The 473,260-nt window shown below is 37.1% G+C and overlaps 1 protein-coding gene and 2 long non-coding RNA genes across 14 annotated transcripts, besides 1 other annotated feature; 1 reads left to right on the top strand and 2 right to left on the bottom strand.

Annotated features, from left to right (window-relative positions):
- Positions 632–401,127, bottom strand: BMPR1B (bone morphogenetic protein receptor type 1B). 12 transcript variants are annotated; one of them, XM_017008559.2, is made up of 14 exons: positions 401,014–401,127; positions 283,182–283,251; positions 260,032–260,118; positions 162,948–163,042; positions 54,515–54,674; positions 44,260–44,362; positions 43,295–43,397; positions 35,176–35,272; positions 33,961–34,099; positions 29,028–29,220; positions 27,570–27,867; positions 10,159–10,334; positions 6,309–6,439; positions 632–4,534 (listed from the first exon to the last, which is right to left on the bottom strand). In XM_017008559.2, the coding sequence occupies exons 5-14, from the start codon at positions 54,655–54,657 to the stop codon at positions 4,409–4,411; spliced, it is 1,509 nt and encodes a 502-aa protein (XP_016864048.1). In that variant the 5' UTR covers positions 54,658–54,674; positions 162,948–163,042; positions 260,032–260,118; positions 283,182–283,251; positions 401,014–401,127; the 3' UTR covers positions 632–4,408. The 12 variants fall into 12 exon arrangements, with proteins under 12 accessions (XP_016864048.1, XP_047272049.1, XP_047272047.1 ...); XM_047416093.1 differs by lacking the exon at positions 260,032–260,118 and adding an exon at positions 173,370–173,441; XM_047416091.1 differs by lacking the exon at positions 260,032–260,118 and adding an exon at positions 158,502–158,730.
- On the bottom strand, positions 92,126–97,100 carry LOC124900735 (uncharacterized). Its single transcript, XR_007058193.1, has 2 exons — positions 96,987–97,100; positions 92,126–93,360 (listed from the first exon to the last, which is right to left on the bottom strand). It is a non-coding gene; the product is annotated as an uncharacterized LOC124900735 (long non-coding RNA).
- Positions 242,058–242,559: an enhancer, noted in NCBI's record as "NANOG hESC enhancer chr4:95837674-95838175 (GRCh37/hg19 assembly coordinates)". NCBI's record gives its function as "activates a minimal SCP1, AML or CMV promoter by ChIP-STARR-seq in primed H9 embryonic stem cells {active_cell/tissue: H9 hESC(primed)}" and the evidence as "EXISTENCE:reporter gene assay evidence [ECO:0000049][PMID:30033119]".
- On the top strand, positions 401,549–415,414 carry BMPR1B-DT (BMPR1B divergent transcript). Its single transcript, NR_121610.1, has 3 exons — positions 401,549–401,688; positions 404,177–404,252; positions 414,988–415,414. It is a non-coding gene; the product is annotated as a BMPR1B divergent transcript (long non-coding RNA).
- The last annotated feature ends 57,846 nt before the right edge of the window (positions 415,415–473,260 follow it).

Raw genomic sequence — 473,260 nt, 5'->3', positions numbered from 1 at the left:
CCACCTCCGCCCCATCAGGATTCCCTGTCCTGGGACCTGGGTTTTTTGTTCGTTTGTTTGTTTGTTTGTTGGTCTGTTAGCTCCTCTAATTAATTCCTTCCCTCCTCTGGCCCATCAGCCCCTTGATAGTAATAATTCTTACTTTCCATGACCTGTTGCTGCATTTGCATGATAAAGAGGTCAAAATGTGCCCAGTCACACAACTGAGGGAGTGAGGGAAGCTGGATTCACACCAACAGGCCACCTGGCAGTCCCAAGTCTACGCTTGGCCACTGTGCCACAGTCAGCTTCAGGAAGCCTAACCTGGCCCTCAGAGTTGCCCGTAACCATCTGGCTCTTTCCCCATCAAGCTGTAATTTTCCAGTGCAATTTTAAACCTTCTTCACTTCTCTTAAACCACTGACTTCCCTGCCTTTCCCCTCACTCTCAGTAGATGACTGTGTTTCCTTCACAAAGAAAGTAGAAGCCATCAGACCATTTCTCTTGTCCTCCTGCCATGAAATGTGAAAAACTTACCTGCATCTGCCTCCTTCATGGTGCCTTCCCACCTGCTACAATGGGATATTTTCAAAGATAATAAATAAATAAATAAATAAATAAATAAATAAGCACAACTATAACATAACAGTCATGTTTTTTTCCAAGGGGAGAATGAAGCCATTTTATTTAGGGGAATGTTAAAACAAAGCCATATACAATCTGTAACAAATACAATACAATTGTTTGTTCCCTAGTCCTGAATAATTACAGTATATACAAAATCTGTAAGGCACTGGTTCCCCCAAAAGAACAAATGAGTCTTCTTGTGAAACAGACAACGAAACCCCTATATTGCCAACTTTTCTCCAAAAAATATGGCATTGTTTTTTTGTTTTGTTTTACAAGAGGAATCACAATTGCTAAATTAAGTCACTTCTGATGCCATTTCTTTCATTTCCACTGCTATGTGTCTGGGTTTTCTAAGGCAATGTAACTACTGAACATGTTCAAGTTTAAAAAACTATACTTCTCTCAGTGCCGTTCCACCCACAAACAAAGAAGAATCAGATCAGACCAACAACATAAAACTTCTAATGAATATGTATGACTGTAGGAACATGAAATTCAGTCATTATTAAGTACTTGCTATACTTGACTACACACCAATTGAAATGTGTCAAAGAATTCCCTGTAAATAAAATCTCAGCATGTTTTCTAAGAAGCTTTCTGTTTGGGGAATTCAAAAATGGGCACTAATGACTTTTGAGCAGTGCTTTCCAGGAGGTCAAAGGCCTGTTTCCTCATACATAATGGTCATAGCACTCTTTTTGTGATTTAACAATCTACACACTTTTATAAATAAATATTATGTTTCATTTAGTACTTTATCATCCATAATATCTTACTCTCTAATCCACATAATGGAGTTGTGCCAGACTCCAAACTGAACATAATATTTATATATACATATATATTTATATATATACACACATACATAAACTATAAACCTGAATATCTTAGCATACAAAACTTATCTAACAACTAATAATTTAGGATTCCTTTGAGAGGGAGGGGTTAGAAGAAACTCTTCTTAGTCTTTGAAATAGTCCTGACAGTAAGCAATAAACAACATTATTAATTTCTGGGTTCTCATTTATTCAAGTGAAAGACAAATAAAATAAAATTCACTTCTGAGCCACTAGAAATTTTGAAATCATAAAGGATTATTGGGAAATGAGTAGTCTTTAAGAACAATTTAGTGTTATCTAAGTAAAGTGGATTTTGGTAAGATACAGAGAAAAATCTATGCATAAATAAATTCTTGTTTCATTGAGCAACTATAATCGCTAAGTGGGTCTTTTTAAGTATCTCAGGAATGTTTTTAAAATATTAATAGTGAATAAATTAGATTGAGGATAGGACCAATCTTTTCCAAAGCAACCAAATATAATAAGGAAGAAGTTTGAAGACTATTTTAATTTCTTCCCATCCTTCATTGGAACCAACACCTCCCTAGAAATCTAGCTTAATTTCAAATCATCACCTCCTCACAAAATATTCTGATTTGACGTTATCCACGTTCAAGTATTTACCAAAAAGAAAACATAATTTTATCTACAAGGTAAGCCCAACCTCACTTAAATTTAGGAAAAACCCAAGAAACAAAAACATGACCCACTTAACTGGCATAAATGTTTACCTGTTGTTTTGTAGATGATCTGTTTAGAGGCACTGAAGTTTCTCTTCAAGGCTCAGATGATTAGTCACACTTAGTTCTAACCATATATTCCTTCTAGGCTATCCCTAAGAATATAACTGACACAAGAGAAAGGAACCTTTACATTATTATTGAGGTTATTTTTAATATCAATTGAAGCAGCGTTCTGATTACAGTTCTACTTGTTTTCTAACTGTTTTCACTCTTTAAAAACACAATTTTTTTTTTTTCAATTTCAAGGATTACGAAATTCTTCTGTCTTAGTTACAAACAAAATGCAGCTATGAAGCACTGGGAAGTAAATGCAAAATATAGAAAGAATCTTCATGATTCTCCCAAACTGTAAGCACAGCTCACAAAGTCTCATTGCTTTAGAATGTTTTCTGGATGAACAAGTTACCAGCTGCAAACCGACTTCAGAAGTGAGGAAAATGTTTTCTCATGTTTCATGTAGCTGTCAAATTTTCAAAAATCCTCCATCCTTCAATCACCCAGTGGGGAAAATGTGTTATAAAACACTGCCCCCTGGAGTATTCTGGGAGGAATGTCTTAAAAAAAAAAAAAAACAGCAAGGAGAAAGTACTTTCAAATTCTTTACTAACCACTAACAGAATTTCTAAGAAGCAAAAGAAAACCACAGAAAGGAAATGTATATGAATAAAGTTGAGCAGGATGTGTACAACTTTAAACTGTATTGTATTCATGTTGCTAAACAATATTGGCCTTCTCGATGATTTTATTCATGTTGCTCCAAAGTTAAAACCCTGTAGAACTAAGTAGGTGAAGAGATATTTTGTATAAGTGCCACAGAAGAGAAAATATAATAAATTAAATAGTGAATTGAGCATCACTAGAATAAAATAAAATGAGTAGGCATTCCTAAGATGTGAAATGATCACCTAAGATATACATGCTCCAACCATATTGATTTTAGAACAAAACACAGCAGCCCATAACAGTTTGTGGCCTCTACTAACTGTCCTCTGCTGTCCCATCTAGAGGTTATGTTTCTCTATTTTTAAAATAAAATGTAGTTAAATTAGCCTGACGGATGTTTCCTCTCTATCCCTTATCTCAGACACATACAAAACAGACAGACAATAACAAAAAGACATCATCTTTATCTGTACAAAATAAGGTATGCACACTTTTTTCTTTGTGCTTCTGAGATTGGCTCCTTTGCATATATAAGATACAAGCCATCTGCACGATCACCCTCATTTCCTATCTTTGTTGACATGTTCCTCTTACAACACAAGAGCAAATTACCTCTATTTGAAAGCACCCTGTCTTCAACACAGCTCATGACAATTTTATTTAATATTGATCCTTTGAATGAGAGATCAAAAGCATGCACAGGTCAATCCTCTGCACATTAAAAAAAAAAAAAAAAAAAAAAAAAAAAAAAAGCTTTCTTTGTGTTTAATGAAAAGGGTTTTACCATGAAAGAGATGCCTAACTCAATCAGAAACAGAAGTGGATCTGAAGAACACCTATCAACAATTACTTCTATTAGAGTCACATAAACCTTCATTTGTTCCATATTGCCTGAAGCTGCAAAAGGCCACCTGCAGGAATTCCAAATGTGGTCCTAGACAGGCGGTGTTTGTACCCAGTGCATTCACATTACCATAGCGGCCCCAAATGCAGGGATGGCCAAAGTGGTCTGAGGAGGCCAAGACGGGGTGGGGAGTATGTTTAAGATGAGTTCCGTTCTATGTCCTCCAACTTAGACTGTCTTTTGGTTCACAGAGTGCAACAATATTTTACCAATGGAAAAACAAGTATTTTAATTTACCTTCCAGCAGAGTTCCTGGGAAGAATTTTGTTGTTATTATTTAAACTATAATACTATAACCCTTAAACCATCCACATTATCTGTTTTATTTTGGCAAAATGAAAGCATCTTAAAAAAAAAAAAAGGCAATCACAAAATACAGGGCTTTCTTAGAAAGCAACATGCATCATATCTTGAACAAGTTACCCAAGCGGTTTCTCCGTCCTACAAACAGACATGGATCAATCTCTCCTTCTGGGAGCTTCTCTGTCTTTGCCCAGGTCGCTCCCTGAGAGGTGAGGTCTGAACCCACTGGGAAGCAGGACGATGTTCAAGGCTTGTACTGTGGATGCTTATTTGATGTCTTTTGCTCTGCCCACAAACAGAAGAGTACCTGTTGGCTTTCTGCAGAGATGCTTACTTTTCCTCTCCTATCAGAGTTTAATGTCCTGGGACTCTGACATTTTGGCAAGTGTTTTCTTAACCCGCAGGGCTGTCAGCCTTGATGCAGGATTGTGAGCCCAGCATTCTGTCATGAGTTTTCCCATCTGCCTTAGACACTGAGGAAGAGAAATGTTAGAAAAATGTATCATCTGCAAGGCTGGCACCTGTTACAATGTAGCTTTTTAGTTTTAGGTTCATTAAGTTTGAATATATTTTTAAAAGGTACCCTTAAAACCATGTAGAAGTAAAATTCTGTAAGCTTTTTTCATGCAAAATTATATATGACTAAAACAGATGTTCATGTCTTCTTTGTGATAGAAACAAGCAGGTGGTTCTGCTGATTGTAGAAAGGTGTCTTTGAAATTAGTGTTAAGCAAACATAAAAATACCCAGGGAGTCTGTATTCCACTCAATACTCCCAGATTGTTTATAACACTTGATAAGTTTTAATCTTTTATCTAATTCCATACTATGCAAACAAACACAGTTATTCCTAAATCATAGCTGTCTGCTGCAGTAATAGCATCACACTGCACCATTTAACAAGATTAATGACCTGTGCACAGCATCACTAAAACTTTCTCCTGTGGTACATCAATTATTGGTCTTCCTATTGAAAAGTACAATTTCACTTCATAAGAAATCCTCAGTGAAGAGATATCAAGTAACACCAAAAGCCCACAATAACAGAGCTCCAGCATCTCATAAAGCTTTCTGCACAGCTTGCTGGAAAACGTATATATTATTTAGCATTTTAGTAACCAGACACAAAACCAATGAGCCAAAGGTGTTTTTGTTTTTGTTGTTGTTTGTTTATTTGTTTTAAGACAGGGTCTCGGTCTGTCGAGTGCAGTGTCATGATCCTGGCTCATTGCAACCTCCGCCTTCCGGGTTCAAGCAATTCTCGTGCATCAATCTCCCGAGTAGGTGGGAATACAGGTGTGCACCAACACACTAGGCTATTGTTTGTATTTTTTAATAGAGATGGGTTTTCACTATATTGGCCAGGCTGGTCTCGAACTTCTGGACTCAAGTGATCCACCCGCCTCGGCCTGCCAAAGTGCCGGGATTACAGATGTGAGCCACAGTGCCCGGCCCAGAGATTATATTTAAATGGCTTTTACACTTCAGAAATAGTGCTCTGTCCCCCCTTTGCAGTGCTTTGGTACGTTTGATAAGAGCCTGTTTTTTTTTCCAGTGGTGCTTCAAACTCATCTTGAACATTCCAGTCTGCCAGAGAACTCTAGAACATGGTGAGTTTGAAGGCTGCGAGGGTGGAAGGAGAGGAATGTGGAACAGGAGGAGGAGTCAGGAAAGGCAAGACTCATTTCTTCCTTACTAGCCGCTGCTTTCCAGACCTATGTAGGTTTCACCACTACAGCCTTAGAGCCAAGCTGAAGGTGGATTTGTTCAAATCACATCTCGTCATCCTTATTAACAAAGACACCCAGCACAGTCAGGCATCTTAACTAGGTCAACCTGTATCACTTTAACATGCCTACTTTTTTTCTCTAATCAAAATGGGAGAATGCTGTACATGGGTTTGTCACAGAGAAAAATTATGATGCTTTAAAAACACACACAGAGAAATAATAGGTTTTATGCAAATGTCAAGACATTATAAATAAAGAAAATAATGTTATTTGTTATGCAGGCTAAACACTGACCAACTCACTCAATATATTCTGGAAGTGGCAAAATAAAATTGGAAAAGTAGAACAAGTAATTTAACATACTACACTTATCTTCATATAAATTACTGCAATGAGGCGCCATCACCATCACCATCAAAAAAAGAAGAATTCCTACAATCAATATGTGGAATTTTAGCTAAAAAAGAAAAGTCTATTTAGAAGTCTGTCACAGCCACATGGTTACCTCAAGCCTTACCTCATCACTGCTCCACCGGTTTGGGAATGAGGGGCGTAACTTCTTGATGCACACAATCTCCCTCATGTCCTCATAAGAGGGGTCACTGGGCACTAGGTCATGATAAGGAAGCTGGTATTCTTCCACTATACCTAAAAATATGTTGTTACTATTATTATTATTATTATTATTTTCTGTGAAGTAGAAATAAAAGTCTAACACAGTTCTCAAAGGAAAAGTGCTATCAGTATTACAGACAAGTTCAGGCAGAAAAATAGCAAAATAAATCTTGAAAAATATTTACCCAAATGGTACTTAATCTAATTTAGAAAAAATGAATACAAAGCCCAATGAAAAATATTGTCATAGGTCTTCAAGCCTTTCTTTCCTAATTTCCAAAAGCTAAGTAAAACAAGCATCTTAAATTTATTTCCATTTTTATGAAGAACAAATTAAAAGACAAATCTATATTAAATCTCAATGCAAATCTGCAAGACATATCCTGAACTCATACTACATGTGACTGTTTCTATTACTATAGTATGAAACTATGAATATCATAATAAATTCAGAAGTGTATCCTACTTGAACAAAATGTCAGATTTACATTTTTTCTGCTTAATTGTAGGAATGTGGTTTTGCACATTAAAAATTTAGAAAATTACAGACACCCAAAAATATTAACCATGAATTTTTTAGGTTCAAGGATTATCTGATTTTTTTCCTATATTTATCCAAATTTTCAGTAAGGAATACATTACTATTAGAAAAAATATGTATTGTTAAAAGAAAAGAAATATAAATCTATAGCATCTTCATAAAAATGCACACTAAACTTTCATTTTATTGTTCCTAGTATTTAATTTCTACCTTCTTCCTCTTCTCCTTTAAAAATGCAGGCTTCTAGTATCTTCTTTTTCACCTTCTTAAGATTAACTCCTTATAATAATTACATTAGAGGCTGCTGCTCTGAACAATCTTTTGGGAGCACCCCTCCTCCCTATCCTAAATCATCTTTTATAGAAATATCATTGCTTTTCATCTGAAAAAGATGATGCCGTCAAGTTGGCAGATTATATATCACATCGTTAAATTCACTGGGGGCTTACTCTGCCAAAATCTGGGGTCTGTGTTATGTTCTTTCTTGTAAACTCAAATCTGTTATAAAATCATCAAGGACCAGAAGGTTCAGAAGTTTTTTCAGACCATTCCAACTCACCATTTGTCCTGTGCCCTGCTGTGACCACAGAGCTAATTATATGTATTATCTATGTTAATATTTCCTTTCACTGTGTTTTACCTCCATATGAGATAAGAAAAGCACAGGGCCTAACACGCAGGATGTGCTCTGCTTCATTTCAGTTCTTTCTCCCTTTCTCATTCTCAGGACCATGGCCCTGGAAACAGCCTGAAGGCAAAGCCCACATCTCTTTAACCCATCTCCTATTTTCCGCTGGTGGATGGACTGATGGATGGGGTGGGGTAGGTGTATCTACTACAACAGACGAAGGCAGAGCTCACCACTTAAAATTATGAATTACTCAAATCTAACTGTTGAATAATAGGCCTTATTCTTTTCTCCATGTCATGTAATCAAGTTTTCAAAATTTCCTGTTAGCTGCCATTTAACTCTGTTTGAAACCTCAAACCTTTCTGTCTTTCTTCTCCTTTAAAAGATGGAAAGGCCTACATCTGGATGTGTCTCTTTCACCCAGAAGGGCCTGGACTAGAAAGATAAGCCCAAAAAACTTCTAATATCTTCATAAAGTGTTAGAAAATAGAATTTTGTGTGCTTTGCCTCTCTGGAAAAATAAAATCGCTTATTGAGAGCTTCCTCTATCCCAGTTGTGGAAACAGGTATGCTATATAAATTATCTTATTAAATTCTCACAAATGCGTTTCTGAGATGACATTATTCTCCACACTACTCAGATGAGGAAACTTGGCTCTCAGGGGTTAAGTAACTTGCCCAAGTCCATTCAGTTGGTATGGGACAGAGCAGGGACTCCAACACCTCTAACAATAAGGCAACATTATAGCAAATCTCCACATCCAAAGACAGCCCTAGCAAAGCAAATTAATACCCTAGCACAGCAATTAATACCCTGCTGTTTATATAAAGCTACTTTGTTTTTAAGCTGAGAATAATTTCTCCTGTATTTGGCCCACAGGCTTTCAAATATAGGCTTCCTGTAGCCCTGTTTGTTTTAGATGTTCAAGAAAACATAATTAGAAAAATAACCTTGTTCTCTACACCTTCAACTTCCATAAAGCTATCTTAATTAAGTATAAGCATATTATTTTTTAAAAGGCTCGTCTACTTGTTTTTTTTTTTTTTTTCTTTTTAAATACAGACTGGGTCCCAATCTATTGCCCAGACTAGTCCTCAACTCCTGGCTTCAACTGATCCTCCCCGCTTGGACTCCCAAAATGCTGGGAATGCAAACGTGAGGCTTATCTACTCTTTATAATGCGTGAAATCAAGGCATAGACAATTTGTTAAATTTTTTGGTTACTTCTTCTTTACACTTAGAATGAGAAATTTATTCAATATCTGGTTAGAGAAAATTTCCTGCATTAACTTTCCTTTTGCACAAAATAGTTCCCTCACTTCAGAGAGTATGTGTTCTATTTCAAATTTCTTAAAACAGGTTCAGAATTCCCAAAGTGATTATTAGAAGGCACTGTGCCACTGATAATGATCTTTCTATTGAAGTGTGAATGCAGGTTGATTAACTGTTTCTTCTTTGTATTTAAATATGAACCTAAAGATGTTATGGCTCTACCAACCAAAATGAAAAGTATTAATAGTAATAATAGCTAACATGTATTGAGTGCTATTTATGTGCCAGGCAGTTCTCATTATCTTTACATTGAAACCATACAACCACAGAAGCAGATACAATAATTCAATTCATCTTTAAGAGGACTCTGAAACAAAGAAAAGTTTATAACCTGTCCAAGGCATCACAGATAAATAGCAGGAACAAGAACACATCTCAGTACTAGTTAAGTGCATGCTGCACTTTCAGAATCTTCAGCAAGCTCATGTTTTCATGAAGATAGACTTAAATTGGCCATTATGAGGAACAGCAGCAGCATCAAGGTTTTTTAATGAGCACAACCATGGAATAACATACAGAAGAGTTGATACAGAAAAGCCAAAGATTCAGCTCCTTGCCTAAAAGGTGTCAGAATTTACTCGAAGACAGACTGTAGAGCAATCAAAATAGTACAAGTAATAATACTTCTGAATATTTAAATATGTCTTCTTGTTCATTATAATTGTTTTTACTAGGGAATCCTCATATGTGTAGAAAAAACAATATAAAAAAATAATACTCTGATACTTTAATTTCCTTTTGATAAAAAACTGATGTTTTCAAATTGCTTTATGGGGAAGTTTTATAAAAAATACAGCAGGTAAGAAATGGGTGTCCGACCCCACATTTATGGCCTACTGTCATCTCTGCAGAGGAAATCCCAGGGAATGGAGTTGGGGATGGGGCCCAGCAGCTAGGTGAGAATAAACTGGCAGGGACAGAAAAGGGGGTTTGATTTCATCGAGCAACTGCTGGAGGAAGAACCCAAGACAGAAATAAGACAATACACAGAGCAGAAAACAGTGATGCTTGAAAAAGCAGGGTAGGCTGACAGTGTGTCTAGTGGCAGCTGGAGGAAGGAAGCAGTCAAAGATTATTCTAGGATGTCGAATATAATTTCCTGGAAGCACTATGACTGCATCAACAGAAATAAAGGGGAAAATAAAACCAGATCTTATAGACAGTATGATAACTTTGATTTCTGATCAGAAAGAAAGGATTTATAGTAGCTCCAATAGTAGCTTTTCAAAGACAGCACTGTTTCTTACCTCCTGATACACATCTCCTAGCAACCTCCCAAAGGATGAGGCCAAAACTATACATGTCAGCCATGATGTAAGACTGGAAGTGATTTCTGTTCAAGCTCTCGTCCAACACTTCTGGAGGCATATAGCGTTTGGTGCCAACTCGAGTGTTAGGTGGTATGTCAACTTCATTTGTATCACTAAGGAAAAAGTAAAGCAAAGCATTACAGCATTGAAGAGGACCAACAAAAACGAATCAAGGTGATTCTGAAACAATGGCTTTAGTTAGTGAAAAGTGGAAAAGAAAAACTTTCCAGGGAATAAAAACAATTTCTTAAAGAATATTTCTTGCCAAAAGCTATATTAAATATTTACAGGTTAAAAGCCAATGAAAGGCAAGCTGATACTGTGGTGCATGCCTGTAGGCCCAGCTATTCTGGAGGCTGAGGTGGAAGGATAGCTTGAGCCTAGAGGTTCAAGGCCTGACTGGGCAACATAGTGAGATGCCATCTCTTAAAAAAAGTTAGAAAAAAAAAACAATGAAGATAAAACTCAGTCAGAATGAAGCTGCAGCATTTAAAATTGCATTACCAATAGATCAAATTTATACCCTAAACAACTGCTAAATATATATTAAATATCTAAAAAAACCCTCTTCCTTCCCCTCCTATTTTAAAAACTTTACTCTTAAAATGGGCATGCACACATGACAATTTCATGTGAAACAGTATTTTTTAAGCCAGCTGTTGTAAAGCTCTTAGATCTATAAACAGGTTTCAAAAGGGGAGAAGGAGAGAACCAACAAAGACATGCAATTGTTTTACTCTGACAAGGTGGGACATATAAAAAAGCTTTCTGCTATCACTATTGTTTTATGAACCAAATAGCATTTAACTTTTTTTTTCAAAGGAAGAAAACAATAATGGAATATAACATCTTTAACTTTCTGAAAATTTTACAACAGGCCCATTTACTATTCCTTCCCATAGACTGGGAAAAGAGTAATGACGGAGGGACAACAACCTGCACACTGGCACTTGGGAACCATTGCTTCAGTGCGATGAGCTGGAGCCACAGTTCCAGCCCCTGTTCTAAGGGTGCTGAATGACTAGGCTGATGATTAAATGAGATGACATGTACAAGCCCTGCCAACATGGTACTAGGCACATATTAGATACTTAAGTACTGTAACTCATCAGAAAGTAAAGGAACTAGGTAGAAAAGTAACAAACCCTAGATATGACAGATGAACAGACTATAACCAAATAAGGTATACTATAAAACCAAAAAGGTACAGAAACTCATTATTAAGCTGAACTCTGTGGAAAATCTTGAATAAACCTTTCTACCTCCTGATTCCCAACAATTTTTTTTTTTGCTTTTGCTTTTCATTACACTCTATTGACTTTCAAGAATTTACATGTTATTTCTCCTCAGCCTGGAAAACAGATTCATTTATCGAATATCACACTTATCCTGCTGTCATAGATAGTCAATACCAAAACACTAGTGGCTTCAGGAAAAAAACAAAAATCAAAAACCTCTGGGTTTGATCTCATTGCCTTGACCACTTCTACAACATGAAATACATGGTGTCATTTTTTGTCATTTGAGAACATTTTAAGTGTCATTCTGAATATCTCAAAATTTTTACATTTACTAAAACATAAAATGCAAAACTTCATTTTAGAACATTTTAAAGTCACTTCCGGCTAGAATTCTTAATCTAAAATTTTATGTTTTAGATAAGATGACATATCAACAGATATGTCATCAGTGTACTCATTAGGCCCCTCGTGGTTTTCTAGGTGCAATAATAACTAGCCTGTTTTCTTAAATAAAAGTTAAGACGTTAAAAAAAAAGTTAAAGTGTAATTAAAAAACAAAACAGATGGTATTCTTTACCATATGCAAACATAGGTCCCAGTGTTCTGGGATCTTTTCTAAAACTGGAAAAAGAGGCTAAAATGTTAATTCTCAGCACTTATTGGTATAATAGAAAATTGTCATTTGTATGTGTAAATGATAAATGACAGGGGAGGAAAGTATGCTGAGAAGAGACTTAATGGTAAACTGGAAACATGTCAGATTGAATAGATGCTACAAAAGCTCCATTTCCATTTATAAAGCACGCTCTCCTCCTACTCCACCTGCTGACACCTCTCATGGGAGCAGAGTAGGGATTTCACTAATGTGGTGCCAGCATGTCCTAATTTTAATTTTTAATCATGAGGAAGATAGTGGTGACCCCAGGTAAGAAGTCCTGGGTCCCATGCAGAGAAAACAAACATGAGGGTTTGCAGATGAAAAGAAGATGGTTAAAGACCTCCACTGTATTCCAGAACAAGAAGAATCTTAAGACAATCCACACAGAAGGGCATTTAGAAAGGCCAAAGGTGTAATCTGACCACAGTTGATAAAGATTTTAGGCAATTTCATTCCATTCTTACTCTTAGCTCCTTAATGTTTATTTGGATTTGGGAGGTCAGGAAAAGATAATGGAATGTGTGATGTAGAGATATCTATTAGAAAAATGAAAGGTAATTGTGACCTAATAATAGAATTAAAATTTGTGACAGCTGGAGTATACATAGTTCATCTCTAAATTCTTTTTCTCAAACACTGCAAAAACATACACTCAAGGATTCTGAATGTCCACCAAATGCCAAAAATCAGTCCTTTACATAGTCCCTTAAATACATATGCATGTTCAGCAATAAGCCATCTCTCTCCTCCCCTTCCTCTCCCACCCTAGACGTTTGCCCTAGTAGTAGCTGAATAAATCTTCTCCCTAGTAACATTTGAGTAAGTAATCTGTTTTCCAACTGAAGACTATCAACTCCTCTGAGCCCCCAAATACTTGTCATAGTCATTTGGTATATCCCCAAAGAGCATAGCCCCAATCCTTCTCCATTCGCAGTGTGTCTTGCACATGACAGGAAAATAATGTACTTTAAATGAAAGAAGGAAAAGGTTTGTTTACACTAAACTTTGCTATGGATAATTTAAAGGGAAATGTAAAAATCTCTGGACTGCATGGGCCATAAAATGAGATCTTACCAATTTCTAGAAGGATAAATAGAATTTTGTTGAGCAAACTAATTTTGTGAAAGATCACTATCAACCTATTGGCAAGTGCCTTTAGCACTACACTTAAACAACAAACATGAGAATTATAGGTAATCCATATCTGATACTGTAAAGTGTCAGATCCTCCAAAACATTTAGCTCTGCCCCTTCTTCCCTCAGGCATGTTTCTATAATTGAAAGTCATTAGACTACATTTCTTTCTCAGATTTTCAGTAGCATCATTTTACCTGTTCCCAAATAATGGCAGAGAAAAATCAAGCTTGTGTTAATCCTAAAGCCAAAAATAGACATAAATGTGATTTAACACTGGGGTGCCAAGAATAAAGGAAGAAAAAGGGAATGGAAGTAGAGTCAGATGGTGTGGTACACGTGAGAACAGACAGTACAACAGACGGAAAGTTCCAGGAGAAAGAAGGAGGCAGAAAAGGGCAGGGTGCCTTCTGCACTAGCTTCCTCTAGCCTCCTTGTCCACAGAGGGCTATGGAGGGGAGAAACAAGGTTGACAAGAAAAGATAGATACTGCACAAGGGCTGTAGACTCAGAGACAATAATTCCAACCCCACGCAATAATCCTATGTACTGCAGTAGCTACATACATATGAAGTCAGATTATAAAATCATACAGAGGAGACATAAATAGGATACTCGTTACTTCTGGGAAGGATAGCAGGAAATGAAAAAGGAATGGGACTGCAACAGGGCTATCTTCAACATTTTATTTCTTTTAAAAAGAAAAACCAGAGAAAAACAAGGTAAACTGCTAACATCTGTTCATATTACATGGGTGTCTCATTTTTATACTTTTGTGTATGTTTATATCACAAATATAAGTATATATATTTCTAAGTATAGTATAAGTTAAAAGAACCCAGCAGGATCCAGAACTAGAAAATGTACATTTCAAGGATTACAGGACAGGTTATAGGCATAAGGACGGGAAGAACAAAAGTGATATAAATAAACTGGATAAAATTACAGAGAAAATGAGCTGCTACGAAGGAGAACTGAAAATATCCCATTAAAAACAAAAGTGTTGCATTCACTACAGAAGAAATGTTCTCTCTCTTCTTCTTTCCCATGGAGAATGGTTGGAAATGTGTGCACAAAGAGGTCATTATTAAGAGTAGGGTTCAGAGAATTATAAGAGTAGACAATTTTGCCCTTTTATACTTCAATAATCAATGCTGCCACTAGATCCAACATGGCTTTTGTCCCTGTTAATGTGAGTACTAAAGAGATTCAGACTTAAGTAGAATTAGAAGGAAATACAATTTGAGGAAAATAAAATAAAGAGATGTCAGATAAATTCCTCTCCAGGAAAAAAGCTTTCTTAGTTTTCAAATCATGCTTCAATGAGTATTTTTTTTAAAAAAAAAAAAGGCCTGGTGTGGTGGTTCATGCCTGTAATCTCAGCATTTTGGGAGGCCAAGGCAGGTGGATTGCTTGCTTGAGTCCAGGAGTTCAAGACCAGCCTGGGCAACATGGTAAAACCCCGTCTCTACTAAAAATACAAAAATTTGCTGGGTGTGGTGGCACATGCCTGTAGCCCCAGCTACTTGCGAGGCTGAAGCAGGAGGATCACTTGAGCCCAGGAGGCAGAGGTTGCAGTGAGCCAAGATCACACCACTGCACTCTAGCCTGGGCAACAGAGGGAGACCTCATCTCAAAAAATCAATAAACATTTAGGGACAGTGGAGATAGAACAGGATAAAATGAAAATGTCTACAATTTTCTGAGTAAGAAATTAATGAGAGCCTGGGGGTAAAGGGGAACTCAGTGAGGGAGAAAAAGGGTTCTGTTCTTCTAGCCTAGGGTCATAAGATACTAAGCCCTGTAGGGGTAAAAAAAAAAAAAAATTGGGAGAAATGTCCAGGTGGACTAAATTTTATGTACTATCTTCCATCACAATCTCCAGTAAAAACATCTTCAAACCTGAGCTGTTCGTATTTTGGAAGCCAGGAACCAGCAACTATATAATGTGGAAAAGGCACAACATATATGGGAGCTATCGGCTGATAATGCAAAGGGGAACACAACTCCTTTGAATTCCCAGACAAGCAGTGAATAATGCTGAGTTCCCTACTGTACCAGGTACGAATGAGGTTAATGTCTGCATTCATCTGGATCTCAAAATGCAGGGCTGCTCTCAGCTAGGATTATTTAAAGAGGCCAGAAAACCAAGTTCATATTTCTGACCAAAGTCACTTGAATGACAGTGGTATGATATAGAAAATGCCAGCATGGTGGAGTATGAGGTCTACATTGATAATCAAAGGGCTTCATAAGTCTATGGACACTCCAAGTGGCTCTTCTACCCCAGGGAAGACACTAACAAAGTGACAGTTCTGTAGGTTATGGTTTTGAGGGTAGGGAAGGGGAGCAAAGGGAAAGACTTTGAGAGAGAGAGAGACAAGAAAATTAAAAGACACACGAAACTATGATTTTCCTCTTCTCCTCTGAAGGTGCCAGGGAAGGACATACCAAGGAGGGGGTGATGGGAGCCACTCACTCTGCCAGGAGACATATTTTAGCCACTGACATTGTTTAGAATTGCAGCACATGGTGACAATAAAAGTAGGATTTTAATCAGTTTTATTATCGACAGTGTACTCCCTTCCTGCCTGTGCCTGGTGTACCACCCCTGGCGTGCCCCTTAGCACAGCACTGCTGCCTGGTATGGCGTGTGTGCACTGCAGGTGTTAGTGTAACTGTGGGAGGGAAGTCATGGGGCTGCTTGTGTGTGCAGAAAGGCTGAAAGTGGAGCCTTCAGCTGGGATCCTGAGCAGGTTGGAGAATGAAACATGAGCACCCCAGTGGACTCAGGGAACAGTGCATGCCTTAAGCTCTTGACTATCATGCATTAAATGAGGGCAGGCAAAAGATTTTTGTTTCGGTGGCAAGGAGTAAGGGGGAGTTTTTTAAAAATATAGTATCTCTTCAGCCTCATAATATATTAAATGTTTTTCATGTTAATTAAGCCTTTTAGTTATAAACCTAAACCCAGAAATTCTGGCTAAAAGTGTTATGTTAAAAAAAAAAAAAAAGAGCCCCAACTACTTGACTGAGCACAGGGCACTTTCCCCACTGTACCATAAACTGAAGTAAGAGTCTCATGAAAGTCCTAAGCACAGCCCGCTGTGGCAATGAGAGGCGAGCGCAGGGAAAGAGTTGCTAGCTCCAACAAGGTGGCTCTACCTCATTGAGCCTTTGGGCACATGCGGATGGTCCTCCTGCTGGATGCTGTTGATGCCTAAAAGAAAGAGAGGAAAGGGAAAGAGAGGAAGTAGGAAGGTAAAAAAACGTAATAGACAGGAGAAAGAAAAGAGAAGCAAACATTGTACCCCTTAAAAAATCTAAAAAGCTTCTTATGAAATAAGAACTGTACTTTAAAGAGTGTGTGGAAAAAAAAGGAGGCATGAGAAGACATGTGAAGGAGGCCATGGGTTTGCCTGTGGCTTGTAAGTGATGTCTGAAATTAACTACCCATTACATATACTACAGGATGTTAAATCCTCTCTCAGCAAGATGATTTGGATTCCCCAAAAGCATAAAAAATTCTCAAGAGTCTATGGAAGAAGGGGCTGTGCACATCCCTGTGGGTTTCCTGTGGCATCCTGGAGATAGCTGAGGAACTGACTTGCAGAATTGAACTCTGCCTGGCAGATGTTCACCAATAAGGGGAGTTTTCTGCAGCTACTTTCAACATTCAATGCTGCTATGATAAAATCCCAAGAAATCTCAGGGTATCTTAGAAACAGAACTTTAGAACTAAAAAGTCTTCAACATAAGGTGGGTATGGTTGCAGAAACCTTGACTGGGAGTGTTCACTATGCCACGAATGAGCTTAGTTTTATGACTTTGGTGGGTCATTTAGCCAAATCAATTTTAAAATGCAAACCAAAAGCAGTGCTAAAAAGAATCATATCAGCAAGACTCAAGAAATTCAGTACCCTCCGAACTAAGCTACCCTATCTCTTTTGTACTTGGATAATTTCTCAATCATCCACTGGACATCAGTGTGACAGCCTAGTCTTTATTGCAGGTTTTTTATTTTAATTTAATACCAGAGAGCCCTAAGCCAGGATTTATTTTTCCCATATGAAAATATTTTGTTCTGACTCTGAAGTCTCAGAGTGGTTGCTGAATTCTTCAGAGTGAAGAGTGAAAAGCTTTGTAAGTTTCTTCAAGGCATTTCATGTGTCATTGTTTTCTCCTCCCAATAGAGATTGAAGGTAATGGTGATGTCCGCCAGCACATCACCTGGATTAAATTTCTGCTGAGCAGGAAATGCATCGGCACTTACGTCACTGTCAAGAGAATGCATGAAGAAACCAATACAGCGTTTTAAAATTTATATGAGCAGGAAATCTCTCAGGCACAGTCTGCTCCCTCTCTGTGGCTCTCGACTTCCCTGGGAGCCTTTCAGAAATGACTGAAAAGCCTAAGAGAACACTTACCATTACACAGAGACTGTCTCACAGGAAGTTCTCATATGAAGTCAGAGAATTCAGCACAGGGTAAGCTGTGACTCCACTTGTAATTAAAGTCTAAATATCCATGCATATGTGCACAAATACAATATAAAACAGTGGAAAAAAAAGAGTAGAAACTAAAGAAACACATAAAGCAAGTTTTAAAAATTAGGCTCAAAAACTGAGAAGAGCAAACTTTGAAACATAGAAAATAAAACTGGAAAAAGCACCTCTGAAATGATCAAATGTAACCTGCATGTAATGGAAGATGATGCTGAGGCCCAGAAAGGTAGATGGCCTCACACAGCTAGGCTATGGCCATAGGAGTCTGCACAGCCAACATCTGAGCCATCATCTTCATCTCTTCATCTCTTGATGAAGTAGTTAATATATGCCAAGTAAATGTCTGAATTATCCCTTAAAATAGTCCCTCCACTTCCTAGAATCAGGGTTTGTATGAAATTTGAGAGGTCATTCAGTTCATTCTCCTTCCATTAAGCAGAACTAAGTTTCTATAATATAATAGATACTCACTTTCCTTTTTTGTTTTAAGGTCTATAAAGGAGATGAGTCTCAGTTACTTTGCTATTGCCTACATTTATTGATTCACAACAATGTTAGAATATCTATAATGGGTAACTCACTATGTCATGTTAAATGGGAAATATATTAATTAAGCTGGCATGTATCCTGCTCTCAGGATGCACCATCACTGGTAGGAGAAATGAAGCATGTCCCAAAATAATTATAATACCAAGCAGACAAAGACCGGGAAATTAAAGAGTAGTACAGAAGATGCTGTCATTATTCTCAGCTGGGGGATGAATCAAGTGACTTAGAGGTGATTCTGAGACTGGATTAAGATACATGGAAAATCAGGGACTTTCCAAGCTAGGGACTGTGCAATCAAAAGCAAGGCAACAGCAAGCATGGAATATATAAGGAGAAAATTCAAGCAGCTCAGTTTCGCAAAAGAAAGCATACAAATTGGAGAGTTTGTAGAATGTAAGATTAGAAAGGGGGATTTCGTCCAGAATGTGTAGGATCTCTGGTGTTAGGAAAAAAGTTCTTTTTCCTTCATCCTGTGTTCCATATGGAATCATTTATCCATTAAAAGTTAAGTAATGAGCACCAGGGAAAGGCACTAGAAACGCAAATCTGAAAAATGCATGTTATCTACTTTCAAGGGGCTTACTTTCCATTGGGAATGACAAATAAGTAGTCAATGATGACTACATAACAGGCAAGACATTTCATGGTAATAAGCACAGAGTTACATTAGAAGACATAAGAACGGAGACTAAAAACAGCAGGTGGGGAAGTTACAAGATGGCCGAATAGGAACAGCTCCAGTCTATAGCTCCCACCATGAGCGACGCAGAAGATGAGTGATTTCTGCATTTCCAACTTAGGTACTGGGCTCACCTCACTGGGGCCTGTCGGACAGTGGGTGCAGCCCACACAGTGTGAGCCGAAGCAGGGTGGGGCATATCGCCTCACCCGGCAAGCGCAAGGGGTCAGGGAATTCCCTTTCCTAGCCAAGGGAAGCCATGACACACGGTACCTGGAAAATTGGAACACTCCCACCCTAATACTGCACTTTTCCAACAGTCTTAGCAAACGGCACACCAGGAGATTATATCCCGCGCATGGCTCCGAGGGTCCCACGCCCGGCTCGGAGGGTCCCACGCCCATGGAGCCTCGCTCATTGCTAGCACAGCAGTCTGAGATTGAACTGCAAGGCGGCAGCGAGGCTGAGGGAGGGGCGTCCGCCACTGCTGAGCTTGAGTAGGTAAACAAAGCAGCCAGGAAGCTCAAACTGGGTGGAGCCCACTGCAGCTCAAGGACGCCTGCCTGCCTCTGTAGACTCCACCTCTGGGGGCAGAGTACAGCTGAACAAAAGGCAGCAGAAACTTCTGCAGACTTAAACATCCCTGTCTGACAGCTTTGAAAAGAGTAGTGGTTCTCCCAGCATGGAGTTTGAGATCTGAGAACGGACAGACTGCCTCCTCCAGTGGGTCCCTGACTCCTGAGTAGCCTAACTGGGAGGCACCTCCCAGTAGGGGCCGACTGACACCTCATACAGCCAGGTGCCCCTCTGAGACGAAGCTTCCAGATGAAGGATCAGGCAGCAACATTTGCCGTTCTGCAATATTTGCTGTTCTGCAGCCTCCGCTGGTGATACCCAGGCAAACAGGGTCTGGAGTGGACCTCCAGCAAACTCCAACAGACCTGCAGCTGAGGGTCCTGACTGTTAGAAGGAAAACTAACAAACAGAAAGGACATCCACACCAAAACCCCATCTGTACATCACCATCATCAAAGACCAAAGGCAGATAAAACCACAAAGATGGGGAGAAACCAGAGCAAGAAAGCTGAAAATTCTAAAAATCGAGCACCTCTTCTCCTCCAAAGGAAGGGAGCTCCTCACCAGCAATGGAACAAAGCTGCACGGAGAATGACTTTGACGAGTTGAGAGAAGAAGGCTTCAGACAATCGGCATTAACAAACTTCTCCGAGCTAAAGGAGGATGGCCAAACTCATTGCAAAGAAGCTAAAAACCTTGAAAAAAGATTAGACGAATGGCTAACTAGAATAAACAGCATGGAGAAGATCTTAAATGACTTGATGGAGCTGAAAACCATGGCACAAGAACTACGTGATGCATGCACAAGCTTCAGTAGTCGATTCGATCAAGTGAAAGAAAGGGTATCAGTGATGGAAGATCAAATGAATGAAATGAAGTGAGAAGAGAAGTGTAGAGAAAAAAGAGTAAAAAGTAATGAACAAACCCTCCAAGAAATATGGGACTATGTGAGAAGACCAAATCTACGTCTGATTGGTGTACCTGAAAGTGATGGGGAGAATGGAACCAAGTTGGAAGACACTCTTCAGGACATTATCCAGGAGAACTTCCCCAACCTAGCAAGGCAAGCCAACATTCAAATTCAGGAAATACAGAAAACACCACAAAGATACTCCTCAAGAAGAGCAACTCCAAGACACAGAATTGTGAAATTCACCAAAATTGAAATGAAGGAAAAAATGTTAAGGGCAGTCAGAGAGAAAGGTCGGGTTAGCCACAAAGGGAAGCCCATCAGACTAACAGCTGATCTCTCAGCAGAAACTCCACAAGCCAGAAGAGAGTGGGGGCCAATATTCAACATTCTTAAAGAAAAGAATGTTCAGCCCAGAATTTCACATCCAGCCAAACTAAGCTTCATAAGTGAAAGAGAAATAAAATACTTTACAGACAAGCAAATGCTGAGAGATTTTGTCACCATCAGGCCTGCCTTACAAGAGCTCCTGAAGGAAGCACTAAACATAGAAAGGAACAACCGGTAGCAGCCACTGCAAAAACATGCCAAATTGTAAAGACCATCGATGCTAGGAAGAAACTGCATCAACTAACGAGCAAAATATGCAGCTAACATCATAATGACAGGATCAAACTCACACATAACAATATTAACCTTAAATGTAAATGGGCTGAATGCTCCAATTAAAAGATACGGACTGGCAAATTGGATAAAGAGTCAAGACCCATCAGTGTGCTGTATTCAGGAGACCCATCTCATGTGCAGAGACACACATAGGCTCAAAATAAAGGGATGGAGGAAGATGTACCAAGCAAATGGAAAACAGAAAAAAGCAGGGGTTGCAATACTAGTTTTTGATAAAACAGACTTTAAACTAACAAAGATCAAAAGAGACAAAGAAGGCCATTACATAATGGTAAAGGGATCAATTCAACAAGAGCTAACTATCCTAAATATATATGCACCCAATACAGGAGCACCCAGATGCATAAAGCGAGTCCTTAGAGACCTACAAAGAGACTTAGACTCCCACACAATAATAATGGGAGACTTTAACACCCCACTGTCAACATTAGACAGATCAACGAGACAGAAAGTTAAGAAGGATATCCAGGAATTGAACTCAGCTCTGCACCAAGCAGACCTAATAGACATCTACAGAACTCTCCACCCCAAATCAACAGAATATACATTCTTCTCAGCACCACATTGCACTTATTCCAAAATTGACCACATAGTTGGAAGTAAAGCACTCTTCAGCAAATGTAAATGAACAGAAATTATAACAAACTATCTCTCAGACCACAGTGCAATCAAACTAGAACTCAGGATTAAGAAACTTACTCAAAACCGCTCAACTACATGGCAACTGAACCTGCTCCTGAATGACTACTGGGTACATAACGAAATGAAGGCAGAAATAAAGATGTTCTTTGAAACCAATAAGAACAAAGACACAAACATACCAGAATCTCTGGGACACATTTAAAGCAGTGTGTAGAAGGAAATTCATAGCACTAAATGCCCACAAAAGAAAGCAGGAAAGATCTAAAACTGATACCCTAACATCACAATTAAAAGAACAAGAGAAGCAAGAGCAAACACATTCAAAAGCTAGCAGAAGGCAAGAAATAACTAAGATCAGAGCAGAACTGAAGGAGGTAGAGACACAAAAAACCCTTCAAAAAATCAATGAATCCAGGAGTTGGTGTTTTGAAAAGATCAACAAAATTGATAAGACTGCTAGAAAGACTAATAAAGAAGAAAAGAGAGAAGAATCAAATAGATGCAATAAAAAAATGATAAAGGGGATATCACCACCGATCCCACAGAAATACAAACTAACATCAGAGAATACTATAAACACCTCTACGCAAATAAACTAGAAAATAGAAGAAATGGATAAATTCCTCGACACATACACCCTCCCAAGACTAAACCAGGAAGAAGCTGAATCCCTGAATAGACTAATAACAGGCTCTGAAATTGAGGCAATAATTAATAGCCTACCAACGAAAAAAAGTCTAGGACCACATGGATTCATGGTTGAATTCTACCAGAGGTACAAAGAGGAGCTGGTACCATGCCTTCTGAAACTATTCCAATCAACAGAAAGAGAGGGAATCCTCCCTAACCCATTTTATGAGGCCAGCATCATCCTGATACCAAAGCCTGGCAGAGACACAACAAAAAAAGAGAATTTTAGACCCAATATCCCTGATGAACATCGATGCAAAAATCCTCAATAAAATACTGGCAAAACGAATCCAGCTGCACATCAAAAAGCTTATCCACCATGATCAAGTGGGCTTCATCCCTGGGATGCAAGGCTGGTTCAACATACACAAATCAATGAACATAATCAATAAATGTAGTCCGTCTGGTCCTGGACTTTTTTTGGTTGGTAGGCTATTAATTATTGCCTAGCAAAGACAAAAACCACATGATCATCTCAATAGATGCAGAAAAGGCCTTCAACAAAATTTAACAGCCCTCCATGCTAAAAACTCTCAAAAAACTAGTTATTGATGGGACGTATCTCAAAATAATAAGAGCTATTTATGACAAACCCATGGCCAATATCATACTGAATGGGCAAACACTGGAAGCACTCCCTTTGAAAACTGGCACTAGACAGGGATGCCCTCTCTCAGCACTCCTATTCGACATAGTGTTGGAAGTTCTGGCCAAAGCAATCCAGCAGGAGAAAGAAATAAAGGGTATTCAATTAGGAAAAGAGGAAGTTAAATTGTCCCTGTTTGCAGATGACATGATTGTATATCTAGAAAACCCCATCATCTCAGCCCAAAATCTCCTTAAGCTGATAAGAAACTTCAGCAAAGTCTCAGGATACAAAATCAATGTGCAAAAATCACAAGCATTCTTATACACAAATAACAGACAAACAGAGAGCCAAATCATGAGTGAACTCCCATTCACAATTGCTTCAAAGAGAATAAAATACCTAGGAATCCAATTTACAAGGGATGTGAAGGACCTCTTCAAGGAGAACTACAAACCACTGCTCAATGAAATAAAAGAGGACACAAACTAATAGAAGAACTTTCCATGCTCATGGATAGGAAGAATCAGTATCGTGAAAATGGCCATACTGCCCAAGGTAATTTATAGATTCAATGCCATCCCCATCAAGCTACCAATGACTTTCTTCACAGAATTGGAAAAAACTACTTTAAAGTTTATATGGAACCAAAAAAGAGCCCGCATTGCTAAGTCAATCCTAAGCCAAAAGAACAAAGCTGGAGGCATCACACTACCTGACTTCAAACTATACTACAAGGCTACAGTAACCAAAACAGCATGGTACTGGTACCAAAACAGAGATATAGACCAATGGAACAGAACAGAGGCCTCAGAAATAATACCACACATCTACAACTATCTGACCCTTGACAAACCTGAGAAAAACAAGAAATGGGGGAAGGATTCCCTATTTAATAAATGGGGCTGGGAAAACTGGCTAGCCATATGGAGAAAGCTGAAACTGGATCTCTTCCTTACACCTTATACAAAAATTAATTCAAGATGGATTAAAGATTTAAATGTGAGACCTAAAACCATAAAAACCACAGAAGAAAACCCAGGCATTACCATTCAGGACACAGGCATGGGCAAGGACTTCATGTCTAAAACACCAAAAGCAATGGCAACAAAAGCCAAAATTGACAAATGGGATCTAATTAAACTAAAGAGCTTCTGCACAGCAAAGAAACTACCATCAGAGTGAACAGGCAATCTACAGAATGGGAGAAAATCTTTGCAATCTACTCATCTGACAAAGGGCTAATCCAGAATCTACAAAGAACTCAAACAAATTTACAAGAAAAAAACAACCCCATCAAAAAGTGGGCGAAGGATATGAACAGACACTTCTCAAAAGAAGACATTTATGCAGCCAAAAGACACATGAAAAAATGCTCATCATCACTGGCCATCAGAGAAATGCAAATCAAAACCACAATGAGATGCCATCTCACACCAGTCAGAATGGTGATCATTAAAAAGTCAGGAAACAACAGGTGCTGGAGAGGATGTGGAGAAATAGGAACACTTTTACACTGTTTGTGGGGCTGTAAACTAGTTCAACCATTGTGGAAGACAGTGTGGTGATTCCTCAAGGATCTAGAACTAGAAATACATTTGACCCAGCCATCCCATTACTGAGTATATACCCAAAGGATTATAAATCATGCTGCTATAAAGACACATGCACACATTTACTGTGGCACTATTCACAATAGCAAAGACTGGGAACCAACCCAAATGTACATCGATGATAGACTGGATTAAGAAAATGTGGCACATATACACCATGGAATACTATGCAGCCATGAAAAAGGATGAGTTCATATTCTTTGTAGGGACATGGATGAAACTGGAAACCATCATTCTGAGCAAACTATCGCAAGGACAGAAAACCAAACATCGCATGTTCTCACTCATATGTGGGAATTGAACAATGAGAACACTTGGACACAGGGTGGGGAACATCACACACCAGGCCTGTCGTGGGGTGGAGGGGGGAGGGATAGCATTAGGAGATACACCTAATGTAAATGACAAGTTAATGGGTGCATCACACCAACATGGCACACGTATACATATGTAACAAACCTGCACGTTGTGCACGTGTACCCTAGAACTTAAAAGTATAATGAAAAAAAAAACAGCAGGTGGGCCAGGCATGGTGGCTCATGCCTATAATCCCAGCGTTTTGGGAGGCTGATGCAGGAAGATCACTTGAGTCCAGGAGTTTGAGGCCAGCCTGGCAACATAGTGAGATCCCATCTATTAAAAAAAAAAAAAATTAGCCAGGCATGGTGGCACATGCCTGAAGTTCCAATTACTCAGGAGGCTGAGGTGGGAGGACTGCTTGGGCCTCGAAGGTCAAGGCTGCAGTGAGTTGTGATGGTGCCACTGCACTCCAGTCTGGGTGACAGAGCCACTCTTTGTCTAAAAAATAAAAATAAAAAAAGGTGTCTCAAAGGAAGAAACTGTGAAGATCAGTAGTTGTGATCTAGATACAGAAGGGGATATGGGTGTTCGGGTAATGATAAAAGCATGTTATAAACACTTGATGGTATGAGAAGTGTGAAGTCTTCAGAATAAATCTTGCCAAAGGTAAGAAGTGTGGTGGAAATAGGGCAGAAGAATAGCCCAGGGTCAGAAAAGAAAAGAGTCCACTGCACCAAGGGACTCTAACTACATTTTAATACGAAGCCACAGGAAACTATGAAATTATTTTGATGCCCAAAATTAGGCTTCAAGAAAATAAATTCAGTGGCAGCATGTACAGAAGACTGGAAATAGGAGAGACAAAGAGAAAGTAACTCAAAATGCTTCACCCCAGAATCTAGAAAAATGGTATAGAAGGCCCACACTGGCCCAGTACAAATGGGAATATTGTGGAAAGAAAATTCATTCACTTGAGCAAACCAAAAGTTAGGGAACGAAAGATGATGTCAGATACCTAATATTAAGAATGGATCAGCCAAAACTGGGAACTAGGAAGGAAATGCAGATACAGCAGGAAATCTAGCAGTCGGAAAATATGTAAGAGGTAAAAAGAGAGCAGAGCCAGTGGAGAGAGAGAAAGGAGAAGTTGGAGTACAGAGATACACCAAGAAAACAGGAGAAAGAAAGGTTTGGACACTGTGGATAGGGTGATGGCAATAGAGAAGGCCTCTGGTGACCAAGCCCAGTGGTGTCTCTGAATACAGCAGTGTCCAAAGAGAATGGAACAGAAGCCAAATTACAAGACTATTAACAAATTGCTGGGTTTTCGAAGCAGATGATCTTTTGGAACTCTTGGGAGAAATTTAACAGGGTGAGAGAAGGAGAGAGAGGCTGGTAATTTAAGAAGCATTGTGGGATTTTTTTTTTTTATAGGAAGACTTGAAAAGGGTTGTAGGTCAGAGGAAAAAAAAATCAGAAGGGAGAAAGGATTTAATAATCTTTATTGGCAGGAGGTTCATATTTCTAACTTAAATCTATAGCCCAAATCATTTCCTCTTGCTTTGTTTTTAAAGATCAAGAACTTCAATTTCCCATCCTTTACATGGTGAAGACCTTCATATATTTGGGGTATGTTATTAAATCACACCTCAGCCTTCAGTTCTGGCCGAAAATACCAATCAATCAGTCTTTTTTTGTGAATTTTACTTTCCAAACTTTTAATAATCTCCATGACTTTTTCTTTGTGCTCCTCTCCATGTATTACAGAGTCTTACTTAGAAAAATCCACAAGATGATCCAACATTTATTAATGGCTAAGCCTAAACTGAGTTCTTTAAAAGGTAGTTATACGATGATTTCTCTACACCAGTGGTTTGCAAGCTCATTTTGTTTTGTTTTCCAAACAGAGAAACCATTTATTCGAATTAAATCATCTGTGAGACGGAAGGAGCCTCTCTGATTAAAGTAAGAGTAAGCAAAATAGAGTCCCAACTATCATCTCCCCTCCCTACTGTGAAGAAGCTACTGATGTAACCCAAGCAGCCCTAAGGGTCTGAAAACCACTGTTTTACAACATGCTCTGGTTTATGTGCACAGATGTTAAATTCACTGTTTCAGGTACAGGATAACAGTACTGAATAACAGCTGGGTTTTGTTTATTAGTTTCTAACATTTCTCCCAAAACATCTATGCAAGTTATCTTTCCTATACCATATAAAAATTGTCTTTATCCATATATAATCTGTAAATTTTCCCCAAAACTTTTTCCTACTTGCAAATGTTATGCAGAATTCTGACTACGTATTCCCAGGAATTAGCTACTTCTTTTCTATATAACTTAATGACAGCTGCAAACCTAATGTGAACAGTCTCTAAGCAATGTCTCTGATGAGCATAGAAACAATAGAACAGACCCAAATATGCTGTGTTGCTAATAAAATGTTTGGTGGTTCTCCCCGTCAAATGTCAAAATTAATGATATTCCTCTTCTACTAAATATCCTAGAAGCACTGCGCTACAAAATAAAAAGTAACAGAAAAGAGTCATAAAACATGTATTTGTTCACTTTGATACTAACCTAATAAATTTAACAGCCAGGCCCAGGTCAGCAATACAGCAAGTTCCATTTTTCTTCACCAGAATGTTTTTACTTTTCAGATCTCGATGGGCAATTGCTGGTTTGCCTTGAGTACTAAAGATTTCTGTGTGTAAATGACATAAGCCACTGACAGAAGAGTAGGCTAACTTCAGCATTGATTTAGCGTCTAGGGTGGTGGACTTCAGATAATCATAAAGGGAACCATTTTCATGATAGTCTGTGATTAGGTACAACTGGGTCCAGGACCCTGTCCCTTTGATATCTGCAGCAATGAAACCTAAAAGGAAAAAAGATGAAAAGGTTTAGTGTTTTCCAAATAGTATCAGGAATAATTCATATTCTCAAACATCATTCTTTGTCATAGATAATTTTTGTTTAGCATTTCATTCAATTTCCTGACTATGCCTATGATGGTATTAAATGACTAATACCAATAAGAAGCAATCAAAATTGTACAAGTAAGGCTAGGCACAGTGGCTCACACCTGTAATCCAAGCACATCGGGAGGCCATGGCGGGTGGATCACTTGAGGTCAGGAGTTCAAGACCACTCTGGTCAACATGGTGAAACCCCATCTCTACTAAAAATACAAAAATTAGCTGGGCATGGTGGCATGTGCCTGTGATCCCAACTACTCGGGAAGCTAAGCAGGAGAATTGCTTTAACCTGGGAAGCAGAGATTACCGTGAGCGGAGATCACACCATTGCACTCCAGCCTGGGTGACAGAGCGAGACTTTATCTCAAAAAAAAAAAAAAAAAAAAAAAAAGAAAAGAAAAGAAAAAGAAAAAAACCTGTAGGAGTAGAGAAAGATTAAGAGTTTACATCTGAAAATATGGTCCCTTCCTAATCAGTAGTTGATGTTTAAACTACTTTATGGTATTACAAACTACTATGGTATATAAACTACTTTATGGTATTATGGTTACACATAAGACATTGCAAAACAGGGTCTTGAATTCTTGAATTAAGGAATATACCCCACTGATTAGCTTACTCTCCTTCTACTTGAACGATCCAGACAGATCATTTCTAACTTGCGAAACAAAATCAATTCTCAATATAAACTATTGATATAAATAAACCCTGCAGATAAGATTCCTACAACTTTTCTCAACATTTAAACAAAAATAAGTTCCTTCAAATTCCTAAGAAACCCTAAGAAATTCTGGTTTTACACTCGCATTTCCTGTTTCTGAAGAAAAAATATTTGAGAGTATTCCATTTCCAGCCTACCACTTACTCACAGAAGTGCCTTAGTCATTCCTCCTGTGAGGTCTCCCATTAGAAACTTATGATGTTCTTGGGCCCATGCCAAGAAGAAAACTTCAATACATTTCGCAACGGGTCTAGACAGATGAGTTAACATGCAGATGTTAACAGAAAGACAGAGGAAAGCTAGGAAACCCTGAACATAGCTATGCAGACTTTTACTCACCCAAAATGTTTTCATGCCTCATCAACACTGTCTGATATATTTCTGTCTCTCTGAACCAGCTGGCTTCCTCTGTGGTGAAGAACACTTTCACAGCTACCTTTTCGCCACGCCACTTTCCCATCCAAACTTCCCCATAGCGACCTTTTCCAATCTGTTTCACCATCTGAATCTGCTTAGCTATAGTCCTTTGGACCTGTGAAATCCCAAAACACACTGTTAGTGTATTCACAGCGCTACAGATTTGTTTAATCTTTTTTTCTCCAGAGAAGAAACGATTACTGCATGTAAAATATATTTAGCTAGTATTTTTCTCTATATAGACAACTTATTTGTATTTATTTATTAATTTATGTTACACTCTTTTAAACATATTTGAGATTGAGTGTGGATTCTGAATGTTCAAAACACTGCTTCCAAATTATGAAATACTTTATTTTAGTATTATTATTTTCTCAGAGAAAAAACCTGAGTAGGCTCATAGTAATCAGCAGAGTAGAATACTTGCACTTCCCCGTTATAATGGACTACTACATACTCTGAAGAGACTCGTCACCATACACCTAATCATGTATAAATATAACAAAACAAAATTGTAATGCATTGTTAGGCACATACAGAAATAAAGGAAATCTATATGCAGGGAGGAAGAAAAAAGGGAGGGAGGGAGGAAGGAGGGAGGGAAGGAAGGAGTTGAGACCAGACCAGGGAACGATAAACCAAGCTGCCGTCTGGGCAAAGAACAATACCAGAACTGGAATCCAGAGTTTAAACTCTGACTCCTTTAAAACCAGAGGAACTGAACCTAGGGCTTCAGCATTAAGCAGAGAGCATCAAATGGTACTAAATTTGCTATGGGTTGGTAGCATGCCAAGGCTCCTCATTACAAATGCTCTCTCTTGAGGAAACCATTTGCAGAATACTTTTCATGCCGTGACTATGGCGGGATAATAGTACTTTGAAGGAACTCTTGCCACCATACAACTTGATCATGGGTATAACATAAGAAATAAACTGTAATGCACTCCTGGGCTCACAGGGAAATAAAGGAAATATCCAAGAATGGGGAGGAAAAAGGAGAACAAAAAAAAATGGAGGGAGAGAAGAAAGAAAGAGAATGAGAGAAGATTATAGAGAATGAATTCTTTAGAACAAAGAAACAGTCACTATAAATGAGAGTCAACAGAAACAACCCAAGTAGATTTAACCTCTTCAGATTACATACTGGAATTCTGAGATACAGAATGCCAAGTAACTCTAAATGAAATGAAAATTGAATAAAAAATAAGCAAGAAAAGATTAATGGAAATTACATTTTTGTAATGAGACAGTTAATTGTCACAATAAAAAATGCAAAACAGGTAGACAAACCAGCATATTAGAGAGAAAAGTTAATAAGAGAAAGTAACAAGTTGGAGATAATATTATTTACCAAGCTCTAAGAGAGCTCTGAACAATATTATAAAGAGTGGAGTACAGACAAAGAGAATGAAAATATGAGTTAAGTGGCATTAAATTTAAATGTCTCTTTATATATGATCTTCATCACATCTGTACTTACAGTAAAATATTTGAAGAACTCTGATATCAATGGTTCCAAGATTGAAAGGGCTAAGCATCTATTACAATTTATATAATTTAGAGGACATAAGGAATCTAGCGTATAACTCTTATAACACCTGATCAGCAAACTGGAACGTATTCTTTGTAGAGATATACTTTACACCAATTAAAAACTTAAAGTTTTTCTTTTTGTACTTTTAAGAGCCATGCAATTACATTGGGCCACCCCAGATAATCCAGAATGATCTCATCTTATCGTCAGCAACCTTTGCTCACCTTTGTCATAGAACATAAAATTCTAGGGATTAGGTCTGGGCACGGTGGCTCATGCCTGTAATCCCAGCACTTTGGGAGGCTGTGGAGGGAGGATCCCTTGAGTCCAGGAGTTCAAGACCAGCCTGGGCAACATGGCAAAAACTCAGCTCTACAAATAATATGAAAATTAGCCAGGTGTGGTAGCACACACCCGTAGTGACAAGCTACTTGGGAGGCTGAGGTGGGAGGATCGCTTGAGCCTGGGAGGTCAAGGCTGTAATGAGACAAGATCGCACCACAACACTCCAGCCTAAGTGACAGAGTAAGACCTTGTCTTAAAAAAAAAAAAATCCTGGGGATTAGGGCATGAACATTTTGGGGGGACATTATATATTATATATTATTTATAATGAAGATTATAAATTTCGTAATTTATTAAAAAAGAACTGCTGATGTACCATGAAGCCACTGAAGCTTGATGGAAATAAGCAAGCAAGTTTATGTGTAATGCAGCCGTCCTCTCTTTAGGAGCCCTGTGCGCCATGAGACATCATGTTGAGTCCACTGTACTCCATTTCCAAACAAGGAAACAGGAGCAACATGGGCACCAGTTGGGAGCCAAATTCATACACAGGGAAATCACTCATTTGAGAGGAAACTTCCCACATTTATTAAAGAAAAATATTTAATTTACAGATCTTACAAAGCATTGCTCATGTAAGTCTATGGAGAATTTCCTAACATAAGCAGTTTTGCATCTGCTTTTTTTTCTAACGATAATACATTTTATAATTTAATTATAAGTTTTGACAGAATTGGCGATACTTGATAGAATAGGAACAACTTATCCCAAAGACAGAAAGTAAGCTATTATAACATGTAAGGACCTAAAAATATAACTTCAAAATTTTTTAACTGATTTATTTTAGTTTTTATTTGATTTAGCAAATGTTTCTGGTCCTTCTGTACCTAAACTTTAATTCTATATTACATTCTTAGATACCAACTTTTTAGATTGATTGTATAAATAAAATGCCTGTAAGATACAATGACTATAACTGTACTTTCAAAAAGATCACTATATTTCATGTACTCTGAGAATAACTGAATGTATAAGGAGTTATAAAGAATTATCACTATTCCAGGACTGTGAGAAGACATACACAGAACACACACACACACACACACACACACAGTCTTAATTCTTACAACAGCCCTACGATATTATTTCCTTTTAAAGTAGGAAAAAATTGACATTTTATGAAAAAGAAAAGATGCAAAATTAAAGGGCACGTATAAAGTCATTTGTTAAACACAAGGTCCAAGTATGTGGTTATATATAAGGCACTAATTTGCCCATTATGTTATTAAAATTAATAACAAATCAATGTTAAGATGAGGTATTCACTCACATATCAATATATGGAGAGAGAACTGTATACCTCTGCATTGTTTATCTTAATAACCAAATCTTAAAACCAGAAAATAAATCTGTAATAGAGACTTTTTCTTTATTGAACTGAGTTTTATAGAACCCTCCTTCCCATCCTACCGCCATCAAATGCACTTTCTTGTTTTATTTAACCAACATTTAGTTCACATCTCACTAATGTTAAGAGCACAGATCATCTGGGTTTGAATCCTGGCTTCTCCACGTACTAGCTAGCTGACCTATCTGGGCCTGTATCCCCTGATGTGTAATACAGGGTTATACTGATATTTCTGGTACTACCTTATAGGGTTGCTATGAGGACTAAATGAGAATTTGATTTAGTTTTAAAGGCCAATGTCTGGCCAGGATTGGAACCCAGACAATTTGGCTTGAGAATATATGCTTTTAATCATTATATGATGTGAGCCAAATATTATTTTTTGGTATCTGGATTATAGAAACAAGACAGTATTTTTATAGCTATTAAAAGTAGGAGCTGAAAGCTTTTTAAAAACAAATTATTGAACAGCGCCTATAATAAATCAGCCACTCTACTGGGGATAGAAAGTGAGCAAAATGTAACCTCTACCCCAAAGAGGACAGACTCCACCAAAAGACACAAGAACATTACCACTAATTATAACATTATTTTAAATGGCCATTATTAGTGCTAAAAATAAAATGTTATCACAGAAGATAAATAGACTGGCTTAGTCTGGGGTAACTGAGAAGTTGTCACAGAGGTAAAACATGAGGTAGGCCTTGAGCCATGAGTTGGAGTGATGTCCAGTAAAGAGATTACATTTGCAATGACGTGGATATATGTTGTATTTGAGAAACAATTACTCAAAGGTGATGCTAGAGCCCAGGCAGCATACTGGGAAGAGGTGGGAGGAGACGTCAGGAAGGCAGGTTGAGTTTATGTGCCACACATACCAAGCTGGGAAAGAAGACCTGCAAGCAGTATTGGGTATTAGGATATTTTACCCAGGACATAACAGTGCAAGATCAATGGTTTTGGAGAAAGAACTCCACAGTAATGGGAAAGATGAGTTTGAAGGCAAGAAACACTGGAAGAACTCAGTTTAAATTCCAAGAGCATCTAATTCATTAATACCAAAAGGGATTTTACTATTTGTACATCTCTTTTAGAAAAAAATAAGTGTAATACTATTGATTTTCAAATTGTATTTGCTCATATATTCTCTTCAAGGTTGGCAGTGCTGACCATCAGAAAATGAAGCTTCTCCTGAATGGAAAAGCCAGAACTTTACCCTGAAACATAAACCCCACAGCTGAAAAGCAACCCTCTTTCTTTGTAGAAATACTGAGAAGCCAGTTGGTTGTAATACTTTAGCCTTCAAAAGCCAGGCCAAAGTGCGGTAATGCTATCCTTATGGAAAACACAGGGAAGATGGTCCCGTGTTTAATGTTTTCTAATCTGCTCTTCATCAGAATGTCTGAGGGTCTGGATTGTAACCATACACCTACATTAAAAAACAATCACCTTACTCTCAATATGTCAAAATGTTATCAGGAAGCCCTGCAGCTGAGATCGGATGTCCAACAGACTGCATAGAGCTTTCTCCTTGTCCAGTGCCCTATTTCAGTAAGTGAAACCCCATATTCATTGACAGTTCTTTCAGAAAACATTTCCTTTAAATTCAAGATGTGTTCTTCTCATACCAGCAGAGGGAGGCCTGATCCACTTCCTGAGCTCTGAGACTGCTCAATTAAGTCTCTCAGGGATTCTCCAGGAGGAATGTAAGTTTCATCCTGTTCTAACCCAATGCTGTATCGAGGTCTGGTTTCTTGTCTTTTATACCTAAAGATGGATAGATGAAGATAATTTTAGATAATGAAATGCAATGATGGAGTAAAATATTGCAACTAAAATGGTAATCACAGCAGTTTTATTTTAGCACCTAAATATAATACATTAAATGCTTCATATTTTTTACTCTTAGTTATGGTTTCCCAAGTAAAACTCATTACTGTTTGGCTAACCTATTTTTTAAAATAAACTAAATAAACTACATATTTTTACTCAGTCTCAAGCATCTACAATTTTTCTTCTTTTATTTATTTCAAATTGCACATATCCAAGCAGACTACATTCTACTAGTGTTTCTAAATAGCTCCAATATTATTCCTTAAAATCTTTTCTAAGGTCCCTAATTAATTAAAGATGTAAATTTTGGGTGTACAAAAATCATTATAGCTAACTCTCTTATATAAGGTCATATCTAAAGAAATAATATAAATTTAATCTTTAAAAACTTTTTGTCAATACTTAAGTTTTCAATTAGAAATGAATTTATTTGAATCAATTAATCTGACCATTTGCAGAGTATCTCAAATGAGTAATAAATTAATCAAAAGGCAAATGACATAAATATCAAGGTCCTTAATATTTCACAATCTAGAACATAAGTTCATAGGCCATTAAAAAAATAGGAATTACCGAATTTAATATAATAAAGGACCTTATTTTAATGATTAATCTATAAATTATGTTTAAAATCTTTTAATAATCAGAAACGTTATAGCTTAGAAAATAAGGAATTTGAGCAACTCTTAAGTTCAACATGGCCATTTCTCTGCTTGGAATCAAACCTAAGTAACAACCAGTCTCTGAAGTCTCTAACTACCCTAGTTTCCCTAGGGATAAAATATTTATATGGGTAGTTTTGAAGTCTGAAGCAGAAATGAGATAGGTATCTATTTGTAACTTCATTAGGACAAATATTTATCAACAGTAACAGACATTTTCAGTTAACTATAAGATCTAATTAAGATAAATAAAGCTGTGGTGAGAAACACTAACAGGCAAAAGCAGAATATTAGTAAAAAGAAGACACTATAAATTAAAAATTTTGCATCTACATGTTAGAAACTTACCGGAAGTAACAAAATAATATGATAAGGACCAAGAGCAAACTACAGACAGTCACAGATATAAGTAAAGCCCTGTGGTGTATAGGTCCATCAACAAAATCTGAAATTAAAAAGAAAAAGAGCCATAATCAAGAGAATATTTTTACTTAAAAATAAGAAAGTAACTCTTTCCTAAAGGTACTTGCTAAGTATCACGCACAAAATGTGAAAGATCCTTTTCACATACCAATTAATTTTTTAAAAACCCATATATACTCAAAATTAAATAAGTTTGACTAGCGTGAATCATCCTTCACCTAGGCACTTAATCAAGAGCACACATTTCTTCCTGTCTGGAAGGAACAGGCTCGACACAGGATAAAACTACAGAAAGAACATCAACAAAGCTAAGTGGGTCTGTGCACCCACAATAGAAACAGGTAGTTCATCTTTATTACAGACGCAGCTCATGGGTTCATAGGCTCTTCTCATGTGGTCTCTGGAGTACTCTATACCATGAATTTGAATAAAAAAGCATCTATATAATTCATGGGACATAAAACATAACTCGTTGTATATAAAGTCATCTTATAGTGGATAAAAAGGAAGTGGACCCCTCAAATGTTGCCAAATAGAGAATATATGGTTGTGCGTTGTTTTAAACAAAAATGTGTTCAAAATCCATACTTTTTCTTAAACTGAATCATATTTTAAAAGAATGTATATGTTCCAGCCAAAGAATGTATGATACTTTTATACAACAAATTATTAAACACTACTCATTTTAACTCTAGTTCTTGACAAATCAGATTCCTCAAATTTTATATAAATGACTTAACTTTATACAATGTATATTCACTGACTTTAACCCCAAAGATTTCCATTCAAAGTACTTTATTTTTAATAATCATCCCAGGTAAATTTTACACGGGTGATTTCTGGGACATATTTTGAGGAAACTGACTTAAAACCAGGTGCACTTATATAGTAATACCATTAGTACCATTCTTATTAAAGGCACCATTTACCTTTGAGAGAGTGATTACTGTCATTTAATTTTAAAAGGTAGTATTGTAATTTATGACTTTGGATGCTATGGACAAGACGTTTTCCAACTGTACTATATACCTTTAACTATATGGCCACCTAAATATTTTGGCTGGGAATGTTCTTCCACTCAATGTAACTTTTTTTACTCAGAAGTATTATATGTTACATGAAGAAAAACTGAAAAGGATCAACTAACCAAAATAAAATAAAATCACTACCTCTTCAACACTCAGGAAAAATTACTGCTAACAGTATCATTTCAATAAAAATGTTCATAAGCAAAATATAATATATACTGATTTATAACTAGGTTGTTCTCATTTATAATACTGTGAACATTTTCCAGAACAACAAATATTTTTTTCTGCAACAGGATTTTTATATTGACACATAATTATAATATTTTAATACATACATAATGAACAGTGATCAGACAGCATATCCATCATCTCAAACACTTATCATTTCTTTGTGTTGGGAACATTCAGTGTCCTCCCACCTATTTGAAATTATTTATTATTGCAACATGACTTTTTTTTTTTTTTGATACAGGATCTTCCTCTGTGGCCGAGGCTGGAGTGCAGTGGCACAATCTCAGCTTACTGCAACCTCTGCCTTCTGGGTTCAAGCGATTCTGTGCCTCAGCACCCTGAGTAGTTGAGATCACAGGTACGAGCCACCACGCCCCACTTATTTTTGTATGCTTAGCAGAGATGGCTTTTTGCCACGTTGGCCCGGCTGGTCTCAAACTCCTGGCCTCAAGCGATCCTCGGTCTCCCAAAGTGCTGGGATTACAGGCGTGAACCACTGTGCCCAGCTACAACCTGACTTTTAAAGACTAAACTGTATTATACATAAAATCATCCTAATTAGAAAGTGAATCTTCTGTCATACATTCAGGAGATTCTAAAGATTCTGCCATAAGGCTTCTTTGTTATACACAATTCTGTAATAAACACTCTTACACATACATCTTTGCACATGCTAATGATTATTTCCTTAATAAGATTCCCAGAAGTAGGTGTGTTAGTTCATAAGATATATATTTTAAGTCTTTTCATACATATTGTCAAATATTCTTTTTAAAAGGTAACAGTAATTTCTATTTTACCATCAATGTGAACAAAGATTTTAATTATTTTGAAATAATTTCACCCTTACAGAAAAAAAATAAGAAAAAAGAATTCCAATGTGCCCTTCACCTAGATTTCTCATTGTTAACATTTCATCATTTTAAAAATAATTATCTTGCCTTCTCAATGCCTCTCTCTCTCAATATTTATGTATAATATGCATACATACATTTGCATTCAAATTTTTTATTTGTTTACTTATTTGTGTGTCTGTATTATTTTTGGATCATTTAAAGTTTTAGACATAATGCCACTATCCACTTATAAATACTTCAGAGGGTACTTCCTAAGAACAAGGATACTATCTTACTAAACAATAATGTGCTCAAAGGGTTAATGCACAGCCCCGTGATGCGCTTATTTCACACTGCATGCCCAGATCAAAACATCTAGGAAATTATCATGAACACATAAACTGAACATAAATCTTCCAATCCATGAGCATAGGATGTTTTTCCATTTGTGTTGTCTCTGATTTCTTTCAGCAGTGTTTTGTAGTTCTCCTTGTAGAGGTCTTTTACCTCCTTGGTTAGCTGTATTCCTATGTATTTCATATTCTTTGTGGCTATTGTAAATGGGAGTGTGTTCTTGATTTGACTCTCAGCCTGGATGTTATTGGTGTATAGAAATGCTACTGACTGGCTGGGCACAGTGGCTCACGCCTGTAATCCCAGCAGTTTGGGAAGCCAAGGTGGGCGGATCACCTGAGTTCAGGAGTTCAAGACCAGCCTGGCCAACATGGCAAAACCCCGTCTCTACAAAAATACAAAAATTAGCTGGGCATGATGGCACACGCCTGTAATCCCAGCTACTGAGGAGGCTGAGTCGGGAGAATTGCTTGAACCCGGGAGGTGGAGGTTGCAGTGAGCAGAAATCGTGTCACTGCACTCCAGCCTGGGTGACTGAGAGAGACTCCATCTTGAAAAGGAAGTAAGGAAGGGAGGGAGGGGAGCAGGGGGAGGGAAGGGAAGGGAGGAAGGGAGGGAGAGAGAGAGAGAAAGAGAGAGACAGACAGAAAGAGAGAGAGAGAAAGAGAGAGAGAGAGAAAGAGAGAAAGAAAGAAAGAAAAGAAAAGAAAGAAGAAGGAAGGAAGGAAAGGAAGGAAGGAAGGAAGGAAGGAAGGAAGGAAGGAAGGAAAGGCAGGCTATTGACTGATTTTTTGTATATTCATTCTGTATCCTTAAACCTTGCTGAACTCGTTTATCAGTTCTAGTAGTCTTTTGATGGAGTCTTTAGGTTTTTCTAAGTATACGATCATACCATCAGTGAAGATACTTTAACTTCTTCTTTTCATAAGGATGCCTTTTATTTCTTTCTCTGGTCTGATTGCTCTGACTAGGACTTCCAGTGCTATGCTGAATAGGAGTGATGCTGTATACATATCCAAAGGAATATGCCAAAAAGACACATGCATTTGTATGTTCATTGCCACACTATTCACAATAGCAAAGACACACAATCAACGTAGTTGCTCATCAATGGTGTGTTGGATAAACAAAATGTGGTACATATACACCATGGAATACTACGCAGCCATAAAAGACAATAAAATAACATCCTTTGAAGCAACATGGATGGAGCTGGAGGCCATAGTCCTAAGTGAATTAATGAAGGAACAGAAAACTAAATACTGTATGTTCTCACTTATAAGTGGGAACTAAACACTGAGCACACATGGACATAAACATGGCAAGAACAGACACTGTGGATTAACGGGGGTGAGGGGAGATGGGTTGAGAAACTGCCTATTGGGTACTATGCTTACTACCTGGGTCCAATAAACTCCTGTAACAGTCTCCACATGTACCCCTTGTAAGTACAAATGAAATCTGAAATTTAAAAAAAGAAAAACATCTTCAAAATATTTCAGAAAATCTTTGGATTATCTATTACAAACAAAAATCCACTATGAATTTCTTATCCAAACTTCATGATGGTCAGTGTTATGATTTACTCATCAGTCTAAAATATATATGTTTAACAGCTATTTATGATTTGTAATAGTTGCAAAATATTAATGAAAGTAATCTCCATCTGAAAACACTAAATGAGAGGCTACTAAAGCAGTTATTATATGAATAAATTAAGAAATGTTACCAATAATCCAGGAAAAGGGAGCTCAGGAACTTGACATATTATAGCACTTGTAAAAAGTCATTCAGGGCTCAACAGGAGCCATTCAAGGAGCCATTCAGGACAAACAGGAATTATATATAATTTGAGCATTCATTGTCTAAACATGCTGCTTAGTAAATCTTGAAAATAATCTGTAAGCTCTTAATGTTATGCAGGCTAAAATTTAACACAATAAATTGTCTTAGTAAATTTTTTCCTCCATTCCTCCCTCTCTTAGGTTATATAAAGAGTTAAAAATAAATTCAAGGTATCATAATACCTCAACCAGTGAAAGCACAACTCACAATATTTTTATACAGATAGAAGCATCCAAACACTGTAACACACAAATACGTTAAGACTGCGACTGGAAACTTAACTTAAATGCATTTCCAATTTTAAAGATAACGAAAGATTTTGCAAAAATTTTAGATTTTAGGAGAATGCTAGATACTCAACCAAAACTAGAACTATCCACATAATTATAATGTCAATATATTATCAGTATATGAACACATAATACTTTTCCATTCCAATGATATAATTTTACTAAGACTCCAAGCTTCACTGCCTTTTACTTTCCATGTAAATGCAAGATACAGGATACACCCTGAGCTGCAAGAACACTGTGTATTACTTATCTTATTATATTTCTGATTTATGAGAGCAATGAGACCAGAAGGATCAAGGGATTCTTTCCTTTCCATCAAGCACTTTATTTAAGGCTAGCTTTACCTTCCCATTTGCCTTTTATTTGCCCCATAACCCTATCCCCGGCAGCCTCCTTGTCTTCTCTCATGAATAGGTGATCCTTATCAATAAACCTTTTGTTTCTGCTGGTCACGCTGGTCATGTTTTAATCTGCCATTACCTGTGCTCGGAGCACTAACAATGTAAACATTCAAGCCACAGCCAGAGTCTCAGAAAGTGAACAGTTCCAGATACCTATCAGGAAAAGAGCAGAGCCCACAGCTTTCAGCTCTCTCCAGGACAGCAGATTTCTACCTGCGCTGTCACTCCAACTGCTCTGGGAAGTAGAACTGAGAACTCCCGGGCGAAGTCTGGTTCACTCTGAGAGGCAAGTTAAGAATCACCAGTGGTTTCACAACAAAACTGCATTCTGTCACTACTATCACCTCTCCGATAATTAGCTTGTAACTGCTTAAAATGCCAGGACTGTTTTTATAAGACTAGAAGATGGTTCACAATTGCAATAAGAAATAGAAGAAAAAAATCATATAGCTAGAAAGTAAAATATCTAGTACAATTTCAATAAAAACTGTACATGTGTATATGGTAGAGTCAAAAAAAAAAAGCAGCAGCTCTGTGGTATAGCTATGTAAAAACATCAGTGCTCTCAGACTACAATCTGCAGTGACATTTACTTGACCCCAAAACAGCTGGCCCAAAAAGGTAAGAATCTGCAGAGACTTTGGAACTAGACACTACCTGAGTAGACTCTGCAGAGACCTTGCCTAGGCACTGGCAAAGCAGTGGAATCTGGAAAGACCTTGCCTAAGTACCACCTGAGATCCTCAGAGCTCAAAGCAGTGCATTCTAATGCTACTAAACCCCACCAAAGCCAGCCACCTTACGCAATGCTCAGTAGAGTCCACCAGCCACTCCTGCATCCTCATCTCCACACTGCCCTGGACCAAGAACTTGTCTTCTCATTGTTCCTACCCTCCTTTTCTAAGCCTTTTTACTCTGTCCTTTGGAGTTTTATTCTACTATTTTTCTAAATTCCTACATCCTCCTCAGATAATGCTCTCTCACCTTCACACTCCTAACTGGACTGAAATCTGGCCCCATCTCTCTTTTCTTATTTATTTAAAAAGATTTTTTTAGAAAGAGTGTCTCATTCTGCCACCCAGGCTGCAGTGCAGTGGCAGGACTGTAGCGCAATGTAATGTCGAACTTCCGGGCTCAAGTGATCCTCCCACCTTAGCCTCCCTAGTAGCTGCAACTACAGATGTATACCACCATGCCCAGATCATTAAAATTTTTTTTTTTTTAGAGATGGAGCCTTGCTATGTTGCCCAGGCTGGTCTTGAACTTCTGGGCCCAGGCGATCTTCCCACTTTGGTCTTCCAAACTGCTGAGATTACAGGTGTGAGCCACTGTGCCCAGCCCTCATCTCTCTTAATTATGGGATTTTTCTCCAACCAGTCATGCTGTTTCATACTCCTGTAGTTAGCAAATGGCTCTCCAATATTACAAACCAGACCTCTGCACTTAACTACTGCATCTGTTTAGAGTCACTGCTACTCATAGGCTATGCAAACTCAAAGTTAATAAACTTTCCGGTGCTGTGTTTTCCTTATCTTTAAAGTTGGAAGAACAATTCTATGTACTTCACAGGGCTGCTGTGAGGCTAAAATGGATTAATTAATGTACTTTTTAGCAGATTATGTGGCTAAAGTTAGCCATTTAAATTTTAAACTTTCTATATACTTAGCCTATCCTGCCTTATCCACTTAGCACACTCCTCTTCATCCTTAAAGTCTTGTTCAAGTATCACTTCTAGGAAGCTATTCTGACAACCTCCTCCCCCAGGTAGAGCCAGCCACTCACTCTATTATGTCCTTAATACACTTTATAATCTAACTCTACTAATGAGATATTTCTGAACAAATATAGTTATTGACACGGTGCTCTCTTACATTCTAATGTATACTTCTTGGGAGGAATAATTTTCTTCATTAATTTCTGTATTCCTAATACCTAGCATGTTGCCTGCCACAATTAAAAAAAAATGCTGGTGAGGCTTTGATGTGAATCATTATTAATCAATCTTGTATAGCTTTCTAGGCTAGAACAGGAACAAATGTTAAAACATTTGTCACAAAATTCTAGCTGGGTGTGGTGGTGTGCACCTGTTTCCCAGCTACTGGGGAGGCTGAGGTGGGAGGACTGCCTGAGCCCAGGAGGTGGAGGTTGCAATGAACTATGATGACACCATGCACTCCAGCCTGGGCAACAGAGCAAGACCCTGTCTCAAAAAAAAAAAAGAGAGAGAGAGAGAGAAAGCAAAACAAAGTCATGAAATTCCATTATGTTTTGTTGGAAAGATTTTTCTCTTCTCAAGAAATAAAATCAATCATGAAAAATCACTTTAAATCACTTAGATAAGATTTAGGACTTAAAACTCTGCAACAACAAAAAACCGTGTGTGTGTGTGTGTGTGTGTGTGTGTGTGTGTGTGTGTGTGCGCGCGCTGAAAGCATGGAGGAGGAGAAAGGGAACATGAGACCTGTTGCAAACAAAAGGTCTCTTGGGAGGCAATATCTTGGGAGGCAATATTTGTCATTTTAAAGGAACAACACTTAAATGGGTAAGTTTTGAAATTAAAACTTTTAGATACCTTCCCCATTTTATCAATATATTGATACGATTTGACTAAAAGGTGTTACTCTAGCATAAAAAAAGGAAATGCCATATAGCAAATAATGTTTAATTTAGCCCTTTATATGGTCTTTACTTTTAAAATAAATATAGACAAATGGTAGTTTTTGGGTGAACTACAACTTCTGAATAACTTTCAGGGAGAAGCAGAGTGCTAGCTCCTGCCTCCACCCTGAAATACACTACAAACTCTAGGAATAGCAATTTTCTGAACAGAAGTGGGAAAAAATAAAAATCATAAAAGTGAAGTCACATATGACTGTTTTCCCACAAACTACTTGCACATGTCTTCGAATGATGGTTCCATGTCATCTGGCCTCAGTGCTCTGCTCCAGCAGTGGAAAGTGGTACAGGTAGATTGAGAGAGAACGATTCTAGTTTTTAGTTTTTATTTTCATGATACCTAGTGATTTTCCAGGCTGGAAGCCTTCCTCACTTACCTCTGTTTTTCAATGGAGGCAGTGTAGGGTGTAGGTCTTTATTACATTCGTTCCTTTCTGTGCAGCATTCAATTGATCTTCTTTGATGAGGAATGGGAGTGTCCTATAATCGAACCCAAACAGCTATTAGTGAGTTTCTTCCAAATTTCAAAGTCAAATCATCTAAAACTTTAAAAATAGTCACTATTTAGAGAACTAATTTAAAATTCTAACAATTTCACTCAAACACCTTAAATATGTTCTCCTCTATAAGGTAATTTATTTCAAGCTACCATGTATTATCTTATTGCAACTTTTGCATTTCAACAAAATTACTACTACATTTCTAATAACTAGTGTGCATTGTATAAACTGAGGAAGAAGGCTTGGATTAATGCAACAAGCTAAATTGGATTTTGAGGAAGATGCTCTAATGCGACACTAAACAAGACGTTAACAGCAAAAATAAAAATAATATTTGATTTCAAAATGAAGGAAGAATTGGTCCAATGGAAAATTTCAGTTTTCTAAATTACAATCATGTGTCACTTAAAGACAGGGATATGTTGTGAGAAATGTGTTATGAGGTGATTCTGTCATTGTGAGAAGATCACAGAGTACACTTGCACAAACCTAGATGGTATAGCCTACTACACACATAGGCCAAAAGATAAAGCCTATTGTTCCTAGGGTAAAAATCCATACAGCATGTCACTGAACTTAATACTGTAGGCAATTAAGGCACAATAGTATCCATTTGTGTATCTAACCATAGAAAAGGTACAGTCAAAATATGGTGCTATAATATTATGGGACCACCATCCACTGTCATCATACATACCATCTGTTGCTGACCTAAATGTTTTTGTGCAGCTCATGACTATACTAAAAATGGGCTGGCCAAGAAAAAGAATGGTTTTATCTTGCTTGAAACTTGTTGGAAATCTAGCCAATGAAAGGTTACAGAATCAAGTTATCTACCTTACCCGACACTGAAAATCTGAGCCTTCTAGTCCTAGGCAACCAGAAGTGACCACAGGCAACCCAGAGTCATCCTCTTCTATCATCGTGAAACAATATCCGTCTGTGCTGAAGATCAAACAAGCAAAGTGAGAAACAGAATGTGTGTGTGTGAGTCAGTGTGTGTGTGTGTGTGTGTGTGTCTAGGGGAAAAGGAAATAAGTGATGTGTATCATTTGTTTTATTGCAACAAGGAGAATGTCAATGATCTGTTAAGAGAATCCAAAAACTTCCTTTTATGAAAATGGATTTAATAAACATAAAAACATTTTGTAATATCTCCTTTGTCCAGAAACTTGTGAAAAAGAAGGATCTAACATTTCCATATAATATACATCATTAATTACCATGAAAAACCATAGATACCAATTACTGAACACTTATTTTGGCCCTTCACAGATACTACTTTTCCAGACAAATCCAGACAAACTCTGTGAGGAAGGTAGCACTACTGTTGCTTTCTATATGAGGAAACTGAGGCTCAGGGGGCTTGAGTAACTTTCAAAAGTCTTACAGTTAGTGAGAAGGAGTGCAAGGGTGTGAATCCAGGCAGGTGACTGTTTATACTGTTCTTGCTCTGAGATAGTGAAATACACTTATTTCTTATTAAAGCACAAAAACTAAAGACAGGTAGGATTTGGGATCAGCATGGCATAACTGAGATTCTGACATTTAGTACCTCTGCTTCTGGGCTGTCCTGTCATATAAAGAAATTAAGCTTTGTTGTAAGAAGTATAGGCTTCATTTGGGGGTGGGGTAAAGATGGGCAACAGAAAGAAGGGTTCTTGATAAGACAGTGGAGAGGAAATAAAATTTTAAATTCTGTATGGTTTTCCAGATTAAAAATAACTTTCACTTATTCTACATCATTTAATCCTCTCAACAATAAGAAAAAGAAAGTATTATTATTCCTATCTTACAGATGAGGAAATTAAAATTATAAAAGTGTAGCAAACTTGTACAAGATCAAAGAACAAACAGTTATGGAACTGGGCCTTGAATCAAGGGCCTCTCACTTCACCATGTGTTTTCTGCTATGCCCTTTGGGACTAAAATAAAAAACACATCTGTTATATACAGAACTGTTTGTAAACAGACATTGATATCTTCACAACTTTGGGTGATGAATGCCAGCAGACTCTCAATATAAGTCATAAACCAGCACTGAATGTCTTAAGAAATAAAGTACTAAACTATATCTCTATCCTTTTCTCATATATATGCATGCTCAGCGTCCAAGACAGATATGGCAATGTAATCTTGAAAGGTCATGGGAATAAAGCTCTGAGAACGATACTAGCCATGATTTGTGGGTTTGTCTATTCTGTCTTAGTGGTAGCAGCATGCTGCTATATGTTAGCCCTTCAGTTATTATCAACACCCTCAGAATTGTTTACTTGGTTTATAAGCCTCAAGTGGTCCAAAATACTTCACTTTATAAGAGCCAGCACAACAAAATTCAAACATACTAATGAATGGCTAAAAAGGGCCAATGATAAATCCCTCTCTTACACCAAGGTCAAAAAGCATGAATATTGTTGTGGAAGAAAGACTGTCTCTGAACAGCCCATGCCTTGAACTCTTCAGGCCTTTTTAACCAATTTACTGAAATTGCTATAAAAATGTAAAACATGTAAACACCGAAGGGAATAATTAAAATATCTGTTCCTTAGAAATTTACTTTAAACAATATGAACAAGTAACACCTGTGACTTTTTTATTCTTTTCCTTCATATTTAGACTACATGTATAACTTACATTTCTCATCTAAATCAAAATTCAAAAATTACCGGAAAATATGGTCATCCTAATTTTATGATATCAGGAAGGTATAGGGGCTAGAGAAGTACCCTAAATTAAATCTAAAGACTAATTTCTCCTTATCATGGGTTCTTCTTACTCAAAATAGGAGTAAATAGAAATGCACTTCTAGGCAACTGTTAAGAATAAAAAAGAAATGGAACAGAAAAAGCTGGTAAAGCTATTGTCAAGTTACTGCTATGATGTCCTAGGAAATTTAAAGAAACATCAGAGACAGTAAATTCAAGCTTTAAAAATACACACCCCTTGTCTGCAAAGAGAGAGGAGCTAAAAATATAAAGAGGGGAGACCCTGAGAAAATAGTCCCTTCCCCTATAAGCCATAAATTCATAAAGGAATCAAATATTTAGTTGGAAGACAAGAAAGGAGGCGAGACAGCCATTTCAATGGAATATTAGCTGCCACAAAGCAAATTAATTTATATGCTCCTCACTGACATTGCTCTCCAGCAAGGAACATCAACTGGAAACTAGCACTACAATTACAGAAGTTCAAGAATTACTTGAAAACTTGCAACCCTAAAGCAAGTACAAATGGAAACAAAGCTATGTTCCGCAGTCAAAGCTAATCAATTTTGCCCACCTCTAAGAGACGGCTACAGGCTGTCACAATTAACTCTTACCATTGGCCTATGTGAACATTCTGCTGCCTGGTTGCCATGTTTAAGCTTAGTTTTGTATAGAGATTGTTACCCTCGTTCCCAGAGTGTTGGAAGTGATAAAAAGATGAGATGAAGAATCATGAAGGAAATAAAAGTGGAAATAATTTTAAACAAAATTGAAAATAAGTGAGATATATACATGAACATAGGATGAATCAGGGAACTGTAGTAATGATTATGAATGAAATAAAAAGACAATTGATGTAACATTTCAAAAATGCTGTCCCTGTGTTATAGACGAAGAAAAGTGATAGCAAAATGAAACAGTAGTTGAGTGCACAAGATATTCAGTCACCAGTGCTAACTGCCTTCTGACATAATGTTAACTCATGAAAAAGCAAAGCACTTGAGAATTTAAAGACTGCATGAAGTCAAAGCAGTGATAATGCAAGTCTTGTTTTTCTTGAAGAGGATTCAGGGAGAGAAGAAAAAGAATATGAAAAAGAAAGAAAAGCAAAACAGGAACAATTTTGTTACAATTCTTGGATGATTATACAGGTTCTAGGCTCCTTAAGTTCCCCAAATATTCCAAAAGCAAAGGACTGTCTAGAAGGAACATCTAGAAAAATCATCAGGCATTTAACCACCTCAAGAGATTTTCAGTGTGCCCAGGTGAACATACACTTGCAAAAAAGGTGTCTACCTGTTTTAAAACTTCAAGGGACCAAGCGATACTCTTTTTAGGTAGATACGCATTCAGAGAATAGATGCATTTATTATGGTCAAAAATTTATTTCATTTATTATGGTCAAAACAGATTTATAATATAGCCTTCTGGAACCCAACTCATTCATTAGTTGTTGTAGAATGGTTAGAAACCAATTTTAGAAGATGTCTAAAACTGCACTGATAGCATCTTTATTTCACATGAATATAGTGTTTACAAGGTTTACCCAAACTTTGGTCCCTTTAATTCTATTATTCCACTAAGATCTTATGTTTCTTTATTGTAAACCCCAGGGTTGTTCATATAGCCACCACAGTTGAGAAGAGACTATTGTAGAACTTTTCCTCTAACAGTTTAGATCTTCATAAAGATTCATTTAACTGTAAAACAATTATTTAAAGTATTAGTTAAAAAGAGTTTATCTGCTCTGTTCAATCAAGTGATAGGAAATTTGAAAGCATTATATTTATATGATGGGTATCTATCTGCTCAGTTGCACCTGGCTGGAAAGATTAACAGTTTTCCTACAACAACTCTTAAATTTCTTTTGAATTTCTTTTACATTTTAGTCAGAATTGATTTTTAAAGGTTAACTGATTTTAGGTCATCTGTAAACAAGTTCTTAAGAACATCTTTTCTTCTAAAATATCTATTTCTCACTCAAGGGAGTAAAGTCAGTTTTCAGTTTTTGTCACAGGTAAACGCAAAGATACACATAACTTTTAGAATTACCATTTAAAGGGTGCAGCTTTTTAGTCCATTAACTAAAATAGCTGAAAGCTGCTCATAGCTTTGTTAACAGTGGTATGTTTTACACTTATCAAGCATACTATGACTCCAGCAGAGCTGGGTGCTGAGTATGCAAGGGTGCATTTTGAGGAACTCATAGTCTACGAAGGCCACCAATCCTGGAAAAGAGAAAAGTCATTTAACTTCCAGGAATAGGGACAGACATCATAAGCTGCCTAAGTGTTTTCTACTGATTGTGAAGTAACCAAAGAAGAATGCTGAGTGTGGTAATTATTAAAGTAATAGAATCCTACTTCTTTTCCCCTATCATCTTAGATGATGGATTCCCATAGCAGTGGACGGAATATAGCGTGAAATACATATGAGTCTACTTTCCCCTTCCCTGGCTTTCCTTCTGAGGGGTCACAGTATTGGGAGAAGGTGAAGTTACAACATTAACGACGAAGTACCAATGTGAGAGATGCCCCTTTTATTTATCCTCAAGATCATGTAACTATCAGACATCCTTCCCTGGTACCCTTGCCAAATGATTTAGCATTTTGTTTATTTTTTCTATGAGGTACAAGATTTTTTGAAATTGTCTCAGTTTTTACATTCAACCAGCATTAGTATAATTTCACCCAATGCGGACCCTCACCACATCTCACCTTGACAGCTCTGAGAGCCTTCCTGCAGGACTTCCTCTCTCCTCTCCTAACTCTAATCCATTCCATATAGCAAGCCTGATAAATCCTACATTGTCTCTGCTCAAAAATCTTCAAGAGTTCTCTCTGTATAATTTTAAAGCGCCCTGCACTATCACTTTCTATTAACTCCAGCAACAAACTGGGACCGTCTAAAATTCTCATTGATGACTAATGAGAGGTACAAGAGGAGAGTTATTCCTTATAAAAGCCTCCATATGTGAATTTAAAATCACAGCCTCTTATAACTGAATGTTCTCACTCATAGGTGGGAATTGAACAATGAGAACACATGGACACAGGAAGGGGAACATCACACACCGGGGACTGTTGTGGGGTGGGGGGAGGGGGGAGGGATAGCATTAGGAGATACACCTAATGCTAAATGACGAGTTAATGGGTGCAGCACACCAACATGGCACATGTTGTATACATATGTAACAAAGCTGCACATTGTGCACACGTCCCCTAAAACTTAAAGTATAATAATAATAATAATAATAATAAAAAGAAGTTCTAATGAAGAACCCACCATTCTCTTAGGTGCAATGGTTTGAAATCAACATCTTCTACTGGAAAAAAATAATTAAATAGATCAATATTTAAATGGCCTGGGCAACCGTGGAAAAAATAAAACCCTGGATGGTTTATAATGACATTCAGTATGCAAGGTAAAACGTGCAAACAAGCTGGAACAATGCACGCTTAAATCCTCTGAGACCTACGGTCAGGAGCACCTGTTTGAAAACATACCACCACACTCAGTAAGAGGTTTAAAAAGCCTGAGTTAACACAAACTTTGTAAAAAGGCTCCAGCCCCTAAGCTTTTCCTTCTTCCACCTGTGACTCTTCAGGATACAGAGTTGGAGGCTTATCTAATTCCTCATTTAAGCAGCCTGGTGTCATTTGCACATCCTTTGTGCAAACATTCAATTTGATTTATTACATCTGTAAACCCTGAAAACTGCCCAGGCAGGAGAATTCTTGGTAAGAAACCAATAAGATAAGTAAAGAAGTATTAAAGATTGTCTTTGAAGAAAATAGTCAAAAATAATTTTTTAAATGCATAACATGCGTGAGGAAGTGGAGGGACTTGAGAAAGGTGGTAAGATAGAAACAAAAATGTGATTACAGACCACATCAAGTAAAACAAGGAATGATATGCAAAGCCAGATCTGATTATATAGAGAAAAAATATATAAACAAGGCTGAGATAACACTTGCTAGGACAGGAAACTGAAACAGAACACTGGCATGTTGAAAGCCACATAAGGAGAGTTACTCAAGGAAACTATAGCACTCAAGGTATGCAGTGATGGTCTGTCATCCTAGGAGTAGAATCTGGAAATGGAACTCGATGGATTACAACGCAAATTGACACATGGAAAGATATTTAGAAAACAGATGGTATCTCGAGGGAGAGAGGACAATGGCTTTACCCCTTACTTTGAAATATAAATATAAAAAAGGCTCTATTACTGTATTCAGTCACACTATGTTTGTACTACATCCTTTAATGTGAATATCATGAGCAGTGGAAATGGCATGGATTTTGGAAGCAGCCGTATCTGCACCTGACAGAGATCAAGCCAAGAATGACTCTGGCCTTGGCGAAGGCTGATAGAGTAATTAATGGTACTGAAAAGGAGTTTACAAGCCTCTAAAACCTTGCACATGTCCTCTAAATTAGCATGTGAGATTTCAGGTTCTCTTTTAAGTACTATTCACTCTTGCCTCCTTTTGGATTATTCTCTCCAGGGAGGTGGAAGTGATAATGAACATGAAACCTACCACAACACTCAGTTTGACTAAGATCTGGGTGGTACAAGGCCTCAAGCCAGACAATTTAGACCAGCCCTTTTCTAAGGTACACATTAGAAAATACAACCTTATCCTTTAAACTGTTTTACCTAGAAGGGTAATACTTAGTGTAGCATTACTCAAGGTGTGTTCCCCTGCAGGTCAGCAAACTGCTTGCTACTGATCTGGGAAGGGGTGAATTTAAAAATGAAAACTTGTATAGCAATCTAAAGGAACAAATTTATGTCTGTTGAAGGTAAATATTAGGCAATAAAAATGGAGCATGTATTTTGTAAGTATTTTAAAAATTAATTTTTCTAAGAATTTTTTTATTATAATTTAGCAAAGTATCAGTATACAATTTATTGTGGAGAGAAAATTATCTTTCACTAGAGATAGCCTGAGAAGTACCGATTTGGAGGGTAGAGAGTAGAGTGTGCTTACAGGAATGGAAGTAGAAAGTCCTGGATTTATATAGGTCTTAGGACAAAGAAACAAATGTGGCCCCTGTGAGTCACATATGACTGATCTCAGCTCACAGGAAGATTCAACTGGAATCAATACTTCATTAGGAAAATACATGTGCCTTTTACTCAAGAGTGAATGTTTGCTCCTTTCAGAACCAATGTCAGAACTGGCCGCTGGCCAAGAATTCAGGACTTTGGAGTCCCGGCCACAATTTTTCTATCATATCATCATAACTATGGAAAATTACTTAACTTTTTAGAGCCTCGGAATTCTCACCTAGCAAACATAGATAGTGCTACATTCTTTATAGGAATGTTATAATGAATAAAGAAAGGTAAAAGTAAACATGCTAATATTTATTAAAAATTCAATAAATATTAGTTTTCTGTTAACTTCTACAAGTTAATCCATTGATGTTGACGGCAATGGTATATCTATGTTCTTTTGAGGGATTCCATTTTTACTGTGGCTGTTTTTCTTTCTTCTGTATTTTTGTTTACTTTTTCTTTGCTGTCATAAATCAAAGTTTGACAACCATATAACACAACCCATTTTAATCTGACTTCCATCTCTACTACATTAAATATCTCTAAACTGCAGTTATCAGTGTCTATAAATCTGATTGCCATTTTTCAGTTCTTATTCTACTCTCTAATAGATCCAACATAGCTGACCTTACTACCTCTCTAAGTAAACCTGGCTTCAGTGACACCATACTCACTGCTTTATTGTGAATTCTTTAGTATCTTGCAGACATCCCCTTTACCCAAGCATTAAATGTCTCATGGCCAAGTCATACACTGGTAGATTGTTCTATTATTAATCCCAATTCTTCATACTTTACCAGGGACAATGCTTCCCCTTGACTGTGACCTTGATTTTGTCACTTGATTTGGAAAATTCAATGTCAGAGGACACAATATGAGCAGAAGCCTTAAAAGATTACTCCTTTACACTCCTGTGAGAAACAATATGCCTTGGGTAGCTGCTGATCCAAAATAAAAAAAAAAAATGAAGAAATGTGCAGCAGGCCTAAACTCAAACAGCAGCATGAAGTGAAGCCCACCTAATCCCAGCAGAGTGCAGCACGGATACAGCCTCCTTACAAACCCCTGAATGAAAAATAAGTGTTTTTAATTATAAGCCACTGTGGTTCTGAGGTTATCTGTTTCACCGCAAACAGTGACTAATGCTATGCACATTTTGACCTCTCTCCTCAACCTCTTCTCTGAGCCCCAGATCCATATCCAACTGCATACTGATACCTCTACTCAGATACATAAAAATCCTCAAATGTATCATGTCCAGATTGGAACTTGGTTCTTTTCATCTGTCCTCTTTCATTAAAAGTCTACCTTATGCATTTAAATCTACATCTGGAAACTTATAAAGCCTCTCTGGTTGTCCTCCTAGATGGTATCTAATCCATCATCATACAGCTCTATCTTCTAAATATTTCTCAAATAGATCTCACTCACTCCTACACCAGCACCACCCTAGCTCAAGATCATTTTCTTGCACATGAACTGATTTTACTGAATCCACTGTTCAATTTCCCTGACCTAACTGTTCTTGAATTCACTTCTGTCTCCTTCTAATACATCCAATATTCTGCAGCAAAGAAACAAATCAGATCATGTCAACCCTACCACCACTCCTGCTGCAAAACTCCCTTCACTTGCTTCCCAACACCCTTAGGAATAAGATCACGTTCTTAATATAGCCCACCAGGTCACAGTCACTATACCTCCTGTCTCAGCTCCTACCACTATGCTCTACTGTTCCTACTCCCTGATCCTACTCCCTGTACTCTAGAAAAAACAGTTTCTTTTGAACACGCCAAGCTTCTTCCCACAACAGAATTTCCACTGCAGATACCCTGACTGAACACTTTCTATCAAACCAACTTAGGACATCCAAATGGCTTATCAGGAAAACAGGACAAAATATTTGGAAAATCCTGATCACCAGGACAATAGCTCAAATGACACACACAGGCGTATTCTGAATACCACAGACTTAAGACACAATAGTAAAATACCCCACGCTACTTTGTTTGCTCCTGCTAATTTTGCTTTCTTTCAAACATTTTTAAACTCTCCTGATACTTTTTCTATTTACTATAAAGAGGCAGTGTTTCCCTGGAAAAAACTGAGCTTTGGAATCGTTTTACCTTGGCAAAAAAATTCAGTGGTCACAACTTTGTAGTACAAGAGTCAAGTTACTAGACCTCTCTGGATCCCAAATTTCATTTGTCTAAAGGTGAGAATAAGTTGTTTTGCTGATTAAATGAGATATATATTTATGAATACACCCAGGTTTCCCTCCCTGTGTTACTCAGTCATGTTTCTTGTGCTAAATATACAAGGTTCTTGGAATACCCTGGTAAGCTTATATTAGATTTTGCTTCATGGGAAACTTAAAAACCTTTTTTAAAAAGCTCTCAGAAAGGAAAAAAAAAAAGCATTCAACTCAGCTTTGCGTACCTTCTGGCTAATGAAGCCTCAAATGGTTGCTCAGATATTCTACCTGGGCTCTAAACCTAGCAGTCCACCTTTCTATTTAAGTCCACGCCCTCTCTTGAAGCTTAAGGCACACTCTGCTTCTCTGACATTTTAACTCGAGGGCTGTGCTCTTCTAGATAGCTGACCCACTTCTCTCTTGGCACACACTGGCCTCATTAGGCTATAGCTCTTTATCCACTGTTGACCTTACCGTAAGGAGTAAATGCAGCTATAGTGATCAGAGGAATGGATGGAGCTGCATAAAGGCATTTAAGGAAGAAAAAGGCAAAATAGTTCAGTTTCAAATGTTATAAAGTATCTATAAGAACATGATTACCTATTAAAGAGTATTTTCTAGTATTTGGACAATGTCTTTCTTAGCAACTTGGGGAATCGCATGAGCTCTACCACTGCACTGCTTCCCAGAGTCAGTTTATGAATATTCCCAGCAGCTTAGGTGTTCTTTCCAAAATACTAACATCAGCATGATGAATGCTTGAAACAAACAAACAAACAAACAAACAAAATCACACGCATTTGACAGCCTCTGATGTTTAACTAATTGTGGGGACCAGGTCTTTTGAAAGAAAATAATTGGCATTTGCACCTTTACCAGGAGCCTGGGATCTGAGGTCTGTGTTCATGTGTATGTGAGCTGTCTGGAGGGATCAAAAAGAAGCTTAGAACATTGTTTCAGGGTGAAACACAATTCAATATTTCTCTAATACAAGCACAGCTCTAAGAGTTTACGATAGTGTTAGGCATTGTTCTCTAAAATGTGTTCTTTGAAACACTAGCCTACAGTTGCATAGTTGAAAAAGTGTGACTTTTTGTTAAAGCTAGCTTTAAATCATTTATATCACCAACCTGCAAATATTGTTGACTGAGTCTTCTGGACAATGGTGGTGGCATTTACAACGCAAGACCTTTGGACGGGGGGTGGGGGCTGTACTCTCACCATCCTCTTTCTTGGTGCCCACATTTAATTTTCCTGCACTTCGCAAAAGCATGTTATCAAGGAAGTTTGCTGAAAGAAGAAATAGTGAGAGTTAGGCATCTGTGGGGTAGACTACCCCAGTCTTCTGTTCAAACGAAAACATGAGATTACATTTTAAAATGAAGTATTCAAGATACTTAAAGATTTAAACAGAAAAACAGACATTTTGGTATTTTGATTAAAATCATGTCTTTTACCTAGTATACACCTCATACAGAATAAAGAAAGACCCATAATCCTTTCAGGAGGATATTTTATGTATTAAATTGTAACAGCTATATTTAATACAGTGCAAGGAGCTCAATGAGACATTATATAGACAACCTCTACTATATCTGGTAATTCCATGGGTAAACACTATCATCCTCATTTCTCAGATGAGAAAATTAAGACTCAAAGTTTAAGAGATCTGCACACAGATAATGGATAGACTATAGACCCAGCATTTAAACTCAAATTGTTTCAGCTTTAAAACTGTCTATCTACCATATCACAGAGTCTCTCTACTTTAGGTACTATTATGTATATTATGTACTTCTTTTTAAAGAAATTATGAGAAATATTTAATCTGTAAAATTGGGTAAGAAGACAAAAACTTAGTTAATATCAAGACACATTTCAAAAGATACATCTTCCCCATCAGCATGGGGAAATGCAAAATGCCTACCTATTACTGTAGTGATATTTCTACCATCTTTGATAGAAGGCACCATGGTAGACATGATCTCTTAGAAAGAGATATTCTGGGTTCAACATTAGGCTTTACTATTTACCAAGTTAGTTGTCCTTAGATAACTTTATAAATAATCTTGTGACTCATGTTCTTATCCTTAAAATGGAGATAATTATAGACACCAAACCTCATGTCAAGAGCTTAGAATGTTTATGTTACACAGAAGAGGGCATGCATTAATTATTACCTATTTTGTTTCAGGCGTTGTGGTAAGAGCTCTTATACATGCCATGTAACTGCATAAATTGTCACCGTGAGCAGTTTTCAATTTAAAATCTCTCTCATAACACATTTAGCTTATCTATAGTGAAATCTAAGATCAACAAAAATATTAAAAAATTGCTGGGTTAAAAAATTGAAATTTTAGGTCAGAAGTATAAGATATGCCACATATTTGTTATATTTTTAAACCAAAAATGAAGGCCTGCAGGTAATGGTTCCATCAGAGAATTAGAAGTCTATTTTTTTTAATCTGTGATAATTTTTCCTGACCTTCTGCATGTATAACGAATTATTCAAATTCTTACAGAAAAAAATAGTTGAAAGAAAAAGCAATAAAATATGTTGTCAATATATCAGAATTTTCTCTCTATTAACTATAATATTTCATTAGATTATTCAAATTTATAAAAGATGTGCATCTAACTTTCTCAAACAGTTTCCTGTAAATTTTGTCCAGAAAAAAAAAATGTTGATTGCAGTGGGCACCTGTGGCATATGAGAAGATTGTCGTATGCAGAATCCCACCCCAGCCACAGTGATTTTGATTCTGTAGGTCAGAGGCGAGCCAGGAAATGTGCATATTCAACAAGATCTCATGTAATTCTGAAACAAATTACTTGTAGACTCCACTTAGAAAAACCCTAGATTAAGCAAATAATATGTAATCCAACCACACAATTACTCCCAATACATGTATTATTTCTATATAGTATGCTCGTCCTTAGGTTAAATTCCCAAATAAAGTGAGGTTAAATAGTTCACGTCACTGCCTTATCTTGAAAGCCATTTGTTCCAAGTTTGTCCACATGGGAGTGCAGCACCGCTTGCTATGCCAGGGTAGAGTGTGTAGGTGTACCTATATCTCACCCTGTCATGGTAAGCTCCTTCTTTCTAAACCTGGTTCTCAATGTTACTGCCTTTATGACCTGAGTCACCTCAGTAGACCAAGTAATAAAAATAGAGTATTTAAAATTTATTACTTCCTGCTTCCTTTCATACCAGACCCTTTATTTTTGATGCTTTAAAACACAATAATAAAAATTCATTTATGATGCAAATGTCTACTACCAAATATGTATTGGGTGCCCTCCCATTTTCCAGGCACAGCCTGTTTAACTAGGATGAATTAAACACACACAGAATTTACCAGCTGGTGGGAAAAGCTGTTAAATGGAACACTGACACCAAATGGTCTAAAGTAGAAAAGAAAATATCCTCATGTGATTGGAAGTAAGATGCTATTTTCTAAGAAACATTTTAAGAGACAATTCATGATTTTGTCACATTGTGAATTTATTTAAAGAGTGGTATAAAATTTGTCTAGAAGAAGTGGTATAAAATTTGGTTCTTCACAATATTGCTTATAACAACTCATATTTACAACACTAGAGGATTAGGTATATTTGTAAAATGGGATTCCTATATAGCCATTAAAATGCTGATGCAGAAGTATATTTACTGACAAGAAAAAATGTTATAGTATAATTTTTGGTTTTACTTACAGGGTATTCTAGTTATTAAATCCCACTATAATAAGAGAAAAAGGGGCTAAGAAAATGAGCCTACAATATGAGATCAAGGGAGGAGACACTAAAATAAAAGCCTGAAAAGCAGAAAGACAGGCAGTCACTTGTCTACAGGATCAAAATTGCTGTGGCTCAAGGTCGGATTCTGCATATGACAATCTTCTCATATGCCACAGGTGCCCACTGCAATCAACATTTTTTTTTCTGGACAAAATTTACAGGAAACTGTAGGAGAAAGTTAGATGCACATCTTGTATAAATTTTGAATAATCTAATGAAATATTAGAGTTAATAATTAGAGAGTAAATTCTGATATATTGAATTGATAATAAAGCTACAAAAGCTGATTTTTAAGCCAAATGTGGGGGGAAAGCTAAGAAGCAAAGCTTTACTGCTTAACACCAAAAAGGCTCCAGAAACGGTATCAAAGGTACTTCTAAAAGTACTTCTAAAAGGGGGAAGGGGATATTAAAATAGCATGAGGCTGAAAATATACATACAGTAATTAGAACTTCAGATATCCTTTCCTATTCCCTACACGCTAGCAGTATTCTTTCCTACCCCTGCAGGAGATTAGAAGGGTAAAAGCAACACACATATCACTGAGATGCCTTCTTTACTTTTCTATTTTACCATCAAGGCCAAGGACTGTAGGACACCAAGCACAGAAGAGGGCAGGAGTACCATCTTACTGCAAACATTCAGTGAACATTCACACTGGATGTTGCCTCCTCCAGTTCACCTTCCCCACATGGCTTCCAGAACTCAATGCAGCCTGGTACGCGCCTTCTTTACTGGGTAATTTGACCAGGTCAAGAATAAAGAGCATAAAGATAGTAATCTTGTGAGTTTCTCAGTGAAACAGCTCTGCAATGTTATCCTACATGAGGCCCACTGGTGACAACAGAGCTTCCAGTCAGTTCTTCTGTGATCCATTCTCATACACATGAGCCACTAATTTAGGGTAAATAGGTATTTGAAAAAACCTCAAAGACTGAGAATAAAACAAACACTACTTGGAAGAAGTAGATTATATTAAAGAAAGTAAAGACTTTAAAAAATTATTATTAATACTCTCATCTTACAAAAATACATTATATCATGAAACAAGAACACGTTGCTATAAAAAGAGAATAACAAGTAAAGAACTTTAAAAATATAATTGCATAAATGAAAATCCCAGCAGGTGAGCTGAAAGATAAAGATTAGGAAATCTACAACACAGTACAAAATACAAAGATGGAAAAGTAACTTAGAGCATGAATCCAGATTTAACATCTGAATAATATTAGCTCTAGAAAGAGAGACTTGAGAAAACAGAGGAAAGAAAATCATCAAATAATCATGCACAATTTTCATAATGAAAACTCATGAGTTCCTAATTTGAAAGAACCCATATAGCCCATGTGAATAGATCCACACCACATCACTGTAAAATTTTGTAACACTGTAGACAAACAGACACCCTAATTTTTTTTATAGAGAGGAAAAGTGAGGGAGAGAAAGAGAAAAGACATAAAAAATAAGTATGGCATTGAACTTTGTTGAGAAAAACTAGAAACTAGAATAAAATAGAACAATGCCTTCAAAAGTCTGAGGGAAAAATTTTCCAAATCAGAAATAAATACCTGGGCAAATTAAGAGTGAGGGCAGGGGAAAAAAAGCATTTTAATATTTTCTGAGTCTCAAAAATTTACCTCCCATGTATCTTTCTCAGAAAGTTATTGGAGGAGATATTCCTTCCAAATGAAGGTATAAACAAGAAAAAAGATGGAATAGGTACCTGCTAATGGTAGATCCATCCCAAGAGAAGACGAAGCTTACCTCCAAGATAATGCTAAATGTGGATAATAAGATGAGACATTGCATAGGACTTCAGGAGCAAGCAGGCCTCATTGAAGGCAGGTCAAAAGATGTTGGAAGAGAGAACTCTAAGATGTTGAAATTAATAAAACGACTTATGTATTTTAAATTTAAACTGGGAGTTTGGAAACGCATTTGTAATGAGAACACAGGGGACTAAGTAACCAAATATTTAAACTCTTATACAGACGAGAGATGGGAATATGTACGTATGTAGTAGGAGCAGGGATGAGAAAAAATAACTAAATCCTCATCTTTGATAGTGGAAAGTCAAAGGTAATGCCTAAAATTGAATAATAAAGAAAGAGTAGTACAGTTATTTATTTAGAGATACAGATGAAAATGCCAAAACAACGAAAAGAGGTATAGGTGTAGTTGCTACGCGGAAAGGAGAATTTGGGAGGATGTTTGTTAAAAAATAATAAATAAATCTCTTTCAACTATGTAAAAGCAAACCTACTGTAACGTGTGTGTGCGTGTGTGTGCGTGTGCGCGCGTGAAACAGAGAGAGATGTATAGAAGGATTCACATCACCATATAAGCACTGATGAAATACATGAAAATCCTGCATCTTTTAGAAAAATGTGATTATCTCTGTCAGGGAATACTGAATTTTATATTATCAAATTTTTACAATCTACTTTCAAAGGGGCCATAATTCCTCTTTCTACATTCCTGTTTCTATATCTGCATGGATCTATGGAGTAGCAAATTAGGACAGATAATAGTTGGAGCTATTTAAATGCATTTACAAATTCCTTGTCCATTCAATATAAGGAAGTAATTAGTCACATATCCTGATGTGGAATAAAGCACATCAATGAACAATGAAGGAATGGGACACCAAAAGAGAATCGAGCCAAGAAGGAACTTCTCTAGCTAATCTTCATGATGGTATTCCCCTCTGGATCAATGACTACGGCTTGGTAGTTAACACTAAATCCACTGATGGCTCACCATGTTTTCATGTGTTATGTTTACACGTGTGCTTAAATTGTTGGTAAATCTACATTCTATAATCTACAATCTGCACAAGTCACAATATTTCCAATCACCTGATAACTTTAAAATAATTGATGGCCGGGTGCGGTGGCTAATGCCTGTAATCCCAGCGCTTTGGGAGGCTGAGGCAGGCAGATCACGAGGTCAGGGGATGCAGACCATCCTGGCTAACACGGTGAAACCACGTCTCTACTAAAAATACAAAAAATTAGTCGGGCATGGTAGCGGGCACCTGTAGTCCCAGCTACTCGGGAGTCTGAGGCAGGAGAATGGTGTGAACCTGGGAGGTGGAGCTTGCAGTGAGCCCAGATCGCGCCACTGCACTCCAGCCTGGGTGACAGAATGAGACTCTGTCTCAAAAATAAATAAATAAATACTTGATAATGTGTAAGTTAACAGATATAAGGCAAGGCGGAAGAGAAGCAGCAGCAGAATGAACCTGGGGAGACTCACCTTAAACGCTAAGAAAACCATGAAAAAGAAAGATGGTAAGATGCACATGTACCCTAAAACTTAAAGTATAATAAAAATAAATAAATAAGTAAAAATAAAAGCCACAAAAAAAAAGATCTTCATGTGTACTCCACATTTGAGAAAAGGGCCAATGAGAAACTGCACTGTTTTATCTAACTTTATAATTATGCAAAGGTATTTATACAAGGATCACTTTAATATCAAGTCATACTGAAGTTGTACAAAATCCAGCCTCACAGACACAAGTCAGGCATTCTGGATCATAAACAAGACAGAACATATCAGCTATGACATTAAAAAGGTAATTACATGCATATATAGAAATAATCATTTTATGAAAATATGAATTTGCCTGGTAATTATGATGCTGAAATAATAAATAGAAGAAAAGACAAATGACATGTATTCATAATAAATGTAAACATCAAGATGACTAACAAACATCCAGTGGATTAGCAATAATGAAGATATATCCCAAATATCAGATATCTGATTAAAATAACATATAAGAATGTACTTTCTCACATTTTATTATATTAGTATCCTAATATACTAGGCAGCCATCAAAAGAGATAAAAGATACATTTAGTTGACTCATATAAATATTTATTAATGAAATCCTCATTTTACTTGATTTTGTTTTAGTTTTATAAAAAATGATAACCCTTGAAAACAACTGGAAGGTATCTAACCATTAAAAAAATTAAATGTAATTTAGTACATTCTGTTTACTAAATCAATAGAGTAAAATCTACAAAAAAGTTTTTCACCAAAGAAAGTCAGGCTGGGCGCGGTGGCTTACACTTGTAATCCCAGCACTTTAGGAGGTTGAGGAGGTCGGATCATGAGGTCAAGAGATGGAGACCATCCTGGCCAACATGGTGAGACCCTGTCTCTACTAAAAATACAAAAATTAGCTGGGCATGGTGGCACATGCCTGTAGTCCCAGCTACTTGGGAGGCTGAGGCAGGAGAATCACTTGAACCCAGGAGGTGGAGGTTGCAGTGAGCTGAGATCACACCACTGCACTCCAGCCTGGCGACAGATCGAGACTCTGTCTCAACAAAAAAAAGAAAGAAAGAAAGAAAGTCAAATAGTGAATAGTTTCTAGTTAATTGTAAAGCAAATGTCAACAAAATTGATTATTTCTTCCCAAATGCATTTTAAATAATTATAGGCTTTCAATAAATATTTAAAAACAGAATCATGAATAAACCTGACAGAAAATATAAAGAAAAAAACAGAGAAAAATTACCCTTTCAGGAAATTTCTCAGGAATAAATACTATATCAAATAAGTCACTCGTTAAGAGCCCATTCCATTTTGCCATTTTTTTCTTTTATTCCTTTGTCCCTCCCTCCCCTCTCTTCTCTCTTCTTCCCTCTTTCTCTAATAACTGATCTTTAAAACAGTGTAAATCCAGACACTACACATGTGTGGTTCACTTAGCTTGTGACGTATAGTTACATATATATTAGTTATATATAAATTAATATATAAATTATAGTTTTATATATAACTATATGTAAATATATATAACTATATGTAAATATATAACTATATACAGTTATGTATATAACTATATTATATAAACTATATATAATATACAATTTATATCATATACTATATATTAAACTATATAACTATATATAATAAAGTTATATAACTTTAGTTACATATATTTAATTTGATTTAATATATATTTAAATTTAATTGAATATATATGTTTAAATTAAATATATATATAACTATAGTTATATATTTATATACCTATATATTTATATATAAATATAAATATATTTATATTTATATATTCTATATATAGATATATAGTTATATATAACTATACATAGTTATATATAACTATATATAGTTATATATAACTATATATAGTTATATATGCCTCTATATAATTATATAGTTATATATATAGTTTAGTTTACTAACTAAATTATCATGATAATAAAAAGTAAGGCTTTTGGAAGCCACTCTAAAATTGGTTCTCATTTTTCAGAGGATCGTTGGATTTTTGGCGTGCAAATAAACAATAGAATTATTTTCACAGGATGTTTGTGTGTTACTGAATCACGACTAAATTATATTCCTTATGATTCTTATAAGGAATAATACAAAAATAGAATATTAAGAATATTTCTTTAGAAATAGATTTACAGATTTTTCAGGCAAATCAATCAAATTTCATGAAATTACCTAACTATCAGAATGCAATATTGTGACTTCCATTCAATTACAAGGACTAAAAAGGAAGTTATTTTTCTTGAATATCCTGAATATCTTTTCTGGAAAATATATTGCAGTTATATACATGTTTTTAGCTATGTACATGTTTTCTATGGAATCTCTTGTAGTAGGAAATAAGGTAGAGTTATAATTTCTTTAAAGTATTTAATTGAAAACAGTGGACAATAATGAGCTGGAAGCCTCATATAAACACTGTAAAATAACTTCTTTAATGTATATAACTTAATCAGTTCCTTATTTTAAAAATATTTCTATATTATTTTATATTATTATATACTCATATACGTGATTTTTGCAGAAAAAACAAAATGCAGAACAAAAGTAAAATGTAAAAAAAATTTCATACTATTACATATCAAGAGTACAATGTTACAAAAATTAAATTTTATCTTCAAAATTAATCCATTACATCCTAAAGTGTGTTTTAACTGTATTTAGTTTTAGTAATATTCTTATGAGTTCAAAAATATCATAAATAAAAAATTTTTAATTTGTGATATAAAGGACTGTTTTATGTCATAGTCAAAAGGGTATCAAAATCCACTGCCACATTTAAATGCAGAGAGAAAAATCTGTATGAACAGTAGAGAAAATTCAAGTAATATTAAATTCAATATGTAATGCACTTAGAAATGGATATGAGACTTTAAAATTCATTAAAAAGTGACATATAATCATTTTGTGTCATACAAGGTCTACTAATAATCTATCTTCCTTTATCTTTTTCATTTTTAAACTCTTTGAATATCACAAAACTTAACCAAATGTTGATTCTCATCACTGTTCTTCACCTTCTACACCAGAGGGCAGGCAGGGGCAAGAAGAGAAATTGAAATTCATATTACACAAGTTTGCACTTTAAATGTCCAGGGTAAAGAGGTTAGTGGAAGAAAAATTTTAAAGTACTGAACTGGCTAGCAACAACTTTGGGAATGACCCATCCTACAGCTATTTGTACCGTTATGATAACAAATAATGCAAATCAATGCCCATTTTCTTTCTTAACCAAAACTAGTTTAAATACTCACAGTTTTTTTAAGAGTCTATTTCACACAGGAATAAAACTCTGATTAGAGCTTTAAAACAATATTAATTTTTAAAATAACTTTGTGACATCAGATAGTTTAATCGCTAATTTTTATTTTCAACACTTAAACCTTGAATCATTTAACTCAATTCACTGTCTAAATTTTTCAACTCTAAAGGCCTGAGTTTCATTTTCATCACCTAACCATTTTTCCTTATACTAAAGTACTTTCAAATAAATCATTTTCTATGCTCTTTGCAGCAAAAAATTTAGGAAAAAAAAATTATATATATATACACTAAATAATTAATAAAAAGTTGGGACATATGCCTAAACTTTTCTGGAAAGTAACAAAATATAAATACAATTTTTATTAAAAAATACCAGAGCAAAATCATATGTAGGGAAAGAACAGATTTTCTAATATTAACTGTGATGTTACCTACACAGGAATCTTTCTCCTTCAACAGACAGAAATCAGATAAAAGATAAGGGAAGATGTTGGTGCTAAATTTCTGGACATGCTATGCAGGAGTGAAATGTCAGATGACAAAGCAATATCAGGTATGGTCACTGAGCAGTGGAGCTAGACTTGATGACGATGTAGGGTAAAATAGACAAATGGGTTCAAACTCGAGCTCAGCTACTTAAATGGCTTAGCAAGTGACTTAACTAACTTCCTTATAGAAGACGTGGAGAGTAGCAGTACTCACTGGTTGCAGTGGGGTGGAGGAGAAATCCACATAAAGCATCAACTATGGTTCTTTGCACATAGTAATTGTCAATAATAATAAATTGTTGTTTTATGTGCTGCTGACTCTTACTATTATTCAGTTTTCTCTTCCTTTTCCCTACTCCTTTATCTCCCGTTTCTATTTGTCTTCCTTTCCTTTTCTCCCCTATTATCTTTTCCCCTTCCTGGCTCTCCTCTTCCTCAATTCCTCTTTCTTTTGCTTCATTTTACTGCCTTTTACTTTTCCTTCCTTTCTAGATTAATCACGGTGAGCAAAGAGTCTATAAAAATATAAGGTTTTCAGCTTAAGAAACATACTGAAAGTTTGTTCAAGGATGACTAAAATATTCTTATTTTCTTTCATCTCTTGGTACATTGATTCATTTAGCAAATAATCATTAAATCCATTTACATAACACAATGACCCAGAGTACTTGACGGTGTCCTCAATAAAATAACAATCTTGCTTGTAAGACAAATCAGCTACACGTGGAACACTGTGAGACAAATCAACTACATATGGAAAGCCGAAATACATATAGGAAAACAATAAAAGAGATGTCACAATGCCACATAATTGCCAAATTAAGTCCTAGACAGGAGTGCATAAGAGGGAAGATTACTTTGTGTGTGGCAGTAATCAACCAGTATCTTTTATGGAAACCATAACCACCAAAACCAGGGATATTGCCAGTTTTTAATTTCAGCCACTCATGGTCAACACTAATGAGTAGGTTAAGAGACACACTAATTTTAAATATAACTGCTGGCTCTTTCTAGAAACCAGGGCTTCATAAAATATTTGTGAGTGTTTCTATTCACTGACATTGTTTCTCTTTTCACCATACTCACACATCGACATTACACATCACCCGGGTTATGATGGATAATCATGTTTTCAACATTTTCACATCAGAAAAACCCTGCCAAGAGACCTATAAAAGCTTCAATCACTCAAACATTTTATGTGATACCAGACTATGACATAAAAAAACATAAGAAGAGTAAATATGACATACAAGTCAACAGACAACACCAGACTATGACATAAAAAAATCATAAGAAGAGTAAATATGACATACAAGTCAACAGACAACACAAACATTTATATTCATTTGTTTTCCAGGTAATTGACATAGAATTATAAACCTCAGCAGACATAGAATTATAAACCTCAGCAGGAATAGTAATTATGATAGTAATAAAAATTCTTTGGACATCATAATTACACTCTTTAAATTTAAAACAATAGCTAGCCTTTCCCTTAGGTTTTACTCTGCTTTTGAATTTAGAGAAACTCAATCAAAATGTTTATATAAATTAAAAACCTTTGAAAAATCTCTAAAACACAACTTGTTTATAAGTATTTTTAATAAAAGCAACAATATAAGAACAAAATTAACTTGACAAGCAAGTAACCATGATTTAAAAATATGCAACATCAAACTGAAGCCACTGTCACAAAATAGCATAATCTCAGCCGATAGAATGATTAAAAATTAAAAATGACTTTGTATTTTAAAATATTTAATGTGTCAATTCAGCTCCACATTGTTAGAAAAGAAACTGAACCGTGGTCTCTTTGACAATAATGTCAGAGTCAACTAGAACTTGGCAGATTTCCAAGCCAGGAGCTATGGTTTTATTCAGCAGTTTCTATGAATGCTCTGCTTCACAGAGTTCCGAAGCTAATCAAAGTAGATGTTCAACTTGCCTCCACACCAAAAATTACTCTGCAGCTTTGCAAAGCACTCCCAAGACAGCCTAGTGTATAAAACTATTTTATAGATGCATATATGTAAAGGGAAGTGACAATGAAGTCAGACAAACCAGAAACCAAATCACCGTGTTTGTGCTATTCTTTTTCCCCAAAGAAAAAACCTGGAAAACATTTAGAACCTCTCTGCTCCTAATCCTTACCATACCCTCTAATAGGAAAACTGTTAAAGGTAACCTTAGCTATTACTGACTTTAAAATATTCAAATATATTGCTAGTTCAAATATTTAAATATTTGAGGTATAAAATATAGTATATATATTTCAAGCTAAACACTATTATCAACTATTATCATCACCAATGAGTTTAAAGGTCTATCTCTGGTGAAACAATATGGAATAATGATCACCAGGAATAAAATGAATAAGAATGCAATGTAAACATTAGAAAGCCATCATAGTTTTAAGAGAACAAACTGTAAACCAAAGAAAACTGTTTAAAATCTGCAGTGCCACCCATGTGCTTTTACACTTATCTGTTGTGCGTCACAGAAAAATTTTCTAAGATAGCTACCAAAAATGATATGAATTACTAAAATATACTTGCCCTCACTTCTCCAAATGTACACTTTATCATGCCAAAACAATTTATATCCTTCCTGGTAAAAAATAAATATCTTAGCAACTATATTTTTGAAACATTCATTTGATCTAACATCTAAATCATTACATTTATACTTTAAAGAATCATTTTGCATTTTTTAAAACTCATACTTGCAAGAAAGAAACCTAGACCTTTATAACCTATGAATTTAGAAGTGTATAGTTGATACATTAATAGTAAAAGAATTCACAACATCAAAAACTATAAAAAATTTAACCACAAGACCTTTATACAACCACAACACTTGATTTTAACCTTGACAGTGTTGAAAATGTGTAGGGGCAAACACGCACTCACACATAACACAAAAGTTAAAATAATACATATAAGAACATCATTAATTTAAAAGTAAGCTAAATTATACACTACCAGAAGAGTTCGGCTACATGGTATTTTCTTGCCATGTAATTTTTTTAGACAAAATTTTTGATCCCCTTGAATTAGTCTATTTCACCATCTATGCCAAAAAAGGCTAAGTTCTAACAGCTTTTATTGTGCCAGAATTGGCTTTACTCATCTTGCTTACATTTTTTGGAGGGAAAAAAAAAACAGTCTCTGTGAGATATAAAGCTTCTCCCACTACTCACTTTTGATTTCTGTACGCTTGATATATGGTTGCCAGGCTCCCTAGGATGAGAGACATGAGGAGGAGGCACAGAATTGCTAGGGGTTTCCACTAAAAAGCCCAGCACCGTAGGCAGCACTAATCCTGCACCTGTGATATGTTATTCAGCAGTTAAGAAATGCAGCCCAGACTGTGGTTGCCTAATACAGCTCAGCTGTTTTTCTCAGTAGTCCCTTTGATTATAAGCTGGCAAGAGACATTATTCCGGTCAAGCAATGAGCTATGTTCAGGACCCATGGCATATGACAGTGGAAAGGTAAAAAAGAAAAGAAACCTAGGAGTCAAAAACAAAACAAAACAAAACAAAACAAAAAAAAAAGAAAAGAAAAAAAGAAAGAAAAGAAAAAGGAAAAAGAATGAAAAAAATGTCACTGACCACAGTGTGTTATGTAACATTTCCAGATGGTTAAAAGCTACCTCTGCGTCTATGCAAGGCAGAAAAATATCTAGAATTCATCATTTAAATATCTAGAAATCTATCTTTATAATATCCTTTGACATTCAGAATGCTATTTCAATATGCAATGTCTTAAGTTTATCTTAAGAGAATCTCAATTTCACAAACCAATCAACTACACAAACATTTAGAAATCTTTCATTAAAGAGGTTTACCTTTACTAAATGTCAAATTCCTTTTAAAATTTGGAAAATTTCAAAATGTTTGGAAAACTGAAGACCAAATGAATACCATTATTTCTATCTTTTTATTAAATCTACCATATCATTTGACTTGATTCATTAAAAATTTGATATAAAATTTATATTTGAGACACAGCTATCCTATTCATCATATATGGTTAAAACAGAATGAAATATTTATTAGAGTCAAGTTAAAGCCTCTAACTAGTCCATATTGATTTAAGAGATATTTGTCATACACAAATATTAAGAAATATTTACCATACACAAATATTTCAAAGTGCTGTAAGCACTTTGGGCTCAAAGAGTTGAAGAAGAAATGGCCACTATGTTCATGAACCTTAAAATCTATTTGGAGAGTGTGGCATAAAAGTTGTCAATTTTGTTGTTGTTCTTTTGTCATAAAAGGTCTGCTGATTGTTCACTCACACCAAAGGTTCACTCTATTTCCTTTTATACTATAGATAAACATAAAATCATGTTCCTCCAAGCTAGTATCTGTGCCACTTTAAACAAATGACCTGAAATCTTATCCAAAAAACAGATACCTTTGCCTAACAGCAGATGGTTAAAAACAAACCAAAAAATTCCTTTACAAAAAGAGCTGAAATGAAGAAAATATATCAATTCAAAATGTAAATATAATTTTTATAAAATGTAACTATAATTTAAATATATATATTAAAGAACATGTTAAACATTTTAAGTTATTTTTTATTGCTGTTTATATACTAATTCCCTACTAGCCAAAAAGTATATTAAAAATTTTGTTAGAAAAAAATATGCATAGGATATGTATTAAAATCAATAGGGTCAACAAAAATTCCTGTGTACATGAGAACATTCTCTCTCAACAGAATTTGACAAACCTTATAGTTTTCCCTTGTATTCAAACACCTGGGTTAGAATACTGCATTTCAATTTCCGAGTAACACCCTGAGGCCGAATGAAAGAAGAATGGTATTCAAGAAGTGTGCTGTAAGATGTTTTACTAGTATTCCCCTAATTCTACCATTAGTCTATATCCAAAGTAAAATAAGACAGTTGAATTGGAACCTGGATATATGTAAGTCTAGAGTTCATAGAGTTTTGATAATTTATGATAAATCTTTTTTCTTGAAATTATACTTAATAGGCTGAAATACTGAACCACCATCTACTTTGCTTTGATTTGTAGGAAGAAGACTGCCAAAGGACAATCTTGTTGAATTCTGGGCAGAAACACTAAGGAGAGATCTGAATTGAAACTATGTTATTATAATAATTGTGTTATCTTCAATCTGGGCATGGCACACACAGGAACATTCTGGCCTGATGCTGCTCAAGCTCTCCCTCTTTGGATAAATAAATGGCTTCAGTTTTCAAAACATTCTCCTAAAGCACTTTTATATTCTTATTTTTTAAATTGTATAACACCCAGTATACCTCAGTGGTCCCAGTCTTTAAAAGCCTTGTTAATTTTACCTGTAAATTTTCTTTCTTTATATTCTTTTATCGAATTCATATCTTCTCATTTATGCCAGTAATGTTCTCACCCATAAACTCTACCCTAAGGTCAAAATGTTTCCTTCCTCCTCTTTTAAATAACTGTCAATATGGGCTCTCCCAATAAACAAACCACCGCCAAAAAAAGAACAACAAAAAGCCTGTATCTGGGATGCTATGTGAGAAATAATTACCCTTCACAAACCCTATCTTCAGATATTTCTGTATTTTAAGCCACACCAACATAAGGTAGATGTATTTGTGTGTGTTATGTTTTTCCACCTTGAAATATTTTTAAGAAGTTGGATATATTATCTTAAATTTCATTATCAGAGTGAGTTAAGAAATAAATACATTGTATTTAAATGACCAAAGTGATCCCAAACAATCATAATACTAATATGGGGGCAAAGGACCATGGCTATCTTAATGGCCACTTCAGTCAAAATTTTCCACATTCTAAAAGAACAAATGAGATCAAACAAAACATTTTACCAAATTGTATTCATTGGTACTTCAGTTATGAAAACTATTCCCTGTATTTACCTACAGAATCCTCTATCTTCTATGTAAAAACTCAGCAAAGAATTACAGGGTGGCAAAACTTGTCAGTTTTAACTCTCATGGTCAAGTCTGTTGATCTTCACTAGGAGTCTCATAGCTTTTTTTTTTCTTCTTTCCTCTAAAGAAAAAACTTAATGGCCTTTCAAAATGAATAGGCCCGATTTATGATAAATGATTAGTTAACAATTGAAGTTTTTTAGTTTCTTTCTTTCTTGGGAAACAAAAAATACTCACTTTTATTATTAAGCCCATAATATTTGGTAGTAATACAAATATTTCCTAGTGGCTCCCATTCTCTAGCAGCAAGTCAAACAGCCTCAAGAGAAAAGTATTAAAATTGTGCTATTATGACATAGCAGATAATCTGGAATAAAACAAATCCCTCTAGGATCATTATATCCTAAAAGTTCTTTGCCCCAGTCTTAGAACATGGCACTTTTGAGCATGCTAAAATCATGATAAGGACATATTTCTCTTCTCATTTCACACCAATAAAGGAGGAAAAAAGCCTTGTCCTATAGGCACCATCAAAATAATCTACCCACCCCCAACTATGCCAGGCTCCTGTCTCTGTGGAGTTCAGTGGCTCCTCACTAGCAGGAAAGTATAAGCAGAGAGACCATTAGTTATGACATGGAGACTCTAGCTGATAATGCTGACTCACTTCAGGAGCTATTATACTATAAACAGTGTGCTGAAAGCCATTTATCTGCATTTTAGGATAAACAGCAGAAAAGTCTCAATTAAATAGATTGCAAGAAATAAGCTGCTGATGTCAAACCAAGTGAAGCTTACTTTTGAAAAGAAAAATCTGTGAATGTAATAAAATCAATATGGGACATCAGGGAAGTTAAAACAGAAAATTCAACATTTTATTTTATAATATAATTATAAACGTAACTTTCAAATTTCATAAGATCGGCTTATTTATCAAAGTTATTGCACACTACTTTGAAGTTCAAAGTAAATTTACTGAAACTTGACATTCTCTTAAGAAACAACATTTATGGTACTACTGGCACTGAGCCAATGTATGCTATCAAGGAAAGCTTTATCTGTCACTGAGCAAAAGGTGAAGTTCAATTAGGTCAGTTTTATCACTTCTTTTCCTACACACAAACTATGAGGAGAGATCATTTCTTTTCTTTCTTTTATTTATTTATTTTTTTTGAGACAGGGTCCCACTCTGTTGCCCAGGTTAGAGTACAGTGACACAATCACAGCTAACTGCAGCCTCAATCTCCCGTGCTTAAGTGATCCTCCCACCTCAGCTTCCCTTAGCAGCTGGGACCACAGGCATGCACCACCAAGCCTGGCTAATTTTTCTATTTTTTGTAGAGACGGCATTTCGCCATGTTGTCCAGGCAGGTCTTGAACTCCTGGACTCAAGCAGTTCACCTGCCTTGGCCTCCCAAAGTTCTGGGATTACGGGTGTGAGCCACTGCACCTGGCTGAGAGGTAATTTCTAAATGACTCCCTTCAAGAAGAAAACACGAGTGCTATTTTACATCTAACTGTAAACACACACACACACACATCTATCTCTAGCATGTTAAAATGCTTCAAGGAAAACACTATAAAATTAAATATAATTTATCATGGAACCATAGAGGCTTTATTCCACAATTGATTAGAAGGATATGAGACAAAGTTCGTGACCAGCCTGGCCAACATGGCCAAACCCTGTCTCCACTAAAAATACAAAAATTAGCCAGGTGTGGTGGCACACACCTGTAATCCCAGCTACTAGAGAGGCTGAGGCAGGAGAATCACTTGAGCCTGGAGGCGGAGGCTGAAGTGAGTGGAAATTGTGCCGCTGAAGTGAGTGGAAATTGTGCCACTGCACTCCAGCCTGGGTGACAGAGTGAGACTCTGTCTCAAAAAAAAAAAAAAAAAAAAAAAAGAAGGATATGAGACACACCAAGGCCTTTACTCCAAGGACCACATATAGGTAAAACACAACATTTAGAATTTATTTTTCCTACTTGCCAGAAAACAAATCAAAATCTTCTCTCTTTCATATTTCCAAATGTCAAAAGCTTTTCAAAACTATTTTGAGGTTAGCAAAGAGAACACACAGGTGTGTGTTATGTCAACTACTGAAAGCAAATAAAGGTTAGCCTGGAATCTGATCTCTCTACCGACACATTCTTGTGGGCATTACAAATGCTCCCTGAAGGAATATTACACTAATGCTGACTAATTTTTTAAAACATCCCAAATCTCATTAGATCTATTCCTTAGCAGTATTGTTCAAAGGCATGGCCTCTACTAACATCAAACTCATTGCCACTTCTTAGTAAACCTTTAATGTTTTCTCCAGTATCACCTCCTCTGTTCTGTTTCACTGACAATACAACAGGTTGAACAACAATAAAATATTCAATATCAACACATGTAAGTTTTTGTCATGTCATGAAAACTATGACAGCCCACAAACAATTAAATGTTAGGTTATCAGTAACAAATGCTTAAGAATACTGGTTCGCATTAATGGCTATGGGTCTTAAGAAAAACATTACATATTTTGACTGCTGTGTAACAAGCCTGGCACAGAAAGATGGCAACGGTACTTTCATATCTGAAATTACCAGTGTTCAAGCTAAAAATTGTATTTGCCATTCAAAACCTCTATTAAACACAAACAGCAACGAACATGACATGTTCTTAATTTTTAAAAAATAGGGACAAGAAAGGATTCTTGCTATCAAATGATGCCAATCAAGATTAGAAAAATCTTTCCACCAATAAAATGACCTAATAGTCATAGCTTTATGAATGTTTATTAATGATCCAGAATAATCATATCAGTTTATACCTTTAAAATTAACTGTCAAACATATTAACATTCATTCAAAAGATTTTGTATTTTTATAAACCCTCCTTTTTACACACACACACACACACACACAGGTACACACACACAAATATGTCCACAGTGAGGGTCAACAGGTAACAAATTATTCCCACAAAACCTGTCTCTTCTTGCCAAATGTTCCTAATATTTTATAAACCTCACAAGTAACTTACTACTGGACAAACCTTCCAGCTAATGATCAAAAATATAAAACTTCAAAATATTTTTCACTTTTTCTAAGTTCTTCATAAAATGCCTGAATGCTCATGCCCCAGAAAAAGCTAATGCACAAAACAGGATATACCACGGCACTCTCAACTTCCGCTGCAACATCAAGACTGGCTGATAACTTTGCTTATATATTTTCTATTTACACATATCAAGTTTCCCAGCATTACTTTCCTCCTCACAAGCGGTGAACCCAGAGACCTTCATTACTAACATTCCACAATGCATGGAGAAAGCAAGTTGAGGGACCGGGAGTGGTCCAAGTGTCTCTCTACTTGAGTTTATGTGCAGAATGTCTTTTTGATCTGAGATCCTTTTCTGCCTCCTTCTTGATTTCTTGTTTTCCAGTGGTTTCTCAAAAACTTTGGTATTCTTTGAGACCCAGATGTCTCCTTTCTTCCCTCCTGCACACACTGAGAGGACAGGAAACAGCAGGTGTGAAATGTTCCTGTTTGCCTCTCTCGACTTCACAAGCAACTCCTGTTTGCGAACTGTCTTTCATCCTTGCTTGCTGTCTCAGGGGAGCGACCTGCCATTGGTCTGCTGGATCCCATCTCTTCTCACACACCCAGATGTACAGCCATGGCCACAGTCCCTCTCACAGAGGATGGTTTGCTTTGATACATTCCTTCTTGGGTTATGATCAAAGAGTCATTTTCTCAATCTAGACCAGCCTGGCTAAAGAAGGGTTTTACAACAAAGAGAAAATGAGTGTATGGGGAAGAAAGGGGATGAGAACTCTGAGAGGAAAACCTGAGATGCCTGTGCTTAGGCCTTCATATCAAAATGTAAAAACTTACATACAAAACATGTAACCGGGCACCAGCTCTTTCAATAGGCCAAGTCACACGTGTAACAGGATAACTACACTCCAAGCAGGTGTAGGAATCATGATTTCTAGCTCTAGCTATGCTACTGTCTCAGAAATCTCCAGAATGTCTTGGTTAGAAAACCAGCACAGTGATGATTCACCAAATAAGACTCAGGTTGTAAACACAGGTTCTCACGATACATTTGTTAAGGTAATACTGAGTGAATGAATTAGATTATGGAAAAGACTTAGACAAACATACCTGCCTAGATTAGGAATTTAGTGCAAGGGAAGTGTCCCTGTGTCAACACTGTAATGTAGTAATGCCGCATGGGGATTGCTTTTCCCATGACCACACTCCCTGGATGGGTAACAAAGAGGGTAATAGATGTTTCTAAAGAAAGGAATCATGCACACAAAGTAGTGGCTACTCTGGTAACTTCAAAATATTCCAAAACACTACAACATGTTACACCTCTAACTGCTTCCAACTCTACCTTTACCTAAAACAAAATTTGAGAAAAGGGCATCTAACCTCCCATTGCCTAAGATTATAGAGGGATAAAAATAAATCTGAACCTGCCCTGGCCACAAACTAGAAAATCATTTACATGAAAAAAATGTATATATACACAATACACATATATATACACACACACCTACACATACATATACATACACACACACGTATAAATATAAATTTATAAAGATATGTATAGATCATGTACATACACAGAGTACTGAATATATAAAATATATAAAATTTTTTATATATAAATCTATTTATACATGTGTATATAAAGATATATATCATAAGTTAGATATATGTATGAATGTCACTGATTTAACCTAATTTCAGGTAGATTTTAAAGCTGACATCCACTTTTACATATTTAGGGAATATTACATACATATAAAATTATTTGAGTTTACGTTAGTGACTTTACTGAGGAAGGGATTTGAAAGGACTGAAACAAGACTTTACTATATTAGAGAAAGGGGAAAATGTCAGGACATACAGCCAAAAGTGAATAGTTGTGAATTTCCAAAATTAAACTAATCACAGAGTAATCTGAAAATAACCTGCATTTCCTTTGAGCTTATTATCTACAAAATATATTTAATTACATAAAAATATAGTTTAATACTGCACCATTAACTCAAGTGATTATGTTTTTCATTCTACTTAGTAAAATGGGAAGAAATTATGAAGAAACACACAAAAAAAGAGATAAGCATTATGGAGTGGTTATAGAGTGGTAAACCAAACCCTTAATTCCATCCTCCATAAGGTATCTTTGGGTTGAAGGTGAAGCATCTGCATGCATAGTATAATACTAAGAAACACCAAAAAATAGTGTGTTATCCTGAAATCTTATTAGGCTGCTCTGAGGAGATGAGTTATCTGACCCTGAATATCATAAGCACTTTCCTGTTCCAAATATTTCCAGTTCCTTTCGCTTTTTTATTACAGTAGTAACTCTCTCCTTTTCCCCTCTAACACACACACACCCTTTTTAAATCACTTCAGCTAAACTTCTAACTCTTGAGCTTCTAAGGTTTGAAAAACACTGTAAATTTTTTTTTGCTTCTACAACAAATATCAGCCTGTAGCCATAGATTATAGTTATTTACCATGATTATGGTACTTACCATGATCTTTCTGTGTCTTTATAATCTGTTTTTGTTATCATTGGCATCTTTGTGGAACAGATAAGGACAGTTCTTGCCAAAGAGGCTTGAACTCTTTTGGTGTGGTCAAGCAAAAAATAAAAAAGAATGCTTAATAGGAATGAGATGATTATGTTAAAAATATTGCCAGCTTCAAAGCAAGTTAGGGGTCACATTGTTGTACCTGCATGCCCTGAGTTACCTTATCAATAAAATGAGGTTGTAGGAAGATAAATTCTCTAACCTCTCTTGTACTTCAAACATATTATGATTCTTTTTTTTTTTTTTTTTTTTTTTGAGACAGAGTATTGCTCTGTCGCCCAGGATGGAGTGCAGTGGCGCGATCTCGGCTCACTGCAAGCTCCGCCTCCCGGGTTCACGCCATTCTCCTGCCTCAGCCTCTTGAGTAGCTGGGACTACAGGCGCCCGCCACCACACCCGGCTAATTTTTTGTATTTTTAGTAGAGACGAGGCTTCACCGTGTTAGCCAGGATGGTCTCAATCTCCTGACCTCGTGATCCGCCCGCCTCGGCCTCCCAAAGTGCTGGGATTACAGGCGTGAGCCACCACACCCATGATTCTATGTAACTTCTACTTCACTTACATGTACTCTTTTTTCAAATCTACAGCATGAAAAAAGGGTACTGAATATTACGTTAATAAAACAAGGATTCCAGATCTGCCATTTACTATTTGGGACCTTAAGCAAGTTCTTAATTTCCATTGGTCTCAAACACTTCACAGCAACAATACTTACACTTTATGGAGTTTGGGAGATTAAATGAGATGTAATCATTTATCCCCTATTACAGGTTTAGAAATCTTATTTAATGTAGTCCTCAAAATACTCTGCCATGTAAGGGTTACTACTCTCATTTTACAAATGATGAGGGGACTAGAGCTGGAAGAGGTTATTTGCCTGAGCGCAAACTACTGAGCAGCAGACAAGGTGGAAGTAAAGCTCTGTGCTCTGCGACTTTTAAAACCAGTGATTCCTCTAGACAGCAGTTCTCAAATGTTTTGTTCTTGGGACCCTTTTACGTTGTTAAAAATGACTGAGGATACCAAATTTTCTGTGTGTCTGGATACAGTTTTCGATATTTACTATGTTAAAAAAAAATTGAACAGTTAAAAAATGTATAATTCAATGGACACAGGAAGGGGAACATCACACTCTGGGGACTGTTGTGGGGTGGGGGGAGGGGGGAGGGATAGCATTAGGAGATATACCTAATGCTAAATGACGAGTTAATGGGTGCAGCACACCAGCATGGCACATATATACATATGTAACTAACCTGCACATTGTGCACATGTACCCTAAACTTAAAGTATAATAATAATAAAAAAGTATAATTCATTTTTAAAAAATAATAAACCCATTATATTTTAACATATTTTCAAGAAAACTGTGGCATTGCTCTATGTTTTTGCAAAACTCTTTAACGTCTAATTTAACAGAAGAAACTGGATGTTTGCTTCTGCACTCAATCTGTTATAGCATGTTGTTGTGATTGACATATTAAGAATAATTGGTCTCACACAGACATGTAGTTAGGAGGCTATTTTAATAGCCTTTTCATATGAGTGGTTATTCTTTAATATACACTAAAATTGGACATCACGGAGTTTCTTAAAAGTTACAATATAGGTTCTAAAACCCTATCAATGAAATTTTCATATTCTGATAAATTTAAACCTACTGTCCATCTTGTATTTTAAACTGATCTTTTACCTATGCATGAATATGAAACAACAGGCACTGGCCATCTGGAAAAAAAAATGTTTGGTCCACTCAGTTATGCAGATCAGTTATGTGGATAAAAGCTTCACAAAATCCTAACTTTTGCTTGAAAGTCTGAGTTTTATCATTGGCAATAAATACTGTCAACTGTTTTCCTTGAACTGGCAAGCTCAATTCATTCATTTCTGAGAATATAGCTGCAAATACCCAAGTCTGAATAACCAGTTTTTCTGTCAGTCATTCTTTCTAGTAAAAATTTTGTTTAATGAAGTCTCAAGACACCTGTAGTAGTCCGTTCTCACGCTGCTAATAACGACATACCAGAGACTGGGTAATTTATAAAGGAAAGAGGTTTAACTGACTCACAGTTGAGCATGGCTGAGGAGGCCTCAGAAAACTTACAATCAAGGTGGAAAGGGAAGCAAACACATCTTTCTTCACATGGTGGCAGCAAGGAGAAGTGCCAAGCAAAAGACAGAAAAGCCCCTTATAAACTCATCAGATCTCATGAGAACTCACTATCACAAGAACAGCATGAACATCACCACACCCATTATTCAATTACCTCCTACTGGGTCCCTCTCATGACATATGTGGGGATTATGGGAAGTACATTTCAAGATGAGATTTGGGTGGAGACATAGCCAAACCATATCAATAACCATTGATTCTCAGTTGCTGAAAAATTTTATTATACACACTTTACATTTTGTCACACAGAATATTAAAAAGACATTTACAGAGAGGTTGAGATTTAATAAAATTAATCATTTTATTGCTTCATTAAGGATATTCTTAAATGAAGCTTCCTTTTATTTCTTTGGTTGGTTGGTTTGGTTGGTTGTTTTCACTGTGAGCACACTGGAGTGAAGAATACACATATAGTTTGGTTCCTGCTTCGATTTGTGCTAAAGCTCGGGTGTTTATTATCAGTGCAAATGTCAGTAAAACATGTTAATATTACTATGTTGGCAAATCATACTTTGAAAACTGACACAATAGATGACCAATAACCAGTCATTAGCATTAGAGATATAAAATTTGTAAATATTTTAGGCCAGGTGTGGTGGCTCACGCCTGTAATCCCAGCACTTTAGGAGGCCAAGGTGAGTGGATCACTTAAGGTCAGGAGTTTGAGACCAGCCTGGCTAACATGGTGAAACTCCATCTCCACTAAAAATACAAAAATTAGCCGACATGGTTGTGGACACCTGTAATCCCTGCTACTCAGGAGGTTGAGGGAGGTAAATCACTTGAACCCAGGAGGTGGAGGTTGCAGTGAGCCGAGATCGTACCACTGCACTCCATCCTGGGCGACAGAGCAAGACTTTATATACATACATACGTACATATGTACATACATACATACATACATAAAATATTTTAAGATAAGCTAAGGCATTTTTACTGTGATGGAAGAGAACGGAGTGAGTATAAGAGATGATTTGTTTTAAAAAGAAAAGAATTAAGAAAACGTAATTTTTGAACCTCTTGAGATCTAAACAGAGCTTTTCATTTGTACTTTAAATGCTTTTATTTGTAAATGGCACAATTAAGCTCCTGAGTCTTCATTTTTTAACCTAGCACCTCTTAGATTCAGCCAGTTATGAAGTATTGGCAAATATTTGGGAAAAGAAGAAATGAATCATTAATATGAGAGTAAACAAGCATATACAGAAAGTTCACATTCTCAGAAAAGTAATTTAAAAAAGAAAAAGTTTCTCAAATGTGGAACGAATCAGTCTTGGTTGATTTTTGCTTTTGTTTGCCTATTTGATAGCTTTTGTTTTGGGTTGTAAGTTATCACAGGCAGAATTTTGTTTCTTCTGCATGTTTTTTTTTTTCATTTCACACCTGAACACTGAAGAACTGATTGTATATATAGAGAGACAAACTTTTCCCTAACTTTATGTGTGTTTATGTCTTGATTTGAACTTAGGTCTTGATTTCCAAACACAAGTCAGTTTTTCTTACATGCTAGAGAAAACTGTTAATTCTAAATTAGGAAAAATCATGTTATTACATATAAAGGTCTGAAAGATAAGATACACTAAGGAGACCTTCTTTTCCTACATGAAATTATTAAATAGAGAAGCTCTGAAAGTATCTTTCTTATGTGATATCTTAATTGTGACATTCTACATGAAATATTTAGAATATCCAAATTAGAATATAAACTGCATGAGAGCAAGAGTTATATCCCTTTGGCTAACTGCTACATCCTCAGCATCTAGAATCATGTCAGGCACCTGGCACGCACGTGATAAAGTTTTCTTGAGGTACGTAGAACAACTTCCCTATTGTGAAGGCCTCATGGATCACCTATTAAGACAAAAGGAACAAACACCGTTACCTCACATACATTTATGATTCTGTCCTATCTCAATTGTGTGTATTTTCTATTGCGATTGCCATTTGGTAAAATCTCTGCTTTCTAAAATTGAAAATGAAAGGGGAAAATACAGCTGGGTTTTTCTAACATTTCCCCTTCCTTCTGACATACAATTTTCAAACTCAAGAAATAGAGATTTTGGTTAGGCGCAGTGGCTCAGGCCTGTAATCCCAGCACTTTGGGACGCTAAGGCAGGTGGATTACTTGAGTTCAGGGGCTCTAGACCATCCTGGGCAACATGGTGAATCCCTGTCTCTACAAAAAAATACAAAAATTAACCAGGTGTGGTGGTGTACACCTGTGGTCCCAGCTATCCTGGAGGCTGAAATGGAAAGATGGCTGGAGCCCAGGAGGTTGAGGCTGCAGCGAGCTGTGATTGTGCCACTGCACTCCAGCCTGGGTAGCAGAGCAAGACTCTGTCTCAAAAATAGTAAGGAAAAAAAGAAAGAAATACAGATTTTGACAGAGCCATTTCATTTAAATTATGTTTTAGATAAATAAGGAGTGAAACATGGGAACATGCATGTGAGAGGGTTCTGAACACAGTTTCTAGTACCAATGTAACCTTGGCAGCACATTACAGAAGAAAGTGCATGGGCTAGACTAATTAGCTGTATGGCTTTGACTAAATTCATTAGTTTCTCTAGACTTCAACTTCTTCATCTTGAAAACAGGGGTAATAATATTTACTTCTCACATGGCTGTTGTTAAAATTAAAGGAAGTATGATATAACGCACTTAGTACAGAGCCCAGTGCCTGAGATACAGTAAATGACCAATAAATGTTAGTTCTATTCATTTATCAGAAATCCATGACTTAAAACTTGTCAATAAAAAGAAAGTAAGTTTCACTGCAACTGCATATAGATAAAGCCACTACCAGAATTTAGAACCAATTTAAAAATATATACCAGTTAAAAATATGCACACACAAGACTACTTCCTAGAGTGTGATAGATGACCTCCAAGTATTTATCACTGGTAATACCTACTGGTACTAATTCATATTTTAAAATTTTAGCTAATTGAAGTTACTTTCTACTTTGTTGCATCATTTCACTACTTAGAAGACAATAATGTGGAAATTCCATAGTCATGGTTCCTGCTGGTACTGCTAAGTATCTGTATCACTGCATAAAGAACCAACGTGGAGAACAGTACACACTATGTGAAGCATACTCATGTTACTGACTCATATTTACAGCTGCTTAGTACATAATATCAGCTTGGCTTTCCAAGTGCTACATAGATGCATTTTAAAATGGTATGCTCTGTGTGCCATATTCAATTCACTTTATAAGCTATTCCCAAAGCTAGATGATATTAGCTATATTTTAAACAATATTCTATATTTGCATTACATCTTGTATTTTGCAAGATACATGAATATATATGTGTATGTTAAACAGATTCAGACACACACATTCTATAACATCTTCATGGAGTGTTAACTAGGTTTTAAAACTGGCATACATTTAATAATTTACCTCAGTTCTTCCATGATATATAATCACGAAAAGCCAGTTAAATAACTTTACTAAATTCTAATTTACCATCTTTTAATAGGAAGAGCATACATAGGAAATATCACATTCACTTTAAAATTTATGAAGACAATCTAAAAATTCTACGTAGAAAGTGGCTTATCAACAAACCATTAGCAAAGTGCTTGTGCGCTTTGTGCTTGGTATGCCTCAAACAAACAAATAATAATTCATGAAATAATCCATCAATGAATGAAGGAAAACTACTGAGTGCCTACATCAGGTGAAAACTGTTCTAACAGCTTTCACATGTTTTCATATAACTCTTAACGGAGCCTGGCAAAATAGACACAAGTATTCCCGTTTGTCTAAATGACTGAGGCCTATATAATATAGGGTCTTAAGGTGGAGCTAAGATGCTCACTACTGCACATTACTGTTTTACCAAATCACTCCATAATAGTAATAATACTACATCACCATCAGCCGGTGTATGTACATTTGATTTCTCTTTTTCCCAGTAGGAAGGATAGGTTTTCCTATGTCTTCCGTGTTCCATTACTACAAAATACAAGCTATTGGCTGGAGTCTTTCCTTTCTCCTACCGTTATACCTGTCCCTAACCAATGTTACTGTAATACTCTCTGATCTCCTTCCCATTTCTATCATCTAGTGTTTGCACTGCTGCCTTCTAAAGACAACACACGTGCATATGCTTGTAAAGCGAATAAAGTAAAGCAAATAAAAATCTCTAACAGTTCTAAGGTTCTTAGGAAGGCATTCAATGTTCTTCATGAACTGATTCAATCTTCCATTCCAGCTTCATCTTCTACTATAGTCTGCTCCCTATCCATACCTTATTCTAATTAGATGTACCATGTTTTTGTATTCCCATGTTTTTGCTTATAATTCTGATTGTGTTTCTTTTTTAACGTTTCCACAGAACTTTACTGTGTTATATATTTTACTCTACCTTAGTTGCACACACATGTTCTGGCCTACCAACTACCTCCCTCTTATTCCAAGTAGCATAATTTATTTACATATGAGTCACTCCACTGATTACTTGGATAATTAGCTGTGTGACCTCAGACAATTTACTTAACCTCCATGAACTTTCATTTCCTCATCTGTAAAATGAAGATGATAATAATACTTATATATGTAAAATGCTTTTAGTACCTAGAACAGTTTGCCTCATATAAGTGTGAGCAATTTATATACTACTATTAGCTACAATCTTCAAAAACTTCATTGTTTGATGTTAACTGGCTCACATATGCATCCAACTCTGATTTTCAGTCTTGCAAATTTTTGAAGAAAGACATTTAAATTTCTAAGTATAAAGTATTTTTAAAGACTAGATTATAACTTTTCATAGTAGTTTTACATTAGCAAATACATACATTATTATAATGAACTAAAAAAGACAAGCTAACTATAGCATAAGACCAATCTCAAGTATAATACTAATAAAGTTGGAATGGATTCCTGCAGAGTACAAATTAAGCTCATCCCTCCCATCAAAGCATCAGTTCATCCTAAAATTTTACTACACATACAGTGAAATGAGGGTTGTAAGTCAAGTTAGGACTCTTGGGAAGAAATAAGCCTATTCACTGAACACTTCCATTTCTGCATACAATTTAGAAACTATTTTTGAATGTCTTCTGTACATTTTAGTATTTACACAAAAATATGCCTTGTTTTATAGTTACAGGATATTCATAGTTCAATGCCTGGGTCTTCTCTTCTTTCTCTCTTTGCACTAGACAAATTAACAAGTCTGATCCTTCAGCCCAACTAGAAAAAAAAAGAATGGACATCAGGCTTGTGAGAGTGGCTGGATGGAAGGGGAAAGAAAGCTATGGACAGAAGCCTTACAGTAATATAAACCAAAAGGCAGGCCAACTAGTACCACTGTATCTGAGTGCCTACTTGGAAACATGGAAATAACTGACTGTGTTCTATAAAGTATGAGAGACAGAATATGAAAATTCTCTCAAAAAATATGAGAGACAGAAGCCTTACGGTAATATAAACCAAAAGGCAGGCCAACTAGTACCACTGTATCTGAGTGCCTACTTGGAAACATGGAAATAATTGACTGTGTTCTACAAAGTCTTTCTACTCCAAACTGAGGACTATATGGGTAAGAATTATAAAGGCAAATTAAACAACAATCAAAACTGGGCATAAACACTCAAGTACACAATGGCTATTAAATGATACAGGATTATATTCTTTCATTAGCATCATACTACTAATACTATTAATATATCGTCTACATACAACATGTGAAAATAAAGTACCGCTATCATGCATCTAAAAAACAGACCAACAATAGATTCACTATTAACTGCCTAAAAATCATAAGTATAGCAGTCACTTTCCAATAGAAAATAATTATTAGAAGTGAATATTTACTAAGTTACTGTGAAACAGATCCAATACCTTTTATACAGACTCTGAGAAGAACAGATGGTGAAAACAGTAAAAATTCCAGTGGAAACTATGCCTAATTATTATTAAATTTATGAGGCTTGTCTTAAAGATAAGGTTTGAGTTAAATAACAGCTATCAGCACTTTAGAAAGACACATTTAATCTTAAGACCTACAGTGTGTAAAGCAGGATGGTAAATTACTTAAGAGTAAGTGGGATGTTCTTTAGAGGAATACATTTATCAACAAGACTACAAATTTTTGGTTTCCAGGTCAGTGCCTACTTCTGCAAATGTTAAGCCTCATGAAAAAAAGAAATATGCAGATGGATGCTTTACTTCTTTGCTCATCCCAAAACATACCTCTATTTCATATTTAAAATAATCATGAGCAGGCATGTAACTTTTCTGACTTTTCTATCTGATTTCAGGTCCAGGTATTTTTAAATTTCCATTACCAAACTCAGGTCCAGGTTTTTTTTTAATTTCCATTACTAAATAACAGTAATTTACCTAGAGTAGCAGCAAAAACAGCATAACTACTCTAGCTTCACAGTACTTTGTTTACTTTAGCAATTTTTCATTCATAAAAGACTGTGCTTTTGAAAGTGACTGAATATATATTTAGGCATCCTTATATTATTTGTATCATATTAGAACCAAGAGAACAGCTGCAGTCCAAGGTAGCTGGAAGTGGTAGGACAGGGCCTTGGGGTCTTCAGGAAAAAAACAATGACGAAAAATGAAAATGAAGAAGAAAACTAAAAATGCCACCCATCGGGAGTGAGGATTCGTTAACTATTCCTGTGCACCCCTCCACCCCGAGTAAGGAGAAAACAAAGGCCTTTCCAAGCGCCTCTAGTAGGGCCAAAGCATGTGAACTGAAAGGAAAGATTTCTCAAGGCAAACAAAACCAGCGTTCCAGGCACTATTCTAAGTATTTTTCATGTATTAACTAAGTTGCTTGTTCCAAGAAGCTGTGGAAAGAGTAGTATTGTATTTTTCATATTGCAATACAGAAACTGAGGCACTAAGAACTTGCTCAAAGTCACAGAGCTAAGAAAGAGCTGAAACTGAGATTTAAATACAAAAAGTGACTCCAAAGCCACTTTTGGATTTCCAAGTATCTTCAGTAAAAAAACAGGATTTCCAAGTATCTTCAGTAAAAAAAAAACACTTACCAAGGCAAAAGTCAATGCAAAATTAAAGTCATCATATAATAATCAAGTATGTCTATATTACTCAAACTCCTACCTAGAATCACTTTTAAAAGACACTTTGTTCATTTGTAGAGTGTTTATCTCGACAATTCACAACAAGGAAAGAGAGATGCAAGTTTCTATGCCACCACATTCTGCTTTGGTCTTAAAAGTGTTTTTATCTTTCTTTAAAAGTGAATTCTAATGAGCCCTTAATTGTCAAAGGACTTCATAAATATTCATTAGACATTAACAGAAGTCCTGTTTCCCATTCCTAAAAGCTGAGAGAGAAAACAGTAAGACTTTAAAGTGGCATAGGCATGAAGAAAGACTAAGTGGAACTGTAAACATTTGGTTTTGTATTAGATGTTTATTGAAAGGCTCAAATCATTATAACACTTAAATTCTCAGTGTGAAAATATTTTTTTTTCCTTAAGAAGAAGTTATCCAGAGTATCATCTCTGTTGGTGATATTTTCTTCTTTTCAGTCCCTCATCCAATTCTGAAGGATCCAAAACAATTCACTAACTCTTTATAATGCCTTCTGCACCACTGAACAGTAAAATGGTTATGATGTTGGGAGGAAATGATTTTGATCTAAATCAACAAGACAAGCCCTGCTACTATGAAAGTGCCATAAACCTTTTTCATAAAAAAAGGGTTTTCACACTGGATTTGTGTCTACAAAGAAAACATTCACCAAAATGTTGCATAGCAGTCAGGATAATATCACACAGACAAACTTCTCTTCATGAAGTCACAGCCTTGAATGTTTCCTAGTTGCCAAAACCGGGGAGATGCCCAGAAGATATCATGGCAATTCCGTGTTCCCAAATGGCTTGGCAAGTCAAATATTAACTTACTAAGAACAAATCTCTCCAAAGCCCGCCACTTCTAATTCACTGCTGAAAAAGAAATCTGTAAAAGAGGGAAAACTATGTTTGCTATTTCTAGCAATGATTTCCCCCCCTTATCTCTTAGAACTTTTGTTTCCCCAGCCAAGAAGCATAACAGATAGATTTTTAGAAAGCTACCTTCATAAAAGACTCAACTGTGAAGTAGCTTCCTTGTCACTATCATGCAACCAAAAGCAAGAGCTATATCATATTGGTCAAATTTGAAGAAAATAGAAGATGAATATTAACTCAAGAAAATGATTATGCTTATTTAATAGACTCTTTCTGTAATTTCCAATATGAACCAAATTCAGAATACTTAAATCATTTTAATTTTTTAAAATTTTTAATTAAAAATGATTAATGAAATAATTTGTTTTGCTTCTTCACTGTGTTTATTACTTTATTATTATTCTACCACCTTCCAAATGAATATGTATGGTGATATAAACAAAATGTAAAAAGGATAAAACTAAAACATAAGTATGTAGTTTTCTTAATGGCTGTTTAATAATTTAAAGTTCAGAGTAAGAAACGGAATTTTAATCCCATATAGTTAGTTTCAATATACATGAAAAATATCATGGTGAAGAATACAACTACTTAAGACTTGTAGTTTTCCTCATTTTATTAAACTTTATTCTGGTCTCTATTAAGTGTTACCTGACACTTGTCTTCCACTTCATTAGAATAACCAAAATGTCTGACCTTCTTGCTCAATCCCTAGAGCTAAGCCTAAGATGCTTCCTGATTGAATAAATGTGAATGAACTTAAAATTGGTTATTGTGATGGTTAATTATGTGCATCAACTTGACTGGGACATAAGGTGCCCAGATATTTGCTCAAACATAATTCTGAGTGTTTATGTAAGTGAGGGTGTCTTTGGATGAGATTAACATTGAAATCTATAGACTGGGTAAAGCAGATTGCTCTCCCTACTGCGGGTGGGCCTCATCCAATCAGCTGAAAGCCTGAATTGAACAAAAAGGCTGACCCTTTCTCAAAGTAAGAGAGCCCCGCCTGACTGCCTTCATACTAGGACATGGGCTTTTTTTCCTTTCTTTGCACTTGAACTGAAACCTCCCCTCTGCTTAAGTCTTGACTTTGCTGGCCTTCTGCCTCAAACCATGCCATCCAATTTCCTAGGTCCTGAGCTTGCCAAGTGCAGATCTTGGGACTTGTTAGCCTCCAGAATCAAGTGAGCCAATTCCTTATAATAAATCTCTTTACACACATGCACACAAACAGACACACACGCCTTATCACCTTATTGGCTCTGTTTCTCTGGAGAACCCCAATTAACAGTTAACAAAGTGTCACTAAATAACCAGGCATTTTAAAAAACAAATACAAATAACCAGGCATTTTAAAAAACAAATACAAAGGGTTATTTAACTAAATCTGAAGTATCTCAGGCCCTTGAATTATGGTTTTCATGATTTCTTCCATTCAAGAAAGCAAGAACTGTAATTTCATTGTCAGCAATATAGAGTTCATATATATATATATATATATATATATATACACACACACACACACACACAAACACACATATATATTCATAATCTATGCTTTACTGATTGCAATTTTGGCAACATAGCCCTTCATAACTCTGTGACCCACTGAGTATCCAATGTAAGCTCAGACTGGCAAACCATTAACATCTTCTTAGTGTACTGCAAAGTATCAGTATGAGATTAAACAGCAAAGATTCCATTCAAATAAGTCAAAGATTTCATCCACAGCTAAGGTATATTCACCAACTAAGAGATGATTACTGATCAGACAGAGTGATTTTTGTTTTAATTTAGTTTCTATAAATTTCCTTGGGCAGTATCTTTCTCATCTCTATCCTCTATTGGCCCAGAGATTTGTATATAATAATGTTTTCCAACAGTAATTGCTCCCTTGAGAAATGAAATTGTTTAATAAATTTCTAAATTGAAGACCAGTTCAAGATGCTTGACTCTCCTCTATTAAATAAGGTAATAAAATCACCAGAGGTATGAAAGCTACTGGCAAAAACCTAAGCTTCAGAATACATGAAAAACGTGTTGGTGAAGAATACAACAATTAAAATTTTTATATTATGAAACAGATACATACATACCAAAAATCTTACTTGAAACATTTAGACATTTTTCATTACATGGATTCTGAGTGTTTTAGTATAGAACATACTCATTTCTGGTGACTAAAGGAAGAAGAAAAAGTACTTCAACATGTTTTCAACAAAAGGAAATGGCTATGAAAGCAAAATAAAGAGTTTGAGGCTAGCCAGGACAAACTAAAGGTAAATTCCTTGTACTCTAGAGATACTCAGGCGTTTTGTCTTAAGATAAATGCCTTTATCTTTCTTTCAAAATGTACAATACATTTTTTTATTTCTTAAAGTTTTCTTTTTCTATTTTTTAAATAATCTAGAAAAGAAATAGTGGCAATGATTAAGAACTTCTATGCTCCTGCAGGAACACAGTGAGTTACATATGGGTCCTCCTTGTTTGTTTTTTTGTAAGGCCACTAGACTAACTCAAGGCAAAACTTCCTCACTAGGCACTAGTTTACCCTACAGTATCCTTTCCTGAGCCCTAGGCCAACACACTCAACTGACTACCAAGCATCTTAGTGACACTAAGAAGTCTTGTTTATATGTCAAACTCAACAAACTCTGAAGTTACTCTTCTTTTTCAAGAAGGCTTTCCACCCTATCCCTTTCTTTCCAAAATCTGCTCTTTCTTCAGCATTCTCTCTGATGAACATCACCGCCATCCACCCAGCTGCCAAAGTGAAAAACCTGAGTCTTCTTATATCTCTTCTGCTCTTATATTCGCTATGCCCAATCCATCAACAACTCAATCATTTTAATCTTCCATATTTTTCTGTAATCCTTCCTCCTCTCACCATTGATGACGTTAAGAAGATGCCAAAAGGAGGCCCTCATCATTTCTTACCTGATTGACGGCACAGCCTCCTAATTTCCATTCTCTATCCCTACCTTCCTTTAGCCTTCTTTACACCACAGCTAAGATTACAGTTTTTGTTTGTTTGTTTGTTTGTTTGTTTTGTTTTGTGACAGAGTTTCCCAGTTTCTCTCTTGTTGCCCAGGCTGGAGTGCAATGGCGCAATCTTGGCTCATGGCAACCTCTGCTTCCCGGGTTCAAGCGATTCTCCTGCTTCAGCCTCCCAAGTAGCTGGGATTACAGGCATGTGCCACCATGCCCGGCTAATTTTGTATTTTTAGTAGAGACGGGGTTTCTCCATGTTGGTCAGGCTGGTCACGAACTCCCAACCTCAGGTGATCCACCCACCTTGGCCTCCCAAAGTGTTGGGATTACAGGCGTGAGCCATCACGCCTGGCCAAAATTACAGTTTCTAAAATATCCATTCATTCATCTACTTAACAATTACTTAATGAGCACCTTCCAGGTACCAGGCTCTGTTCTAGGCCCAAGGACATAGCAGTAGAAAGAAACAGACACGATTCCATGCCCTCACAGCTCACAGTCAATGGAGAAAAAGAAACAGTAAATAAAACAACATAAAGATATCTAAATTATACTAAGCACTTTGGAGAGAAATAAAGTAGGAAACAGGACAGATTTATTGGGAGTAGTCATGATTTAAAAAGGATAGCTAGAATTCCTCCATGTAAAAGTCAGTTTTGAGAAGGGAAGGATGAAGAGAGTGAGTTGTAAAGAAAAGGGGAAATGTGTTCTAGACAGGAGTGTCGAGCAAGAGCCTTGAAGGAGAAGTGCACCTGGCATTCTTGAAGAGTAACAGGTGCCAGTTTGTCCAGCAAGAATAACAGTAGTACATGGTGAGGTCAGACAAGAAATGGGGAACAGATCTTCATGGGCCTTTCTGAAAACTTCTACTCTGATTGCTATGCTAAGAATAGACTATAGAGAGCAAAAACCAAAGCAGAGAGCCAGTCAGGAGATTGTTGTTATAATGAAGGCAAACACTGACTGTGGTTTGGACATGGGTGGTAGTGGTGGAGGTGATGAGAAGTGGTCAGATTCAAGATATATAATAAGTCCTCACTTAATGGTGTCGATAGATTCTTAGAAATTGCAACTTTAAGCAAAACAATGTGTAGCAAGTCCTTAATGTCATTTCCTTCAGCAAAATAATGTCATTTCCTATTGGTAAAAACCTAAGCTTCAAAATACATGTCACTATAGTGAAGTGAGACAATATATTTCCATTATAACACTGATGAAAAAAATTGGTTTCATTATATGTCATTTTGCTTAAAGTGCCAGTTTCCAAAAGCCTATCAACAACATTAAGTGAGGACTTGCTGTACTTTGAAGGTACTTCATAATTTTGGTTCCTCAGGAAAGTAAAGCCTAAGACAACTGCTTGCATAGAGTGAGTTTATTTGGGAATGACATCCCAGGAAGTTGAAGTTTGTGACTGGGGTTGTGAAATAACAAAGGAAACAATGGCAATTCAAGGATAAGTTATCTAGTTCAATCTCACTAAAGGAAACAAGTCCAAGTATAGCCAACCCATGGAATAAAAGGAGAAGTGATTACCTCTCAGTTCCTATCCCCCACTGGTAAGGTCTGCTTTCATGGGCCATTAACCAGCCCTCATTGCAGGTTATACATGAGTATAGAATGGTTGCTCCTAGCATCCCATGTGCTGCATCAAAGAGGGTCCATGACAGGAGGCCAGGAGATGAGATAGTGTTCAGTTCCACCTTCACAAAGCTGGGCAATGTCTCCATGGAACTGGTGGCTGTAGCCCTGACAGCAGTCACGGGTAGGTCAAAGAGGATTTGGACGTGGTACACACAGATGCCCAATGTAGACAGTACTGACTAATTTTCCAGTGAGCCATGTCTATTATGTGAGAGACAAGGAAAAGCTAAGCATAATATAGTTTTGTCTTAATTAACTATAAGGATGGAACTGCCATTAAGTGATAGAGAAAACGGGAAATACGATTATGTTACTTTTCTTCTCAAGAGCCAGCCACGGATCTACACACCCACAGGAAAAAAACATGTGGTTCCTAGCCTGTGTCTACACAAACCTTCATCATCATTCCCCTGTTTAAAATCTCAACTTAGCTGCTCACTACCCCTCACCTCCAACTCTGCAGTGACACTAAACCCTGTGCAGTTCTCCAGCAGTGCCATGCTCTTTTAGATCTTTCTGGGTGTTTTGCGAATGTTGGTCCCTCTATGTGGAACTTGTTTACTTCCTTTCTTTGCCTCTAAATGCCTTATCATCCTTTAGTTCTCAACTTGATTCAGACCTCCCTTTAAGTCAGATGCACACCTATCCGTTCCCAAAGTATTCTTTGTATTTGTTTGCCCCCGCGACCTCCATCTGGGAATGTTTTCCTTAAATCCACAGGGCATTTCACAACGTTTGAAGACACTAAACATTTAATAAAGGTTTGATAAACCAAAGGAAAAAATGGTTTCTTCAAGTCATTATATGCTTAAAGATGTAATAAAATGATGCTTAAGGGGAGGAGTAACATAATCAGAGTTTGTGTCTCATCTCAGACTTAAAGGTAAAATATTGTTTTCAACACGTCTATTATTTACAAGACTAAATGACATATTTTGTTAATGCTGTTCATGCAGGGCAGAGACCAACAAACTTCTTCTCATAGTGCTTTCTTGGCTTCATTCCATTTTCATTTTGATGGAAAATGTGAGCACATTAATTTTAGATTCAACATAGGTTTCTGTCGGGTAAACTTCTTGGCCGACTAGGTTTTCTAAACCTAGTCCTTTTCACTTGGAACAAATGTGTTATTCCAGAAGATGCCAACACATCATGTGTTACTGATAAATAACAAGATTAAGAGGAAAAATGAAAACATTTAAAATGCAAAACATACTTGGGAAAAAATTACACAGTAAAGTGACCTGGGGAATGCCCTTAGCAATTTTCTAAATTATTTGGATTATACCTTCAGGACTTAAGAGTAGATCTAGGCCCTATTAAATCTGTAAAATGCTACCAGTTTAGGGAATAAAATGGCATACAAAGAAAGCACCTATAATTTATAGCAAATAAAAATATCACTTCAGTTTGAAAATTCCAAAGTTCTATTAAATCATTCAACAACTCTCTCAATTAAAAGAAATAAGAAACCAATACATCCTTCAGAGATGCATGGATTAAATCAGATATCTTGATATTGTAGCATAAACTAAAATTCCTCTACTAGAAAAATAAGACAGAAGACTCTATTACCTAAATAAAATGCTTTAATCGTTCCAAAACTGTGCTCACAAATGCATTTCCATGCATTTCCATTGCCTGTTATTCACCTGCCATTGAAAAACCAACATAATTTAGTCCAGTGGTTCTCAAAGTTTAATGCATAACAAAATCACTGAGGGGCTTGTTAAAACATGGATCTCTGGGCTCAAAAACCCCCTAAGGTTTTTGATTCAGTGGATTTTAGTTGAGACCCAATAATTTGCTTTTATACCAGGTTCCCATGTAATGCCACTGCAGGGACCACAATTTGAAAAGTATTATCTAGTCAAATTCTGGCTTTTGTGCAAAAATTTCCACTCCCTCACACAAGCTTCTGGCACTGCATATTTTCTCACTTTGACTTTGCTTAAACTATTCCAATCGCTCCTATGTTTACAAGCTCTAGAAACAGAAGAAAGAAACTTTACCTAACCTGTATGCTACAGAATAACTGCATTTCCAACTGTATTTGAATGCTAGCATAACTATATTCATCTTTGCCATCATATGTTATTAATACCACAACAAACAAACCTCAAGGCCCTGAGGTCGTTTTCCCTCCCCAGTAATGGCCATGGCCCTGAGTGGGAAAAGCATGAAACAATATTCTAGGAAAATATGCTTATGTTATGTCTATGTGCTCCTCCTATCTGAGAAGGGCTTGTCAGTACAGGCAATTTCCCAACCACTCTCCCCTGTGACAGGAAAGGCATTTCTGTTATATTAACAAGTAGAAAAGTAATAGACACCTCTGATTCAGGAATGAGCCTTTCTGGCCTAGGGCCTGTGCTTTGTCTGCCAAGAGAATCTTTTATTCTGTGAGGGGAGAGACCATGATAAAGGTTCATAGGCAAATTAACAGCTACTCACAAGGCTAGACTGAGAATTATGAACAGCAGCTGTCCCAAGAAGGTACCATTTCCCCTTAAGCAAGCAGGATTGCAGGTGGGCTACTGCGCTAAGTTTTTAGCAAAAGAAAAGTAATCTGATTTGAATCAGGACTCATGGCAACTCTAAATCACATATAGTTTTTCTCATCAGTTAAATAATAAAATGACAAAACTGTTTCGGTAAAATTCTGATTTTAAAGATAAAATATTATTATAATTGATATTGAAGAAAGCAAACAACGTTCATTGCAGGACTCCTAGTTGCATATTTTCTTGTAGAAGATATTTTCTTGAACCGTCTTCAATTATTAGGAAAAAATCCATGTTTCAAGCTGAAAGGGAGGAGGGATAATGTACTTAATTTCATTTCTGGCTGACTCTTCTGTTATATAAAATGCTACAAATATATTTAAAAATGGATAAGAGAATACAAGATTCTTACAATTCATTTTTATAAAATCTTAACAGATATTTTACTTCTAAGGAATAAAATATTAGAGAATGAAGTCAAATGAGTACCAGTTCCTTCACCTCCCTTATTCTGCACTATCCTAAATTTGATTATCACGCCTATGAATATTTTTAGGAGCTTTATTGGGATATAATTAACATACTATAAAATTCACTCATTTAACATGTACAAATCATTGCTTTTTAATATAGGCATAGAGTTATGCAACCATCAAATGACATAATTTTAGAACATTTTCAACCCCCTCAAAAACAAAACCATATACAGGCAGTCACTCTCTATGCCCCCACGCCTCTCTGGAATTTTCATGTAAATAGAAAACACAACCTATGGTCTTTGTATCTGGTTTCTTTCACTTAGCATAGTTTTCAAGATTTATCCATGTTGTAGCATGTATCAGTACTTCATTCTTTTTATTGCCAAATAACATTCTATTATATAGATATACAACAGTTTGTATTAGTAATATATTTAACATTTATATTACCTATAACGCTGCTATGAACATCTGGGTGCAAGTTTTTTGTGGACACATTTTCTCATCTCTCTTCGGTATATACCTAGGAGTCAAATTGCTGGATCATATGACAACTACATGATTATCACTTTGAGAAACTGCCAGACTGTTTACCAAAGTGGTGGTACCATTTTATATTCCCAGGAGCCACAGATGAGGATTCCAATTTCTCCACATCTTTAGGATCATTTTTTATTATATCTTTTATTACAGCCATCCTAGTACATGTGAAGTGGTATATTGTGTTTTTGATTGAATTTCTCTGATAACAGGATGCTGAGCATTTTTTCATGTGATTGTCAGCCACTTGTATACATTCTTTGGAGAAATGTCTGCTGAGATCCTCGTCCATTTTCAAACTGGGTTATTTTTCTTTTTATTATTAATTTGTAACGGTTCTTTACATAGGCTAGATTCATGGGTGTTATAAGATACATGATTTGCAAATATATTCTTCCATTATGTGGACTGTCTTTTCACTTTCTTGGCGACGTGCTCTAAAACAGCAGTCCTCAGTCTTTGCGGCACCAAAGACCAGTTTTGTGGAAGACAATTTTTGTATGCACAGGGGTGGGAGGGGTGGTGGGGGATGGTTTGTTCCACCTCAGATCATCAGGCATTAGATTCTCATAAGGAGCCCACAACTGTGCATGAACCCTTGCATGCACAGTTCACAACAGCGTTTGCTCTCCTATGAGCATCTAACGCTCCCACTGATCTGACAGGAGGCACAACTCAGGCGATAATGCTCACTTGCCAACTGCTCACTTCCTGCTGTGTGGCCAGTTCCTAACAGGTCAGGGATGACTACCAGTCCATGGTCCAGGGGTTGGGAACCCCTGTTCTAAAGCACATAATTTTTTTAATTGACAAAGACTGTTTCATTATTTTTTTCTATTATTGCTTTTGCTTTTGGTGTCATATCTATGACAGTTTCTTAATCTTATGAATATTTCCATATAATTATTTATCTATACCTATAAATGATATATATCACTCTTAAAAATGGTTGAAACTATTATACTCCAACTAACAGTGGTTAAGGGTTCCCATTTCTCCACATCCTTGCCAAACCTTGGTAATCTAAAACTGCTAATTATTTTGCCAATCTGCTGACTATAATGTGATATGTCATATTATTTTAACTTGCAATTCTCTATTTATTTAGCTTCTTTTCCTATATTTCCATATTACTCCTCTATGAATGCCCTGTTCGTGTCTTCTGCTACTTTTATTGTTTATTTTCATTTTTCTCCTTCTTGAAGATTTTTTATATGCAATTAATAATAGATACTTTCCAGTTATATGTCATACAGCATGTTTTTCAAGAGTATGGGGTGTCCTTTTGCCTGTCTGTAGTTTGTTTTATTTACTACTACTGATTTTACTGTTAACAAATTCTAAAATGTTTTATGTTATGTGGTTTTGCATATTTTTGAATATCAAGTCATATAAATATTCTCCTCTAAGAAATGTTATTTGGTATAGCTGCTAGAAGAAAAGATACAAACGCCAGTGTTGATTTCAATCTAAAATGTACCATGTATTAACTCTGTGACCTCGAGCAAGTTATTTATCTTCTCCGAACTGTTTCTACATTTATACAAATGGAATAATAAAAGCTCCTGCACCTATGATCTACCCTAGGCTATAATCATATTATTTTAATCACTATAGCTAAAAAAACTGTAAAACCATAAGTATTTTTATATCTGAAAGAGCAACTATCCTTAACTTGTCCTGTGCTTAACATCTATAAATGGAAACATGCACATATTAAAACCTAAAATGAATGCTGATATTTGTATGCTTGGATTTCTAAATTGTAAAACCACAAATGGAATATGTTAGTTATTGTCTATTAGTTTATTAATAGCTATTGTAACTATAAGAATGCCACTTTCTTTTTTACCCCTAGATCTTTTTTTATTATTTTGAGGATAATAAGGTGATTCATTAAAAGCAGAGAAATAATAAAAACAATCCAGACTAAAAAGTAAACCATTCTAGAACTTCTTGGGGGAGTAATTTTGCCAGAGTATCTTATAAAATGTCAATAGATAATATGACATCTTTAGCAGATTTTTAAAAGCCCTTAAGTAGCAAATATAAGCAGCAAAACAAAGCCACAGGAGGAAACGAAGCATTCTCATTCGGCTTGCAAAACCAAAGTCAGTATTTACAGTTACTGAAGAAATAATTAATGGAGAGTTTGAAAAATCAGGATAAATACTACACCAATTTTACCTGCTAAAGAAGGTTCACTGATTATTCTAAAACATTCTACAGCAATTGCCCAAAGCCATAAAATCAAATGTGTAAATCTAGAGGATCCAAGTACAAGTGATATCCTACAATGGAAAGGAACATTAACCATGCAATTTTAGCATTAAGAAATAAATCTGTAGAGATGTTCACACTCATTTCCAAGGTGTACAGCTGCAGATCACGTTTCTTATTTGCAGTCATAGCTAGTTAGGGTATTTTGCATGTAATCTCTTTAGATTAACATTTTAGGAAGAGGAAAAAAAAGATGCTCCATTCTTCAATCTGGGGTGCAAATTTTTTGTCCTAGAACTCAAATGTGTTCCTCTACTTTGTCCCCTTCTCACCTCAGATAATGAGATATTTTAGGTCAGAACAAACTATGCATAAGCTGCATTCCCAGAATCACTAAATTATGAAAGTCTAAATGTGGTTGAATATAGAGTACTTTTTGCAAATTATATTAGAATATTAGAATGCATATATTAGAATAAATAGGAAATCAAAGCAGAAGTTATCAGTTCTGAGCTTTTTTCATACACTGACATTTATTCTTGGAGGTGGTGGTGATGGTAGGGAATGTTTTGTAACCTGTTTCTTAAATAAAATGCTCCTGTGGTATATTAGTCTGTTCTTACACTGCTATAAAAAAAAACTACCTGAGAATGCATGATTTATGAAGAAAAGAGGTTGAATTGACTCACAGTTCCACAGGCTGTACAGGAGGCATGGCTGGTGAGGCCTCAGGAAACTCACAATTACGGTGGAAGGGCAAAGGGGAAGCAAGCACATCTTCACGTGACGGCAGGAGAGACAGTGAGTGAATGGGGAAGTGCCACACACTTTTAAACCATCAGATCTCATGAGAACTCACTCACTGTCACAAGAACAGCAAGGGGGAAAACCACCGCCAAGATCCAATCACCTCCCACCAGGTCCCTCCCCCAACATTGGGAATTACAATTCATCATGAGATTTAGGTGGGGACACAAATCCAAACATATCATGTGGCAAAGACCTTGTTTTGGCTTTCTAAACATACAGCCTAAACAACAATCCTAAGGCCAAATCTAAAGTAATTCCTAAAGAACTAGAACTAAAAATTCTAGGATCCCAAGTTCTGTCCTGGGACTCTAGTACTAATAGTGAGACTTTAAACAATTCACCTAACAACTTTCTGCTTCATTTTCTTCGCTTTCAAAAATGAGAAAACAAAAGTAGATAATAAAAATTAACCAGGTCTTTTTTTCAAATGTAGGTGCTTTTTTGTTTTAGGTTGTACACATGTTTGTTTACATAACAGCACTTTATTTTCTGTTAAAGGAAACCTCCAGCTCCATCATCCCACACACAAACTACTTCCGTTCTTACTTGAAAGGAAATTCCTTTTCAAGGTTCACAGTACATTAGAGACAGCTGCATTGCTGAGCTTCCTCCAGAAACTTAAAAAAGCTGCAGATGTAGCCCATGCATGACATGGATTATGGAATGGGGCAATCCCAAGCATTTGGAATGCCTCTTCTCTTACTCTCTTTTAATTTTATATATTCTGGGGTATTGCCTATGTATATTCAATGGAGGGGTGTGTGGTGTGTGTGTGTGTGTGTGTGTGTGTGTGTGTGTGTGTGTGTGTGTGTGTTTATTCTAAATCAAGTCAAAAATTCCTGAGTGAACACAGGAGCTCTCTGAAATAGCTATCTTGAGTGCTAATTTTCAAAGCAAGATAGGGTAAAAAGTACATTTCCAGTTAATGATAACAACAATCAGACTACCTATTTACTTCCGAAGAGGCAAACCTCACATCAACCACACAGTCATTCCCTGGGTATGTTTCCATATTGCCCGGGAACTCAAAAGTGTTTATCTGGAAAACTCAATTCTGGACTCAAGAATCCACAAAATAATATTAAACTAAGGTAGTAAGAATTCTGGCATAGATCTTTTCCAGCAGAAGCAGGAAAGAGTTATGACTTAGTTTCTTTTCAGAACAGTCCCCAAAACTGCCTAGATAGCCACAAAGACATAACTCTTTCCATTAGGAATAATCTGTTTAATATAACTGGGGATGAGCAGAGGGCCCAGGAGCAAGCAAACTGCAACACAGTGCTTTCTGAAGGAGCAATCACAGAGCCAAACTCTGAACAGATTTCCAGGCGCTTCATAGGTATCTCATGACTATTTGGAGACAGAAATCACTTAGTTAAATGTATCTGAGGAAGAGACGGGAAATTTGGGACTCCTACTTCATTTCACTCTTGCAGAAATCTTTCAGCTCATACTTGGATTGTTCATACTAAATTAAGATTCCTTATCCCTTCTTCATCATTGGGGACAATATTTGTGTAGTGCTAGGACAACTGTTTTATTAAACAACACATCATGCTGATAAAATATTTTATAAAAGAATGTCTAAACTGGGTATATGGGTAAGTTACTTTTGAAACAAAGTCTGAAAATCCCTTTTAAATACACACAGTTTCTTCTCTTGTTCTGAAAGTGGGGTTAGAGGTTCTATCTGTAGGGAAAGAATAAACTGAACTTTATTATCTTGAATTCAATGTGTACAAACTCTCTTGGGATAGCTTATTAAATTTAAGCCTTCTCAGCTCAACTCCCAAATATTTGGTTTAGTGGTTTCAAAATGGGGTATTGGGACCTGTATGTTAAAAACGACCTGCAGTGATTCTGATACAGGAAATACATAGAACCATACTGGGAAAACTGCAGACTCCGTGTTTCTGAAATTGAGGGGTGTTGGTCGAATACTGCTCACCAGCTAATTTGTACTCAATGGCCATTGCAGCAAGTGCTCAGCCAGTGCTCAATGAACATCTGCATAAAACCTCTGAAGTCCCACCAGACAGGCCAAAAAGAGGCAGAAAAGCACCTGATCCTGAACTCAGGTCTATTTTGCCACACTGCACAAATCTGCCACAAGGAAAACACATTGGCCAACTGTTATATTATTGTTGGCAAGCACCAAAATTTGCTCAAAACCCTTACAAATGAAACCCAGCTGCTTAAGCTCAATACCAGATGTCTTCTACAATGTGTGGCTTTGATAGATTAAATTGAGCATAAGAAAGAGATGAAATATATGAAAATCTAATTTGCAAGATGTTTGTCATTAAGTTTATTTAACAAAAAAAGATAGAAAATTGTTTTTTTTACCATAATAGGTTAAGTAGAGTAGATTAATAATATTCATAATAGCTACTAATATTCCTATGTTATGAATAAACTGTTTGGTATATATGCATAAAATCAGCCCAAAAACGATCCCCCAGAAATTCCCCCATTGAAAGAATGTCATGTGCCTATAAAATCACATGATTTAGCACAAGGCTCTTTCTCCTTTAGACTCTTCCCCCAATTTGAACATCTTTTCACTCGGGGCACAGGAAATTAAGTAGGAAATATTTAGTGATACTGTCTGATTTCAATAAATTGTAATAATCCTATGAAAACACACACACACATATATATATAAGAAACATATGTGTGTGGATAAGTATAATGTGTCTAAGCAAGTGTGTGAAGAAAAAGGCAACTTAAGTGGCATCTACCCTTCTTCTATTAACATGTCACAATGGAACTCTTTTGTGATTATTGTTGTTGTTTTCCGGGTCACTGCACAGTTCTCAATAACTTCAGCTGAATTCAGAGGCTAAGTTAAATTCAGAAAAGCCACTCAACTATTCCCCCAAAGAGCTGGTGCACATTTCCTCACTCAAATCAGCCATTATTTCATGGATAAATACAGCATGTCATTCTTACAACATTAACTTTTTTATAAAGTAGGAACAGAAAAAGACTTGTTTTATAATGCAATTTGAAAACAACACATATTTGAGCATATCAACTCTAACCAAGACAAATATTCAGTTGAGATTCAGCGCCATAAAAAAGTGCATAATCATTAAAATTATACACAACTGCAAGCAACAAGTTTTTATTAATTTCTTCAGATCTGAAAAAAATAGTGATTTGAAATACTGATTTGAATTTTTCAGATTTGAAAAAATGTAGTTTTCTTTTAGAGAGAAAATAAAGGTAAACACTTTAGCAAAGACTTAGTTTGATAATGAATATTTCTATAAATGTAATAACAGAAAGATAATTTCATGTGGCGTTTCCAAAACAAACCTTGGCTTGGATTTTCTGAAGCTCCGTGCTATTGGCCTTGGCATAGCTTGTATTGAAGGTAGACAGAGATGGCCAGAAAAAATTTTAAGATGTCCTGTTACATTAAATTGACTCACACCTGGCTGTTATCTCATCAGTGCAGTTTCTACATCATGGAAGTGACACAATTGATTTTTTTAAGTAGTGTAAGTCACTATTTCCTTATATGTAAAACTCCCATTAAAACTGTGAAGACACCAATATGACTATGGGGACATTATGCAACACTGAACACTGTACGGCAGTAAAAAACTACGAACCAAAGACAATTTTCACCAGGTACTCATGAGGTTTTCAAAAGTAAATTTGAAATGTACATTAATTTTCCTCTGGACTCCAGAAGAAATCAGAAACATAGTTTCAGACATTAAGTTCCCAGAATCTGATTGAATGAACGATGTATAACACTAGCCTCAAACTCATGTCCTGTTCAGAAATCATAAATGCAAAATTTATGAGATGTTCTTTATGAGACATATAGTTTGCAACTACCATTTCAATAAAGGAGCGAAACTTACATATAACAATGTCCTAGAACTAAAGTCTGTCAAGTCACTACACTACTTGTTTCACACATTATTTCTGCCACCACGTTGACATCCCGAATTTCTATAGCATCTTTTTTTACAGAGTAAAAGATAGTCAGATCTACCTTCATTTACTCTTCAGATAATTCTGTAGGACCTATAGAAATACATCATCATTATTTTCGGTAGTAACATTTGCTGAATTCTGAAGTTCAAGTGAGAAATATTAAAGTGTTTTTTAAAATAATTTTCAAAACATTTAGTTGATAAATAACTCATTTGCTAGCCAATATCAATTCACTACAAACAAAAGAGTCCTGGAAGTATTTATATTGCTATCATAAGTGACAAGAGTAGCCATGTTAAAGGTTTTTGATTGTCAATATAATCCAAACCCTCTTCTAGAAAAACCAGACAATAATAGACACTGTGAGCAGGTGCAGTTTTTCTAGAAAAGGGTTTGGATTACACTGGCAATCAAAAACCTTTAACATGGCTAGTAGGTTACCTTTGATTATTCTAAGGGTCCGCAGCCAATCAAATTCTCCCTCCAAAGAAATTAAAAATAAAAGTGCAGCACTTTGGGAGGCCAAGGCGGGTGGATCACAAGATCAAGAGATTGAGACCAACCTGGCCAACATGGTGAAACCCCGTCTCTACTAAAAATACAACAAAAATAGCTGGGCGTGGTGGCGTGTGCCTGTAGTCCCAGCGACTCGGGAGGCTGAGGCAGGAGAATCACTTGAACTCGGGAGGCGGAGGTTGCAGTGAGCCAAGATCACACCACTGCACTCCAGCCTGGTGACAGAGTGAGATTCTGTCTCAAAAAAAAAAAGTGAAACATCTGTCAGTTAACTCTGCAGAGCTAAGCAAAATGGTCTTGGAACATTAGGGACTGCAGCCACCATTTTGAGTCAAGCAAGAAACTATAAGTATGTCCAGGGACATAGATTCCTCTATACACCAAGCCTGTGCTATACACTCAAGACACAACAATAAATAAAATGGACAGAGTTTGTTCTTCTGAGAAGCTTAGCTTCCAGCAGGAGAGTGACATGTATAATGATAAATTATGATATGTACCATAAAGGAAAAATAAAACACAATGAGGGATTATATCAAAGGGGTTTCATTTAATTTAGATTGTTAAGGAAAACTTAACTAAATGGCACTTATGCAAATGCATGGATAAACAGAGTAGAAAGGCAAAGAACTTTCCAGACTGTGAAAACAGTATATGTGAAGTACCTGAGTGAGAAAAAGGTTGGATCATTTTTGTCTTGTTTTGTTTTGTTTTGTTTGTTTTCAGGCCTATATGGCTGATGCTCAGTAAGCAGTGAGATGAGCTGCAAGATGAGTCAGGAGCCAGCTGATATCAGACCTTTGCAGGACACAGAAAGATCTGGATTTTATCCTAAATACAAGGAGCGTCCATTAAAGAATTTTAAACAAAAAGAAAAGAAGGGAGCAGACGCACACAGCGAGAGTGGAACGTGCACAAGGCCCTCAGAGAGAGACAGACATAGACAAGGAGATGTTCCGGTCCTCCTGGCCTGCTGGGTCCCATGAGGCCTGTGTTTCCTTTAGTTTTTCTTTATGTCTCCATTAAACTTCTTTCTCTACTTAAGATTCTGTTCTTTATAACCAAAATATCAATACTATGATTTTATATAGTTAACTAATCATCAAAAGAATGTAACAGAGATAGTATCAAGCAGAGTAATCAGTTAATCCGGAAAGATATTTTCCAAGTTAAAAGAAACATGGAGAGGTCTAGAGTAAAAATAGAGTGCAAAGTCACAAGATCATCCTTATGTATTTTACTATTCACTTTTCCAAACCAACAAATATATATTAATATAGACAAAGTCTCTATTTTACAGATAACAAGTATAATAATCAAGACCAAAAGAGGCCATCTGGACCTAAAATGCAGCATAAGAAAGCTTCACAGAAAACTTAGCTGATTAAGATAATTGTTCTATAATTAGTTGTCAATATTTTCTCTTATTTGAGGATTTGTTCAAATTCTTATATGAATTCTAAAAATAGATATGCATTTGAAAAGTTGGGGGAAGAATTCATAGATTTATTCCTGGCAATTCTAAATCAATAAAAGATTTGTACAATGTTCTAAATCAATAAAATATCTGTCCAATGTTATTTCAGATTCAGTTGGCTTACAGAGAAAAAAGAAACTAATTTGAGTTATTTTGCTGTTCCAATGTTTTTTCAAAAGCCTTCATATATTTGTAATTTACAAGTTTGAATTATACTATGTACAGACATTTATACACAGATAAGACTTGCATACGGTTGCTAGCATTTTGAAAATAATAAAAAAAGGTGAAACCAAATAATTTCAGTCTGTACTTGGCAATTACGTGAAATTACTATCCAATCTAATGAGCAGAACTTAAGTTGAAAACTATAGTTTAGCCATTTTCTTCCCAGGTAAATTACCAGAGATCAAATTTCTTACATCTGTGATGCTCACCACAACTTGCAGTTACTGCCGATTAATAGCCTGAGATTAAGAAATGCCACAAAATAGCTGTAGTAGAAAACATTTTAAACACATAACCACATTTATGCATTTAACAGCTGTGTTGGTCTAACAGTTCAGATTTTCAGTATATTTTGCCATATGGTAATAAGGATCATTTTTCACTTAAAATATTACCAAAAACTGATGCCGCATAGCAATATTATCATTCTAATTGTGAAACTACCTATTCACAGCCATGTTTGTTATCCTCCTCTTACTGGATTCCCTATTTGCCCTGATTATACTAAAAAAAAATGTATAACCTATTTTTTGAATTTTAAATTAGTGTCAACTAGGCCAGACATAAATATGACAATAGGAAACCTATGGAATATGGCCTGGCAACGGAGAGGTGGTACATAAAATCCAGGTTATATAAAACTGTACAGACCATGGAGACTTGGGTCTGGTTTTGATCACTGGGTTTGAGGATTTTCCTGTATTCACAAGGGAGTGGATTTCTACTTCCTATCTCACCTTGTTTTCCTGTAAGTATCTTTATTGATGTAGAATTGCTCCTAAAATAAATGTGGCTGCCAAGTTTTATTTAATCTGATTGCTTTAATAGCCTATTAGCATTATTTTATAGGGGAAAAATTATAGACATTTTCACATGTACATTTAACAGGGAACCAATGAAAATTTCACCATCTTAAATGTGGGAACATGAGGCCTATCCTCGTCAGGACGGGTACATTGTTGCCACCATTGTGTTAGAACAACAAACCCAGAGTCCTTTAGTTTTTAGGTCTGTCAGTCTACCATCTTTATAACTTTACTAAATTCTCTTAACAGAATTTAAGAAGAATGGTAGTGAACAAAATGATGTTTTAATACTGTTTATGCATTGCACTATATTCAATATTTTAGTACTGTTTACACATTGCACTATATTCATTATGACTGCCTGTGAGTCTCTACTATGTTTGGAGAATAAAGGGGTAGGATAGTACAAGTAGCTCAATCTAAACATAATCCATTTCAAGTAGAAATTAACACTACAGATTTTGACCATTACAGGTCACATTTTCACTATTAGGAAGGCAATTCCCCATTTCCCTAGATTTAAAAATATGTTTCTGAAGCAATCACAATATTCCAGTATTTAAAAAACTTGAAGTTCAAGACCTCTACCAAGATGTACTCATGCCTCCTTTTTCAAAGCCTGTATCTCTTTCTAGTAAAACATTTAAGGTAATAGCTAGGCAGTGGTAAGATTTAGGTTGATGAGTCACCATATACATAGGCCACCCTTGCTTCTATCCCAAGTAGGAAGAGTTCTTCTTTCCACTTATTGTGACTTTGCAGAGCTTTGTGCCACTTGAGGTGGAAGTGCAATATTACACATATTCCTTCATATAAATCTTTTAGGTTTCCATATATTTAACAAAATATTTTTATGCACCTGATGCTCACATTCTCCAAATGTCTCAAGTCGTCATTTTGAAAGACATTTATTTTAAATATGGATGTAAGATCTCAGAATATTAATCTCGGCTTTGTCACTCATTTGAAAGTCATGAACACATCATTTATCAGTGTTTCGTATTTTCCTTTTCTGTGATCATTATTCTCACTGAAGTAGACGCAGAATTAATAATTGTAAAGGATGTTAGATGTTGTCAAGGAATATTTAACTTAATAGTCTAAGTGGCTTAATTTCTGTTAATCTCATAGTCCTTCTCTGTTTATAGCACATTCTGTATTTATCAGGGCAAAAATAAAATAAAATAAACAACCTCAAGTGTACTTTATAGAAAGTTACGGAGAGTAATTCCTCAACAAAAAAAGTCAATTGGTGACAAAGCTGGGAAAATCAATTGGGATTCAACATGTTCATCACACTAAGATGACCTGTTGGATGTTCACAGTCCTATCTCAATGTACATTTCTAGCTTGGTTGCCTCCTATTTTTGCATAAATTAATTATTAATAATGATACTAACAACAGCAAACTTTCAGGTAATATTATGTGCCAGACACTATTCTAAGTGCTTATGTATACTTACTCATTTAATAGTCAAATTGATAGTAAATATAATTATTATCCCTATTTTACAGTTGTGAAAATTGAGACAACAATAAGATAATTCATTTGAGTTCATACAACTAGTGAGTGGCAGAGCTAAGATTAAAAACCAGGCATTCTGGGTCCAGAATTTGTACTCTTAGCCACTATGATAGTATGATATAAGATAAATTAAGTACAGGCACATCACACACACACACACACACACACACACACACACACACACACAAGTGCCCTGCAAAGGGAGCTTTTTAAAAAGGTTCCCTACACCTATATGACCTAGAGGAAGACAAAGAATGTCTCTGGATGTCAACTTCCTCACTGGAAGAAATAAGACATTAAGACATTATTTTATACCACATTATGTTAAGGGACATTCTAAGGTTAGCATTTTATGATTCAAAGATTCTGTCTGTAGCATATGGCCTCTTTGCTTTTTATTGGCATAACTCAATACTAAAGCCAAGTATTCGTGTATTTCAAAGAAAATGCTAAAAGAGAATAAAAAATGACTCTCAGGCAATGAAGAGGCAGTAGTAGCTAGAATAGAGGAATGAGAATTTTACCTCACATATATCATGCTTCGAGCTTCCTGGAACATTCTTAAGACACAGTTTCCCTGAAGTTTTTCTATTCTCCCTACAACAATTTTTAGAGACTAAACTAGCAAACTAGGTTGATGAAATACCTATCATTCCTTCATATCAACACACAAAAATTAAACTTATGTATACGGTATAAGTAAAAATACATTTATATATACAGAAATTAAAAACTTTTTCCGTAGGGCCAAGCCACAGAACATAGTATCTTAATAGTGTCACAGAATACTTTGAGATTATGAAAATCTGAATGCTGTAAATCCCAATCAAAATTACACACTCTTCTGATAAACAGTACAGCCAAGTTAGTTCTATAATATGCATCCACAAGTACATAAAGCTGAACTTTAAATACATTTCAATCTCATACATATTCCCTTTATCATTTGGCTTAATTTTATAAAGCCATTATTTCCTTATTTCCAACTCTATAACTCCCTCTTTGCAATCACTGCCACGGCCAGTTATATTCAGTTCATTAGCTTTTTTCTCATTTGAAAATAGCTCAACCACTCTTAAAATTACTGTTTAATTCAAAAATTTTAAATAAGCTTTAACATTTTCTATATTTTAGTCAACTTCATAAAATAATAATTCTTCTGAACAAAATTATCACAAAGCAAGCCCCTGTTCTTAAAGGTGAATAAACATTTGACATAGTCACAAACTATAATTATTTCCATTGCAAAATTACAGATTTACTCAATGCATCCATATAAAAATGATGATGAACTTCAAAGAAAACTAGCTAACCTATAAAAATCTAACAGTATTCAAGCTAAAATAATCAGAAAAAAGTTTGTTAGAATAGCTGTTTTCTTAAATTCTTCACATATAAACTGTCACAGTATATTGAGAATGAATTTCCTAAAGTTCCAAGTTTAATTGTATTTAATTCTCAATTGTTAGAGAAAATAGAAATGTTAAGTCTCTTTAAAATTATTCTAACAGAGTACTTAGAAAGCCTTGCCATAATAGAGAAAGTAGTAAAATTACAGGGCAGTTGGAGAATGGGGGATGGAACTTTATAGACATTGAACTTCTGGCCTGAACTTTCCCTTCTGCGATAAAAGCCACGAAATCAGACTCTAACTCAGCCCCATCAGCACTGTAGTGGAGGGCACTGATCTTCTTACCCCTTGTGTGCATAGAGAGAAGAATGAGCAAGAAAATGTGAAGCTGCCAGTTTAGTTCTTCCAGCCAACCCATTGCAGCAGCAGAGCAGTCAATGTGCCCTGCCTGTTTAAGCCTCCTGTTTCTTGCCTTTCCGTCTTTCACTGAGACGCCTCTGCTGCCACTCTTGTCAGATCTTCTCGCAAGCCTGCCAGCAACCCTGAGACAGGACCGTGAAAGACAAGCCTGTTACAAACTGGTTCTGTCACCACAGAGACTTCAACTGATCACCTCGTGGGGAGGACAACAAAGGGCGGTGAGGACCCTGAGCCGGATTGTTTTCTTAAGAAAGGAGCCTGACCCAGCTGCCCACACAAGGGCTAGCACACGCCGGGGCTTCACTCTGCGCTGGCAATACCCATGTCCCCCAAATCTCTCGGGCAGCTATGAAGGGAATCCATAGCAAACCTCATTTAAAACGCTGCTGTCATAAAATAGTTTGTTTCTTTTACCAACATTTTTATCTCTGCTAAGAATTTTAACTGAGAAATGTAAAAAGAAAACAAGAAATAATGTTTTTACTTAGTGAAATGCCAAAAATAGTGCAACAGATCAAAGTATTGTGTTACAGTAGTTTACTCACACTACGTCACCAGATAAATAATGAAGTGAATACCCTTGAATCAAGTGCACAGATATGAAAAGGGTCACATATAAAAGAAATCTCTAATGAATACTGCAAGTTAAGATACTTCAGTTATGACTATAGTTTTAAGAGCTGTTAACCTAACTGACTATTATATAAATAAAACCATTGCAAGTTTTTCCACTTTTTAGATTTTAACTGTAATTGTTTCTCAATGTAAATTATGACCATTTTTGTGACGTTTCATTTGCCATGATATTGAATGAGATAAAGAAATTTTTTCAAAATTGTTTTTGTTTTACTCTAAGAACTGTTAATAATAAAAGAACACCAAGAAAGATAAATGAATTGTCAGTATATGTAGAAACTACAATGCTACCATAGACAAATACAAAAAGACGTCATTATTAAATCCCATCAGTTTGTCTGATAAAGGATTTATGAGTAGAGTAGCAAATGTATTACAATGTTTATATCTAAGATATCATCATCATATGTTTACTTGATATTTTAAAAAATCTTTTCTTGGAAAAAGAATCTCTGCTTTCTTCTCACTTTCAAAAGACATCCCTCATTTGCCCCTACTCCTGACCCCATCCTGCACCTCCCAGCACTATTCCTCTAGGTACCATTCAAATCTACCCTCTAGCTTAGGAAACCCAACAATGTTTTTTTTGTTTTGATAATTTTACACATACTACAATCAATCAACACCCTCAATTTATACTTTCCTAAGTACTTTCATGAAATTTAAGCAAAATACAGAATTTTAACCATGTAGGAAACCTTAAACTACTCTAAGTTTACTAAACTACACATTCTGCATTTCACAGAAGCCATGCATCTTACTCGTCAGAAACATGGAGGTTGGTGGTAATTAAAAAGAACTGTCTTTGAGTAATATTTATCCATATCCCTTTTAGTTAGGAAAAGAGATTGGTATATAGTAAAATGAGTAAGGATGATCAGGAGCAGAGGGTTATGTGGGAAAAACAGACAAAAATCAAGCAATAGAATCTGCTTTTTAAACCTTCTATGTTGGGCTCAGAGCCACATTCACAACATGGTTCCACTGCCAATTTGGAATCCAGCCTTGAGCTCTGGGGCAAGAAGTGAATAGCTGAAATGTGGGACAGCTCCCACTGCTCACATTTCCCCAATATGGGCTTCTATAAATGGCTGAAAGTTAAAGACAGAATCTCTGCTCTCTCCCCAGAATCCTAATTCAGTTCAAAAGAACTCATATCAGCAACCATTTCTGATTTTGAACTATGTGCAAGCTGATTTGGTTCCTCAAGAAGGTTATAACACCACAGAATAAGTATATAAGAAATAATTAAGAAAAAATGTAAGACATTTTAAGATGAAGTGGCCCCAACAGAATAAACATGGAAATTCCAAGCAGACGATGGAACAGACTGGGCCCAGATTGCAGGGAGAGCTGGATGCTGAAAGACGAATTGAACTTATACAGCAATACAGAAGTTGAGAGGAAAGAAATTATATGAGCAAGGCTTACAGGTAGAAATGAATTTTCAATTTGTGCAACAGCATGAGTACAATCTTACTGGAACAGACAGCTCCTATTAGTAAGTGGTTGGAAAGAAAGCTAGACAGAGTGGAACCAAATTGTGCAGGACTCTGAATATAGGTTACAGAGTTTGGAATATATGAACTGCAAAAAAAAAAAAAAAAAAAAAAAAAAAAAAAAAAAAAAAAAAAAAAAAAAACTTTTATGCTGGGCACATTGGCTCGTACCTGTAATCCCAGCTACTTGGCAGGCTGAGGCAGGAGGATCACCTAAGGCCAGGAGTTCAATCCAGCCTGAGCAACATAGCAAGACCCTGTCTCTAAAATAATTTTTTTTAATTAGCTGGGTATGGTGGTTCACACCTGTACTCCCAATTATTGGGGAAGCTAAGATAGGAGGATTTTTTTAGGCCAGGAGTTCCAGCCTGCAGTGAGCTATGATCACACCACTGCAATCATGCCTGGGTGACAGAGCAAGACCCCATCTCCAAAAAGACTTCTGGACTTCAGCATGTAGGATGAATCTCTGAACCTCACCTTCCAACTAGGTGAGGGAGAGTGAAAACGAGATTAAACATGTGAGGAGAGGTTTCCACTTAGTCAAACTTCTTGCTAATGCCTATTTCTTTCATTTAGCAATATTTTAAAAAATCAAGACGTATCCCTGTTAATTTCCTCCATTTTAAATTTAATTATTAACATATGCTAGGTGCCAACAATGAAGGGGATCTTCTATAAATGGCATATTAGGCCCCTGACTACTTGGTTCAAAAAATCTCATGAAACTTACTATGTAGATCAAAAGTCTAATTTAGCAGAACCACCCAGATTTGCCTATGATTTAACCCTCTCACCCTAATGTACATATTTTTATCTACAGTTTACATTTTAATTTCCAATATCCAATCTAATTAAGCCTCTATCTGTACCAGGTCAAGAACTGGTTTCACAATTCCACAAGCAAAACACAAATAATCGCATTAAAAAGTGGGCAAACAACAGGAACAGACGCTTCTCAAAAGAAGACATACAAAAGGCCAAGAAACACATGAAAAGAATGTTCAACATCACTATCAGAGAAATGCAAATCAAAACCATAGTGAAATACCATCTTACACCAGTCAGAAAGGCTATTACTAAAAAGTCAAAAATCCACAAATGCTGGCAAGGCTGTGGAGAAAAGGGAATGCTTATACATTGCTTGTGGGAATATAAATTAGTTCAGCCACTGTGGAAAGCAGTTTGGAGATTTCTCAAACAAGTTAAAACAGTACTACCAACTACCATTCTACCCAGTAAAGCCATTACTGGGTATATATCCAAAAGAAAATAAATCATTCTACCAAAAAGACATGGGCACTTATATGTTCATCGCAGCACTATTGACAGTAGAAAAGATATGAAATCAACTGAGGTACACATCAGCAGTAGACTGGATAAAGAAAATATGGTACATATACACCATGGAATACTACAGTGTAATAAAAAAGAATGAAACCATAGCAACATTGATGCAGCTGGAGGGCATTATCCTAAGCAGATTAACACAGGAACAGATGTATCCCTATTATTGCATGTTCTCACTTAAAAGTGGGAACTTAACATTAGGTACACATGGACATAAAGATGGCAACAACAGACACTGGGGCCTACTGGAGTGGGGAAGGAGACACGCAGGCTCCCAAGGGTTGAAAAACTACTGGGTACTATGCTCACTACCAGGGTGACTGGATCAATTGTACCCCAAACCTCAGCAACACACAATATGCCCATGTAACAAACCTGCATGTGTGCCCTCTGAATCTAAAATAAAAGTTGAAATTATTTTTAAAATAAAGATTTAGTAACTGGATAACCAAGTAAATCAATGGTAGAATGGGAAAAATCTCCCTTTCAGAAGAATTCAAAAAATTTATATATTTAGATAGTCTCGCTCCATGAAGCAGAGCTTAATCAACCCCACCCTTGACTCTAAGCTGTGCTTAGTGACTTGCTTCCAAGGAGTACAGTATGAAAAGGAATATAACTTTACACTGGAATAACTGGCAAACACTCCCTTGGGCAGGTGATTGAGGTTAACATGACTGAAGACAAGCCATGCTGATAGCAGGTACCCCTGATATGATGAGAATGGCACTTCACCTCTGTGGTCTACCTCCTCAACACCCCAGTCTATGAGAAATACATCAGGCCAACTCCATTTCAGAAATATTCAATAAAATATCTGATCATCACTGCTTAAAACTATCAAGGAAAGTGTAAAAAAAGAGTTAAAAACCAACAGAGACTAAGATGACATGATGACTAAGTGCAAAGTGGTTTTCTAGATGGAATCCTTGAACAGAAAAAAATGGCATTATGGAAAGGGAGAGAGGAAACAAATCTGAATAAAGTTTGGAGCTTGGTTGCTGGTAATATACCATTGTTCCTTTCTTAGCTGTGACACATATACAGCCCCAAAGTAAGGTCAAATGTTAATAGCAGGGGAAACTGGGTGAAGGGTATATGAGGACTCTATATTACCTTTGGAAATTTTCTAAATCAATTATAAAATAAAAAGTTTATTTTAAAAAATGAGTTTCATAGCAGTTAAACATTCACTCCCAAATCTCCTAACTACAGAGTTGACTGCAGAGAAGGAACCAATGTGCCAAATGGTTATACACCTGCTTGTGCAGCTTTCATCACAGGTTCACTTAACTGCTCCAATAGATTCTATTTCAATTACATCTTTACCTACAAGAAGAAATATCAGAAAGGAGAATAACAATGGTTTATGTCTGAGGCGTTCTTCTTCTACTGAGATAGCCAACTTAATTTTGCAAGTTAATTTATATACCAAAGGAGTCTTCAAAGAAAGTTCTGAGAGAAGATTAAAAGAAAGGTCTCCATTTGAAAATGTACACCTGACAGAAGGGCAGAGGAAGGAAAAAGGAGCACTATGGAGAGTACTACTAATATGTGTAGGATATGTCATCACTGTATGTCATTTGCAGAGTTCTTACTAATGACATTCACACATTCTAGATTTACGGAGTCTTTGCTGTACAGTAGAAAGGGCCTATTTGTGCTATGTGTATAATCTGGGGCAGATTATTTAAACTCTCTGTTTGCTCATTACCTAACTGTTAAATTGTTATATGCACTAAATAAATGAAGGAATATAGACTACTGAATACAGTGCCCAGAATATAGGAAAATATCAGAAAATGTCAGTAATTTCCTGACAACTCTCACTAATCTCTCTCCTGCCTCTCACATGAAAAGCTTTGCCAATAAAAATAATGTTCTTTAATATAACAGGCTACAATGTAACATTTATCAAGTTGTTCCTGTCACAAACAGTGTGATCATTAAAACAAGGATACAAAGTATCTCTTAAGTCAAGATTTTAAAAATTCAATTAAAGCCGGACACAGTGGTTTGTACTTGGCTATAGTCCCAGTTATTAGGGAGGGTGAGGCAAGAGGGCTGCTTGATTGAGCCCAGGGGTTCGAGACTAGCCTGGGCAATACAGCAAGACCTCACCTCAAAAAAAAAGTCAAATTATACCTGAAAAACTAAATATTTATTCAAATCAATTCATTTTCATTTAATTCATTAAATATTCATGCATTTGAAGTAGAAGTATACTGAAGAATTTTAAATTGAGACTACCTTGCTACCAATTTCAATTTGTGATTCATTTTCACACAGAAACTCCCCAAATCTCCTGATCTTATGTTTATATACAGTTTTTATCTAAAAAACATTCACTATTTGCTATATTTGGGGGGATCGTGTCTACTGAATGGATGTGAGAACATTAAAAAGAGACAGCACTTGCCTTCAGGACAAAGCTTATCCTCTAGTGGGTGAAGACAAACATACAATCCAGTAATGACAATGCAGTACAGTAACTGCCTGCTATGCTGAGGAAACATGGAAAAAACAGTGAATAAACAAAGATTAATTCTGCCTGAGGGTGAGGGTTGGACTTGCGTGGGGGAGGCATTTGAACTGGGTCTTCAAAGATAAGTAGGAATTCACTGGGTGAAGGGAAGGCAAAGGAATCCTAAGCAAAGAGAACAGGCAGTACAGTACATTTATGAGTAAGAAAAAAAGTAGTGCTTGCAGAGAACACGAGAAGCTCGATATGCCTAGAGAGCAGGGGAATTAGGCTGGAAAAGTAGACTGGGGAGGTTAGGAAGAGCCTTGTAGCCCATAATTAGAAGTTTTGATTTTATCCTACACACATGGGAAGCAATGTCTTCATTTCTGGAGGTAAGCACAGGTTACTTTCCATTGTGCAAACTGACAGCTACTACTTCTTGCAGCTCATTATATTTCAAGGGAAACTAATAAAGTTTTGGAGATAAGATGAAAAATATTTTCCTTTGTATCTAAGAAAACATAATAATATATTTGTTATTCTTAATGAGAACAATAAGGTGAGTGTTATTTTCTTTACCATGTAAACATCCCTGCTAATACTGTTTGGAATAAAATTTACTTTTTAATTAAACTTCTGTTCCAACACACAGGCACATTAATAACAACAGTTATTGCCTTCTTCCAATTGGAAGCCACAGCCTTTTAGGTCCTACCAAGAGCTTTGCACTAAAATGTTTTTCAAACTTTCATACATGTTGTACCAAAAACAAAAGTGCCCTCAGAACTGCACTGGTATTTGGTTTTATTATTCTGGCTTTTAACTAAACACTTACATACTATCATAAAAAACTACTCCACTATGAGAAAAAAAAACTAACAATAGAGCCCACAGTACAAAAACTTTTTTCCTGACTTTGGAGTTTATAAAGACCACAACTTCAGCCCTCTTTCAGGCTGCCTCCTGCCTCCCCACCCCGTTCTAATTTGCAGCATTCCACATCACTAGTCATTAACAACCCAAAGCTCCCTTCAGCTGCAGAGTGAAAGACCATCACATTATTACAAATAAACAATCCCTTTCTCCCTTGAACGAGCGACACATTATTCTGAGCACGTCTTCTCTCTGCTTTCATTGCTCTGCCAAGGTCCTCCATGAGTGGGAAGGGGTAAAAAGAGAGAAAAAATATCCCACAACTTGTCTAAAGCATGTAGAGGAGGATTTGTGTTCTTACTTACGGGATATGACTGTCACTGTTGATCTGCTTTCAGGCCTAGATTACATGTGATAAGGGCTGACCTTCTTTAAGTATTCACACATTATGCACTCATGGAGAGCAGGCAGGACACAAAAGTCCTTCAGATGTTCTGGGCATCAATCAAGTGCACAGCATGGAGCCTGCCAAACTTTTCTTCCATTTACTCAGGGAGAGGAAGGGGGAGTCCAAGACAGACTTAATAAAGTTTAAAGCTATGCCACAATATATTTGGGGAGACCATTGTTATTAAAAGGGTGCTGTTTCAAAAAATTCTCTATAGTTACCACTGGCAACAAAAACAATTCGCATACAAATATAAAGAGACAACCAGATTTCATTCCAGCTTTAAAATTTCAAAACTTTTGTTATAAACCAGGTCTCAATGGCTTTAGCAGATTCCTATTTTCTTTCCTGAAGACATTTTATTAAGTATATATTTCAAAAACCAAAAATATAAATTTTCTTTTATAACAATCATACTCAAAACATATTTTAAGTCATTTATAAAATAGAGGACATACATTTGTTACAAAATTGAGCATAGCTAAATAAACTGAAGACAAGTCAACAACACAAACCATTTTTCACCTAATACAAATACTGTCATTACTAGCAAGAGCTCCAATATTATAGTGTAGATATGATGATATCTTCTGATACAGGCTTCTAATGTTTGTGTTTTATTGTTGCCCCTCCCCACAGCTCATTCCAGGAATTTGAGGTAGCTTTCGAAAAAGAAAAAATAAGCCCCAAACTGTGTTCTCTTAAAATATTGCAACACTCCATACTTGGAGGGCATCATTTCAGCATCAGCACAATCAAATCCATCAGACAAAGATGCTTCATGGAATTTGATGATAGAATGATACCTTAAATCTACTACAATATCATTTACCTAGAGATCACAAAATTCTTTTTAAAAGCTAATGTCATGTTATGAATATAATAATTATATGCATGGCCTGTGCACAAAATAAGAAGATTAGACACAAAGGTTTACAAAACAATTCATGAGACAACAAGGCAATGAACATTAAAAGAGTAGGAAGAGAATTCAAGGTAACTTACATGATTAAACTACCAAAGAAAATTAACTTAGTAAATTTGCTAATTAAAACAACAGCAACAAACCCTCCAGATTGCCTCTATATATGCATGATTCTTGCATGGATCTTTAGTTTATTATTTGGTTTTAGCGGTATGCTACTAAAAGACCATGAGGTCAGACTTGCACCCTAGTAACAGGGAACTAGGTGATAGATAAACTGTGAGGTAATTCTTTTTTTTTTTTTTTTTTTTTTTTTTTTTTGAGACGGAGTCTCGCTCTGTCGCCCAGGCCGGACTGCGGACTGCAGTGGCGCAATCTCGGCTCACTGCAAGCTCCGCTTCCCGGGTTCACGCCATTCTCCTGCCTCAGCCTCCCGAGTAGCTGGGACTACAGGCGCCCGCCACCGCGCCCGGCTAATTTTTTGTATTTTTAGTAGAGACGGGGTTTCACCTTGTTAGCCAGGATGGTCTCGATCTCCTGACCTCATGATCCACCCGCCTCGGCCTCCCAAAGTGCTGGGATTACAGGCGTGAGCCACCGCGCCCGGCCGAGGTAATTCTTTATGTTAATCATTACAGAGTAAACCATCACCTGGAAAATATGACTATCTCAGGCAAGAAACTGAACCAGAATGAGAGGAAGATGTCTTGGCAGGAGATGGAAAGCAAGAAACTCAGGCAAGGCGAGTGTAGTTATTTCCAGATAGAACATAGAATGATGACAGCTAGGATCATGATGACAACAATGATAATGATCATGATACATACTATTTGGCCATCTTTTACTGTTTGTGAGGCACTACGTGTGTACTTAACATACAGGTTTAAGCATCCCTTATTTAAAATGCTTGGGGCCAGAACTGCTTTGGATTTCAAAGATTTTTGCATTTTGGAATTTTTACATAAACATAAGATATCTTGGGGATGGGACCCAAGGGTAAACATGAAATTCATTTATGTTTCACATGCACCTTATAGACATAGTCTGAAGGTAATTTTATACAATATTTTAAAATTTTTTTTGCATGAAATGAAGTTTGTATACATCAAGCCATAAGAGAACAAAGGTGTCACTGTGTCAGCGACTCTTACAATCTGTTTGTTTGGCATCACCATTATCTCTGACTCTCAATTTGTACATTATCAATAAGCAATCATTTTCTCCCACTTATTCACACGTAGGTACCTAACAGTAAAAATTATGACATACCGTTAATACAATAAAAATGTGTCAGGTGTAGAATTTTCCACTTACCGTATTAGGTGGGTACTCAAAAAGTTTTGGATTGGCTGGGCATGGTGGCTCACGCCTGTAATCCCAGCACTTTGGGAGGCCGAGGCGGGTGGATCACGAGGTCAGGAGATCGAGACCATCCTGGCTAACAGAGTGAAACCCCGTCTCTACTAAAAATATAAAAAATTAGCCGGGCGTGGTGGCTGGCGCCTATGGTCCCAGCTACTCAGGAGGCTGAGGCAGTAGAATGGCATGAAGCTCCGGGAGGTGGAGCTTGCAGTGAATTGAGATCGCACCACTGCACTACAGCCTGGGCGACAGAGCAAGACTCCGTCTCAAAAAAAAAAAAGTTTTGGATTTTGGAGTATTTCAGATTTTGGATTAGGGATGCTCACTCTGATTATTTCATTTAATCCTCACTGCCACCCTGTGCGGGAGGAAATATCATTCCCAATTTAGATAAGAATACTGTGTATGCCTAAGATAAAAGCCCTGAGAACTGGTTAAGAATTCATTGGATCAGACACCAATACTTCACTAGGTAGGGACCCAGATATTTTTGTTCTAGAAGAAATATCTGGGGCCAAAAAAAAAAAAAGTCCATTCAGTGGATGGAGGACTCCAAGAATCTGGGAGGCTGGTAAGATTCACTCAGCAAACATGACTACCAGAAAGTCTGAGGGCTGGAGCAAAAAAGGAGGGTCAGATATTCTAAATTCCAAATCTGTAGATTCAGAGGAGGTAACAATAAGCACTGTGTCATGCAACAGCAGTGCCTTCAGAGGTCAGGAGTTTCCAACCCATGGCGGGTGGAACTCTCCTCTAAAGCGTGTAAAGTGTTTATTATAAAAAAAAATTATAGACCACGCGTGGTGGCTCACACCTGTAATTCCAGCACTTTGGGAGGCCGAAGTAGGAGGATCGCTTGAGCCCGGAAGTTCAAGACCAACCTGGGCAACATAGGAAGACCTTATCGCTACTAAAAACAAAAAAAAATTAGCCAGGTGTGGTGGTGCACGACTGTATTCCTATTTACTCAGGAGGCTGAGGTGGGAGGATCACTTGGGCCCAGGAGGTTAAGGCTGCAGGGAGCCATGATCGTGCCAATGTACATCAAATACATATATTGTCATTAACATAAAGCAGTATTTTATATACATTCTTAATAACTTTCTCAAAGACCTTTCTAATCAACTAAGGAGAGTGAGGTGCCAAGGAATTGAGGAAAGGGTTTTTTCTTCCTTGCATAGGCCTGTACTTTAGGAGGTACAGCGAGGCAGCACTGCAGGCTTAGAAGGCACACGAGTGGATGAATAAAGTTACCAGAGCCACGTAATGTAGTCCTTCACTCACTGGAAGAGTCTGAGTTTGTTTTAACAAAACAAGCTGTTTTCTTCACACCAAGAGAACTTTCTAGAAGATTTCATTTGTCCCGCTTGTAAGGAACTACTTATAAAGGGTTTGTGTTTGATTTTTAGATAACAACAGATACACACTGACATTGTAATTATTCACACTTCGACTCCTGGAGTCCACAAGTTAAAGTTATACACTATAAAAACCATGAACCATTGAGCTAATAACCTGACTTGCCAGAAGCTCTATTTGAAAGAGATTCTAAGGACATTTTCTTCTTTACCAAATTAGTGCTAAAGCATCCCTAAGCAGAAAATCAAAATCTCTATTACCCACTTGCCATTTATAAAAAGCTGAACAGTTTCCTATCAAAACCAATTTCTTAAAAAGGATTGCTATAACTCTTATTTCATCCTAAAGTCAATTGTGCATAAAATTTATGTAAATCCAACTTGAACTGATATAAAATAAGTCAATTGAAAATGAAATTTTAAATAGATGTAATAATATCAACACCAACTATACTTAACACAAAAGGATTTAAAGTATCACTCTTATCTAAACCCTTAAAGAATGTTTGCTTAAGCTGTTTCTCCATACACCATATGAAAATAGCTACTAGAAAATCTGTTTTCAACTATTTGGAAAATATCTAAATATAAGAATTACATATGAAAAAAGTGTCTTAGAAGAGAAGATACTAATAGTAGAGAAAAATTTTGTTCTTGTATACCACATACCAGTTTTTCCATAGAAACCTCAACAGTGCTACGAAATATCAGTCCTATGGATCTACACATTTAGTAGTAGACTTAGCTGTTACTAACCTTCAAAAATTAATGCTAGAGGAAATATAAAGGTTTCAGGAAGTTAATTTTTATTTAAGGTGGCATTTTAAATCTATGTGCATATAAAAGTATTTTCAAATAAAAGAAACAATGATGCCATGATTTTTGGTTCAGAGTCATGACATGCTACCAGGGGTGTCCAATCTTTTGGTTTTCCAGGGCCATACTGGGGGAACTGTCTTGGGCCAAATAGAAAATACACTACACTACACACTACACTGATGAGCTAAAAAAAATTGCAAAAAAAATCTCATAATGTTTTAAGAAAGTTTACAAATTTGTGTTGAGCCTCATGGCCAAGCATGGGCTGCATGTGGTGCACAGGCTGTGGGCTGGACAACAAGGTTGTGCTAAACCTTTTCATCTCTCTCACACACATATTTCCGTATCTTCCCTTACCTGCTCTTAGAAACATGGCACACCTGCTTACTGCCTTTATTTGTTTTTTATGAGAAATAGCAGCTCTTCGTAATCTCATTAAAGCCTTTCTAACATAACAGATTCTACACATGGAAAACTTTCAGAACACTGGGGATTGGTTTGGATGCTTAAACAAGTAGATTGTGTAAAAAAAAAAAAAAAAAGAAGAAGTAAAATGAACCCCATGTACAAACTTCATTTAATCAGAAAATTTCACAGCACAGAGACACCAGACTTTAGCTTTAGTGAAACCTAAACTTTAAGATGGAGATACTACATTCTCTGCCTTGTCTAGAGCATTACAGCAAAAGCATAAGATATTTAATGTGCACGAAATAAGAGAAGTAAGAAACTCAAGTTATGGAGGTAAAGAGGACGAACTTTAGTGATCACGATATCAGATAAAACCAGTGACGCATCTGACACAAAGACAATTCTCTACTAATAAAAATGGAAAAATATAAAATTCTATTACTATTCTTGTCAATATAAGAGCCTTAGTTACAGAGACATTCCTTTATCCGATCACCTTGTTCTACACATCTTATTACGGTTAGTCAGAACTCTTATGTGGTTATGTCTGTACCGCCAAACACCCAGCTGAAAAGTGAAAAATTTAGTCAAGCAGTGAGTTATCCTAAGGTTTATGCCAAATGAAACATTCAAATTCAACCTTAACCAAAATGAGTAAAGCCTGTATTTAGCCAGATGATTTAAGATCCATTAAGACCACCAATGTGATTTAAATTGTCACCATAATTTCCTCTCTGAGGTCTCCCAAAAGTTTACAGTGGAAGCACTTCAGAGTCCTCACTACATCTCATTAGCACCTCTAACAAAGGATGTGTGAAGAAAAAAAGAGAAGCAAGGACATTCAAAAGGAGTAACTGCTATTTTAGAAACATTTTCTTTAAACGTATTTTTAATTTTTTATTAAAATGGTATGTGTATAATCAGAAATTGACAAATTGAACCAAAAATATTTATGAAGTTAGGCAAAAGAACCATAAATTATTCATCATAATTTTTCCTCTGCCTTTTCAATAGAGGATTTGGCCTCACTCTACATTGGTTGCATAACATTATCTCTTTGTGTTGGTTTTTAGATGATCACTTTCTGGGAGTACAAATAGAAATAGCCTATGGAAATAAAGCTTGATGTCTTTCTGAATTGTGTGAGAAGCTTTAGACGAAACTCAGGCTGGGCTACAGAAAATATAAGAGAGTTGCCAATCCTAGACCGGATGCTTATGATGTCCTTGCAAAATCCTTTCAATAGCTGGCAATGCTCCACAAGATCTGGCTTCCAATTGCTACCTCACTGGGCTCTTTTTCTCCCCCTTCTTCATCCTGTTCCTCAAACATACAAGGCATGATCCAGCTCAGAGCTTTGTGTCTCCTGATTCTTCTGCCTAAAATGCTCTTCTCTTCAATATCTAAAAGGTCCCTCCATTGACTCCTTCAAATCTTGGCTCAATTCTTGCCTTCTCATTGAAAGGTACCCTAGTACTCTATTTACTACTACAACCACCCCATTCCCAAACTCTCAATCCTCCTTACACTGCTTTATCTTTTTTTCTCCATAGCACTTAACACCTTCTAACTACTACATAATTTGCTTACTATGTTTATTGTTAACTGTCTCCCCCTCAGCCCCACTTGAGTACAAAACCCTCAGGGCATAGCTCTTTTTCCACTTTGTCCACTTACGTTCCCCCAATACTTGAAACAGCGACTATGTAATACGTATTCAAGAAGTCTTTTTTCAAACTCTCTCCTTTGTAAAGCCCTATCTCTCTCTTTCTAAAGTATATGACCCCTCATGTCATCAATTATTCTCATACCAATTACTTTTTTCTTCCAAATCCTGGCTTGCCCTCTGGTTTCTCTACCTACCATATTTATGAATTTCTTCTTCCAAAGGTCAACAAATGTACTTTTCTTAGTCTTTATCCTTTTCATCCTTACATAACTCTGGGCTTCCTTTCTTAAGAGTACTTCCCTTCTTGAGAGCCTCACTCATTTAAAAGAATACTGAACAAATACAACGTACTAGTCATCTGCTAGAAGCTCATCCTTTGGTTTTCATGATGAGGGACTATCTATCCATGTGCTTTTCCTTTTCCATTCACACAAGTATAGGTGATAATGATTCTTTCCAATAACCTCTTTTCTCAAACATGTTCCCTAGTAATATCAGGGCTTCGGTTTACATCATTTCATCTACCAGGGAAAATACTTTCCTGAATGACCACCTTATATTTCTCTCTGGCAATGCAAATCTAAATATTGCTATTTCTCCTACAGCTGTTCAAATACCTCCCCCAGCTCCATGGATATAGCCATTCTTTGCAACCACTTAGCTTTAAGCCCTGCCCCCATCCTATTTGTTGGGCATTTTCTAATGCTGGGAGGTAGCACTCCACTAACACGGAAGCTGAAAAAGTCAGATACTCACTTTCATAGCTTCTGTAGCTAGGACATGAGTACAGGACTGAAATTCTCCAAATCATATGTACCCGTCCCAGACTTTACAGGAAACTAACAAGAAAAAACCTCAGGTCATTCATGCTAACTGTTGGTGGTGGGAGTAGCAGCAGCTACATTGATTTTCGAAAGGCAACAGCAGCACCAGTTTTAGTGGCAGCATCCAGATCTAGGGTTGACAACGTGGGCAGCAAAACTGGGGTGTCTAAGGCAATAACAAATGCCGACAAGGATGTAGAGAAAAGGGAACCCTCGTACACTGTTGGTGGGAATGTAAATTACTACAACCACTACAGAAAACAGTTCAGATATTCCTCAAAAAACTAAAACTAGAGCTACCATAAAATCCAACAATCTCACTACTAGGTAAATATCAAAAAAAAAAAAAAAAAAAGGAAATTGTATATTGAAGAGATATCTGCACGCCCATGTTTATTACAGCCATGATAGCCAAGATTTGGAAGAAACCTAATTGTCCATCAACAAATGAATGGATAAAGAAAATATGGTACATACACACAGTAGAATACTATTCAGCCATGAAAAAGAATGAGATCCTGTCATTTACAACAACGTAGCTGGAACTGGAGATCATTATGTTAAGTGAAATAAGCCAGCCACAGAAAGACAAACTTTGCATGTTCTCACATATTTGTGAAAGCTAAAAACTAAAACGATGAACTTCGTGGACAAAAAGGGTATAGGATGTTTGTTACCAGAGACTAGGAAGGGTTTTGGGGGTAGGAAGAGTGAAGATGGTTAATGAGTACCAAAAAAACAGTTAGAGAGAAATTAATTTAAAATAGCACAACACGGTGACTACAGTCAATAATAATTTAATTATACATTTTAAAATAATGAAAAGAGTAAAACTAAGGATAAATGCTTGAGGTGATGGATACCCCATTTGCCCTGATACGATTATTACACATTGTATGTCTATATCAAAATATCTCATATATCCCCAAAATCAATGAACACAAATTAGTAGCACTACTATACACCAACAATGACCAAGCTGAGAATCAAATCAAGAACTCAACTCCTTTTATGATAGCTGTAAAAAATAAAATAAAATACTTAGGAATATACCTAAACTGGGAGGTGTAAGATCTCTACAAGGAAAACCACAAAACTCTGCTGAAAAAATCATAGATGACACAGACAAATGGAAATACATACCATGCTGGTGAATGGCTAGAATCAATATTGTGAAAATGACCATATTGCCAAAAGCAATCTACAAATTCAATGTAATTCCCATCCAAATATCATCATCGTTCTTCACAGAACTAGAAAAAACAATCCTAAAATTCATATGGAACCACAAAAGAGTCTGTATAGACAAAGCAAGGCTAAGAAAAAAGAACAAATCTGGAGGGATCACATTACCTGACTTCAAACTATACTGCAAAGCTACAGTTACCAAAACAGTGTAGTACTGATATAAAAACAGGCACATAGACCAATGGAACAGAATAGAGAACCCAGAAATAAAGCCAAATATTTAAAGCCAACTGATCTTCAACAAAGCAAATAAAAGCATAAAGTGGGGGAAAGAACACCCTATGCAACAAATGGTGCTGAGATAATTGGCAAACCACATGTAGAAGAATGAAGCTGGATCCTCACCTCTCATCGTACACAAAAATCAACTCGAGATGGATCAAAAACTTAAATCTAAGACCTGAAACCATAAAAATTCTAGAATATAACATTGGAAAAACTCTCCTAGACATTGGCTTAGGCAAAGAGTTCATGATCAAGAATCCAAAAGCAAATGCAACAAAAACAAAGATAAATACATGGGACCTAATTAAACTAAAAAGCTTCTGCAAAGCAAAAGAAATAATCAGTAGAGTAAACAGATATCCCACAGTGTGGGAGAAAATATTCATAAACTATGCATCTGACAAAGGACTAACATCCAGAATCTACATGAAACTCGAACCAGCAAGAAAAAAACAAATAATCCCATTGAAAAGTGGGCAAAGGGCATGAATAGACAATTCTCAAAAGAAGATAAACAAATAGCCAACAAACATATGAAAAAAATGTTCAACATCACTAATTACCAGGGAAATGCAAATTAAAACCACAATGAGATACAACCTTACTCCTGCAAAAATGATCATGATTAAAAAATTTAAAAATAAGAGATGTTGGCATGGATGTGGTGAAAAGGGAACAACTAGTATACTGCTGGTGAGAATGTAAACTAGTACAACCGCTATAGAAGACACTATGGAAATTCCTTATAGAACTAAAAGTAGAACTACCATTTGATCCAGCAATACCGCTCCTGTGTATCTACCCAGAGGGAAAAAAAAGTTATTATATGAAAAAGCCACATGTACACACCTGTTTATAGCAGCACAATTCACAGTTGCAAAAATATAAAACCAGCCCAAATGCCCATCAACCAAAGAAAACATGGAGCATATATATATATATATAAACATGGAATACTACTAAGCCATAAAAAAATGAAACAATGGCATTCACAGTAATCTGGATGGAGCTGGAGGCGGTTATTCTAAGTGAAATAATTCAGGAATGGACAACCAAACATTGTATTTCCCACTTATAAGCAGGAACTAAGCTACAAGGATGCAAAGGCAGAAGAATGATATAATGGACTTTGGGGACTCTGTGGGATGGGTGGGAAGGGGTGAGGGATAAAAGACTACACACCGGGTACAGTGTACACTGCTCAGGTAATAGGTGCACCAAAATCTCAGAAATCACCACTAAAGAACTTTTCTATGCAAGCAAAAACCACCTGTTCCCCTAAAACTACTGAAATAATAATAAATATCTCATGTATCCAATAAACATATATACCTATTATGTACCCACAAAAATTAAAAATTGAAAATAAAAAACTAAGTGTGTATATATGCTAAGCTTGGTGACAATGGTGCCAGGATAAATTCTGAGGTGAAATTTTAAATACTGTTCTTGGTTGTGTCTCTTCTAACTGATTCTCCTATCTTTCCAGAGAGTCTATGAGCTAGCAAACATCCTCTTAATAACTTTATTTCCTGTGTAAATTAATCATGGTTGATGTCTGTTGCTTTCAGCTGAAAAATTTGATGGATCTGATGGATACATTCAGGAAGATTCCATTGGTAATCTCAGCAGAAATAATTGCTTCCTCTTCTGAACTTCCATAATACTTATTTTTCCTTGTATTATAATTATGCACGCCATCTTCCTCACTATATGTTACATTTCCAGGGGTGGGAGGGAGTGACTGTCTTTCATCTTTGTCCATGCTTTTAACAATTACCTCTTTATCTATCTTTGATATCTTTAAAAAATAAACAAAACATTGCAGGTATCTTCTTTCTAGCTCAGGAAGCTGGTCTAAGCTCCTCCTCTAAGTTTCACCATTCTGTTCCTGGAAATGCCTCCATGTCTAACTTACTTAGTATGTCTCCAAGATTCTGCCTTAACTTAGGCCATTCCCTCATTTCCACACTAAAACGCTTTTGCTCTGGCATTGTATGTAGAGTAAGTATGCCAAGACCATTCAAAAGGGAAAAGAGAGTCTTTCCAACAAATGGTATTGGAAAAACTGGATATCCACCTGTAAAAGAAGGAAGTTGGAGACTTATCTTATACCATAATGGAAAAATTACCTCAAAGTGGATTAAAGACCTAAACATAAGAGCTAAAACTATAAAACTCTTAGAAGAAAACACAAAGGCAAAGCTTCATGACATTGCACTTGACAGTGATTTCTTGGATATAACACCAAAAGCACAGGTAACAACAGGAAAAAAAAAAAAGATAAACTGGACTACTTTAAAATTAAAAACTTCTATGCAAAGGATGCAATCAACACAGTGAAAAGGCAACCTAAGGGATGGAAGAAAATATGTAAGTCATACATTTGATGAAGGGTTAATATTGAGAATATATAAAAATCTTCTACAACTCAACAACAACATATGAACAACCCAGTTAAAAAGTGGACATTTCTCTTAGGAAGATATAAGAACTGCCAATATGCTCACGAAAGTCACTAATAACTAGGTAAATGCAAATCAAAACCACAATGAGATACTACCTCACATGAATGGGTACTATCAAAAACACAAAATAACAAGTGTTGGTAAGAATGTGGAGAAACTGGAGCCTTTGTGCACTGTTGGAGGAAATGTAAAATAGTGTGGCAGCTATGGAAATAGTATGGCAGTTTCTCAAAAATTAAGACTTGAAAGCTGTGTCTCAAAGACCTATTTGTATGCCCATGTTCACAGCAGCATTATTCACAATAGCCAAAAGGTGGAACCAACCCAATGGATCATCAGTGTCCATCAATGGATGAAAAGATAAATGAAATGTGGTCTACACTACAACAGAATATTATTCAGCCTTAAAAAGGAAGAAAATTCTGACACATACTACAACATGGATAAACTTTAAGGATATTAGGCCAAGTGAAATAAGCTAGTAGCAAAAACATTAAAGATTGTATGCTTCTACTTAAATGAGCTATATAGAGTCAAATTCATAGAGACAGAAAGTAGAATGGTTGTTGCCAGGAGCTAGGAGAGGGAAAATAGGAAGTAGTTGTTTAATAGATATAAAGAATGTTATGGACTGAATGTTTGTGTCCCTTCAAAATTCATATGTTGAAGCCTCCCTACTTCCCGTGTTACAGTATTTAGAGGTGGGGCCTTTGGGAAGCAATTTGGTTTAGATGTCATCATGAGAGTAAGGACCCTATCACAGAATTAGTGTCCTTATAAGAAGTGGAAGAGAAACCAGGTATTGCTTGCACATACACTTGCTCACACCTGTGCATGCCCGCTCTCTCTCACTCTCTCTCTCTCTCCCCCAGTCATGTGAGGACACAGCAAAATGGTAGCCAGCTGCAAACCAGGAGGCAGGAGCTCACCAGGACCAGGAACAGAAGCTTCAAGCCCCTTGATCTTGCATTTCCCAGTCCCCAGAACTGTGAAAAATAAACGTCTGTTGTCTAAGCTATCCAGTCTGTGGTATCTTGTGATAGCAACCTGAGTAGACTAAGAGTTTTAGCTTCTCCAAATGAAAAGAGCTCCAGAGACTGGCTGCACAACAATGTGAATATACTGAATACTACTGTAACATAAATGATTAAGATGAGAATCGTTATGTTACAGTATTTTACCATTTTTCTTTGAGACATTAGTCCTGCTCTGCCACCCAGACTGGAGTACAGTGGCACGACCATTCTCACTGGAGCCTTGAACTCCTGGGCTCAAGCAATCCTCCCACCTCAGTCTCCTAAAGTGCTGAGATTACAGGAGTGAGCCACCCTGTCCAGTCAAAACAATTTTTAAGAGTATTTTTTTAAACCCCTTTGTTCAACCTGGATTTCCAGGATACCATAATCCATACTGGTGAATCAAGGAGTTGTTTTTCTACTCCTATCCCCATGATCCACGTTGCAGTCACAGTAGCTTCTTAAAATCCTGCAATGATAGCTAGGCATGGTGTTGTGTCCCTGTAGTCCCAGCTACTTGAAAAGCTGAGGTGGGAGAATTGCTTGAGTCTAGGAGTTCAAGGCTATAGTACACTATGATTGCATCTGTGAATAACCATTGCACTCCAGCCTGGGCAACTCAGCAAGACCCTGTCTCAAAAAAAATATATCTGCAATCCATCCATAATATTCTCTGTATGTGATCCAAGTTTCTGAAAACAGAAGCATCTGTGCTGCCTAATTCTCAAGTTCCACCTCACATGTACCTCAGGGTCCAGTCATGTCATTCCACTCCCGATCACATTCCTCTCTAATGTGCCATATTCTCTCTCAGCTCTCAATTCAATTCCACATAATTTCATCAAATATGCTCTCTGCATTGAGAACTAGGAGAATATATGTAGATTAACTAGAAGATATATAGATTAAGAAAATGTTTCTGTTCTCTATCTCTGTTTTGGTACCAGTACCATGCTGTTTTGGTTACTGTAGCCTTGTAGTATAGTTTGAAGTCAGGTAGTGTGATGCCTCCAGCTTTGTTCTTTTGGCTTAGGATTGACTTGGCGATGCGGGCTCTTTTTTGGTTCCATATGAACTTTAAAGTAGTTTTTTCCAATTCTGTGAAGAAAGTCATTGGTAGCTTGATGGGGATGGCATTGAATCTATAAATTACCTTGGGCAGTATGGCCATTTTCACGATACTGATTCTTCCTACCCATGAGCATGGAATGTTCTTCCATTTCTTTGTATCCTCTTTTATTTCGTTGAGCAGTGGTTTGTAGTTCTCCTTGAAGAGGTCCTTCACGTCCCTTTTAAGTTGGATTCTTAAGTATTTTATTCTCTTTGAAGCAATCGTGAATGGGAGTTCACTCATTATTTGGCTCTCTGTTTGTCTGTTATTGGTGTATAAGAATGCTTGTGATTTTTGTACATTGATTTTGTATCTGGAGACTTTGCTGAAGTTTCTTATCAGCTTAAGGAGATTTTGGGCTGAGACAATGGGGTTTTCTAGATATACAATCATGTCATCTGCAAACAGGAACAATTTGACTTCCTCTTTTCCTAATTGAATACCCTTTATTTCCTTCTCCTGCCTAATTGCCCTGGCCAGAACTTCCAACACTATGTTGAATAGGAGTGGTGAGAGAGGGCATCCCTGAACAGAACAGAGCCCTCAGAAATAACACCACATATCTACAACTATCTGATCTTTGACAAACCTGAGAAAAACAAGCAATGGGGAAAGGATTCCCTATTTAATAAATGGTGCTGGGAAAACTGGCTAGCCATATGGAGAAAGCTGAAACTGGATCCCTTCCTTACACCTTATACAAAAATTAATTCAAGATGTATTAAAGACTTAAACATTAGACCTAAAACCATAAAAACCACAGAAGAAAACCTAGGCATTACCATTCAGGACATAGGCATGGGCAAGGACTTCATGTCTAAAACACCAAAAGCAATGGCAACAAAAGCCAAAATTGACAAATGGGATCTCATTAAACTAAAGAGCTTCTGCACAGCAAAAGAAACTACCATCAGAGTGAACAGGCAACCTACAAAATGGGAGAAAATTTTTGCAACCTACTCATCTGACAAAGGGCTAATATCCAGAATCTACAATGAACTCAAACAAATTTACAAGAAAAAAACAAACAACCCCATCAAAAAGTGGGCAAAGGATATGAACAGACACTTCTCAAAAGAAGACATTTATGCAGCCAAAAGACACATGAAAAAATGCTCATCATCACTAGGCCTTAAGAGAAATGCAAATCAAAACCACAATGAGATACCATCTCACACCAGTTAGAATGGCAATCATTAAAAAGTCAGGACACAACAGGTGCTGGAGAGGATGTGGAGAAATAGGAACACTTTTACACTGTTGGTGGGACTGTAAACTAGTTCCACCATTATGGAAGTCAGTGTGGCGATTCCTCAGGGATCTAGAACTAGAAATACCATTTGACCCAGCCATCCCATTACTGGGTATATACCCAAAGGATTATAAATCAAGCTGCTATAAAGACACATGCACACGTATGTTTATTGCGGCACTATTCAAAGTTCCACAAAGACTATTATAGCAAAGACTTGGAACCAACCCAAATGTCCAACAATGATAGACTGGATTAAGAAAATGTGGCACATATACACGATGGAATACTATGCAGCCATAAAAAATGATGTGTTCATGTCCTTTGTAGGGACATGGATGAAACTGGAAATCATTATTCTCAGTAAACTATCGCAAGGACAAAAAACCAAATACCACATGTTCTCACTCATAGGTGGGAACTGAACAATGAGAACACATGGACACAGGAAGGAGAACATCACACTCTGGGGACTGTTGTGGGGTGGGGGGAGGGGGTAGGGATAGCATTAGGAGATATACCTAATGCTAAATGACGAGTTAATGGGTGCAGCACACCAGCATGGCACATGTATACATATGTAACTAACCTGCACATTGTGCATATGTACCCTAAAACTTAAAGTATAGTAACAATAATAAAAAATAAGAAATAAAAAATAAATAAATAAAAAGAAAATGTTTCTGTTCTCAAGAACTTGAAAGGCTAGTGGCGAGACACAGATAAGAGATCATTTCAATTATCGTGATATAAACTTTACCTCTAACAAATAATTACTTGTTGATAAATCTGTATATAAATACTTCCATTTTACTTTTAAATTTCTTCCTCAATTTTAAACATTTTCTAATTAATGTACAATGCTTGGATCATATTTTAAACTTTATATTAATATTTTTAACTATTATTTAATTCTGTTTAATCAACTTTAATATTTTGTTGATATACAGAATTCCTGCATTAGAAACGGTAGATTTCTAGTATCTTTTTACATGGAAACACATAATTTTAGAGGCATACATCTACCACAAACAAGGCATCTTTTAAAAATTTAAAGCTTATAGTTATTAAGTGTTTCCTTAGAAGTAAAGAGATAGCAATTTTATAGTAATATGCCAAACACAGGTACATTTCTTAATAGTTTATTTACTGTTTTAAAGTAAGGTAATTTTGCCTCTTTTCTAGTTTCATAATTAAAGTTTCTCCTGCCATTTAGAGTAAACACAATTCCAGCCATGGGAGACAAGAATGACCAGTTCAAGTTCAAGGGTTCACTGCACATGAATATCCATAAATACCCCTTGACAGTCTTGGTAGTATAATGAACCTTGCAATTACTCAGCAGGCCATCACCACAATACATGAACATAATGCTTCCAAAGTCAAACAACAAAACATTATACAAATAATACCAACCAACTGCTACAGTTCACATAGGGCTTTTGGAAACTAATTAAATTCCAACAGTTTCTTTTAAACCTTTATACATTTGGAGGGAGTTTTGCTTTACTGAGCTATACTTATGGGAAATAATTAATAGAAAAAGGTGTTGGCATTATATACAACTGGGAGATGCCAATTAGCAAAACCCTCCTTCAAAATGACACCAGTTAATTCCAGCATGAGCCCTCAGAGTGAAATAGCCTCCCTCTTACACAATGCTAGTGCCTCATTGTCTTTAGGAATGTCTCCAATCATCCTATATATAACCTCCTGGGATAAGTGCTTTTGGCCCTGCCTTTCTATTGCCTCTGCACTGAAGAGATGATATTCATTAAGTTAAATCAATTGAATAAGAGTGTGCTTTCCTTTACTTTGGTGACTCTTCTATAGTGGAAAGCTTACCTCTACAAGGTGATCTCTGACACAGAATGATCAACTAGACAGTAATACACAGATAAAAGGTCATTATTAGCACTGCCAATAAAAAGTATGGAACATATTGAAAAATACATGTGTATATGCATATAAAAGCAGGCATTTCATCTACTCATTTAATTATCTGAGTGTTCTGGGGAATAAAGTACAACACTAAAAGTAAAAACAGTTCTATTATATTTAAGATAGTTTATTTTGACTCATATTTTCCCAGTCAAACTGAAGACTGCCTATGTGGAAAGTACCTTGAAATATAGGTAGCAAGTAAGTTTATGATTGTTAAGTTGGTAAATAGCTATCCTACACCATTTTCATCACAAAAGGTTTATTGTTACTCTGGACATCTTCAGAATAGGCTTGACATGATGGCTCGGCATTTATCATCCAGTTCAAAAGGAAAGATGAATAATAATGCAACTTGAGTTTCCCCCTCAGAATCACATGTAAACAGGATATGTTGATAAAAATTGGAGAAATTTTGGTTTTCTTCTACATCTTTTAATCAGATGACTTCAGATAACTGATTTAGCATTTTAGACTCCAACAAATTATGAAATAATCAGTACTTTGACCTCTAACTTTATTTTTAAATAAAATACAAAAGAAAAAATTAAGCTAATTGGGAAACAAGTTCTTTTAAATTTGGAAACAAGTATTTCATTTCATTATGGTTTACAAACAAAGCTAGCTGGTTTTCTGACCCTTAAACAGTACTATTTATTTTTAAGTGGGCCTTAGAGAAAGAAGCAATAATCTGTACTATTGATAACGTGAAAAATTTAGTTAAGAAAAATCTTGGCTGAGCATAGTGGCTCACACCTTTAATCCCAGCACCTTGGGAGGCTGAGGCAGGAGAATCACTTGAGCCCAGGAGTTTGGGACCACCTAGGGCAACACAGCAAGACTCCATCTCTACAAAAGTTTTTTTTTAAAAAATTAGCCACTGGTGGTGGCATGCCTTTAGTCCCAGCTACTTGGGAGGCTGAGGGAAGACAATCTCTTGAACCCAGAATTTTGAGGCTGCAGTGAGCTAGATCATGTCACTGCACTCCATCCTGGATAAGAGTGAGACACTACCTCTAATAAATAAGAATGGAAGGGAGAGAGGGAGGCAGGGAGGGAGAAGGGAGGGGAGGGTAGGGCAGGGCAGGACAGGGGAGGGGAGGGGAGGGGAGGGGAAAAATCTTCCTTTCATTTCTTTAAAAGTACAGACTTAAAAACAAACAACTATAGCACCCTTACCTATATTTTAGAAAAGTAAGATTAGGGCTAATCCTCATAATTACCATTTTTATCTAAAATAATTTAAACATTAAGGGAAAACTTCTAATGGCCTCTAAAAATTAAACGAATATTAAAGCACTTTTTTTCAGGAAAATAAAAAGTACTAGTAATTATACAGAGAATGTATAATATAAAATAATCGGAATAACAAATGGTGGAAAACCAAGCTTAATATGGACAGCCAATATGGACAGAAAGTTATTTTGCAGGAGGTTCAGCTTTACAATTGTGCTATAAAGGCTATACCTTTCTGTGATTTTAGGATTAACCCTAATGCTATAATTTGAGGTTAAATTTCTAAGACTTCAGAATCAAGTAAGTCACATACATGATTAAAATGTTATAAATTAAAAGACTCAGATAATAAGTCTCCACATAATATTTATGTTCTTCGATCTACAGAAAGAGAAAAAGAGAAAGAAAGAAAGAAAGAAAGAAAGAAAGAAAGAAAGAAAGAAAGAAAGAAAGAAAGAAAGAAATGAAAGAAAGCAATCCAGCCAGCCAAGCATGGTGGTATAAAATGAGCAAAAGTATACTGTACACACTGATTAGACAGGAGGCCTGACGTACCCTCAGGTGTACTTGTGACACATAAACATGCAATTGTAAATCTATGCCAGTGCTAATAAAAATTAAACAAATGTTTCATTGACAATTACATGTGCTGTCTTAAAGCAATGCTATTAAGATTGTATCAAGTCATAGCACAAATTTGAACAATGTTCTTTATCTTGATAAACTATCCTACAGTAAACAGATATTAAAAAACCATTCTAGTGAACTAAGACTTTGGTCAAAGTTCTATAACATATATTGAAAAAATTCAAAATTCATCTTTCTAATAAAGGTGATGTTTCTGAAAATCACTTTCAAATCTAAAGATCAACTCCAAAATTTGTCCCACTCACCTCCTTCTTCTAACAAAGTGTTCAAAGCTACTGAAGTGGCAACTTCTGAGAACATAACCAGATCAAGAAGACTATGAAACAATTCATGTGCAAAATGCCAAGTCAATCATCATACTTTACACTACCACAAGTGTGGTAACTAGTAGCACTATATTCAAAATATATCCCAAATTGAACCCCTTGTCTTCATGTCCACTACAAAAACCCCAGCCCAAGTCACCATCATCTGTCTTGCAGAAACTACTGTAACAGCCTCTTGTGAGTCTATTAACTCCACTGTGTCCTGCCATGGACACAGTTCTCCACTAAGCAACTAAAGAGATGACCTGACCACAAAGTTGAAAACACACATGACTTCACTGCCTAACATCTCCCAATTTCGAACAAAACCACACTCACTACTGTGAACGACATGGTTTGGCCTCGATCTGATTCTTTGACCTCTTTTCTTATCACTTTCCCCTTTGCGAAAATAATCCATGAATGCTGGTTTTCTTTCTATCACTCTTCCCCACACACCCAAAACTAATTTCCTTCCACGGTCCCTATACTTACTTCTTCCTCTTTCTCATTTTCTTTTTTTGAGATGGAGTCTCACTCTGTCACCAGGCTGGAATCTCAGCTCACTGTAACCTCCGCCTCCCAGGTTCAAGTGATTCTCATGCCTCAGCCTCCCGAGTAGCTGAGACTACAGGCACGCACCACCACGCCCAGCTAGCTTTTGTATTTTTAGTAGAGACAGGGTTTCACCATATTGGCCAGGATGGCCTCCATCTCTTGATCTCATGATCTGCCCGCCTCGGCCTCCCAAAGTGCTGGGATTACAGGTGTGAGCCAATGTACCCAGCCTTTTATTTTCATTTTTTGGGTTTCAGTTCCATGACAATCCTAAGTAAAAGTAACTACCAACTTTTTTCCTCATTTTACTTTCCTCAGAGCATTAATCTTGATCTGGCTTAATGGTCTTTGTTTTTGTATTTATTGTCTGTCTTCTATATATCAACACTCCAGGGATGGGTACTTTGTCATGTTCACAACAATGTCGCAAGCATCTATACTGTGACTGGCATAATTGATATTTAGGAAACTGGTGAAGTAAACCCAGTTATCCACGTTCATGTTGTATTTATGATGTGACAATAAGCCCTTGTCAGGTAACTCTCACAGCAACAGATGCCATGGGTTACAGATGAAGATACCAGGACCTGACTTCCCTCTCCCAATATAATAAGGCTTATTACACTTTTCTTAACAACTGACCTAGGTAGGAGGACATAGGAGAATTCTAGAAAGCGGGGAAAATCCTAAAAAGCTGATACCCTGAACTGGCAGCTGAAATTTTAACCTGAAATACGTGAAATAACTTCAATTGTCAAGATCAATAATTTCTCATCATCAAAGAGAGAAAGGGAACTTTCTAAAATAAAGGTAAGTTAAAGTCACTTCTTTAATTACAAAGAACGTGCAGTGTGCAAATGGAGATTCCAATATATTAGCTAATAGAATCACCCTTATTCAAGTAGCTAAGAGTTTTGGCCTCATGGGCTAACTTACACATTTAGCAGTTTTGAATTCAATAGTGCTATTAATAAACAGGGTCATCTTGCTGGATTTTAAAATATATTTTTGGAGTGGCCTAATGGGAAGTGCCTTGAACTAAGGATCACAGGATCTCAGCTCTACTGCAGTTCTGAGTAGGTCACCTAATCCCTCCAAGCATCCGTTCTTGCTATAAAATGGAAATCCCCTTATGCCTCCCAATATTGTCACATTGAACAAATGACATATTATGTGAAAGCTTGTAACCTATAAGATACTGTACAAAATCAATGTCCTCACATTAGTCATATGTATAAACTTGCATATATTAACATACATTTGGTATGAGAGGTCTGTTGTTTTATTTGTGGGTTTATATTTCAAAGCTGGGGAACCCAAAAATCTGTTACACAAATGCATATAAACACATTTTAAAGGAAGTGAGGCTGCATGCGGTGGCTCATGCCTGTAATCTCAGCACTTTAGGAGGCTAAATCAGGAGGATTGCTTGAGCCCAGGAGTTCAAGACCAGCCTGGGCAACATGGCAAGACTTCATTTCTATCAATTTAAAAAAAAAAAAATTAGCCAGGCATGGTGGCACATGCTTGTGGTCCCAGTTATTTGGGATGCCGAGACAGAAGGCTTTCTTGGGTCTAGGAGTTTCAGGCTGCAGTGACCCATGAACGAGCTACTGCACTCTAGGCTGGATGACAGAGCAAGACTCTGTCTCATAAATGTAAACAAATAAAAATAAAAGAAATGAGTCTTAAAGGTTTGCCATCATTGCTGCTAGATCTGAAATAACTTCAAAGGTCTGATGTAAGAGTTGGAAAGAACATATACATTTAAAACATTTCGCCATACTGGAAGTTTTCTTGGCAGGCATGTGTTGTATGGGAGAAGGCAACGATCTCTGAGGAAAGAGGAGAAAGGTATGGAGAAAAGCTTTGGGTGGATATGTGTTTAAACTGGAAATACGTTGGGTTATATTCATTTTGAGCCTTATAGGCTTTACACTGGAAATGGGAAATATTCTCCCATTAAGGAAAATAAAGGTAGTGGCAATTTCACTGTAAAAAAAAGATGTACTGTATTTCTGGAAATAAAGAAACCATCTGAAGTTTTCCCTCTGTTATAACTTTAGAGTATGGCCCTGCTAACAGGGTGGCTTTCATTTACATCTAACCTGAACACCAAGGCATTATTGGTGATCCACAGCACAGTCTTTCTTACAACAGAACGGGTTGGTCTCTTTTCCTCTGTCAGAAGGAAAATATATTTTATATTAAATCTTTATCATTCCTTTAAATTAGCAGTAGTAGTTACATGGCATATAATATTTTAATACCATTTTATAATGTCTCATTTAAAAACTCAATTCCCATAGTCTTTTTATAAGCTCATATTTCAGAAATCGCATTGATGCCATAGAAATGAACTCTATGGGTACACACACTTCTAAACATAATAAAAATAAAAATATTTTCCTGCCGTAGAACATAACATTAAAGCTCAGAAATAGGCACAGCACATGAAATTTTAAAAGAATATATAAATATAAATAGCAAAGGTCACACCTAGAACATCAATAAAATTTCCTTCCATTTCATATTTTGTTTCAAATATCAAACATCTACCAAAATTCAGAGAAAAAAAGCTGACCATGCCAAATGATTATAAATGATTTCTACTATCATTCAAAAAGAAGCACACACTAACAGAATTTGAAAAATGTTGATTGTTTAGGGTAGTTACTTGAATTATTCAATGTGGTCAGAAAATACATCTGATTTGGAACACTTACCTAGCAACAGTGCACAAAAAGATATTTTCGAACAGCCACTGCTAAAACTTATTTCTAAATGGGGAGTTTTCATATTTTCTTTCCAATAAAACAAAGTGGGCCTTTAAAAACCATATGGTGGTGTAAAAAGAAGTTTCATTCAGCATCTTTTTTTAGACACAGGTTTCCTTATAAAATATACCACAGTCACAAAGCTGAAGGAGCCTTCTTGTTTCTGCGGACAAAGCCTCTCGCCATCTAACGAGTCTTCTGCAGCTCTGCTAGCCACTGCGCCCGTCCTATTTCTTCTCTCCCAAAAAAGAAATTGTAAACAAAATGGTATTGTTTTTTAAACAAGTTATTTTTCATCTATTTAGCAAGCTATTTTGAGGTAACACATATGTAAGAGAAACCTTTCCCACTGCTCACGTAAGTTCCTATTAATTTTGAGCTAAGCTCTTTAGATAGAACGTGCTTTGCCAATACATGAGAATAGACCAGTTCAAAAGAACAAACGTATGTCTGTAACTATTTCCGCCAATCTCCAAGCAGCATTAATAGTGTTCATTTTAAATTTCTGAATACAGCAGTGGGTTCAGAAACATTTTTATGCTCCATATTTCACATATGACTTATAAATATATGCATATTTTGTATGTATAAAATATTACACAACTTAACATTTTGCATAGCATTTCTGCCCTATTACATAAGGAAGCCAATAAGAACTGACTTAGTGAATTTTGGTAGACCAATGGGAAATATCAAAATGCCAAAAAAAGAAAGGAATATCCTAATCAGCATTTATTTAGCTGTATTAACATCATGAAAGAAAAATAATAAGCAGCTAAAGTGTTTAATTTGGTATAATGCTATTGATTTCATAATACATTAACACCAGGTTTAAATTTTATTAAATCAGATGAACCAAAGCCTGAATAATATGCTAGGTTAAAAACCTTCTTTAAAATCTCTAACTTATAGCTACTCCACACCATGTAAATGATGCAAGAATTCATAAACACAAAAGTATGCAATAAGACAATCACTGCATTTGCACTGCATTCTTTCTAGGCCAAGTAAGTACTGTACTTTCTTCCATGTTGAATATAAATATGGTAGGAATTGAAAGAAAAAGCTACAAAGAATTTGTAACTGCTATTTCCCATTATATTTTAGACCTAGGGAAAAAATTAAAAATTAGGAATACGCTATTTGTTACTTAATCCCATACAACTCCATACTTGCATGCCCATATATGACTATTTCTTTCAGCGTATTTTCTTCATAAAGTCTCAAGCATCTTTGCAATCCAGTGATCATAAATAAGATAGCCAGACACGGTGGCTTATGCCTGTAATCTCAGCACTTTGGGAGGCAAGGCAGGAGGATCACTTGAGGCCAGGAGTTTGAGATCAGCCTGGGCAACAAAGCAAGACCTCATCTCTACAAAAATAAAATTAAAAACATTAGATGGTTATGATGGTATGTGCCTGTAATCCTAGCTACTCAGGAGGCTGAGGCAGGAGCATTGCCTGAGCCCAGGCTGCAGTTCAAGGCTGGAGTTGGAGGCTGCAGTGAGTAACGATCGTGCCACTGTACTCTAGCCTAGGCAACAGACAATAACGTGTCTCAAAACTAATAACAAAATAAAAATAAATTGGTGTTTCACCAGTAGACGGCACCATTTACGTAGGGCAAGTTTCTCAATCCCAGCAATATTAACATTAACATTTTGAGCTAGATAACTCTTTTTTTTTTTTTTTTTTGAGATGGAGTCTTGTTCTGTCACCAGTCTGGAGCGCAGTGGCGCAATCTCGGCTCACTGCAACCTCTGCCTCCCGGGTTCAAGCAATTCTCCTGCCTCAGCCTCCTGAGTACTTGGGACTACAGGCATGTACCACCACGCCCAGCTAATTTTTTGTATTTTTAGTAGAGACCGGCTTTCACCATGTTGGCCAGGATAGTCTCGATCTTTTGACCTCGTGATCTGCCCGCCTCGGCCTCCCAAAGTGCTGGGATTACAGGCGTAAGCCACTGCGCCCAGTTGATAATTCTTTTTTGTAGGAGACTGTCCTTGTAGTGTAAGATGTTTAGCAGCATCCTTGACTTCTACTCATTAGATCCTGGTGGCATCCCTACCTAGCAGTAAAAATAAAAAATGTCTCCAGACATTGCCAAATGTCCCCTGGGAGACAAAATTGTCTCTGGGTTGAGAACTGCAGATTTAAGGCAATGGGTTTTCATTTTAATTGCAAATTTAAATTAAGATAAATCAAGATTCTCTGGCAAGGTACAAATATAATCAAACTTTATTATTATATAATAAACTATAAGGTGCATAACACCCAAGCTTGTATAAATTTACACTATTCTCTTCAATAATAATTTTAAATTTTATCAAGGTACCAATATTGGCAGTAACTATTTCTGATTTTCCAAAAATATACCCCAATTAAAATATTTCCTTTCACCACTTGAGGACGATTTATTTTGATTTTGGTCTAACTTAAACAGCTAGGAGTAAGTACAGGAAGTTTTATCTGAAAAATGAACATGGACCAAGTCTTATAAATTGGCCCTAGTGCTATTTCCTATCATAGCTCCTGTTTGTTTACACTGGAGTCCTTATAAATTGAGTGTTATTTCCTTTCCACTAAGTTTCAAGGTATTAACAGCCAAGGAGGTGTTTTTCGACTTCTTCCTCCCTCCCTTTCTCTCACTTTCCACAAATAAATAATGCCTTGCATGGATCACAATTTTAAGACCAGTCCCCAAACTTCAAAACTACTAATACAGTGAACTGATTTTACCTAAACCCACCTTTATATTTAAAAACATAACAGTTTCTCTATAATGGAAAGGAACAAAATATGCATTCTCTAGTAGGTAACTTTACTTTCCAACAATATCATTTATCTAGTCATTTCACAGCTAAACCTTGCAAATTCTTAAGTAAAGCAGTTCCATTTATTTTGACTTCCTGCCTAGCCTCTTCCTTCCAGAGAAAACATTATTCTAATATTTTTATCCATTAAGTACTCTTAAAATTAAATGCCCCTATTTAAACAAAATTTGTTACCCTCACTCCAAAAATGAGGACGCTGGGCACAATTAAGGAGGCAAATGTTTTTCAGTTCTCTGGATAAAGTTATATTTGTCTAGTTTTAAAGAAGCATAGGTTATTTCCATTAGCGACTTCCATTCATGTGAATTACTACAACTACAGTGGTAAAACAAGTGGCTTTGTATGCAATATGAAGCGGTATTCGACAGTTGCAAAACTTCCCTTGACCAGTGAACTTCCAGTGAAAAAAAAACTGTTGAAAGTTCATGCACCCCAATTGCACATTCATTATAATTAAACAAAAAGATTACACAGACATTGCTGACAAGGATTATCAAAATAGATTGGCGCCACCTGCCCCTTGCTATCCCATTAATTAGTATGAAGTCCGAGGTGCCAATTAGCAAGAAGCAGCAGAAAAGGATCAGTAAACACAGCTCAAGCTGAACTTGAAGATTAACTCTTCCAGTTCAGGTTCCATTTCTTAACCACACTAGGTTGATTTGTTTATGCAACCCAAAATTGAATCCTAGGCTGGTTTGTTTGTCAGTTTTGAAAAATAGTAGTTATTTATCATTAGGAAGACATTTCAGTTGTGTGAAATAATAATTCCAAAAATAACTGCACAAAAAGCTCATATAATTCCATAAACAAGTGGACACTCAGTATTTCACAGGGATGCAAAATACTTAAAAATCCAGGTAATCCAGTGACTAAAATGCTTTCACATTATAAATTACAGATCTGTGGTAGTTAATATTAACTCAGGGAAACAACTAGAGTACTGTGTGGTTAAGGGTAACTAACATCCCCCTAGCTACTAAATAGCACTTTATGGGCTAGAGCAATATTAACTTTCTAAAAAGCAAGTAGAGTAAATGGCTTCATTATTTGTTTTCTGGAAATATTATTAATCAGCTTTCAATTTATTCATTCTTAAAACAAACTTTCCAAAAACAATATAGGTATTTCCATACAATTCCCAACTCAATCCAAAACTTCTCTGTTGACAGCAACATTATTCTGGATACCTAAAATTACTTCCTTTAAGAACAGTATTGTAAAATGCAAATTATCAGCAAATTAAAATGTGAATTTTATAAGACTGTTGCATGTACATAAAATGATTAGCATGCATTCTTTAATAATTATTTTATATTTCATCACTAAATATTTCAGTTTAACCTATACATTAAAATTTGCTTTACTTAATGTGAACTGACTTTATTAAAAAGATAGTATTATCGCTTCTCAGCCTTTTGGCTAGGATCAAGCATGAAAAGACAGTATTTTCCTCAAACTTTAGAGAGGAATTTTGCCCACAGAAACCTTCCGAATTTGTTTACCCATTTCACAACAGTATTTTCTTTTTGATGTTGACATAAAAGCATCTTATCTCTCTAGAGTTTCCACAACTATAGAGCAGGTGTTCTCTAACAACACTATCTACAAATCCTGAAGAATAAAATGTAGACTCTTTGCATTAGAAAAAGATATATACCAAGGCCATTTCAAGACCCAAATTTCCCAGTGGCAGTACAGTATACACATTGAAAAATGGGAATAACAATCTCAGAGTTGCTGAGAGAATTAAACCAGATAACAGGCTTAAAGGAAAGTTTTTAGGGCAACACTGAAATACTGATGAAATATTGAAATACTGATGCTAAGTGCCAAGATTCATCTGTCTAGGAAACACCTCAAACATTACCTGTGACTGACAACACTCTTAACATCTAACTTTGTGGCACACTGGGGTGAAGCCCAAGAACTGAATGTTTAAGAAACACACATGGTGATTCTAACACAGGCCCCATATGGCCCACACTAACATTGCTTTTAGATATGAACATGCAGAGGCCACATACATGCAAAAAAGTCCCTCGTGATGCAGTAAGAAGACAGGTGGAGAGAACAGGGTAGTGGCTATGGGATCAAAGTCAGATAACCTTTCCCAAGGCAGCAGTAGTTCAGCACAGAATTCACACAAATACAGGAATTATACACTGGAACCTGGCCTTCCAACTTCAGTTCGTTTGAGAAACTGAAAAGAACAATATTGACAGGAAAGAGAGCTGCTTGCATGGCTTGCTGAAGAGTGAAAAGAAACCTTGCAAATTCCTCACTTGGGCATCTTCTGAGAAATCTGAAGAGTGGGGTTAAGGAAAGAGTACACAGTGGATAAACAGCTGAGTCTTCGTGGGGAGGAAAGACCCCCACTCATAGAAGGAAAAACAAAGTGAATGTTTTCCCTATGGAAAAAGAAACTGAAGGAGCAAATAAAATAACTATAAATCTTTTCTCCCTACTGTTGTCTTGTCTGACCAATGCTGCTGTGTCTCCCTATAATAAATCATAGTCCTTAATGAAAAATGACAATTACACTGAAGTTGCACTACCCACAGTTACTTGGTATAAACTGTTGCTTTATATAGTTACATATATTGTGGGTAAGATGGTATACTTGTCAGGGAAAGGGGACAAATATATTTTTATTTAATTGCATGTTAGCTAAATTTATAACTTTTAAATATCTTGACATATGGTCTGCAGTTCTCCATTTGTACTCTTGCCCTGGACCCCGCAAAAGTCAGGAGTAGATGTGGAAAACACTTCGCAAATACTTTGTTAAAGCCTTCCATCTTTCTCCTTCTCTTGCCATTCTTTTCTCTTATCTCTACAATCTATAAATAATTGCAAAATAATTCAAAATACCTGCAATATTTTAACATCCTTTTTAGATATTATGAATATTCTTCCTTAATACTACTCCCAAATTCAAGAAGTGGTAGTTTCTCAAAAGTTTAGTTGCAACATAGATTTGAATCATACGAATAAAACATCTGTATGATGACATTACAATCTATTCTATTATCTTCTACTTTGAATGAATCTCTCATCCATGCATAATTTTGTAACATCATGTGTTGATCACTGATCATTTGAAAAATATCAGCCCACTGAGTTACGCAGAACTTTCAAATGGTAACACATTTCCTAATGAAGTAACAACAAAAAAAAAATCACACTTGTAATATCTGGACCAATGTCATCAAAAAGGATTTTAAATATTTAGACGCTCTCAAGGTCACTGTGGCAGTTGCAAAGTTTTTCAAAATTGCAGTTTTTACTTGAAAGTTCAAATTGTATCACCATCACAAACACTATCAATTATCTGCCTTGAAGTAATATGTTCACTTCACTCATTTTGACAAAAACATCTACTCAATATCTAAGTCTGAATTGTTAGTTTGTCTGTCTGTCATATTTTCAATTTAAAATGATGTTCCAGCCGGCGCGGTGGCTCACGCCTGTAATCCCAACACTTTGGGAAGCCAAGGCGGGCGGATCATAAGGTCAAGAGATCAAGACCATACTGGCCAACATGGTGAAACCCCGTCTCCACTAAAAATACAAAAATGAGCTGGGCGTGGTGGCATGTGCCTGTAATCCCAGCTATTCGGGAGGCTGAGGCAGGAGAATCACTTGAACCTGGGAGGCAGAGGTTGCAGTGAGCCGAGACCGTGCCACTGCACTCCAGTCTGGTGACAGAGTGAGACTCTGTCTCAAAAAAAAAAAAAATGATGTTCCAGGCTAGGCATGGTGATTCACGCCTGTAATTCCAGCACTTTTGGAAGTCAGAGGTGAAAGGATCACCTGAGGTCAGGAGCTAGAGACCAGCCTGGGCAACACAGTGAGACCCTATCTCTACAAAAAAATTAAAAAATGAGTCTGGTGTGGTGGTGTGCACCTGTAGTCACAGCTACTTGGGAGACTGAGGCAGGAAGATCCCTTGAGACCAGGAGTTGGAGCTATAGTGAGCTATGACAGCACCACTGCAGTCCAGACGGGGCAACAACAATCAAAAAAAGAAGTTCTGTTAAATAAAGGAACTAGTTCTGCAACAACTCCTTGAGTAAAACCATTGTCCTTCAGTATGCAGCAGGACCAAGGGTATTTCTATTTCACTACAAAGAACATTAAAAAGGCATGAGATTTCACACGATTGAAAATTTTTACTACTTTGTCAAGAACATTTTTCAGTTAAATGATCATTTTTCTTTTCTTTCTTTCGTGTGTGTCAGTGAAGATCACCACAGCATACAGCACACCCTGTATGTTTATGGGTGCTGAGGTGGCAGCAATTTTACCTGCCTCTGCTTCTAAACCACAGAAGCAAATGTCAGCACTGAGCAAAAAACATGTCAGTGTTCTTGTGAAAATAGCTTTGAATTCACAAAGGCCCTAAAGGTTCTTAGAGACACCCCCTCCCAAGGGTCCATGGACCACACCTGCAAGCCACTGCTCCGGCTGCCTCTTCCCATGCATCACAGAACCCTCTGGGACGGAGGGACAGCCACACTCCCACTCCACCCCATAGCCCTGCTAGATGACATTCTGTGAAGTACAGAACCATTTCGTTCTTAGCAGAGTGTTTTAAACCACCAGTCACTGGGAAATAACGACATCTCAAAAAGGTCCGAATCTTGAAATCAGGACCTTGGTAGTAAATTAACCCTCATAGTAAAAATCTACAAATCTAATCACTTAATTTCTAAGGATCCACTTTACGTATAAAAGATGATATTAAAGGAAGATTAGGTTCCCTTTTAGAATTCTGATATTATAATGATAAAGTCAGATAAAGGGTCTCTGCATCATCTTACCCTACATAAAATAGAGAATGCAATCATGCCCAAGCCTTATTTCAGAGCCAGGTTAGTGGCCTTTCACTCTGTATAAGCTACAATATAAACCAAAGAAAAATTCTACACAATTAATTAATTTAATATTAGTTGGAGTTTGACATAACAAAATTGAAATTGATTCATCAAATTAAACAGGTCAGGCTTTTTTCATTGTTTCTAAATAATGGTAGTTAAACCCTAGAAAAGATTGCTTTTATTAACTTAATTATTCTTAATGTCTTTGAATCTACAATTCTTCAGTGGATTCTATGAATTATAAGATAGTCTAACTTCTGAGTTTGGATGCTGAGATAATATTTGCTGAATCAACAAATATTTATATTAACGGCAGAATTTAGAATTAGAAAAGATTTTACAGTTGATTTAGTTAACAAGACAGCAAATATGTTTACTACTTATTAGCTGTCTCAACTATTATAGAATCATTTATTCATTCTTTTAACAATTATTTAGGACTTAAACCTGTCAGACAACCACTGTAAGCACCAGATAAACAGTAATAAACAAAACAGACTCCCTGACTAAATGTAAAACTGTATTTTCCCTAATGACACAGACCTAGCCCCAAATCCTTAAAACACTGTATCAAGAAACCACTACTAAGCAAATGTGCCACTTGGATCTAGTTTTAGGGTAATAAACATCTTTATTTTAAGATGACAAAGTGTCTCATGTGATGTTAGATGCTACAGGAAAACCTGAAAGTAAAAGACAGTAGTTTCCACAAAACCACTACAATCTAATTAGGTAAAGTGATACATACATATATACATAAAGCAAACATATAATAAGTAGTATAATAAAATATCAACTTTATAACATAACAAGTGAAACAGACATCTAGACTTCAATGTGGGTTGATGACTTCAAACAATTATATCTTTTCTAATTCATCACTTCTTTACCGTTGCTGTTTTCTTCTATTCCATGTATCAGTAGTGCTATTCCGAAAGTTTACGTTTTCTAATTTTTTAAATCATCTTTAAGGACACTGTTTGCTCCCATATATACAGAAAACAATGACTGTATAAATCCTGAGAAACTGGGCAGTCTTAGAACCTGTTTTCTCATGCCTTTTCCAGAGTACAAATAGCTAGCCTGGGGAGGCATCTCTGCATGGGGTGAGCTGTCTCATATGTAAGGCCTATTCATGTGGGTCCTTTAGTACTGACCTGTACCTGTAAGTCAGCCAAGGAAGCAAATGTCCATGATTTCTCAATGGAAAATCAGATAAAAATAATTTTATCTAAAATAACATCAGTTGAAGAAAATACATCAGGAACTAGCCTTGCAGGGCTCAAACTAAAAAATTAACCATAAAAATAAAATTCTAGAACTTTTACATAATCAAATTAGACAGATATATAGTCATTGTTGGTGGGACTTTTGAAAGTCATATTTACTAAATCTGTGTCTCTACTTTGTACAGCCTCCTAACTAAAGGGCACATAACTTTTTTTTTTATTTGAAAAACTAGTTATTTAATGAGAAAGTTATATAATTTTTAACATAAGACAAAACATTAAAAAAAATAAATTGCCCCTTTAAAAATTTTGCTTTCAACATTTTTTAAAGTATTAAAAAGTTTAGTCTCTCAGGAACTCTCTTAAAAATGATTTCTTCCTTATTTTGGATAGGCACCTATTTGTTTCTATGAGAGCGAGAATTACTAACCCAAACTGTGTTAATTATGAAGAAATTCTTCTCCAAAATTTTGTTTCTTCTTCTCAGTACTATTGTATTTTATCATCTTTGTGTAAATACTTGTAATTCTGCTTGTGTTATAAAAGCCTATTTAAGATATAGTAAATGAAGGACAGATGTTTAAAACATGGGTCCACAATGAAGTTGTAAATGCTGCTAGCACAGTAAATTCTGTGATTAATTTTAGTTTGTTTATGCAATACGTATATTTACACAGCTGGAAAAGCATCAAAAATAACTGTCTCTATGCCAATATTAATTCAAAATCAGTATTAATAAGAAGCAGCATAGGTACATTTACATCAAAGTACACAAAGGTTAAGTACAAATGCTTAAGATTAGAAATGAATCATTCAAATATATCAAGAATCAATTTCTCTTTAATTAATTAATTACAACATATTGAAATAATAATTCACAAACTGTATGCTGCCTCACTTTCTGGTTCTGACTAAAAAACACACCTTCCTTCTGACAGACGTAAGGTTCTAAATATGTGTGTACATCTAGACAGAAACCTGCTTAGTTGATCCCTCAGTTCCTTAATTGTCTAATAGGTATTGAAACCTTTGTATGAAACTCTGCATTTTAACTTAATGTGTTAAGAAAAAAAAGAGCAAAAATTATTTTTAAATGGCTAATGAATTTCAAAGGGGACATCTCAAAATAGGGAATCTGCACATTGTATTTATGATTAAAGAGCAATGTCCATTTTTCCTACTTATCTATAAAATAGTTCCATCAATATCTTAAGTAGAACAAATGAGGCAAGACAGGCTAGTTATCACCTAACATCCATCTTTTCTTTTTCTTTCTTTTTTTTTTTTGTTGTTGTTGTTGTTGTTTTTGACACAGAGTCTTGCTCTGTTGCCCAGGCTGGAGTGCAGTGGTGGGATCTTGGCTCACTGCAACCTCAGCCTCCTGGGTTCAAGAGATTCTCCTTCCCTAGTTTCCCAAGTAGTTCAGAAGACAGGTGTGTGCCACCATGCCCAGCTAATTTTTGTATTTTTAGTAGAGATAGGGTTTCACCATGTTGGCCAGACTGGTCTTGAACTCCCAACCTCAGATGATCCACCCACCTCAGCTTCTCAAAGTACTGGGATTACAGCCGTGAGCCACTGCACCCAACCCCATCTTTTCTTTTTCCTTGGCAACAGATTCCTGGTTTTTCAGAGTAGTAATATAGCCAGCTAAAAGATCATGAGGTAGCCATTGAATTAAAAGCTGGCTAATAAAATGTAACCAGAGGGCGGACATTTTGAATTGCTGCTTAAGGAAGGTACTTGCCTAGGAGGTATATGGATATGTCTGTCACTCACATCCACTTCTTTCCTGCTGCCTAGAAATTAGACATGACAGCTAGAGCGACAGCAGCCACAATGAACCATATGTGTCACCGAAGATGGAAGCCACAGGCTAGGCTGGCGGAGCAGAAAAAGAGAGAGATACTAGGTCCCTGAGCTCTGTGGAACAGTCTCATAATCCCTGATTGCCTACCTCTGGCTACTATTCTTAGCAAACTAACACAGGGACAGAAAACCAAATACTGTATGTTCTCACTTATAAGCGGGAGCTAAATGATAAGAAAGAAACAACAGACAGTGGGGTCTACCTGAGGGTGGAGGGTGGGCGGAGGGAGAGGAGCAGAAAAAATAACTATTGGGGACTGGGCTTAATCTCTGGGGGATGAAATAATCTGTACAACAAACCACCGTGACCCAAGTTTACCTACGTAACCAGCCTTCACATGTACTCCCGAATCTAAAATAACAGTTTAATAAAACACACAAACAAAAAACAAATTTAACAAAATCAGGTACAGATTAAAAAGCAACTGACATAAATTAAAGGTTTTTCACAAAAAAAGAGAGAAATAACTTTTAGTTTTTTCTACAATTATTTACAGTTTCTTTACTTCCATCCAAATGCAATTCCTAAATAATATAAGGCACATATCCAGCATATGAAAAATTAAGCTGATATCCATGGTCCGATGCCTCATGAGAGTGACCCTAACACTTTCTAGTAGGAGAGAGAATCTGTCAACCCATTTTGATCCTTTTGGACACCAAAACTCACCCTGAAACAAATCTTTCTTAGCTATTACTGAACACCTGAGTGGTTTTCTTATCATAAGACATAAAGTAAAGATACAACATTGCTCTGGATTAAGGGGTAACAGATTTCTTGGTTGCCTAGCAAGGATCTTCCAATACCCTGTTTTAAAGAGCTAGTCTAAGGGAAGAACTAACCAATTTTCATACGGCCAAGCAATTTCCAAGGAGCAGAGACTCCCAGCTCCATTTCCTTTGAAATGCAATACTACTGAAATTTCTCTTTTAATGAAGTGGGACAACTAATGAGAGCAAAAGACACTGAACACCAAAAGGAGGGAATGGAGAACCAAAATCAGGCTCTAGATGATGAAGCTGTTAGAGAGATATGGTTCCAAAATAGTGGATAACTGAGGATGGAAGTTTCACTAAACCAGAAGGGTGTCACTTCGGGGTGAGCAAGGACCTATTCCAGCAGTAATGAGAAAACACACATCAATTAACAACCATGCACTGGAATGGATGGAAATAGCTTCCAGGAATGACACAGTGGCAGGTACAGAATAACAGCAATATGAAAGATGTGATTAATTTGGGGGGTCTGAGATTATTGTACTTACACAAGGAAATGTAAAGTACCCATCTTTACCCTGAAACGGGCCCCTCCTATGTCTTCTATTTTTATAAATCATACCAGCATTTAGCCAATTAGCCAGGTCAGACAACATGAGATGTTCTGTTGCTATTCCTTCTCTGTGTCCCCCAAATCTGTTTGGTTTATGCTCTTTTTACATCTTTCAAGTTTCCTTTGTCTTGCAATCCTCTGCCTCTGTCTTAAGTTCATGTTCTCATTTGGTCTCGCTCGGTTGTACTATGCCATCTTTTGGCTAGATTCTCAACTTCAGTTCATCATTCTCCACACGGAAAGAGGAACTCCTCTTCAGTGAAAGATCCTTCTTTACAAATGAGTACACTGAGGCCCAGAGAAGTTAACTAATTTGTTACAGTTCACACAGTTACTAGATGGTGGAGGCAGGCTCAGAACTCCAGATCTCTAAATTCAGAGCCCACCATTTTAGCCACTTACCAAACTATGAAGGGCCCCTCAGATAAACCATTAAAGTAGAAAATAAGGGTATCCTGAAAACTGGTGTTCGAACCTGCCACATACTCCTTAACTGTGTCTTAAATATCATATTTTCTCAATTCCATGAAGCCAACTTCAACTTGCTAAGAGAGGAAGAAGAAACTCTACATCATTTTAATGAGAATCATGTTGTATGTATTTTTTGTGACTTGCTTTTTTCATCCAAAATTGTGTTTTGGGGATTCTGCAGGCTCATGAATGTAGCTGGGGAGCATTCATTTTTATTACTATGTTAATTCCACTGTATAAAATATTTTCCAACTTATCAGATCTGTTCTCTTTTGGGTTGTTTCCAGATTTCTTTCATTTGTTTGTTTCCCTACTATGTATACTACTACTATTAAAAAATTGCATACCTATTTCCTGAGGCATACAAGCAAAAATTTCTATAGGATATATACCTAGGGGTAGAATTGCTGCGGAAAAATATGTTTATGTTCGGTTTCAATTTATCAATACAGCTGTACCAATTTGCATCGCCATTAGCAGTGAATGAGAGTTCGTGTTGCTTCACATCCACACCAAGATTTGTTATTTTCAGACTTTTATATTTTTACCAACATGGTAGGTATGAAATGAAATGATACATCACTCTTTTTTTTTCTAAGAGAGACAGAGAGTCTCATTCTGTCAATTAGGCTACAGTGCAGTGGAGTGATCACAGTTCACTGCAATCATCAACTCCGGGGCTCAAGGGATCCTTCTGTCTCAGCCTTCCAAAGCACTGGGATTATAAGCATGAGACACTGTGCCCAACCCTCATCACTCTAGTTTTAATTTTGTTCTTTAATTATTAATGAGGTTCAGCATGTTTCATATGTTTATTGACTATTTGGATTTTCTCTTTTTGAAATTCCTATTTTTATATTTACCAAATTTACTTTTCTTACTGATTCATGGTATCTTTAATAAATTCTATATACTAAACCAATTTTGGGTCTTTCTTATTCTTTTTTAGTGTCCTTTGATGAACACAGTTTTGATTTTTCATTTTAATGTTGCTGAATTAATTAATTTGTTTCTTTATTATTTGCTCTATTTCTGGTCTTGGTAAAGAAATTCTTAGCTGATAATAAAAATATTTATTTTCTAAATATTTTAAAGTATTGGCTGTCATAGTTAAGTCCTTCATCTATACAGAATTTGCTTCTGCTTACGGAATGAGGTGAGTAGTAACAATCTGCACTTTCCATGTGGATAACCCCCTGTAGTAGTGGCAGCTTGGACTCAAGGCTTACTGGAACCTCAACAAGAATAAGTGTTAGATTGCTTGATGATATCTGCCATGGATGGAAGCATAAAACTGAAGTTACTGCATAGCATTACAGATGGAGAGAGAAGGAAAGTAGAGTGGTTAAGGGAAAAGAAAATCGAGGTGACAAATTCACTCCACTCACATTTTTATGACTTTTTACATAGTTTATATAACTCTACATAGTCACGCTGTCATCACTTTTCCCCGTACAGTATGAGACAGATATTCAATAGTTTACTTAAGCTGGCCTGTATTCCTTATAAACTCTTTACTGACATACCAACACAGCTTATTAAAATAGTCAGGAAAATATTACTGCCACCCTATATACTGATTAATAATTTTTATGTGATAATTCAGTGGCTCTCAAACTAAACTCCCACATAGTTGCACAAGCTCAATACAGGTGTTCTGCCACTATAATCATATTAAATTCTTTTCTCAGTTTTCAAAAACAACTAAATTAAATTTATAAAATTTTCTTAATATTAAATAACACTCTCATAACTTTTTTCTTAAATGACTTGTACCTACCACTGATTATTTCTATAGACTTTGGTATGGGTTAACACATTAGGTATTTATTTCTTTATATTTTCATATATTGCAATTAAGATAACCAAGCTTTAGAACTATTCTGGCAAGGCCAAAACACTTAGCTTTTCACTCTGGGATCTGCACCCACCCTTAACTTCATCTTGATTTTTCTGTGTATAAAATGCATATTCTTGTTTCAAAGCATTTGAAGGAGCAAGGTGAAAAGAAGCAATAGGTCTTAAAATCCTTTTAAAATGCAAAACATTTTACAACAGGAGTTATAATTTATAAGAACCTTAAATTATATCTTACAAATAATGGGGCTAGAACAGTCATGAAAAAGTCAACAGATAATTTCTAAAGGTTATTTTTTCCATAGCTTTTATTTCTCCTATGCCAAATCTTGAAAAAAGGTTCTTCTAACTAGATTAAAAATAGAATTTGTTTTGAATATTATTTTCTGTCTCATATAATTCCTAACAGAGTTCCTGAAAAGCAGAGCAAGGCAAAGGTAAAAAGCTAACAGAATAACTATATACAAATAACTTAAAACATCTATTTTTATAATGATGTGTTCTAAAAATTCATGCCATCATAGTGTGATATTACTAATGAAAAAGTCTATTAGAGGTTAACTGAAATTAGAAAGCTTGAAAATCTGACCTGCCTCAAAAAACATTCCAGAGTATAGCATGGATTTATTTGGAAGAACATGTTTTCATAAGTATTGTTGCTGTTGTTGTATAAAGAAACCCTGGTAGAGTTACAAAAGTGAGAAAAATATAAAATAACATGAGAATAATATATTAAAATTAATTAATGTATTAATGTTCGTAAATATCAACAGACTCTTGTCTTCCTTGTAGGAATAGAGTTGCTGCTCTCTGATTTGGACACCTGGTAAATGTGAAAGCCTTATGAATTGCTGCACTACTTCTCAAACTTTTAGACATGTATAGGAGTAGGAAAGTAAAATTACTTATTTTAAAAGAGAGTCATATATTATACTGTAAAGTTTTAAGAATCAGAAGGTAGGGCTGGGCGTGGTGGCTCATGCCTGTAATGCTAGCACTTTGGGAGGCCGAGGCGGGTGGATCACGAAGTCAGGAGTATGAGACCAGCCTGGCCAACATGGTGAAACCCAATCTCTACTAAAGATACAAAAAATTAGCCAGGTGTGGTGGTGCGCCTGTAATCCCAGCTACTGGGGAGGCTGAGGCAGGAGAATCTCTTGAACCTGGAAGACAGAGGTTGCAGTGAGCCAAGATCGCACCATTGCACTCCAGCCTGGGGGACAGGGCAAGACTCCATCTCAAAAAAAAAAAAAAAAATCAGAAGGTATTTGATTTCTTATCTCCCTTTCTTTCCAACCTACATAATCGTAAGTATTGTCATTTAACCTTCCTGAACTTCCATTTCCTTACCTTTAAAATAGGGATAATAATAGCCATCACATAGAATTATTATAAGGATTAAATAAAACTTTTTTTTTTTTTTGAGATGGAGTCTCGCCCTGTTGCCCAGGCTGGTCTCGTACTCCTGATCTCATGATCCACCCGCCTCAGCCTCCCAAAATGCTAGGATTACAGGTGTGAGCCATCGCGCCCGGCCCTACCTTCTGACTATTAAAACTTTGGTGCAATGGTGCAATCTCAGCTCACTGCAACCTCCTCCTCCTGGGTTCAAAGGATACTCCCGCCTCAGCCTCCCCAGTAGCTGGGATTACAGGCGCCTACCACCACGCCCAGATAGTTTTTGTATTTTTAGTAGAGACGAGGTTTCACCATGTTGGCCAGGCTGGTCTCGAACTCCTGACTTCGTGATCCGCCTGCCTCAGCCTCCCAAAGTGCTGAGATTAGAGGCTTGAGCCACTGTGCCCAGCGGAAACTATTATCATATATACAAATATCCGTGACATGTTGACGTTACCATTAATTATAAAATGAGAGGGTAAATGACTTTAGGGAAATTGTGAAAGATGCTAATTGCAGTTTTACATTTTATAACACATGTTTTTCTTGCTTCCAGGCATTTACTGTTTCTGTTACAACTGGAAAGATTTTCTTCAAAATGCACACACACAAAAAGAGTTTTCTAACATAATTGGGCAATAGACAGAAGACAGAAGATAAGGAAAAGTTGAAATTTAAAAAAAAAATCAGTTAACAACTTGGTATAACAGAAACTTGCTGAGATGCAACTGACATTTATGAACAAGATAAAAAAGTGAAAGAAAAACTAGGAAAGAAAGGAAGGAGCCGGGAAGAAGACGGATCAAGAAAGGAAGAGTGTAACCAGGAAGGGAAGTGGGAGGGGAGGAGGGAAACACAGAGGGGAGTGATAACATGTATGGCTCCTGGCTGGGTGGGTGGGCTGTCTGAAAGATCATAGTACGTCAGCCTGTTTGTTGAACTGCCCTAAATGTAAGAAATGAGTGGCCTTACAGGACGCCAATGTACAATTGGCCATCTGTGTGTTCTACATGCCTTATGGTATTTCTAAACCAGTATTTGATCTCAGGTATGCTCTAATACCATCAATTAATACCACTGGCAATACACAGCTAATAAACAGAAACTTATGTGTCACAAAAAATATTTTATTAAAATATAACCAAAATTTTAAAATTGATTCTCTACCTCTACAATTTATAGTACTAGTTTGGACTATTAACAATGAAATCATGTTAGCACAAATATCACATTTCCTTTTAACTAGAAGGAACATACACTATGGGAACAGCTTCAAACTGACCACAAAACCAGCTCCCCAAGTTAAGAACACATGGTTTCAGGAGACATATTTTAAACTCACATTGTGCTTTGCAAGCTGTACCAATCAACTTTATATTGCAATGGCTAAAGAAAAAAAAGCATTCTAAATTGTCTGTTTCTACCAATAATAATTTAAAATAATTACATGTGAGGTATTAATGAATAACTCAGAAGACTATATGCATTGTATCTTGGCTTATTTAAAACAAATAAACAACAACAAAAAAACTCTACACATTCAAAGAACTGCGAATTATTTCAGTAGAACGTTGTGTCCTAGGTCACCATGCTTTCTTTCTCTATTATTGTCAAGATCAATTTGCCAAAAAGCCTCTTACAATAAACACAGATATAAATTTCAAGGTTAGTAAGCTAAACTACTACTGGGAATAATGATACATTAATTTACTGATGAAGTTAAAATTGGTATAGAGAGAAGTAGAAAGACAGAGCTCTTAAGAAAAATGTATTTTACATGGAGAAAAAGCAAATATTCACCTGAGGAATATATAAAACCATAACTGAATTATGTTTCAACCATATAATGTGCAGTAATAATCACCTTTACACTAAAGCAGGAAAATAAATATGACTGGAAAATGAGGAATATAAATAAACTATTTAAGACTTTTAAGACAATACAAATACTGATGCATAATATTACAAATAATAGAAGAACAACCTGCTTATCAACTATAAGGTGTAATTTAATTTTAAATGTTCTAGGGCAGGGCTATAAAACAAAATGAAGTACAGCAGAATTGTTACCAAAGACATACCAATGTATCAACAAAGGGCAGAGTGATTCAAGGAGGAAAAAGTCCTATATTATACTGAAGCAAAATTGTTTGCCTTGAGTTAAAGAGGAAAACAGAACAAAATATTTCATGGTGGGCAAATGCATAACAAAAATTAAAATTTCAAATGATGTCTTTTTATAAACTTTCACATGTGAACTCCCCCACACGTACACAAACACAAACTATGTTTATGAAGTGTATCTCTTCAGAGCAGATTAAACTACCCTCTTAAATCATTCCAGGTAACCAATTAGTATATAAATATTGAGTTTGAGATCAGCCTGGCCAACATAGTGAAACCCTATCTCTACTAAAAATACAAAAATCAGCTGGGCATGGTGGCACACACCTGTAGTCCCAGCTACTCATGAGGCTGAAGCAGAAGAATCGCTTGAACTTGGGAGAAGGAGGTTGTATTGAGCTGAGATTGTGCCACTGCACTCCAGCCTGGGCGACAGAGCAAGACTCCATCTCAAAAAAAAAAAAAAAAAAAAAAAAGATGGACTTTGGTCATATCCAAGTTTAAATCATGACCTTATCACTGATTAGCTATGTGAGGTTATCATGTTACTTTACATTTTGGGGTCTCAGTTTCTTTATCATGAAAAGAGGAAATAGAAATAAGTCATCCAATGGTCTATTAGAAGGATTAATAAAATATACATATACATATATACACACATACAGGCACCCCTTGTAAATGGAGGTGGTTATTCATGCATCATTTCTCAATCACACAGATTATATTATTTGGTCTGGCTTAACATAAGTAACATACACAGCCTCTTGTCTACAGTAATTTCTAGAATCACGCCAAGTTAAATCCAACACCACCACCCTAACATGTTCCAATGCTTAAATCTCATTAAACAAGAAACATCAACTTTATTCCACAGAGATAAAAATGTTAATGCAAAACAACCTGAAAGGTAACCTAAAGATTTAAATTTGTGGCACAAGAATACAAGATAAAAATGAGTTCACAAAAAAAGTGAGAAAGGGGGAGAACGATTCAGTAAAAGTGCTGAAGTATTGGTCAGAAAAATCCTTGTGGACTATAGTATTAACAGTTAAATTAAGACATAAAAATACAGAAAAATATTTTTTCCCATTTCTAGGTTTTAAAAAGACTTTCTAAGTTTCAAAAGATATTGAGAAAATATTGGTTAGCTTTAATAAAAATATTTCAAAACATACTTATGTTTCAAAACACATAAAACAAAATTAAAAAGTAACCAAAATCTTAGGAAAGCAGTTGCAACTAATAGATATTTAAAAAATCAAGATCCTTTAATTTTTTTTTAAATAAAGGAACATTCTAAACCAGAAAAGAGAATAGAGCTGCTGGAAAAAAAAGAATAAGTATATAAATAAATTATAAATAACAGAAAAGGTAATAACTCAAATTCACTAGTAATTAAAAATAAGTAAATTAAATATCACTTTCCTCTATCATATTAGCAAAGATGTAAAAATTATACATTTCTTTGCAGGCAAGACATTTAAAAAGTGGGTAATACTTATTTAAAGTGAAAGGTATTAATCCAATCGAAAATTATCACAAAGGGATAACCAGGCTTTTTTATTGATGGAGAACCATGAAGATCACTTTGATTCTGATATGAGGGAGGAGGAAACAGGAAGGTACAGAAATCACAGGCTGAGGCTGCTATATGTTCAAAAATTCTTTCATTGCTTATACACTGTTAGTAGGAATGTAAATTAGTTCAGCTACTGTGGAAGCAGTTTGGAGATTTCTCAAAGAATGTAAAACAGAACTACCATTCGACCCAGTGAATCCCATTGCTGGGCATAGATCTAAAAGAAATAGCTCTAACCCAAAAGACACATGCACTCATATGTTCATCACAGCACTATTCACAATAGCAAAGACATGGGGTCGACCTAGGTGACAATCAACAGTGGATGGATAAAGAAAATGTGGTACATATGCACCATGGTACTACACTGCCATAAAAAAGAATGAAATCATCGTTTGCAGCAACTTAGATGCAGCTGGAAGCCATTATCCTAAGTGAATTAATATAGGAACACAAAACCAAATACTGTGTATTCTCACTTATTAAGTAGCAGCTAAACATTGGCAACTCATGGACATCCAGATGGCAACAACAGAAACTGGAGACTACCAGAGGTGGAGGGAGGGAAGGTAGGAAGAGAGAAAAACTACCTAGTGGGTAGTATGCTCACTACTTGGATGATGGGATCATTTGTATTCCAAACCTCAGCATCATGCAATATACCTATGTAACAAACCTGTACCTGTACTCACTGAATTTAAAAGAGAAGTTGAAATTATAAAACAACAACAACAATAAAAACCTCTTTCATCTAAGTATACAAGCAAATTTTACCAGAGACCTTAATATTAATAAGAATGGATGGAGCCAAAGAGCCCCAACTTCTTTGGGAGTGGTGGGAATAGAAATAGAGAAGCAAAAACTTACTAGAATATAACAGGTACAAAACAAACTTGTTTTGCCCCCCTCTACGTCTTCGATTATTTAAATTTTTAAAAGAATCCCAGATGAAAGCAAATATAACATGGAAAAGCCAATTGGATTCTTTCATTTTTGTTTTAAACAATGTTTTTCTAGGTGTAAATTAGAACAAATAATCATCTTTAAACAAAATTATAAAACAAAATGTAGCCATATATATCCTACTGAAATACAGATATTCTATATTCTAATCTTAGACATAATCTAAGCATGAAACTTGTTTTTTAGCTTCTATCTTTTGCTCCAGGACTATGTGCCATGTTCTATTGAATGAATGTTTGTGTGGCAGAATGTGATTGTACCATGAGACAGAATAGGGCAATTCAGGAGAGCCAGAAAGGGTATCTGTCATTAGAAACAAAAATTACTTGAAGTGGGAGAGTACTCCATCTCACTTGATGGTATTAAGAAATACCATCTTAATTCTTCCAGGAATTAAGAAATAATGCAAAGGAGTCTAATACAAGACAAGACACAGAGACACAAAAAATTAAATGTAGTATGAAGAACAAAAACAGAGCAATTACACTCAGACAAGAAAAGCTGCATTAATAAAATACTGGCCTTATGTAAATGATGAGTTAATGGGTGCAGCACACCAACATAGCACATGTATACATATGTAACAAACCTGCAGATTGTGCACATGTACCCTAGAGCTTAAAGTATAAAAAAAAATACTGGCCTTATAATTACCTAATACTAATTTTTATCCAAATCTTAACTAGCTACTTGAAAAGCTGATGTTTGGCGGGTTATGTTACCTATGGATGCCACAACTGCCCATTGATAAAATGGAAGTACTGAAGAAAAGCTTTCAAGTCCCACTTCCATAATTAATTTACTCTTCTCCTCTCAGGCTCTATGAATTATATGCCCTTCACTGTTACAGAAAAATTTTGGTTGGCAAAAAACTTCTAACAATAATAAAATAAGACTTGATTGTTCTGGTAAAATCCTTTATGCCTCATTCCAACCACAAAGTTCTTTGAGCTTTTCTTGGTGCTGCTGGTAGTGTTTTTGCTTATGTTTGTTGTTGTTATAATCTTTCCATACTAAGGCAAGCTTGGGTTTCCCTCCTCACTGGCTAACAGGAACTTGGTATATTTCTACGTCCATACCAAAGAAACTTCCACCATCCCAATCATATAATATTTATATTATTTGATACGCCACTGAGATCTATAAAATCCATACCTAAAACTCTTTGCTAAGGCACTTTCTCCACTTCTTTCTTTCTCTCTTTCTCTCTCTCTCTTTCTTTCTTTCTTTCGATATGGAGTCTTGCTCTGTCGCCAGGCTGGAGTGCAGTGGGGTGATCTTGGCTCACTGCAAACTCCGCCTCCTGGATTCAAGCAATTCTCCTGCTCAGCCTCCCCACTCCACATATTTTTTAACACAGGATAGTTATATGGGCAAACTATATCTGAAAAAAAGTTCCAAATTGAATTACAGTCCATTCCAAGCAATTAAGATTACCAAATTTTCCTATGAAAATACCAATCTTGTTTTCATTCCTAAGACAGAGATACAATTCAAGGTTAAACAAACAGAAGAGTCATATTCAATGTCTGGAAGATGTTTATAAGGTTTAAATAGTAGTGGAAACTGCTGGTAGAGCACACTAAAGTAAAAATAATTAAATTAAGAAAACTATAAGTCACTCCAAATTGTTCATGAAGCTTTACACTTGTTCCTGATATATACAATATTTCATATATAATGTAAGTACTTTTATGTATGATGGGCAAATAAAATACAATTAAAGGCAAAATAAATTTTATTTTTATTGAATATCAGAGCTAAAAGAAACAGCTGCTATTTCACAACTACTTTTTTTAAACGTCAACTTCCTTCTCTTTCAACATTTCTATTTTGAGGAGCAACTTCTTCTTCTGCCTGAAATGGAATATCACCTTTCAGGTTTGAGAATTTTCAGACCATGATTTTCTATTATTTCCTTAAAACCCGAACTATCTCTGCCCCAGTAAATGAAATTTGAAGGTTTACTAGTAATACTGGGAGCAATTTCATTCTGCAATTCTCCCGGCTACATGAGGATGGACCTATTCTCTCCTGAAGCTCTCTCTGGGCCTTTTGGAAGGCATGACACTGTCTTTAGTTTGCTAGGGCATCACTTAATTTACCACAGCAGTCAACACGGCCACAGCAACTAGCTGGTTTTTTTGACAGACTTCACCAAATTAATTACATAAACAGCATTTTTGGAATATGTATCCTGAATTTTTATTTGCTAACCAATATCATTTTGACTCTTGTTACCCAAATAAACTTATGAGTTCAGCAAATATCTATTTTCATGGTTACACACACACACACACACACACACGCACAACACTGATTGGTCCTAGAAAAAGAAACAAAATAATTTTTTAATTATTATTACCAATATGTACCATCTACTTGAGAGGCTTTCCTTCAATCTAATGAATCAAAATTGTAAAATATTTTAAAGTGAAAGGGGTATAAAGAAAATTATGTTTAAAATAAGTATGATAAAGTTTTTGTTTACTTCAAATTCTGGGACACTTGTTATATGCTAGGTCTTGGGGAAGCATAAAAGAATTAAATTTAAAAATCTGGCCATAAATAGATTACAGTCTCAGGCAGAAACAAAAACATAAAACACTATATTACCAAGCTTTGCAAAGTACTGGGACAGAGATTTATACAGGAGGCCAAGTCACAGAGTCTGAGATTAGACCAGCAGGACTTTCTCCATTCAGGCTAGAAGGCAAAGATTGGGAAAAGGGTTTTCAAGATAGAACAGCATAAATGATACAAGAAAAAAGCAATGCAATGTGGATTGTTTTGAGAAATAGGAGATGTTGAATACTGCCAGCAAATAAAATGGAGAGAAAGGGGAATATTCTCATGGATGGGCAAGAGAGATACAGACAACAGCCCAAAAGGAACGGCAGAAGATTAATATAGAACAAAAGTAGAAGGTATATGAACAAGAGACTCATAGTAAAGCCTGGTCTTTATCTATAAGCAGTAGAAAGACAGGGATGGGAGGGTTTTAGATTAAAAGCAATGGGTTCATCAGGGTGGAAGATTGACCCTTCTAAAAGTAATGCAGCAGGCTGGGCGTGGTGGCTCACACCTGTAATCCCAGCACTTTGGGAGGCCGAGACAGGCAGATCACCTGAGCTCAGGAGTTTGAGACCAGCCTGACTAACATGGAGAAACCCTATATTTACTAAAAATACAAAATTAGCTGGGAATGGTGGCGCATGTCTGTAATTCCAGCTACTCGGGAGGCTAAGGCAGGAGAATCGCTTGAACCCAGGAGACGGAGGTTGCAGTGAGCTAAGATCGCGCCATTGCACTCCAGCCTGGGCAACAAGATTGAAATTCCATCTCAAAAAAAAAAAAAAAGGAGTAGTGTAGCAGCTGGACTACTAGTAGAACAAATATGACTCTAGGGCAGTGAGATCCATGAGGAGGCTAATATTAATATTTCAAGCTAAATTCATTCACATTGCTTCAATAGATACTTAACACATAATACAAAAGGTGCCATTTTCATTTTGTATAATATACCTGCATATAAAATATTATTTATAAATATGATAACCAATGTCAGGATGGACTACAGAGCCAAAAATAATACTGACAAGGCATTTCAAGTTTTAAAACACTCAACCAGTCTTCAAACAAAATACATCCTAATGTAGACATTATCAACCAGTGTCACAATTTTGTATTTCTTCTTGATTTAAAGGAAAACTTTCTTTAGTTTCTTCTTATTGTAGTTCTTTATTTGCTTGCCTTGTTTTCTGCCCAAATTTCAACAAGGTACTTCAGAAACAAGACACCAGAAGGAATAAAAACAAAACCAATAAAAAGGGGTAAGAAAGCAATTATCATGCTAGTATTTATGCAAAATATAAAGCAAAAAATAAAAGATACTGAATAAAAATCTGAAATTACAATCTTGATCATGAGATATTACTCAAAGGCAAAAGCAAATAAAAATTGATTGATGAACTTAGCCAGTTAGATTCTATAACTGGGAAATGCCCATTCTAGATCAATCATGGTTGTATTTTCAAAATAAAGATATTGTCAAAAATCTAAATCAAACCCACTAATAAAATGGAAATGGTAGGCAGAATTGGAAGAAGTACAAAGATTCACATGATAAAACAAGCATTAAATGAATGTTAAAATACAGTTTAAGCTATCAATTAGATTAGCCTTAAGGTATTTCTGAAGTAATAAAATTAATTTTGAAACATTTTGCATCATTTGAAAAGTTATATACGCATTCAACAAAAGTGATACTGCACAGCTATTGGTCTCATTTTAAAATTCTTACTTTACATTTAAACATATTCTACCTGTTGTTTTAGATCTGGCTTATCCTATTTTAGAATGGGCTGATTTCTGTATTTCAGCCCTAACACAAAATCTGTGCCAGAGTATTAGCTTTTCCTCATATCTCTAATGGTGTCCAGTTTCAGCTCTACAGCAGCATCAATCTCATTTTTGTTTTTAACTTAAATATGTAGTACAGAAAACCCTTTGGACCTATAATCACCATCTATAACCTAACTTAACAGTTCTAAATATCATGCTAATGCTGATAGTTCTACATTCTGAAAAGCAATCAAGGAAATTTTCATTATGTCAGTAGATAACTCTCCTCTAGTTAAGGCCACAGTTCTAGTGAAACAACATAATTGACTTTCTAGTCCATGTGTAGTACATATAAACATACAAGTATATATATTTCATGAGCTAGAACCAGAAAATACATAGAAAACAATTCTTTCTGTCTCCTTCAGTGCCAATGCTTTTAATGATAATCCAGAATATGAAAAACCATAATGAAGATGAACATGCTACAGCACCGTGAACATACACAGAAACATATTTAAAGTGCTACCTGTGATGACAGGAGAAAAAGAACTATTAATGCATAGGAGGAGATGTTAATTTTAGTTTGAGATTGAGTAGGGAGTCGCAGTTTTTAAGAATCCAATAGCAAGTGACCTGGACAAGCAGAGAACTTCTCCTCAGTGCTTGCCTTTGGCACCGTGGATTAGGAAGACTGTTCTCACTTCTCACCACCCCAGGTTCTCTCTAATCCCAAAGGTACTATTTCACTTCAGTGCACTGGCAAATGGAGGTTGGCTTCTTTTATAAAAAGACCCCATGTTACCCCAATTCCCAGCTTCCACATTTTGACACTGACTACTGCACCTTCATACGTTCATCTGAATGTTTCCCTTATAATCCATGTCTAGACCACTCACTACGATAAACTTAACTGACACTAATGTTTTAATACCGACATAAAAGTAAATAGGACTTTACCAACTGGAAGACCTCGAGTTTGACAGAATGAAGAGACAGAAACTTACTGATAGGACACAATATGAAATTGGTGCTTGAGAGCTGTTCCTACCACACGCAGGAAACGTCTTGTGAATGTACCCGGCATTCTCAACAGCAGTACACAAAACGGCTCTGCCACCAACAACATTCTTACCCAGCAGGCAGCCCTCCTCATTAGCTTTGACATGCCACACAGCCCTTTGCTTACTGATGCAGTGCAGCCAACAGGGAGAGAGTTTACGAGTAACAGCGAGACTGAACTGGCTAATTACTTACCTTCTCACTTATGGCAGGCTTGCTTGTTTAACTTTTTGTTTCCTCTCTTGTCATAGCTCAGAGCCAAATGGTTATGAATCAGCAGAAGTCTGAACCTGACAGTTAGAAAGAATACATTTTCAGAAAAAATTGGAAATTAACATTCCCTCCACTGCAGTCTTTCTTTCCTTGCCCTCTGTGTGCATGTTACTCTCCCGTTTTCTCTCTATGCAAGGCAGCTACGTAGTGGTCTATAAATATTGACCCTGACACTTGCTCAGTGCTTTACTTGCTCATGGCACAGGTCTGTGTTACTGAACACCGTGGTAATACTCCGGCAAAGTTCTCAGCTGCTCAGACAAAGCTGTGGATTGGCTCACTACCCAGCAACCCTGTGCTTGCCTGGAAATACCATTCTGCTGCCAGCTTTACAGATGCTATGGGCCTTTCCTGAGGCCCAAATCAGGCACAGAAGGGCAATTATTAAGTTTGTCTGAAGAAATACAGCTTTCCTCAGGTAGGTGGAGAAAAGTGGGGCTAGGTGGAGTCAAAGACAAGAAAGGAAATACTGCCTTTGTTTCGGCCAAACAACACAATCTCAAACCCTTTATAAAAGTCATATCTAAATGTCAGTCAATCAAGCTTTATAAAACTTAATTATGACACATTATGAATCCAAATGACACAGGAAAGCAGTTTTGTAATTTTTTTAATATTGCTTCTCAATGAGAAAGGCTGCAGTGACTAAGTAATTGGTCACAAAAAAATATGTCAACGTAAGTTCATTTAGAGAATGACAGAAATGTATAGGAAAGTATAACATTAATCAGATACATCATATATTTAGTGAAAGATGCTAAAATATAACCTAAAATTATAACTCAACACAATATTTACAGTTTAAATATAAACTTCTATATTTATAACAACTTAAAAATTTAATTTTTAGATTAAGGATAGATTCCAAGCCATGACACTACAGTACATGGTTTGCAGGTGACATAAACAAGATACATAGTATCTCCATATACCACCTATAAGGTCCACAGTATAAATGAGTAGAAAATAAATCAGCCCATATTTTTTACTTCTTGTCAAAGATAATCATTTGTTTGCTTTACTAAAATTTTCTCTTGATTAAATCAAAGGTAAAGGAAACTTTTGGGAGACTCTGGTCACTTACTCATCTTACAGATAAGAAAATCAACCCCCAGGCTGGTTACTTTGCCCAGGGTCACATGGCAACTTTGTGACAGAGCCAAAACTAGAAACCTTGCCTGATTACTTACAGTAATGTGTTCCTTCTGTTAGAATGGTGGTTCTCAAAATCATCTTTAGGCTCATCTTCATATGAAAGCTTACTAAAATCTTACCAGTAAATGCAAATATTACAGCCAGAAAAATAACCAGCATAGAAGAAAAATAACTTTCTACAGTGTAACTGACCAAAAAAAAAAAAAGTTACACATAAGAATTAACTTTCAAACTATTTGAAATCCACCTCTCCTTGCTTAATGCAAAAATTAATATTCATCTAATGAATTAACTTATTGTCGACACAGGTATATAGGTGCTGAACAGGCAAAGATAAAACATAGTTCCTACTCTTAAAGACCTTCCAGGTCTAATTCCAGAAAAACAAAATAGAAGTTAAATGTAAAACAACGTAGCAAGAAGACTAGAGGAGGAAACCATGGGAGAAGGGAAAATGAGCATCTGAGCCAAGAGGTAATTCCTCACTCCAGACTTCTGGATCCTAAAGAATGGGCAGAAGGTAGTGAGGCAAAGGGAAGAATAACACAATCAAGACAAAGGCAGGAAAGAGCACAACACATACTTAGAACTTCAAATAGATCTTTCTTGCTGGAGCTTAGAGTGTAAGACAGAAAGTAGTTAAAAACAAAACAAAACCAACTAGAAGGAATAAGGTGATGAAGGATTTTATAAGCCAGGTTGACAAACTTGGGTTTTATAGAGTAGGATAGCCTACCAGGTTTTAACTGCCTTTATTCACAGACTCTTAAAAGAATTTTGAAAAATTATGTAACCATTTACACATTACCAAATTGACATATACAAATTTTCACCTGTGGTAAAATATGTACTTGCAAAGAATTTAATTTCTACCCTATTGGAAATATTGACATTTTAAAACAAAACACATCAGCTATTTTAAATATACTCAATAGCATCTAAATCTACAATAATTTAATATAATCACTATGTATTTAAGTAACACACAGAGATACTTATTTTGGCAGCTGAAATTTACATTGCTATTTATTTTCTTGACCTTTATTTCCATCTCGCTGCCTCACAGAATTTTTACATATTTTAATAATTAAGTCCTCAGTTGTTCACCCTGTCATACTTTTTTTTTTTTTTTTTTTTTTTTGAGATGGAGTCTTGCTCTGTTGCCCAGGCTGGAGCGCAGTGACACTAACTTGGCTCACTATGACCTCCACCTCCTGGATTCAGGCAATTCTCCTACCTAGGCCTCCCAAGTAGCTAGGACAACAGGCATGTGCCACCATACCTGACTAATTTTTGTATTTTTAGTAGAGATGGGTGTTTTGCCATGTTGGCCAGGCTGGTCTCAAACTCCTGACTTTAGGTAATCTGCTCACCTCGGCCTCCCAAAGTGCTGGGATTACAAGCGTGAGCCACTGCACCCGGCCACCCTGTCATACTGCAATACAAATTTAATGCATTAGTTGAATTTTTAATGTTAAATTTTCTATGACTCCAGGATAATGCACCATAATAACATTTGGGATGGATAAGGGTGTGCTTTTCTCTTGTAAGGTAAGAGAAAGAGTGTTATGAATAAAGGACTATTCTTAGCCAGATCAATATTAATAAAGAGTTTATGTAGAAGTGGATAATCTAGACACTGATTCCATTAAAACTACCCATTCAACTGCCAAGGGAAAGAAACCAGTCTGAAAAGGCTATATACTGGGCTGGGCACAAGTGGCTCACATCATCTGTAAACCCAGCACTTTGGGAAGCCAAGGCAGAAGGATTTCTTGAGGCCAGAAGTTCGAGACCAGCCTGGGAAACATAGCAAGACCTTGTCTCTACAAAAAATTTAAAAAATTAAATAAAAAACTTAAATTAGGCAGGTGTGGTGGCACACACCAGTAGTCCCAGCTGATGTGAGAGGATCCCTTGAGCTCAGGGATTCGAGGCTACAGTGAGCTATTGACTGTGCCCCTGGACTCCAGCCTGGATGGCAGAACAAGACCCCATCTCTTTAGGGGGAAAAAAAAAGATTACATACTTTATGATTCTAACTATATGGCATTCTGGAAAAGGCAACACAATAGACAGTGTAAAGATTGGTGGTTGTAAGGAGATGACAGTGAAACATGGGATTTTTAGGGCAGTGAAACTACTCTGTATGATGCTGTAATTGCAGATGAATGATATTATGCATTTGACAAAGCCCACAGAACTGTAAAACACAAAGAGGGAGGCTTAATGTAAAAAGTCTCTTCCTCTGTCTTCTTGAGGCATGTGGTCTAGAGGGAGTAGAAGTATTATTTATCAAGGACTGTCCAAAAGGGGCTTTGGAAATATTATCTCTAACACTAAAAACAACATTGGCAGATGGTTATGTTTTTACCTTTTTTTAAATAAAGAAAATGAGGCTTAGTGTTACTAAGTGGCTTGTCTGAAGTCATGTGACTAATAAATTCTAGAACTGAGATTCAGCCCAAATCTGTCTGGCTGGACTACAGTACCACATAAAGCCTTTATAGCAGTCACTGAAGATGTATAGGCCCATGCCCAGGCAAGGTAGTGGATTAAACAGTGCACTCACAAACTCAGGACGGATTTGCTGTATCCTGCATTTCTCTCAAGGAACTGCTTGAATTTTAATATTGAGTATTGAGGGGTAGCAGAAAGATAGGACTAACAAATTAAGCAGTGGATTAAATTAAAGTAACTGATACACCTTACTAAAGAGAACTTAAAGGTTTTTTTAATCCTCAATTTGACTGATGGGCAAGGAATACATGAAGAGTCAAGCGGGGCTCTTCTCTGAGTGGCTGGGTCTCTGCCAAGGCAAGGTTTTGGGAGGAGAGGGCAACTTTGGAACATGGAGCTGGGAAGAGCAGATGGATTTAGTTTGGGACATGATGAACTTTAGATATCTGTGTTGTACTGAAGTATGTTCAATGGGCGTTTAAATATACTAGTCTAGAATCCTGGAGAGATGAAGACTGCATCAATTCAGTAAGTAGTTTTGTATTCTTGGTTTCCTGGTTCGAACCTTGTCACCATATAGTCTATTCTCAGCACAGAAGTAACAGAAGTCACTTAAAAACCTCACTCAGATTACTTTCATCTTCTAATCAAAGCCCTGTACTGCTTCCCCATTTTACTCAGAGTAAAAGCTAAAGTCCTTTTGATGGTCCATATAGCCTAGCCCCACTTTATTCTTTCATCTTGTCTCTGACAGCATGGACTAGGGACCCCCTCAGTTTCTCAGCTCCAACCCACTTGTCCTCCTACCATTCCTTAAATGTCCCTGACCAGTTTACCCTTGGTATCCTTCTATTTGCTATATGTTCTTGCAGAGAGCTGCATGGCTAACTGTTCACGTTCAAGTCCCTGTTCAAAGTGCACCTTCTCAGCAAAGCCTACCACTCTCATACTATTTAAAATTGCAGACTTCCTTGTTATTTGCTATTGCTTGTGTCTTCCCCATAGAATATAGGTTCAATAACAGCATAGACTTCAAGTCCCTAAACTGAGCCTTCTACATAATGAATGCACAATAAATATTTGTTAGATAAATTACTAAAATAAACATTTATGAGCAACACGCCAATAAAGGTGGCTCCCAAGGTCATGAGATCTCTCAGAAGTAGCATGTACAATGAGAAGTAAACAAAAATCAACATTTACAAAGTAGGTCAAGGAAGACAAGGGCATAAAGACTGAAAAACAATTATGAGGTCAGTAGAAGGAGAATGAAAAAGGGCTGAATGAGGACAGAGTCAAGGACTGAGGGGTCAACAATGTCGAATGTCATGGAAAGATTAAATATGAAAGAGACTGAAAAAGGCCATTACATACAACATTCAGAAAGTACTGTGATACTAAAAACCACTGAAATGCACAATTTAAAAGGACAAATTTTATGGTATATAAATTCTATTTCAAAAAAGCAGTTATTACAAAAGAAAAAGCACTGGCAGCTGAGCTGTTTTCATAGAAGGTGGGAGGTAAGCAAGGAAAGTGAGACAGGAATCAAGTCACTCTTTCAAAAAGTTCGGCCACGAAGAAAAGAAAAAGGATGGGGTAATGCTTTAAAACAACAAACAATACCTAATGTTAAATGACGAGTTGATGGGTACAGCACACCAACATGGCACATGTATACATATGTAACTAACCTGCATGCTGTGCACATGTACCCTAAAACTTAAAGTATAAAAAACAACAACAACAACAACAACAACAACAAAACCTCATTCCAGCATAGAGGTTGAGTACTCTGAAGTCAAGCAGCCCTGTGTTTTCTTCTTTCTTCAGTTACACTGTAAGTTACATATGTGACTTAGTTTCCTCATCAAAGAAATGGATTTAATGTTAGTACCTGCATCACTGGGAATCAATAATTCATTTTATTGTTGAATAGTATTTCATTGTATGGGTATGCCAGGTTTTATTTATGCATTCATCAGCTAATGAACATTTGGGTTGGTTTCCACTTTTGGGCCATTATGAATAATGCTGCTATAAACAAGTTTTTGCTTCAACTTATATTTTCTTTTTCTTTTTTGAGACGGACAGAGTCTCATTCTGTTGCCCAGGCTGGAGTGCAGTGGCATGATTTCGGCTCACTGCAGCCTCCACCTCCCAGGTTCAAGCGATTCTCCTGCCTCAGCCTCCCACGTAGCTGGGATACAGGCGCCTGCCACTACGCCTGGCTAATTTTCACATTTTTAGTAGAGATGAGGTTTCACCATATTGGCCAGGCTGGTCTCAAACTCCTGACCTAGTGATCCACCCACCTTGGCCTCCCAAAGTGCTGGGATTATAGGCATGAGCCACCATGCCCGGCCTCAACTTATATTTTCGTTACTCTTGAGTAAATACCAAGTAGTAAAACTGCTAATATGCTAATTTTATGTTTAACAGAATAAAGAACTGTCCAACTGTTTCCCAAAGTAGAATTTCACTGTGACTTTAATCTGCATTTTCCTAGTGATAAATAATGTTGAGCATCTTTTCATGTGCTTATTAGCCATTTGGCTATTTACTTTTGACTTTTAGTAAATATAATTTCAGAAAACCCCATGACCAAATAAAGCTTAAAATATGTTTTTGAGGACCCAAGAAAGTTGTACCTGGCATAAACAGAGCCACTTACTTGTTAACTGAATAAATAAACTAATAAATAAATGAATAAGGAATAAGAAATATTTTATTTATTAGTATATTGTTTCAGCTTTTAAGATGAATTTGAATTCCCATACAATTTCAATAGAACTTTTAGTAAGGAGAAGCAGCTTTGGGAAAAAAATTCAATTGCAAAGAAAATGTGCTAATTCTCTGTTCATGATTATGATAAATACCTATATTGGTACTTTTAGCTTGGTAATAATAAAATACTCTATCAGATCAATGTTAGGTAACTGAAATTGTAATCCTGTTACATTAATGCTTTAATTTAATGCTTCCTTGAAATTGGGTGTTAAGAAATCAAGAAGCTAAGTAGTGAATGATTTTTTTTGTTTTTTTTTTTTTTTTTAGACGGAGTCTCGCTCTGTCACCAGGCTGGAGTGCAGTAGCACAATCTCAGCTCACTGCAACCTCCACCGCCTGGATTCAAGTGAGTCTCTTGCCTCAGCCTCCCAAGGAGCTGGGACTATAGGCACGCACCACCATGCCCAGCTAATTTTTGTATTTTTAGTAGAGACGGGGTTTCACAATGTTGGCCAGGATGGTCTCGATCTCTTCACCTCGTGATCCACCAGCCTCAGCCTCCCAAAGTGCTGGGATTATAGGCGTGAGCCATCGCACCCGGCCGTGAATGATTTCAAAATATGTTGTTGACAAAAACTTAGTTGTGAATACTACAAATTTATGTAATGAGACATTCTTCAGGGGAAAATGGGTACAAGCAAAATATTAATAATCCAAGCTAGTCCTCATTTTTCACCTGAGGGAACAGGTGACGCTCAGTGTAAATGAATGAGGAGAAAGAAAATTGACTCTAGGATGTGCCTCGTTAGAAGTAAACTACAAACTGTTTTTATCCTTTTCTTTTCCCAAAAAAAAGGGGCTTTTTTCATACTTTAGGGACCTACCATTAGGCATATCACATACAGACTCACTTACCTTTAACTCTAAGGTTCTTTGTTCTCAAGTAATAAATAATTTGGGCTCCCAGGACCCCACAGGAAAATCATACATAAGTCTACCAACCTTACTGCTGCCACTTTATTGTAATACATACCCATTATTAGTATGAGAAGTATTGGCTGCTCAGTTAATAAATAGGTCATTTGTTCTTTTCAACTGAAATAATGTTGTATGTAAGTTGTAAACATGGAATAAACTAAATCCGGAAACCATAGCAAAGAATGGGTCTTTTTAAACTTTTATATGACATCACATAAACCAAATGGCAAACTAAACTAAAGCACTTTATCATTTATCAATAGAAATTGATCTTAAATTCATAGTGCATAAAATACACATAACCATAACCAATAATAAAACAACTATGTTTAATAAAATAAGGTAATAATGAAGAATGAAAAGCATCCAGAATATCAAGTTATTTTTGTTATAGTTGTTGCTAATTGAACCTATATTAAAAATTAAAACTTCACTGATTTCTCATCATGTTTAATAATAATAGGTGGGTTTCCAGCTGTATTATCAGTACTTCAATTTCTTTTTCTCCTAGAGCTAAATGTATATTTATATGACATGAAGGACAATATCAAAAGTGTTATTTAAAATAATAAATATTCGCAATATAATTTCAAGCATTTTCTACTTTTTAAAAAGGCTGCAGTTCTTAAAATCATCATATACCTGTAAGTAGAGATTTCTTACAGGTAAGGAATTAATCCTCACTAAATCAAAAATTTCTACAATTACTCCAAATGGAAATTAGATTAGGTCTATGTGACAAGAGACTGGATAAGAACATTTAATTCCATTAATCTCTGGATGATTCTAATATCCAGATGATAAATCATTATCTGACATTTTAAACAACTGTTTTCTTTCATTATAAAGGTGTAGCTGAATTCTCAATGTTTCTTTTTTAGAAATGACTCATTAAAGGATATTTTCATTCATACAGATACCCATAATTAACAATATGCTATTAATTTTATGAAATAGTTATGTCTAGAAAAAAAAAACTGCCGTATATTTGATTAGGCAGTGCAACCGGAATCTTAAGAATAAGAAGTATCTTTCGAGGGGGGGTCAAAAAAGTGGTCCTGAAACCATCCATGCCAGAGAGATTTATGTCAGCTAAAAGGAAAGAAGCAAAGATTGGTGGATTCCCTAAGACAAGCTAAAGTCATACATCAGAATGGAAAGGGGAAAATCCCAGGAAGGAGGGACTCAGCAAAAACCAACTCAATGGTCTCAATGGGAGAGGAGAATATTTGTCTACCAAGTTTAAACTGACTTTCACTGTTCATTAATTATATGGCAGTAGCTCAGAAAATATCACTGAAAGATTAAATTTAGGCAGTGAAAACAGGAATGTGGATTAAGTCTGAAAATTCATTAAAAAAACAAAAACACTGGTCTATTTTACAGCTCCATGATAAATACACTTTCATATGGAAGATTTAAATTGCAAAGCTCAGGAATATCATTATTCATTTTATATATGTATATATAATATATATTTTATATTATATTATATATTACATATATTATATATAATATGATATATATTACATATATATGATATATTATATATAGTATATTACACATATATGTATATGTATATATACATTATATATATTACATATACATATATACATATTATATATACATATATAGTATATATAATACATATATAACATAAATATTATATATTATATATATATATATTTTTTTTGAGACAGAGTCTGGCTCTGTCGCCCAGGCTGGAGTGCAGTGGCGCGATCTCGGCTCACTGCAAGCTCCGCCTCCTGGGTTCACGCCATTCTCCTGCCTCAGCCTCCCGAGTAGCTGGGACTACAGGCACCCGCCACCACGCCCGGCTAGTTTTTTGCATTTTTAGTAGAGACGGGGTTTCACCGTGTTAGCCAGGATGGTCTCCATCCCCTGACCTCATGATCCACCCACCTTGGCCTCCCAAAGTGCCGGGGTTACAGGCGTGAGCCACTGCGCCCGGACCATTTTATATTTTTAATCAAAATATATTTTTTAAAAAGAGGAAACAGTAAGAAATAAAACAAACTAATCTTTGTAAAAAATGAATGAAACATCCATTAATCTTGTTTGGTTCACATATAAAATGTGGTTGTTTCTACTTGCCATTCTGACTGACAAGGCCTGAAATTTTCTTGAAACGTGGTGTCAAAAATAACTAAAGAGTAATGAAAAAAAAAGGACTAAAAATGAAAAATCTCACTTCTATACTTTGGTAGATCTGAACATTGTCACGTAAAATACATTGTCAAGACCTGATTAAATTAGACTTTAAGATGGATGGAAGCAATTCTTTTGGTTTTTGAAAACTTTACGTTCATGAGATTACTTTAAAGTGGGTGAAAACTGACAGGAATGTACTCTGAGTTTTGTTTTGTTTTGTTTTCCATCCTCTAATTTACTTCAATCTGGTATGAGTCCTAGACTGAGCAAGAACAGAGGTGCAATTGAGCTGAGGAAATATAGTAAAAGTAGAAAACATAAGAATAAAGAAAATCCTTAAACTTTTTTTCATGACCCAATAAAGAGACGAAATAATGTTAACAAATAGCATGTCAATATAGTAATTAAACTACTTATGTTTTTGTTTTGTTTTAAAGGTAACTGGTATAAACCAATGAATCAAAATAATTGTTTTATATAAATACTTATGTTTGGAAAAATATATACAAACTGCCCCCTTATAATTGATACTTAACACCAGTAGAGAAAATGAAAGAATACAGTCCAGGAACCTCAAAAACATGTCTAAGGACTAAGGGATCCATGGTGCTTGGGTAAAACCTCTCTTACGGTCCAACTCCTAACAGTCTGTAGAAATCTAACGACTCACATTTATGTGGCACTTTATATTTTTATAAGTGCTCTTTCATTTGTTCATCGGGATAGGCAATAAGAAAGTATCCCTACTTTTCATATGAGGAAAGTGAACTTCAAAGCAGGTAAGGGAATAGCCCAGTGTGTGAATGTTCGAAAGAAATATAGATAGAAACTGAATTCAGGTCATCTCACCTTAAATCTTGGGCCCTTACTACTATATCTTTCAGTAACACCACAGGAACAAATCTCAGCAAAATTATTTTCCTATAGGAAAACACAATAATTACCATGGAACAGAACGAAGTCTTCCAATTTAGGGCATATATATTTTTGTTGACAATGGCCAACACACACACACACACACACACACACACACACACACACACACACACACAGCTCTTATTTTGGTTTCTCTGGTGTTGGTTAATGGCAGTATCATTACTTAGTCAACCACACTAAAAATTTCAGTGTCTCACTTCTGCTCTCCCCTATTTCCAATTAGTTACTATCTACTCGAGATTCTTGAGTATATTCTGAATCTCTGGAGCTTGTCTCCTTTTCTTTCCTCTGTTCCTACTGAAATTCAGACTTAGCTTTTATCTAACTTTAAATACTGAAATGATCACAATCTAGTCTCCCTGGCACCACTTTCCTTTCTCCTCCATCAATCTTCTATATTGCTACTAGGCTGATTTTTTTAATCAAGACCTCCTCTGGCAACAGAGGGTTCAAACTTCTCAGCATAGAATAAAGGCCTTTCCACCACCTTGACCTTGCCCTGTCCTTTCAGATTCATTTCCCCCTTTGCCCATAACAGAAATCCCACCTTATGCTCTCTTAACGTACCATGCCATCTGTTCACAGGAAGTGCCACGTGTAGACTTTCCATACCTCTGTTCACAGAATGACCTTCTGTAAACCTTTATTTCTATACAGTAACATTTAAGCCAGAACAGAACTATATCCAAATATGTGAGAATGCAGATTCAAATTAAAAGAAGGAAAACTACTTTGGATGCTGTAACTCTGGTATCAAGACACTGCTTTCATTGCTTGCTGTCTCCTTCTTAGAAATGTGACACTGGTAGCGTTTCCTCCTAAAAGCAGAAGGGAAAAGCGCACACCAGTTTCCAGGCTTACAGCAGCAAAGCTATGACAATACTGTGGTGTATTTCACAAGGACTTTGGGAACCTGAACAGAATTTCTGTCCTGAACACCAATTTTTCTTTCTCTGTTTAATTACCTGTGTAATTTTTAAAAACACGATAAAAATATGTCCATTTCAACTGTATGACTGTCCTTTTGAAAAACCTAGTCATCTAGCTATTAGGTAAAATTATGCATAGTAGTACTGTAGAGATTTTGAAGAAGGATACAATCTGAAGGGGCAATCCTAAGTAGTATTTAAGTGCTAAAATTATGACAAAAGTAGACATGGAGCTAATAGGGCCTCTACATAGGGATTCTTAAATATTTATGTGCCCAAGGACTGCTACAATTTCTTTTGGGTAGAATAATGAAGTTCAAAGTACACTGATGAAAGTTTTCATTGAGTTTACTGGCAATCAATACCATTTAAAAGCTACATTTTAAAATGCATATCAGGTGTTACTGGAAAATGCATCTATCTGAATAGCAGCTATTGAGAAGTTTATCAAAAAGAGTAAATAATGTATAAAAAGTCCCAAGTGAGTGATGAAAACCTTATTCAGATGACAAGCCACATATCAGTTGGAAGTCAGTGCACAGACTTATTGGCACCAACAATGTTTTCTTAATTTCCTAAGTGTGCATAACACCATGCCCTCCCCCTCCAATTGGCTTAGTATATCGTTTTTTATTGCTTTATTCTATTAAAAATTACTTCAACTCACTTACATTCCTGACAAATCCATTTTATAATTTTAATTAGCAGTTCTAATCCTTCTCATGGAACATTTCTTATTTATTTTATGCTTTCATTCAATAAACACTTGCTTAGTACCTGTTATGGGCCTGGCACTCTAGACACAATCCCTGTTCCCAGTGAGGCTAAAAGCTAGTGAGGGAGACAGACTGGTGGCTACATCACTACAATTACAATACGGCAAAGGCCATGAGATAAACATGCAACATAGAAAATAAAGCTTCCTGGAGACTGAGCTCAGAGAAGGCTTTGTGGAGGGGGAGGTGATACTTGGGTTCTTAAAATAGGAGACGTTAACCAGAAAGTATATGACAATTTCTAATATGGGACACTGTGGTAAGACCAAAATATGGCTTTGGAGTTAGGGCCTTAAGTGGTGGTAACAGGCTTAATATCACTGCCCTTAAATTTTCCATATTGAGACTATCACATTTCTAAGTGTACTTCCTCTCTGCCTGTTGACATTCATTTCATTCTAGGTCTCTACTCAAATTTTTTAAATGTGATTTCATGTAACTTTTTGGCAAAAATAAGATGTAATTATGAATATTACCAAAATCATTTTCAATTAGCATTTTTATTCATTTGTTTAAAAAACACTTATTGAGCAACTGCTATGTGGTAGGCTTAGTTTTAAGCGTTGGATATATGATGGTGAAGCAGCGTGTCAGGTATCTTCTCTCATGGACTTTACATACTAGTGGGAAAACAAACACTAACAAATGAATGTGATAATAACAAATAGGGAAAAAAAGCAATAATAAAATTTAAACAGAATAATGTGATAATATTTGGGAAAACAAAGCTTTAGACAGGGAAATTCAGAAAATGTCTGCTTAAAGCAGAGCCCTTGGAGCTGACACCTGAATGGTGAGAAAGAGCCAGCCACGTAAAGACCTGTAGGAAGAGCATTCCAAGCAGAAGAAACTGCTAATGGAAAGTTCCTTGGTTAAGAACAATCTTTAGTATTCAGGTGACAATTTTTTTTTCGTTTGTTTTTTTTTTTCTTTTTTGAGATGGAGTCTGGCTCTGTCGCCCAGGCTGGAGTGCAGTGGCACGATCTCCTCTCACGACAATCTCCGCCTCCCGGGTTCATGCCATTCTCCTGCCTCAGCTTCCCGAGTAGCTGGGACTACAGGCGCCCACCATCACACCTGGCTAATTTTTTGTATTTTTTAGTAGAGACGGGGTTTCACCGTGTTAGCCAGGATGGTCTTGATCTCCTGATCCGCCCGCCTCAGCCTCCCAAAGTGCTGGGATTACAGGCGTGAGCCACCGCACCCGGCTGACAAATTTTTTTTAATGGTAAAGAGGACACATGATGATGTCAAATAAGGAGATGGTGGCCAAAAGGCATGGTTGTTTTTGGCCAGTGGTTCTTAAATCGTGCTGCACATTAATATCAACGAGGACTTTTTTAAAAATCCAGATACCCAGGACATATCCCAAACCAATGAAATCAGAATTGCTGGAGTAAAAGGCAGATGCCAGTATTCTTTAAAGTTCTCCATGTAATTCTGATAATGCAGCCAAGGTTGAGAAGGACTAATTTAGGCCACAGTAAGAAATTTAAATTTTAGTCTAATTACATAAGCAGCCTTTGGAAGATAAAGATTTCACCTGAAACTTTCGTCATGCATCTGATTGTTTAATTCCTATCTGAATATTTGGTTTGTTTGTTTTGTTTTTTTTTAAAAAAAGGCAATACACCTTTGGATACATTTCTTTCTAAAGTAAATTCTCTTTAAGAATAACAAAAATGAAAGCAATTCTTGAAATGCTTGCCTCTAAAAACTCAAATAATTTAGGTGAAAATGAGTTCTTCTGGAAATACCCAACACAATTAAATCCATCTCAGATTCATTGTTTTTTATGTATTCTCCCTGTGCATTCTGGAATACATTTGCTTATAATTTGTGGGTAACTTTGAATCTGTTAGGAGGAAAAGATACTCAAAATGTAACACAGTATCTACATTTTGCTTACATTATTCTTTCTGATTCCTCCTAAGACTGACCACCAGGATTCCACTAGTGTGTGTTCTCTGTGTTCTTAAGCCTATCTGCTGAAAGGGCATATCATTTTGCAGCATGTAATTCTGGTAAGAGTTCACCAGCTACAGCTGTATAATTCAACTGGGAAATATTCTGAAAAGTGAAGCTGATTTACTGAAACTATTGGAACCTAAGAATCATCATGGGTTTACATGATGATTTTAAACATTTAGATACGTTTATCAGGCACAGTTGCCATTTCTATTGTTCAATTAAACACATAGGATAACTTTCCTTAGAGTGTATTTAGTGGAAAATAAAGTCTCCTAATCATAGGTTACATTTTCCAAGTCTTAGTGTCAATTTAGGTTCTTATTTTTTAACAGCTGAAATCATCCATAAACTAAGCAGGCTAAATTAAATTGTAAGAAAATAAAAAGCAATGAAGTACTGGTCACATTTCAGAAAGGCAAGCTAATCAGTTAAAAACTGATTTAACTATCATGTGGTGTGAGAGTCCTAAGAGTTCCACTGGTAGAGCTTCTCCTCGTGTTTCTATTAGAAATATTAAAATATGCTAACTACTTGAAGAAATTTAATTAAAAATTCAACCATTCAATAGAAGATAAATTTGCTGGGCATGGTGGCTCATGCCTGTAATCCCAGTGCTTTGGGAGGCTGAGGTGGAAGGATGATTGCTTGAGCCCAGGAGTTCAAGGCTGCAGTGAGCAGTGATTGCGCCACTGCACTCCAAACTGGGCAATAGAGCATACCCTCATCTCAAAAAAAAAAAGAAAGGATAAATTTATGAAATTCCATTATTTACCTACCCAAAGCAATATTTTACCTAACTGCATATATAAGTATTACACTACCAATTTTTTATCTAAGGGAATTTCAAGGTAGTAGACAAATTTTCTGCACAATCTATTGGTCATGGAATTCACTGTATATGAGTTAAAATGACAACTTCTACTTTTTGTGTGTGTGTGTGTGTGTGTGTGTGTGTGTGATGGAGTCTTGCTCTGCCACCTAGGCTGGAGGGTAGTAATGCAATCTCGGCTCACTGCAACCTCTGCCTCCTGGGTTCAAGCGATTCTCCTGCCTCAGCCTCCTGAGTGGCTGGGATTACAGGACCGCACCACCACGCCCGGCTAATACCCAAGTATTCTCAACTTGTATTAAGTACCTGTCTTCCCTTGTCTAGTAGACTATATTGTTACAAACTTTGATTTGACAATGATTTGTATTCATTCATTCACTAATTTTTCCAACCCACCTATTCCAATTCAGGGTTTTGGGTGGCCAGAACCTATCTCAGCAGCTCAGGGTGCAAGGCGGGAAATAACTCTGGACAGGACACCATTACCTCACAGAATGCACGCACACACCCACACTCATTCTGACTGGGACAATGCACATATGCCAATTCACCTAATGCACACATCTTTAGGATGTGGAAGAAAATTGAAGTACCTAAAGGAAACCCACACGGACATGGGGAGAAAGCCAGACTCCATACAAAGAGGGGCCTTGGCTGGGAATCAATTTTTTTTCTCATCAATGTCACTGAAGAAAACAATGCTGAACAAGGCATTACTTGAGGACCTGTTGTATATCACAGAGGAATTTACCAGAGGGTGAGTGGTTGAGGCAAAATTAGGGCTACAACATGAAATAAGTAATCCTATTTGGAACTTAACTTATTCTATTATAACCATGCTTTGCCTATATTTTAGAAAATCATTCAAACTATAGTTAATTCACAAAGAAACACTGCCTTCAATTTTGTGATGAATAAATCTTATCAGTGGCCAGTTCAACTGCCAAAAAGTGGTGTGCTTTCTTAGGTACAGTAATAATTGCAGTGAACTGTGATGACTTATTCTGGTATTTTCCATTCATTTGATATCACCTTTAATCCTTTTAAGAGAGCTACAGGGAAGATCGTCTCCTGACAGCCCTGTGAAGATATATTTGTGTTTCAGGCAGGTAGCAGTTTTCTGCTCCTTGGTTTTCACAAGTTGCTGCATACCTGGTACCCCCACAAAAACTAGCTGGATAGTGTTGCTGCTGAAAGCAAAGGGGAAACCGGAGTAATAAGATGCAGTGAGCAGGATCCAGCCTATGCAGACTAAACATCCGAAACAGTCCAACATTTTCCAAAGCACACGTGGCCCACATATGTAGTGACAGAAGATTAGCCAAGCTGGTGTGGCCAAGAAGAAAGGAGATGCTGGCAGCTGCACATTCGTCGCCTTAAATGAAGTTTTCACTATTCATTTTTATGAAGTTTAACCATATGGTTCTTGATATTTGAAAAGATGAATTTTGAGAATCACTGGGACAATCTGTCAATACTTATACAAAGCTAGATTTTAGAAAGAGATGTAATTTTTCTTCACTTTAAAGGGATATTTTTCCTCTTTTCTTACAAAAACACAAGGTTTCTATACCTGGCCAGTTAAAACTATTGCCACTTAAAAATTCTGCATGTCTGAGAACCTGATATAACTTAAAACATGCACCACCCACAGTCATAATTTTGGCTTTGCCAGAGAACTTCAAATTTGATTCACTAAATACTATAGAAGTTCACTAGATGTTTATATAGTAAAACTTGAGGATGAAAACAAAAATATGTGTAAGTTTTTTTTTAACATAAAAGATTCTGTGTCTGTCAACATCTATACCTACAGTCTATTAACTTTGGAGTTGACCTGTAAAGACTGGATACAAAGAAGTATGGATGATTTCTTTTTAATTTTTTTATTTTTGCAAAGATGGTGATATGGTTTGGCTGTCTCCCAAACCAAATCTCATCTTGAACTGTAGCTCTCATAATCCCCACGTGTCATGAAGGGACCCCGTGGGAGGTAACTGAATCATAGGGGTGGGTTTTCCTGTGTTGTTCTCATGATAGTGAGTAAGACAAAGAAGTAGACAGATTTTCTGCACAATCTATTGGTCATGGAATTCACTGCATATGAGCTAAAATGATGACAACTTCTACTCTTACCTTTCGTGTGTGTGTGTGTGTGTGTGTGTGTGTGTATGTATGTGTGATGGTGTCTTGCTCTGCCACCATGTAAGGTGTGCCTTTGCTCCTCCTTCCCCTTCTGCCATGATTGTGAGGCCTCCCCAGCCATGTGGAACCGTGAGTTCATTAAACCTCTTTTTCTTTATAAATTACCCAGTCTCAGGTATGTCTTTATTAGCAGCATGAGAACAGACCAATACAGATGGCCACTACAATCTCTCCCATTCGAAATGTTCTTCTTCTGTTGTCTTTGAGACTCCTCACATTGAGAGGTGGGTTCTAAGTTCTTTCTACTTAGATCCTGATAAGCTTATGTCTATGACAAATGTGATATTATATGATTTCCCATGCTCGTACCACCAATAAATGTTTGGTGTGTGAAAGGCAGGTCATAAAATTTCATTCAACACCACCTTACTCACCAGAATGTGTTTTTGAAGTCTTTCACTACCACTTTAGCAGTCTGCTTATCCAGAGTACACTATGCTGGCAGAAAGGCCAAACCATCCAATGTGGAAAAACTAGAGAGACCTTGAAACTACACGAATAAAGAGATGCCTGGACAGCACCTAGCTGATTCAGCCTGTCACTGTTCCAAATGCAGACACCATCTGACTGCAAATGCATGAGAGACCCTAAACTAGAATTGCCCAGTTGATGCCTGCCAAAAATCCTGGCCCACAGAAACCTTAAAAGGTGATAAAATTGTTTTGTTGTTTTAATCTACTAAGTTTTATGGTTATTTGTTAAAAAGCAGTAGATAACTGGAACATACTTTGATAGCAGAAGTGAGTGCTATAATAAAAAAAATACTCAAAACATGTGGCATTGGCCTTGGAACTGGACAGCATATGGAAGACAGAAGGGCCTGCAAGAGATTGTTAGTGAAAGCCAATGGGCCTCAAGAAATATGGCTGTGTGGGCTTCAGAGAAATGAGGATTAAGTTATTGGAAGGAAGAGATTCTTGTTATGTACTAGAAAAAAAATAGCCATACCATTGCCCATAGTGATGTTGAAAATAGAAAATATACCTAATAAAACTCCAACTACCTAGCTAAGAATATTTCCAAGTAGAATACCGAAAGGAGCACCTGGCTTCCTTTTGCTTCTTTTCTTTTTCTTCTGTTGCCCAGGCTGGAATGCAGTGGTGCAATCTCCGCTCACCACAACCTCCGCCACCTGGGTTCAGGCGATTCTCCTGCCTCAGCCTTCTGACTAGCTGGGACTGCAGGCACGCGCCACCATGCCCAGCTAATTTTTGTATTTTTAGTAGAGACAAGGTTTCACTATGTTGGCCAGGCTGGTCTCAAACTCCTGACCTCATGATCTGCCCGCCTCGGCCTCCCAAAGTGCTGGGATTACAAGCGTGAGCCACTGTGCCTGGCCATTTTTGCTTCTTATAACACATGGACAGAGATAGATGAGTTTACAAAGAAACTTCAAATTCAGCAAAATTTAGAGGAACTAAAAAAAAAAAAAAAAAGGCATCTTGCTGGGTTTGAAAATAAAACTATTTTGCATTCCCTGTCACTCCAGAGAACAAAACAGTCTCAAAATAAGAAAGAGCTTCAAGGGAAAAATAAAATACCAGGTATAGTCAGAAAGACTTGGTTTACAAATAAAAGTAAGGGTGTGACTACCAAAACCCTTTAACACCAATATGATGGCACCTTATACATCCTTTAAGACAGACAAAAGCCTTCTAAAGATGTTAAGGGCATATGTAGCTGACTTTTTCTGCTCAACAACCTAACTACCAGAACCATCAGGGTGTTATCCCATCACAGCCTCACAGGGAATCTCTGGTAAAGAAGCGATTATTTCAAAAATGTAAGGGCATGGCTTTTGCTAATGGGGTAGATTATAAATTGATGCATAAGACACCCTCAAAATTTTAAAACTGTAACACCTGGAACTGAAAGGAAACAAAGACAATACAAAATTAAAAGTGACCTCTGGACACCCAAATTTCCATTCCCAAGAAAAAGGCAGAGGAAATTATCAGCTACAAATACAGGTCATGTTTTTTGGAAAAAGAATGATGAATCAGAAGATGGAAACCAGAGAACAAACAGGAGGAGCCAAGCACCACAGAGAACAATTCCCAGGAGATGGACTGATTACTCATTCAGCAAATGGCAACATGACCAACTGGGTTTCAGAGTCAGTATGGAATATAACAGCCTCTCATTTTCCCCCTTTTGAACAGAAAGAACTATAGAATTTTCCTATGCTTGCCCCACCATTGAATGTTTAGTGTGTGAAAGGCAGATGACTTATCTTTTTAGTTCAAAGGTTTTCCAAAGAACCTTAATTCAAAGGCTTTCAATATTCAAGAAGCCTTAGCCAAGGAGCCTTATCTGTGTCTGGAATTGATTTGGAAGACAAAACGCTGAACTTGAAACTAATGCAGTAATGGAATAAGACATGGGGGGTTTGAGGGCAGAAATGAGTGTATTTTGCATGTAGGAGAGCTATATAAGTGGTTGTGGTTAGAGGATGGACTGTGGCAGATTATATTTTCCTGAGATGACCCCAATGATTTTTCCCATTCCACATGTTGTTTCTTACATATAACTCTGACACTCAAGCCTTGGAGTCTATATTACCTCACCTTGAATTTCTGACCATGGCATAAATGAAGCTATCTGATTTCAGAGACTGGATCATAAAAGTCAATGCAGCTCTCACCTTGCTCACTGTAATACAGTATTCTCTCTTTAAATATTCAGCTGCCATATATACTAGCAGTCTGACTGCCTTGGGGCTGCCATGCTATGAGGAAGCCCAAATTAGCCCATGTGAAGGGACCACACGGCCAGACCCTGAGGTTATATGAAAAGTGAGAAGTGTCTGACTAGCCCCAGCTACTTCAGCCACTTGCTATTCCAACTCTAGTCGCTGCCTGACTGCAAAATGCAGGAGATACCCTAACCCAGAAGCAAATAGCCAAACCCTACACAAATTCCTGACCCCAGAAACTGGAAAAGATCGTAAAATTGTTACTGTGTTTTTAAGCCACTATGGATTTCAATGACCTGTTATACAGATAGAATTAATAGAAACAAAAAGCACCAATTACTAAACCTCATTTTGATTATATGTGGGAAATGTCACAGAAACAACTGAAAACAGCAATAGATACCTGGTAAAAAATTTAGAAAGAAAGGTAAAACATTTTCTTTCAATGACATTGTCTATAAATCTTTGGGAGAAATCATGAAATAAAACCAAAACAGGTTAGGTATTATAATATCATCTTCTTTTTAATACCATGATATTTTAAAAAACAAATTGGCTCATGCCTGTAGTCCTAGCACTTTGGGAGGTGGGTGGATTGCTTGAGCCCAGGAGTCCAAAACCAGCCTTGGCAACATGGTGAATGGCAACATGGTGAAATCCCACCTCTACAAAAAATACCAAAAAAAAAAATTTAGCCAGGCATGGTGGCGCATGCCTGTAGTCCCAGCTATTTGGGAGGCTGAGGTGGGAGGATCACCTGAGCCCAGGAAGGGAGGCTGCAGTGAGTCGTGACTGCACCACTGTACTTCAGCCTGGGTGACGGGATGAGACCCCGTCTCAAAAAAAAAAAAAAAAAACAAAAACAAAAGGAAATTAAGATTTTATTTATTAAAATGAAAAGAGTTCAGATTTGATCACTAAATTATCCAAGTCTCCAGACAAAAACCTCAATCTCTGAGAACGCTCAAGGCAACTTCCTGGACAGAGTTAATGGTTCTGTCCTCCTTGACACCCAATCAATATTCTGCGTCCTATCTATATTCTGGCTGAGGACACATGCCCCTCCTACTCACCTGCTCCACCACCAAAGCCCACATCCTGAGGAGACCTTGGAGCCTGAAGTAGCCCAATACCTTTTGTGGCACCGTAAATAACAAACTGGAAGTTTCGTCCTTGTGAAGTCTGTTGGCTCTTTACAGTTAGTGAAGTGGTTTCCTGGCTATATCTTGGGCTATGTGTAATCTGTCTGACTCAGAGCACAACTGAGAAAACAGAATGCAATAAACTCCAAAATATTTGTTCCAAACCCTTTACGGTTCATTTCTCTTAACTTCTCTGTTGCTAGGTAAAAATAAATGTGTGTCTATTTGTGTGTTTGGGAGAGTGGTGGGAATCAGGCAATTATCTGCATTTACAAAAATTAACTCACTGAATGCTTATTATGTTCCCTGCCTGTGCTAGGAGATTTGGGGACATACAAAGGTACAAACTATAAACGCTGCTCTGAAGCAAGTTTCAATACAGCTGGGAAGACTAACCTAATTAGCGAAAAAAAAGAATTATAAAATAAAACAATTAAGTGCTAAACTGTGCCTTAATCAGGTATTACAGCTTTACTCAGTCTTCACAGAGATGTGAAGCAAAGGAAAAGGTAAGAAATACAGCAAGCAGATCATGTTAAGAACATAAAAGGAGTCTACAAAAGGCAGACAACAGGTAAGTCAGCCTGCATCAGTGATTTCAGGACAGAGTTGGGAAGGCAATGAGGGATACATGAGGAGTCCTGAAAGCTAGTCTGACAAGGGCTGCAGGGAGTCAGTAAAGGTAGCTGATAAGATTCAGCATGAAAAAAAATGATATTTGAAATGACTCTTCTATAAAAAATGAATGATTAAAAATGTTATAAGTCAAATTAAATACCAAGCTAAAAATAATATATTTTTAGAAATAGAAGAAAGTGTTAATGGCCTTAAAATACAAAGAGCACGTATAAATTGGAAAGAAAAATATTAAATAATGGACAAGATCATACAATACACAGAAGACAACCACAGCCATAAAAATAATCACTAACTTCACTGGTGATCAAATAAATGAAAATTAAAACAACAAGAGTTTCTGTTAAGTAAATCAGTATAATTTTTAATAATATTCAGTGCTCAAGAGTATGCAGCAAAAAGCACATTCTTACACTGCTGTTGGAAGCATGAATTGACATAAACATTCTGGAAAGCAATCTGGATATATGACTGGAGTCTTTAAAATGTCGACATTGTAACCACTTTTTTCTTAGTAATTTATTTTGTAAAAATTTATCCAAAGCAAGGACCATAAATTTCAAGACAGAATTCTGAATTCAGTAAATGAATTCTGCATAATCAAAGAGTAATCACTACCATTTACCATCATGATACTGATAGTGATTTAGTACCTACTATCAACTGGGTTCTATGAAAATGCTGTTACTGATAGGGACGGAGGCAGAGAAATTCTAGGCAGAAAGGGCAGCGAAACCCCACCCTCAGTCACAAAGCCTGAAACTGAGGCCCAAAGTGAGAACTTCTATCCCTGTTTACCCGCTCAAATGTTGCCTTTTCCTAAACAACCCATGGCCCCACCCTGCCCTATCCTGTGTTTATAAAAACTCCAGACTCAGCCAGTAGATAGGACTATGGTAGGACATCAAAGAGAAGCAGCTTGACTTCAGAGGGACAGCTTGACAGTGTAACTTCGGAGAAAAATCTGGCAGGAGATGGTCAGACTTCATGGGAAGATGATTATCCGCCCTGTGCCCTTTTCAGCTTCTCTTCCCACTGACAGCCACTTTCATTGACAATAAAATTCCCCACAGTTACCATCCTTTAATTCATTCACGTGACTTCATTTTTCCTGGACACCAGACCAGAGCTCAGGAGCCATGAGTGTGGATACAAAAGGCTGTCACACTGGCCCTTTGCCCTCGCTGGCAGAGGGCAGCCACCTCATGCAAAAGGGTGAAAGGCCCACTGAGCTGTTAAGATTTGAGCCATCCACAGATGGCAGAGCTGAAAGAGCACTGCAACACACCCTCTGGGGTTTCAGGGGGTCATAGGCAACCCCACCTAGATGCTGTCACGGGACCCACATGGAGTTTGCTATTGCTGGTGCCCAAAAGCAGCTGACTGGATCCCATATTTGCTTGCCTACCTGCTCCCTCCCACAAGGGGCTGAGCATGGTGAGCCAAGTAAATGGAGTTTGTTCCTGCCAACACCCAAAAGCACTCGCTCTGGTTCCAGCACTCGTTTGCTCACACACTCCCTCTCACAAGGGGTAGACAGGGGCAGGCTGAATAAATGAGGCACCCCTGTCCTGAGTCCCTTGAAGGTGTCAAGAAAATACCCTGCTTCATTACCATAATAATTCTAATATTTAAATAATTTAAGGCCAGCATTATCTCTATTTTATGAATGGAGAAACTGAATAGCATAAAGTTACAAATCCAGAAACAGTTATATCCAGAGCTGAAACTTGCATAGGTCTGACTCTAAAGTTCGTACTCTTTCCACTGTCATGTTCACTGATAATTATATCCACTTATAAGACCAAAAAAAAAATGGAAGAAACCTAAGTGACCAATGATGAAATATTATGCAAATGTTTAAAGTAAAATTTAGAAACCTGAGATAAGTTCAAGGTAAAACATAAGAGTATTACAAAATCAAATTACAGAAACACATACAATATAATATTATGAACATGTATGGGTATGTACACCTAGGAAAAGTAATGAAAAAAAAATTAACCAAAATGTTATCTGTGGTTGTATCAAGTAATAGAACTAATGAATATTTCATTTTTCCCTTATAGTGTCTATGTTTTTCAAATGTATTAAAATGAGTATACATTTATTTAAAAGTCATAATAAAGTTATCTTTTTAAAGAGCAAATAAACAAGTTAGCTAATGTTACAGCTAGCAAGAGAAGAAATTGAACACAAATTATATATTTTAAGTAGATTTTATTCTCCCCAAAATACTCTGTAAAGAAGAGAAGAGTTCATGTTATCCAGTGAATTGATTATAGTTTTCCTTTACCGCATCATTTATTGTAGAAAAAATAAGCAGACTATTAAGAGGTAAATAAGAATTTTGTACATACTATAATTTGCAATGATACTATTAAGTTTGAATAATTAGTTCCTCTATTTCCTTTATTGATTCTCAGAACAAATTTATATCAAATGATCACTCAAACCATCAACATAAATACAATGTAATGTCAAAATTAAATGGCCTTGGAATCATTTAAGAGGCTCATCATTACTTTTAAATAAGATACTATACTTCTACAACTTTTATTTATAGCATCTTTGTCTTGAACATGAAAAATTTAAGGAGAGAAACTACCTATATTAGTTTAAAATTATAGGAGTATATAAGAAATAAACTGTCCAAACTTCCAATTTCATGGTCATAAACGTATTTAATGAGATATTTTACTGCTAATAAAATTTAGATTAATCTTGAAATTTATAGATGAAGATACTAGATGCTTAAAAAGCTCATATTTTATTTTAAAAATCTTAAATATTCTAGTAATATTAAATATTTAAAGGAGTAAGTCTATCAATAAATAAGCAGTAAGAGGAAAAAGAGTTATTAGATTTGATCTTTATGATGACAAGCTAAGATCAGGAAGAGAAGTAGAGAGTGAGCACTGCCTGCAATTGAGGCACCTCTGAATTAAATTAAAATATTGTATGTTTAACCATCACACTTTTATTGTAATATGAAACTTAGCACTACAATTAACTGACATGGGTGACAGATGATGAGACCGAACTATTTTTCCTTAAAGTGACAAGTAAAATAATAACATACCCTTAGTAGGTTTTATTTTTAGCAGTGATTAATTCAATTAATACATATGTTGTCAAATGCCAATGGGATACACTCTTTTCCAAGCAATAGACCTACTCATATTTTTTTCCACTCAAGTGAAACTTAACTCATCTAAAACACATCCATTACTAGAGGGAAAAAAGTTGTTTTTATTTATCGTATTTCATGGTCCAGTTCTCTTATTTCACAAGTACTGAAACTGAGTGCCAGTTTCCAAAACATTGAAACATAAGTAATTCATCAAATGTAAAAATCATTATTGATATTGCTGCACCACCATTTTAGGTAGCACTGAAAGGGAAAAAAGCTTCAATTGTTGTATGATGTCATTAGGACAAATCCCAAATTCAGTGACTGTAAAATGTATTAAGACTGTGTGTCTTAGGAGCAATTAAATAGTGGGTAGTTGATTTTAATGAATTTAAAGAGTTCATCCAAAAAAATGTAACTTAAAGGGCTATAAAAAAAATAGTGTTCAGTAGCAGGATGAAGCAACTATAGTCAACAATCATCGCATATTTCATAATAGCTGGAAGAGAAGATTTGGAATGTTCCCAAAACAAAGAAATGATAGGTGTTTCAGGTGATATATATCCCAATTACTGAGATTTAATCATTACACATTGTGTGATGCTATCAAAATATCACATATACCCCATAAATATGTACAACTTTTATGTACCCATAAAAATTAAAAATAAAAAAAACTTTAAAACAGAAATGAACAGGCCGGGTGTGGTGGTTCATGCCTGTAATCCCAGTACTTTGGGAGGCCAAGGCAGGCAGATTGCCTGAGGTCAGGAGTTCTTGACCAGTCTGACAACAGGGCGAAACCCTGTCTCTACTAAAAATACAAAAAGTAGCAGGGCATGGTGGCGCGCCTGTAGTCCCAGCTATTCGGGAGGCTGAGGCAGGAGAATAGCTTCAACCCACGAGGCAGAGGTTGCAGTGAGCCGAGATCGTGCCACCACACTCCAGCCTGGGTGACAGAGAGTGAAACTCCGAAAGAGAAAAAGAGAGAAAGAGAGAGAGAAAGAAGAGAAGAGAAGAGAAGAGAAGAGAAGAGAAGAGAAGAGAAGAGAAGAGAAGAGAAGAGAAGAAAAACAAACAGCTGAAGTAAGATCTTGAAATTGGCTTAACTACAGATAAATCAGCAATTAATATTCAATAGAATATCCTAGCACTTTAAGATGCTGAATTATTGTCAGAGTAAACTACTAAACATTCTTTAAAAAGCTTTTTAAAATAAAACAAGATATATAACAAAAAAAATCTTGGCTTATAAGTAACTAAGAAGTTAATCTTTAATTATAACTCTGAAGAATAGTAAATACTAAACCATTTAAAAGTATAAGAAACATTTAAAAATTCTTTAAAGTATCACCCTTTTTACATGTAAGGAAACATAAGACAACCAAAACACTATGATCATTAATTCTTTGTTAGATTTTTAAACTTAAAGATATAATTATTGGACAAAGTTAGAATATTTCCATCTACAAATACTTCTTAGGCAAATACCATCTGCCAGACACTGCTATCAGAACTAAAGATACAGAGGAGAACAAAGTAGACAAAATCCCCTTCCCAAATGAAGCCTACCTTCTACTGGGGAAGACAAATAATAGAAAACACTCACAAGTGAAATATGTATGTATTAGTGATAAATGTTAAGGAGAAAAATAAAGCAGAGAAGGAAGATTTCTGCTATACTGACTCCGCCATTCCACCAACAACATAAATTCTTAATCCTCAAATCCTTAAAATATTTTTAAAATAATCAGGACTTTGTCAGGCTAAAAAAGAGAAGAAAAAGCATTTTAATAGCTACACATTTTCTGAGAATACTACCCAATGTTAAAATAAAGGCTTCAGGTTCTGAACAGAACAAACAGTCCAATCTACTAGCCCAGCCATTGCAGGCTTCTAAACAAGCATCTTGATGACAGACTGCGATCGCAGTGATGGGTGGAAAGCAGCGGACCATTTAGAAAACTCAGGATATGGACGGGCATGGTGGCTCACAGCTGTGATCCCAACACTTTGGGAGGCCGGGTCGGGCAGATCACGAGGTCAAGAGATCAAGACCATCCTGGCCAAAATGGTGAAACCCCGTCTCTACTAAAAATACAAAAAAATTAGCCAGGTGTGGTGGCGGGCACATGTAGTCCCAGCTACTTGGGAGGCTGAGGCAGAAGAATCGCTTGAACCCAGGAGGTGGCGGTTGCAGTGAGCTGAGATCACACCACCGCACTCCAGCCTGGCGACAAAGCAAGACTCCGTCTCAAAAAAAAAACAACAAAAAAAGTAAACTCAGGATATATAGACAAACTATGCCTATCTAACTTCTGGAAAATCCACCAAAAAAGGAACAGGGTAAAGCTGGGAATTGTGAATAGAAAATCACGGAAATCTGGCAGCAGAAACAGGGTAGAGTTGGATCCCAGGGAATATGGCAAAGAACGTCCTCCTACATGAGAATATGTAGGCAAATCCCTATCTTTTTCCTACATATGAGTATTATACAAAAAGACCACATTCCTTGGGAACACAAAATAAGAGTGTAATAACAATGCTACCAATGGTAAAACTCACTCACCACGACCTGAAATTCTCATTGAGTCAGTATGTTACAGAGTAACAGAGAATAGAGCCTGGAGCTATCTCAAACATCGGAGGCACAGAGGCTGTGTTCCTGCCACCTGCCTTGGAAAGTTGTAGCATAAGGGTCAACGTCAAAACTAAATTAAGAAGTATAAACTCACTTTGGGTTTGCTGCTTCTCCAATATTCCCCCATAAACACATTTAAGTGGTTAACAAGCAGTGCAAATTTTCTCATTGACATTCGGCTGTCTGATAGACTAATTGTTAAATAAACATATTTTCCCCAGAATTCAATATACCATTTTCATTTAAAAATGTTTAAACTACAACACATAAAAATAGCTTTCTTAAGCTTGCTCCATGATTAAAAAAAACAACAACAACAAAAAAAACTATTTACTTATCACATCCCAGAGCTGAGCAATGTTCCTCCAGGTGCAGCCTCACTGAGATCTTGCCATAAAGAGTGAGGAAGACAGGAGGCAGATGCAGCCACCATTACTAGAAAGCTTTAATCACTTTAGTCTTTGGCTACCTTTTCATCTCTGAGCAAATAAAGCATACATACCAAGGAAAGTATTGTTAAGTAATGATGTCTGGAGAGATGCTAGGGAAGTCCAAAGATGACAGAAAGAAAAAGAAAGAAAAAGTCCCTGAATGTAAAGTTACAAGCATAGTTTATATTGTGTAACTAACGGGAAAAGTAATCAAACTACCAAAATGTTATTATCACTGCCTTCAAGAAGATAACCTCAAAGTGAGATAAAGAAAATGGTCATTCTTACAGAATGTGCCATATCTCATGTTCTCTAATAACTTTCTGGATATTATTTATTTTAAGCTATTATAGTTCTATGACATGAATAGCGTATTCTTACTGTTTTATTAAGTGAAGAAAAAAAATCTCTTTCACGTGGCCAAAAACACTTGTAAATCAAAGTTATCTATTCTAGGCCAGGCGCAGTGGCTCATGCCTGTAATTCCAGCACTTTGGGAGGCTGAGGCAGGCGCTCACTTGAGGTCAGGAGTTCGAGACCAGCCTGGTCAACACGGTGAAACCCCATCTCTACTAAAAATACAAAAAATTAGCCGGGCATGGTGGCGTGCACCTGTAATCCCAGCTACTCAGGAGGCTGAGGCAGGAGAATCGCTTGAACCCAGGAGGTAGAGGCTGCAGTAAGCCAAGATCATGCCACTGTACTCCAGCCTGGGTGACAGAGCAAGACTCCATCTCAAGAAAAAAAAGAAAGAAAGAGAAGGAGAGAGGAGAGGGGAGGGGAGGAGAGGAGAGGAAAGGGAAATCTATAATAGAAGAAAAGAGAATACAGTTACAGAAAGTTACTTTACAATAAATGTGGTTGGTGGGCATAATAATCTCTAACAACAGGGTCGTATTTGTGACAATCCCTACTTTCTGAACGGCTATGGTTGTATGCAGCCTTCTCAATTCAAATACCATCAATCATTACCCTAAGAAGATGTTAAAGGTGTTTCTACTTCTACTTAGCAGAGTTGGAGAGTGCACAAAAGGTTTACAAAGGCTTTCTTATATAAAAATATGTGAGGAAACTATCCCTTAATTCCATAGTTTTATTTTTCCATAAACTTAGAAAACTTGAATATACAACAACTTTGGATATATTTTGTCATAAATTCCTATCTCCTTCCTACATATGAGTATTATATAAAAATAGCTCAAACACTTGGTTGTCTTGCTTCCCCTTGTGAACTCCAAGGTAAAATAATTGTTCCATTACAGGCTAATATTTCCCCAAGGACCGTCTCTCTCTTCATAGAACTTCCAGAATTTGTTCCCTAACTGCTCCATACCACCTCTTAGGGAACAGCTAGTTGTGTTAATGAAAATTTTCCTGTATAAATCTACCATATCAAGCACTTGTCAACAATTTCAAATAACCTAATATTAGTCATCAAACTTAGGTTTTTAACTCTGATGTAGTTTAAATTAAAGCCAGTAAAATGAAAAAAAAATTTCAGGCATGAAAGTTAAGTCCTAAACTCTCTTGAGAATATTTACAAATATAGACATAGGCAAGTGAAGGCTATGCAATTCCCCAGTTACTGGAAGATTTTCCACAGAGTTGAGTATAGAGTTCATTGTTTAAAGAACGTCCACTTCATAATGGATTTCTCATTGAAAAAAGTATTGTGACCAATTTTTAAATCTGCATTTTTTTCTTTATTCTTTGCACTTTGAATAAGCAGTCATATGTCTTTTTCTTATAGCAAAAATTTTACATTAGTTTTTCCATGGGTACTTAAATGTTCTACTTTCTTCTAAAACTGAACTATCATTCACTGCAATTATTCCTGATGCTATTTTTGTTCCTAACATTATATTTTTTATTCTTCTGATAATTTTTAGAGAAAAGCAATTAAAACATTTTACAATTTAAATATTTATAAGTAGGTTATATGAGAAGAATTCTCACTTTCACTTAGGTAGGTTTAAAGCTAATTTTAGCTCCAACATGTGTTCTCATGCAGTGTATTCCCAGAACAAGAAAAATTACCAGGGCTGTAAATCAGAAACAACACAGTACTAAGTATCCAACAAAATTGTGTTATTGCCACTTTAACATGTGGTGAGAAAGATACAACATGGCATATATCAACTTTCATCCCATTTCAAAAGTCAATATTTAAACTAAGGGTATGCAAAGCCACAGCTCTGTGTTGCAAGATTCAAAATCTTTTTTTTACAACTGTATGGTGGCATGTCCATTCTCTCTAAGTGCTCTCCTGGCTAATGCTTTCCCTATGTGCAAATGAACTTGCTTTCCAATGTTTCCTTGTCTTTTCCAATTCCACAAATGTTTCACTGTTGGAACACAGTGTTGTTGCTTTAAATACTGATCAGAGCTGTTGAGTGCCTTAAGATGTGTTTATCATATCAATACTCCTGTGCATATGTGTAAACATGAGAACACATACACTCTCACACACACAATTTACTCTTTCAGTCTAAATCAAAATATATTTTACTTGAAACACATTCACCAGGAAGAACACTTCTTCAGTGTACTGCCAGATAAATTCAGGGCCTCAAATTTGAAAACCTTTAACAAAAGTTATTAATTGTCTATGTTTTCTCCAATCTCTTTCAATGTGTTAAACTGGGAGAAAATAAATTTGTAGACAAAGCAAAAAATAGCTTATAACTTTGTAACTTCAATTTGGAATATCTTATATAACCCAGGCCAGAAAACAAATGGATTTGCATGGAGTCTTTGGAATACCTACATCTTTTTTGGAGTGGGGAGGATGGGGAGCTCCCCTTAGATTTCTCCAGTTATAAGAAATGCCATAAAAAGAGTTAAGTTTGGTGGAATGTCTGCTATGTGCCAGGCTTTTGATATATGTTAGCTCAACTAATACAACGATATACACAAGAAATATGAGATGAGAACTCTGTAGGTAAGCAGATAAAGCTAACTAAGGTGACAACAAAAGATACTATGTACAGTGTTCCAATAGAATATATAACTTTCATAAGGTAAATAACGTACATATGGCAAGAATGTGTCTTATTATTTTAATTATTAGGATATTTAAGGTAAGCAAAATAGGTAGGGGTTAATGTCTGACTAATCCACTTGCTAAAATATATGAATCTGAGTGGTACTGGGAAGCTCCGCACATCAAGTTCTAGTTTATGTGCTGTGGACAATAAAGTGATAGATGCAAAACACAGAGGTATAGCAGAAGATTTCTTAGATGAGTTAGAAGTCAGCATGGTCTTGAAAGAAATTCAGCATTAGAATAGGCAGGGGCAAGGGTACTCTGGTAGGAGAATACCATTTGTGTGAAGACCAAGGGTTGGAATATACCTGAAACATTTAAATATACTAACATAGCTAGAAGGGAACACTGAAAGCGTTTAAGACAAAACTCTCATTTCAAAGATAAGAAAACCAAGTCTCCAAGTGGTTAAATGGTTTTCCCACAGCTACAGGCAGGGCCTGATGAAAAACACTGCTAACCTGTTGTAAAAGCCAATGTTATTTCCATTCTAACAGTGGTTTCCCATGAGGCCCTAGGGATTCAACAAATCCTAGTGGAGACTTAGAAGGAGAAATGGCATCTCCGCTTTAATCCATTTTATATATTATACTTCTGATGAGATTTATTTGAAGAAAGATTCTTTCTGTGTTAACAAAGCACTCTTCAAGTCCTCATCAGTGATTAATCAACATTGTTGAGTTATGTGCTATGGGACACAGACACAGCCATAGAAGAAAAAAGTCTTTGCCAAACCTATAGCTAGTATCATATTGAAAAGGGAGAAACTGAAAGCCTTTCCTCTAAGATCAGAAACAAGACAAGGATATCCACTTTTACCATTCTTATTCAACCTAGCACTGGAAGTCTTGGCCAGAGCAATTAGACAAGAGAAAGAAAGAAAGAAAGGACATACAAATTGTGAAGGAGGAAGTCAAATTATCTTTGTTTGTAGGTGATATATTTAGAAAAACCTGAAAATTCTACCAAAAAACTATTAGAACTGAAAAAGCAAATTCAGTAAAGTTGCAGGATACAAAATTAACATACCAAAATCAGTAGCATTTATATATGCTAAAAGCTAACAATCTAAAAAAGAAACCAAGAAAGGAATTCAATTTACAATAGCTACAGATAAAATACCAAGGAATAAACTTAACCAAAGAAGTGAAAGTTCTCTACAGTGAAAACTGTAAAACATTTATGAAAAAACTGAAGATAATACAAAAAATTGAAAGATATTCCATGTTCATGGATTAGAAGAATCAGTATCATTAAAATGTACATACTACCCAAAGCGACCTACAGATTTAATGAAATCCCTATGAAAATATCAATGACATTCTTCACAGAAATAGAGAAAACAATCCTAAAATTTACATGGAACCACAAAAGACCTAGAATAGCGAAAAAAATCCAAAAAGAACAAAGCTATGGGCTTCACGTTACCTGATTTCAAATTATATTACAACACTATAGTAATGAAAAAAGCATAGTACTGGCATAAAAACACACAGATCAGTGGAAAAGAACAGAGAACCCATAACTAGTTCCACAATTTATAGTCTACTCATTTTCTACAAAAGTACCATGAATATACAATGGGGAAAGGACAGTCTCTTCAATAAATGATGCTGGAAAAACTGGTTATTCATATGCAGAATAATGAAACAAGATCCCATCTTGTGCCATATACAAAAATCAAATAAAAGTGGATTAAAAACTTAAATGTAAGACCTGAAACCATGAATAACTATCAGAAAACACTGGGGAAATGCTCCAGGATGTTGGTCGGGGCAAGTATTTTTTTGTGTAAGACCTCAAAAGCATAGGCAACCAAAGCTAAATAGGTAAGTGGGATCACACGAAGCTGAAAAGCTCCTGCATAACAAAATAAACAATTAACAAAGTGGAGAGCTATCCTACAGAATGCAAAAAAAATTTATAAACTATTCATCTGACAAGGGATTAATAACCAGAAGATACAAGGAATTCAAACTCAATAAGCAAAACAACAAATATTAAGAATAATGATAATGATAATAATCCAATTAAAAATGGGCAAAAAACCTGAACAGACATTTCTCCAAAGAAGGTATACAAATGTCCAACAGATATATTTTAAAAAGTTCCATATCACTAATCATCAGAAAAATGCAAATCAAAACCACAATGAGTTATCATCTCTACCCCAGTTAAAATGGCCTATATAAAACAGACAGGTAATAATGGATGCTGGTGAGAATGTGGAGCAAGGAGAATGCTAGTACACTGCTGGTGAGAATGTGAATTAGTACAGCCATTATGGAGAACAGTATGAAGGTTCCTCAAATAACTTAAACTAGAACTACCACAAGATCCAGCAATCCTACTGCTGGGTATATATCCAAAATAAAAGAAATTAGTATACAGAACACATAGCTACATTCCCATGTTTATTGCAGCACCATTCATATTAGCCAAGATCAACCTAAGTGTCCATCAACAATGAATGGATAAAGAAAATGTGGTACATATACACAATGGAATATTATTCAGCCATACAAAAGAATGAAACCTGTCATTTCCAATAACATGGATGGAACTGGAGGACATTATGTTAAGTGAAATAAGCCAGGCACAGAAAGTTAAATATGGCATGTTCTCATTCATATGTGGGAGCTAAAAAAAAACTGATCTCATGGAGTTACAGAGCAGGATGATGGTTACCAGAAGCTAGCAAGGGTAGCGGAGAGAAAAAATTAAGAGATGTTGATTAATGGGTACAAACATACTGCTAGAAAGAATAAGATCTAGCCTGTAATCCTAGCACTTTGGGAGGCTGAGCCAAGAGCATCACTTGAGGTCATGGGTTCAAGACCAGCCTGGCCAACATGGCAAAACCCTGTCTCTACTAAAAATACAAAAATTAGCTGAGCATGGTGGCACACGCCTGTAGTCCCCACTACACAAGAGGCTGAGGCAAGAGAATCGCATGAACCTGGGAAGTGGAGGATTCAGTCAGCCAAGATTACGCTACCGCACTCCAGCCTCGGTGACAGAGCAAGACTGTCAAAAAAAAGAAAAAAGAAAGGAAGGAAGGAAGGAAAGAAGGAAGGAAGGAAGGAAGGAAGGAAGGAAGGAAGGAAGGAAGGAAGGAAAGAAAAGAAAGAAAAGAAAGAAAGAAAGAATAAAATCTAGTTTCTATGTTTCCATAGCACAATAAGGTGACTATAGTTAAGAACAATTTATTATATATTTCAAAATAACTAGACAAGTAAAATTGAAATGTTTCTAACACAAAGAAATGATCAATGTTTAAGGTGATGGATATCTCAATTACACTAATTTGGTTATCACACATCATATGCTTTATCACATGTACTCCCATAAATATTTACAACTATTATGCATTCATAAAAATTAAAAATAAAAAGTTTTAAAGTACGTTAAATAAACTAATTTATAAACGAATAGGAAATAATGTTAGCACACTTGAGTATGGAAAGAACATAGAGAATCATAAATGGCAAGCAAAAATGTTATGACCTAATGCTCCAGGAAACAGTCACTGCAAGTTTTTGATTACAGGAGTGACACAGCATAAACTCTGTTTAGGAAAGCTTGCCATGTTATAGTATGACTGATAGATAAATAATGGAATTTCAAATGATTTAAGGAAGCTTTTAATAAAGCAGTGAAAGTAGTTTAAATATGAGGCAAAAATATGTACCCTGATAAGGAATCAGCATGAATACAGAAAAAAAGAATGATAAAAGAGACATTTTCAAAGAAAGACAAATGAAATCAGTGAATAGACTACCTCAGAGATCAGCAAACATTTTCTATAAAGAATCGGGTTTTGCCGGCCATGTGGTCTCTGATAAAGCTACTCAACTCTTCACTGTAGCAGAAAAACGGCCATTGTCCTAGACAACACATAAACAAATGAGGGTGGCTGAATTTCAATAAAACTTCCTGTATATATAATAGGTGGTGGGCTAGATTTGGCCTGCAGACCATCATTTACTGACTCCTGAACCAGATACAGCTGGGGAGGGACAGTGGATCAGTCACTGGTATGTTCCACCATGAGTAACTGAAAACCTAAAAAAGCAGTGCTAAACAAAAGTTTGGCTCGCTCTCATTCTAAACAAAATCCACAGATAACAGACAGGTCTGTTAAGGCAACTCCACAATTCTGAAAGACTCAAGCTCCTTCTATACCATTATTTCACCAGCCTTAACATGTGACTTCTAGCACTTGCTTCAAGATATGAACTTGAGTTTGAGCCATGAAATGAGCATTCCAGCAAGCAGGAATGAAGAAGGGTACAAAAGGGCATGCCCCTTCATCTTAAGGACAAATCTGTAATTCACAAAACATTTCTGCTTGGCTAGTTGTCTACTGTCATATAAATGCCAAAAAGGATCACACTTGTTTCAAAGTAAGTGGCTCAATATCTTGAGCTTTTATCATTAATTCTCTCTAAACTAAAATATATATATATATATTTTTCATACACCTCTGGATTGTTAGCCTGTATAAAATTCCTTATTGGCTGAAAGCTACTCAATAAACTGTTTTCCTTCTGTCTGTAGTAATAAAACTATACAACACTATAAACATTTTCCATGTTAAACTCCAAGATATTTGGTTTTCTGGCTAGAAACAGTAGAGCTTTTGTTTTTAAAATTAAAGCAGACCCTTAGACCTAATTTACCTCAGAATGCCAAATATTTTTCTCTTCTGTTACGCTCTAACATTACTATCACCTATTCCAAAAACACATGACTTATGACTATATAAGAAACCGATGGTACCATCTCTGGGTAGTCCCTGAAAATGGCTCATTGATATAAAGAATAGGAAAAAACAAGAATGTCTGAAGATAAATATCTCTTAAAGGGTCTAGTATACAGGAGATTTATGCTGTGAAATTATGCTTATGATAAACAAGAGTCTTAATACTACAGCTGTACCAAGGAGATGTTTCACAGAGCACTGGTTATACAGATAGGACATTTTCTTTTATCGAAATAATTTGACTTTCCTTAAAAGATAACTCATGACAAAAGCTGCCATCTTAAAACATGAAGATTTACTACATTTTTGGACCTTCATATTGGTAAAAAGAGACAAAAGCATCCCGGATAGTTCTAATTAGATAAAGGAGTTGGTCTTTAGGACCATGCAGTAATTCAATATGTGTTGACACTAACTCTCAATTTAAACAATAATTCAAAGGATTTTATGCCTTTACTTTGACACTGAAAACATGCAGATAATTCGATTAACATTTAAATCTTTGAACACTAATTTTTAAAGGGCCTCTCACATTGACCTTTTAATTTTTTACTTTTAAGGAGATTTCAAAAATAATAAATAATGCACAAAACTTACCAAATTGCAACTAAAATCATACTCTCTACCCTAGATCTTATTTCAGATATATCTCAACTCACATAATATTTTTATTACCTGACATTTTAATCAAAGATCAAAAACTTCACTGGCCAAAGTATTTCCAAAGCTCTGTGAAGTAAATTAACTTTATGAAATGGAACCCAACTACATATTTTGTAATGAAATTTTATATTACATTTCAAGAAAAAATGCTGTCCTTATAAAGATAGCCAATGTGGCTCAGACAATAATAATGGTAAAAATATGTAAAAGAAATGTGAGAAGTAAGAAATATTTTAATAAACCCAAAGTAATATTCAACTTTGAGGAATCTCTGCAAAATGCTTACTGACTCATGGATTACCAATGAGTCCATCCTGACTGGGTCGGAGAAGGGGTCTTACTTTACAATGTTATCAGGCAGAAAGCAAAGGCAGAGGTGAGGTGGGAATAATTTGAACACATTGTTTCAAGGTGTTCTACATGTCTCATAAGACTGTAATACTTCAACTACCTTAACATTATCATGGATTACTAACAGGATCATTTAAAATGCTTTGGAAAAGGTATTTCATTCCACAAGTCATGTGTAAATGAATGCTTACTTTTTATACTAAAAATATAAAGAAATTTGTAGACTAAAAATCCCAAAATTCTTTCTGCGTCCCCCTCCAGTTCTGTAATCTTTAATATGGACTCCCCATCACTAGGATCATAGAGTTAAAACACCTTTTCGTGGCTTTCAAGCAACCCTAAAATCTGGTCTCCCTTATCCTACTGACACCTACCTTCTCAAGACTTCCACACTTCAGGCTCTTTTCCAGCCAAATCAGCTTCCTCGTGTTTCCAACTATACCATGCTCATTCCAAATCAAGATTTTAATCATTGTTTATAACTCCTGACCTGTAATCATTCTGCTTAAACTTGCATTACCATCCTCATTCCCTAGTTAAAGCCCTAATGTACTCATATGAGCCCCTGACCACTCCAGCCTGAGTCCTCTTATTTCAGAGTACAGAGATACAGGTTACCCACACTACTAATTATGACACCAGACACCATGAGAGCATCCTCATAATAAGAAATACACATTTCCAAACAACGACTAACACTGTGGACCTACTGTTATGAGCTGAATTGTGCTCCCCAAAATTCATACGATGAAGTCTCAGAATATGACAGTATCTGTAGACAAAGCCTTTAAAGAGGTAATTATGTTAAAACAAGGCTGTTAGGGTGGTCCCTAACCCAACATGACTGGCGTTCTTATAAGAGATTAGGAGACAGAAGGAGACACCAGAGAGATGACACTCATAGAGGGACAATGATGAGAAGGAAGCAGCAAAGGGTAGCCAAATGAAAGCCAAGGAGAGAGGTCCCACAAGAACCCAACCCTATGGACATCTTGTTCTTGGACTTCCAGCCTCCAGAACTGTGAGAAAGTTAATCTGTTGTTTCAGCCACCCAGTCTGCAGTATTTTGTTAGGGTAACCCTAGCAAGGTAATACACCTGCCATATGCCCAGACAGTATATACAATGTCTTACTTATGTAATACTTTACTCATCAACACAGCTCTGTATGGAAGGTGTGCTTATTATCCAAGGAAACGGAAAGAAATGAAGTAATCTGCTCAAGGTCTCACAGATACATGCTAGAGCTTAAGTCTGCTTTATTTTAAAGGTCATGATATTATCCACCATGTTGTATTAATCATATGTGAATGATCCAAATAGAACACTATTATTGCTTATTCTGCTTTCTCAGTAGAATGCTGATAAACGATGGATGGACTGAGAATTAGAAAACATTTTTTTACCTTTTATTCCATATATTTTTAAGAATATATATAGTAGTCAGTTTCCAAAGTTAATAATGGCCTACAAATCAACACACATGTTGATCTTGATTCCATCTACGCTTCTTATTTCATATCAAATATGAGTGATAACCCACCGTATACAACCTAATAAAAAGGTTACCATATTTCACCGATGCAAAAACCTGTATTTTTTACATTTTTAACATATTTGAAAAAGATACATCTTACAATCAGTAACATTTATCATCTTAGATCTCAAAGCGAAATGTATCTTAGATCTCAGAGTTGATGAAATACTTTAATTCATTAACTGAAGTTATATGTTGTCTCTGAGACTTACATAAAAATGAATGATCACAAGACCATCTGATGCATTCCTGTGAGGAGCTAAAGGAACAGTAGAAAGGTGGGCCAGTCGAAGAAAAATATTTCTTACCTAAAGTTGCAGTGCAAACAATGAGGAAAGAAGAGGGAAACAAAGAAAGAAAAGAAAAAGAAAAAAGGGCACATGAAATTGCAAACAGCACTACAAGTAATAGAGCTCATTTTAAACATCCTAAAGTCTTATAAGAAAATGAAAAGACAAAAAGAAAAAGCCACAAAAAATTCTTATATACATTCTCCCACACACATGTTGCAAAAGGAAAAAAAAAAAAAAAAAAAAAAAAAAACACGAAACAGGAGGTGGACTCTCTGTACACAGTGTGTCCATAAAGTGGAAACCAGTCTCACACTTTATAGTCACACCTCATATACCGCCATGGAAGGCAGGCCTCCTAGGTGAGGCATCGAGTTTCACAGGCATGCTCAAACACAGGATTGTTAACACTAATCCCCAGCAAGATCTGTGAATGAGAAGAAAGAAAGATAGGTAAATAGCCTGGGAAATATGGCCCCAATTAGAGGACTCACAACACTTGCCCTATTGATTATCTGTTATTTTGCCAAATGAATAAACCAGTAACAGTCATTGAATGCTGTGTGTATCAACATAGTAATCTACAATTTAAAAGACTGCTTTACAATTTTTACCACAATGATGCCTGTGTTCATCTTTAGTTACCTCTTAATTTATATTTCTACTTGAAAATATGCAGTTTTCTTTGATGTCACAAGTAATACGACCTAAAGCCCATTAGAAAAAGATGTAGTTACAATTACACTGAAACTGAGCCTTTTTGAAGAGTTAAAAAAAAAATTAAATTCTTTCTTTAAACAACACAGTAAAAATCAAACTCTACTTCCATCAAAGGGCTGCCAAAAATACTACTGATGGGATTTGCCAATGATCCATAATTCATATTATAAAGTATGATAAGAGCACACTAAATCTGTTAAAGTTGTTAAAAAGTAAATTCTGGTCTGTTATTGTCACCCAGGTATCTAGAAATTAAATGCAGAACTCTATTCTATAAATGTTCCACAAACTCAGTACTCTGTTCTTTTTTCTTTCTGGAGATGAGCTTTACCAGTTAGTTTTCATCATACAAACAAGAAACCATTAAAATCTGATGTGCTGACCTCAATTAAAAAAGAAGGTTAAAATAAGCTACCCCACATTCCAAAACATAAAAGCCTCTTATCTTTTTGTGTTATTGTTAATAATTATATTATGTCTTTATGGGGAGGGGGTTATCATAAAAACAATTTTTATTTAAAAAGAAACATGTGCTTTGGGAGACCGAGGTGGGAGGATCACTTGAAGCCAGGAATTTGAGACCAGCCTGGGAAACACAGCAAGACCTCATCTCTACAAAAAGGTAATTAAAAATTAAAAAAAAGAAACAAACAGGTGAACCTAAAACTCTCTTCTAAAAATAAGTCTTTAAATACGTAGAAAGAAATTACAAGGCATGTTTGGTTTTAAAACTACTGATGAACTATAATTTCAAAACGTAAGATACCAAGAATTTGTAAAGGTTTTCATTTTATTGCGAACTTAAAAAATAAAGTATAACTTGTAATCACAAACACAACTAAATAAAATCTATTGGCAACATCTGATTCCTCATTTATAAAATGAGGAAAGAGTATTTGCTGCCTCAGAGACCTATTGCAAGAATTAAATGTGTTGGCCAGGCACGGTGGCTAAAGCCTGTAGTAATCCCAGCACTTTGGGAGGCCGAGGCAGGCGGATCACCTGAAGCCAGGAGTTCGAGACCAGCCTGACCAATATGGTGAAACCCTGTCTCTACTAAAAATACAAAATTTAGCCGGGTGTGGGGGCGTGCACCTGTAACCCCAGCTACTCAGGAGGCTAAGACAGGAGAATCGCTTGAACCCAGGAGGCAGAGCTTCAGTGAGCCGAGACTGTGCCACTGCACTCCAGCCTGGGTGACAGAGCGAGATTCTGTCTTTAAAAAAAAAGAATTAAATGTGCTAATACGTGTAAAGCATGAGGAACAATGCCTAGCATAGCATGCACCTGCTAGTGTTTGCTCTTAGGATTAGTAACAGTATTGACTATTAGTATTAACATTATTAGCACTGACTGAAGGTCCAGTCCACCTCTATCTAGACACATACAAATCTATTTAAGGCATGTCCCACAGGAAGACTCTTCTCTGTAACTCAGCTCTTACACACATGACTCTCTTCTAAACTCCTACTGCTGCTAGTCTGACTACACATCCTAGATTTTAATTAATTTTCATTTTTCACTGCTGTGTATATTAAGCTTAAGTAATCACATGGATATAAAGTCCTTAAAAAAGGAGATCATGAAACACAGTTTCTGCTGTCTTCTCCAGTTCTCAAGCCTCAAGCCCTGAAGGAAGCAACTCTCTTCAGAGCAGTTGACAGAAATTGAATCATCTTCAGCTAACACTAGTTATAGGCAAGGCAGAAGATGCTAAACACCATAACGGTACTGATCACATTCCCACTTTTCAGGTGCCTTCCAGTTTAACTACAGAGATAGAAATATGCATACTATAAAGCAACATAAGTTCTAAGCTAAATCATACACCCACTACAATTCTTGCTGTTTGGAAGTCTAATGATGGAAAGATTAAAAGTATAAGGGGGTTAGGAAAGACCTAATGGAGACAGACTGTGAATGTGAAGGGTAAGTCTTATATAATAATAATAACAGTAGTAAGAATTACCAGTAAAAGAGCATTTAGCATCATGTTAAATAATTTTCATACAATAAGCAAAACAGCTAATATATATTGGGTGTTCAGTATGCATCAGGAACTATTCTAAGTGCTTTATAAATATTAACACTTTTGATCTTCAGAATATCCCTTTTGAGATATATATTGTGGTCTCCATCATTTAAAAAAGAAAACTAAAAGGGAGACACAGAAAATATAAATATGATCATACAGCTTATTTGCCCAAGATCACTCAGCTCATAAATAGAAAGACTGAGTTATAAAACCAGGACCGCAGGCTCTCAAGTCCCACTCTTTATCATTATGCTTAACTAGTCTCTTTATGGGCTCATCTAATTCTCATCACAATTCTGCAAAGGTGGTTGTGCATTCCACATACTGAAATCTATGTAAACAGAGTCTTTGGCATGTGCATTGCACAATCTGAGCAGCCATATGTGGCAGCCTTAATGATATGCATTGCATAGGTAGAAAGTTTAATAATCTAGCCAAAGCTGCAGAGTTTGTATAGTCAAGATCTGAAATGCAGTCAGTCTCACTCTTTTCACTCAGCCATGAAGTATATGAGTAGAAAATAAATGTTGAGAACATGTTAGACGGAGAGAAAAGAATCAGGAAAGCTAAGGTATAGTAATGAGCGAGAACTGTTCTGGGCTCCAAGGAATAAACCAGTCTCTGGTTTGGTCAGAGAGAGAATAGGATGAAAACACGCACTTCATCTCCCATCTGACAACATGCTCTCTAACCAGTTTAGAGAAGAACATAAAAGACCTGATGGAGCTGAAAAACATAGCACAAGAACTTTGTGAAGCATACACAAGTATCAATAGCCAAATCGATCAAGTGGAAGAAAAGATATCAGAGATTGAAGATCAACTAATAAAATAAAGTGTGAAGACAAGATTAGGGAAAAAAAATGAAAAGGAATGAACAAAGCCTCCAACCTCCAAGAAATATGAGACTATGTGAAAAGACCAAACCTATGTTCCACTGGTATACCTGAAAGTGATGTGGAGAATGGAACCAAGTTGGAAAACACACTTCAGGATATTATCCAGGAGAACTTCCCCAACCTAGCAAGACAGGCCAACATTCAAATTTAGGAAATACAGAGAACACCACAGAGATACTCCTCGAGAACGGCAACCCCAAGACACATAATCGTCAGATTCATCACAGTTGAAATGAAGGAAAAAATGTTAAAGGCAGCCAGATAGAAAGGTCAGGTTACCCACAAATGAAAGCGCATCACGCTAACAGCGGATCTCTCTGCAGAAACCCTACAAGCCAGAAGAGAGTGGGGGCCAATATTCAACATTCTTAAAGAATTTTCAACCCAGAATTTCATATTCAGCCAAACTAAGCTTTATAAGTGAAGGAGAAATAAAATCCTTTATACACAAGCAAATGCTGAAGGATTTTGTCACTACCAGGCCTGCCTTACAAGAGCTCCTGAAGGAAGCAGTAAATATGGAAAGGAAAAACCGGTACCAGCCACTGTAAAAACAAAACAAAATGTAAAGACCGTCGACACTATGAAGAAACTGCATCAACTAATGGGCAAAATAACCAGTTAGCCTCATAATGACAGGATCAAAATCACACATAACAATATTAACCTTAAATGTAAATGGGCTAAATGCCCCAATTAAAAGGCACACACTGGCAAATTGGATAAAGAGTCAAGACCCATCAGTGTGCTGTATTCAGGAAACCCATCTCACGTGCAGAGACACACATAGGCTCAAAATAAAGGGATGGAGGAAGATCTACCAAGCAAATGGAAAACAAAAAAAAAGCAGGGGTTGCAATCCTAGTCTCTGATAAAACAGACTTTAAACCAACAAAGATCAAAAGAGACAAAGAAGGTCATTACATAATGGTAAAGGGATCAATGCAACAAGAAGCGCTAACTATCTTAAATATATATGCACCCAATACAGGAGCACCCAGATTCATAACATAAGTTTTTAGAGACCTACAAAGAGACTTAGGTTCCCACACTATAATAGTGGCAGAGTTTAACACCACACTGTCAATATTTGATAGATCAGTGAGACAGAAAATTAACAAGGATATTCAGGACTTGAACTCAGCTCTGGACCAAGCAGACCTAACAGACATCTACAGACTCTCCACCCCAAATCAACAGAATATACACCCTTCTCAGCACCACATAGCACTTACTCTAAAACCAACCACATAATTGGAAGTACAACACTCCTCAGCAAATGCAAAAGAACAGATACCATAACAAACAGTCTCTCAGACCACATTGCGATCAAATTAGAACTCAGAATTAAGAAACTCACTCAAAACCGCACAACTACATGGAAACTGAACAACCTGCTCCTGAATGACTACTAGGTAACTAACGAAATTAAGGCAGAAATAAATAAGTTCTTTGAAACCAATGAGAACGAAGACACAATGTACCAGAATCCCTGGGACACAGCTAAAGAAGTGTTTAGAGGGAAATTTATAGCACTAAATGCCCACAGGAGAAATTGGGAAAGATCTAAAATCAAAACCCTAACATCACAATTAAAAGAATTAGAGAAGCAAGAGCAAACAAATTCAAAAGCTAGCAGAAGACAAGAAATAACTAAGATCAGAGCAGAACTGAAGGAGACAGAGACACGAAAAACCCTTCAAAAAAATCAATGAATCCAGGAGCTGGTGTTTTGAAAAGATTAACAAAATAGATAGACTGCTAGCCAGACTAATAAAGAAGAAAAGAGAGAAGAATCAAATAGACACAATTAAAAAATGATAAAGGGGAGATCATCTCTGATCCCAAAGAAATACAAACTACCATCAGAGAATAATATAAACACCTCTATGCAAATAAACTAGAACATCAGGAAGAAATGGATACATTCCTAGACACACACACCCTCTCAAGACTAAACCAGGAAGAAGTCGAATCCCTGAATAGACCAATAACAAGTTCTGAAATTGTGGTAGTAATTAATACCCTACCAACCAAAAAAAGCCCAGGACCAGACGAATTCACAGCCAAATTCTTCCAGAGGTAAAAAGAAGAGCTGGTACCATTCCTTCTGAAACTATTCCAAACAAAGAAAAAGAAGGACTCCTCCCTAACTCATTTTATGAGGTCAGCATCTTCCTGATACCAAAACCTGGTAGAGACACAACAAAAAAAGAAAATTTCAGGCCAATATCGCTGATGAATATTGATGCAAAAATCCTCAATAAGATACTGGCAAAACGAATCCAGCAGCACATCACAAACCTTATCCACCACGATCAAGTCGGCTTCATCCCTGGGATGCAAGGCAAATCAATAAACTTAATCCATCACATAAACAGAACCAATGACAAAAAGCACGTAATTACCTCAACAGATGCAGAAAAGGCCTTCGATTAAATTCAACAGCGCTTCATGCTAAAAACACTCAATACACTAGATACTGATGGAATGCATCTCAAAATAATAAGAGCTATTTGTGACAACCTCACAGCCAATATCATACTGAATGGGCAAAAGCTGGAAGCATTCCTTTTGAAAACCAGCACAAGACAAGTATGCCCTCTCTCACCATTCCTATTCAACATAGTATTGGAAGTTCTGGCCAGGGCAATCAGGCAAGAGAAAGAAATAAAGGGTATTCAAATAGGAAGAGAGGAAGGCAATTTATCTCTGTTTGCAGATGACATGATTGTATATTTAGAAAACCCCATCATCTGAGCCCAAATCTCCTTAAGCTGATAAGCAACTTCAGTGAAGTCTCAGGATACAAAATTAATATGCAATAATCACAAGCATTCCTATACACCAATAATAGAGAGCCAAATCATGGGCAAACTCCCATTCACAATTGCTACAAAGGGAATAAAATACCTAGGAATACAACTTACAAGGGATGGGAAGGACCCCTTCAAGGAGAACTACAAAACACTGCTCAAGGAAATAAGAGAGGACACAAACAAATGGAAAAACATTCCATGCTCATGGACAGGAAGAATCAATATTGTGAAAATGGCCATACCAATTTATAGATTCAATTCTATTCCCATGAAGCTACTATTGACTTTCTTCAGAGAATTAGAGAAAACTACTTTAAATTTCATATGGAACCAAAAAAAGGCCATATAGCCAAGACAACCCTGAGCAAAAAGAACAAAACTGGAGGCATCATGCTACCTGACTTCAAACTATACTACAGGGCTGTAGTAATCAAAACAGCATGGTACTGGTGCCAAAACAGATATATAGACCAAAGGAACAGAAACAGAGGCCTCAGAAACAACACCACACATCTACAACCATCTGATCTGTGACAAACCTGACAAAAACAAGCAATGGGGAAAGGATTCCCTATTTAATAAATGGTGTTGGGAAAACTGGCTAGCCATCTGCAGAAAACTGAAACTGGACCCCTTCCTTACACCTTAAACAAAAATTAACTCAAGATGGATTAAAGATTTAAACATAAGACCTAAAACCATAAAAACCCCAGAAGAAAACCTAGGCAATACCATTCAGGACATAGGCATGGGCGAAGACTTCATGACTAAAACACCAAAAATAATTGCAAAAAAAAAGCCAACATTGACAAATGGGATCTAATTAAACTAAAGAGCTTCTGCACAGCAAAAGAAACTTATCATCAGAGTGAACAGGCAACCTACAGAATGGGAGAAAATTTTTGCAATCTATCCATCTGACAAACGGCTAATATCCAGAATCTACAAGGAACTTAAACAAATTTACAAGAAAAAAACAACCCCATCAAAAAGTGGGCAAAGGATATGAACAGACACTTGCAAAAGAAGACATTTATGTGGCCAACAAACACATGAAAAAAAGCTCATCATCACTGGTCATTAGAGAAATGCAAATCAAAACCACAATGAGATATCATCTCACGCCAGTTAGAATGGCGATCATTAAAAAGTCAGGAAACAACAGATGCTGGAGAGGACGTGGAGTAATAGGAACGCTTTTACACTGTTAGTAGGAGTGTAAATTAGTTCAACCATTATGGAAGACAATGTGGCAATTCCTCAAGGATCTAAAACTAGAAATACCATTTGACCCAGTAATCCCATTACTGAGTATATACCCAAAGGATTATACATCATTCTACTTTAAAGACACATGCACACGTATGTTTATTGTGGCACTATTCACAATAGCAAAGACTTGGAACCAACCCAAATGCCCATCAATGACAGATTGAATAAAGAAAATGTGGCACATATACACATGAAATACTATGCAGCCATAAAAAAGAATGAGTTCAGGCCGGGCGCGGTGGCTCACGCCTGTAATCCCAGCACTTTGGGAGGCCGAGGCGGGTGGATCACGAGGTCAGGAGATCGAGACCATCCTGGCTAACAAGGTGAAACCCCGTCTCTACTAAAAATACAAAAAATCAGCCGGGCGCGGTGGCAGGCGCCTGTAGTCCCAGCTACTCGGGAGGCTGAGGCAGGAGAATGGCGTGAACCCGGGAAGCAGAGCTTGCAGTGAGCCGAGATTGCGCCACTGCAGTCCGCAGTCCGGCCTGGGCGACAGAGCGAGACTCCGTCTCAAAAAAAAAAAAAAAAAAAGAATGAGTTCATGTCCTTTGCAGGGACATGGATGAAGCTAGAAACCATCACTCTCAGCAAACTAACACAGGGACAGAAAACCAAACACCATGTGTTCTCACTCATAAATGGGAATTGAACAATGAGAACATATGGGCACAGGGAGGGGAACCTCACACACCAGGGCCTCTCAGTGGGTGGGGGGCAAGGGAAGCAATAGCATTAGAAGAAATACCTAATGTAGATGGCGGGTTGATGGGTGCAGCAAATCACCATGGCACACATATATCTATGTAACAAACCTGCATGTTCTGCACATGTATCCCAGAACTTAAAGTATAATTTTAAAAAATGAATGAATGACTTTTCATTTGCAGACAAAAGAATACTAATAAACTGCTTAAAACATTCACTGCCTCCCTACTAGCTAGAAAGCAACACCCACACTCCTTGGCAAGGTATGCCTCACAACCTCTCGTCCCCAGACTCATCTCTCTATCTATACGCAAAGCCAGGCAGAGATAGTGATTTAGCAAATCTCTGTAGTTTAAAATGAAAGAAAAAGAGAAATAACCCAGGCGATTCTGTTGTCCACCCAGATTCTGGAATTAAAAGCTCTGATTTATAAATGAGGGAATTTCAGCCCAAACAGTTATCGAAGTTGCCCAAGGTTGTACAGTTCAATAAGAGAAACTGCAGGTCCTTCTTTAAAAAAAGGACCTGACCTCCTCAAAAACAGGAGCTACAATGCCGCATCCTTTATGTTCCTTGTTTTTCCTTTTTCCTTGCTTTTAGCCTTTATACAAATGAGGTGGATTAGATACCTCAAAAGCATTACTTACTCATTTGTTTTCCCGCAAAAATACTGGTTTTGTGCTTGACTTTCATATATTTGGCTTGGAAACCTGAGAATTTCTGGTCACAGACTCAAAGAACTATGAATGCCTCCTTGCTCTCTCTGGTACTACTCTGGCCTTTCTTCTACATTCCTCATTTCAGGTATCTCTTCATGCTTCTGAACATGTTTGATCTAGGGCTTCTCAAAGGGATTCTGGTGCATTACTGTAGAATTTACCACCTGGTATGGATAAAGGCTCTTTAGAAGAGTTTGAACTGTAAGCACACAACTAAAGTTAGAGAAAGGCAAGTACCTGTCACGATGGTGAATTAAGCTATGACCAGGAAGAAGCTAAGGACAGAGGTTTGGAGTCAGAAAATCCTGAGTGAATATCTTGTCTCCACCCTGTCTGATGTGTGTCACTGGAATGTAACTTGTTCCCCCATGTAAAGCACATCACAGGATCTTGAGAATTAAATGAGCTAGCATATATAAAGAACTTAACACATAATAGCAGTCAATGAATTGTAGCTAGTGGTAGTAGTTTAGCACAGTACCAGCAGCAGTAGTCATAATATGGTCTGAATCTATGAGTAATGGAAGAAAAAAGTGAAACTTGCTAGGTAAATGTAAGGCCATGAACAGCCAGAGGTGGTGCAGGTGGGAGGAGGCCTCCTTTCAGGAGAGACATTCCTTTCAGGAATGGAGTAAAATTGTAAGGAGGACTGGCGCTACAGGAGATAAGACAGACCAGACAATACGTAAGTAAATCTTACCTCGCCATCACTGACTACGTGCCCAGCAGGGACTGTCACACAAAGGTATGTGACATGACTCCAAAATCCTGTCTGTCTAGCAAACGCTTTACTTCAATCAACAAACACATTTGTATTAAACATCTGCTCCGCTCCAATCACACGGGTATACAAGCAAAGAAGTACTCCAGCTTTCAAGGATCTTACTATCTAAAGCAAACATAAATTAACATAAATGAACAACAGTCACCAATTAGCTCAAAGGCGTGGGCATCTGGAAAGAATTCTGACTATTTTTTTAAGATGGGCTATTCCTTGCCAATATTCCCAAACAAACTCACACTATCCAGTCTTTCGCTTTACCCAGTTTCTTAAAATCACCTTCTCCACAAGATAAGCACATGTAAAGGGTGTTAAGCCAATCTAATAGTTACACCTAAAATTTTCTTGACTAAAAATTTCACTTGTTAAAAGAGTTCACGGATGGTTGTCCTTGGAATTTCCTTCTGGAGTTAGTATTCATACATCAATTCTCTCATTTTTGAGTGGCAATAATCTAAAGTGAATCACAAAAACACACAAATCACGACCTCACATCCGTTTTACTAAAATTAGGTCATTCCCCTTTATTTACCCTTTTGGTTTTCTTGTTTGTTTGTTTTTGGGGGGTTTGTTTGTATGTTTTGAGACGGGGTCTCACTCTGTCACCCAGGTTGGAGTGCAGCAGAGTGATCTCGGCTCGCTGCAACCTCTGCCTCCCCGGTTCAGGCGATTTCCCCACTTCAGTCTCCCGGGTAGCAGGGGCCACAGGTGCTCGCCACCACACCTGGCTAATTTTTTGTATTTTTGGTAGAGATGGGGTTTCACCATGTTGCCCAGGCTGGTCTCAAACTCCTGAGCTCAGGTAATCCAACCGCCTCGGCCTCCCAAAGTGGTGGGATTACAGATGTGAGCCACCACGCCTGACCAAATTTGCCCTTTTGAATATCATGGCATAAACTACAAGGTTTACCTCCAAATACAGCAACTGAAAGGGAATAGAATATTTACCTAATGTTGGTTTATTTTTTGCTTGACTGGATGAACTAATTTAGCGATTAAGGCCAAAAACTCTAAAAGTGAAATAATAATTTTCAGCTATTCTTGGCAAACAGGTATTAAGGTTCAATTCTTGCCACAGAAAAATCAATTGTATGTAGCTTATTTCAAATCTGATCCTGTGCCTTCCGTAAGAAGCTGTATTATAAGACCTTCCCCAAAGCAGTTTTTTACTCTATGTATTAGATGTTTCACCCATAAAATCCTCACTTCTAGTTAAGTGATATATAAAAACTGGTAAAACTGACAGAAGCTTAGAGCCACTATTCCTTAACAAACAAGATTTGATATTTTTGTAAAGCTACAAATAATTTTCCTTATTTAATGAGAAATTAAGAAAGAAAAACGAATACTTTATATTCTTGAATGTTACCAAACAAGAATCAACTAATCTCCATTCAACGAAAAACTACAAAGATCTGAAAAACTAGAGTTAACTGCCAAAAGATTCGTAAGAGATAACACAAATATACTCACTAACATTCCATGGCAGTACTCACTACTTTTGACAAGAATAGTACATGAATATTTGCAAGATTATTGTTATTCTAAGAGTTTAGATTTATAATTAGAGAATTATAAAAGATATTCATCTAAAAATTTTCCCGTCTCAGGAATTCTGATCTGTTTAGAATACTCTGCAAAATTTTAAATATCCCTGAAAAGACATTATTTCAAAGTTATCACTTAGCTATTCTACTAGATAAAACAGACACATGGAAGGTATATAGTTTGTTCTGCACATCACAGTATTAATTTTTTAAAAAAGTATGATGAGGTCAATATATTATGTAAAAAACTATGCAGGTAGATCCATAATAGTTACATCAATTTCTCTGCTAAATGCTTGATTTTTGCTTTATTATTACACAAAAATATAACTTATATGTCATAAATATAACTCAGTGAGGTGTGGTGGCTCATTCTTGTAATCCTAGAACTTTGGAAGGCCAGGGCAGGAGGATTGCTTGAGCCTAGGATTTTGAGACCAGTCTGGGCAACACGGTGAGACCTCATCTCTGCAAAAAGTCAAAAAATTAGCTGAGCATGATGGCATGTACTTGTAGTCCCAGCTACTGGGGAAGAAGACAGTAAGGAAGATCCCTTGAGCCAGGGTTAGAGGTTGCAGTGAGCTATTACACCACTGCACTCTAGACTGGACAACAGAGCAAGACCCTGTCTAAACAACAACAACAAAAAAGAAGTAGATATATTTCTTCTCTGACACCTAAATAATCCATGGATACTGAACCAAGAGATGTTTTTCCCATCATCATATTAGATTATTAACTCTATGGAAAGAATAAGCATTTTTATTTTTTACCTTCAAGGACCAATAGTTCTTGTTTTTCTACTTTAAGGATGGTAAAGGGAACACTTATAAACTGGGAAATCTAGTCAAAGTTTCAAAACACAATTCAACTTTGGATATGCCACATCTATTGACATAAACTGCAATTCTATATTAATTCTGTGAAGTTATACTGAGCAAGAGGTAAAGAAAACCTTCTTAGCCAATGTGCTAAATGGCCGTTGCCCCTGTTTTCCCCTGTTGTGTTATGAAATGTTCCATACATGGGGCCTATGTCATTACTAGATCTGTTAACAGTTTCACAGCTGAGTTTGGCTTCATTTGTTAAGAATCAAGCTGCCCCATCACTTGTATAGAGCTGAACAGGCTGTTATGGTTTATAATGTAAAGCTCACAAAAGTGCACAGCTGCTGTTCATATTCTTAAAGAAGTCTGTTATAATAATGATGTCACGGAAAAAAGCTGGAATCTATTATGTGTCCCATACAGTCAGGCCATTCAATCTCTCCAGTCAATGTAGGTATACAGGTTGCACCATAAACATTATGGTAGCATTACAATAAGGCAATAAGTTCATTTTTAAAAAAAATCACTAAAGGCAGGTAATTAGGTCCTCTCCATAGTTCTGCTTTCAGTAAGCTTCACTTACCACTAGAACTAACCAAAAAGTATAAACATCATCATCATTTCACCGTCTAACACCCTATATGAACCACAGAGCTTTGCAAAAATTACATATAATTCCCTTGAAGGAAAACTGCACATGGTCGTCTAATTTCTCTTTAGTTATCACATACATGTCTACACAGTAAGCATGAATTGAATCATGTTCTCCAGGGAAATGCAAATCAATAATGCATTATTGATTTTAAGACCTTACAGCTATGTATTTAAAATCTGCTACCACTAACTATGGCATGTAATGTTAAGTAGTTTCATCCCGGATCAGAAGCAGATATGGAAGAGGAGTCCAGTTTCCTAATTTTAGTATTTTTTAAATAATAAAACATATAAACAATTTCCAAGTGAGAATTTCTTAATGACTTAAGAATATGTAAATATTAAATATTTCCTACTATAGGTTGAATATCCCTTATCCCAAACACTTGAGACCAGAAGTGTTTCAGGTTTTGGAATTTTTTGGATTTTGGAAAATTTGCAAATATGAGAAATCTTGGGGTTGGACCCAAGTCTAAACATGAAATTCATTTATGTTTCATATATACCTTATACATATTGCCTGAGGTAATTTTATATAATATTTTAAATAATTTTGTGCATGAAAGAAAGTTTTGTGGTAAGTACTTATGTGTGAAATTTTCCACTTTGTGGTATCATGTCGGTACTCAAAAGGGTTAGGGTTTTGGAGCATTTTGGATTTAGGATTTTCAGATAAGAGATTCACAACCTATATATACATATGCAACATTTAAATTACCTTAAATTCCAAATTAGAGAAGAGAAATTTTGAAATCAACTATGTAATTTACAACTATTAAAATTATTGGAATGTTCTTGAGATAAAAACAGAATGAATTCAGGACAATTAAAAAGCCATCTGCCATTAACTAGTTGTTTAATCTTGAGCAAATTATTTACAGCATTCCATTTCCATTTCTTTAACACGAAGAGCATGAGAAACAATGCTATAAAGTTCCACTTTCCTACAATAATATTTCTCAGCTTGTACTTACTAGGTATGGGAAAACCAAGAATCAAAATAATATCTAAGCCTTACTTGCTTGGTACAGGGCACTATCCTAAGCATGATACACATACTAATTCCTTTAACTTTCAAACAAACCTATGTAGTAGGTACTATTATTATCCTTATTTAGACCTGAAGACACAGAGGAACAGATATGCTGAGTAGATTATCAAATGTCACATAAATAGTGAGTGGAGGCAGACACGGTGGCTCACGCCTGTAATCCCAGCCCTTTGGGAGGCTGAGACGGGCAGGAGTTCGAGACCAGCCTGACCAATATGGAGAAACCCTGTCTCTACTAAAAATACAAAATTAGCTGGGCATGGTGGCGCATGCCTGTAATCCCAGCTACTCAGGAGGCTGAGGCAGGAGAAGCGCTTGAACCTGGGAGCAGAGGTTGCGGTGAGCCGAGATCGTGCCATTGCACTCCAGCCTGGGCAACAAGAGTGAACTCTGTCTCAAAAAAAAAAAAAAATAGTGAGTGGATGTATCCAGGCCGACTGATTTCCAGAGCCATCTCTTTTCACCTCCATACTACTCTGCATATACTGGGATATTCTCAGAATTAAGAGGACTAATTGTTATAATTTTCTAGTTAAAGGGAAAGGGTCAAAATTTAATTGTGGAAGGTTGACGACTGAAGATACTGCAGTGCCTTAAGAACACCGCCATGAATAAGCAACTCTACAATACAGTATCATGTATATGCGGAGAAAGTGTTAGATAGTTCCCTAGATCCTAATCAGTTTTATTCTGCCCACAAAATGCAAACATATACAGTGCTACAAAGAAAATCATATTTATCTGCATGAACATATTCTATCCTATGCCTACAACTCTAAGGCAACATTTCTTAACACCTGCTGGTTTTTGGAGTTGTACTCTGAGGCCAGAATTCAGTTCAATAACGGCATGTCATAAAGTGACAGCAATAGTTAAATTTGGTATCAGCTATAAGATGACATTTTAACATAGTATCTGTTACATATAACTACAATTTGAAAATGATATATTTCAACAATGATTATTTATAACTCAAGGCAAACCCTCCTTATCAGCATGGGAAACTCTTATTTAATTTGCTGCCTATTAAGACTTGTTTATTTGGCTGATTAATAACAAGTAAAGAATAGTTTTTTCTAAGTAGCATGAATAATAAAATTTCCAGAGGTTCTAAAGTTTGTTTTATTATCTTGACAAAAGTGTAATATAGTCACACATGTTCTCAGTCATTTACGATCACTAACCAAATAATTTTAAAGATACAAAAGAAATTATATAAAGACATGTTGTTTACTTCTTTATTAAGGAGGTAAAGCATAAGAGGTATTTTCCTCGACTTTAATAGACCAAATAGCATTAAAATTTGAGAGAATTCTGTCTTTCATTGAATCCTCATGCAGCAGGGCAAATAAAATTATTCTGACTCCATTTAAATTATTTCTTGCCACAATCTACACATCCAAAAATACATGGTTAAAGGAAAATCCCACTTATCAGTACCAGTGCTACATGCAAAACAATCTGAGACCTGCCACTTCTACCTACTTTACAATATGCAGGTAAGCCTCAAATTAGACTCTTCTGTCTTCTGGTCTTTTGCCTGTGCCAAAGAGCTATGTAACCAGATAATTCCTTTTATAGTAAATAGTCACCATACAAGGTAAGTGTGGAAACATTCTAAATCATTTGAAATGTTTGGGCACAGCTGGCAGAACACCTGTTGGAGACGGATGAGTGATGTCTGAGACGCAAAACAACAGAAGCAAGGGAATTTGCACATAACTTTCACTGCACACTTCTCAGCATCAATAATTTTAAGTTTACTGAGAGGTTTTGATGAAAAAGCAACAAATTAGAATTAGATTACGGTTTTATTCTCCTGGAAAACACAGAGCAATTCACTGAAAATACACCCAGAAAAAAAATGAATCATTACCAATTCAACAATCCTACAGATACGTGAAAAAGTCCTGTAAAATGATAATTTTCTTTCTTTTAAGTTGCCAACACCACCTGCTAACCTTTCATAATTTTAATCTCTTTTTAAATGTCTAACTTTATTTTGCAAATAAAAATTTTAAAAATCTATAAAGAAAATATTGATTTTAACTGTACTATTTTCAACTGCTAAATATTTATTCATTCAAAGAAAGTAACCAATACTTTTTCATTTTTTTTTTTTTTGAGACAGTTTTCACTCTTGTCACCCAGGCTGGAGTGCAGGGGTGCAATCTCGGCTCACTGCAACCTCTGCCTCCTGGGTTCAAGCAGTTCTCCAGCCTCAGCCTCCCGGGTAGCTGGGACTACAGGCGTGCACCACCATGCCCCACTAATTTTTTTGTATTTTTAGTAGAGATGGGGTTTCGCTATGCTGGCCAGGCTGGTCTCAAACTCCTGAACTCAAGTGATCTGCCTGCCTTGGCCTCCCAAAGTGCTGGGATTACAGGCGTGAGCCACTGCGCACCCGTCCTTCATATTTTCTTTTATCACCTAAAGGAGGACCAGGAGGCCCGTTTTACAACTAAATTGTAGAAGGCACATGGAGAAAGAAACTAGTTGAATTTCACAGGCTGTTTTACCAAACAATAAAATATTCCTTCCTCATTGAAATTCCCAATAAATATTCAAATAAAGTATCTAACGTCCCACCAAGAAGAATGTCCTTCAACCTTATAATGTACCTAGTACCACGAACCTACAAATTCAGAACAACTTTTCTGCAGGGGATTAGAAAACCAGAAGCAGAGAAACCAGTTAAAAGTCTATGCCAAAATCCAGTAATTCAAGGATGAAAGCCTTGAAGAGGACTGCGAGAGCAAGCAGGAATTTCGGGGCTCTATTCTGGAGACCAACAGAGGAAGAAGTAATAGAGCTTGGTAATACATTCAATTTAGTACAAAGGAGAAGAACAAATCCAGTGCTGTTGAGATGGCCCTTCTGTATAGCTAGTGACACGGCAAAGAAACACTGAGTTGAATAATGGATAAATCTAAGTTTTAATTAGCAATCCAACAGCCTCAAATGAACACAGCTTACACGTATTATACAACTCAGTAAACACTACGTGTTCACAATGTTCAACAATTGTGATAAAGACACAAAAAAAATTTTAAGAACTTAAAGCTCTAGCAAGGCTATAGAAATTTTAATCCCCAAGGACTGTGTCATACTGAGAATCCCATAAGCCAGGGGTATCCAATCTTTTGGCTTCCCTAGGCCACACTGGATGCATTGTCTTGGGCCACACATAAAATATACTAACACTTACAACAGCTGTGGTGAGCTTAAAAAAAATGAAAAATTGCAAAAATATCTCATAATGTTTTAAGAAAGTTTATGAATTTGTGTTGGGCCGCATTCAAAGCTGTCCTGGGCTGCATGCTGCCTGTGGGCCACGGGTTGGACAAGCTTGCCATAAGCCATATTGAAAATGCCTCAATTTACAAGAAGTCAGATGAAGAAATGATTAACACACCCAAACTCTAACTGTATTCTGACAATTCTTGTTTTATTAATTCACAAATGTTTATTTTTTACAATATAATAATACCTCCCAAATGCATTAGTGTTGCTGGCCTAACTCCTAGACAAAAACAAAGGAAGGGGGTGAGGGAAGGAGTAGTATCAGATTACTTTGTAATAGTATCTGATTCAAAACAAACAATTCAAGTTAAAGCACTGATCACAGTGACTAACTAAAATAACTGGTGGAGTTCACCAAATAATTTAATGAGTCTTGACTTCCTTCAATTTTGGCAAAGATGTCCTAAAATGGCTTTGGCTTTAAAAAGGTGTCAAATAAAAAACAGGACATTTTTCCTAGATAATATCTGAATCATAATCAAATCATAAAAATTGGAAAATATAATCGCTATCCCTAAAAAATGCAAAAGAACAAATGAGGTTTCCTACTAGCTATTACTAAATTTTGTTGGTAATATGCTACCTCTAGCTGCCTGTCTCTATACAGGATTTAAAAGAACCTAAGAAAGCTACAGTAACACATCAAAGGTTAGTTATCAGTTTGCTCTGAACCTTATTTAAAGTAGCAAAGTTTATAAATTTTACAAACCTGACAAAATCAAGCACAAACTAGTACACTACATTAGTCTAGGAAAATATCCAAATATGCAAATACAATGGACCCTCAAGCTTACTTTCAAGTTACAGTCTTTAAATTTTCATGAAAAACTAATATTATCACAGACCCCACACTGTCAAGAACTATTAAATTTTATATTAAAGATTATTGAAGACTTTAATTATCCTGATTTTAACTTACAGTGTTGGATTACTGCTTAACTACAGAAGCTTTAAAATTAATTCTAGAGCAAAGAAGAAATGTGGAGAAAATTTAAATTTGCAGGTGTAGCTTTTTTTTTAATTACATACAGAATCTCCATAGGAATGTATCAATTTAAGTACTTGGTTCTATCATCAGTTTCCTTCATCCTTTGCTGAAAGTTGGTGATTCCCATTTAGGATGTCAGAGCCCTAAAAACATTTTTATTTGTCAAATGGCAGAAGGGACATAGAGGCTCGGAGTTCAGATCATGGAATCAGAGTATCTGGGATCTTTTTTCTTTTATTTGTTTATTTTTTAAAGAGACAGGGTCTCATTCTGTTGCCCAGGCTGGCATACAGTGGCTGCATCACAGCTCACTGCAACCTTGAACTCCTGGGCTCAAGTGATCCTCCTGCCTCAGCCTCTCAAGTAGCTAGGACTACAGGCATGTGCCCCCACACATGGCTAATTAAAAAAATAAATAAATTGTAGACACAGGGTCTGGCAGTGTTGCCCAGGCTGATATCTGGGATCTTAAGGAAGGCTCCCAAATCTCTTTTTGCCCTAGTTTCTCTTCCATATAGGGTTGTTGAAGAAATAGAGGATAGTGGAAACTATAATGTGCTTTTTAAAGGATTTGGTATACAGTAGATGTAAGCTATTATTACAGTTTTCTGTGGTCTGACAATCCAAAGCATCTTGAGGCCTCTAATTCTCTACTTCTGAAAAGCTATCAATTCAACATGCTTCAACAACAAAATCCAAGGACCAGATAGGAACTTTTAAACATCTAAGTGATTCTGGACCAAAAACGGAGTATAAGCACTTTTTTTTTTTAGACACAGTCTCGCTCTGTGACCCAGTGGGGAGTGCAGTGGTACAACCTCAGCTCACTGCAACCTCTGCCTCCTGGGCTCAAGTGATTCTCCTGCCTCAGCCTCCCAAGTAGCTGGGATTACAGGTGTGCACCACCACACCCAGCTATTTTTTGTATTTTTAGTGGAGACAGGGCTTCACCATACTGGCCAGGCTGGTCTCAAACTCCTCACCTTGTTATCTGCCCGCCTCAGACTCCCAAGCACTTCTTATTTCTCCCACTAGTACAGTTAAAAACCATGGACACCATATACAAAACACACATAAGAGGACTATGAAGAGTGGAGAGGAGATGACTAGCTAGAGATCTCAGAACCCCAGGGAACAACATGGCCATGAGTTCCCTAAATTTTCTTTCTGTCTCATGTACCCCAGATAGAATCAGCACAATGCATACCTCAACTTTCATTCAGTGTTCTATTTTCCTTGATTTTATTTTTGGTGCTTTACAAATTAAAATGATCAACATCTGCCTTTACACTAAACCTATATGAAATATCTAGGATTTACTGAAAATAAGATAGGTAAAATAAGCATATGAGGACTCATTTATCCCATAGCCACTACTTTGTCATGGCTCAAACCATAGTGCCACTTCCAATCTCACTCCCTCACTATCCCAACTAAGCTCTTACCTAGTTTATGATTGCTATCCGATAACTGAAACTTAAGAATTGCCCTTCCCTCTCCTGCAGTGTGTATGGATTGTGTGTGTCTGTGTGTGTGTGTGTGTGTCTGTGTGTGTGTTTATACATATACATAAAATTTAAAAAACAAAAATCCATTTGTATATTCTGCAATATGTTGTAGTCTGTCATTATTTCATGTATTTAAGTCTTGCCCGTCAGATAAAATCTCAACCCTAAACAGAATAAGGAACAAAATCATATTCTTTTAATTTTTTTCCACTATGAATAGCAGGGTGCTAAACACGTAGAGCAGGAGTCAGTTTATTTATTCAATGCATGACAATTAAATCCCTACCTGTTAATGTGCTGAGGGATGAGGATTAAGAGAAAAACAGAAGGCAGTGTCTGTCCATAAAGGGTTTGTGGATGTGAGAAAGCCATGTAAACAAACATTTTAAGGGGTATACTGAGAATCAAAATGGAGATGTATTCAAGGCATTAATACGGGAAGACAGAGGAAGTGCCTAACTCTGCCAGGGAAAACATCACAGAAAAAAGATACAGGTCATTTAAATAGAATCGTGAAGGATAAAAAATTCCCAATCAAGAGAAGAGGTAGGAATGGCATTCAACTAACAGAGAACAGCAAGTGCAAACAAAATGATGAATGAGTGAGCAGGCCAGTACAATGAGGGACTATAAAAAATGCATAGGCTGTAAGTACAGGTATAGAAAGGGTGGTGACAAGTAACAAGGCTAGAATGGCAGCAAGGACTTAATGAAGCTGGAGGACGCTACATGCCACAAGACACATTCCTCCAGTCCTGGAGGCACTGGGGGTCACTGCAGAGACAGTGATAGGCTCGGATATCCATTCTGCTGATGAAATGGTAGACAGTTTGGAAGGGGAAAAAAATGAACAGATGTTAACAAACTATTTTAGAGTCTGAGAAACAGTGAGGATCTGCGCTAAGGGACACAGAGAAGAGAACTGTGCTAATTTCAAGCCTAAGTACAGATGAAAACAAATGGAGTGAGAAGAGAAGAGAGCCAAGGGAAGGACTGAGCAACATCAACATTTAACATAAAGCTCTACTGAAAGGCAAACCCATTCTTAGTTTGGAAATAAACTAAATATTTTTTCTATCTTTAAAACTGTAGTTCTCAAAGTATCAACAAGAAGAAACAGATCAAGATAAATATTTTAAAGCCTACACTGGAAACTCTTTATCTATCCAATAATCTCCCAATGTCTTTCAAACACTACGTGTTCAAAAATAAATAAATTCCATCTCCCTTGCAGCCCACTCCCCTCACCCCCAACAACAACAACAACAAAAAACCTGTCAAAGCAAAGAAGCTGCAAACATACCTGTTCATCAGGCTTTCTTTCGACAATGGGTACAAAAATTCATTTGAAAGCAGTAAATAGTCTACAGTCACTCATCCTATTTGGCCACTACACCATTTGACTTCTTCCCTTCTCTAGTTGCTCCTGTCTGTCCCACGAAATTCAAATTACTGGTCTTACACCTTTGGTTAGACATATGGCAAACTGCCTCTGTATAACTTGGCATAAAAAATCATTTTATGATTTTTCCTTTAACATTAATGATTTAATTTCTGTGAGGTATACTATCATAGCAAATTCAACTTGATTTAGAGCTCCACAGCATGAATACCACGGTCAGATAAACATGCTGCTGCTATTTGTAGCACAAAATGTTCCAATAGAAGCACTCTTTTCTGACTTTATCGTTTATACAAGGCACATCACTTCAAGTACACCCACTGACTTTACCACTGTGAAACCTATAAAATACAAAAATAACAATAATACAGGAAAAAAAATTAATCCAAGGCTTACATTATAGTCTAACAACAAAAAAATGCACACAAAATCTAAACTTTTCACTCCTCTGTTAGAGGCAACATAACTTTAGAAAGATAAGGCATTTTCCCCTGAAATCATATGCCCATATATATTTTATTTTGTTCTCCCCGCTAACATTTTCTGAGCATCTATGATGTCCCAGGCATTCTGCCTATACTGAGATGAATATGAATCTTGTATATTCTTTCAGGTAAAGTGGCTGGCAATAACTGAATGAAATCAGCATCTACCCAAAGGCTACCATATCACCATTTAGTTCTCAGCTCTAAGATTACCTCTCTGAAAGCCATGCCCTAAATATTTCTGCTAATACACCACCTCACACACATACAAGTCACTCTCTGTCCTTTTACTCTGTTTCATTTTTTTGTAGAACCATCAGCCTTGTCTTGATTTTCTTTCATTACTCTGTGTGTTTACTTTAAGTGTGACTTCCACTACTGAAAGGCAAGCTGTAGGAGGGATGGAAAATGCCCGTCTTGTTCACCACTTTATCAACGGTGCCTAGAAGGGTGCCTGGCATGTGCACAACACATATTTGGTGGTCTAATGAGTGCTTCCAAGTTCACAAATTACCAAAATATTAAAACTTTGTTTTATATGAAATCGTAATAGGGGTTTATTTGGTACCTCCATGAGTTCACAAGATCCAGAGACATATATATTCCATAAATTGACAGGCTAATAGAAAGAGATTTACTCAATTTAGTTTCTATCTAGTGCCATAAATTCAGTGGAAGTCAAATGCAAACTGCCCTTGAAGCATATTTAAGCTGTCTTTAAAATGGAGAAGCAAGAAAAGGAATACAAGAGGAAACAAAATTAATTTACTTGCTGAAAGAAGTATGAATACCATAGTTAGGAATTCATAATGCAAACAGTTTCAAAATGTCATTCAAGTTTCAAGTTCATATTTTTTTTCTATGACTTAGTGTAGTTATGAAAACACACTACACACTATTATATTAAAATATACAAAGTAGAAACTTGTATTCTGTAATAATTGGGATCCTCTGGAGGTGAGCAGCATATTCATATTTGGATTAAATAATGTGAAAGTTTCATTTGGTACTACTATAAAATATGAAAAAAGAAAACTAAAACAAAAAAACAAAAAGGCACACAGAATCTTGAAGTATCATGCTTCCAAAAACATGATGGAATAAAATTCCACTTTTAAAACCTATTTTGCAGGGGGAAAAAACTATTAATTCCATGTTGATACAGAAAGCACACAAAAGTTGCATTTTCTCTACTTTGGATCTCAGACTCTCAGTTCCATAAGTATAGCCCATTGTATGCAATTCCCAGGTCAGGGGTGCAGTAGACAAATTAATTAGTCTATTAAGTCTCAGTCGTATCCTGGCACTGATGTTTAGGTTAGCACCTTCGGCAACAAGTTTCTAACGCTTAACTATGCTGCCATTTGTTCCTGAGAGAAATTAGGAATGAAGGAGGAGAAAAAAAAAAAAAAAAAACCATAGCTGGGAAAAGTTCCCACTGACCTAAAGGCAGAAACATGCACGTGAGTCAGCGGTAGATTGGTGTATACATAAAAAGGAGAAAAACTCCAGTTGATTAGTTCTTGCTATTTCAAGTGATTAGGAGAAAAATAAATGGTTTCTTATCTAAGGGAAATTTAAATAGCATTTAACACTCTACAAAATCAACCTTAAAAAGATGATAGTTTGCTATGACTTAGCACTAAAGAGAAGCCCATGATTTCATATGATGAATCTCTGAAGTATTTCATGGGAAGATTGAACACTTGACTAAATATTCGTGGATGCTACAAATAACTGAAATGAACCAAATCACATATTTCCAAAAACAAACACATGTGCACTCATGCACATATGCACAGAGAAAGAGACTATCAGTTATTGTTCACCTTGAGCCATCAGCTACTGCAGGGTGTATCTAAAACAACCACATACCATACATAGTTGGAAATACAACAGAGCCAAGTTTGTTGACTGTCATACAACGCAACGGAATACCTATGTACTGTGTAGGCATTTTCTTTTCTCTTAAACTTTTCGTTTTCTTTTGTTCAGTGAGGTCATGGTACAGTGAAATGTTTTTACAGCATCACTGACCCAGAAGTGTGCAAAGGATTAGGCTCTAACAACTGTTTTACACGTAATAATTGGGTGTTGAGATTGTCTCAAATATCTCTGAGAACAGTAATGAGAAATGAATAACAGGATAAAGAATAACTCAGTTTACAATGACAGTCTGTCATAACAAATATCTGTTACATATTGGTCAACCATACTATGTTAGAACCCTGATACACCTTTACTAAAGTGATGTTAAACACCAGGCCATTTAGAATCCATCCAGCATGCTGGATTACTGAAAAACAATTGCAGTAGATATGTCTTATAGTTTCTCCAGACAATCCTATTGTCTGGGCTCTATAAAAGCTTGAGTTTGTCTCATTTCCCCCAGACTCAATGCCATTAAATTGAGGATTATGCAAACATAACTACATTTCTTAGAATTTTTCTTCAGGAAATAATCGGAAATACTGAGATATTAAAGTATTAAGGAGGTCAAAAGATAATGATTTAATATTATGTATAATAGTAAAAACTGAAACAATGAAAATGTACAACAATAAGGAAAAAGTTAAATAAACTATGATATAATGGAATAAGAAGTCGTTAAGTGCCATGTTTTCAAGGAACAGTTAATAGGACATAAAATCCCTAGATTATGGCAGGCAAACAATGAAGAATTGTTAAATGAATGAAATAAAAATGCAGCTTACAACTTTATGAATAGCTTAATTCTAATACATACGAATATTATATAAAAAGCATTATATATACATCTTTTATATATAATATGCACACTCAAAGAAAAAGAAAGATACACCAGATGCTGACAGAGGTTATCTTTGGGTAGTGGAACAAAACACGATTCTTACTATACACACATATTACTTTTACAATTAGAAATGAAGCTATTGTAGCTACTATAGCAGTTTGAGTCAAGTAAGGTCATTAACAAAGATGATGATCCTGACAGAATACAGGATGAATCAGAACTTTCTGAGTGATATTCTCATCAAACAGTTGATATAACCGTCAGACCTAGCCAAGTCCAGCAAATCCTGATACCCTCCAACACTATCTTTCCTCCAGGCATAATTAATCCCTGTTATTAAATTACTGTTTCTTATTATTATGTATATTAATGTAATGTCTATTTATCTGTGTGATGTGTTGTAAAATGCCAATTTTTTTATGGCTCTGGAATTCATCCTCTAAGGCCAAAAAAGGGGTGTATGTGGGTATGTATTTGACAAACTCATTTATTTATGACAAACTGCCCTAAACCTGTTTCACATATGGCAATGGATATTTTTACAAGCTCTGCTAAAGAGAATCTCATCCTTCAAATTGACAGTTATAGTTTCTCCAAAAAAATATCATTTTGCAAGTTTTTTAAAATAGCATTTTGAATCAACATTGCCAACTTTTTTAAAGTGTTTCAAAAGATGCAGTTACTCCCTAAACTAAGAATAGTGATATCTGTTTCTTAAGATCCAAATTATTTTATGGGCAAAGTCCATTCCAGCCTATCACTTACAGATACCTTTTTATATCATCATCTATGTCACCCAAAGGTATCCCCATGTGTAGTTTTTCTTCAACTGTCATGACATTAAAGTAAATGGAACTCCTCTGTGATCTATTTGTGTGGTTACTATGGCAGTCACTTGAATTTTGCACTTGGGATAACCCTATTTGGGGCAGGGGAGAAAAGTAAGGAACCAAAAGAATGGAAGAAGAAGTTAGGGCAATGGTCAGCACCTTTAAACACTTACTTTTTATTTGGAACAGCCTTTGGCCAAAATCTATAAAATTCTGACCTGACTTTTTGGCTTCCTGGCATGAAAGTCCTTAGTATTGTGATGCGAACACCATGACAGTGGAAAGAACATCAACCTTTTCCCTTGCTCTTAAGAATCATTAAACTTCTGCTTCTCGCCATCCCCCAAATTTCCACCTCACACTCCCCCACCAACCCTAGTCAGGCCCTGGTTCACAGGTTCTATTGACCAGACAATGGAAACGCCACATGGTGACTGAACGGCTCTGATGGAAAACAGATGAGACAGGGTACTCTGCTTGCCCAGCATTTTTAAGCATGCAGCCCTCCCTTGCTGTCTTTGAGGATATCACTGTAGGTGACACGTGAAGACAGTTAGGGAACGAAATCTGAACACTTTCTATTTTCACGGGTTTTCTTAATTTTTTCAAAGTATTTTCACTCTAAATATGATATCCTAAAAAAGGAAAAGAAAACAAAACAAAACACACTCCAGTAGGTAACAGATAAAAGCAGCTGATATAATTGAAGAGTAGAAGCTGCAGGCAGAGGCTGCAGAGCTTCACTGAGAGCCTGCCCACCTACTCTTCAGCTTCCCCCAAAGCTCCCTATGACCCCTGAAATTCTAGGGCCCTGAGGAACATGACTTGAAAACCACTTAAAAAGATCCTGTCCTTTCAATCACAGAGTTAATATTCACAATGTTGATTATTTCCAGCAACATAAAAGTCCACGACGTGTATAACATTTGTAACTTTAAAAGTCTAAAGGAGTCACTAAATTTTTTGACAATATTTTGCTCTATTATTATGAGTAAAATTGTGTCACAATAGGATTTAAAAATCCTAGGGGTTCATAAAAATAACAGGCCCAAGTTTTTAAAAATGCATTTGTCCTCCTAAATTATTTTCAATAGAGGAGGAGAAAACTGTATTTTTTATAGCTAGCTGTAAGTGAATTAGCTACCAAGCATAAAGTCAGAGGCCAGAATCACGCAAAACCCTATTCAATAGTAGAAACTGTTATAGTAGTTTCAGAAAGGAAAAGAAAATTAAGCAATGGTCCTCATGCCACTTAGCCAGCCAAAGAGATGTCCAGAAACTTAATATATCCTGCCTTATTTTTTTTTCTTAGTCCTCATAAAACTGACAAAACAAAAGATGGGGTAAAGTTTTAAATAGTCAATAAAAATGTTTTGTAAAGTGCTCTGGATATTTTTAGTGTCACAATAAGGCCTCATTTCAAAGAAACATGGTTGGATGCCTTGAAAATTTTTGCATATTTCTATGATATATCTTCAAGAGATAGTCACTTGAGATAAACATTTAATTACTTCCTACTTGAAAACAAGAGTTTTAATAGCTCATTCCACACTATATTGTAATTGTCTGTTGATGGCTTTTTAAAAGTATTGGTACTTGTAAACTTCTCACTAGGCAGTGAGTTCCTTGAAAGTAGGTTGTAGGTTTTATTCATCCTAGTTTGGTTATTCATTAATCCATTCAACATTCCCATTGTATACCTACTAGCCCTATACTAAATCCTTATTAGTAGTTAAGTATACACAGAAAAAAGTCACAGTTCCTACCCATAAATTCTAAAAGTGTAGTGAATAAGAAAGCAAATGATTGCAATACAGTGTCTTAGAGTCCAACACTGTGTCACAGGAGCACAAAGAAGTGACAGAGAGCTCACCTGAAATACCAGGGAACAGCCAATCTGAACCACAGTGGAAGCTTCAGCTAGGTTCTGAAGACCACTGGGAGCTAATCATGGAATGTGTGGTGACATATGCAACCAGAAGATCTAAGCAATGCCATATATTCAAGGGTCTCATATGTTATACTGAAGTTTCTTCACTTTATTCTGAGAATCCATTTAGGAATTTTGGAAAAGTCACTTTGTATATACAACAGAGTGTATATAAAACAGACTAGAAGGTGCAAAACTGGCTGCAGGGAAACCAGTTAAGAGATAGTTGTGGTGATTCCGGTGAAAAACGATGTAATCCTAAACAGTCTTAGTTTAAAGTAGAGAATGGTGGACATACCTGAGAAGTATTAAGGAGACAGAACAAGCAAGCCTTAAAAACTGAGTTGAAGACACAGAGAAGTCAAGGAATCAGGGACAATTCCTAGGTTTCTGCTTTTGGCCACAAGGAGAACAGAGATGCAGTTTACTAATTAGGGAACACAGGAGGAAAAGCAAATCTGGTGGGGGAAGGGAAGACGAGGTTAGCTTGGGACATGGGACGTGTCAAGCTTGAAGTTCTTGTTTATCATTCCAAGTGGAGACGTGCAGAAATCATAGGACGTGAGGATCTGGTGCATAAGAGAGAGACCTGTGCTGGGATGTAAGATATGAGAGGCATCAGCTACAGTGCAGTTAAATGAAGTCATGAAAAGCGGGAAGAATGAGCCAGAATAGGGCTAAGAGAAGAAAGCTTCAAATTGATCTGAGAGCACCAAGAAGGGACACAGAGGAAATAGAGAAACTTGCAAAGGAACCAAAGCAGCAGCAGCACAAGTGGTCAGAAGTGGGTGAGGAGAGTCCAGAAAACACAGTTTTGAGAAGGGACTCCTGAGTGTTAAATGATCCTGAGATACACCAAAAGGACTTAAAGAAGGCCCTTAAATTTTGCAAAGAAGTAATTCATGACATTTGCAAAAGAGTTTTAGCAGAGAGATGATAACAGAAGTGATACAAAAGTTACAGAGGAGCAAATATGATGTGAGAACATACAGAGAGTGGTTCTAGCATAGGTCACGGCACATATTAAATGCTCCAAGTGATTCTAGTTTAGTTTCTCCACTGCAAGTCACACTGCCCAAGTTTTTAAGACATGCCACTATCCCCCAAGGCAATACCAAACAAATGTTTAACGACGGCTTTGACTGTAACCAAAATCTCAGTGGAAATTAAGAGAAGTGCTGTGGGACACTTACTGGATTAAAGCATTTAGGAATCTCTTAAGCCATCGTAGTAGCCAAGTTTCATGCTCCACAATCTAAGGAAGCTGGAATTGTTGGGAGGCATTGCCTTTGGTGGTTTTCAGTGCATGTATCATGAAAACTGTTCATAGAGTTGTGTCACAAATCATTTTATTTGTTCTTTTAAATGAATCTTATGGTCTGGGGGCATAAAAGTAAAAATAAATGAGTTTTATGAGAATAGTAAAATTAATTTATCCCTAAAACTCATAAAATACAAATATAACATCAAAATAGATTATGCCATAGATTCTGTATGACATAAATGACTTAGTAATGTTACCCCAATTAATTGCTCAGTTGATTATTATTCAACCACATAAAAGATATAAACAGGTAAAATATCTTATATGAACCAAAGACCAATGAGCAAAAATAAGGGGCCTGTTTTATATCTTTACATGTTTTCATATCTCAGGCAAAACAGCTATAGTGCCAGCCATCTGTTTATTCACATTAGCATCTAGCCAAACAATAATATTTTTTCTTATATTACTAAGGGACTTGCCAAAAAAAAAAACAACCCAGCCTTCCACTTAATTTGCATGACAACATAGGAGGAGGGCCCGCCCAATGCTGTCTCAAAAGAATCAACCAGAAATTAGAATGAGATTTCAACTCTTAAAAATATTTTTAGTTTATCAAGATGAAAATGTAACTGATCTGCCTTCATGCACAATAATACCAGTTTCTGCCTACACCTTATCTCGAGGAAATTTATAAAAGAACTACACACACCCATTCGGAAGATTTGCAGCTACAAACATTTTTAAAAATAAACAGTGGTGCATGCCTGTAGTCCTAGCTACTTGGGACGTGGAAGCAGGAGTATCTCTTGAGTCCAAGAGCTTGAGGTTACAGTGAGCTATGATCATACCACTGCCCTCCAGCCTGGGCAACATAGCTTTATTTCTCTTTCTAAAAAAAAAAAAAATACAATAAAACAGAAAATAAAATAAAAAATAACCACATACACATATTTAATCATTTGACGAGACTTTCGCCTACTAGAGCAATATAAGAAAAAGCACTTTTACCAAATTCCTACATTTACTCTCCACAAACAGCTCCTCTTCTGACTGCCCAGTTTCTGTTAACAAAAATAACCAACATTCCAGAGATACTCAGCCTCAAAACTTTGGTGTTATCATCCTCCATATCCAATTAGCTGCCAAATACAATGGATTCCACATACTCGATGTGCCAGGCAATGGTCTCTTTCTTTACATTACCTCTGCCACAATGCAATTAGGCCCTTTACTATCTCTATCTGTGCAACTTTCTGAATGCATTCCAGTTCTTCCTAAGCAGAGTCCCAACTGCTCTCCATAAAGTCCAGTTCCAAGTTACTGCTTTTCAGCTTTCAATGGTTCTCCCCTGCCTGGCAAATTAAGTGAATACTCCTTGGCCTGGGATTTAAGATCCATAACATGGCAGTTTCCTTCATGCACAACGATTTCAGGCTTGCTATCCTGGAACTGCATTTCCCAGTTTCTGACCTCCCTAACATCACTATGCTATTTCTGCCAACTGAATGTCCTTTTCTCCCATCTTCTCTCACCAAAAGACTACTTGATCCTTCAATAATAATCTCAAACATCTGTTTCTTCATAAACTCAAACATCAATTTCTTCATGATGATTTTACTTTCCCCATTCATCTCTGATCCTGCCCTTTTAGGAGCCCTCACAGAATGTCTGTGCCTTGTATAGTTCCTATGTTTCATTTTGAATATTGTTTATTTTTGCTTTTGCCTTAAATGCCATTAGCAATCCACTGGCTCCATGAGGGCAGGAAATGCACTACAATTATTTCTCATCTAGAGGAGCCTAATGATCTGATCATAGTAACACTGTCATTATTTGCTGAATTTAATTGAAAATGTTAATATGTTAGCACGAGTTTGAAGCCAAATCAATTCATCAGTGACTCGCAAGGAATGAACAAACCAGTCTGTCCACTAGAGCTTTTATTGTCCCTTTCTTGTGCACCAAGCCTGTGACTTGCACTAGTTGTGTCCAGATCATCTGAGTTCACCAGTTATTGTTAGCAAAACTTAAGAATTGTGGGTAAATGGATTATACACAAATAACTTTCAAAGAAAGTAAATATTAGGTCAATTTTGAGAAAGGAAATATCTTTTTAAAAATAACTCTTTTGATTCTACCAAAGAAAAAACATGCATTTAATAAGTTTTCAAAATAAAATGAGACAGTTTAAATTACACATTTTTGTAAAGGTCAACACATAAGTTAATTTGAGGTCCTCTGTTTTCTAAACATTATCTACTAGATTTTCACCTATGAATACCATTGAAGGTATTATTTTTAACTATTTTTTTAAACCACAAAAAGCAAAGGTAGCCATTTACACAAACACACACACACACCCCTATAAATCATTATAACACTGTAAGATTCAAGAAAATAGTGACAGTTTTAAAAAATGCAACCTAATGTATAGCCAAATAACTCATGAAACTCAGCATGCACTGCTGACTTTGGACATGATCACCAAATTTAACAAGGTGTTTGTGAGAGAAACAAATTAAGAAAGGTCCCCAGAGTATCCATTCAAAATGACAGATGCATCTGAACTCTGGGGCAAACTCCTCTAAGCTAATATTGTGCTTGGCCTTAAATAAAAATTGTAAAATCTAAACATCTTGAATTTAAATAATAATTCAGAATGTAGGAAAACACTGCAAAAGTCAGGCTATCAAGCATATTAGAGCCATCTAAGGCCTAAATATAATCATGTAATTGGTCTTTACGGATAAGACCAAGAAGAGTCTGATACAAAATTTGCGAAACCTATAAAACATCTATTCAGAACGAAAAGCACCAAATATCCTGCAGTGCAAAGTGAAAGAGCATACCTATTTTTCATAAATATTCTTTCCTGGGCATTCATCACTGAGTCACACATATTAGAGCTGTCATTTTCAAAGAAAGGAAGAAAAGGAGGGAGGCAGGGAGGGAGGAAGGGAGGGGAAGGAAAGGAAGGGAGAGAAGGGGAGGGAGACGGGAGGGATTGGGGGGGAGGGAGGGTAGGAGGGAGGGGAAGGAAAGGACAAAAGGGAAGGGAAGGGGAGGAAAGAGGAGGAAAGGGGAGGGAGGAAGGGAGGAGGGGAGGAAGGAAGGAGAAATGTGTGCCTTGCAGGTAATCTTTGCTGCGTGAAATTGGATTGCTGAAAACTACCATTCATTGAATTCTTATAAAGCCCTGATTGCTGCCTATCACCATTTGGCACAAACTAAGAAAAGTTATTTTCCACTAACACCCCACCAACTATCACAACTCATTCAGCTTTAAAAATTTACTTGGTTCTTTGCCTTATTTTTTGAATAGTTGGTTCAAGTCCTTACAAATATCCAAATTCCCATTAAAATCTCTCCGGTACCATGTCCAAGTTTCAAAGCTCTTCAGTGCTTTTCTTTACATGTGGATTTTATATGGACTTAGAATTTTTAAGGCATGTGCTCTTGGTTGTTTTGCTAACACTGGGTGAAAGACTTGGGCTCATCTGTGAAATTCACAAATAGTGAGTTTGTGAAAGTCACAAATTTTAACTTCTGATAACACTTAGGATATGACTGGCTAAGGTTTGGAAGCCAGTATGTGATTAAGAAACACAACAGTAAAATTCACTGACTTATATCAAAACAGACTACTTATCTTTGACATCATTAATTCTTAGCCTCCCTATAGTCCTGTGTATTGCCTCAGAATTACAGATTAATAGAAAAATGACCACTTTTCATCATTCCTATGTCCATTCCTTTTTTTCAAAATTTGCATAGTTAAAAATTATATTTCTAGAGTGAAGAAAGGAGAGAGGTCAACATAAATTGTGAAACTGACTAAAAGTGTAAGACATTTATGCTGCTGGTATGGGAGGAATCCATATTCTTAATGTCATGCTTGGAGTCTGGGTGGCTACAAGGCAGGTGATTCTAAATAGGAAGAGGGAGATTGACCAATTTCTGATTTCACAGACATAAGTTCCAGTTCTTGAAGGCAGAGAGGACAAGCATGATCTAATATGTATTTTGTATACCTCAAAACAAACTCTTCACTTAATAGGTGAGGAAACTACAGTCTAAGTGGCCAGGAGATTTTACTTCTAGGAAAGTAAGTTAAATTGGAAGGATACCAAAGGCTTTGATGTAGCAGCCAAAGTTCAGTGGCAATAAATTATTCAAATTAACATAAACATGAAGAAGATTTTTTGGCTCACATCACTGAAAAGTTAAGTAGTATAAGCCTCAGGTAAGGCCTGATTCAGTGGTTCAACAAATAACCAAAGACTCACATCCTCAGTGATATGTGTCATACGGTATGTGTGTCACTGTATGACACACATCACTATAGCAAGAAACGTTAAATACACTGATTGTCTTGATCTAAGTTGCACACATGATGTGAAGTCAGCTTCCCTGAAAATTTATGAATACTCAGAAGGAAACCATGGACTGTCTTGTTGGAGAGAAGTGGCAAATGAATGTTGGAGGTCAGTAAAACAGTCCACCTTAACATGCATGTCTGGGACACATTCTGATCCTACACCTGAGGCTTCTGTCCCCACTCTTTATCATAGTCCTTGTTTTGAGAGCAGTGATGGGGTAAACAAGGATGTATTTATTGTCAAAAGATGAAAAATGCCCCCAAGTATCCTTATTCCTAATTCAGGGAGTAGTAGACTAGGTATCCTAATAGGTTCTCCAACTACTCCAAGTTTTATAATGTTGAGAAAGCAAAATGTAATGCAAAAAAGTTAGTATCTTCTCCAACTTAAGAGTACAGTAAGTTTTGCTTAGAAACTTAAGGGCAAGGAAATAATTATACAAGAAAATCACATAAACAATAAAATAATTCAGCCAATAGAATAGTTTCAGTAATTCTGAAGCTCCAACTTTATCTTGCTTGTCCTAGAAAAAGTGAAGAAAACTAACTATAGTTGCCATATACGGGTAATACAGATGTGTCAAGTAGCAGGGAAAAAATACTCCTCGGAAGGGTCAAGGATTTCTTCCAAAAATGAAAGAGAACATCACAGTCCCCCAAACAGCATATGCTAGTCAAGACATAGCATCCTTAAGTTGGATGCTATAATAACTGGAAGCAACCCAGTGTCAAAGGCAACCCATCAAGAGTGGTTTATGCATGTTATTTAGTGTCACACTATAGATTTTCCTAAGACCCAGTCCAAGTGTGAGCAGGACCTTTCCGGAAATCACAGTCAAAGAGATCTAGAACCCAAATTATCTTTGAGCCGAAAGATCATCTAATCTAGAACATCTCAAACTGTGCCTAGAGGTAGGGGCAAACAGGGCAGAGAAGGTTTTATAACCACCCCTCTCTTCCCACTATTTCACCTCCAACAAGAACACATCTGATTTTATCTATTCTACAAAAACAGCTTCTGGAAATAAATTCATTTGAATAAAAAGCTTTGGGGCTAAAAAGAATAGCTAATCTAAACTTATTATTATTCAATCTGAGAAACTTAAGTCCAAGAAGGTTCACTCATTTATCAAGTGGAAGTGCCAAAACTTAAACCAGGGCTCTCAAATTCATTCAGTAAGAATGGCATATCTACTGCTAGTCATTACCTTGAGTAGTCTCTAAACCAGATACACCTCACCAACAAGTAAATCAGAATATCTAAATACTCCCTTCAATTTCAATATTTCCTTTATTTCCTTTCATAAATCCAAAATTTCAGAGTACATAAGCCTGTTGCATTCACATCCCAACTGTAGGTGGTATGTGACTGTGGGATAGGTACTAAACTCCTGTAAAACTATTTTCTCATCGGCAAATAGGAATAATATTATGCTACCTCTAAAGGAGGTAGCATGTTAAAATGTTTTCATTTTAAAAACTTCACCATCATGTACATAAAAAATGAAGAGAAGGACATTCTATAGAACAGTTACAAAGCAAAATGTCTGACAAAGATAAACAAAGTATATAAGATAAATTAATTATACATAATTGTATGTTGCATGTTTACAGCATTTTAGAGACCCATGGTGGAAAATAGGTCAATGAAATAGCACTTTTGATGTGAGTTCCTTTGGGATATATTAACCTAATGGCAGCATAGAAGCAATGGTGAGCACTCTATCCAATTTGGCTCTTCGGAACTCAAAATAAAGAGAAAATTTTAGTACAACCTAGAGAAGAAATGTTGACAATTGTTAAAAGATTGCATAATTTGGGGTCTGGATAGCAAATGATCAATTTAACCTTATAGAGGGTGTAAAGGTATTTTAACATTTATCTAAATAAAGAGTATTAGGTTGGCTTTATGGATCATACTGTTGATTCTTATTCAGAATAAAGACACAGCAAGTGGTTACCCAGAGACAAAATCTGGCTTTCAGGAGTAATTTTCCACACAGTCAGTGCATGCTTACTAATATTATTTTATATAAGATAATTGTAATATATATCATAATTGAGATAAAGTTTCTAGAAGTCACACTGATGAAGAAATTACCATCAAAGGTTCCCGCATGCTTTAGATTTTGCAATCTTATAACCAACTTAGAAAGAACAAAAATAATAGTGCTAAAACATTATCAACAGACTATTGAAATTAATTTCTGTAGTCTGCAAAACGAAACTAATTTTGCACTTTATATACATAATGTTTTATTTGTGGTTTGCTTTATCCATTAAACATTGCTATTGTGTTGACAGCACAATAGAATGAGAATGACATATAGGCATCTCTCAGTCTCTCTCTCATACACACACGCACACGTCCCACAAGAGGTATCCACATGTTACACACACATATAAGAAAAGTGCTAGGCCAGGCACAATGACTCATGCCTGTAATCCCAGCATTTTGGGAGGCCAAGGTAGGAGGACTGCTTGAGCCCAGGAGTTCAATACCAGATGGGGCAACACTGGAAGACTCCCTTCTCTACATAAGAAAAAAGAAATTAAGAGGGTATGGGGCTGCATGCCTGTAATCCCAGCTACTTGGGAGGCTGAGGTGGAAGGATAGATTGAACCCAGAAGGTCGAGGCTGCAGTAATTGTGTTGCTGCACTCCAGCCTGGGTGACAGAGCAAGGCTCTGCCCCTCCCCAGCCAACAAAAAAGGAAAGAAAACATGCTAACAAAATGAGAATTTTTTTTTTCAGAAAAATTGCTAATCCAAGATTATTTATCTAAAATATTAGGATCTTCTTTTAAAGATGAACATATTTAGATTACAAAAAAAGGACTCTTTCTCCATCAACTTCTAAAAAGATACTTCAAAATTCACAAAAATATCAATATGTCATTTCATTTTAATGCTACAATCCTGCAGTGAAATAGGTTGTATTTATTGATATAATTGGATCTGTGCCCCCACCAAATCTCATTTTGAATTATAATGCCTAATATTGGAGATGGGGCCTGGTGGGAGATGAGTGGATCAAGGGGGCAGGTTTCTCTTGAATGGTTTAGCACCATCTTCTTGATGCTGTCCTCATGAATGTGGGTGAGTTCTCATGAGATGCGGTTGTTTAAAAGTGTGGAGTACCTCCCCCCATTCCTCTGTCTTGGTCCTGCTTTCACCATGTGACTGGCCTTCTCCCACTTTGCCTTCCACCACAGATAAAAGCTCCCTGAGGCCTCTCCAAAAGCCAAGCAGATGCTGGAGCTACGTTTCCTGTAGAGCCTGCACAACTGTGAGCCAATTAAACCTCTTATTTATAAATTACCCAGTCTCAGGCATTTCTTTCTAGCAATGCAAGAACTGAGTAATGCACTTGTCTTCCTATAGAATACAGTATTACTATTCTAGGCCTCTTGAAGTGTGGCTGTAATAATTCTGTTCACGTATCAATATTAGCCAAGCTAACAGTGCACTCTGAGGTCATATTGTACCTCAAAAATATCCTGTTTCAATATCTGGAGGAAAGACAGGTTCAAAACGCCAAGCAGATTCCGTGAGGCTGAGAAAAATCAATGTCAAGGCCTAGTGAGGGTGTAGGAGTCTTAATGCTACCACTACAGCTCTTTGTTAAAGTTCAGAAAAAGTTACTTTTATTAGTGTGGGTACATGCAATTTAATGGTTAAAATGGGTAAAAACATACTTCCTTAATCTTCTCGGAAGAAAAAAGATAAGCATACAACTTTGAACATATTATTCCAGGACTAAATGTTCACAGATAACCAGGATGAGTTTGGTCTCCTTGAAAGAACACATAAAAATATTTAGTTAGTTGTATCTTTTTAGCCACTTGGAAAACAATAATTTACCAATGCCAAAGCTTGAAGTGAGCACTCAAATTAATTATGTAGCTATTTGTGATTTGAATTTCTCCCAAAAATGTAATGAAGTGAGTATTCTCTGAAATAGGGGTCACTATTTAAAATCAGCCAGCATGTGGCATGTTTTGTGGTTCTGCTTATGCTCCTTGGCAGCAACATTACAGCTAACCAGGACTTTTTTTAGTACTCGCTCTTGGTGTGTTTGACAACTCCTCACTCCCACAGTCCTTTAACATGGGGCTTCCCCAGTCAGGGATGCAGATCCCACACTGAGCCCATAAAACAATTAGTGGGAGGCCTTGGCATTGCATTCAAAGACCTTTGCAAAAAGCCAATGTAGCCGGCTGTGTGAAATTTGACGTGTGGGGAGCCCCCATAAAACTCTTTAATGGAAACCGGGGACTTCTTTTGGAAAAGGTTGAGAAACTGAGCACTAGCTGTATAATTAATATAATTAATTAACAAGAGACAATAAGCATTTCAATAAAAAGAATCAGAAAGTAATAAAAGAATAAAAATTCTAGGCAATATTTTCTTTGTAAAAGAAATTGAAATAACTGTTCTGTATGAAGAGAGATTTCCTTGCATATGGGAAAAGTAGTTTTGTTTGTAGTTTTAATTTAAAAGAATTTGTCAAAATGCCACATAACCAGTATAAAAAGTACAATTAACATCCCTTTTCTTTTTTATTCAATACTTACCATATCCATTTTTAAATATCATATAAAGCACTGTTTGAAGAATCTCCTCAAAATTATGAACCCAGACAACGAAAACTTGCAAGAAAATACTTTTAACACTAGAGGCACCATAATCCAATAAAAAGGAGAATTATTAATATTCACGAACAATTGAAAGACAATTACTTTCAAACAACAGAATAAAGAATATGATAGAAAAATGACGACACTGTCCCCACTTTTATTCATCAGTATTTTCCAGAGTAGAAACAAAATGATTTAGGAGAATCTCCTAATAGAAAAACATGACTTAAATCATCATCTTGGGTATAACATTTTTAGAAAATTTATTTTTCTTGGTAGTTCCCCATTCCCATATCAAGAGCTGGATCATAGACTTTGCCCATAATATAGAAAAGGCTCAGCCTATGATGAAAAGGGAAGCCCTGGCATGCAGGAAGAAAGAAGGCCTGCTCCTTGTGGCCACGGGAGAGTATGAGAAGAAAAGACAGATGCAGAGCAAGGAGATCAAGTTTTAGTGACTTCTCAAACTCTACAGTCTGGCTTAAACCATTTCTTGGGTGGGTTGAGGGGGTGGATAAAGGGGGTAGTAATGAGGTGTCTCTGTCAAAACGTCCAGTTTTTAAAATTTACTACTAGTGTAGAAAATATCACATTGTATTCCAAGTAGCAAGGATAAGTATTGGTTTGTGAAGCCTTTGTTTGTTAGGTGTATATACAAGAGCATCCATGTTGGATTATAATTTTAAATGTACTTCTTACCATAATTACTAGTCATAAAAGTTTGAGAGCAATTGCTCTAAGAGAAGGCCAACTCTCAGCTCAAATCCATATCCTATATGACAAGGGAATATAATGCATCGTGGAAAAGGCTGGTGACAGTTAAATATACTTAAGGCAGTGCACGTCTGCGTATGGATGACTTGGGTGTGGCTTGCAAGAGATTCAGAACATAACACTGAAAGGTACAGCCATGTTGAAAGAGTTGGTGGGGTAGCAGAGGCCTCGAAACAAGAAGAAGAAATAACATGATGCATCACGTTATAAGATCTTCAACATTAAAGGCAAACAGCTGGGATTGTGGGATTCAATATAAATACCTACATGTGACCCAAATGACTAGGAAGAACCCATCACTCCTCAGCAGACACATGTTTAAACTTTGTATAAAGCCAGGTTCCCAACAGCAAAAAATAAATAAATAAATAAAATAATGGAGGGAACACTGAATGGACCCACTGACACAGGAGAAGTAAGTTCCCTGTGACAGGTACCAATGCCATATAATAAGAGTAATATAGGCAGGGTTAAATCAAAAATAAAGATGAAATAGTTACACTAAAGAGAATTAACTAACCAAAAATAGCTTACTCAGCAGATTGAGTTCAAAAGGAAAGGAAGTTTAAAGATAGAAGCTTCATTTTTTTTTTTTTAAACAGTGTCTTACTCTGTTGCCCAGGCTGGAAAACTAGAGTGCAGTTATGTAATCACAGCTCACTGCAGCCTCAAACTCCTGGGCTCAAGGGATCCTCCTGCCTCAGTCTCCTGTGTAGCTAGGACTACAGGCGTGTGCCACACTGCCTGGCTAATTTTTTAATTTTTGCAGAGATAGGGCCTTTCTATGTTGTCCAGGCTGGTCTCAAACTCCTAGACTCAAGTGATCTTCACACTTCAGCCTCCAAAAGTGCTGAGACTACAGGCATGAGTCACTGCACCCATCCAGAAGTTGCATTTCTTTGTAACAATGAATAAAACAATTCTATTGCTACATTTGCCATTTAAAATGAGGATACACATGAGAATAATGAAAATGTATTAATGCAGTGTGATGTATGTATACTTGTTTGATTTTAATAGAACTGCCTCAAGACTTAAGTCTGAGAAAAATTAGAGAATAAAAACCTTCATTCCATCATAATTTAATTGAAAAAAAACTTGTATTTCTTGCTATAAAGAAATACTAGAGACTAGATAATACTAAAAAAAGAGATTTAACTGGCTCATAGTTCTGCCAGCTGTACAAGACCCATGCTCTGGCATCTGAAAGGCTTCTAGGGAGGCCTCAGGGAACTTTTACTCATGGCAGAAGGTGAAGCAGGAGCAGGCATGTCACATGGTGCAAGCAGGAGAAAGAGAGTGAGGAGGGAAGTGCCACACACTTTTAAATGACCAGATCCCACAAGAACTCACTATCAGGAAGACAGCATCAAGTCATGAGGGGTCAGCCCCCATGATCCAAACTCCTCCCACCAGGTCTCACCTCCAGCACTAATGAGAGTTAGGTGAGGACAAATATCCAAACTGTATTATTCCGCCCTGGCCCTTCCCAAATTTCATGTCCTCCTCACACTGCAAAATATAATCATGCCTTCCCAACAGTCTTAACTCATTCCAGCACTAACTCAAAAATCCACAGTCTGAAGTCTCATCTGAGATAAGGCAAAGCCCTTCTGCCTACGAGCCTGTAAAATCAAAAACAAGTTATTTACTTCCAAGATAATATGGGGATACAGGCATTGAGTAAACACTACCATTCTAAAGGGGAGAGACTGGCCAAAAGAAAGAGGCTACAGACCCCACTGAAGTCAGAAACCCAGCAGGGCAGTCGTTAAATCTTAAAGCTCCAAAATAACCTCCTTTGACTCCATTTCTCACATCCAGGGCACACTGCTGCAAGAGGTGGGCTCTCAAGGCTTTGGGAAGCTCCACCCCTGTGGCTTTGCAGGGTTCGGCCCCCATGGCTGCTCTCACAGGTTGAAGTTAAATGCCTCTGGCTTTTCCAGGCACAGGGTGCAAGCTGCCAGTGGATCTACCATTCTGTGGTCTGGAGGAGAGCAGCCCCCTTCTTACAGTCTCACTAGACAGTGCCCCACTGGGAATGCTGTGTGGGGGCTCCAGCCTCAGATTTCCCCTCAGCACCATCCTAACAGTGGTTCTCTGTAAGGGTTCCACCCCTGTAGCAGGCCTCTGCCTGGACATCCAGGCTTTCTCATATATCCTCTGAAATATAGGCAGAGGCTGCCAAGCATTCTTCACTCTTTCGTTCTGGGCACCTACAGGCTTAACACCACATGGAAGCAGGCAAGGCTTATGGCTTGCATTCTCCAAAGTGGCAGCCCAAGCTATACCTAGGCCCCTTTGAGACATGGCTGCCAGATCAGCCAGGATATAGGGAGCAATGTCCCAAGGCTGCACAGGGCAGCAGGTCCCTGGGCCTGTCCCACGAAACCATTCTTCCCTCCCAGGCCTCTGAGCCTGTGATGGCCAGGGCTGGGGCTAAGGTCTCTGAAATGCCTTAGAGGCCTTTTCCCCACTGTCTTGGATATGGGCACTTGGCTTTTTTGTTATGCAAATTTCTCTCCCAAGTGGTTGCTATGCAGCCTGCTTGAATTCTTCTTCCAAATAAGCTTTTACTTTCTCTGCTACATGGCTAAGCTACAAATTTTCCAAACTTTTATGCTCTGCTTCCTGTTGAAATATAAATTCCAATTTTAAGTCATTTCTTTGCTCCTGCATCTGAGTGTAGGTTGTTAGAAGCAGCCAGGCCACATGGTGAACACTTTGCTGCTTAGAAATTTCTACTTTCAGATACCCTAGGTCATCACTCCTAAGTTCAAACTTCCACAGTTCCCTAGGGCATGAATAGAATGCAGCCAAGTTCTTTGCTAAGGCATAACACACATGACCTTTGGTCCAGTTCCCAGTAAGTTCCTCATTTCCATTTGAGACCTCGGCAGCCTGGCCTTCACTGTACATATCACTATCAGCATTTTGGTCACCATCATTTAACTAATCTCTAAGAAATCCCAAATTTTCCTTCATTTTCCTATCTTCTTCTGAGTCCTCCAAATTCTTCCAACCTCTGCCCCTTACCCAGTTCCAAAGCTGCTTCCACATTTTCAGTTATCTTTTAGTAATGCCTAACTCCTCAGTACAAATTCTTTGTATTGGGTTGTTCCTGTATTGCAATAAAGAAATACTTAAGACTGGGTAATTTACAAAGAAAAGAGGTTTAACCAGCTCATGGTCCTGCAGGCTATACAGAAAGTGTGGGTCTGGCACTTGCTTGACTTCTTGGGAGGCCTCAGGGAGCTTTTACTGATGGCAAAAGGCAAAATGGGAGCAAGCATGTCACGTGGCAAAAGTAGGAAGAGGCTGAGAAAGGAGGTGCCACACACTTTTAAATGACCAGATCTCCCGAGCACTCACTATTGTGAAGACGGCATCAAGCCATGAGGGATCTGACCCCATAACTGAAACACCTCCCACTAGGCCCAGCCTCCAGCATTGGGGATTACAATTCAACATGAGATTTGGGCAGAAACAAATATCCAAACTATATTAAAGCTTTTGTGATTATTTGTGGAATTATTGGTAGGATGACCAAACGTGATTGTACACATACACAAACAAGCGGCAACTATGAAGGGCTAGAAATAATCAAATAAATCATACCTAAAAATTGGTATTTTCATGTATATCATTCCTTTATAGTAATATCTTCATTATGTTAATTGTGTCGATTTCAAAAACATTTTTAAAGAGGAAGTATTATTACAGAAAAGATGAAACATCTGTCCAATTGAACACTTTTGTTCAAACTATGTTTAAAATAATTTGAGAATTATATTTAACAACTTGGCCCAAACTAGAAAAGTCAATTTATGTGTGCTGTTATGTAAGCATGGGAGGAGGGGTGAGAATTGGTTCAGAGAGAGTGATTCCAAATGGTTTTGATAACTATCTGTTTCCCTGCAGGTATTAAAACTTCAATGGCTTTTTCAAAACAAGATTCAAATAACTCATGTTCTTTCCAGGTTGTGGTTTTAGTTAATTATAAAAAACAAAGAAGAAAAAAATGTAAGGGCAGCTAGAAATAATCAATGGTAATGAAAGATGAGTGATCAAATATTCAGCTTTAAAGATTTCAAAGCATGGAAAGGTGATTTAATCTGTGATAATACCTTTAATGTCACACATGCAAAATTCAAGGCATTTATTATTGGTACCTGTCAAGGTTGAGGAGGTCATATACATTTTTTAAATAATGGGATAAATCATCTTTAATCATTTTCAAATGATCTTCTATAGCAAACCTGCAAATTCTGAATGATCAAAATTTTCCTGAGGTATTGCGTGATCATCAGCTTTATTATGCACCATAACAAGTGAGTTTCATATAAGGTATTACTACTTAAATATATGCATATTATAGCATTCATATCAATAGCTTACAATTCTAACAGGAGAGAGAGTTGTTGACTACTTAGTCAAAATGAGATGAAATGTTTTCACTTTATTAATCTATATGGTCTCACAGTCCCCTAATCTCCAGTGACCACCTGTATGTCGGTCACCCATTTCCCTAATTGACTCCTGAATATTATGATCACCACCAAATATTTCATCTCAAAATTTACTTATCCAACTATCATAAAGAAACCACCACCCTTTCTCCTCCCAGCCTCCTCATTCAACTGTATCCACTAAAACCATTCTTTGACTTCATTAGAACCTTAAGTTCAGTGATTCCTCAACTCCCTCAGAATCCGTAATTCTTATCCTTCCTTTGCATGCATACTCACCATTAAGCACTGCAGTTCCTCAGCTTATTACTGGCCCTCTGATCACTCAATTAATACTCTAAGTGACTCACTTTCAGAGTGACTCTGATCACTCAATTAATACTCTTTCATCCTTGTTTATAGCTTCAATTACTAGCTGTCTATGTCCAGCCCAAATCTCTCTTCAAGGCCTATATATTCCAACCCAATATTACAAAACCAAACTCATTTGCTTCACCCGTAAATCTGGTCCTTTATCAGTGTTCTCTCTCTTAGTGGGTAGGCCTCATCTCTTCAGTTTTACAAGCAAGAAATCTAGAAGGCATCTTCGAGACCACCTAGCTGCACAACATTTTTTCAAAACAATTGCCAGATCCTGTCCATTTTCTACTCTATCCTTCAAATTTGTCCACTTCTCCCCATCTCTACCACTCAAACTTAAGCTTTTAATGACCTGCCTGTATTAGTGAAATAAACCTCTATAGGTGCTCAAAGCATTTTATCTACCTCCTTCCTATCACTTGTTAGACTTGAAATTTCACAGTTTTACCATGATTATTTGAATAATGTCTGTATTTCCATAGGACCTACCCTATCCAATAAGATAGCCACCAGCCAAGTGTAGCTATTTACATTTAAATGAATTCAAATTAAATAATAATTCAGTTCCTTAGCAGCACTAGCTAGATTTCAAAAGCTCAATAGCCACACATGGCTAGTGGCTATGATGATGAACAGTACAGATAGACACACATTTCCACCATCACAAAAGTTCAATTGAATGATGCTTCACTGAAACATAAACTTTGTGAGAATAGGGATTATGTCTTTTTGTACCCCTCATCCACCACCTGGCTTATCACAGAGCCTGAAACATTGTAGGCTACACACACACACACACAGAGATAATTAATTAGTAAGAATAAGCATGAATACAATGGAACAATGACCAGAAATCACCTTCTGAGACTCCACACAGTGCTTGGTATATCACTTGCCATTCTTTAGCAGAGCCTCTGGAGAAAGCAAAGCAAAGTTTAGATATTTAAATCAAATGACAAAGAGGACTAAAAATTTGTGGTTCAAACTGTCACACTAAGCATCCTGTTTACCGCAATAGTTTCAATCTTTACAATGATTAACAAAAGGAAGTGACTTTTTCAAAATCAAAAAACTATCAGTGGTGGCAGAAATTCTTAATCTCTTTCCAAGAGTTTTTGCTGTTGTTGCTGTTAATCTTAAGTCTCGTTAACACCACTTACATAAGGTTATAAGCTAATAATGTAAACCTCACAGCATTTGTTGTTGAAAGAGATAAAAAGCAGAAAATATGCTTAATCTCCACCTATGAGCTACACTATACATATATGTTGCCCACTTGAAAATTATTTCATAATAGACTCTTCAATAAAATTTTACTCAAATAAAAAATTACATCAAATATTCATCAATCTGAGGATTGTGTCACCTCTTCCAAAAGCAATATAAAGCTTAAAATGTATTTAAAAGTTATAATTTCCTGGGAGTTTTAAGAATTTTAAACAATTTTAACAAAAACTGACATTGAAAATTGGCTGGAAAAAAAAAGCAGCACACCATGACAGCTAGAAATGAAGGAAAATCAGAATGGTGTACATGAAAGAATGAATCCAAGTTTTACATTTAATTCTGCCTCCAACTTACCCTCCCTAAATTTTCTGATCTGTATCTACACAGGAAGAGATACGGCTAGTTGTAATAACACTCAAATCAGCTGAAGAGAGAAAAGTGCCCTCCCTAAGAGCACATACCAGAATCACCTGTGAGGCTTTCTCAGCTACCTATTATTCCCATACCCCTCACTCCCTCTGGAGAGTCTAAAAAGCCTTGGCTACAGAGGCAGCTGGCTGTGTTGTGGTCACCTTCTATAGAGCTGAACTGTTGTTCGGAAAGACCACATTTCCCATCTTCCTTTGCATTTAGGTGGGACCTCCTGGCTGATTCTCACCAAGGAGACATGAGCAAAGGTTATGTATGTCACTTCTAAACTTAGGTAAAAAGCAGATGGACCTCCTCCATTCTCTCTTTCCCCATATCCCACTTTGCTGGGAACACCCAAGGCAACTTTTAAAGCTACTTGATGAAGAAAGTGGAGTGTCTATCAGCTTGAATCTCTGAGCAAAACATGGAGCCAGGCCCACTCCCCTCCAATCTAACCTCCACCCACCTCATACCCTCTTATCAGTAAAAAGCTTCCACTTTGTACTTTACTTAAATGAGAAAACAGATATTTATTGTGTGATATGGTTTGGCTCTGTGTCCCCACCCAAATCTCATCTTGAATTGTACTCCCATAATTCCCATATGTTGTTGGAGGGACCCGGTGGGAGATAATTCAATCATGGGGGTGCTTTCCCCCATACTGTTCTCATGATAGTGAATAAGTCTCACGAGATCTAACAGTTTCCACTTTTGTACCTTCCTCATTCCCTCTTTGTCTGCTGCCATCCATGTAAGACAGGATGTGCTCTTCATTGCCTTCCACCATGATTGTGAGGCTCCCCTAGCCACATGGAACTGTAAGTCCAATTAAACCTCTTTCTTTTGTAAATTGCCCAGTCTCGGGTATATCTTTATAAGCAGCATGAAAAAGGGCTAATACAGTGTGTTAATCCACTTATATGTGGAGATATATCTGCTATAGAAACTAGATTGACCTTAGCAAATACACAAATTGGGCCTACTCCTATACCACTGCCCATGATCAAGAGTTATTGCCATGGGGAGCCACCATTACTAACAAGAGTGCTTTATATACCTTAGATGTACTGAAGCAGAAAGAAGGTTGAAAATACTGATTGTAATATCTCCAACTTTGAGATATCAGTTATCACGGCTTAATTTACATTCACTTGTGCAAATGATCATTAACTTCATAGTATATTATATTATCTCTTCAAATGATTTGGAACATATCATGAGGTCAGTAAAATTTTCTGAATTTCCAGAAACCACACTGAAGACCACAGCTACTAGAGGACTCCCGGAAACATAAAGCCCATGTACTGCAAACTCTGGGAAAATCAAGTTGCTTGTAGTTCTTAAATACACTGTATCTTGTGAAGCCATGGTATCTGAGAAGATCTCGCTGGCTTTCTTCCCCTCTGTTCCTGTCAGCCAACAAGCTTCTTCTATGTTTTAAAACACAGCTCAGGCATTACCACCTGGCAGCACACTTCTCCCCACATTGACTTCTAGATAAAGTTAATAATTGCTATGTCTTGCCCTTTTCACACTATGTTTTAATTTAATGGTTTATACATCAATTCCCTCTTCCAGATTCACTAAGATTGAGTTTCACTCATCTCTGTATCCTCAGTCTGGCACAAAGCCAGTAATATTTAGACTTTAAACTTTTGTGAATCAATGAATGAATGAGTAGTTTTCCTCAGCTCATCCCACTGTACAAAGAGAAGAAACTAGAATAGTTTTTATGAATACATTAGTATGTATCAAATATCCAAAAAAATAGGTCAAAGAAGTGAAAGCATAGTACAGTATATGTGGTTCACGTAAGTACTGGGTGAGTCAATTTAATAAGTCCTTTTTTATTCATAAGGATTTTTAAACTGAATTGTCTCAATTTTGGGGGGAGTGGGAAAAGACAGGGTCTCTTTCTGTTCCCCAGACTAGAGTTCAGTGGCACCATCACAGCTCTCTATAACCTCAAACTCCTGGGCTCAAGCAATCCTCCTGCCTCCGCCTCCTGAGCAGCTGAGACTACAGGTGTGCCACTATGCCTGGCTAATTATTTTATTTTTATTTTTTTAGAGATGGGGGTCTCGCTATGTTGCCTAGGCTGGTCTCAAACTTCTGGCCTCAAGTGATTCTCCTGCCTGGGCCTCTCAAAGTACTGGGATTACAGGCATAAGCCACCATACCTGGCCTGAAATTTTTAATATTGTAGTTTAATTTCACGGTACAATAGAAATAAGCAACTATGCCTAAAAAGCACACATTGACAAATTATACTGAACATCCAAACTTATGTTACTTAGCTTATCTTATAAATTACTTAGCTAGATTGAATCTTGCTTTTTGCCATTGCTCTCTAATAGCAGGAAAGAATTCAAGAGACTTCAATCTACTTCAATGAATACATCTGGAGTCCCTAGGTAAGTGCCAAGCACTACTATCACCTGAGACATGGTGTATTTTTTCCTCTAATTCTGAGAGGAAAAAATATTGCATGGGATAATATAAAATGAGGCAAACTTTAAAGCCAAATACTTCTAATGAGGCCAAAAGGTTTTCAGAAGAAAGATGAGAATATGTTGGCTTACCTCAGGGCCCCTTAGTTGCAATAAATCTACCTTAGTGTTGCAAGGCACACAACCTAAAAGTAATCTCAGAATCTTTAGTGTGAAGATGTCAGCAAAGGCTCCAGTGCTAGCCTTCAGAACAGATTTTAAACTAACTTTACGTATCTAGAATGTCTTTTAAAGGCTCTTTTTTTTTGTTTTTTTTGGAGACGGAGTCTCGCTCTTTTAAAGGCTCTTAAATATTACAAGAAAGCTTCTAATACAGTTTCCTATGAGGGTGTTGGCAAACAAAAATGCCACTTTGGGACCTAACTCAGAAATTCATTGTTTGAGCCACAGAAGTACCTTAAAGGGAAATATGAAAATTAATTAACATTCCAGGGATCCCATGTAACCACAGCCACCTGGAGACACAATAGGCCCCACAATCTCCAGCCATTCATCCGTGCAGTGGTTTCTGAGTGGTTTGGTCCAGAACTGACCCTGAAGGTGTGCAAAGCCTGTCTGCTCTACCATAGTATAACTCTTGTAACTTCTCACAAATAATTATAGTGAGAGGGAGAAACAACTAAATAACATGTAAAATCAGGAAGAGGGAGGAGGAGGGATGAAATAGGAGAAAGTTTTATCTCAGGCCTACTAAGCAAGAAGACCGACTATGACAGCAATTATCACTAACATGTTCCACTTTTTGCTGGGGATTGTTCTATGCACTTTACATATTTGGAATCTTTTCATCTTTACAAGAATTCCACAAAGTGGGCATCATTATTATCTCAATTTTGTACATGAGGAAGCTGAAAGCACAGAGCAACTACCTTACCCACGGCCACATACCCACAAGCAGCAGAGTCTGGCAATTGTTTTTCCAGGTTTCATACTCTTGCTTTTCCCTACAGCTGCCTTCCTGTTGGGTATTTAGCATAGATTAACCTAGTGAGTATATAGTAAGTTAGTATCCCCCAAAAGTTCATACTCACCCAGAACACAGGAAATAGAGTCTTCTCTATTATATTCCCAGACATAATTATATTCCCAGACTTAATTCATTAAGATGAGGTCATACTGGATTAGAATGGGCCCTACATTCAATGACTGCTGTCCTTAAGAGGAGAGGACACACAGAAATATACATAAAGAAAGCCATGTGAAAGCAGAGACTGGAGTGATGCAGCCACAAACCAAACACCACCAGTGATCACCAGGAGCTACCAGAAGCTGGGAAAAGGCAAGAAAGGATTCTTTCCTAGCACTTTTAGAGGGAGTATGGCCCTGCCAACACCTTCATTTCAGACTTCTGGTCTTCAGAATGGTGAGGAAAATTATTTTCTGTTGTTTTAAGACACCAAGTTTGTAGTAATTTCTTACGGCAGTCCTAGGACAGTGACACAGAGTAAGGTCATGAAGAGTCGATAAGAACTATGAACACGGAGACATTATTCAAGCAAAAGATAAGGGTTTTTATAATGTTTTTAAAGAGAAGATATCTGACTTCGGTGAATGCTTTAATGAGCCACCATTGGATTTGATGAAAAGTCCTGTCTTCAGCTGCAGATACCTATCAGTCTACCCTTTCTTCATGACCGAGTATTTGAAATTAATTACTCTCTATAATAAAAGGATTGAAGCTGATTAAAAACTGGGGAATCATTAATATAAAGATGGTACAGAGACCCTTAAAAAAGGGTGATATTACAGATCATTGATGTAGAAAAAGAAGAGATGTTGATAGGAATAAAACCTTAAGAAGCTCTACTGCTTAGAAGTTTAGGATGAAAAGCAAGCACAAGAGACGGGGCCACTGAGAGAAGAAAGATAACCAGGAGAGAAGAGCATCACAGAGATCATGCAAAAATAAAGTTTAAGAAGGACAGGTTTAAACAATGCTTACTGAATGAATTAATAGGAACCAAAAAAAAAACAATTTCAAATGTGATGTATAAAATATCAGACACATACACACTAACTAATATGTTAAATTTACCCTTACAAAATTCCATAATTCTGACATACTATCGAACCTTCTAATTCAGTGTAGAAAGTGCAATTCTTATGAAAAATATCTTCTTGTCTCCTGTTACAGGGCAACAACAGCTCAAATTTCCTCTACTTATTTGCTGTGGACCCTTCCCCAAGACCTTTACTTTTTTTTGTTTTTTCTTTTTTTTTTTTTTTTTTTTTTTTTTTTTAAAGACAGGGTCTCACTGCATTGCCCATGTTGGAGGGCCATGGCTATTCACAGGTAAGAGCATTGCACACTACAGCCTCAAACTTCTGGCCTCAAGCAATGCTCCCACCTCAACCTCCCAAATATCTGCGAATACAGGTGCATGCCACCACACCTGGCTTAAGACTTTTTACCTTTTAATTTATAGAGACCTCAGACATGTACATTCATATTCATTTTACTACTAGATAGAAAAAGGAGTATTAAATTAGGCACTGAGGACACAGAGGTTTCCCAGGCTAGTATACAAGTTGGCATCTCTTCACTGAATGAATTAATAGATTAATGACAAACACATACAAGCAAACCGTAACAAATAGGAATATTTTTACATGCAACGATACACACATGATAACAACATGCTATGGACTCTAGGGTGCCGTGGAGTTAGCCTCTAACTCTACCTAGAGGTTCTGGTAAGGGCTTCCCTGAGACAGAAGGCATTTCTTGATTTACATCTTAATAGACGAGTTACTGAGGCAAAAGGGGAATGGAGAAGAGAGGAGCTTTGGACAGACAGAAAGGACCGAGCATATGCACAGGCATTACCTTATTTGCTGCCTGAGTGCTGAACTGAAAGCTCCTAACATAGAACAGACAACCAAATAAATATTGCCTGTTTAATGAACTCTTCAAAAATGGATAATGTTGATTCCTGTTAACATAGCATGATTCCCTTTCACCTGTTATAGGCAATGCCATTCTGGGTCAAAAACAAAAAGATGCCTTTCTCTCCTTTAAAACAGTAGCATTGCCAATGACGTATTTCTAGGGTTTATGGTATAGTCAATGCCTCTTCATGAAAGGAGTGTGTCAGAATACACTGAGAAGCTTTTCCACGATGCACTTATCCAGCTACCACCTCCAAAATTCTAAAGTAACACATCTAGGATAAAGCATAGGCATGTGCATTCTGATTGTTCTATTGCACATCCCACAGTTACTGATCTGAAGCTGAGAACTGTGATGTACACATTTATGCTGAGAAGTACTCAAAAGTGATAGCAATGAAACATTCTGAGATATCTATATGGAGACAGGAAGAATAATCCCTACAGAGAGATAATCCAAGAGTTGCTCTACAAAACCCATAAATTAACTCAATTATAATAGTTATAATATAAATGATCTTGTTTGTGTTAAGGAGCCAAAATTATGAGTTATTCATAGTCATTAGGAACTGTTTTTAAACTATAAGCTAATTATAAAAACTATAGTTTTCAAACTGTTAGCTAATTACTCTTTGCATTAGTAATCAGTAGTCTTCACTACCCTAAATATATGATTGTCTTCAAGTGTTTACTTCAACAATCTATCAGGCCAAGGAGATACAAAATGAAAGGATGCATCTTTCTTTTTCTATTATTATTATACTTTAAGGTCTGGGATATATGTGCAGAACGTGCTGGTTTGTTACATAGGTATATATGTGTCATGGTGGTTTGCTGCACCCGTCAACCCATCATCTAGGTTTTAAGCCCCACATGCATTAGGTATTTGGAAAGGATGCATCTTTCATAAATGAACAGTCAGGAAGACTACTGGCCAGTCATAAAATGTTTTTACTTTAGGGCTGTTGCCCCTTAAGAGTGAATACTTTATGTGTTTGTTTTTTCCCCATATAAGACACGAATAAATGTGTGGTCTGAAATGCATCAGTATTCAGACTGCGCTTTTGACATAACAAAAGTAATAAGTACCATGCAAAACAAAAAATGGTTTTAATTTTAATTTGGTCTCCAAGGGCATTTTCAAGGCATGTACCCATACAGATTTTCAAATCAACTAGACTTAACTCTAAACTGGCTGACTTACCCAATATATCAACAGAAAGAAAATATCAATCTAAGGAGCTATTTATCTTTAGCAGCCAGGAAAAAGTAGAGTCATTGGAGATAATGTGAATTATATCCAAACACTATTCACAGAAGAAAAATCTTGGCTGAGCAGGAACTAGGAGTCTCCTTGACAAAAACAGAACAAACCTTAGAAATACTTCTTTAAAATCATCATTACTTTGTTCATCTTATTATCCATTAATTACTCCTTTGTAGCTTGATATTTTCCTAAAGGAAAATAAATGTCTATTCGTGACAAAAAAAAAAAAAAGAATAAACAAAAGAAGAATTCCACTATTTAAATGTTAAAATACATCACTGTTCTCTTAGTAAAAGTTCCAAATTTTCCATCAAGATAAAGAAGTAAATGCAAAGAAAATCAGAGAGACAGGGATACTGTCCTGCCCACCACAAGCCCAGCAGTGATAAAGTTAGCCTCTAGTTAAGCCATAGAAGCCAGAGGTAGGCAGGCATCCTGTGTGAGACGTCCTGAGTATCACAGCTGCCAGGCTATGCAAAGGAATGCAGAACGTGCAACAAAATCCCAATGACAGCCGGTGTCTTTGGGGTACAATACATAATGAAATTTATTAAAAGGGAAAATGTTTAAAGAACATTATGTAAATGTAAGATCTGAGTAGTCAAAAAAAGCCTTAAAAAGCCTTATTTTCATAAAACTCAACTTGACAGAAAATATAGATTATTTTTCACTGATTAAGCTGTAAAAAATATTCAGTTATTAAGAGCTGTTTTTAAACTATAAGCTAATTATAAAAACTATAGTTTTCAAATTGTTAGCCATTACTGTTTGCATTAGTAATCAGTTGTCTTCACTACAGAAGCAATACCAAATGGCAATAAGGTCTACATGTTCTAGATAAAATTTAAATTGGGATATTTGCTATGCCTGTCTAAAGCAGTCCAGTGAAAAATAAAACATAATTTGCTATTTTTTGAATAAAAGCAAGAAAATTCATTTAAATTAATTCATGCTATTAGGCCAGGTAAGAAATTCATCATGCCTTTCTAACCATCTTGATCATCTTAAACTAAAAGAAAATTTTCCCCATCTTTGGACAATATCTGTAAAGGAATTCACAAACAGAATATGACTTAAATGAAGACATCTATTTTCAAATAATTTATCCAAAACAATTCTCATGGTGTTTGCCAAAAATAGAAATTATTTAAAGCTTCCAAGACTTTTAAAGCTCAGAGTTATTGAAAAGAGAATCCTTAAAATTTAGGGCAGACCATTTCATAAAATACTGCTTTTATTTTCTTGTGGCATTTAAAGTATACACATAGAATGCTGAGGGATGATGAAGAAAAACAAATGATAGGAGTGCAATATTCCAAGTTCGTTTTTCTCGACATTTACTATGTTGTGGAATAAAGCAAGCCAATGCTAAAAAGTGAGTAGGTTCAAAACCAATCTTTTTCATATATAAGTTTTTTACAATGTAATATATTTTAAAACCTCAGAGAACTTACCTCCACAATTGCTACCACAGAAAATTATGTTGCTCATCATTGATTAGCACATCTTTCATTTTAGAATAAGCAAAAGAATGTTTCACAACTGAACAAAGGTTTACAGTCTTTGATTTCTCTTACAGGTAATTCACAAATCACCTGAGGTGGCTGAATTAAAACTAACACAGCTCATTACTGCAAAAGCAATGCCATAAATAATATTCACCAATAACTTAAGTAAGGGATAAGTAATTTCAGCAAATTTAATATTCTGAATCCCTATCTGCTATCACATTAATATATATTGTTTACCACTTCTTAGAATAACAGACTAACATTAACATTAAATCTAGCTGAAAGGGCAAAGTGCCTGAATGGTATTAGTACTTCAAAGTCACTATTATAGGCATTAATTATTATTATTATAGTGCATCTGTAAGTCATATGACTACACAGACATTGAAATGTTCTTATGCAACGGAACGCATTTCTACAGCAAATCATTGATGTCAGATTGCTATCTAATGATATGATGTGTACCAATTGTTTAAAATATAAAGAATGACACAAACATGAAGTATTATTGTATGGAATACACATTTGAAATTTTTTAACTTCCTGAAAATAAGAATTCCATATCATCATAAGATATAAAGGAGATGTTACTGTCTATTAAAATGTAGGTTTATAAAATAAAAGAGGGATGTGTACATATTTATTCACTTCACTAAGTGTATTAGTTTGCTAGGGCTGCTGTGACAAATACCACACATTGGATGGCTTAAAGAACAGCAATTTATTTGCTCACTATTCTGGAGGCTGGAAGTCTGGGATCAAGGTGTCCACAGGGCTGCTTTCTTCTGAGGCCTCCCTCCTTGCATTGCAGATGGCTGTCCTTTCTGTGTGTTTTCACCTGGTCCTTCCTCTCTACTGTGTCCTAACACCTTCTTCTTATAAGGACACCAGTCATACCGGATTAAGGCCTACCCCCAATGACTTCATTTAAACCCAATCACCTCCTTAAAGACACTATGTCCAAATACAATCACATTTTAATTTCAACGTATAAATTATAAGGGATATAATTCAGCCCATAACACTAAGCATCTGCTGTATAAAATTCATAACCGAATTCTTTTAAAAATACTGGACCACAGAAACATCTTAAAAGATTGTCTTTTTAAAAAAAAAAAAAGTAAGTAATATACAACTTTACAAGAATATAAATTTTTATGGAAGTAATTTGTCCTTATTTTTTCAAAAAGACTTTTGAGGCAATTTACATGATTAAGAATTAAATAGAGCAGCAACAAGAACAAAAGCAAACACAGAAATCAGAAACTATAGACACTATAGAGACAGGAGTATAATAAGTTCATTCTTTTCTGTCTGATCGAATACTAAACTTAACTAAACTAACTGGGACTCGGGGATAAAAAAGGGGGTAAGGGGTTAAATTGAATTCTTACTTTTCAAACAAAGGTAGCTGACAAACTTGTTCAGAAAAATACACTTTGCCCTAAGTTCTAGAAGGCAAGTAAGGAACAGATTAATATAGAAGCATCTAATTAATTTCTATGCCATAACTTTATTTTGCATATAATATGCACTTAGTCATGCTACATACATAAACTAACAGGCTATGAAAAAGCACTCATTCTTTATCCATTTATTTCTTCATTCAACAAATATTACTGCACCCTGCTATGTGCCAAGCATTACACACTGGTGAAGCAGAGATCAAAACCTAGCCCTCACAGAGCTTCTGTTCTAGTGAACAGAGCATACTTGGAGAACATCAAGATTGAATTCAGTAGTCTGCAGAGACTGAATTGAGAATAAGCAAAACAAAGAAAACATTTCCGGTTACACTCTCAACCATTCCATCATTAAAGTGAAGATGAGTACAGCAGAGATTAGCAAAGGAGACTGCAAGGGTTTAAAGTTTGTCCTTTCTTCAAAATAGTAAGTTAATTTTAAATTTAATATATTCAAAGAGATATGAAATTCCCAACATATGTATTAAGCAATAACTCAAAGATTAAATGATTCTACTTTGTATAGAACAGACTATATCTTAAGCTGTTTAATACTTCAGAAAAAAACAGAAAAATTCAGAAATATTTACTAAATATTAACATTTTGCTATTTAGGCTTCAGAATGTTTACTTTTGTCAGAAAGAAAATGTTCTAGATAATAGCTAAAACACTACCACTAAGTGCTGCCATCATCCTTCTCACTCTCTTCCTCTCTAGAGATAAATAATTTTCAGAATATAATTTCATTCAGGTTTTTTGTTTTAATATGTGTGAATGCCTAGATATAACAGACACAATTGTGTTCTGTGGGCCAAACTTTTACATAAATGGCATTATATTACATGAATTATTTCCAGTTTGTTTTTTTCCCCATCTTCTCTCTCTCTCTCTCTCTCTCTCTCTCTCTCTCTCTCTCTCTCTGTGTGTGTGTGTGTGTGTGTGTGTGTGTGTGTGAATTGAATTTCCATTGATACAGGTATAAATATAATTCATTCACTTCAACTGCTATATTCGCAGCATAAACTTGTGTGTTATTAATTACTCAAGAGAGGGATAGTCAAGTTGTTTCCTTTAAATACACCCCACACACACACACACACACACACACACACACACACACACACCATGCAGTCTGCAGAGCCCTCTTAACCAGTCTATTGTTGAAATGAACCAGAGTATGTATAGCAGAGATCAGATATATCTTCATATGAATATATACCTATGTGACTATATGTCTAATCTTTGCTATACTCCATTTTGTACACACACATATACAAGTAGTACAATGAACACTCTGGTGCAAGTGTTCTTGCCCATGTTCAGGAGAAGAGTCCCTCCAGGGCAGATGCATAGCTATGGAAGTGTTGGGTCAGAGGATACACACATTTTCTGCTTTACAGGGAACTGTCGAATTGCTTTCCCAAGAGAAAGAAAAGAATTCCTCTTCTGCCATATTCAGGCCAACTTTGGAGATATCAGATATCAACTATTTTTTTGCCAATTTGACGGGTTTAAAGGGATATTTCATTGTTGTTTTAATTTGTATTTCCTAGGTTATAGACAAGCTTTTGAACTGATTAAGTCAATTTCAGGGAAGTGAATACATGGTCAAGAATATCTCTCAGTCATGTTAAATATAGTCTAAATCTTCAAGGTCGTTCTCTGTATGTTCTCACCACACTCAACTGCCAGCAGTAATAAACTGCCATCCGGTCTCTCGGGCCCTCTCAAGATCTGAAAACAAAGATCTAACAATATTTTAGGCACTCCTTCTCCACAAGGAAGGAGTCTTATTCTGACTGAGATCTAAGAATAGCCTATTAGAAGATTTTACATCATGTTGCACCATTTAAACAAAATTTTCACAAAACAATGCTTATCCTTACAGGTGAGGCATTCTGATATTTTCGATTTTACTGTATTTTAATCTATGTATTTGCTAGTTGAAACCCACTATATTGATGTCATGACCCCATTAATAGGTCACAACACTCAATTTGGAAACATTAAATCTCTTCAATGACCAATGTACCCAGGAAGCAGAGAATACTTGTTTGAGTTTCAACCTATGAGCTGAGGGCCCCTACCAACCCTGCACAAAGTATTAACAGAAAAGGACACCTAACTGGCCCTCTGCCCAAGGGGTTCCAGGGTTGGAACCATCAGTGTTACAAGACCTTAGTCTACTTTTCAAATGGATGTGCAAAGCTTAGCATCACGGGAGGTCTGACACTCTTGGGGCATATTTTTTGGGCAACTTTATTTGGTGCTTTTTGTTTTCAGGTTGGTTTTTGCTTTACTGTTTGGTAAACTGTCTCAAAGATTCCAGAGATATGGGTGAGGACTATGTATTTTTAAAACATCTAGAAGTATACCCTTTTTTGGTAAGTTATTTGGGTTCCCAAGATTTGCCATAACAAAATTAACAAAATTGTTTCCACACCCCTAAAAAGTAATCAAATTGCTTACTACTTGATATTCTGACTATTCAAATAATACAGACAGCTTCTATGCTGTCCCAACTTCTGCCTCAAATAACATATATATCTGTACTCTTGAACAAAATAATCAGGTTTAGGACTTATTTTAAATTGCTTTTGTTAACTTTCCTTATTCTGAAACTCTGCCCTTGTTTTTAATACACTTGCATTGTATTTAGCTGAGACTAGGCATTGAAAATTTCTGAAGTCATCATCATATTTGTATGTACAAATTAAAACTTAAATTGTGCCTTTACAATTTTGCATTTACAAATACAGAACTTAACACTCTGATTAACATGTAAAATGTTCTTAAAACTTATTTCTGTTAGGCTATTTTTTTTTTTTTTTTGCTGGCCACTTTATCCTCTATTTCCATGTTACCGGATGCTATGTAAAAATACACCATCCAGCTAATTGACATCTTAGGTTCAAGTTATACACAAAGCCAGCACTGAAGCAGATTTGGGAACCTAGCGCATTACACTGTGGTGTCTTTCTAAAATGTGCATGCACTCAGCATGGAATGTTATGACTGGATAAGTTACAGGTTTCCAAATTAAAAAAAAAAAATCCTGTTTTCATTCCAATCTTGTTTATGCAAAGATTCTGAGGATTAGAACTGGCAGGTTATTTCTAACCCTTGCCTTTTCTCCCACCTTCTTTAAGTTCCTCTCTCTTGCTGCAAATCTAGAAGTGACAACCTGCTATTTTCTAGAACTGTACGGTGGTAATTCGAATAGCAAGCTCTGTGCCTGGTATAGATTGTCAGAAATATATACCTGAAACTATAATTGTACCATGTGTGGGCGAACAGGGAAACTTAGTTGACATCAACAGTATTTATAGGGAGAAAACATGCTCAGTTTAATTCCAGTACAGACATTCCCATTTCAAAAGGAAAAGTTTTAATTTCCTCCTTAACTTTGACAGTGGCTATAATAAATTTTCTCAAATTTTCATGAATTTGAATTAGGAAATTTCACGTTTCTAATGAAAACTTTCTTAAACACCAGTTATAAAACATCAACGCTTCTTTTGCTGCATCTCAAAAAATAGAAATATACCACATTTAACAGGAGGTCATATATTACTAGGAAGAGATAATACTATCGGAAGCCTTCACATCTTTATATTCATATTTGCACTTCATATTCAACCATATAATTTCCCAGAAGTGTCATATAAATCATATATATATGATTTATATATAATATATATGATTTAAATATATATGTGTGTGTGTATGTGTGTGTGTATATATATACATATATGATTTAAAGAAAATCCAAAGCATTAGTCAAACTATCTTACTCATCTTTGTAGTGGCCTGAAAAGTTGTAGTGGCCTGAAAAGTCAGGTCCTAATGGCTGGTACCTGTAAGTGTTATGTTATTTTAAAAAAGAGTTTGTGGAGATGTGATTAGATTAAGGATTTTGTGGTGGGAAGACTATCCTAGATTATCCACATAGGCCCTAAATGCCACCACGTGTCCTCATGAGAGGGAGGCAGAGGGAAATTGCACACACAGAAGAAGAGAAGGTAATGTGACCAGAGAGGAAGAGACTAGACCGATGCAAACCACAAGCCAAGGAATGCCAGCAGCCACCAGAGGCTGGATAAGGCAAGGAATGAGTTACCTCCTAGAACATCCAGGGGTTGCACAGCCCTGCTGACACCTTGATTCCAACTCAGGGACAACGATTTTGGACTTTGGTCTTCCAGAACTATGAGAGAATACATTTCAGTTGTTTAAATCCACTAAATTTGTGTAATTTGTAACAGCAGCTTCAAGAAATTAATACAACTATACAAGCTATTACCTCAGGATAATGTACTGAACTTTCTGATTACATTAATAAATTTGAGAGAGAGGGACCCACAACCACTTGAGAGAAATGAATGATCCTATTTTAGTGTGCTGGAGAGTCTGAGAAGTATTTTTGAAAGAACCAGGCCTAGAAAAATGAAGTGTTTAAAGTGTATATTAGTCTGTTCTCATACTGCTATGAAGAAATATCTGAGACTGGGTAATTTACAAAGAAAAGAGTTTAATTGACTCACAGTTCCACATTGCTGGGAGGCCTCAGAAAGCTAACAATCATGGTGGAAGAGGAAGCAAACACGTCCTTCTTCACATGGTGGCAGGAAAAAGAAACGCTGAGCAAAGGAGAGGAAAGCCCCTTGTAAAACCATCAGATCTCATGAGAAGTCTCTCGCTATCCCCAAGAACAGCATGGGGGAACTGCCCCCATAATCTAATCATGTCCCATGAGGTGCCTCCCGTGACAAGTGACGATTATGGGAACTACAATTCAAGATGAGATTTGGATGGGGGCAAGCCAAACCATATCAAAGTGTCAGAGCCAAGAAGAGAATATCTAGTCTAAGTAGCAAATTTAAACTACATTTAAAATCTTTCAGAAAATAACTTGTCAGGACTGCACTTGGTAGCTCATGCCTGCAATCTCAGCCCCTTGGGAGGCTGAGGAAGGAGGACAGCTTGAGGCCAGGAGTTAAAGACCAGCCTGGGTAACATAGTGAGACTCCCATCTCTAGAAAAAAATTTTTAAAAAACAATCCAAGTATGGTAGCATGCACGTGTAGTCCCAGCTATTCAGGAGGCTGAGGTAGGAGGGTCCCTTGAGCCTAGGAGTTTGAGGTTGCAGTGAGCCATGACTGTGCCACTGCACTCAGCCTGGGCAACAGAGAAAGACCCAGTCTCAAAAAAAAAAAAAAAAAAAAAAAAGGAAAAGAATTTGTCAGTAATTATCAAGAGCATTAAAGTACTCCTACCCTTGGACTCAGTAATTTTGTTGCTAAGAACCAATACTAAGAATATATACCCAAATCAGATCAAATCTTATAAATTAAGATGTTCCTCTCATAACACACACCTCATAATATCAAAAACTAGAAACAATCTAAACATCCAAGTATAGAAGAGCTAAGTAAGCCACAGTATGTCTTCTTGGCTGAACATCTTATACATCTATCAAAAATAATGTTTACAAAAAATCTGGACCAAAACAAAAAAACCCTTATGTTATACTATTACATGTACAAAGCAACATACAGAAGAACATGTACATTATTGCCTTTCTCATTTAAAATTCATAGAAAAAAAGAAATATGTAAGATTATAGCTAACTTTTTCTTTATTTCAATTCTTTTAACAGTTTACTAAGTTACACCAGATACTCGGTGGTAAGCGAGGACTACAAAAGGGTAATTGGCAGATGCAAATGCTCCAATTTTCTGGGTGAATGAAAGACAGAAGAACAGTACCTTAACAGCCAAAATTCCCAAATGCCTTTCAATGCATCGCATTATCTATAATGATTTTGAATATCCATGAGTCACGCGGGAATAGATAACACTATCGCTTATTTACATTGGGAGCACCCAAGGCACAAAAGGTTTCGGAGTCCACGCAGGGTCATCCTATATAAGCAGGAAGAGCTGGGACAGAAGCCAAGTCATGTCATTCCAGACTGGGGCTTTAATCCCCCTTTCCAAGGTGATGGTGCAGCAGCAGGGCCAGACCTTGTCATGGAGAGCAGGCAGCTCTTCTTATCAGAGAGCTTCAGAAAAACAAGGTCAAGGCCTCAAACCCACTCTGACTGGCGGATATTTACATATGCAAAGCCTGTGAGGAAAAATATCTCAGGCTTCCCTAGGATCCTTTCAGATTCATGAACAAGCCAAAGTATAAATAAATCATACTTTCATAAATGTTGCCTACTAAACATACAGTAATCATAAATACTATGGAGATACTAAATCTTTCAAAGCAGTACCCTCTATTCATTTCACTTATTTTTGATTCAGGATATAGTTTATATTAACTTATTGATCCAAGCCTCTCCTTACAATAGGGTCTTACTTTGGCACTTAATCATTTTCTAAAATAGTCACATATTCTAAGAGCCAATAATTTTCTACAAAGGCTTGCTTATACCTGTATTTTCACTTTTAGGAACAAATGAAAAAATAACTCCTGCAAAAGTCTACCTAAAAACATGCAAAAAAAGTTATAATTACAAATTGGGTTTCTTTCAAAATGTTTACATTTTCATTCAGGATTATAGAACCAATTCATAGGTATTTTATATTTATACATATGCTCTAGGGAGCTCTATTTTTTTACACTGTTTTGAGCTTGAGAAGTTCCCAGCATTAACATATAATCAAAGAAATTACATAATTAACTGGTGAAAAAAGGATCATAGTCAAATTCAAGCTAATTTTCAACTTTCAGATTTAATTCAGCAAACTCAGGGTATTAAAACATTAATCACATAAAGTCATCTCTCAAATGTTAATAAAAATCTTCATTCTCAAATATTTTTCTGTACTGAAACAGATACTTTGATCATCAAGCCTAGATTTAACTGTCAAAAATAATGTACTCTTGGGCTACGTATATATGCACAGACTTATATATGACTAATTTGAGAAGTTACATCAACTTCAACAAAGCAACAAGAGGATAAACTTTTTTCAAACTCCTAAAGAAAGATATTATTCATTTTCACCCTTTGAGTTAGTATTAGCAAAGATATATTTTTACAAATCCCAAAAGAGCTTTTAACTAGGAGTACGTCATTGAACGAAAAATAAATCTGTAGAAGTAGAAAGTTTTACTGCTATCCTTGCTAAAAGATTGCTAGTTACACCTAAAAAGTCATACTGGTGAGAAAGTTCACAAAAAGTGTATTAAATATATATGTATATTTGTGTCGCCAGAAGAATTTAACTCAAATGCTAACAGAAGCTCTCTCAAGACATCCTAAAGATAGCCATACATTGGTTAGTTTCCTTTCCTTTTATCACTTGTGTGTTTGTATCACAGTTTTAGCATTAACTAAAGCATCTAGTCTGATCACTTCCATCTATTTTAGAATACTAACAAGATGATTCTAATAACCAAACAAAAAGAAACATGAGTTTAGAAAAAAATTCTAATTGTTTTGTTTAATAATTATATGCTATATAGAGCCTATTTTTAAAAAAAAAAAGATGTCACACACCTCATAAATACCAAGATATTTCTTAATAATTATTTTGAAGTGTCATAAGTTCACATTTAACAAATGAATTGCCTCTAACATACCAAAATCAAAATAATTTTTCTTCATTCAACTGCCTATTAGAACAATTCTTAAAAGAACCTGAATATGTAATTTAACAACAGAGCTGAAGTGCAGCAGGCTGAGACTTCTTCATGAATTGGTTTTTAGAATACTAGATACGTTTGTCTAAAATCTCCAAGGTTTTGTTAAAAAAAAGACAAACATTTCCATTTTCTCATAGATTATAAATCAAAGAAAAATTTAAGGCAGCTATATAAACAGTTCACTGACTGCATCTGTTGTGAAAGACACAATGATGTCTAATGTAGAGCATTTAGCCTATTCACCTCTGTGCTGCCATCTTTGAATAAACACGTCTTAAAGCACCATTAATCCAAGCAATGAGGGACATTTTTCTTTCAAGAACAAACACATTTTCAACTTTGGACTAGCCATACAACTGTAAAATCAAGCAGAAAAAAGAATTTTGTGATACTTGTTTACATTAAAAGTTGAACATGGTACTATCAAGTCTCTCCAACGTGAAGATGCATTGAAGAACTTAAGAGACATTAATATTAACTATTTTCTTCTCTACTGTTATTCTTCTGTATCATGGTACTTGCAGAATAACTTTTCTGCCTAATACTCAGAGAACCCAAAGGAGGAAATTAGTAGTTTCATCATGAATTTAAAACAACTTTAAAAATCAAATAGTGATCAAAGGAACTTATGTTATTTATACAGCCATTTAAAGAAGTATGTTAAGATGTGAAAGAAAAAAAAAACAAACTAGCATACAGAGCTGCTTCTCTCAGTATTCAGCGCCCAAGAAAACCAAGTCTGAAGAAATACAACAAGTTTACTTTCCTCAAATAATTCCAAACTAACAAAAAATCAAATCAACAATTCCCTTTTAGAAAAATGATCAAAAGATATCTCAGGGAAAATAAATGCCTAGTTTTACAAATATCTTTTAAACCGTTCTATTGGGAACAATATGCAAAATAGAGTATTCTCAAAAGGAAATCCTTAAAAAGTCAATCCTTTAAAATAAAATAAGGAAAAAATGTGGACCAAGATCAGATATCACAACATTGCCCTGAGACTATATGGAAACTCCTATGTAAATGGTAATTAGGGATTTCTCGCTTTCTCTCTCTCTCTCTCTCTCTCTTTTAAAGGCCATAATGGCTATGTTTGTTGAGGGAAAAAAGGTGGGGAAAGAAGGTATAAATGCTTACTGTTTAAGAAAAGCTGGTCTGTGCCAATATATTGGAGAAACTATTCAAGAACAGTTGATCTATGTGAAAATGTAACCCCTGAAATGTTGCCAAGGTCACAGAGACCCAGGGTGATCTCCAACACACAATGAGTACCATTTGTGTATTTGTAAAGAGCACTTGGGTAGTGGGTTATTTTTGCATTATGCATCTCGTTGGAAAAAAGCATGGAAAAGAAAATGCAGACTGGTTGTGCTTTTACAGTATTTCATTTCACTATCCTTCCTATGGGGTAACTAAAATATTAGCAGTGCCCTGCTTATGAGATATATGTGATCCCTTTCAAGGTGGGCGTTAGCAGCAGTGTTTTTAAGTGAAATACGAGAGCAACATTACAATTTCCAAATTCAATTTCAATAATTACATTAACATGACAAGTTTCTCAAGAACTGCCAAGGACAACAAAACTGAACTGTTTACCTTGAGTAGCACATTTCACTGTGGGACTCAAATTTTATACCACAGCCCACTTTATGTTGTTATCCATTTCAAACACTGCCACGCAGCAGTGGGTTCTCTCCACCATTTCCACCTTTTTGTTTGTTTGTTTGTTTGTTTAATATCATCCATTTACATTTTGCCTTCTACTGGTGGTTCTCAGAACACCATTTTATAGGAATGGAAAGGCACCAAGAAATTTCACCTCAAGTCATGTGAGACTGCAGCTATAGAACGCACAAACCCAGTTCCTGAGTGTTGAATAAGGAACATTTCTCTCTCACTGATTAGAGAAAGCCAATTTAAATTTCTCTTTATATGAGAAAGAACCAGCCAGTCTTTATTAGCATGGTACTAAAATGTGTGTCCCAAATTTGTGAAATTTTTAAAAAAAAGAACAAGAGAAGTCATATTTTCTCTAAGAACATATGCACGTATTTCTTCTTGGGAAGCCCATACACAACATGGGGAAGAGTCCACTTCACACAAATTTGCTTTCTAATATTTAAAAGGCATTGAGGTAAAGCCTCATTAAGAAAGACGGAAATGGTCCATTACTACAGACAGAGAAGGCCTTTCCTGGGATGGACTATAAACACTAAGTGCAAAGTCTAGAGCCAAAGGAGAATGTTAGGTTTGCAAGTCTGCCTCTTCCAGAAGGAGAAAATATTATTTCAGATGTTATGACTCATTATTTTTCATTTTTTAATCTTTTCATGTTTTATATTCATTTATATTATAAAGGAAGATTTTTATTTTAAGCATATTTCACATTATATTTTCCTTTTGCTAATACAAGTTAGTGACACTATACCAAAAAAAACCTAAAATTGTTCTTATAATCATTAACAACAATTTAAATGTACTGAACTTCATAGTGCTAGATTTTTTGCTCCTGCAATCTTCATGAAAACCCTGCAGGACTGATATCCCCACTTTACAGATGAACAAACTGAAGCTCAGAATATAAAATTACTCAAACTGAACTCCAAAGTTCGTTATCCCACATTTCCTCAGGAAATAGTACATTCACATACCATTGACAAAATGCATTAAAATATACAAAACTTGAGTTGGAAGCTTACCTAATAAATTGTAAAAGATTTTCAACAAACTACACCTCTACTAATTCACCTACTCAAAAGCTGATAGTTAAATGAAACCTGAGAAAATGATCTGGGATATTTCTCCATCTCTCACTAAACAAATGCTTGTGGGTCTTTAAAGGTCCAGTTCAAGTATCACATCTTCTGTAAAGTCTCCTTACTCTCCATACCAATAGAATTACTTCTTTACTGGGTTATAGAATTTATTTAATGATTAAACATGACTAAATATTACCCTTTTTTTGGTCTTCAGCTCCCGGTACAGTACATCATACTTGTTCAATAAATCCTTGTGTTCAATAAATGCTTGTTAAAAGTATATATGAACAAACAACAGCTCAACTATGAGATCAGATAAAATCTCATCTCACATAATTATAACTACAAGTTAAATCTTGTATTAAAGCTCCTCTAACTTTAACACGTATATAAATCACGTGGAGATCTTATTAAAAGGTAGATTCAGATTCAGTGGGTCTGGGGTGAAACGTGCATTTCCAGTAAGCTCACAGCTGGTGGCACTGCTGTTGGTTCCCAGACCAACCACCCTGTGGGTAGCAAGAACGTAATCTACTGGGACAACACATTCCAGACTTGGTGAATTGTTTAGAAAGCCGTATGTTCCTCTGGGATGTTAACCTCCATTTAGACCTGGCACCAAACCTCAACTTATTAAACTTAAAAACTACGAGCAATTACGAGTTTATGTGAATTTCCCTAAATGAGACATGAGTTTTTTTGAAAAGGACCACTCTTAATGAAGTTTGCAAGTACAGCCCCAAGACAGTGCTTTATATGTCAGAGGGACTCAATTTAATATTAAAGTAAATTAAAAAATTAAGTACTTGAGGGTAAAAACTATCACTGATTTGTCTCTTTGGCACAGGGCTTGGCATGGTGCCTCAAACACAAGAGAGCCTCAATATATAAATGCTGAATGAATGAATAAACAAACAGGCAAACCATTCTTTCTCTGTAAAGCATGAAGTTTTTATCATCCTCATCAATGCCAATTTGAGGCACTTGATCAAAATTGTAACTGATCTGGTAAGCCCTAGATATTAATAAATCTGCAATGTTCTAGGAGTCATACAATCCCTATGCTATTCCATTTTTGAATGTTACCTTTTGTTTAGTTTTTCCTAATTCTACATACGCTGCCATTCCAACATTTCCTTTTTGCTGTGCCAGGATTAGAATGTGTGGCCACTACTGTTTTAAGCTCAGGATTACTGCCACTTCAAAAACCACTAGTACCGAAAAGATCACTGTTAACCATATGATGAAAGCCACTATAATACTTCTTAAGTTTTTACTTTTAAGTATCATTTACCTTTTAAGTTTCAAAGTCTTAATTTTACATGTACAAAAACTACTAGAAGATACGAATAAAACTTCACATTTATTTTTCATATATGTATCTGTTAATAGGCTTTTGTTATCAGAATCCAAGAGTATTTATCTGCAGAAAATTACTTCTCATAATATTCAAAAGAGGATGTGATTGTTTCATAGAACCAAGTTTTATTGCTTTATCTCTGTACATTTCAGCAATAAGATGTAAGTGGAATGTATAGTGGGAAAGTGTTTAAGTTACCAAACAAGCTATTAAGTGTTTAATGTACCACACAAATACTAACCACTTACTATGTACAATGCACATATTAGGATATTGTGAGAAATATAAAGATAATATCTCAATAAAGCTATGAGAAGATATAGACAACAAAATTGCAACAATAGAAAAGGTTAAAAAACTGTTTTCCAATTACTATTTTCCAACTACATTTTAAAATAAATTAAGTTTTAGGGGCACATGCTGAACTAAAAAAAATGCAATGTTGGTCCTTTCCTTTAACCACTTCTGCTATGGACTGAATTGTGTCATCCCCAATTCATATTCCAAAGTCCTAACCCCCAATGTGATGGTACTCAGAAATGGAGCCTTTGGGAGGTAACTAGGTTTACATGAGATCATGAGGATGGGGCCCTCATGATGGGATTAGTGCCCTTACAAGAAGAGCCACCAGAGAGCATGCACTGTCTCTCTTCACCACGTAAGGACGCTGTAAGAGGGTGGCAGTCTGTAAGCTAGAAAGAGAGACCTCACCAGAATCCAACCATGTTAGCATCCTGATTTTAAACGTTCAGCTTCCAGAACTGTGGAAAAAAATAAACTTCTGTTGTTTAAGCCACCCACTCTAAAGTATTTCGTTACGGCAGCCCAAGAAGACTAGTACAACTTCTCTGATTGACTTTTATACTTTTACATTAGAATTATTCTAGGTCATAATTACACTCATGTAATTTACAGCCACAAATGTATTTTTATAATATTAAGAGGTTTGGAAGTGGAGTTAGTAAATAAATATCAATTCTTCAATTGCCAATTGTTCATAAAAGTGGGAAGAAGGAAAGAGAGAGAGAATTTTACATTTATTTAACAAGTAACTCAGAAATAAGCTTTGGGGGAGAGGGGGTTACCTCATTAGCAATAAGTGCAGACATGCAGACATTCCCCTACACAAAACCTCTTTCAGCAGCATCAGAAAGAGAATGCTTTTTGCATGTGTCACTTCTCAGGTCCAAGCCTCTAGCAGGCTTCTTGTTATATGCAATTAGCTCCACGCCAAGATTTAGTACATTTCATAATAAATCCCTTGACCACATTAACTGTAGGCTTGGCAAAGTTGGAAAGGCTCTATTCACGAAGACAGAAAACAAGCCACAGAACTTACCCCACAGCAAAACGCACTTGCTAGATGCCAACACACTACAAATTTCAACAGCCTGCCATGCCCTCCCTTCATTCCTCTCCCTCTATTTGGGGTAGAGGAGGGGTCAGAAAAATACAACCTGCCATGTGACTATGATTAAAGAGTATATAAGGGCAAAAAAAGCTACAGACAAATTTGGTGTGTTTACTTCTTCTTCCTCCTCCTCCTAAATCTTGTTACTAGCTTGTTCCTTTGACCTAACTCCCCAAACCACCCACCCAAAAAACCTAGAGTCACTTCACAGATGAGATCCAGAGTTTACCCTCATTTAAACAGTAACCATCTGTTGCCTGCAGGAAGACTGTGGCTCCTTCTCAGGTTTCCCTTTTTGGAACATGAAGGCTGTGGTATATTATGGCTATTCTGCATGGGAAAGTTCTCTGCAGGACAGCAGGAGCAATGAAAAAAGGAAGGAGGCACAGAACTAATGAGCCCTTCCGCTCATATCAAAACAAAGCACAACACCTTTTATTTGTTTTTGATAAACACCTTTTGAGAAAGAATTAAAACTACAGCAGTACAGAGAGAACATGCATGAGCTCTGGAGTTGTACAAACCCCAATTTCAATCTTAACTTGTTTTCACTTTGTCAATTAGAGCATCCGTTTCTTTATCTGAAAAACAGAGATACTACAGAGTTGACGCAGGGCCTAGAAATGTTTGGCTCAGAAAATGCTTATCATATACAAGATTAATTCTAGATATTTTATTTTGCAGTATTATTACTGGAAAAAATGTTAATCACAGGCAAATTACGATAAAAATATAGGAAGACAAAAAATAAAATATCACTATTAAAACTCCATTAAGTTCCCTTTTAGATAACACATTTGAAACATCGCCATTGTTAAAATTTACAATAAAAATTAATTAGGAGGCCTCTCTTGGATCCCCAGCAAGAGGCTCCTGGTACTGACATCCTATTCCTCTTTATTATAAATTTCTTTCTGGTTCTTTGAGGCTCCAGTATATATTTAAAATAAGAAAAAATAAGACTCTTAAAACCTGTATCTCATTTATAAAAACTATTGAAATTTTATATTATGTATTACAAATTTTAGAATGTTTTTATAGTGTCTTGCTTTTCCAGTGTAAGAAACAATGGTTTCCTTAGAGATATGATTTCCTTGGAGATATATCATTATGATATATCATGATATATTAGAAGTATATCATTAATAGCATTTCTAACAATAAAATTGATAAAATAATTTCCTACCATGTAAATAATCATACAACAAAATATCTGCAATTGGGACTAGCCTAGAAAAGTCAGGTTACTGGGTCACTTAGTTTATGGGTGCAAGCAAAAATTTACAGTCAGCCTTCCTTTGCCTCAATCCCAGCTTCATCACTTACCAGCTTTGGACCAAGGTACTATTTAATCTCTCTCTGCTTTAGTTTCCTTATCTGTAAAATGATCAATATCAGCACCCAACTCTTATAATTGTGAAAAAATTAAATAATGTTTAGAAGGTGTTTAGGACAGTGCCTGGTGCATAGTAAGTGCTTTGTATCATTATTATCATTGTTATTATTCATGCTATTATGAAAAATCATATGGTCCTTTAACATCTGCCTACAGTAGAATATTGCCTACACAACAAAGATCTTTTTCTATTTTCATTTCTTTTCCCCTCTTCTCTGATTTAATTGGCATATCTCATCTCTACTTTTTAGTCTTATAATGCATATTTATTTATTTTTAAATACTCACCATCAGTCATTTTACTGTTTTCCTAGTCATGATTTGGATGGATACAGCTCATGCTCTAATAGATTCCTCAGGAAGAATTGATAGAAAATTCCATAAACTCTTACATGTTGAAAACTACTTTTCTAAAGCCTTGTAAATTGAAAAATAGTTTGGATACAAAATTCTTGATTGCCACTTTATTTCACTGAGTAAAATAAAAAATAATAACAATAACAAAACTGTTCCATTGTTTCCTTGTATTGAATATTGGTTTTCAATAGCTAATGCTAGTCTAATTATTTTCCTTTGGTAGATGACACACTCTTTTTGCCTGTTAGCCCTTAGAATTTTATGATCATTGTTGAAACAGGCTAAATCTCCAAGTTTATTGTTTGGGGTTAATTTGCCCATGTAAGCTCTTTCAATATATAGGGATTCCGATTTTTTTCTATTTCTGAAAAATTTTCTTGGATTATAGTTTTAAATATTGGTTTTGTGAATTATTGTTTTTCTTCTTCAGAGAGTCAAGTAATACAAGTATTATTCCTTTATTGCCAGTCTTCCATTTCCACCACTTTCTCTATGACCCATTTTGCTTCGTGTCATTTGTATCCTCTTGGTCTTTTTCCTGTTTTTCTTTGATGCCGCTTATTAATTTTCATTTGAATCTATTCTCTCTTGGGTGTTCTGTAATTTATCTTCATTTTTGAGATAATTTTGTCATTTTCTTGTATTTATTTACCAAGTTCAATACAGTAGTTTTTCATCTCTCCCTGCTTTTTCTATTTGTTTTTAATTTTTAAATTTCTGATTAAAGGTATTTTTCTTATACCTAAATGTTTGAGTATATTTAAATGTTTAGAATGTAGACACAGTTTTCTTCTGCTTCTTGTTTTTTTTTTTTTTTTTTTTGGTGGGGGGTGGGGGTGAAGGTGGTATTTCCCTCCATTGATTTGTATGAAAATTCACTATCTGATCTTTTTCAATAGATTTGTATGATTTTTTATTTTCCTTTTTTTATTTTGTGATGTGAGGATATTTTACACAATTCCTAGTTTAAAGGCACCTTTTTTTTTTTTGGTCAATCTGGCAAATTCCAGGTGTCAGCAAAATTATTTCTTTTATACGTTTATTTGTTTTAGTAGTAGGGGAGAAGAGTTGAGTCCTCCAAGTTTGTGGTTCTCCTTTGTTTTACAGAACCCTAATTTAACCCTTTTCCTTCTTTTCTCCTTTCCCATTCATTGCCAAAGAATCGCTCTTCGTTCCTTTTTACCTTTTATCCCCTCCCTGAAAAGCAATGCAATTGGAGGACTGTCCCATAAAATTGTTAATTTGACCCTCTAAATAGCACATACTTTGAAACCTTTTCCCACAATCTTCATCCCATCTTCCCAGTTTCTTTTTCGGTATTTTCAGATTTGAGGTATATCTGACCTATACAGTGGTCTCTCCAACTGTTCCTTAAGTTCCCTTGCCAGTGTCCCTCTTCTTCCTCCCTAAGTGATTCCCAGTTTCTGTGTGTATACCACAAAGCACTGCAGCATGACAGGAAAGGGGCAGGAGTATGAAGGACTGCAGAACTTACAGTTATTTTGCAGTCATGTCATTCTCTGTCTTCAAGTGATGTTGAGTGTATATTTTTGAATAGAAATTTATTAGTGGTAAATTAATTTCATATCCATTGGGGAGGAGATTTGAAGAGGTTACTGTACTACCAACTCTCCACTGTCTTCAGTTATCTGGAAGGTAGGTGGTCATTTTTTAAAACATGTCCCATGACTTTTAAAAGAATGTGTATTCAACAATTTTGTAGCATAATATACAACATAAAGCCATTATATCAAGTGCAGTATTTGTAGAGCTCAACTTTCCAACATGCTTACAGATTTAAGACCTGCTTGGTCAATCATTAACAGAGAACATTATGCTCAAATCTCCTACTGAAAATTTGTTAACTTCCCCTTATAATTCAGTTAATTTTAGCTTTATAAAAAAATTTAAACCAGACTTCAGATATAAATTAGAAACTGTATCTTTCAGAATATTTTAATCTTTTATCAAATTGTAATAGTCTTTTTAATCTGTAGCAATGCTTTTCATTCTTAAAGTGTTATTTCTTACTATATCTATCCAAGCTTACTTTTGATTATTATTTGGCTGATATATTATTTTTCACTTGTTATTTTTAACCATTTTTAAATTTATAACTTAGGCATAGCACTTACAAACTGCATATACCTGGATTTTTGGAAATGCAGTGTTAACAATCTTTGTCTTGGAACTAAAAAGTGCAGTACCTTTACATTTATTGTAACTAAAGATATATTTGAATTTATTTCTATCATCTTACTTTGTGTTCTTCATTTTTTCCACATTTACTAACCTTCCTTCTGAAGGGAAAGTTTTGTTCCAAGTACATCCTTTCACTGTGAATGCTACATTTCCAGGATTGTGTGACCAGGGCTTGGTCAGATCCAGTATTTTTCTGGATTCATGTTTTCTTATTTCTTCTTCTGAAGATTTAGCTTAGTATCTTTCCAGGTCAGCAATATGTTTTACAATTATATTAAATAATTAGATTGAGCTCTTTAGATTACATATATTTTTAAATCCTAGATGATTTTTTTCAAAATATTTGTTCTGCCATAATGCCAGAAATGGAAGTCATGTCCTTTTTCTATATAAACTTAACATTTCCTTCAAAAACCACAAAGTGGTCAGGCATTTTGGCAAAATGTCTTTTTTTCCCTGAAGTTTGAAAAATAAAGTTTCTTCCCTGGTGATAAATATGTTAGCACCAATGGCTGCAGTTAAAAAACAAAGATATTTTGTATTCTGTTATAATGGTTTTTAAAACAAATCAGAATAGGAAAATGTCCAAACTCTACCATTCTATGCAAATTCTTAGAAACAGGCAAATGCATTTGTCAAATCTTTCTAAACCGCAATAATAATGATGTGCTAAATAAAGAAGCAACATCTTCAACTTGCTCCTTTTTACTTAGTCATCTTCTCAGTGACTAGGTGGAAAAGGCACTAATATCTGTTTATCTGTTTACTACTGCTGCAAAAATAAGCTACCCTAAAACTCAGTGGCTCCAAACATTAATTGCTCATGAGTCTATGGATCAAGATGGAAGGATCTTCAGGTCTCAGCTGGGTTCCCTCAAGCATGTGTGGTCAGGTACAAGTTAGGTAGGTGGCTCTGCTGATGTTGGCTGTTCTGTCTTAACACATTTTTGGTCAGCTGGCTGACGGCTGGTCTGAGAGGGCCAGACTCAAGTAAAATGACTTGGCTCTGCTCCATTTAGCTGCTCCCCTTCCACCAAGTGAGCCTGTTCACGTGCTCACAGCAGTAACAGAGTTCCAAAGGGAACAGAAGCAAGCAAGACCTCTTAAGGCCCAGGCTGGGAATTGGTACACCATTACTTCTGCTGTGCTCTATTGGCTAAAGCAAATCACAAGACCAGCCCACATTCAAGAGCTGGGAAAACAGACTTCACTTCTTAATAGGAACAACTACGAAGTCTTACTGCAAAGAGTGTTAGATACATGGAGAAGGGAAGTTTGGGGGCATTGCTGCATTTACTCAATCATAATCTGTAAGTATAAAATGTATGTTTGCAGTTGATATTTCATAAGATGCCATCTTATTCATGTCTGAAAATTTTATTAACACCTAAATAAGGTTATGAGAAACTCAAGAACCTCCCTAGGGTGGTTACAACTCTTATCCAATTTGAAAGTATCCTCCATTTAACTGACTTGAGGTCAGCTTTTTGTTTTTTTTGAGACAGAGTCTCGCTCTGTCTCCCAGGCTGGAGTGCAATGGCACCATCTTGGCTCACTGCAACCTCAGCCTCCTGAGTTCAAGTGACTCTCCTGCCTCAGCCTCCCAAGCAGCTGGAATTACAAGCTCCTGCCACCACACCCAGCTAATTTTTGTATTTTAAGGACAGATGGGGTTTCACCATGTTGGCCAGGCGGGTTTCGAACTCCTAACCTCAAGTGATCCACTCATCTCAGCCTCCCAAAGTGCTGGGATTACAGGCATGAGCCACCACGCCCAGCCGAGGTCAGTTTTTTATATGAAACTGGAACAGTAGGCAGTTAGTTAAGACGTTTACTCCAAAGGGCACTGAAAATCTACTAAAGGCTTTCAATTGAGGAAGTTAGATCATTACTTTTGAAACCTTGGAAGACCACTCTGACTTCAAGGGGGACGTTAGATTGGCATGAAGCAGATTAGAGTCAGAAAAATATTCTTTTAGCAGGCTGTAAGTTATACAGTAGTTTAAAGCAAAAGATGATAGTGCCCTTGGATCAAGGTACTGACAGTAAAAATGACTAAAAGTTGACAAAATTTGAGGGCTAGCTAGGGGTGGAATTGAGTATTCTGTTAAATGGGTATTCAACACAATTACTAAGTGCCAAATACTCTGGTAGGTTCTAGGGAATCAACAGTCCATCTACTTGTGAAACTTTGAGCTTAATGAAGAATAGAGACATGAATCAAAAAAATCACATGTTCCTCAAAGGATTACTGAAAAATCATCTGCTTTACCCTTAGTCTAACAATAGCTTAACTGCAAATTGATGCAATTTATTGACATATCTTTAATACTTCAAAGGGACTAAATAATTATTAGCACATTAATATGTATTACAGAATATATTCCTTAATACATATATAATATATTCCTTAATATATATATTGAATTATAAAATACATTCTCTTTAGATAAAAAACAAATTAAGTTATTAATGAGCTGCTTGATTTTTTTACATAAACAACCTCAAATATTTTGTAAAATAGAGAAAGGGTGTAAACAACAAAGAAATGAGCATGTGGATGAGTAATGAATATGAGATCCTTGGAGAATAAGCTATCACAGTAGTATCTGATTAGTAGCAGAGAGAGAATATAAGATAAGGCCATCTATAATGTTAACATGATAGGATGCAAAAACTCTGTTTTGTCTTGTTTGAACAGAGACTCCTTTGAGACTCTGATAAAGCTATGGGCTAGAAAATGTACACACACAGAAATCCGGCATGTAGTTTCAGAGAGTTCACAGACACTCTCTCCCTCAGATGCACATCACTTTATAATAAACAAACAGCTCTGGACTAGAATCCAGCTGATACAGTTCTCTCATCAGTGGAAGAAGGGAGGTGAGCTCAGTCACTTTTCGAAGTCTATTTTCAAGGCTCTCTGGGATGACACCTGCAAAGGCAGATGAGTAGAAAGAACCCTGCACTGAGAATTGGGTGCAGGCTAAAAACACAAGGGAATTCAGGGAAGGAAACACACACACACACACACACACACACACATACACACACACGCACACACACACAGGAAAGAAAAGGTCACCCTTTTTGATAATTCAGCCTGGGGCTAGTTCTGATCCTACCTCTAAGCATTCTGAAGGTGATTCAGTTTGCACTGCCAACCAAATCAGAGCAATGATAATGTTGTAAACCATGAATTCCCACATTTGAAACCATGAAAACTGATAAACAATCTTTACAAAAAACAATTAATTCTACTTCTATCCCATGGTGCAGAAGGAGATCTGAAGACCCTCCCTATGAAAATCACAAACACTGTATCTTTCAAAAGTACTGTAAGTCAGACTGACCTAAATTCAAATCTCCACCCTACCAATTCTAGCTGGATTAACCTGTTATCAGGTAAGTAAAGTCTCTGATTCTGATTTTCTTCATCTGCAAAAAGAGGATTATAAAATCTCCTCTGCTTTAAAGAGTTATTGACAAGATAAGATGAAACAACATATGCTGAGTGCTTAGCACAGTAGAAGGCAGCTATACCAAACACCACCACCAAAGGTGAAAGGCAAAATCACAATTTTCAGCTAAATATTTATGTTATTTCTACTCCTGTTCCCCACTCTCAAGCTAAACTTTGACGAAGAGAAAAAGTTTCTTGTTTCCAAGATTAAGGCAAAGCTATACTTGTTCCCATATGAAAACATAAAATATATTTAGTGAAAGAATTGTTCTTGCATCCTAGAAGAGAAAAAACACAAAAGACTATCATGTTCCCTCTGCGTGCTATGAAGAAAATATTCCTCTATGGAAGGGGAAATAATTTTTTTAATTAAAAAATCCATGGAAAGATGTCATCCTCCTCTATCCTTCCATGGAAAAAAAAAGAAAAAAACAGTGAGGGGGACAGTAGCATAGGAACCTTTTTCATGCCAGTATTTCCAAACTGGCTGTCCATTAGATTCCCTACACAGCTTTTCACACATTCTTGAGTTTGAAATCCAGAATCACAATCTTTTAGAGATGAGAATCGGGTATTTTCCAAAGCCTCATTAATTTAGCCAGGTGCATAGCCAGGGTTGAGACACTGTCTTACCCCTAAGTCTTTCCTTTCACTTATAAACCACTACAGGATATCTCAGCCTATTTAACAAAGATTATTTTTAGAGCTAAAAGGCAGCTTAGCCATCAGATGAGGTGAAACCAATAGCCTTATTTTATGGCTGAAGAAAAAAAGGCCTAGAAAGGTCGAAATATTAGGCCAGGTGCAGTGGCTCATGCCTGTAATCCCAGCACTTTGAGAGACCAAGGCGGGAGAATCACCGAGGTCAGGAGTCCGAGACCAGCCTGGCCAATGTGATGAAACCCCGTCTCTACTAAAAATACAAAAATTAGCTGGGTGTGGTGGTGCACACCTGTACTCCCAGCTACTCAGGAGGCTGAGGCAGGAGAATCACTTGAACCTGGGAGGTGGAGGTTGCAGTGAGCTGAAATCACACCACTGCAATCCAGCCTGGGTGACAGAGTGGATTGCAAAAAAAAAAAAAAGTTGAAATATTACACTTGCCCCAGCCTAGAACTTGAACCCAGCTCCTCTCGTTGCCAAATTCTTCTGCTGAAGATCACCTATGCAGTAACTTGCCGAGGACACATGACCTGAATCTATTCATGAGGAAACACCAAAACCAAAACAAGAAACATGCTTCTAAATACGCATGTGTTTGTGGGGGAGAGGTCTTATATCCTTCAACAATAGTAACGTTACAGCCAAATTCACAGAGACAGTAAGCATAATGGGGGTTGCCAAGGACTGAGGGCTGGAAAACAGAGTTAGAAGGTACAGTTTCAGTTGCAGAAGATGAAAATGTTCTTGAGATGGATGATGGTAATGGTACAAGAATGTAAACATACTGAATGCCACAGAACCACATACTTGAAAATGGTTAAAATTGTCCATTTTATGGTATACACATTTTGCCACAATAAAAAATGGCAATATTATGCAAGGTAAAACTTCAGAATTACGATGTTGCATCTTTTCCACACACAAGAATTTTCTGACTTTAAAAGTTGATTAAAATATTTTAGGGCTGGACCCAGTGGCTCAGTCCTATAATCTCAGCACTTTGGGAGGCCAAGGAGGGCCAATCACTTGAGATCAGAAGTTCAAGACCAGTCTGGCTAAAATGGTGAAACCCCGTCTCTACTAAAAATATAAAAATTAGCTGGGCATGGTGGCACGCCTGTAATCTCAGCTACTTGGGAGGCTGAGGCATAGAATCGCTTGAACCTGGGAGGTGGAAGGTGTAGTGAGCCATGATTTCATCACTGCACTCCAGCCTGGGTGACAGAGTGAAACTCTGTCTCAAAAAAAAAAAAAAAAAAAAATTCATTTTAATGGTCAGGCGCAGTGATTCACGCCTCTAATCCCAGTACTTCAGGAGGCCAAGGCAGGAGGACTGCTTGAGCTGAGAAGTTCGAGACCAGCCTGGGCAACACCGTACAATCCCATCTCTACAGAAAAACAAAACAAAATTACTCCAAGGTGGTGGTGTGTGCTTGTAGTCCCTGCTACTCAGGAGGCTGAGGTGGGAGGATTGCTGCCCAGGAGGTTGAGGCTGCAGTGAGCTATGATCGTGCCATTGTACTCCAGCCTTGGCATCAAAGGGAGACTTTGTCTCAAAATAAGTAAAATAAAAAGTAAAAATAAAAATATATCATTTTAATGCATTGTTTTTAGGGCATATTTGCTGTTCTGCCTTGAATTTATGGAGACAAGTTAGAAGTACAGTACTCTGAAACTCTGCCAATTCTTGAATGAGAACCAACCAAAGACATATAATGCTTCAGCTCTAGGGCCATCCTGCTAGGAAAATTCTATTTTTTAGTAAATGAGAAACACACATATACTTAACAGCATGTTGCATGTTTTTTAAAAAGTCAAAAATTATGAATAAAATAATAATAATTTGTATTGTCATTTTATATAATAAGATGTTCCATAAAAATATTTTGTTACGATAATCACTTCTCTTAGATACCGGATGAATACCACAAATAACAAATCTATAACTAATTAAATTCAAATTTAGTCTAGGAATTCCAAACGATCCATATGGTTGGTTTAACCACAGTATTTTCAATATACATTGTTTTTTTCTTTTAAAGTATCAAACTTTGTATTAAAAACTGATTTTTCACTGTGTAGTATAGTCTTGCCCATATGCACACCAATTTAATGACAGAAATATATCATGAGATATAGTTATTAAACAAAATATTTTTCTACTTCTAATTCTATAATAATGGGGAAAAAAATTTAAAGATCTCCTGGACGAAACAACAGGAAAAGAAAAATCACTGGATACGAGAAAAATAAGAACCAAATGTATTTTATTTATTTTTATTTTTATTTATTTCTGAGACAGGGTCTCGCTCTGTCATCCAAGCTGGAGTACAGTGGTGCTAACACAGCTCACTGTAGCCTCAACCTCTGAGCTCAAGTGATCCTCCTGCCTCAGCCTCCTGGAGTAGCTGGGACAACAGGCACACCCCAGCACACCTGGCTAATTTTTTAAAATTTTTTATAGACACCAGGTCTAGCCATGTTGCCTAGGCTGGTTTCAAACTTGTGGGCTCTAGCAATCCTCCTGCCTTGACCTCCCAAAGAATCAAATGTAAACACTCAAATAAATCCAAATGTTTTACTTGACACTTTTCATTAATACCTTAAACATTTTAAGAGTCCCTTGTTCTTTTCTATTCTACCAGGAAGTATAAGGTACTGCTAAAGAGCATAGGATTTACAATCATATGACCAGTTCAAATACCAGCTCTACCATTTACTTGCTGGAAATGGTACTCATCTGGAAATGAGAAGAAATTATAATAGGAGATATACCTAATGCTAAATGACGAGTTAATGGGTGCAGCACACCAACATGGCACATGTATACATATGTAACAAACCTGCACATTGTGCACATGTACCCTAAAACTTAAAGTATAATAATAAAAAAATAAAAAATCTATTAAACCTGCCTGAATATGCAATGTGAAACTGCTATACTTCATTAAATTCATTAAAATAGAGGGTAAATAAATGGTAGAAATATTTGATATAAATGAGTCAAAGAGCTGATCATCTTAATTACATAAGGAGGTCACACAAATTAGTAATAAACTAAAACTGTAATAGACAAACTAGAAAACACATGAACTGGGAACTCACAGAAGATGAAATACAAATGCCTACCAAGCATATCAGAAGTAAAAAAAAAAAAAAAAAAGCAGAACCTGTTAAATGAAATGTATGGGAGGCCACTGGTTTGGACTGAGCTTCTGCACTAGGCCCTATATACCAGACAAGACCAAAATGGAGTCACTCAGAATGCAGTTATTATCTGGCTGGGAGCCACATAATCAAACTGAACTTTGAAATGGGCCTGTTTTCAGAAAAAAAATTAGGAGACGCACAGCAGCCAATGAGGAGGAGCCTAGTTTACCTGGGCCAGTGTAACAAGAAAGTCCTCTCTGTTTTAATTCTATAAGGAAAGTTACTTTGAAATGACCAATTCACTTTTCATTTCCTGTTTCTGCTTTCTTCAGCCCTTTCCAGCCTATAAAAATAACGTCCTCTGCTCAGCTCATGGGAGCACCTTTTCTAAATGTTTAGATGAGATGCTACTGATTCATGAATTGCTAATAAAAACCTAGTATCTTTAAACTAAATTTGTTGCAATTTTGGTTTTTAACAAACCTTAGAAGGAATTAAAAAATAGCACATTAAAACAGTGGAAACCAGTCCCCTCTATGCTCCTGAAACAAATATTAGTCATACAGCATTCCTGAAAGCAATTTTGCAATATGCTTAAAGAGCCTTTAAAAATGTTCTCATTCCTTGATCTAATTATTCCACGGTCAGGAATATATCCTAGAAATAAAACCTGAAATAATAAAATATAAGATGATACAAGATGATAGAGCCATTAAAATTTTTTTTATAAGACCATTCATCAATATAGGCGATATCATTCCAATGTAAATGCATATACACACACACACGCACACATGTGCATGCACACAAACACAGGAAATATAAAAGTGCTGATATTGAAGTGGTGTAATTTACCTTTTGCTACCAAATTTGTCTAATAAGCATAGATTATTTTCACTAATAAAAATACTGTTTTAATTATTCTATTATTAATAAATATTACACTTCTATACATATATAAAATGTATCTCAATGTATTTGATAGTTGATATCTCTGGAAAAATATGTTTGCATTTCAGTTTCTACTTTCCTTGGCCTCACTTTCTTATAGTTTAAAAACTTAATTTACCTGCTGAGCCATTCCCACTGTTCTGGCAAATCTTCAAAAAAACAGACATTATAATTCCTACTGGGGGTAGGGGATGTAGGATCTAGATTAATCTAAATTAATCCTAAAATGTATTTCTAGAGAAAGGTGCCTATAGGCACCCGCTCGTTCTCTCTTTGCAGAGCCTAGTGCACAGGCAGTGGTTTTCTCTGCTTTCCGATTTACTTCAGTTCACTAACAGGAAATGCCAACCCTAAGGCCAATCCATCTGATTGGTTCTCTAACCCCATCCCAACTCCTGGTAAAAGGCCCCTTTCCTCTGGGGTTAATTTCTGATCCCATCAACAACTGGAAGCATGACTCAAAAATGAGCAAAACCTTTTCCAAACCCCTCACCCTGGTAGGAAGGTTCCTGATGCCCAGCCCCACACTTCAGATGCTAACCTTTGGAAAGAGACAGCAACCCAAATCAAGACCAATTATTTCTGGCTTACTCCCCAACCATCTCTCTCCATGAAGAAAATTCTATGATTCTGATACTTGAATCAATGTGAGTTTTTATGCACAGTGGCATAATATGTGGCCCAACTGAAACTTACTATGCTGAAAATTTAACCTCACAACACTTAGCCAGGGGAAAAACATATATATTGTATTTATAGCCCCGAAAGGAGTAATACCAATACTTGTAAAGTACATTATTTCTGCTTTCTTAATTAAAATTATGCTACCATCTTTTAATATGGTTATTTTTAAGCAAGCAATGAAATATTTTATAAATATGCAAAAGTAAGTTTCTGAAAACTTTACTGAGTAGATTTATAAGGATTTAAAGTATAAAAAATTTCTGATAGAGTTCACTGGAGTAAAGTCAAACCCATTAAGAAGTATAACATGTATTCATCCTACATTTGTTCATGTGTTATTAGAAAAGATATATCAAAAGTAAGCACATCCTCCCATCATTATTATGAGCCAGTTCAAATTGTTCAAATAGTATTATCGGTTTTCAGTATAGCACTGAAGTAAAGATCAGGAGGTCTCAATGTAATTCCCACTCTACCACTTAACTATCTACATAATCCTGGGCAATTTTCTTAATTTTCCAATGCTTCAGTTTTAACATCTATAAAATGGGAATATTAACAGAACAGTTTTCACAGACTTGTGAAGAACAAATTGAATTCATTTAAAGCATTCGTAATAGCATTTGAACACTGTAGCACACTATAAAAATAGCTATAATAGGAGTAAATGCTTAGAAAAGAGTCTCCAAGTTAACGTTCACTAATATATGTGGGTCAGAGGTAGGGCCTCTGAAGTCCACGCCACCTGTTTCACATTTGCCCTCTAAAATGAGTGACACCAACTAGAACTATCAGCATGAAAAGTATAATGGATGGATTTGCTTTAAAATGGCATAATGTTGTAATCTAGTTTTTATTAACCTGAAACATGTTATCGTGATGATATCAGCAATGGTTGGTAAAAGGTTATTACCAAGTGTGTAAATGTTTGAGGAACAGACTAAGTGTGTAGGCCAACATTTCAAATGAAAAGCACAAGTTACTTTCTCATTATAGAACAAATCCACATCCACCTTGTCATGTTGATTTACATCAGTTTCCTTATCTTATGTGTTTTTACTGATAACTAAAGGAACAATTGTAGATTCCATTCATCTTATAAAATGTATTATCTTTCTGTTAACTTCAGCATACCACAAAGTCGGAGTGTCAAAAAGCAGTAACGATGCCTACCAAACATCTCAAATTATTTAATAATTACTATGAACTTACCTTTATCAACAAGGCATGAAATGATCTTCCTTTCCTTTCACATCTAAGAAAGAGTAGGCTGAACTCCACCCTGTCAACAAAGAGACAAAAACTGAATTGCTATTTGTGGCTTGAGAAAGGTTTATTATTATTTACCAGTTCAAATGCAGAATCATGGTAATACATAATGGAATTGGGGGATGGGAGGGGAAGTACAGTTCTTCCGTTTTTTTCTTTTGAGATGGAGTCTCGCTCCATCGCCCAGGCTGGAGTGCAGCGGCGCGATCTTGGCTCACTGCAAGCTCCGCCTCCCGGGTTCACACCATTCTCCTGCCTCAGCCTCCCAAGTAGCAGGGACTGCAGGTGCCCGCCACTACACATGGCTAATTTTTTGTATTTTTAGTAGAGACGGGGTTTCACCGTGTTAGCCAGGATGGTCTCAATCTCCTGACCTCGTGATCCACCCACCTCGGCCTCCCAAAGTGCTGGGATTACAAGCGTGAGCCACCACGTCCAGCCTCATTTGTTATTATTAATTGAAAAGATGTACTAAAAATAAAGCACATCTTCCCATGATTATTGTGAACCAGTTCAAACTGTTAAAACAGTATTACAGGTTTTCACTATAGCACTGTAGTAGAGATCAAGAACACCTCAAAGTTCTAACTTTTGGTGTAATTTTTAACAAAGTTCTAACTTTTTACTATAGCACCTCAAAGTTCTAATGTTTGAGCTCCTAGCTTGTGAATAAGAGAAAATATAATATTCCATATAATAGAATTACAGACACCATATGATGTTTCTCTGGTATCTTTCCAAAAAGAAGCAAATACTAAGTCTTACTAGACTTACAGTTTGGGGATGTTACTTAGTGCAAGGATTTTGATACTTAAATGCTGGCCACAGATTTATTTATTATTATTTTTTTTGAGACGGTGTCTCGCTCTGTTGCCCAGGCTGGACTACAGTGGCGCGATCTCGGCTCACTGCAAGCTCTGCCTCCCGGGTTCACGCCATTCTCCTGCCTCAGCCTCCAGAGTAGCTGGGACTACAGGCGTCTGCCACCACGCCCGGCTAATTTTTTGTATTTTTAGTAGAGACGGCGTTTCACCATATTGGTCAGGCTGGTCTCGAACTCCTGACCTCAAGTGATCTACCCGCCTCGGCCTCCCAAAGTCCTGGGATTACAGACAGGCAGGAGCCACCGCACCCGGCCAATAGCCACAGATTTTAAGAGTAAATATATAAACTGACTTTGATCTATAACATTTTTCTAATCAAGTTTACTTACTAAAAAATAGAAAGCAAAAGATAATCAGATTTCTACAGCCTTTTGTTAGTATTCACATCACCAATACCCTCTTCTACTAAAATGTATAAATCACAATTAGATTTTAATTGATATAAAATATATTTTTCTATATTTACATATGCTCCATGATTTCCATATTTTCCAAAACATAAACAAAAAGAGACACAAGCTTAAAGGAGAAGACTGAGAGCAGTATGGCTGTGGTAGTCAAATTAAGGTCAAAAATAAGACTATAGCAACACTTTCCATTCTAAAAACAGAATTACTATATGACCCAGCAATTCCACTGTTGGATATATAATCCAAAGAATTGAAAGCAGAATCTCAAAGAGATATTTGCACACCCATGTTCACTGCAGTATTATTCACAATAGTCAAAAGCTGAAAACAACCCAAATGTCCACTGAAAGATGAATGGATAAAACAAAATGTGGTATGTATATATATACACACACATACACATATATATACACACATATATATATAAAATATTTAGCCTTAAGAAGGAAATCCTGTCACATGCTACAAGATGGATGAACCTTGAAGACATCATGCTAAGTAAAATAAGCCAGTCACTACAAGACAAACACTGTATGATTCAACTTACATGAGGTATCTAAAGTACTCAAGCTCAAACAAACAGAAAGAAGGTAGAATGGTGGCTGCCAGGGACGTGAAGAAAAGAAAATGGGGCTTGTGGCTTAATCCAGAGTTTCAGGTCTCCAAGATGAAAAAGTTCTGGAAATCTGTTGCACAATAACGTGAATATACTTAACACAGCTGAACTGCACTTAAAAATGGTTAAGATAGTAAATTTTATGTTACATGTATTTTACATTAATTTTTTTAAACGCAATAAGACACATAACACACAGGAAGATAGAAGTAAGAATTCATGGTCGGGCCGGGCACGGCAGCTCACGCCTGTAATCCCAGCACTTTGGGAGGGCGAGGTGGGCAGATCACAAGGTCAGGAGATCGAGACCATCTTGGCCAACATGGTGAAACCCCATCTCTACTAAAGAAATACAAAATATTAGCTGGGCATGGTGGCGCACGCCTGTAGTCCCAGCTACTTGGGAGGCTGTGGCAGGGGAATCGCTTGAACCCAGGAGGCAGAAGTTGCAGTGAGCCGAGATCGCGCCACTGCATTCCAGCCTGGTGACAGAGCGAAACTCTGTCTCAAAAAAAAAAAAAAAGAATTCATAGCCTTGAAGTATGGGTAAGATTTGTCAAAGCAGAAATAGAGATGGGAAATCCGGGTACAAGATTCGATCTGCAAAAAGTCATCTCCAAACGATGAAGGAAAAAAAGCAAAAATTCAGGTAAACAACCACCTAATAGAAGAGTAACTCAAATAAAACTAGAAAGGCAAATTGAGGGTCATTCAGTAAGGTGGTCAGTACTTAAGGGAGAGTATCCGAAGTGACAGAACAAGTAAAGCTCTGGCCATATGGACCGGAGGTGAGAGGAAGTAGTCAGACACCTGTTACAAGTTTTGCTCAATGCTGACCCAGGAAGTCTGGCTTATGGCCAAAAAAAAAAATCATATAGATTATTTCTAGATATAGTACAGCACATCAGGTAAATGTGAAGTTGTACTTGGGGGCCCTACAGGCAGCTGAATCAGTTGGGTTTCCCATAAAGACATATCCTAGAAAACCTTCAAACCCAGTATGATTACATTACCTTTAAATTGTATCAAACTGAAATCTCTTCACTCTAAAACTTCTTAGGTGCAGAAACTGCCTCGTACAACTTTCACATCTAAAGTTCAGTTTTATACTCACAGAAAGCATTATGTAAGTAATTGCAAAACATAATCATCTTTTACTGCTGAATATTTACATGGGGATATATTAAACACTTGAAATTGGTTATTGTTTATTTTTGAGACAGGGACTAGCTCAGTCACCCAGGCTGGCGTGCAGTGGCACAGGCTCAAGCGATCCTCCCACCTCAGCCTCCAAAGTAGCTGGGACTACAGGCATGCTCCACTGGCATCCAGCATTTTTCTTTGATAATAAAAGAAAAATCTTAAATATCACAAAAACCCAGCAGATTCATCAATTCTTATAAAATATGAAGACAAAATTTCTAATTTCTCATCTGAAAAGGTTTAAAAATTCATACTTCTACTTTAATCAAAAGTTAGAATTTCAAAATTTATATTTCAAACAAATACTTGCAATCATCACTAAACGTGCTATTGATAGGGGCTTTTATACTCTATTGCTTCTGGGTTTAAAAAGTGACTTTGAAAATATTTTTATATGTTTAGAGGGTATTTAAAACCAGTTTGCACTTGAAAGCTTTGTCTACAAATATTTACATTTATCTTTATTTAAATTATCATTTTTTTCTGAATTTCCAAGCCATACTCTAGGGCTTTGCCTTCAAAGCTATAGAAGCTAAAAGATTTTAAAAGTGCCTTGTGAGGTCACAGAGAATGCCAGGGTGCCGGTAAGAGAAAGCAGACCTCACTGCCTGGATGTCAATTTTCCAGCTCCTGGGCACTCGCTCACAAGAGCACCACAGCTTAAAATGATTATAAAGATAGCATTAAGACAATTAAACAAATTACTTGGAATCAAGAGTACTTAAAACCTATTCCTAACCTGAATAAAAGGTACGACCTTAGAAATTGAGGTAAATTACAGAAAAGTGTTACAACATGAGTAAGCATTCATTTGTTTTCCTTTTGCAATTTAAAATTTTTCGAGCATTCTAGAATCAAACCTTGGGGTATTTCAGCAATGCATACAAACTAAGGAAGGCCTTAAAGTATTTCAGTAATGCATCAACACTCAAAATAGCTTGTATATATAGGTAGTAAACTAAGTTGTTGAAAATTGTTTGACTATTCAGTATCCTTACTGGAGCAATCAAACCTTTTCTGTATGTGTTTACCTTGTATTATCTTTTAAAATAATGGAATATTGAAGATCTTATTCTCTAGTATGAAACTGTAAGTGAACAATATAACTAATTATTAAATTCTAGAGTCCAAAAAATTCTAAAGATTCTGATGTAAAATTAAGTTTTTTCTTTTCAAAACAAAAATCCATGGAATATGTGGGGGGAGGGGATATAGATTTCCTTCCTTCTTAGAAAGGGTTTTTAAAGAATAACATGAGTACTTCATAAATCAAGAAACATGACATTCACAACATATTAACAATCTTGAAGGTGTAAAATACTTATATATAAAATTATGAAATGCATGTGAAGCCTTAAAATAGCAGAAAAGATTAGTAACAGTTCCATGTTCCAAACATGTCCATATTTTTACCATACCAAGACTAATATCTTACTTTACAAAGGATGTACGCATTAGCTTATTTAATCCTCATAATAAGCACACGGTACTTTACATATAGCAGAATGCAGAGCAGCAAAGAAACAGGTCTTGGAGTCAGGCAGTCCTTGGGTATGAATTCTAGCTTTATGTTTACTGGCTGTGTGACATCGGGCAAGCTGCTTAACTTCTCTAACCCCTGGTTTTCTCATCTGTAAAATTGGGATAATGCCTGCCTCCAATTTACTACATGAATTAAATAACATAATGCACACAAAGCATTTAACAAAGTACCTCTTACCCCGCCCCCCCGCCAAAAAAATCATCATCATTTACAGATAAGTGTCTGTAATTCAATAAACAGAGTGCACTTGAGAACTTGGGATGTTCAGCTCCTCACCTAAGGCTATTTCCACAGTTCCATAATTGTTTAAGAGCCTACCAAAAGACACCTTCCAACGTTAATGTGGGAAACTCCAAACTCTGAGGCAGGGTACCCTTCTTTGTAACATCTTTGCTTCCAGAGTGAAGTCAGAATCCAACGCAAGATGAAATGCTGGGCAATTATCAATTCATTGTGCTAATAGAGGCTAATTTTTGCTGAAGACTACCAAACCCACAGAGAATGTAAACCCATCACAACCAAAACTTTCAGGTTAAGTCTAACATACTCAAGAAAAGTCAAATTAAACAGTAGAACACTAAATCATTTATTATTATTCCCAATTCTCCATTCTCTAAGGCATAATGAAATGAGCAAGAGGACTGAGGGAAATAAAAGCTAAAGATGCTATTAATCCAAAACTTGCACTGATAACTTAGAGCTGACAGTTTCTTTTATAGCAGAAACTCCATAACCATCACATGGCAAATAGCATAACCAAGTAAAGATGTTCTCTACCACAAGTGGTAAAACTCTCTCTCTCTCTTGGCAGGAAGTAGAGAGAAAGGGAAGTCAATCCACTGAGAGCTCCAACCAGCAAGACACTCCACAGACACAGTGATTAAGAGCTAGTGTATGACTACGAAGGTCCTTGAGAGCCAAAAACCTATTCTTCAAGAGTGCATTCCAAGTTTAGTGCAAGAAAATCATAAAAACAAGCCCAAATACGGCATGAAGTTCACATTGCAAGAACCCCTGTAACATGACTTTTATCCAAAAGTTTAAACGCAAAATTTAGTTAAGACTGATCAGAGTTTATAAAAATAGAATTTTAAAAGGCCATTTAGAACATAAAGATAAATTTTCCTTAAAACCTTTCTTTGCAACTTCTTCTCTAATATAACTTTGTAAATCTACTGACTACACAGATTTTCAACCCTATTGCCCATAAAGTTTGCTAAACATCCCTTGAAAGTACTACTATTAATGTATTCAGTCTAAAAGATACTTGTTATGCTGTGCACAAGTATTCAAATATTGACCAGGCCTCAAGGGGGAAAGTGGTGCCTCTATTCCTTACAACCATTAAGCTTTGCATCTTTAGAAAAAATAAGGGCCAAACTTACATAAAACATGAGCCATTTTATAAAAACTAAATTTTTAAAAGAAATGCTTACATGATCTCAGGAAAAATAACAAATTAAAATGTTACAGATTATAAAAACTATGCATACTTAGAAACACAGTCACATTTTATTTTATAATGAACAGGAGTATTTCAAATTCAAGTAGGCCTTTTGAACCCATTTAACATGGATGGAACATACCTCTAATTCAGTCAAACCTAAAAGAAGAAAAAGGAATACTATTGGGATGAAGTATAGCCCATATGCAAAGCTGAATATTGAAGATACATGTTATCTGAATAGCATAAACATTTAGACAAAGTAGCTCAGATGAAAGAGCTGGCCATATACACTTAAGAGACTACATTTGATCATTTAAGAGAACCCTCAAAGAAAAAAGGTATTTCAGCATGTGATCTGGAAGAAATTTTAGCATCACAGGAAATATCTGACTTTCTTCTGGTGCTTAGTAAAATAACGGAAAAAGGTTTAAAGAAAAAGAAGTGTAAAGTGTAAAATTGTTTTCATACAATATATGAATGATGATTCTAGATTCTAAAAACCTCACGGAAGTTTTGTCTTTGACATTTCAGAAAGAGTAAAACAAAAATCAGAAATTATCTGACAAATACAAATTATTATTCTTCCTTTAAAGCAAAGTGTGTGTGTGTGTGTGTGTGTGTGTGTGTGTGTGTGTGTGTGTGTGTTTGATAGTAAAATTTAATTCAAACAAATCATGGAGTTTAATTTTAAAAAAGAGGTTCTAGAGAAATTTAAGAAATAGTTTTTGACTGTTTAAGCCCTGTCCTCAGAGCACTCTAACATTTAACTGTTGAATGAGGACTCTATGGAGACACACACTACCATGCAAATAAGCAGTGCCATAGAAGAAACTAGCAGTTACAGAAGAAATTAAGCTACAACATTCAAGCCTTCATGCTGTAGTCTACCAAACTGGGAATACTTGAGGTGAAATATATGTTTTAAAGTGACTAGGTAAACACAAATACTCATCCTGTGCAACACCTTTGATTAATAATAAGTCAAATGCATTATGCTAAATTCAAACACTTATTTTCATGATCTAGGAATATTTTCACTCTGTTGTTCACAGCCTCAAGCACTGGCATTTGCCTTCCCTTTGCCTGGGATGGCCCTTCCCTCAGATCCAACTGTCCAAACCTGCTCATCGTTCAACACTGGAAACAAAGGACACTTATTGGTCCCTTCCAAGGAAACAGGATTTCATTTGGTCTCCCCACACTCAGCTCCAATGACAGTGGGGAGCCCCCTTTTTTGCTGAATAAAAAAGTAAGGCATTCAGACACGTAATACCTCTGTAACAGGTTCATGTCTGTAATCTCAGCACTTTGGGAGGCCGAGGTGGGTGGACCATTTGAGGTCAGGAGTTCAAGACCAGCCTGTCAATATGGTGAAATCCCGTCTCTACTAAAAAAATACAAAAATTAGCTGGGTGGTAGTGGTGCACACCTGTAATCTCAGCTACCTGGGAGGCTGAGGCAGGAGAATCACTTGAGCCTGGGAGGCAGAGGTAGAGGTGAACTAAGATCACCCCACTGCACTCCTGTCTGGGTGACTGAGTGAGACCCCGTCTCAAAAGAAAAAAAAAGAAGAAGTAAGGCTGGGTATGGTGGCTCGCACCTGTAATCCCAGCACTTTGGGAGGCTGAGGCAAGAGAACTGCTTGAGCCCAAAACTTCTAGATTAGACTGGGCAACATGGTGAAACCCCATCTCTACTGAAAATACAAAAAAAAAAAAAAAATTAGCGGGGCACAGGCACGGTGGCACATGCCTATAGTCCCATGTACTTGGGAGGCTGAGGCAGGAGAATCACCTGGGGCCCAGGGGGCTGAGTGAATTGTGACTGCACCACTGCATTCCAGCCTGGGTGGGTGATGGAAGTGAGACTCTGTCTCCAAAAAAAAAGAAACGGTGATCTTAATATGCAACTAAAACTAATCTTAATGCAGTAATTACACAAGAATAAACATTTACTGGGCAATGTGTCAATCATATTTTGAAGGTTATGAAAACTTATGTTTTCCCAAGGGTTCAAAGACCAGTATTTTCAATTTGCTCCAGAAATTGTAAAAAGTTCCATACGTCCCAGGGAAACTCTAAAATGTTTTCTTTAGGTGAAATGAAGTGAAAAAGAGAAGAAAGCTCACAAAACAGAGAGAATCAAAATTAGAGAGACAGGCAGGGAAACTAAACTAAGGCTATTCCAAGGTGAAAACTGAGATGGTATTAACTGAGGCCCTAAGATGTAGGAGGAATAAAGAGGAGTAGAAGAACTCAGAATTAAGACAGTAGATGTAACAAGAATTAATGATCTATTGCTAGATTTCTAGTTTAAGCATCTGTGTATCTGGTGACATCACTCAGAAAGATGCCTCTTATCGGTAATAAACTGAAAGAACCAAGCTTGATGAGATTGAAAATGAGTGTAAAATTGGATATATTGAGTTTGAGGTGTCTATGGAACACACAAACATGTTGACCCCTTTTAATAAGGGTCAAGACTTAAGGTGAAAGACTTGCTATATATGCATCTTCTGGAGGCATGCTTGAGAATGGGGTATCTATCCAGAGAAGGGTTAGCCATGCTAGAATGAGAGACAGTGGTTTCTTGGAACCTTTAGAACACAAAAGTTTAAGACGCAGGTAAGAGCCAGTAAAAGACCCCAGAGAAGGGAAAGTCATATAAATAAGAGAAGATAAGTGAAAAATGTTATTCATTTAACTAATATTATTGTGTGCTCAATATGGGGCCCTACTGGATACAGGAGATAGGCCAGGGCCTAAAACAAGTGTCCATGGATCTGACAAATCACTGGTCATCAATGACTTGGTGAAAGCATTTCCAGCTACAGACTATAGTGAAATAAACAATGAATGAGGCTGGACACAGTGGCTCACGCCTGTAATCCCAGCACTTTGGGAGGCCAAAGTGGGCGGATCATGAGGTGAGGAGATCGAGACCATCCTGGCCAACATGGTGAAACCCCATCTCTACTAAAAACACAAAAATTAGCCAGGCATGGTGGCGCATGCCTGTAATCCAGCTACTTGGGAGGCTGAAGCAGGAGAATCGCTTGAACCAGGGAGTCGGAGGTTGCAGTAAGCCGAGATCATGCCACTGCACTCCAGCCTGGCGACACAGCGAGACTCCGACTCAAAAACAAACATACAAACAAAAACAAAAAAGCAATGAATTGGTGGTAAGGAACACAGACAGCCTTTTTCCAAAGGGAGTTACAGCAGCAGGTAGAGGCTGACACTAGACCAGGGAAGGATTTTGGACGGGAAAAGAGATGCTAAAGGAGGAGTTTAGCAGGGATGAAAAAGAGAAGAAAGAGAGAAGACAGATAATATGACTGGAAAAGAGTCTTGTTTCAGGGTGGAGGGGGGAAGATCCTTACACTGTGAAAGGAAGAAAGGCAGTATCAATATATGGAAATACAAGTGGATGTTGACACAAGGCAGAAACTGGTGCATGTCTCCGATGACCTCTATTTCCTTGGTCAGAGAAGAGAAATGTTAATCCTCTGAAAAAGGATTGGAATATATTGATGGAGAGAGCTTGAGAAGATGGATGGTGACATAACTCCTAAGTAGGAATGAGAAAGATAACATATGGGATAAACAGAATTTTTACTCAGCAACAATCAGCACCTAGAAAGCTAGGGACTATGAATTTATAGTGTCACCAATACACAAAGTTGTCAAACAATCCATGCATTCCCCTCTATGCCAAAGGTTTAGGCATAAGCATAGACTTTATGACATGTACTTGTTTGTTTGTCTTGGGGGGTACTCAGTAAGTAGTATACTCTAAAATTATGGTATGCATCTGAAAACTCCTGACACAAATCAGAAAAATCCACTTAACACATTTGATAAGACCACTATCCTATGCCACCATCATCTCGAAAAAAAAATGTTTTTCAATGAGTCTGTTATGTAATGCATGTTGTTGTTCTTTCCTCTTAGCAAATAAAAACTGAAAATGAGGATTCGTTGCTAGAAATGTTGGATTTCACCCAGAGGCAATGGGAACCATTGAAGGATTTTTAAAGTAGAAAACAGCAGCTGGGAGCAGTGGCTCACGCCTGTAATCCCAGCACTTTGGGAGGCTGAGGCAGGTGGATCACGAGATCAGGAGTTCAAGACCAGCCTGGCCAATATAGTGAAACCCCATCTCTACTAAAAATTAAAAAAAATTAGCCAGGGGTGGCGGCGAGCGCCTGTAATTCCAGCTACTCGGGAGGCTGAGGCAGGACAATTGCTTGAACCTGGGAGGTGGAGGTTGCAGTGAGCTGATATGGAACCACTGTACTCCAGCCCGGGTGACAGAGCGAGACTCCGTCTCAAAAAAATTAAAAAAAAAAACCCAGCATGAACAGGTTTGTGTTTAGAACTATGTTCTATATTCTTATATTTAATAGATTAAAGTATACATTTATTTTTTCTGAATTAACCTAAAATATATCCATAAAACTTGAAGATTATTTGGGAGGCCAAAGTGGGCAGACCGCAAGGTTGGCAGTTCGAGACCAGCCTGGCCAACACAGTGTAACTCCATCTCTACTGAAAATACAAAATTAGTCAGGCACGGTGGCACATGCCTGTAGTCCCAGCTACTCGGGAGGCTGAGGCAGGAGAATTGCTTGAACCCAGGAGGTGGAGGTTGCAGTGAGCCGAGATCACACCATGGCACTTCAGCCTGGGTGACAGAGTGAGACTCCATCTCAGAAAAAAAAAAAGAAAGAAAGAAAAACTTGAAGATTATTAAAAATCTATATATCATTGCATTCAGGTGTATCATTTCTAAATTATAAAGCAAACCTCCATTTAACCACTAAACTATTAAAATGTTTTTTCATGTGTAATGCAAAAATACATACTGTTAGCCCTCTGTAACTATGGGTTTTACCAACAACAGATTGAAAATTTTTTTTAAAGGAATGGCTGTGTCTGCGCTGAACATGTACAGACTTTTTTTCCTTGTCATTATTCCCTAAGCAATATAGTATAACTATTTACATAACATTTACGTTGTATTGGGTATTAAAAGTTTTTACCTTAAGCTTGTGCCTCTTTTTCAACTGCAATGACCTCATATCACCAAGTTGAATCCCTAATCTACAGACAAGAAATTCTAAGAAATTATCAACTTACATACAATTTGTTTTTTAATAAGTACTTGGCCCTTATCAAAAGATCTATTCATTAAAAAATACAGAACTATACAGCTTAGAAACAGCAGCTAACAAACATTTCCTTCATATGGAATTCAGGTCACTCTAATATCCAAAATGACTTCCCAATCCTTCCTTGTTCTACACCTCCGCCTTTCCCTCCTTAAAGAATCTTCTAAATACTATCTTGATGTCAACTTTTTAGTAATTGGAGCTTGGCGTTTTTTTAATCCTAATCTTTATGCTGACATCTCTCTCCTGCTACCATTATCTCCCACCCACCATGAAGACAATCTGAAACGGGACAGGTTAAAATCCATTCTGGGGTTCTGGCACAGACGAAGGGTCTTCTGAAGACTGAATCCCAGTAATTATACTGGTCGAAGCTCAAGCCAGAGACCACTGTTTCTTTACCGTATATATCCCTTGATTTTTCCCACTCAAAACTCTGCTATCTGGAGACATAACCTAATAGACCACTTTTTGTTTTCTTTTGTTTTATAAATAATAGTACATCAGCTAAAATGTATAATAAAGGAACAATTTAAAATTCATCATGTCTATTGGAATCTTCCATTACTTTTAACCCCATTACCAGATACTAGCTACCTGTGTACTGAATGCTGTTCTGACAATCACACATTATTGTGTAGTCATTTAATGAACTGTAACTTCCAACAGGCAAGTATAAAATATCTACTGGCATTAGAAGATGTTGTGCTTATTCAGATACGGTTTCGGGAATGCACCACAGGAGCAACTCTGAAATGTGTAGATGAACCAAAAGATATCTGCCTCTTTCATTTGTATAATTAACACTATTTCTGAAATAAGTTTGAGTCTGGTTCCCATCACATACGATTCAAGTAAATAAAACGCAGCCACATTGCCGCCTAGAACTTAAGAAAAATCATATCATAAAATTGTGTCCACAAGAAAAGTCCATTTTAAAATATATTATGTCAAAATGAAACATTAGAGGAAAATACACAACCTAAATTAGAAACCAAATAGCAACTGCAAACTAAATACAGAGGGCTATTTTCTTCACCTTTCACTTTGAACAGCCTGGAAGAAAAGAAAATGCTAGCACTGTTATTCACCACTCTGTTGGCAAGAGCAGTGTTCACTGTCCCACTTTACCTCTGGTGGTGACTACCCTCGACTGATATACTCAAGAACCATTTCCAGGCTGGTGAAATGGCCAGAAGCACTATTTCTATTACACACAAACTTCCTTTTAACTTTTATTTTAGTTTCAGGGGTACACGTGCAGGTTTGTTCTATAGATAAATTGTGTGTCGTAGGGTTTGGTGTACGTTTTATTTCATCACCCAGGTAATAAGCATAGGTAGTTTTTTGACCCTCACACTCCTCCTGCCCTCCACCATCAAGTAGGCCCCGGTGTCTCTTGTTCCCTTCCTTATGTCCATGAGCATTCAATTAAACACAAACCTTTTTTTTGAGACGAGTCTCACTCTTGTTGCCCAGGCTGGAGTGCAGTGGCGCGATCTCGGCTCACTGCAACCTCTGCCTCCAGGTCAAGCGATTCTTCCGCCTCAGCCTCTCAAGTACCTGGGATTACAGGCGCCCACCACCATGCCCAGCTAAATTTTTTTTTTTTTTTTTTTTTTTGAGACGGAGTCTCGCTCTGTCCCCCAGGCTGGAGTGCAGAGGCGCGATCTCGGCTCACTGCAAGCTCCACCTCCCGGGTTGACGCCATTCTCCTGCCTCAGCCTCCTGAGTAGCTGGGACTACAGGTGCCCGCAACCACGCCCGGCTAATTTTTTGTATTTTTAGTAGAGACGGGGTTTCACCGTGTTAGCCAGGATGGTCTCGATCTCCTGACCTCATGATCCACCCGTCTCGGCCTGCCAAAGTGCTGGGATTACAGGCATGAGCCACCACGCCCGGCCCAGCTAATTTTCTTATATTTTTATTGGAGACGGTGTTTTATCATGTTGACCAGGCTGGTCTCGAACTCCTGACCTCAGGTGATCCACCTCCTCTGGCCTCCCAAAGTGCTAGGATTACAGGCATGAGCCACCATGCCTGGCCTAAACACAAACCTTTTAAACTGAAAATTTTTCATTAAGAAATATGTTTCCAAAATTTATACTTAAATTTGGGGCTGGGTGCAGTGGCTCATGCCTGTAATCCCAGCACTTTGGGAGGTGGAAGCAGGTGGCTCACCTGAGGTCAGGAGTTCGAGACTAGCCTGGCCAACATGGTGAAACCCCGCCTCTGCTAAAAATACAAAAAATTAGCCGGGCATGGTGGCGCATGCCTGTAGTGCCAGCTACTCAGGAGGCTGAGGCAGGAGAATCGCTTTAACCTGGGAGATGCGACTGCAGTGAGCCAAGACCGTGCCACTGTACTCCAGCCTGGGTGACACAGCAAGACTCCATCTCAAAAAAACAACAAAAAAAAACAGTAATAATTTGGAATCTCCCAAGTCATTGTGTCTTTTTTTTTTTTAAAGGCTTTTCAAAGTCAAGATTAGGTGTTGGTTGACAGGTACTGTGTGGCATATAGTAAGCACTATGTACTGTTAGCTGCTACTATTATTATTTCTACTGAAATCTATAGTTTCCTTACAACTAAAGTCAAATAAGCAGTAAATACAAATTATTCACCACCTGAATAAAACTCAGACTTGGGATGGTAATATTTCATTCAAACAAAGTTCAGAGAATACACAATGTAAAACAACCTCTGATTACTTCCATTCTATTAACTAAATGCACAACTGAAACTGAAAATACCATCAATCTACTCTGACCTATATCATCATTTCTAAATTTCTCTTTTGGAAAATGGATTAGCTATAACCATAATTTTAAAATCACCATGTGTTTATTGGGTAATCTCTTTTTTCTCAGTTCTATGATAAAAAATATCATAAAGCCTAATTTCTCTAACCTCAAGAAGTTTGCAATCTAGTTTGGTCATATATGTATATGTTTTGTGTGTTCAGGGACCATGTCTTTGCTCTCACTATAAGAGAAAGATAACATAGGAGGCTTGACCTGGATCTTCACTAATAGTATTTAGGTAGCTGAGCACAGGGTCTGAGCACAGGTATTCTAGAATCTTGCAGAGGATGGATGGAATACACCAAAGGAAGACTCCATTCTTGGCCAAATACAAACATCATACTGAGTCAGAAAATACTCTCTGATGAAACCAGTAATAGCAAATTCTAATCAGCCTTCAAATACTTGACAATGAATGTAGATATGCACCACACGTTGTCCTAAGTACTTTACATGTATTATCAATTTAATCCTCATAACACCTGTGAGAGGTAAGCAAGTGATATTATCACCCCAATTTTGCACATCAGAAAACTGAGACACAGAGGGATTAAATAACTTACCCTCAGTCACCCAGCTAGCAAGCAGCAGGACTGGGATTTGAAGCCACCTTAGCAGCAGCATCCTTTATCTTAATCACAGCACTATACTACCTCAAGACTATAACTCTCAAGACCCAGGCAAAAGAGATAGACACATATATGAAGGAATACAGAATAAAATGAAAGAAAATGGAATGGGATGGGATCTCGTGAAAGAGAAAGACATATAAAAGCCAACTTTTATCTTAATCACAGCACTATACTACCTCAAGACTATAACTCTCAAGACCCAGGCAAAAGAGATATACACATATATGAAGGAATACAGAATAAAATGAAAGAAAATGGAATGGGATGGGATCTCGTGAAAGAGAAAGACATATAAAAGCCAACATATAAAAGACATATAAAAGGTTTTGTCCAAGAACCTCTTGTAGGATGCACTGGCACCAGAAATGTCTACATAAGAAGACTCAGCTCTGCCAAGCTCCAAAACAGGTTTTAACATTATAAAACAGTATTCACTATACTACAATCTCAATGCTTATTGACAGGGGAAGCAAACTCCTACAAAAACTAAAAAATAAAAGTTTAATATTTATAAATAGACAATCTTAAAAAACAGAATATGCCTGGCTATAGAGACCAATAGTTACAAACAGGTTCAATCAAAGTCCATAAATTGAATCCTTCAGCCTCAGTTTTTAAAAATTTTCTTGATGGATATTTAAGCAACCTTATTACATAAAAACTGCTTTTCCAGATGTAGGAATAAAAAATTCAGTAAGAAGCAATCCTTATCATCAAGAAATGTCTTCTGTAAGATTACGTATACATGATTCTGTAACATCTGATGACTATTTTGAAAACAGTATTTACTCAACATCTTACTGATGTTGCTGGATCTCTAAGTGCTTCTAAATACTCGGTTTTTGCTCTTCAAGTTTGTAGCATATATCATCCAATTTTCAGACCTACCTAAAGGAGGACCAAAGGTTTTCCCATTAGTGAAAGAATCTCTATATAAAATAAAATAACAGTATCATTAATTTGTTAAATTCTTTCAACTTACAATCCCTCACATCATCTGTAGTAATTCCACCCAGTTTAGGGACGCGTTAAGGAATAATCTGTGAAGAGAGAATGGGGGCAGAAAATTCTGCTTCTCTTACTCCAGTAGGACAGTTTCACTGAGGAAGGAGAATTTCTAATCAAATGGACAAGTTTTAATAAGTCACTGATGAAAATCTGCAAAACGATGCTGATCACAATGCAAATCATTAACTGGGCTCCTGGAGACCCAGGAAAAGGAAGATTTTTTTTAACTGGATAAAATGTAAATATTTTACTTTTGAAATTTTAACCATGCCACCCTTTAGTAATTTATATGCAATTAAGTAATCTCCTCACAGTCTGAGCCAAAATATTACAAAAATATTTTGCTATTTTCATGGATTTCTCAAATATTAAATACTTCATTATCACTGCATAGTAACTCTTTTTTTTTAAGTCTTGTCACAGAGTATTTTAAGATTCATCATCTTTATGCTACCTGGTTTAAGATCTGGCCACAAAACTGCCACCCTACACTGATCAAAGTCTTCAACAAATCAAAAATGCAGGAGTTGACCATATAAGGATTCCAGTGCTTTCTATCTTTATTCTAAAAATACATATGCACAAGATCTTCTGAAATAATGTCTTAACTAGTAAATTAATGTGGGGATTGGGGGAATACTATATTCCCCTTATACACACTATAGTAAACAAAATAAAACTGGTTTCTTGACTCCACTATTAAAAGCCTCCCTCGTGGGAAGGGTATTGCGTGCTGTAATCTTCAGTTTAAGTCATGAAAAATTAACTTGGATAATTGAAAAGATGGAAAGCGTTTTAAAATTTAAAAGACGGAAGTTTTTTTAAAATCCTGTTAAAAAGTAATTCTTTTTTTAAAAAATTATTAACTAGAACGTGCATTTCTTTCAACTTCACTTTACAACTTACAGTGAATACTACCCATTCTAACATAAAGAGTGGCCTCTTGAAGCTCAGTTCTCTCATCTCCCAATTTAGTTGGCTCTAGACAGTCTGATGGGACAACAGTTCAAATTCTTCAAAAAAGGCAAGCATCTAAATCACTTCCAGATCTGCCTCTGATAGTGTAAAAGTCTTGCATTAATAAAATAATTAAGGCAATTATAAATTATGTTGACATGCTTATCTATTAACATAATTGCAAAAACAAAGGTAGTCATCTCTAAAGAAAAAGAGAAAATAGAACAACAATGTAAACAAAAATTCCTTTGGACTTAATCTCATCTGTGAATAATTAGAAGAATTTAAGTGGATTTGGAAGGGGTGGTGAAAGACTGAGGAGATAGGATTACAGTGTCTTTCACTTTGATGTATTAAAAATGAAGTAGAAGTTACAAAGTTTAAACACACATACACATGCACACACCCATACCCTTCAACCATCAACAGCAACTAGCCTACCTGCCCCATTTTTCATTTGATTGGAGTTAATACAAATAACAAGAGTTGTATTCAAACTTTGATTAAAACAAAATGAACAGAAAACAACTATTTTCACTCTTCTTAGACTCAAGATAACTCTTTCCATTTTTTGGTCTATTTGAACTAATTTACAGTTCAGGAGAAACTAACTCATGTATATCACTAAAAATTTGGTCAAAATATCTCTTGCCACATCTTAAAATAAATGCCTAATCCAAAATTCTATAATAGAAAAAAATTATGGCATGAATTCCATCAGAAGGATGGTTCCATTTTATGTCTTCTAATGACTAAGTTTTATAGCCAAATTTATTTTCTATATTTTTTACTTGCTATATATTTTTATAACAAAAGCATTGCATTTCTATTGAAATTCTTGTTGAGGAAAATTCAGGAGTTACATACAAGCATAAAACAATTCTATTCAGTGATCATTTTAAATTATTTGGTGTATTGGCCAGGCACGGTGGCTCACGCCTGTAATCCCAGCATTTTGGGAGGCCGAAGAGGGCAGATCACGAGGTCAGGAGATCGAGACCATCCTGGCTAACATGGTGAAACCCTGTCTCTACTAAAAATACAAAAAAAAAAATTAGCCAGGCGTGGTGGTGGGCACCTGTAGTCCCAGCTACTCGGGAGACTGAGGCAGGAGAATGGCGTGAACCCTGCAGGCAGAGCTTGCAGTGAGCCAAGATTGCGCCACTGCACTCCAGCCTGGGCGACAGAGCGAGACTCCGTCTCAAAAAAATAAAAAAATAAAAATAAAAAGTAAATAATCTGGTGTATTTACTTCCATTTTACATAAACATATGTTTTTCAAAAATATATTTTTGTCATTAACACATTGTTTTCTAAACTGATATTTAAAGAACATTCTGGGAGATATTAGTATCTATTCCACTAAAAAAAGTGTTGTATTGTTTAAAATAGGTTTAAGCAAATTTAACAGATGTCTTTTTGAGGACATCTCAGAGCCTATAATGAGCTAACACTTATTATGCTTTTTCAAGTAATAATAAATGACCTGGGAAGTAAGTCATAATAAATCTGGGTAGCAAGCAGCTTCCCAAATTTATTTCCTACTTAATATATTTATTCTCCTTGTTCATCTGTTAGCTTCTAGCTTGGGAAATGTATAAAGTACATTATATCGGAAGGATATTCTTACATAAAATTTTGTAAACTAAAATTTTTTAAACCATGATTTTAAGGCCATAAATTATTACATCTAAATATCTTATAGTCCACTAGATTTTTTCCAAATTCTGTTGTCATTTTATATAGATCTTACTATATGTGTGTAACTATTCATTGAAGATAAAGTGCTAACCTTCTACAGAAAATGGTACAAAACTGCCTAAACGGCTACATATTTCACATAGCACCTTTTCACTGAACTTGTATCAAAAGTATGTTGTCATTTGCTTAAATATTTGTTAATTTGGCACATTTTCTTAAATATTTGTTAATTTATTTTAATTTGCATTTATTTGCATAAGAGTAAGGCCTTTTTTTCATATTTTATCAGACATTTGCATTTATCTTTCTCAGACTGGATTTTAGTTCTCTCTCCTCCATACTTTTTTATCTCATTCTTTTCATTTCTTGATCCTTCTCTTGAAATCTGAAAGAGTTCCTGAAGCATACTCTTTACTTCAGTTTTTAAAATCATGAATTCTTTCTTGCCCCCTCTGCAGATTTGTGTCCAACCCTGTTTTAGTGTTCCTTGCAATCTTCCCAAACCTTTAGAGAAGCAGTCTGTTCTCCTTAGAGCTCTTTGCTGAAGTTTCATAAATATCATATCTTCTACCTTCTGTTATGCTAAACTGTTTTCTAAGTGTTCTAGTCATTACAAATATTTCAAAAAATGTGCTTTCCTCTTGCATCTTCAGGATGATAGGCCCTCACCTGGCATAGTTTTCTAAATTAGGTCCCAAGTTGTTTGCCACCTTTCTACTGCCTTTCTGTAATGATGACGGCATCTACCACAAAACAGTTTGGCCTGCCCATTATGCCCTTAGCTGATTATAGACATCCCTTTTCAATGCTATAGCAAGAATGTAGAAAGATATGAAGAGTTAGAAGCCCAGTTCTCAGTGACTGTGATACATTCATTTAAAGCTGGTCTTCTGGACTGCAGCAGGACCTTCTTGTTACATATTGTTAATCAGCAAAAGGAGCACTTGAAAACTAAAATGCCTACCATTGAGTTCTCTGTCCCCACCTTGAGCCCTTTACAGGAGGAAACCCCCTCCTTTCAGGATGCAGTAGTCAGCTGCTCCCCCTCTCCCAGGTTCTTGCTGTTTTCTATGACTTACGCTGCTAGCTGGCTGGAGAAAGACATAAGAAGAGAATAGAGACATATGGAACAGGAGGTCAGGAGGCGGCATCAGTGATGATAATGCTACAGCATCCTCAGAAAAACGGCACCCCTGCAGCAGATGGAGGGCTGCCCAGTTTTCTAGCTGTTAAAAGATCATGGGTCTCTGAGCAAGCAGCAGATCTTATCAAAAAAACAACAACAACAAAAACTACCTCTACATTTCTTACTTTGGATAGCTGGGTTTTCTTTTTCATGAGACAATCTGTTTTTTTCCCCAGGCCAGCTCCTTATAGGTGAAAGAAATGCATCAAAATTTCTAGCAATTGTCAGTCTTTTTTGTTGTTGTATTCCCCCTGGGCCTTCACTGGTCTTTTAGCAGAAAACTGGAAGAGGCTGTGTTAACAACTGCAAAGTTATTCGAAGTTTTATTTTATTTTCATTTGACAAATACTAACTGTACACATTTATGGGGCACACAGTGATGTTTCAATAAATTACTGAGATTTAAATAATCAATTCAGACCTCTCTAAAATTTAAATGTAAGTTAAAATCTGATTATTTCACTTCCAAGCACAAGAATTTGATTAACTCAAATAACTTTATTTTAAATAAATTTATTAATGCTGAAAAGAATAATACACAGGAGACTAGAAGGCACTGTTTATCTAGAAGTCACAAATATCACCAGTGGCAGCAATGCACATTCCTTTTCTTCAGTGGTAACTGGAACCAGAAGACTTAGAAACAGGCTTTCCCTTTAGTTGAAGTTGAAGGTGATTAACAAAAAATAAGCACTATCCTCTGTCTTCAGAGTTTTAATTATCCCGTATTTTTGTTACGTACATGTTATGTTATTTTAAAAGAGATGGGAAGAGCTTTTCTGAAGGTCTATGTTAGACATAGTTTCATAGTGATGAAAAACATCTGAAAAGAGTCATCGGCACACCAGTGCAATTTAGAGCAAATGCTGTAGAGTCCGAGAAACCTGAGTTTAAGTCCAGGCTCTACTATTTAATAGCTGTGTGACCTTGAGCAAGATAATTAACCTCACTATGGCTCTGATTTCTTTTCTATCAAATGAAGATATTAATAATGCTTGCTTCATCAGATGGTTATGAGACTTAAAATGAGAGAGAAGGCAAGTAACATAATAACTGTTAGATAAGTGCTCTATAAATGTTTGGTGTTCTTATCCCCCCACATATTATAAAATAAAATAATCTCAATATGAACCAGAATTCCTTTAAAGAAGGATCCTTTAAAGAAGACTAAAGGATCTTTTTAATAATCATCCACAGTGGTTTGTTAGAACTGATAATTTGTTTACAATTTTTTTGCACCTAGATTATTATGGTTGGTGCCATCCAATATATGTTAGGCATATTCTGGAATAAAAGAATGTGAATCCTTTGTCCTTATTGATTATATTTCAGTATAAGAGATGATAATTGAATAGACTACAAAGAAGGAAAAAAGAAAAATACTGATGCTTTAGAAAATAGCCCTCAAGTTTAAAAGCTTACAACCCTAGAGCAGAGGTTCTCAAGGGGATCACATAAAGAGTAGCTTTTTGGAAAATAAGTTATCGCATTTTTGGCTTGCACAATGACTAGGGAGCATGTCTTTCTTTTCATGGGCCAAGAATAGGCTTGCTAGGTTTACTGCAATACAGGAGACTGTCCCAAACGAAGAGTTTTCATGGGTCCCTCAAGACTCTTGAATGAATGGCTGGACTCATGAGAGTGAAAAATATGTTTAATTATCTCAGTCTAGAACCTTACTGCATTTTACATATAAATGCATAGTATTTATCAAAGATTTTAAATACATACTGAATTCCAAGAAGGCAACAACTACATAAATCAAGAGATTTGTGTTGTTCAGAGCCTTGTCACCGTTATCAAAAACTTGCATCCACAATCTCAATACCCCTTGTTGTTTCTGAGTCACTGATACAACAAAACTTTTTCAGCCTTCATTTGTAAATATGCTGTTCATAGTGGTGCTACATATAAGTACAAGAATCTATCTACTTCATTATTCTTATTATAGTCATGTCCACATATTTCCATATTCAAATTCATTATTTTTCAAAATGCACTTCTTAAATGTTTTTATAAAATTATTTTCATATAATCTCTCCTTTATATTAGGGTACAATTACAGTAGAGCATCATGTCCATTTTTTATCATTTCAGGATACGAAAGGCCTTATTCAATAGATGAGGCATCTTGGGGCTTGCTAGAAGGAATAGAGAGCTTCACAGTAGTCCTCAAATATATGAAGATAGCCCAGGGGAAATGCAAATAATTCAAACAGTTACTTTCCTTCAACTACAGATTGAACAGGAAATAAGTTTAATTTGCAATAAGAGGAAGGTAGGTTAAGTACTCTGATCACCATCCTGAAGAAAAAGGCTGTAAAATCACTGGAATGACTGAGAAATTTCTGATCAACATTTCTAAGCCATTTAAGAATGAGATAAGTAAAGTTTTCTTAAAAATCAAACTGGACTGAAAATTGGAGCAATTCTATAATTATTCATTTGTTTTTTTTTAAATTTCCAAATGTTGAATTCATACAGAATTCAATCTTCAGGTTTAGTGCTTTTGCAGTGATTTGGAGAAATGGAGGGTGAGGTGTGAAACACCTTCAGAGAGTGTCTGAAGTCTGATGGCGGCATGTGCTGCTAGTCTGACCATGACCTCCTCTTCCTCCCCTCCCCCTAAATAAATTTTAAAAAGAAACAAAAATAACACTAGCCTTGAAAACAACAAAGCTTATTTTGAATATCTCTTAAACCAAAAACAATAAAAGTTACCTTATTTATGAATTCAGTATCATTCATTACATTAAAGATAATACTATCTATAAGATACAGCCTCCATACATATTATCCTCATGGAGAGAATATATTTTATGAACTACCATAAAACCACCTGCATCTTTGATCAAAAATTTTAATTTGGGATAAAAAGTAGTTCAATCTTTGATATTCACTGTAAAGTAAAATTCACTTAAGTGGTTTGTATTCTTAGCTTTACAATTGGACACAGTATTTCAATAAATTAAAATCTCTAGAGGTAGCAATCACACATAAAGGTCAAGCTTCAAACTGACATGAGTCTTTCCCAAAGAAACTTTTCATTTTTACTTCATGAACTCCACGTTATGAAAAATTTAGTAAATAAATGAGTTGCTTTTTTAAGTAATAAACATTTGCTCATTTTTAATAAACACATACAATTTCGAATTAGTACTCTGACCAAGATAATGTAATCAGTGATACCAATCTGGGTTTGCAGGTCCCCGGAGTCTGGAAACTCCAGGCTGGGGACCACGAATCCACAATATATTAGGTTCTAAGAACATAAAATATGGCTATTAAGAGCAAACCAATTTTTCACAAAAAGACTTTCAATTTTAAACCACCTAATATTTCTTTGTCTAAATCCCAGAATTTTTCTTGTAGCTGGAATTCCACACATGGTCTCCATATCCCCCAAAGAAATGTTCTTTCCAGATGAGTTCCTAAGAACAGAAATATGTTTCTTCGAAGTCAGCAAGCTATTTATAAAAACTACAGTAGCTCCCAAGGGAAGATCAATTGGCAAGTATAAAATTACTTTATATATAGTCTAGTAGTTGCTCTGGCTTTTTTTTAAGGAGGAGAAATAAGACAGTGATATCAAAAGATAAGTTACATGGAATGCAATAATTTTAATGTGGGTGCTTGCCATTACAAGAAGAAAATGCTACTGATTAATTTTCACGACCCTGTAAAACAGCTAAATCCCATAATGAATGGGCAAGGACATAAATGTAAGAAAACCAATAATGTACTTTTGTTACCATGACAACCATTTGGAACTAGAAAAAGCAACATCTTAATTGTAAAAGTATCATATTTTAGTAATATTAAAATATAGCTTATCAATTTAGATTCTTTAATCTATAAATGACTGGTTAATTATATGCTAAAATTTCTATCATTCCTCAAAATTAGACATAGTAATGTCCATATGTGTGTATACATATATTTTTTCCTATCTATTCAGTTTAAATAACTTTTCTTCCAAATATTCACTTAAAACCGCAGATTATATTCAAAATGTTGTTTAATGGATATGGCCTGTACACATCTAAGAAGAATGGAGGCTGGCCATAAAGAACCAAGAGAGCCATGCTAGTGTATCCCAGCTGAATACTGTACCTCCTTACACCTAATCCACTTGTAGTAACTACACTCATTTTGTATTTGTAAGAAATAATAACTGCAATGAATACAAACAGGTAAGGGAAAATGTGTTTGCCTTTAGCACAAGTTACCTGAATAATCTCTTATCTTTCACCATCTTTATTTCCAATCTACACAATGTAAGAGCAGTGGCTTACATTCATGCAACAAACACTTACTGATAACACACTATGAGCCTACATTATGCCAGGCACTGAGTGTACGAAGATGTACAGGACAAACAAGGTCTTCATACTCGTAGAGTTTACAGACAGTTTTAAATCTAGTTGGAAAGAATAAAAATTTGTGTATATGTATGCTTGTGGTTCCTTATTTTATTTGCATAGTGTTTACTATCTGCCAAGCATTAACCTATACGCTTTATAATGATCTCAACTGACTCCTTTGTTTGCATAAATATATAAATATAAAATTTCAAGTGATCATTCAATAAAGAACAGAAAATAATAAATATTATAAGATAAAATATGATTAATAGCTGTATAAATTAGAGGTATGTGTTCAAAGAATATCAGTTACTGGACTATGAGGAAAGTAAATAATTTTTAAAATTATTATAGACTAAAAGTAAATTCATATCAAGGATAAAAACATGTTCTAATGCTAATAGCCAACATTTCTCCAAAACTAACTTCTTGGAAGTTAGGAATAGGTCACTGAATCCTATCCTTTTACTCTAAGATACATGTGTCTACTTAGTATCTACTGCAAAATTCAAATCAGAACTATATTTCTTAACATGTCACTTAAATAGAGATTAACTATATTTTTAATTCCAAAGTCCAGCAAGTTATAACTCAAAATTATTTTTGTCACCAGACTTTCATAGAAACCAATGAACTGGTTTGACAAAGAGTCATTCTCAGTTTTCCTATCAAAATTACTTACATTTGGAAATCCAGCATACCCCTCTACGAGGACGGTAACTATCTTGGTCTGACTGATGAAATTTGCAGACTCTACTGTGTTTACCAAAGGGGCTTGCATGATGCTAAATAATTCTTATAAGCATTTTCCCCTTTCCAGTAGGAAGACATTTGTAACATTCTCTAATTTGGAAGAAAAAAAAACCTGAGAATTCCCAGTGGAAATAGAAGTATCTGTTTATTTATCTAATAAACGTTTAGTGATTACCTTCTACAAGTAGTAAACATTTACAGGGCACATGCCAGTCATTGCACTAGCCACAGCCACACAAGTAAGTCTATTTATTGCCCTCATGGGAAATGGAAGAAAGAACATAAATGCAAGCATATTCCAAGAGGAAACAAAAAGAACCCATGGAGAGAGAGATTTAAGATACAAGAACAATCTGGGATATCTGTTTGGAGTAAGTTTCGAAGAAAATGGGGCTGGTGAGGAGGGCATAGGAGGCTAGACCACAGGTAGTAGGATCCAGCCTTGGACAAGAGCGGTACACTCAGAGGTACCACTGAGGCAGGGGTTATTAACCTGAAGACCACAGATGCCCAAAAGATTCATGCACAGGATGAAGGATAGAAATTCAATGGGAAAAAGATTTTCTATTTTTATGAACTTTTAACTAAGATCTAGCATTTCTTTATGAACATAGGCAACAAATCACAGTACGATTACCAATACCTGTGACCTTGCCACTGGCAGAAATCACAAACATTTTCACACCATATCTCAGCTGTTACAGATATCTTGAAAGATTGTTTACATTACTACTTTGAAAATAAGGCAGTCACGCTACCTGCCACTAGAGTTTGTTTAACACATCATAAAGACACATGCATTATAGCACAATTGTGCTTTTTATATTTTTGAAAACTGTATTCTATTCATTAATTTCCTTTGCAATGCTATACATTTTTTTTTTTTCATTTAAAAATTACCTTGAAGAGGCAGTCCTAGGTTTCCCTAGACTGCCAAAGGGATCCATGGCACAAAAAAGGAAGAGCCCCTGCTCTGAAGCATGAGGAAAAGGATTAAAAAAATGAAGTCAGGAAGGATTATGTTGTAATCTCCCTCCATTGTCTCAACTCTTTAGTCAAAGCCCACTGCACACAAGAGCCCCATGTCCATGGTGCTGTGGGAGGCTGAAGGAATGGCATCAACAAGAACTGGGAGGAAGGGAAAAAAGCAAGTCTGAGGCAATCCTGTAAGCACTGTAGGTTTCTAATAAAGGGTTGGAACAAATGGAGAGAGAATACAGTAGATCCTAGCACAGGCAACAGCTGGTCTACGAAAATCACCGAGCACTAGCCTTGCACTTGGTTTCTAAGCGCACCTTCTCTCCTAGCCCTTCCTTACTTCTTGTTCCCACAGAAACTAAAACACACACACACACACACACACACACACCAAAAAACCCCTCCTACCTTATTATGCCCCATCACATCTAATTACCAACCTGCATCTGTGGCCAGATGCACTCTCTGCTTTCCCCCTAACTGGATAAACAGGCTGTGTACCTACCTGAGCCCATCCCCCTGTCCCTGTTTTTGCATGAGATCCCATCTTCTCTGGCCAACTCAAGCACAGCACTACAGCAGTTTCCCCTTCTCTCTTTTCTCTCTCTACTAGATCATTCCCATGATGTATTTACTTTCATTTTAAAAAACAAAATCAAAAACAACAACAAAGAAAACTCTCTTGACCTCATTTCCTATTCCAGCTGCCACTCATTTCTCAGCTCCCTTTTTCCTCAAGAGAACGGTCTAAATCTGCTGCCTATACTTCGTTTCCCCGCCTTGACCTCTACTGAAACCAACCCAATCAGGCGTCCCTCAACACTCCAACTTGCTTTTGTCAAGGGCACCCGTTGACTCTCCAAGTTGCTAAACTTTAAACAGGACTTAACTGAGGTTATCAATTCCTTCTCTTTCAAATACTTTCATCACATGGCTGCCAGGACACATATGCACTCCTGATTTCCCTACACCTTGCTTTTTCTCATTCTCCTTTGCTCATTTATTACCCCAACTTCCAAACCTTGGAGTGCTCTGGGCTCAGTCCTCATACTGCTTTCTATCTACATTCACTCCCTACATGGTCTTGTACCACTTAGTGGCTTTAGGTAAAACCTATATACTAACAAAACTCAAACTTTTATCTGGAGCCAGCCTGAACTCCAGCCTTGCATATCCATTTTAATTGACATCTCAGTGTATCTAAAAATGAATTTCTGGTTTCACCCATGTCTTCACCTCTCAGTCCCTCTCAGCCTTATGAATGGGAACTCCATCATGTCATCTGGAAAAATCCTTGGAATTGTTCTCGATGCCTCCCTCTCATTTATCTACTACATCTAAATAAAATCCTTTCTATTTGTCCTTTAAATACACCCTGAATTTTACCTTTTCTCATCAGCTCCACCCCTGCCATTCTAGCCCACCTGGAACCGCTTCAGTAGCCTCTAGCAGGTCTCTCACTCCCACCCTTTGTCCTAACATTCCTATCCATGCAGCAGCCAGAATCATCAATGATAGTTCATATTATCCATGTGATCAAAACATTCCAATGACTTTCCATGTCACTAAAAATAAAAACTAAAGTCCTTAAGACTGTCTATGAGACCAATCATGATCTTGGTGCCTGTTACCTCTCTGATCTCCCTCTTACTAGTTTCCTCTTAGATCATTCCACTCCAAGTATGCTGGCCTCGTTGCTGGTCTTCAAGCGCATTGGGCACATTGCTGCCTTGGGTCATCTGCACTTGCTGTTCACCAGGATTGTCTTCCCCCAATATAAAACGAATTGTACCTCACTCCTAATCCATGAAAGTCAAAGCAGTGATTAATTCCTTAAAATAACCATTTATCCCCCATTTGCAGTTCTGTAAATTGGGCATGTTGGGGGTTTAATGATGAAGAACTATTACATAGAGCAGTTCAATGAATTTTAATTCTCTACAAATGGCTTTCATAGATTGAGAGCTTAACTGATATCTAGCTTCCTTTTCTTCTAATTCCTAATAAAATCCTAAGATTATAATAGGCTAGAATTGCATTTACTTACCAATACTACACCTGTATTAAACTGGATATTTCTTATGCTTACATCCTTGAATTTTTTTAATTTTTAATTTTTGTAGGCACATATTAGGTGTATACATTTATGGAGTACATGAAATATTTTGATGCAGGCACTCAATACATAATAATCACATCAGGGTAAATGAGGTAACCAATACCTTAAGCATTTATCATTTCTTCGTGTTACAAAAAATCCAATTATACTCTTTTAGTTTTTTTAATGTACAATAAATTACTGTTGGCTGCTATCAAATAGATCTTATTCATTCTGTATATTTTTGTAGCCTTTACCCATCCTTACTTGCCACTCCCAATCCCACCCCACTACCCTTGTCAGCCACTATGAAACATCATTCTACTCTCTATCTCCACAAGTTCAGTTGTTTAAATTTTAGCTCCCACAAATGAACAAGAACATGCAAAGTTTGTCTTTCTCTGCCTGGCTCATTTCATTTAACATAATGTCCTCCAGTTCCACCTATGTTGCTGCAAATGACAGTCTCATTGTTTTTTATGGCTGAATAGTACTCCATTGTGTATTTGTACCATATTTTCCTTATCCATTCATCTGGTAATGGACACCTCTGGTTGCTTCCAAATCTTGACTATTGTGAACAGTGCTGCAATAAACATGGGAGTGCAAATATCTATTCGATAACACTGATTTCCTTTCTTTTGGGTAAATACCTAGCAGTGGAATGGCTGGATCATATGGTAGTCCTGTTTTTACTTTTGTCAGGAATCTTCACACTGTTTTCCATAGTGGCTGTGCTAATTTACACATACACGAACAGTGTACAAGGATTCCCATATCTCTACATCCTCAACAGCATTTGTTACTGCCTGTTTTTTGGATAAAAGCCATTTTAACTGGAGTGAGATTATATCTCATTGTAGTTTTAATTTGCATTGCTCTGTTGATCAGTGATGTCTAGCACCTTTTTATATACCTGTTTGCCATTTGTATGTCTTTTGAGAAATGTTTCTTCAGATTTTCTGCCCATTTTGATCAGATTTTTTCCCATTCAATGTTTGAGCCCCTTATATTTTCTGGTTATTTATTCCTTGTCAGATGGGTAGTTACAAGTATTTTCTCCCATTCTGTGGTTTGTCTCTTCACTTTGTTGACTTTCTTTTACAGTACAGAAGCTTTGTAACTTGATATAATGCCATTTGTCCATTTTTGCTTTGGTTGCCTGTGCCTGTGGAGTATTACTCAAGAAATTTTTGCCTAGTCCTATGTCCTAGAGAGTTTCCCCAACGTTTTTTTTTTTTGAGTAGTTTCACAGTCTGGGGTGTCAGATTTGTCTTTAATCTATTTTGATTTGATGTTCGTATACTGTATTAGGGTTCTCTAGAAGGACAGAACTAATGGAATGGATATATAGATATAGATATATAGATATATAGATACATATATACATATAAAGGGGAGTTCATTAAGTATTAACTCACATGATCACAAGGTCCCACAATAGGTTGTCTGCAGGCTGAGGAGCAAGGAGAGCCAGTCTGAGTCCCAAAACTGAAGAACTTGGAGTCCGATGTTCAAGGGCAGGAAGCATCCAGCACGGGAGAAAGATACAGGCTGGGAGGCTAGGCCAGTCTCCCTTTTCACATTTTTCTGCCTGCTTACATTCTAGCTGCACTGGCAGTTGATTAGATTGTGCCCACCCAGATTAAGGGTGGGTCTGCCTTTCCCAGCCCATTGACTCAAATGTTAATCTCCTTTAACAATACCCTCACAGACACACCCAGGATCAATACCTTGTATCCTTCAATCCAATCAAGTTGACCCTCAGTATTAACTAACCATCATATATATGATCAGAGATAGGAATTTTGTTTCATTCTTCTGCATAGAGATATCCAGTTTTCCCAGCACCATTTCTTGAAGAGACTGGCTTTTCCCCAATGTGTGTTCTTGGCACCCCTGTCAAAAACGAGTTCACTGTAGATGTATGGATTTACTTCTGGGTTCTCTATTCTGTTTGACTGGTAACATGTATCTGTTTTTATGCCAGTGCCATGCTGTTTTGATTACTATAGCTCTGCAGCATAACTTGAAGTCAGGTAATGTGATTCCTCCAGTTTTGTTCTTTTTGCTCAGGATGGTTTTGACTATTCTGTTCCACTGAAATTTTCTAAACACCTTTTAATATACTTGATGAGGTAACAAATATTAACACAGATTACTAAGGAAGAAATAATTCTTCCAAATTCCTTCCCTATATAGGCTGATTCTCTATTATGCCAAAATAATAACACTTTCTGGCTATTTCTTCTTAAAGGATACATATAAATAGACTAGATACTAATATTTTGCTTATACTTAGAATTTCAATTAAAAACTGGTTTTGCAAACTTTAAACAGAAGATATAAATAAGAGATAAAAACTTTAGCTTGTGACTGAAAGAAATAGGTATTTCTTTACAAGTTTTGAAAGTGACCATTCTTAAATTAAGAATTTCCTTGGTTGGCCAGGCACGATGGCTCACGCCTGTAATCCCAGCACTTTGGGAGGCCCAGGCGAGTGGCTCACAAGGTCAGGAGATCGAGACCATCCTGGCTAACATGGTGAAACCCCGTCTCTACTAAAAATACAAAAAATTAGCCGGGCGTGGTGGCGGGCACCTGTAGTCCCAGCTACTTGGGAGGCTGAGGCAAGAGAATGGCGTGAACCCGGGAGGCAGAGCTTGCAGTGAGCCAAGATCGCGCCACTGCACTCCAGCCTGGGCGACAGAGTGAGACTCCATCTTAAAAAAAAAAAAAAAAAGAATTTCCTTGGTTATTGTCAGTCTCATCTTTTCTAACCTAACCATTTATTCTGAACTGCCTTAAAGTTCAACAACTGCCTGATATTGAACCGAAATTTTTAAAAGTACAAATGTAGTTTTAAAAATAGTCCCTTATATAACTTTCTACCCTATTATTTACTCTTTAAATTATATAATTAAAACCTCTACGAAATATTTCATCTATGATATATTTATTTTATAAAATTCTAATCAACATTTTGTGATTTTTTTCATCTTTTAGTGTTGATACTCTATTTTGCTCCCTTCATATTGGATAACAGCAGAGAAATGCTTACAAGAAGCTAAACCAGAAGAACCAGCAGTATTACTAATTTAATTTTTCCTCTTTACTCTCTGGATTTTCCTTGAAGAAGGACCCAGGTGAAAATATTTGGCTGCCAGGGTCTGGCCCACTATTATCTTCTCAGTCACATTCATTAATCTCATCAATTTGCACTCCTGATTAGTGAAAAACATGATTCACTGACAATTATCCAGTGATCAATATGAAATTGATTTGAAATTCAGAGCCACTGCTTATTTCTTTTTTCAGCAAGTCTTTCTTTCCCAGAGCAAAATCTGGTGAAACTAAACTGCCTATGGCCCATATTGTATGTGAAACAATCTGGGGCGGGGAGCGGGGCAGCGGGGGGAAGTCAGGCAGACATAAAGAAGACAGCAGAGAGCAAGAGACCTGGCCAGTATCCCCTCTCCGGTCTTCTGCTTCAGGCTCCTCTACATAGTACCCATCCCTCTGGCATGGAAATGGGGCAGGTGGGGAATGACTTGGATCCTCCCACACTTTCTCCTAGATAATGTAATCTTGAGCAGAGAAGCTGACCAGAGGTAAGTCATTCACTTGTAGGATCTCTAGACACTCAGGTAAACAGGCAACTGGCTCTAATCCTAAGGCCTCATTGTTTAACTCTTCCTTTGAGCCACTCTGAATCCTCTCAACTAATTCACTTTCCTTAAGATTAGTTTCTGTTTCTTGTATCTGTAACAGAGGGAGCTGGGCACAGAAAGAGCAAGCCACAGAGGAAGAAGAGTCGAACTAGAAGATTCACACACACACACACACACACACACACACACACAAAGATGATTCAGAATAGAATGGCTACATTAGTTTCTTTTTTAACCTTTTTTTGTGATGAAAACAATTAAGATCAATTCTTTTAGCAAATTTCAAGTATGCAATACATTATTATCAGCTATGGTCCCCATGCTGCACATGAGATCTCTAGAACTTACTCATCTTCTAACTGAAAGCTCGTACCCTTTAACCAACATCTCCGCATTTCCCCCCATACCCCAGCCCCTGGGGACCACCATTCTACTCTTTGTTTCTCTAAACTTAGAAAGGTTATGCTTACATTTCATATGTCTTAGAAGTTTCTGGTTTAGAGCTGCAGCCCCAGGTCATCCATCATTATTCCTACAAAACTGGAAGTGCACTAGGAAACTGACCAGAGCAGGAGGTGAGTACCCAAAATCAAGGAGGCAAAGGTGAGCTGCACCTCAATGAGAACAGAGGAAACGGCTCGTAAGGCTTTTCACCCCATTATTGCTTATCAAAATAAAAGTAAAATTCATTTACCACACCTCTTTTGAATAGAGCAGTATTTCCAAAACCTTTTAAAGTTCAAATTTAATTTGTCATTGAATAGACTAAACACATACAATAATAACCAAAAGATCAATCTTGAAACTCAATACCTTGATTAACTAAAATAAAGGTCTCTAAAAATGCAGCATATTATGACCAATACAACAAGAATAAAAGAACTCCAGTTCTATTATGTTATCACTGAAGAATGGAACCATTACCATTCATCTGAAGTTAGACACCTGAAAGGAACCAAGACAGAAGAAACACATCAAAGACCCAGTGAAGCATGACTTCAAAAGGTACAGCACAGATGTGAGCTTCTGGGAAGCAGCCTGCTCCCATGCCAGAGCTCAAACACAGGGCTGGCTGTTCACTTTCAAACCAGGAGAATCTATGAACAGTATCACCACAAATTGTTTTGATAATAAACTTCCACAAATTTACCTGGCAAAGGCTTCCTTTTTATTAATAAAAATAAGTAGGCATCCATACCATGTGTAGTTAAGATCATGGATGTCAGAGTCAGTCTGCCTGGGTTCACCAGCTTGAGTATTTACTAACTATGTGATTTTGGGCAAGTTATTTAATCATGCTGGATCTTGATTTTTTTCAGAGTTAATATAAGTATTAAATGCAATTATATGTTTTAAACATTAAAACAGTGCCTGGCAGAGAGTATGTCCTATTATGACTTGAAAATAACTAAGAGTTTTTATGATCCCTGTTTCATGAAATCTGGGTATTAAACAGCTAATTCAATTTCAACAAAACATGCATACATACATACATGCATACACACAGTGTGTATGTGTAGGTATACGCAAAATGAAAATATCATATTTTAAAAGTAATAAACAGTACTGTGAGGCATTTTTATTAATGAAGATAAATATATTTGTTTTCTCTTGGCTATTTTTCATCCTATAATTATCACAGAGGAAACCTGGGGTTAAGAGTTCAATTCTAGTTTTCAAATTGTCCTGCAGCTCAATTACAGCTAATAAACACATTCACAGACTAAATGTAATGGCCTTGGGTACAAAGCATGTTAAAAAATAAGTATCCTCTGGAGGTTGCAGTGAGCTGAGATTGGGCCACTGCATTCCAGCCTGGGCAATAGAGTGAGACTCTGTCTCAGGAAAAAAAAAAGTATCCTCAGATGTTTTTACTATGATTATTAATATCCAAGAACTGGTTAATCCCAAAGACTGTATGTACTTGTAAATAAAAGTGAATCAGGGATAACTTACCTTTAAAGTGGAAAATATTTTATGAAAACCATGGTTTTCTAGAAAATCTATCTAGGATGTGGTATTTAACAAATAGTTTTCAGTGTTCTACTTATTTTACACATCACATATGTGTTAGTTTTCATAAAAACTCCAGTACGTTAAGATTTTTTTAAGACTTGCTTAAACTTATCTCCTGGTATAAAGAGGTATTTGAAGTCACCATTTAAACAAGCTTTGGATCATTCATTTTACTCCAAAGATTTAAAAGGAATTCTTGCTTTATACTAAAGTATATTAGGAAATATAACGTAAAGTTAAAATTAATATTACAAATAAAACAAAACATGTAAAAAATAATTTGTGCTTCAGGCTACTTGTCCAAGCACCCTGGGGTGTGTGTGCACTCTCCCTTCCCATCTGTACTGTAACGGAACTCCTGAGTGTATCATCAGCATCTCTGTCTTCTCACTTCCTAACCAGCCCTGGTTTCCACTGGGGATCCATGTTATTATTATCATAACGTCCTTCCACTTGTCCAGCAGTCAGTCCCTTTAAGTAGCTCCCTAAGGAAGATTTCTCCTAAAGTAAGATTAGAATGTACACAAAGAAATATTACTGAAAACCACTTTATTCACAGATATTTTCATTTTCATTATTACCAGATTAACTATCATCAATAGAAAAAATTTACTGGGGGAGGAGCCAAGATGGCCGAATAGGAACAGCTCCGGTCTACAGCTCCCAGCGTGAGCAACGCAGAAGACGGGTGATTTCTGCATTTCCATCTGAGGTACCGGGTTCATCTCAATAGGGAGTGCCAGTGGGCGCAGATCAGTGGGTGCGCGCACCGTGTGCGAGCCGAAGCAGGGTGAGGCATTGCCTCACTCGGGAAGCGCAAGGGGTCAGCGAGTTCCCTTTCCTAGTCAAAGAAAGGGGTGACGGATGGCACCTGGAAAATCGGGTCACTCCCACCCAAATACTGCGCTTTTCCGACCGGCTTAAAAAACAGCGCAGCACGAGATTATATCCCACACCTGGCTCGGAGGGTCCTACGCCCATGGAGTCTCCCTGATTGCTAGCACAGCAGTCTGAGATCAAACTGCAAGGCGGCAGCGAGGCTGGGGGAGGGGCGCCCGCCATTGCCCAGGCTTGCTTAGGTAAACAAAGCAGCCAGGAAGCTCGAACTGGGTGGAGCCCACACAGCTCAAGGAGGCCTGCCTGCCTCTGTAGGCTCCACCTCTGGGGGCAGGGCACAGACAAACAAAAAGACAGCAGTAACCTCTGCAGACTTAAATGTCCCTGTCAGACAGCTTTGAAGAGAGCAGTGGTTCTCCCAGCACGCAGCTGGAGATCTGAGAACGGGCAGACTGCCTCCTCAAGTGGGTCCCTGACCCCTGACACCCGAACAGCCTAACTGGGAGGCACCCCCTAGCAGGGGCACACTGACACCTCACACGGCAGGGTACTCCAACAGACCTGCAGCTGAGGGTCCTGTCTGTTAGAAGGAAAACTAACAAACAGAAAGGACATCCACACCAAAAACCCATCTGTACATCACCATCATCAAAGACCAAAAGGAGATAAAACCACAAAGATGGGGAAAAAACAGAACAGAAAAACTGGAAACTCCAAAAAGCAGAGCGCCTCTCCTCCTCCAAAGGAACGCAGTTCCTCACCAGCAACGGAACAAAGCTGGACGGAGAACGACTTTGACAAGTTGAGAGAAGAAGGCTTCAGACGATCAAATTACTCTGAGCTACGGGAGGACATTCAAACCAAAGACAAAGAAGTTGAAAACTTTGAAAAAAATTTAGAAGAATGTATAACTACAATAACCAATACAAAGAAGTGCTTAAAGGAGCTGATGGAGCTGAAAACCAAGGCTCGAGAACTACGTGAAGAATGCAGAAGCCTCAGGAGCCGATGCGATCAACTGGAAGAAAGGGTATCAGCAATGGAAGGTGAAATGAATGAAATGAAGCGAGAAGGGAAGTTTAGAGAAAAAAAGAATAAAAAGAAATGAGCAAAGCCTCCAAGAAATATGGGACTATGTGAAAAGACCAAATCTACATCTGATTGGTGTACCTGAAAGTGACGCGGAGAATGGAACCAAGTTGAAAAACACTCTGCAGGATATTATCTAGGAGAACTTCCCCAATCTAACAAGGCAGGCCAACGTTCAGATTCAGGAAATACAGAGAACGCCACAAAGATACTCCTCGAGAAGAGCAACTCCAAGACACATAATTGTCAGATTCACCAAAGTTGAAATGAAGGAAAAAATGTTAAGGGCAGCCAGAGAGAAAGGTCGGGTTACCCACAAAGGGAAGCCCATCAGACTAACACCTGATCTCTCAGCAGAAACTCTACAAGCCAGAAGGGAGTGGGGGCCAATATTCAACATTCTTAAAGAAAAGAATGTTCAACACAGAATTTCATATCCAGCCAAACTAAGCTTCATAAGTGAAGGAGAAATAAAATACTTTACAAACAAGCAAATGCTGAGAGATTTTTGTCACCACCAGGCCTGCCCTAAAAGAGCTCCTGAAGGAAGCACTAAACATGGAAAGGAACAACCGGTACCAGCCACTGCAAAATCATGCCAAAATGTAAAGACCATTGAGACTAGGAAGAAACTGCATCAACTAACGAGCAAAATAACCAGCTAACATCATAATGACAGGATCAAATTCACACATCACAATATTAACTTTAAATGTAAATGGACTAAATGCTCCAATTAAAAGACATAGACTGGCAAATTGGATAAAGAGTCAAGACCCATCAGTGTGCTGCATTCAGGAAACCCATCTCACGTGCAGAGACACACATAGGCTCAAAATAAAAGGATGGAGGAAGATCTACCAAGCAAATAGAAAACAAAAAAAGGCAGGGGTTGCAATCCTAGTCTCTGATAAAACAGACTTTAAACCAACAAAGATCAAAAAAGACAAAGAAGGCCATTACATAATGGTAAAGGGATCAATTCAACAAGAAGAGTTAACTATCCTAAATATATATGCACCCAATACAGGAGCACCCAGATTCATAAAGCAAGTCCTGAGTGACCTACAAAGAGACTTAGACCCCCACACATTAATAATGGGAGATTTTAACACCCCACTGTCAACATTAGACAGATCAACGAGACAGAAAGTCAACAAGGATACCCAGGAATTGAACTCAGCTCTGCACCAAGCAGACCTAATAGACATCTACAGAACTCTCCACCCCAAATCAACAGAATATACATTTTTTTCAGCACCACACCACACCTATTCCAAAATTGACCACATACTTGGAAGTAAAGCTCTCCTCAGCAAATGTAAAAGAACACAAATTATAACAAACTATCTCTCAGACCACAGTGCAATCAAACTAGAACTCAGGATTAAGAATCTCACTCAAAACCGCTCAACTACATGGAAACTGAACAACCTGCTCCTGAATGACTACTGGGTACATAACGAAATGAAGGCAGAAATAAAGATGTTCTTTGAAACCAATGAGAACAAAGACACAACATACCAGAATCTCTGGGACGCATTCAAAGCAGTGTGTAGAGAGAAATTTATAGCACTAAATGCCCACAAGAGAAAGCAGGAAAGATCCAAAATTGACACCCTAACATCACAATTAAAAGAACTAGAAAAGCAAGACCAAACACATTCAAAAGCTAGCAGAAGGCAAGAAATAACTAAAATCAGAGCAGAACTGAAGGAAATAGAGACACAAAAAACCCTTCAAAAAATTAATGAATCCAGGAGCTGGTTTTTTGAAAGGATCAACAAAATTGATAGACCGCTAGTAAGACTAATAAAGAAAAAAAGAGAGAAGAATCAAATAGACACAATAAAAAATGATAAAGGGGATATCACCACCGATCCAACAGAAATACAAACTACCATCAGAGAATACTACAAACACCTCTACGCAAATAAACTAGAAAATCTAGAAGAAATGGATAAATTCCTCAACACATACACTCTCCCAAGACTAAACCAGGAAGAAGTTGAATCTCTGAATAGACCAATAACAGGAGCTGAAATTGTGGCAATAATCAATAGCTTACCAACCAAAAAGAGTCCAGGACCAGATGGATTCACAGCCGAATTCTACCAGAGGTACAAGGAGGAACTGGTACCATTCCTTCTGAAACTATTCCAATCAATAGAAAAAGAGGGAATCCTCCCTAACTCATTTTATGAGTCCAGCATCATTCTGATACCAAAGCCTGGCAGAGACACAACCAAAAAAGAGAATATTAGACCAATATCCTTGATGAACATTGATGCAAAAATCCTCAATAAAATACTGGCAAAACGAATCCAGCAGCACATCAAAAAGCTTATCCACCATGATTAAGTGGGCTTCATCCCTGGGATGCAAGACTGGTTCAATATACGCAAATCAATACATGTAATCCAGCATATAAACAGAGCCAAAGACAAAAACCACATGATTATCTCAATAGATGCAGAAAAAGCCTTTGACAAAATTCAACAACCCTTCATGCTAAAAACTCTCAACAAATTAGGTATTGATGGGACATATTTCAAAATAATAAGAGCTATCTATGACAAACCCACAGACAATATCATACTCAATGGGCAAAAACTGGAAGCATTCCCTTTGAAAACTGGCACAAGACAGGGATGCCCTCTCTCACCACTCCTATTCAACATGGTGTTGGAAGTTCTGGCCAGGGCAATTAGGCAGGAGAAGGAAATAAAGGGTATTCAATTAGGAAAAGAGGAAGTCAAATTGTCCCTCTTTGCAGATGACATGATTGTATATCTAGAAAACCCCACTGTCTCAGCCCAAAATCTCCTTAAGCTGATAAGCAACTTCAGCAAAGTCTCAGGATACAAAATCAATGTACAAAAATCACAAGCATTCTTATACACCAACAACAGACAAACAGAGAGCCAAATCATGAGAGAACTCCCATTCACAATTGCTTCAAAGACAATAAAATACCCAGGAATCCAACTTCCAAGGGATGTGAAGGACCTCTTCAAGGAGAACTACAAACCACTGCTCAACGAAATAAGAGGATACAAACAAATGGAAGAACATTCCATTCTCATGGGTAGGAAGAATCAATATCGTGAAAATGGCCATACTGCCCAAGGTAATTTACAGATTCAGTGCCATCCTCATCAAGCTACCAATGCCTTTCTTCACAGAAATGGAAAAAAACTACTTTAAAGTTCATATGGAACCAAAAAAGAGCCCACATCGCCAAGTCAATCCTAAGCCAAAAGAACAAAGCTGGAGGCATCACGCTACCTGACTTCAAACTATACTACAAGGCTACAGTAACCAAAACAGCATGGTACTGGTACCAAAACAGAGATATAGATCAATGGAACAGAACAGAGCCCTCAGAAATAACGCCGCATATCTACAACTATCTGATCTTTGACAAACCTGAGAAAAACAAGCAATGGGGAAAGGATTCCCTATTTAATAAACGGTGCTGGGAAAACTGGCTAGCCATATGTAGAAAGCTGAAACTGGATCCCTTCCTTACACCTTATACAAAAATCAATTCAAGATGGATTAAAGATTTAAACGTCAGACCTAAAACCATAAAAACCCTAGAAGAAAACCTAGGCAATACCATTCAGGACATAGGCATGGGCAAGGACTTCATGTCTAAAACACCAAAAGGAATGGCAACAGAAGACAAAATTGACAAATGGGATCTAATTAAAATAAAGAGCTTCTGTACAGCAAAAGAAACTACCATCAGAGTGAACAGGCAACCTACAAAATGGGAGAAAATCTTCGCAACCTACTCATCTGACAAAGGGCTAATATCCAGAATCTACAATGAACTCAAACAAATTTACAAGAAAAAAACAAACAATCCCATCAAAAAGTGGGCAAAGGATATGAACAGACACTTCTCAAAAGAAGACATTTATGCAGCCAAAAAACACATGAAAAAATGCTCATCATCACTGGCCATCAGAGAAATGCAAATCAAAACCACAATGAGATACCATCTCACACCAGTTAGAATGGCAATCATTAAAAAGTCAGGAAACAACAGGTGCTGGAGAGGATGTGGAGAAATAGAACACTTTTACACTGTTGGTGGGACTGTAAACTAGTTCAACCATTGTGGAAGTCAGTGTGGCGATTCCTCAGGGATCTAGAACTAGAATACCATTTGACCCAGCCATCCCATTACTGGGTATATACCCAAAGGACTATAAATCATGCTGCTATAAAGACACATGCACATGTATGTTTATTGCGTCACTATTCACAATAGCAAAGACTTGGAACCAACCCAAATGTCCAACAATGACAGACTGGATTAAGAAAATGTGGCACATATACACCATGGAATACTATGCAGCCATAAAAAATGATGAGTTCATGTCCTTTGTAGGGACATGGATGAAATTGGAAATCATCATTCTCAGTAAACTATCACAAGAACAAAAAACCAAACACCGCACATTCTCACTCATAGGTGGGAATTGAACAATGAGATCACATGGACACAGGAAGGGGAACATCACACTCTGGGGACTGTTGTGGGGTGGGGGGAGGGGGGAGGGATAGCATTGGGAGATATATCTAATGCTAGATGACGAGTTAGTGGGTGCAGCGCACCAGCATGGCACATGTATACATATGTAACTAACCTGCACAATGTGCACATGTACCCTAAAACTTAAAGTATAATAATAAAAGAAAAAATTTATTTAGATAACTCCTAAATGGCTGGAAATCTTACATTTGAATACAAATTAGTGTAGTCTTAGAAAACAGAATCTTTAAATTGTAGAGTTTTACAAAACTTATACTTAATAAATATTTTCAATTTAAATTTGAATCTAAAAATATATTATTGTATCTTTCACACCACATTTGGTTGTTACCAAAGAGACTGTCACTGCAGTGTAAAAAGTTTTGCCAACTGATATAATTTATTGCGATCCTGAACACTTGTTAAGCTTATTACAGGGTCATTCAATTTTAAAAATGGATTCCTTTAAGAAAATTTCAGACAAAATGCTAGCATATATAGAGAACTACTTTGTAGCTGAAGACTGTGTGCACACTGTTGCCAAAAAACAGTCAACAAATCATCATATCTTATATTTTAAAAAATTCTCTTAAAGCCAGGCATGGTGGTACACGTTTGTAATCCCAGCTACTCGGAAGGCTAAGACAGGAGGATCCCTTGAGCTCGAGAGTTCAAGCCAGCCTGGGCTACTTAACCCCACCTTTGAAAATGTTCTTTAATTAAAAATAAATCAGTAAATATTAATTTATTTTAAATTGCTGTAAAGATAACCCACACTATTCTTTGGAAAATTTTAACACCTTATAGAAAGATCTTTACACCTTTCTATACAACCAAAGATAACTCCTATAACCACTAAAATCTGCATTTCTTCCTAAAAGAGCCCAGAAGCTGCATAAATTAATGGTTGTCAAATGCCCTGTCAAAGTGAAAAGACTACTCCCTATCTTTGAAGGATATTTTCAAAATTTAAAAAAAAAAAAAACAAAGAAACACAAACTGCAGATATCTCTGAAGTTTTAATGACAACCTCATTCTTAAGAACTATTTGGTTCAAGAAGTAGGAAAGAACTTATTAAATATATTTATTTATTGTTATTAAAATACCTAAAGTAGGCACTGCCATTTCCATTTCAGAGTAAGATATGGAAGAGCTGCTACTGTTGAGTGCTGGTGATGCTGAACTTTCTGTACTGGATAATCAGTGATCCAGAAAGTGTAAAACACTCCCATCCTGGTGAACCGTTTTATTGGTTCCAGTTCATAAGGTTCTAAACTACACCAATCCTCAATCTCCTAGAGAAACAGGAGTTTAATGTCTTTGAATGGGTTTAATATCAATCAGTTTATTCACTGCCTATGTCAAAGTTGTAGAGAAGGCTTCCCAGAAAAAATCTTGAAGAGTTTGGAAGGAAAAAAAAAATCCTTCCTTGGCTTTTCAAAATTAAGGGGAGGTGGAGAGGAAAAAGAAGGGTTTTCAAGTATGCAAAGCTGGAGGAGGAGGGAAAAAGTAAGACAAAACATTCAAAGGATAAGGAAGAAAATGGGACAGTATAAGAGATGGCAGGAAGATAAGGAAGATAAGCATATCACGAAAGAACTAATGGAAGTGATCTGTACCCTCAAACAACTCTACACTTGTAAAGCTCTTGCAGAAGCCTTGGCTTCCAACTTGTCCTAAATCTCAGTGGCTTCCTACAGGCAACTGCCTCAGGATGATCACCTGCTGATACTCACCGCAGACAGGCAGAACTGTGCCTTCTACAGCCTTGGAAAGCAGCTCAAGCCAACAATATGTAAGTCCTCAGGTATAATGGGAAATGACTGGCAATGTTCAGACATTTGCATATTTCAAGCAGAATAATACATCTAATCCGTTTAAGATAATTTAAACATATTTTAAAACTACAATTAATCAACAAAACCAAACATCACACTACGTATGGGTAGCTCTCAAGTACACCTGCATACAATGAAGCATTTATTTTCTCAAGTTTCAAGAACAACAAAAAATGCCTAATCTCATGTATCAGGATTACCTGGTACCTGTACTTGTAATACCCTAATATGTGTAATACCCAAGTATGCATAGATCAGTTCATTCACTCCTAATTCACTCACTACCTCACACACCCACGAAATATTTATCCTTTGCCTATGTGCTAAGAACAATTCTGGGTCTATAATATGCTCTGGTGTGGAAAGAAAACAAATAACCCAGTTGTATTATCATCCTTTCAAAATTCTATAAGGAACACAGCCAACAACAGCATTGAACTTAGGCAGGGGAAGGAGGTGTTGGGGGCTGATGGGAACATCAGGAAAGATTTGGCTAAGAATGTTACCTCTGAAGTCAAATCTGAAGCATGAGAAAACAATCAGTTGGCCAAGGGAAGATGAGTAAGAGAACACTGAGATCTAATAACAAGCATTTCATGAGAGATAATAAAATAAAAGGAGCTTAATGAATCAGGAAAAGAAAAAAGTGTGGAAAACAAGTAGTGGCCAGATAATGGGGTTACTTTATGGGTCTTGTTAAGGATATTGGTCTTTACCCTAAGAATAATGAAAGGCTATTGAAGGTCAAATGAAAAATGGTAATTGCTAATATTTACTGATTATCTACTATGTGCCAGTGACTATGGTAGGCACTTTGTATTAATTAATCTTTTTAATACTAACAACCCTATGAGGTAGGTACTTATTTATACCTGCATTTTTTTTTTTTTTTTTTTGAGAAAGAGTCTCTGCCTCTCTCATCCAGGATGGAGTGCAGTGGCACTATCACAGCTCACTGTAGACTCGAACTTGTGGGTTCAAGTGATCCTTCCACCTCAGCCTCCCGAGTAAATGAGAATACAGGCATGTGCCACCAGGCATGGCTAATTTTTGTTTTAATATTTTGTAGAGACAGTCTGACTATGTTGCCCAGGCTGGTCTCGAACTCCTGACCTCAAGGGATCCCCCCGCCCCAGCCTCATGGGCCACCGTTCCCGGCCTATCCCTGCATTTTAAAGATAAGGAAACAACTCACAGACATGACCTGCTCAAGTGCAGAGTTGGGATTTCTTTGACCCATGCAGCGTGACTTTAGCATTTATGTTCCCAATACACTGCACTACCTTTCCTTATTTTTATTTTTTTTGAGACGGAGCATTACTCTGTTGCCCAGGCTGTAGTGCAGTGGCACGACATCAGCTCACTGCAACCTCTGCTTCCTGAGTTCAAGGAATTCTCCTGCCTCAGCCTCCTGAGTAGCTGGGATTACAGGCGTACACCACCAGGTCTGGCTGATTTTTGTATTTTTAGTAGAGACGGTGTTTTACCATGTTTGGCCAAGCTGGTCTTGAATTCCTGACCTCAAGTGATCCGCCCACCTCAGCCTCCCAAAGTCCTGGGATTACAGGCATGAGCGACCATGCTCGGCTGCTACACTACCTTTCTACATGAGACCAATCTGATCAAACATGTAAAATCAGCTGCCCCATGGTACAAATAAACTTTCCTCTATTAACCACTGGGGACTCTAGTTAACTTCAGTAATAATAGTGTCAGGAGTAAATAATAAACAGTAATACATCACTTAATGGCAGAAATAGGTTCTGAGAAATGTCATTATTTCCTTACATGAACACCATAGAGTGTACTTACACAAACTTAAATGGTATAGCCTATTGCTCCCAGGCTACAAACCTGTACACCATTTCTCTGTACTAAATACTGTAGGCCAGCGGTTCTCAACCTTTTTGGCACTAGGGACCAGTTTCATGGAAGACAGTTTTCCCATAGACCAGGGTGGGAGTGTAGGGGGATGGTTTGGGGATGATTCAAGTGTATTACATTTATTGTGCACTTTATTATTATTAATATTACATTGTAATACATAATGAAATAATTATACAACTCACCATGATGTAGAATCAGTGGGAGCCCTGAGCTTGTTTTCCTGCAACTAGACAATCCCACCTGGGAGTGATGGGAGACAGTGACAGATTATCAGGTAGTATATTCTCATAAGAAGCTCACAACCCAGATCCCTCATATGTGCTGTTCACAGTAGGGTTCGCAATCCTATGAGAATCAATTGCCACAGCTTATCTGACAGGAGACAGAGCTCAGGCAGTAATGTGAGTGATGGGAAGTGGCTATAAATACAGGTGAAGCTTAGCTAGCTTCCCTGCTGTTCATCTCCTGCTGTGTGGTCCCGTTCCTTACAGGCCCCAGACTGGGGGCTGGGGATCCCTGCTGTAGGCAACTATAACATAATGGTATTTGTGTATTTTAACATATCTAAACATACAAAAGGTACAGTAAAAATAAATATAAAGGCAAAACTGTACCATAAAAAATGGTACACTTGTACAGGGCACTTACCATGAATGGAGCTTACAGGACTGAAAGTTTCTCTGGGTGAGTGGTACATGAATGAGGAATCCTACGACATTACTGTACACTAATGCAGACTTTATAAACATTGTATACTTAGGTTTAACTAATCTATGTTATAAATATTTTTCTTTAATAATTAACCTTAGCTCACTATAACTTTTTTACTTCATAATTTTGTAACTTTCTGACACTTTTGCAGGAACATTTAGCTTAAAACACAAACACATTGTACAGCTATACAAAAATATTTTTTCATTATATCCTTATTCTATAAGCTTTCTTCTACGTTTTTTTTTTTTTTTTTTACTTTTTAAACTTTCTTGTTAAAAACGAGGACACACACACATTAGCCTAGGCCTACACAGGGTCAGGATCACCAATGTCACTGTCTTTCCCCTCCATATCCTGTCCCACTAGAAGGTCTTCAGGGGCAATAACACACATAGAGCTGTCATCTCCTATGGTAACAATGTCTTCTTCTGGAATGCCTCCTAAAGGACCTGCCTGAGGCTTTTTTACAGTTAACCTTTTCTTTTTTATAATTAGTAGGAGTACATTCCAAAATAATGACAAAAAGTGGAATCAATACATAAACCTGTAACATAGTCATTTATTATCAAGAATTATGATAAACTGTACATAATTGTCATTGTGCTATACTTTTGTATGATTGGCAGCACAGGTTTGTTTACACCAGCATCACCATGAACAGGTGAGTAACGTGTCGTGCTATGGCGTTACGATGGCTACAGTGTCACTAGGCAGCAACAGGAATTTTTCAGCAACATCCTTATGGGACCACTGTCACACATGTGGGTCTCAATGACCAAAACGTCATTATATTGCACATGACTGTATTTCCTTCCAGTGGTAAATCAAAAAAAGTAATACATGATTATTTTATGAATTTTATTAACATCCACCTCTACTATTTCAGATATATGGTAGTATCTAGAAGTAAGTTTTCCCAAAGGCAACCCCAGTAATAGCAATGCTTGAAGGAGTTTAAAAGGGGTGAGAGAGGAACAATCTAAAATTATATGCTACATGGAATCAAATCTCATCTATGATGCCACTTAACGAAAACCAGTGATTCAAAAATATTTTAAATATTGAAATTTTAAAATAGTTTTGACAAAATATGAATCACTTATTTATCTAACAGAATTATATTTATAAATACAAAGTATAGCAAAGTGTATAAATGTGAACACATATATGAATAGAATTCTATAATCACATATCGTGTTAAAACATTAACTTTTCTGAATGTCTTAAGTCAAAAATATCCCATATTAACATTTCTAATGTTTTTTCTAAATTTTGAATTTTCCCTTTTGAAGCTGTCCAAAAAATAGTTTATTATTTATCTCTAAGAAAATTTACTGTAACAAACATATGCAAGAGTTATTTAATATAAACATACTTTCTATGATGACCTAAATATATTACTTATCAGAACTAGCTGATAACTATCATGAAAACTCCATGTCATATACTTACATAATAAGTCTCATTTCTAATATTTTTAAATTCAGAATAATTATTTTTTCTCAAACTCTTCCTACAAAAGATAGATGCACTGAATTTTATCTAAATAAAACTGCCTACTGCTCAAAGAGAAGCTTCCAAGCTACTGTTTATCCTTCCCAAATTTAGAAATGCGTTACAAATCTTCTGCACTATTTTTCAAGCCAATCACTGTAAAATATAATAAACTACATCTCTCATGTCACATAATCCTGACCTTGGGGATTATAACAGGTATCATCCCTCCTTTTCCCTTAGCACCTTGGACTTCCTTACTAGAGCACTTCATTCTTTAGGAAAGGCTGTTTCCTTTCCTCTCCATTTCTATGCACTCTTAATTCTGTGAGGATCAGCACTGTGCTCCTTTTATCTACCGGTGTGCATCCAGCACCTAGCACAGTGCCCATGAAGCCCCTACTAAGGACCCAATAAATAACTGTTGAAGGCCAGGTGCCATGGCTCATGCCTATAATCCTGGCACCTTGGGAGGCTGAGGTGACAAGATCGCTTGAGCCCAGGAGTTCAAGACCAGTCAGGGCAATGTAGCAAAACCCTGTTTCTACAAAAATCATCCAGGCATAGTGGCGTGTGCCTGTAATCCCAGCTACTCAGGAGGCTGAGGTGGGAGGATCTGTTAGCTCAGGAGGTCGAAGCTGCAGTGTCCCAAAAAAAAAAAAAAAAGGAAAATAAAATCATTGTTGAAAGAATTTCCTAAGAGCAACATCATAAAGAAATTATGCCCTATTGGAATAAATTGAGAGAGAAAGCTTAAAGAAAAGGATAAAAGCACGCCTCCCTGTGAAAACTAAATTCCTCAGGAATTCTACTTGCACTTCTTTAACTCACAGAAGCATAAACTTAAGGTACAGTCAGGGTGTGGTATGTGAGGTCAGATATTTAATCTACAGTTAATCCAGCTCTACTTTTACTAAATCATGAATCATAAACTTTCAACACCTTTTTCATTATACCACACCTATTTTCTACTTGGCAAGAATGCATTATCTTTTTTTTTTTTTAATGACTTCTCTCACACACACACCCTAAGCATAAAAACTTGACACCTAAATATCACTACTCAGAATAGAAGGGCCTTCTTTTAAAAGCATACATATTTTTAAATGATTAGCTCTTTATTTTTTAAACTATGTTCCAGGAAACCCTAGTGCAGTGGTTCTCACATGTATCAGAATCATCTGGAAGGCTTGTTAAAACACAGACATCTAGGCCCTACCATCAGATCTAATTCAATAGGTTTGGGGTGGGGTCCAGATTGATGGTGATGCTCATAGTGCTGGGACCTCACTTTGAGGATGAGAGTCCAAGGGTGCTTGTTAATAGATGTTCTCTAAGGGAAAAAAAATATCCATTCTCAAATAATTCTGGAAAATGCTGCATATTCTATATGCCCTCTTAACATTTCAGTATACACATTCACATACTGGAAGCCCTGAAAGTTCTGCAGTAAATTAATATGTTTTATACTGTTTATCAAACAAAATTATTTGACCCTGGAATCCTGTAATCAAAGAGCGGTAATTAACATCTTAATATGCTCTGTAGAATACACTGTGGAAAAATCTACATTGGACTCTTTAAAAGTGTTTTCTTTAAAATATATTTCAGCAGAAAAAATTCTGTTATTGGAAATAACCCAAATTATTACCATGTATGATTCCTGTCCAAATAAAATAAAAGCATCTCAACTTCAGATCAGGCACTGTTCACTCAATCATGTATCTCATTTCTTGCAATGCTACTTTTTATAGTTCTGGGTGTGAGGTAAATATCAAGATCACACAATGTTTTAGTTATTAATCCTATTAATTAGAAACTAGGTATAATTTAACACTATTTTAAATTTGAATTAATGAAAGCCACAAATTCACCTTTATTTGTTCACATTTACGAATAAAATGTGTAAGGCAATGGAATGAAACACTTTACGTATATTCAAGTGAAAACATTTTCTCACACGTGACCTTATCTGCTGTTTACAAACACCTTGTGTGAAACTGATATGGCAGGCATTTTTCTCTCTGTGTTAGCATGAGTTGGTTAACTGAGAAAAGGAAAAGCAAGTGAGTCACCAATTATGGAACTAGGTGATGACATGTCTTTTGACTCACATTCCAGTCATCTCTCCATGACACTGTGCTGCTTCGATGAAAACTTTTATACTCATCCCGTTGATTTTATCTGACAACTTTTCTCTTTCTCCTCCCTTTTAATCACAAAAACTGCATGTGAAAATAAATAAATATTTAAAATCTTTCACATCATAGGATAGACAGATACTTTCAAATACTGCTACATGGGAAGCTAGGCACTGCTGGCTGCCACAAAAACAGCAAGAATGAATCATTAGGAGAAGAAAAAGAAGGGAAAAATGCTGAACAAAGGCATCAGTGAATATTTAATAGAATTTTTTAAAGTAAGCTCTCTAAGGAAAGACATTTTTGTCTGCTCACATGCCTAACTCAGTGTCTGCCAAACTAGAGATATTCCATACTTATTTGTTGAACCTGTATCAAGAGGCAGTAATGTGCAAACAGCACAAAACCATAAATAATATATTTGAGAAATATATAAAGTTTATATACACTTTATATACATATATTTGAGAAACATATTTGAGAAACAGAAATAAAGTTTATATACACTTTTTATAAACAAAGTATATATACACTTTATTTTCAAAGGGTTATTTATTAAAGAGATTTTCAAAAGGCATTACGAACTTTATATAACATAATCATACTGTCTCAAGTCAAAGACAGAGGAACTACTGCTTAAAACTCTAAACTTGCAAAAGGAAGTGCTTTTGCTATTGAAGCCTCAACTAACTCAACCAGAGAGACACAGAGGGGGATGAGGAATGAGGAAAAGGGAACGCTTATTACATAAAATGCCATTTTGGAAACAGTATTCCCCTAATGAGCCAAATTAGATTATATTTCATATTAGGAAAATTACTTCCTTAAAAACCTACAGATTTTTTAGAATTCAGTATTTTTGGCTTATTTTTGTAATTATATCATTTGAAAGTAGTATTATGCTGCAAGTTTTACTCAAATAAATTATTTTAATTAAAGAATTTACATCTGTTTGGCAAAGTTACTATATTTTAATTCCTACATTTTATTGGCAAAACTGTTTCTCTTGGAAAGGTAGGGTTTTTCACTGAAATCGATACGACTAATATAAAACTATTGATTTCAGTTTCAACAATTTAATATTATAAGCATATATTTACCTTTCCTTTTGGGTAAGCAGAATAAAATGTTTCCTAAATTACTAATAACAGGGACTTTAGCAGGGTAGCAATTATGCATGTTTCCATTTTTATTAATGTATAGAACATTCCAGATGTTCCTCTTTGCTTGGTATTCCTGAGATTCTCCCTACCTTAAAAATGGTAAAGTAATTGAATAAAAAAAAAAGTCTTGTAAAAGGAATTTCAACGATTCCACATTTTTTATAAGAAAATCTAAAATCTGCAAGAACAAATTCTCCTCTGAAAATGACTTAAACAAGTGAGAGCAGGGACACAGCAGAAAAGCACAGTGCAAAAGAGAACAAAGGGAGCAGGAAGTGAACCTGGAAGCAGTCCAGCCCGAGTGAGCTTTAAAACATGGTGAAAGAAGACCCCAGTGCTGCAGGTGTGCAAATGACTACATTTGACAGAGAAATAACATCTGCAATATCCCCGAGACCTTTTCTGAACCTTAATATTCTTCACCAGTTATCAACTCTACCGAAAGACCACAGCCGAAGGCTCAAGTAAGATCTCTAGGCAGTCCCTATTTAAGAACTAATGTTTCACTTATGCTTCACATTATCTTTGAAAATCTAATTCTACATTAAGTACCATTCTGTCAATTTATCTATTGACTGGCCCTTATCAAATAAACAAATAAAAATATGAATTAATATTTTTGAGGAAATGATTTTAAAATTTTTTTTTCCACAAATAAAAATAAACCTTTAGATCCTGTTCCAATAACCAATGGCACTGGGGAAAAAGTAATATCTGTAATGCAAAAGCCTAAAATAAAAAAGAAATGTTACCATATGCCTGGCTCCAAAGTTTAGAAAAACAGAAAAAATATCCTTTGTTGTGGTATTTTTAATTCTCTACAAATGTAATGTGTACTTATAAAATTTGTTTTTATTTTCTTATATTAATAAAACTATTTCCATTCAGAAAAATAGACTGCAATGCAATCCATTTTCTTTCCACATTCTGCAAAGCATTTTGATATTTGTATAAAGGCAGTCTGGATTTACCCATTACAATAGTACTCTGTTTTACTCCCCAGAACTATTGCAACCAGGCACTGTCACCCATGTATTTTGTCAATGGTGGTTTAGGAAAATCAAAGGGTCCCAATTCTTGCCAATGAGAAGGCAAGTCTGCCACAAGATTTCTGGGAAAGGTTTTTTCCCATCTTAAAAAAAAAGATGGTACTATTTTGTTTTGTTTTGTTTTGTTTTTACTTTTGAGACAGGGTCTCACTCTATCACCCAGACTGCAGTGCAGTGGCATGATAATAGCTCACTGCAGCCTTGAATTCCTGGGCTCAAGGGATCCTCTCACCTCTGCCTCCTGAGTAGCTGGGACTACAGGTATATGCCACACTGCTCAGCTAATTTTTAAAAATTTTTCGTAAAGATGACCTCTCACTTTCTTGCCCAGGCTGGTCTCAAACTCCTGGGCTCAATAGATCCTCCTGCCTCAGCCTCCTGAGTAGCTGGGATTACAGGCATGAGCTACCACACCCAGTAGTACTATTCTTATAGCTGAAAGTGGTATCTGCTGCTAACAGCCAGAGGATGGGGCCACCACAGAATGTCAGAGACTAGCGATGAACTCCCATCCACAAAAAGAACACTTAACATGAGTCTGGAATGACATTATTGAGCTTCTAGTCTGTATCAATCACCTCTGGCATCAAAACTACATGAACATCCACTTAAAAGAGATTCTAAACGTCCTTCTTTTTCAAGTAAGCTTGTATTGAAATTTTCTGTTTGCATCCAACATTGTTCTACCTAATGCACCAATGTAACAAAATGTCCATTTAAATTAGTTAACTGATCAAGGAGTCCATGTTACAAATTTCAGTAACTACAATTTTGTAAAACACAAAAACTAGACAATAATTTGAACACTATATATAACTTTCATTACATTTTTATTTTATAAAATAAAAATTTACCCAATATAAAAACGTTTTTACTCAAAAGCATACCAAATTTTCCCCATTTTTCCCCAAGATCAATTAAACAGAAATTTTTCTGTGTGAATCAAATCTTTTAAATAAAATTCTTATTTGCCTTATTTCACAAGTAAATGTTTTCATTCTCTCAGACAAAATTAATTCTCTAAATGTCATATAGACAGTAAAAATGAGTTCTCATTTTATAATTTCTTTATTCAAATGAGCTTTTTAGAAAATAACCAGAATGTTTAAAAACAGATCAGTTCAAATAGCATAAGGATACACTACCTTAGTGTCTGCATTTGGGGCTAAACCATGAAGTGGTTCAAGTTTGGAAGCTCCATAAGTGATTAAGATACTTGCTCTGTTCACATGCTCACAGTGCAGTAAATAAATGAGACACTGAAGAGACAAGAACCATATAATAAGTGCTACCACAGAACTGTGTACCAGCACAAAGAAGCATCTGATTAACAGGTGAATTCATGGAGAAGGAAAAAGTTACGGTGGGGAAGGTTTCCTTAGCTTCCTCCTGAATGGATGCATGGGAAAGTGCTGGCAATGATCAGGCTAATTAGAATTAAGTGGTAAATTCGTGCATCAAAACTCAGACAAAAATGTTAGTATCTTTAAATGCTTGAATTAGATCAATTAAACATTTCATTTTACTTCATTATAATTCTGAAAGAAATTTAAACACCAAATAAGGCTTTAAACTCTAAAAACTAAAAGGATAGTGGCTGGGCACGGTGGCTCATGCCTGTAATCCCAGCACTTTGGGAGGCCAAGGCGGGTGGATCGCAAGGTCAGGAGATTGAGACCATCCTGGCTAACACGGTGAAACCCCGTCTCTACTAAAAATACAAAAATTAGCCAGGCGTGGTGGCAGGCACCTGTAGTCCCAGCTACTTGGGAGGCTGAGGCAGGAGAGTGGTGTGAACCAAGGAGACGGAGCTTGCAGTGAGCCAAAATCATGCCACTGCACTGCAGCCTGGGCGACAGAGCGAGACTCCATCTCAAATAAAAAAAAAAAAACCAAAAGGATACTAAAAACTATTCTTCAATCTGTAGGCTGCTCAGACAGGCATATCTAACCTTTTCTCTATTCCATATCTCAGTCAGAAAACAGCCCTGGTAAATATATGTATGGTTACATCTTTGCCTTATAGAGAGGTTAGGCTGTGTGTGCAGTAGAGGGCTTAGTATGCAATCCTGGTTCTTTTTCTTCATAAACTGTGACCATTAATTCCTTCTCCTCTGCTAGTTGTCTCTCAGAATCACTTTCCAGACACTGGCTCCTCCAAAATGAGGGCACAGCTCCCCAAAACATAGATCCGAACACCAGCTTTGCCCCCAGCCTTTTCTCATAACTCATACATATCCACCCACAGAAATGTGGCAGCCCACCAGGAGAGAAGCATGGTAGTGAACCAAGCTAACTTTCTACCACATCCGTTCTCCCACTGACCCCTCAAAAGCAAAGGAGCCCTTCTCTGCCCACTTCCATTCTAGCTTTAACCAAAATTTTGGAAAGCAGTTTTATCTCAGAACTCTTTTACACCTTCTGTCACTCTTTGGTGAGGTTAATTTAGAATATGAAGTGAGAAAGAGCACCTCAAGCTCATTAACAAATGATTTCAATATATTTCAACTAAGCAATTAAAAGAGTTTCTGGTTAACAGGAAAGCTTATAGTGTAGGATACAGTGGCTGCCTGTGGAAATGTTTGCCAAGCATAGATACCAAAAGTTAACTTGAAAAAATTTATTTTTTGACATTAATACTTTTTAACCAGGAGTCAAAAATATAACAATATCTAAGGCACACATTTTAGGAATATCATTTCCCATTCAAATGCAATCATGACTCAAAGCTTAGCTGACAAAAAAGTCACCAATGCAGTGTGGAAAAACACTATTACCCCAAAAAAGCCTTTGTATCCTTCCCATTGGCTTGGCAGATATGAGGTAACCTTGCTATTTCAGAGACTAAGTAGGGGCAAACAGATCGCTCAGATGCCTAAGTCAGAGTGCATTCCTGGAATGCACCCAAAGTAGTCATCTGGGTGCTAAGTCTATGGCAGTGACTTTGAATAAGCCATGCTAGAGACTCTCTTGAAGCCACATCCATTACAGCCCCCTAGTATCACTGATAGGGAGCACCCAGTCCAGGGACTTGAGAGCACATCAAGTCTCATCTTAAGAGAAGGGAGAAGGGAGTTGGCCATCCATCTCCTGTATTTCCTCCTCTCTTCCTCTTCTACCCTATCCATTTTGCTCCTCATTCTTTATTCTCTATTTTGCAATATCCCCCTTTCCTTTCAATTTATTAATTTACCCATCTACCCAACCATCACGAAATATGTCCAATGTGTTGAGAAGCTCTGGACTGTAAACATTCAAGTGGTCTCTGCCTTCTAGGGGCTCATGGTCTAAGTTAAAACTCAGACATAATAAATGTCATGGTCTGAATGTCTATCTCCTCCAAAATTCATGTTGAAATTTGGTTGCCATTGTGGTGGTGTTGGGAGGTGGGACCTTTAGGAGGTGATGGGGCCATAAAGGCTCCATCTTCATTGGTGGGATTAATGCCTTTACAGAAGAGCTTATCTGGCCCCCTTTTGTCTCTTTGCCCATCCACCTTCCACCATGAGATGACACAGCAAGATGGCCCTTGCCAAATCCCAGCATTTTGATCTCAGACTTCTCTCTGCCTCCAGAACTGTGAGAAATAAGTATCTTTTCATTATAAATTTCCCAGTCTCAGGTATTCTGTTATAGCAGAGCAAAACAGACTAAGACTATAAACAATCACCAAAACAGAATAAGTCAATGAGTGTTACCACAGAGCTATGCACAGCACACAGAAAGGGGTGTTTCATTAACCGGGGAGAAAGAGGAGTTGGAAGATTCACTTCACTTACCTGTGAGGTGAATAGACACACAAGACATGAATTTACTGAAATCAAGCCAAATTTTTTAAATACTAGCTATTGGCACACAGTACCATCCAGACTTCAACAAGAAAGCATTTATAAGCCTTATCCTTATTACATGTATAATTAAATCCATCGAATTTAACACTTGTATCTCATTCGCTCCCATATCTCCAGTACCTAATACAATGCCTAACAAATAGGAGGTATTCAATAAATATTTTATCGAATTTAATTCAATGTTTTATGTGTACTGCTGTTTTATTGAACTCTTAATTGATTGGTTTAAGATCCTTAGAGGCAGGAACCATTTCCAACACTATCTTAAGCCAAACCTAACTCTTTTGTATGAATTTTGAGATTAGAGTTTAAGTAAAAAAATTAAAATTTTAAAAAATATTTATAGAATATATGCATATATCATATCTATATATGCTCTAGCTAAATTCTAGCAAAAATTATTTTCTGAGAAAACTTCGCTAATATTATTAAACACTTTTTGTTAGTATTAAACTTCAAGAAATTAAATAAAACTTACCCCTTAAGTGCTTACTAATGCTTACTAGTTACCAAATACATGTTTTCAATTAGTAGGCTGCAACACCTTTTGGCTTTATTTTCACCACAATTTTCTGTGGCAATAAATTTAATTTCAAAAGAAAGTAGCTATAGATTATGGAACCAAGTATAGCTGTGTAACACATAAATAAGTCTCAGCCAGCTTTAAAGCATATTAAAGAGAGTTGTGAAATATATGTGTAAACATGAAATTCTGAAGTGTTAATCCAGTGACACTTAAGTACTGGTTCCAGTTTATAAACAGATTCTTTTAAAGCTTCTAGGCAAAATCTAAGGAACAGCAATGGCATGCCCTGTCACAGCTGGTAAGAGTTAAAGCACACTATGCACTCTAATGATCTCTCTTAGAATCCATTATTCTAATTATTATGAATACCATATTTCTGAAAACTCTAATTTTAGCAACATATGTTATATGGTTGAAGTTAGCGCCAACAGTAGAGAATGAATTGGTTCTCCTTTCTAACCAGTTTAAAATTTACATGTCTTCTAATTCATGAAGTTTTTAGTATAAAGTGTCTACATGATTTTGTGAACACCTGTAAGAACTGAAAATATATCTACACTTCTGACTTCGTTATTTTTATTTTACAATCTGAGTCTACGTACAACTAACTGCTCTTTGAATAAATTCGTATCCTTCAAAGTTCTGATCTCTTTCAAGTCCTCAGAGAAAAGGCTTCTGTTGTTGCAAATCATTACCATATCTTTATGAGAAAAACATGTTTTAATCATACAGTATTATGTAGTTTAAAATACTTATCCATGGAACACTCTGCATAGACCTGGGAATAAACAATGAACAAAGCACACTCCCTGCCCTCCCAGAGTTTACAGTCCCACTGGGAAGACAGGCAAGCAATCCGGTTACTTCAACTGGCAAATTGCTCAGGAATCTTGAGTTATGTAAGGTTCTCCAAAGAAACAAATGTTTTTTGTGGGTGACTTTTACGCCAATGGCTTTTTAGTTCATTTAATAATAACTGATTCTAGGGGGAAGATACACCATGAACTTTGGCATCAGACCATCTGAATTAAAATTTCTGCTCCATACATTCAAGGTCTGGCACCCTAGAAAATTCTTTCTCTCTTCCCTTCCACAGGTACATAATGGGGGTCTTGATGGGCCTCACTGTGTGAGGTACAGGAATAATACACTGAACCTTATGCACTCCCAGGCTTCAAGAATCTTAGTTTTGTAGTTGAGACTGATAATAAATTCAGGCAAATTCAATTCATTCAGCTACTCACTAATTATGACACAAGCTGGATAGGGCTAAGAAGAAAAAGCAGGGGAGAAATCTCAGGATGACAGACTGTTTTAGGAGCTGTTCATTTTGGCAGGAAAGCAGTCCTGTAACTACAACTGAATTAAATGTTTTCAAGCCAACATTTCAAAAAAATATTTCATTAGGTGAATTTTGTTCCACTACGAAGGTACTACCAACTGTGTTCAAATGTACACTACTGGGTGAGCTCCTTGTTAAAAGGTTCATTTCTTACCATTAAGCAGATACTTACATATTCTCACAAAATCCCTGTCAGCATGTACTTGAAAATCTCAAGAGTGTTCAGATTAGAGTGCAAGGTCACAACCAATGTTATATGTGTGAAGGACTGAATAAGGGTCTCAAATCTAGGTCCTCGGGGAGAAGGGAGAAGAACTTGTTTACACACACACAGAGTAAGCAGCTGTTTAAGTGGTGTGACTAGAGGGCTGATGAAAGAACCCCGGGCTAAAAATACTTCCACTGGCTACGCCACAGTGTCTGAATTCCCACACAGCTCCTTCCTGGACACTCCCATCAAAACTCCTGTGAAAATGCACCTGGTATCAGAAAGGGCAGCTCCCTAAACTATTACCAACCAGTAACATTTTAGCTCAAATTAGTTCAGTTCATGAGCTGCTTATATTGGTATCACAGCACTCTGAGAGAATCGGATGCCACAAAGAGAAGTTGTAGCGGTAAGAGTTAATAAAACCCCAAAACTTGGAGCTTTCTCCCTTTAGGAAAAAAGAGGGAGAAATATATTATGGCCCTTGACTCTGAGAGGACTGAGAAAGTTCTAACTATAAATCTGTATGCTCTGACCCAAAGTTAAGCCTATAAGAGAAAAAAAAAAAAATTTTATTTGAGATAGGTTCTCACTCTGTCACCCTGGCTGGAGTGCAGTAGCACAAACGTGGCTCACTGCAGCCTTGATTTCCTGGACTTAAGTGATCCTCCCACCCCAGCCTCCTGAGTAGCTGGGACTACAGGTGCATGCCACCACACCCAATTAATTTTTAAAAATTTTTTTTCTAGAGTTGGGATCTTGCCATATTGCTCAGGCTAGTCTCAGACTCCTAGACTCAAGCAATCCTCCCACCTCAGCCTCCCAAAGTGCTGAGATTACAGGCATGAGCCATCACACCTAGCCTATAAGAGAAAATTAAACAGGCTTGATATTCTTTTCTATACATCCACTAATTCATCTCCCCTCCCCCAAAATCAGTCTAGACTAATAAAACATTTCTTCAAGTGAGGCTACTATGCAGGTTCAATCATGCACAATTATAAGTAATTACATGGGATGAGGAAATCGCTTCATAGTAGAATATTTGCTGAGATACTAAATCTTGACTACAATTCAGGAGCATTTTAAAATAAAATCTGTAGAATTTCTACCAGACTGTGTGCTCCACAAGAGGAGGATTTCTGGCTGTTCTGGTCACTGCTTTAATCTAAGCACCTACAATACTCTCTGGCACATAGTAGGAGCTTGAATAGAGACAGCATAGCATAGAATCTAAGAGCTAAAACTATACCAGCAAGATGCAGCTCTGCCTCAAACCAGTTGTGTAACCCTCAGAAAGATACTTAGCCTCTTTGTACCTCAGCTTCCTTCTGTATAAAATGGGATGATAATAGTACCTATTCTAAATAGTTGTCATTAAACTTAGATGAATTAGATATATAAGATACTTAGTAGAGCCCCTGATACAAACTTAGCAGTATATAACTCTAAGTATTATTTCTTGAATAAATAACATCCTAGAATACTAAACTAAAATAATAAAAGTATAACTAAAAGCACAATTTACCACAGAGGCTTGTATAAAATAGTCCTTTAAAAAAGTAATAAAAAAGAGACAGAATACAAAGAACAGCAGTGCTTTTTTATTACTGAAAAAATAATCCAGAATACTGGCCCTCAAACCTGGGTTAACAATGGAATCCTCTGCAGAGCTTCTGAAAAACTAATGCCTTGACCCCACCTTCAGAGTTTCTGATTTAATTGATTTAATTTTGAAAGTTCCCCAGGTGATCCTACTGTGAGGCACTAGTTAAGAACCACCTCCTTAGAGTGATGGTTTCTGGTTTTTGCCACCTCAACATGAGTTTGAGGCACATAAAACATTCCATCAGAATAAGAAACTCCCATGAAAGTAGTTGGAAAAGGAGAAAAGTGTGGTGCCATCAGAAAAGGTTCTCTTTCTCTGAAGATCCTGATACCTTTTCTTAGGGGAAACCATCGCCCTTCCCACACCCTGACCCTGAAGCATAGGGCAGACACTATCTCTCACCCTCACAGTAATCATGGGAGCAGGAAAAGTTTTAAATATACTTAGCAACCAATTTGACACAGGCACAGGTCCATCAATGATACCAGCTGAATGCAATAGAACAACAGAAGCATATGGCTAATTATCAGTCCCACCTACGAGGGAGACATTAGGAAAATTCCCATTTCGCAGACCAAGAAAAAAAAAAGGAGGCTCTAAGGCTAATACGCCAAAGGCCATGTACCTAGAAAACAGCAGAGCCAGAATCTGAACTCATCAAAGCAGGAAAAGTAGAAATTTCTGAAACTATAAAACTGATATAACGTATTATTTAAAAGTTCAGTTCCCCAAAACAAATTTTCTAGAGATTTTATGGCATATTCTTCTCAGAATTAAACTGCTGTCTTCTATACCAGCCAAGAATTCTCAAAGGACTTTATGGGTATGAAATTACTATTTGCCTCAGTCCATTTATGCTGCTATAACAAAATACCTGAGACTGGATAATCTGTAAACAGAAATTTATTTCTCACAGTTCCGGAAGCTGGGAAGTCTAAGATCAAGGAGCTGGCAGGGTCAAGGGCTGATGAGAGCTGCTCTTGGCTTCAAGATGGAGCCTTGTTTCTGCATCCTCTGGAGGGGAGGAACGATGTGTCCCGCACGTGGCAGAATATCAGAACAAAGTGAATCAAGTCTCTCAAGTCTTTTTCTAAGGGCCCTAATCCCATTCATGAGGATTCTTCCCTCATGACTTAATCACCTCCTAAAGGCCCCACATCTTAATATAATCACATTAATTGAGTTTGAACACATGAATTTTGGGGGCCACATTCAGACCATGGCATTACCTATCTTTACACAAACAGACATATAAGGAAAGAAAATTACTTGTGCCTTTCTTTTCCAAATAAGGTTTTAAGAATAAGAACTGGATGAGCCTGGACCATTTCATTTTCTTCCATAGTACTGCCTTCTAAGTTATGTTACTGTAGCTTCTGTAAAATTCACTTTTTAGAAGATAAACCAAGTAGCAAACAATGCAGTAGCTAGATTTTTTTAATTAAGAAGTATTTCATATATTCATTTTGTATTAATTTCTATAGAAAAATGGCCTTAGCTATTGAAAAATGATGGCAAAATGAAGAATGGTCAATAATGCAGAAATACTAATTTAGATCCGTACTTCACATTTTGTACCAAATTCCAAACAGAGTGAAGAGTTACACTAAAACAGTTTAAATCATATAAATACTAGCATAAGGCCGGGTGCAGTGGCTCATGCCTGTAATCCTAGCACTTTGCAAGGCCCAAGGGGGGATCACGAGGTCAGGAGTTCGAGACCAGCCTGGCCAACATAGTGAAACTCCATCTCTACTAAAAATACAAAAAAGAAAAGAAAAGAAAAGAAAACTAGCCGGGCCTGGTGGCGTGCACCTGCAGTCCCAGGTACTCGGGAGGCTGAAGCAGGAGAATCGCTTGAACCTGGGAGGCAGAGGTTGCAGTCAGCTGAGATCGTGCCACTGCACTCCAGCCTAGTTGACACAGCAAGACTCCATCTCAAAAATAAATAAATAAAAACTCTAGCATAAAACAGAACCATTTTCAGATATATGAAAAGGGATTGTAATGAATCATATGCTTTTAAAACAAAATATAAGTAAAAGAAAGAGAAAACAACAAACCAGGGAAACTACACAAAGCCAAGATAACAGATAAAATGCCAACATCACATAGACTACAGTCTATGAAAAACATATTCATTTTTTAGGATAATATATAAGATCTCTGAAATGACAATTCACACAAAAGTAATAAAAATGTAAACAAGCATCAAAACTGATACAACAGATCACACTAATTGCCAAAAGTGCAGAAAGAGAAAAATTGGGTATAACAGCAATAACCTTATAAAATGTCAGACGCTATGCCATTTTTAAATGTATCATCTTATTTAGTCCTTATAATAACCAAAGTACATAGGCTATGGTATAAATCACACTTTGCAGATCAGGAATCCAATGCTTAGAGTAGGTAAAAGTAACTTTTCCAAGCTAACACATCTAGCCACGTGTGATTCTGGAATCTGAATCCAGTCAGTCTAATTCCAGCACCATGTTATTTACCACAATGTCTACTCAAATTAGCAAAATAAAAAACAATATTGCCAATATTGACTGTACATCACTAATAAGAACGTATGTGGCACGTTGTGAAAGAAATTTGGTAAGATGTTTCCAGAACAAAAAGCATATCCTTTTCCTAGTAATTCCACTTTTAAAACTTTAACTTCAAGAAATAAGTAAAATTAAAGGAGAGTTATTTGCTGGAAAATACATAATTCATAATAGTATACAAAAGCACTGTTTATAACAGTCTAAATATCCATCAACAAGGATATGACCAAAAAATTTTGGTTACATTAAAATGTATAATCATTACAACTATATTGCAACATGGAAAAATGACAAAAAGACACACAATGTGCAAGTGAACAGGTCTAAGGACTATAAAAGAAATAAGGCCAGGCATAGTAGCTCACTCCTGTAATACCAGCACACTGGGAGGCCGAGGCGGGTGGATCACCTGAGGTTAGGAGTTTGAGACCAGCCTGACCAACATGGCGAAACCCCATCTCTACTAAAAATACAAAAAATTAGCCGGGCGTGGTGGCAGGTGCCTGTAATCCCAGCTACTCAGAAGCCTGAGGTAGGAGAATAGCTTGAACCTAGGAGGCAGGGGTTGCAGTGAGCCAAGATGGCGCCATTGCACTCCAGCCTAGGCAACAAGAGCGAAATTCCTTCTCAAAAAAAAAATAAAGGAAAAGAAATAAATGAAAATGCCTCATTAATTTGAGGTGGTAGAGTTAAAATACCTTTTTTAAAATTTAGTTTCCTATTAATCCTGTTATTTTGTGTGGTAAATATATCCTGTGCAAAAAACATAGTTTGAAATTATACAGTACAATAATATATATGAAGTACCCAGTATGTTTTGACACATAGCAAACGTTTAATGGCAGATAAAAATACACCAACATTTATGCATTAGCTATGCATCCAGCACAGTTTTAAGCACTCTTTATGCATTAACTTATTTAATTCTCACAACAATTAAATAAGGGTATTGCATTATAATACTTATATTATCTCTAGTTAACTAATAAGGAAAATGAGGCACAAGAATGGTAAATAATGTGCCTAAGTTCAGCCAACCCATGATTGCAGAACCAGGATGTGTTCCACAACCCACACTCTAACCACCAAGCAATTATTCTCTTTGGCACTCACTGTATGAGCCTGTCAGAAACTTATTACTGAAAAGCAGAAGGAGGATAGGTCAACAATTAGTAAGCATAATGTTTATGTCAGGCAATAACATGTCATGCATTTAGGAAACCTTAGTTTCTGAACCTCAAGTTAAACATCTCTTAAGTTTTCCTTTCCAAGTTATGAATTTATAAAAATGAGAACCTGTTAAAAAATAATTTTGAGATAATATGAATAAAACAAAGTGGTCATAGAGAAACACATTTTTATGAAAACAATTCTTTTTTCATGCTAAAGTGTTATAATCTTTTTAAGTATTTAATCCTGAACAGATCGGATTTGAGTCATTTGCAACCCGTTTTAAATTAATCCTATTTTTCTCAAATATAATCACAACATATTCAAACATCTCCCCTGATCTGATTCCGACTTGTATATACAGCTGCCTACTTGGCAGTCCCACCTGCATATCTCATAGGCATAGCAACTTAAGATGCTCAAAACTAACTCCTGATATTTCCATCTCACATTCTTGTTTTCCCTTGCTTTGATATTGTTTCCTTCTTCCAGTTGTACAGACCAAAAATCCTAGTGTCACCTATGACTCCTCCTTTTCATGCCACATATCCACCAATCCATCAGGACATACAGTCTGAATGTGACCACTTCTCAGCACCCCCACCACTATCACCCCAGTCTAAGCCATCATTTCTCTCTCAACTGGACTACTGAGATAGCCTTTTCACTGCCTCTAACCTGGGACCACTGCAGACTACTCTCAACATAGCGGCTCAACCTATCCTTTTACAACTTAGATGATGTCACATTTCTACTCAAAACTCTTCATCTTGTTTAATTCAGAGAAAATGCCAAGATCGAGCCTGACAACAGCCTGCACGATTCCAGTGATAGGCCCTCCATCTCCCTCTCAGACCTCATCTCTTTCCAGGCTCCCCTCGCCAAACTCTCCCAGCCATGTCACCATTCCTGCTGCTCCTCACATGTCAGGCCAGTCAGGTTTCCACCTAAGTCCTGGCACCTGCTGTTCCTCTACTTCCTTCCCCTAGGAATCCACACAGCTGGTTTCCTCACTATCTTCAGATCTCTCATCGCATCACTTAATCTGAGTGGCCGTTCTCGATTTTTTTAACACCTTCTTTAAAACAGAAGAACCCTCAAGTGTCACATGTCTTTCACCCTGCCTTTTTTTTCCCACAGCTCTTTTATCACCACCTGCCGCTATATATATTTTCTTATTTATTTCATACATTGTCTGTTTCCCTTAATCAAATATAAACTCCATGTGGCCAGTGGTTTTGTAATTTGTCTTCATGACCTAGATCATTTCTGAGCATACATAGGTGCTCTGTAAATATTTGCTTAATTAATAAACCAATTGGTTAATAAAATTAGAACAATGGTTAAAAACCCTATGGAAGATGAAGCCAGAAAAAAAAAAAAAGCTTAAACTATCAAACACCTTATGTTGTCACAATAAGAAAATAAAAATTGTCTTAATTTTGTGTGCATTTTAACTTTTATATGTTGTCCTAGATTTGGTAAATGATGCGGTCTATAAACTGTATTTAAAATAAATTTATTAAAGTTTTGGTCAAATATGCTACTCAATTGTATACGCTGTTATCCTTTCAATTTCTAATGACAAACCAAAAAAATCACTTTCAAAAACCAACTAACCCCCCAATTCTAGCAATTCCACCTGTGAACTCTCTCTCCTGTCCATTCCGTGCTCCCCCTCCCAGGGACTGCCCTCACCCTCTCTCCTCCGTCTCTAGTCTTTTCAACATTTACACATCATTTGCAGGGCTAACAGGGTTATCTTTCTAAAATTAGAGATCTGATTATCTCATTGATATAATGAGATATAAAACCCTGCATAGCTTCCCAGTGCCTACAGAAAAAAGCAAAAGGGTCTCAGTATGGTCTGTCACGCTAGTCTGATCAACTGGGACAGGTGCACATCCCATAATTCCTCCATAAATCACAAAATGTCTACCTTTTTGGAATTCCAGCATCCAAACCAAGTCATGAGCTTTCAAAGCTTTCACTGCTCTACTCATGCTGTTCTTTGTCTTGAATACTCTAACCCCTTTCCATTCCAGGCAAATACCCATTGATTTTTTCAAGGCCAAGTGGATATGTTATATTTTCTCTTAAAACTTCACAAAGCCTCTTAAAACATACTAGGCTGTTGCTCCTTCCCTGCTTCTTCTATAACAGTATGAAGCTTCTCCTCTAACTGACTTTAAATTTTGGAGGACTAGGTACTAAGTGAATTAATCACATAGCACATAGTTAATGCTCAATAAGTGCTTGTTTAATGAATAAGAATATAAAACAATGTCCTCTGGCAAGCAGACCACATAACCTGGAAGAAAAAGTCTTCAAACATTCTCTAGATATTGTTTCTATCATTTCTACAACATAAAATTTTTGAACTATAAAAGTTAAATATTTTCACATTTTCAAGCTGCAAAACGACTTTATGGGGACCCTTTACATCTCAAAACCTATAAATTCTATGAAAAATAAATTTCCACATCGCAGAATATGCTAAAATTATGTTTATATGGAAATACTGGCACGATATTTCAGGAGAAAACTTTTTTTGGCACTCACTCACAGGGAGCAATAAATCATTTCCTTCTGCAAATGAATGTTATTGTGGGTGGGCCTTTCATACAGAGAAAATATTTGGATTCAAAGGTTCCCTCCCTGGCATTTGAGAAAGTTGTCATGACCAAGGTATCGAAGCTTAGCAGTTCTTTAAAACTTAGAACTTAAACTCCGGAATTTTGTACTCAAGCATTTGTATAAGCCTGATTTTTTAAAGGGCCATCAATTCTCTTAATAATCATCCTAGATCAGAGTATAATAATTATATTGAAGTCATTTTATTCACAAATGCAAAGAAATAGTGATTTAAGAAGACTGAATTGCAGCTGATTACAGCTATTCGAGCAAACAGCAGGACTACATTCTTAGTCTTTTGCAGTTAGGTGATGACCTATGCCTCAGCTCTACCTAATGAGATGTGGGCAAAAATACATGCAACTCCTCCAGGCCTGGCCCATGAGAGCCTCCAAAGTGCAAATTCCCTGCTCTTTCTTTGCCTTCAGTAGGTTTCATGCACATAAGTACAATGGAAGCCATACATGAAAGATGGTGGAACCATAAAATGAAATTAGCCTGGGTCCTTGCATTGCTAATCAGCCAGCCAGCTATTGGTCAGAAAACCTGTTCTGGACTTTATGTCAATGAGAAATAAACTTCTATTTCTCCTAACGGTTAATTGAGCACTACACATTTTGAGATACACCTGCTATGCAACATGATATTCTTGTTATCATGACCAAATATAGTCACTGAATCAGAAAATTAATATGAGAACACTAATTCATCATTCTTTATTGTGCTATGTTTTTCTCAGTTCCATTTCACAGGGAATCAAATAAACGTCGTAACTTATAACCAGTACATTTTCTACCCAATCTAACACTGTGTTGTGCACTACACACATACACATGCACACACGCACACATGACTGATGAAGACGCTTGATCCCTTCTTTAAAGAATCATGCCAAACTAATCTAATCAGTATTAACTAACTCTCTAATATGTGCCTGACACTGAGGTAGCCACTCAACACCAAAGGGTGAAAAGGACACAATGCACCACAGCAGGATTTTATACTTGGCTTATTTCTTCTCTGGCTTCAAGAAACACCATTTAGTTTGTCTTTATAGCAGAAAAGACTTAAATATGAAGTGTATTTTGGATGTTTTGAGACCATACTTTTTCATTTAACTTGGCTCTACCTGCCACATAAAATATAAATCAAATTGCATTTGCTTTGTCTGTGTGATGAAATGTTTCATGTAAGCTCACATCCCAATCTTGCTGTATTCTTGTCCTCTGGGCAACAACACAAGTTACTGTAAGTTTCCATTCCCACATCAAATTTACACTTTCTCCCCTTGCACCGATTTTTTAATTCCAGAAAATCATTATATACTCCCCCAAGAAATAGAAACAAAAATGATCTATTCAACCATTGGTAATATGTGGTTACATACATATTTATAGTGTTGTAAGTTGTTTTCAAATTTCCACATATTGCTTAGTATTTTGAGTAGATTAATATGGCACTCACCAAAGACAGGATATAGCCAATAAATGTTAAACCAATTGTAGCACGTCTCTAACAAAAAACAGTAAAAATACTTCGATGGGCTTGAAAGCAAATAATGCCAATATGTGGAATGCTAAGGGAATATGCTCAAAAAGCTGTATTTCTTGAGAGTGGATAGATAGCAACAGCCTACATAATTCTCTCTCCTTGCTCCTTGAGAGTAAATATGAAACAAAAAGGACTGTGCCATTTGGATCTTTGTCAATTGCCAACCCATTTAGGGTCAAAAAAACTGTAAATTCATCTACTGCACTATAGTTTTAGACAACTGTGCAACAACTAAGAGGTGACACTGAACTGTATACTTTCTTTTTTCTAAGAATTCAGATTCTAGAGTGAAATCACAACTGCCATCTAAGGCCTCTCCTCAGGGTAAATGCTGGACTCTACTACTTTTGCCTCAAAACTTGGGATACTGGCAGAGGCCAGATAGATGTTTTGCTTTGTGCAAAAATTTGTTCCCTACGGGAGCAAGCTGTAGAAAGCTAACTGGTATGCTGAATCCTTCAAATTCTTGTCCATTGTTTCTGAAGAGTGAAACAAATGTGTTTTAGAAAAAGGATTGTTTCTCTTTTCTACACTTTGGTGGGGTGGAGCAGTACAATGTACACAAAAGAAAGAGGGAGATAAGTGAATAGGAAAAAAGCACTTAATGAGAATATTTAGTACTAAAGAAGAAAGCAGCTGTAGTGAGTATTTGTTGTGTGTACTCTCTGATCAACAGTTGGCATAATCCTCAGATATCTGAAAGTGATATAATCTGAAGCTTATACATGGAAAAAGGAATTGGCTTCACATTTCGCAGAGTAATAGTAACCTTGTTTCTAACTGACCTTGTGTTCATCTTATTGTGGCTAAACAATTTTGTTTAAATGTAAGAAATAACGGAGTATTCTAAGTACAGCATAGTTTGATGATTAAAAGCATTTTAAAATTATAGTAGTATAAAGGGGATGAAGCAAGAAACTGTTCAATGATAACAATTTTACATGTTCTACCTACATTCAAATACTCAAGCAACAAATATCTATCATGCCCTCCTCATGTGCCTACAGCCCAGTGTGACTCTAAAATTTTGATTAAAATACCATAAAAGTGACCACAAACATGTCAGTGACCAAACACATTTATAAAGGTCCAACCGTAATAATAATCAAAGAACTGTACAATTATTATTATCTTTTTCTTGATACAGAGTCTTGCTCTATCGCCCAGGCTGGAGTGCAGTGGTGCAATCTTGGCTCATTGCAACCTCCAGCTCCCAGGTACAAGCAATTCTCCTGCCTCAGCCTCCCAAGTAGCTGGAACTACAGGCAACCCCCACCACACCCGGCTAATTTTTGTATTTTTAGTAGAGATGGAGTTTCACCATGTTGGCCGAGCTGGTCTCAAACTCCTGACTTTGTGATCCGCCCGCCTTGGCCTCCCAAAGTGCTGGGATTACAGCTGTGAGCCACTGCGCCCAGCCTGTAAAACTTTTTTAATTATTAGTATATTAACAAAAACTTTTGGAAATGTAAGAAAGGCCAATGGCGAAATAAAACAGAAACTTATACCAAGCTAGTGTTGACAAAAATAAGCATAATCCTTTCAGATTCTAGTTTTGAAAGTGCATATCTGGAATCTCATAATGTAGATACTTCTTTGAACCATTAAAATTCACTTCCGGCAACTAGCCTAAAGCAAAACCATAACCATACAAAAAGCTGTATGACCAAAATTGCTCATTTCAGTATTACTTCAAATAAAAAACTGCAACCAAATTAAACATCTCACAGTGTGGGAGTGGCTGAGTAATTTACTGTATTAAGCAGGATCTAACATTCAGTAGCCATTAAAATTAAAATTATGTAATGTTGCTATATTATCAAATAGTAATATAATAATTATGACCAATCTAAAATATGTATAGAGAAAAAGGTATAGACTAAAATACCTAAAAACTACCAGTTGTTTTCTTTAGGTAATGGGGCCATGGGTAATTTTTCTTCTGTCTAATTTTCCATAAATCCCACATTTTGTATATTGAGTATCTAACATCTGTTAATTAGAAAAAAGTATTAAGTATATGAAAGAAAATGCAAAAACATTTAAAATAGCATTCAGAACAAATCTGGTATCCATTTAAGCTTTAAAAGGCTACAAAGTAACAAGTACACATAATAGCAAAATAGAGATTTACAATTTATAAATATTTTAAGTACAATGTTGCACTGGAAAAAAAAAGTTTTCATTATTATTTTAAATGCTGAAGCAGGCCAGCATGGTGGCTCACCCCTGTAATCCCAGAACTTTGTGAGGTCCAGGCAGGTGGATCACTTGAGGCTAGGAGTCTGAGACCACCAGCCTGGCCAACATGGAAAAACCTCGCCTCTACTAAAAGAACAAAAATTGGCCAGGCATGGTGGCAGGCGCCTGTAATCCCAGCTACTTGGGAGGCTGAGGCACAAAAATCTCTTGAACCCGGGAGGAAGAGGTTGCAGTGAGCCAACATTGTGCCACTGCACTCCAGCCTGGGCGACAGAATGAGACTCTGTCTCAATAAAAAGTAAATAGATGCTGAAGCAATATAAAACAAAGCTCAATTAAACATATTGCTGGACCTAGACTGAATTAACTTTCTATTCTCCACAGTTTAAAAAACTTATATTCTCTCCAGTTACAATGTTTCGGGTGTGGCTGAAACATTCAAGTGATTTGCTATAACCATATTTCACTACTTAAAGTTAAAATTATTATTAATTACTAAACATTATCAGTAAATTGATTTACAACAAAAAGTACATTCACCATCTTTCTCACACACCTCTCCCCCAAAACCCAGTTTTTTCATTCAAGAATTAGGACACACAGCTGGTTCTTTGGCTCACACCTGCAATCCCAGCAATTTAGGAAGCCAAGGTGGGCAGATTGCTTGAGCTCAGGAGTTTGGCAGCCTGGACAACATGGTGAAATCCCATCTGTACTAAAAACTGCAAAAATTAGTTGGGCATGGTAGTGGGCATCTGTGGTCCCAGCTACCAGGGAGGCTGAGGTGGGAGGATCGCTTGAGCCTGGGAGGCAGAGATTGCAGTGAGCAGAGATCACACCACTGCACTCCAACATGAGTGACAGAGTGAGACTCTGTCTCTAAAAAAGAATAATTGGGACACAAGCATTTATAATAAAAATTATACCAATTTTTTATATCAAATCTGATTATTTTAATACAGATGTCTTTCATTATAAAATATAATTATTTTAATGCACAAATAACTGGCAACAATCTACTATTTATTATTTATTATGAACTTATTTAATAAAATATCTTTAATAAGAAAAAGAAATCAACTGCTAATAATGTAAAATATAGCATATAGTAATTCAGTCCCCAGATTTGCCAAAAAAACACAAGAAGCTCAGTTAAATTTGAATTTCAAATAAACAGCAAATAATTATTTAAAATAAGTATGTCCCACACACTATTTGGGACAACGCTACGCTAAAAATGATTTGCTATTTATCTGAGATTAAATTTAACCAGATGGCCAGTATTTTATCTGGAAGCAATGAACATAATGAAGGGAGTATTAAAGCACTGAGAGCAGAATTGACTCAGTTATTTACATTTTGACCTATAACACAGTAACACAATAAAAGGGAAAGTAGGGAAGGAATTACTAGCTACTGGTGCAACAGCCTCCTCAGGAACTGCACTCAGCAGCTGACATACCAAATGATCTATTTCATCCTCACCAAAACCATCTGAGATAGGTATTGCTCTCATTTAACTCATTGAGGAAATAGTCTTCAAAAAGCTATCTTCAAAAAATTTAAAGCTGAACTTTAAACTTGTTTAAATAGCAGACTGTTTAGTTTAATAATCTGCTAAAACAATGAGGCAGTTAAAGTGAATCACTGGGCCAAGTATGTATATAATTCTCTTCAAACTCCCAGTTTTGGTGGAAAAGCATGTGAATTCTGGGCCTGACATGCAGAAAACTTACTGTCAAAACTGAATTCACTAAATACTGTAGACTCAGCCTGAGCTGAGTTTTTCATATACCCCATTACAATCAACTTGACACCGTGAGTACAGTATCCCATTTAGATAATAAGAGACTAGCTGTCTTGAATTAAAGCTAAATCGAACCACACTTACAAGTTCTCCCACAAAATGTCTTAACTTGGAAAAATATTTGTTGATATTGCACTGGATTCCAATATATATGGTTTGCTGCTAATATCCAGGTAATGAAAATATCAGACAAATATATTTTAAGGAAATTGGGAGTTTCTAGGTTGCATGGAAAATCTTCTCCTGTAATATTGTTATTACTGGCTACAATTTTCTAGATCCATATTTATTCATTCATTCATTTTCTTCATTCTATATATAACTTTTCAGCTGCTACTATGTGTTAGGATATGGAAATTTCAACATAAAGAATAAAAAGTCTAGGACAAAATATAACTTCATTCCCAGTCTTTGTAGGTTAAAAGCCAGGATTTTGCCAGAATCTCCATCTACATTCACACTGCTTTCCCTCCTTTGACACTATACCCCCTAGTAATTCCCCTATCCCCATCAGAAAAATATAATTATGCTGTGACTTTTCTATTTAAAGCCCATTTGAACTTTTGGGAATAATAATGTAAGTGTAGCTTATAAATACGTTATAAATTCATTTCATTGTAGCTCATAAACACACACCAGTTTGATTAGGGGACAAAAGTCTTCTGAAACAAAGCTGCAGCTCTCTTTTATCTTTAGTCACAAAACACTCTTATTTTCATTACAAAGGAAAAGTCAAGGCTGTTTCTTCACATATTTATAAATTTTGCAAATACACTTCCTTTCAGCAAATGAAATTTTATAAAGACAATGGAATTTAACATCTAAAATGAGCATTTGGTTTAAGATCTTAAAAGGAATCAGATTCCCTGAGTGTCAGTGTAATCTTTTGACCAAAAACAAAGTTAATTAGCTCTTACTGTTCAGTTTACCAATAAAGATAAAATTATATTCTAGCGCTCACTACATGATCCTAAAACTGTTATTTAACTTCTCTGGCCTCCTCTGCTTCTAAATATGGTATATATAGACACTGGCTGAGCTTCTCCAAGCTCCAAAATTCTGTGCTTCTTCAATTACATAATTCTAAGTCTTACTATACTTACAGGCACAAGATGGCTATTTCTTCATTTTATAGATCATAGAAGAACTCTAAAGTAAGTTCTATTAGTTATTACATTACTCCAGAAAAGTGTACATCCTGGCTATTTCTGTCTATAATGAATTCCAGAATTATGTAAACATAAATAGTATTAATATTATACTCTCCATCTGCAGAAAGCTGACGCAGAAGAGGTCCCAAGTGATTTAGTTTGCCTGCAGCCAAGCGAAACATTTCAGAGTCTCACATTTAATCAGAAGAGAAAACTCTAATTGGATCTAACAAAAGGCCGACTGCTTAGGCATACGTGTTACAAAATAGTTTCCACATCACATAAACTACTTTACCAAAAAATAGTTCCCAAAGAAAATGATTTTTACCTGGTGTTCAGTTCAAAGTAAATACTGGATGAATAGGTTTGAACTACACACTTACTTTGAAAAATACCTTCATTACAGCCTGGTAATGGTCCTTGGCAAAAAAAAAAAAAAAAAAAGTATTACAAAGAAAGTTATATGAAAAGTTATTCAAATATCTGTCTGATTTCTCTTTGGTTGTAGGCTCTAACTGGCATGGCCACAACTCTGCCCAGTAAGATAGGTACAGCCATAGTTAAAAACTATTTTCTATTAGAAATCAATAGATATTTAACAATTTTTTTACAAGCTTCACAGTCAAGATTTAACAGATCCTCTTTTCCTACCGCACAATTTCTCAGAATCTTTAATAAACAAGTATTTGTTGTGATTCCCCAAGAGGCAGATATCCCATTTTAAAATGAATAATTTTAAACTTCCTATTCATCAATCCTACAAGATACAGTTTGAAAAGTATGGTTCAAAGGAACTGGGTCAATGTTATCTGTCACTTCTTTATTACTTGTAATATATTATAAAATGTTAATGTGCTAGCTAGGTGTGGTGGCTCACGCCTGTAATCCCAGCACTTTGGGAGGCCGAGGCAGGCGGATCACAAGGTCAGGAGATTGAGACCATCCTGGCTAACACAGAGAAACCCCATCTCTACTAAAAATACAAAAAATTAGCCGGGCGTGGTGGCGGGTGCCTGTAGTCCCAGCTACTCGGGAGGCTGAGGCAGGAGAATGGTGTGAACCCAGGAGGCAGAGCTTGCAGTGAGCCGAGATTCCACCACTGCACTCCAGCCTAGGCAACAGAGCAAGACTCTATCTCAAAAAAATAAATAAATAAATAAAATAATGTGTTTTTTTTCTTTTTACTTTTTAAGCACACGACCTTTCCCCAAATATGGCCCAAGCTTCTACTTTGGGGAGATTAAGATTTATCTAGAAGAAATGCATATGCAAAGACCAAGAAAGAAGAAATATTCAACTTCTGACATTCGGAAAATAAGATACTGCATCAAAACAAGAGCTCTGCAAATCAAATTATGTTGAGAACAGATTGCATAAAACTTTTACCCCTTTATCCTCTCTTTCCCATCTCTGCCGAGCTAAATTTTATTAGTTATACATAAAGACGACCTAGGAGAAAGAAGAAGAGCATTCTGCCCATTTTTGATATTAGAATAGTTGTGAGGAAAATAAAAGAGAAGAAAGGAAAGAAACATAAGTAGACACGTGTCAACTCTCCACTTCTCAACAGTCCCACCCTACTCACCGGAGCTCCATTTTCCATTGGAGAGTCTTAGGCTACCCCTAACACTGGGGGTGGAGTCACATCAATGTAAACCACAATGTGGTCAGGCAGAGGAGATACAGAGTTTTAGCATTCCTGAACAGTGCCAGATTACTGTGCAGGGTAGAACCAACCCAGATCTAACTAAAAATCTTGCCAGGAAGCTTCTCAGAGGGAAATCACTGCCATAAATTGAGGTAGCTTTAGAATAAGGTTTGCAAGGTGGAATGTTCAGGCCAATACCAAATGGGAGTCACAGCCAGATGTTCAAGGTTTCTATGGTCCCGCAACAGCCAAAGACAGGCTTGGAATCAGCCAGGGGGTACTCAATGAGAGAAATGAAGAAGAACTGACCATGAGTTCATCACTTGCAACCATGAGCACTGGAGGTCAATACGGCATTCAGCAACTAGGAGAACAAGAAACGATGCCCCAGAGAGAAGGGTGAGGAACAGTGAGCACAAGGTCAATACTCTGCACTCCACACCTCTGTCCTGCCCACTATCCCACATACCTCCCCATCTTGGAGAAGAGCTACAAAAAAGCATGAGATAACTGAGAGATGAGCAACATTCCCTAGAGAGAAGAATTATTACCTGAAGAGATTATGTAAATTATAGACTCAGTCTACTTTTAATCCAGACTGATTTAACAGTGACTTTTTTTCCCTAGGAAGCAATGAATAAATGAGCCTTATTAGAAAGTCCAGATCAATTATACACAAAATAATACACTTTTCTCTGTGCATCTAAATTGTAACCTAAGTGAATTTTGTGACCCCATGAAACATTTTCCTCTAATTCTATCAAAACTTCCACTAAGATACTCCATATGGTATCACTTCTAAGTCTTTGCTTATGTCCTCCATGCAATGTACTTAAGTAAACTCTACCATCCCTTAAAGTTCAGCAAAAATGCCACATTCACCACAACGCCTTCTCTATTTTTACCTTATTCATCTCTCTCTTCATTGACCTCCCTGGACAAAGATAATTTTAAGCTAGCCTGGACTCCTGGGATGACAAAGATCCCTAAAAAACAAAACAAACATTGAGGAGTTTCCCAGAGGCAGAGCAGTTTGCTTAGCTCCCGGTGGATGTGGAAGCTCTTGGAGCCTACCCAGGCCTCTCGGAAGCCCTGCTGTCAATGGGAACAGTGCTGCTGTCACAGCCCTACGCCAGACTCCTCTCAACACAAGTGCTTAGATTTCAGCTAGAACCCATGACCTGGAGAAAGCAAGCAGTCAAACACCCAGTAAATGCCATGTCTACAGCACTTGTCTTTCACCACAACGGTGGTAAGAAACTACTACAACTAAATACAAAACACTTCTTGCCCCCAGGGAAACTATTCCTCTCAGCTAAAAATAAACAAAATAACCCTATGCATTTAATCAACACCTTAATATACATTCAACTCATTTATAAAATATAAAGTGAAATAACAGAATCCTTAGAATAAATAATTCTTTTGTTTACACAGTATAACGTCTCACAGTGGAAAGAGAAAATATATTCTTGAAAACCTGAGGCAATTAACTGTTAATTAACTGTTAACTCTCTCAAATTATTTACTTTATTTATTTAATCGTAAACTTCATTTTATCTACTGCTCAGCAAAATCCAGGGAAGAAAGAATAAGGAAAGTTTCCTAAGCCCATGTTTGTCTTACTTTTTTATATTTGTATGCAAAAAAACTTAGTTTAAGTTTTAGTTTAAGGGTTAGTTCAAGTTCCAGTAACTGTTATTAGTTGCAGAACCCTGGACAAATTAAATGTCCAAAGTGTCAGGGGTTTTATTATTATTTACAAAATAGGAATAATAGTACTATAGATAGTAGTCATGAAGTTGTTATGACAAAATGAAATGACACATTTAAACCACTAGCACCTTATCTAACAGCAGCTAATGTTAAGTGTGATAAGTGATGGAATCTTCCAGAAGATATGGTAGGGAAGATAGAGGAGGGCAGGCTTAATTGTGCAGTGACGGTGATTTCTCTTTGGTTGTCGGCTCTAACTGGCATGGCCACAACCCCACCCAGTAAGGGGTTGAATGTATACTAAGGCATTGATCAAATGGGTAGGGTTATTTTGTTTATTTTTAGCTGAGAGGAATAGTTTCCCTGGGGACAAGAACTGTTTTGTATTTAGTTGTAGTAGTTTCTTACCACCAGGGTGATGATCTGTCATAAGGCATATGACACTGGACTGGAAAGAGAAGTGGGAGTCGGGGAGAATTCCATGAAGAAGAACTATTATGTGCAAAGGGCAAGAAGGCAGGAAGGGGTGGTGAGTCCCAGGAACCACAGGACATATGAAGGCAGACAATTTTCAATTCCACGGCACTTGGGTGAAATCATTCTCTGCTCTAGGTCTAGGTCTCTGTTCACACCCTCTGTCCTAAGCATGCTTAAAAATTTAGCTCAAATCCCACCTTATCCTGTAATCCTCCTCTGACTAATCTACCTATACCCATCTCTTCTTTTCCTGATTTCCTATAAAATGCATAACTCTTAAGAAAGGACCACAATAGGTTGTATCCTATTTTACACTGCTTTCTAAACATTTGTTTTTATATAAACCTTTGTCACACAAATCAAAAGTTCCTTGAGGACAGTGGCTAAATCAAAAATCATGAGTAATAATATCACCAAATAATTTTTAGATAATTGTTTTATAGTTTTAAAAGATACAGGTTCTCTTGACCCTCCAAACAATCCAAAGAGGAAGGCAAAGTGTTCATGACATAATGGATTCCATTTTACTGCTGAGGACACCAAAGTCCAAAGATGGCAAAAGACTGGCCTGAGGTCACACAGATAAAGAAATGCAGGGGCAAGCCAGACAAGGCAGGCATGCCAACCTCATCCTTCACAGCTGCCCACCTAGTCCACAAGAGTGCTGGACTCATATTAGGTGCTTAACAGTCCTTGTCTTTTTCACTAAAAGGCCACTTGCTGACCAAAAAAAAAAAAAAAAAAAATAGTAAAGACCCTAAAATATTTTGCTTCCTACCATAAGTAAATATCTAAATAATTCTTACACAAATTTCTACACTTGGCAATTTACCAATCCCTGTTTTACCAATCCTTGAAATGGCATAAAATAAATCATCCCCTACACATTCAACTATAAACAAATACAAAATCTCACATCTGAATCCAAAAGCTCTTCCTGCACAAATGATCTTGACTTATGTATTTGTAAATCTTTCTAAAACAGTAAATCTTGGCTTAATCTAGCCAATGAGGCACTGAAAACAGAATTTCTTTCTGTAGACACAGTAATGAAAGAATGTCTTTTGCTGAAAAAGACAGAGGCAAATGACAAGAAAAACTGGGGATCACCCTGTAGTTCTACATAAATAGAGAACGCTTGTCCCAATCAAAAATACTACACTATTCTGATTGAATCATAATTTTAAAAAGTGACACCCACTGAAGCTGGGCACAGTGGCTCATGCCTGTAACCTCACCACTTTGGGAGGCTGCGGCAAGTTATCACTTGAGGCCATGAGTTTGAGACCAGCCTGGCCAACATGGTGAAACTCCATCTCTACTAAAAACACAAAAATTAGCCGAGTGTGATGGTACACACCTGTAATCCCAGCTACTTGGGAGGCTGAGGCAGGAGAATCACTTGAACCCAGGAGGCACAGGTTGCAGTGAGCCGAAATTGCGCCACTGCACTCCAGCCTGGGTGACAGAGTGAGACTCTGTCTCAGAACAAAAACAAAAACAAAAACAAAACAACTAAAAAGTGACACCCATTGAATCACATGCACTCAAAACAAAAGAGGGAAAAAAAATCATGAATTAAAAACACAGTTGGCTGGGCGCAGTGGCTCATGCCTGTAATCCCAGCACTTTGGGAGGCTGAGATGGGCAGATCATGAGGTCAGGAGATCGAGACCATCCTGGCCAACATGGTGAAACCCCGTCTCTACTAAAATACAAAAACTTAGCTGGGCATGGTGGCGCGTGCCTGTAGTCTCAGCTACTTGGGAGGCTGAGACAGAGGAATCACTTGAACCCGGGAGGCGGAGGTTGCAGTGAGCCGAGATTGCGCCACTGCACTGCAGACTGGGCGACACAGCAAGACTGTGTCTCCAGGAAAAAAAAAAAAAACAGTCACCCAAAGACAGACAGAAGGACAGGTCACTGCTACTATCCAATGAAGTCTCTGTGAATTCTACGCAGCCCGGCATCTCAAAGATAAGGTCTTTTCTGCATCAAGAGAGCAACACAGAGAATAAGTTCTCATCTAGTATGAATGAGGGGGAGGCTGCATTGAAAAATTACATTCCAGAAGTATACTATGAGGGCTAGCCATTGTTTTTCATTTGCTTCACTGGGTTAGAGAGAAAACCTTTATGGGGGTTATCCAAGAAACACACACTAACGCACTCCTGGGATTCTCAACAGGAAGGTTTGGGTTAGCAACCACGCTGACTCATATTTAGCCAAGTATCTTGCTGAGGAGACTGCCTGTCTTCTATTTTGTTCTCTGGATGCTGCTTTCTGAAAGAGCAACACAGGTAAACAGATTCTCAAGACTAAGACTAATGAACCTGCTTGAAAACACTGCGGGGAAGGGAGAGTAAAGAAGAAGAGAAAAGAAGCCTTCAGGATTTATAATCCTGAAGACTCAAGGGGTAAATAACATTCTGCAACTCTCAATCTCTCCCACTGTCAACACCTCAGTTTATCAGAGCCCTGATTAAACTCTCCTTTCTGCACCTCTGCCTGACTGGCAGATGTCACCATAAATGTTATCACCTAAGACTAAGGCAGCTCAACCTGCTGAAGGTCTGTCAGTAGTAAAAACACATATGAAGGACGATGCTGCCTGGCTTCTGAGTAAACGTCCGTGGGAGCAAGGAAATGGTTGTTAAGAGGCTGGATGTGATCAGATTTCTTTGGGTGGTGATGATGTGGTGGTCTTAAGTGAAACTCAGTTAACTGGAGAACTGTAACTGAGAGTAAGGGATACATTAGCACCACATCAGGCTACTTTATGTTTCTCTTCATGCTGATGAATTCTTTGAGAGCTGTGGGACACATTTAATACTGGGAGTGGTAGCAGCAGTCCCTTCATACAAATTGCAACAGTCAGCACCAACTTTTACCAGAATTGCTTTCCGATTACAGAGATGCTGGAGTTGAGGACCTTAGGACTGCAAACGCTTATCAAAGGAAGTGAGAATCCAAGCACATAATATATCAATATTTTGGTTAAGAATGCTTATTCTGACAACAGACTCTCTGGGTTTAAATCTTACCTCTACCACTCATTAAATTTGATCCTAGTTGAGTCACAACTTCATCTATAAATAAGATTAAAATTAGATGAGGCAAACAAAATAATAATCACAAATGCTGTAAGTGGTAAACACAATGGTAGATCTTAAATATTAAATAAATACTATTACGATGAAGAAACAGTGCATTATATGCCGTAAGCTATTTCCCAGGATCCATGTTATAAACTCATCCACTAACTACTATGGCAAACAGTCCTCATCAAATAGTCTGAGTATTGTCTGACAGCTGCAGTCAATAATTTTGGGGTCTGAAGCTATTTGACAATCTAATTCTTTAGCCCATGAGAGTGTTTCCCAAATGTGTTTAATAATAAGAATCATCTAGAGTACTTGCTAAAAATACAAATTCATGGGCTCCACCCCAACCCTACTCCACAAGAATTTCTTCAGCAAAGGTCCGAAATGTGTTTTCACAATCATAAACACACACGCAAATTCCACCCATCAGGGGAGCCTTGTTATTTAGGTAAATCTGGGGAACACTACATAGTCCAACCCAGGACAATGTGAATATACTGAACTCTTAATCACCAGACCCAAAGTTGTTGACAATATTTGCCTCAAAAATTCCCAGCACTTTTCAAAGTCATATTTAATATTTCGTTAAATCGTTTTTTCTACAACACCTTCGCAATCACATTACCTCAGTTTACAGAATAGACACTTCAGCAATATATATATTTCTTTTAAAATTCCCTTAGCACATTTAAGATAAATCCCTATTCTGGAAATAAAGAAATAATTATTTGAACTAAGTTATATTTCTCTCTTACACATTGATATGGTTTGGCTCTGTCCCCACCCAAATCTCAAATTGAATTCTATCTCCCAGAATTCCCCCATATTGTGGGAAGGACCCAGGGAGAGGTAATTGAATCATGGGGGCCAGTCTTTCCCCTGCTATTCTCATAATAGTGAATAAGTCTCACGAGATTTGATGGGTTTATCAGGGGTTTCCCCTTTTGCTTCGTCCTAATTCGGTCTTGCTTCTGCCATGTAAAAAGTGCCCTTCACCCTCTACATGATTCTGAGGCCTCCCCAGCCATGTGGAACTGTAAGTCCAATTAAACCTCTTTTTCTTCCCAGTCTTATGTATGTCTTTATCAGCAGCATGAAAACAGACTAATACACATATGTATCTCTTGAATTCTGAGTACTCCAACAGAGGCCAAACTATACCCTTCCATACTACATTTAATATTTAAATAAACAAGTAAACTCTATTATACCTGACTATAATTACAAATCAAAGATAAATCAAAAATACACAAAAATTATCTTCGAGCTTATTTTGTTGTTGCCTCCTTAACACCCACAACAATTTTGAATGACATTGGAAAATAATCTTTGGAAATATACAGTCACTAGAAACTTGAGGAAGCTCAGCAAAGACACATAGGCAACATACAAGAACTGAAAGCACACACATACACACACACACAAAACACCTCATGGGGAAATTTCTGTCTTTAATGAGGTTAAAAAATATACAAGAAATACTTAAATAATTTCTCTTATTCCATTCATTCAGTCCTGATCCTGACTCAACTTCAAACTTAAAAAAAAAAAATTAAGAACCTCTTTTCAAAGGTTTAAATAATTTCCTCTTTGTAGATGATCTGAGAAAGGCTTAGAATAGATTTTGTTCAATATTAACACTAACTGTCCATGCTATTCAGAAACATCTTGATGCCACAAACATCTGTCACAACTCTGTGATTTTACAAAGTCTACCATTTGATAGATGGAGCTAAACCCACAAACATGATTTCACCTAAACACTACTAAGTACATGACACATCTGCAGAATCAGATAGTATTTTTTAAAGGTTATGTAAACCTAGGCCGGGCATGGTGACTTACACTTGTAATCCCAGCATTTTGGGAGGCTGAGGCGGACAGATCACTTGAGGTCAGGAGTCCGAGGCCAGCCTGGCCAACATGGTGAAACCCCATCTCTAGTGAAAATACAAAAAGTAGCTGGGCATGGTGCGGCATACCTGTAATCCCAGCTACTCAGGAGGCTGAGGCAGTAGAATCGCTTGAACCCAGGAGGTAGAGGTTGCAGTAAGCCGAGATTGCATCATTGCACTCCAGTCTGGGAGACAGACGGAGACTCCATCTCAAAAAAAAAAAAGTTAAAAAAAGCTTACGTAAAGTTGGCCTGACTGAATTTGCTGACCGTCTCTATGCCAGATATCACCACTTTTACAAATGCAGTATGAATCTACCAAATATAGAATTCAAACAGCAAAGTCCGAGGCTGCTTGTTTGTTGTCATCTAAATCTCCATTTTAGTGTACTCAGGAGTGGTATTGTATTTACTTCTTTTAAACATTAATCCAGGGTGGACAGGTGGCTCACACCTGTAATCCCAGCACTTTGGGAGGCCAAGGTGGGCGGATCACTTGAGGGTAGGAGTTCCAGACCAGCCTGGCCAATATGGTGAAACCCCGTCTCTACTAAAAATACAAAAATTAGCCAGATGTGGTGGTACACACCTATAATCCCAGCCACTCAGGAGGCTGAGGCAGGAGAATCGCTTGAACCCGAAGGCAGAGGTTGCAGTGAGCTGAGATCACGCCACTGCACTCCAACCTGAGCAACAGAGTGAGACTCCATCTCAAAAAATAATAATAATCCAGAGCCAAACTAGTTTTGAAAAAAAAAAATGTTTCAATAAGAAGTTTTCTGAATTCAGCAGCACATCAAAAAGCTTATCCACCATGATCAAGTGGGCTTCATCCCTGGGATGCAAGGCTGGTTCAATATACGCAAATCAATAAATGTAATCCAGCATATAAACAGAGCCAAAGACAAAAACCACATGATTATCTCAATAGATGCAGAAAAAGCCTTTGACAAAATTCAACAACCCTTCATGCTAAAAACTCTCAATAAATTAGGTATTGATGGGACATATTTCAAAATAATAAGAGCTATCTATGACAAACCCACAGCCAATATCATACTCAATGGGCAAAAACTGGAAGCATTCCCTTTGAAAACTGGCACAAGACAGGGATGCCCTCTCTCACCACTCCTATTCAACATAGTGTTGGAAGTTCTGGCCAGGGCAATTAGGCAGGAGAAGGAAATAAAGGGTATTCAATTAGGAAAAGAGGAAGTCAAATTGTCCCTCTTTGCAGATGACATGATTGTATATCTAGAAAACCCCATTGTCTCAGCCCAAAATCTCCTTAAGCTGATAAGCAACTTCAGCAAAGTCTCAGGATACAAAATCAATGTACAAAAATCACAAGCATTCTTATACACCAACAACAGACAAACAGAGAGCCAAATCATGAGTGAACTCCCATTCACAATTGCTTCAAAGACAATAAAATACCTAGGAATCCAATTTACAAGGGATGTGAAGGACCTCTTCAAGGAGAACTACAAACCACTGCTCAAGGAAATAAAAGACGATACAAAGAAATGGAAGAACATTCCATGCTCATGGGTAGGAAGAATCAATATCGTGAAAGTGGCCATACTGCCCAAGGTAATTTACAGATTCAATGCCATCCCCATCAAGCTACCAATGACTTTCTTCACAGAATTGGAAAAAACTACTTTCAAGTTCATATGGAACCAAAAAAGAGCCCGCATCGCCAAGTCAATCCTAAGCCAAAAGAACAAAGCTGGAGGCATCACACTACCTGACTTCAAACTATACTACAAGGCTACAGTTACCAAAACAGCATGGTACTGGTACCAAAACAGAGATATAGATCAATGGAACAGAACAGAGCCCTCAGAAATAACGCCACATATCTGCAGCTATCTGATCTTTGACAAACCTGAGAAAAACAAGCAATGGGGAAAGGATTCCCTATTTAATAAATGGTGCTGGGAAAACTGGCTAGCCATATGTAGAAAGCTGAAACTGGATCCCTTCCTTACACCTTATACAAAAATCAATTCAAGATGGATTAAAGACTTAAACCTTAGACCTAAAACCATAAAAACCCTAGAAGAAAACCTAGGCATTACCATTCAGGACATAGACATGGGCAAGGACTTCATGTCTAAAACACCAAAAGCAATGGCAACAAAAGCCAAAATTGACAAATGGGATCTAATTAAACTAAAGAGCTTCTGTACAGCAAAAGAAACTACCATCAGAGTGAACAGGCAACCTACAAAATGGGAGAAAATTTTCGCAACCTACTCATCTGACAAAGGGCTAATATCCAGAATCTACAATGAACTCAAACAAATTTACAAGAAAAAAACAAACAATCCCATCAAAAAGTGGGCAAAGGACATGAACAGACACTTCTCAAAAGAAGACATTTATGCAGCCAAAAAACACATGAAAAAATGCTCACCATCACTGGCCATCAGAGAAATGCAAATCAAAACCACAATGAGATACCATCTCACACCAGTTAGAATGGCAATCATTAAAAAGTCAGGAAACAACAGGTGCTGGAGAGGATGTGGAGAAATAGGAACACTTTGACACTGTTGGTGGGACTGTAAACTAGTTCAACCATTGTGGAAGTCAGTGTGGCGATTCCTCAGGGATCTAGAACTGGAAATACCATTTGACCCAGCCATCCCATTACTGGGTATATACCCAAAGGACTATAAATCATGCTGCTATAAAGACACATGCACCCGTATGTTTATTGCGGCATTATTCACGATAGCAAAGACTTGGAACCAACCCAAATGTCCAACAATGATAGACTGGATTAAGAAAATGTGGCACATATACACCATGGAATACTATGCAGCCATAAAAAATGATGAGTTCATGTCCTTTGTAGGGACATGGATGAAACTGGAAATCATCATTCTCAGTAAACTATCACAAGAACAAAAAAACAAACACCGCATATTCTCACTCATAGGTGGGAATTGAACAATGAGATCACATGGACACAGGAAGGGGAATATCACACTCTGAGGACTGTTGTGGGGTGGGGGAAGGGGGGAGGGATAGCATTGGGAGATATACCTAATGCTAAATGACGAGATAGTGGGTGCAGCGCACCAGCATGGCACATGTATACATATGTAACTAACCTGCACAATGTGCACATGTACCCTAAAACTTAAAGTATAATAATAATAAAAAAAAAGAAAAAAAAAGTTTTCTATAGATCCTTCTATTGGAAAATCATTATACCATATTTTTCCTCTTTTCTGACTATCTAAACACTGCCGTTACTTTGAGACAGTAATTTTCTAAAAAGTAAAAGCAGAATTTCTTTATGTTGCTTTGGAAATTTTTCAGGTAACTTTTGTATATCTAAGGGTGTTTGGTGAACACTATGTAAAGGAGACAGTTGTATTTTCTCCATAATTAATTCTGCTTCAAAATTCTTATGTAACTATCTAAATGTTATAATTTTACAGTAGCATCTCAACTAACATAAAGTCACAATTTAAAAAGTCATCTCTCTAGCATCGTCAAGTAAAGCAAATAAAACAAGACCACAGACCAGTAACAAGGATACCAGACAATAAATACAATTAGTTTTAGATATTTTACTCAAAGTAGTCTCTTGACTTCGGATTAAAGCCCTATTTTGTGGCATTTTGGACATAATTCTCATTTTTCAAGCAATCAAAGTACTAAAAAAAGCAAAAAGTGTGCGTGTGTGTATGTGTGTGTGTGTTATGTTGTAATCTGGAAAAAAAGAGTGATGAGAAAGGGAATAGAAGGAGAAGAGAAGGGGACTTGGCATGAGCCCACTAGAGACAAAAATACTGCAGCCATCTAATAACTGACAAAAATCAGAGGCCAAAAACAGATTGAAGAAATCAGCCCTGAGAACACTTAGAGAAGGGACAAACAGCCCCATTAAAATCAGTAATCCTTAAGAAAGAAGAGTTTTTTAAAGTATGTTAATAATGAGAATAATCAAGAGATTAATTTATGTTCAATATAATCTATTTTTAGAAGGCAAGAAAGCATGCATTTTTAAAGTTGCTCATCAGTGATAATTAAAATGTTTTCATCGTCAGAAAGGTAAAACTTAGTTATCTGAAAAATTTCTCTTAATTTGAATAATGCATTATTCAAATATGCCAGATAAATGAGGAACTACTTAGCTTAGTGTCTTAAGCATTTATACATCTTTTCAAAATATATTATAAATCAACCAGTGCCAAGTAATGAAAAACTTAGGCCACTGATCAAAGGAAGAAAGAAGTTTTTAAAGCAACCAGCAAAGATGCGGTTAGGAAATAAAGAATGCTCTATTCATTTCAGAAAATGAATAGGGAGTAGAGACGTGGGAGTGGGAGGAATTAGGGTGGGGTGGGGGTGGCAGGAGAGGGAGCGTAAGGAAGAAAGAGGGAAAGGTTAAATGTTCAAGAATTTATCTATTTAAACAAGAGATTTCTTTCTGGTCGATTTTGGTTAGTTTTTCCTAACACATTTACTTTGGGATAAACATATTTTACAATATTAAACCAGCGGCCACTAAGAAAAGAGGGTATAGAATTAAATCCATTTTATTTCTACTTATTTGCCTGAGTATCAATCCATATTTTAAGTAAATTTTAAAAAATAGTCAAGTAAATAAAAATTAATTTAGATAAGTATCTTTGCAAGTGATTAGAATATTTTTAAATGTCATTAAAATATTTCAAAATTTCCCAAGAGCATAACTGAGACATAACTTTTCCTTATGTATTTAAATATTCTATAAATACTTTTCAGCTATTTCTAGAAAGTTAAAACACTATTAAAAGAACATGGAACAGTGACCATCTCCAGGCTCCATGGAAATAACAATCCTAGCTCTATCCCAAATAGAATCATCATGATGATATTGAATAATAAAAGACCTACTTGGTGGCTGGACGGGTTGGCTCACACCTGTAATCCCAGCACTTTGGGAGGCCAAGGCAGGTGGATCACTTGAGATCAGGAGTTCGAGACCAGCCTGGCCAACATGGTGAAACCCCATCTTTACTAAAAATACAAAAATTAGGTGGGCGTGGTGGTACGCCTGTAATCCCAGCAACTTGGGAGACTAAGGCAGGAGAATCGCTTGTTGGACCCAGGAGGCGGAGGTTGCAGTGAGCTGAGATCACGCCACTGCACTCTAGCCTAGGTAACAGAGCAAGACTCCATCTCAGAAAAACAAACAAACAAAAAGACCTACTTGGTAAGGTTAATTTCAAATTTATTCTTGACAACTTCACAATAAAACTATCAAAAAAGCTACCAAAGGCAACGTAAGAATACCAATTAAGAAACACTACTTAGAACTATAAAACAGATGTCATGCAAACTACAAAGGAGCCACTCATCGTGATAAAAATAACAAGAGGTAAAAAACTAAAATGTGTGTTGTCTTTTCATTTAAAAGTTACCAAAAATAAACCTAAAACTGCTCTAAAAAATAAAGTTTTTCTTTTAAGTTACCAAGATAAAAGAGAAATTCTTTCTCAATTAACTGTAGGAAGATATAGCAAGAACTTTGCATTAAACAAACTGAAATTGTAGAGCTTAAATGCAAACAATGGAAAGCCATCAATGTCCCCTAGATTGCAACACATCTACTTTATGAACTCCTCTGCAGAAAGTTAGAAAGATCTAGGCGGGGCTGAGAACGCCGGGGAAAAGGGAGAAGGCAGCAAGAATGGATCCTCAGCACTGAAAAATCACAGACCTCCTAACTGGCCTTCCTGCCTCCAGAACCCCAACACCCCACCCAGCAAGGTATCCCCCAAACTCAGTACTTATTTTTGTAAAACTGATAATCTGATCATGTTAGTCCACCATGTTACAACAACAACAGTAATAACTCACACTGGTTAACTTTAGCTTATACCAAATATTTTATTATACCTTTCCTTCAGTCAAAAATTATTAACCTTAATATATGTACAACTGACTCTATAACAATGCGGGGGTTAGAGGCACCAATCTCTGTGCAGCTGAAAGTCCATGTATAACTTCTGAATCTCTCAAATCTTAACAACTAAAAGCCTACTGCTGACTAGAAACCTTACCAATACAGTCAACTGACACATACTTTATATGGTGTATGTATTACATACCGTGTTCTTAAAACAAAGTAAGCTAGAGAAAAGAAAATGTTATTAAGAAAATCGTAAGGAAGAGAAAATATATTTACTACTCATTGAGTGGAAGTGGATCATCATCAAGGTCTTCATCCTCATCGTCTTCATGTTGAGTAGGCTGAGGAGGAGGAGGTAGAGGAGCAAATCCTCTATTTGCTGTCTCAGGGGTGACAGAGGCAGAAAATCCACCTATCAGTGAACCCATCCAGTTTAAACTCATGTTGTTCCAGGGTCAAATGTATATTTTTTATAAGCTATATATATGATTTACTGTACTAAGATATATATATTAGGTGAGTGCAAAAGTAAATTGTGGTTTTTGCATTGTTGGAATTTGCTGCTTGATACTGGCATACACTCTCAGATAAATGTGGTTATATTATACATCAGTTTAATGGGCATTTCTTGCTTTATGGTTTTTTGCTAATGACTTATTACTTATTTATTTTATGTTTATTTTAGACTATGGAAATGATGTTAGACAAAAAGTAAATTCAAGTGATTTTTTTATTCAAGTTCAAATGGGTCATAAAGCAGTGGAGACAACTCACAACATCAACAACGCCTTTAGCCCAGCAACTGCTAATGAACGTACAGTGCAGTGGTGGTTCAAGACACTTTTCAAAGGAGATGAGAACCTTGAAGATGAGGAGCATAGTGGCCAAACCACTGGAAGTTGACAATGACCAACTGAGAGCAATCATTGAAGCTGATCCTCTTAAAACTATACTAGAAGTTGACAAAGCACTCAACGTTGACCATTCCACAGTCGTTCAGCGTTTAAAGCAAATTGTAAAGGTGAAAAAACTCGGTAAGTGGGTGCCTCATGAGCTGAAGTGTCATCTTCTCTTGTTCTATGCAAGAACACTGAACCATTTCTCAATCGGATTGTGATGTGCAACGAAAATTGGACTTTAATATGCATGTGTTAACCTCCTCTTACTTCCAGGTTGTGCTTCCTGCCACTCTGCAAAGCTTCTAAGACACAGCCAATCCATCCAGGGGTACCTGGGCACTGGAGCTACTGAAACTCCTGTCCCAGTGCAAGTGATAGCAAATGGGCAAAGGCCAGGCCTTCATCACCTCAGGGGAGGCTGGGATAGATGTGATAGAAGGTGAGGTGATGGCAGAAGCAAGCAGACAATCACAGTTATGCCAGGGAATATCCTGGGGCCATGCCGAAGAGGAAGAAGAGCAAGTTGCTCAGGCTTGGGCAGGCGTGATGCAGAAGATTTGAGAGGCAGATAAACTGGATCTGGTGCAATCCTCTCCTTCTGTCGCTCAGATTAATTTGCACTCTCTTATGAAAGGCAGATCTAAAAGATGCCCTCATCTCTTCTCCAAGAGAAGAGGTACAAGTCCAGTTCTTCATGGTTGTGAAGAATTGCACTTGCACTTGCCTAGAAAGAGATTTAGTAAACCAAGGTATGATTTGTGCCTTTTGCAGCTGGTCCTGTAAATCTGTGTTTGTCATCTCCCTCCTGCACCTCCTACGTCAGATTCCCTTCACCCACAGCCAGTGCTCTGGGTGGTCTGGTTTTTGCCTTATGGGGTGACCCAGACTTTTATTCCCAAAAGGCTTGGGCCTATAGTTTCCTTGCTTTTGTCAGGCTATGGCTGTTCAAAATGTCCATTCACAGTTGCCACTAGGCAGCAAAAGACCAGAAGACAGCCCAGGGAATCCCCTGGGCCAGAGATACTCCTCCCTGTCCCCAGTATGTAGCAATAACCTTAACTCCTCCTGGTGTTCACAGTTCATTGGTCTACCAATGCTTCTTTATGCCTGCTGGTGCACTGTCATAAGCTCAAAGTGAATATATTGTGGTCGCAGCTTCCAGTCAAGAGAATTCTTACTGTGTCCTGTGGCTAAAGTGTTCCTCACCCCATCCTCCATGAATCAGGACCTCTTACCTGGGAGAGCTTAAGACTGCAGGGACAAGAAGCACAAAATCTACAAGTGGGTCACTGTAACTGATGGCAGAAGGTAAATCCAACTTCCACCCTTTGATTTTCAGATTCTCTTGTTCTATTACCAACTCAGCCCCATATATACCACATTGAACCCCACGGAGTTGTCCACAAGTTGCTGCTTTTACTGAATATTTATTCCATTCCACAGGCCACTCAAACCTCCTATCCAAATGCTTCTGGGTATTAGAAACATACTAACTCCAGTGAATCTTGTGATCATGAGTTCCAGTATAAAATAGGTCCCTTGGTCAAAGGAAATACTGTGTGGGTTACCACATTGATATTGCAAGAAAGAAAAAATATCTTTTCTTTCTACCCATCTAAGTTCTCGCCTAGAGCCCCTGTAACAAAAGATTATCAAAAGAAAAGCATACAGATTTATTTAATATAAGTTTTACATAACATGGGAGCCATTCTTAAAGCAAATGAAGAACCAAAGACGTGGTTAAACCTTCATTTTTGTGGTCAAACCTGAGCGTTTTTGTGTTTCATTTGATGAAGAGCTATGGAAATATATGAAAGGACAAAGAGGCTGAGCTAAGTGTAATAAACTGGCGAAACTTAGCAAGGCCTGTTCACTTCGACTCCTCTCACTGTCCTTCCAATCTTCAGAGATAAGAATACTTCTTTCCTCTGGATACAGGGAGGGTACCTGTCACATGAGGGCCTTATAACCTGCTTCAGGGGAGAACCGGAGATGCCATTTCTTAAATTCCTTTAGCTTAAAATATTTAATAAGCCAAGGTGCCATGTTTCAGTAGCTTGTCCTGAACCCCATCAACATATTAGGCCCTGAGTCAATGGACTGAACATTCACATGGTGATACTGGCAGGATCTCTGCCTGCAGGGGAATAAAAAACCTCTACGTGGAGTATATGTCAATTCTGGTAAGGATGCTTTAGTACGTCTTTTAAGGTCCAAGACCTCCAAGATGACCCATCTGCCATCAGACTAGGCGGCAACTGGTCTCCTACATATCAAGGGCTTGGTATTGATCCCAGGTTGGGCATTCAGCCATAGGGTCAATAATTCATTCCTTGTCGCCCTGGTAAAACAAAAAATGTCCTGGGGAATAAAAGTGGTTACGTTTACGGCCAGATGCAGTGGCTCACACCTGTAATCCCAGCACTTAGGCACACTGAGGCAGGAGGATCACTTGAGGCCAGGAGTTCAAAACCAGCCTAGGCAACACAGCATAACCCTACCTCTACAAAAAAAATTAAAAATTAGCTAAGTGGGCTGGGCACGATGGCTCACGCCTGTAATCCCAGCACTTTGGGAGGCAAAGGCGGGTGGATCACGAGGTCAGGAGATCAAGACTATCCTGGCTAACACGGTGAAGCCCCATCTCTACTAAAAAAAAAAATACAAAAAATTAACCAGGCATGGTGGTGGGTGCCTGTAGTCCCAGCTACTTTGGAGGCTGAGGCAGGAGAATGGTGTGAATCCGGGAGGCGGAGCTTGCAGTGAGCTGAGATCGCACCACTGCATTCCAGCCTGGGCAACAGAGCGAGACTCCGTCTCAAAAAAATAAATAAATAAATAAATAAAAATTAGCTAAGTGTGGTGGCACATGCCCATAATCCTAGCTATTTGGGAGGTGGAAAGGTCACTTGAGCCCAAGGGTTTGAAGCTGCAGTAAGCCAAGGTCATGCCACCACACTCTAGCTTGGGTGACAGAATGAGACTCTCTTCAAAAAAAAAAAAAAAGGTGGTGAATTCTCAAGTCTTACAAAGTATATTTCTAATATTTCTGCCCACTATGAATTTTGACCCCTTTCTCAATAACATGCCAAAGAAGCTCTGACATTTCCATATGCCCTTGCTAGAACATGTAATTCCAAATCACACAGGGGTAAGTACCCGCATGATAATACATCTTCATCCAGCAGAACCTTATATTCCATGCCCTCTCATCTTCCCATGTCCTCAAGATCTATTCTACAAATGTTTCCATAATACCCGAATTATTATGGCATATTATTTTAACATATACTATATTCTTCACAGAGCAGGGATCATAATTACCCACTTAGCCTATGCTAAGATGCTACTTAAGCAATTCAGCCTAGAAGTAGTGAGTGATGATGTGGCCAGATCTTGAGGAGAATAAGCATAATCATACATAGAACTAACTTCAGGAAAGGTCACTATATAGAATCCAGAGAAAGTAGGGCTATTTTCTCCTGGCTAAAATGACTTGGAAAAAATTAAGGATTCAATATTGTTCAGCACATATACCCAGAGGTCTCATTTCCAGGTGTCAGCATCCTACTATTTCTCTATCAAAGCCCTGGCTTTGACAGGTGATCTGTCAAAACTGTACCTTCAGTCTTATACTGCAGCCTTGCCACTCTTATATCTTGGGGTTAATTTTCAACATAATATTCTCTGTGAATGTGGAATGAGATCTCCCTTAAAGAAATTATAGCAGTTCTCTGGCTTTCACAGTGTGCCTTAAGCTGGCTGTGAGCTACCTGGGGCCCATCTTTTTCTTTTCTAAAGTCTTTAATGCTGCCAAAACACCAAAATCCTTACAGTTATCCATGCCCCACCCCCATGCCCATCAAATGCAACAGCTACATGTCTTTCTTTTCACCCATATCTTATGCAAAATTATCATCATTGAAAGCTGTGGTCATTGTGATGCCACTGCATGCCAAGGTCATTGTCAGCTCCCTGACGACTAGCAGTCCTTACAGCCTTCAAAGAGGGAAGCAATCTAATTTAACCCCATCCTAAGTACATATGTGCTAGGAGCACCACTGATTATAATTAGTTTTGCCTGAATTCTTTAGAAATCAGAGTTTGAGGCCAAGTTTACATGTCAATAATTCTTTGGTGAGCACAGGGAAGGAAGAGTAAGGGAAAAGGGGAAATGAGGCAGGACAGGAAGGAAAACAACTATAAGGTGGTACATTAACAAACTGGCTATGGCCTTGCAAGAAATCGCGGTAAGCTACAAGTCACAGGCATATCTCCACAGAGGCTAAATGGAGACCATTTGTCTCAGCTCCTTTCTATCTCCCACCACTCATGGGTCAGTGTTTGCTCCATAGCATAACTTTCTTGTATTAATATTTTGAGGCCTGACCCCTCCAAGCAGCTGCTGGTGAAGCTTGAGGCTTTGTAGGTCCAGATGCGGCACATCATGCCTTGAATTTGTTATGACTCTTACCCTAAAGGTCACAGGAAGGCTGTACCAAAGAGGAGGCTAAGATGACCTGTATGGTATCAAAGATGAGGTTACAATGAAAATGGCCAGGGCTTTACAACCACAAGAATGACATGAGCTGCTACTGTGGCCACTCTAAAAAGGAAGTAGGACAAGCAACTGAGGTTTGAGAAGGGAGCCAAATGAATCTGGGCAGAGAAATCAACTGGGCCCAGTATAAATTTTATGCCAATGTATGTTAACATTTAGGCTGGGTGCAGTGGCTCACACCTGTAATCCCAGCACTTTGAGAGGCCAAGGCAGGAAGATCACTTGAGGCCAGGAGTATAAGACTAGTCTGTGCCACATAGCAAGACCTCATCTCTACCAAACAAAAAAAAGAAAAAATTTTAAAAAGTTTACACAAAAGAGAAAATGTAAATATAATTTTGAAAAACTATTCAAATAGAAACAGGAGACCTGAAAACTCATAACAAATAAGAAATCTAAGTAGTTTAAAAAGTAATCTTGTAAGTTCAGATAATTTTACAAAGTTCTATCAAACTTTCAAGGAACAAAACCTAATATTATACAAGTTCATCCAAAAAACAGAAAAATTACTTACACTCCCAACCTCATTCCATTAGGTTACTATACCTGGATTCCTAAGTCTCTTATTGACAATAGGAAATAAAATTAAAAGCTAATCTCACAATAATCCACTTCTAGAATGGCAGTATGAGGAGCTCCACAGACCTACCCTCTCCAGCCAAAACAACCATACAAGTAAAATTTTAAATTAAAAAACTAAGAAAACACTTAAAGTCTCTGGAAATTGTCTTAAGAGCAAGAAGCAGATCAAGAAACATTAATTCAAGGAAGCATACTAAATCTTGGTAAGAAGGTTGAGAGTCTATGGTCTCTGAGCATAACATATCCCCTCCTTCCCTACCTCCAGCTCGATATGAGAGAAACTCCACTCCCTGTGGATATGGCCAAGAAAATGGGGCTCCAAGTCAAAGGATAAACTCTCTCACCAGGAGGGAGGGGCCACCAGCACTTCTCATCCCCCCAGCTCTAAACTACAACGGCTACATTCCTGGTGAGCATGGCCAAGTGGTCAGAGCTTCCTTCCTCCACCAGTCCCTACTCACAGGGTAAACGCTCTACACCCAGCAACAGCAGGCAGAGAATACTGGTGCCCTAAAGGCCTTCACCTTAGCTCATTCATAGTGCAAAGTTTCCATACCAGAAGAGGTAAGATAAGGAGACCAGAGGCTACCATCTCAGCCCAGCATCCTGCTAGAAAAATCATGGTGTCACTCCAAGAGAAACAGGCTACTACACCCTCCAGATCACTGGCTCCAGATCAATGGCTCAGAGATTTTGCCCAGAGGAAGAGACACTTCATAAGAACAGAGAGCTTCAAAATTCTCACTTAAAGGGACTAACTTTAACTGAAACAGCAGAGTATAAGGGAAGTTCAAGCCTAAGGGTACTCTAGAAACAATAAAGATTTTGGTGGTAAGCAATTAAGAGGAAGCTAGTAGATCCATGAGAGACATAAACTATATTATAAGCCAGATAGTTTACCATAGAGAACTAGGAAAAGAGTTAAGAGTCCTCCTGGAATCAGAACAAACCTCAAACACCGGCCTCAAAAACTACCCCAGCAGAGTGGCCTGAAACTAATTAGATCAGACTATGAAGCAAGTTATGACTGGAGCACTGTCACAACAATAGAACAATCGGCCAGCAATTCGTGGATCCTAATAGCTGGCGTGATAACAACAGAGGTGAGCAGCTTGACAAAGATATAAGGGAAAGAGACCGTCAGAGACAGAAACCCTTTCATCCAAAGGTAACTGTGGACATGCCCAAGGTTGCACCCACCATTAGAGAGGTAATATCAAAGACTTCCCCTAGCAGTAAAATAGTCCAGCCAGGTCACTAAACAAACAAGCAAATAACAAAAACAAGCATTAGGAGTGGAGGGAAGCAGATTCCAGTGTTACAATATATTGCCTAAAATGTCCAGTTCTCAACAGAAAATTACAAGACATACAAAGAAACAGGGAAATGAGACCAATATACAGGGAATTAAAGCAGGCACCAGAAACTACCTGTGAGAGAGCCCAGATGTTAGATCTGACAAACAAAGCTTTCAAAGTAGCCACTATAAATATGCTCAAAGAAATAAAGGAAACCATGCTTAAAGAAATAAAAGATGATGTGATGATAATGTCTCATCAAATGGAAAATATCAATAAAGAGATAAAAATTTTTCAAATTGAATTCTGGAGATAAAAAGTATAGTAACTGGCCAGGTGTGACAGTTCACACCTGTAATCCCAGCACTTTGGGAGGCCAAGGTGATTAGATCACTTGAGCTCAGGAGTTCAAGACCAGCCTGGGCAACATGGCAAAACCTCAGCTCTACAAACAAATACAAAAATTAGCCAGGTATGGTCACATGCACCTATGGTCCAGCTACTAGGGAGGCTGAGGTGGGATGATCACTTGAGCCTGGGAGGTTGAGGCTGCAGTGAGCCAAGATTGCACCACTGCACTCCAGCCTGGGTGACAAAAAAAAAAAAATTAACATTAAAAAATTAAAAGTATAATAACTGATATGCAAAACTGAGTAGAAGGAAGTATCTGTATCTTTCAACTGACAGAAGAAGGAATAAACAAACAAGATAGGTCAATGGAGATAGTACAACCTGAAGAACAGGTTTTTAGAAACGAAGAAAAATAAGCAGAACCTCAGAGAAATGTAGGACACCATTAAGCACATATATATGTAAGGGGGCTACCAAAAAGAGGAGAAAAAAAAAAGAAGCAAAACAAATTCATTTTAAGAAGAGCTGAAAACTCCCAGTTTAATGAAACATTAATTAAAAACAATAATCCAGGAAGCTCCACAAATTCCAAGCAGAATAAACACAAAGAGATCCACACTGGGTTGCATAATAGCAAAAATACTACAAGACAAAAAGAGAGTATTTTGAGAGCATATAAATAAATATGACTCTTTGCATACAAGGAAACTGCAATGAGGTTAACCGGTAACACAGAAAAAAATGGAGGCTCAAAGGCACCAGGAAAATAATGTTCAAAGTGCTAAAAGAAAAAAACCATCAACCATGAGTCTTATGTCCACTAAAACTATCTTTCGAAAATGAAGGTGAAAATATAGGTATAAATATTTGTTATTGGCTGGGCAGAGTGGCTCACGCCTATAACCCCAGCACTTTGGGAGGCTGAGGTGGGTGGATCACGAGGCCAGGAGTTTGAGATCAGCCTGGCCAAGATGGTGAAACCCCATCTCTACTAAAAATACAAAAATTAGCCAGGTGCGTGGTGGGCACCTGTAATCCCAGCTACTCGGGAGGCTGAGGCAGGGGAATCGCTTGAATCTGGGAGGTGGAGGTTGCAGTGAGCCAAGATGGCGCCACTGCACTCTGGCCTGGGTGACAGAGCAAGACTTCGTCTCAAAAAAATAAAAATAAAAAATTATTATCTTAGATTAGGCAATGGTTAATATGATACCAAAGCATAAAAACAAAAGAAAAAATAGATAAATCGGACATTATAAAAGTTGAAAATATTTTTGTTTCCATGGACACCATCTGGAAAGTGAAAAGACAATCTTAAGAATGAGAGGAAATATTTGCAAATCATATATCTGTTATGAGACATATATTTAGAAAACCTAAAGAACACTTACAACTCCATAACAAAAAGATAAATAACTCAATTTCTTGAAATGGACTAAGAATCTGACTAGACATTTCTCCAAATAAGACATACAAATGGCCAATAAGCACATGAAAACATGCTTGATATCATTAGCCATCAGAAAGATGCAAATCAATGCCACAATGACACAGTACTTCATTCTGACTACAATAGCTATTATCAAAAAGACAGATAATAGGCCGGCTGCGGTGACTCACACCTGTAATCCCAGAACTTTGGGAGGCCGAGGTGGGTGGATCACAAGGTCAGGAGATCGAGACCATCCTGGCTAACACGGTGAAACCCCATCTCTACTAAAAATACAAAAAATTAGCCGGACATGGTGGTGGGCACCTATAGTCCCAGCTACTCAGGAGGCTGAGGCAGGAGAATGGCGTGAACAAGGGAGGCGGAGCTTGCAGTGAGCTGAGATGGCACCACTGCACTCCAGCCTGGGCGACAGAGCGAGACTCTGTCTCAAAAAAAAAAAAAAAAAAAAAAAAGACAATAATACATGTTGATGAGGATGTAGAGAAACTGACACCTCATATACTAGGATGTATACTGCTATAGGCACTTTAGAAAACAACCTGGATGTTCCTCAAAATGTTAAACACAGAGTTATCATATGACCCACCAACTCCACTCCTAGGTATATACCCAGGAAAAATGAAATATATGTCCACATAAAACCTTGGGCATACATGTTTATAGCAATATTATTAATATTAACCAAAAAGTATAAACAACACAAATGTCCATCAACTAATGAATGTATAAATATATAGTCTATCTATGCAATGGGATATTATCTGGCAATGAAAATGAATTACGTAGTGACACATGCTACAATATGGATGAACCTCGAAAATAATATGCTAAGTGAAGAAAGCCAGTCACCAGAGATCTCATATTGTATCATTCCATTTTACGGAATGTCTAAAATAGACAAGTTTATAGAGACAGAAACTAGATTAGTGGCTACTGAGGGCTAGTGCGGTTGGGAGTAATATTAAAGTGACATGAAAAAAAGCTAATCTCATTAATGAACACATGCAAGAATCCTAAATGAGACATTAGCAAACCAAATCTAGCAGGCAATTAAAAAGATTATTAATTACATGTCATGATCAAATTGAGTCTATCCTAGAAAATAAGAGCAATTTAACATTATGAAATCAACAAATGTAACCCAACAAATGTAACATAGAGATTAAGGGAAGGGGGGGAACTTTTACGATCTCAAAGATACAGAATAATTTGATACAGCTTAATATCCATTTACTATGAATATAAAATAAAACAGTATATTAGGAATATAAGAGAACATCCTTTTTTTTTTCTAATGTTTTTTAAGATGGAGTCTCACTCTGTCACCCAGGCAGGAGTGAGGTGGCACGATCTCGGCTCACTGCAACCTCCACCTCCCAGATTCAAGCAATTCTCTTGCCTCAGCCTCCTGAGTAGCTCGGACTACAGGCACGTGCCACCACACCGGGCTAATTTCTTGTATTTTTAGTAAAGACAGGGTTTCACCATGTTGGCCAGGCTAATCTCGAACTCCTTATCTCAGGTGATCCACTGGCCTTTGCCTCCCAAAGTGCTGGGATTACAGGCATGAGCCACCGCACCCGTCCAAGAACAACCTCAACATGATAAATGTATATATAAAATCTAGATCAGTTATCATTCTTAATAGTGATGTTAGATTTAGACCCTACAAGAAAAAGAAAAATATGATCATTATCACTATTTCTATTCTATATTATATTCTAGTTAAGGCAATGTAATATTACCACAAGAATAAAAACCAGACCTATGGAGCAAAATTTAAAAGCTCAGAAACAGGCCCTCATATGTGTGTAGAGAAATTTGATATACAACAGGGCTGACATTAATGGACAATTACTCTAGAATGAAAGGATAGATACATTCAATAAATTGCATTTGGACAATAGGTTATACATAAATAGGTTACACATATTTATATGGAAAAAAATAGAATTGGACCTTAACTCACACCTCAAGAAAAAAATTCAATTACATATAGATTAAGACTATTAAGAGAATATCATTATGATGTTGGGGTGGACAAAGATGATTTAAACAAGGCACAAAAATTATAAACCGTAAATTAAAAGAATGAAAAATTTGACTACATTAAAATTGAGAACTTCTGTCACTAAAGCTACATAAAAAGGTAAAATAGAGAAACCCTAAGTCATAAAAAGATGTCTGCAATGCATTTAACTAAAAATTAGCATTCATAATAAACAAAAAAAAATCCCTAAAAGTCACTAAGAAAAGAACAACCAATCTAATACGAAATCAGCAAAAGATATGAACAGGCACTTCACAAAGTTGGCAGAGGAAAAGAACAAATGGACAAAATGCATGAAAATATGGCTCATCATCATTAACAATCATGAAAACATCAGTTATGACCCCACTAAGAAATTTTAAACCTGGATATTAGCAAGTATTTAATAAATCTGAAAATATTAAGTATGGACTAGGATGAGGTACAAATAGGAATTATCCACATGCTGCTGGTGGGAATGTGGACTACTTTGGAAAACAATATAGCACCGTCTTATACATTTAAAAAAGAGCATCTTGTTACTGGTGCACCAAGAGTTAATACAAGAAGCCCATAACATCATTCTTTATAATAGCAAATATATAGAAATACCCTATCAGGAAGTAAATGGAAAAATAAATTGTGATCTATTCCCCCAACAGTGTATCACAAAGCAATGAAAGAAAGTGAAATACATCTTCAAGCAAAATGGATGAATTTCAAAAACATAAATTTGAAGGGAAAAGTAAAACACAGGACACTACCTAAAGAGTCGTATTTTTATAAAGCTCAAAAATATGCTGGTTAGGTATACACACATATATGATAAAATTATTTTTTAAAAACCAGTGAATAATAAACATAAAACTCAGGTTAGTGTTTACTCAGATGGGAAGGAAAGATGCCAAATGCAACTGAGGAATGCATAAGAGGCTTACAAGTTATTGGTATTACTTTGTTTCACAAGCTGACTATTGGATGTACAAGCATTTACTCTATTTATTATTATTATATATCCTTTAAGAGAAGAATTATTTCATTTAAAAACATATATACATATATATACACTTTTTTTTTTTGAGATGGAGTTTTGCTCTTGTCGCCCAGGCTGGAGTGCAATGCCGCAATCTCAACTCACTGCAACCTCCGCCTCCCAGGTTCAAGTGATTCTCCTGTCTCAGCCTCTCCAGTAGCTGGGATTACAGGTGCCTGCCACCACGCCCAGCTAATTTTTGTATTTTTAGTAGAGACAGGGTTTCATCATGTTGGCCAGGCTGGTTTTGAACTCCTGACCTCAGGTGATCCATCCACCTCAGCCTCCCAAAGTGCTGGGATTACAGACGTGAGACACCACGCCCGGCCAAAACTTCTATATTTTTTAAAAGTAAGAAAAGAGCAGGAATCAGACAACCTGTTTTCTGGCCCAATCTCTGCTACAATATAAGGGCCTTTTCACAAAACACAGAACCATCTTAAATCTCATTTTGCATATCAAAAAAGGGTTTCAATTAGATTTTTTTAAGGTCACTTCTGCCATTGACTACAAGGATTTCTGTATGAATTAATAGCTTTTTTCCTTTAAATCATTCCTATAGTTATTAAGTAAAACTCAGAACCATAATAACAGAAAAATGATTAGGGTTAATTTGCATTTCTTTTATAATGTAATAAAATTATATATCAAAGGTAATGGCCAGTATTTGTAAGCAGTAAAAACTCCTGTTTATCTTTCTTTTCCTTTTTTTAAATAAAAATAACATGAAGCAGGTTCTCACCTATTCAAAACTACTTTCATTTTGGGGTCCTTCAAATTTTGTTTTCTTTTTCTGAGGCTTATGGAGATTTCATGGAGATAACTGAAATATTAACACACTTCTCTTAAAATATGAGAGAAATTAAATAGATACTCTGCTGGTAGAATTGTAAATTAGAATGATGACTGGAAAGCAACTGGTGATACATATAAAAGCTTTCATATAAATATTAAAGGACCTATTCATAAAGATGTTCACTGTACTGTTATGATAAAAATAAGGAAAATAGATACAAATGAGTATTTCCAGTCATTAATTAAAACAGTATTTTGAAAAATATGTAATGATATAAGGAAAAATTCATAAATCATTCAAGCAAAAATAAAATACAAAATTAAGATGGTAATTCACACTTTTGTTAGCATATCTAAAAATAATTTAGGAGAAAGGATAAAGGAAATATATCAAAATGGTAACAAATAACAGGCTCTAAGTGGTGCAGTTTCAGGTGATTTTCTTTTTCCTTTCTGGCCTTTTCCTGTATTTTATAATGTTTCCATTGAACGCGTATTCATGTAATAATCAAGTCTTGCAGAACCAAGACATAGCAATGTAGTAACTGGATGGATTCTGACTCTGGGGTATTACAAGTTTTGTTTTCTACCATTTTAATAAGCACAGTTTAATAGAAAATTTAAATTCTGATGTTGTTCTCTAGACAGCATTAAATAATTCTGCTTGAAATATATCAAGATTCCTTACCACAACTAAAACGCATATACAAGTAGCTAAATAATTGCATTTGCTGAAGAATTTTCTAATGCCACGGAGGTGAAGAAAGAAAAAAGAGAATAAGAGTACTTCGTGTTTATTATGTAAGTGAGCAAAATGAGAACCAAAATTAACTTAGAATTAATCTTCACTTCATAAAGAAAAAAGCCAGGGAGGAAGGAAGGCACAATGGTCGCCAATCAAGAAAGCTGTCTCAAATGCTTATGATGCATCACCATAAAATCTGCTTTTCACAGAAAACAGTCTTGTTTTACTGTTCTTTGATCAAATACTCCCAAATATTTCCTTGCTTTTCTTTTGTATAGATAATATAAACATTATTAGAGTGATTTTTAAAATAACTTATACCTCAAAATTATTTTAATACAGAGGAAATAGTGAGGAAACAACAACAAAAATTTCAAAAGAGAAACCTTAAGACTTTCCAAGAAAAAAGGCTATTAATTTCTTTTTTTTTTTTTTCTTTTTTTGAGACAAGTCTTGCTCTGTCGCCCAGGCTAGAGTGCAGTGGCACCATCTCAGCTCACCGCAAGCCCCACCTCCCAGGTTCATGCCATTCTCCTGCCTCAGTCTCCCGAGTAGCTGGGACTACAGGCGACCACCATCACACCCGGCTAATTTTTTATACTTTTAGTAGAGACGGGGTTTCACCGTGTTAGCCAGGACGCTCTCGATCTCCTGTCCTCACGATCTGCCCGCCTCCGCCTCCCAGCGTGCTGGGATTACAGGCGTGAGCCACTGCATCTGGCCAAAGGCTATTAATTTCTAACCGTAGTAATAATATTTGAAACAGATGTCTATCTACTTTCAAATCCAAACTGGATCACGGTTTACACAGTTTAATAAAACTTTAATTAAGGCTCTGCAATAGTGTAAACTGATCATGTCAAGCAACTAAACACTTGCTTAATATTAAAATCTATTCAAGCTTCACTAATGCTAAAGTTAACCAGACATTTCATAATTCATCCAAGGGAAAATGTCATTCAAATCAATAAAAACATAAAATTTATCCTCTTATTTCACTAAACTTTTTTTTAGAAGCAAGCATTTGAAATAGAGATGGAAATATCTTAAATTGGAAAAAAAGGAAACAACTTTGTTGCTAAAGAGCTTCGTTTTTGAAATTAGGCACTTATATTTCAATACGAACATTTTGCGATCAAATAATTTTTGGGCTTAGAAACATTTTACAAGAAAACAGTTTCTCCTTAAAATTGATCAATTAACTGTACATTTTCCTCATTCTGTTTTAGTAGGAGAATCTCATATAGTAACCTGGTAAAGCAGGCTGAGTGCTAATGCCATTTAAGACATCTAAAAATAAAGAACAAGAGTGAACATTTATTGAACAACTATTATGTGCCAGGTATTTCTTGTAATTCCCACATGATCCTTACTGAACTGGTATTCTTATTATCTTCATTCTACAGATGAGGACACTGAGTGGGAAAGCTGGAATACAAACTCAGATATCTGCCTCGAAAGTTCAGTATAGAACCTTCTACACTAGTTTTAGTCAAAATACAGAAGAGAATTTTTTTCCTTTTTCGTGTCCCAGAATGCAATTTTAAAACAAATGCAACAAATCATACATTTAAAAAATTCTGAGGTTCCTCATGTACTTTAAAAATGAAAATTTCCGCCATTATGAAAAAATAAAGATCAGAACCATACAAAAGAAAGTCAGTTAATCAACACTGACCAAGCATCTTTTGGGTTCTATATTCCATATTGTAAAAGATAGAGAGAGAAACAGAAGACAGGTTTTGACATTTCATACAGTTAAAACTGTGAGGATGGAAGCACACTAACAATTCAGGAAATCAGTAATTAGAAATTGATACAGTGCAGAGTACATAAGAATGGAAGATAGTGCAGGCAGAGAAAGGGAGGGACTGAGTCAACAGGAATGAGATTAACAGAATATTTTCCCAAAGTGAATTATGAATCAGGTTCCAAAGAAACAGAAAAGCACAAGAAGAAAAAATTCATAAATAAACTTATACATGTTGGGTATAAAGGTTATCCAATTTTTTTTTCATTTTTAATCCAACTTCTAAGAAAAGAGTCCACATAAAGGGGATTTGCCTTACCCTGTTTCACATTCTTTCTCATTTCTGATTAAAAGATTTTATCATCATGAACCCTAATCCATTCACTATGGACAAGAACATTTTTTCTATTTCTTAAGAACCTCAAATTTTTTCCTTAAGAGCAAACAATTCATGTAAAACAAGCAACTCTGTAGTTTTTAGTGGAGGCTTCCTATTTTATACTAAGAGCAAATGCTCCAGGATGAATTACCAGGGGCTTTGATTATCTGTCCTCTCAATTGTATTTTAGTTAGCTTGATAAATATAATTTTCCAGTTAGCAAATACTGACGTGTCATAGGGGAGGTTGCACAGAAGCATGATGAGATTAAAAATTTGGTATGGGTTATCTAGAAAATACCTCTGAAATCCCCACACATATAAAAATAATAGAGTTGACTGCTGTATGAAAATATAGTGTCTTAAAAGGAAATTACTAATCAACCTGAAAATAATAAGCACGTATCAGGTTTCCCAGACATTTTCAAGAAATCTTAACATTTAAACAATCACAGAACAGTGTGACTACATAATATTTTAGGAAAAGAATACAACAGGCATTAACTTCTCAAAGAGGGAACCAGTTCAACTGCATAACACTTCAACCTGGTTCAGTTTTTGTTTTCATATTACAAAGAGTTTTTAAAAGAGACTTCCTGTGGGAGTCAAAGAAACAAAGATAACCAATGAGATACACAGGGAAATTATCCCTTATTGATTAGTGAAAATTTGTAATCACAGAAACTAATTTATCATGTTGCTGGCAACCTCTGCGTATTTTTTATCTCTGGTAAAATTAGCCATTATAATCTAATACAGTCAAACATGAAACTGCATCTGACTTCTGAACAAAATCGTTTCAACAACTGCCTTAAAAGTTCTTAGCAAATAATTCTAAGAAAAGAATACAGTATTTATTGTGGCAGAATTATTTTCTACTAACCTAAATAATTTGCAACTCCCAAGTAATGAGTTTATTCATAAAATTGTGTAAATGGTACTCTGTATAATTATTAGATTTGTACGTATCAGTCTCATATAAAGAATTATAAAATCTTAGAGCTGAAAGGTTTAGAAGGGACTTAAGTCACAAACATTCTCTTTTGTCTCTGAAATTCCAAAAACACCAGAAGAAAAAAGATACAAAGATGAAACAGTTATGGTACCTTGCTCTAAAGGAACTAATGATATATGCTACTATTATTAACCAAGATAAGATTTTCCCATTCCAGTTGGCCAATATTCCATTTTAAGTGATCAGTCCAGATTCTAGATTATGACCTTTCCTGTCTCTCAATCGTATGCTCTTTTCAACATACTACTTGACTTCCTCTTCCGAAAAAGAGAACAGATGTAAAATGCTAAAATAAGAACAATAAATGTATTGAAACATATTACTCTATCCCATCCATTACTGTGATGAAAAATTACAAACGAAAAATTATTTGACCTGAGAAATGAGAACACAAAGAAGATTTGAATTATATGAGATTAAGAAAGTTAAAGTAAAAAATAATCAACTAGTCCTTCCTTATTATATGGTTTCATAATACAATTATGAAGGGTCATTCAATGATTTAAATGGCAGGTAAAATTAAAACAAATAAAAGGAAATACCCTTGACATGCATAACAAGCCTCCAGAATACACAAAGTCGCAGAACAGAGGTCACATCGTTAAATCCAGTAACATAATTTTAAAATAAGCTGGATCATTAGTGAAGCAAACATCTGATTATTTATGTTCAACATAAATATAATTTTCCATAATGGAAAAATTATATTTTGGAATCTAAGGAGTCACTAAGGAAGCTTTCTATTTGTTACAAATTATACTATATCTTATTACATTTTTGCAATATTTATATTCCTTTGGAAAATCAAGTGGTGACTACTGGATTAGCAAAAATGTGTTCATTTAACACACAGATAGTACCTGTAATATCAAATATTTTAAATATTAAGTATTTTAAAAAGCAAATTTGCTATTTTACTTTTAACATCATTTTAAACCTTGCTTTCCTCATAACTCCTTGGCTTTATGTAAAATATGTGTTTAATCTGGTTATTTTGGAAACTAAAGATTTCTTTTTTTACAGTAACTCTGCCTCAGCTGAACTCCACTGCCACAGCCAATAGGCCCTTCTGCATTTTGCTATGCCAAAAAATTAACAACAACATGCTGAAGACAAAGGGGAGGTCCTTTCTGGAAAAAGTGTGTGAAGATATGAAGCCCACTGGCTGGCTGGCAGATGATGACAGTATGGGCAGGCTGCAAACCAGCCTGGAAAACTGCTGCAGTCATTTCATTGCCATCCACTCTGGTGCATTCTGATGAATCAAATCAGAAGGATAAAATATAGGTAATATCTCTATTACAGATGATGACCTAGAGTCACTAAAATGTTAGAGAAAATTTAATCACAGGAGTTACAAGATGAAACTCTTCTTGAAGGTTTTTACTGTGGTTTTTAGCACATACTTTCTGGTCCTCCCTATAATTTAACATCAATCCTCCATCAAGCCATACAATGAGTGTATGTCACAGTGCTTCCTTCAAAATAATTTTTAAGTTTAAAAATATCATTTCAGACATTATCAACTGATTTCAAATGAGTCTTTTTCTTCATCTTGCATCCCTCTACCGTTAGCAAGTTACCTGGGCTATCTAGTTCCTCACATTCACTAAAATGTCACTGTAGTTAGACAATAGACGGATCAAACAGAAAAGTCAATATTAGTAAATATGTGGTAACTTTGCTCTTAAAATACACTGCCAGTACTCTCTGTATAGAAATGTTATATTAACTGAAAGGGTAGAATAAGGGAGATTACATCATTTAAAGTTCAAAATATATTTTTCCATATATTTTAAACACTGTCTCTCTTTATCCACCTCTCTCCTCAGGATATGATTGATAACCCAAGTCTTTATCTCGAAGGCTCTTTAATTATCAACCTTTCTCTGTGCTCTATCAGCACCTTCCACATGCAATTATCATCTCATACAGTTGTCACACATGTCTCCTTGCCTCAGGGGTCTTTCAAGCTCATGAACCACCAGGGCTGATTGTCAGTCATCTTTGTTTCATCAATAACCAGTATAATATCTGGCTCTAACAGACCTCCAACATTTGAGCATGGATTTAGAAGCTGAGGGTCCTACATTAGAATCCAGCACTACCACTGGCTGAACCTCACTGTGCATTAAAATCCTTCATCTGTAAAATGGGTTGACAGTAACTACTATCTTCAATGTGACAGGCCTACGCACTGCCTAGAACATATAAAAGAAAACCACCGTAGCCTCTCGGGGTTTGTATGTGTGTGTATATCTGCTTTTTCTTCCTGCTGCTACTTGTATGTACTTGCATTTCAACCATCTACATTAAGTCTCAATGTCACCTCTTTTATCCACAGCCCCTCACGTTTCCCTAATTTCGTGTTATAATTACTTCTTAGCAATTTGACAAATTTCTAAGGTCTGTGTATGCTAAAGTATAAGGTCACGGAAGAATTTAACACATATAATCATGGGAGGGGGTCTAGCTTTTCATTTTTTTTTTTTTTTTTTTTTGCAGGGCTAATCATGTCTCGGTAAGTTAAAACTTGTGTAGAGCCTCAAGGGAGAAACCAGTCAATATAATCCACTGGATTTTTTTTAAAAGCCCTTGACAAGGTACTACCACAAAAGTTATTATAATGAACTGAGTCATCATAGGATTCGATGAATTTTTACTGGAGAAACAAAGACAGTGAAAAAAGGAATTATTTTGGCAGGAAAACCATAAACAGGGAAGGTGCTGGAAGTAGCCTTAACATTTTTACAAATGATGTAAAAGAGGAAATATAGATTAAATTTTCCAGGTCTGCAAAAGATACTAAGTTTTTCCAGCATGTGAAATGCCAAGTCAGTGGGCTAACCTACAAGATCTCCAAAACTTTATGAGATTTACTAGGGGGAAAAACATCAAATAAGATTCAAACTGGAAAACTATAGGGTTACTATACTTCTCAGGATAAGGGCCTTAGTTATCATGAAAAGGAGCTAGAAGTCACCTCTGGGATAATGCATTAATAAGTTCCTGCAGCCAAAAAAGCTAACAATGACACAGACATCACTAGAGAATAGAAAATATGGTTCTCATCTAACACCAGAGTTCATCTTTACTTGAAATACTACATGCAGTTCTGGTCTAACATAGACTAGCTCTCCAAAAATATCTGCTGCTGAATAAAAAATCTATAACCTTGCTTTCGCAAAAAAAAAAAAAAAAAACAAACACAGAAACGAAGGACAATTCAAACAAATAAAAACAAATGATCAGGTGAACGACAGGATGGTCATATAAAGAAAAACAACAAAGATCAGCATTCTCTGTCTAGACAGGTGAGGGCTGCAAGGAAACATTATAGATGTGAAGACTCTACATACCCCATAAATGATGGACAGCATGGACAAAGCAGAGTGCTAAGGAAATGCTGCCATACTTCAGCTAGAATACCCACTTTGGTTGAGGAGAAATATGAAGTGAAGAAAAGAAGCTAAAATCTAATCACTTTCCAAATATAGCAGTTTCACTAATGGCTGAGCACTGTGGTTTAGACTGAGGATAACTAAGATATCAGGAGGACTTGATACCAAATTTTAAAAGTAAAATCGTAAAACACCAATTCTAGTCTTCCCTAAGATATTCCCTGATGGCATCACCTAAAGACAGAATAACAGACTGAATCAACTTCACATTTCATAAATGTTCCCACCAACTTCTCATTTTGTCTTTCCCACATTCAGTCTATTTGTGCTCTGAATTATTTTTTGGTAGTGTATCATCTGTCAATTTTTTTTTTTTTTGAGAAGGTGTTTCACTCTTGTTGCCCAGGCTGGAGTGCAATGGCACAATCTTGGCTCACTGCAACCTCCGCCTCCTGGGTTCAAGTGATTCTCCTGCCTCAGCCCTCCAGGTAGCTGGCATTACAGGCATGTGCCACCACGCCTGGCTAATTCTGTATTTTTAGTAGAGACAGGGTTTCACCATGTTGGTCAGGCTGGTCTCGAACTCCTGACCTCAAGTGATCCACCCACCTCGGCCTCCCAAAGTGCTAGGATTACAGGCGTGAGCCACCGCGCCCGGCCTCAACTGTGAATTTAAACATCTTTCTCTTTAGAGCAGGACTAGATCATCTCTTTGACACACTTTACAATATGGCATCAAAATCATTCATGTTGCATAAATATTTAATAATTCCATTTGTAAGAAAGACATTATTCACAAACTACAGATGTAAAATATTATTGTTAAACTACATTACACCTTCCAGGTTTAGGACAGATGAGCCAAAAAAGGAATTTAGAAAAGGAATTAGAGTAAGTCAGGGTGCATGCAAGTATGTTTGAAGAAAAATGTTTAAGAATGCATAACAGCTTTCAAACCACAAGTATAAACACATGAAATTTCAAATAAAAGCTAGAAAGGTGTTGATGAAAACCTGTATAATTATAGATTTTTGTATATCAAAGAGATTATATAAAGGAATAAAAAGTCTAGATCTAAGTTATATCTGCAATATATTTTATATAATACATGTCTGTGCCATTTTTAGCTATTTTTGCTATGGAAATACATTCCTTTGTTCAAAATATAAACATTTCACAAAACATTTTAAGTGAAACTACATAATCAAATGATTTCATAACAAAATAGAAATGTATCTTGCTCTTATTAGTTTATAATATTACTAAAATATATTAAGACTATGCCTACAAAATACCAAATCATCATTCCACTTACTCTAACTTAGTAACTTCCAATCAGAGAATGATGGAGTTAGTAAAGAAACTGTTGATATTCACAATAGAAATGAGTGTATTTTAATTTTTTTGGCTCAGAGAAAAAGCAGTCACATAAAATAGTGTTTTTTGATTAAGTGCAAAAGTGAGGAAGATAAAAATGAAAGGGGAGGGAAAAATGAGAAGGTGAAGAGTAAAAGAGAATGCAAATGAACATTCCTATATTGTTAGGATTTAGGGGGAAAATCGCTGCAATTCTGATAGTCGGATTGTGGTAAATAAAGCAGAGGTTTTTTGTTGTTGTTGTTGTTGTTTTTTAAGGAGAAGGTAAGTTTTCTCTTTAAACTGTTAAGTCTGAGGTATTCAAGAAATAAAGACATTAAGTTACAGTCCTTGTACCAAGCATATAAAATATATCCCATGCTGATCACAAAGAATAAACTTTAACAGCTAAAAAACTTGAAAATTGAGTTACTCAAAGCAATTTTCAATGTCTTTATGGCTCTGTAAATCAAGAGACTGCAATTAGAATATACACAAAATCTTTAATGTGCCTTGAAATATTCTGTATTTCAAGACAATGTATTTATAAGAAGTTTTGGATTATCTGCCATTTTTATAAATACCTTTTTTTTTTAGTAAGTGTCAAAAGTCAAATCGTATGAAACATTTTTTGGAAGAAGTTCATTTATATATGGCTGTTTATCTCAGTCTTAACATACTTCACAGAATGGTGAAATGATAAAATTTAAATAATTTTATTATGTTATCGAATTAAGAAGTTTTTACAACTTCTATATTTGAGGAGGAAGAATATAGTATCCATAAATATGCATAATTATGGAGCAGGAAATACATAATTTGCCTACAAAAATCACAAAAGTTTGATGACTGAAGCAAGGAGTGAATCTGGTCCATTGAGAATTACTAAGAAAAACATAATCAAACATAAATGCCACAGCATACAAAGATCATTTTCCAAATTGGTTCCAGAAATAGCTCCTAGGTTACCATGAAAAGCTAATTTAATTCAATTAAACAGTGTAGTATGGTTTTTCTCTTCAGAGAGGGTTTAAATATTTTCATTTGCTACAGATGTTAACGATAAGTATTTAAAGGAGTGATTGATTTAATCTTGAGATGCAGATTCAAAGCTGTTGAATAAGGACTTTTGAATGAAAACAACTTACTGACACATTTATTCTAACCACTAGAGCATCCACTATGTATGAAGTACACAAAGTAAAGCTCCTAACAAACAGCATGTTTGTTTACATTATGTCCTGTCATATAAATTCAATATTAATTCCTACTCAAAATTATAAGACAAGATAAAATATTTAGAGACAATGTTTGTTCCTACATATTAGTACATCATTAGAATCCTACCTCAAACATGCAATGGTGGGAAAAGATTTACAATTTAAAATTTAAATAGTAGTTAAGCTAAATTTATTTTGGAATAATTTAGGTTTCCCTGGATAATTTTTCCACGTTCATCTCAACATTATATAAATTCATTCACAGTCACTCAGGATGAGTAAGTAATGCCTCCAAAACAGCCTGGTCGTGGGTTCTTCTGAGTCCATCTGGCTTCTGGCTAGAAGACTGGAATGACTCATAAAAATGAAGCAACCTGAGGTCACCTACTCCAGGTCTTTTAAACAGAATTGCCAACTGCTTACCAGGTGGTTCCAATTTCCGAGAATACTTAAAATAAGGGAGAAACTCATTCTAGATACACCATTTTATTTTCATATTGTCTCTGGCCACAGAACTTGGTAAGGAAGGAAGCTCTTTTGAAATGTAGATTACCAATCATCTGAAGGCCAGAAATCACTGCATGTCTTGGATTGAGAATATTATATAAATAAAGTCAAGTGAAAAAGAAAGGAAGGACACAAAACCACAGTATATTATGCTCTCAATTCAGTAAAGAAAAAAAGACCCAAAATGCTAATGGTGGCTACTTCTGTGTGGTAAAAAATAATAATAATAATAAAATTAAAAAAAGAGTGACTGATTTTATTTGTTTGAGTTCCCTATGTTTCCCAAGTTCACTTCAATGAACATTCTTTACAATTAAAAAAATAACAATAAGTAACTTTTTAGAAAACATTATACACTGTAAATCTCATGCTCAGTGACCTGCAGAGGCCCAGTATATACTCACAGGTATAGGGCTGGAAGTCGTTTTCTGGGTAGTGAAGGAAAGCATTCATTTTTATCTTTAAAAAGAAAAAGAGTTTAAAAAAAAAAAAAAAAAAGACAGGAGCCGGTTTCCTGTTCTATGATGGGTGAGATAATTGTAGGAACAACTCCTGGCAGTAAGAATGATCCCTTCATTTCAGGAGATAATAAACTGATGAAAATGTTTAGCCAATTGTTTGTATCAATTTTTTTCCCATAGTTCTGAGGAACATAAATCCAATGATATACACAGGGAAAAATACAAGTCCCATGATCAAATACCACTTTTGGGGACTGTCAATATTAATGCATGTTAATACAACAAAGGCTCAGAAAGGGTTGCAATTTAAAAACATCAGAAATTGCCAGATTTCATTATTTACTTGCTTATCAAACGCTTGTGTTTACTATGTACCTATCACTGTTCTAAACACTTTAAAAATCAAAATTCTAATTCTCAAACATCCCTATGATGTAAATACTATTATTGTCATTGACATTTTACAGATGATGAAACAAAAACACAGAAGGTGCAGGAACTTGCCCAAGGTCTCACAACTCGGAAATGATACAGCCACGATTCAAACCTAGACAAACTCCCACAGTTAACCAGGAGGCTATGCTGCCATCCATAAGATCCCTCTTGGGCTGCACACCTAACATTCCACGAAACCACTGTTCCATGAAACACACTGGGAAAACAAATGCAATCAGGTAAAACATACTGTTATATGCAAATTCCTTATCTGGATTAGTCGAATAGCTCATATTACCTCAAACCCCAATTTTTCATTTACTATGTGACAAAGTAGAAATAACAGTTATGTTAGACCTCAAAAAAATTCTAGAATGTAATTATTAAACGAGAGATTTGATTAAATTATGTCCCCTCTCTGTTGTCATTTAATTTTATTAGGCATCACAATTCAAACAGATATATTCTCAAGTGCCTCTTAATTTCTAGAGGTTTTTGTGTGGCAAGATTATTGGCCCACTTTTCTTCTTCATGTCTATCAAACTTTTAAAATAGTCTACGAAATATAACGAGCAGGGAGATGAGGAACTCTGTGATCTTTAACTATCAGATTACACATTAAATATGTTTCAGAATGCATACATTGATGTAGATGGGGTTACTGATGCATGATTAAATTCAAAACGAAAGTCACAAAATGATACAGATGATCTTATTTTCATTTAAAAATACATAGTAATGCATAAGAAAATTCTTAAGGGATACACACACACATACATATATACAAAACTATTAATTTTAGGTAATAGTATAAAGCACTTTATTTTCTTAAGGTTTATATGAAATTTCTAATTTTCCTGCCAAGATTTATTGTTTGTGTCATCATTGGGAAAAGCTTTTAATATTCAAATATTAAGAGCCTGAATAATATATGCAGGTTAACAAGAGCCACTTAGACATGCCCTGCCTTTCAGTTGCTTGTGATCTTCAGTAAATGATAGTCCCCCCGTTACTCTCTACTGCTGCACCGTTTATTTTTTTAAATAAACCTAATCACAAACCTAAATTGTAACTATTATGTATAGTTGTTTATTTCCTGCCCCCTTCCCAGTCCTCCCAAATAGTGGCAAACATCCACCTTTTTGTATCCACAATGCCTAGTACAGTGCCTGGTCCTAAACAGTGAATCTATAAAGATGCACTGCATTTGTGAAAGAGTGAAGGAAACAAAGCACATGGATAGAAGATATACAGACTATCAAGTCACGAGATGTTCCAATAAACTGATTGACAGTATTTATATAAGAATTTAGGTTTCATGGACAGAAGCATATAATTTGGGGTGGAAAGCAGATGTCCAAAACAGGTAAGGGAGTACGACTGTTCTTATCAATCCAAGAAGACTCCAAAGAGCAGGCTTTCAGAAGCTGAATCAACAGAAAATAGGACTTTAATTGACACAGCTCCTGATAAGCTGAGGGAATTTATTTATAAACAGACAATGTAACAGGGTGTGGGCAGTAGTGGAAAAGAACCCCAAGGGTATTGCAGTAAATCCAGGTTAGCAAAAGCAGGGAAGTTATTCGAGATTACCAGAATCTGGAAAGAAAGAGTTATATAGAGAAGAATACCTTGGGAAGAGCAATGACTTTCAGTGCAGGAATACAGGCAGCCCAAACTGATCTCACAAAAAGGGAGCCAAGGAAATAAATACCCTCACTCCCCACCCTCCCTCTACTCTCTGCTGTGGCTCCCCAGTGACCTACGTTTTTTGGAAGTCAAAGTTGTTCATCCAGGTTATTTTCCCTGCAGACAGCATGAGGTAGAAGGGCTGAGAGTGGTTCTGGAGTGGCAACCAAAATATATCTGACATAGAAGCCAATGGTAATAAGAACAGTTTTGGCAAAATGGGGCAAAACAGAATATTCAGATACAGAAGAAACTCTTGACAAATTGAAGAAGATCAAAAGAAACAGTGGAAGAAAATTACTAGATACATAAAAATGAAATGATGCCACAACTGTCTGCAAGCCCATCTGAGCACTGCACCACGTTCCATAATAAAGGGAAGGATTTCAGGACAATCCTCCATTATGTGGACTATCATGGCTAAATGTGTATTGGAAAACAGAAAAGTAGCTAGTTTCAGAAAAAAGAATTGATGATAATTTAATACATTTTATAGATGGTCATAAAGTGTACTAGTTAGATAAAATTCACTGATTTCTATCAAGAGATTAATTTAGACAAAGGCAACATCATTACAGACTTCCTTGGAAACATTTTACATTCGTAAATCATCAAATTAACTAGTGACAGATGTGTCTGTACTTGTTTAAGTTCATATCTATCTAACTGCTATAAAAATGACTAAAATGTTTATCTCAAGACAGCCAGGCAAGAAACGTTATAAACAGATATACTGGATTGTATCTTTTTTTTCCTTTAGCCGATAAGTAAATACAATCTCCAGAAAATTCATTTCCAAACTTGCTACTTAATATCTTCCAAAGCTGACGCCACATGCAGCCATATCCTTGTTGAAAGACAGGAAAAAATAAAATTGGCTGAATCAAAACTACTGGCCTCTAAAGGAGTGCATCCAACAGCACTGCACAACTATTTACTGAATGCCTACTATGTCCTAGCACTTTGCAAGGGGCGGGAGTACAATGATGTGTAACATCCCGATCTAACAATGCAGACTTTATAATGAATTCTTTCAAGAAGCATCCAAAGTTTCCAAAGCTGAGGGTTAGAGGAAAATGACACTCAGACCTAATTAGAGGAATTCTGCCTCACTTCCCTTTTTTTATACTGACACACTTTACTGAAAATGAAGAGATGCTCATTCAAGGATGCTCACCACTCTGCTTTTCAGAAAGAACCAAGCGTCTCAGTGTAGTCCAGGAATCATCTCTAGCACTAAGAACCTTACTGCAACACTTCCTAGGACATACTATAGGCTCTCACGTGGAAGAAGCTTGCAGCCCATGAGATATTTGAGGTGAAGTAAAGAAGTGGTATCTGGGAACTCTAAGAAGGTGCTGAGGTCTGAAATTCAAAAGTAAAAGTAACTATTGAACCAGTGAATTGCTGCAATGTAGATCCTGGCACACCCCCAGCCCCCAGCCCCGCAAAAAAAAAAAAACAAAAACTGATGATTCAACTCCATGATTCTTCTATTCCACGATAAGAACAATGTCTGATCAATCTCTCAAGGTTCCACCCTTGGCCAAGCCAACAAACTCTCAGCTACATCATTTTCATAGCCACCCACATGGCCTTATTCAGGTACTCTTGCTCACACTATATACAGACATGCTAAATCATATTTGTTCACTTCTCTGTTTAAAATCCTCCAGGGTGTTCAACAGAATGTACTTTGAATAAAATACATATTTTATACTACGAACCTCGCCACCTCTCTGACCTCATTCCTATCACTTCCTCTAATTGCCTGAGTCCAGCCTCCCTGGCCAGTGAGTGCCTAGCTTGCTACTTTTAGAGACAACCCTAGTGCGTCCTCTGATAGGAAGTTCTTTCAGATCTTCACGGGGTTGGCTCTTTCTTGTTACTCAAGAATATCCTTACAGAGGCCTTCCTTGACCACCTCATATAAAATAGCCCAGTCACATGCTGTCTTATCACCCTGTCTTGTTTTCCTAATGGCAAATTTCACTATTGGAAATAATCTTATTCATGTGTTTGTGGATAGCTGATTGTGTTTTCACTCTCTACAAGTTCAATGACAGCAAGGATCTGTGTCTCTTATAGTCACAGTGTCCCCACAGTGTATAACAGTGCCACACACAGAGTAGGCATTCAAACATTTAAGTAAAAATGAATGTAATTAGAATATTGGCATGTAAGTGGATGTCCTGAACATCATGAAAACAAATTATTGCCTGATGTAAATTATACATTATCCCTTCTTACCACTGTGATGGGCTTTAAAAATACCCAGAAATAACATAACAAAATGTCCTTTTTGTCTACTCCTAAATCTTGGCTTCTCTCTGTACTCTATGCCTAAAAAGTTTTATTTTCACTCAATTTAAGTTATTAAGTCATATAAGCGACTTTTTAATCTACCTTTCTAGCCGCAACCCCTCCTTTCCCTGAATTCTGGCCTGCCTATACATATCTCAACAATTCTACTTCAGTTTCTGCCATCATATAAAATTCAGCATATGGAAACCTGAAATTATTAATAGTATCTCTAAGGCAAAATCAGTTTTTCCTTCTGTCTTTAATACTTTCACCAACCATCCTCTGAATACCCATATTTAAAAGCTAAAAATGATCTTGATTATGAAATTCAAGAACTGGAAGAGGGACTGGAGGACAACAAGTAAAGTGGTCTTCAAGTTTTTTTAAAGCTGTGTTAGCCTTTTTTAAAACAAAAGCTTACCAGGAAGTCTGATATGTAAAACAGATGAATTTGCAGTTGTTCTGGGAGTTAAACTGGTAGTCTCTGAAGAAAACTTCAAAAAGAACCACTAATCTGGTCCAAACTTCCTTTTTCTTCTCCCTAACCCCCTTCAACACACACACACACACACACACACACACACACACACACACACACACAGAATTATACAGCGGAAAATGTAAGTCCAGAGAGCTTAAATCTTCTTTGCAGGTAAGAAATAGTAATTCTGCCCAACACAGTTATCACCCAGAACAATGCCTACCACATAGAAATAATTTAGGAGTCAAGGTTCTTAAAGATCGGTGTTACCTCCATGCTTACATGCATCAGAAATGATTATCAGTTATTGCAAAGTGATACATTTCATGCACGGCTTTTATTGGATGACATGAAAAGAAATCTTCAGAGTTTAGAGTAAAACTTACAGCTTCTAATTATAGACATATTTACCCACTTCTAGTGAAAGAAGTCAAACATGAGTCCAGTGAAAAGAATTGTGGCACCGTGAAAAAAGTAAAGTCTCAATTCCATAGCCATCCTAGCCTCACTTTCTATTTCTGAGCATGGTTTTTCAAACTCTCTGGGCCTCATCCTCTTCATCTTTAATATTATTAATGTGTGTGATGACATGCTAAGACTCTTTCAATCCTAAGTCTATGATCTGCTATTACACTATTCTTAAGTATTTTCCTTGAGCTACTGCATCCACAAAGAATCAGTATCACAAGTTAGAGGTAATTTGGAAAAGAACCAATCGTCCTACAAGGATTTCTTGAGTATCTATCACATACCAGGTACTGTGCTGGGCATCTGAAATTCAGAGAAAAAGAAACAAGGGACACTATCTCACCTCAATGAGATAACAGTCCAACAAGGAAGCGCCAAGCAAGTAACCATACAGCACAGAGGTGGACACCGAAAGAGGGGCACTCAGAAGCCTGAGAGGCAGAGGCAGTGGTGAGGGGGCTTCTGAAAATCAGGAAGGCTCTGCTAGGTTGGAGTAGGTGACAACTGACTTTAGATTTGGATGATAAATACGATTTGAGTGCTCAGAAAGAGCTGGAGGAGGTGCTATATGTGGCAAAAGATAAGCACATTTTAAACTGCCTTATACTTTTAAACAAATAATAATAAATCAGCATTTACTGTAATAAAAATACTTTATCAGGCCATCTCACACAGTTCCCAAAGCTTATGAGGAAAAATTTAAGTCAATTTCCTTTTAATAAATATTATTTAACGACTGGAACATTTAGAGAAACATACATAAGCAGGCCGTGGCAGCACGTCACTCAGGGACAATAATCTAACAGGGAATTTCAGACAACCTAGCCTAGACTAAATGCTGGGCAGCACCTGGCAGACAAGGTGGCAAAGCCCCTATAAATAGTGATGATTCACTAACATGACATAAATCAAGATTTTAACTCACCAAAAACTAACATTTTGATTTAAAAACACAAATCAGTGCCATTAAAATTCATCAGCGGCCCCTAGCACATGAGTAATGAGATCATATCAACTTATATCATGTAACTAAAAGGAAAAGGTGGTTTTCTAAATGGTAATTCAGATTGGACAAATAACACACTGTATCAAGTTTTGTAGCTCTAGGCCATATTTTGCTAAACACAAAGGTACATTATGCATGACTAAAGAAAACAGTGAAAATCAGAGCAATTAATTTCCCAGCTATGTTTCCCATAAAAAGACATCACTACTATGATCTGCTTATAACACAAACTTTTTTGCATTGCACAATGATCTAAGTGTGTAATAACTTACATATTTCACTAAGATGTAACATCCTTCAAAACATCCTTATAATGAAAGTTTTCCAAAAACATTATTGATCACCGGCATGTCTCATGTTTTAAAATTACTGACGAATCCTTTACTATTTTCTTTACAGCTAGAAATAATTCTTCTTGATCACTAGAGTGTAAAGGGGTATAAAGTACAAAGACTGAATATTTTCTTAAATACTAACATCCCAGTTGACACAGGACATTTCCCATAACTTGCCCAAAACAATAATTAGGAGAGTTGTCACTGGAATCCTAAAAATATATGTAAGAAAACAGAGATTCGTTGGCATCAATTTAGCACAGCAAGAGATTTCCATTAAGTGCTTTTTCAAATTATTTGCAAACACTTTTTAGCTGAACCCTCTCATTTCCAGTGGAGCCTTTTATGTTTCTTTGCAGAACTCAAGAACCTTTTCTCAGGTGGCTCTGCTTTGCTGCAGGTAAGTTTGGTATTAACACATTTTCTTTATCTGTTGGAGGTAGTGAAACGGCTCTCTTCCTCCGTTGTCTTTCACTGGCACCTTTGTGGCCGCTCGTAGTCACTGACCTCACCTTGCTGGAAAGGTGGCTAAGAAAAGAGCAGTTTCTAATAACTCAAGGGAACTGCAGCGTTTCCATTCAGAACAAACAGCAGGACCCAGCTGGAGGGGTGCAGCTCTAAAGAAGTAAGACCCGCACCACAGCGGACAACTTCCAGAGGCTCTTCTCCAACACCGCCAAACACAGGCGGAAACACGGAGCCTGGACAGAAAGAGGGACGAGCAGAGAGATGGGCGCAGAGAGCAAGAGACAGGGGAGCCAGGAAGACCGGGAGCGAAAGCCTCTTGAGAGAGAGAGAGAGACCAAAAGATTGTGCGAAAGTGACAGAGGGAAGAGGATGAAGGGACAGAGGAGGGACACACTGGGAGAGCCAGAGCAGGCGGTGGGGAGAGGGAGACAGACGCACGGAAGGAAAGAGAGACCGGGGGGAGAGGCAAAGGATAGCAATAAGGAGAGGAAGGGAGAAAGGAAGAAAAGGGAGAGAATGAAAGACCCAGAACTTGAGAGAGAGGCATAGAGAGAGAGAAGCAGGAGAGAGAGGAGAAGAGACAGGCAACTGAAGCAGAGACGGAGCCCAGTCCAAGGCGCCGGGACCAGCCCGCTGCGCACTTTCCCCCACGGCAAGGCTGGGTCTCGGGAGGCGTCCGGGGCAGGTGGGTGCCTGCGGGTCCCGCCTGGGCTGGCCCTGGGCCCCCGCCCCGCCGGGCTCCCTCCCATTTCCCGGATTCCGCGACTGCCCTCAGCTCGCCCTCCCGCCCCATCCCTCCGCTCGCAGGTCCGACTCCCTGCCTTGGGGCGTCCCTACAGCCCGAAGCACGTGTCCCGCCCGCCGCCGCCGCTGCCCCGACTCCTCGCCTGCGCAGGCACGAGGCCTCGGGGTCCCGGCAGAGCCGCCCGCGCACAAAGCCGAGGCGGCCACCGCCTGACCCCCTCCCCGCCGCCGCCACCGCCCCACGGCCGCGCAGCCCGCCCTCGCTCTCGCCCTCTCCCTCGCGCGCTCCGTCCTGCCTAGGGCGACCGCCGCCCAGCTCCGCACCCAGCCGCTACCCGTCCCGCGCCGCCCCTCGCTCTGCCCGGCTCTCGCCGGCTCGGCCGCCTCCCGCGCGCTCGGGAACTCGGCCACCCGCAGGGGACGGGGCCCCGCCGCGCGCGCCTTACCCGCGGCTGCGCTCCCGGCTCCCGCGTCCTCAGCGCCGCGGTCTCCGCACTGCCCGGCGTCCCGCGAGGCCCCGCCGACTCCGCGCCCCGCGCCCGGCTGCGCCGTCAACTTCTGGCCGCCGCGGCCGCTCCGCCGCCGCCGCCGCCGCCACCGCGGGACTTTTTTTTTTTTTTTTTTTTTTTTTCCCTCTCGCTCCTCGGCTGCCTCTGGAATTTTTTTTTTTCACTTGCCCTCTCCAGCTCCCACTAGTGATTGGAGACTGAGAGCCAAGTACTTAGCGGAGGGATTACACTTCTCAACGCACTTGGAGCGGCCCCAGCGCCGCCGCCTGTGTGCGGAGTGCGGAGCCGACTTGGGGAGCGGCGGGGTGCGGGCCGGAGGCAGCCCGGGTACAGGGGTGCGCTTCCCAAGCCCCGTCCGCTGCTCAGAGCATCCCCAAGATTTCCCTCATGGGTCCTGTCCTGGTTGTTTAAGAAGGTTTCCAGAAAACCTCCTGGTTTGAAGAACAAAGATTCGTGGAATTATTGTACCTTGAGAGCTGGAAAGGGCTCGCAGAGATGATATAATGTCGTGGATTTCAACTTTTCGGGGCCATAGACACTTTTCAGAAATTGATAAAACGTTGACACACCTTGTAAAAAATGAACACATTAAAATTAAGCCTGCAGTTTGAGGTGGGGGTTTTAAGAATCTTGAAATATATACAGTTGAGCGTCCAAGGGAAATGAAATATTTCCCTTCTACATATTTTTTGAAACCGTTAAACGAAAACAACCACCAAAAAATTAAAAATAAAAAAATAAAACCCAAAAGAGAAAACCCATTCCATTTGTATTTGATGACAGTTTACAGTTAGTCGTGTTTCTTTTGGAAAAGTATGTAACGTCTTATACTTTGTGGTCTCCTTGCTAAGTCTTTAAGTGTTGAAACACTTTCTAAGTGGGTAAATATAAAGTAAGCTAGTTCACAGTCAGAAATTTGGGGAGAATAGTTAACCTCTTTAAAATCAGCCATTTTGCCAACTCTATTTCCCAGGGAGATATCTCGTGACTTCCAAATACTCTTTTCCTTTCAATACCTTTCAGCTTCCCACTCTCCAGCATTACTTATTTTCTCCTTCTGTAAAATTTTTTTCCTCCAAAATATTGACAAACAGTCTCTGGTCACCACCAAGTGTGTGATCTAAGTCATTTTTTTTTTTAACAGTTTTTCACCCTGAAGTAACTTTCTTCCAATTTTCTTCATATCTATTTCTATATTCAATTCTTAGCCTACTATTTTCTTTCAACTACTCCCTTTTCTTAAATTGTTTCTATTAAATCTTTTTTAAACATTAAATGTAATCTTTTTGCACTTATCAATAAAAAATTCATTTGTGTATCAATTTATTTTATGCAGCTTGCACTTAAAGCAGGCGGTGCCCCCAGTGTTTATTGAGTGTATGAAGATGTGGTCATGTTTTTTCTATAAAAGCAATGTTAGAGTCTCCACAAAGGTCTTTTTGCCCCATGATATATCTGCATTGTGATTTCTAATGCCAAACTGGAAGAAGAAAGGTATCTGAAAGAAAATTTCCAAAACAAGTGAAATTAGTCATTGACATCATCTGACCTTCCTTATTCAACCACTGTTCCAGTCCCCAGTACCAGTACTCATCCTCTTGCCCCAAGAATTCCAAGATAAAATCCATTCATTTTACTCTCATCCCAATTCTTCTCTGATACCCTCACTCCCACCCCTTCCCTTTTCCACCTCCTTTCTTTCAAAACAATAAAGCATATGACTACCTAAATTACCTTCTACCTGGTCCTCAATCCAATTTTTCATCATCTCCATCCTCATATTAACTAAGTGTTTTGTGGGGAGAAGGGGGCTTGAAGACACGGAAATTATAACTTCTACACCATTAAAATAAAAGACAAAGCAAGGAATTATGAGCTATTATGTAATTAACTAAAAATAATAAATTATCGAAAATGAAATGTGAGTTTAGAAATATGAGTTTTAAATATTGAAAATAAGATACCAAATTATAATTCATTACAGAGCTTATGATTGTATACATAGAAAAGCTTAGAGAATTTACTGGAAATCCATAGAACTAAAAATGTAATGTGTTGATCATTGTCAATATCTCATCAACATTAAGCAAGTTTAAAGAGGAAAGAAACCTGATTGAATCTATCCTTTCTACTGTGTGAATTACTGATAATTTGTATTTGACAGCTGTATAATCTCCCTTAGAATTGGAGCACTCATAAACTGCAGTGAAATAAAGCAGACATTATGCAGAATGTTTTGGAGCTAGTGGTATTGTCACCTGTATCTTTTCAGAAGTTGCACTAAGGATTATCTTTCCTTGGCTTAACTCCTCCATTCAGCAAATATCCTTCAGAGAATCTGCTGGGTATAAGATACTGATTCAGGGAATACAGGCATCTCTGGATAGAGAAGACACAGATTCCACTTCAATCAACTTGCAGACAAGGAGACAGATTTTTTTAAATACCTTGTTTAAATATATTTTTTAAAATTCCAAATCAGAGAACAAAGGAAATTCCTGTAGGTCTTTGGGATGAAAAAAAAAAAGCACTCCAGGTGGGAGAAAATGGGGTACAGGGGAAACTGTGTTTGAGGTGGGCCTTAGATGGTAACATTTCTGTAAGCAGGAATGGGGAGCCTTGGAAAGAAGCTATTCAAAAATCAACATTTTTGAGTGCCTATGACAAACCAAGTCCTGGTATTTGAGAGGCAAACTCTGTCCATTCCTTCTTGAAACTCATAATACAGAAGAAACAAGATACTTAAAAAATATATAGAACTTTCTATGAGAAGTGCATTAATGCATGAACACACAATTTTTGGAGCATAGAAAAATGAACTATTCTGCCTAGAAATCTCAGGAAAACCTTCCTAGAGTAGTCACATTTCATAAGGGTCCTGAAGGATCTTTAGAGATCAAAGCGGGGCTAGAAAGAGAATAAACATCCTAAGCAAGGAGAACCCTATGAAAAAGCATGGCGTGTTTAGAGAACAGCTGGTATCTCAGTGCTGCTATCCAAGTGATGAGGAGAAGGTGCAGCAGATGACTCTCTTAGGCTAAGCAGGGTTCAGAAATAACCTTCTCAAACATACTAATGAAATTGATTTTTTCCTTATTAGGTAATGGAGAAGCACTGGAGATTTGTAAGCCACGGAGTCAAATGGTGGACTGGGATTTTCAGGAGATCATTTAGAGGTACCTGGAGAGGGAGAAATGAAAGCACAAAACTAATTAAGGGTCTGTCATTGAAAGAAGGAATACTTGAACCAAGACAATGGTGTAACTACCAAGACAGCAGACTCAAAAGACACTTCCTATATTGCTAACTGTAGCCTTGGATTTTGGTGCCTTTAAAGGCCATAGGAGCCAGATGTGGTGGCATATGCATGTAGTCACAGATACTCAGAGGCAGAGGTGGGAGGATCCCTTGAGTTCAAGACCAGCCTGAGCAACATAGTGAGACCCCCACATGCCCACACCATATCTAAATAAATAAATAAGTAAATAGAGACCACTGGGGGGAGAAGAATAGAAAGGAGGGGCTTCATTGGGTGCATGACAAATTTTAGCAAAAGCAAGATTTTTTTCCCCTCTGCTTCTACATAAGGAAACCAGGGCAGTGTATATAGGACTCTCAAACACTTGCAGGCATATTTCCCATTAAGAAAGACATTTGCCCAGGCCCACTGGAATTGAACTATTTGGGGAATTTATAAGTAGAGAAATAGGACAGACCTGGGGACACAGCTTGCTTCTATGCTGTCAGCCTCCCCTTCTCCTTCCTCTTCATGGATATCCTCACTCCTACCACTTTCCTTTTCCACCCCCCTCTTCTCTCAAAACTGAAGGTAAAGGATTTGACCACCATTAATATATTGTCATAAATCAAGGCATACAATGCTAAGTAACATTCTAGAACATGTGCTTTTAAACTATTTCTCTCTAATTGTGGAATAAAAGTCTGCCTCTTTTCAGGTATGGTATTTTAGGAATCAGGTGAAGGAAATATTTTTCAGTGTAAGAAAGAGATCTTTTTCTTGCTCTTCTGTTCCTACTGCTGTGGTTGTCTTATTGTCCACTGCTACATGTTGACTCTACATATACAAAATAAGTGGTTAAGCCTCTCAACAAACAGAGTATTTAAATTTTTGCTTGTTAATATAATAACTTGGTGAAATGTGTACCTTCCATAATAAAAGCCACATTTATGGAGTGGTTACCATGATACAGGCACACTACTAAGTAGCTCACATTTATTATCAACCTGAGGCCTCATAATAAGGTATTATTTTATTTCCATTTTACAACTGAGGAAAGCAAGGCACAGAGAAGTTAGATAACATTCCCACGGCCATGCTAGAAATTGGAAGAGGCAGGATTTAAACATGAATTGTCTGGCTGCAGCATCTCAGTCTTAACCAGTGCACTAAACTGCTTCTATAGCACTGAGAATGTTTTTTGGTTTTTGTTTTTTGAGATGGAGTCTCACTCTGTTGCCCAGACTGGAGTGCAGTGGTGTGATCTCGGCTCATTGCAATCTTTGCCTCCCAAGTTTCAAGCGATTCTCCTGCCTCAGCCTCCCAAGTAACTGGGATTACAGGTGTGCACCACCACACCCAGTTCATTTTTGTATTTTAAGTAGAGACAAAGTTTCACCACTTTTGGCCAGGCTGGTCTCGAACTCCTGACCTCAGGCCATCTGCCCGCCTCGGCCTCCCAAAGTGCTGGGATTACAGGCATGAGCCGCTGCACCCAGCTGATAATTTTTTAAGTAGACATTGAACAGACACTATACAAAAATACGTGAAGATCTTGAATCTAAGATAATGTGTGCATTTGATCTTAGAACATATGGAAAAGCAGGGTACTTGAGTCCTCTATATTTCATTAAAGGCATTTTTGAGGTTCTGAAAGCTAGCTGCTGGGGGAAGAAGCTGGTGATAGCAGAGACCTGGGAAGCAATGAGGTCTGTGGCTTTTAAAACTCCCCTCTCTGGGTCAGTGCTTAATCACCTTGCCTATGCCTTTTGCCAAGTTGTAAGCTTCTTTAGGATCTTTTCCCTGTCTTTTACTACTCTCCCCCGGTTTTCCTAGCTAGAAATGGGTGCTTTTAGCTCAAAAGCAGATTTTTGCATGTTGTGCTGTGGATTGCATCATAAGGTAGCAAGACTTCCCTCACAGAAGCATTTAGCACAGGTAGAGATGGGATATTGTGGAAGGAGATCGTGCCTACAAGGGGTTGAAGGACAGACTCTAAAATTCTCTAAGACTCCTTTCTACTTTATGATTCTGTATTTAACATATTATGAATAATTTCAGTATTAACACAAATATCAATACAAATATAATTTTATATAATTTATATAAATGCTGTTAGTCATGTGAATATGGATATTGATTCACATTAATGCATATTATTTATTGTGAATTATTTAATATGAATTAATGTATTTCTTGTTTGTTTGAGACAGAGCCTCACTCTGTCACCGAGGCTGGAGTGCAGTGGCAAGATGTCAGCTCACAGCAACCTCCACCTCCTGGGTTCAAGCAATTCTTGTGCCTCAGTCTCTGAAGTAGCTGGAATTACAGGCATGTGCCACCATGCCCAGATAATTTTTGTATTTTTAGTAGAGACGGAGTTTGATCATGTTGGCCAGGCTGGTCTCAAACTACTGACCTCAAGTGATCCACTCACCTTGGCCTCCCAAAGTGCTGGAATTACATGGGTGAGTCACTGTACCCAGCCTGAATTAATATATTTCTAAATATATTAATATATTTTCTGATTCTGGTATATAATATGTCAGTGATAACCTCACAATTAAAATACACATCAAATTACTCTCATATCTACTATATTTTCTGCTGATCATTTTATTTGGTTTTATATAAAACAACTGTGATTATATATGGGAAGAAATAACACAGAAATTCTAGTTCTGTAGCAATTTAATTTTGTCTAATATGTAAGTTAAAGAAAAATAGAACTCCTCAACTGAAACAGAAACAAGCCATAAACTATGAAAACATCTGAAGTAGCTAAGCTACTGGTTCTGTTTTTAAAAAGAAAAAAATATCTTTGGTAGGCCAAGATGGGAGGATCCCTGGAAGCCAGGAGTTTGAGACCAGCCTGGGCAACATAGGGAGATCCCGTCTCTAAAAAAAAATTTTAAAAACAGTTGGGTGTGGTGGCATATGCTTGTAGTCCTAGCTACTCAGGAGACTGAGGAAGGAGGACTGATTGACACCAGGAGTTTGAGGCTGCACTGAGCAATGATCAATCCACTGCCTGGGCAACAGAACAACACCTGTCTCACTTATAAAAAAAAAAAAAAAAAAAAAAAAAGAAGGCTGGGCACAGTGGCTCACGCCTGTAATCCCAGCACTTTGGGAGGCCGAGATGGGCAGATCACGAGGTCAGGAGATCGAGACCATCCTGGCTAACATAGTGAAACCCCATCTCTACTAAACAAATTACAAAAAATTAGCCTGGCATGGTGGCGGGTGCCTGTAGTCCCAGCTATTTGGGAGGCTGAGGCAGGAGAATGGCGTGAACCCAGGAGGCAGAGCTTGCAGTGAGCTGAGATGGCGCCACTGCACTCCAGCCTTGGTGATAGAGAGAGACTCCGTCTCAAAAAAGAAAAAAAGAAAAAACTGAAGTAGAAATGTTAAAATGATTTTACTTTTTTTTTTGCTGTCAACATTGTTCCAACTTTTCTTAATAAAAGCGGATATTATACCCACATGTTTATATGCTGCCAAATTACGCAGGGCTTGATAATAAACTAATCTCTTTGAAGTCACATTTGAATACAATGTCATATTAATATTGTTTTTTGAATTTTCAAACATTTCTAAAGCTAGAGCATCTTTTATTCTGAACCATCCTAATCCATACACCTACATGATTCCTAAAACTAGAAAATAAGGAAAAAATTCTGTAACAAAACTTATAAAAATAATTCCTACATCTGTTTCTTTAGAGTCTCATGTTCCTGATGACTTTTTCCTTCTAAAATGATTTGCCAACCTTGGAACTTTTCAGTGTTTTCCCTGACTCACAGTATATTTACAGTGTGTGCCTCAGGAAGAAATATACAGCAACTATTTCCTTCTGTACTAGAAAAAAACACAGAAAAGTTAGGTAACAAAAACAGATGAAGAGCAATTTTCTGATTAAACTACCTGAAAAGGATGAGTTTACTAAAAACTTATTAACTAAAAACCTATTCTTTCCATCAGACTCTCTTAAATTGATATAATTATTTAAGGCTAGTAGAGAAAAGAAATTTAAATTCTATTCCATAATTTTAGAGACTGTGCCTTATTTAAATTCATAAAGCTTTTAACATGGTGTTAATATCAGAAATAATATTGAATATTACCACATTAACTATAAGACATTGTAGGAATTCCTTTTCGATATTCCTAATTGTAAGACTAATGTCTGCATTGAAATATGGACTGTGAAGATACTCATGGAAAGCTATACAGATTTCCATCCTACAAAACCACGAAGACAGTGATGTCCAGGACATACTGCAGGATGAAGCCCCAACCTCTTTGGCAATATTCAAGGAAACTTGGAAGTTTCATGCTACTTTTAATGGAAAGGAAAATGACAGAACCAAAGTCAAAGGAGGAAAGACAAAAAAGAGAGAAAATGAGTCCTCTGTGTAACAACAACAACAAAAATAGGAATGAAGGAAAAAAAGATCAAAGAGGAAATCACATTCTAAAATACATCTTTTCTTTCTAGTGGCAGAATTTTGTTTTAACACACAAAGTCAAACTTGTGATTTTGTTAAGTAGCACTATTCATTAACACAAGCTAGATATTTACATAGTAAGTCAGAATAGCATGAAGTATTGAAGATCTGATTGTAACTCACCTGCTTAAAAACTGTAAAAGTTCTCATTTGCCTACAGAATAAACCCGTAACATTCTGGAAGGACTTTCAGAGCCCATGCTGATCTGGTCTCAGCATTTTTTTTCCAGACATGTCTTCTCCCAAATATTCTAGCCCCACAGACTGCTTGCCAACTATTTTTACACCTCCCACCATTTCTCCTGCCTGTTATACTGTCTGGCCCTTTTCATCATCTGGCCTTCACCTTCTAGACCCTTTCATCATCTGGCCTTCACCTTCTAGACCCTAGTCAAGTGTCTTTTCACTCATAAAATATTTCTTTCTCTAAGAATATTGTTAACTGTTTCTCACACTTCTACATTATCACTGTCGTGTATTTTATACCTTTGCATATTCTTTTTATTTCTTTTTTTTTTTTTTTTTTTTTGAGACTGAGTCTCGCTCTTGTTGCCCAGGCTGGAGTGCAGTGGCACGATCTCAGCTCACTGCAACCTCTGCCTCCCGGGTTCAAGCTATTCTCCTGCCTCAGCCTCCTGAGTAGCTGGGATTACAGGCGCCCACCACCACACCTGGCTAATTTTTGTACTTTAAGTAGAGACAGGGGTTCACCGTGTTGGCCAGGCTGGTCTTGAACTCCTGATCTCAGGTGATCGGCCTGCCTTGGCCTCCCAAAGTGCTGGGATTACAGGCGTGAGCCACTGCGCCTGGCCTCTTAGCACATTCTTAACACACAGTAGTGTTCCTGGCATATAATAGGTGCTCAACATACCTTGGCTATTGAATGACAACAGAACCTCACAGTTGAGTTAAAAAACCATGAAGCCGAATCTTAGAACATCTATAGACTCCCAACTATATTGGCCACCCCAAAAAAGATCTTTTGAAACAAAGGTTAGCATCCTATAAATGGGCTGTGTAGGCAGCAAGGATATAGGGTTTTGTTTCTAGTTTATAAATATTTTAAATTAATTTTTTTAAACACAGGAATAAAAACCTACACAAGTTTATTTACTGCAAGGCTAGGGCAAGCAGTAGAGTGGTGCAAAATGGCACCAGTGTGACCTGAGTAGAAATTTGAATGAGGTGTGAGATGGGAAGGGCCCAGATGATGCAAGTCTAGTTAATCATGGGAGTTGCTATCTGGGGCGAGGTGGGCATGATGGTAAAATTTCTTTATTCCTGGCTGAGGAATTCAAAGACTATCATCTTCAACAGGTAGAAAACAGACATCAAATCATCATCATATTGCTGGCCAGGCATGGTGGCTCACGCCTGTAATCCCAGCACTTTGGGAGGCCAAGGCAGGTGGATCACTTGAGGTCAGGAGTTCAAGACTGTCTAGCCAACATGGTGAAAATACAAAAACTAACCGGGTGTGGTTGCTTGCACCTGTAGTCCCAGCTAACTGGGAGGCTGAGGCAGGAGAATCACTTGACCTGGGAGGTAGAGGTTGCAGTGAGCCAAGATCGCGCCACTGCACTCCAGCCTGTGCGACAGAGCAAACCTCTCAAACAAACAAACAAAAAAATCACATTGCTGAGCATGTGTGAGCATTCTTACATTCCGAGCATTCTTACCTGAACAGAGAGTATCCCCAGATGTTGTTTGATGCAAATGAAAGCTCCTTGAGTACAGAAACACAGAATTAGTAATCTGACACCTAGCGTATATTACAGATTTCATAAACATATGAAGACTGGATGAAATAACATAACAATGTACATCAATTTCTGGCATTACTATTTCACCCACCAAATGCTATTATAGCAGAATAAGGACAGAATTGATTCTTCTTACACACACAGTCCTATTACTGACCAAATAAAATTTGGAGTGAACCGAAATAACAAGAACAATAATAATACAGTTAAAAGAATGGCCATTATTTGTTCATTGCTTACTATGTGCCAGGTACTGTAGCACTTCTTTTGTTATCTCATTTAATCACGGATATTATTAATACCATCATTTTACAGATGAAGAAAATGAGGTTTTGATAAACTAAGTAACTTTCCAAGGTCTCAGAGCAGTATGTGATGGAGTGGATATTTAAAGCCAGGATTTTTAGGATGTATATCTCACATTCTTAACTAGAACACCCCCTTAGACTTTCTGAATATAGACACACACTTATCTATAGTTTGAAGTGCAAGCTAATCCATGGATGGACTGAGGTGCTTCTAAGTGGATCAATCATTTTGTTCTTTTTCCTGTTAGTGATAGATGTTTCTAGAACTATGGACTTACCTTCAAACATTGTGTTATTGTGAAACAAAAGAGATAAACCATTAATGCTTGAAGGTATTTTATAATGTTTCATTGCCTTACAGTTACTTCACTGCTTTTACCTGCGGACATGATGTCATACACAGATCATAAAATGCTAATGACAAAGCTATCATGCAGGTATCATAGAGGACTTTTAATATCATCTGATGTTAAAGATACAATTTTTATGCTAGGTTGAAATTCCAACATTAAGAAGAAGTGAGGAAACACAACTTGGCATCTGTCTTTCCTTCTGTTGAAGGTTTTAAAGCATTGAAATTATACTGAATTGTTTCATGCTAAATTACTCTTAAGTTTTATTTTACACACACACACACAGATATATATATATATTTTGTGTGTGTGTGTGTGTGAGACAGAGTCTCGCTGTCGCCCAGGCTGGAGTGCAGTGGCACAATCTCGGCTCACTGCAACTTCCACCTCCCAGGTTCAAGCAATTCTCCTGCCTCAACTTCCCAAGTAGCTGGGAAAACAGGCGCACGCCACCATGCCCAGCTAGTTTTTTGTATTTTTAGTAGAGACGGGGTTTCACCATGCTGGCCAGGCTGGTCTCAAACTCCTGACCTCAAGTGATCCACCTGCCTCGGCCTCCCAAAGTGCTGGGATTACAGACATAAGCCACCACGCCCAGTCATTTATTTTTTAACTTTTATTTTAAATTCAGGGGTACAGTGCAGGTTTGTTACACAGGTAAACTTGTGTTATGGGGGTTTGTTGTACAGATTATTTCATCACCCAGGTATTAAGCCTAGTATCCACTAGTTATTTTTCCTGCACCTCTCCCTCCTTCCACCTTCCACCTTCCAAAAGGCCCCAGTGTGTGTTGTTCCTCTCTCCGTGTCCCTTTCTCCTCTACTAGTTGCTAAACTTCTTGAGATTGGGACTATATCTTTGCATGTTTGTGCCTAGCATTTAGCACACTCTGTAGGACATTTACCAGCATTACATACATGCCCAGTGAATAGACAGATCATACTATCTATATTGAGGACATATAGGTCAGAATTAAAGAATAAATAAAAAACCACGCTGATACTTTAATATGAATTCTCAAATAGAAATACATAAGCCTTCTCACCTCCAGTATTAACTTTGCAAGAGAGAATTCTCAAAGCCGACAAGAAGCCTGGTGCCCAGTGACAATAGTCTACTGTGCACATGATACAGAAACTAGAGACAGTGTTTTGAATGGTGCTAATAAGCCAAGGACACTGAACAAGCATGATGAACATTCTCTGGACACTGAAAAATCCACTTGGAGAAAAGCTACTTTTGCCTTTGAACACTCATTAATAAAGTTGCTGCCTTATTCTGCCCTAGTTACGGTGCTTTTATTGAAGAGAAAGCAATCAACCAAAAAGTTTATGACAATGAGGGCAGATTTTTTCAATAGAAAAATAATAATTGTATATTTTTATGGCGTACATGATGTTTTGCTATGGGTATACATTGTGGAATAATTAAATCAAACTAATTAGCGTATGCATTACCTCACATCCTTCTCTTATTTTTGTGATGAGAATAATAACAATCTATTTTAGTAGTAATTTTTTTTTTTTGAGACAGAGTTTCACTCTGTCACCAGGCTGGAGTGCAGTGGCACGATCTTGGCTCACTGCAACCTCAGCCTCCCAGGTTCAAGCGATTCTTCTGCCTCAGCCTCCCAAGTAGTTGGGAGTACAGGCACGTGCCACCATGCCCAGCTAATTTTTGTATTTTTAATAGAGACGGGGTTTCACCATGTTGGCCAAGATGGTCTCGATCTCCTGACCTCATGACCCGCCCGCCTCGGCCTCCCAAAGTGTTGGGATTATAGGTGTGAGCCACCACGCCTGGCCTCTAGTAGTAATTTTTAAAGATACAATACATTGTTATTAACTATGGTCACCATATTGTACAATAGATATCTTGAAATAATTTATTCTGCCTAATTGAAATTTTGTATGCATCAACAAACATTTATCCAATCCCCCCACCTGCCAGCCTTTGGTAACCACCATTTTACTCTTTGACATACCAATTTCATATCCTTTAGACATTACCCATAAGTGGGATTGCTGGATTATATGGTATATTTTTAATTTTTTGTGAAACCCCCATGGTGTTTTTCATAATAGCTATATTAATTTACATTCTTACCAACAAGCCTTACCTCTCCACATCCTTGCCAACAACACTTATCTTTTGTACTCTCAATCATAGCCATTCTAACAGGCACGAGGTGATATCTCATTGTGATTTTAACTTGCATTTCCCTGACAATAGTGATGGCAAGAATTTTTTCATAAACCTGTTGGCCATTTGTATATCTTCTTTTAAAAAAATATCTATCCAGGTCCTTTGCTCATTTTTAAATTGGGTTATTTGTTTTCTTATAATTGAGATGAATTCCTTATGTGTTTTGGATATTATCTCTTATTAGATGGTAAGCTCTCTGTCGGATGTATGATCTCTGAATATTTTCTCCTCTTCCATGAATTGTCTCTTCACCCTATTGATTGTTGCCTTTGCTGTGCAGAAGCTTTTTAGTTTGATATAATTTCATTCATCTGTTTTTATTTTACCTGGCTTTTAGAGTTATATCCAAAGAATCATTGCCCAGACCTATGTCATGTAGCTTCCCTCCTGTGTTTTCTTCTCTTTGTTTTACAGTTTCAGATCTTAGATTTAAGTCTTAGGTCTTAGATTTTGAGTTAATGTTTTTGATATGGTGTGAGATGAGGGTCTAATTTCATTCTTCTGTATGTGGATATTCAGTTTTCTGAGCACCATTCACTGAAGAGACTTTCCTTTCCCCATTGTGTGTTCTTGGCATCTTTGTCAAAAATCAATTGACCGTAAATGCATGGATTTATTTCTGGGTGAGGGATTTTAATGACTTTCAAATCATTTGACAGAACATCTCACATGAATTATTACTACATCTGCAACTCATCATAACCTTAAAATTACTGATATTCCTAATTTCTACATTTAGCAACTTGAAAATTTTGTACTTGGTACACAGCATTTGTGAAGACAGATCGATATGTATATAATATACATAAAATTAGTATAGAGATAACCAAGGCAATAATCTCAATATTATGTTTGTGGCCACTGTTGCTGTTTTAATGCTCTTCATGCTCCAGGATGACTTCCCCGTGGGAGTATAGTAGAAGAGTGGGCATATATAGCCCTCAGGGAGGGGGCAAGGTTTGGAATCCAATTACCTACATGCTTTACTGTTTGTTACACCACAAAGACATAAACCTGTTCTATTTTACTACTTACCTTTTCAGTTAATTTGTAATAGTTTGAAAGCATTATTTCAGCATACCCATGGAAAAATAGACTTCTGAGTTGAAGATTCCTATGTTTTACTGTGATTTAAAAACGAGCAGCCTTACTTAAAAAGAATAGTCTTTCTATGTAACCATGACCAAGCTAGATTGTATATAACCATATTCCATATATATCATATACGTTTTGATACCATATATGTCATATAGATCTTGATACAGTAGCAACAGGAAAGCCTTGATACCAACATTTTCATTTGTTTAAAACTAACAGCCAGGAAATTATTTAGGTTCTGGCTCTAATTAATTTAGATAATGTAGACCGAGGCTATGTCAATGTATTATTGGTTTGGAAATGAAAGAAGACTCAGACAGTTAAATTCCCCATAGCCTAGCTATGTAGTTCTGTAAGCATAGGGAATTCATTAAGCAGCAATTCATAGTACTTTTTCTTAAGGTTTTATTTGTTTTTCTTTTTGTTTTCTTGTAGAGCAAGATCTTACCAAATCCTTTAGTCATGGTCTATTTCGTTGCACTCATATGGTTGTTACTGCGAAGGTGAAGAACTAATGACTGCAGCAGGAAAAAGAATTGGATGTGTCATGAATTATGGCCCTGCTTATACTTCTACTTCAACCGTAATCATTTGTTTAAACAAAAAGTTCTGCATTTGAATTGTCACAATTGTGTGTGTGTTATAAACATCTCATATTTCATCCAGGCTCAGCCAACACTTGCCTTTATTAATGCTCATAATCAAGAAATAAAATCTCATACTAACCAAAAATTATCCTTCATAAGAGAATATAAACAGAAGTCTGGTTCATAAACTTACTAATTAACACCTCTATTCTCATGTATCAACTAACATTTTTGTTTCGTCTTAAAATAAATAAAACTTTATGACATGCTAATAATTTATTTAAAATTTTATCTTTCAAAGGCTTATCTTCTCTTAATGTTCGACTTAGGTTTTTTTATACTATTGATTTTGCCTTTAGAAAATTTTCATATCCCAGCCAGACAAAGTGGCTCACACCTGTAATCCTAACATTTTGGGAGGCTGAAGCAGGAGAATCACTTGAGGTCAGGAGTTTGAGACCAGCCCGACCAACATGGTGAAACTTCATCCCTACTAAAAATCCAAAAATAAGCTGGGTGTGGTGGCAGGCACCTGTAGTCCCAGCTACTTGGGAGGCTGAGATAGGAGAATCACTTGAATCTGGGAGGCAGAGGTTGCAGTGAGCCGAGATCAGGCCACTGCACTCCAGCCTGGGCAACAAAGCAAGACTCCATCTGAAAAAATAAATAAATAAAATAAATATCCCTCTCCTATAGCATACAAATATAGGCACTAAGTATACATTGCATACCTTTTCTTAGATCATATTCCAGTTCCTGTAATTTCCTCCTCCCTTTTTTTTTCTCATACAGGGATTTATAAGATTTAGGATTCACTTTTGTATACAGCGTATTCTTTCACTTTGGTTTTCCTATGGAAACCAGTTTATTTTCATAGAAAACATATTAGCTACTCTACCTTCCTATGTACTACGTCTGGATTGCAGCCTTCTTCTGAATGAGCACTGTAATTACAACATTCCCTAGACTACATCAGAACTCATGAACAAGCAGAACTTCAACATGTAACTTTCTCAGTAATCAGTAATCAAGTTCAACAGGATAATCAGCAACAACCAGCACAGGGAGGCAGAGTGTTTCTCTCACTCTCTAATAGCAGTAACGTATTCATGTTTTTATTGTTGGGGACCTTCAAATCATTTTAAGAAGTCACAGTTTTACTGTGGTGTCAATAAAACCAGAAAGATAACCAAGAATTTTATGGTATAAATTTGCCTTACTAACTGTGCCTGAAAAGATGAACAGAGAAGAGTGATTAATGAGCCTAATGGTCTAAGTGGAAGAATACTCAATTCCGAGTTAATTCTCACTCAAGGTTTTTGTCTATCTAACTTACCAGGCAGAGAAGATACACAATTAATAATCTGAATTCTCAGCTTTTTTCCTGTTATTTTTGGACTTATTAATTCAACAAATATTAAACAGGTTGATATTATGCTGGAATGCTGAGAATGCATTAGGCAAGACAAAAATCTCTGTTTCAATTGAGTGTAAATCCAAAGACGGAGGTAGATAAAGCAGTTACTAGTGTGGTTGTTTATTCATGATTTATTAGCTACTGTGCTAAGTGTCAGGTATACAGCAGTGAGCAAGACAGACAGGCCTCTGCCCTGGTAGGAGGTGTGTATTAAGTCCTAAGAAAGCAGCAAGCATTAGATCTTGTCACACAGAGGATATTTAAAATCGTCTTTAGGGGACAGGGATGTTGTTCTAAAGACAGTGACAGCTTATCTGAGACCCAAAAGGCAAATGACACGTGGCCATTTCATGGATGAGGAAAGGAAGAGTTTTCTAGCATGGGACTAGCAGATGCCCAAAAGTCAGAGGAGCATCTCTTTGTCAGGTCCCTAGAGGTAGCCCTGTGTGGCTGAAGTAGAGGATGTAGAACAGGATGCTGTGAAAGCAGAGATAAGCAGTTTACCAGACCATGAAGGACATAATAAAGTGGACCTTAATGGAATCTGAGCCAGGCTGCCTGGGTTCAAATCCTGGTTCAGACACAAACTCTGTCTTGACGACTTTAGGTATGGCGAATCATTCTATTGTCAACCTAGTTAATCTGAGAACCACATTTCACATTCTTTTCTCACAGATAGTTCTCTGTTAGCATGGCCAACGAGATAACTTTTACAAGATTTAGGAGGTAGAAGTGAAGCAGCAGCCAATACCCTCTAAAAATCATCGTGATTGGATGTAGTGATGGACAGACACAGAGGTCCCTAGGGGGGCTTTTCCTCACTCTCTTCCACTTCACTTCCAGCTCTTCTTCTCTACTCCGGCTCCTCTGACTAGGAGCAGCCCTAGGACCATCAATGAATACTTGACCACAAACCCACAGAGGCAAAATCTTCCCACAGACTTATCTGCCAGCAGCTTCACAGTCCCACTTGGGTGGCTGGATGTGCTTGGCTTTTTATATTGACTGGCTGGGAACCACTCAGATCTTCCTTCCCAAGCATCTCATAATGTTATATATACACATTCTATAATACATCCCTTATCTTACAACACACAGTGGATGTGTTTCTCTGACTCATATATGGAACAAGTTGCTTAAGCTCTCTATCCCTGTTTATCTTAAAAGAGGATGATAATAATTACAATAGTATCTGCTTTATGGGGTTGTCTTGAGAAAATAATGTATGCTCACAAAATGATAGCTATTTTGAAAAGTTCATTCTTTACCTTAAGGTGGATGGGGAGTCGATAAAAGATTTTGGGTAAGTGACATGATTGGATTTTTGTTTCAGGACAACCAATCTGAGTGAGATGTGGAATACAGATGTGAGGTTGGTGAAAGTAGAGACAGAGACACATTCTGTCACAGTAATCAGAATTTTTAATCTTGGTAGCTTTCACTGAGGTAGTGGCCCTGGGATTGAAGATCGGGGGACAGATTCAAGAATCTTTGAGAAACTAGAAATGACAGAGCTTGGTAAATTAAGTATGGGGAATGGAGGAAAAAGAGACATGAAGGATTATTTTCAGGCTTCTAATTTAAGAAAGTGGATGGATCATGGTGCAATTTTCTGAAACAGTAAAAATGGAAACAGAACTTGTTTGGTATGAAAGTGATGAAACTGGTCTGGCGCAGTGGCTCAGGCCTCTAATCCCAGCACTTTGGGAGGCTGAAGTGGGCGGACATGAGGTCAGGAGATTGAGACCATCCTGGCTAACACTGTGAAACGCTGTCTCTACTAAAAATACAAAATATTAGCCAGGCGTGGTGGTGCGCACCTGTAGTCCCAGCTACTTGGGAGGCTGAGGCAGGAGAATGGCGTGAACCCAGGAAGCGGAGCTTGCAGTGAGCAGAGATCATGCCACTGCACTCCAGCCTGGGCGCCAGAGCAAGACTCTGTCTCAAAAAAAAAAAAAAAAAGAAAGAAAGTGATGAAACTTAGTTTTAGATATGATGAGCCCAGGGTATCCATGAGACATCTAATTGGAGATGATAAACAGGAAGTTACATGTACTGAACAGTTGAGTCTGGAGATGAGGCATGAAATGTTCACCTATCTCTTAATCCATTATACTTATAAAGTAAATATATTTTCAACAAGAAAAAGGCATTAGCTGGGTGCAGTGGCTCACGCCTGTAATCCCAACACTGTGGGAGGCCAAGGCAGGTGGATCACCTGAGGTCAGGAGTTCGAGACCAGCCTGGCCAACATAGTGAAACCCCATCTCTACTAAAAAACAGAAAAATTAGCTGGGCATGGTGGCTCACACCTGTAATCTCAGCTACTCAGGAGGCTGAGGCAGGAGAATCACTTGAACCCCAGAGGCAGATGTTTCAGTGAGCCGAGATCTCGCCATTGCACTCCAGACTCCAGCCTGGGCAACAAACAACAGCGAAACTCCATCTCCAAAAAAAAAAAAAAAAAAAAGGCAAGGAATTGAACGTGAATTCATGATTATTCAAATTATGTGGAGATTGGCACTCAACAAACGTAGCATATACATTATTTTCAAGTACCCAGAGAACACTGACAACATCCTGCTGTGTAATGCAAATATTAATGCATTTCAAAGAACGGGTATCATACAGACCATGATGAGTTTGAACACAGTCTGTCAAATATCCCCAGCATTTTCTTGGTGAAAAAAGGGAGGAAACTTTTAGCTTCTCTAGAAAGATTATCTATATCCCAGATTGACTATCCTCCTGAAGGAAATCCTTGCCCTTTAAGCAGAAAAATGACAGGCTTTGCCTAATTCACAGGACATTCACATGTATTAGAGACAGCAAAGTGGCTGGACACAGGAGAATTGTCACATCTTTTTGGAAAGAGTCAGGCACAGCCTAAAAAGATTAAATCTCTGAAAGAATCCTAGATCAGGTAATCCAGCAGGCATCATGCATAGCTATAATTCTGTCCTAGTCCATTTTGTGTTGCTACAAAAGAATATCTGAGATTTAGTAATTTGTTTTTTTAAAAATAAGGTTTATTTAGCTCACAATTCTGTAAGCTGGGAAGTTCAAGAGCATAGCACCACATCTGGCTGGCTTCTCGTGAGGGCCATGTGCTAGTCAAAACATGGTGAAAGGCTGGGTGCGGTGGCTCAAGCCTGTAATCCTAGCACTTTGGGAGGCCAGGGTGGGCACGAGGTCAAGAGATACAGACCATCCTGGTCAACATGGTGAAAACCCGTCTCTACTAAAAATACAAAAATTAGCTGGGTGCCGTAATCCCAGCTACTCAGGAGGCTGAGGCAGGAGAATCACTTGAACCTGGGAGGCAGAGGTTGCAGCAAGCCAAGATCACACCATTGCACTCCAGCCCAGGCATCAAGAGCGAAATGCTGTCTCAAAAAAAAAAAAAAAAAAAAAAGAAATGTATGGTCTAGTTGGTGAGACCTGAGTAGCACATATGACCTCAGAATAATTAATGATATCTTCAAGAAAATGTGAACAAAAGCATATATTTGACTACCTAAAAATTAAGTGTCCATACATTGAAATGTTTATTTTAAAGATATCCAAACTAAAAGACAAGATTTATTGGCCAGGCATGGTGGCTCACGCCTGTAATCCCAGCACTTTGGGAGGCTGAGGCAGGCAGATCAAGACCATCCTGGCTAACACGGTGAAACCCCGTCTCTACTAAAAATACAAAAAATTAGCTGGGCATGGTGGCGGATGCCTGTAGTCCCAGCTGCTCGGGAGGCTAAGGCGGGAGAATGGCGTGAACCCAGGAGGCGGAGCTTGCAGTGAGCCGAGATTACGCCACTGCACTCCAGCCTGGGCGACAGAGCGAGACTCTATCTCAAAAAAAAAAAAAAATTTATGAGCAAGTTTATTATTACAGTGTTGTTCATTACAAAGCTGCAGATGGCCAAAATAATCATCAGGAGAATAGAAAAGGTACAGTTAGATAATAGAATCATATGCTGCTGTTAAAATGACAATAATAAATTATTTGAAATGATGTACAGTATGCATATTACATAATGTTTTGAGAAAAAAATGTTTTTCACATTTTATCTGCTATTAAATTGAAGAAATATGAGAAAGACCAGAAGAAATGTCTAACATATAAACTGTTACTGTGTCTGAATAAAAGATATATATGCTGAGTTTTCCTGTTTATGCCTTTCGAAGTTTACTCAGATAATCATGAAAAATTTAACCAAAAAATGATGTTAACAAAAATTCTTATAACAATTTAAAATTTAAAATGTAATGCTATGTAAGTGCACAGGTGACAGAAGGGCTGAGATTATTGCTACGGAGTAACAGCAACTTGGGGTACACAGGCAGTACTACTGCAAATGAGTGGTGGCTGTTACCCTCTGCCTTCTTGGGAAGCACTTGGAAGTGTAGAGTGGTCACTGAAGGATTGCCAAGATTGATACCATAAAGTTACTGGAAGATATTCAGAGCCAAATTCAAGAGGTTCATGAAAAGTGGTCACAAAAGGAAAACATATTGCAAAATTATAGGACTTAGGTTTAATGAGCTCTTAGGTATCAATTCAGAGAACATCATCATGTTTATTTTTTAAAGGCGTATATTATGAGAAAGCAATTCAAAAATGAAGAAATACAGTTGGCCACTAGGCATATGAAAAGAGAACATTCTCACTTAGTAATCAAATTAAGATGAGATATTTTACCTGCCATACAACTTTTTTTTTTTGAGACGGAGTCTCGCTCTGTCGCCCAGGCTGGAGTGCAGTGGCGCGATCTCCTCTCACTGCAAGCTCCGCCTCCCAGGTTCACGCCGTTCTCCTGCCTCAGCCTCCTGAGTAGCTGGGACTACAGGCGCCCGCCCCCAAGTCCGGCTAAGATTCTTTGTATTTTTAGTAGAGACGGGGTTTCACCATGTTAGCCAGAATGGTCTCGATCTCCTGACCTCGTGATCCACCCGCCTAGGCGTCCCCAAGTGCTGGGATTACAGGCGTGAGCCACCGCGCCCGGCCTCCTGCCATAAAACTTTTAATAATATTAATTGCTAACATACATTCAGTGTCTACTGTGTGCCAGTCTTTTCCTAAAAGTTTTAGATGTGTTGACTTGTTTGTTTAACCCTCCCAACAATCCTAATAGGTGGGTTCTACCTCTTTGCAGATGAGAAAACTGGGGTATAGGGACAGAGCTCATCAGTGTGAGGAGCAGATGGAACCCAGGCAGTGCAGTCCCAAAACCAGCTTTTTTTTTTTTCGGGGGTGGGTCTCACTCTGTCACCCAGGCTCGAGTGCAGTGGTACAATATCAGCTCACTGCAACTTCTGCCATCAGGGTTCCAGCGATTCTTTGGCCTCCCGAGTAGGTGGGACCACAGACGTGCACCACCAGGCCCAGCTAATTTTTGTAGAGACAGGGTTTCGCCATGTTGCCCAGGCTGGTCTTGAACTACTGAGCTCAAGGGATTCACCTACCTTGGCATCCCAAAGTGCTGGGATTATAGGCATGAGCCACCACGCCTGGCCCCAAAACCAACTCTCACCTACCACACCATACAACCTCTTCAATAAAAATACATATACTGAATATGTAATTATAAACAATAAATAAGATAACATACATACATCCTAATTATCCAGTAATAATGCTATGAATATCCAACATTGTTGAGGGCATGAAGACAGCAGCATCATAAAAACAGATTGATATATAAATTTGTACAAACTTTTGGGAGAATATTTTGGTGATCCATATGAATAACCTTGAAAATGTTCATGCCTTCTTAGTCCGGCAATTCTATTTCTACTAATATTATATGTTATAGTTATGAATATTACATTGTCAATTTCTAGTAATAATCATTAAAAATAATTAGACATACCCAAACATTTACATGCAATGGAAAAAAAAAAAGATCACAATTATCATATACCTACTATTATCTCTTCAGTTGGGTGAAGGAAGCAGGGCCAAGGTAATGTCGACTGTTTGAAAGTCTGTTTCAGGCCGGGCACTGTGGCTCATGCCTGTAATCCCAGCACTTTGGGAGGCCAAGGCGGGCGGATCACGAGGTCAGGAGATGGAGACCATCCTGGCTAACACGGTGAAACCCTGTCCCTACTAAAAATACAAAAAAATTAGCCGGGCATGGTGGCGGGCATCTGTAGTCCCAGCTACTCTGGAGGCTGAGGCAGGAGAATGGCGTGAACCAGGAAGACTGAGGCTGCAGTGAGCTGAGATCACGACACTGCACTCCAGCCTGGGCAGCAGAGCGAGACTCTGGTTCCATCTGATCTAGGTGAATTCCTTCCTTATCATCATGGAAAACAAAAATAAAGTTTATTCTGTAGAGAGGACAAAAACACAGGGTCTCTGGACTGGGGGCACAGCACATTTGGTGTCAGGGACTAAAGTGAATGTTCGTGTTCTGAATGCCAGGACTCCAGCCTCCTTCTCCCACCTAGGTTTCTAATGCTGGCCCTGCAGTCTATACCCTCTGGGCAGAACATTGAAAGAACCCAGTGGCCCTGGCAATTTACTCAACCTCAGAAACCTTATATATGGAAATATATATTTCCATATATATGGAAATAATTATAAATACGCAGAGAGTTTTGGTGAGCACCAAATAAGGTTATATGACTATTAGCATAGTGCTTGCAATGTGAAGTAATTAACAGAATAAGTTATTTTTAAAATTTGCTGTAATTATTCTCATAATAAAGTGAAATTTAGTAATGCTCTATTTGCATATTTATATTTGCATCTCCTACTCAAGTCTAAGCTTCACAAAGTAAGGCATGTGTACTGTTTGGTATTTTATCCTCAATGTTTAGGATAGCATCTGACATTAGTAGGAGTGCAATAGGTATTTGTTTACAATAGAATGAGTGAATGCTTATCTGATGATTAAAAATACATGGGGCCAGTATCAGGTAGTTGAAAGAGAAATGAACTAGAACACAGGAGTCCTAAATTCTAGATCTGGTTCTGCTAGATAACCTTGAACTAATCACCACAACCTCACTGGACCTTAGTTTTGTTTTCTATTAACTGTACTTGTTAATAGACTGAGATTTCTAAAGCCTCTCCCAGCAATAACCTGTTGTCTACATTGGGAAGAGCTGCCTCTGTGGCCTTCAGTGTGCCCAATAGCTATTCTTGAAGTAACACGTGACGGCTTCTTTTGTTCACGTCAGTTAGTAAGCGGGTATTAATTGAATGTTACCACTGTAATAAGGCTGGGAAAACAAAGATTAAAAACTTATAGTTCTGTTGCTTAAAAACAAACAAAAACAGCTGGGCGCGGTGGCTCACGCCTGTAATCCCAGCACTTTGGGAGGCCGAGGTGGGCAGATCACAAGATCAGGATCTGGCCAACATAGTAAAACCCTGTCTCTACTAAAAATACAAAAATTAGCTGGGTGTGGAGGCGGGCACCTGTAATCCCAGCTACTCGGGAGGCTGAGGCAGGAGCATTGCTTGAATCCAGGAGGCGGAGGAGGATGCCGTGAGCCAAGATTGCACCACCACACTCCAGCCTGGGGGACAGAGCGAGACTCCGTCTCAGGAAAAAAAAAAAAAAAAAAAAAAAAACATGAGCAATACCAAAAAACCAGGAATTCAGTAAAACATGATACATCTTTTTTCACCCTATATAATGTTAACAAAATTATATCTATAACCCTATTACTATAAATATTTTTAAAACCCAACATATCCTATTATCTTATCTTTATTAGCATGACACCAAAAACCAGAAGGAATTTATGCTCTAGAAAACTACGGTAAGTTGCTCTTGAACAATACTTTCAAGATTTATTCTCACAGTTGATTCTTTTGACTAGATATTAATTTGTATTTCCAAACTGAATGACATGACTTTCAGTGATGTTATTCATAACCATAACACATATGAAGTTAATTTTTAGGGCTTGACAATTTAAGAAAATAAACATACAAATTTATTCTCTCAACCTTCAGAAAATAAAAAAGTAATAGCATCTGAAGAATTCTCATTCCAGATTCTTATCGTTCATGTGGAATTTCTGCCTGTGTGAACATGGCTGATTGAGATTACTGTATGTGCCTATTTGGAACTGTAAAGCAATATGCTGTTTCCTGTCCATTGTGTTTTATGGATATGGTCAATATGACAGCACTATTGAGGTTCAATTTCCTAGAAAATTTAGTAAGTCATGTTTAAAATTAAAATTAAAACTTACTCAAAGTAGTCTCAGAATAACAGAAGCAGCAGAGAGGAAACAGTAAATCAATTAAAGAAACACTGAGCCCAAGTTGTTACATTATCTTGGTTGAACCAGAAACTTAATCTTTCTGCAGTGGCTGACCTAATTGTACCACTAGATTCCCTTTCTAGTGGCAGAAAACTCTTCCCAGCATCCCATGTGGTAAAATGTATCATGGGGAGCTTCTTTTTCATTACTCTAAGAGTTAAAACTATTTTTAAATTAGCTTCATTGAAGAATAATTTACATATAATAAAATGTACCCATTGAAGTGCATAATGCAATCAGTTTTGACAAATGCACATAGTAGTTTAACCACCACCACAATCTTGCAATAGAACATTTCTAGGAACTACCTTTAAAAAATATCCATTTTCTATTCTTTCGTTTATTTTGTAAATGTTTAGAGCATCTATTTTGCAACAACATAGGCAATATGAATACCAGGCATGAATGAAGCATCTAAACTCTGGTCTCAACTGCTCATACATGTCAAAGCACTTAGAAAGCCCTGCTGGGGGAGGGATGATGGGAACCCTTCCAGAACCAGGGCCAGAAGATCAGTGTAGACTAGATAATTCCAGAAATCCATCCAAGAGGAAACTACAAGGAAATTTGCATTTATCAGGTACCTACTTTGTGGCAAGCACACTACACACGTGAGTTCTTATAACAAAATATTTTATGTAAGGAGAACAAGGCACTGCAAAAAAATAGTTAAAGGCTAAGGCTGTGAAGATGACTTGTGGGCTCCAATCCCCAACTCTGCCACTTACTGGCTTTGAAATCTTGGGCAAAGTATTAAACATCTTTGGTTTTTTGTTGTTTGTTTGTTTTTGCAACATATTCTTGCTCTGTTGCCCAGGCTGGAGTGTAGTGGCGTGATCTCAGCTCACTGTAACCTCCACCTCCTGGGTTCGAACCATTCTTCTGCCTCAGTGTCCCCAGTAGCTGAGACTACAGGTGCACACCATCACACCCGTCTAATGTTTGTATTTTTAGTAGAGATGGGGTTTCACCATGTTGGCCAGGCTGGTCTCAAACTCCTAGCCTCAAGCAATCCACCCGCCTCAGCCTCCCAAACTGCTGGGATTACAGGCCTGAGCCACTATGCCCGGCCTCAAACATCTTTGTGCCCAGTTTCCTCACATGAAACGTAATAATACTTCCCTCATAGGATTAGTACAGGTAAATGAGCTTGTACATGTGAAGCACTGAGGAAGGCACCCAGTATATAGTAAGAACTCCATAAATGGTCATGACCATTGTTAATGAGTTCTTATGCTAGACCAGTGTCTAGCATCTCACAGCTAGCAAGTTTCAGACTGTAATATGAACACATGTGTGTGAGACTCCAAAGCTCATGCTTTTTCCACATCTTGGTTGAATTAGAAAGTGGCAATGATAAGCGGGCAGGAGGGACATGAGTCTGTTCATCTTTCCTTCTTCCTTGAAATCCTGTTCTCTCATCCCCTCCCCCAGTACCTCTAAAATTCCTAACTGTAGTGATGCTGTGGAGCACACCCAGATCACCCTCTTCGGCCCAAGGCACCTATCCTTCCTTTCCCCTCCCCTGTTCTGGGGTTATAATTTAATAATAATTTGACTGTTTATGGCTCACAACTGCATCCCTCTCTGGGAATTATTTTTGGTCAAAGGTAGCTGCCTCACCCAAGGTTATGTCCCATCCTCAGGGACTGCTTATATCTAATCACCATTTTATGTGAGTTTGAGTCTCCAGGCTCTCCTGCTTTAACTCAGGACACCTCTGAAGGGCCATCCCACTTGCAGAGCTCTCTGTGGGATCAGCAGAGGTCTCTGTTGCCACTGATTCCTCTTCCCAATCATGCTTTTCTTACTCCCTTACAAGTGCTGCTCCAGGAGCATGAATCAATAATCCTGCTACATGCAAACCTCCATCTCAGCATCTGTTTCCAGGAAACCCAACCTAGGACTTGGTACTGGAAGTATTCTTAGGAGGCAGCTCTGCAGTGGGGCTTTGGAAGGGGCTCAGCAGACGGAGTATCAAAAGCTCCTGGCAGCTGTAGCAGTTCAATTGTTCATGAGAGGTTAAGGAGTATAGGATACCGGTGGAAAGGAACGCTCTGAAGGATACTATTGTCTCAGGCATTTGAGAAGCATGGAGGAAGTGGTGCTTTTAAGGACCATGGAATTAGATGTCTGTTGCTGGGTATTATTGATGCATTAGAAAAAAGACAATGAAGACAATGGTGATTAATCACCAACTTAAGAAGTGCAAGTTATAGACTGTCCTTGGCTGCGTATAAAGAGGTTCATCTTCTGCAGCTAGAGGGCAGAAAAAGCTAAGCATCAAACATTAGACTTAATTAGAAAGGGGGTGAAGTCCAGAAGTTTGTACTCTCAAATCTGATTTGATTATCACACCTTGATTGGAAAGGACCTGGGACTTAAGAACATCTGGGTCAATGCAATCAAGAACTCTGAAATCTGAGTCTGCTGAACCCTTTGAGCCTGAAGAAGTGGCCCACTCCTCTCTGTTGAAGACTAGTTGAAGGCTGGCCCTTATAATCTTTCTTAAGGATGTTGCAGAAGTCTCTACCTAGCAAGATAAATACACTCTGGCCTGTCACAGTGGCTCACGCCTGTGATACCAACACTTTGAAAGGCCAAGACAGGTGGATCACTTGAATCAGGAGTTCAAGACCAGCCTGACCAACATGGTGAAACCCCATCTCTACTAAAAATACAAAAATTAGCTGGGTGTGGTGGTGTGCGCCTGCAATCCCAACTACTTGGGAGGCTGAGGCAGGATAATTGCTTGAACCTGGGAGGCGGAGGTTGCAGTGAGCTGATATTGCACCATTGCACTTCAGCCTGGGCAACAGAACAAGACTGTCTTCTCAAAAAAAAAAAAAAAAAAGAAAAAAGATAAATACATTCCAGATGATGGGAAATAATCCTTATGAAGGTTGAAGGTTCAGGAGCTTAAAGTTTACAGTGACTTTTTTTTAAGGACATATAAGGCTATCCCCTCAAAAATAAAGGACAAATTATTGCATCTCATATCTGCCACACCTAAGAAAGAAGGACAATGCTTTTAGTCCTTTTAAGATTTTGGAGACAGCTTATCCACTCTGTGTGTCACCATACTCCTTCTTTATACTCTACATCCTGTGATGCCCCATTTAGGATCCTATGGTAACTAGTAATGTATCTTCACATTACATATGTTTAAAAATACACAATAAAGTGTTTTAACCAATATGAAGAAAATAAGGTAATTTGTAAAATTAGTACATATCTTGACATGCAAATACTTTGATTTAACTACACTGAAAGACATAAGTAAGTATTGTAATCAGATTTTTTGAACCTATATCTTTAAGGTTATTGAACCTATATCTTTGAACCTATCAATTGTGATAATTACAATATAGATTGATACATAGTTGAGTTACTCAAATACCAAGGATATTATCAATTATATGGTTTTTCAAAATGGTGATTAGCTCTTGGTAAAGTTTCAAACATTAAAAGTGCAATTATGGCCAGGCGCAGTAGCTCATGCTTGTATTCTCAGTACTTTGGGTGGCCAAGACGGGTAGATAGCTTGAGGTCAGGAGTTCGAGACCAGCCTGGACAACGTGGTGAAACTCCGTCTCTACTAAAAATACAAAAATTAGCTGGGCATGGTGCCAGGCACCTGTAATTCCAGCTGCTTGGGAGGCTGAAGCAGGACAATCACTTGAACCCAGCAGGCAGAGGTTGTAGTAAGCCAAAATCACACCACCGCACTCCAGCCTGGGTGACAGACTGAGACTCCGTCTCAAAAAAAAAAAGAAAGTGCAATTATTTATCAGGTACTTACATTACTGGAAAAAAAATCAATGTATATTGAAACCTTGAAAATAAAATCCTCTGTTTACATATAAAATAGAGTAAGCTTCCACATTCAGTTAATTATAAACAGATTTTTACCTACTGTCCAGCAGGAGATTCAAAAGACGTGCAATGTTAATTAATTCTTAATTGTATGGAAATGTTTTTTCATTGAAGGATACTAAATGCCAATAGTACTTCCAATCATTGTGATAACCAAAAATGCCCCCCTTTGAGGAAGTACCTATCCTGATAAGAACCACAGCTCTAATATGTCTGAATTTCTCCTGTTTCCTTTGCCACTCATTACATGCTAGTTTCTCAAGGTATCAGCTGTCTGTTAGTAACCCCAAATCCATATCTCCAGCATCATTATCTTCTTAAACTTTAGATGTGTATTTTCAATTTTCTGAAGGATATAGAATCTGAAAACCTCACCCATACATCAGACTGAACCTGTCCACCTCATTTTGTTAACTTTTACATAAATCTATTTATATTTCTGTTGTCTTAATCTGTGCCATTCTCATATACTCAATCATGCAAGTTAGCACCCTGGGTATCATCTTTGTTTCCTCCCAACTCTTACTCCCACATCAACGCAATCAGTAAGACCTTCTGATTTTGCCATCATCTCTCCATTCTATAACCATTGCACGTCATACAGAAAACAGTAACCTAACAACCAGAAGAAAATAGCTGGATTGTAAATGTGATCATGTTATCTTCCTGATTTAAACTCTTCAGACAGGACTAATGTCTCTTCTGTGTTCATAAATAACACCTTGCATGTACTTCAATCATTGCCTGTGCCACATTGTATTATAATTACCTGTTTGTATTTCTGCCCCACTAAGCTATAAGCTCCCTGATGTCAGGAATTGTGTTTTATTCAGTTGTACATTCCCAGGGCCTAGCACAACACTGGATGCAGCACAACAGTCAATAAATATTTGCCGAATGAATTAAAGATCCATAAGAAACCACAATACTAATGATTAACTTAATGTGAGTGAAGTAAGGTGTAACTTAATTATAACATACAGATTTGGGTGGCGGGGCACGGTGGTTTATGCCTGTAATCCCAGCACTTTGGGAGGCCGAGGCAGGTCAATCATTTGAGGTCAGGAGTTCGAGACCAGCCTGGCCATCATGGTGAAATCCTTTCTCTACTAAAAATCCAAAAATTAGCCGGGCATGGTGGCAGGCACGAATTGCTTGAACCCAGGAGGCGGAGGTTGCAGTGAGCTGAGATTGTGCCACTGCACACCGCCCTGGGCGACAGAGCAAGAATACATCTCAAAAAAAAAAAAAAAAGAGAGAGATTTGGGTGATGATCTTTACATTATCAATGAAATTATTGACTACCAAACTATCATCCTTTGAAATTATTTCAGGACAAAACAGATATTAAAATAATTTTAATACATTCTTTACCTCACATGAACAATAACAAAAGGGTTGGTCTGATAACTTGATGAACTTATTTTCTCTGTTTTAACAGCTTCTTTAAGCTGTTAAAAAATCTTTTCTAATCAGAAAAGGAAAATGGCTTTCCTGATTGTCCTTTTTCTCATTTATTTAAAAATAGTCATTAAATAGCAACCATGTGCCAACCAATGTGTCAAAAAATGAGAAAGGGTGGGTATGGTATCTAAGATCTGGTCTTTCTTTTGAGGTGTTCAAAGCATGATAGGGGAAAGAGTCATGTAAACAAAATCCCTAAGCACTGTGGCAAGCGTAACAATGAAGTTATGGAAAAAGCATTATGAAGTCACCAAGAAAATTGTGATTAACAGGTCATTGTGGGAAAGATGTTATCTAGGAGCAGGCTTCCTAGATAAAGTCACACTTGAATTTGGTTGTGTTGTTCTGTCAGTCAGGTTAGGTGAGGTTATGCCATGGTAACAAACACCACCAATGCATCCGTTGCTTTAATACATGCGCAAGTTTTACACATCACTCATGTTACACATCCAATTCCAGTTAGCAGGAAACTACTGCTCAGTACAGTCACTAGGAGCCCCTGGTGACAGAGACTTCGTCTCAACAGGTAACTTCATGATAGCTGGAGCAGCGGGAGAGAACTCGGCAACCCTTGCCCTTGAAACTTCTGCCAGGAAATTTCTGCCTGATGAATACAGCACATCTGCTCACCACATATTGGAAAAAGCAAGTCACATGACCACATCTAATTTAAAATGGGATGGGAAAAGAGCGATCTTACCAAATGCCTGAAAGCAGGAGAAACTGACCATTTGTAAATGACCCTAAAGATCACCAGTTATTAAGGATGAACAAGACTGTGTTACATGAAGAAGAGAAGGAATAGCAGGCACAGTGTCACAGAGTGTGTTGTGATGAAACAGGAGCATTCCCTGACCCCCCCTTACAGGATGTGCAACAGGGGTGTGGCTTGTCTGCTTGGCCGCTGAATGCTCAAATCCTTTACAGGATGGGAGCACACCGACAGGCAGGTGCAGGAAGCCGGGCAAGTGCTTTTGGGCTCCGGCCCCAAGGTAGCATCTAGGGGTGGGTGCCTGTGACTCTAGAAGCCCCAGTGGGCATGCCACAGTGCTCTTTTAGCTCTGTTGTCTGCAAACAGCTTAAGAGTTAACCAGCTCAGTGCCCTCTTGGTACCCAGGTTCTTGTCTGGTGTCCAGGAAGAATGAGGTCACACACAGACTCAAAGGATGGTGAATGCAGGGATTTTATAAGGTGATGGAGGTGGCTCTCAGCGGATGGATGCGGAGCTGGAAAGGGAATGAGTGGGAAGATGATCTTCCCCTGGAGTTAAGCTGTCCCAAACACATCTCCTCTCTAACCGTCCCCAGCCAAACTCCCCTTGACTTTCGGACACTCCTTCTCTTCTCTCCTTCTCTGCTGTGCTGCTCTTCTGCTCCTCTACCCTTCTGTTTGTGTGCTCATCTGCTTATGGAGCCTGCGGTTTGCGGTTTATATGGGTGCAGGATAGGGGGGCGTGGTGGACCAAAAGACATTTGGACACGAAAACAGGAATACCTGTTCCCATTTAGGGCCACAGGTTTCCAGGCTTGAGGGTGGGGCCTTTGCCAGGGAACTGCCCCCTTCTACCCAGTATATCCCTGTCTCCTGTCTGAATCAGCACGATGTATGGGCAATGACATTAAGTTTGTGTTGTCTGGGACGTAGGCTATAGAGCCAGAGATGTTAGAAAACAGTTGGAAAGGGAAGTGAAGGCCACGTTGAGAAGGGTCTTCTTAGCAGGTTGAAGAATTTAGACTTTTATCTATCAGTAACATAGAAGTACTTTTCAAAATATTTCAATCAATTTAATCTGTGTATCTATGGTAAATTGGGAGATAATAAGAAGTAGTAGAGAGTAGTTAGAATCACTGTGCTTCAAAAAGAAACTACATACTTGTAAGCCACGTTTCTGTTTTTGAAAAGAAAGAGGATAGAAAGAAAGAAAGAGAGAGAAAGGAAGAAAGAAAAGAGAAAGAGAGAAGAAAGAACAAAGAAAGAGAAAAAGAAAGAAGAAAGAAAGAAAGAAGAAAGAAAGAGAAAAGAAAAGAAGAAAGGAAGAAAGAAAGGAAGGGAAAGAAAGAAAAAGAAAGACACTACCTGAGAAAGCAAAATTCCATTTTGTCCTCTATAATCTGTATCCAGAGACTATGTGGGACATAGGCCCTTGTACTGAGTAGGTGTGTGAATGCAGATCAGCCTCTGGCTGGAGGCTCTGACACTTCCCTTAAGGAGGTTACAGCTTTTAGAAACAACAGGGTGATTGAACTGTGATTTCACCCCTGACTAGAAAACAACAATTCCCCCTGTGGCTTAAGGGTAACCAGGGTTTTGTTTTAAATTAAAAGTAAATTACTTATGTTAAAGATGCCCTAGGGACCCTTAGGTATTCTATCATTTAAAGCAAACCAAGCAGAACTCAGAAAATTATTAGCATTCCTCTAGAGAGCACTTTGGGCTATCTCCTATTGTCCATTCAATGGCCAGTTTATTAGGAACTTTTGTGAGGATTGTTTATCAAACTCAAACTTTTCCATGTAATTATCAGGCAGAGAGAGAGTCTAAATAAACAGAAAACATACGAATAACTAACTTATCTTGCCAACAGATATTGATGAAAAAGCTCAGCTTCAAACTCCACTATGGCAACTAATACCACAAATAGGCTTTATTTTTTTCCCATCACAAAACAAGTTTATTTAATAAAGAAAGTAATATACATGTATGGATACAAAAACCCATTCACTCACTCATTTACTCATTCAATCAACTTCTAGCAAAGGTCCCAGCTGGATCCCAAACTGAAACTCCAACATAACAGGCATGCCTAGTAAACAGACACGTTAGGTCACTTAAAGTTGAGCAAAAGCTCTTCATGGGCACATGAAGTTAGGGTCAGGAGAAGGCAGACAGCAAACTACTTTTCTCGACTCTTGATTCCACTGCACATTTGATGGGGTCTTATGTATAGAGGGACTGTATCCAGATGGTCAAGTTGCTGTCTGGGGAGGGACAGGACACAAACAATACTACTTCTGTGCTCAGGTGTCCAAGGGAGTCAGGGGGGAGAGGGAGAGGGTACTTTCCCCATTTCTACACACACACACACAGCATCAGTATATAGTGGCCTCCACAGAGTATCATGCCATTTTTTGATACCCAGGGCATGTGTATTTGTGTGTGCAAGCATAGCCACCTTGTGGCACAATTCTAGGGAGTGCCATTCTGTTGGAGTGTAAGGAAATGGTAGCCCTGGGGTTGTACAGGGCATAATCTCTATTGTCCTACACAGCTCTCCTGGCAGCCCTGTTCAAATCAGAAGACTGCATCCTGAGCAGAGATATTAGTATTGCCATGTTGGTCTCTTCATGCAGTCTCTAATCAGTAAAAATCAAAAGGGGGCTGGAGTAATCACCATGGTGGACCTACTTTTTAGCACAAAGAAGCCATTCCTTTCAAATTCCCAGAAATAGCTGGGTGAGACATTAAGAGGGCTGGAAGGTCCTGCAGGTGGAAAAAGGAGTGAATTCCTGCTGTTAGTGTAACAGATGAGGGACCCCAAGGAAGCTGGGCTGTAATTTATTCAAAAGCATTTACTGAGCACCTAATATGTCGCAGTACTATGCTATATATATTTTTAAAGCATTTTCAAAAAATAAATAAAAGTCAATGTATTTTACCTGGAAGTGTTGTCTAAAATCATAGAGTTCCCTCTGTGCAGCATCTCATCCAACACTTCCCTCATGATGAATAACAGCCACTTCTGGGGGTAAACACACACACACACCCCCACAGGTTTTCTTACCCTATTCATATTCTCGTGTAAGCAGAAATAAATACTAAAATCCCCTTGGGTGCTCTTTTTTTGGGACTCCACATCCAGCATAAGTGATAAAACAGAAAAGATTTTCTTACTTTCCTTCCAAATTCCAAGTGGTATTAAAAAAGAAAAAGTTCCAATAAAATTGGTGGTGCAGTCAGTTTTGGTGGAGGCATAGCCTTTTCTTTTGTGTTCCAACATACTGCCTACCTCTAATTTGGTCTACCCACAGAATGTCACTGCCAAGGTTGAAAACAGAGGGTCTTATTCAGATACATTCTTTGTATCTCAAAACAACTTTAAGTATTGAGATAATCTGATACAGGTGGCATCTCTTCTTAAATCTTCTTGTTTTGCCCTTGGACTTTGATCACTTACATGGATACAACTAAACCTCTGAAAATGCCTCACAGAAATGTATTACTGTCCACATATGTAAAATCTCCACTTCACTTTCAAGTTCAGTTTCAGTCCTACAAACCAACACAACATAAAAACAAGAAGAAAAAAACCAGGATACTCTGCCAACAAAGTCAACTTTTCCCACAAGATCCAAATATTCCAGATTCATAGTACACATAAAACTTTTTATACTATTGCATTGGAAAGGATATTTCCAGTGATCCACCCATCTATTTTTTTAGCCTTTAACTATCTTAATACCCTGGATCATGCTTCACACTCTAATTCTCACCCTGGACATGAAACTGTTAAGCTCCAAGTGACAGATTTTTATTTTAGGAAAAGAAGCTCACTACTTAACAAAATAAATTCATTTCCTCACATCTATTAAAGTTTGAAAACTGCTCCTCCCTCTCCAAGACTCCGTCTCTAGACTAAGCTAATGTTTAATCCGCAGTTTACCTGGTACTCTGACAAAAGTTACATCAGAAGGCCTTTGTTAAATGTCCTTTCAGAGGTGATAAATGAGAAAGCACTTTAACAGAAATTGATTTTAGCAAAACTCTTGGCCCACTTTAAAGCTTTTTCTTACACCGTTCTCTGTCCTGATATAAAGTCCAGGTTGACAACTAAGAAAAGACAGTGACATTTTAGAGGCAAAAATATCTCTGATCCTATAATTAAAAAGATGATATTGAGAATTGATATTTTCATTACAATTAAAATAGTATTGCTTGATCTAATGATCAAATGAAATTATGTGAGAATGAATTCTAACCCATTAGTGGGCCTTGTGTTTTAAACATTAGAATTTGCTCACTCTCATGAAAATTATTTAACTTGTGTATCTGTTTAGAGGTAATCCTTTTTTTTTTTTTTTTGGTAAAGAAGAAGGTTCTGTGATTTGGGGATAGTGAAATTCATTTTTAATTATTTGATATAAATAATGCATTTTGATAAGTGTTAGTGACTCTGACACTTTTTAAAACTCAATGTTTGTTTGACACCTGGAAAAGTGATCTCTCAATTTTAAATATTATGATGGAAAAGCAATTACATTTTAAGTAATGTTTTGATTATACCTCCCCTGAGCTTTATGGAAGTAAATCTGAGCTCTTGTTGCTGTTTAACACCTATCATGAAGCATAGATTTAATGAAGAACTGAATATGATAATATCATACCCAAATATTGGAGGTGGAAATAGCAACTATGATTCTTGCTTCAACTATGCTAACAACATAAACAGTTTTGCTTTTTATGATTAAACTGAATGGTCAGTTTAATACAAAAAAATGACGACTGTGGTGAGATCAATCAAAATAGTCAAACTTTTTAACAGTATCGTTCACATTTACATTAGTCAAGGTTCCCAAAACTTTAATTATAAAACCTTTTTTTATCAGTTCATGACAAAATTTTTCAAACTTAAAAGAACACAAAATGAGCGATAATTGAAAACATCAAGAAATACCAAGAAATTGAGGCTGAATATACAAGAGAGGGTTATGTTAAAATAGATGTTAAGTAGAGCTTGGTTTAGGCAGCATAAAAATCATAATTTAAATATTTTTTCTAATAGAAAAACATGTGAATAGGCTCTTGTGTTCTTATGTAAACTGGCATAAATATGCTTGTATATTTTATAAAACGTAAGTGCCAGGATCCAAATGGCAAGTTTTAGCAGGTGTAGGATTCACGGCCAGTTTTGTGGTTTATCACATCTCCCCTTACAGGAAATGAAAGTGGAAAAAAGAAAAAAAAAGCAGAAGCTGTGAATCTGGTCAAGGGCAATTGATGCTTATAAGTACACACTTAACTTTCCTGGCTGGCATTCTACAACCTTGCCTGTATCATAACAAACTGAAAAATCACTTCTACAGACAATTTTGTCATAAGGCAATGACACAGCCCTATCCTTATACAGGAGGTGGCTAGAGACAAGGCAAGCAAGGATAAAAAACGGAGCTCAATTTAATAAAATGTGTATACGATATTTTGTTAAGGAAGTAAATTTTTATTATTATTATCTATGATAATAAATTTAAACTGGAAAATTAGGGCCATTTTTTAATCATTAGAATGGGAAGAAAAATCAAATTTGCTTTAATAAGTAGAAAAGGACAAATGTGAACTTTAGCATTGTTCAGAAAAAAAGAAAAACACATGACTTTCAGTAAGGCCACTGAGTATAGCTGTGTGGGTTGAGGCCTGCAAGAGGGCGCCCAGCCCAGCAGACTTGGGGGAGCTAGAACCCAGCTGGCAGTCCTTTTGCAAAGCCATATACCCTAGTGGGTGCATCTGCCTGCCCAGAGGAAGAGGCACTTTTTTCTAATTCTCAAAGAAGCAGAGGCCGTGTTTAAAAACAATACACAGTGTTTCCTAGGGCTGTGGGAAGTAGAAAACTACATATACTGCTAGAAGAGTATAAATGAATACAAATTGTCTGAAGGGCAATTCAGAAATAGGTACTGTATAAGATGCCTTCACATGTTCCATATTCTTTGAAACTTCAAGTCCCACCTATAGAAATTTATTTGAAGATTAGCTGTAGTGGTGGTTTTTAAAATGTGTCTATAAAATGTTTTACTCTCCTCCCTTCAAAAGATGGAGCCTAAGAGATCATGCCACTGCACTCCAGCCTGAGCGACAGAGCGAGACCCTGTCTCCAAAAAAAAAAAAAACATGGAGCCTAATTCCCCGCTTTTTTTTGCAGTGCCGCCATCTCGGCTCGCTGCAACCTTTGCCTCCCAGGTTCAAGAGACTCTCCAGCCACAGCCTCCCAAGTAGCTGGGATTACAAGCGCGCCACCACGCCCGGCTAATTTTTGTAGTTTTAGTAGAGACGGGGTGTCACCATGTTGGCCAGGATGGACTCGATCTCCTGACCTCGTGATCCGCCCGCCTGGGCCTCCCAAAGTGCTGGGACTACAGGCGTGAGCCACTGTCCGTGCCCGGCCTTCCTCTCCTCTTGAATGTGGACCAGACTTAGTGAGGACTAACTTCTAAAGGATACCATGTGAAGGAGCTGCTGCCATATGAATTTGAAGGCTAAATTGTAAAAAAAAAAAAAAAAAAAAAAAAAAACCCAGCTTGCATCTGTGTATCTGGCTTTCCCTCTCTCACATCACTTGCTCTGGGGGGAGGTGAGTTGCTGTGTTGTAAGAAAACTCAAACAGCCTGTGGGCAGATCTATGAGGGGAGGAACTGCGGCCTTCTGCCAAAATCAACATTAACTAGCCAATCATGACAGCCAAGTCTTTAGCCTCTGACAAGACTTCAGGTGACTGCAGACTCTGTGACATCTTGATTACGACCTTACAGGAGATTCCAACCCAGAACTACCCAGTCATGTATGTCTCTATTTTTATTTATTTATTTATTTATTTTGAGACCAAGTTGTTAATGCAGAAATCCAAATAATTAAGACAGAATATACATAATAGATATCCAAATAATTAAGACAGAAAATACATGTAGATATTTATTGCAATGATGTCTATAATGGCAAAGAGTAAGAAAAAAAACATTCAATATGAGAAAGTGATTAGAGTATTATCACATGACTATCCATAAGATAAAATAAGAGGTTGACATTAAAAATGTTATTCTAAAAAATATAGAGAATATCAATACTAAGTGAAAAGTAATTTCTAAACTATTAGGCACAGTATAATTTTTTTCTTCTTTTCTTTTTTAAATTTATTAATACATAGTAGATGTACATGTTTTGGTGAACACGTGACAATCTACTACATTCATAAAATTTGTAAAGATCAAATCAGCTTAATTGGGATATCCGTCACCTTAAATGCTTGCCTTTATACTAAAAATTATTCCCTTCCAGTTATTCTGAAATATACAATAGATTATTGTAATCTATCATCGCCTTACTGATCTATCAAACACTAGTTATTACTTCTTCTATCAAACTGTATATTTACACCCATTAATCAACCTGTCTTCATCTCTCCACCCCTCTGTGCTTCCCAGCCTCTGGTAACCACCAATCTACTCTATCTTCTCTATCTTCATGAGATCCACTTTTTAAGCTCCCACATGAGTGAGAAATATGCAGTATTTGTCTTTCTGAGCTTAGCTTATTTCACTAAAATAATGACTTCTAGTTCCATCTGTGTTGCCGCAAATGACAGGATCTTATTCTTTTTCATGGCTGAAAAATATTCCATTGTGTATACATACCACCTTTTCTTTATCCATTCATCCATTGATGGATACTTAGGTTGCTTCCAAATCTTGGCTATATGAATAGTGCTGCAATAAACATGGGAGTGCAGATATCTCTTCGATATATTGATTTCCTTTTTTTAAATTTCTTTTTTGGATATATACCCAATAGTGGACTTACCAAATCATATGGTAGTTCCATATGGTAGTTCCATTTTTAGTTTTTTGGGGAATCTCCATACAGTTTTCCATAGTGGCTGTGCTAATTTACATTTCTGCCAACGGTGTGCAAGGCTTGCCCTTTCTGCACATACTTGCCAGCATCTGTTATTCCCTGTCATTTTTTTTTTTTTTTTTTTTGAGGCAGAATCTCACTCTGTCTCCCAGGCTGGTGTGCAGTGGTGCGATCTCCACTCGCTGCAATCTCTGCCTCCCAGGTCTGAGAAATTCTCCTGCCTCAGCCTCCCAAGTAGTTGGGATACAGGTATGCGCCACCATGCCTGGCCAATTTTTGTATTTTTAGTAAAGACGGGGTTTCGCCACATTGGCCAGGCTGGTCTTGAACCCGTAACCTCAGATGATCTGCCTGCCTTGGCCTCCCAAAGTGCTAGGATACAGGCATGAGCCACTGTGGTGCCCAGCTCCCTCTCCTCTTTATAAAAGCCATTTTAACTGGGGTGAGATGATATCTCATGGTGGTTTTTCATATATCTCTTAGTCATTTGTATGTCTTCTTTTGATAAATATCTGTTCAGATCTTTTGCCCAATTTTACATCAGATTATTTGGAATTTTTTGCTATTGAGTTGTTTAAGCTCCTTAAATATTCTGGTTATTAATCCCTTGTCATAGGTTTGTCTCTTCACTTTGTTGATTGTTTCTTTCACTGTGTAGAAGCTTTTAGGCTTGATATGATCTCATTTGTCCATTATTGCTTTGGTTGCCAATGCTTTTGAGGTCTTACACAAAAAATCTTTGCCCAGACCAATGTCCTGGAGTGTTTTCCCAATGTTTTCTTCTAGTAGTTTCACAGTTTCAGGTCTTAGATTAAATCTTTGATTCATTTGATTCATTTTTATTTGATTTTTGTATATGATGGGAGATAGGGGTCTAGTTTCATTCTTCTGCATATGGATATCCAGTTTTCCCAGCAGCATTTATTGAAGAGAATGTTTTTTCCCCATTCTTTGTTCCTGACACCTTTATTGAAAATGAGCTGGCTCTAAATATCTGGATTCATATCTGGATTCTCTATTCTGTTCCACTGGTCTAGGTGTTTGTTTTTATGCCAGTACCATGCTAATTTGATTACTATAGCTTTGTAGTATATTTTAAAGTCAGGTAATATGATGCCTCCAGTTTTGTTCTTTTTGCTCAAGATTGCTTTGATTATTAGGGGTCCTTTGTGGTTCCACATAGATTTTAGGATTTTTTTTTCTATTTCTGTGAAGAATGTCATTGGTATTTCAGAAGGGATTTCATTGAATCTATAAATTGCTTTGTGTAGAATTGTCATTTTAACAATATTAACTCGGCCGGGCATGGTGGCTTACGCTTGTAATCCTAGCACTTTGGGAGGTTGAGGCAGGCAGGAGGTAAGGAGTTTGAGACCAGCCTGGCCAACATGGTGAAACCCTGTCTCTACTAAAAATATAAAAATTACCCAGGCATGATGGTGGGTGCCTTTAATCCCAGCTACTTGGGGGGCTGAGGCAGAAGAATTGCTTGAACCTAGGAGGCAGAGGTTGCAGTGAGCTGAGACCTCACCATTGCACTCCAGCTTGGGTAACAAGAGTGAAACTCTGTCTCAAGGAAAAAAAATATATATATATATTAACTCTTCCAATCTGTGAGCATGAACTATCTTTTCATCATTTTGTGTGTCCTCTTCAATTTCTTTAATCAGTGTTTTATAGTTTTCCTTGTATAGATCTTTCACTTGTTTGCTATTGGCATATATAAATACTACTAATTTTCCTATGTTGATTTTGTATCTTGCAACTTTACTGAATTTGTTTATCAGTTCTTATAGTTTTTTGATGGGGATCTTAGGTGTTCCTCAGTATATCAGGTCATCTGTGAACAAGGCTAATTTGACTTCTTTCTTTCCAGTTTGGATGTCCTCTATTTCTTTCTCTTGTCTGACTGCTCTAGCCAGGACTTATAGTAGTACTATGTCAAATAACAGTAGTGAAAGTGGGTATCCTTGTCTTGTTTCAGCTCATAGAGGAAAGGCTTTTGATTTTTCCCCATTCAGTAGGATGTTAGCTAAGGCACAATATAACTCTATTATGTAAAAAAATTTCTAAAATCTATATGTCTATGAAAGACTAGAGGAGTCTAAAATAAAATGTTAGCAGCAATTTTCTATGGGTAACATAGAGTTAAACTTTTTTATTTTCCCCTGCTGGTTTATATTTTCCAACTTTTCTACAATGAGTATGTATTACCTTTTTCAAGATAATAAGAATTTTGTCAAGATTAAAAGATACTGCGACACAGAGGCAAGATAAATAGAACAGTAGAAGGTCAATGGTCCTGATGTTTGAGTTCCTTCTACGGTATTCCTAGAAGTGAACTTGCCCTTTATGTTTCACCACTCTTAGTGAGCTGGAAACTTGTTGTTCCCCAAAATGACCCATTTCATCTTTAAGCAGCTTTTACTGAGAGAAAGTTATTCTTTTTTTTTTTTTTTTTAGATGGAGTCTCACTCTGTCACCCAGGCTGGAGTGCAGTGGTGCAGTTCGGCTCACTGCAACCTTTGCCTCCTGGGTTCAAGCGATTCTCCTGCCTCAGCCTCCCAAGTAGCTGGGATTACAGGTGCCTGCCACCACGCCCTGTTAATTTTTTGTATTTTTAGTGGAGATGGGGTATCGCAGTGTTGGCCAGGCTGGTCTGGAACACCTGACCTCAGGTGATCTGCCCGCCTTGGCCTCCCAAAATGCTGGGATTACAGGCGTAAGCCACCATGCCCAGCCGAAAGTTATTCTTTATGTGAGCTAAAATTATTCTTTCTATCAAAGTTTCTGAGAAGGAACATACTCTTAAGTGTGAAATAATCTCTGAAGAATTAAAGGAAATTTTCATTTATCTTATTCTATATATAAAACTTTTATCAGTAAAGCAACAGATCTTATTAACTTTTGATGGCTTGATATTATCAATAAATTCAGAGTTCATTGACAAATAAAAACCATCAATTCTTTTTTTCCTGATTTTGACACAAATACTACACCAATGTCCACTTAATAAAAATAATTAACACTTATGCAGTAATAAAAAATTTGGACATAAGTCAAGGATTTTATTTTACTCATTTAAAGTGATTTAATATTCAGTAAGATGGCTCCTGGGAATCTATTTTTAACAACATTCTTTTCAGATAATTCTGGACCTCAAATTGCACTTTGAAAAACTCTGTTTTAAAGATTTTACAAAAGTTACACACCCTCAGAAAAACACATGCACAAAGTTTGCACACAATTTTAAGAGTTTTATAAACCTTCTCAAACCCATCATTTGTCCATATTCCAACAATTGTGGAGCAAGTCTTACATTCAGTATCTTTCTTCAGTAAACAGCAATTGGGGCATATACTATATACCAGAGAAGGTTAAGACTTCATAAACTCTCCAAAGTCATGGGTCTACTTGAGAGCTTCTGTGTTTTGGCATAATTGATCTCTTGACTGCATAAATCCCTCTATTCACCCCAACTTATTCCAAGTTATGGCATACATAAGAAATGACCATTGTTGTAGGGCTAAGTAGAAAAGTCCAAAAGCAGGGCATTCCAGCTTTCCAGCCTCAGTCCAGCCATTGGGAGGGATCAATATGACTGCCCATGTGTAACCCATATGCAGTATACTTGTAGGGCCCACCATTTAGGGATTGTTGGCATGGGTGAGATATTTGAAAAGCCAAAAATATATTTTGAAAGATATGTTAACTTATGCAATGATAAAAGGTGATGTCTAGGTAACTACATAAATTGGTTCTTTTTAGGATGCACAATCCATGAAATAATAGCATGAGCTCTCAAATGATACTTAGAGGGTGTCAGTATTCCAACAATTGTGGAGCAAGTCTTAGATTCAGTATCTTTATTCCATAAACAGCAATTGGAGCATATACTATATACCAGAGAAGATTAAGGCTTAATAAACTCCAAAGTCGTGGATTTCTTCACTTTTGACATTTGACAGAGTTTTTGTGAGAAGAGGACAAAATGAAAAAGGAGAATAATGGGCATGTTTACATGATTTGGGGAGTTTGAAGTAGAAAGTTTAGACCAATAGATATTACCTCTGAATAACCTCATTGTGCCATTCAGTCAGGCTGCATATATATATCATAGACTCAAGAATATTAGGAAACATTAAGCTAAAGAATAAAACCAGAGACTTCTGGCTTAAGGAGATAGATTGAAAAGAATTTTCTGCTGCTTAATACTTAACAAAGATAACTGCATTAAAAATAAAAAGATTATCTGACATTCACTAAGTGCTTACTCTATGCCAGGGATGGTTCTAAAAGCTTTATCTGCATTAAGTGCTTTGATCTTAACAGCAACGCTTTGAGGAAGGCACTTGACAGACTGGAAAACTAACATAGAAGCTAAATAGCTTCACGCCCAGTCTCATTGAGCAAAGAGCGAGACTTGAAGCCAGCAAGTGTGGCTCTAGAGTTTATGCCTTTATCTATTCTACTACAGCTGCCTATCATAGGTTTTTTAAAAAATGTAAAAACCGGCCGGGTGCGGTGGCTCACTCCTGTAACCCTAGCACTTTGGGAGGCTGAGGCGGGTGGATCACAAGGTCGGGAGATCGAGACTATCCTGGCTAACACAGTGAAACCCCATCTCTACTAAAAATACAAAAAATTAGCTGGGCGTGGTGGCGGGCGCCTATAGTCCCAGCTACTCAGGAGGCTGAGGCAGGAGAATGGCGTGAACCAGGGAGGCAGAGCTTGCAGTGAGCCGAGATTGCGCCACTGCATTCCAGCCTGGGCGACAGTGTGAGACTCTGTCTCAAAAAATAAAATAAAATAAAATAAAAAATGTAAAAACCAGCCAGGCATGGTGGATCACGCCTGTAATCCTAGCACTTTGGGAGGCTGAGGAGGGCAGATCACTTGAATCAGGAGTTTGATACCAGTCTGGCCAACATGGTGAAACCCCGTCTCTACTAAAAATACAAAAATTAGTCGGGCATGGGGGCAAACGCCTGTAATCCCAGCTACTCAGGAGGCCGAGGCAGGAGAATTGCTTGAACCCGGGAGGTGGAGGTTGTGGTGAGCCAAGGTTGTGCCACTGCACTCCAGCCTGGGCAACAGAGCCAGACTCCAGCTCAAAAAAAAGAATAGTAAAAACCAACATGAAGAAAAATTCATCAAGCCACCAAATAAAGAAAGAGGCACAATGTATTGCAATAAAGAAGCAGCTGATTCTGGAATGAAGTGACGCTAAAGGACATAGCTTGGCTCTGAATCCAGCCCTCAGCTTTCCAGAAACCATGTTGGTAAGTTCACAAAAATCTGAGAATTCCCACAAAAACTTCCAAATATGGAGGAAAGGAAACTGAGTTGGTTTTATTACCCTATTCCTCTTCTGACTGAGGAACAGTGGCAAGGACTAAAGGGGAGAAATGGGTGAGACAGAAAACAATCCAAAGCCCAAGAACACTCACTCCCCATTGTGAATGGTATTGAGCCCTAATTAGTTGGAGTGAACCCTTGTACAGGATATGTAATAAAAGTTCAGGAAAAAAGTGCAGGACCCCAGGTCATCTAACACAGCCTGCACACTCCTCCCATTCCCCACCATTTCCTTAAGGTACAGATAAAGAGTAAGAACATATAGAATCTCAAGCAGTCGGTGGGAAGCAAAAGAAAAAAAAAAAAGAAAATCCAGAAAAAAATAAAATTCAAAACACAGGAGATTCCTTTTGCATTGTTCATCTTAATGAGAACACTGAAACTAAAAAAAGATCTTAACGATGTGATTATACAACCAAGTCGGATGAAAGAAATATGGTGGTTAAAGTGAAACAAAGTTAATAGATAGGGAAAACAAATGAAGTCAGCACCAAAATAAGGATAATTGAGGTCTCTGAAGCAAAGACCCCACAAAACGAACAGAAGATATATTCAAATATAGTATATTACAAGAAAATGTCTCTAAAATAAAGGAAAAATCTATAATTGCAGGATACAGGCTATTCTTCAGTAAAATTTAAAATGGAAATCTTAACACTCATCCTAGCAGTTACTGAACTGCAGGTTACAGACATACACACACACACACACACACACACGCACACACACACATGCACACGTATATATATTCTACTCAGAAAGAAAAATCAGTTTAGACTTTTAATCTAATTTACAGCAAAGTTCAGTGCTAGTAGTCAATGAAGCAACATTTACCAGGCTCTGAGGAAAAGCATGACCCATAATTATTATAGTCAGGAAAGATATTCAAATATGAATGCAACAGGTAGAATTCTCAAAGATAAAGAAAGCACTTAGAAATACAGCCCCCTGGGACCTTCTGAAAAAAACATTACTTAAATCTAGCCTTTAAGAGTTGAAGCAAAATACAAAATTCTCTATAGAGAATATATATATCAGAATATAGAATATAAACATACTCAGAATATGTAAAATATATATTATATATACATTCTACTTGGAGAGAAAAATCAGTCTAGACTCTTAATCTAATTTACAGCAAAGTTCAATGCTAGTAGTCAACGGAGCAACATTTACCAGGCTCTGAGAAAGACCATGACCCATAATTATTATAACCAGGCAAAATATTCAAATATGAATGCGACAGCTAGAATTCTCAAAGATAAAGTTACTTAAGAATACAGTCGGCTGGGTGTGGTGGCTCACGCCTGTAATCCCAGCACTTTCAGAGGCCAAGGTGGGCAGATCACAAGGTCAAGAGATCAAGACCATCCTGGCCAACATGGTGAAACCCCGTCTCTACTAAAAATACAAAAATTATCTGGGTGTGGTGGCGTGCACCTGTAGTCCCAGCTACTTGGGAGGCTGAGGCAGGAGAATTGCTTGAACCCAGGAGGTGGAGGTTGCAGTGAGCCAAGGTCCCGCCACTGCACTCCAGCCTGGCAACAGAGCGAGACTCCATCTCAAGAAAAAAAAAAAAAAAAAAAAAGAATACAGCCCTCTGGGCCCTTCTGAAAAAAAATTACTTAAATCTAGCCTTTAAGAGTTGAAGCAAAATACAGAATAGAGAAATAGGGAGCTGTGATAAAAGCTGATGGTGGCACTAAGTAAATTTAAACACAGAAATTAGTAAGAATGGGAATGTGTCCTATAGAAGAGAATGTTAACTTTATAAACCTGGGCATTAAAAAAAAAACAATAAGTAAATAAATTCAAGACATGAACTGGGGGGAAAGAGGCATTGTGAGGGTGTTCATGTCCCATCTTTTGTAACAAAGGGTCAATTTTTACTTCATTTTGTTTTTTAGAAACAGGGTCTCTTTCTCTCTCCAAAGCTAGAGTATAATGCCCCAATCATAGCTCACTGTAGCCTCAAACTCCTGGGCTCAAGCAATCCACCCACCTCAGCCTTCTGAGTAGCTGGAACTACAGGTATGCACCACCACACCCAGCTAATTATTAAATATTTTTTTAGAGATAAGGTCTTGCTATGTTGCTGAGGTGTAGTCTCGAACTCCTGGCCTCAAACTCCTGGCCTCAAGTGGTCCTCCCACCTCACCCCCCAAAGTGCTGGATTACGGGTATGAGCCACTGTGCCCAATCAATTCTTACTGCTTTTAAGAGGAATGTTTTTTAAAAAATAAAACTCATGGCAATGCTGATTTTAAAAAGTTGTTTTAAAATTATTTTTTAGCCTTTTGTATGTCTCCTGAGGCGTATGTATAAACCGTAAATGTGTGTGTGTGTGTGTGTAACAATTTGTTGTCTTCCATTTCAGCTTTTCTTTCTTGTCAGCATTCAAGTTAAATTTAGTGCTTTTATATTAGAAGTAGCATCTAGTGTATGATTCTAGTTTAATGCAAAAAGTTTCACGTATCTAGTTATCTCTGCCTACTTGCATAGAAAAATAATTTAACTGATATTCACCTGATTGTTGATGTTATTTCTAGTTCTGGGATTTCGGTTTTTTCTTTCATGTTTCTCTTTTTCTGTATTAGTTCTTTATAATCAATATGTATCATTTTTAAAAACAAAAGAGTAATTAAGTTGAAGGAAGGAAAATAGGAAGAAAGGAAATATGTTAAGTTCTGGTTGCTAGAAATGTGAAACATTAAATTCTTTGTATACTATTGTCTGTCTTAAATTTCCAATAAATAAAACATTTTTAAAAGGGTAATAGAACTGTAGATAGAACTAATGTTCTCTCACACACAAAATCAGAGGATTATGTACAAAAAGTACTTGGCTGGAATTAACTGATTATATTTTAAGATGTCAGGAATTGAAGGCCTTCTAATTCAGCCTCTGTGTTCTATGTCTTGTACATTGTTACTAAGCACTCCCACATGGTTGTCTGCTTTTCCTTCTACCTCCCATCTCTCCATGGCTGCCACAAAAACCTCTAGAAAGTACTGAAATTTGACCCTAGAGAATTCTTCCCTTCAAGGACACCCAGAATGAAACAAGTCAATACAATTCTGAATTCTCTTGTGGTTTTCTCTGCGTTAGTAGGCCAATGCAAACTAGCAAAAATATGTTTAATCTGTTATATCAGAAACTAACACATAGGCTGGCGTGGTGGCTCACGTTTGTAATCCCAGCACTTTGGAAGGCAGAGGGGGGCGGATCACTTGAGGTCAAATTCGACACCAGCCTGGCCAACATGGTGAAACCCCATCTCTACTAAAAACACAAAAACTAAGCCGGGCAAGGTGGCGGACGCCTATAATTCTAGCTACTCGGAGCTGAGGCAAGAGAATCGCTTGAACCCAGGAGGCAGAGGTTGCAGTTAGCTGAGATCACACCACTGTGCTCCAGCCTGGCGATAGAGTGGATAACAACAACAACTAACACATAAATAAACCAACCAATCAACCAACCAAACAAAAAAAGAACAGAAGTCTTAGTATTTCTCTTCCTCAGACTGCCTTGGGTTGAAAGTCACAGGTGGTATGGAGAAGACAGATTTTTCTCCTCCATTCTTTCCTTAAGATTTGTAAGAAGCACCCCACTGCCCCTTCATGTAAGTTGCTGCCATCAAAACGATTACTTTTTATTTTTATTTTTATTTTTTTGGGGGGACGGAGTTTCGTTCTTGTTGCCCAGGCTGGAGCGCAATGGCATGATCTCAGCTTACCGCAACCTCTGCCTCCCAGATTCAAGTGATTCCCCTGCCTCAGCCTCCTGAGTAGCTGGGATTACAGGCATGCGCCACCACACTTGGCTAATTTTGTATTTTTAATAGAGACGGGGTTTCACCATGTTGGTCAGGCTGGTCTCAAACTCCTGACCTCAGGTGACCCGCCCGCCTCAGCCTCCCAAGTGCTGGGATTACAGGCGTGAGCCACCGCACCCGGCCAAAACGATTATTTTTATACCTTTTGGAAAACTCTTAAAAAAAAACTTTAGCAGGCAGAAGCAATTATTGTGGAGCTAATGGTTAAATCTATATGTAGAGTGTCACAGAGTCAGGATATAGATTGAATGAAATGCTTATGGCATCCTAACATTTATTTCTTTTTGAACATTCATCATCATGTCCTCCTGTTTTTCTGTTTTTGTTTTTTTTGTTTGTTTGTTTTTTTTTGTTGGTTTTGAGACAGGATCTTGCTCTGTGGCCCAGACTAGAGTGCAGTGGTGTGATCTCAGCTCAACCTCCCAGGCTCACGCCATCTTCCCATCTCAGCCTCCTGAGTAGCTGGGACTACAGGCGTCTACCACCATGCCCAACTAGTTTTTATATTTTTTGTAGAGAGACAAGGGTCTCATTGTATTGCCCAGTCTGGTCTCAAACTCTTGGCCTCAAGTGATCCTCTCATCTTGGCCTACCAAAGTGCTGGGATTATAGGTGTGAGCCACTGTAACTGGCCTTAACTTGTTTTCTTAAAACTGTTGGCAATAAAGTCATACTTCCATTTGGTTGTAAAGATAAAAAATTTTTTTCAGGTAAAAGTACTTTTGCTTACCAAAAATTAATAATCTGATGGTATGCTATTCTCTGATATTAAATATTTGACAATTATAGCTGCACAACTGGCACTATTGTGATCAGAGAAGTGAAATTTGGACACAATACTCAATTTTATTTCCTACTAAGTATATTTGCCCTCTTCATACAACCATCCACATTATCTGTTTAGTAGAAGTTAGTTCACTACCAAAGAATATAAATAGTCATCCTAAATACATGAACACAGACTAAATCATATTTCAAAGATTCTTGTCCTGAGAATCAACAGAGCCCCTCTGCAGAATGAACCTCAGGTTAAATGAGAGTGAAGTGTGCTAGTTACTGCCTTTGCTCACTTAGGAGTGGAAACAATGAGAAGTAAGTATCATTCTTCCATTCATTCATTCAACAACTATATATTGAGCACTAGTCAGCCTCTGGGCTTTTTCTATTCTCTTTTTCTAACAATGGCACCTATATTTTTCTTTGGAGAATAATCCCCTCCCCTTTCCCACTCACAGTCTACTTGGCTCCACTTGGGCGAATTTCCTTTCCTGGCGCATGACCAGGATTGGTCCATTAGTGGTTTTTTTTTTAAATCCTTTTGGCCATAATTATTGGTTCAAGGATGGCACATACCCAAAAATAGACCCATGGGACTCAATTCTGGACTTTTACTGGAAATATTGAGAAAGAGAAGCTTTTTTCCATTGGATTGGCTAAGTTGAAAAACTGAATCCTGGGCCACCAGCAGCCATTTTTCTACCTCAGTTTCATTTGGTTGGCAACTCAGATCCCTTAAGCTTGTAAAGTTAGGCCCTTCTTCCAGCCCTAAGGGACCATAATTGGTCTTTCAGGTAGTGGTTGTCAACCTTGGCTGCACATTAGAATCACCTGGGAAACACACAAACAAACAAATCTGATGCCCAAGTCACACCTCAGAGCAATTTCACTCAGAATCTCTGGAAATAAGTCTCAGGCCTCGGTACTTTCTAAGGCTCCCAAGGTGAGTTCCATGTGCAGCGAAGTTTGAGACACACTGGGGTAGGCATAGGACAAAGTTTTAGCTAACATGTATGGACCCAATTCTAGGCAAAAGGATGTTAGAGATAGCCCATTTCTTCTGGAAAATATTCTTCCCAGGTGAAAAGACTGAGCCCATGAGGCATCCTTTCTCTACCATCCTTTCTTCCTGCTTTGAGCCAGTTCAGTGAAGAACAGTGGCAGCTGAATTGTTACCATGAGATTGCAAACAAGCCTTAGGGACATAAGAGATGGTAGAATAGATAGGGAGAAAGAACCAGGGTCCTTGGGAATATTGCTGTTTTTTTCATAAAACATGGGACTGCCTACTTTCACTATTCTTATTGTGTGACATAATCAGATGTCTTACTGCTTAATACACAGTTAGTTGGGTACTTCATTACTTTCTGTTGAAAATATTCTTAACAAATAACTAACCGATAACTTACTTAAGAAATAGGTTTTTGGCCAGGAACACCTGTAATCCCAGCACTTTGGGAGGCCAAGGTGGGTGGATCACTTGAGGCCAGGAGTTCGAGACCAGCCTGGCCAACATGCCAAAACCCCATCTCTACTAAAAATACACACACACATACACACACACACACACACACACTAGCTGGGCATGGTGGTGCACACCTGTAATCCCAGATACTTGGGAGGCTGAGGCACAAGAATTGCTTGAACCTGGGAGACAGAGGTTGCAGTAAGCCGAGATCAGGCCAAAGTGAGACTATGTCTCAAAAAACAAACAACAAACAGAAAAGAAATTGGTTTTCTATGTGAAATACTATGCAGCTATAAAAAAGAACAAGATCCTGTCCTTTATGGCAATGGATAGAGCTAGAGGCCATTATCCTAACCAAACTAACACAGGAACAGAAAACCAAATACTGCATGTTCTCACTTGTAAGTGGAAGCTAAACAACAAGAACACATGGATACTAGGAGGGGAACAACAGACACAGGAGCCTACTTGAGGGTGGAGGGTGGAAGGAGGGAGAAGATCAGAAGAACTACCTACTGGGTATTAAACTTATTACCTGGGAGCTAAATAATGTGTACACAGAGAGAGTGGAATAATAGCCACTGGAGACTTGGAAGGGCAGGGGGTTGGCAGGGAGTTAAGGGATGAGAAATTACTTCACAGGCATAATGTATACTATTCAGGTGATAGTTAAACTAAAAGCCAAGCTTTCACCACTATGCATGTAACAAACATGACATTTTATCCATGTAACAAAATGACACTGTGCTCCCTAAATCTATAAATAAATGGTTTTCTGCTCTCTGCAGGCATTTTTAAGCTTATCTTTTCTTTCTTTAAATATGATTTGCTTTACACATGTATATTTATACTTCTATTTACATTAAAATAGTGTCTATATCAACATTTGAAATACAGACAGGTCTGGTTTTGTTGCCTATTGTTTCTGCTGGTTCTTGCTCATGGGAACTTATTTCCTTGTGTACTTGATTATCATTGACTGCTGTTTTCCTTTGAAAAATTCTATGTGGAAAGTATTTGAGGCCTGAGATGTAAGTGGGTTTCTCCAGAGGGGATTCGTGTTTACTTCTGCCATGTTATACAGGGCAGTCTTAGAATATTTTAGGTTAAATTCAAGACTTGAATTTGTGGGGGGACCTCCCAAAAGATGTGAATTTTGCCTATAAGATCTCTTTCAGGACAGGCTGGAGGGTACAATTTCTGAGGGATAGCTTTTTTATTTCTTTTCCCCATACCCTGCTTTGTCCAATGCAAGATAACTTTCCTTTCAATTCTTGAAATCTCTTGAGGTTGGAGGAGTGGAAGGAGCAGAAAGGTTTATTATCAGTTCACTCTTACAGGTTTACACATGTGGTGGAACCTTTGAGGTCCCAAAATATATTAGGAATTTACTTGTTAGACTGCCCAGTGTTATGATAGATGGGCTCTGTTTCCTGTCCTTCACACTCCTCCAGACCTTGATACATTAAGCTAGTTTCAGCATCACAGCTTTGTTTCCTTTCTGATTATTCCCTTTACATGCATTTTGGCTTATTTCCTTACCATATTTTCAGCATTTTGATGCCTAAACATGCACACACACACACACACACACACACACACACACACGGCATTTGTAGTCATTTTCAGTAAGTTAGTATAAATATCTTGATAGCCACATTTCAAATATGGGGCTCATAGAGGCTACCATCTTACAAAAATATTTGTCGAATCCCTTCTCGCTTTCTATTCCTATGGATCCTGCCCTAATTGAAGTCACTGCTTCCTACCTGAATTGTTGAAATTGTCTTTTAAACAGTTTTCTTCATTTCCAATCATTCCCCATTAATTTCTTTTTCTACCCTGCTGACAAATACTTTGTAAAACGCTTACCTATCATGTGATTTCATTACTTAAAAATAACAATATAGGCTCCCTGTTGCCTAATAGAGGCCGCGCTCTAGTCTTTTCCCAACATAACTTGACTCATGTTCAACCACTTTCTTCTCTACACACTAAAGTATGATACTGATCCCTACCACCATACACTTTTGTACTTCCATACCTTTGTTCAAATGAACACTCTTTCTGGGCATGTACTATTCTCTGCATGCCAAATTTCTTCCTTCTTTGTGGACCAGGTCTACTGTCTTCTCTGAGACCAGCCCTTATTCACCCAGGGAGAACTAACGCTTTCTTCTACTATTCTACAATACCACATATGAATAGTTTATTTGCATGGTCATCTGTCAAAACAAAATGTGAGTCTCACATGCACACGTATGTTTATTGCGGCATTATTCACAATAGCAAAGACTTGGAACCAACCCAAATGTCCAACAATGATAGACTGGATTAAGAAAATGTGGCACATATACACCATGGAATACTATGCAACCATAAAAAATGATGAGTTCATGTCCTTTGTAGGGACATGGATGAAATTGGAAATCATCATTCTCAGTAAACTATCGCAAGAACAAAAAACCAAACACCGCATATTCTCACTTATAGGTGGGAATTGAACAATGAGATCACATGGACACAGGAAGGGGAATATCACACTCTGGGGACTGTTGTGGGGTGGTGGGAGGGGGGAGGGATAGCATCGGGAGATATACCTAATGCTAGATGACGAGTTAGTGGGTGCAGCGCACCAGCATGGCACATGTATACATATGTAACTAACCTGCACAATGTGCACATGTACACTAAAACTTAAGTATAATTAAAAAAAATGTGAGTCTCAATGAATTCAGGAAACAGGTTTTATTTAGTTTTAAAATGTTTAGCCATAAGCATGGTGCCTGCTACAGTGCTTAATAAATAAAGGAATAAAGACAGTTGACTTTATAAAATCTAGTGTGCAGTTTTTTGTTTTAAATTCTCCACTATGGCATAGTCATAGCATTTCAGAGTTAAAAGACACTTTAGAAGTCATTAGTACAATGGCTTTTATGAGTGTAAAAAATTAAGGCTCAAAATAGTTAAGTGTAAAAGTTGAAATCCACAAAAACTCAATGGATGTTTGTTTGGAAAATGAATACTATTTATTATTCACTGTTTACTGAACACCAGCCATTGCTAAGTATGTTACATATTTATTTTATTTCATTTTCCCCGTGATCCTATAAATTGAGGATATTTTCTTCATTGTATGCAGCATTTTATCAGTCATACCAACTATGTGATCTGAAATAATGCCACAGGTTCAAGTTATTGGACCTTTTCATGGCCCCTGGCACCTTCTCCTTCAGCCAGTTCCTGGCTGCCATGTAGAGGAAAAGGTTTTATTGCCTCCTTAACACCTTCTGGTTACTCTAGGCTTTTAATTTTTCTCCCCCAGGGCTGTTCCTGACTTAGAGGTTAGAGCTTGAGCCTCTGTGCACTTTCTGCTTTTATCAAAATGGTGGCAAATCATTTTGTAAAGCTGTCCCCACGCTTAAGGAGAGCTGCTTCTACATAGCAAACAATTCCTGTATTTGGAACTCTGGTTCCTTAAAGGGATCACATCCCTTTTATGTCTATTTTACACATATCTCCTCTCACATCATGTCAACCAGCTCTGAATGATTAATTGATTTAAACAAGCATCATCTGATTCCATGAGGAATCCTTCAGTCATAACAGTTTTTTGTCATAACAGTTTTCTAATTGTGTGGCTTATATCTCATTATACCAAGTTAACCTAGCTATATAAATATTTGAATTGTCACAAAATAATTTTCTAATTTTCTTAGCTTCAATAAGGCATTTTTTCTTTTTTTTGAGATGGACTCTCGCTGTTGCCCAGGCTGGAGTGCAATGGCGCGATCTCGGCTCACTGCAACCTCTGCCTCCCGGGTTCAAGCGATTCTCCTGCCTCAGCCTCCCAAGTAGCTGGGACTACAGGCACGTGCCACCACACCCAGCTAATTTTTGTATTTTTAGGCAGATGGGGTTTCACCATGTTGGCCAGTGTGGTCTCGATCTCCCGACCTTCTGATCCGCCCACGTCGGCCTCCCAAAGTGCTGGGATTACAGGCGTGAGCCGCTGTGCCTGGCCCAATAAGGCTTTTTAATGGAATTTGATAAGGCTGAAGTAGTTGGAGGCATTCAGTATTAGTAAATTAGACATTAGTTGGGAGCAATTAGCTATAGAAAGCCTTAGTAATTCAACCTAAATATCAATAACCACAAATTTGTTATTTTTAGTAAAAATATTGTTTTGCTTAACATAGGTATTGTTATCACTACCCTGCTCAAGTATTGATTAAGAAATCATAGAATTCTTTTTTTTTTTTTTTTTTTTGGCGACAAGCTCTCACTCTGTGGCCCAGGCTGGAGTGTGGTGGCATGATCACGGCTTACTGCAGACTCAACCTCCCCAGGCTCAGGTGATCCTCCCGCCTCAGCCTCCTGAGTATCTGGGACTACAGGCACATGCCACCAAGCCTGGTAGATTTCCCTTCCCCTCCCTTTCTGTCTCTTCCCCTTCCCATCCCCTCCCCTTCTCTCCCTTTACCTTTTTTCTTTTTTTTTTGAGACAGGGTTTCACTATGTTGGCCAGGCTGGTCTCAAACTCCCAAGCTCAAGGGATTCCCCCACCCTGGCCTCCCAAAGTGTTGGGATCACAGGTGTGAGCACACCCAGCCAAGAAATCATAGAATTCTTTTTTTTTTTTTTTTTTTTTTGAGATGGAGTCTCACTCTGTTGCCCAGGCTGGAGTGCAGTGGCACAATCTCAGCTCACTGCAACCTCCACCTCCCAAGTTCAAGTGATTCTCCTTCCTCAGCCTCCCGAGTAGCTGGGATTACAGGTGCCTGCCACTACACCCGGCTAATTGTTGTATTTTTAGTAGAGACGGGGTTTCACTGTGCTAGCCAGGCTGGTCTTGAACTCCTGGCCTCAGGTGATCTGCTCACCTTGGCCTCCCAAAGTTCTGGGATTATAGGCATGAACCATCATGCCAAGCCCGTAGAATTCTTAATAAATGGAAAAAGAATGAGAAAAATAGAAAATTACCATTAGGTAAACGTTGTAAGGCAAGAGCCATTGGTGTATGTCAAGATTAGTGAGCAAAAGCACAATGAGAGACAGCATATTCGTATTGTTGCAATGTGTCTCCTCACCAAATAATTATTTTTTCTTTTTCTGTAGAGACGTGGTTTTGCTACATCACCTAGGCTGGTCTCCTACTCCTCAGCTCAAAAGATCCACTGGCCTCAGCCTCCAGAGTAGCTGGGACTACAGATGCACACCACCAGGCCCGGCTTCACTAGATAATTTTTAATAACAGAGGGGAAAATAGTAGCTTCACAGTGAAGAAGCCTGGCAGACATCACATTAACCAAAGGAGCAAAGTTACCATCCCTAGTTAGAAAACCTACTGATGTTACATAAACTCTGATGTGCTGTACCCCCCTTCTGTGTTGTATTTTTTTCTAAAAATGCATAACTTCAATTTAATCCTAGAGAACTTCAGATGAACCCAAATTGCCGGACTTTTTACAAAAGAACTGACCAGTACTCTTCAAAGTGTCAAGGTCCTGAACAACAAAGAAGGACTGAGGAACCTACTGGAGGAGATTAAGGAATCCTGGATTAAAGTCTAGATGAGAACAACACATTAGCGAGAAAAGCAGCAAACTTGAATGAAGCCTGCCATTTAATAGAATTGTATCCATGTCAATTTCCTGGTTTCCATCATTGGACTATGGTCATAGAAGTTGTTAACATTAGGGGAGGCAGAGTGAGGGGTATACAGGAACTCTCCTATTTGTGTAATTTTTCTGTAAAGTCTAAATTATTTCAAAATAAAAGTTTAAAAGAAGTCATGGAATTCCAAAAATAAAATCTCTGGGCTGTTTCTCCTCTTCAATTTACTCCAATCAAGAGGAAATAACAGACTGAGCTGAGTCAGTGTCTTGCGCTCGTATTACCTGTCTGTACAAGGTGAATAGAGAAAAATGGTTCCTGTGCTAGGAGTTTACAATATGCCTGGTGTCCCCACTTCAACACTTGTAAATTCCCATCTTTTCAGCCCCTCTGTGTTGTTTACTTCTTTCACCTGGCATAGCCATTCAGAGTTTGTTTCTATCTTTCATAGCCAACAACCTGCACATAGACCGACAGAGCTAGCCATCTTTTAATTTCCTCTTATTTTTATTTTATTTTGATCTTATCTCTCATATCTGTATTCTTAAGTAATACCTTTCTTGTGTTCATGATATCTCTCTCTAAGTCTCCTTCATACTTCTAATCATAACCAATTGTATCAGCTGGCAGCTCACAGAGCCAATTAAAATACTTACCTTCACATCTTGATTTCCGCTTTTAAAAGTACATTTGTTTGGGAGCCTGAGGCAGGAGGATTGCTTGAGCCTGGGAGGTCGAGGCTGCAGGGAGCACTACGATTGTCGACTGCGTTCCAGCCTGAGTGACAGAGCAAGACATTGTCTTAAAAAAAAAAAAAAAGGACATTTGTACACATTGCTTTATTTGACTCTGTGAAGTAGCTGGCTCTGTTGCCATTGATCGTATATTCAGAAAAGGAAATAGAGTCGCCGAGATAACTGACTCCTCAAAGGAGAAAAACAAGATTGGGAGCCCCTCCAGCTGTGAGACCCAGAAGGCTCCAGTAGCACCGGAAAGCAGTTCCACAGGGTCCTGGCATCAGAAAAGGGCACTGCCCCCAGTGTGATGGCAGACGTGGGGAGCAGCCCTGTGTAGCAGCCAGTGAGACTTCCCTCCCACAGTTCCCAGAGGCCCTGTTGTACCCTCAGGCAGCTGAGTCCAGGGAGACTCAGCACAAAAAGCCGCAGAGACCTGGGCCCTTCATTTTCTTTCCTTATGAAAAATTGCCGCTTCGGAGCCCTCTCCATAGTTTCTCTGTTCCAGAGAGAAAACTCTCACAACTGTCATCGTTCCTATTTTTCAAAATGTAAAAATAAAGGAAAAACGTTTTGTTATTCCAGTGCATTTGCTCTCAAAATATACAGTGATTAGACTGAGCTATGTCATTTGGCAGTGAATGTTGGACCACCCTTTGGTTTTGTCTGTTCCATTCTTGAAGTCCATGGGAATTCTTGGCGCTCAGTTTTCTGTTTTCACAGCTTTGCCCCAGCACCTGTTCCAAAAGCAATTGAAAGGGCTTGACTGGATCCTGATTCTTAATTTTCAGCTCACAAGCAAGAATGTTTAGGATTTAAGGTATAATACTATATTTTACAATGTCAGAACTAAAGCTTTTATGTGAAATTATACCATAAAACACTTTTCACGATTTAGTGAAAATAGTATCTTTAAAAGGGATTTTGTCCTTTCTGCAAGAAAACAAACAGAAGCATATATGATAACCATGTAGGGAGGGAAAAATACATGTTTGTATGAGATTTTATTATTTTGACTTGTTCAGGAGATTGTAAATTTTTCTCTTAAGGAATCAGATAAAGAGTAAATGCCTTATAAATGTTTCATCAAACGATGAAAAAATAAATTAAGGAATAATGACTTCAGTATTGTCAGATGTTTGCCCACCTATGTGAATCAAAAATCTTTTCAGTATTACCATTGTACATGAATTATTCATTAAGGCATCAAGAATAAAAATTTTAAATTAAGTACTAATTAATTCAGTATATACATAAAATAGGGTTCGAAACTGTTACCTGATCATTGGTCAAGTTCTTCCAAAGAGGATTTGTACAAAGTGGTCATGGAAAAACAAGACTTTTATAAGATTTTAGCTAATTTAGAGGCCAGTGAGGGGAAAAAAAAAGAAAATAATTTTTGGGAGTGATTTCTGGTGGCTTTTTTGTTATGAAAAGAAGACGCCAAGCCTAAATAACTATAAACAGATTTTATAAACTCAAATCTTGCATTTAAAATTCATTCAAAAAAGCAAAGCCATAATTTTAAGTGGCACTGACTTAGTGAGACATTGGACATTGTTAGGGACTCCCTTCCTGGGTAGGGAGGGGCTAGGGCAGGGATGGGCTGTTTCTTTAGGGTCAGGTCAAGGGCAAGGTGATGGGGAGGCCTGGCTGACAGCAATGTTAGGCCAAGGCTTGGGCCCCTGGAGCATCACCAAAACAAGGAAGACAGCAAGACCAGGCCTGAAATTTCAGTGTGAAGGGGCAGGCATCAAAAACTTACAAGTTTTGCTAAGAAATTGAAAACAGGAGAGAAGAATAAAGAGGTTTCCAGGCAATAGCTGAATAGGATGGAGGGAGCTGTTGCAGGAGAGAGGGCAGCCCCAGGGCCACAGGCTGGGAATGGCTGTGGGTGCATGGGTCCCTGGAGGATGGAGGGTGGAGCTAGGTCATCAAAGGGGAAGAGCTTGGAGACATGAGTGGGTCACAACTAGACTCCAGAGAGTGTGCACAAAAGATAAAGTAGTTCTTCACACTCAGTTCATCTGTAACACAGAGGAAATGTCATTCTGTCTCTTAACAATGGGTTTTGAATTATGCATGAAATGGCTTGTCTAAAATCAACTGTAGATGCACAATCAGGTCCTTTCAGAGGATTTCCCAAAGGACATAAGAAGAAATGGTAATAAACTTTCTCATTTATAGAATTTAAGAAGAAAATAAAAATATTTACATTTGTTCGCTTTGTACAAAGTCTAAATAACAGATTAATGGTTCCCTGACAGTATTATCATTCAGGATTATTCTCGTTTAACGTATGGACTTTTGAAAACTGCATCTTTAAAATTTACTTTTACTAAACTGTTACTACACATATCTATAGAGATGGCAGTGGCCCACATACTGATCGTTTTTATAACTCTACTTGCAAAAGTTGTCTATAAGTTGCTTCCTCAACTTATGATTTCTGTATTTGTAAATTAAATAGCAATGAGAGAAAAATAGCCATTTCAAACAGTTGAAAAATATCTCTCCAGTCTCTCATAAGGATTGACTTGCGGGCTGGGTGTGGTGGCTCACGCCTGTAATCCCAGCACTTTGGGAGGCCAAGGCAGGTGGATCACCTGAGGTCAAGAGTTTGAGACCAGCCTGATCAACACGGTGATACACTGTCTCTACAAAAAATACAGAATTAGCCAGATGTAGTGGTGCATGCCTGTAATCCCAGCTACTTGGGAGGCTAAGGCAGGAGAATCACTTGAACCCGGGAGGCAGAGGTTGCAGTGAGCTGAGATTACACCATTGCATTCCAGCCTGGGCAACAAGAGCAAGACTACATCTCAAGGAAAAAAAAAAAAAAATTGACTTGCTTCATCAAATGAATAGTACTGTCCTAGAACTGTGGAGCAACTTAATAAAAATAATATATTCCACTATTTTTCAGAGGACCTGTTTTGATTTTCACATTGTAAAATTTTGTTTAAACATAGAATGTTAGCCTTAAAAAATTTGGAAACCTCTGACCTAGTCTAAACTGAGGCCCAAGATCACAGAGCATCTAAATGGCAGTGTTATGACTGGAATCTAAATTTCCTGACTTCCACCCCAGTGCTATTTTCATCAGAACATAGGCAAGTAAAACAAAGTTGATCAAACTGATGTTGAACCTTAAAAAATTGTAATAAAATGTACTTCCAGATTTTGCCAGTATATTTACGATAAATAACAATTAAAATAAAAATAATCTACAAGATCTCCAATCTTGTTTTCTAAAGAAAAAGTTTTCAATCTGTAATACTGATCCGAAGATAAACTTTATGTATCAAGGCCATGTGATACTATTATATTCATATTTTACTCCCTGGACATAAGAGTATAATAGAAGTATATACCACAACCATGGAGGAGGAATTGTGCCAATGTCATAAAATTCAACCCCACAAGTTTTCAATTTTATACCAAAAACATAAAAAAAATAAGAACAGATTAAGAAATTATGCAGAAAACCTATTAAATGTTTAAGAGACAATAAAACTGCCACCAACCCATTAAATATTCTCTTGTAAGCATAAGATCAAGAGCCAATAGTACCAAAGTTCCCAAAAAAAAAAAAAAAAAAAAGAGCGGAGGGAGATAAAATTCTAAAGGGCGAAATTACTGAAAAGTTATAAAAATGGCTTAGTCATGGATGGGAGAATAAATGTATTTAATAGTCTAAACATTATACATACATCCACTATTGTGCATCATAAGCACAATAATTATCACAAGAAGATGAAAGCTGAAGATAGGATGTTTTAATTCAGGATTAAATTAAGAACTTGGAACATTTTCAAATTCCTTAACAGAGACCTAAGAATATGCAGGCCTAAGAACTGATGAACAGTTTATTTAAACAAAGTTGGAAAGAGGACACATATTGTGTTCTTCATGAGGTACATATCTACTGTAGTTTCTTGAAGAAGGACTACAATTTGGAAAAGAAAATGAAATCATTTTCAAATGCAACATGTTGTATAGGATATAAATATGCTTTGTGAATCAGGAAAGAATATTGATTTATGTGACACATTCTTGCAATATTAAATACAGCATCATCATTTTGTTCAAATATTTGCTGACAATATGAAAGATTTCTAAACAGTATTTGTGAATTGTTTCAGCAGACTTGTTGAATTTTAAAGGGAACTCAGTTAAAGAGGTCTTTATTGTTAGGATAGATGCAGAATCTTGGTTTCTTAACAGGTGTTCTCAGAAGGGCACATGGTATGTAGACATTTAGTCAGGTTCTATCATCAGAAGAGGGAGGTCCTACTTTGATTAAGCTCTTTTTATCCAGCCAAGTTAAGATACCTCTGGACTCAGACTGTCTGGTTTTGAATCCTGAGCTCACCATATGCTGGTCATGTAATAATATTCTTCTTGAAAAATTATTTTGTAGTTGTAGTTGGGAAATATGATACAAGCATATTCATTGCTATTGTCTACTATTTTTGTAACTGCTTCCAAACAAAATTTGCAATGTATTTAAATAGCAGAGAAGAATAAAAAGCACTTCAACATCTATATAGCTCTAGCAATATGGCTGATGCCTCTTCCTTTAAGAGTTTTATATCCGCAAATGTTTGCCTTAATGGCCTTGCTGGGTGAAAGGAACAGAAATCAGGGACCTGGGTCCATACTGTGTGAGGAATCACATATAGGAAATTCTCCCCACAATAAGCTGAGGTGCCAAAGGGCTACACCTTCAGGATAAAGTTGAACTGTAAGTAAACCAGCCCTTGCCTAAATTTGTAGTCCAACTTTACATCACCTGGATTTCCCAGTAAAGTTAAGGTGGCTCTATATGGGCAGTATCCCCAAGCTTGTCTTACTGTTACACGTTAAGGCAAAAAAGTATTATAGAAAGTAAAGACAGTAATTTAATAATAAAAAATATTTAATTCATCAGACTCTATAACACTTTATTTTATAAATAACACTTTATATTTGTATGTGTCTAATAACATAGCCTCAAATGGCATAAAGCAAAAGGACAGAATGAAAAGGAGAAATAAAGTCCAACAGAGTTTTATGAGAAATTTGATAGAACAAAATGGGCAAAAAAGACAGTAAGCTTAAAAGAGATTTATACAATCCAATTAACAAACTTAACCTTAATGGTCTTATATAAAACTGTAAGAAGAAAACAATCACAGAATATATAAATATATATAGATATATGAATACATGGCACATTTACAAATGTTAAGCATAATTGGCCATAAAGCAAGTCTTATTTCAATGAATTGAAATCATATAGTGTGGGTTCTTAAATCATAATCTCTAGCAATTAAGCTAGATATAGATAACAAAAAGATAACTAGATTCTACATGTTTCAAAATTTAGAAATTTACTTCTAAATTATTTAAGGGTCAGAGAAAAAATCAAATTAGAAAGTATTTTGAATGGAATAATTATTAAGACACTAACTTTCAAAATTTGTGGATATGGATATGATAAAGAAATATAGGAACTCAAATACACATATTAGAAAAAATAAGAGGTAAAAAACTAATTAGATAAATAAGCACCTCAAGAAGTTAGAAAAAGCGTAAAATAAATATTTAGAAAGACACAGAAAAGAAAATTAAAATAGCAGAAAGCAGTGAAATGGAAACAAGTATATAATACAGAGATTCAACAAAGCCAAAAGCTGATTCTTTTTAAAAAGTAATAATATTGATAGACTTTTGGTGAGATTTTAATCAACAAAAGAGAGTGGCCAGCTGCAGTGGCCCGCGCCTGTAATCCCAGCACTTTGGGAGGCTGAGATGGGCAGATCAATTGAGGTCAGTAGTTCGAGACCAGCCTGGCCAACATGGTGAAATGCCATCTGTACTAAAAATACAGAAATTAGCCGAGTGTGGTGGTGAGCACCTGTAATCCCAGCTACTCAGGAGGCTGAGGCAGGAGAATCGCTTGAACCCGGGAGGTGGAGGTTGCAGTGAGCCTAGATTGCACAACTGCACTTCAGCCTGGGCAATAGAGTGAGGATCCATTTCAGAAAAAAAAAAAAAAAAACAGAGAAGATATAACTTACAGACTATCAACAACAATAAAAGGAATATTACCACATATGCTGCAAAAATGAAAAAAAATTAAAAGATAATATAAACAATTTTATGCCAATAATTTAAAAATATACATGAAATGAATACAATTATGGAAAAATATAACCTATCAAAATTTACTCAAGAAGAAATAAATTATCTGAAACATCCTGAACTGCTAAGTTGAATTGTTAAAAATTATATTTTAAAAAAAGAACACATAAATAAAACCTCTAGGTCCAGATGGCTTTACCGGAAACATCTACCAAACATTTAGTAAAGATATCATATTGTCTTACACAAACTATTTCAAGTACAGAAAAAGAAGAAATAACTTGGCCAGGTGCAGTGCTCACACCTGTAATCCCAGCACTTTGGGAGGCCAAGGTGGGCAGAACACCTGAGGTCAGGAGTTTTGAGACCTGCCTGGCCAACAAGGTGAAACCCCATCCCCACTAAAAAAATAAAAAAATTAGCCAGGCGTAATGGTGGATGCCTGTAATCCCAGCTACTCGGGAGGCTGAGGCACGAGAATCCCTTTAAACCCGGGAGGCAGAGGTTGCAGTGAGCTGAGATCTCGCCACTGCACTCCAGCCTGGGCAACAAGAGTGAAACTCCGTCTCAAAAAGAAAAAAAAAAAGGAGAAAGACCCAAGTTATTTGATGATAATTTTTAATCAACAACAAACAGAAAGAGTATTTATTTATTTATTTTTTTATTTATTTATTGACTTACTTATTTTTAGAGACAGGGTCTCACTCTGTCTCTCATGCTGGAGTGCAGTGGTGTGATCATAGCTCACTGCAGCCTCGAACTCCTGGGCACGAGTCATCCTCCCACCTCGGCTTCCTGGATGGCTGGGACTACAGGCACATGCCATCACACCCAGAATTTTTTTTTTTTTTTTTTTTTTTTTTTTGTAGAAATCGGGTCTTGCTATATTACCCATATTGATCTCAAACTTCTGGCCTCAAGCAATCTTTCTGCCTTGGCATCCAACAGTGCTAGGATTATAGGTATGAGCCACTGTGCCCAGCCTTGTCATTTTAAGACATTATATAAAATAGTTATAAAAGGCTGGGCACAGTGGCTCATGCCTACAATCCCAGCACTTTGGGAGGCTGAGACAGGCAGATCACTTGAGGTCAGGAGTTCGAGACCAGCCTGGCCAACATGGTGAAACCCCCATCTCTACTAAACATACAAAAAATTTGCCAGGTGTGGTAGCCTATAATCCCAGCTACTCGGGAGGCTTAGGCAAGGGAATCGCTTGAACCCAGGAGGCAGAGGTTGTGGTGAGTTGAGATCATGCCACTGCACTCCAGCCTGGGTGACAGAGTGAGACTCTGTCTCAAAAAAAAAAAAAAAAGTTATAAAAAATAAGCCCTAGGAATAAACGTAAAAAGAGTTACATAGGGATTTTACATAGAACTCTATAAGACTTTATTGAAATACTTTTAAAGGGATCTAAGTAAATGAAGAGGTATACTATGTTCACAGATTGGGTTGTATTTACTTGGGTATTGGCCAAACACAGTAAGCATGGGAAAGTGAGTGGTGAGAAATACATTGCAGTGTAAGTGGTTGGCCTTCATGTTCCATTCCTAGACCCAACAAGGGCAGGAGAGGAGCTTAATCTTTGAAGCTCAAGCAGAATGCCTTACCAGTGGCCCCGGGTCTCTTTTTGGGACTGAAAACTGGGATTCTTGACAGCCTCCTCTACCCTTAAGGAATGTATATCTGGGAGCTAGTGCAGGAGAAGGGGAGGTATAGAAGACAATGACTACCAGGAACACATATAGTACAGTGAGGTTTCTTGCTAATAGCAGAGAATACCAACTGTTCTGGAGTCAAGTGCTGGTTGGCTGTCCCCGAAACATGCCAAATCTTAGGCTTTTTTATGCTGCTAAATAGGTTTAGTCCTGTCCCTTTGTGAAGGGTAAAAGTCATCTTACATTATTACAAGTAGTAATTAAAATATGCTCATTAATGTTCTCAGAATTATGCTTTTCATACTTTAAGCTTCAAAAACTTGACATAGGTCGGGCGCAGTGGCTCATGCCTGTAATCCCAGCACTTTGGGAGGCGGAGGCAGGCAGATCACGAGGTCAAGAGATCGAGACCATCCTGGCTAACACGGTGAAACCCCGTCTCTACTAAAAATACAAAAAATTAGCCGGGCGTGGTGGCATGCGTCTGTAGTCCCAGCTACTTGGGAGGCTGAGGCAGGAGAATCACTTGAACCCGGGAGGCAGAGGTTACAGTGAGCTGAGATCGCGCCACTGCACTCCAGCCTGGGCGACGAGCAAGACTCCATCTCAAAAACAAACAAACAAACAAAAAACTTGACATAATTTTAAAAGAAGTAATCACCTTTTCCTGATACAGTTTTTCTGTGGGTAAGTGTGTTAGGGTTCTTCAGAAAAATAGAACCAAGAGCATATATTGGAGAGAGAGAGAGATTTATTTTAATTAATTGGCTCATCTGATTGTGGGCGCTGGCAAGTCTGAAACCTGCAGGGCAGACCTGACAGGAATTGGGGTTACAGTCTTGAGTCCAAAGGAGGACTAGAGACAGAATTCCTTTCTCTTCAGGGGACTTCAGTCTTTTCTCCTAAGGCCGTCAAGTGATTGGTAAGGTCCATCCACATTATGGAGATGATTTACTCAAAGTCTAATGATTTAAATATTAATCACATCTCAAAAATAAACTTTAAGGCAATATCTAGACTGGTGTTTGCACAAATAACTGGGTATCACAGCCTAGCCAAACTGACATATACAATTATGTATCACAGTAAGTGAGCATTTTTATTCACCTGTGAGTTTGGGGACCATTAGAGCCTATTGGAGCCTTCATCCAGCAGTTTTGCCTACAACAGATGATACCTGTCATCCTAGAATACTACTGCCCCTTCTTCTGTTGGAGCTGATTCATTTCTCTTACAGTGGAGGTGTCTTACCTTAAAAAAAAATATATGATAGCCCAGGCGTGGTGGCTCACGCCTGTAATCCCAGCACTTTGGGAGGCCAAGGCAGGCAGATCACTTGAGGTCAGGAGTTGGAGACAAACCTAGCCAAGATGGTGAAACTGTCTCTACTAAAAATACAAAAATTAGCCAGGCATGGTGGTGCGCACCTGTAATCCCAGCTACTTGGGAGACTGAGGCAGGATAATCACTTGAACCCGGGAGGTGGAGGTTGCAGTGAGCCAGGATAACACCATTGCACTCCTGACTGGGTGACAAGAGTGAAACTCTGTCTCAAAAAAAAAAAAAAATTATTTTACCGTGAGAGATGGAGATAGGAGACCAAGGAGTTTCTCAAAGTACATGGTCTATGATCATCTACCCTTATAAGGAGGGGAAGTAAAAGACCTACTGCCTGGATCTTGGTACAGCACAGAGATAATGTTACCCCGGGGTCCTTGCTCCCAGAGCTCCCAAGATGGTGGTGGGCTGCTTCCAAGATGGCGGCAAGACTTTTATTCTCTGACCTGGGGTTTTTGGCCTCACAGATTCCAAGGAATGGAATCTTGGGCCATGCGGTGAGTGTTATAGCTCTATTAGAAGCTGTGACACAGAAGAGAACTGTGGAACCCAGTGACTAGTGTTCAGCTCGATTAGGACGAACCCAGGCACTTAGCCCTGCAGGAACAATGGCAAGCCTTTAGCCCGATTGGAGCAGCAATGGGTGCCTCGCTGGATCAGGAGCACAGTGGGCACCCTACCGGATCCAGAGGGGTGGAATTCAGCGGCGGTCTGCTACGGCGGCAAACAGCAGTGGTGGACGGTGAGCGAAAGCTCAGCTCTAGCCATAACAAACACGGATCAGAAGAGAGTGCAGTTGCAAGATTTAACAGAGTGAAAACACAGCTCCCATACAAAGGGAGGGGACCCAAAGCAGGTAGCCGTTGCTGGCTGGAATGCCTGGGTTTATATCCTGATCATTGTCCTCCCCCTGTGCTCTCAGGCGATAGATGATTGACTATTTCTTTACCTCCCGTTTTTGCCTAATTAGCATTTAAGTGAGCTCTCTTTACTACCTGATTGGTCGGGTATGGGCTAAGTTGCAAGCCGGTGTTTAACGGTGGATGCGGTCACCTTCCCAGCTAGGCTTAGGGATTCTTAGTTGGCCTAGGAAATCCAGCTAGTCCTGTCTCTCAATAACACTTTGTATACATCAGTAAATTGTGTATTTCTGTGCAAAATAAATCAGTTGAGCTAATAATAATTAAGAACTTGCTTCTGAGTAGGTCATAGGCAGAAATAAGGCAATGAAGAGAAAGACCCACTTCTGAACTGCTTTAGTGAATGGAGATGGACCTGCAGGGAACAGGAACCATATTGATGAAGAAATTCTTGGTGGATTTGTAGAAGCAATAGCTGAGGACTGAGCTGTCCCCCTCATTTATTTAGATTGTCATTAATTCCTTATTTGAACCTATGGTTTGCTCCTTTAAACCAATCACCATAGCTGGGGGACTCAGTATAAAGAATGGAAGATGCAGAGGTGATAACCAACAGAGTTAACAACTGGTGCTGCCTCATGGACACCAGCTGATCAGAATGGATGCTGATGATAGCTCAAGATCAAGGATGCAGAATACCTTTGCTGTGCCAACCCTTAGCCTTCAAGTTGTTGGACAGTGCAGGGCTGGAGGAAGGGTCACGGCTTCTGGGTAGCAGAAGGCACTGGCTTATGGGGGTAGGCCTCAGGGCAGTGACTATTTTCCAATCAGTATAAACCAATGTTAATATTATAATTTAGCAACAAGCACAACCACATGGGGTCTGTTGGCTGAACTTTGGTCCATTGGAGAACACCTGGAGGATGGAAGGTACATGGCACTTTCTTCATTCTTCTTTATCTACAGAACCTCTCAAAAGGGGCTTTTTCGTTTTGTAAACACCTGGTGTTAAGAGAGCTGATCTGGCTGCCCACCTAGAGAAGTCAGGGAGGACTCAGATAAACCATTATTCAGGCAATCGAAAATCTGCATAGAACTTTTGACTCCCTCCAAACTTAACTGCTTATAGCCTGTTGTTGCTTGGAAGCTTTACTGATGACACAAATAGTCAATCAATACAATTTTGTATGTCATTTGTGTTAAATACTGTATTCTTACAGAAAAGAAAGTGCTAAGAAAATATCATAAGGAAGAAAAAATACATTTACACTACTGTACTGCATAGACAGTGTAAATTTGTGGCATTTGTTTACAAGATGAATCATCTGTCTGAAATGGCAGGCACAGCAGCAAACCTTAATCTATGGTACAAATCAGGCAATCTGACCTTTCCTCTTAATGTCACGACTCATCCTTGCTTCCTGGGAGCACTTGCAGCACCACTAGTGGCACTTTTTATGGGTCCCATGGTATTACTCAAGGTTTGGGATTTGTACTCAACACGATGAAAAAGACTTGGAGGACCATAAGAGATTGCTTTGCACTGTGATACACGATTTACTGAAGAGACACACTGCTTACTTGGAGATGGTTAGCTCACATGGCGTTTTAAGCAATACTTGCAACACTTGAGTTCACCACAATAGCAATAGGAGATGGCTATGAAATTACTCCAGTAAAAAATAGCATTATTTAGCTGTTGCTCTTAGCTTCATCACTTAAAGATGTCACAAAGAAGAGCAATGGTAGTTTTTATATTTCCTGGACCAAAAATCTTTTTAAAAAAATGAACCTTACTAGATGTTTAATTGAAAGCAAATTACATAGTTTCTGTGTTTTGGCTTTCTTATCTGTCAATGAGTATCACTGTATATACACAGTGAATTTTCGCAGTTACTTTAATACTGCATCTTTATATTTGTTTACATTTCTCTGGACTGTGAATGGTGCCATGCATGGTCTGTAGGTGTCTGTGTACATAAGTATCAACACATTTTAACTTTTTATAATAGAACTGTGTATATTTTTAGTAGTAAATGATAAAATACATATATTTTATGCATTCATGGCATACTTTTTTCTCAATTTTTTTATATTTCTAGGCTACATTGTTCATATGCAAGTTTTTTTCAAATTGTTCAAGTCTCCAAAAATTTTTAAATGTATTTATTGAAAATACCTGCATATAAGTGAACCAGCACAGTTCAGACCCGTGCAGTTCAAGGGCCAAGTGTCACCTGAAATATGGACTATTTGCAAGAGTTCAACTTTTACAAACTTTGTTTTACTTTATATATTTTTTAAACTCAGAAATGTTTCAGTGTGTCTTAGGGCCCCTCAACAGTTATTCAAAGAAAATAAACTGAGCAAACAGATGCATTTTAGAAGGTAATAGGTTAGCGCCAAAGTAATAGCAGGTTTTGCCATTAAAAAATAGCATTATTTAGCTGTTGCTCTTACCTTCATAACTTAAAGACGTCACAAAGAAGAGCAATGATAGTTTTTATATTTCCTAGACCAGAAATCCTTTTAAAAAAATGAACCTTACTAGATGTTTAATTGCAAGCAAATTACATAGTTTCTGTGTCTCAGCTTTCTCATCTGTAAAGTGGGGATGTTAAAAATAGTCCCTATCTCATAGGTTTGTAAGAAGTAAAAGGGAGACAGTATACAAAGTGCTTAGCACAATGCTAAGCACATAGGAGCTGATTTAAAAACAGCTGTTACAATTATTAATGATAAAACTGTGGGTTTCAGAGCCTTGAATCAGTTTTGTTCAATAGTGTGCTCAGAAATCAATTGGAAGAAAAGGATGAGGAAGCCCCACGTCAATGGAAACAATTTGAGCCTATGTGGATAAAACAAGGAGGAAGTTGCAGTAATTGTGAAAGTTAAATCATGATTTTTCTGTGTAGTAAATTTGAATTAAATCTCAGTGTTATAAAATGCTTCTTACAATCACAATTCAAAAATATTTGTGTTTCATGTGCAATGGAACATATCAACAAAAACAAGGTGGAGTTTAATATTGACTTAATTCACATATAATAAATCACTTTATAGATAACTGTAGCATCTTTATAGATAAAGAAGCATAACGTTCTTTAAAAATGTTTGGCCCATAGCCAAGTGCAGTCCCTCAATCACAGCCGTAATCACAGCCATAATCACAAACAACACTGTGGGAGGCCAAGGCGGGAGGATCACTTGAACTCAGGAGTTTGAGGCTGCAGTGAGCTATGCTCAGGCCACTGTAGTCAAGCCTAACAGAATGAGACCCTGTCTCTAAAATATATATATTTGGCCCCTAAACTTATATTTTTGTAACATCTGCACATTTCTATTATGTACCTATTATGTACAACATGTTTTCTTTCCAATTGATTTGTTGTTTGTTGATTTACGGTTCGCAAATATCTTCTCCCAGACTGTGCCTCATCCTTTCATTTTTTTAATTTTTTTCTGAGACAGAGTTTCACTCTTGTTGCCCAGGCTGGAGTGCAGTGGCGCTGTCTTGGCTAACTGCAACCTCCGCCTCCCAGGTTCAAGCTATTCTCCTGCCTTAGCCCCCTGAGTAGTGGGATTACAGGCATGTGCCACCACACCCGCTAATTTTTGTATTTTTAGTAGAGATGGGGTTTCACTATGTTGCCAGGCTGGTCTCCAACTCTTGACCTCAGATGATCCGCCTGCCTTGGCCTCCCAAAGTGCTGAAATTACAGGCGTGAGCCACTGTGCTCCGCCCCTTTCACTTTTTAAAAATGATCTTTGACGAAACTAGGTTTTACATCTTAATGAGGAAGTATTTATCAATACCTTCCTTTATGTATGTGCTTGTGTGTACGTTTGTGTGTATATTTTTAAACTCTTATGCTACCTTAAAGAAATTTAAAAATTTGCTATATTTTATTCTAGCATTTTTGAAGGCTTCCTTTTCACCTTTAGAACCTTATACACTTGAAATAAATTATTGTTTGTGATGTACAAACAAGTCCAAATCCCCCCCCCATATGGGCAACCAATCATAGCAGCACCATTTATTGAAAAGATGACTTTCTCCAGCTCATCTGCAAAGCCGCCTCTGTGATAGACCAAATTTTCATGTGTTCAGGGTTTTGACTCTGGATCTCCTAGTTGTTTCTATTGATTTATATGTCTATCCCTGTGTCAAAACTACTTCAAACTGGCCAGGCGTGGTGGCTCATGCCTGTAATCCCAGCACTTTGGGAGGCCAAGGCGGGTGGATTGCTTGAGGCCAGAAGTTCAAGACCAGCCTGGCCAACATGGTGAAACCCCATCTCTACTAAAAATACAAAAAAAAAAAAAAAAAACAAAAAACATAGCCGGATAGCCGGATGTGGTGGTACTTGCCTATAATCCCAGCTACGTGGGAGGCTGAGGCAGGAGAATTGCTTGAACCTGGGAGGCAGAGGCTGCACTGAGCTGAGATAGTGCCACTGCACTCCAGACTGGGTGACAGAGTGAGACTCTGTCTTAAAAAACAAAAAACTACTTCATTTCTGTTTTAAGGCAAATAGTTATATAAAAGGTTTACTGCAAGGAAACTTAAATCACTTAAAATATTTTAGGATATTAATAACAACTTAGTTTTTAAGAAGTCTAACTCATATAACAACTCAGGAACTATCTATTCTGCAAAAGCATAAAACTACATTTACCGTATGGTCATTGGGGTTAATGTTTGCTTCGCCTGAACGAAAACGATCATTTAACAATATCTGTTGAGTTCAATATTTACAAGTGCAGTGACTGAATGATCAGCAATCACTGGATGTAGAATTTCTGGCATATTTGTTAAATACCAATGTTATTATTTAATAATTGTACTTTAGATTATTAACTCTTAAGATTAAAGTGTGTAAGTTAAGAATTGCCCTTGTCCAAAGCTCAGAGCTTCTAGGAATGGCCTCAATAAAGATAGTATTCCTTTTGTCCTGGAAATTCACTTTTGCTCTGGGCTTTAAGGAATTCTTTGTATATTCTTGAATGTGTATATTGTATGTATGTGAGCGTATGTGTAAACGTGTGCTGAAAGGGTGGAGAAAAGGGAACAATTGCATTTATCATTCTCAAGTTGTTTTCCTGTTCAACTTTTTCAAAATTTGCCCATAGATCAAAGTGTTTGTGTTGAAACCAGGGTCAGTAGTCAGCAGAGAACAGGGCTCTTGCTGCAGCAGGTGGATCAGCTCCCTGATAAGGAGGAGAGAGGAAATGAAGGCATAGAACAGAACCTGCCTTAGGGCAAGTTCAGGCTGCGGTTAAGGATCTTCTTAAAATGTTTATGGCAAATTGGCATCTTGTTTTGAATTTTAGGAAATCGATTGCACAAAAGTCAACTGGGAAGGAAGAAGCAGGAAATTAACCTCACTCTATGAAAATTTAGCTTTAGTGAGTGTGGGGTGTGCATGGTCTAATTTCCAATGCTAGTCCTAAACAAGTCATGGTGATTTCATGGTAAGAGTCTAGAAGTTTATGCCAAGGTTCAAGAGAGAAAGGAAAGTTGATTCCAATAAAGACCACAAGCACGAGCACCCAAGACTGATGGGATCCTTGAACCCATTGATACTGGAACAGTGTACTCTCAAAATATTTCTGAGAGCATACTCAGCCCCTACATTCAACAAAGTTCTTGTTGGAATTAAAAGCAGTTTTTGAAATTTCATATTGCTCTCAGTGACAATTTCAGAACTTACTTTTATTGAGTATTCTGTAACTTCCTGCAAAAACTATAAAATTTCAAGTTAATAACAAAAAACCAGCCCAGGCAACAGAGCAAGACCCCAACTCTACAAAAATTAACTATTAGCTGGGCGTAGTAGAGGTAGTAGAGCATGCTTTTAGTCCCAGTTAATCTGGAGGCTGAGGCAGGAGATTGCTTTAGCTTAGGATTTCAAGGCTGCCGTGAGCTATGATCACGCCACTCGGCACTCCAACCTGGGCAACAGAGAGATCTTGTCTTTTTTTTTTTTTTTTTTTTTTTTCAGAGTGAGTAGCGCAAGGTTTATCGTGAAGAGCGAAAGAAGAACAAAGCTTCCACAGCATGGAAGGGGACCTGAGCGGGTTGCCCAAGACCTTGTCTTAAAAAAAAAAAAAACTTTAAGAAAATGATGTACCAATGTAAACTTCTGAAAATCTCCCCCAACTCAAAGAGAATCATTCATTATTACGGCTGCCTGCTCAAGGAAAAGTAATTAACAATGATAATAGCTAACATTTAAAACTGTTTTACTAGGTACAGGTAGTGATATCTACTGTTGTCTATAAATTTCAATACCCCATGAGGTAAGGCAATATTTTTTTCTGTTTGACAGATAAGAAAACTGAGGCTTAAATGAACTGACGATATAAGTTTTCCTAAAGTTGCATTGCTAGTAAGCAGTGAGGATGAAACTGGAAGTAGGTCTGATTTGACCCCAAAGCCCACACAATTTTTTTCTTAAACAAATTGGTATAATCATCATATAGTAGCTGTGGTAGGCACACACCTTTTTCTAACTCCAGTGCCCAGTAGGGAATAGTTTTTGTTTGGTACAAGGACCAGATAAAGGATAGCCAAGCCCTGCCAGATTGAGACCCTGGGCCAGGTACCAACCTCTCACTAAACCTCAGTTTCCTCATCAGTCTTTACATCCCACAGGGCTTTTCCAAAGCTGACATTAGATGAC

Source organism: Homo sapiens, chromosome 4 (assembly GCF_000001405.40).
Source record: "Homo sapiens chromosome 4, GRCh38.p14 Primary Assembly".
NCBI classification, from domain to species: Eukaryota; Metazoa; Chordata; class Mammalia; order Primates; family Hominidae; genus Homo; species Homo sapiens.
Note: the sequence above shows the minus strand (reverse complement) of the source record. Positions and strands in the feature narration are given on the sequence as shown.

Coding starts and splice junctions, on each gene's coding strand:
- BMPR1B (NM_001256793.2), bottom strand. CDS start 107,382: ATGGGTTGGCTGGAAGAACTAAACTGGCAGCTTCACATTTTCTTGCTC. Junction 54,675..107,309: donor TCTCTCTATGCACACAAGGG/GTAAGAAGATCA, acceptor TTCTTCTTTCAG/CAAACTTCCTTGATAACATG. Junction 34,100..35,175: donor ATATTATTTTGTTACTTCCG/GTAAGTTTCTAA, acceptor ATCCATCTTTAG/GTATAAAAGACAAGAAACCA.